The 483,598-nt window shown below is 43.2% G+C and overlaps 4 protein-coding genes across 5 annotated transcripts; 3 read left to right on the top strand and 1 right to left on the bottom strand.

The window, feature by feature from the left end:
- Nucleotides 1-75,683: 75,683 nt before the first annotated feature.
- On the bottom strand, nucleotides 75,684-101,786 carry SMN2 (survival of motor neuron 2, centromeric). 2 transcript variants are annotated; one of them, XM_075838022.1, is made up of 9 exons: nucleotides 101,667-101,786; nucleotides 97,853-97,924; nucleotides 97,375-97,503; nucleotides 95,418-95,618; nucleotides 86,808-86,963; nucleotides 86,465-86,536; nucleotides 83,590-83,700; nucleotides 82,498-82,573; nucleotides 75,684-75,841 (listed from the first exon to the last, which is right to left on the bottom strand). In XM_075838022.1, the coding sequence occupies exons 1-8, from the start codon at nucleotides 101,718-101,720 to the stop codon at nucleotides 82,517-82,519; spliced, it is 852 nt and encodes a 283-aa protein (XP_075694137.1). In that variant the 5' UTR covers nucleotides 101,721-101,786; the 3' UTR covers nucleotides 75,684-75,841; nucleotides 82,498-82,516. The 2 variants fall into 2 exon arrangements, with proteins under 2 accessions (XP_075694137.1, XP_075694128.1); XM_075838013.1 differs by having other exon boundaries at nucleotides 75,684-76,478.
- An 18,569-nt stretch (nucleotides 101,787-120,355) lies between these two features.
- Nucleotides 120,356-241,416, top strand: BDP1 (BDP1 general transcription factor IIIB subunit). Its single transcript, XM_075847521.1, has 47 exons — nucleotides 120,356-120,704; nucleotides 136,456-137,110; nucleotides 137,734-137,843; nucleotides 138,026-138,088; nucleotides 139,148-139,282; nucleotides 140,925-141,055; nucleotides 141,134-141,228; nucleotides 145,715-145,769; nucleotides 158,707-158,838; nucleotides 160,261-160,503; nucleotides 164,405-164,560; nucleotides 165,920-166,076; nucleotides 168,620-168,752; nucleotides 183,248-183,321; nucleotides 183,394-183,529; nucleotides 183,674-183,747; nucleotides 185,562-185,793; nucleotides 186,888-187,045; nucleotides 187,285-187,399; nucleotides 192,565-192,635; nucleotides 193,860-194,082; nucleotides 194,504-194,619; nucleotides 194,750-194,966; nucleotides 201,480-201,550; nucleotides 202,393-202,615; nucleotides 203,315-203,430; nucleotides 203,563-203,779; nucleotides 205,058-205,164; nucleotides 208,164-208,347; nucleotides 209,388-209,530; nucleotides 210,534-210,720; nucleotides 212,167-212,279; nucleotides 213,254-213,407; nucleotides 213,534-213,637; nucleotides 214,273-214,426; nucleotides 220,562-220,761; nucleotides 221,023-221,368; nucleotides 222,764-222,838; nucleotides 223,885-223,918; nucleotides 225,195-225,382; nucleotides 225,587-225,656; nucleotides 226,687-226,867; nucleotides 226,957-227,089; nucleotides 229,688-229,718; nucleotides 235,386-235,641; nucleotides 236,139-236,406; nucleotides 240,783-241,416. The coding sequence occupies exons 1-47, from the start codon at nucleotides 120,493-120,495 to the stop codon at nucleotides 240,909-240,911; spliced, it is 7,377 nt and encodes a 2,458-aa protein (XP_075703636.1). The 5' UTR covers nucleotides 120,356-120,492; the 3' UTR covers nucleotides 240,912-241,416.
- Nucleotides 241,417-248,995: 7,579 nt separating this feature from the next.
- MCCC2 (methylcrotonyl-CoA carboxylase subunit 2) lies at nucleotides 248,996-366,310 on the top strand. Its single transcript, XM_075838036.1, has 17 exons — nucleotides 248,996-249,244; nucleotides 256,000-256,066; nucleotides 258,552-258,636; nucleotides 261,864-261,965; nucleotides 277,611-277,738; nucleotides 285,361-285,473; nucleotides 287,838-287,951; nucleotides 297,902-297,966; nucleotides 303,956-304,055; nucleotides 307,604-307,699; nucleotides 313,359-313,431; nucleotides 319,732-319,808; nucleotides 339,143-339,209; nucleotides 348,086-348,242; nucleotides 349,872-349,986; nucleotides 362,753-362,838; nucleotides 366,099-366,310. The coding sequence occupies exons 1-17, from the start codon at nucleotides 249,113-249,115 to the stop codon at nucleotides 366,214-366,216; spliced, it is 1,695 nt and encodes a 564-aa protein (XP_075694151.1). The 5' UTR covers nucleotides 248,996-249,112; the 3' UTR covers nucleotides 366,217-366,310.
- Nucleotides 366,311-372,084: 5,774 nt separating this feature from the next.
- CARTPT (CART prepropeptide) lies at nucleotides 372,085-376,164 on the top strand. Its single transcript, XM_075854867.1, has 3 exons — nucleotides 372,085-372,243; nucleotides 372,502-372,585; nucleotides 375,754-376,164. The coding sequence occupies exons 1-3, from the start codon at nucleotides 372,091-372,093 to the stop codon at nucleotides 375,859-375,861; spliced, it is 345 nt and encodes a 114-aa protein (XP_075710982.1). The 5' UTR covers nucleotides 372,085-372,090; the 3' UTR covers nucleotides 375,862-376,164.
- Nucleotides 376,165-483,598: the final 107,434 nt, after the last annotated feature.

Here is a 483,598-nt window from a genome sequence, read left to right on the forward strand (position 1 = left end):
TTTAGGTCACAAGTCATTGCCTAGACTGGACACAATTCACAATTATACCCACCCCTCAGCTGAGAGCAGCGCTAGGTATGTATGGGTTTGGAGCCTGTGAATGTAAATAAGGCACTGTTCACATCTGCGTCGGGCCATTCTGTTGTTGTGCTCCATCAGAGGAGCAGAAAAAGGGACTACCGGAAGCAACTGTTCCGTTGCACCAGGGACACCACTGGTGGCCGACGGAACCCATTGACTTTTTAATAGGTTCCGTTGGCTTTCCATCGGGGTGTGCGTGGCTTTACCAGAAAAAAAAAACAGTAGCAATCTCTGCCAGATCTGCGATGGAAGCCCCTAATAGAGCCTCCAATGCAGATATAAACGGGCCCTTAGCGTGTTCTCATTCAAACTAATATCTTAAAAATTATGAGAAATTGAAATACAAAGAATATTAGAAAGATTTATAATTTTTAATTGATTACAATAGTACTAGAGTGATTAAGCTTTATTTACATAAAACCAGAAAACCCTTTGATGATGGTCGGCACCAGGACCTGTCTGATTTTGAAATAGTTGTCCCCATTGATCAAACGTTTACAAAAATTCTGATTGATACATCATAAGACTTTCTTGGGCCAACTCCTATAAATATGTTTAGCATATTTAGAAATTATTGTAAAATATTTTACATTTTGCACTGATTCCTGTGGATTCTGCTTATTCTATTAAACCTCCCCATTTATCCTGACTTGTCTAACAACTGTTGCAAACAAGGAATAAACCATTTCTAGCTGCTGGCATTTAAGTTAGGCTATCTCCACAAATGCATTAGGCTGAGTTCACATCTGCATCATCAATTTTTGTTTTTTTTGTTCTGTCATAGGAGCAGAACAACGAAATGACTGAGTGCAGGATTGACCTATAATGGTGCCTGTCGGATTCTGTTGTGGTATGCGTGGTTTTAATGGGAAGAATAGTACTGCATGCTGTGCTAGTCTTCCTGTCAAATATAATGCTATCTGCGACTGAGGCTCCTATGGTATTTTTTTTCCCTATGCGTGATGGATGCCACTGTGTTGCATCCTACATGGCATCCATTAAACATGTCGGGAGATTTTATCGGCATTTACGTTAAACAGAGGCCGTTAAAGTGATGTTAGCAGAGCTTTAGTTCTTTTCCGTCAAGTTACAGTTGTGTTTTGAAGGTTGGAATAGCGTAGCATGCTGCGCTATTCTATCTACTAAAAAAAGAGATAGTTGACAGAAATCTGACAAGCCCATTATGTCAAAGGGAATATAAAGAAACAGATCATAACGGATCAGTCAAATGGATCATAACTGATCATGAAAGATCATAACGGATCTGTCATGTATCCTATAAATACGGAAAACATGACGTCAATGTGAACAGAGCCTAGCAGATATGGTCCAAAATGGCAAAAAAAGACAGACACCATGATGGAATCTCGACGGAACCCATTAAAGTCAATGGGTTTTGTCAAGTGCAGTTTGTGTCTGTCATGTGACAGATCTGATCCTTCTGTTTTTGATGGAGTAGAGCAACAGGAACCCTGAACACAGGTGTGAACCCAGTCTTAAGCGTAATGACCTACAGTGTAAGCTAGTCTTAAAGCGCAACAGATTTAATGACTTATATGGGCAATTTATGTTTTATTGATAAATAGGTTTCCACACTTGCGGGTAACTTGCGGGTAACTTGCGGGTAACTTTCCTATTGAGAACTTTTTTTTATATATTGAATATCTTGTGTCTACTTATTTTTTGAATATAGGAAATATAATACACAATGAACTAATGTTTTGTTACCTGTAATTCAGTGCGGTGAAAAAAATATGCATCACCTATCCAAATATGCCATATTATTACATTTTTACGCTTTTACCTATGACAGCACCCCTGGAGAGACATCCCATTTGCTGGACAGGAAGCCTGACAATATAAAAAAGGACACACCTCTCCACACACCCAGTCAGGTTTCCTGTCCTCTGGATGGGATTGTCCTGTGGATCAAGACACTCTCTCCAGGATTGCAGACCCTCCAGCAGGTACTGTTTTCCTGGAGGTTTTATGAAGGTGTAAGTCTCTTAGGGAGCAACCTGTAGTCTGGGACTGGTATCTCCCTCCTCTCCCGGTCACCGATTCCCTCTACGGAGGTGGTAGATTCCCGCCGCGGGTGCGGTCTCCTCTGGGGGGGAGCTCTCCTGGGGTCAGACCTGGCTCCGGGTTACAGGCAGAGAGCCAGGACTCCTGACACAGCGTTCGGCCGCTTCCGGCGCACTACAGTGACCACTTCCGGTCGCGGCGCATGTCCCTTCCGGTGGGAATGGCCTGGGAGCCTACCCAGCCAATCCTAGGCCTATTTCTAGGCCTGAACCAGAACGGCTCCTTCTCCAGCAAAGCAACCAGCATGGAAGCTCCAGGAGAAGCAGCAGGACGCGTGGAACGACCTGAGTGATCAGACCCAGGAAGATCCTCCAGTCCGGTACTTTAAACAGCATGGGATCTTCTAGGAAGCATGGTAGGACAAACCTTTTTTTTCACATTATTAATTTTGTCCTTCCTTGTATATTGCATGTTTCCTAGGTCAGAGAGGGTCCCAGGAAAAGATTGGACAAGGCTCGCAACAAAGAATGTGCTGTGTGCAATAGGAAGCTAGCAGCCTCTTATCAAAAACTGTTATGCCAGCTTTGTTTAGATAAGATCCTGGCAGAAGAATCCCCTAGCCTTGCCTCTAGCATAAGAGATATAATGCGAACAGAGGTTAAGAGCTCCCTTAGATCCCTCAGAAAGAATCATGATCGTTCTAGCACCTTGTCTGGCAAGACACGGCAGGACCTAGGCATTTCTAATTCCTCAAGATAAGAGGTTTGAGGAGGAAGGGGAGCTAGGCTCCTCTGAGTTTCCCTCTGATGAGGATTGGGGAGGGAAGAACTTTATTCCCAGCGGATGACGTGGACCAACTTCTTAAAACACTCCGGGCCACTATGAATATCGATGACCCCAAGGAACCCCGGTCTGTTCAGGACATTATGTTTTGAGGGCCTGGGTCCTAGGAAACAGGACTTTTCCTGTTCGGGGGAATATAACCAGCCTCATTAGGAGAGAATGGAAGAACTCTGACAGGAAATTAGTGCATTCCCAAGATTTTGAAGAGAAAATATCCCTTTGAGGAGGGTTTAAGTAAAGTCTGGGATAGTTTCCCCAGACTGGATGCTCCGGTAGCGAAGATATCCAGGAAAAATGCCTTACCGTTTGAGGATCTTGGGGCAGACTATTACCTAAAAAGAACCTGGGAAGCCTCTGCGGGGGTCTTTAAGCTGGGTATTGCCGCTGCATGTGTAGCCAGGTCTCAAGATCTGGATAGCTCAGTTAGAGCTTCATCTCAGGGATAAGACTCCTAGGGATCAGAGACTGGCTTCCCTCGTGGTTTTGTCTAAGGCCACCGATTTTTTTTGGCTGATGCTTCAGTGGACTCGGTCCGTCTGGCAGCCTTATCCAACTCAGCCAGAAGAGCAATATGGCTGAAAACATGGAAGGGAGATGCAGGCTCCAAAGAAAAACTTAGTTCTATCCCTTGTTCCCGAGATTTTTTTGTTTGGCCCCTCCACTGGATAATCTCCTGGAGAAAGCATCCGATAGGAGGAAGGAGTTTCCTACCCTGGGCAAACCAGACTCCTTTCATTCCAGGAAATTTAATAGAAACCCCATTTCCCAGGGACAGGATTTTAGATCCTCTAAATTCAATAAAAAGAACGGGTTTCTTGTTTAGGCCTCAGAGCGATCCCAAGAATAAAGATCACCAGCAATGATGCCAGAGGGAGCGGGGTAGGAGGTTGCTTATCCCTTTTATATCAAGAATGGGAAAGGATCTCCTCGATCAAATGGGTTCTAGATATCATAAAGACCGTTTTGACCTCCTGTATCCCGGCGATAATGTGGGCTCAGTTCAGGTCCAGACCTCTGCAGAGGGATATATTAGGAAAGTGGGACAAGACCAGGTGCTCACTAGATCACTCCCTGCTCCTTTCCTCGGCAGCCAAACTCTCGTTCAGGTGGTGAAGGTAGAAAACCTCAGGAAGGGTGTTTCATGGGCCCCAGCCCTGAACATTACAACAGATGCCAGTCCTTGGAGGTGGGGAACCCATGGCGAATCCTTCTGCCTTCATGGTCAGTGGGATCCTCAAACCTCCATAAGATCTTCCAACTACAGGGAGCTGGGAGCAGTACTTCAGGCAATAAAGAACACAATTCCTATACTTTCGGGAAGAATGGTAAAGGTTCTTTCAGACAACACGACTACAGTAGCATACATAAACCATCATGGAGGTACAAGATCAGGGCTTGTGATGAAGTTAGCTACAGAGATCTTTTGCCTAGCCGAGCTACATCTATCGTCCCTTTCAGCTGTCCATCTAAGGGGAAGGGACAATCTGGTAGCAGACTTCTTGAGCAGAAGACAGTTGCTGCAGCCGGAGTGGTCCCTGAATCAGGACGTTTTCCAGATGATTGTGGCTGGGTGGGGGAATCCTTCCATAGACCTGTTCGCTACCAGGGAGAACAAGAAGGTGCCCAGATTATTTTCCCTAGATCCCAGGGAATATCCAGTAGCAGAAGATGCTCTCTCTCAGAGTTGGAGCCTGGTAAAGGGTTATGCCGCCCCGCCCCCCCTGTCTACTTCCGAGAGATTTAAAAAAGATCAGAGAAGATAGAGCCTCGGTAATCCTGATTGCTCCATTTTAGCCAAGAGGGCTGTGGTCCACCTGGGTGGGGAAGTTGTCCGTAACCCAACCATGGATCCTTCCAGACAGACTAGATCTCCAGTCCCAGGGCCCAGTAGTTCATCCAGACATATCCAGGCTGCATCTTACAGCATGGAGACTGAGCGGGTAAACGTCAGGAAAAGAGGTATCTCTGAAACTGTCATATCTACTTTACTGTCAAGTAGGAAACCGGTTACCTCTAAAATATATTTAAGGGTCTGGAAAGCTTTTCTTACCTTTACAGGAATTGATATAGACCCATTAGCAGATCCAGATATTCCCCTGCTTTTAGACTTTCTCCAAGCAGGGCGAGACAAAACCCTCAAGCCTGGTACATTAAAGGTACAGATTTCTCCCCTAAACTCCTTCTATGATTCCAGATTAGCAGAACACCCCTAGATTAGAAGGTTCCTGATTGCGGCCTCCAGGATAAGACCCCAAATAAGGTCTTCATTCCCACCCTGGGACTTAAACTTAGTCCTTACTGCTTTGATCCTTTGAACTCCCTGTCCATTAAGTTTCTCACTCTAAGGCCTTATTCACACGAACGTGTTATATGTCCGTGAGACGCGTGTGATTGTCACGCGCGTCGCACGGACCTATGTTAGTGACTGGGGCCGATCAGAATATCAGTGAATTTCACGCAGCGTATGTGCGCTGCGTGAAACTCACGACACGTCCTATACTTGCCCATGTTTCATGCAGCACGCACCCATTGAAGTCAATGGGTGCGTGCAAATCGCGCACGGCACACGGAAGCACTTCCGGGTGCCGCGCGTGATGCGTACTACAGTAGTAAAATAAATGAATGAAAACAGAAAAGCACCTCGTGCTTTTCTGTTTATAAACATAAAAACAGAGTGTCATAATGATGCCAGCTGCGTGAAAATCACGCAGCCACGCACCATATGCTGATGCCACACGGACCTTTTGCGCTCGCAAAACGCCGCGTTTTTTGCGCGCCCAAAACTGACACGTCCATGCGAATAAGGCCGTAAGATGACGTTTTTACTAGCGGTTACCACTGCCCGAAGAGTAAGTAAAATTCAGGGCCTTTTCGGTCTTTCACCCTTAGGGTATGTTCACACGGCTTATTTTCGCACGTAATTCGGGCGTTTTCCGCCTCGATTTACGTCCGAAAATGCGGCTCGATAGCGTCGGCAAACATCTTCCCATTGAAAGCAATAGGTTTTATGTTGGTCTGTTCCCACGAGGCGTAAATTTACGCGTCGCTGTCAAAAGACGGCGCATAAATAGACGCCCGCGTCAAAGACGTGCCTGTCACTTCTTCAGACGTAAATGGAGCCGTTTTCCATTGACTCCATGGAAAAACAGCTCCATTTAATCATAATTGACGCAGCGAAAAAGCGCCTCAACATGTCATTACGCCTGAAATTACGGAGCTGTTTTCTCCTGAAAACAGCACCGTAATTTCAGCCGTAACGGACGCTGCTGTGTGAACATACCCTTACACTTTAGTATTGGACGATAGAGTAATTATGAAGACCTTACCAGGTTTTTTGCCAAAGGTAATTTCCCCTTTTCATCAAGACCAAGAGATTATTCTTCCCTCCTTTTGTGACTCCCCGAAAAATCCAAGAGAACAGGAATTTAATTGTTTAGACATAAGGAGATGCTTAGTCCACTACCTGGAGGTCACGAAGGACTGGAGGTCTTCAGAAAATCTCCTTATTCAGTTCCAGGGTCCAAATAGAGGGTCGGCAGCTAGCAGACCGACAATAGCATCGTGGATTAAATAGGCCATACACTTAGCCTATGTGGGCCAGAACACTAATCCCCCAGAGTTCTTTGGAGCTCATTCCACCAGAGCTGTATCTACTTCTTGGGCTGAAAGAGCCAACGCATCTCTAGACCAGATTTGCAGGGCGGCTACATGGAGCTCACCCCACACCTTTATTAAAGATTATAGATTACAGTTGCATTCAGTCACTGATTTAGCCTTTTGGTAGGAAAGTTCTACAAGCTGTAGTCCCACCCTAAAACTGGGGTTCTATTTTACATCTCCAGGGGTGCGGTCATAGGTGAAAGGGTAAAAGGTTGATTACTTACCGGTAATCGGTTTTTCATGAACCTTTGACAGCACTCCCCTAGTTCCCTCCCTTTAGTAAACTTTCTTGATATCTCTTGTATATTGTGTGTGTGTGTGTGTGTGTGTGTGTGTGTGTGTGTGTGTGTGTGTGTGTGTGTGTGTGTGTATATATATTTATTTATGGTGTGGGGTGACTTTTCACTAAGGTGGCGCAAAGAAAAAAAAAACTATAATAAATATGGGTGGGTGTTTATACACACACAGTGTATATATGAATAAAAGATAACGAATTCTCATCCTGAGTTATTTCTAAAGACTGGGTGTGTGGAGAGGTGTGTCCTTTTTTTAATTTTTTTTTATATCGTCAGGCTTCCTGTCCAGTGAATGTGGTGTCTCTCCAGGGGTGCTGTCATAGGTTAATGAAAAAACGATTACCGGTAAGTAATCAATCTTTTTATTTTTTATTTTATTTTTATTTTTTTTACACTAAATGGTTTCAGATCTTCCAACTAAATTTAATATCAAACAAAAGAACTGGTGTAAAATATATTTTTAAATGTTACTGCATTTATTTAAGTGTCCTATTTTTTTGCTTTTTACGGACCGTGCTCCCGTACTGTATATGCGGGTGGCTGTCCGCAGCCCATCAACAGTTGGCCGTGCCCTTAGTCACGGACAGTGATTACGGAAACAGTTGTGTTTATGGGGCCTCACAAAACTTGTGAAATATCAGTAGTTTTGATCAGTGGGGGTCCTAGGACTGAGACCCCCCACTGATCACTAAATCGAGGCAGTAGAAGCGCTCGGGTGAGCGATGTGCCGCTTTGTTTCTTAACAGCTTTCCTCAGAGCGGTGTGCAGGCTCAATAGAAAATAGAGTACGTAGCTCGCTCGTCTTTCCGAGGAAAACTGATCAGAAATGGAGCAGCACAGTGCTCACCTGAAGCTTCGTTTTAAAAGTTTTTAGTTCCCCTTTAAAACTTTTGTACCACCTTTGTGACCAAATACTTCCTATAATCTTATAACCGTTATCACTGTCGCCCACTTATTTACAGAACTTTCTTAAAGGGTTGTCCATTTTCATATACCCTTTTAGGGAATTCTGAGTTAATATAGGAGTCCTGTGTTCAGGATCCTCGGCGTCTCTTGCTCTGGAGGACCTGTCCTGTCCACCAATACAAAGTTGACCTATTGATTTGAATAGGAACTGTGTAATGCTTTTTTTCCCCTGTGGTGGAGCGGCAAGGAAAATGAACACTTAGGCCAGGTTCCCGCGTAGCGTAAACGCTGTGGAATTTCCGCAACAGAATTGTGTGTGGAAATTCCATGGCATTTACAGTAGCAGCAAAGTGGATGAGATTTAGAAAATCTCATGCCAATGCTGCAAAAAAATAAATAAATGCAGCGTAAACGTTAATAAATTGACCTGCGGTGCTGAATTTAAAAAAAAAAAACAACGGACACCCTGTTGGAATCCTAATGGAATCCTTTTAAGTTAAGGGGCGCCATTGGTGTCTGTTGTGTGACAGATCTGGCACTGTATCATAACTTCCGATGCGAAGAAGGATAGAATTTTTTCACCCTTATGCCCCGCTTGTTTGTATAGGACAGACATGGGCAAACTACGGCCCGCGGGCCACATACGGCCCGTTAGGCTTTTTAATCCGGCCCGCCGAACTTGTCCAAATTATAGTAAAAACCTCCTTTTTTTTCCCCTTTCCCTGCAATGCCCACGTTTTCCCAATAGATGGCGCACTCAAAACACATTGACCGTTGTTAATGTGGCGCGTATTTCTCTTTATTTCACTTTAATTTTCACTTCGTTTCACGTCACCATTAAGCCCTTCGGTTTTCAAAGAGTACAATATCAGCCGTCACTTTGCCACGAAGCATGCAAACTATGCTAGCAAGCAGTCAACACAAGAACGGGCGGCTACTGCTCAGAGGTTGGCAGCTAATTTACAGAGTCAACAGAACTTTTTTCTTGATAAATCACAGTGCGTATGTTATTTTAATCTATTTACATTTCCTCCTCCCAGTATCTGCGAAATAGTATGTAAATGCCATATCTTGCATATTCCTTGAGACAAATTTATTAACTGATAAGGGCTATTTTTCACATTTGAAAGACAGTTAATAAATTGGGTTGTAGTGTTCTTACTGTGCTATGAGGTTTGCACACACTACATTTAATGCTTTAGTATATCCGGCCCAAACACTCCCTCCAAATGCTCCTGGCCCGGCCCCTCTGTCAAATTTTAGAACCCATTGTGGCCCGCGAGTCAAAAAGTTTGCCCACCCCTGGTATAGGACATGCCCCTAAACTACATTTTAATCACAAATCGTGCAAATGACCTATTTGGGCGCCTGTTGATGTCTGTTGTGTGAGGGATCAGGCACTGTGTGGTAACTTCCATTGCGAAGAAGGGTAGACGTTTTTTGTTTTTTTTTTCTTATTCCCCAAGCAACAGAATTTTATTCACAAATAGTACAAATTACTCCTTCAGCAGACAGTTAGAAAATGGATATAGACCACACACACCAGAGCTTCTAAATAAAGATATACATCCCTAGCCGGATCCCCCCTTTATACAGACCCCAGGCCAGATCCCCCTTTATACAGATTCCAGGCCGGGTCAGTGGTCTATATCTTTATGTATCTGAGGGGTTCACACTACAGACCTAGCGTTGTGCTGATATTAATGGATATATGTTCACTTGTGTTACAAATTAGATATCACTGCCTTAATGAACGATTAAAATGTAATTTTATTATAGACATCAATGACTAAAAATCGGCTAAATAGCCAAAGAAACTATTTAAGGTGTAAGCAAGGAGACCAGTAGGGGGGTGCAAATGGATACTGTATATATCCGCTTACACCTCCAATTGCAAAAAGATTTCTGCCCCTTCAACTTATAGTATAGAACCTGGTCATCCCTGCCACTAGAACTGTGTCCCAATGCGTTTCAGCACCCCCAATTAGCAGGGTGCATCATCAGGGGTCACAGTGTTTATTGATTTAAAACATCAAGAGGCCGATTAGCACAGGTTGCGTGCTTTAACATTCACCAGGCTCGTGCACGACACTAGTCAGCTGGTCGAACACGAGCAGAGTGAACGCCGACCAGATATAGTCATAACCCCTCCCACCATATGAAGACACGGCGGCTGGCTGGCCAATCACACGCAAGCATACGCCAATGACATCACCTGCACGAAACGAGCCCCCGGAAGCACAGTGAAGCCGCAGATGGGAGGAAAGAAAGCGTCCCTAGTAACCAGGGATCATAAGGCGGCCATGTGAAAACCTGGCAGATAGTTGTTGGCAATGAATAGCTGAGATAGAAAGAACTACTGACTGATTTTATTAACTTGGTTGTTACATATAGGAAGCAAGGGCTGCAGGGCTACTTCAATGGGTGGTCGGGGTATGGATGATAGATATAACATAGCATATGGATATGGATGATAGATATAAGCATGTGACTAGTGGTATAGAGATGGTAAGGGAGGTTAAAGTACATATGTGTGTGTGTGTATATAATTATATATATATATATATATGAGTATGGATGTTTCAAGTTGACCATGCCAGGAGAAATATTATAGTGGGGGTCGGGTTATACGAAACAATTATAGGACAGCTGCTCATTGAGGCCCGCAGGTTTCACAGTATGCATGCGAAAAATCCATTGGGCCTTTTTTTTGTAAAATCCTCTTATCTAAATCCCCCCCCAGGCTGACGGTCGTATATGCTCAATACCCTGGAATAGGATGACATTAGTGTTGCCAGCATGGCACTCCCAAGCATGCCTTGCCACCGGAGTATCCTCATTTCGGCGGATATCCCCTATGTGGTCCCTAATCCTTCTCCTGAACTCCCTAGAAGTCTTGCCAATGTATTGCAGTCCACAAACACACGAAATGAGATAGACAACTCCTCTAGTTTTACAATTAATGAATGACCTTGTTAGGGATCTGCCAGGTACTTCATCTAGGTATACTCCTGGGATTAATCAATCCACACCTGAGGCCAGACCTGTTCGACTGACACCATCTCCCACCAACCAGGGTGGCAGGCTCAGGAGTGGGAGAGCCTATCGCGGCCTGGTCTGTCGGAGTTAGCTCCGCCCCCTGTCCTTTATTACCTGCCCTGTTCTCTCCCTCAGTGCTTGTAATTCTTTTGGATTCCTGGCCCCACTGCTGCTTGCTCCAGCCTGCTTCTGCCGTGCTTCTGCCTTGCTGCAGTTCTGCTTGACCTGCCTTGCTTTGCCCCTGGCTTGCTTCTGTCTCCTTGCCCGCTTGGGTGTACTCACTTCGTCCTGGTCCTGACTGTCCGTTCGCCGCTCTGTTTCCTCGTGGCGTTCCGTGGCTACTGCCCCTTCCCTTGCATGTTCCCTGTTTGTTTTCCTGTGCACTTAGACAGCGTAGGGACCGCCGCCCAGTTGTACCTCGTCGCCTAGGGCGAGTCGTTGCAAGTAGGCAGGGACAGGGCGGTGGGTAGATTAGGGCTCACTTTCCCTTCACCTCCTTCCGGCCATTACAGACCTATTAGCAAAGGTCCTCCCTGTAGTGTGACTCTGAAAACTCTTGCGGCATAATATGGAGTCACAGGCCTTGCATGATCAACATCTAAAGGTACCCTTAATGTCATGTGTGAGCCATGATGTGGGAGAGGTAGGTTGCAGGTGGCTATGTACCAGGCGGCCCCTGATGTTTCTACCCCTCCTGTAGGTCACCAATGGTTTTTTCACCCACCATGCTTCCAATAACAAGGTCTGCTTTAAGAATACCCCAATACGCTTGGAGGACCCTAATCACCTCCTTGTTCGATGAATCATACGTCCCTTTAATGCGTATCTGCTCATCAATCGACAGCTTCCTAGGAATAAGGAGATCACTCCGATTACAGTTTAAAGCGTTTTGATACGATGATCTCAAGACTTTGCGAGGATAGCCTCTCCGAAGGAATCTGTTTTGTAGGTCTGCTGCAGCTATTCTAAAGTCTGTGATTGTAGAGCAATTCCTATGTACCCTGAGGTACTGTCCCTTGGGTATCCCCCTTTTTAATGGTCCGGGGTGCCAGCTCTCCCACCTGAGAAGACTATTGGTCGCTGAATTCTTCCTATAGACACTAGTCTGAATACATCCTTGTTCAGTCTTGAAGATATTGATGTCAAGGAACGTCATTTTGCTATCATGGATTTCAGAGGTGAAAAAGAGCCCCATCTCATTGACATTAAGGATGGCCACAAATTCACTAAACTGTTCCCTGGTTCCCGTCCAGAGAATTAAGACATCGTCAATGAATCTTAGCCACAGAAGAATCAGAGATGTCCATTCATCCATGTCCTCATTGAACACAACCTTGCTCTCCCACCAGCCCAAATATAAGTTGGCATAGGAGGGGGTGCAGGGACAGCCCATCGCGAACCCCCTGAGCTGCTGATAGTATTTACCATCAAACAGGAAGAAGTTGTGTTCAAGGACAAATCTGAGTAGGCTGACCACAAACTCATTGTGAGCCTGATAGTGTAGTCCCCTTTCATTCAGGAAGTCCCCTACAGCCCTACATCCAGAATTATGGGGTATAGAGCCGTAGAGGGCCTCCACATCTAGTGAGGCCAAGTTGACACCGGCATCACATCTGATACCCTCAAGTCTTCTAAGTACATCCATCGTGTCCCTAACGTACGATGTGAGAGTCAATACAAGAGGTTTAAGAATTTGATCAATATAGAGACCAGCATTTTGGGTCAGATTATCAACCCCTGATACAATGCAATTAAATTTAACACCTGTTAACTCCTGTGCTGTGAATAAAGCTGGGCATGAATGAAGAGAAGTGTATGACGCTGATTGGTCAGCGTCATACACTTTTCTTTCCAACGCCCATTTGGTGAAAAGTAAAAAAACGCCCAGTTAGGCATTTAGAACAAATTAGCATAAAACTAAAAATGATCATAACTTAAATAATATAGAGGTGTAGCTAGGTTCTCCAGCACCCGGGGTAAAGATTCAGTTTGGCGCCCCCCCCCCCCCCCCAACCTCTTTCCCGACATTTCCTTCCCCCTCGCCATGTTTGTTTTCTCTACCAATCAATGACGTGTCATTTCTTTTCCACATTTCTTTTTATGTAACTCGAGCATAAAAACATTTGTGCATTTTACAAGCAATATAGTTCTATATACAACACCAGAATAATGCTCAGTACATAAATACAGCACTAGCACAAATACAGCTCAATTTAGTGCAACCCCTGCCGTATAGGTTCACACTAAATTGTTTCCAGCTCCCAGCATGGACCAAACAATGGTGAGGATATGCTGGAAGATGCTGTTTCACAAAAAAAAAATCATATAATCATACCACCCATCATCTCGCTGCAGATCATACAGTGACTACAGTACTGATTAGAGGCAGAATAAACATTTACATTAAGTGACTCACCGGTGACGTTTCAGATTCTAGTTCTTTTTCTCCATCCAGTCCAGACCTCTATAATGACTTCTCCCGGTCACAGCCCATTTCTGCAGTTTGCCGTTCAGATGTCTTCAGCTTCTCACTTTTCCTACATTTCTACACTTATAAATAAAGATAAAGTTATACCACATACTACGCCCCTAAATATAATAGCGTCATACACTGCACCTCTAATTATAATAGCACTATACACTGTGTCCCACACACACAACGTGCCCCAGTAGATAGTGCCACCCATAGAGCCCCCTGTAGATAGTGCCCCCATATAGCCAACTCCTGTATAGTGTCCCACATATAGCTCCCCATATAGTGCTTTACAGATAGCCCACCCCTGTATATAGTCCCCATGTAGATATAGCCCACCCATGTATATAGTGCTCCACGTATAGCCCAACCCTGTATATAGCCCCCCTGTAGATATAGCCCACCCCTGTATATAGTGCTCCACAGATGCCCACCCCTGTATATAGCCCCCTGTAGGTATAGCCCACCCCTGTATATAGTGCTCCACAGATAGCCCACCCCTGTATATAGCCCCCCTGTAGATATAGCCCACCCCTGTATATAGTGCTCCACAGCCCACCCCTGTATATAGTGCTCCACAGATAGCCCACCCCTGTATATAGTGCTCCACAGATAGCCCACCCCTGTATATAGCTCCCCTGTAGATAAAGCCCACCACTGTATATAGTGCTCCACATATAGCCCACCCCAGTATATAGCCCCCCCTGTAGATGGAGCCCCACCATAGAAAAAGCCCCCCCTGGTAGATAAAGCCGCCCCCCTGTAGATAAAGCCACCCTCGTAGATAATGCCACACACTTTTTTATTACGATAAAATAACAAACTATTCTAACTCACCTTAATCCCGTTCCCACGCCGTCCGGCAGCAATGGAGACCTGCTCTCTTCTGCGCATGTCTCCTGGGGTTGAACGCTTCCCTGTCATTCAGCGCCTTTCAACGACGCAAGCATCGCACCGATTCACTCGTAGAAAGGCGCTGAATGGTAAGCAGTGGCGGATTAAGTAGACCATAGGCCTTGGGCTGTTCCACAAACTTGGGCCCCCCTTCCCCACCACCGCTCTGCCATGTCTATAGTGAACACCACCTTTTTGTGTGAGCATTGACAAATGGTTGTTACGATTCCCCTTGTCAAAGGGCTGTGTCCCCAAATACTGACCGTCTCCAACCATTGCTGACAGTATCACACTGTGTAGGGACACATCCTCCTGACAATGTGAATGGTAACACGCATTTGTCTATTAGCTCTGGGTACACACAGATATGTAGAATACAAGGATTACCTGCAACAGACGTGTCAGGAGAGGAGATCCCCTATAGATCCAGTGACGTCTTCTCTGATGGGAGCCGTTTTCTTTTCTTCTCCATCTGACGCAGACCGTTATGGCGACTTCTCCTGATGAGACATCTTTGCCCATCACTTCTGCAGTCATTTCCAGTCCCTATAGAAACACACAAATTTAGACACCAAGGCCCAGGACCATACATTAAAGGAGTGGTGCGGGAACAGACCGTGTTTTTAAACTGATGACCCATCGATGTGCCCGGACAACCCCTTTTACTTAGACTAATAAATTTGGACCACAGACTAGATCATAGAATACATACAGACCCAGACCTTCTAAACTATTGCAGTCCCCAGACCAGACCCCACCCCCCCCCCAAACAAATACAGACCCCATCACAAGCACCCTGAATAAATACAGACCTCAGACCGGACCCCTAAATACAGACACCAGACCTGACTCCCTAAACTAATAATGACCCCAGACCTGACTCCCTTAATACAGACCTCAGACCAGACCCCCTAAACTAATACAGACCCCTAAATAAAGACCCCAAAACTAATACAGACCCCTAAATACAGACCCCATAAACTAATACAGACCCCAGACCACACCCCCAAATACAGACCCCCTAAATACAGACACCAGACCTCAAACTAGTACAGACCCCAGACCAGACCCCCTATTCTAATAGGGACCCCAGACCAGACCCCTAACCTAATACAGAACCTAGAACAGGCCCCCTAAATAGACCCTGTAAACAAATACAGACCCCAGATTAGACCCCCTAAATACAGACCCCTAAATAAAGACCCCTAAACTAATAGACCCTAGAACAGGCCCCCTAAATAGACCCTATAAACTATTACAGACCCCAGACCTCAAACTAAAACAGACCCCCTAAATACCGACCCCAGACCTCAAACTAAAACAAACCCCCTAAATATACAGACCTTAAACCCCTTAAACTGATACAGACCCCAGACCAGACCCCCTAAATACAGACCCAGAAAACTAATAGACACCAAACCTCCTAAATACAGTCCCCAAACCAGACCCCCTAAATACAGTCTCCCTAAATAGAGACCCATTAAACAAATCAATCCCCTTATACTTAGTCAGTCTTCTCTGTGGAGTCGCTGCTGCTGCTGCTCGAGCTCCTGCGGTCATGTGACCAGTAGGTCTAAGCAATAGTAAGAACTTCAGAGATAAGATCATGTGACCTTATGTCTAAAGGTCCTTTTGCAGGACATACACATTGCAGTTTCGTCACGGTTTATGCCGCGATTCGCGGCAAAATATAGACAAAACTACAATGTACCATGATAATATGCCATTGATGGCCGGGCACGGAACGTACCCGGCCATTCATTGGTTCTAATTGTACCTGTCCTATAGACGCAGGTACAATTATAGTGCAGGAGGGGGTGGCGCTGGCGCCCCCCTCTAAGTTGCACCTGGGGCACACGCCCCGTCTGCCCCCCCCCCTAGCTACGCCCCTGAAAAATAAACGTTTTTTAAAAAAAACGTATCTACATTAAAACGCCTAATAGATTAGGTAAAAGATAGGGCAGTTATAAACTGGTGACAGAGCCTCTTTAATATCCCTTATGGAGATGCTACGCCATCTTAAAATTTATATCCTGGAACATGAGAGCTTAATGCCAAATTTAAGAGGTCCTTAGTTTTTCATTTTCTCTCTATGTACATTCCTCAAATTATACTTGTACAAGCGACTCATTTACTCGGTTCCAAACTGCGAGCTCTTGCAGGGCCATGGGTCAGGTATGGTTATCATGCCTCTTATTCCAGTTACTCCTGTGAGGTCTCGTTACTGGTCCACAAATCTTTGCAATGTGAGGTTACATCTGAAAAGACAGATCATAGGGGTAAATTCCTTATAATGTCAGATCCATTTTACATCCTGTATCATTGTTAATGTCTATGATCCCCCTTTGGCCACTGTCAAATTGCTCACTGACATAATGTTGCTGGTGGCAAAGTTTTGCCCTGCTCCGCTTCTGCTGCTTGGAGATTTCAACCTTTTTTTTGTGCTCTGAATTAGATAAACTGGGGGGGGGGGAGTCCCAGGGTGTAGTTCCCCTTTGGCCAATTGGGCCGCAACTTATCATTTATGGGAAATTTGGCGGGCTCGTTACCCTCATTTGTTGGCTTATTTATTCCACTCACCCACCTATAGGTCCTTCTCCAGAATTGACCTGGCATTTGGAAATGATGATTCTCTAGTATATGTGTTAGATGCACAGTACCTCCCTCGGGGTATCTCAGGCCACTCTCCCCTCCTGAACACTAGGGTTCCCCGAAGTTGCAAAACGGAAAATATGGAGATTAAGTCCCCTATAGCTCTGCTGCAGTGAGGTTGCGACTTCCTTAGAAAAATAAATTACAGATTTTTGGAATACTAGGTTCGACTGATAGCAATCTGATGTGGGATGCCTTCAAAGCCTATATCAGAGGGGTGGTTATTCGAGCAATATCCTCACATAGAAAGGGTCTAGCTAAACAACGCATAGGATGGGAGACTGAACTGGTTGTAGCGGAGGAAGAATATCTCAGGACTAGGGACTCCTCAGCCTTTATTACAGTCACAGCAAAGAAACGTGAATATACCCTTTTATTAACTGAACTCACCAGGAAGAAAACCTTATATTCCCAACAGAGAGTTTTTGAGCAGGGAGATAAGATAGGTGTATTGTCCGCAGATTCCTCTCAACCAGCACATGTGGCTGTCCTGGCCTGCAGTGACCACTAGGGTGTGCGAGCGAGCTCAGTCCCGGCCTTAAAGGGTCAGCGCACACACATGTTTAGAATTGTCTACTCACCCTGGACTATAAGAAGGGCCCTGCCTCTTCACTCATTGCCTGAGCGGTGTTGTGTTTTCCTGTGTCAGTTTAGTAAATGGTCTCTTAGTGTTTTTCTGTTCCCAGTGTTCCCGTTCCTGCTACCTTTAACCTGTATCACCTTGTTCCTGTGCCTTAAAAGAGTTTGAGTCGTGTTGTGTTATACCACGACTGGTGTCTGCTGCCAAGGTCCCATTTGAGCCTAGCCTTTGCTACCATCAGTACTACCACAGGTACCCTTGCTTGGACTATAGACTTTTCATGGTACACTGTTTGGGCAGCTGCTATCCCGCTATGGTGGTACGGCCCAGAGGGTCCACATACCTACAGATCGTGACAATAGGTCTTTTGCTGGCCAAATCCTATTTTAGGAATAACCTTGTGTTCTGGGATGCCTGTCAGTGACCCCTTGGCCATCAATGATTTATTTTTCTAAGTTCTACTCTGATTTGTACTCCTATAAAGTTTCAAACGATAGAAGCATATTTAGATAGCATTATGTCCCCCACTCTGATAGTGAGGATGTCTATTTTTTTTATAAGCTCATCTGACCATAGAGGAAATTACAGGACTATTCGCTCCTTTCCAAAGAGGAAAAGAGGAAAACCCCGGGTATGGACAGTTTTCCCATAGAATGGTATAAATTGCATATTGACCTGATTGCCCTCATTTGCTTGCCCTTTTTCAATCCTTCAGTGGTGGTACTACCCTCCTCCCTTCTATGAGAGAGCTCTTATAATGCTGATCCCTAAGCCCCATAAAGATCCTAGGGACTGTGGCTCATACCGACTTATCTGACTCCTTAATTGTGATATAAAAATGATGCGTATGCAAAAGATTATATCTCACATTATTCATCTGGATGAATCTGGTTTCATGCTAGGGAAGGCCACTGATGTTAATCTTCGGAGGCTCTACTATAGAGTAAGGTGGCACCAGAGTTGTTGCCTCTTTGGACCTTGAGAAAGCATTCTCTAGTGTGGTCCTTTTTAGGCAAATTTGGATTTGCTCCAGATTTGTCCACTGGGTACAGTTTATTTATTTATTTCAGTTACTTATATATCGCCAACATATTACGCAGTGCTGTACAGAGGTCCTCTCTTTTACTGTCCCTATTGGGGCTCACAATCTAAATTCCCTATTGGTATGTTTTTGGGGTGTGGGAGGAAAACAGAGTACCTGGAGGAAACCCGCGCAAACTCCATGCAGATGTTGTCCTTGGTTGGATTTGAACCCAGGACCCCAGTGCTGCAAGGCAATAGTTAACCACTGAGCCACTATGCTGCCCTGCTATACTCCCAACCTACAGCAAGTATTAAAACCAATTGTCACATTTCCTCTTCATTTACGCTAGCCCGAAGGACTAGGCAAGGTTGCTCACTGTCTCCCTCCCTTTTTTGCACTGATCATTGAGCTGATAGCAAGAGCCTCTCCTGATATAATGGGCTTCAGGATGGGGAAGAGGGAGGAGCGTGTCTCTCTGTATGCGGATGATGCACTTCTATTTCTCAATGATCCCGGTCCATCTCTTCAGGCACTTTTTATTTGCATCCTTTTCTGGGCTCCTTGTGGACTGGTCAAAATCTTTGGTATTGGCGATAGACGATGCGGCTAGGAGTGTCATACTTCCTTCCCCAATACAATGGGCAGACAAAATTACTTATCTAGGTATAGTGATTAGTTACGATATTTGTGGTTTTATACCTGATAATGTCACTCCTCTGGTACAACATCTCAGGATAGAAGTTGATAGATGGAAACCCCTCCCCCTCACACTTACAGGCAGAATTATCCATTAAAATTAAGTCCCTCCCTAAATTTTTGTACCTCTTTCACAATTTTCCTGAATGGCTACCATTAGCACCTTACTCTAATATTGACAAAGATCTTAGATCTTTTGTTTTGGCAGGCGGTACTCCTAGAATTGCTCTGGGAACACCTCAACTATCCACTGACCAGGGTGGGCTGGCCCTTCCGAACCTATATCTCTACTTCCTTGCTAGTAGAGATGAGCAAACTTATGAAAAGTTCAATTCGGCAGGTTCGCCGAATTTCGTGAAAAAGTTCGATTCGGACCGAACTAGTTCTGACCGAACCTGTAATACAAGAAAGCCCCTAAAAATCGTGTATAACACTGTTTAAAAGCCCTAGAAGCCCTGTATAACACTCTTAGGTCACCCATGAGTGTATCCAAGTACTTTTGAGCTGTCTTTAAGGCAAAGTCAGTGTCAAAGTTACGCCAACATGTATGGCTGTAAAAAAAGGTACAAAAATTAACCATTTTAGGCGGCTGATGCCTGCCAGGGTTCATACATATAAGGTGGTAAAAGAAGAAGCAATGGCTTTTGACAAGCCCTCAAAAAATGTACCCTTTATGGTGGCAGATGCCTGCCGGGGTTCATCCATACATGGATGTAAAAGCAACAAGCAATGGCTTTTGACAAGCCCTCCAAAAATTGACCCTTTTTATTGGCAGATGCCTGCCGGGGTTCTTCCATACATGGATGTAAAAGCAACAAGCAATGGCTTTTGACAAGCCCTCCAAAAATGTACCCTTTTTATTGGCAAGGGTGGTAGTAGTTGTAGCAGTACATTAAAAGACACTGGACAGTCACAGGACAAAGCCCTGTGGTGGGGCAAGCCTCAGGCCTGCTTGTAGCAGACGGGCGGCAGTGGAGGTGTATTGGTGGTAGTAGAGGTAGCCAACACAGACAGCAAGGGTGGTAGTAGTAGTAGCAGCACATTAAAAAAAGAGACTGGACGACAGTCACAGGACAAAGCCCTGTGGTGGGGCAGGCCTCAGGCCTGCTTGTAGCAGACGGGCGGCAGTGGAGGTTTATTGGTGGTAGTAGAGGTAGCCAACACAGACCGCAAGGGTGGTAGTAGTAGTAGTAGCAGCAGCACATTAAAAAAAGAGACTGGACGACAGTCACAGGACAAAGCCCTGTGGTGGGGCAGGCCTCAGGCATGCTTGTAGCAGACGGGCGGCAGTGGAGGTGTATTGGTGGTAGTAGAGGTAGCCAACACAGACAGCAAGGGTGGTGGTAGTAGTAGCAGCAGCACATTAAAAAAAGAGACTGGACGACAGTCACAGGACAAAGCCCTGTGGTGGGGCAGGCCTCAGGCCTGCTTGTAGCAGACGGGCGGCAGTGGAGGTGTATTGGTGGTAGTAGAGGTAGCCAACACAGACAGCAAGGGTGGTAGTAGTAGTAGCAACAGCACATTAAAAAAAGAGTGGACAGGACAGAATCCCGTAGTAGCAGGCGTCAGTAGCAGGCGGCAGCAGCAGCAGCAATGCCAGATCTAATCAGTGGCATCAGGCACAGGGGTTTTAAAATCCTCACCGATCCACGCTTGATTCATTTTCAGAAACGTGAGATTTTCCAAGCTGTTGGCGGACAATCTTGTTCGCTTAGGGGTGATGAAGCCCCCTGCCGCGATGAATACCCTCTCTGACGCTACACTGGAGGGTGGACAAGACAGTACACCCATGGCAAACTGGGCCAGTTCTTGCCAATGATCCAATCTGCTGACCCAGAAGTCCATGGGGTCTGGGATCAGCATTTCTGACGGAGAAAGGGCACAGTCCAGGTACGAGCGAACCTGGTTGTTTAGGTGCTGCACCTGGTGATGGTGAACATCCCTTTGGTGACTACGATGTGTGTCAGGTCGGGGTATTGGATGTAAAAATGTTGTCATCATATTTTCCAAACTGAATTGGCTGCTGCTGCCGCCTATTCCAGAGGTAGCTCTGTCAGAGGCGGTGGAACGATGAGACAGTGGGGAGTGGAGAGTGGCCCCCCGGTCACACATTCTTGCAGCAGGTGTTTGCCGTTTGAAAGCCGTGACAAGCTGGCTGCATAGCTTCTCTCGATAATAAGCCAATTTTGCCTCCCTCTCTGAAGGCGCAAAAAACTCCCCCATTCTGGCTTTATACCGAGGGTCTAAAAGTGTGGCTATCCAGTACTCATCTCTTTGCTTCATGCTAACAATACGACAGTCAGCGCGCAAGTAACGAAGCATACAGCTCGCCATCCTGGCCAGCATTTCAGAGGGCCTGGTTGGTTCCATCTCCGCCCCATACTGCCATGGTTGTCCATCATCAAGGTCGTCGTCAGACTCGTCATCACCACCATCACTGTCATGTTGTGCGGCTGCCTCGTCCCTTATCCCTTCCTGTGATTCCATCTCCAAATCCAGCTCCTCTTCAGGTCCTGTTTCCTCATCCTCATCCTCCTCCTCCTCCTCAACATCCATAGCCAGATGTGATCCTTCCTCCATCCTTTGCTGAATCATCGCTGTGAGCGTTTGCTCCATAATGAATATCAGCGGCATAACATCGTTCATTCCGCTAGCATCACGGCTCACAAATCGTGTGGCCTCTTCAAAGGGTCTCAAAACGCGACATGCGTCTCTAACCAGCTGCCAGTGCCTGAGCTCGAAATTACACTGGCTCCAAACGCTGCCCGTCTGCTGCATCAGGAAATCATTCACGGCTTTCCGCTGTTCGTACAGACGGTCCAACATGTGCAGGGTGGAATTCCAGCGTGTTGGAACGTCGCAAATCAGGCTGTGTTCTGGGAGATTGTTTTGACGCTGCAAGTCCAGGAGGGCGTGCTTAAATGCATATGAACGTCTAAAGCGAACGCATACCCTCCTGGACATGGCCAGCACACCCTTCAAACCAACATATGACTTTAAGAAGCGTGTTATGACCAGATTGATCACATGTGCCATGCAAGGAGCGTGTGTCAGGCGACCTAGATGCAGTGCAGCCACAACGTTCTTGCCGTTATCAGTGACAACATTGCCCAGTGTGAGTTTCAGAGGAGACAGCCAGCGTGCGATTTCCTTCTTGATGCACAGCAGCAGCTCCTGCCCTGTGTGGCTTTTCTCGCCCAGGCTCAGCAGGTGTAAGACAGCGTTGTGGCGCTTCACCTTGCACCTATGAAAAGAGGAGGGAGGAGGAGTGGAAAATACGCTGTGTCCTGTCGGGGACGGGAAGATCTTCAAGGAGGAAGGCAAGGAGGAGGAGGATGGTAGGCGCCTGGTGTCCGGAGTTGAACCAGAAAGATACAAGCGTGGAGGTGGTAATGCCTGGCATTGCTGCGGTGGTGCATCGGACTGCAAAATATTGACCCAGTGGGCCGTGAAAGACATGAACTGTCCCTGCCCATAGTTGCTGCTCCACGTGTCGACGGTGGCATGTACCCTGCTGCACACGGATAATTGCAAGGACTGGCACACCTTTTCCTCCACATGCTTGTGCAAGGCAGGGACAGCTGTTTTGGAGAAGTAATGTCGGCTATCTATTCGCCACCTAGGCTGAGCGCACGCCATCAATTGCTTGAAGCCGGCGGAGTCGACCAGGTGGTACGGCAGCGACTGCACCACCAACAACTTAGCCAGGTGTGAATTAAGCCGCACGACAAGTGGATGACTGGGTATATATTGTTGCTTATTGGACAACGATTCCGTAATGGATAACTGACGGGACGTAGGAGGAGCACTAGATGACAGTGATGATGATGATGACAACGACATGGTGGATAAGGCCTGGCTACTACTTAGATGACAGGGACTCGGAGCAGCAGCAGCAGCGGCAGAGGGGTCTTCATTAGATGTACATGATGATGGTGGGGCATGTCGATTGTCCCACATGGCCTTGTGATGCCGCTCCATGTGTTACCGTAGAGCGGTAGTTCCTACATTGCTGCCCTGCCCACGCCTTACTTTCTGCTTACAAATACGGCACTGTGCCATGTTTTCGTCCTCCGGGAAGGTACACGTCCACCACCACCACCCGAGCTTGCCCCTTGTCTGGCAGGCTTTTTTCGGGAGCCTACACCAGCATCAGTGTCGCCGTCACCGGCTCCTGAGCTGACCCTACCGCTGCAACGTTTTGCAGATTGACTTCTGCCCCTACCTCGGCTTGGCTGTTTATCACGGCCAGTGCCGCCACTACTACCCTCCTCTGACGCCGTCATCAACTCGTCACCTGGTTCCCACGTCCTGTCTAAAACAACATCATCATCATAGCCTTCCTCATCATCCCCGCCACTTCTGTCACTGTGTTGTGAATGTGATGTGACATCATGGCGGGCTCCATGCCCCCCCTCATTACTGCGTCTGCCACCACGGCTACCACCACCAACACCCCCACTACCGCAGCTATGCATCTCGGACACCGCTTCCACCACTGCCGCAACACACTCCGTCACTATGTTGTTGAGTATCTTCCTTCGCACCCGAGGAGATGTCTCTTAGGACTCTCAGGAAAGATGGCTTCCCGCTAGGAAGGGGGAGCGAAGACATAGATGATGGAATGGAAACACTAGAAATACCTATATTACTACTGTCACTGTGCCAAGGAACTGTAGAGGATCTGGAATCCAATGAAACCTGGCTTGAAGCCAGATCGTCAGAGTCTTCCTGCTGACCGCGAGCCAGCCAACCAGTCCACAATGGCCGTATTGTCTAAAGTAACCCGCCCACCGGAGGAGATGGACAAGTCTGGCTTGCTGATACTGCTACTACTACCAGCAGGCACATGGCTGCTGCTACTAGTGGAACTGGGCACATGTCTTGTGCCACAAATGCTGGTACTGGGTCTGGCACCAACAGATCCAACATTTGGACTGGAAGAGGAGACGGCATGGGTGTTTTTTCCTCTACCCCGTCCTTTCACAACCTTTTTTTTACCAGACATTTCACTGCTGGAGTGCAGGAAGTTGAATCAAAACCTGGGGGATCAGCCCCTTCTAAAAGCGTATTCACACACTGACACTGGCTTGGCAAATGGCAATGAATGAGAATTTCTATCAGCCACGCTGCAGTGCACTCAGGGAATGCTGGGCCTTGTAGTACTACGTCTACTACAAAGGCTGCCTGTATTGCAAGTTGGATTGTTATTTGTTTGTTATGTTAACGGCCGGGGATGAGCCCCTTCTAAAAGCGTATTCACACACTGACACTGGCTTGGCAAATGGCAATGAATGAGAATTTCTATCAGCCACGCTGCAGTGCACTCAGGGAATGCTGGGCCTTGTAGTACTACTACTACTACTACTACTACAAAGGCTGCATGTATTGCAAGTTGGATTGTTATTTCGTTATGTTAACGGCCGGGGATGAGCCCCTTCTAAAAGCGTATTCACACTGACACTGGCTTGGCAAATGGCAATGAATGAGAATTTCTATCAGCCACGCTGCAGTGCACTCAGGGAATGCTGGGCCTTGTAGTACTACGTCTACTACAAAGGCTGCCTGTATTGCAAGTTGGATTGTTATTTGTTTGTTATGTTAACGGCCGGGGATGAGCCCCTTCTAAAAGCGTATTCACAGTGACATTGGCTTGCCAAATGGCAATGAATGAGAATTTCTATTGTCAGGTCCGTATTTCACACCAAATAACCACCTCTGTAAATTGAAAGCTGAAGGCATGCCTGGAGAGAAGTACACCACACAAATGTCTGAGGTACAGCTTCAATGTCAGCCAGGAGGAACTGAACTTTATTCAGAACAAAGAAACACACACAGAGAAGACACATGCCCCTCCCTATAAGTTTTCCTATACATTCTTCTGCACACTCCTCTTTGCATTCCAGGGGGCGGTGAATTCCATAGGTGTGTCCAACATGAACAAAGAACTTGTTATATATATCAGTATATTACACAAAGAACTGAAATGTATATACATATGTGTGAGGATAATATTTTTCAGACAATATACATAGTAATGATCCCTGACAGTCCCCCCTAAAAATATTATTCTATCCCCGAGTCTTGCCTAGCAACCTACCACCGACCACTCGAACCCGGCGGGTAGGGGTTTTGGATTTCTTCACCAGCTTGAGACGAGCTACTCCTGATGAGTGACCCCCCTTTGTACCTGGACTTCCAAGGTGTCGGAGTGGTCCTAACTTTCCCTATTCTCCTCTGGATACAGGATGGTTGTCTTGATATAATCTACAAACCGCTGCTGGTTGTAATATATATATATATTAATCCGGTCTACATTTTATTAATGGTAACAACTGTCGCACTGTCACTTACTGTCCTGATGGGACTCTTACCCCTGCAGATATGACAGGTCATGGGCAGCACAGTGACCTTCACCTCACACCTTCACATAAAACTCCTCAGATTGTAATTTGCAATACCGTGGCATATTTACACACATTATAATTATAAACCTCAGACATTATAAACAATAGGGCCTCAGCTAATAACATAATGCTATCACCAATCTCATGCTATCACCCTCAGGTCTCGGGTCCCATCAGTTCATTGCCAGTCCTGTACACCATCGTCTTCTTCTTCTCCTGTCTTCTGCTCTTCACTGACTGTCACCCTCAGGGTAACCCACACAATTGTGGAGTCAGACTACGTTGGTGTCCAGTGGGGGAGTTATTATTACCCCCTCCTGGTCACTTAATTATCAAAACACTTGATCCTGCTGACGGATTCACTCAGGTCTTTGGTCTTTACTTTGTTGATGTCATCAGGACTTGGTTTGGTCCTTCTCATCTGTCCGACACCGTCTCCTTTAGTTTACGTCATCAGGCTGTACATAGCACCTCATGTTGTGAGCCTGGGGTGAGATCCCACGTAGGCGGATTAGTGGAGTTTTATTGTGACTATCACAAACCCTCCGCATCTGTCCTCTTCCTCTGGCAAGTTACTTGTCTGGGCGGCCGCTTAGAATTGTGACACTGCCGTCAGTTCATGATAAACGCGTTGTACTGGCTCAGGCTGCGCCTGCCGCATCTCAGTGATGGAGTTCATCGTGTTAAAAGTCTTTTAGTTCATATTTACTGGCACTTGCTGGGGACCCCCAACTCTTGTCAATTGTTAAAATAAATACTAATCTGGTGATAACATCATCCGCATACATTATAAACGTTGTTCTAAGTACATACAATAATGTCAGGCCCTTAAACAACATCAAACACCTTTATATATATATATATATATATATATATATATATATGTGGAAAAACTTCTCTGTTACAATGGACAGGGCACCTAGAAGATGTGTGATTACTGGGTACATTTCATTCGCACTTGGTGATACTCTTTCAACAGGATTTGTACTTTGATCTCAGCTGATCGCCTAGAACATCTCCACCTCACAGAAACATACACAGATTCCACATGTTTATCTGACAAGTGTCTCAAACAAATTTTTCTTACTCTAATCTGGTTCGTTCTACCTGGGAAGGCCTCTCAAGGTCTGTTCTCTTCGTGGGAGGCGGGTATGATAAGGTTGGCACCGGTCTGCCAGGACTGTTCTGTAGGCAAATCAAACAGCTCTAACAGAATTTAGCAGCAACAGCTGTAAAACCTGGGACATACCAATTAGATCTTACCAAATCGATCCTTGCAGTCTTGGGGCATATGTGAGGTCATGCACCATCAATGCAAGTGCCATCAAGAGTGCCTTGGGTGTTACCGGTTCATCTTCCCTTATCCGTCCACATTCTGTTAGAATCTGGTTCTCACGCCTTCCGCTCCCAGTTGGACTCTTCCTGTGAAGAACAAGCTTTTCATAGCCTAATCAGTAATTGATCTTAATCAGATAATTAACTTGAAGGAGAACATTAACAATGACAGATTTATTTTAAACGTTCACACTGGTCAGTAACTAAAACTTACAAACTGATTCTTCTTCTTTATATACATATCTATACTTACACATATACACTGCACAGAATTCTCTGCTCTAAAATTTCCCTTTCACAACAAAAATAAACAAATAAAAATGTTTTCTAATGGGAATATTCCGCTTCTGTACCTTTTATCTGACGCATGACTCTAATAGTCCAATGCTAAGGCTGGTCCAGAACTTTACATAAAACTTAACCTCAATATTTAATATTCCCACAACCCTTGTTAAATACAGTTATTAAACAAACTAACCTTGGGACAATGTCTAGAGAACTGCTGACATCTTATCATTGTACAAACACCAGTTCAATACTTGGGATAACATTGTTCCCCCCCCCCCTCCCCCCCGTCACTTACACACAAGGTCTGCAGTGGGAAAAATACAGGCCGGGCTTCAGGCCCCCCCTGAGAACAGGTCTACACACATGAGCACTTTGTCATACACTTCTACCTCGGGTAGTTGTATGTTCTGCAGTCGCTGGGACGGGTAATCTGGCCGGGCTGCACTTTTCACAGGTACCTTTGCAGTTTCACCTATGTCATGCCATGCGCACATCACGCCGGCTGCTACAAACCTAGTGGTGGCATTATTGTATCCAGGGACAAGCCAATTTACTGACACTTGGCTGCATATACCTTTGTTGTCAGTTCTGTCTTCTCTCGCTCTCTCAATTGGCTTACCCGATGATCCAATAAAGTTCCTACTACCAATGGGCCCATAATTGTGGGCGATGCCAAAAGCGTACCTAGAGTCAGTGTAAATGTCGGCCGTCTTACCTTCTGCCAGGTTACAAGCCTCAGCGAGCACCTCCAGCTCCGCTCCTTGTGATGAACAAGAAGGTGAGAGTGGTTTCTGGATGATTTACCTGGTACCTCGTATCCTGTCTTGTACATATTGTATAATAAAATATCTTTATTACAAATTTACATTAGAAACCCATGTCACATATAGATAGAACATCTCAAAGGGGTGGCGTCTTCATCCTCTAAAATAAAACCAAATGTTATACACTTCTCCACACTCATCTGATAATCCAGAATACTTTGAGAATCTCACTTTTATCAGGTTCTGCAAATACTTGATTAATACAAAAACAAATAAAAATAAAACATTCCTAAAAACTTTACATCAAATTAATAATGTCCAGACAATTTTTGTTTTGCCTTCTCCCTCATCTAAATCCATAAAGACTCGTGTGAGTGACGTCACCTCTGCCTCCTGTGTAACTTTGCTGGAGGGGGATGGTCTCTTACACATTTTAGATCTCCTGAAACCAAATTAATTAACTCAAAACAAACCAAAATTGTACCTGATCAGTTCCTTCACCCTTCCCCCCTTTGTGGACTCTGCGAAAGTAATGTAGCAGAGTTCAAAACTACATCTCAACATAACACTAGTTTAACCCCCTGTAATGTACAACAGCCTGAAACAAAAATGACTTTTTCCTGACAAATACATTTGATCTTTACAATGATATAACTCATGTGTGAAATAAAAAAACAAAACAATTGTAGTTAGTTATTCAATAAAAACAGAAAATATTATATCTGATAACATTAATTACTGCAAACCAATAAACTGTATATAAAAATAGGGAACGGTGGGGGCACATACATTTTCAAAACCCCGTGTCTCACAGTATCTGTAGTTTAATACATCTGAATTAACATCAAAACACATGAAATCTGATCACATCAGAACACATAAATATCGTAACTTTTATAAACAACAGCGCATGTGCAAAAGAGAAGAAATTTATTTAGATTTGTACACATTACTGATATATATATCTCTCAGCAGTGCATATTGAAATCCTTTGTCTCATCAGCCCTGCAGACTGCACCCAGTCAGCCCCCCCTCCTCCTCCTCCCAAACACAGCATAGTACACTACAGGGGAGAGGGAGGGGGGTCACACACTCATTTCTCACAACTTCTAGTCTCACAATCTTAACACTTTCAATGCCGGCAAAACAACATACGTATCTGCAATCATTCATCACACCATTGTATAGGAATTATCTACGTTCAAAAAATCAAACATATAATTTGTAACCGTACAATCTGTTGGCCACCATCTCTATATTATGATGACGTGTTGTTTCATCAGTGAACTAGACTGGAACTTCTGTAAATAGGAAAAAAACACTACAAATGACAAAATTAACAAGGTGATTATTTCATACTGATTTGGTTGGGCCGGGCGTGGCCACATCAGGGGCAGGGGGCGGGGGCAGCCTCTCCCATTGGAAACACAGTGCGCAGCTGTGAAGGCGGGTGGTTTCCCACCCACAATGAGGACACACTCAACATGAGGTACGGACACCATTACCGGGCGTCGGCTGGTCCTGTGTTTTCTAATACATACAATACCTTTCTTATTCCTAACTTCCATTCACTTCACCAAATCATGAATAGGATCGGGTGATCCTGATGATTTGAATATGGACCGTAAACCATCCATTCTAACAGTCCATATTATACACGTAATTTATATAACAATTTTCGATCTGCAACTCTTGGTCTGGCAGGAAATAATATAATTTCACAGTCTCCAACGCTAAGTCTCGCCGAAATAGTATCATCTCTAGTCTGCAATGTAATTTATTACGTCTCGCTAGGATATAAAAATATTTAATTAGACTCTCCGGCCTCGCTGGAAATATTAAAATTCCACAGTCTGCAGCTCTCTGGTCGGTTATATAATCTTTTATTTAGACTCTAATTACCCAGAGGATGGTTAGTCGGGCGCGACTAAGGTCTCACAGGTTTTCAACCTCACAGCGGAAAATATCACCTCTGTCGCCTGAGATAATCCAGGAAATCAACAAAAGGGTTCTACAGATCGCCACAAGACTGCCCACTAACACAGATAAGACGAAGATTTATAAAATCAATTCGCTTACCGTGTTATTGCGGAGGTGATCAAATTCCTTTTAGTGGGCAACTTTGAGTCCTCTGTTTCACCCTGTGATTGTCGATTGTCCGGATTTTGATTTTTCCTCTAGTGAGATCCGGGTTTCGGCACCAAATGTCAGGTCCGTATTTCACACCGAATAACCACCTCTGTAAATTGAAAGCTGAAGGCATGCCTGGAGAGAAGTACACCACACAAATGTCTGAGGTACAGCTTCAATGTCAGCCAGGAGGAGCTGAACTTTATTCAGAACAAAGAAACACACACAGAGAAGACACATGCCCCTCCCTATAAGTTTTCCTATACATTCTTCTGCACACTCCTCTTTGCATTCCAGGGGGCGGTGTCTTCCATAGGTGTGTCCAACATGAACAAAGAACTTGTTATATATATCAGTATATTACACAAAGAACTGAAATGTATATACATATGTGTGAGGATAATATTTTTCAGACAATATACATAGTAATGATCCCTGACACTATCAGCCACTGTGCACTGACTCAGGGAATGCTGGGCGTTGTAGTACCACAAAGCCTGCCTGTATTGCAAGTTGGATGCAACGGGGATGAGCCGCTTATAAAAGCGTATTCACACACTGGCTGAGGAGTGAGTAGTGGATGAGCCCCTTCGATTGCTGGATTCCTGCCTTTTAGATTCCTAAAGCTTTCCCGTACTGCACAGAGATGCTATCCCTACAGCTCCTGTCTGTAAAATGGCCGCTGAGCTCCGTGCATAGACTTTTATTGCAGGCTTGAGCCCGCCCCTATGCTGCCTCCCGATTGGCTGGGAGAGCCGTTTGCAAGGCATTATGGGGTAGCCTGATGTCAGGTGATCTTGTGAAATCCTCCATTTTAGATGTAACATGTGGCAGGCGCCAAAATGTAGCCGGGTTCGGTCAAAACGGGTTCGGCCGAACCCGGTGAAGTTCGGATTCGCTGCGAACCGAACTTTTCCGGAAGTTCGGACCGAAAGCAAGTTCGGTTGCCCCGGTTCGCTCATCTCTACTTGCTAGCCAACTGGTGTATGTTTAGTGGTGGTTTACTCATAGGCATTTTAATCCCTGTACTGAGCTAGAAGCTTCACTTCTGGTTTCCTATAAATCCCTAGTAAATTCTATTTATAGACAGCCCCCCTGTGAGACACACACTTACAGTCCCAATGCAGACTACTCTGAAAGTTTGGCAGAGATCAGTGCTGCTCTTTAACCGCTTCCCGACTGCCCACAGTAAATTCACGTCGGCGCTTGCTGGTCTCTGTGCAGCGCCAACGTGAATTCACGGTGGGTGTTAAAAGCGCTATCTTGGGGGTCTCAGAGTAGCGCTGACACCTGGATCGCGCTGTTATCCCCTTCCTCTGGTCCCGGATGCGTGATCGGGACCTGATTGGTTCAGGTCCCCGATCATGTGATCGCAGGAAAAGTTTGTTGCCCCTACACAGCTTTTTTGACTGAAAAATAAAAAAGTTACGGCCCTCAGAATATAGTGACACAAAAAATAAATTTTATTTAAATTATTATTATTTATTGAATTATTATGTTTTTGTCACCTAGCTTGCCCAAAAAATCGAATAAAAAGTGATCAAAAAAACACATGTACCCTAAAATGGTACCAATGAAAACTACAGATTGTAATGCAACAAATAACGCAACGTTGCATGAGGGCGATTAAAAAACCCATTTTTTTCACTTGAATTGGAGTGCTGCCTATTCTTGGATATATATTGGAAGACCTGGGAATCGTGATCGGGTTCCTGAGGCGTGCACCCACCCATATGTTATACTGGTGCTGCTGGACGGTTGACTTTCTAAAGTTATTATTAGTGAAAAAAAATATATAATATACAAGTCCAAAAAAAAAAAACTCTTTCCCATTTTTCCTCTAAAGTAATGTAAAAAATAAACAAAATAGGTATTGCTGCATCCGTAAAAGTACGAACTATTACAATATATCATTATTTAACTCGCACGGTGAACGCCGTAAAAATAAAGAATTTAAAATAAATAAAAACTACAGCTCGTCCCACAAAAAATAAACCCTCCTACCACTCAATTGAACAAAAAAATAAAAAAAGTTATGGTTCTCAGAATATGGTGAAACAAAATGTGTTGTTTTTTTTTAACAAATAGTTTTTACCTTGTAAAAGTAGTAAAATATAAAAAAAAAAAAACCTGTATAAATTTGGTATCACCTTAATCGTATTAGGTCTCAGAAAAAATTTAGGTTGTCGTTTTACCACACGGTGGAAGCCGTAAAAAGGAAACCCAAAAAACGATGGAGGAATCGCAGCTTTTTCCAATTTCAGCCTGCAAAGAATTTTTTTTCAGTTTCCCAGTGCATTAAATGGTACTTTAAATGGTGTCACTAGAAACTACAACTCCTCCCGCAAGAAATAAACCCTCACACCACTCTACTAAGGGAAAAATAAAAAAAGTTATGACTCTTGGAAAGCGGGAAGGGAAATATAAAATGAAACAACAAATAATGGATCAGTCCTGAAAGGGTTAATTAATTTCTAATGAAAAAAACATTTATGACCACGTGGGGTTTTGCCGTACTTAGGAGAAATTGCTTTACAAATGTTGGGGTGCTTTTTCTCCTTTATCCTTTGTGAAAATGAAAAAATGCAACATTTATGTGGAAAAAAATGTTGATATTCATTTTCACGGCCTAATTCTAATAAATTCTGCAAAAGACCTGTGGGGTCTAAATGCTCACTATACACCTAGATAAATTCCTTAAGGGGTGTAGTTTCCCAAATGGAGTCAGTTTTGGGGTGTTTCCACTATTTTGGTACTTCAGGGGCTTTGCAAATGCGACATGACACCCAAAAACTATTCCAGCTAAGTTTGAGCTCCAATAGTAAAATATAAAGTTCTAAGCCTTGTAACGTCCTAGAGAAATAAAATAATGTTCAAAAATTGATGCAAATATAAAGTAGACATATGGAATATGTGAAATAGTAACTATTTTGTGTGGTATTACTATCTGTTTTTCAAGCAGATACATTTAAAATTAGAAATATCATAATTTTTGCAAGTTTCTTTAAATTTTGGTGTTTTTCACAAATAAGCAATGAATTTATTGACCAAATTTACCACTAACATAAAGTACAATATGTCACGAGAAAACAGACGCAGAATCGATTGGATAGGCAAAAGCATTTCAGAGTTATTACCACATAAAATGACACATGTCAGATTTGAAAAAATGTGGCTGTTCCTGAAGGCCAAAATTAGCTCGGACCTGAAAGGGTTAACTCCGAGGGAGCGGTCCTGGTCGCCTAGGACACCGCTCTGGTATAACCCACTTCTGTCAAAGCTACGAAGACTTCCTAACCTTAGAGAGTGGGCAACCCTGGGTATATTGACCTTGGAGGATGTGGTAGTGGAAGATAAAGTAGCTACTTTTGCACAACTTCGGTCCAAACAACAGATCCCGGCCCATCTCTGGGTCCGTTATTTCCAGCTTAGACACACAATTACTTGACATATAGGCTACGAAACATAGTAATCTTTGGCCGTGCGACCTCGCCAAAGTCGCCGTGTAGCCCCAGCCTAAAACTAGTAGCCTAAAACTATACTATATATCAATATAAATGAGATAGATATGTGTCCAAAGATAGGCAGCACTCCAAATCAAGATGAAAAAAGTAGCTTTTAATAACCCTCGTTCAACGTTTCGGCTCAATACAAGGAGCCATTCTCAAACATGCTTGATAAAGTATCCTTGTATTGAGCCGAAACGTTGCACGATGGCTATTAAAAGCTACATTTTTCATCTTGATTTGGAGTGCTGCCTACCTTTTGGACACATATTCGATGATTTGGAACTGATTGGGTTCCCAGGGCGTGCATCCATCCATACTTTCAGGCTGGTGCTACTGGACAATGGACTTTTTAGATAGATACAGTGAAGGAAATAAGTATTTGATCCCTTGCTGATTTTGTAAGTTTGCCCACTGTCAAAGACATGAACAGTCTAGAATTTTTAGGCTAGGTTAATTTTACCAGTGAGAAATAGATTATATAAAAAAAATCACATTGTCAAAATGATATATATTTATTTGCATTGTGCACAGAGAAATAAGTATTTGATCCCCTACCAACCATTAAGAGTTCAGCCTCCTCCAGACCAGTTACACGCTCCAAATCAACTTGGTGCCTGCATTTCTGTCTTACATGGTCACCTGTATAAAAGACTCCTGTCCACAGACTCCATTAATCAGTCTGACTCTAACCTCTACAACATGGGCAAGACCAAAGAGCTTTCTAAGGATGTCAGGGACAAGATCATAGACCTGCACAAAGCTGGAATGGGCTACAAAACCATAAGTAGATGCTGGGTGAGAAGGAGACAACTGTTGGTGCAATAGTAAGAAAATGGAAGACATACAAAATGACTGTCAATCAACATCGATCTGGGGCTCCATGCAAAATCTCACCTTGTGGGGTATCCTTGATCCGGAGGAAGGTGAGAGCTCAGCCGAAAACTACACGGGGGGAACTTGTTAATGATCTCAAGGCAGCTGGGACCACAGTCACCAAGAAAACCATTGGTAACACATTACGCCGTAATGGATTAAAATCCTGCAGTGCCCGCAAGGTCCCCCTGCTCAAGAAGGCACATGTACAGGCCCGTCTGAAGTTTGCAAATTAACATCTGGATGATTCTGAGAGTGATTGGGAGAAGGTGCTGTGGTCAGATGAGACTAAAATTGAGCTATTTGGCATTAACTCTACTCACCGTGTTTGGAGGAAGAGAAATGCTGCCTATGACCCAAAGAACACTGTCCCCACTGTCAAGCATGGAGGTGGAAACATTATGTTTTGGGGGTGTTTCTCTGCTAAAGGCACAGGACTACTTCACCGCATCAATGGGAGAATGGATGGAGCCATGTACCGTCAAATCCTGAGTGACAACCTCCTTCCCTCCACCAGGACATTAAAAATGGCTCGTGGCTGGGTCTTCCAGCACGACAATGACCCGAAACATACAGCCAAGGCAACAAAGGAGTGGCTCAAAAAGAAGCACATTAAGGTCATGGAGTGGCCTAGCTAGTCTCCAGACCTTAATCCCATCGAAAACTTATGGAGGGAGCTGAAGATCCGAGTTGCCAAACGACAGCCTCGAAATCTTAATGATTTACAGATGATCTGCAAAGAGGAGTGGGACAAAATTCCATCTAACATGTGTGCAAACCTCATCATCAACTACAAAAAACGTCTGACTGCTGTGCTTGCCAACAAGGGTTTTGCCACCAAGTATTAAGTCTTGTTTGCCAAAGGGATCAAATACTTATTTCTCTGTGCACGATGCAAATAAATATATATAATTTTGACAATGTGATTTTCAGTTTTTTTTTTTTTAATATAATCTATCTCTCAAAATTCTAGACTGTTCATGTCTTTGACAGTGCACAAACTTACAAAATCAGCAAGGGATCAAATACGTATTTCCTTCACTGTAGATAGATAGATAGATAGATGGAAAACAAGACCCAGAAAAAAAAAAACCCAAGACCAAATACATGTAGGTTGGAAGAGCATGCACATAACCATATAAAATCTCTGTAATTGCGGACCATAATATGGTCCGCAATTACAGACCCGTCCAGTTCTATTGGCCGCGGACCGCTACGGATAGGAGTCCGTGCCACAGAATATAATTATAGAGCATGTCCTACTTTTCGTTTTTTACGGGCCGTGCTCCCATACACGGGCACGGCCATGTGCATGAGGCCTAATAGAAGAAAATGTGCTTTTGAATTGGAACATGGCTAAAACTCTCCTATTTTCGGTGCGGATTATGCACTGTAAATTCACTACAAATTACAATATAACTCATGTGAATGGTGTTGTGGAAGTCAATGGCTCAAAATATATATTGGACTGAAATTTAGACGAGTGTTCTAACAGACACTCACACCAGGAACTTTATCCAGCATCCTAATCAGGGGATTATATACCGATATATATCGAGAGAGGAGAAATAACACACAGACGCTGCTGGTATGCTCAAAATACTCCTCTGGGGGTTTATTGCCAAACTCAATTACAATAATATTCAAAAGGGATGTAGGCTTGAGGTTAACCAATGTGACAATAATTAATAGCAGACCATAAGAATATTTCAAGTACATAATTATAATCCTTCATTAAAATGCTGACATCAGGTAACACCTGGAGACAAGCTTACAATGGGGTGGTGTTAACTGTTCTTTCCCATGAGGGAGTTTGTTGTATTTTATGTCTGGCCGTTCAGCCAACCCGATAGCCATGGATGCATGAAGACCACACAATGATCACATAAAGATAAAACATTTCTTTGAGACTCGAGTAGAATTAAACCTATTTAGCCTTGAAAAAAGACGACTAAGGGGGGACATGATTAACTTTATATAAATATATTAATGGCACATGCAAAAAATATGGTGAAATCCTGTTCCATGTAAAACCCCCTAAAAAACAAGGCAGCACTCCCTCCATCTGGAGAAAAAAAGGTTCAACCTGCAGAGGCGACAAGCCTTCTTTACTATAAGGTTATGTTCACATGGCCTATTTTCAGACGTAATTCGGGCGCTTTACGCCTCGAATTACGCCTGAAAAAACGCCCCTAATACGCCTACAAACAACTGCCCATTGCTTACAACGGGTTTTTATGGTGTTCTGTTCCCACGAGCCTTAATTTTACGCGTCGCTGTAAAATGACGGCTCGTCAAAAGAAGTGCAGGACACTTCTTGGACTGTTTTTGGAGCCGTTTTTCAAAGACTCTATTGAAAACAGCCCCAAAAACGGCTGTAAGAAACGCTGCGAAAACGCAGCGAAAAACACGAGTTGCTCAAAAAACGTCTGAAAATCAGGAGCTGTTTTCCCTTGAAAACAGCTCTGTATTTTCAGACGTTTTTTGTTAAGCGTGTGAACATACCCTTAGAACTGTGAATCTATGGAATAGCCTACCGCAGGAGCTGGTCACATCAGGGACTATAGATGGCTTTAAAAAAAGGCTTAGATAATTTCCTAGAACTAAAAAATATCAGCTCCTATGCGTAGAAATGTTTCCCTTCCCTTTTCCCATCCCTTGGTTGGACATTTGTCTTTTTTCAACCATACTTACTATGTGAGGAGAGGTCATTAAAATAATGGAGAATACATATCTTAGTAATTCGGCATCCTGCTTGATAATTCATAATGTAATTTAATAAAAGCAAATAGACTATCCTTCACAAACCCCCCTTTTTCTCATATTTAATTACAGAAATTATATATTATGATTATAAACCTCAAACGATATATCAATAGGGCCACAACTAATAATATAATGCCATTACCAATCTCAGGTTTGGGTATAGGGACCCACAAGTGCATTGACGAGTCCTGTACATTTTCATCCTCTTCTATCTTCTGTTCTTCACTGACTGTCGCCCTTAGGGTAACTCACACAATTGTGGAGTCAGACTGTACGGTGGTGTCCAGTGGGGGATTTATTATTCCTCCTGGTCACTTACTTATTAAAACACTTGGATGCTACTGATGGGTTCACTCCGGTTTTTGGTCTTTGCTTTACTTTGACCTTTGCTTTACTTTGACCTTTGCTGATGTCATCAGGACTTGGATTGGTCCTTCTCATCTGTCAGACACCGTCTCTTTTAGTATACATCACCGGGCTGTACACAGCACCTCATGCTGTGAGCCTTGAGGGAGATCCCACGTAGATGGAGTAGTGGAGTTTTATTATGACTACCACAAACCCTCCGCATCTGTCCTCTTCCTCCGGTAAGTTACTTGTCTGCACGGCTGCTTAGAATTGTGACACTGCCTTCAGTTCATGACAAACACGTTGTATTCAGGCTCAGGCTCTGCCTGCCGCATCTCAGTGATGGAGTTAATCATGTTAAAGTCTTTTAGTTCATGTTTACTGGCATTTGCTGGGGACCCAACCCTTGTCAATTGTTAAAATAAATGCTAATCTGGTGATAACATTTACATAATATAAAAATTGTTTTAAGTACATACAATAAGAATGTCAGGCCCTTAAACTAAATCAAACAAACACCTTTATATAAGAAAAACTTCTGTCCCAATGGACAGGGCACCTAGAAAATGTCTAGTTACTGGGTACATTTTATTTTGCTCTTGGTGTTACACTTTTCAGCAGGATTTGTACCTTGTTTTGAGCTGATTACCTGTAACAGCTCCTACCTACAAAATATACACAGATATCATATGTTTATCTGACAAGTGTCCCAAACCAATTTTTTCTTAGAAGGAAGGATTGGATCCAGCGTGATTGTAGGTAAAATGGAACTAGTTCCAAGTTTAATTAGATCAAGTTAAAACAGGATCAAAATGGAAAAATAATAATGTCCTAGAGTGTAGGGAGAGATATCGTAGGTATGGAGAGCCTACGCGTTTCAGACGCTTCTTGCGTCCTTAACCCGTTAGTGACCGACCCATCGTGTTTCTACGTCGGTCACTAACGGGCCTTATTCCGATGCCATAGACTTTTTACGTCGCAGCATCGGAATAAGTTTACAGAGCAGGGAACTGTCAGATCTCCCTGCTCTCAGCTGCTAGAGGCAGCTGAGGGCTGGGAGCGTCCCTGCTCTGCCGTGTGAGATCGATATTAGTATCGATCTCACACGTTTAACCCCTCAGATGCGGTGCTCAATAGCGAGCACCGCATCTGAGTGGTTTTGGAGAGAGGGAGGGAGCTCCCTCTCTCTCCCACCGACACCCGGCGATATGATCGCCGAGTGTCTGTGTCTGTAATGGCAGCCGGGGGTCTAATAAAGGCCCACAGGCTGCCTGGAGTGAATGCCTGCTAGATCATGCCGCAGGCATGACCTAGCAGATGCCTGTCCGTGTTAAACGGACAGGCAGTAATACACTGCAATACAAAAGTATTGCAGTGTATTATAAATGCGATCGCAGAATCGCATATTATAGTCCCCTAATGGGACTAGTAAAAAAGTGAAAAAAAAGTTTAAAAAAGTTAATTTTAAAAAAAATGTGAAAAAAATGAAAAACCCAGCTTTTCCCCTTACATCGGCGAAAAAATAAAAACGTTACGGCTCTTCAAATATGGAGACACAAAAACAAATAATTTTGAAAAAAAGCGTTTTTACTGTGTAAAAGTAGTAAAACATACAAAAACGATACAAATTTGGTATCGTTGCAATCGTAACAACCCGCTGAATAAAGTTATTGTGTTATTTATACCACACGGTAAACGGCGTAGATTTAGGACGCAAAAAAGAGTGGCGAAATTTCAGATTTATTTCTATTCCCCCCCAAAAAAAAGTTAATAAAAGTTAATCAATAAATAATATGTACCTAAAAATTGTGCTATTAAAAAGTGCAACTTGTCCCGCAAAAAACAAGACCTTATACAGCTATGTCGACGCAAAAATAAGAAGGTTATAGCTCTTGGAATGCGACGATTGAAAAACGTAAAAAATAGCTTGGTCATTAAGGTCCAAAATAGGCCGGTCATTAAGGGGTTAATCATGGCTAATGTTGATCAACATTAGCCATGATTAAGGACGCAAGAAGCGTCTGAAACGCGTAGGCTATCCATACCTACGATATCTCTCCCTACACTCCAGGACATTATTATTTTTCCATTTTGATCCTGTTTTAACTTGATCTAATTAAATTTGGAACTAGTTCCATTTTACCTACAATCACGCTGGATCCAATCCTTCCTTCTTCTGCTGTTTACTTATCGTGTGCCGACACGAGGATCCGTGCGGGTTCATCTGAGCAAGTCCTCAGTTAAGGTGAGCTGGAGGTTTCCTTCCAACTATTTTTCAATTTTTTCTTACTCTGATTTGTATTGCATGGGAAGTCCTCTCAAGGTCTCTTCGTGGGAGGCGGGTATGATAAAGTTGGCATCGGTCTGCCAGTACTGTTCTGTAGGCAAATCAAACGGCTGTAACAGAATTTATCAGCAACAGCTATAAAAACCTGGGACATAACAATTAGATCTTACCAAATCGATCCTTGCAGTCTTGGGGGCATATGTGAGGCCACATACCATCAATGCAAGTGCCGTCAAGAGTGCCTTGGGTGCTACCGGTTTACCTTTATTTATCCGTCCACATTCTGTTAGAATCTGGTTTTCACGCCTTCCGCTCAAAGTTGGACACTTTTTGTCGAGAACAATCTTTTTCATCGCATAATCATTAATTGATCTTAATCAGATAATTCAGTTGAAGAAAAACATTAACAAATAACATCTTTACATTAAACTTTCACATTGAGCAGTAAGTAGAAGTGATATATGCCAACTGATTTTTCTTTTTATATACTGCACAGAATTTTCTGCTCTAAAATTTTCCTTTCACAACAAAAAATGTTTTAAAATGGGAATATTCTGCTTCTGTACCTTTTATCTGACGATTGCCTCCGATAGTCCTGAAAACATGATTACAGTACGGGACAGTTGTCTCGCAGCGAGGCAGGGACTCCAAGCGTCGTACAAAACTATGATGCTAGGAGCCAGGCTCCCTGCAAAGTGTTCGGTCCGGGATTTGCGGCCGAAATACGTTGTGTCGAACCTGCTCGTGTGAATCCAGCCTAATTGTCACGGTTTGTGGGTATGTGGACCCACTAGGTCGCACCGCCGTAGCAGGGAGGGAGCTGGCCAAACAACAGGGCACCCCATAAATACAAAGTCCCGAACAAGGGTACCTTGGCAACTCCGGCACAGATGGAGGTGGGTGCAGCAGGTAACGCCAGACGTGGCGGATGACAGCAGGTGCCGCAGGTTACGCCTGACGTGGCGAATCCCTCAAGTCATGGCAGAAGACACTGGATGTGGCAGAAGACACTGGACATGGCAAACAACAGGTGCAGTAGACACGACTCCAACACTATTAGGCACAGGAACAAGAACACAGCGCGGGATACAGGAACAGGTAACAGGGTACAGGTAACAACTGGAACGGGAAACACTAAGGGACCATTTGCAAGACAGACTTGGGATAAACTAACAATGCTCAAGCAAGGATCAGATGGGCTGGGGCCTTCTTATAGTCCAGAAAATTGTGTGTTGATGATGATTTCCTACATGTGCGCGCGCTGGCCCTTTAAGAGCGGGCACGAGCTTGCGCGCGCACCATACAGGACACAGCAGACCGGAGCGGAAGTGAGCGCTGGCATCTCCTAGGAAGGAGATGTGGACCAGCACTCACAGATCCATGGCTGCGGGCGTCAGGAGGTGAGTGAACCCGGCGACCCGCGGCCATGGATGCTACAGTATCCCCCCTCTTATGCCCTCTCTTCTTGGGACTAGAGCGAGAGAGGAACTTCTTAACGAGAGCAGGGGCATCGAGGTTCTGCTCCGGCTCCCAGGACCACTCTTCAGGACCAAATCCTTTCCAGTCCACCAAATAGAAAGTCCTTGCTCCAACCCTCTTGCAGTCCAGTATCTCTCTCACCTCAAACACATCAGATGAACCGCTGGGAGCAGTTGTGGAACAGGAAGTCTTGCTGTAGTGGTTCAGGACCACTGGTTTCAGGAGGGATATATGAAAGGAGTTGGGGATTCTGAGGGTAGGAGGAAGCCGCAGTTTATATGAGACAGGGTTAATCTGTTGCAGAATCTCAAAAGGACCGAGGAACCTTGGTGCAAACTTGTATCAAGGCATCTTTAAACTAATGTTCCGTGAGGACAGCCAGACTTTGGTACCTGGAAGATACTGCGGCTGCTCTCTTCTTCTTGTATCCGCTTTTCGCTTCATGCGATTGACAGCCAGCAAAATAGGGGACCGGGTCTGTTGCCAGATTTGCAGGAAGTCCCCAAATGCAGAGTCAGCAGCGGGTACCTGAGAAGTAGTAGACACTGGAAGAGTGACACTAGGATGTTGACCGTATACAATGTAAAACAGAGTGGAAGTGGTGGACTCGCTTGTGTGGTTGTTGTACGAGAACTCGGCCCATGGAAGAAACTGTACCCAGTAATCATGCTGTAAGGAGATGAAGTGACGGAGACAATTCTCCATGATCCGGTTGATCCTCTCGACTTGCCCATTGGGCTGGGGGTGATAGGCTGATGAAAAGTCCAATCTCACATCCAGGAGTTTACAGAGAGCCCTCCAGAACTTCGAGGTAAACTGAACCCCCCCCCCCTCCAATTCGACACAACGTGAAGGGGCAAGTCATGCAAGCGGAAGATGTGCTGAATGAAGAGACTCGTCAGTCGGGAAGCAGAAGGTAGGCCGGTCAGCGGGATAAAATGTGCCATCTTCGAGAACCGGTCCACCACCACCCAGACAGTGTTGCATCCCGCTGAGGGAGGAAGGTCAGTGACAAAGTCCATCGCAATGTGCTGCCAGGGGGCATTGGGTACAGGCAGAGGTTGAAGGAGGCCGGCAGGCTAGGAGTGAGTAAACTTGTTAGAAGCACACACTGTGCAAGAAGAGACAAAGCCCACAACATCCTTGGGCAGCATGGGCCACCAGAAGTGATGAGCAATCAGGTCTCAGGTTTTACGAACACCAGGGTGACCAGCCAGTTTAGAACGGTGTCCCCATCGGAGAATTCTTCTCCTGTCTGCTAATCGAACAAAAGTCCTCCCCCGCAGGTCTACCTTAGAAAATATGTTGGCTCCTCCTATGCGATCAAACAGCTCGGATATAAGTTGCAACGGGTATTTGTTCTTGACCGTGATCTGGTTGAAACCACGGTAGTCAATGCAGGGTCGAAGGGATCCATCTTTCTTTTTAACTAAGAACCCAGCCCCGGCCGGGGAGGAAGACTTTCATATGAAACCCCTGTCCAAATTCTCCTTGATATAGGCCCACATGGATAGAGACTCTGGCAAGGAGAGAGGATATACTCGGCCTCGGGGGAGAGAGGCATTAAGAACCAGTTCAATGGGGCATTCATATGTCCGATGTGGAAGCAGCGTCTCAGCCTCCTTTTTGCTGAAAACATCTGCAAACTGAGCAAACTGGGGGGGCAGTCCCGCCAATGACTGAGGTAGAGGAGGCTGGACAGGATAGATCTGCAACAGACAATGACCAAGGCATTTGGAGCCCCATTGGAGAACCTCTCCGGAATTCCAGTCCTGGACTGGGGCATGTAGTCGAAGCCAAGGCAGGCCCAGCAGAACAGGATTGATGGCCTTGGGCAAAACAAGGAAAGAAATTATTTCAGAATGAAGGACTCTAACCTGGAGCTTCAACGGCTTGGTTTTAGAAACAATGGGATCAGGCAGAGGCAGTCCATTCACTCCAGGGGAACTGTGGGCAACTGTAGATGATCCATTAGCTCCTTTTGGATGAAGTTTGCAGCAGACCCAGAGTCAAGATAGGCAGAAACTAGGGTCACAGGAATAGTCAGCTTGGAATAGAATGCTTTATTAGGTACCGTTCCACCTAGGGTTGTCTCTCCAACCAATCCTAGGCAATGGGGTCTCTCTGGCCTCTGGGGACACAAACGCACAATATGGCCTCCGAGGCCACAATACAGACAAAGTCTAGAAGTGCGTCTGCGTTGTTTCTCCTGGATAGACAATTTGACATGGTTCATCTGCATAGGATCTTCTGGTGGGACGACTGAGGAGAATTGCTGGAAAATAGAATCCAGCTTAGAAAGTTCTCTCTACCGTAGAACCTCTTGGGAACGCTCCCGGATCCTCATGTCAACCCGGGTGGCAAGTAGGATAAGATCGTCCAGGGTAGATGGCAGATCGCGAGCGGCCAGCTCGTCCTTAATCCTCGAAGAAAGTCCCTGCCGGAATGTGGCCACCAAAGCCTAGTGTTCAGGATCTGCCAGGCACAGCTTCTGTGTATACGCCCATAGGTAATCAGTCTGCACCTGCTTCTATGTCTGTGAGACTGACTCCATCTTCCACCACTCAGGATGGCAGGCTTAGGAGTGGGAGAGCCTATCACAGCCTGGCCAGACGGAGATAGCTCCCGCCCTCTTTCTATTTATACCTGCCTTTCCTGTTCCTCCTTGCTTGTGATTTTTCTGTTTTGGTTTCCTAGCCCTGCTGCAGCTTCTGTACTATTTGACCCTGCTTCATATGACCCTGGCTTACTGACTACTCTCCTGCTCTGCGTTTGGTACCTCGTACACTCCTGGTTTGACTCGACTTGTTCACTACTTTCCTGCTCTGCGTTTTGTACCTCGTACACTCTTGGTTTGACTCGGCTCGTTCACCACTCTTGTTGTTCACGGTGTTGCCGTGGGCAACTGCCCCATTTCCCTTTGCTTCTGTGTACCCTTGTCTGTTTGTCTGTCATGCACTTATTGAGCGTAGGGACCGTCGCCCAGTTGTACCCCGTCGCCTAGGGCGGGTCGTTGCAAGTAGGCAGGGACTGAGTGGCGGGTAGATTAGGGCTCACTTGTCTGTTTCCCTACCCCCATCATTACACCTAGTTGTTCCAGGTTAACTCCGCAGCCAGGATATGGAACTGAATGGCATACTCGCCCATAGGTCTCCCTGGTGTAGGATCAGCAGGTATGCAGCAGCCGAAGAAACTCTCCCAGGTTCCTCAAAGATCGAGCGGAAGGTCCGTAAGAAGTACTGCAAGTCACGGGTCTCTGGTCCCTGATGTTCCCACAGAGGATTAGCCCATGCCAGGCCTTTGCCAGTAAGGAAAGAGAAGATGAAGGCGATCCTGACGTCATCCGAAGAGAAGGACCTGGCAGTGATTCAAAAATCCCATGCAGGCCCTCGGGTTTCCGTCATAGCGTGGAGATAGCGGCAAGAAGCACAGGGGGTTGGTACTGGTACAGACAGGAAGTGTAGCAGGAGGAACAGCAGGAATGGGTGCGGTGACGACTGTGGTTGGAGCAAGCAGCCAATGGGCTATGGCGTTCACCAACAGGAGGAGTTGGTCTTGCCGTGACTGGAGGTCTTGCATCTTGGCCAGCACAGCTTGTGTCGTCAAGGTCTCAGGTTGACCAGCGGGGTCCATGGCCTGAGCGTACTGTCACGGTTTGTGGGTATGTGGACCCACTAGGCCGCACCGCCGTAGCTGGCCAAACAGGGAACCCCAGAAATACAAAGTCCCGCACAAGGGTACCTGGATAGTGCAGACAGTGGCCGCAGCTCTGACGCAGATGGAGGTGGGTGCAACAGGTAACGCCAGACGTGGCAGATGACAGCAGGTGCCGCAGGTTACGCCAGACGTGGCAAATCCCTCAGGTTGTGGCAGAAGGCACTGGACGTGGCAGAAGACACTGGACATGACAGAAGACACTGGACATGACAGAAGACACTGGACGTGGCAAACGACAGCAGATGCACTAGACACGACTCCAACACTAGTAGGCACAGGAACAACAACACAGCGCGGGATACAGGAACAGGTAACAGGGCACGAGTAACAACTGGAACTGGAAACACTAAGGGACCATGTGCAAGACAGACTTGGGATAAACTAACAATGCTCAGGCAAGTATCAGACGGGCTGGGGCCTTCTTATAGTCAAGGAAATCAAGTGTGTTGATGATGATGATTTCCTACATGTGCGCATGCTGGCCCTTTAAGAGCGGACACGAGCGTGTGCGCGCACCCTATGGGACACAGTGGACCAGAGCGTAAGCGAGTGCTGGCGTCTCCTGGGAAGGAGATGGGGACCAGCGCTCACAGATGCATGGCTGTGGGCGTCAGGAGGTGAGTGGACCCGACGGCCCGCGGCCATGGATGCTACAGTAATCTGGCCAGGGTGCACTTTTCATGGGTACCTTTGCTGTTTTACCTATATCATGCTGTGCGCATATCATGCAGGGTGCTACAAACCTACTTGTGGCGTTATTGAATCCAAGGACAAGCCAATTAACTGATACCTGGCTGCAAATACTCTTGTTGTCAGGTCTGTCATCTCTTGCTCTCTCAATTGGCTTACCCGATGATCCAACAAAGGACCTACTACCAATGGGCCCATAATTGTGGGCGATGCCAAAAGCGTACCTAGTGTCAGTGTAAATGTCGGCCGTCTTACCTTCTGCCAGGTTACAAGCCTCAGCGAGCACCTCCAGCTCTGCTTCTTGAGATGAACAAGAAGGTGAGAGTGGTTTCACGATGATTTACCTGGTGCATCGTATCCTGTCTTGTACATACTGTATATGATAAAGTAGCTCTACATTACAAATTTACATTGGAAACCCATATTGAATATACAGGGTGGGGCATTTATATGGATACACCTAAATAAAATGGGAATGGTTGGTGATATTAACTTCCTGTTTGTGGCACATTAGTATATGGGAGGGGGGAAAGTTTTCAAGCTGGGTGTTGACCATGGTGGCCATTTTGAAGTCTGCCATTTTGTATCCAACTTTAGTTTTTTCAATGGGAAGAGGGTCATGTGACACATCAAACTTATCGAGAATTTCACAAGAAAAAAAATGGTGTGCTTGGTTTTAACGTTACTTTATTCTTTCATGAGTTATTTACAAGTTTCTGACCACTTATAAAATGTGTTCAAAGTGCTGCCCATTGTGTTGGATTGTCAATGCAACCCTCTTCTCCCACTCTTCACACACTGATAGCAACACCACAGAAGAAATGCTAGCACAGGCTGCCAGTATCCGTAGTTTCAGTTGCTGCACATCTCGTATCTTCACAGCATAGACAATTGCCTTCAGATGACCCCAAAGATAAAAGTCTAAGGGGGTCAGATCGGGAGACCTAGGGGGCCATTCAACTGGCCCACGACGACCAATCCACTTTCCAGGAAACTGTTCATCTAGGAATGCTCGGACCTGACACCCATAATGACATAAATAACTCATGAAAGAATATAATAACGTTAAAATCAAGCACACCATTGTTTTTTTTGTGAAATTCTCGATAAGTTTGATGTGTCACATGACCCTCTTCCCATTGAAAAAACTAAAGTTGGATACAAAATGGCCGACTTCAAAATGGCCGCCATGGTCAACACCCAGCTTGAAAAGTTTCCCCCCTCCCATATACTAATGTGCCACAAACAGGAAGTTAATATCACCAACCATTCCCATTTTATTTAGGTGTATCCATATAAATGGCCCACCCTGTACAATAATCCCTACATAAAACCCATTCTAATGCTCTGTGTTCTAGAGGTGGGAAACGCATGTCTTTGACATTGTGTATATAAACCTGTGTATGGCAAAGTTTACATGTTGCATAAATACTGTGGATTTTCTGCAACAGAATCTTTCCTTGAAAATCCACAGCAAATAAAGAACAGGCAAAGGAGATTAGAAAAAAAAAATTGCCACACGCTGTGTAATAATAAATAGTAGTTGTTGTGACTTTAGTGACGGGTTTGCAGCGATCCCGTCAGAAAAAAAGAAACTTTTTTTTAAATGCTTTAAAAAGTATGCTTACCTAGGAGTCTGTGTTTCTTCCTCCAGCACGGACTTCCTGGGATGACGTTCCATCCCATGTGAACACTGCAGCCAATCACAGACTGTAGTGGCGGTCGCATGGGATGAAATGTCATGACCGGAGGCCGGCATGCTAGCAGGCCGGCTAAGTGCAGCTATTCTTCATTGCAGAAAAACGTCACCATATTTTGGTACAGTTTTTATTCCGGAATTCCTGGCAGCTCAAAGGTTGGATTCGCTTTGCGCTATTACGCATTATATCCGCTCTGTGTGAACTCAGGCTATATGCTGTAAATATCCATGATGGGAAAACAAACCCCTTTAATAAAATGTAAAATATATTATTTTTATTTTCATTTTAAATAAATTTTAGCACCCAAGACAACCTGGGGGAAAATATTGATGAAGGGGAGACAAGTCAAATGAAGGACAATAGAGAGGACACCAGTCTTCTAATGACAAAACAGGAGCAGCCTGAACCGGGAACTGCATCTGGACCCATTGTATGCAGCCCTACCCCTCCGCCAATTCCCGCTTCCTCTCGTTCCATTACAAAGAGAAGAGTGGAGCGTTCTACGGCCAGCCATGTTGACACACGGGTGCTGGAATACCTCAATCGACACCCACCTGAGGATGACGTAGACACTTTTGCCCGTAGCATGTGTCCGTTTCTGCGGAAAATACCCGTTAAGCGTTGCCTCTGTACACAAGGCGCAATGCTTATATTATTAGAAGCTGCCACACCAGCAAATGACCACAGGGAGTGCTTTTCTGCGCTAAAGCACTGGCGTCTCTTTGGGCACACAGGCTCCAAGCACAGCGAACTTCAGCTCTCCACCTCCTCCTATGCCGCATCATCGGTAATATTTGCACCGCCAAATTCCTCCAGAACACCAGAGTGTATACAGGGGTGCTTACTACACCCCACCGGAGACTTATTATGGCAAGCTTCCTCCTCCTAGCCAGCCACAGAGTGATTGGAGTCGACCCCTTCTAGTGCCTCAACTTCCTCACCAGATTTTTTCAGTTTGTAATTTTGTTTACGAAATGTTTTTTTGGGAAGCTTTGAATTTCAAAAGTTTTGGTTGTTTATTTTATCAATTTGGTGCTAGGTGTGCATGAATATGTAATTTTTATTAATGGCTTACAAAATAACACTACAGAACACATAATGTTATAATTTATTTATTAAAATAAATAAATAAATAAATATATATATATACCAAGAACACTCAAATGAGGTGTTAGTTGATATTCAGGTCAAAATATAACTTTTTAATTTTTTGCAAATTTATTTATATAAACTATATGTTTTAACAAAAAATAAATAGATATTATTTAGACCTAAATATGAAAGCTCGCAGCCCGCCTCAAGGGTCCTCATTGTATTGCGAGTCCCTACACTAAACTAACAAAACTAACAGAACTATGTATTAACATACACTACTGTTCAAAAGTTTAGGGTCACTTAGAAATGTCCTTATTTTTGAAGAAAAGCACAGTTTTTTTCAATGAACATAACATTAAATTAATCAGAAATACACTCTATACATTGTTAATGTGCTAAATGACTATTCTAGCTGCAAACGTCTGGTTTTTAATGCAATATCTACATAGGTGTATAGAGGGCCATTTCCAGCAACCATCAATCCAGTGTTCTAATGGTACATTGTGTTTGCTAACTGTGTTAGAAGGCTAATGGATGATTAGAAAACACTTGAAAACCCTTGTGCAATTATGTTAGCACCGCTATAAACAGTTTTGCTGTTTAGAGGAGCTATAAAACTGACCTTCCTTTGAGCTAGTTGAGAATCTGGAGCATTACATTTGTGGGTTCGATTAAACTCTTAAAATGGCTACAAAAAGAGAACTTTCATATGAAACTCGACAGTCTATTCTTGTTCTTAGAAATGAAGGCTATTCCATGCGAGAAATTGCCAAGAAACTGAAGATTTCCTACAACGGTGTGTACTACTCCCTTCAGAGGACAGCACACACAGGCTCCAACCAGAGTAGAAAGAGAAGTGGGAGGCCCTGCTGCACAACTGAGCAACAAGACAAGTATATTAGAGTCTCTAGTTTGAGGAATAGACGCCTCACAGTTCCTCAACTGGCAGCTTCATTAAATAGTACCCGCAAAACGCCAGTGTCAACGTCTACAGTGAAGAGGCGACTCCGGGATGCTGGCCTTCAGGGCAGAGTGGCAAAGAAAAAGCCATATCTGAGACTGGCTAATATAAGGAAAAGAATAATATGGGCAAAAGCACACAGACATTGGACAGAGGAAGATTGGAAAAAAGTGTTATGGACAGACGAATCGAAGTTTGAGGTGTTTGGATCACACAGAAGAACATTTGTGAGATGCAGAACAACTGAAAAGATGCTGGAAGAGTGCCTGACGCCATCTGTCAAGCATGGTGGAGGTAATGTGATGGTCTGGGTTTGCTTTGGTGCTGGTAAAGTGGGAGATTTGTACAAGGTAATAGGGATTTTGAATAAGGAAGGCTATCACTCCATTTTGCAACGCCATGCCATACCCTGTGGACAGCGCTTGATTGGAGCCAATTTCATCCTACAACAGGACAATGACCCAAAGCACACCTCCAAATTATGCAAGAACTATTTAGGGAAGAAGCAGGCAGCTGGTATTCTATCTGTAATGGAGTGGCCAGCGCAGTCACCAGATCTCAACCCCATAGAGCTGTTGTGGGAGCAGCTTGACCGTATAGTACGCAAGAAGTGCCCATCAAGCCAATCCAACTTGTGGGAGGGGCTTCTGGAAGCATGGGGTGAAATTTCTCCCGATTACCTCAGCAAATTAACAGCTAGAATGCCAAAGGTCTGCAATGCTGTAATTGCTGCAAATGGTGCATTCTTTGACGAAAGCAAAGTTTGAAGGAGAAAATTATTATTTCAAATAAAAATCATTATTTCTAACCTTGTCAATGTCTTGACTATATTTTCTAGTCATTTTGCAACTCATTTGATAAATATAAGTGTGAGTTTTCATGGAAAACACAAAATTGTCTGGGTGACCCCAAACTTTTGAACGGTAGTGTATCTTACTAAATTTAACTAAACACAGGATTACACAGCATCTCTAGCGGATAGAGTACTGCTGCCAGGGCACTGCTCCCTCATAGCTCACAAAATAATCTGCAAATAATTCACGGATTCGTAGGCCAGATGTTCCTGATCTTCATTGCGGTGTCTCGCCCAAAGTCAATGATCCAGTGGCCGTGTGATGTTCCACGTTACCATCACCTGTTGAATCGTACATCCGTGTGAAATTGTGTAGGATGACACAGGCCTTGATGACGTGATTCACATTCTCTGTATCCATCTAGATTGTCGACATGAAGACCCTCCATTTATTTGCCAAAATACAGAAGGCGCACTCCACATAACGATGAGCCCCGGTAAGCCTATAATTGAAAATGCGCCTCCGCTTGTCCAAACCACACCTAGGAAAGGGGCGCATAAGATGAGTGGAGAGTCCAAAGGCCTCATCTGCCACTACCACAAATGGTGCGGGTGGTCCAGAAGATCCGGGCAGTAGGCGGGGTTCTGGGAGGCATAGCTGGTTGCTTAGAAGTCGCTGACCCATTCTGTAAGCCCCAAAGATGCCAGCATCCGCAGTGCTACCATAGAAACCGATGTCTACAATTACAAACCGGTATTGACTGTCAGCCATGGTCAACAGCACTACCGAGAAATATTGTTTGTAATTGAAGAATCGGGACCCAGAGTGTGGCAGATTCTTCACCTTGTTATGTTTTCCATCCAGCGCCCCAGTGCAGATTGGGAATTGTGCATTGTCCTTGAACCCATCAGCTATACTCATACACTGTTCTGTCATGGGTTCAGGCATCACGGTATCTTTCAGTTTCAGCCAGATGAGCTCAGAGGTGGACATGATATTTTCTGAAATGGTCCACGTCCCCAATAGGAATTCAAAATGAAGGGAAGCAGACGAATTTCCAGTGGCAAAGAATCTGATGACAAAAGATAGAAAATTAGATTAGTTACACAAACTATGCTCTGTGAGATTATCAACAGTGCAAATTAACCTAAAAATGAAATTTCTATTAATTGGATATGGTCTTTGTAGCGTGCACAATATTTTTGCAAGGTAACATGTTGTAAAAGGTATTAAGGGCTCGTCCACATGCTGTGGAATTGCAGCATTTTTTTCCCAGATGGAATTTCAGATGGAAAAAACGCAGAATACAGTAGCAGCATAGTGGATGAGATTGCTGCAGAAAGTGTCCAGCATTGCAGCGTTTTTCAGAGATGTCTCGATCTCCTAACATTGTGAAAAACGCAACAAAATACGCACCATTTTCTGCCGTAGAAAACGCAGGAAATTGTGCGTTTTTGCCACAGCGGAATGTCTGCGTTTTTCAACGGAATTGCTGCAGAAATTTTCTGCAGCAATTCTGTTGTGTATGGACAAGCACTTATACTGATAATTGGATAGGGCATTTTACCATAGTTCTAGCCTAGGCTCACAGTGCACATTTTTTTAAAAGTGCAGACAGTATGTATTCTTACCCAGGGGCGTAGCTAGGGGGGGGGCAGGCGGGGCATGTGCCCCGGGCGCAACTAGTTGGTAGGGAAGGGGGGGCGCCGAAGAGCAGCTGATCGCTGCTGATAGGCGCCCCGTATTTCGGACACCTGCAGCAGCTTTAGGAAGAGCTAGGAAATTACACAGCGGCGTTCTGACTGGGGTCTGTGACGGTCAGGGAGTGGACCAGTCCAGTCACCTTACCTGTCACCTGACCTCACGTCAGTGACATGAGGTCAGATGACTCAGGTCAGGGGACAGGTCCACTCCCGTGATGCAGCCTTCCAGCTCTGCCTCTACTCTGTGCTCTGCTGTTACACACAGCCGACAAGCAGAAGAGGAAGCTCCGCCCACAGCCCATCCTGACCTGTCAGCAAGGAGACATGGTGAGTGTCTGTGTGTATATGTGTGTGTAGTGTGTATACAGTGTGTGTCTCTGTCTGTCTTAGTATGTGTATATGTTACAGTGTGTGTGTGTGTGTGTGTGTGTGTGTGTCTCTGCGTCTCTGCATGTGTTTGTCTCTTACATCTACTACATTATCTGTACTCAGAGAGTTATCACTGTGTATTACCTGTGGTGTTACATAGGACTGCAGGTAACACTACTACATTATCTGTACTCAGAGTGTTATCACTGTGTGTTATCTGTGGTGTTACATAGGACTGCAGGTAACACTATCATCTGTATTTAGAGAGTTATCACTGTGTTATCTGTGGTCTTACATAGGACTGCAGGCAACATCTACCACATTATCTGTAATCAGAGAGCTATCACTGTGTTATCTGTGGTGTTACATAGGACTGTAGGTAACATCTACTACATTATCTGTGCTGTGTACATATGTGCCTGTGTGCGTATATATGGGTCTGTTTGTGAATGTCTCTTTGTGCTTGTATATTTGTGCCTTTTATGTATTTGTATATGTTCCTGACAGTGTATTTATCTGCCGGTGTGTGAGTATATGTGTCTGTACATCTATATATTTACCTGTTTGTATATATTCCAGAATGTGCGTATGTATATTTGCCTGTATGTCTAAATATCTGTCTTTATGTATGTACAGTATATATGTTCCAGCGTGTCCATATAAGTGGTTAATTTTTGGTTTGTGTAGGGGGCGGCAATAGAGAGTCCCGCACAGGGCGCCATCCAAGGTAAGACCGGCCCTGGCTGTCACCAACCCTAGTCAGAAGGAACTCCGTCGCTGCCTGCGCCGCACGACCTCCTCGGCTCCTCCGGTAAGTCACACCAGGCAGAGCGGAGAGTGGTAGCGGTAGGCTGCCGCTCACCGGTCTGTTCAAAGTGTGGAGCTAAGTACAAGGGGGGAGTGTGGCGCTATTTAAAAGGGGGGGAATGTGGCACTATTTACAAAAGGGGGGGAGAAATGTGGCGCTATTTACAAAGGGGCAGCGGGCTGTGTGTGGCACTATTTACAAGGGGGGCTGTGTGGCGCTATTTACTAGAGGGGCTGCGGCACTATTTACAAGGGGGGCTGTTTGTGCGCTATCTACAAGGGGGGATGTGTGTGGCACTATTTACAAGAGAGTGGCTGTGTGTGGCGCTATCTACAAGGGGGGATGTGTGTGGCAAAATCTACAGGGGACTGTGTGTGGCCTCTTTAATTTATTTTATTTTAATTTATTTTTATGTTAATTACATTATAGAACTATATCGCTTGTAAAATGTAGAAATGCTTTTATACTCGAGTTACATTAAAAAAAATTGTGAAAACCAATTACACCTCATTGATTGGTAGAGAAAGCAAACATGGCGAGGGGGAAGGACGTGTCGGGAAATAAGTTGGGGGGGGCGCCAATCTGAATCTTTGCCCCGGGTGCAGGAGAACCTAGCTACGCCTCTGTCTTACCTCAGGGTGACGACAAGACGTTCCTCTGATGAAATGCTGCGGCGCATGTTAGTGTTCCGTAATGTCCGGAACACAGCTCCTCCAGCAGCCGATCAAATGTTGCGACTGACATCCGACAGAGGGAATGATATTTCGCTGGATGCAGCCGCAGGTCCTCATATAGGGTGTGGAAGTGCCCTTTCGAAGCACGATGGAATGAACCCAAAGCCTCCTTCTCCTCCTAGGTTCTTCCTCCACCATCTGGCGTCGCTCTCCATATGTGCGAGAGATCAGCCACATCACAAGAACAAGGTCCATAGCTTTGGATGTCACGTTTTTAAAAAAGTAATTTAAATCCAAACAGACCAAGCACAGCAATCCGACAAAGCTCTCTACACTGTAACAGCAATAGAAAATGGCTATTTACGACCATGTGACCATGTGACCTTCCTGTGGGTGTTCCCAGAGGGTTGGAACCATAATTGTGACCAAAAAGTCATCCTTCAGTTTTTCACGCGCGTATTAAACGCGTGTCACACGCACGTAAACAATGGACACACGGAAGCAGAACAGAGACACTCACGCGCGTATAACGCAGCAGATTTCTCATGCGTAAATCTGATACGCTCGTGTGAATGTAGCCTAAGTAGAAGCTGCACTTTCATGTCTGCCGGGGCTTTGAGATGCCAAGAATACAACCCCCTGTAAATAGCGCAAACCTGCCTGTAGATAGCGCCACCTAAGCTCCCTCTAGGATAGGAATCCCCGGTCAGAGTGCTTTGGCCGCGGACACCTGTCCAAGAGGGAGCCCGCTGACGTCTCTGTTCATATCTGGACAGTGACATCAGGATCTCCCTCTAGGAGCCGAGTCCCCGGCCATAGTGTTGCCGACTCTCTTGCTGGGAACTCCACTCCTAGAGGAGCTCCGGCCATCACTGTTCATATATGGAAAGTGACGTCAGGAGCTCACTCTAGGAGCGGAATACACTCGGCAACACTCTGGCCGGGGACACCGCTCCTAGAGGGAGCCCCTGACCAGTGTTCCCTATAAGGTGCGCGGCTGCGCGGCCGTGCACCTTCCGCAGTCCGCCCACTCAGTAAAGTTAAAGCCCACGCACTGTCACAGCCACATTCACATGTATGTGCGTCCTCCCGCGGCCCCCCGCACCACATCAATGAAAAGTTACTATAGTAACCGAGGCCTATATAATAAACTACATGGGCTCCTGTTACTATAGTAACTTACAGTACTTACCCTCCCACTTTCCGGAGTGCAGCGGAGGTCCTGACATCACAGCGCTGTGCGCAGTGCATGATGTCATGACACTACACCGCATTCCAAATTATTATGCAAATTTTATTTTTCGCTGATTTTCCTAAATAGTCGATGCAAATGACAGTCAGTATAATCTTCAAGCCATCAACCGTTGGAGTATAATGCGAATTTTATTGAACAAATCTCCTAGTGATAACAGATTTTTTTTTAGAAGTAAAAAACTCAAAATGCACGGTTTCAAATTATTATGCACAACAGAGATCAAAACATTTTAAAGGTTGTAAAGAGAACTAAAATGGTAATTTTTTTTAATTTGTAGCATCAGGAGGTCATATTTACAGAAATCAAAAGGTCTTTCAATCAAAAAAAAATTAACAGGCCAAGTTACATGTTAACATAGGACCCCTTCTTTGATATCACCTTCACAATTCTTGCATCCATTGAATTTGTGAGTATTTGGACATTTTCTGCTTGAATATCTTTGCAGGATGTCAGAATAGCCTCCCAGAGCTTCTGTTTTGATGTGAACTGCCTCCCACCCTCATAGATATTTTGCTTGTGGATGCTCCAAAGGTGCTCAATAGGGTTGAGATCAGGGGAACATGGGGGCCACACCATGAGTTTCTCTCCTTTTATGCCCATAGCAGCCAATGACACAGAGGTATGCTTTGCAGCATGAGATGGTGCATTGGCATGCATGAAGATAATTTTGCTACGGAAGGCACGGTTCTTCTTTTTGTACCACGGAAGAAAGTGGTCAGTCATAAACTCTACGTACTTTGCAGAGGTCATTTTCACACCGTCAGGGACCCTAAAGGGGCCTACCAGCACTCTCCCCATGATTCCAGCCTAAAACATGACTCCGCCACCTCCTTGCTGACGTCGCAGCCTTGTTGGGACATGGTGGCCATTCACCAACCATCCACTACTCCATCCATCTGGACCATCCAGGGTTGCACAGCACTCATCAGTAAACAACACGGTTTGAAAATTAGTCTTCATGTATTTCTGAGCCCACTGCAACCATTTCTGCTTGTGAGCATTGTTTAGGGGTGGCCGAATAATAGCTTTATGCACACTTGCAAACCTATGTAGGATTCTACACCTTGAGGTTCGCGGGACTCCAGAGGCACCAGCGGCTTCAAATACCTGTTTGCTGCTTTGCAATGGCATTTTAGCAGCTTTTCTCCTAATCCTATTAATTTGTCTGGCAGAAACCTTCCTCATCTGAACGAACCCATCTGTGCTCTGAATCAGACACAAATCTTTTCACAGTACGATGATCACGCTTAAGTTTTCTTGAAATATCTAATGTTTTCATACCTTGTCCAAGGTATTGATTGCACTATTTCCCGCTTTTCGGCAGCAGAGAGATCCTTTCTCTTTCCCATATTGCTTGAAACCTGTGGCCTGCTTAATAAAGTTTTCCTTTGATTGGGCACACCTGGCAAACTAATTATCACAGGTGTCTGAGATTGATTACAATGATCCAAAGAGCCCTAAGACACAATACCTTCCATGAGTTTAATTGAAAAACGAATAATTAAATGTTTATGACACTTAAATCCAATGTGCATAATAATTTGGAACACGGTGTATGTGCTGCACACAACATCCCGACACCCGATGGAGCGAGGACCTCCGCTGAGGCCGACGAGTAGGGTAAGTTTAATACAACTGTCTTGCTGAAGCTGATGGGTCGAGGGTCCGACTCTCGGGACCCCCGCCAATCAGCTGTTTTAAAGGGGGTGCAGTGCTCGTACGAGCGCTACTTCCCCTTCATTCCGGTCACTTTCTCACACTGAATCGCCGACACGGACGTGTCAGCGATTGACAGTGTGAGCAAGTGAGGGAAATGAAGGGGAAACAGCGCTCGTACGAGCTCTGCACCCCCTTGAAAACAGCTGATTGGCGGGGGTCCCCGAAGTCGGACCCCGATCCATCAGCTATTGATGTCCTATCCTGAGGATAGGCCATCAATGTTTAGGGACTGGACAACTCTTTAACGTGTGTTAGGCTTAAATACAGGGCCCCAGCAGACAGTAATCTTATACTGTATAAGAATACTGTTTGCTGGACCCTGTATCTAAGCCTACCTTAGTCCAACAAACAGTATCACACATGGACATGTTCACATCACCGCTGCTCTTCTGTTCAGGGTTTCTGTCGGGTTAATCCCTCAACGGAAAGGCAAATGGAAATCTTAGCTTCCGTTTGCATCACCATTGATCTCGATGGTGATGGAAACTTACTAATGGTTTCCGTTTGTCAACGTTGTGAATGGGTTCCGTTGTTTTGGCGGAATCAATAGCACAGTCGATAATGCAAAACCCTGTCACAAGGGTGACAAAATGAAACCTTAAGCAACGTTTCCGTCACCATTGAGATCAAAGGTGATGGAAACGAAAGCGGAGGTTTCAGGTTGCCTTTCTGTTGAGGGGTTAACCCAACGGAATCCCTCGACGGAAGGGAAGTGGTGATGTGAACAGTCCCTTACTAATGTTTTTTTTGTGTTTTTTTAAAGGTTCGGTCGTTGGACTACGTTGGATTCGAGGACTACTTCAATAACGGCTTTTTTTATTCTCAAAAAAATGGTTAATGAGAGTTGTGTGTTTTTTTTTATTTTAATACATCTATTTTTTCTATGTCTTTGTATTTTTTTTAAACTTTATCGCTACCACCTTATTAATGGCCGTTGAGTGATTGACAGCATCCATTACTAAGGCGGGTATTAGTGTTAGCCAGTGAAAAGGCTAACTCATCTTTAGTGATGGTCGGGCACTGGGGTGACCGCAGGCTGGTTTTATTAGGCTGAGAATGGCCAAAAACAGTGGCCCTTCCCACCGTGGTAATGGTAGGCTGCTGCTGCTGCTGAGTTCTATCTGGCTGGTTATGAAAAATGGGGGGAACCCCATGTAATTGTTTTTATAAATAATCGGACAGCACGATGTGGGGTTCCCCCATTTTTATAACCAGCCAGATACAACACAGCAGCAACAGGCTAGTATTACCAGGGTAGGAAGGGCCACTGATTTTGGGCTTTCCCAGCCTAATAATACCAGCCTGCGGCCACCCCAGTCCTCTCCGTCACTACAGATGGTCGGGTACTGTATCGTACCCGGCTCTTCCCGGTACCCATGGTGGCGGTGGGTACCAGGGTAATAATGGGGGTTAGTGTTAGCCTCTTCATGTCTAAGATTAAGACCAGCCCTAGTAATGGGCGTCGTCAATCAACCAGCAGTCATTACTAAGGTGGTAGTAATAAGTTTAAAAAAAATACAAAGACATAGATAAAATATTTTATTGAAATAAAAATCCCACACACAGCCCTCGTTTTCCATTTTATTGAGAATAAAAAAAACGCAGTTATCGAAGTAGTCCTCGAATCTGAAGTAGTCCAACAACCGAACTTGTAAAAAAAAACAAACACACAAAAATAATTAGTAACACATAAAAAAGGAAAATAATTCTTATACTTACCTTTCCTGGCTCCAGCGCTGTAGCTGCGATGTCAGGGAGCTGGGCCCTATATCTAATCCTATCATGTGTGATGTTGTCTGCTGAGCCACTGTATCTAATCCTATATTGTGTGATACGGCCTACTGGGCACTATATCTAATCCTATCATGTGTGATACTGTCTGCTGAGCCACTGTATTTAATCCTATAATGTGTGATACTATCTGCTGGGCCTATATCTAACCCTATCATGTGTGATACTGTCCGCTGAGCGACTGTATCTAATCCTATCATGCGAGATAGTCTGCTGGGCCACTGTATCTAATCCTATAATGTGTGATGCTGTCTGCTGAGCCGCTGTATTTAATCCTATCCATAGCTATAGGGTCGTATTGCTATAGATATGCTGTCTCATATATATATATATATATATATATATATATATATATATATATATATATATATACAGTGAAGGAAATAAGTATTTGATCCCTTGCTGATTTTGTAAGTTTGCCCACTGTCAAAGTCATGAACAGTCTAGAATTTTTAGGCTAGGTTAATTTTACCAGTGAGAGATAGATTATATTTAAAAAAAAAAAGAAAATCACATAGACAAAATGATATATATTTATTTGCATTGTGCACAGAGAAATAAGTATTTGATCCCCTACCAACCATTAAGAGTTCAGCCTCCTCCAGACCAGTTACACGCTCCAAATCAACTTGGTGCCTGCTTTAAAGACAGCTCTCTTAAATGGTCACCTGTATAAAAGACTCCTGTCCACAGACTCAACTAATCAGTCTGACTCTAACCTCTACAACATGGGCAAGACCAAAGAGCTTTCTAAGGATGTCAGGGACAAGATCATAGACCTGCACAAGGCTGGAATGGGCTACAAAACCATAAGTAAGACGCTGGGTGAGAAGGAGACAACTGTTGGTGCAATAGTAAGAAAATGGAAGACATACAAAATGACTGTCAATCGACATCGATCTGGGGCTCCATGCAAAATCTCACCTCGTGGGGTATCCTTGATCCGGAGGAAGGTGAGAGCTCAGCCGAAAACTACACGGGGGGAACTTGTTAATGATCTCAAGGCAGCTGGGACCACAGTCACCAAGAAAACCATTGGTAACACATTACGCCGTAATGGATTAAAATCCTGCAGTGCCCGCAAGGTCCCCCTGCTCAAGAAGGCACATGTACAGGCCCGTCTGAAGTTTGCAAATGAACATCTGGATGATTCTGAGAGTGATTGGGAGAAGGTGCTGTGGTCAGATGAGATTAAAATTGAGCTCTTTGGCATTAACTCAACTCGCCGTGTTTGGAGGAAGAGAAATGCTGCCTATGACCCAAAGAACACCGTCCCCACTGTCAAGCATGGAGGTGGAAACATTATGTTTTGGGGGTGTTTCTCTGCTAAGGGCACAGGACTACTATACCGCATCAATGGGAGAATGGATGGAGCCATGTACCGTCAAATCCTGAGTGACAACCTCCTTCCCTCCACCAGGACATTAAAAATGGCTCATGGCTGGGTCTTCCAGCACGACAATGACCCAAAACATATAGCCAAGGCAATAAAGGAGTGGCTCAAAAAGAAGCACATTAAGGTCATGGAGTGGCCTAGCCAGTCTCCAGACCTTAATCCCATCGAAAACTTATGGAGGGAGCTGAAGATCCGAGTTGCCAAGCGACAGCCTCGAAATCGTAATGATTTACAGATGATCTGCAAAGAGGAGTGGGCCAAAATTCCATCTAACATGTGTGCAAACCTCATCATCAACTACAAAAAACGTCTGACTGCTGTGCTTGCCAACAAGGGTTTTGTCACCAAGTATTAAGTCTTGTTTGTCAAAGGGATCAAATACTTATTTCTCTGTGCACAATGCAAATAAATATATATAATTTTGACTATTTGATTTTCAGTTTTTTTTTAAAATATAATCTATCTCTCACTGGTAAAATTAACCTAGCCTAAAAATTCTAGACTGTTCATGTATTTGACAGTGGGGAAACTTACAAAATCAGCAAGGGATCAAATACTTATTTCCTTCACTGTATATATATATAAAATCACACACACACACATATACATACACGCACACATTTTGTTATGTTAGGGGGTATATGTATTGGGGCTATTCCCCCTGATGTTTTAGGTCGTTAGTGACGCCCCTGGCTGCTAGTACTGCATTGCTGGATCACTTAGGAGACCCAGCAATGCAGCTGAAAGCTGCGGGCCATCGTCCATGAGAAGTTTGGGGGGGGCCCAAAAAGAACTTTTGCATCGGGGCCTATGAGCCTTTAGTTTGCCCCTGTATAGGCTGCAGACCACGTTAAGCCTGCAGCCTATAAGGCGCTGGGAGTCGTGCAGGCCGGCATGATGACGTCACATCACGCCGATCTGCGCATGCGTCCTGCCGGCAAGGTAAGTACAATCTTTTTTTTTTATTAAGGAGCTGTGGAAGGGGAGCTGTGTAGCGCTATATACAGGGGGGGAATTGCTGTGTAGCACTATATACAGGGGGGCTTGCTGTGTGACACTATATACAAGGGAGCTGTGTGGCACTATACATACAAGGGCGCTGTGTGTGGCACTATCTACAGGGCGGTCTGTGTGGCAGTATCTACAGGGCGGTCTGTGTGGTACTATCTACAGGGGGTCTGTGTGGCAGTATCTACAGGGCGGTCTGTGTGGTACTATCTACAGGGGGTCTGTGTGGCACTATCTATGGGGGGGTCTATGTGGCACTATCTACAGGGGGGTCTGTGTGGCAGTATCTACAGGGTGGTCTGTGTGGCACGATCTACAGGGGGGTCTGTGTGGCACGATCTACCGGGGGGTCTGTGTGGCGCTATCTACAGGGGGGATGTGTGTGGCGCTATCTATAGAAGGTCTGTGTGGCACTATCTACAGGGGGTCTGTGTGGCGCTATCTACAGGGAGATGTGTGTGGCGCTATATACAGGGGTCTGTGTGTGACGCTATCTACAGGGGGCTGTGTGGCGCTATTTACAGGGGTCTGTGTGTGGCGCTATCTACAGGGACAGTGGTGTAAGAGAGGGATTCTTTCATTGATGCCTAAAATTGGTGTTTATAAATGTCTATTTTAAATAATAGTAGTAATTAAAACTAATTTTAAATAAGTTTTCTTATTCTTTTATTTAGTCGCTATTAGCGTTTACTGGGGGTATTACTTTTGGTCATCAGATCGCCCACCATTGATGGAGACTTGCCCTTCTCCCCAACTGCCCTGCTCAGGAGCTGCCAAGACTTAGAGGGAACATTGCCCCTGACGTCACTGTCCATATATGGATAGAGACGTCAGGGGCTCCCTCTAGGAGCAGAATCCCCGGCCAGAGTGCTCTGACCTATGATTCCGCTCCTAGAGGGAGTATAGGTGGCGCTATCTACAGGGAAGTGTGACGATATCTACAGGGCGGGGTGTGGCACTATCTACATTGGCACTGTGGCACTACCTACAGGGGACACTGTCGCGCTAATTATATGGGCATTGTGGTGTTTTCATGGGGTAGGGACAAAAAGACCCTAATGAATAAAATTCTTTTTTTTAACGGTCATGAAAAACGGATGCCAAGTTAAAAACTGTCAGATGGCTGGGAAATGTATTCAAATTTTGAGACACACTGATGCAAAACAGCCATGAAAAACTGACACATCACATGAATATAGCCTTATAGCCCTCTTCATTCTACCCTCACAGCAATCCAGGCTGATTGGGAGAGGATAAACACCAAAAAATTATCCCTAAATGCTACAATAAGACCAAATCAATCGTATCATAGAAAAATACAAAAATACTTTAATGAGGACAAACAACACAGTTAGTCAAGACGCTCTAAAAAAAATTTCACCCATAAAAACAATGTACAATCAGTACAAAAAATAGACTGGGATTGGGAGAGGAGACTGAGGGTATGTCCACACTCAAAACGGCTGTAAAATACGTAGCTGTTTTCAAGGGAAAATCAGCCTCTGATTTTCAGCTGTTTTTGAAACTACAAAAGCTTTTTGAGGCGTTTTTGGAGCTGTTTTTCTATTGACATAATGAAAAACGGCTCTAAAAACATGCACTTCTTCTCATAGGCAGATGTTTGGAGGCATTCAGCTTCAGTATTTTCAGGCGTTTACGCCCCGAAAAACTGCAGAAAATATGTGTGAACATACCCTAAGTGTATGTTCACAAAACCTATTTTCAGCCGTTTTTCAGGCCCTAAACGTCCCAAAAAACAGCTGAAAAATGGGAACAACAATGCCTAGAAACATCTGCTCATTGATTTCAATGGGAAATACGGCGTTCTGTTCCGACAGGGCATTATTTTATGCCTCATTTTAAAATAACAGCGCGTAAAAAGACGCCCCGTAAAAAGAAGTGCATGTCACTTCTTGAGTTGTTTTTGGAGCCGTTTTTCACTGACTTAAAGAGGCTCTGTCACCACGTTATAAGTCCTCTATCTTGTACATAATGTGATCGGCGCTTTAATGTAGATTACAGCAGTGTTATTTATTTAGTTATGACCTATTTTAGCTTTATGCTAATGAGTTTCTTAATGACCAACTGGGCGTGTTTTACTTTTCGACCAACTGGGCGTTGTGGAGAGAGGTGTATGACGCTCTCCAATCAGCGTCATACACTTCTCTCCGTTCATTTCATTTACACGGCATACAGTGATCCTATTAGATCACTATGCAGCCACATACACACACTAACGTTACTCAAGTGTTCTGAGAGTTAATAGACATCACCTCCAGCCAGGACGTGATGTCTATTCAGAATCCTGACACTTCGCTAACGTTTGTGTGTCATTTACAGCACAGCAAGCGTGATCTGGATGTGTGCTGTAAATGACACACAAACGTTAGCGAAGTGTCAGGATTCTGAATAGACATCACGTCCTGGTTGGCAGTGATGTCTATTAAGTCTCAGTACTCTTGAGTAACGTTAATGTGTGTGTATGTGGCTGCACATAGTGATCTAATAAGATCACTATTTGCCATGTAAATTAATGGAGAGAAGTATATGACGCTGATTGGTCAGGGTCATACACTTCTGTCCACAATGCCCACTTCGTCAAACAGTAAAACACGCCCAGTTGGGCATTAAGAAACTCATTAACATAAATATAAAATAGGTCATAACTCCGTTTTTTAAATAAAAAACACTGATGTAATCTACATTACAGCGCCAATCACATTATGTACAAGATAGGCCACTTATAATGTGGTGGCAGAGCCTCTTTAATAGAAAAAGAGCTCCAAAAACGGTCGCAAAAAACGCTAGTGTAATTAAAAAAACGGCTGAAAGTCAGGAGCTGTTTTCCCTTGAAAACCGCTCCGTATTTGCAGCCGTATTTAAGCATGTGAACATACCCAAATTGTTAGAGCTGCAACAGTGTATATATACACTCCTCAACATTGAAATTGCAACACCAGGAAGGGCAAGCCGTAAAGTTATGCAAATTGAGGAAGTAGCAGATGTCGCTAAGATCCGCAAATGATCACATTTTCAAGCATCTAGCTCCAATCTGTGGCTTGTGGCATAAAAGTCAGATCGAAGCAAAGTTTTTTTTAGCCACATGAAACCTCGAAAATCAGATCAAGTGGTGTGGGACGATTGTGAGGCCTGATGTTCGTCGACGTGCCAGTTATCACCACATGTTGCAAACTGAGAGGGACAGAATCCTTTAACTGAGAAACCTTCGTTTATTACTCCGGCAGATCGCTTCGTGCCTAGGCCAAGATGTCAGCACTGTTCGATGTTACTTGTCCCAGTGGTTGGGAGAACAACGACGAACTGTAATGAAGGCAAAAGGTGCACAGAAGTGAACCTCTGCACGGACAGATCGTCTGATTAGAAGACTGGCACATAGGGATCCATTCCATACTGCAAGTGAAATTGGACATCACATCCCAAGCTTAGAGCGGCAACCAGTGTTGACACAAACAATCAGAAGGTGTTTGCACGACATTGGGCTTCGAGCCAGACGTCCAGCTACAGGTGTTCCATTGACCACACGCTACCGCTCTCAAAGGCTATCATGGTGCACAACAAGATGGCAATAAATCCTGGAATGGAGGTCTCTTCTATTCAGCGATGAGTCCCACTTTTGTTTAGGATGCAACGATAGCCAGAGGTTGGTCTGGAGACCAAGTGGGCAACACCATGAAGAGGCCTTTGCAAGGGAACGTCACACCGGTCCTAAGCCCGGGATTATGAAGTGGCCTAACATACAGTAGCCAGACCCCTCTAGTCTTTATTTCAGGTACACTAAGGGTATGTTCACACGCAGTGTTTTCAGATGTAATGCGGGAGTTTTACGCCTGAAAAAACGGCTCCATTACGCCTACAAACATCTGCCCATTGCTTTCAATGGGTTTTACGATGTTCTGTTCCCACGAGGTGTAATTTTCTGCATCGCTGTCAAAAGACGGAGCGTAAAAAGACGCCTGCGTCAAAGAAGTGCATGTCACTTCTTGGGACGTTTTTGGAGCCGTTTTTCATTGACTCCATTGAAAAACAGCTCTAATAACGTCCGTAAAATACGCTGCAAAAAACGCGAGTTGTTAAAAAACCTTCTGAAAATCAGGAGCTGTTTTCAGGCGAAAACAGCTCCGTTTTTTCAGACTTATTTTTGCTACTGCGTGCGAACATACCCTAACAGCTCGGCCTTAGGGGGGATTCACACGAGCGTGTATTGGGTCCGTGCGGGCCAATACAAGTCTATGGGGCAGTACAGTCCGTGCTTTTTGCGCAGCGTTTGTCAGCTGCGCAAAAAGCGCGACATGCTCAATATCTCCGCGTACTTTGCGCATCACGCACCCATTGAAGTCAATGGGTGCGTGAAAACCACGCAGGTCGCACGGAAGCACTTCCGTACGAACCGACTGAAACAGCGCACCAACTGTCAAAAGGATGAATGTAAACAGAAAAGCACCACGTGCTTTTCTGTTTCCAAACATCCAAACGGAGTGTCTTTGAGATGAGCGAACCCGGACAACCGAACCGAACTTCACCGGGTTCGGTCAAACTCGTTTTGTCCGAACCCGGCAAAAATATTTCCGGTACGCGACGTCAGGAGATAGTCACTGTCCAGGGTGCTGAAAGAGTTAAACTGTTTCAGCACCATGGACAGTGACTTCCGATCCCAATATACATGAACCTGTAAAAAAAAAACGAAGTTCTGACTTACCGATAACTCCCGGCTTCTTCCTCCAGTCTGACCTCCCGGGATGACAATTCAGTCCAAGTGACAGCTCCAGCCAATCACAGGCCAAGCACAGGCTGCAGCGGTCACATGGACTGCCGCGTCATCCAGGGAGGTGGGGCCCGATGTCAAGAGAGGTACGTCACCAAGGACGCGTCACCAAGGCAACGGCCGGGAGGGAAGTTCTCGGTAAGTACGAACTTTTTCTTTTTTTTTAACAGGTTTCTCGATATTGTGTTCGGCATTCACTGTCGAGGGTGCTGAAAGAGTTACTGCCGATCAGTTAGCTCTTTCAGCACCTTGGACCGTGACGGGCGTCGACTAGCCTCATCTCTATGATGGCGGCTGCGCAAAAATCACGCAGCCGCGCATCATACACGGATGACACACGCAGCTGTCAAGTGGTTTTTGCGCGCGCAAAACGCCGCGTTTTTTGCGCGCGCAAAAACGCAACGTTCGTCTGAATCTGCCCTTACATTGATTGGTTTGTGGAACCAGTGGTACCACCATTTCTCCAAAGTGTCCCAGAAGCTGTTTTTCAACAGGACAACGCTAGGACACATGTTGTTCATGCTACTGTGAGCAGCCTTCATGGCCTAAACATGCTACAGTAGCCTGCACCATCTCCAGACTTGTCTCACATCGAGCACATCTGGGACATCAATGGTCAGCAATTGCAAAGGGAGCTGCCAGCAGCCAATCTGAATGATTTGCATGCCCAACAGCATTCAGCGTAGCAGAACATTCCTCAGACAACCATTAATAATCTCATTGATAGCATGCCAAGACGTGTATGTGCGTGTGGCGCTCATGCTAGACACTGAATAAATCAAGATGCTTGGAATATTTTGTTCCCGTTTTTTAAATAACTTGCATATCATTAACAGGTCTATCGATCCTTTTGATTGCCACAATTCCAAAACTTTTCCTTCTTGGAGTTGCATTTTCAATGTTGAGAGATTATATATACTAGTCCTTCTCAATGAATTAGAATATCAAAAAGTTAATTTATTTCAGTAATTCAATTAAAAAAGTGAAACTCATATTATAGATTCATTACCCACAGAGTGATCTATTTCCAGCATTTCTTTCTTTAAATGTTGATGATTATGGCTAACAGTTAATGAAAGCCCAAAATTTCCTCAGAAAATTTGAATATTATATAAGCCCAATTTCAAAAATGATTTTTAATACCAAAACGTTTGCCTACTGAAATGTACAGTATGTGAACTCAATACTTGGTCGGAGCTCCTTCTGCATGAATTACTTCATCAATGCGGCGTGGCATAGAGGCGGCCAGCCTGTGGCACTGCTGAGGTGTTATGGAGGCCCAGGTTGCTTTGATATCGGCCTTCAGCTCGTCTGCATTGTTGGTTCTGTTGTCTCATCGTCCTCTTGACAATTCCCTATAGATTCTCTATGGGGTTTAGGTCAGGCGGGTTTGCTGGCCAATCAGGCACAGTGATACTGTGGTTATTAAACCAGGTATTGGTACTTTTGGCAGCGTGGGCAGGTGCCAAGTCCTGCTGGAAAATTAAATCAGCATCTCCATAAAACTTGTCAGCAGAGGGAAGCATGAAGTGCTCGAAAATTTCCTGCTAGACGCTGCGCTGACTCTGGACTTGATATAACACAGTGGACCAACACCAGCAGATGACATGGCCCCCAAACCATCACTGACTGTGGAAACTTCACACTGGACCGCAAGCAACATGGATTGATGCCTCTGCACTCTTCCTCCAGACTCTGGGACCGTGATTTCCAAATGAATTGCAAAATTTATTTTCATCTTAAAACAGGACTTTGGACACTGAGCAATAGTGTTGGTCCACTGTGTTTTATCAAGTCCAGCGTCAACGCAGTTGTCCACCAGATTTTAGAGCACTTCATGCTTCCCTCTGCTCAGCTTTATGGGGATGCGGATTTCATTTTCGAGCTGGACTTGGCACCTGCCCACACTGCCAAAAGTGCCAATACCTGGTGTAATAACCACAGTATCACTATGCTTGATTGGCCAGCAAACTCACCTGACCTAAACCCCATAGAGAATCTATGGGGTATTGTCAAGAAGATGAGAGACACCAGACCCAACAATGCAGGCGAGCTGAAGGCCACTATCAAAGCAACCTGGACCTCCATAACACCTCAGCAGTGCCACAGGCTGGTTGCCTGCATGCCACGCCGCATTGATGCAGTAATTCATGCAAAAGTATTGAGTGCAGTATAGAGCAAGTAACAGCACCAGGACTGCAATATTGAGGTCCATGTGCTGTTACTTGCTCTATACGTGTATGTGTATGCATGTACTTATATATATATATATATATATATATATAATATTTTTACCAAAAAATAAATTCACACATTTTTCGTGATTTGGCTGTCCATAATAAAAATTGAAAACATGGAATTAATGAAACTAATCTAAAAAATAAAAGCCTCATAAATCTTGTAAAAAAAAAAAAGACAAAGTAAAAATACTTGTTATATTCAAAGCGGTTGCAAAGATATTATCGTTTAAAGCAGTGCATATCAGAAATGGAAAATTTGACCTGGACACAGAGGAATCAATGACCCTCGGTCATGAAGGGGTTAATGTTGCAGCTTTTGTGGCCTATTTTTATGTGTGAATTCATCCTCTGTTTGCAATAAGATATCTTGAAGGGCTTAGAGCTGTTTTCACAGGAGCGTATTTGTCATCAGTATTAGGCCTCATGCACACGACCGTGCTCGTAATTACGACTCGTAATTACGAGCACGGCCGGGAACGGCCGGCCACGGGCAGCCGGCCACTTTTGTGAGCCGTGCTGCCATTATAAAGTATAGGAGAACGGCCCGTAAAATAGAAAAATAGAACATGTTCTATTTTTTTAACGGCACGGGAACCTTCCCGTGAGAAAACGGGAAGGTACCCGTGGCTAACAGAAGTATATGAGCCCGTTATTGCGGGTCGTAATTACGACCCGCAATAACGGGTGTTTTTACGGTCGTGTGCATGAGGCCTTACATTGGTTTTTTTTCTGTCCATAATTCAGAGGTAATGTTAATCCAGAAGGCTAGCCACAGACGTTTAAAATACCTGCATATTTTAAAAATGCAGCAAGCACTACGGTCATTCGTTTTGCAGATGGAAAACGCCCATTGAAGTCTATGGAGAGTATTTAAAATACAGATGCATCTATATGTGATCCGTACATAAACCGCATTGCATCAGTTTTTCAAAAGGGACTGTCTTCTGTAACTCAGTATCTTCCCTAGCAGACTGCTCATCAGTATTACAGATCTGTAATACTGTAGCAATACTGATGACAGTGATGCACAGTCATCCAGAATACATTCATATGATGGATTCGTAGTATGATCATTTACAAATATGCTTGTGTGCAACTGGCCTATCAATTTATAAGGCATAGCAGAGATTATGGGGTCCCACAAATGAGACTTGCCTCCATTGCAATAGGGCCTGGTACATGAAACGATACAGTATGCTTTTTATCTACTACGCTTTTAGATCTCCTTATAAAACCTACTTGTTTTATGTGGTCTGTGCAATTTTTTATTTATTTTTTATAACATATTTTTAATAAATTTTTCCAAAAAAAACACAAATCATACAGTAATGCATTGCCATAATAATAAACATTACAAAAAAATGTATAAATGAACATGAGATAGTAAATGCTTCCTAGCAAAATAGGTTTAATCTTGGATGGTATTCCCCAGAGGCTATCAACCCTCCTTCATCTCCTCTGTCCTTCCCATCCTTTAACCCCACATGTCGGGTAGTCCTGTAAACATAGTTACATAAACTCGCGTAACTGCCTAACTAACACATCAAAACAATACATAAAACAAATAAGAAATGAGAGCATACATAACATTTGGAGCTTCGTGAAGCAGTTCACCCACTCAGGCAGCTAGTCCGCAAGAAGAAAGAAATCCAAGAGGAGACATACGCTTTACTCCCGTGGTATTTTCAGTGCCCCTAAAGTGCCCTTGAGATCCTCAATCAAGTACCATGGCGTTCCCGTGAATGGGTCTATAATGTCCCTTCGTTCTGTACTGGTGAAATATTTTGTGAGGAAAAGCTTCCATTTCTCAAATAATTTTTTACTCTGCGTGTCTTTATTCTGTAATATACCAATGCGGTCTAGATAAAACAGTTTCCTCAACCCCTGGACCACCATATTCTGAGTCCGTACTTCAGCTACCAGCCAGTTTTGGAGTATGCATCTCTTTGCCACTATCAGTGTGGCATGGGCCATGGGGGATAAATGTGTCGTTTCTGTCTCTTCTAATTCTCCATCATGTTGTATATGGAATAAGACCTCCATTGGCCCTACATTCCCGTGGAACCTGCCCACCTGCTGCAGTAAGGATGTTATCTCCCCCCAGAATGGCTGAATATGTGCACACGCCCAAAGGCCATGATACATGTCCGTCTTTGAGATATTACATCTAGGGCATGACGTTTTCCTATCTGGTTGTGAGGCGGAGGGGGCCAGGGTAAATGCATATATTGTTTGGTGTATAATCTTCAATTGAGTTTCCTTCCAGTTTTCGTTGTGTACGTGCGCTCTGAAATCCACCAGCCCTTTTTCAATATGCCTTTCAATGCCTGGTAAATTAAACAGTTTTTCCCATCTCCCAAAGGCCTGCCCCGGGGACATCTTCAGTAGTAATGGTCTGAGTGTACTATATAATTGGGAAATGGAGTGTCTGTGATTGTCCGTGAACCATGAGTCAAACAGGTTGGGGGGGACCTCATCCGCAACTTTAGTTTTACAGTGATTAACTATTTGCATGTACTGTAAGTGCTGATGCCGTGCAAAAACGTATTTATTCTGGAGCTCTTGCAAGGTTAACCACCTCTTATCCTGTGCGTGAAACATATCCCCCAGTGTCGCTACCCCTTTCTCCCTCCATTCTGACATTAGTTTGTTAGATCTTCCTGCTGCAAACTCTGGGTGCTGCCATAAGGGCATATGTTTTGAAATGCGATGAGAGGTTATAATGTTTGCACAGTACCTTCCAGGCAATGATGGTATCTTGTAACAGAGATGATTTCTTGACGATCTTTGGGAGACAAGTGAACGTTGTGTGTACCAGAGCCATGAGATCCCAAGGTTTTGCTAGCTGTCTCTCCACTCTAGTGTTGGAGTGGAACTCTGTGTTGTGTTTCCAGTCTAGCAGATGTCTACTCAGACAGGCCAGGTTATAACCCCGGATGTTAGGGAAATTGACCCCTCCTTCCGCATCATGAGTTTCGTGAGCGCTATTCTTGGTTTCTTTCCCCCCCCCATATGAATTTGGTAAATGATGAGTTGAGTATATTGATATCTGAGTGCTTGACCAGAAGTGGAATAGTCTGGAGCGGGTAGAGTAATTTCGCAAATCCTGACATTTTGACCAAACAGCTCCTTCCCATTAATGATAGAGGTAGACTGTGCCATCTCAGAAGATCTGCTTGGATATCCTGTATAAGGGGAGGATAATTTAGATCATATAGGGAGTTGGGTGCTCGACCCACCTTAATACCCAGATAAGTAATGTTTGGCTTTGCCATCTCAACATCCAGGGTGGCTAGGGACCGCCTCTATGCTGGGTCCTGTGTTCCCAAATCTAATAACTGGCATTTTAACGTGTTAACTTTGTACCCTGAATAGCTCCCAAAGTCGTTCAATGCCTGGAAGATACGCGGAACATCTTTAAGGGGGTTTGCGAGAAATAACAAGATGTCATCTGCAAACAACGTTTCCTTGACCTCCATCTCCCCCACCCTTATGCCCGTATATAGATTGGATGACGCCAGATAACGTGCCAGCGGCTCCAAAGCCAGATTGAACAATAGTGGCGATAGCGGACACCCCTGCCTTGTACCTTTACACAGATGGAATGGTTAAGATAGAAAGCCCGGTGTGGAGATTCTAGCCTTAGGGTCTTTGTAAATGTGGTGTAATAAGATCCTGAATGCCCCCGTTATTTCCATCCTATCCAGGACTGCATCCAACCATTTCCATCGGACATTGTCAAAAGCTTTCTCCGCGTCTAGTAAAAGTAAAGCCGAATGTTCCTCCGGAAATGGGTTATGCTGTACTCTATCTAGCACTGCCAGAACCGTCCTAATGTTAGTGACCGCCGACCTACCTTTAATAAAACCTACTTGTTCTGGGGCTATGAGGAACGGCATTATATTCGCTAACCTATCAGCTATGATTTTGGAAAGGAGTTTAGCGTCCACGTTTATGAGCGATATGGGCCTGTATGACCCTGGTAGTAGGGGATCCTTTCCAGGTTTTAGCAATAATTTCACATAAGATGTGTCTGCTGATGGTGGTAGTCCCTCCTCACCCAGAGCATTGTTAAACAAGGAGACCAAAGTCTCCATAATCTGTTCCCGCATTACTTTAAAAAATTCGCCGGTCAGCCCATCTGGGCCAGGTGCCTTACTATTTTTAAGGTTTGTTATTGCCTCATCTACCTCCTCCCTTGTGACCCTGGCATTTAGAAGTTGCAACTGTTCCGCGGAAATGACCGGTAAAGTGACCTGGTCTAACAGTGTGTCGGTCAGCGGAAGGGAAGATGTATCAGAGTACAGCTCCTCATAGAATTTGGCCAGGATGGTGTTAATACTAGTTGGATCGCATGTTTCTCGCCCATTATGATCCCTCAATTTCGCTATGTGTTGCACTGAGCGTTTTCCTCGAGCCATATTGGCCAAAAGTTTACCCGCCTTATTTCCAAACTTATGTAAAGTAGCTTCAAAGTCTCGAGTATGCATTGTTTCTTTCTGAGCTGCCCACTCGTCAAGAGTGTTTTGCCTGAATCCAGGCCTGTCTAGCATCCAATGTGGGTGTGCCAAATATGCTGTATAGGTTGCCCTCAGTGTAGCACTAGAGGCATTAAATTTTTGCGTTATTTCCCGTTTTTTGCTGACGGTATATGCCATTATCCTCCCCCTCAGCACTGCCTTGGCCGTATCCCAGAACAGTGAGGGGTCATCTCTGTGTCCTGAATTCGTCGACGTGTATTCTAACCACCACCCTCTTAGTTGTCTCACAAAGGTGTCATCAGTTGCTAAATGAGCCGGGAATCTCCATATGAAGTCTGATCCTCTGGGATATATTTCCTGGAAATCTACCCGTACCGGGGCGTGATCTGAGATCACTAGGTCCCCTATCTCAGCGACCCCCAGCCTCGGTTGTAATATTGGGCATATTAAAAGGTAGTCTATCCTGGACCAGGACTGTTGAGCGTGGGAGTAATGCGTAAATTCCCAGGCATCCGGGTTACCCCTTCTCCAGGGATCTATTAAGTGTGTTCTTTCCATCAGGGGTCCTAACACTCGGTCCTGTTTTCTGGGGGCCCTTGTAGGAATGGATTCCATGCTTTGTGAATTGTGTGTGCGTCTATCCTCCTTGTGATCAGAAACTGAATTAAAATCACCTCCCACTATTTTGTGCTGGACATTATCTGACAGAAGGGCCCTCTCCAAACCATTGAAAAACAAAATATTATCACTGTTAGGTCCATACACGTTATAAATGCTTAATACCCCGCATGGTGTGCTTAGAGTAATATGGAGCAGTCGCCCTTCCTTATCTGCATCAGTGTGAATTACCTCATGTACCAGGTTTCTATTTATTAAAATAAGTACCCCCGCTTTACGACCACAAGCTGAAGAGCCGTATACTTGGCCCACCCACAATTTTTTCATGCGGTGGAAGTCGCTCTCCTCCAAATGTGTCTCCTGAAGAAGAGCAATGTCTGTATGGAGTTTTTTTTTAAGTGACGGAGTACCATCATTCTCTTGTTAGGGGACCTGAGCCCCTTTACATTCCACGAGGTCAGCTGCATAAATTGGGCGTTCCGAAAAGGTTCACTATTGACTGGTCAAATATATCTATTTCTAGGCAAGAGTGCTTTGCTGCCTTGGTAGCCGCCCGGCGGCGTCTGCTCCAGATTGCTCCCAACATTACAATAACAACATTTACATTTGGTGCCAGAGAATTGGCACAACCTTTAACAACAAAATGCCCATCCAGGAATGTCACCAGCATTTCCTGTGAGACAAACTTTAAATTGGCATACATAACTTCACTTTTTTCTGGTCTGTGACCCCTCCCCCCCTCACCATCTTTTCGTGACATACTGGATCTTCATATTTTAAAATATTAAAATAAGTTGGACTTCCTATACATCACGGGTACAAGTGCTTATGCCTATTATAGCAGGAATTTTGTCGGAATAACATCCCACCAGAACCAATTGCCACATGAATATATAAGGCACAATCTAAATGCGCTCATGGAGCCCCTATGAGATACTTATCAGTCCGGGATGGTTGCAAGCCGGTTTTCTGAGCGTTGTCGGTGTGGCGTCTTTGATGATTCTGCCCGTTGTTGCTTGGGTGAGGAAGTGGAATTGCGGGCGATATCTGACCATGTACAGTCCCTCGGTGGAGAAACTGGTGCACGGGGTCCTTCCCCTCCTGTACCTTGACTCGCCGTCTCCTCTCCCGATTTTCTAGGGCCCCGAAGTCCAGGGATCTTGTCTACCTAGAATGCCGCCTCCTCAGGATTGTGGAATACCTTGGTGGCGCCATCCGTCTACATGATCCTCAAGGTGGCCGGATACTGTAGCTGGAATTTGATTTTGCGTTTGTAAAGGGAGGTGCAGACCCCTCCAAATGCTCTCCGACGCCTTGTGACTTCTGCCGAATAATCTGCAAACAGGATGATTTTTGCACCCCTTATATGCAAAGGGCTATTACGGTTCCGGAAAGTGCGCAGAAGTTCCTCTTTATCATTGTAATCCAAGTAACGCATGATCACCTGGCGCGGTCTGCTTTGCGGCTCTCCTTTGGCGTTGGCGCTCGGACCAGGGGGGCCCACTTGGTGCGCCCTTTCCACTCTGCAAGATCTGGTCAGGCCTAGTGCTTCTGGTAGCTCCGTCTCGCAGATGCCCTGGAGAAGCTGCGGTCTAATATGCTCAGGCAGTCCTACTATCCTTAGATTATTCCTTCTGGAACGATTCTCAAGATCTTCTAAGCGGTCCCTGAGTTTTGTGTTATCTCGCATTAGGTCTCTAATGCAGGTATGTGCCCCTGCGGATTCATCTTCCATGAGACCAACCCGCTGTTCCAATTCATCTAGTCTATTGCCATGAGATGTCACCTCATTTTGGAATTTTTGGAGCGTTGTTGTGACTGTGGCTATTAGGGAGTCTCTGATGTCGGGGGCCAGTTGGGTAGCCACCTCAATTGCCAGCTTCCAATAATCAATCTGCGAGTCAGTCATTACCGGCGGCGATAACATTTCCCTCTGTATTTCTGGGCTCTGAGACCGGCTCTGTGAAAGTGATGGCTGCAGCGGCGCCGCCATCTTGAATGGCGCCTCACCTCGTGTGCTGTGTTCGGCCGGGCAGGAGACCTCTCTGCTGCCGCTCCGGAGGAGATATCTCTCCATAAACCGCCCGGTTCTTGTCACCCAACTCTCCTCCAAACGCCGGGGTGGTTATATCCTGCGGGTGTGTGGCGTCGATGGGTTAGGGGATCAGGGCTTCAGGAGCTCATGCAGCTCCGTCCCCACATCCCAGCGGCGGAACCGGAAGTTGATGGGGGAATCGCAATTTTGTTTTATTGTCAAATGTATAATTATTGAAGTGGTTAAGACAAAATTAGCACCATCTTAATAAGATGTGATTCAGAAGTTACCACCGCTTAATATGGTGGGCACTTTTAAATGGCGCTGAACTGGAGTTATTCACTTTTATTAAACATTAGCACCAGCTAAATCACTTCATAAAAAAAAAAAAGTATCAATAAAATGCTGTTTATTAGAAGGGTCTGTTTGGTGACCATTTCCCTTTGATTGTTCTTGAAAAAAAACCATGATAGAAATGAGACAAAAATTACTAACTGGCAAATGTTTTAATTTTATTAGAAAAACTGTTTTTCGGAAACTAAACATTTTAAAGAAATAATACAGAGATGAATCAAAAATGTTTTAACATGGCAAGAGGTCCCACAGAACAAGATCTATGTACTCCAAATACTGCACACAAGACAGAATCCTGAAAAAGGTGCGAAAAATAGGATGAGTACAAGGATTTGTTCCAAATGAGAATTGAATACATAATATGAACCATACAAGGCAGGAGTTATTACATTTATCACATGCTTATGACTGCACTCATCTGACATCCATAGTAGCTTCCCATTATACCCTATGAGGCCAAGCTATAGGACTATGCACTCCTCTGACTGTCATATGAAGTATCAAAAGGTGTCCCCATCTGACAGTCCGTAACAAACTGAAATTGTCATGAGTTTTTCTATTGCTCTTGAAAATTACCCCAGTGGCTAAACTGTGAACTACTTATTTTTCTTTCCACATCCCTTCTCATTACCTCCGCGGTTTTCTTTCCTTTTTGTCTGCTGGATTCTCAGGATTTGTAATTACTTTTACACAAATGTGTTGAGATTATTAAATGCATTATACATTATAATCATTTGCAGCATCTTAAAAGTGTACAGAGTTATTATAGGTTCAATTATATAAGATGCCAAAATAAACATACATTCTAACATCCGTTGACAAATATTTCAGATAAAAATGAGACCGCAAAAAAGAATAAAAATAAAACGGTTGTCTTCTTGTCGCTGTCCTGTAACCTTATAGTCATGTCCTCTCCCTGGGAGAGATGCCAGCTTTATGTATATAAAAGAAAAAAAATGATAAAAATAACTCAATTAAACAGCATAGAACACAATGAAGAAGCAAAGTAGAAAAAAAAAAAAAAAGGATAACTTTAGGGCAATTACTATGACCTTTATTTAAGGTTCTCTGCTTTGGGTAACCTTTTTTGTTGGTAGGGTAGAGCTGACTACAGGGTATCGCAATGTTGGGGACCCAGAAATTTTAATGAAATCTGTGTGGAACCACAGGGGAAATGCGGCATTACACAGTGGCCGTTGGAATCAAAGTGCCGACCCGGTTCTGCAAGGCATGTGTTTAGTTGAAAATGTTTTTTCTAAACCAGACAACCCACTTAACCAAACATTGTTAGTGTCATCATCAACTATGCAAATTTGCATTCATACTTTTTGTTTCATAGGTAGCCACAAGTCTATTTAGAAAGAATGAGAGAAATGTGAATCATCATCCAGGAAATAGTGAAGGAATTGTAAAACTTTCAGATAACTAATGCAATGTTTTTACCTGCTGAGGGAACTGCAGGGAAGGATTGTACAAAGAGAATCTATCACTTCTGAGGATAAAAATCTAAGCCTTTTATTCAAATGTGCAGACAGTATGTGCCTTAGGCCCCATGCACACGAACATGCTTTTGCGGCCGCAATTCCCCCGAAAATCCACGGGAGAATTGCGGCCCCATTCATTTCTATGGGGCCATGCACACGACCGTAGTTTTTACGGTCCATGCATGGCCCAGGAGCTCGCACCGCAGAAAGAACGGACATGTCTTATTACGGCCGTCTTTTGCGGTCCGGCCTCATTGAAAATAATGGCCGTGGCCATGTGCATGGCCCGCGATTTGCGGGCGGCTCGCGGCTGACAGTACGCTGCCGGCCGACCCGAAAATCACGGCCGTGCACATGGCTACGGTCGTGTGCATGAGGCCTTACAGGGGTTGTCTCACCAACACAATCCCTGTCCATATGCCCTGTAAGAGCGGCTCCCATTTTGGCAGACATGGCCCATCCATGCATTACATGGACAACCATTCATTAGAATGACTGCCATGTAATATTACGTTTCTACTGCAGCAGTCACTGCAAGGGATTTATATGGCCAAAAGTACCTTTCCCTGGTGATTGTCGGGGGTTAGATCGTGGCTTTCATTTAAAAAAAAAGGGTTGTTTTGGACAACCCCTTTGACCCCTTCCCGACATTGGTCGTATGGATACGTCATGGAAAGCTAGTGCTTCCCGCATTTTGCCGTATCCATACGACAAATGGTGGACACCGGCTCATCCCCGGGTGTCGGTTGCATGTTATAGCTGACACCCTGGGGTAGTGGCGATGACTGAAGTTTGCTTTGATCCCCGCCATTAACCCCTTAAATGCAGCAGTCAAAAGCGATCGATGCATTTAAGGTGTTTGAAGCTCATCGGCACCCCAGCAATGAAATTGCCGGGATGCCGGTGGCTACAAAGGCAACCGGAGGCCTAACACAGGCCTCCCGGTATGCCTAGTACGGAAGACTTTCAGGCCCCAACCGGAGGCGGGGTCTAATAAGCTTCCGTAGCCACCGGCATCATCAGCGGTAGATTACAGCTGACATCCACCTGTAATGGCAGGAACCGGAGAGAGCTCCAATTCCTGCCATTAACCCCTTAGATGCAGCGATCTAAAGCAATTGCTGCATCTTAGTAGTTGGCAGCAGAACGACAGCTCTGTCCTGCAATCGCAGGACTGCCGATTGCTACTATAGCAACAGGAGGCCTAACAATGGCCTCCTGCTTTGCCATTACGAAAGCAGATTAGGCCCCGCCCGGAGTCGAAGCCTAATTGGCTTGCTGTCAGTGAATGACTGACAGGTCTAATACATTGCACTACATAGATTATTTTTCTTATGCATTGCACTATCTAACAGTTGGACATTCAAATCGCCTAGTGGGACTAAAAAAAAGTGTCAAAATAAAAGTTGGTAAAAGTAAAATAAAAGTTTCAAGTAATAAAATAAAAAACACAAATCGCCCTGTTCCCTTATCAAGTCCTTTATTATTGAAAAAAATAAATATACCATACATATTTGGTATCGCCGCGTCCGTAACGACCTGAACTATAAAAATATGATGTTATTTATTTCACGCGGTGAATGGCGTAAAAAAAAAAACGTAAAAAACAATTCCAGAATTTCGGGGTTTTTTCTCACTTTGCCCTACAAAAATTGGAATTAATAGTGATCAAAAAGTTGCATGTATCCAAAAATGGTACCAATACTAACTACAGCTTATTCCGCAAAAAAACATACAGCGCCGTCGATGAAAAAATTAAAAAGTTATGTTTCTCAGGACATAGCGACAGAAAAAAAGTCATTCTTTTTACAAAAGTAATTTTATTGTGCAAAAAGATGTAAAACATAAAAGTGCTATAAATTTGGTATCGCCGGATTCGTACTGACCCGCAGAATAAAGTTAACATGTAATTTATGAAATGTGAACGCTGCATAAGAACAAATTAAAAAAACTGTGCCAGAATTGCTGTTTTTTGCTCACCTTGCCTCCCAAAAAAATAGGATAAAAAGTGATCAAAAAGTTGCATGTACCAATGGTACCAATAATAACTACAGCTCATCCCGCAAAAAAACAGCCCTCGTACCACTACGTCTATGAAAAAATAAAATTAGTTAAGGCTCCAATATGTAAGGAAACATGTGCCGGCCGTGGGGAACATTTCTTCTATTTCAAAAGGCGATTTATCAAGGCCCCAAAATTAGGGAACAAGGAAAAAGGTACAGCCCAAACATATCTGCTAGAAGAGAGGAAGCCCGTATACCACAAAAACACTTTCCCAGCAAAATTCCCCATACTGCAAATGTGCGGAGTGTGGACCAAAAGGGGGATAAGAAAGGACACCATTTATTAGTGCGACACTGGCCTGCGCATAAAGGATTCTTCACAGCCCAGCACACATTTATAGATTTTATTGTTTTTTTTACCCCATTACTATGCCCCTGATGTACTCTGCCCAGCTTACATGTACCCCTACATTATAAACGAAAATACCAGTAAAACTCAAAACAAAACTACTACCAATCAAAATCCACGCTACAAAAGCCAAAAGGCTCTCCCTAACTTCTGAACCCTACAGCGTGACCAAACAGCGGTTTACTTCAACATATATGGCATCGCTTTATCCGGGATAATCCTTTTAACAATTTTTGCTGTGTGTGTCTCCAGTGGCACAAGCTGGGCACAACATATTTGCCACTGAAATGGCATATCTAGGGAAAAATTAAAATTTTTACTTTGCACCAGCCACAGCACAATAATTTATGGAAAAGATCTGTGGGTGAAAATGCTCACTACATCCCTTAATAAATGCCTTGAGGGGTGTAATTGCCAAAAAGGGGTAACTTTTCATGGGTTTCTTTTATTATTTCAAATCAAGCCCTGCAATTGTGAACCAATACTTTGTAAATCGCCAAATTAGGCCTCAATTTCGCATGGTACTCTTTCACTCCTGAGCCTGGTCGAATGTCCAGGCAAAAGATTAGGGCCACATGTAGGATGTTTCTAAAACCGGGAAACACAGCATAATAATTAGAGAGCTGTCTTGTTACGGTACCACAAGCTGGGCACCACATATTGGCATATGCCAAAAATCCCATTTTCACTCTGCAACATCGAGTGCACACTAATTTCTGCAAAACAGCTTCAGGGTAAACATGCTCACTACACCTCTAGGTGAATACCTTGATGGGTGTAGTTTCCAAAATGGGATCACTTCTGGTGGGTTTCCACTGTTTTGGTCCCACAGGATCTTTGCAAACGCAACATAGCGCCCAGAAACCAAGCCAGCAAAATCTGCACTCCAAAAGCCAAACGGCGCTACTTCCCTTCTGAGCCATGCCGTGTGCCCAAAAAGCTGTTTATGACCACATATGGGGTATTGCCGTACACTAGAGAAGTTGCTTTACAAATGTTGGGTTCTTTTTTTCCTTTGTTGAGAAAATTACAAATTTTTATCTAAATCTACGTCTTATTGAAGAAAAGGGATTGTTTTATTTTTACTGCCTAACTGTAATAAAATCTATGAAACGCCTGTGGGGTCAAAATGATCACTACACCCCTAGATGAATTCCACAATGGGTGTAGTTTCAAAAAATGGGGTCACTTGTGGGAGGTTTCCACTGTTGTGTCCCCTCAGGGGCTTTGTAAATGTGACATGGCCTCCGCAAACCATTCCTGCTAAATTTGAGCTCCAACAGCCAAATGGCGCTCCATCCGTTCTAAGCCCTGCCGTGTGTCCAAACAGCCGTATTACCACCACATGTGGGGTATTGTTTTACTCGGGAGAAATTCCTCTACAAATGTTGCGGTACTATTTCTCCTTTAGTCCTTGTGGAAATGAGAAAAAATTAGCTAAACCTACATTTTCTTTGAAACAAATGTAGATTTTCATAGCCTAATCATTTCTGCTAAAAAACTGTGGGGTCAAAATGCTCACTATACCCCTAGATAATTTCCTTGGATGTGTGTAGTTTCCCAAATGTGGTCACTTTTGGGGGATTTCCACTGTTTTGACCCCAAGAGGACCTTCAAACCCGACATGGTGCCTAAAATATATCCTAATAAAAAGGAGGCCCCAAAATCCTCTAGGTGCTCCTTTGCTTCTGAGGCCTGTGCTTCAGTACATTACCACACTAGGGCCACATGTGGGATATTTCTAAAAACTGCAGAATCTAGATAAATAAATATTGAGTGGTGTTTCTCTGGTAAAATCTTCTGTGTTACAAAAAATTGATTAAAAATGAATTTCTGCAGCAAAAAAAAATCATGAAATTTGCTTTAATTCCTGTAAAACATCTAAAGGGTTGAGAAACTTTTTAAATGCGGTTTTAAATACTTCGAGGGGTGAAGTTTTTAAAATGGGGTGATTTATGGGGACTTTCTAATATACAAGGCCCTCAAAGCCACTTCACAACTGAACTGGTCCATGTAAAAATAGCCTTCAAAATTTCTTTGAAAATGTGAGAAATTGCTGCTAAAGTTCTAAGCCTTGTAACGTCCTAAAAAAATAAAAGGACGTTCAAAAAACTATGCAAACATAAAGTACACATATGGGGGATGCTAATTAGCAACAATTGTGTGTGGTATAACTGCCTGTCTTACAGCAGATACATTTAGATTTCGAAAAATGCAAATTTTTGCAATTTTTCTCTAAATTTTGGTCTTTTTTCACAAATACATACTGAACGTATCAACCAAATTTTTCCATTAACAAAGTCCAAAATGTCACGGGAAAACAATCTCAGAATCGCTTGGATAGGTTAAAGTATTCTGAAGTTATTACCACATAAAGTGAAACATCTCAGATTTGAAAACTGAGGCTCTGTCAGGAAGGCCAAAAGTGGCCAAAGTAGGAAGGGGTTAATGTGTATAGAGTCTAAACTGGATGCCAGAATTTAGTAGGCGTGCAGTACAAAGTCTCAGCTATTCAACTCTAGTGTACGTCTATGAGAAGGGAGCTGGGAGAGAACACTACTGCTGGTTTATTACATATCGAGAACAAAAAAAAAGTATCATAAATTAAGAAAATTAGTTTGTCAGTAACGGACTTCCTGCATCTCACCGAAGGGAGTCGCACTACAACTACTAATGCTGCGGTGACATATGGTGGGCAATACTCTTGTAATTGATTTTAGACTGCCGGGGGGCCTGTTCTGGGTTTCACTGACCAGGGATCCCCAAATACAACCTGCAACGTAAAAGAATGAACAGGGTTCCAGAAATGTGATCTGTTTATTATGGATTTAATGTATGTTCACGTTTCTACAGTGATGTTTTGGGCTGGACTGTTGGGCGATATTTAGATAATCTGGCATTGGGGCTCATTTAATTCAGGTTAGTCTTTACCAGACAAGGCTAAGATCAATTTTGCTTGAAGTTTATCAAGGTCACAGAGATTGGTAAACAATGGAAGGTGCACAAGAGGACAAGTCACTTCATTTAAATATATTCGGAGTACTGCAATACTCACATGTTGCGGTTTGCTATTTTTACTTGGGATGTGAATACTTTCCATATGAAGCTTCCATTCGACTCTGCTTTAAACCCTAAAAGACAATGCCATTTGATATAACCAGAGCTGTGTCACAAATATTATATATCGTATGGGTGCTGTATGAAGATAAATGCATTACATATTAGGTGGTAGAAACACAGATTTTTATTTTCATAATAGATCTTCATAATGGACGGAGCTTCTTTTTTCTGTTAGGCTCTGTTCACACCGCATTTAGGGTGTACATTCAGTGTATGGGCAGGGAAGTATATTAATATTTTTTAACACAGGAGCCGATGAACAACGTACACAACTGTATGGTATACAAAGTTTCATGCAACAGGGCTTTACATTTGGTCCATACATCAGCTTATCTGTCGACGTAAAGCATAAACGTGATGTGAACAGTCTTACAGAGCTACAAATCCGCTGATGACCCATAGAGCGAAATAATACAATTCTGGCTCCATGCAGCTGCTAATAGTGGGAGGCTACTGCATAAGTACTTATAACGCTGCCAGAGCTCACAATAATTAATATGTATGCAGTTCGCTCCCCCTAGTGGCAGCTGCAAACAGCCTGAATTTTTTCATTTAACTTTATGGCTGTGGAAAGGGTCGCAGGGATTTTGGAGTGGTACAGTCATGGTAAAATCACAGGATTAACATGACAGCAATCTCAATGTTTCTCTATAACAAATAGGTTGTGGGGAAATAAATAGAACATTAGGTACACTTTTAAACCCTAGCTACAAGTTGGCATATAAATTACGCTAAAGTACAAGTTACCAAGTTGAAGGGAAAATGCACACCAGCTTATGGCTGTTTCGGATATAGATTTTTTTATTTTGCGGTCACAGATTCAAAACGGGAATGTCCTAAACGACAGCAATTTTATGGGATTGTTTCAATAAGCATTTACATATGTTTTTTGATGTGATTCAAAGAAAAAGTTATAAAAAAAAAAAAAAAAAAAAGTATAATAAAACAAAGCCTAAAAGTATTTTATGTCTATGTATTAAGATAAATGCTGCCTAGAAAGCAACAACAGTAAAACGATTCCACTTACCAGGTAGTAACCAGTATGATAGCCACTCATATACCAGGCAATTAACATGCTTCCCAATGCTTCATCATCTTCAGCAATATCAGGACCCATAGGAGGTGGAGGGGGAATCAACTAGACATACACAGCATAGACTTTGTTATCACGTATATATCAACTTCTTAGCATTTTAACCAGAGAACTGCTGTTCTCTGTATATTTAAAGTAACGAATTGTAATAAATTATAATAAGAGACAGAACACTACTAATGACTTTTAAGGCTGGCTACACATACAGGATAGATATTAGATTAACTGGATCTGCCAACACATATTTCCTTTCTTTCGTCAGCTTAAAAAGAGGTTGTCCCAACCAACCCCTTCTTGCTTTATGACCTGTCAATCAGACAATTCACAGAAGTAATTGAAGGTCCGACCTCTCTGATACCCACGCTTCACCACCCACTCTCAGCCGGAGAGAAAAAAGGAGCATTTGCTGTCGCTCTGGAGGAAATGATGGAGGCCACCCAGAAAGAAAGGAGTGTGCTTGACTAGATTGGCAAGAAGCGCTGCAGACTGCTATTCTTGCTGTCAAAAAATACTGAAAACTGTGATAGAAAGCACATAACGCAAGTGGACAGAGCCTAAGGCGATCAGGCAAAGGTAGCAGGGGTCCAAGAAGCAGCACATAGTGTCTGATGAAATATGCCATGACCCATCAAGCGTGCACCCATATCCTCCAGAGAGAGGGGTGTTCTCTTGTCCCCCATAATGGAGCACCTCTTTAAAAGCCTTGGTGCCGAAGCGATTATTTTTTTTTATTATTTTTTTTACACGTTTCCTCCCTGGATTCTAAAAGCCTTACATTTTGATTTTCCATCAACATAGCTGTATGAGGGCTTGTTTTTTTGCGGGGACAACATCATTTTGAATGGCATTTAATGTATCATATACTGGGAAAGCGAAAAAAATATATTTGTGGGGTTGAATAGGAAAGAAACAGCAATATCTCCATTGTTTTTTGGATTTGTGTTTTCGGCGTTTAACATGTCGTTTTTCACGCATTGTCAAGTGTAACTAAACCTTCAACAAACATCTGACGTGTCATGTCAGAAGTTTTGAACGGTGGGGATCCGAGCACTGAGACACCCACCTATCGCTAAAACGGAGCGGCAGAAGCACACAGTGAGCACTGAGCAGCTTAGTTTCTGATCGCCTTTTTTCGGAAAGCCGATGTAGCAGTGTACGGGCCCATAGATTTTCTATTGAGTCCGATATTGTTACATCGGCTATCTGAGAAAAGCCGATCAGAAACTAAGTGGCTCAGCGCTCACCCGAGCTCTTCTGCCGCTTCGTTCTAGCAATCGAGGGGATCTCAGTGATCAGACCCCCACAGATCAAATCTCTGACATGTCAAAAGTTTGTTGAAAGTTTAGTTACCCTTTAACTTTATTCTGTGGGTCAATACAGTTACCGGGATGCCAAATTTATATTGTTTTTATTATGTTTTACTATTTTTCCAAACAAAAAAAACTATTTAAGGGTATGTTCACAGAGTTTTTTTGCCTCATTCTGTTAGGCTATTGAGCACCGCGGGCAAAAACGCAGCGAAATATGCTTTCTCTGCCTCCCATTGATGTCAATGAGAGGTAAGAGACGTAAACGCCCGAAGATAGGGCATGTCGCTTTTTCCCGCGAGACGGTTTTTCCGCTCGCAGGAAAAAAATGCCTCTGTCTCCTCTTGAAAACAATGGGAGGCATTTTCGGCCGTTTTTCGCGTCACAAAAACGTGTAAAAAAACTCAGTGTGAACTGACCCTAACAAAAGATTTGTTTTTTGTCACCATATTCCAAGAGCCCTCACTTTTTTTTTCAAATCTGAGGCTGGATTTACACGAGCATATTACGTCCGTAATGGACGGAACGTATTTCGGCCGCTAATCCCGGACCGAACACACTGCAGGGAGCCGGGCTCCTAGCATCATAGTTATGTACGACGCTAGGAGTCCCTGCCGGAAAACTGTCCCGTACTGTAATCATGTTTTCAGTACAGGACAGTAGTTCCACGGAGAGGCAGGGACTCCTAGCATCGTACAGAACTATGATGCTAGGAGCCCGGCTCCCTGCAGTGTGTTCGGTCCGGGATTAGCGGCCGAAACACGTTCCGTCCATTACGGACGTAATGTGCTCGTGTGAATCCAGCCTTACTGTTGAGCGTGTGGGCTTGTTTTTTATCAGACGAGCTGTAGTTATTGGTGCATTTTGTGGTACATGCTACTTTTTGATCACTTTTAAATTCCCTTTTTTGGGGGAGCAAAGGTGACCAAAAAATCTGGCGTTTTCATTTATTTATTTTTTTACACCGTGCAGGTTAAATAACGTTGTGTTAGAATAGATCAAACTTTTACAGACGCGGTGGTACCAATTATGTTAAAACTTTACTGTTCAAATGCACTGTAATGCTCATGTATTGCAGTGCATGGTACCTAAAACTGGCTCCTATTAAGCCCTGCCTCTGGGAGGGCTTAATAGGAGCAGAAAATGTAAGACCTGGGGGTGTTTGTAAGGTCCCCTAGGTTGCCATGACAACCATCCGCACCTTTCTATGGCATCGTGGGGGGAGTGCACCCCCACTTTCTATGGGATTAAATGCTGCCGTCGCTATTGACCACGGCACCTGCTTATTATGGAGCATTATCAGCCTGTGAGCCTGCTCCATACTCCCTCCTGGCGGCTGTGATGTACAGTTACATCACACATTGCCAGGGAATTAAAGTGAAAGCGTTGCATCCTTTAACTTCTGTGCTGTATGATACAGGCTATATATATATATATATATTTTATAGGTATTTATACTGCACTACACATTTCATGAGTAATGCGACGAGATAATGACTTACAGGAGGACCTGAAGGAAATGACGGAGGCCATCCAGGAAGAAAGGTATGTGCTTGACTAGATTTCTCCCCATGCTGAAATACAGAAATTATTATTTATAGCAGGAGATTAATGATTCAGTATGGACCACAAAATATCATGTCTTCATTACTGTACATAACAGAGAATTTGCTAACGCACACTGTGGAAAGCCGTTTATGATAATGGATAGTAAAAATCAAGCAACGATAGGTCATTATCTACATGAAAGATAAAGCATGGGTTAAAAATGAAACAAAGTTGAATAACTCTTCCTCTTATGTAATCCAAGGAAAATAGCCTAATCACAGTTAATTTACTCTTTACCTGTCCAAAGCCAGGAATAAATGGGGGTGGAGCTGGCGGGAAGGGGGGATTCCAGTGTGGGAGCTTTGGTGCGGCAGCTCTGTGCTGATCTCGGTTATCAGAAGCTCGAGAGGACCTGTCACTTTCATCTGTTGAATGTTCATCCCCGTTCACATCCTTAAATAAAAACACTTAAATAGGCACTTTCAACAAACTCAGTATAAATCAATAGTATAAGTGAATATAAGAAACTTTGTAATATACACTACCGTTCAGAAGTTTAGGGTCACTTAGAAATTTCCTTATTTTTGAAAGAAAAGCAGTTTTTTCAATGAAGATAACATTAAATTAATCAGAAATACACTCTATACATTGTTAATGTGCTAAATGACTATTCTAGCTGCAAACGTCTGGTTTTTAATGCAATATCTACATAGGTGTATAGAGGCCCATTTCCAGCAACCATCACTCCAGTGTTCTAATGGTACATTGTGTTTGCTAACTGTGTTAGAAGGCTAATGGATGATTAGAAAACACTTGAAAACCCTTGTGCAATTATGTTAGAACAGCTGTAAATAGTTTTGCTGTTTAGAGGAGCTATAAAACTGACCTTCCTTTGAGCTAGTTGAGAATCTGGAGCATTACATTTGTGGGTTCGATTAAACTCTTAAAATGGTTACAAAAAGAGAGCTTTCATATGAAACTCGACAGTCTATTCTTGTTCTTAGAAATGAAGGCTATTCCATGCGAGAAATTGCCAAGAAACTGAAGATTTCCTACAACGGTGTGTACTACTCCCTTCAGAGGACAGCACAGACAGGCTCTAACCAGAGTAGAAAGAGAAGTGGGAGGCCCCGCTGCACAACTGAGCAACAAGACAAGTACATTAGAGTCTCTAGTTTGAGAAATAGACGCCTCACAGGTCCTCAACTGGCAGCTTCATTAAATAGTACCCGCAAAACGCCAGTGTCAACAGTGAAGAGGCGACTCCGGGATGCTAGCCTTCAGGGCAGAGGGGCAAAGAAAAAGCCATATTTGAGACTGGCTAATAAAAGGAAAATATTAATATGGGCAAAAGCACACAGACATTGGACAGAGGAAGATTGGAAAAAAGTGTTATGGACAGAAGAATCGAAGTTTGAGGTGTTTGGATCACACAAAAGAACATTTGTGAGACGCAGAACAACTGAAAAGATGCTGGAAGAGTGCCTGACGCCATCTGTCAAGCATGGTGGAGGTAATGTGATGGTCCGGGGTTACTTTGATGCTGGTAAAGTGGGATATTTGTACAAGGTAAAAGGGATTTTGAATAAGGAAGGCTATCACTCCATTTTGCAACGCCATGCCATACCCTGTGGACAGCGCTTGACTGGAGCCAATTTCATCCTACAACAGGACAATGACCCAAATCACACCTCCAAATTATGCAAGAACTATTTAGGGAAGAAGCAGGCAGCTGGTATTCTATCTGTAATGGAGTGGCCAGCGCAGTCACCAGATCTCAACCCCATAGAGCTGTTGTGGGAGCAGCTTTACCGTATGGTACGCAAGAAGTGCCCATCAAGCCAATCCAACTTGTGGGAGGGGCTTCTAGAAGCATGGGGTGAAATTTCTCCCGATTACCTCAGCAAATTAACAGCTAGAATGCCAAAGGCCTGCAATGCTGTAATTGCTGCAAATGGAGCATTCTTTGACGAAAGCAAAAAGTTTGAAAGAGAAATTATTTCAAATTAAAAAATCATTATTTCTAACCTTGTCAATGTCTTGACTATATTTTCTAGTCATTTTGCAACTCATTTGATAAATAAGTGTGAGTTTTCATGGAAAACACAAAATTGACTGGGTGACCCCAAACTTTTGAACGGTAGTGTATCTTATTAGAGAAAAATGCCTCTCTCAGCTTATCTGGTTCTGTCCCCTTCCCCTCCTGTTTACCGACTCTGAATTTACTGGTAAAGCTGACAAGACAGACCATCAGCTCACTGAGGAAGCAGGTTACAGCTGTCCATAGAAGTGTATGAAGAGGAGAGGGAGAGCAGAGTGCGAGACACAGGAACACAGACGTGCTGCAACTTCTAGTAAGTGTTAAATCTCACTCCAGTGCTGGATTCTTAGCTACACTACTCATTACGGCTGTATAATCTCCTCCATGCTGCTGCAACTTAAATATATGTGATAGAGATAGGAGGGAAGGGTGTTCTCTTCCCTATGTGTGCAGTGTATAGAAGACATGATAGCAGTAAGGCTCAAGCCACTAGCTCAGGGAAAACGGAGAATAAGAGAACCTGCAGATGGGAAAACTGCTAAGAAAAAAAAAATACCATGTCATGACCAGAAATTGTGTTATTCCTCATGTACATGTAAACACACACACACACACACACACACACACACACCTTATCCTAAAAAAACAGGTATTTACAGAATTCATTGCAATTATTTTCTTATTTAAATACTTAGTGCTTATCCACATCTGCATCCGTTTTTTTGCTGTTCTGCTCTGCCAGAGGAGCAAAACAAAAATACTGGAAGCGCCGGTTCCGATGGACACTAGCGGCACCTGATGAAACCAATTGACCTTAATGGGTTCCGTCTGTTTTCCGACATGGTGTCCATGGTTTTACCGGAAACAATAGCGCAGCATGTTGCGTGCTATTTTGGGACAGATGTGTGACTGAAATCACTAACGAAAGATGCGAAACACACGTCGAGGTGCTCAGTGTGGTTCTGGTACCATTTATAAATTGGTTGATACTTGTATATAGTCACTGACTATTTTTCTATTGTAGTTTGATGGGTGGACATCAACCAAGGGCAATTTCACTTTTTCTCTTGTCTGTTTCTGCGGGTAACTTAGTATTGTCGCACAGTTTGGTTTTTTCAATAAATAGTAACTTTATTAAGTTAAATACATTTGCACTTTGTCTAATTTTGGAAACTTGGATAGTGTTGGTTTACGATATTAACATTTCTATGCTGACACTTAACTCCTTAATGACCGGGCATGTTTGTACCTTAATGACCAAGCCAGATTTGTCAAATCTGGTATGTCTGACTTTATCAGAGAATAACTCTGTGAAAGTTTTGAATATCCAAGTAATTCTGACATTGTTTTTTCGTCACATGTTGTACTTTATTTTAGTGGTAAAAGTAGACTGATACGATTTGCGGAAATTAATAAAAAAATAGAGAAATTGAAGAAATTTTGTAAAAATTATCATTTTTCCCTATTTTTAACTGCAATATGTCACATATGTACACACATACTGCACAATTTTTTTAATTAAATATATATTTCCATCTCTTTACTCTATTTTGGCAGCACTTTTGAAAAAAAAAAATTTTTTTTGAGCAATTTGGAAGACTTACAAATTTAGTAATAATTTTATACATTTTGAAGTACATTTTGTTTTCCTGCACCAAGCCAGGTTTTCAGAGGCTCATAGCTGTCAGAATGGTGGAAACCCCCACAAGTGACCCCATTTTGAAAACTACACCCCTTAAGGTATTTATTAAAGGGTGTTGTAAGTATTTTGACCCCACAGTTTTTTTGTAAGAATTCATGCAAAGCAGGCGTAATAAAATTTAATTTCACTTTTTTCATAAAAGTATCACTTTGAAGACCGATTTCTGTGTAAAGTGACCATGAGACTGAAGAAACACACCCCAAAATCTATCACCCTGTTTCTCCTGTTTTCAAAAATGCCCCCATTGTGACCCTAATGCATTGCTTGGACACACGACAGGGCCCGAAAGGGAGGGAGCACCCGGAGGCTTTCAGGACTCCTATTTTGCTTGAAAATGTTTTAGGCCCCACTGTACATTTGGAGAGGTTTTGAGCTACCAGAGCGATAGAAACTCCCCATAAACGACCCCATTTAGAAAACTAGACCCCTTAAGGTATTTATCTAGGGGTGTAGTGCGTACTTTGACCCCACAGTTTTTTGCTAAATTTAATGCATAGCAGGTGAAAAAAAAACAAAAAACACTTTTTTCATAAAAGTATCACTTTGAAGACCGATTTCTGTGTAAAGCGACCATGAGAATGAAGAAACACACCCAAAAATATATCACCCTGTTTCTCCTGTTTTCAAAAATGCCCCCATTGTGACCCTAATGCATTGCTTGGACACACGACAGGGCCCGAAAGGGAGGGAGCACCCGGAGGCTTTCAGGACTCCTATTTTGCTTGAAAATGTTTTAGGCCCCACTGTATATTTGGAGAGGCTTTGAGCTGCCAGAACGATAGAAACTCCCCATAAACGACCCCATTTAGAAAACTAGACCCCATAACGTAATTATTTAGGTGTATAGTAATTATTTTGACCCCACAGTTCTTTGCTAAATTTAATGCATATCAGGTGAAAAAGAAAATAATTTCACTTTTTTCATAAAAGTATTTGTTTGAAGACCGATTTCTTTGTAAAGCGAACATGAAAATGAAGAAACACACCCCAAAATCTATCACCCTCTTTCTCCTGTTTTCAAAAATACCCACATTGTGGCCCTAATGCGTTGTTTGGACACACGGCAGGGCCCCAAAAGAAGGGAGCACCCGGAGGCTTTCAGGACTCCTATTTTGCTTGAAAATGTTTTAGGCCCCACTGTACATTTGGAGAGGCTTTGAGCTGCCAGAACAATAGAAACTCCCCATAAACGACCCCATTTCGAAAACTAGACCCCTTAAGGTATTTATCTAGGGGTATAGTTAGCATTTTGACCACACAGGTTTTTCGCTAAATATATTGGAATTAGTCTGTAAAAATTAAAATGTACTTTTTTTCTGAAACAACATAGAAATTTTTATTATTTACAAGGAATAACGAAGAAAATGCACCCCAACATTTGTAAAGCAATGTCTCCCGATTACGACAATACCCCATATGTGGTAATAAACTGCTGTTTGGACCCACAGCAGGGCTCAGAAGGGAAGGAGCGCCATTTGGATTTATGATTTTGCTGGAATGGTTTTCGGTGCCATGTCGCATTTGCAATGCACTGGAGGGACCAAAACAGGGGAAACCCACCAAAAGTGACCCCATTTTGGAAAAACCTTCAAGGAATTTTTCTAGGGGTATAGTGAGCATTTACACCCCACGGGTCTTTTGCAGAGTTTATTAGAATTAGGGCGCGAAAATTAATATCAAAATTTTTTCCACTAAAATGTTGAATTTTCTCATTTTCACAAGGGATAAAGGAGGAAAAAAACAACCAAATAAAGCAATTTCTCCCGAGTACGGAAATACCCCACATGGGGTCATACGTTTTTTCATTAGAAATGAATTAACCCTTTCAGGACTGATCCAGTTTTTGCTTTCTTATTTTAGATTTTCCCTCCCCGCTTTCCAAGAGCCATAACTTTTTTATTTTTCCATCAATAGAGCGGTGTGCGGGCTTATTTCTTGCGGGAGGAGCTGCAGGTTTTATTGGTACCATTTTTTGGTACATAAAAAGTGATTCAAAAGTTGTATTACATTTTTCTTTTAGAGCGAAGGTGACAAAAAAAAACTGAGATTTTGGCGGTTTCAATTAATAAATTTTTTTAAGGTGTGCACTGTGCAAATTAAATAATGGTATATTGTAATAGTTTGGACTTTTACGGACGTAGCGATACCAATTTTGTTCATTTTTTTACATTACTTTAGAAGAAAAATGCGAAAAGGTGTTTTGTTTTTTTAACTTTCAAAAAAAAAATCTCACTACTAATAACTATAATTCTTCTACACATTTTATTAATCAATCCCCTTAGGGGACTTGATCCAGCGATCATTGGATCGCTGGTACAATACACTGCAATACTAATGTATTGCAGTATATTGTTATTCTTACAGGCTTCTGTAACAGCGCGATCGCTGTTCCTGCCCGTTAGTACCGAGGGGGCCTGCTGTAATACACAGCCGACACCCGCAGCGTATGGAGCGGGCTCAGCACGTGAGCCGGCTCCATACATCAACCACCGCACCATGACAGGCAATTAAGTCATAGTGCGCAAAGGGGTTAATGCGCAGCGGATGGTTCAAAGTGAAAATTGCAATTTTCCACTGATATGCCATTTTAGTGCATAATATGTTGTGCCCAGTGTGTGCCACAGAAGACAAATACCTCATAAAACATTAAGCGGGTTCTCTCGGGTATGGCGACGCCGTATGTGTAGGCGCAAACTGCTGCTTGGGGACGCTGCAGGGCTCAGAAGGGAGGGACGCCATTTTGCTTTTGGAGCGCAGATTTTGCTTGGTAGTTTTTCTGTTTTGGGTTTCGCTGGTATTTCAGGTTATAATGTGGGGGCATATGTAATCTGTGCGGGGTATATCAGGGCATAAGAGGGTACAATAATGGGGTAAATAAATAATATTTCATAGATATGTGACTGGTGTCGCACTGATAAATGGCGCCCGATCTTATCCACTTTTGGAACATTTTGCATCGCCATATTCTGAAAGCCAGAACTTTTTTATTTTTTCACCACCGGAGTCGTGTGAGGGCTTATTTGTTGCAGGACAATCTGTAGTTTTCATTGGTACCATTTTGGGGTACGTGTGATTTTTTTTTTTATCACTTTTTGTTAAATTTTTTTGCAATCCTGAGCAAAAAACAGGAATTCTGACACCGTTTTTTAGGTTTTCTTTTTGCGGCGCTCACCGTACGCTATAAATGACATTTTTACTTTATTCTGGGGGTTGGTACGATTACGGCGATACCATATGTATATAGGTTTGGTCCTTTTTTTTAGCGTTTGCACAATAAAATGACTTATTTATAAACCCAAAAAATTTCTGTGTCGCCATATTCTGAGAGCCATAATTTTTCTATTTTTTAGTCAAAAAAGCTGTGTAAGGGCTTGTTTTTTGCGGGACGGATAGAAGTTTTTATTGGTACTATTTTTGGGAACATGCGACTTTTTGATCACTTTTTATTCTTCATTTTGGGAGGGGTGGTGACCAAAAAAATTGCGATTCTGTCGTCGTTTTTTATTGATTTTTTTGGGGGTGTTCATCGTGCGGGAAAAATAACATTATAGTTTTATAGTTGGGGTCGTTACGAACGCGGGGATACCAAATATGTGTACTTTTTTAACGTGTTCATTTTTTTTCTATAATAAAAGTCTTATTATAGGAAAAAAAAGCATTTTCTGTTTATAGAACTTATAACTTTTATTTTTACACTTTTTTTTAAACATTTTTATTACTTATTACTTTTTTTAAACTTTTTTAACTTGTCCCACTAGGGGACACTTAGACTTGCAGCTTTGATCGCTGCTAGAGTACATTACACTACACACGTAGTGTAATGTACTCCAACTGTCATTGTGACGTGACTGTCACACTGACAGGAAGCAGAGGAGGAACGGCCGGAGGCTGTTCCTCCGAGGCTTCCGTGCATGGCAACCCGGAGGTCATTATCGGACCTCCGATTGCCGTGACAAGCATCGGTAGCCCCCACGATCACTTCGTGGGGGCTGCCGATGTGCTTCAAACCACTTAAATGCGGCGACGGCAATCCGTCGCCGCACTTAAGGGGTTAACTGCCGAAAGCAGCGGCGATGGTCCGCTGTCCGGCAAGACTGATGTCTCAGCTGTCGGGGACAGCTGTCAGCGCGGGTCTGTCACTCTGTGTTTACACAGAGTGACAGTTTGAAATGCGGACGAAAATGCACGTCCTGGAGCGGGAACTAGCAGCCGACCAGGACGTGCATTTTCGTCCTTGGTCGTGAAAGGGTTAATATACCAACGTTGTCCAGAAAATATACACTGTAAGCCAATTTAAAAAAAAAAATAATAAACCATTTCAACAGCTGTGTGTGCTGCCGCACGTGCTGCTCTGTGCACGTGCCTCATTGGTACATTTGCATTGCTGAGTTAGTGTAAGATCTGTATTTCTTGTCACAAGGTAGTGCGAATCAGAGAAAGCCACAAGGAAAAGTTTTCCTGTCTCTTCTGTAAGGTGATGCCTTCCCTTTGTTTTTGGCTTTTTTTAAAGAGAAGTTTATGTTTTGTTATCAGGTTTTATAGCAACTGGTGTCCTCTTAAACCCATTAGCAATCAAATACTGTATTCAATAATAAAAATTACAAATTGGGCGATTTTCCAAAACCGGAAAAGTGGAGCAGTTTCCCATAGCAAGAAATCGAGCGCAGGCTCTAATTTCTCAGAAGCCCTTCATTAAATACAAACTGCAACGATTTCTATGGACAGCAAAAGATAATCACGGCACTCTTCAGAAATGCGATGCATAAAGTGATATTTATTGAGACACAGACCTATTTGGCGCTGAATCCACCTGCCTCAAGCCCTTCCATCCCCAGCATACCTGCGACTTGGAGAGTAAGGTCTGGGAGGACCGAAACGTCTTATATTTGTCGCTTTACACATCATTTTTCCTTTTGACCTTCATGGAAACCACATGTTAAATTACAAATTCAATAAAGATCACTTTATGCATGAAATTTCTGAAGAGTGTGCCATGATTATCTTTTGCTATTCGAAGTGGGAAACCCATTTGTCGGGCATCTCCACTTCTCAAGTGCATCCCATAGCCTATATATTTCTATGGACAACTGCTCTACTTTTTCTTTGAGGTAGTTTTGATAAAACTCCCCCAATGTAACTGAACCCCCATTATGTTGATTCTTACCTGTACTGGATCTCTTGGGTCACTTTCTCCTTCTGAACTGTCTGGGAAACGCAGATCAGTCAAACTTTGCTCCTCACTGTTGCCATAGCCGGTATATGTGACTGTACAAGTTGCTCGCTTTGCATCAATAGAAGAGATGGTGGCCGGATACAGGTTCCCATCCTCTGACCAGACAGCATTACAAAAGTCCCCAACTCGCCACTAGAATAAAGGTGGTAAATAAGTGGCCAGAATAGTGGATTCAAAGACCATAAAGAAACGTACCCCATATATATTAATTCTCTTATATAGCAATATACATAGGGAAATGTCCCTGTAAAGGCAGGACTGTTATGAACTTACACATGCAATGCTACAGGAAATTCCCAGACACAATTTGCATTACCTTAGGCCTCATGCACACGACCGTAAAAACTCCCGTTATTACGAGTCGTAATTACGACCCGTAATAACGGGCTCATAGACTTCTATTGGCGACGGGTGCCTTCCCGTTTTCTCACGGGAAGGTGCCCGTGCCGTTGAAAAAGATAGAACATGTCCTATTTCAGGCCGTAATAACGGCACGGACAGTCCATAGAAGTCTATGGAGCTCTCGTAATGACGGGTGGCTACATGTGTGCACCCGTCATTACGGCAGCGTTGCTAAGCGACGTCAGTAAATAGTCACTGTCCAGGGAGCTGAAAGAGTTAACTGATCGGCAGTAACTCTTTCAGCACCCTGGACAGCGACTACCGATCAGTATAAACCTGTAAAAAATAAAAAACGTTCATACTTACCGAGAACTTCCTGCTTCCTCCAGTCCGGTCTCCCGCCCGTTGCCTTGGTGACGCGTCCCTCTCAACATCCGGCCCGACGTCCTGGATGACGTTTCAGGCCATGTGACCGCTGCAGCCAATCACAGGTCAATCACAGGCTGCAGCGGTCACATGGACTGCCGCGTCATCCAGGGATGTCGGGCTGGATGTGAAGAGAGGGACGCGTCACCAAGACAACGGCCGGGTAAGTATGAATTTCTTTAACTTTTATTACAGAAAAGGCTGTCCCTTCTCTCTATCCTGCACTGATAGAGAGAAGGGGCTGCCGATTAGTGCAGTGCTATTTTGCCGCCAAAAACGTGCCCGTAAATACGGGTGGAATACGGGTGACACCGGACCCATATTTACGGGCACGGGTTCGTAAATACTGGTGCAAAACGGGTGGAATACGTGACACCGGACCCGTATTTACGCCAGTATTTACGGGTGGGAAAAAATACGGTCGTGTGCATGAGGCCTTAGGTAAAGAAAAATATAAAATCGCTTATTGCCCATGCGGGTACGATTGTTTGAATGTTAAACGGTCATCTCAGAAATAAAGAAGTCTGGCACTTAGCAGGTACACAGCGGCTTCCTAGTGACGCAGGCACCAGCACTTTAGTGCAAATGTGTATTTTCCCAAATTGGCAAGAATGACCCCCCCCACAAGAATCTGCTCACGTTTGCGTGATGCTAACGGCAGGTGTGTGCGATTACACACGTGTGTATGAAAAAGTGTCAGATGATTTATAATATATTATGAAATTCACAAGCATATTATCATATATTATTCATCCAAATACGTGCATGTTTAAGGCCTAATTCACACACCGTTTTTTGACAGGCAGAAAAGATTTGCCTCAAAATTTCTTCATGAATTTTTAATGCAGATTTTTAGGCCCTGTTCACACGGCGGAATTTTTGTGGCAGAACCCGTCTGAAAATTCGGCCTCCCATTTATTTCAATGGGAGTCGGGCGCTCTTTTTTCAGCTAGCGGGAAAAAGAAGCGTCCTGCCCGATCTTTGGGCAGTTTCCTCGCATTGCAGGAATAATTCTGCGGCAGGACCCACCAGGCAAAATCCGCCGTGTGAATAGGGCCTTAATGGCCAGGATTTTTACCTGCGTTTTATGGCCCGTGTGAACTGACCATAAGACAACTACCTTTTTTAAAGGAGCAGAATTGGTTTTCTTCCGACTCCTGTTCTTCTTGTTATTTTTTCTTTTGGTTTTGGTATTCTTCTCTGGTGACTCAGGCTCCATAGGGCAGTCTTCTCCATTCTTCAGGGCTTTCTGGAAGTACAGTATACATTATATACAATTCATTCTCATCATCACAGAACCTGTTTTTTTCTTTTATCAATGTTTGGTTAGTGGGTTGTGTGCTACATATATAGAAGAGGACTGCCTATAAAAATGATTGATTACTAGGCTATATTTAAACCACTTCTCTATTAACAAGGAAAAAAAATCTGCCGACATGGTGTCCAAAAAAAATTATAATTTTTTTTAAATACGTGAGTGATGTTTTATACAGGCCATGTAGTCAACTAATGTCCACATATTATCTGTCTAAAGCAATAAACATAAAAATACACTTCAAAGTGAGAAAGTTATATAAAATACCATGCACAAAACAAACCTTGAATGAGGACACTGCTTTATCATAAGCCTTGATCAATGCTGTATCATCCCAGATATCTGAATCATCACTCTATTATGAAGAAAAACGAAAGAAAGCTTAAAATTCTGTTAGATTAAATTAGGAAGTTTGGACAAAAAGATTTAAATACTACAAAGGAATTGCCACTGAAAGATAACCCATATTTTCATTAAAGGCGTCATGGCGACCAGCTGTCATCGGAGCGGCAGCCACACATTTCCATACTAAATGTAGTATTCGGTGCCAACCACGTAATACATGGACGGTACGTGTCCACCTTTTTGGTAAGCGGCTCTGGCTCATGCATAATTAAATCAAGCTTTGAGCCTGTTAGACAGTGAGTTCAGGTGCCTGACTAGCAACAGGTCTTTTCCCCAGATCCTATGGATCTACAGACTCATATAAAGACCGGCGTGGTCACCTACTATGTTACAGAAGCACTGGCAATGTTTTGCCGATGTGCCACAAAACTTACTGCAGCTTAAAGAGGCTCTGTCACCAGATTTTGCAACCCTTATCTCCTATTGCAGCAGATAGGCGCTGCAATGTAGATTACAGTAACGTTTTGTTTTTTTAAACCCCTTAGGCCTCATGCATACGGCCGTAGCAGTGTGCACGGTCCATGGACAGCCACGGAGTGTCATCCGCGGGCCGTACGCAAAACACAGACACAGTCTGTGCACACATTGATTTCAATGAGCCCAGACCGCAAATGCGGCCCGTATAATATGTCCTATTTTTTTCCGGTCCGGGCTCTGGGCAATACACAGTCCCTGTAAACCACGATCGTGTGTAGGCCCATAGAAATTAATGGGTCTGCAAGTCATCCGCATTTTTGAGGATGAATTGCGGGTGCAAAAACACGTTTGTGTAAATGAGGACTTAGGGCCAGTTTACACCGTTTTTTGGCTCCGATTTTGATGCGCAAACCGCGTTGGAATGGGAGCCAAAAAAACGGCCGAAATCGCTCCCCCCCTTTAATAAATGCTCACTTCTGAGTGTTTTTTGCAGCATTTTTTGCCTGCGGTCCTTGCATTAACTTCAATGGCCACGAGTGAAAAGCCTCGCGAAAAAATATGCGCAAGCAGTTCAAAATTTGCCTCAAAACTCCTAAAGTTTTGAGGCAATTTTTTTTCTGTTGCAAAAAAAAGTGTTAACGGGGCCTAAAATGCCGTTACGCGCCGATGGTTTGCTATCAAAGTCCCCTAGGTCCGCCATAACCGTATGCCTATTAGATTGTATGTCAGTTTGTTACTGACAGGCAATGTTGCTTTGGTATACCATGAATACCAAAAGCATATTAGAAACAAAAAAATCCTGCAGTTCTGGAGGCCAAAATATGTTCGGTCCTGAAAGTGCTACAACCTATGCAGGCAAAGTTATGTGTAACCTGCGATCTCCGACCAAAAATCCAGCAGATTTAGATTTTTTTTTTACGACCAAATTCACAATCAATACTTGCGATGTCGCATTGCAACCAAAGTTGCCTTGTAGACCTAGCCTAAGGGTTCTTTAACACCGGACAATTTTGGCTGTAAAACCGAGCGCCGATCAAGACAGCTCGTTGATCGGTGCTCATTTGCTCCTGTCACAAGGAGCTATGTATAGGGGCGATCGCTCATTACTCAGATCCCTCGTCCCCATACATTTCTATCACGTCGGCAGCACATCTCCCCGTTTACACAGAGATGTGCTGCAGACAATGAGATTTTCTGCTCTATACAATATGATAAGCAGATGAACGAGCATTTGCTAGTTTATTGGCCCATCGTTGCCATGTTTACACAGGGTGAGGATCGTGAACGAGCGTTGATATGGACGCTCATTGCCCGATCACTGGCACGTCTAAAAGGGCCTTAATGCTTAAAATGGAAGGGTGTTAACCTGGACTAAGAAATACGCCATACTGGAGTTCTGTCATGAACACACAGCAGATTCGCGGCGGTTTAATTTGTAAATTGCACAAAGAAATGTTCCCACTTGGATATGAAGGAATAGAAATGTATTTTGAAAAAGAAAATCATAGTTCCACGTGTGACTACATTTTCATTCGTTTGGATGAGCGGTTCCAAACAACTGTGGCATCGAGCTCTCTGCCCCTTCTACATGCTCATTGAAATATATATATTTATTTATAATAGGGCTGGGCAATTATGACCTAAATAGGGATGCACGATGCATCGAAACTTCGATACTGTTTCGATACGCTGCATCCCTAAACAGTTCGATACCGTTATTTCATGTATTTCGATACTTCGCTGCGCAGTCGCACAGCTCAGTATAGTAACACATGAATGTATGAGAGCGGGGCTGCCGCTGTGTAATACAGCCATTGCTCCTCTCCGGAGTCCTGATAACAAGTGCCGCGGGGTCAGGATGATGCGATGCGGCCACCGCTGCACTAATGAGCGGCGGCACTGAAGACAGAGGACATGGCGGGCGCACTACAGAACACCCCCATGTTCTGTCTTCAGTGCCTGAACCGCCGCTCATTAGTGCAGCGCCGGCCGCATCACCTCATGCTGACCGCGAATGACGTCACTGCCTCGTGTCCAGCCATACATAGTGAACGGTAGAGCAGGGACCTTACATCCCCCTGATAATTTATAAAACCGAAATTCGCCAGATGACTGTCGATTAATTGGGCTGAATTTCGATTAGTTGCCCAGCCCTAACACATACATATATATATATATATATATATATATATACACACACACACACACTGGTATATCCTTACTCCGGAGGCGGGGAGAAACAAGTATTGTGGTGTGTATCAATGCCCTAGCATGTATAGTGAATACACTATATAGTTAAATTCCTTCAATCAGGTAATCAATGTGACCATATAGGTGCCAGATTATTCAGTATGTCATAGAAAAGTTACGGTAGCAAATATTAAGGCAGTGAGCGCGCAAAATGAAACATTAAGGGTAAGTTCACATGCGTGTGGTATGCTGCGGAAAAAAAAAAGTCTTCAGCGTATACGACACAGAAACCGCGTGGAATCCACTGGAATATCCCCAAGCGCTTATATATTCGGGGGTGGATTTTCTGCAGCAGAAATCAGACAAATGTATCAAAAAAATAAAAAAACACAACAAAAACAAAAAAAACAACACTTATGGCTGCGTTCACATCTGCGTCAGGGTTCCGTTCCGACTAAATTTTCCATCAGAATGGAGCCCTGACACAAACGGAAACCAGAGGTTTCCGTTTCCATGACCATTGATTTCAATGGTGACTGTTCCGATGCAAATGGTTTCCGTTTGTCTCCGTTGTGCAAGGGTTCTGTCGTTTTGACGGAATCAATAGCGAAGTCAACGGAACCCCTGCACAACGGAGACAAACGGAAACCATTTGCACCGGATCAGTCACCATTGAAATCAATGGTGATGGTAACAGAGCCCTGACGCAGATGTGAACGCAGCCTTACTCACCTCTCCTCTTTTGCAGTTCTGTACTGGAAAGAAGTGCCGGATTATCAAACGTTCTAGATTATCAGATACCAGAATAGAGAAACATTAACGGTACTTGGCTGAGTTATTATAGAGGGAAACCATAGTTAGAAGTGGAAGAAGGCCATAGTGTAGCTCCCTACTTATAGAACTACAAATCCCAGCACGTCCTGAAGCGCATCAGCTGAACAACAGCTCGTGTAATATTTCATGGAAGGGAGCATTCCCCTCTTGTAAAGTGACATGTGGCCCCCCCGTGCAGTGACACTACTGCCTGCTAGCAACTATCTGCTCGACAACCACACACTACACCAAAGTCGTACGACAATCGTTACCTGACCGACTCCACGCCGGAACAAAATCTCCCTACTTTCCTCCGACCCTGCCATAGGCACGCCGCAAGCACGCAATCCAGTCACCGATTGACCCACTATGGCATCCGTCCTACGTCATCACCACTGAGCTATGGATGTAACATCTAAAGGGAATCATGCTCAGCGCCCTCTGCTGGAAACTCTGCGTTCATCATCCTTCAGTCAATATATACATATATGTGTGTTGGGTGTATATGCTTACATTCTGTATGGACAAGATCTAACATCCTCATCATTGTTAGTAAAAATAATTAGTATTAATATGTCCATTGTTCTGCATTAAGTTCTTCGCCACTATGTATTGATATGCAGCAATCACATGACATTTTAAAGGGTTTTCCCAGAACCATAAATGATCACTTATCCACGCAATATGTGATCATTTTCTGATCGCTGGGGGCCCCACTGATCGTGAAAACGGGGGTCCCGAACCCTGTGTTAATCCTCACAGCTCGAGCCCAGTGAGGAGGACATTGAACGGAGCTGCGTTTGAGCATGCATGCTGTCGCTCCATTCAAATTCTATGAGAATGATGGAAACATCCAAGTACAGCGCTCGGCTGTTTCCTTCATTCCCATAGATATTGAATGGAGTGGCAGACGCAGAGACCACCGTTCTTCCAATTGGTGGTGGTCCCATCGGAGGTGCCCCCAACGACCATAAAATGATCACCAGACTTTTAGTATTGTGATATCAAACATTGTAACAGCAGTCCATAGGAATACTCTGAGTTGCATTGTATAACTGTAGTGCCGGCCTTAGGGGTTTGCGATGTGTGCGGTTGCACAGGGCACATCGCCTGTCATTGCTGAAAGTGATGCCTATGTTCCTAATGTCCTGGGCACCTGCAGCTTGCACCCCTGATCCCCTTGGTGCCTTAAGCTTAAGAGATATATATATATATATATATATATATATATATATATATATATATATATATATATATATATATATATATATATCAATAAGAAAAACATGGGGTAAAAACCTAACAAGTTGTCTGCAAATTGTGTTAAGTAAACCTCTCAATAGTTGAAATTGGAGATATTTTGGTGCCATTAACCCCTTAATGACCAAGCTTGTTTGGACCTTCATGACCAAGCCAGATTTGTAAAATCTGGTAGGTATGACTTTATCAGAGAATAAGGCTGGATTCACACGAGCACATTACGTCCGTAATGGACGGAACGTATTTCGTCCGCAAGTCACGGACCGAACACACTGCAGGGAGCCGGGCTCCTAGCGTCATAGTCATGTACGACGCTAGGAGTCCCTGAACTACTGTCCCGTACTGTAATCATGTTTTCAGTACGGGACAGTAGTTCCACGGAGAGGCAGGAACTCCTAGCATCGTACATAACTATGATGCTAGGAGCCCGGCTCCCTGCAGTATGTTCGGTCTGGGACTTGCGGACGAAATACGTTCCGTCCATTGCGGACGTAATGTGCTCATGTGAATTCATCCTTACTCTGCAATAGTTTTGCATATCCAAGTAATTCTGACATTGTTTTTTCGTCACATGTTGTACTTTATTTTAGTGGTAAAAGTAGACTGATACGATTTGCGTAAATTAATTAAAAAATACAAAAATGTATGAAATTTTGTAAAAATTACAATTTTTCCCTATTTGGAACTGCAATATGTCACATATGTACATACATACTGTATATTTTTTTAAATTAAATATATATTTCCATTTCTTCACTTTTGGCAGCACTTTTGCTTGAAAATGTTTTAGGTTTTATCACCCTGTTTTTCCTGTTTTCAAAAATACCCCCACTAATACGTTGCCTGGACACACGACAGGGCCCAAAAGGAATGGAGCACCTGGAAGCTTTCAGGACACATATTTTGCTTGAAAATGTTTTAGGCCCCACTGCACATTTGGAGAGGCTTTGAGCTGCCAGAATGCTAGAAACTCCCCATAAATTACCCAATTTTGAAAACTACACCTCTTAAGGTATTTATCTAGGGGTGTAGTGAGTACTTTGACCCCACAGGTTTTTTTTAAGAATTCATGCAAAGCAGGTGAAAAAAAATAAAAATGTCACTTTTTTCACAAATGTGTCATTGTAAAGACAGATTTCTTTGTAAAGCGAACCTGAGAATGAAGAAACACACCCCAAAATCTATCACCCTGTTTTTCCTGTTTTCAAAAATACCCCCACTGTGGCCCTAATACGCTGCCTGGACACACGGCAGGGCCCAAAATGAGGGAGCACCTGGAGGCTTTCAGGACACATATTTTGCTTGAAAATGTTTTAGTCCCCACTGTACATTTGGAGAGGCTTTGAGCCGCCAGAACGATAGAAACTCCCCATAAATGACCCCATTTTGAAAACTAGACCCCTTAAGGTATTTATCTAGGGGTTTAGTGAGTATTTTGACCGCACAGTTTTTTGCTAAATTTAATGCAAAGCAGGTGGAAAAAATAAAATTCCACTTTTTTCACAAATGTGTCATTGTAAAGACAGAGTTCTTTGTAAAGCGAACATGAGAATGAAGAAACACCCCCAAAATCTATCACCCTGTTTCGCCTGTGTTAAAAAATACCACCATTGTGGCCTTGATCTTATACTAGACGCAGAGGCGTAGCTAGGTTCTCCAGCACCCGGGGCAAAGATTCTGTTTGGCGCCCCCCCAACCTCTTTCCCGACATCTCCTTCCCCCTCGCCGTGTTTGTTTTCTCTACCAATCAATGACGTGTCATTTCCTTTCCACATTGCTTTTTAAGTAACTCAGGCATAAAAACATTTGTACATTTTACAAGCAATATAGTTCTATACACAACACCAGAACCAAGCTCAGTACATATATACAGCACCAGAACCAAGCTTAGTACATAAATACAACACCAGCACAGATACAGCTCAATTTAGTGCAACCCCTGCCGTATAGGTATGTACTGCGTAAAATTACAGCTCCCAGCATGGCCCGAACAATGGTAAAGATATGCTGGGAGATGCTGTTTCCCAAAAAATAAATCATATCATAATCATACCACCCATCATCTCGCTGCAGATCATACAGTGACTACAGTGCTGATGAGAGGCAGAATAAACATTTACATTAAGTGACTCACCGGTGATGTCTCAGATTCTAGTTCTTTTTCTCCATCCGGTTCAGACCTCTATGATGACTTCTCCCGGTCACAGACCATTTCTGCAGTTTGCCGCACAGATGTCTTCAGCTTCTCACTTTTCCAACATTTCTACACCTATAAATAAAGATAAAGTTCTCATTATACCACACACTACGCCCCTAAATATAATAGCGCCATACACTGCACCTCTAATTATAATAGCACCATACACTGTGTCTCACACACAGCGTGCCCCCTATAGATAGTGCCTGCGATAGAGCCCCCTGTAGATAGTGCCGCCATATAGCCCACCCCTGTATATAGTTTCCTACAAATAGCTCCCCCTATAGTGCTCCACAGATAGCCCACCCCTGTATATAGCCCCCTGTAGATATAGCCCACCCCTGTATATAGTGCTCCATAGATAGCCCACCCCTGTATATAGCCCCCCTGTAGATATAGCCCACCCCTGTATATGGTGCTCCATAGATAGCCCACCCCAGTATATAGACCCCCCTGTAGATAAAGCCCCCCTGTAGATAAAGCCCCCCCCCCCAGTAGATAAAGCCCCCCTGTAGATAAAGCCCTCCTTGTAGATAAAGCCACCCACGTAGATAAAGCCCCCCCCCCCATAGATAAAGCCCCCCTGTAGATAAAGCCATCCCTGTAGATAAAGCCACCCCTGTAGATAAAGCCACCCCCGTAGATAAAGGCACACACTTTTGTATTACAATAAAATAACAAACGACTCAAACTCACCATAATCCCGTTCCCACGCCGGCCGGCAGCAATGGAGACCTGCGCTCTTCTGTGCAGGTCTCCTGGGGTTGAACGAAGCGTCTATCAAATGTGCTGATTGGCTGGGCAAAATGACTTTCCCTGTCAGTCAGCGCCTTTCAATGACGGAAGCGCAATACCGCTTCACTCGTGGAAAAGCGCTCAATGGCCGGGCACGGAACGTACCCGGCCATTCATTGCTTCTAATTGTACCTGTGTCCTATAGATGCCGGTACAATTATAGTGCAGGAGGGGGTGGCGCTGGCGCCCCCCTCTAAGTTGCGCCCCCCCCCTAGCTACGCCCCTGACTAGACGTGTGACTGGGCCAAAAAGCGATGGATCACCCTTTGACTTTCAGACCACAATTGAATAAATTCTAGGCTCCATATCATGCATTTAGAGGCATTGAGCTGCCTGAACAAAAAAAAAAACACCCATAAATGACCCCATTTTAAAAACCAGATCCCTAAAGGTATTCATCTAGTGGTGTAATGAGCATGCGGACCAAAAAATTTTTAAAGGAGGAAATAATAGGTATCATTTCAGACACTATGGGTATATAATGTTTTCTTCAAACTCTTATTACATTTCCAGATAAAATAGAGGAGACGTGGTAGAAGGTTATTTTGTTAGAAATATGCCACATTAATAAATTTGTGCGGCACAGAAGAGAAGTGAAGCCGTGTATTCATAACGGATACATGTTGCTATAGACGTATTTGCCTGTACTTATGACTATGTCTTGCTGAAGAAGCAGTTGTCCCGCATCTGTGCCATTATGATGTCATTGTGGACAGAATTCTGTCCTAATATAAAATCAGTCAGAAAGGAAAAAATAAACTGTACTGGAGTGACGGGCAATATCTTCAAACAAATGGAGGAAAATGTATCCAACTATGTTGCAAACTCGAGTCTGTTCACTAGATAGAAGAACACCTGCAGGGCTGCCATGAGAAGCTTTTTTTTTTCAGTGACTGGTTGTACAACTTCTCTTTAGCTCCATCAATCCCTATATAAGGGGCAAATGTGCCAAGTGACGCGGTACACCATAACAGGCCCCTGCCCGCCAAGGCAGGAACCGCTATGTGCACAAAACAACCAATCACCTACAGAATATATAAAGGGGCAGTGTCCGAAACCATCTATAGGAACAGTAAAGGATCACTCAGTGGCGTAACTACCGCCGTAGCAGCAGTAGCCGGAGGCTCTGCTAGCAGCCGCTATGGCTGCTACAGCGGGTCGCCACTGAACACTACGGCAGAGCAGGGAGGTATCTCCCCGCTCTGCCATTAACTGGTTCCCGACCGCTGGCTGTGTTTTTACGGCCAGCGGTCAGGGTCCTTAAAACCTGAGCCATAGACTTTCTACGGCTCGGGTTTTAACTTGCTGCCCGCGCGATCAGGCAGCTGAATGTCGGGTCTCCGGCTGTCAGTGACTGCCGGGGACCCTGAGGAGAGGATAGAAGCAGCTTTCGCTGCTTCTGTCTTCTCTGATCACTTGTACACAGCGCTGAATGCGCGCTGTGTACAGGAATAGAGACAGCAGCAGCGGCGCTGTCTCTATTCCTCCCGGTGATCATGTGACTGGTCACATGATCGCCGGGTGCCGTTAGTGGCAGACTGCTGCTGGGTCTAACAAGACCCAGCACAGCCCTATTAGTGACAATCGTCACTATGAGAGGGCTGATTTCCCCTGTAACTGGGGCTGCTGTGCAGCTCCAGTTACAGTGGAAAAACATGGTGTAAAAGAAAGAAAAAAAAAGTATAAAGTTCCCCAAAGGTCTTCTTTGACCTTTGGGGGACAGACCATAGTAATAAAAAAAGAATAAAGTAAAGTGCAAAAAAAATGTAAATAATAAATACACATAAAATACCCACCCCAAAAAAAAACGTTCCCCCGCCAATCATTGTTGTAACGCTACCGCTGACCCAATTACCCTAATATAGACATGTAATATATAAAAATTTACGGTAGACAATGACGATCACAAATAAAAGGTCTATTTTAGGGTAAAACTATGTTATTACCAAAAAAAAAATAGCTGAATTGTAAAAAAGCTTATTTTTTTACTATTATTTTCAAACTTTATGAATAAAAATTCTAAAATAGCAAAAAAAGGTGTGTATAAAAATGATAAAAAAATGAAACCTGCATTGTCTACGGAAAAAACGTCGCAAAAATCACGTCGTTAGCTCAACAAATAAAAAAGTTATAGCCATTTAACTAACACGTGCTAAAAATGGCTAAACGGTGTCTGGTCCTGAAGGCGAAAAATAGAGCAAAAGACATGTATCCCCCCCCCCCCTCTCCACAGGACATGTATCCCCTCTCTACAGGACATGTATCCCCTCTCCACAGGATCTCCACAGGATAGGGGATACATGTGTGATCGCTGGCAGGGATAGGGAGAACGGGGGACTGAAAGTCCCCTGAAGTTCTCCATCACAAACCTCGGACTTCCGGGGTCTGTGTCGGCAGCTCCGTAGAAATGAATGGAGTGCCAGTCGTGCTTGTGCGCATGCGTGACCAGCGCTCCTTTCATTTTTATTGAGCTGCGCAGACGCCGGAAGTCAGAGGTTTGTCATGGAGAAGTTATGGGGACTTTCAGTCCCCCGTTCTCCCTATCGCTGCCAGCGATCACACGTATCCTGTGGAGAGGGGATACATGTATTTTGTAGGACACACTGTAGGTCGCATGTATGGCGTTCCCTACAGGGGGGGGGCTGTATGGCGTTCCCTACAGGGGGGGCTGTATGAGTTCCCTACAGGGGGGGCTGTATGGCGTTCCCTACAGGGGGGGCTGTATGGCGTTCCCTACAGGGGGGCTGTATGGCGTTCCCTACAGGGGGGGCTGTATAGCGTTCCCTACAGGGGGGCTGTATGGCGTTCTCTACAGGGGGGGCTGTATGGCGTTCTCTACAGGGGGGGCTGTATGGCGTTCTCTACAGGGGGGCTGTATGGCGTTCTCTGCAGGGGGGCTGTATGGCGTTATCTACAGGGGGGCTGTATGGCGTTATCTACAGGGGGCTGTATGGCGTTCTCTACAGGGGGATGTATGGCGCTATCTACAGAGGGGGGGGGGGCTGTATGGCGTTATCTACAGGGGGGGCTGTAAAAAAGGCACTATCTACAAGGGGGGGGTTGTGTGACACCCAGGGGAGGGGGGCCCGAGGCAAAAGTTTGCTATGGGGCCCAGTCTTTCCTAGTTACGCCCCTGGTATCACTAATCCCCAAAATCAGGGGCGTAGCTAAAGGCTCATGGGCCCGATGCAAAAGTTCTTACTGGGACCCCCCCCCCCCCCCCGCAAATTTCTCATGACCGACAGCCCGCAGCTTTTAGTTGCATCGCTGGGCCTCCTAAATGACCCAACAATACAGCACTAGCAGCCAGGGGTGTCACTAAGGTTTTAAAACGCCAGGGGAAATAGTCCCAATACATGTGTCCCCCCCAAGGAAATGTGTGTGTGTATATGTGTGTGTGCGTATATGTGTGTATAGGAGACAGCATATCTATAGAACTACGACCCTATAAACTATGGATAGGATTAGATACAGTGGTTCAGCAGACAGTATCACACATGATCGGATTAGATATAGGGTCCAGCTCGCTGACATTGCAGCTCCAGCGCTGGACCCTGGAAAGTTAAGAATAATAATTGTTTTGCTTCTTTATATGTTACTAATTATTTTTGTGTGTTTGTGTTCTTTTACAGGTTTGGTCGTTGGACTATGTCGGATTCGAGGACTACTTCAATGACTGCGGTTTTTTTATTCATAATAAAATGGTTAATGAGGGTTGTGTGGGTTTTATTATTTAAATAAAATATTTTTCTATGTCCTTGTATTTTTTTAAGCTTTATTATTACCACCTTAGCAATGGCCGCTGGCTGATTGACAGCATCCATTACTAAGGCGGGGCTTAATGTTATGCCGATGCAGAGGCCAACACTAACCCCCATTATTACCCCGATACCCACCGCCACCAGGGGAACTGGGAAGAGCCAGGTACAAACCAGTACCCAACTATCTGTAGTGATGGTTGGGCACTGGGGCGGCCGCAGGCTGGTAGTATTAGGCTGGGAAAGGCCAAAAACAGTGACCCCTCCCACCCTGGTAATGCTAGGCTGCTGCTGCTATGTTGTATCTGGCTGGTGAGGGGGACCCCACTTCATTCTTTCCAATTATTATATTTTTTTTTTATGACGTGGGCTTTTCATAACCAGCCAGATACAAAAAAAGAAGCAGGCAAGCATTACCGGGGGGGGGGGGGGGAGCCATGTTTCTTTCCTTTCCCAGCCTAATAATACCAGCCCACGGCCGCCCGAGTATCCGACCATCACTACAGATGGTCAAATACTGAATCGTACCCGGTTCTTCCCGGAAACCCTGGTGGCTGTGGATATCAGGGTAATAATGGGGGTTAGTGTAAGGGTATGTGCTTTTTTTAGATACAGGGCCCCAGCAGACAGTAATCTTATACAGTATTGGCACTCGTACGAGAGCTGCTTCCCCTTCATTTCCCTCACTTGCTCACACTGTGAGTCGCCGACACAGATTCACAGTGTGAGCAAGTGACCGGAATGAAGGGGAAGCAGCTCTTGTACGAGCGCTGCGGCCCATTCAAAACAGCTGATTGGCGGGGTCCCAGGAGTCGAACCCCGACCTATCAGCTTCAGCAGACAGGGATATTAATCTTACCGTCCTCTTCAGCCGCAGCAGATGTCCTGACTCTATCCAGGGTCGGGATGTTGTGCGCGGTGCATAGTGTTGTGACGTCAGGTATTGGTACTTTTGGCAGTGTGGGCAGGTGCCAAGTTCTGCTGGAAAATGAAATCAGCATCTCCATAAAGGTTGTCAGCAGAGGGAAGCATGAAGTGCTCTAAACTTTCCTGGTGGACAGCTGCGTTGACTCTGAACTTGATATAACACAGTGGACCAAAACCAGCAGATGACGTTGGCAGCAGTGCTGGAGTCCCTGGGCACAGCATCAGCTGATGCTCTGCTCGGGAGCTCCAGCGATAGGAAACCACTGAAGTCACGGACAAAATGTTGGGAGCAGTGCTGGAGTCCCGAGCAAAGCGCTAGCTGATGCTCTGCTCGGGGACTCCAGCGACACGAACAGCACAGGAAGCAAGTCCTCAGTCACGTTGGGCCTTGTTGTCACGTCATCAATATTAGAAAAGCTACAAGACTTCCGGGAACAATTCACCGGGTTTGAACTGCACCATTTAGTACCAAATTTTAAATTAAAGTACATTAGTGACTTCTTTTTACATACGAATACAGGTAGCAGGGCACGGGTAACAACAGGAACAGGATAACACTAAGGGACCATTTGCAAGACTGACATGGGATAAACTAACAACATTTAGGCAATGAGCAAAGGGGCAGGGCCCTTCTTATAGTCCCTGAAGTCATGGACATTTGATGATGATTTCCCATGTGCGCGCTTGCCCTTTAAGGCCATGCACGAGTGTGCGCGCGCACCCTACGGGACATGGTGGACCGGAGCGGAAGTGAGCGCTGGCGTCTCCTGGGAAGCGCTCACAGATCCATGGCTGCCAGGGGGTGAGTAAATCCGGCGGTCCGCGGCGATGGAAGCTAGAGTTGCTGATTCACAGTTGCAGAGTTTTGGACATTAGAGGCTTCATCAGACTTTCCGCTTTGGAGACAGGATTAGTCAATCCACGTCTTCTCCGTCTAGTCATTTGTTTTGGTGGATAACTCATAAATGAGGAATCATTCAACTGCATTTGTAGATGGACCCTCTCTTGTAATCTTCTAAACCCCGATGCCATTTTTGGCGTTGAACTGCTTTTGTATCTGCTCTATGTGTGCCCAAATGCAGTAACACTTTGTTACTCAGTTCCTGTGTAATGAAAGGGGGTAGGGAAACGGACAAGTGAGCCCTAATCTACCCGCCACTCTGTCCCTGCCTACTTGCAACGACCCGCCCTAGGCGACGGGGTACAACTGGGCGGCGGTCCCTATGATCAGTAAGTGCACGAGACAAACAGACAAGGGTACACAAAGCTAAGGGAAATGGGGCAGTTGCCCACGGCAACACCGTGAGTAACAAGAGGTGAACGAGCCGAGTCAAACCAGGAGTGAACGCGGTACCAAACGCAGAGCAGGAGAGTAGTCAGTAAGCCAGGGTCAGTATGGAGCAGGATCAAATAGTAGAAGCTGTAGCTGGGCCAGGAAACCACACGAGAAGAATCACAAGCAAAGGAGGAACAGGAAAGGCAGGTATAAATAGACAGAGGGCGGGAGCTAGCTCCGTCTAGCCAGGCTGCAATAGGCTCTCCCACTCCTAAGCCTGCCATCCTGAGTGGTGGAAGATGGAGTCAGTCTCAGAGACATAGACTCAGGTGCAGACTGATTACCTATGGGCGTGGATACAGAAGCTGTGCCTGGCAGATCCTTTACATCCTGATAATCAGATGTAGACATTAGCTCTCGTAATTGTATAATCAATTCCTCTATTCTTTTGCCACAATTTTCAATTTCAAGTTGAAGAAACTCGATATTTAATAATATGATATCAAGCGAAAACTTGTTACTGATGTGTTCGAAGTTCGCACAAAAGTCCACATTATTAGGAAAGAGGTTTGGTCAGAGGTGAGTGTGTAATCCCCTCGGTATCCTCTGGGCCTGAAAATACTCCTCCAGGGTAGACAGGTGTAATTCAATTGAAATCATTGTTTTTTTCTTGTTTTCCCACTTTTTCTTAATCATCTCTACAGTGGGTTTATTCAGCCCCTGTGGATAGGGGATGCATGTCTTTTGTAGGAAAAACTATAGGCCGTTTTTTTGGGGGGGAGTTGGGGGCTGCATGGCGTTACCTACAGGGGGGTTTAGGGCTGTATGGCGTTATCTACAGGGGGAGGGCTGTATGGCGTTATCTACAGGGGGAGGGCTGTATGGCGTTATCTACAGGGGGAGGGCTGTATGGCGTTATCTACAGGGGGAGGGCTGTATGGCGTTATCTACAGGGGAGGGCTGTATGGCGTTATCTACAGGGGAGGGCTGTATGGCGTTATCCAAAGGGGAGGGCTGTATGATGTTATCTACAGGGGGGCTGTCTGGCGTTATCTACAGAGGGAGGGCTGTATCGCGTTATCTACAGGGGGGCTGTATGACGTTATCTACAGGGGGAGGGCAGTATGCCGTTATCTACAGGGGGAGGGCTGTATGGTGTTATCTACAGGGGGAGGGCTGTATGGCGTTATCTACAGGGGAGGGCTGTATGGCGTTATCTACAGGGGAGGGCTGTATGGCGTTATCTACAGGGGAGGGCTGTATGGCGTTATCTACAAGGGAGGGCTGTATGGCGTTATCTACAGGGGAGGGCTGTATGGCGTTATCTACAGGGGGGGCTGTATGGCGTTATCTACAGGGGGAGGGCTGCATGATGTTATCTACAGAGGGGGCTGTATGGCGTTATCTACAAGGGGGCTGTATGACGTTATCTACAGGGGGGCTGTATGATGTTATCTACAGGGGGCTGTATTGTGCTATCTATAGGGGGCGCTGTGTGGCGGAATCTATAGGGAGGCGCTATCTACAAGGGGGGGTTGTGTGATACCCAGGGGAGGGGGGCCCCAGTCCAAAGTTTGCTATGGGGCCCAGTCTTTCCTAGTTACGCCCCTGACTGTGATGTAATTTGAATAAAGATTTAAAGACCATAGGAACTATTGATTGATAGACTGTAACAGAGTCAACTCTGCTATTCTGATAGATGGACGTCATGTACTACTGCGCATGCACACCTATGTATACCTTTAATCAATCTCTCCCACATGGCTTGGGCTGCTGATTTGACATGCATAGCACCATTGACGTTCTAAATTCCACGTAAGCCCGGCCCGATCTATGTAGCCGCGACTAGGCGTTCTCAGGTTGCAACCTGACATGCACATTAGGAGGGGATTATTTAAGAGAAAGGAGAGGGCCTGGGATCTGCACTGCACTTATACGCGATATGACTAATGGGTAACTATGGACACTTTATCCAGTTACTAACAAGCTGAGAGCATGCGCATTAGGTAAATCATGACGCTGATATAAAATGTAGTATTTCTCTATGAATGTCCTTTCTGATGCACTGTTAGGGTATGTTCACACGCAGAGTCAAAAACGTCTCAAAATACGGAGCTGTTTTCAAGGGAAAACAGACCCTGATTTTCAGACGTATTTTGAGCAACTCACGTTTTTCGCGGCTTTTTTCGCTGCGTTTTTGCTGAGTTTTTTACGTCCGTTTTTTAAGCTGTTTTCAATAGTCTATGAGAAAACGGCTCCAAAAACGTCACAAGAAGTGTCCTGAACTTCTATTGACGAGCCGTCAGTTTACGTGCCGTATTTTGACAGCGACGCATAAAATGACAGCTCGTCTGCACAGAACATCGTAAGACCTATTGCAAGCAATGGGCAGAGGTTTGCCGATGTATTGGAGCCGTATGGAGCGCAAAAAACGCTGCGTGTTGCATCAGTATATGGTGCGCGGCTGCGTGATTTTCTGTTTTCATTCATTTATTTTACTACTGTAACGCGCATCACGCACGGCACCCGGAAGTGCTTCCGTGTGCCGTGCGCGATTTGCACGCACCCATTGACTTCAATGGGTGCGTGCTGCGCGAAACACGGCCAAATATAGGACATGTCGTGAATTTTACACCGCGCACATACGCTGCGTGAAATTCACTGACAGTCTGAACGGCCCCATTCATTAACATAGGTCCGTGAAAATCACGCGCGTAGCACGGACGTATAACACGTTCATGTGAATAAGGCCTAAGTCTACTGTGTTTATCTCCACCCTTACAGGCCATCCCAGGCAGAAGCCATACTTTGCAGATCTTAGACCACCACCCTATCCCAGCTGTACACCTGGCGAAATATTCTAGCTACTAGAACTGTGGGCGGAGACACCGTATTATAAAGTGTGCATCTATGTGACAATGGCAGCCTACCCTCAGACCGGTCTAACATAATATGTGGAATTTGTGACGCAGCCTCCTTAGCAGTGCAGCATCGTTCCGTGCAGAGAAAAACGCAGCATGCATTACTTTGGTCCGATTCTCACATTAGACTTGCCAATTCAATTCAATGGGTCCGTGAAAAAATCGGAACACTGGCGTTATCCAAATGTGGTACGTTTTTCACTGATGGATTGCTAGGAGATGCTGAAAAAATAAGCAAGGTTTTATAACGTACATGAAAAACTGATGATTATTGATGCTGCATGGACGTTAAAAACAGAAAAAGAAGGCACTCTGACACAATACTGATTCAACTCTGATGCTAAGCCTCATTGACACGAACGTATCCGATTTGTGTGTGTAAAAAACTGAGCATTTTACTTTCGTGTATATGTCCGTGTACGTTTCATGTGCCTGTGTTTTACGTGCATATGGCATCCATATGTCATAAGTGTTTCTCGTCCATTGGCTTCAATAGGCGAAATGGTCTGTAAGAAAAGTACCAGAATAGGACATGCTGTAAAAAAAAAATTTAACGGACACACGCTCCATGAAGGAGCATGTATGTTCGAATAGCCCCATTGCATTTCATTGGTAAGTGTGATATCCGTTGATAAAACAGACGGCACACGGACGAGAAACACGCTTGTGTGAATAAGGCCTTATGCTCTCTATGGAAATAAATTTATGGTTCACCATCACTCCTGAGCTACAATAACATATATACTCTCCAGTAAGTTTCATGATATAACATTCTGTCCTTCCCAGCTCCATACCCTAATGCCCTGTCCTAATGTCTTTCCTTGGAGATGAGTACATCTTGATGGGGAGATTTTTTAAACGTCTTTAGGTAATGGCGTTCATTCACCATCTTTTTGTGAGGACATTGGCACATTACATCCGGAATCTGAGTGATTCACCTCATACTGTATGTCGACAGATGCTCAACTTCCCTCTAGGCCTTTGACAACAAAAATATGCGGATCTTAAAAAACACCATAGAAGTTTTCCTTTAAACATGGTTGAGAGACCTTCAGTGGAAATTTATTATACAGCCCTTCAACCTGAAAACCCGTAGGCCGCTTTCACACGAGTGTAATACGAGTGCTTTTATGCGCCTGTATTACAGACAGATCACCTCTACCTCCTGTGGTTCATCAGAGCTGGAGTTAAAGGCACCATAGAAGCCTATGGTTTTCTAATGAACGGCAGGAGGTCTGAGTATTGCATCCGTAATACCGGAAGCCAGTTTCTCTATGTAAGTCTATGAGACTCACATTCTGAGGGAGCTGAACAGGGCCTGTGTTTTCAAAACTAGACTGGCAAAGCAATAACAATTTTAATGGGAGTGCTTCTGTAAATATACCAGCAATTGGAAACAAAGTCACTGGGAGCCATCATAATTTATTGGGTTTCATGATGCTGGTGTGAACAGAGCTTTTCAAAGTAAAGTTGTTACTACAGTAAAGGCCTTTTTACATGGGCCAATGTTCGATAAAACTAACTTTCATATGAACGCTCGTTCCCAATTATTTCCTCGTGTAAACAGGACAACAATCAGCCGATGAACGTGGAAACGGATGAGCATGCGCCCTGCCACTCCATTCAAGGTCTTTGAGACTGACAGAGACAGACAGCTGAGTACAGTGCTCTGCTGTTTCCCTCAGCCCTATAGAATGGGGAATTGGTACCCCTCTACTAGTGATAGGTGGGGTAGCCAGTGATCATACATTTATCACCTATACTGTGAATAGGTGATAAATATTATTCTTGGGACAACCCCTTTAACCCCTACCCGCACCAGGACGTAACTGTCGGTCGTTGCGGGAGGTTACTTCCCGCACGAGGACGTATAGTTACTGAGTTTTTCCCGGTGCACACTGTCGGCGACAGTGTGCACCGGGAATCGGGAGGTCAGCTGTCGCCGACAGCTGACACTCCCCTCTTACCGGCCAGCGGTCCTTTGCCGCTGATTTCGGCGAATTAACCCCTTAAATTTGGCGATCGGGTGCAATCGCCGAATTTTAGGGGTTTCTAGCATATCGGCAGACCCCCGTCCGAAATCGCGGGGTCTGCCGATAGTATGACAAACGGAAGCCAAACAATGGCTTCCGGGTCTGCCATGGACGGAAGCCCATCAGGACCAACCTTCGGCTGGTCCTGATAGGCTTCCTGTCAGAGTGACAGAAAGTCACTGTGCCGTTCCCGATGCACACTGTCGGCGACAGTGTGCATCGGGAACTTGGAGATCAGCTGTCCCCGACAGCTGACACTCTCCAGTGTTGCCGATCAGCGGCTCATCGCCGCTGATTTCGGCAATTAACCCGTTACATGCAGGGCTCGATTGCGATCTCCGCATGTAGCGGGTTTGTAGCGCATCAGCAGCCCCCATGCAATCGTGGGGGCTTCTGATGCTTGTGATGGCACCCGGGGGCCATGTATGTCAGCCTATGAGGATCAGCCTCTGCTGATCCTCGTAGACCAACTGTCAGAGTGACTGTGACGTCACACTGACAGTTGGAATACATTACACTACCTAGGTAGTGTAATGTATTCTAGCAGCGATTAAAGCTGCAGGTCAAAAAAAGAAAGTGTAAAAAGTAACAAAAAAGTTAATAACAAAAATATAAAGTGTAAAAAGTCAAAAAAAGTTAATAAAAATGTTTTATAAAAGTGTAAAAATAAAAGGTTTTGTTTTCCTATAATAAGTCATTTATTATAGGGAAAAAATGAAAACGTTATAAAAAGTACACATATTTGGTATCGCCGCGTTCGTAACGGTCCAACCTATGAAACTATAATGTTATTTTTTCCGTACGGTGAACGCAGCAAACAAAATAAACGGAAAACTGTCAGCATCGCTATTTTTTGGTCACCACCCCTCCCAAGATATAGAATAAAAAGTGATCAAAAAGTGGCATTTACTTCAAAATGGTACCAATAAAAACTACAACCCGTCCCGCAAAAAAACAAGACCTCCCACAGCTTTTTTGACGAAAAAATAAAAAAGTTACGGCTCTCAGAATAGGGTGTCTCAGAAAATAAATTATTTTATAGAAACTTAATTTTATTGTGCAAACGCTGCAAAACGTAAAAAAAACTATACACATATGGTATCGGCGTAATCGTACCGACCGGCAGAATAAATTAAAATGTAATTTATTGTGCACGGTGAACGCTGTAATGAATAAAGAATTTAAAGCGCCAAAATTGCTGTTTTTTGGTCACCTTAGCTCTAAAAAAGATCCTGAGGGGCCAAAATGCTCACTATACCCCTAGAAAAATTCCTTGAGGGGTGTAGATTCCAAAATAGGGTGACTTTTGGGGGGTTTCCACTGTTTTGGTCCCTCCGGGACGTTGCAAACCCGACATGGCACTGAAAACCAATCCAGCAAAATCTGCGCTCCAAAATCCAAAAGGCGCTCCCTCCCTTCTGAGCCTTGCTGTGGGTCCAAACATCAGTTTAAGACCACATATGGGGTATTGCCGTAATTGGGAGAAATTGCTTTACAAATGTTGGGCGGCTTTTTCTCCTTTATTCCTTGTAAAAATGAAAAAAATTCTATGTTTCCACAGAAAAATAGGTGATTTTCTTCTTCACAGACTAATTCCACTAAATTCTGCAAAAAAACTGTGGGGTCAAAATGCTAACTATACCCCTAAAAAAATGCCTTGAGGGGTGTAGTTTCCAAAATGGGGTCACTTTTTGGGGGTTTCGACTGTTTAGGTACCACAAGACCTCCTCAAACCAGACATGGTGCCTAAAATATATTCCTAAAAAAAGGAGGCCCCAAAATCCACTAGGTGCTCCTTTGCTTCTGAGGCCTGTGCTTCAGTCCATTAGGACACTAGGGCCACATGTTGGATATTTCTAAAATCTGCAAAATCTGGGCAATAAATATTGAGTTGCGTTTCCCTGGTAAAACCTTCTGTGTTACAGATTTTTTTTTATTACAAATGAATTTCGGCAAAAAAAATGAAATTTGTAAATTTCACCTCTACTTTGCCTTAATTCCTGTGAAACGCATAAGGGTTAAAATACTTTCTGAATGTGGTTTTGAATACCTTGAGGGGTGCAGTTTTCAAAATGGGGTGATTTATGGGGACTTTCTAATATATAAGGCCCTCAAAGCCACTTCAGAACTGAACTGGTCCGTGAAAAAATAGCCTTTTGAAATTTTATTGATAATATGAGAAATTGCTGCTAAAGTTCTAAGCCTCGTAACGTCCTAGAAAAATAAAAGTACGTGAAAAAAAATGATGCAAACATAAAGTAGACATATGGGGGATGTTAACTAGTACCTATTTTGTGTGGTATTACTATCTGTTTCACAAGCAAATACACTTAAATTTAGAAAAATGCTAATTTTTGCACATTTTTGCTAAAATGTAAAGTTTTTCACAAATAAATATTGAATTTATTGACCAAATTTTTTCACTAACATAAAGTACAATATGTCACGAGAAAACAATCTCAGAATCGCTTGGATAGGTAAAAGCGTTCCGGAGTTATTACCACATAAAGTGACACGTCAGATTTGAAAAAATCGGCTGTGTCCTGAAGGCCAAAACAGGCTGTGTCCTAAAGGGGTTAAACTGCCATGATGATCACTCTAGTGTGATCACGTTACATCTCAGTGCAATATAGTGGCCAATGTATCCCTATGAGGTTGCATGTACATGCGACTTCATGTGACTGTGCGATTTTTATGGGTTTTTGAGATAATTGCAAAACACATGATTTTTTTCCAGATAGGGTTGTTAACCCCTTAACAACATGTCACGTACTAGTATGTGACCGCAGTTAAGGGGAAGTACGGCAACGGGCTCGCGGGCTGAGCTCGCTCCATACTCTGCGGTTGACGGATGTGTTATACAGCCGACACCTCGCTGCAGCGAGCTGAATCAAAGATCACTTTGATTCCACCCATTTAACACCTTAAGGCCTCATGCACACTGCAGTTTTTTCCTTCAGGGTGCTATCTGTTTTTGTCACTGATAGTACCCTGAACCCATTCATTTCAATGGGGCCATGCACACTTCAGTTTTTTTGACGGTCCGTTGCTCCTTTCCGATCCAAAGTAGAGAATGTCCTACTTTGGTCCGGGATTCCGTGACCGTGAGGACCATGCAAGTCAATGGGGCCATCCAAAAAATTGAAGGCACACGGAAGGCATCCGTGTGCCGTCCGTGTGTGACAGAGCCGTTGCCTAGCAACCGCCGGGCGGGCAGAAAAACATTAGAAAAATATTACACTAATCGGCAGCCACTTGTCTCTATCAATAACTGATAGAGAAAAGAGGCTGCTGATTAAAAATAAAATAAAAAGCATTTCATACGTACCCGGTTGGTACAATAAATGGTGCCATGAAAAACTACAACTTGTCCAGCAAAAAACAAGCCCTCATATGGCTATATCGACAAAGAAATAAAAAAGTTATGGCTTTTGCAATGCGGGGAGGAAAAATCGAAAATGAAAAAACGCTAATTGGCCGTGTCCTTAAGGGGTTAAAACTAAATGCAATGTTATGCAATTATGTTTTTACACTGCAATATAAGTTATACCTTCAAAATGAAGGTTAATTCTATAAATTGCATGTGACTTTATTCATGCGACCTTTTCCGATGCCATAATTCGTTATGTAACAGTTTACAGTAGTAAATAAAATCGTCGGAATTTGCGCTTGGATCCTAAGCAGTTGCTCGCAATGTTTGACCATTACGGGATTCCCGTCCTCTCAGTATCATGTAAGCGAGCATGCTACCTTGCGTGACGTTTGACAAGTCGCTTGGAAATGATGTCATCGTGAAACCACTCTATTCCCTCTGCACGCCCATCTCGACCCCACGTGATAGGCCTGTGAGAGTGTGCTACGCTCAGCCTGGCTGTTTGTGTCTGAGCGGCTCCGGGATGAGGAAGAAGAGAGGCGGAGAGCCGGCCACACCATGATCCGCAGAGCAAGGCTCAGCTTCAAACCAAACGTCAGGCCGGGTGGTCGTGCTGCGGGGCAGGGGACTGTAAGCAGTGGACGGGATGGAGGAGCCGCCCCCTCAGCGGAGCCTGATCCAGGGAAGGATAATAAAACAGCGGGCCCCGGAGAGAGTGCCTCGCCTGTCACGGGTGACCCAGTAGATCCGCAGGAGAACAAGGCGGAACCGTGAGTGTCGACCGTGCAGGAGTCATAGTCACGTGTGGAGTCCAGTGATGGGCTGACGGGTCACAGTAATGTGGGGGCCTGTGTGTACTTCTGCTATCTGACCACCAGGCTGTCAGAGGCTCCTCACCATCCTGGCAGCCATTACCCATCTATAACAATAATGAATAAATGGCACCATGGTTGTCCTATATCGCTGCACCTCGGCTTATAAAAAGCCATGTAAACATAGGAAAATAAAGTGGATAAGAGGGCGACTGTAGTTATGTGTCTTATTGAAATGTATTGTCGGATATGGTACATCTGGGTGGTGGCACATGGTTGGTGATGTAGTGGCCAGGACAGGCGGGTTATCGCTCAGTACAGTTAGGCCCTGTTCACATCTGCGTTGGTGTGTTCCGTTGTTCTGCTCCGTCAGAGGAGCAGAACATGGAAATGTCGGACGCAACGGTTCCGTTGTAACACGGACACCACTGGCAGCCGATGGAACCCTTTGACTTTAATGGGTTCTGTCAGCTTTCTGTTGGGATGTCCTTGGTTTTACTGGAAACAATAGCGCGGCATGCTACGCTATGGTTTCCAGTAATTTTATGCCGGATCTGCGACGGGCTCCTAACAAAACCTCCAACGTAGATGTAAACAAGTCCGATTTCTAAATGCCTACGTCCCCATCACACGTTTGATGCGTGCGTCGGGAAAGCTCAAACGGCTCCCAACATACCAACGGAGACTATAGAGTGTTCTTTTGGCCTCCGTCAAGCACTATATGTCGGGTGTACCGTTTTTTTTTGCTGGCTAAAATAGAACTGCAGTCTACGCTATCTATCCAGAGGCACTCCGTATTTAAACATGTACATTGTTTTAACATAAGAGCGTATGGTTGACTTATTCCACTATATGGTTTCCGTCACAGGCATCCGTTTAGCGTCCACCGCTTTTTAATAGCTCTTCATGACGTATGGGTTAAATGAATACCATTATAGCCTATGGGTGACAGATCTGTTAAAGGGTTCTCTGACAGTGGCACTTGTCCCACATAGACTATAATGGTGTCCGTTTAACGAATACATCATAACAAGGGTCATGAGAGTTCATGGCGTATGCACTAAGCGGAAACCATTATAGTCCACGGATGATGAACGCCACTGGTATTCATCTGTCACCGCCTGCCTTTTTAATGTTTACCTCTCTTTAATCGGGTGCTTTTCCCACAGTGTATATGTTAAAAGGAGACGGTGTGAAAGAAACCCTAGAAGGGGCAATATTGTCAGGGAGATGACGACAACAACATACGTTTTCTTTTCTATTTTGTTGTCAGAAAAGTGCTGTAGTTCGTGGCATGTCAAGTAGGTTGTCATGCGCTATTGATTCCATTACAAAAAACGGAAACCTGCCGGAATGGTGACAAACGATAACCATTAGCAATGTTTCCTTCACCATTGATATCAATGGAGATGCAAACAGAAACTAAGGTTTCCATTGAGGGGTTCACCGTTTGAGGGGAACCACTGAACGGAACGCCAACGCTGATTTGAACAGGCCCTTGGGCTGCGTTCACATCTGCGTTGTGGCTTCCGTTCTAGCGTATCAGTCAGAGGACCACAAGAACGGAAGTTAACGTTTACGTAAAAAGACTCATTGATTTCAATGGATTTTATTTTTGCATCAGTTGTGCTCAGTTAGGCTTCGTTCACATCTGCGTTGGGGTCCCGTTCTGACGTTCCGTCGGAGGTTTCCGTTAGAACGGGACCCTGAACAGACACGAACGGAACCAGAGGTTTTCGTTTCCATCACCACTGATTTAAACGGAAATTGAATTTCGATGGAAACGAAAACCTCTGGTTTCTGTTCGTGTCAGTTTGTGTCTGTTCAGGGTCCCGTTATGATGGAAACCTCCGACGAAACGTCGAAACAAAACCCCAATGCAGATGTGAACAAAGCCTTAGGCTCCGTTATGTCAGGTTTCCGTTTTTTTGACACAAGAAATACCGTAGTCTGCGGCGCTATTGTTTCCATCAAAACTGACGGAAAGGGGCTTTCCGTTTTTTTTTTTTAACATTGAAGTCAATGGATGACGGATATAAACTGACATTCCATCCGTTTGTATCCGTTATGCATTGTTTAAGGCCCCATGCACACGAACGTGCCGCAATCCCCCCGAAAATCCACGGGAGAATTACGGCCCCATTAATTTTTATGGGCCCATGCACACGACCGTGGTTTCCACGTTCTGTGCATGGTCCAGGCTTATAGAAAATAATGGACGCGGCCATGTGCACAGCCCGCAATTTGTCGGCGGCTCGCGGGTGACACTCCGCGGCCGGTCGACACGAAAATCATGGCCGTGCACATGGCTATGGTCGTGTGTATGAGGCCTAACGAATCCATTATTTTTTTTTGTGCCCATGCGCAGATTAAAAATGAAAGCAAGAAAGATGCAAAGATAAAAACTGATCCGTTAAAAACTGAGTATAAGGCTATGTTCACACGCTCAGCTAAAAACAGTTCCGTATTTTCAGACGTTTTTAAAGCAACTCGCGTTTTTTGCGCCGTTTTTGGAGCTGTTTTTCCATAGCTCTATGAAAAACGGCTCCAAAAACGGCTCAAGAAGTGACATGCACTTCTTTCTCGCAGGCGTTTTTTTACGTGGCTGTTTTGAAAAATGGCCGCATAAAAAAACGGCCCATTGGAACAGAACGCTGTTTTCCCATTAAAATCAATGGGCAGGTATTTGTAGGCGTTCTGCTTCCGATTATTCAGGCGTTTACAGCTTGAAAAACGGACGATAATAGGCCGTGGGAACATACCCTGACTGATGACACACTGACACAAATGGGAAGAAAAGTCTTTTTTTTGGACGGATCCGGTAAACTGATGTGTCAAAAACGAATCTATTTTACCTTCCGTTGCGTTCAGTCAGTCTATCCGTTTTAAATTTCAACGGATCCGCTAGAACAGATGCCACAACGCAGATGTGAAGGAAGCCTTAGGGAAAATACAAATGTTGTAATTATTCTTTAGAAAACCCTTTTTTGGGGAGTGGTTTGCCGGACAGCCCCTCTATCGGTTTAGGCCGTTGTATAGCAGCAAGAGGGTGACCACGCTAGGGCGCTGTGTTCATGGAGTTCTGCTGACATAAGTCCTTTTGTCTTTAGACTGGAGTTCGGCTTGGTCGTCCGCTGAGATCTGATAAGTCAGGAGACCTCATATTCGGGCACTCTACTCAGATCATAAGACGTAAAAAAAATGAGTCCTACTAGACCTATAGTCCTATTCCCAGGATCATCTGTTTATGGACACCATATTAGTTTATAATATAAGAAGTTTAGACGAGGCTCTTCCGGTTACATCACTTCTTGTTACATATTTACAAGGTTTTCATTCTTCTTTGTCACCTGTGTCCTAAACCTAAGAGCAGGCGATTCTGTACATAGTAACTAGTAAACAAGTAGCGCTGTGAATGGTATACATGGATTACTCTTCATTATGGTCATTTTCACATGGCAGTATTTGGCACCAGTATTTATAATCCCGGCAGGTCCAAAAAACTGAAGAAGTACAAACTTTCCATTATACTTTTTTCTATTTATGCTTCTTTATACTGATGCAAAATACAGACTTTCCTACTGTCGTGTGAACGTGGGCTATTAATTGTGCTATACACGCTGACCGTTCTGGGTAGAAGCCCCCTTTACCCTCAGAAGATCCTAATTTCTTTGAGATATGGATTCAAGGAGATGGATTCCACAACGGGAAGAAAAGCCTTCCCTTTAGGCCCCATGCACGCGGTCCGCAATTGCGGATCAAAATATTGATCCATTTATTTCTATTGTCCACGGACACCTTCCCTTATATTTACGGGAAGGTGTCCGGGCCGTAGAAATGACACACAAAAAATAGGACATGTCCTATTTTTTTGATTTTTACGGACCATGCTCCCATACTTCATAATGAGAGCACGGCCCGCAAAGGCTGTGTGTACGGGGCCTTATGAAAGGTTTCCATACTTCTCACTACTAGAATATTTCTATTTTCTCTTTGGAGGTAACACAGGCCATAAATACTGCCACATATATTGCCAAATTTATCTCCTGGAGTTAAACCTAAATCACCGCTCAGAAAGGATCACTTCACTACTAATGTTAATGCTACTGCAGTGCACCGGCTCGTAGTGACCGCGAATAAAACATAAGAAATAACAACCGGTTCAGATAAAGGATCCCAACAAAAATCAGTCCAATATGCATATAACCTTAAACATTCAGGGCCAGGGCACACAATGCGTATTACGCGCGGTTTGCCGTTTAGTATTTGCGTGTGCGGGAAATCCACAGCGTAATACAGTACCAGCAAAGTCAATGAGATTTCAGGAAGTCTCATGTACACGCTGCGTTTTTTTTTCCCGGCACAAATATTGACCTGCGGTGCGTATTTAAAAATCTGCAACATGTCAATTTATCTTGCGTTTCCTCTTGCGAATTGTATCTGCCTAGTTCTAAGGAAAAACGCACCAAAACCCGCAGAATTAAAACGCAACGATTTACGCAGCAAAACAGAAAACAAGGCACAGAAAAATTTGCGATTAGGTGCGTTTTTAACTGCGACTTTCCTGTGTTTCTCTGCAGTTTTGGTGTTTATTTTCCATTGCAAAATATGCAACGTGTGCATGTAGCCTTAACCTCTTATCGCTGTGGCCACTTTTGACCTTCCTGACAGTCTCATTTTACAAATCTGACATGTTTCACTTCATGTAATAACTTTGGAATACTTATACCTATCCAAGCGATTCTGAGATTTTGTCGTGACACATTGGACTTTTTTACTGGCAAAATTTGCTCGATACATTCAGTATTTAAATGTGAAAAAACACCAAAATTTAGCCAAAAATGGCAAAAATTTAATTGTATCTGCTTGTAAGACAGGCAGTTATAACACACAAAATTCTTGCTAATTAACATCCCCCATATGTCTACTTTAGATTGACATCGTTTTTTGAACATCCTTTTATTTTTCTAGGCCGTTACAAGGTTTAAGAGGCTCTGTCACCAGATTTTGCAGCCCCTATCTGCTATTGCTGCAGATAGGCGCTGCAATGTAGATTACAGTAACATTTTTATTTTTAACCCCTTCCCGCACCTTGGCGTAACTGTACGTCCAGGTGAGCAGTAACTTCGCGCACCCGGGCGTACAGTTACGTCCGTGCTTTAAAAGTTAACCGCCGCGCGGTGCTACACCGCAGCGGCGGTTAACTTCTCAGGCAGTCTGCCCTGATGTCCGGGCACACAACAAGGGACCAATTGAAGCTGTCCCTTGTTGTAGATCGCTCTGATTGGTAAGTCTGTGCAGACTTACCAAACGGAGCTCACTTCTGAGAAGGAAATACGTCACAGGCTCTGATTTCCTCTGTTGGAGTTAGGAAGTCGAGGAGATCAGAGCCTGTAGCGTCGTCGTCGTGTGAAGAGCAAAGAAAACACTATAATATCCCGATTAACCCCTTGATCACAGTGTGTAACTGTGATCCCCCCCCCTCCTCTCCCAGTCTATAAGGGAGCTTTTTTTTTGTTTGCTTTTTTTCAAAAAAATAAAATAAAACTCTAAAAAAAAAGTCAATTTAGACAGCGTCCGTGTTAGTCAGTGTTAGTCAGCGTTAGTCAGTGTTAGTCAGCGTTAGTCAGTGTTAGTCAGCGTTAGTCAGTGTTAGTCAGCGTTAGTCAGTGTTAGTCAGCGTTAGTCAGTGTTAGTGAGCGTCAGTGTTAGTGAGCGTCAGTGTTAGTGAGCGTCAGTGTTAGTGAGCGTCAGTGTTAGTGAGCGTCAGTGTTAGTGAGCGTGTTAGTGAGCGTCCGTGTTAGTGAGCGTCAGTGTTAGTGAGCGTCCGTGTTAGTGAGCGTCAGTGTTAGTCAGCGTCAGTCAGTGTTAGCGTCCGTGTCCATTTAGTCAGCGTTAACGTCAATTTATTCAGTGTCAATCAGTGTCAGCGTCACTTAGTTTCAGACCATCTGTTAGCGTCAGATCGTTCCATTTGTCAATCAGTCAGCGTCCGTCATCGTCTTTTTGTCAGTGTAGTTTAGTCAGTGTTGGTTTTAGTGTCATAAAATAAAAAAAAGTAATAAAAAAAATAGTGTACGTTAGTGTTAGGTCAGTCCGTCTGTTAGTCAGTGTCAGTTAGTCATCGTCTTTTTGTCAGTGTAGTTTAGTCAGCGTCAGTTAGTCATCGTCTTTTTGTCAGTGTAGTTTAGTCAGCGTCAACTTAGTCTGTGTCAATTTGTTTAGTGTCAGTCAGCGTCAGACCGTCAGTTAGCGTCAATCAGTGTGTGATTGTCAGTTAGTTATTGTTTTTTTTGTCAGTATAGTTTAGTCAGTGTTAGTGTCATAAAATAAAAAATAAAAAAACATTAGTGTACGTTAGTATTTAGTGTTTTACGTAAAAAAAAAAAAAAAGACCCAAAAAAATATTTTTTGTATACATATACATTCAATAAAAATGGCCCGCAAAATCTTCACTGCAGAGGAGGCATATGAGATGCTCGCATCGGACACCGATACTGCGAGTGATGCTGGGTCCGCATTTGCTCTGTCCTCCTCAAGCGACACAGAGGAACCCCCTCGCAGTCGCAGGAGGGTTAGTGTTCAAGTAACACCTGCACCTGAACCCAATTGGTTGCCCCCAACCTCCTACACCCCCCAAGTACCGGACTTTACTGCTGCTGCAGGGGTCCAAGTCCAGACAGCAGGGCTGTCCGAGATTGAGTTTTTCCAGCTCTTTTTTTCGGACAGCCTTGTGGAAAATATTGTTGAGCAAACTAATCTATGTGCTCAACAATTTATTGCTGTCAACCCCGAAAGTTTTTATGCCAGGCCGTACAGGTGGCATCCCACTGACAAAGCAGAAATGCTGCAGTACTGGGGATTGGTACTAAATATGGGCCTAACGAAAAAGCCATCAGTGAGGTCTTATTGGTCCACCGATATTTTGTACCACTGCCCCTTGTACCGCACCACAATGCCCAGGGCTCGTTTTGAGTCAATACATAAATTTTTACATTTCAATGACAATTCCCAGTGCCCCCCCCAGGATGACCCCAATTTTGATACTCTACAAAATTAGACCCCTTATTTCCCATTTGGCCCAAAAATTTTCAGCATCTTATACCCCTGGCAGAGAAATTGCCATTGACGAGTCCCTGGTGCATTTCAAGGGAAGGGTGAAGTTCAGGCAGTATTTGCCCAACAAACGTGCCAGGTATGGCATAAAAATTTACAAGTTGTGTGAGTCGGAGTCGGGCTACACTCACACGTTTAAAATTTACGAGGGGAGGGACAGTCAAATTGAGCCCCCAAACTGTCCACCCGTCCTGACCACAACTGGGAAGATTGTCTGGGACCTCCTGCACCCACTGTTTAATAAGGGGTACCACTTGTATATAGACATCTGGTATACAAGTGTACCCCTGTTCAAATGCCTGGCGGAGCAAAAAACAGTGGCGCGTGGGACGGTCCGCAAAAACCAGAGACAGCTCCCAAAAACCCTTCTCGGCCAACCCCTGCAGCGTGGGGAGAGCAGGGCACTCCTTAGCGAAGGGGTCCTTTTTTTGAAGTTCAGGGACAAGAAGGATGTCCTAATGCTGACATCAATCCATGATGCCACCTGCTCTCTTGTCCCTGTGCGTGGTGCAACACCCACCACCACGTCACGGCCTGTCTGCATCCAGGCCTATAATAAGTTCATGGGGGGAGTGGACCTTTCTGACCAGATGCTCAAGCCGTACAATGCCATGCGGAAATCAAAAATTTGGTATAAAAAACTTGCGGTGCACTTTATCTAAATGGCATTGTACAACTCCTTTGTCATCTACAGGAGCACTGGTCAGGAGGGGACATACCTGGAGTACCAGGAGAAGGTGATTAAATCCCTTCTCTTTGGGAATGTGGCAGAGGTAGGGGAAAGTTCTGCCTCAGCAAGCACGGATGTCCCCAGAATAGTTCCAGGCCAGCACTTTCCTGGTGAAGTGCCGCCCACAGAAAAAGTGTCGTGTCTGTGCCAGAAGAGGCATAAGAAAAGACACGATATATCAGTGTAACACCTGTCCCACCCACCCTGGACTGTGTATCAAGGAGTGCTTCCAAATATATCACACCTCTCTGGAGTTCTAAATTTTATTTTCACCCGTCCCTTTCATTTTATAATTATAGTCCCTTCCATTTACAATTACCGTCCCTTTGATTTACCATAACCATTTCACCATTTAAAAATTGAAGATCCCCCATAACAAAACTAAAAATTCCCATTATACCCCTAGATGAATACCTAGGATTTGTAATACTGTGTAGTATCTGCACAATTTTTTAGGCCTTTGCAAACATGACATGTGCCCAAAAATAATCCAAGTAAAATAAGGCCTCAAAATCCTTGTGGTGTTCCAATACTTTCTGGCCCTGCCATACGTCCAGCAACAGCAGATTAGAGCCAATTTGAGGGTATTTCTAAACTCAGAAGAAATGGGCCAATAAGTGTTGAGGTGCTTTTTTTCACTTGCATAATCAGTGTCTGAAAAATCTGTCCTATAAATGAAGCATTTGTGAAAAAATTTGAAAATGTCCTTTTTCACTCCACATTTCCAAAAGATTCTGCAAAGAAACTGTGCCGTCAAAAAAGTGATGACACCCCTAGATAAATTCCTTGAGTGGTGTAGTATTCAAAATGGGGTCATTTCTGGGTGTTTTCCATTGTTATGGGGGCTCAGAGTCTCTTCAAAGATCAAATGGGGCTGTTGAACCAATCATGCAAAACTTGGGCCCTGAAAATCTAAGGCTGCTCCTTCACTTCCAGGCACTGCCATGTGTCCACACAACATATTTGGATCGATTTGGGGGTATCTTTGAACTCGGTACAAATGGGCCAATAAGTATTGAGGTGCTTTTTTTCACTTGCATGCTCGGAACAATCTGTCTTATAAATGAAACTTTGGTGAAAAAATTGAAAATAGCTTTTTTCACACCAGATTTCGACAAGATTCTGCAAAAAAAATGTGTGGTCAAAAATGTGATCGCACACTGAGAAAAATTCTTAGAGGGGTGTAGTTATCAAAATGGGGCCATTTCTGAGGGTTTCCCATCATTATGGGGGCTCAGAGTCTCATGCAAAACTTGAGTCCTGAAAACCTAAGGCTTCTCCTTCACTTCCATGCACTGCCATGTGTCCACACAACAAATTTGGACCACTTTGGGGGTATCTCTGAACTCGGTACAAATGGGCCAATAATGCTTTTCTTCACTTGCATGCTCTGTGTCTGAAAAATCTGTCCTATGAATGAAGCACTTGTGAAAAAATTTTACATGTTCTTTTTCACGCCAGATATCCACAAGATTCTGTAAAAAAAATATGGGGTTAAAAAAATTGATCACACCCCTAGAAAAAAATTCCTTGAGTGGTCCAGTTTCCAAAATGGGGTCACTTTTGGGGGTTTTCCCACTGTTTTGGTCCCTCCAGGGCATTGCAAACGTGACATGGCAATGAAAACTATTCCAGCAAAATCCGTTCTCCAAAATCTAAATGACGCTCCTTCTCTTCTGAGCCCTGCTATGGGTCCAAACAGCAGTGTATTACCACATATGTGGTATTGCCGTAACCGGGAGAAATTGCTTTACAAATATAGTGGTGCTTTTTCTCCTTAATTTCTTGTAAAAATGTAAAATTTCTATGTTTTTTCAGAAAAAAAGTAGATTTTCATCTTCACACACAAATTCAAATAGATTTTGCAAAACAACTGTGGGGTCAAAATGCTAAACATACCCCTAGAAAGATTCCTTGAGGCGTGTAGATTCTAAAATGGGGTCAATTTTTCTCTGTTTTTACTGTATCGGCAGCACAAGAACTCTTCAAACCTGACATGGTGCCTAAAATATATTCTAAAAAAAGGAGGCCCCAAAATCCCCTAGGTGTTCCTTTGCTTCTGAGGCCTGTGCTTCAGTCCGTTAGCACACTACGGCCACATGTGGGATATTTCTAAAAAGTGCAGAATCTGGGCAATAAATATTCAGTTGCATTTCTTGAAAAAAACTTTCTGTGTTACTGAAAAAAATGGATTACATATGAATTTTGGCAAAAAAAATGAAATTTGTAAATTTCACCTGTAGTTTGCTTTAATTCCTCTGAAATGCCTAAAGGGTTAAAACACTTTCTGAATGCTGTTTTGAATACTCTGAGGGGTGCAGTTTTCAAAATGGCTTGATTTATTGGGACTTTCTAATATATAAGGCCCACAAACTAACTTCAGAACTGACCCGGTCCCTGAAAAAATGGCCTTTTGAAATTTTCTTGAAAATATGAGAAATTGCTGCTAAAGTTCTAAGCCTTGTAACGTCCTAGAAAAATAAAAGAATGTTCAAAAAATGATGCAAGTATAAAGTACACATATGGGAAATATAAACTAGTAAGTATTTTGTGTGGTAATACTATCTGTCTTCCAAGCAGATAGATTTAAATTTCGAAAAATGGTAATTTTTGCAAATTTTCTCTAAATTTTGATGTTTTTCACAAATAAATATTGAATTTATCGACCAAATTTTTTCACTAACATAAAGTACAACATGTCACGAGAAAACAATCTCAGAATCGCTTGGATAGATAAAAGCATTCCGGAGTTATTACCACATAAAGTGACACATCTCAGATTTGAAAAATCGGCTTCGTCCTGAAGGCCAAAACAGGCTCAGTCCTGAAGGGGTTAAAAAACGAGCATTTTTGGCCAAGTTATGACCATTTTTGTATTTATGCAAATGAGGCTTTCAAAAGTACAACTGGGCGTGTTTAAAAGTAAAAGTCCAAGTGGGCGTGTATTATGTGCGTACATCGGGGCGTGTTTACTACTTTTACTAGCTGGGCGCTCTGACGAGAAGTATCATCCACTTCTCTTCAGAACGCCCAGCTTCTGGCAGTGCAGACACAGCCGTGTTCTCGAGAGATCACGCTGTGACGTCACTCACAGGTCCTGCATCGTGTCGGACGAGCGAGGACACATCGGCACCAGAGGCTACAGTTGATTCTGCAGCAGCATCAGCGTTTGCAGGTAAGTCGCTGCAAACGCTGATGCTGCTGCAGAATCAACTGTAGCCTCTGGTGCCGATGTGTCCTCGCTCGTCCGACACGATGCAGGACCTGTGAGTGACGTCACAGCGTGATCTCTCGAGAACACGGCTGTGTCTGCACTGCCAGAAGCTGGGCGTTCTGAAGAGAAGTGGATGATACTTCTCGTCAGAGCGCCCAGCTAGTAAAAGTAGTAAAAACGCCCCGATGTACGCACATAATACACGCCCACTTGTACTTTTACTTTTAAACACGCCCAGTTGTACTTTTGCAAGCCTCATTTACATAAATACAAAAATGGTCATAACTTGGCCAAAAATGCTCGTTTTTTAAAAATAAAAACGTTACTGTAATCTACATTGCAGCGCCGATCTGCTGCAATAGGAGATAGGGCTTGCAAAATCTGGTGACAGAGCCTCTTTAGAACTTTAGCAGTAATTTCTCACATTTTCAAGAAAATTTCAAAAGGCCGTTTTTACAGGGACCAGTTCAGTTGTGAAGTGCCTTTGAGGGCCTTATATATTAGAATCCCCCAATAAATCACCCCATTTTAAAAACTGCACCCCTCAAAGTCTTCAAATCAGCATTTAGAAAATTTCTTAACCCTTTATATGTTTCACAGGAATTAAAGCAAAGTAGAGGTGAAATTTACAAACTTCATTTCTTTTTGTAGAAATTCATTTTGAATCTATTTTTTTTGTAACACAGAAGGTTTTACCAGAGAAATGCAACTCAATATTTATTGCCCAGGTTTTTCAGTTTTAGGAAATATCCCACATGTGGCTCTAGTGCGGTAATGGACTGAAGCACCGGCCTCCGAAGCGAAGGAGCACCTAGTGTTTTTTGGGGCCTCCTTTTTATTAGAATATATTTTAGGCACCATGTCAGGTTTGAAGAGGTCTTGTAGTGCCAAAACAGTGGAAACACACCCAAAAGTGAACCCATTTAGGAAACTGCACCCCTCAAGAAAATGATCTAGGGGTATAAAGGGAATTTTGATCCCACAGTTTTTTTTGCAGAAATTATTGGAATTAGGCCGTGAAAATTAAAATCTAAAATTTGTAGGAAGAAAATATTGGTTTAGCTATTTTTTTTTCATTTCCACAAGGACTAAAGGAGAAGAAGCTCCACAGCATTTGTAAAGCAATTTCTCTCGAGTAAAACAATACCCCACATGTGGTCATAAACGGCTGATTGGACATATGGGAGGGTTCAGAAGGGAAAGAGCGCCATTTGGGTTTTGGAATGGTTTCTGGGCGCAATGTCACATTTGCTGAGCCCCTGTAGTACTAGTTTAGTGGAAACACCCCAAAAGTGAATCCATTTGGGAAACTGCACCCCCTGAGAAATCATCTAGGGGTATATTGAGAATTTTGATCCCAAAGGTTTTTTGCTGAATTAATTAGAATTAAGCAGTCGAAATTAAAAATGTAATTTTTTTTCCAATAAGATGTAGTTTTAGGTCAACATTTCTCATTTTCACAAGGAATAAAGAAGAAAAAGCACCCCAACATTTGTAAAGCAATGTCTCCCGAGTATGGTAGCACCCCATATGTGGTTAGAAATTGCTGTTTGGACATATGGGAGGGTTCAGAAGAAAAGGAGCGGTATTTGACTCTTGGAGCATAAATTTGACTGGAATGGTTGGCGGACGCCATGTTGCATTCGCAAAACAGTTGATGAACCAAAAAAAAAAGTGACCCCATTTTAGAAACTACACCCTAAAGGTATTTATAAGGGGTGTAGTGAGAATTTAGACCCCACAGGTGTTTTTCAGAAATGAATGCGCAGTGGATGATGCAAAGTGAAAATTGCAGCTTTTTAAACGGATATGCCTATTCACCGCACAATATGCTGTGCCCAGCTTGTGCCACTGGAGAATCTTATCCCATAAATTGTTAAACGGGTTCTCCCGGCCATAGATATGGACGTAAACAGCTGTTTGGACCCACTGTAGGGCGTAGAAGAGAAGGAACGCCATTTGGAGCGTGGATTTTGCTTGGTGGTAGTTTTGTTTGGAGAATTACTGGTATTTCAGTTTATAATGTGGGGGCATATGTGAGCTGTGCGCAGTACATCAGGGTATAAAAATGGGGTAACTAATACAATTATCCATAGATGTGTGTTACGCTGTGAAGCAATCCGTTATGCGCAGGCCGGTGTCACACTGATAAACGGTTTTCTTTCTTATTCCCCTTTTGTAATGCTCTGCACCTTTTGGGGACTTTTTCTCCTTTGTAGTTTAGGAAATTTTGCTCGGCAAGTTTTGCGCTGGTATAACACGGGCGCCCTCTCTTCCAGCAGATGTGCTATGTCCCTTCCCTAGTTCCTAAATAACCAGGGCCCTGAAACTGGAATGTTCCCCTCTGGCCTGCAAATCAGGATGTTTTTTCATTACCGCATTACTAGTGCCATAACTTTTTCGTTTTTGGTTGATGGAGCGGTGTGCGGGCTAGTTTTTCGCGAGACAAGCTGTAGATTATTTTTGGGACACATACGACTTTTTAATAATTTTTTGGAATAGGAAATTATCAAAAGCAAGCAATTTATTGGTTTTTTTCGGCATTCACCGTGTGCCATAAATTTCATGTTCACTTTATTCTGCGGGTCGATACGTCTACGGCGATACCAAATTGATATAGTTTTTTTTATGTATTGCAGCTTTTGCACAATAAAATCACTTTTTAAAAAAAAATAAAAAAAAAATTTGTTTTCTGTCAAATTCGAAGACCCATAACTTTTTTTTTTTTGCGTGGGCAAAGCGGTGTCAGGGGTTATTTGCGGGACGTGTTGTCATTTTTATTGGTACTATTTTGGAGTAAATGTGACCTTTTTGTTCACTTTTTATAGCATTTTTTGGGAGGAGATGTGACCTAAAAACAAAGATACTGCCGCTGTTTTAAATTTTTTTTTTTTTGCAGCGTTCACCGTGCGGGATAAATTACATAAGTTTTATAGTTTGGGTTGTTATGGACGCAGCGATGCAATTATGTATACTTTTTTTTTTTACTTTTTTAACGTTTTTTCCAATAATATAAGACTTACAATGGGATAAAAGGCAGTTTGGCTTTGTTTTATTGAAACTTGTGTGTTTTTAATTTTTTTTTTACGACATCTTTATTAACTTCTTTTTACTTTTTTTTACTTGTCCCACTAGGGGACATGGGGGCCTGATGCCCCAATCGCTACTCTAATACACTACACTACATTCGTAGTGCAGTGTATTAGAGCTGTCAGTTATTCACTGACGGCAAGCCTATGAAAAGACAGGAGAATATCACAGCACTGGAGACCCAAAGCAATATAGTGAGTGCAAGCCTCAAAGGGATCTGATCCGCTCTGACCAGAGGCTCAGCTTCCGTACATGGTAGAAACGGAGGCCATTATTTGGCCTCCGATTGCCATAGCAACCCAGCGATTGCGTCACTGGGTTGCCGTTCGGGTTAAAACCCCTCAGATGCTGTGGTCTCTATTGAGTGCAGCATCTGAAAGGTTAATCGGCCGGATCAGAGAATAGCTCCAATCCTAGCCGTTACAGGAGAGTGCCAGCTGTATAATACAGCTGTCACCCCGCAGTGATAGTGCGGGTTCCGCTTCTGAGCCCGCACCATCACTGCGATGTAACGGTACTTCGGTTTGTATATATACGGCGGATGTCGGGAAGGGGTTAAGGATGAATCAGCCCTAGGCTGGCTGTACATATTAGACATCTGTCGTCCATATAATTATTCAACTGACAGCTATTCCTCCCGCGCCCCCCCCCCATACACATGCTCACTCAGTCGAGCGTTCATGTAATCTGAATGGGTAGAGGGGAGTGAAAACCTCTGCCAGACACCTCTAGCAGCTTATTATGTCCCCTGAGAACAAAATGATTGGGCATCAAACTGCCCCATCCTTCTCCTTATCTGCCATCAGGGGAGAGTTGGGAGGACCTCGTACACATTAGGTGGAGGGCCGATCCTGCTGAAATCGGCAGGTTTGACCGACATTTATGTAATGTATATGGCCACCTTAATACACTGTAATGTTCTATGTACTTGGTGGTTCAGTGCTAAAGAAACTGAGAGAAGGATCGGTATATTTCGTACCTAGGTAAGGGTAGCATATTACAGTAACAGGTCCTTTCTCCCAATAACCAAAATGGCGCAAAAAAACGATGGCGAATGGTTTAATAAGAGCAATCGAATAATACACTTTGCTCCGCTATGTGCCTGGTGTTTTTATGATGAGCCCCCCCCTCCAACTCTCCGTGCCCCCATTCTCACAGTGATCGATGGCTGGCTGTTCTCAATCTGCATACACAGCAGCCCGTCCGTCACTACTGAGAGAGGCAGGCGGAGCGCAGTCCTCGTGAATATACTGTACTCCTAGTAGCATATGCAGGTCAAACGAGGTGTAAAAGTATTCATTAGTATAGTCACTTAAAAACTCCAGCTTTTATCAGCGTTTCTCTGTTAGTCTGCACACCACCACATCGGGAAGGACGTTACTGTACGTTAAATTTAATGATAAATTGTTGGCTAGGTTTTGGTGTATTTAGATAAGCTTGTCTGGTGGTCTGTACCTTCACGTTGGCAGTCAAGATGCCTCTTGGTACTGTAGAAAGTAAAAAAATTTTGGAATCCTATGGTTGTCCGTATAACTTACGCCCTTTTTATTTTTATTTAGTATTGAAACAGCGGCTACTGTCGGCAATGAAACTCCAAGTAAGACCGTTTCAGCTCCACTCCAAAGGAGGAAGAGAATTTCTACTTTGCCAAACCTGGCAAAACCAAGGCTTTCAAATTCTGCCCCTCCTGTTATTCCACCTCCTACACCTCCACAAGTGGATGTTCCTTTAACGCTGCCCATCAACATTGCTTCATGTAATAAGAATGAAGAGTCTTCAACTGAGAAGGGTAAAGTGCTGAGCCCTCAGAAATCACAGGTGCCCCTCAACATTTCTTCATGTAATAAGAATGAAGGGTCTTCAACTGAGAAGGGTAAAGTGCTGAGCCCTCAGAAGTCACAGGTGCCACTATCTCTTCCTCAAGAGCAACATGTAACTTTACCTGAAAAAAGAACTCCCGTACCTCAAGTTCCTCAGTTTTCTCCATACAAGAAATCTGTCCTTAAACACCAAGAAGTTAGTCCTGCAAAACCTGTGGAGGAGCTCAGTCCACTGAAAGAAAGGCCGTCGCAGAAATCCTGTAGTAATGAACTGTTCGAAGCCATTAAAAAAATAACGCCCAATAAAGTCATCACCAGTAATCTGGAGAAGGAAAGACTTAGACGAGCACAAAAACTTCGGGAATTGTTAAAAAATGAATTGCGGAAAGAGCGGGTAAGAATGATTGCAACTGTTAGTCCTTGATAAACATAAAGTGTACCTACCGTCACATATCTTTCTAAAAATATGGAGCGGTTTCCTATAATACATTCTAATGTTCTGCTGCTCGGTTTCTTCATTTGGAAAAATCTTGGCTGCCGGTACCCACAACTAGGGGATCACCCTATATCTAGCACCTTTTCAGGTCAATATGCATTGTATATACATCAGGACCACTACTAGTGACAACAGGCAGCCAAGATGTGTGTGGAACATGGGAACAGTGCTCTGTACCAAAGGGACCGAAGTAGCCTTAAAGGGGTTGTCCCACAAAACACTTGTATCCCCTATCCACAAGATAAGGGGATATATGTGTGATTGCTGGGGGTCTGACCGCTGGGACCCCTAGCGATAAGGAGAACGGGTAACCGAAAGTCCCCCGACGTGCTCCCTGAGAAGCTTGCGACTTCCGGGGTCTGTGTCCGGCAGATCCATAGAAATGAATAAAGTGCTGGTCACGCATGCTCACAAACGCGACCGGCGCTTCGTTCATGTCCGAAAGTTGGTATGACATACGACTGAAAGCTTAATTTGAATTTCATTTTTAATACTGTTGATTTATTGGTATTGCGGTATAGAACGCTTGGAAGGCGAAACATCCTGTCATAAACACCATGGTGGAGCCAGAAAAATCCACGATGATAATCAGAGACTTCGTACACTTTATTCCGATGAGTAATCCAATGAGGTAAATATGTTACGGCTTATATTTTCCATATTTCAAGTCTGTAAATGGCTACAAGCAACTTTATGTATTTGTTTCTTTTATATCTAGACAGATCTTGATACATGTTTTGAAATGTTAATGAGTTCTACCCTTCTTGGTACCTTGCTAGTGACCCCCCCCCCCCCCCCCTTTGTTTTGTAAAGCTCTTCGCTTGAAGAAAGTCAAAGCATTGAAAAGCCTTCTCCTGTAGAAACTCCGGCTACTGGGTAAGTGTATCATGAATATTTATTTTTCACTCTAGCATGACTTTCCTTATAATATTTGTTTTCTGATGCTGACATGGTGTTGGTTGGGTGCGGAGATAGGTGCGGATCCCAGAGCTGGGGCCTGCATCATCAGACATTTATGGCGTATCTTGTGTGTATGCAATAAATGTCTTAGATGGGAATACCCTTTAATCCTTTCAGGATCATTGATGCCTAAATTTAACGTTTTGGCATACGTTCTTTTAAACTGTCATAACTTCTGAACTACTTCGGATAACTTAACCATCTTTTAGGGGTTTTTTTTCGCAAAAAATCACACTTTCAAAAAATATATATTTTTACTACATATGCAACACATATATTTTATATTACAGCGAAACAATTGATCAAAAAAGTGCCAGATTTAGTGTAATTGATCAAATTACACTAAATAGTTAATGTATGACTTAATTAACTAAGAATTTGTGATCACGCTAACTAACCTACTATTCCTGCCTGCCTATTCTAACACTAAGGGGCACAGGGAATACAAAGTATATACTTTCTATATATTTTCTAAATGTGTGTGTGTATATGTGTACACCACCTGTGTCAGATCGATCTCCCCAGCTCTATGCCGGGAGATGCAGAGGTCTGTAGATTGACGCCCTGACTGCATGGGGTATATGCGGATAGGACGTGAATCTACAGATTGTCGGCATGAAAGGGTTAAAGAGGATCTTCATCCAAAACGTAAAAATGGCTGTATACTCGTTTTCTAGTAGTAAGAGCATCAGCCAAAGTTTGGTTCTAGTTTATTTATGTTTTTGAGATATTGGAAAGTGAATGGGGCTATGTTGCAGTTCCCTGTCTAGCCGGTGGCTGGGAGCAGCGCTGTGCAGGGGAAAACTGAAGCAACCATGCTGGCGAATTAGCGCTGTGCCCTGTCAGGATTGGGTTCAGAAAGTAAAGGCATATCCTAGGGAAATGCCATTACTTCATGTGGTGGAAATATTTATTTTGTTCTTCTGCTTTTTTTTTTTTTTTTTTTTTTTAATGTGTTTTTTCTTAATATCTTAGATTGGGAGGGAAAAACAGTGCTGAAGAAGATAATCATGAGGATGATGATGACGACGATGAAGAGGATGATAGCCAGTTGTTGGCTCCTCGTGTGAAAGTGGCAGAGGATGGCTCCATTATTCTTGATGAGGAGAGGTAAGCTATTGTGGTATAAATTGTAAATGGAACCATTGAGAAAATGGAACAGACTCCTTCTTTATACTGCAGTCAGTGCCCGAGTCTAGCTGATCCAATACAAATTCCTACATCGGGTTTATTACGCTGCCGCTAGACTTAAAACTTTAGGAAACTCTTGATTATTTGTTTCAGGTGTCAGTCTGATCAAGGAAACTTTTTACATGCAATATGGTCCTGTCACAGGTTAGCCCAGTTTGGTCTGCAGTACTCCTTTTTATGAAGATGTTCTTGGTTTCCCTAGAGTGCTGTCTCCACAGGTGTACCTATTGGGCATTTTAGATACCTTCGTTTAGGAAACTCTTGAGAAACGTTTCTTCAGGTTTTTACTGGTTTGTACCCGTAAGGTAATCATTATGGCTTGGAAATCTACCAACTGTCCAACCCTGGCTCCATGGCTGAGTACATGCTGGATTGCAACGTACTCTTTATGACTGGGAAACGCCTAGTGAAGTCTGACAAGATGTAGTCTACATGGTTGAGCACGCCAGACACCACATCTGTAGACCTGGTATAAGGATTTGGGAACATGCCTTCTTGACCTTTTGGGGGCTCTTATTCTGGAGTTGATCACTTTTGCCTACATTAGAAGAGAAGTGCATAGGAGGTGTTTTTGCAGTATAGTAGTAGAGGTGTACAAGGGTTGACACTTGTAACTGGCTCATTTGATACCATTTTACTAATGTTTACCTGTATTGACCATTCTGACTGAGCAAGTGGAAGGATAGCGGGTACAAAACTGGTGACTAAGGTCAATAAGCTTGCTTGATTGTTTCCGTAACTCTCATAGAAGCGAATGGAGAGAGCCGTGCACTTTCATTCTCTGCCTGGATGCAGCGGCTGCCTCACCAGGCGGAATGGGTTCTGAGGACCCCAGTTCTCGACAAAGGTTTGGTTCCCCTAGGTGCATGGCCACCTTTCCATTCATACTGCCTCATCAGGCAGGGTGGGGATTGGGAGACTCCTGTTTTCAACATACTAGTCCTTCTCAGTGAATTAGAATATCATCAGAAAGTAAATTTATTTGAATAATTAAATTCAAAAAGTGAAACTCATATATTATATAGATTCATTACACAGATTGATCTATTTCCAGTGTTTTTTTCTTTCAATGTTGATGATTATGGCTAACAGTTAATGAAAACCCAAAATTTACTCTCAGAAAATTAGATTATATAAGCCCAATTTCAGAGAGTAAATTTTGGGTTTTCATTAACTATTAGCCATAATCATCAACATTGAAAGAAAAAAATGCTGGAAATAGATCACTCTGTGTAATGAATCTATATAATATGAGTTTCACTTTTTGAATTACTGAAATTAACTTTTTGATATTCTAATTCATTGAGAAGGACAAGTATATGTGGATCTCAAAGCCTAGACTTGCATCTATCGCATATTTATGGCGTGGCTTGTGGATATGCCATAAATGCCTAGGGTAATAACCGTTTGATATTTATTTTTTCAATACTTCAGAGTAAAAAAAATAATAAAAGAAAACAGGGAAGTATTAAAGTGAATATTTTCTGCTACGATGTAGTTCTGTACATTTTAATTAAAATGTAATTTGTAAATTATCACTTTTTTTTCCATTTAATTTTAGCTTAACCGTGGAAGTGTCCAGAATTAAAGCACCAATTGTTGAAGGGAACGATCCCATTTTTGAACGAGGTTCCACAACAACATATTCTAGTTTTCGAAAGAACACTTACTCAAAGCCATGGTCTGATCAAGGTCCGTGTACTCCTCATCAGACATTAATGGTACATGTGTACGTAACATCACACGTCTGACTGTTTTGTTGTCTTTCAGAAACTGATATGTTCTTTTTGGCCATCAGTATGGTGGGAACAGACTTTTCAATGATTGGCCAACTTTTCCCTCACAGGGAGAGAATAGAGATTAAGGTAAGTCGTCATTTTATCAGTTTCTAAGGGAAATCCATTAATTTAAGATGGGGGTTATTCTCTTTCAGCTCCCTTTTATTACAGGTCTTTGCTGGAGATCAAATAGCAGCAGTGGTCATTGGCAGAAAACGGTGGCGACTTCTTACAGGCAGCTAAGTCTTTGGTAGATACCCCTGGTTTTGATAAAAAAGACAAAATCCTTCAACAAACTCTAGAAAGGTTTACTAATCATTTAAAGGAACGTAAACACTTCCAATTCCAGAGAGACCTACAGGAATTTAGGGAGAAAAAAAGCTTACGATTTTGTTAACACACAGCAACAGCAATATCAACAGACCAATAGGGGGCCGAGGGAATCTGACCCTTCTACATCAGAGAGTGAAACAACAGACTCTGAAAGAGTGGGCCCTTTCTTTGGTGGTAGTGGTGGGAAACAAAAATTTAGGGGAGGAGCTAGAGGAAGAAATAGAGGCCGTGCGAGAGCCTCTTCTAACAGTGGCAATAATTTTTTAGCCAACAATCCCCCCATTTCCCGCTATATGCTGAGGGGACAAAAGGATTAGTGAAGGGAAATAATATGGATAGGCTACAAATCATAAACCTATCTGAATATATTCTGAGTGCATCAGAGAGTACACTATTAGAAAAGGGACTTTCCTTTGTCCCCACAGTTAAATTTGACTCATTTTCTTGGATAAAGGATCTTAATTTATTTGCTCGCAAACTTAAATGGATCAAATTCTTTAAACACCATAATAGGAAAAAATGCATGGAATTAGGGTTGGAAGAATCTGATATGGAAGGCCTTTTGGCCTTAGAGGGGTTATTAGAGGAATCTGGTAGAGCCCCAGGTTTAGGTCCTTTTACCAATCTTAAAATGAAGAGTAGGAAGCTGCCACCTATAGGAGACTTTACCAATGTGGATTTATTTGTGGAGATGGTGGGAGATGAGATCAAAAATCTTAGTCAGGACAATAGGGGCATAGATAACAACTTGTCTTGGTCCGAACGATTAGCTCTGACCACTTTAGAGAAAAAACAAAATATTGTTCTAAAGGCATCTGATAAAGGTGGGAACATCGTGGTCATGAGTAGGGATGATTATAATAAAAATGTGCGAGGACATTTTACTTAATCCTGACTGTTACACCATTTTAAAGGACAACCCAACAGCACTATTCAAGAAAGAGTTGCTGGGCGTTCTGAGTGATGCAAAGAGCAGATCTTTGATTAGTGCGAGTGAGTTTGGGTTTATGTACCCACAATTTCCCATCATGGCGTGTTTTTATAGCCTGCCCAAAATCCACAAAGGGTATCCCCCCTTACGTGGCAGACCCATTGTTTCAGGCATTAATAATTTAACCCAAAATGTGAGTACGTATGTTGATCAGGTGTTGCGTCCCTTTGTCTTGAGTCTCACATCATATGTACGTGACACTATGGATGTCTTGAAACAGATTGACGGTATTTCTTTGGAGAAAGACACACTCTTGGCTAGCCTGGATGTTGAGGCGTTGTATTCTTCCATACCTCACAAATTGGGTTATAAAGCGATCGAGTACTATCTGGGATCAAGAGGCACTCAGTTTGCAGCCCATAACCAGTTTGTTTTGCAGTTACTACAGTTTGTTCTTGAAAAAAATATATTTATCTTTGAGGACAAGATTTTTCATCAGCAATGTGGTACTGCAATGGGGAGTCCTGCTGCTCCCACCTATGCAAATTTATTTCTTGGCTGGTGGGAGGAGACAATTGTCTTTGGGGACAAACTTGCCAAATGGACTTCATCCGTTGGATTATGGATTAGATATATTGATGACGTGCTGATTCTCTGGAACTCTACCGAGGATGAGTTCCATAGTTTTGTAGCATCCCTCAACAAAAATGATGTAGGGCTAAAGTTCACATGCGAGATCAGTGAAAAAGAATTGTCTTTTCTGGATTTGAAAATTTTAAAAACAGAAGAAGGTACAATTCGTACCAAGGTACATCGGAAAGAAACAGCAACCAATAGTTTCTTGCAATGGAATAGTTGTCATCCTTATCCCCTCAAACGTGGCATTCCAAAAGGCCAATTTATGAGAGTACGCAGGAATTGTAGCTCTATGGGTGATTTTGAGTGCCAGGCCCAGGAACTCAAAACAAGATTGAAGGATAGAGGTTTCCCCAAGAGTGTTATCAGGAAGGCCTATGAGGGAGCAAGGGATGCAGACAGGCAATGTCTCCTGGTTCCTAAAAAACGAAAAGAAGAACAAGTTACGAGACTCATAGGCACCTATGATTCCAAACAAAATGATATTATGCAGATCCTGAAAAGGTATTGGCGTATTCTCAGTTCTGACACAGATTTGGCAGACCAGATCACACAGTGGCCTTCTGTCACGTATCGGAGAGGGAAAAACATTAGGGACAGAGTCATGCACAGTTGTTTTGACCCCATTACACCTAGGGGTACGTGGCTGGATAGACAAATACCAGGCACTTTTAGATGTGGTAGCTGCAAAGCTTGTGATTTCATTTTCAAAGGGAATAGTTTCATCAGTGTTGCAACACAGAAAAAATACAACATTCGGGACTTTGTCAATTGCAAGACAGCGGGAGTGGTTTACCTAATTACATGCCCATGCCCCCTGAATTATGTGGGCAAAACAGCACGACAATTTCGACGCCGGATTAGGGAGCATGTTGGAGATATTATCCATGTTAGGGACACCCCAATATCTAAGCATGTGCATGCTAAACATCAAGGCCAGGCAGCATGTCTAAAGTTTCAAGCAATCGAACTCATTAGACCCCCAAAAAGAGGAGGTGACTGGGACAACCTTATTTTACGTAAAGAAGCTCAATGGATTCATAGACTGGCATTCATACAACCAGCGGGTTTAAACGAGCAGACTAATTATACATGTTTTATTTAATATGCAATACCTTTCCCCTTTAGGTGGCCAACCTTCACCTTGGGTTGCCTCGAGGGTGGGTGGTTTAAATTTGCATAGATTACCTTTTGAGATGGCTATATTGGCCAGCCGACATATAAAAAAAGATCATTTGTCAGTTTTTCTAAATGTGAGGGACTCAGTAATCTTGTCCACCTTATATGTGTTCATTTACTTTAGGGTTGCTTTATGAGGTAGTCCACTTGCGGTGGGTAACTGTCCCGCAAGACATACTTATAACTTATATTATCGTTTTGCGCTTACCTTCCTCTTGCTTGGCAGTCCGGGCGACACGTCCCTGGCTTCTACTGCGCGTTCGGCATGATGCGGTCGATGATGACCCCTGGCTGTCAGCTGACGGCGGGGGGTCACATGGGCAGGTGTCACGAATCGAGAGGGTGTTGTGATTGGTCAGTTCATGTATCGCCGCCAAATACGAGGGGTGGAGTTTAGGTGTTTATAGTAACCCAGCGCCTGTAATGAAGTATGCCGTTGACATCGATACGTGCATCTTCCCGTGACGCACAGCAGAATATCTGCTGTTGAATACTATTATCGCTGGTGATGAGGCCAGAGTTACCAAGATACGGACCCCTGAGGATGAGTATCTGAAACGCGTAGGGTCGTTTATTGTATATGGAATGTCTGCATAGGGGACAGTAACATTGTGTTACACCCGGCGCTAGGAGATCCGATTTTGTTTTCGGACACCGGTGCTTTACTTGGGGATTGTACTATTGTTGTGCCCAGGATATATGCTGGTTCCAGACAAATATTGTTATAAACACTGAGATATATTTATCATAATGACTCAGTGTTTGTTGTTTAATACATTTTTTAATTCACGGTGAGGCTATTTCACAGTGGTGTGTTACCCCTGTTTTTAACAAGTTACTATTAAAAGGTATATTTTACTCAGTTGTCACTTCAGTGAACCTAATAATAATTTTTTCATATTGTGGGAGCACAATTAGATTTATATCAAATTATACAGTGAATTTCGACTTCTTACACATATTACACAAACGCCATAAAGCTGACCACAGGAAATAGTGTGCGATTTATACCAATTTAAGATGAATTTCCAGTTATAGCTCTGGTCGCTTAACACTTTGGAATAGCATTTTGTAATATATACCACGCTATTCCTCTTGTCAAAACGACATACACCATACCGGAATCCGACTTGCCAATTTAAAAAATCAATGGGGTCTGTCAGGTACTGGTTGTATTTTTTTCTTTTAATATTTTTTTTTTTTTTTTGGTACCTCGAGCTGCATTGTTATAATTGGAAACCACGACGCATATGTGTAAAGAGTCTAAAAAAAATTAAAACTGATCTGGGAAACGGGTACCGATTTGTATACTTGGTATATAGTTGTATCCCTTGTTTTGTATTATACTGTTTTTAAAAAAACAAATAAAAAATATATATGTTTATATTAGAAGAAACGCTCACCTCACAGGAAGCAATGCAAGTCTGTGATGTGTGGGAATAAAAATGGTAACAAAATATAATCCTGACCCTTTTTATTTTTTTTCCCGTGTAGAATAAATTTAAGAAGGAAGAACGAGTGAATGGATGGAGGATAGACAAGGCTTTTAGTAAGTGATTTTCTATAAACTGTAATCTATTGTGAAAATGACATGAAATTAATTTTTATGTAGTAATATTAAGTTAGGTTGCATGTATAAATGTTTTGTGGGGGATCATTTATCTAAATAGTGGCCGTGACAGGGTATTGTATATGATTAGTCTCTTACACAATTTCACTATTTTTCATATTTTATTTTAATAACCTATTCTCACACTGGCCCGCAATGCTATTCTGTGGAACACAGACATGGTTATCCATGTCAGATGGTGCAAACAATTCTGGTTCTATAAAAACAGCCACCTCTTTCTGATTCAGAGAACAGAGTGCCATCATTTGATGGCAGTTCTGTTCTTTGCTCCCTACTTCATGACCTGGAAGAAGCATATGACCCACCAGATGGCATTTCAATGCATCTACTATGTTTTGCACATCCAGTCAGATGAGTAGTGTGGGAGCAGGGAAAGGTAAGTATTAACAGGGACACTGTCTGGCATTTATTGTGGCACACTGCCTGTCACTGCTGTGAGGTCCATTATGGCTTACACTTTTATGGGGGGCACTGACCAGGTGGTCATGAGGAGATCCTAGGCTGATGTAATGATAAGTTCAAATGTGGCGATCCTAACCCACTCTGCTTCGTGTCTGCAATCCAGGACCCCCAAGATGTTACCCCCTTCAAGATGTAGCACCTCCTGAATGGGCAAATTTTTTTGCCCAGGCTTAAGAGGACATTTCCAGATTCTCCAACACCAGGATTGAGTCTTTGGAGCGTTTGCTGTCTCAAATAGCGGTGCAGATAAACACACTGCTCCAGCCTCTCCCTTGGTTAACACGGAGTTGTAGGTCGCATAAGAGGCCCCAGAAGTGCCAGGGACAAGTCTCTTATTTTCATGTTATTTAAAAGGGTCTTCTATTAGGACTAATAATGGAGAGGCTGCTTCCAGAAAGGATCAGTTTTCTTCCTCTGGAGAATCCTCTGATTCAGAATCTAAACAGGACTCACAGTTGTTAGCTGGCATGCAGGCATTTGTACGTGCTGTCAGTGACACCTTTAATGTAAAAAGTGACCCCAAGACCCCTTCTCAGAAAGAGGCAACCTTACACCTCCGAAGGGCATCAAAGGCTGTTTCCCGAACCATAGCAAATTAGAGGAAATTCAATCCAAAGAATGGAAACTTCCTGACAGGTGACTGGCTATTTCCAAACGTATAAATACACGGTTTCTTTTCCAGGAGGCCTTAGTCTCGAAATGGTCTCTTTCTACTGCTGTGTACCCCCTATCTCGCAGCTGTCAAAGCACCACCACCATTCTACTGTCAGATTCAGCATCAATTAGTGTCTCTTGACAAAAAGTTGGATTACCAGGCCAAGTCTGCTTTTGTGGTATCAGCTAGTACCGCAGGGTGGTCTCGCTGATCTCGCTTCTCAAGTTATTCATTCTTCAAAATTCTAGTTTGATGCCTCCCTTTAGTCAGTTTGTTTCAATGCCCATGCATTGGCTAACTTAATAGCGATCCGACGCTCATTATTCAAATAAAACCTTGGGCGGCCGATCGGGCTTCCAACTCGATCGTTCAAAACTGCAGGTATCCCTACAGAACATCAGGGATTACCTATCGGAAGTAAATATACCTAAGCTGACAGAGTCACAAAGAGAGTTTATGGATGCTCCTATTACTCAAACCGAATTGACAGATGCATTGTCCTCAATGGCAAAGGGCAAGTCATCTGGCCCTGATGGAATATCGCTTGAAGTGTACACCAAATACCAAGACCATCTCTTGCCTCAGTTACTTGCCGTTTTGAATACGTCTTTTGAAAAAGGGACACTGCCTGCTTCATTCTACGATGCTACTATAATTGTGCTTCTGAAGCCTGATAAGTCACCACTGGATTGTGGTTCCTATAGACCTATTTCCCTGCTCGTTACCGACTAAATTATTGACTATAGTGTTTGCGATCCCATTAAACTCTGTCGTAGCTGATCTTATCCATCCTGATCAGTCGGGATTCATACCTGGGAGAAGTACGTCTGATTTGCTGAGGGTCCAGGCAGTGGCGCAGATAGGGGAGCGGGGCAATAACAACTGGGCCTTGGCCTCCTTGGATGCCTCTAAGGCATTCGACTCCATTGAATGGCCCTATCTCTCTAGCGTTCTTACCAGCTTTGGATTTGGACCTGCCTTTGTGTCATGGATTCAGCTCATTTATAAGCATCCGAAGGCCAATGTAGCTTTGAATGGATTAACATCTGTATCATTTGAGCTTGGTCGAGGAAAGAGACAGGGATGCCTGCTGTCGCCTCTGCTATTTGGTATGGCAATGGAACCGCTGGCGATAATCATCAGATCGGACACAGAGTTGCAGGGTGTCTCACATACAGCAAGTGAAGATCGTATTGCTCTTTATGCTGATGACATCATTCTTTCTGTCTCACGTGTACAGTTTTCCCTACCTAGGGCAATGCGTCTTATTAATAACTTTGGAGACTACTCAGGACTTCGTATCAATGCGACAAAGTCTGCCTTATTGTTTCTTCACCCAGATGACTTACAGCCTGTGGGTTCCACGTTGGAGGGTCTTGCAGTTGTTGAACACTTTAAATATTTGGGAATTCATATTGCTAGGAGAGCGCCACTCTTCCTTCCACTCAACGTGCACACTCTTATGGCCATTTTCAGAGAGTAATTCAAGGTATGGACGGCCCTTCCCTTGTCGGTCATCGGTCGGATTAATTTGATGAAGATGGTGGTTCTTCCGAAAAGTTTGCATATCCTGCAGTTGGACTCATTAATAATTTCCTTTATATTGGGACGTTCTAGATCTAAACTGGCTTTACAAAAATGGCAAAGACCGAAAGAAATGGCTGGTATTGCTCTTCCAGATATTTACCTCTACTATTTAGCTGGCCAACTTAAATATTTGGGCTCCTGGACTCAAGCAAGTTGTCCTCTTGGTGTTGAGGGCATATTACTGGAATACATTGCACATGAATCATTATGGCCTGTTTTGTTTAAACACGGAGTTCCTGGGACCTCATTGTTGCCGATTTGTCGCTCGGCCAGGGTAGTGTGGAAAGCGGCTATGGGTATCATGTTCATCTGACATTCCTGCGGAAACACCACTATGGCACAATGACATCTTGGTGTCCTTACGCACCTATCAGGATGCTGTGTACTGGATTACTGCGGGTATACTGGTGCTTGACGATAACATTGTCTTCTTATCCTTCGAAATAATGCAGGAAAGATTTCACATTCCAAGACCGCATTTCTTCAAATACCTACAATTGCGCCATCTACTTGCTACACAGTTCCCGGAACCACGCCAGCCCATCTACTCCTATCCTGTCATCTGGCTGGTCAGATCTCAGGGACCTAGGGGTCTGATCTCCACTATATATGCTCACCTGCTTGAAAAAAAAGGCTTCTAAATGGTCCCAACTGATCCCATCACTTACAGAGGAGAATGTTGTGGAACTGATGCAATCTCGCTTGCATGTGTCGCCGGCGGCCAACAACAAGCTAATCCAGCTATACTATATTCATCAGGCGTACATGACGCCTTTACGATTATTTTAAATGAATTGTATCTCTGAGCCTTCCTGCCCTAAATGTTCTTGCGCTCCTGCAGATTTTTGGCATATGGTGTGGATGTGCCCTCGCATCAAGTCCTATTGGGAAGAGGTTGTTTGATTCCTTAATTTGATCTTACCTTCTCCTATTGTGGGTTCTCCAGAACTTTGTTTGTAATAATGGAGGAAGAACTGTGGCCGTATTATACCAGAATCTTTATGCAAGAGACTTTATTTTTGGCTCGTAAAGGTATGTTAATGCGATGGATGGACAGGCGGCCTCCTAAAGTTGCAATTTGGAAAAACATGGTTAATTCTACTGTCTCTTATGAACGTGTACTATTCAAGCACAGAAATCGCCCTGACAAATTTCATAACATTTTGGACTTGTGGTGCAGATCTTAAGATACTACTTATTCTTCCAGGGAACTGGGACTGGCGGGGGATGCATTGGAAGGGGGTGTGGGACAATAGATGCTTTTGTGCCTTGCTTACATAGTACTGTTTGTACGTTGTGATAATATTGTAATTTTATCTTCAGCACCTGCGAGTGCTTTGTCAAAATTTTCTGGGACACTGCTGTCCACTAACTTTTTTTTATATTTTCATACTGCGATAAAAACATGTTTTAAAAAAAACCAAAAACCATTCCCTTCTGCTTCAGAACCGTCTGCAGCCTTCTCTCCGTTCCCAGAGGTTTTGTTCCCTTCCTAACTCTACCTCCCGGAGGTCATTATCTTCAGAGGTCAGACAAGAGGATTAGCAGCCCCAGCGACTCCAGATGCCTCAAGCCTAAACTTGCTTGGCAGCTGTAACCCTGGGCCCAAAAGCACGCCTCTTCCTAGACCTTTTTATCCTAAAGGTGTATTCACACTTGTGTCGGCTGTCCAAGTGGGAGGGGACGATGACTTTCTTTTCAGGAGACGTGGCTTGCTCATGTGGATGACGCCTGGATTTGAGATAAGGTATCGAAAGAGTATAAGAGAGAATTCTCAGGGGGCGTGGCTTAGCTATGGAGCTGTGAGCACGCGCCTTGGGGGAGCTCCGTACCATCGAGTACATACTTGCAGATTATACCGAGAGGATCTCGCTGGCGATGCCCGGATAACGTAAGGGATCTTCTAATACACCCTCTCGTGCCTTACCTAGATCCTCTGCTCGCAGCCTGAGCATGGACCGCTTCCTTTCCACGTCGCAATCCCCAGCAGCATCATCTAATATGGCGGACCTGGTGCCGACACTCCGCTCAACTGCAGTGTCAGAGGTTTCCTCCCGACAGTCATCTCGAGCTTCAACACCCGGACCAGCGATGGAATCCTCTGTGGCTCCTACCATTACCGATGTAACCCCTTTACCTCCCTCCTCTATACCTTCTCCTCCGTCTATGGCGTCCTCCATTTTACCTTTACCACACGTGTCGGAAGGACAGCCAGGGCAATTGGGTCTTCACGCTGATCTTCAACTGCTACGGGAACTCATTCAAGCCCTTCCGACCAGGCAGAATCTAGACTCCCTGGTCACTAGAATTGAACAATCTCACCAACAAGCCATCTCAGACTTGCAACTCGACGTCGATCGAGTGGAGAACAGAACTCTTGCCACTGAGCGGGCTGTATCTGCGATTGATTCCAGAGTTGCTTCCCTTGAACGAACGCCTATTTTGACTAGGACACACCTGCAGTCTCTTGCGCTCCAACTAGATGATCAGGAAAACAGGGGTCGCAGGAACAACGTCCACCTTAAAGGCCTCACTGATCTTGGCTCGTGGGATGACCTCTCTGCGAGGGTATCCGTCATCTTTAATAAACTTACTAACAGACCCTTAGATGCCAATTTCCTAATGGACCAGATTCACAGAGTCGCACGTTTCGGTCAGAACAATCCTTCCAACCCACGGGATGTTCTGTGCCGTCTCCATTATTACACGAACATTTATTTGTTCGGGGAGCATGGTCACATGGTCCGTTGTCCGTCGAGTGCAGCACGGTTACAAAATATCCCGATGTTTCTTCTAGAACGCTATGCATGAGACTCCTTCTACATCCTCTCCTGGACAAAATAAAAGCTGCGGGAGCGACTTACAGATGGGGGTTACCCATTTCATGTTGTGGTCAAGAAGGACTCGGAATTCTTTCTGCTGCGTCATTCCTCGGATCTAGATGGCTTGTTTCGCTTTTTGCACGTTGACCCCTTCCCGGTCCCTGATTGGCTAACATTTGAAAGACATGACCAACTTCTGCGACGATGGCCACGGCGTTCCAGTCACCCCTTCATCAACAGGTCCTTTCCTTCAACTTTGCCTTCACCCTTTTGGGATCTTTCATTAAGGGTCCCCCCTGAGGCTTAAATATGTGGCTTTTTACAAGGTCTTTTTCCTGCTAGTCTGGATTCGCAATTCACAATCGCATTGGATCTCCAAGTTACTTCTTGCCTCCACATCTTTGGAGTTTTTCAGGTTTCTATGGTGTCATTTGCATTGAGTCGTCTGGGGAACTGCTACTACGACATTTTTGTTTTTTGTCTAGAAGTCTTTACAAAAACGTCATACTAATGTTGTACAGTTCTTTCTTGTGCTTTGTTTATTGTGATCCTCTGGTCTACACTATGTTTTAACTCTGTATTACTTGACATTGCCGAATGGGAAATCTAAATTTGTTGTACTTTGAAGTTTTGGAGAGTACTAGATGGTTCCAGTTGTATATGTATGAGTGTGTATATGTATGAGTGTGTATATGTATGAGTGTGTATATGTATGAGTGTGTATATGTATGAGTGTGTATATGTATGAGTGTGTATATGTATGAGTGTGTATATGTGTATGTATATGTGTGTGTATATGTATGTGTGTATGTGTGTGTGTGTGTGTGTATATATATATATATATATATATATATATATATATATATATTATACACACACACACACACACACACACCTGGAACCATCTAGTACTCTCCAAAACTTCAAAGTACAACAAATTTAGATTTCCCATTCGAAAAGCAGTATCGCAGGACTAGTTAAAGTAGGGCTAGAAAACACATAATATATATATGTGTATATATATATATATGTGTGTGTGTGTGTGTGTGTTTTCTAGTCCTACAATACTGCTTTTCATTGGATACTTGTCGCAATTCGCTGCTACCTTGTTACTGATCCTTTCCCCTGGCTCCCTCTTTTCCCCTTCCCTCCCACCATTAATACTCATGGGCGCAACTTCTAGCCATGTGTTGACTTTTGACATACTTGTAGGTGCTGGACTCTCAGGGATTCCCTTCACGTTGCCCATCTGTCCTTTCCTTCCCTTCCCTTCCTTCTTATCCCTTACTTCCCCAAGGTAGCGGTGATTGGCCTTCTGTTTCGTATTATAGATGTTTCTGTCCGTATGGTATTGCTTTCTTGAAACGACTGGAGTTTGAATCTTTGGATCTATATAGCTCCTCTCTGTTCCTAGTATTGAGTTTACTTTTGTATGTGGTTAATGGCTCCCATATTTTAATTGCAATATGCTCTGTTTCCTATCTCACGGCAGTGGAGCCCTTTCTTGTGCAGTTCAAGGGACACGCTATAAGCTGCTTGGTTTGTTTGTTTGGTACTCTTATTCCTTTTACTATTGGATTACAGTTCTTATTCCCTACTTCCCTTAGTTTCTGGCTGCAGAGCCTTGGTTTACAAATGTTTGTACCTCCGTCGCATGCCATGCTGTAGGGGTCGGAAGATTTTGACTATTACTTTCATGTTGTGCTCGCTGTATGGGCCCCCCCCCCCCCCCATGGTTTTCCTAGTCCCCATAACTTTAGGTCCTTTTCTCCACAGTTTTTCCACCTCTGAGGAGCCGGCCTTTGGGCCTCTTGTGGGTTTTTCTTTTTTTTTCTTTTTCCTAACAGGTATGCCGCGTCGTGTAGAGACAGATCTGCTGATAGGTTCGCTGAATGTCAAGGGATTACATAGCCCTGGAAAGCGTTCCATCCTTCTGAACCTGTTAAAAAGTAGACATTCGCATGTTGCGTTTCTCCAGGAAACTCGACTATGTGAACAAAAACCATTCAAATTGTCCAATTAATGGTTTTCTCATGCTTATCATAATTTCTCTCCTGACCCGAAATCCAGGGGGACGAGTATCCTCATCTCCCGTTCCCTTCCTTGTGAATTTCTAGACTCTCGCAGTGATGGCATGGGGTGAATGCTCCTACTTAAGGCTTCTGTTGCCTCCCAGGTATACACTTTCGCCTCTTTATACATACCCAATGTGGGTCAGGGCACGGCTCTTATTACCTTTTTGGAAGCCCTTGAGGAGTTTGGGGAGGGTACCATTGTCCTGGGCGGAGACTTTAATGTTGCGTTGGAACCTACTGTGGATGTCTCTACCGGGTTGTCGTCGTTTTCGCTTTCCCAACTTCGACGTATCAAACGGTCTTTTCACGACCACCATTTCATTGATACTTGCCGTCTTTTACACCGCTCGGATAGAGATTTTTCCTTTCATTCTTCAGCTCATGATACTTGTTCCAGACTTGACCTATTTTTCATCAAACATCATTCTCTCCATTCCCTCCAATCTTCCATTGATGCTATCACTTTCTCTGACCATGCACTCGTCACACTAGTCCTTTCTTTGCATTCCCCGCTCCCTTTTCAGTCCCAATGGAAATTGAATCCCTCCCTTCTCAGTGACTCGCTTGTCTCATCTGATATCCTTCGTTCCATTGAGGAGTATTTTACACTCCACGCCACTGAGGATGTTAACCAACGCATTATTTGGGAAGCCCATAAATGTGTCATCCGTGGTTCGTTTATCAAACACGGGGCTTGGTTGAAGAAGGAACGTTCTTCAGCAATCACTGATCTACTTTTGGAGATTGCGACCCTGGAGACCTCTTATAAGCGTTCCCACGATCCCGGATGTAAGGTAGTCCTCCTCCAGAAGCGGGAAGACCTTTGAACCCTTCTGATGTCCAAGGCCAAAGCTACCTTATCCATTGTAAACGTCATTTTTATGAGTACGGAAACAAATGTAGTAAATCGCTTGCCAGAGTATTCAACAAACACATACTTATATACCTTCTATAACGCCCCCTTATCGCCCTCCCGTCCATTTACAATTAGACATTGCTTCTACATTTCGCGACTTTTACGCTTCTTTGTATAACACTGGCTCCACCAATGCGGCCACGCTCGCTAGAAGCTTCCGTTCAAACATTAAAGCCTACATTGCAGACTCTGGCTTTCCTTCCTTATCGTAAGACAATCTCACTGCTTTGGAAACTACGATTGCCTTGCAGGAGATGTCTTATGCTCTTAAACATTCTCAGTTGGGCAAAGCTGCCTGTCCTGATGGATTTACGCCATTATACTACAAAAGATTTTTTGATGCTTTGAGTCCACATTTTTTAACTTCCTTTAATTATTTTTCCACCTCGGCACCCCTCCCCTCTGATGCACATAGCAGTGATTCCTAAGCCCGGGAAGGATCCCTCACAACGCGCAAGTTACAGACCGATTTCTCTTCTTAACGCAGATATAAAGCTCTTTGCAAAGATTCTTTCTGTGCGTTTGGCACCGTTGCTTGGGGATATCGTTCACACGGATCAGGCTGGATTTATGTTGGGTAGTGAGGCACTTGACAACACGACGAAGGCCATTAACCTTATCCACAAGGCTAAGGTATCTAATATACCACTCATGCTCTTGTCCACTGATGCTGAAAAAGCATTTGACAGAGTCAATTGGACGTACATGGAAGAAACCCTTCTACAGCTTGACCTTAAATCCCACATTATGAGCTGGATAATGTCCTTGTACTCTTGCCCCTCTGCTAGAGTCCGTGTGAACGGTATCCTCTCAGATGGGTTTACTATTCACAATGGGACCAGACACGGATGTCCTTTTGTCCCCTTTAATTTTCATTCTTACCCTGGAGCCTTTTCTTCGTCATGTTCGCGCAAACCCTGACATTAAGGGGTTGCAGACAGGTGCTACGGTGGATAAGGTTGCAGCGTATGTGGATGATTTTTTTTTTTTGACCAACCCATCCATTTCCCTCCCAAACCTCATGCGGGAATTCCAAATATTTTCTAATTTGTCTCATTTCAAAATAAACTTCGCTAAATCGGAAGCAATGAACATCTCCCTCCCCTCCTCTCTCTTACTCACCTTGGAGCACTCCTTTAGCTTTAAATGGAACTCGGTAGCCGTCAAATATCTTAGGGTTCACATCACAGCTGACTTGAAAGAACTATTCAGCATAAATATCCCTCCCCTCCTTGCCGACATAAAGTTGGATTGCGCGAGATGGACGAAGGGTACCTTCAATTGGATGGGATGATGCACTATATTCAAAATGAATATCCTTCCTAGAATCTTGTATCTGTTACAGGCTCTTCCTATAGCTATCCCACTATCGTTTTTCAAGGTGGTCAATTCCCTACAAATATCATTAGTTTGGAATGGTAGATGATCTAGTCTCACACGCACACTTTTGTGTAGATCTAAAGAGTCTAGAGGGGGTCTAGCTCTCATTATATTGCGTCGTACCTTGCGCGGATAGTTGACTGGTGTAGACACGCTCTCTTCAAACCGTGGGTGAGTTTGGAGCAAAATTTCTCTATAGTTCCCCTTGCTCTTATCCCATGGCTTGACCGTGCCCAACTAAAACCCCTTCGCCAACACCCGACTATTGGCCCTACTCTGTTATGCTGCTCCCTTTCATCGGTGAGGTCATCTTTCCTCCGAGTTCACTCCTCAATGTACCCCATTTTGAGGAACCCCTCTTTCTCTTCAGGTTTGACAGACCCAGTCTTTCGATCTTTGTTCACCTCAGGCAAGTTCAGAGCAGCTCACTTCCTGATTGGTGCAGATTGGCTCTCTATTTCTGATCTGTCTCAGCTACCCGACCTACAGCCCTTGGGTCATTGGAGATCTCTTCAACTTCGCCACTTTTTGTTCCTCCATTTCGTCTCCCTCTTTATATCAAATTGATAGGACTCCTTTGGAAGATATATGTGTTGGGTCTGGTCTGCTTCGACACACGGTGTCAACAATCTACACCCTACTTTAAAATCCCCCTGATCTCCCTCCCCCTGACTACCTCACATTGGGAGATTGATTTGAATATCTCCCTCTCGCATACACAACGAACACGCATCCTCATCATAAGACCTCGATCAGCTCTTGATATCCGGAAGCCAGTTTCAAACTATTGTCTCGTTGGTACAGGGTTCCGGTTTGTCTGCACCGCCTCTCTCCTATGACCTCTCCCCTTTGTTGGAGATGTGGGTTGGAGAATGGTACCCTCCACACCTTTTGGTCCTGCTCTCTTCTAGTTTCGTTTTGGGACTGAGTTAAGAGGGTGATCTGCGAGGTCACAGATACAGGCATTCCTATGGATGCAGCTTTCTTTCTCCTCCATCACTGCAACATTCCTGTTGATATATACAAACGCTCATTGCTTCACTTTTTAGTGATGGCAGCACGTCATTGCATTCCATTAAATTGGAAAAATTCCTCTCCTCCTGCTTTGTCCCTCCTGGGTTTCTAAGGTTAACGACATCATGCACATCATTGTCTTCTCCTCCACTCTTATTTTTGTCTTGTTTCTATTGATTTTTGCTCCATTTGGTATTTGTCTACGGAAATTCTTATCACTTGCCTACGTGAGTTTGATCCTCTGAATAGTATACTTTCGACTGTATATTGTTTTTATATTCTTTGTTTTTGTTTTTTGTATACGGTGCATCCATTTTTCTTTGAAAACTGGACCTTTTAGGTCTTGAAAATAAAGAATTACAAAAAAAAAGATAGAATTCTCAACCCTTTCCTCAGTTTTTTTTTTTTCTGTCTAGTTCGTTCTGCAGACCTGCTTAAGTCTGCTACCTGGGCTATGGTGCACACCTTCACAAAATTTTACCAGAATACATTCTTTGGCTTCCTCTGATGCCAGTCTAGGTTGGTTGCAAGGTGCTGCAGGCAGCTGTGTGTTATGAGGGCTAATTTTTTATTTTCCAGACTGCTTTGGGATGTCCCGTGGTGCTGTGTCACCAATGATCTTAACAATAAAATTGGATATTTGTACTCCTCGCAAAATCCCCCTTTTCGTTTAATTCATTAGTAGACACAAAACCCGCCGTCATTTGTTTTGTTTTTTTTCAGGCCCCCAGGGCCTATTGTTCTTGCTGGTTGTCTAGATTTTCTCCCCGGAACGTGGACCTGTTTGTTTTTTGTCTTCTGCTGTTTCTGTACAGACTGATTCAGCTAGTGTCTGTGGGGAGTGTATGGCCTGCCCGGGCAGTGCCAAGACTTTTCCTACATAGTGTCAGCCTCTTAGTGGCAATGGCCTACACCTATAATCGTCCCCCAATAACGTCAACAAGAAAGGGATTTTACGGTGAGCACAAAAATCTAATTTTTCTGGGCATGTGTTTTGACAAAGCCCAGGTCAGGTTTCTCCTTTCACAAGACCAGCTACATTCTCTGCATCAGTTTTTGATTTTGCACCCATAGGGACAGCTTTTGAACGTCTCAAGTTCATCAGGGTTTTTGCACAGTTGTTTAAGGTTCAACTCCATGTCAGATTTTTGTGTTAAGCGTACAGAAATTTATTTTTATGTTCTTAAATAGCGCATTTTATAAACATAGTGCTTGGTAATTTGTTTGGCGTCTCTTCAGAAGTTGTGCATACTTTAGCACAATGGCTTTATCAGTTCTTAAGCAGTGTGTAGAGTGACCTGTTGCTCAAAGTAGTTACTATGGTGCCGGTTGTTGGACAACAACAAGAACTTATTTAGGTGTTGCTTAAAACAATGGCTGGTAACTTAACGGCTAAGGACACTGGGGCAATATATTTTTATTTTACTACATGCATTTTTGGCAAAAAGTAATCAATGTAATCGTTTTTTTAATTTAAAGTTCTGAACTGTTTGCGTTCTTCAGCCTGCATGTATTCCAATTACATTACAGGCTGCAGAATGCCGTTCACTGTGAAATCTGATGGGCTAAATGACTGGCTTGGTCGCAAAGTGCTCCTTTGATCTCTTGAATGCTGATCTAAGCTGAAGTATGATCAAATCAAAGCATCCAGGAGATCAGAAGCCACTGGAGCTCGAATCGGATTGCACAATGAATGACATTCTGCAGCTTGATGTTCATAGGAATACATGCAGGCTGCAGAACGAATACGGTTTAGAATTTTTTTTATTTTTTTAATCAGATTACAAAAACCTATTAGCCAAATATACATGCAATAAAATATTGTCCCCAAAGGTGTCCATGGCCTTTATGGAAGTTCTAATTTATAATTGTATTGGTAAATTTATATTGCTCTGTGATATTTTGAGTGTGCCTCCCCGACTAAAACACTTTAACTGTTTATCAGGGGAGAAGAAAGATTTTGATTTTGAATTTTTTGCTCAGCTTCTTGAGAACGCTCTTGAAGCAGGAAAGAAAAAGAAAACAAGAAATAAACGGCCACGTAAGACAACTACGAAATCTCGTAAGAAAAAAAAAGGTAATGGCTTTAATCTTTGCATTTACAAAATGTTTGCAGTTGCCAAACACATTGGGGGGAATTTATTAAGCACTCTGTGGCAGTTATGTGACGTAGAAATGTCGCAAGCCATTCTTGCCACTTTTCAGCCCGGTATTTACCATAGTTCACGGCAGAAACTGGTGTAAATTATAGCGGAAATCTACTTCATTAAGCAGCGCGCGGACAGCCGAAGTTGCAATAAATTTAATAAGAGGCGTTCACTTTTTAATATGTTTGGCGCATCATCCTTCAGCTTGTTTCTTCTTAAGACTGGCGTATAAAAAAATGCCAGTCTTAATAAATTCTCTCTCCGCCCCCCCCTAGTAGTTTTGGTGGATCTGTAAAAATTCTTACGTCTGTGAGGTCTTTCATACACTTTCCAATGCCTAGTCTTTGGGAGAAAAAAAATAACACATTTGGATATGTCCTTGCAGATTATATTGTTTTCCTCCTATGAGAAGCATTACCCATCCCTTACATAAAAAATTAACATACAAGCTTGGCTGTACATGATAATTGAAAGGATACCTGAATTTAAATAAAATAGATTTTGAATTTTCAATTTTCCCAGCGTGCCCTTAAATTAAATGTGTGAATAAAGTTTTTGAAAACTCCATCATTTACTTGCATTGTAGTGTAGAATTTGCAACAATTCAACCATTTGTAAATTTACCATTAGTCTGCCGCTGTTGGGTAGGCTTGAAGGCGTTGTCTGGTTTCAGCAAATTTGAATGTTATTTTTTGTATAATTTAAAAGTCTAAGAATTTTCCAATATGTTCTGCTTAATTCCTCACAATTCTCAAGATCTCTGCTTGTTTTTATTCTGTAAGAAAGTTCATTGTTTACATCCAGTGGATAAAATTCTGTCCATGATCATGTGATGGACACACCGGTACTAGGATCGATACAAGACACAGCTCTGATACACATACTGTAACGAGTCATGCAGCTGTGTCCATCACACATCACAAAGCTCCTAAATACAGTGCCAAGCCTATACCCATGAAATACCATACAATCTATTGCCCCATATATACAGCTCAGCCTAATATAACAATATAATCATCATTGCCAAAGGTGAATTAGAAATCACATTGACAAACCAACAACAAGGAAAACAAATGCAGATCACAAAGGCCAGTTAGAAACCTTAACAATGGCAAGTTACATGCGGGATGATTAAACCACTACTTCTAGTGAGGCTGGAAGTTTAGTTCTTCAAACCAGAAGGAACCCTTAGTACAAAGCATCCTTTACTGCTCAAAGAGGTATTCGAAGTAGAATTGGCACGTTTTATGAGCGGTTATTGTCATTGTCTATATAGATGTTTCTAGATGTTTGGTATTGAACGGTTTCGCTTAAAGTTGACTTAACACAAGTATGTCATTCATGTTACTCAGAGAAATCTGCAGAACAAAGTCTTTGTGATGATGAATCGGTCATATCAGAAGAGGAAGGAGCTAGAACAGCTGAGAAGGAGAACAAGAGGTCTCTAGATGTTGACGAATGCTCAGGAGTGGCCGATCCTGCCAAAAAGAAGAGGGCCCGGAGGAAAAAAGAGAACGCGAGGGAGGCAGAAGGGGAAAATCACGAGTCGCAGGATGATGATTTATCACAGATGCCAAAAAAGAAGTCTAGAAAAAGTGAGACCTGTAAATGTATTGCTGTGGAATATGAGAGAATTGGTTAGTTGTACATGCAATATGCATGCCTGTGTTTGAACATTATCCCCTTCAGGACTGAGCCTGTTTTGGGCTTCAGGACGAAGCCGATTTTTCAAATCTGACATGTGTCACTTTATGTGGTAATAACTCCGGAATGCTTTTACCTATCCAAGTGATTCTGAGATTGTTTTCTCGTGACACATTGTACTTTATGTTAGTGAAAAAATTTGGTTGATAAATTCAATATTTATTTGTAAAAAACACCAAGATTTGGAGAAAATTTGCAAAAATTAGCATTTTTCTAAATTTAAATATATCTGCTTGTAAAACAGATAGTAATAGCACGCAAAATAATTACTAGTTAACATTTCCCATATGTCTGCTTTAGTTTGGCATCGTTTTTTGAACATTCTTTTATTTTTCTAGGACGTTACAAGACTTAGAACTTTAGCAGCGATTTCTCAGATTTTTACAAGGACCAGTTCAGTTCTGAAGTGGCTTTGAGTGCCTTGTATATCAAAGTCCCCATAAATCTCCCCATTTTGAAAACTGCACCCCTCAAAGTATTCAAAACAGCATTCAGAAAGTGTATTAACCCTCTAGGCGTTTCACAGGAATTAAAGCAAAGTAGAGGTGAAAGTTACAAATGTCTTTTTTTTTTTTACAAAATTCATTTGTAATACATTTTTTTCTATACCGCAGAAGGTTTTACCCGAGAAATGTAACTTATTATTTATTGCCCAGATTCTGCAGTTTTTAGAAATACCCCACATGTGGCCCTAGTGCGGTCATTGACTGAAACACAGGCCTCAGAAGCAAAGGAGCACCTAGTGGATTTTGGGATTTTTTTTAAGCATATATTTTAGGTACCATGTCAGGTTTGAAGAGGTCTTGTGGGGCCAAAACAATAAAGACCCCCAAAAGTGACCTCATTTTGGAAGCTACACCCCTCAGGGAATTTATCTAGGGGTATAGTTAGAATTTTGAACCCACAGTTTTTTTTGCTAAATTTATTTGAATTAGTTTGTGAAGATGAAAATCTACTTTTTTTCTGAAAAAACGTAGAAATGTTTAATTTTTTCAAGGAATAAAAGAGAAAAAACACCCCAACATATGTAAAGCAATTTCTCCTGATTATAACAATACCCCATATGTGGTAATAAACTGCTGTTTGGACCCACAGCAGGACTCAGAAGGGAAGGAGCATTTTTTTCAATTTCACAAAGGATAAAGGGGGAAAAAGCTGGCCAACATTTGTAAAGCAATTTCTCCCAAGTACGGCAATATCCCACGTGTGGGCATAAATGGTTTTTCATTAGAAAGTAATTAACCCTTTCTGGACTGATCCATTTTTTTTCTTTTTTAGTTTTTTCCTCCTCGTGTTCCAAGAGTCACAACTTTTTTATTTTTCAGTCAATAGAGCGGTGTGAGGGCTTATTTATTGAGGGACGAGCGTTCGTTTTTATTGGTACCATTTTTTGGTACATACAACTTTTTGAACACTTTTTATTACATTTTTAGGTAGAGCCAAGGTGACCAAAAAAACTGCGATTTTGCCATTTTAAATGCTTTATATTTCACGTGAGACGCACCATACATCACCCCCCACACTAAGACATGCTATGTTGTGGTGCGCGAAGGGGTTAATGCGCAGCGCATGGTGCGGAGTGAAAATTAAAATTTTCCACTCATATGCCATTTTAGTGCACTATATGTTATGCCCTGTTTGTGCCACTGAAGACAAATACCTCATAAAATATTAACCGGGTTCTCCCTGGTATGGCGATACCATATCTATGGACGTAAACTGGTGTTTAGGCACGCTGCAGGGCTCAGAAGGGAGGGACGCCGTTTGGCTTTTGGGGCGCAGATGTAGCTTGGTAGTTGTTCTGTTTTGGGGTTTTACTGGTGTTTCAGTTTATAATGTGGGGGCATATGTTATCTGTGCGGGGTACATCAGGGTACATGTTATCTGTGCGGAATACATCAGGGTACATGTTATCTGTGCGGGGTACATCAGGGTATAATAAGAGGGTATAATAATGTAGTAAATAAATAATAATCCGCAGATGTGTGGCCGGTGTCGCACTGACAAATGGCGCCCGATCTTATCTGCTTTTGGACACTCTGCACATTTTGCATCGCCATATTCTGGGAGCCAGAACGGTTTTATTTTTTCTCCACCGGAGCGGTGTGAGGGTTTATTCTTTGCGGGACAATCTGTAGTTTTCATTGGTACCATTTTGGGGTACGAGAAATTTTTTTGATCACGTTTTATTCCATTTTTTGGCAAGCAAGGTGACCAAAAACCATCAATTCTGACAATGTTTTTTTTATTCGTTTTTTTATGGCCGTCACCCTGGGCTATAAATGACCATTATACTTTATTCTGCGGGTCGATACGATTACAGCGATACAAGATGTATATATTTTTTTTATGTTTTGCAGCGTTTGCGCAATAAAATCACTTATTTATAAAATAAATTATTTTTTGTGTCACCATATTCTGAGAGCCATAACGTTTTTATTTTTCAGTCAAAAAAGCGGTGTAAGGGCTTGTTTTTTGCGGGACGGAATGTAGTTTGTATTGGTACCATTTTGGCGTACATGAGACTTATTCATCACTTTTTATTGTATATTTTGGGAGGGGTGGTAACCAAAAAATTGTGATTCGGGCACTGTTTTTCGTTTATTTTTTTCGCGGTGTTCACCGTGCGGGAAAATTAATATTATAGTTTTATAGTTGGGGTCGTTACGAACGCGGTGATACCAAATATGTGTACTTTTTTTAACGTGTTCATTTTTTTTCCTATAATAAAAGACTTATTATAGGAATAAAAGCATTCTTTGCTTGTGTCACTTCTAACTTTTATTTTTACACTTTTTAAAAACATTTTTATTTATTTGTTAACTTTTTTTTTACTTGTCCCACTAGGGGACACTTAGACTTGCAGCTCTGATCGCTGCTAGAACACATTACACTACACACGTAGTGTAATGTACTCCAACTGTCATTGTGACGTGACTGTCACACTGACAGGAAGCAGAGGAGGAATGGCCGGAGGCTGATCCTCCGAGGCTTCCGTACATGGCAACCTGGAGGTCATTGTCTGGCCCCTGGTTGCCATGATAAGGATCGCCAGCCCCCACAAATACATGTGGGGGGCTGCCGATCCGCTGTAAACCTCTTCGATGTGGTGATCGCAATCGACCACCGCATTGAAGGCGTTAATTGCCGATTTCAGCGGCGACAGGCCGCTGATCGGCAACGGGGAGAGCAGGGCTGACACCCTGCACAGTTAACCGCCGCTGCGGTGTAGCGCCACGCGACGTTTAACTGTTAAAGCGCGGACGTAACTGCACGCCCAGGTGCGCGAAGTTACTGCTCACCTGGACGTGCATTTACGCCAAGGTGCGGGAAGGGGTTAAAGAGATCTATAAAGAGTTTATTTTTTTCCATATTACTATGGCTTCTTAGTAATGTCTTGTGCAGGGCCTATTTATCAGACCTGTGCTCAAACCCATAGTGCCCCCTTATCTATATCTATACATTGCTTGTCCTTTTTGTAGTAATTCCCACAATTTATAAGAAAGAAGTAAGAGTAAATAATATGTTCCGGTAACTCCGAACAAAGCGGCAAAATAAAGGAAGGAAGAAAAAACCTAGTCTTCTACTGCCCTTTTGAGGAACATTTCAGTATCCAGAGACTGCGACGGACATCCTTGTCCACATTTATTAAATGCATTTTTCTTCTAGTAGACTAGACATGCCGGAGAGTAGCTGAACGGGATATAGAACTCTATAACGTGCCTTGTTTCTGTGCATCCATCAATACTGTTATGTGCAGTCTGAATGGACTTGCTCATTATGTCTATGCAGGTAAGACTGCTGAACGGGATGCAGACAACAGGCTTGAGCCTCAGTCTGTAGAGAGTGATGGAAGTCTTAAAGACACCCCACCTGAGAAGAAGACGAGGGTGCAGAAAAATCAACCGATTTACAAAGAATCTGAAATGGAAGATGATGAAAATGATGGTAAACATGCATTGCAGTTACCAATACACGTTAGTTTGTTTTAATGATGGATGGTTGGGTTGGGTTGGGTTTGGTTGGTAGGTTGGGTTTCTTGTAGGCTTCACCTATTTTCATTTGAAATAAGATGCACTCAGATATGTTAATGGGGTATTGTGTTAAACGGACTAAAGTCCTTCATCTTTATTGCAGAAGCTTTTCCTTATGTGAGCACAGCTGTTAGACTAGATTAAATAGAAGAATAAAAATAAGCAGAGTATTTTGGCATTTAAATATCCAACTAATTGCAATTTGATAAATGTATGTGTTGTCGATGCTGGTCCTCTGCTAGGACCCCCACTTGAATAGGGCCCTACTGTAGTACCAGATGTGGCCCATGGATGAGAGCTGTGCTATGTCTGGTTAAGGTATGTAGATACAGTGCGTATACACAAACGTTTAAGACCTAGAACACGCAGGGAAATTTGGCCAAATATTTTCACTAAATGGTACTTTAATTTGGTGTGAATATTCGGCCAAATTGTCCGCTGTGGAAAACGGCAGCCAGAAAAAAATGCCCTATACGCACCTCTTTTTATAGCAATGCGTCCCTGCTCTTCCAGGTGCTCTGTGTCCAGGCAGTCTCCTGTGATGACGTTTCATCAAGTGGATCACCGGCTGCAGTGGTCATGTGATGAAACGCCATCATGGGAGACCGCCTGGGCACAGAGCAGCTGGAAGAGCAGGGACGTGTTGCTATGGTAACGGCAGGAGAGGTCAGTATAGGCTTTATTCTTTCAAAAACAAACTTCGTTGCGAATATGCAGCGTATTCTCAGCAAATTCCACAACGGCGTATGTTGAACTCCATGGGGAAATTCTGCCGCAAATCCGCAGCATAAATTAACATGTCCCGCAGGTCAATTTATGCATGTATTCTGTAAATAATTTTGACGCGTAGACAGCTGGATGCTAGAAACCGCATTCAGCACCCCAAACTTTGATGGTTGGTGCTCTTAGCCCCCACCAGTTTAACCCTTTTATGACCTGCATTAAGTCAGTTTAGAGACACCTAGTTTAAAGGGGTTGTACAGGATTAGAAAAACATGCCTGCTTTCTTAATAGAACAGTGTCACACCTGTCCACAGGTTGTGTGTGGTATTACAGCTCAACCTCATTAATTTAAATGGAGCTGAACTGCAATAACAAACGCAACCAATGTTTTTCTCATTTTCAACAATACCATTAACGAATTTTCATAACCAAGAATTTGGGTACTGTGCTGGTGACCTTAAAATGTAAAAATAATTCTTATTTACAAGATAGATGTACGCCACAGCCTTTGTGAGTGGAGATAAACTAATGTACAATATTTTTGTTTCAGACGGTGATATAACAGAAAATGCTGCACGTGTGTCTTGTAACGCTGGGGAGGCTGATCTCTCATGTCAGTCAGTTGCTCTACCATGTGAAGAGGAAACCTCATTAGTGCTCTTTACTGAAGAGAGTGACTACCAATCGGGCATTGATGATCTTTCTAGGTATATAAAATATTTACAGCTATTTGCATTCAAAATGTATAAAAAAAAATTCTGCCCAAAATTGGTTGTGTGACATCTTTAAAGGGAATGTGTTGCCAGAAAAACATGTTTTTTTTTAAAAAATTAAACATTTAGTGTGTGGGTGATTAAACATTGTTCAAATTTTTTTTTTTTTTTTGCACGAGTCCAGGTTATATTATAAATTATTTCTAATTTATAATACTACCCATTTTTGGTCACTAGATGGAGCTGTTCCCAATGTTGCAGCATTGCAACATTGGGTTAAAAGCCCTCGCTCTAGTGAGCTCTCAGCATCCCCCCCTCCTTTATCCTGGCTAGTGCCGGGATAAACGAGGGGTTTGAACGGTGTAACCTCCTACACTGTGTGTCGCCATTTTTTGAGCTAACCCACAGTGTAGTAGGTTTACATACAGTAGTAAACACACACAAACACGAACATACATTGAAATCTCTTACCTGCTCCTGCCGCCGCGGCTCCCTCCGGCCCGTCCGCTCCGTTTGCTGCCGCTGGTGCAAGTGCAGAAATCCGGAAGCCGCGACCGGAAGTAGTAATATTACTGTCCGGCCGCGACTTCCGGTCCACAGGAAAATGGCGCCGGACGGCGCCAATTTCGAATAGGACTGTGTGGGAGCGGCGCATGCGCAGTTCCCACACAGACGCCGTACACTGCAGTCAATGGGACGGGAGCCGTTCGCAGTCCCTATGGGACTGTGGCTGCCGTATTCCATGTCTGTATGTGTCGTTAATCGACACACACAGAAATGGAACAAAAAATGGCAGCCCCCATAGGGAAGAAAAAGTGTAAAAATAAGAAAAAGTAAAACACAAACACACAAATGAATATAAACGTTTTTAATAAAGCACTAACATCTTTAACATATAAAAAAATAATTTGTGATGACGCTGTTCCTTTAAGGGTGCAGTCACGAGCGGCAGATTTTATTGCAGAAAATTCTATGACTGAAAATCGGTTCAATCCATCTGAATGGAACTTGCAGAAACAACCACATTCAGTTAAAAAACTTTTAGTCCCAGAAATTTCTGTAACGAAATCTGTCGCGTGTAAATCCACGATTTAGGCTCTGTTCTGGTTGTATTAATACAGCCGGCACCGATTAGAAAGCTATAAAGGGGTTATCCGGGGACCAAAAATTGCATTCCGTTAATATTTGTATGTAAAAAGAAGTCCCTTACTAATGCACTTTTAATTTAAAATTCGGTAAGCAATCATGCAGTTCAAACCTGGAGAATTGTTCCCGGAAGTCCTGGAGCTTTTCTAATATTGGTGACACGAAGACATGGCCCCACGTGCCTCAGGGCTTGCATCCTCTGCTATTCGTGTCAACGTGTTATCACGCGCATGACCGCAAAGGGCTGTCACTTTGCCTATTGCTGGGGTCACCAAGCAGAGCATCAGCTAGCGTTTTGCTTGGGACTCCAGCAGAGCTCCCGACATCACTATCCATATTTGGTCAGTGACTTCAGGGGTTTCCGATCGCTGGAGTTCCAGAGCAGAGCATCAGCTGATGCTCTGCCCGGGGACTCTAGCACTGCTTGCAGAAATACCCAGCTCTCTAATAGTTACTTAAAGGCTATGTAAACCTTTTGAGAGGTTTTTTTAAAATAAATCAGTCAGTGTGATTAGTGTTACTTCTTAATTAGTTTTTAGTAAGAAAATAATTTTACTTTTGGAGATACGTCTGTTCTGTATTCTCTATATAGAACAGCTGTATCATTCGCTATGACCTGAATCCATCAGTCCCATGACACGCAGGATCCACCTGTAATCTATCACATTTAAGTTCATGACTAAGTGAAAAGCAAATGATACAGCTGTTCTGTATAGAGAATACAGTACAGCTGTATCTCCAAAAGTAAAATTAATTTAGTCTAAAAGCTAATTAAGAAATTACACTAATCACACTGACCTATTTATAAAAAAACAAAACAAAAGCCTCTCAAGGGTGTACATAGCCTTTAAGTGAATAAATGGATACTTTATTCACCAATCTGTGCAATGTTTCAGCCCTACTCTGAGGCATTTCTCAAGCAGTACATAGGTGTACAGGGTAAGTGTACACACAGTATCTAGTGCTCGTTATCTCTATTACATACAATTAGGAAAAATGTCCAAAAATAAGCTATAAAATTCAGAATCGGGACAGAATATACAATTATTTTAGATTTTTACAAAATTGTAATAAATTGCAATAAAAAATGTAGCTATTAATAATTTGCTGATTGGTATCAAAACACTCCTGCCACCTTTTCGAAGAGTACAAGCGCTATACATGGAGCATTTATTCTGCTGACAGCGCCTGAAGGGAGGGGGAGGGATTATGATTTTCCAGCGGCCTCCCTTGCTCTATTGGCCAGTTGCTAGAGCACCTTCATTAGAATAATTGAGAATTGCTTCAAGTTGGAGCTTTACTTTAACATAGGGGATATTGGTGAGTTTGACTAGAAAAGCATGAACTATGTTTCATAGCCTTTTACGAAGAATTGCTCTATTACTTTTTAGCATGCATGTCAGTCTAAGTGAGGGGAACGAAGCGGTTTCAGATGTGTCTCTGGTTGCCCCGAACTTCATGCTTGGTGAAACTGAACCCATGGACGTCGCCCAAGAAGAAACAAGCTCTTCTGCTTGTGATAAGGTATTCATTCATTCAATATTTCTTACTAAGTAATTACTGTTCAAGAACCAAATCTACTACGAGTGGATTAGAAAGAACTTGTCTCGATTTTTATTTTTTCTGGACCGGCGTGCGTAATGTGCCTGACCATAGAAGTCTAGTGAAAGTCAGTGTCTCATTATAATTATTGGGTAGTCTTCAGACTCCCTAATAAACAGTGACTGCATACACTAATCTTGCTAACCTGCACCCAAGTGAATTTAGAAGGCTTCCTGTCAACAAGCACCACCAGCTGTGGTGGCTAAGCTGGTCCTACACCTACTTGTTTGTGTGCAGACTAGCCTGGTCAACTTCTATGTCATAGCCATCAAATAGAGAGCAGGAATAACCACAAAAACACTATGTATACAAAATTATCTTTTAGTACATAATATATGAATCAAATATAATATAAACTATGGGAGAAAAAGGGTATGTTCACACGGCGGGGGTCCGTAACGGCTGAAATTACGGGGATGTTTCAGCCTGAAAACATCCCCGTAATTTCAGCCGCACCGGCATGTGCAGGCGCTTGAACGCCGCGTCAATTACGGCCGTAATTAGCGCTGCTATTCATTGGAGTCAATGAATAGCGGCTCCAATTACGGCCAAAGAAGTGACAGGTCACTTCTTCTACGCGGGCGTCCATTTACGCGCCGTCATTTGACAGCGGCGCGTAAATATACGCCTCGTGTGAACAGACAAACGTCTGCCCATTGCTTTCAATGGGCAGATGTTTGTCAGCGCTATTGAGGCGCTATTTTCGGGCGTAATTCGGGGCAAAAACGCCCGATTTACGTCCGTAAATAGGCCGTGTGAACATACCCAAAGACTACTGATGGGGCCACAGGGATGGACAAAGGGCCCAACCAACAGACAGGGAACCAATCAGAATAATGTATAAATGTGAATCAGATAAGAACCCAGAAAATACCAGTTATAACACGTCGGTGGCTCATACCTAATAAAATATATTAAATACGTAACCGAATTTGAATATAAATAGTAATGATGTACAAAAAAGTCCACTTGAATCAAGATCAGCCACGGTATCTGGCAATCCGAATTAAACCGTAACAAATAGTTGATATGTATAACACACTATAGCAGTGAATCCATAAGGTGGGTAGGTATGTAAACAAAAAGCAGCAAGGTTAAAGGACTTTACACTAGGAACAGTTAGGTGCAGAATTATTTGGACAGTGACACAATCTTCATGATTTGGGCTCTGCTGCCACCACATTGAATTTTAAATGAAACAACTGAGATGCAATTGAAGTGTAGACTTTCAGGTTTAATTCAAGGGGTTGAACAAAAATATCCTGTGAAACGTTTAGGAATTGCAGCCATTTTTCTACACAGCCTCCTCATATCAGGGGCTCAAAAGTAATTGGACAAATTAACATTACCAGAAATAAAATGGTTTTTTAAAAATACTTTGTAGAGAATTCTTGGCAGGCGATGACTGCCTGAAGTCTGGATCCCATGGACATCACCAAACGCTGCGTTTCCCCCTTTGTGATGCTTTGCCCGGCCTTTACTGCCACCGTCTTCAGTTGTTGCTTGTTTGTGGGTCTTTCTGCCTTAAGTTTTGTCTTAAGCAAGTGAAATGCAGCTCAATCGGGTTGAGAACCGGTGATTGACTTGGCCATTGTAGAATATTCCACTTCTTTACCTTCAAAAACTCCTGGGTTGCTTTCGCAGTATGTTTTGGTTCATTGCCCATCTGACTGTGAAGCGACGTCCAATCATCCTTGCTGCATTTGAATCTGAGAAATTATATCCCTGAACACTTCAGAAATCATCCGGCTGCTTCTGTCTTCAGTCACATCATCAATAAACACCAGTGACCCAGTGCCTATGGCAGCCATGCATGCCCATGCCATCACACTGCCTCCACCATGTTTTACAGAGGATGTGATGTGCCTTGGATCATGAGCCGTTCCAAGCCTTCTCCATACTTTCTTCCTCCCATCATTCTGATACAGGTTGATCTTAGTTTCATCTGTCCAAAGAATGCAGTTCCAGAACTTGGCTGGCTTCTTTAGATGTTGTTTGGCAAAGTCTAATCTGGCCTTTCTATTTTTGAGGCTGATTAATGGTTTACACCTTGTGGTGAACCCTCTGTATTTGCTCTCATGAAGTCTTCTCCTTATGGTAGACTTAGATACTGAAACACCTACTTCCGGGAGAGCGTTCTTTACTTGGATAGATGTTGTGGAGGGGTTTATCTTCACCATGGAAAGGATTCTGATATCATCCACCACTGTTGTCTTCCGTGGACGTCCAGGCCTTTTGCAGTCAACGAGATCGCCAGTGCGCTCTTCTCTCTGATGGATGATTTCATTTTCTTCAGCCTAACGATAGTCTGTGTAATGTCCGTGGCTGCGGGCTGTCAGCTCCAGCCTCCCGCTGACAGCCGCAGCCACGAGTCGTCAAGCGCTGGCCCCAGCCTGCTCCTCAGGAGACACCAGCGCTTGCATCCACTCACCTCCGCCGGAGCCTGCAGGGTGCGCGCGCACGCTCGCTCCCGCTCTTAAAGGGGCAGCGCGCGCACCGGACATCGTGAACAACCTTTGACCCGTGAGTCCAGCCCCCTAGTTCGATGCCTGAGCGTTGTTAGTTTTCCCAGTCTGTCTTGCAAATGGTCCCTTAGTGTTTCCCGTTCCTGTTGTTACTCGTACCTTGTTCCTGTTTCCCGTGCTTTGCCCTAGTATCTAGTCGTGCCACGTCCTGTGTCATCTGCCACGTCCAGAGGAATCTGCCACGTCCTGTCATCTGCCACGTCCGGAGGAATCCGCTACTTTCTGTGTCATCTGCCACGTCCTGTGTCATCTGCCACGTCCTGTGTCATCCGCCACGTCCGGAGGAATCCGCCACGTCCGGAGGAATCCGCCACGTCTGGCGCAACTTGCGGCTCCTGTGTCATCCGCCACGTTTGCCGCCATCTTCTGCACCCATCTCATCTGTGCCAGAGCTGCGGCCACCATCTGGACTATTAAGGTACCCTTGTGCGGGACATTGTATTTCTGGGGTCTCCTGTTGTTTGGCCAGCTGCCTCCCCGCTGCGGCGGTACGGCCTAGTGGGTCCACTAACCCGCTCCGTGACAGTACGCTCAGGCCATGGACCCCGCTGGTCAACCTGAGACGTTGACTACACAAGCCATGCTGGCTGAGATGGAGGATCTCCAGTCACGACAAGACCAGCTCCTCCTGTCGGTGAACGCCATAGCCCATCGGCTGCTTGCTCCGTCCACAGTCATCACCGCACCCGTTCCTGCGGTTCCGCCTGCTACACCTCCTGTCTGTACCGGTACCAACCCCCTGTGTTTCTTGCCGCTACCTCCACGCTATGACGGAGATCCGAGGTCCTGCAGGGGATTTTTGAATCAGTGCCTGATCCATTTCAGACTACATGCCAGGTCCTTCTGCTCGGATGACGTCCGGATCGCCTTTATCGCTGTCCTTACCGGCAAAGCCCTGGCATGGGCCAATCCTCTGTGGGAACATCAGGGACCTGAGACCCGGGACTTGCAGTGCTTCTTACGGACCTTCCGCTCGATCTTTGAGGAACCTGGGAGAGTTTCTTCGGCTGCTGCATCCTTGCTGACCCTACACCAGGGAGACCTCTCCGTGGGCGAGTATGCCATTCAGTTCCGTATCCTGGCTGCTGAATTGACCTGGAACAACGAGGCTTTGGTGGCTACATTCTTGCAGGGACCAAGGACGAGCTGGCTGCTCGCGATCTGCCTTCTACCCTGGACGATCTTATCCTACTCGCCTCCCGCGTCGACATGAGGATCCGGGAACGTTCCCAAGAGGTTCTCCGGGAGAGAGAACTTCCTAGGCTGGATTCTGCTGTCCCGCAATCCTCCTCAGTCATCCCACCAGAGTACCCGATGCAGCAGAGTAATTATGTTAAATTGTCTACCCAGGAGAAACAACACAGACGCACTTCTGGACTTTGTTTGTATTGCGGCCATGGAGGCCATATTGTGCGTCTGTTCCCCCAGAGGCCAGAGAGACCCCATTGCCTAGGATTGGTTGGAGAGAACACTAGGTGGAACAGAATCTAACAGAGGATTCGCTTCCAAACTGACTATTCCTGTGACCCTGGTATCCGGCGACAGGACGCATCAAGTCTCTGCCTATCTTGACTCTGGCTCTGCTGCAAATTTCATCCAGAAAGAGCTTGTGGATCATCTTCAGCTGCCCACAGTTCCCCTGGAGACATCTTTGGCTGTTGCCTCAGTTAATGGACTGCCTCTGCCTGATCCCATTATCTCTAAAACCAAGCCGTTGAAGCTCCAGGTTGGAGTACTTCACTCTGAATTTATTTCATTCCTTGTTTTGCCCAAGGCCATCAATCCTGTTCTGCTGGGCCTGCCTTGGCTTTGACTTCATGCCCCAGTCCTGGACTGGAATTCTGGAGAGGTTCTCCAATGGGGCTCCAAGTGCCATGGTCGTTGTCTGTTGCAGATCCATCCTGTCAAGCCTTCTCTGCCTCAGTCGCTGTCGGGACTGCCTCCCCATTTTGCTCAGTATTCAGATGTTTTCAGCAAAAAGGAGGCTGAGACGCTGCCTCCACATCGCACCTATGACTGCCCCATTGAACTGGTTCCTAATGCCTCTCTTCCCCGTGGACGGGTATATCCTCTCTCCTTGCCTGAGTCTCTATCCATGTCGGCCTATATAAAGGAGAATCTGGAGAGGGGTTTTATACGAAAATCTTCCTCCCCGGCCGGGGCTGGATTCTTCTTCGTTAAAATGAAGGATTGACTACAGGGGCCTCAACCTGATCACAGTCAAGAACAAATACCCGTTGCCACTCATCTCTGAGCTATTTGATCGCATACGAGGGGCCAAAAATTTTTATAAGCTAGACCTGCGTGGGGCTTACAATCTAGTCCGGATTTGCCGGGGTGACGAATGGAAGACGGCACTTAACACCCGGGACGGGCACTACGAATACCTGGTGATGCCCTTCGGACTGTGTAACGCTCCAGCAGTGTTTCAGGAGTTCGTTAACGATATCTTCCGAGATCTACTCTATGTCTGCGTTGTTTACCTCGATGATATTTTGATTTTCTCCCCAGATCAGACGACTCATCGGAGGCATTTTCATCAGGTTCTACTACGATTGAGGGAGAATCATTTATACACCAAGCTGGAGAAGTGCGTCTTTGAGAAGAGTTCTCTGCCCTTCCTGGGCTACATCATCTCGGGTCAAGGCCTCAAGATGGATCCTGAGAAAGTGAAGGCTGTCCTGGAGTGGCCACGTCCCCAAGGCTTAAGGGCCATACAGCGGTTCCTGGGATTCGCCAATTTCTACCGGCAGTTTATTCCTAACTTCTCTTCTCTGACGTCTCCCATCTCGACCTTTACCAAGAAGGGTGTGAACGCCAAAGTGTGGACTCCAGAGGTAGAGTCTGCATTTAATAGCCTGAAGAGTGCCTTCACTTCAGCCTCGATCCTCCATCATCCTGACGTATCTCGGCAGTTCTCACTGGAAGTGGACGCTTCCTCTGTCGGTGCAGGTGCACTTCTGTTCCAGAGGAGCTCCAAAGGAAAGGCTGTAGTATGTGGCTACTACTCTAGACCGGCCTACCTTCTGCTCCTCGTCTGGCAAGTCTCTTCATCCAGCACATCTTCCGCTTGCATGGCTTGCCTCTTCACATTGTGTCCGACCGGGGGGTTCAGTTTACCTCTAAGTTCTGGAGAGCCTTCTGTAAACTCCTGGATGTGAGATTGGACTTTTCCTCTGCCTATCACCCCCAGTCCAATGGGCAAGTTGAGAGGATCAACCAGATCATGGAAAATTATCTCCGCCATTTCATCTCTTCACAGCACGATAACTGGGTACAGCTTCTACCATGGGCCGAATTTTCTTACAACAACCACACAAGTGAGTCCACCACTTCCTCTCCGTTTCGCATCGTCTACAGTCAACATCCCAGAGTCCCTCTTCCTGTGTCGACTTCATCCCAGGTTCCCGCTGCTGACTCTGCATATGGGGACTTCCTGCAAATCTGGCAACAGACCCGGTCCTCTATTTTGCTGGCAGTAGATCGCATGAAGCGAAAGGCAGATACTAAGAGAAGAGAGCCGCCTCAGTATCTTCCGGGGACTAAAGTCTGGCTGTCCTCTCGGAACATTCTCTTGAAGATGCCCTCATACAAGTTTGCTCCCAGGTTCCTTGGACCATTCGAGGTCCTGCAGCAGATCAACCCTGTCGCCTACAAGCTTCGGCTGCCTCCTACCCTCAGGATTCCCAACTCCTTCCACTTCTCCCTCCTGAAGCCTGTGATCCTAAACCGCTATTCCAAGACTCCCAGCCCTGCGGTTGCTCCCAGCGGCTCCTCTGACATCTTTGAGGTAAAGTAGATCTTGGACACCAAGAGAGTGAAAGGAAAGACCTTGTATTTGGTGGATTGGAGGGGGTTTGGTCCCGAAGAGAGGTCCTGGGAGCCAGAGGAGAACCTCAATGCCCCTACTCTTCTAAAGAAGTTTCCCTCTCGTTCCGGTCCCAAGAAGAGGGGGCGTAAGAGGGGGGATACTGTAATGTCCGTGGCTGCGGGCTGTCAGCTCCAGCCTCCCGCTGACAGCCGCAGCCACTAGTCGGCAAGCGCTGGCCCCAGCCTCCTCCTCAGGAGACGCCAGCGCTTGCATCCCGCAGGGAGCGCGCGCACCGGACATCGTGAACAACCTTTGACCCGTGAGTACCCTGGGCTATAAGAGGGGTCCAGCCCCCTAGTTCGATGCCTGAGCGTTGTTAGTTTTCCCAGTCTGTCTTGCAAATGGTCCCTTAGTGTTTCCCGTTCCTGTTGTTACCCGTACCTTGTTCCTGTTTCCCGTGCTTTGCCCTAGTATCTAGTCGTGCCACGTCCTGTGTCATCTGCCACGTCCGGAGGAATCTGCCACGTCCTGTGTCATCTGCCACGTCCGGAGGAATCCGCTACTTTCTGTGTCATCTGCCACGTCCGGAGGAACGTCTGGCGCAACTTGCGGCTCCTGTTTCATCCGCCACGTTTGGCGCCATCTGCTGCACCCATCTCATCTGTGCCAGAGCTGCGGCCACCATCTGGACTATTCAGGTACCCTTGTGCGGGACATTGTATTTCTGGGGTCTCCTGTTGTTTGGCCAGCTGCCTCCCCGCTGCGGCGGTACGGTCTAGTGGGATCACTAACCCGCTCCGTTACAGTCTGTTTCACTTGCATTGAGCTCCTTTGACCTCATGTTGTGGGTTCACAGCAACAGCTTCCAAATGCAAATGCCACACCTGGAATCAACTCCAGGCCTTTTACCTGCTTAATTGATAGATTAACAAGGGAATAGCCCATGCATACCCTTAAATAGCTTTTGAGATAATTGTCCAATTACCTTTGGTCCCTTGAAAAAGAGGCAGCTACATATTAACCCCTTCCCGCTCCTTGACGTACTATTACGTCATGGCAGCTGTATCGTTCGCGCTCCATGCCGTAATAGTACGTCTCGGGAGTAACGGCCGTTTCGGCCGTCCTCCCGACACATACAGGAGCTGTGACGCTGCTGTCTTGTTCAGCAGCTGTCACAGCTCCTACAGCGGGGACCGATCGCTGTGTCCCCGCTGATTAACCCCTTAAAAGCCGCGTTCTATAGAGATCGCGGCTTTTTAGGGGTTAAGCTGCCATCGCCGGCCTGCTACGCGATAGCGGCCGGCGATGGTGACTATGGCAACCGGACACCAAACAATGGCGTCCGGCTATGCCATAGACGGAAGCCTAGTGGGTCCTGACAACGTCAGGACCCACTATGCTTGCTGTCAGTGAGTAGCTGACAGTTCTAATACACTGCACTACGCATGTAGTGCAGTGTATTAGAATAGCGATCAGGGCCTCCTGCCCTCATGTCCCCTAGTGGGACAAAGTAATAAAGTAAAAAAAAAGTTAAAAAAAGATGTGTAAAAATAAGAAAATAAAAGTTTTAAAAGTAATAAAAGTAAAAGTCCCACTTTTTCCCTTATCAGGCCTTTATTATTAATAAAAATATATAAACAAACAAATAAACTATACATAATTGGTATCGCCGCGTCCGTAACGGCCTGAACTACAAAATTATTTTGTTATTTATCCCGCACGTTGAACGCCGTAAAAAAAAATATTAATAAACCGTACCACAATCACAATTGTTTGGTCACTTCACCTCCCAAAAAATGGAATAAAAAGAGATCAAAAAGTCGCATGTACCTAAAAATGGTACTGATGGAAACTACAGTTCGTTACGCAAAAAATAAGTCCTCGCACGGCTTTATTGATTGAAAAATAAAAACGTTATGGCTCTTAGAATAAGGTAACACAAAAAGTGAATGATTGTTTACAAAACGTATTTTATTGTGCAAACGCCATAAGACATAAAAAAAAACTATAAACATCTGGTATCGCCGTGATCGTATCGCCCCGCAGAATAAAGTTAATATATCATTTATAGCGCACGGTGAACGCTGTAAAAAAAAAAGTATACAAAAACAATAGTAGAATTGCTGTTTATTAGTCACCACGCCACCTAAAAATGGAATAAAAACTGATCAAAAAGCCGCATGCACCCCATGAAAACTACAATGGATTCCTCAAGGGGTCTAGTTTCCAAATTGGGGTCACTTTTGGGGGGTTTCCAATGTTTTGGCACCACAAGACTTCTTCAAACCGGACATGGTGCCTAATAAAAAAGAGGGCTCAAAATCCGCTAGGTGCTCCTTTGCTTCGGAGGCCGGTGCTTCAGTCCGTTACCGCCCGAGGGCCACATGTGGGATATTTCTCTAAACTGCAGAATCTGGGCAATAAGTATTGAGTTGCGTTTCTCTGATAAATCCTTTTGTGTTATAAAAAAAATGGTATAAAAAGAGTAAATGTCACCTCTACTTTGCTCTAAATTCCTGTGAAACACCTAAAGGGTTCATAAACTTTCTAAATGCTGTTGTGAATACTTTGAGGGGTCTAGTTTCTAAAATGGGGTGTTTGATAGGGGTTTCTAATATATGGGCCCCTCAAAGCAACTTCAGAAATGAACTGGAACCTAAAAAAATAAATAAATGAGGCAATACTTCGCTTCTTACATTATACTGATAATGAGCCGTGCCCACTCCGAGATGACCCCAGTTTTGACCGTTTGTATAAACGGAGACCCCTATTAGACCGTTCCAGTGCCCGGTTTTCCCAAGCATACACCCCCGAGAAGTGTATTTCTATTGATGAGTCCCTGGTACATTTTAAAGGGAGGGTTCAATTCCGCCAGTACCTGCCAGGTAAGAGGGCAAGGTATGGCGTGAAGATGTATAAGCTGCGAGAGTGCATCAGGGTATACCTACAGGTTTAGGATATATGAAGGAAAGGCCACCCCCAAACCAGACTGCATCCTGGACTACAATAGGTACATGGGAGGGATGGACTTGTCAAATCAAGTCCTGAAGCCCTACAGCGCCATGCGGTGTGGTATAAGAAGCTGGCCGGGCACATCATACAGATGGCTTTGTACAATGCGTATGTGCTACGTCGATGTGCAGGCCAGAGGGGAACTTTCCTGGAATTTCAAGATCTAATCTTTAGGGACCAGGAAGGGGGGGCGCATCGTACCAGGGCAACACTTTCCAGGAGAAGGTCCCCAAACCGGTGGAAAGGGAAAGAGTCAAAAGAGGTGCAGAGTCTGCTATAAGAGGGGGATAAGGAAGAACACAATATACCAATGTGACACGTGTCCCGAAAAACCAGGGCTCTGTATAAAAGATTGTTTTAAAATGTATCATACATCCCTTGATTTTCAATTTACCCTGATGCACTCCGCACAGCTTACCCCCCTCATCTTTCCCTTCTGAGCCCTGCCGTATGCCCAGGCAGCTGATAACAGCCACATGTAGGGTATTGTCGTACCCAGGAGAACCCACATTACAATTTAAGGGGTGTATATCTCCGGTGGCGCATGCTGGGCACACTATATTGGACACTGAAATGGCATATACATATATAAAATTGCAAATCTCACACTGCACCATCTGCTGCGCATTATCTTTTACACAGTACCTGTGGGGTCAAAATGCTCACTACACCTCTAGATGAATGTCTTAAGGGGTGTAGTTTTTAAAATGGGGTCACTTCTCGGGGGTTTCAACTGTACTGGTACCTCAGGGGCTTCTGCACACATGACTTAGCACCAGAAAAGCTCCAGTAGGCCAAATGGTGGTCCTTTCCTTCTGAGCCCTCCCATGGGCCCAAAGGGCAGTTTATCACCACAAATGGGGTATTGCCGCACTAAGGACAAATTGGGCAACAAAATGGGGTATGTTGTTCCTTGTGAAAATAAGAAATTTTGATCACAAATGACATCTTATTGGAAAAAATATCATTTTTTTCATTTCACAGCCCAATTCAAATAGGTGCTGTGAAAAAAATGTGCGGTCAAAATGATAACAAAAACCATAAATAAATTCCTTGAGGGGTGTAGTTTCCAAAATGGGGTCACTTCTGGTGGGTTTCCATTGCTTTGATACCTCTGGGGCTCTGCAAATGCAACATGGCACCCGAAAACCAATCCAGCAAAATCTGGACTCCAACAAACACATAGCGCTCCTTTCCGTCTGAGCCCTCCCATGGGCCCAAACGGCAGTTTATCACCACAAATGGGGTATTGCCGCACTAAGGACAAATTGGGCAACAAAATGGGGTATGTTGTTCCCTGTGAAAATAAGAAATTTTGATCAAAAATGACATCTTATTGGAAAAAATATAATTTTTTTCATTTCACAGCCCAATTCAAATAGGTGCTGTGAAAAACCTGTGCGGTCAAAATGATAACAAAAACCATAAATGAATTCCTTGAGGGGTGTAGTTTCCAAAATGGGGTCACTTCTGGTGGGTTTCCATTGCTTTGATACCTCTGGGGCTCTGCAAATGCGACATGGCACCCGAAAACCAATCCAGCAAAATCTGGACTCCAACAAACACATAGCGCTCCTTTCCTTCTGAGCCCTCCCATGGGCCCAAACGGCAGTTTATCACCACAAATGGGGTATTGCCGCACTAAGGACAAATTGGGCAACAAAATGGGGTATGTTGTTCCCTGTGAAAATAAGAAAATTTGATCAAAAATGACATCTTATTGGAAAAAATATCATTTTTTTCATTTCACAGCCCAATTCAAATAGGTGCTGTGAAAAAACTGTGCGGTCAAAATGATAACAAAAACCATAAATGAATTCCTTGAGGGGTGTAATTTCCAAAATGGGGTCACTTCTGGTGGGTTTCCATTGTTTTGATACCTCAACGCCTCTTCAAACCTGGCATGCTGCCTAAAATATATTCTAATAAAAAAGAGGCCTCAAAATGCACTAGGTGCTTCTTTGCTTCTAGGGCTTGTGTTTTAGTCCACGAGCGCAGTAGGGCCACATGTGGGACATTTCTAAAAACTGCAGAATCTGGACAATACATATTTAGTAGTGTTTCTCTGGTAAAACCTTCTCTGTTACTAAAAAAAAATTTAATAAAATTGAAATTCAGCAGAAAAAATGAAATTTGCAAATTTAATTTCCACTTTGCTTTAATTCCTGTGAAATGCCTGAAGGGTTAAAAAACTTTCTATATGCTGTTTTGAATACTTTGAGGGGTCTAGTTTTTAAAATGGGGTGTTTTATGGGGGTTTCTAACACATAGTCCCCTCAAATCCACTTCAGAACTGAACTGGCACCTTCAAAAAAAGGCTTTTGAAATTTTCTTAAGAATATGAGAAATTGCTGTTTATGTTCTAAACCTTGTAACGTCCAAGAAAAATAAAAGAATGTTCAAAAAACGATGCCAATCAAAAGTAGACATATGGGAAATGTGAACTAGTAACTATTTTGGGTGGTCTAACCGTCTGTTTTTCAAGCAGATGCATTTAAATTCTGAAAAATGCTATTTTTTGTAAATTTTCTCAAAATTTTGCAATTTTTCACAAATAAAGACTGAATATATCGACCAAATTTTACCACGAACATGAAGCCCAAAGTGTCACGAGAAAACAATCTCAGAATCGCTTGGATAGGTTTAAGCATTCCGACGTTATTACCACATAAAGTGAAATATGTCAGATTTGAAAAATGGGCTCTGAGCCTTAAGGCCCAAACTAGGCTGCGTCCTTAAGGGGTTAAAGAGCTGTAATTCCTAAACCCTTCCTCAAATTAGGATGTGAATACCCTCAAATTAAAGCGGAGAGCCTGCACTTTGAGCCCATATTGATTATATAAAAAGAAACAATTGTGCCTGAGGCACACTGAAAGCCAATTTCCCAAATGCTGGTTTGTGTAGTTAAAAAATAACTTTTATTTATTTTTGCCGCTAAGAATGTCCATGTGGACATAAACAATGAACACGAACAGTTAAAAGTTGTAGCCAGAGTTGCTTTAAAACACGCTATGATTGAACTCTATCTGCATATGGTGCCAGACAGAGCACGGAGTACCAGAATTTATCAAGTGACAAGTCAGCAGCTGCAGACTACCGGGGTAACCTTGACAAAAAACTTTTGCAAGAAGAAGCCAAATGGATCCATAGGCTTGGATCCCTAAGCCCCAATGGACTAAATGAGGGCTTCACTTTTGTAGCCTTTCTATAGTCCTTTCGCCTTATGTCGACTGACAACGTCAGATATACGACTATCACTATACAATATCAATTGCTATATAGCTTCTATGACTATTTACATCTCTATCCAAAACGATAAGATATCTCTGTACATCTAATTTATGTGTTGAATATGTCCTTTTGGACTACGCGTCTTCCCCCTTCTCTTTTCCCCAAGTGAACCAACATTCCGGACTTATGTAGGCACTGGATCTAATACAAGCACTGGACATAAAACTCGATACAATAATTCATAGTGTGGACAATATACATTCACATGGGAATACGTACCTTATTCCTATTTGATCTCTTGTTGTTGCATCTTCCAGGTGCCCATTCAGAGATCTATAGGCCCTAGCCGAGTCTAACTGTGAGAATTATGGACTGATCATTGTACATTCAGTCCCTCACTACAATTTTGTTTAAGTCCTTTTACGATCGTAATGCGCATGTCCGCTCTTAGTATTTTCATTGAAGTTTCCACGAGCCAAGACAACCCCATAAATGTCAAAACTGACTAAGTCTAACGTAGCGAGATATACGCATGCGCCGACAAGTGAATTAAATGAGTAATAAAACTGACTATGTCCAGCCGCGATGTTTATGCCCATGCGTATCGGGCGCATCACAATTGGTCGTACATTTTCTCTCACTTTGGCTATCTTACATGTCAATCATGCTGTATGGAAGCTTGTCTTTTGCATACCCTAGGCTGGTCCAGTCATGCGCACTGGTCACAACTATTTTAAACGTGAAAATCGGCTAAGACCAGCCAGATGCAACATGCGCATGCGCTGCTGATCGAAACAAAATCTCCTGACAAATCCGAAAAATGACTAAGTCCAACTTTGACTCCAGTGCCCATGCGCAACTAGCGAACTCCAATTGGCCATCACATACGGCCCCCACATTGGTTAACACTTATGCCAATCTGGGGATATGGAGGCTCGACCTCAAAATAGAGTTCCTATTGGTTCCGACACAGGTGAACCCTGTGCTTTGAAAATTGAAGTCTTTAAAGGAAGCAACAATATGTACGCGCGCTCACTAGCCCCGTTTTGATCCCCTGAAGACGCTGTGTTGACAGCGAAACATGTCGGGGGGGCTAAATCAATCATTTTAAACAGCCTGGCTTGACTGGCAATCCCAGCACGCATATTATTTTGAATCTAACTTCAAACTTGACATAGCTCGGTAGTCTGCAGCTGCTGACTTGTCACTTGATAAATTCTGGTACTCCGTGCTCTGTCTGGCACCATATGCAGATAGAGTTCAATCATAGCGTGTGCTAAAGCAACTCTGGCTACAACTTTTAACTGTTTGTGTTCATTGTTTATGTCCACATGGACATTCTTAGCGGCAAAAATAAATAAAAGTTATTTTTTAACTACACAAACCAGCATTTGGGAAATTGGCTTTCAGTGTGCCTCAGGCACAATTGTTTCTTTTTGTATTCACTATATGCCTACCACCTGCTGGGGTCTCTTTCAGTATCTATGCATATTGATTATATAACTGTATATTCAATATGTTTTGGTAAAGCGCTAAAATGCCAAAACTTGTCACTGTCCAAATAATTCTGGACCGAACTGTATATCTAGTCATAGTCATAGAAAAATGTAAAAAGCATAATGGCTATAGATACAGCAGCCTATACAAAATATGGGGAACAATAGAGGTCTGAGAAACAATAGCCAGAAGCTGAAGTTACAACAAGGGATTACCTTTTGATATACTGCGAGGTCCTGTCCAAAAGATACCTCGACGAGCGTTTTGTTGACCTGCAACTTTGTCACCTTCTACGTCATTGCTGACTAGCAGAAAGAATGATAATGCTTACTTTTTTGCAGAGTGATCTTTTTGATAAAGCGTTAGACGTGGGAAGTGGACAACCCGATGAAAAAGGTTCTGATTCCATGGATAAGTAAGTGAGAGCTCAAAATCAAATTTTAAGAAAACTCAAAAAAATTGGTGTTCTTAAATCTTTTATTTTCAGACAAAAGGCGTCTCAAGGCCACAGAGCACCACCTGCTCCAAACTTATCCAGGACTTCTGAAAAGATGTCCACTGAAGATCAAAGTGATATAGGACACCAGGCTGATCTTAGAAATGATACAGATGATGTTAGGAAGGTACATTACACTATTATTCGGCTGCTGCAGTATATTGTTTTACAGAATTTAGTTGTTGTTTTTTTTTTAGATACTGTAAGACTTTGTAAAAAGTCTTGCAATACTAATCTTCTGATACAATCTATTTTCATTTGCTTTTTTTAGAGTGTTGATAAGAAAATACTTCTGGAAGAATGCTTGACTGTGGACCAACCGAGGCAAACAGGCGAAATAGCAAAGTAAAGGCAAAAAAAATACACAAATTTATGTGTTTTTATGAAAAATTCAGAAAAGTACGTGTATGTGTCTGAATGCTTACCGGATGTTGCCAGCATAGCTCTGCTGAGAAGCTATTTTTCATGGTTACCCAGCTCTGTGCTGCACTTCCATTTCGATGCTGGCAAGACTTGCTGTGGGTGGAATTATCATGTAAAGGGCTACAGTTTCCATGATTCCTCTCACAGACATTGCCTCTATTTTCTGTTACCTACGATGGCCCTCTATTACAAGGTGTAAAGTAGTGCTGTAAGTACTCAGTCTTTACACAAGCAACACAGGCTCTGCTACTGACACTGCACGATCTGCTGCCCAGCCTGTGAAATACAACAGAGGAAGGGGGGGGGGGGGAAGCCGAGGAGATGAGTGATGTGTTCTGTGGCTTTTCATTCTGGGGAGAGAGAGAGAACCACTCGTTCAGAATACGAAACCTCGCACAAGCAGGAGATAAACACCAGGAGCGTTGTCATGGGACTGAATGTGAGACTGATTTGGAGACCTCTCCCCTACAGGCAGCACATTAATAAGTGATAGATCTTCCTACATGTAAACAATCTGCACATAATATTTAAAAACTGGATAACCCTTAAAACATTAAAAAGCCCTTTAAAGGGGATATCCGGGGACCAAAAATGTCAAAAAGTGCTTTGTATTCATATTTTTATGTAAAAAGAAGTCACTTACTAATTTACTTTCATTAAAAATTTGGTACTAAATGGTGCCGTGAATTGTTCCCGGAAGTCCTGTAGCTCGCGTCCCACGTGACTGAGGGTTTGCTTCCTGAGCTGTTTGTGTCGGCGTGTTATCAATGGCATGACCGCAATGGGCTGTCACGGTGCCTATTGCTGGAGTCCCCGAGCAAAGCATCAGATAGCGCTTTACTTGGTACTCCATCACTGCTCCCGACATTTGGTCAGTGACTTCAGGGGTTTCCTATAGCTGGAGTTCCCGTGCAGAGTATCAGCTGATGCTCTGCCTGGGGACTCCAGCATTGCTGCCAACGTCACTGTCCATATATGGACAGTGACATCGGCAGCAGTATGACGTCGGCTCGGGGACTTTAGCAATAGGACAGCCCCTTGCAGTCATGCCATTGATCACACGAGCAGCACAGGAAGCAAGTCCTCAGTTATGTGGGGCCGTGTCGGCAGGTCATCGATATTCGAAAAGCTAGAGGACTTCAGGGAATAATTCACCGGCTTTGAACGGCACCATTTGGTACAGATTTTTTTTTTTTTTTTTTAATGAAAGTATATTAGTAAGTGACTACCTTTTACATAAAAATATGAATGCAAAGCAATTTTAGAAATTTTTGGTCCCCGGATAACCCCTTTAAGTCTTAGGCTAAGAAATTCTACTTCCCTGAGCTATTCTATGTGGCTGACAACAGTTATTCAATAGTTTGTGTTACAATCTGAAAGAAAAAAATCGTACTATCGGTGTGCACTCACATGTGGCGTATTTATATTGTATTTGCACATTGTAAAAAATACACTGCAGAAAATTACTATGTATGCCTATGGGTAAAATATTCTGCAACGCAGGCAGATTTCTCTAGTTCTTGTGTTGCAGAATATTTTCCTCATACAATGCAAGTATGCCACATGTGAGCACAGTCCTTACTCAAGTGAGCGGAATAATTGTTTTTTAGTAACTGGAAACACTGTTTTTTATTTTTTATTTTTTACTTTTTATTTTTAATTATCCATACTGGCATTATATATCTGGTACTAAAACACGACTTTGTCTAATTTACTATTGATTTATTTGATAACAGTGCTGAGGATTTATCTACTCCACATAATGGACAAATGGAGTCCTCTGTAAAGCCTGTGTTGTTGCGGAAAGGAAGGTTGCAGAGGCCTAAGCCTAACTTGCCAGTAAGGACATCAACCAGAACGGAAAAACTTGATGAAACGAAAGCTACAGACGTCCACATGGAAGGAACTGTGAAATGCACTGATGTCTCTGATGTACTCACACAGAACCAGAAAGAAGACACTGGAAATGTAAGAAATCCTAATGAAAATAAGTTTATGGAACAAGGTGTTTATACTGAATTATCTTGCTGTAATAGCGGCATAATAGGCGTCATGCAGGGAAAATGTGAGATTACATGACACCCATTCGAATGAGGGGAAGTCCTTCTTTGCAGAGGTTCTTTTTTCTGGCTAATAGAAGTCCGGAGTGCGGGTCCCCCTCAATTATGTTCATATGCCCAGTTGGGTCATATGGACAGTGTTTGTTCTGATGGGACAACCCTTTTAACCCGTTTGTGACCGCCAATACGCCTTTTCACGGTGGCCACTAACGGGCTTTATTCTGATGCATACGCCTTTTCACGGCGCTGCATCAGAATAAATTATCGGCGCGGTGCGGAGGAAAAACTCCCTGCTCTCAGCTACCTCCGGTAGCTGAGGGCTTGGAGCAGCACTGCTCGAGCGGGTGAATCGTAATTCGCCCGTTTAACCCCTTAACTGGGGCGCTCAATAGAGAATGCCACTTTGAAGTGGCTTTGGAGGGAGGTAGCTACCTCTCCCAGCCCACCAGCACCCTGCATGCGATCGCAGGGTGTCGGTGCTCTCTATGGCAGCCGGTGGCCTAACATAGGCCCCCACGTCTGCCTGTAGTGGATGCCTGCTAGGCTATGCCAGAGGCAGGACCTAGCAGATGCCTGTCTGTTTTACACTGACAGGCAATAATGCAGAAGTATTGCAGTGTATTATGAAAGTGATCAAACGATCACAGAGTGAAGTCCCCTGGTGGGACTAATAAAGAGGTTTAATAAAGTTAGATAAATAAATAAAAACCCCAAAGATAGAAAAAAATGCCTAAGGTGGGAATAACCCTTTAAAGGTATTGTCTCACTATGACCAGCCCTGCTGAAGAGAAAGATTGCCTCCAGATATGGCCAGCAACACAAATGAAGTATTACATGCTGCCATTCAAATCAAAGGTTGGGTCCGCCAGTGTGCGATGTCATGTAAAACTGTACAATGAAGAAAACGGCACGTTTGGGTGAAATCATCATAATTTTATAAAGTGTTTTTTTTTTGTTTTTGTTTTTGTTTGTTTTTTTATATATTTTTTCCGTTCGCTTAAGAAAGAAGAAATTGAAGTTTCGTCAATCGATAAGGACATTCTTGACAATTCTTTCAATGTACAAGTTTTTTCTTCTGTTAAACTGGATTCCGAGTCTGGCCTGTCACAGAAAGAGGACACCAACACTGTACAGGAAGAGTGTCATAAGGGAGATATCAGGTAAGATTTGTAGAGTTATTGTTTTAATCGAACTTTAAAGCAAGTCTGACGTGTACAATGGCACTGGATATTGGCGTTGGGCCAGTGGATATTGACGTTAGGCCATTAGGCGGCTACATCTTCCTGCTATATGTAATGTGTAGTTTCTGCGGTGTATGAGGAGTGTAGTTTATTATAGAGACAGTTTGTGTGTAATGTAAATGACGAGGGTTGTTTATATTCAATATTCTTCCCCACAGTAAAGCGAAATCTTCTCTACCTGTTCGAGGACGTTCGAGACCAAAGCCAAACCTAACTAGGGCTCAAGCCAAGAATAAGTCTTCAGATACAGAGCAAGAAAGTCAACATTCAAAGGTATGTGTATTCATTTAATTCTTATGTTAAATTCATTTTTTTTATCATTCCCAGTGAAAACGCGCCAAAAAACGTCTGAATATGCCTCCCATTGGTATCAATGGGAGGCGGAGGCGTTTTTTTCTCAGGAGCGGAAAAAGTCTCATGGGGAAAAAGAAGTGACATGCCCTATCTTTGGCCGTTTATGTCTCTGACCTCCCATTGACATCAATGGGAGGCAGAGAAAGCGTATTTCGCGGCGTTTTTTTGCCAGTGGCGCTTGATGGCTGCGGGTAAAAAACACGGCAAACGGCGTGCAGGCAGATCAAAATCAAGAATTTTCTGCCTGCAAAAAACTCTGTGAACATACTCAAATTGCAGTTGTATGCACTGTGAATGGTAGTTCTTCTGTGGTAATGAAAGCCATTTCTCGTCCGTGTCATAACTAAATTTCAATGTAGTCAATCTGAACTGCTGTGGAACTACTGTGCCAACTGCTTGAGGCCTAGACCGCTTATCAGTGAACCAATTCCAACAGTGCCCCATGCCCAGTTCTCGAAACTGAGTGGGCATGCTCTCTGTCTACGGTGGTATTAGATCTCTCCAAGTCTCATTATCGTTATGGTAGGGAAAATGTCACCACAAACCCAGGCTGTACCCTCACATTCTGAGCATTCTTCCTCCGTGGACCTGTTTTGCGGCAGACCACTAAAATGAGCAAGAACTGCCCAGTCTCGTCAACCTTCTGTATCACCAACCAAGAGGGCTGGGCTCTTATTTTTATTCTCAAAAGACTAGGATCGATCGGAGGGTAAGGTCTCTAACTCTGATTAACCGATTGACAAGGGGCAAACATCAAAACTCTCCTCCACAGTAGATCACCTTATTGCGACTGTCAAGGAGATGATCAATGTTCGAGATAAGTATTCTCACACCTCTTGGCAAGGTATTTTCTTTTGGAGACTGGGTTAAGCTCCAAAATTTCCCTCTCGCCCAGAATTTGAAGAGACCCTTTCAAAAGAATGAGCCTTTCCGGATGTGCTATTTAATAAACCAAAGCATTTGGATTTGTACCCTTTTCCTGATGACTCTAAAAGTGGATGTCTTCTGCAGTTGATCCTTCAGTCTCATCTGGCAAAACACACCAAAGCCCATGGCAGATACATCTTCCTTCCAGGATCACAGATACAGATGGAGTCCTTCGCAAAATCTTCTTTCAAGGCCGCTGGCTCAGCTCTGTGGGCAATGTTTGCCTCCTCTTAGGTGACCGGGGCTGCAACAGAATGGACAAAATTACTCCACCAGGTATCCTTTCTGGTGAATCTAACAAGCCTAGAAAGCCTTACAAATACTAAATGCAGGAAAGTACATCTGCGAGGCAAACTTATATGCGCATAGAATAATGGCCTGTTCTTCGACACTTTCTGTGGTCGTTCGCTGGACTCTGGCTGAAACGCTGTTCAGTGGACGCGGTCTCCAAAAGAAAATCCCTAACTTCTCACCCCTTGACAGGATCTCGTCTTTTTGGTGCCCGCCTAGATGAGATGATCTCTGAGGCCACAAGTGGTAAGAGCGCTTACCTGTCACAAAATAATTCTACCGGCCCAAACTAAAAAAATGGGACGCACTCCATTCCGCTCCTTTTGTTGATTCTTGAGCCCACAACATGCTTACCAGCAGCAGAACTCTCAAGACCAGAGAAATAAAATGTGATTCAGACCACGCCACCCCCAAAGTCCAGGACTGCATGAAGGACATTCACCACCCAGGTGTTAGGCGGCTGAATTTGTTTTGAGATGTCTGATTTTCTCCGGTCCAAGAGGCATGGGTGTGCAAGGTCATATCACAGGATACTAAATAGAGTTCGCCGCTTTAACACCGACTTGTTTTTTCCCCACAGTTCCACCAACTTCTCCTTCCAAGGGCTTTTTTCTGGCAGTACATTCCCTTCTCTCCCAGGGAGTGATTGTACCAGTTCCTCAACAGGAATGCTTCAGGGGTTTCTATTCAAACCTCTTTATGAACCTATAGAAAGCAAGGTACTGTTCGGCCAATGTTGGACCTTAAGCGCCTTCACAAGTATGTCAAACCTCATGGCTTCCAGAAGGAATCTGAGTTCAGTAATGGAATGATGGGAATTCCTATCTTCGGTGGACATCAAGGATGCGTACCTTATCCCAATTTGCGAGTTCCACCAGCATTATTTTCACTTTGCTATTTTAGAGCACCATTGCCAATTTGTGGAGCTCTTTTTGGATTGGCACAGACACCACAGGTGTTCACAAAGGTTCTCTTAGCGGTAATGTCCCTTCACTTCCAGGGATTTGTGGTCATACTCTGTCAAGATGTGGTCCAGGTAAAGGCTCAGTTCCTGTCGACCAACCTGGAGGGTCTTCAGATCGCTCTCAATCGTTGTCCTGCTTTGGCTGGATAATCAATCGCTCCAGATCATCTCTCTCCCCATCTCGTGCCTTGCTTTTCTTTGGCATGTGTTTAGACACAGCCCTGGCCAGCATTCTTCTTCCATGAGAGAAGCTCCTCTCCCTCCAACAAAAGATCTGTTCTATCCATAGCCCCCATCTGGTTTTCATTTGGTATTGCATGAGGTTTGTGGGTCTGTTGTCTCCTCCTTGAAGGTGAGTCCTTACGCTTAATTTCACACTCCCGCCCCCTTTAACAGGTGGTATTGGCATGATCATACTACTTCCCCCATCAGTCCGACAATTGCTCTGGTGGTGGCCGCTCTCCCTAACTTGACTCTGGGGTGCTCCTTCCGTCCTCTCCAATGGAAGGTTCTGACGACGAACGTAAGCCTCTAGAGCTCGGTAGGAGTCATTCAATCTCAAGCAGTTCAGGGTGTATAGTCAGCTCAGTAATCGTCTCTCCCATTCAACGTCTTGAACTTCGAGCCATTCTCCTGTCCCTCCAAAATCGGACTCCTCTTCCGGAGGGCTTTCCAGTGCGGACTTGGTTTTTATTTTGAAAAACGATCATTTTTGAGCAATTTTAGATTTATGCTAATTAGTTTCTTAATGACCAACTGGGTGTGGTTTTTATTTTGAAAAACGATCATTTTTGAGCAAGTTACGAGCAATTTTAGATTTATGCTAATTCGTTTCTTAATGACCAACGTGGCGTGTTTTTACTTTTTACCAACTGGGCGTTGTGAAGAGGAGTGTTGACCAATCAGTGGCATACACTTCTCATTGTTCCAGCCCATTGTTACAGTGTGATTGTGCAGTGAAAGAAGCTGGGCTGGAACAATGAGAAGTGTATGCCACTGATTGGTCAGCGTCATACACTCCATTGTTCATGTCATTGTTCCAGCCCAGCTTCTTTCACTGCACAATCACACTGTAACAATGGACTGGAACAATGAGAAGTGTATGATGCTGATTGGTCACTGATTGGTCAGCGTCATACATTCCTCTGTACAACGCCCAGTGGGTCAAAAGTAAAAACACGCCCAGTTGGTCATTAAGAAACTAATTAGCATAAATCTAAAATTGCTCAAAAATGATCCTTTTTCAAAATAAAAACCACTGCTGTTATCTATATTACAGCGCCAATCAGATTATGTAGGAGATAGGGCACTTATAATCTGGTGACAGAGACTCTTTAAGGTGGAAGTTGGACCGGAAATTCTTTTCACCCTGATTTAGTCCTGTAGTTCCTGGTACGCAGACCTGGTCATTCTCCTGGCCGATGCACTCTGCCATTTTTGACACGGCTTTCTCTCTCAATGTCCACTCTTCCACCCGAGTTTAGTTATGCTTTGTTTAACAGCCTGGCTGTTTCAGCTGCCGTACTGAGATATTGGGGTTTGTTGGGAGCAGGTTATCCAAATCATACTGAAAGCTTGGAGGCTTTTGTCATCACGAATTCACCACTGGAAAGCTTCTGGTGTGCAGAAACACATTTTCCACCAATGCAGTTCTGCCTCTCTCGCCTTCCTCCAAGAGGGTCTGGATATGAGCCTGGCTCTGAGCTCCCTCAAGGTCAAGTTTCCATCCTTTTAGTTCCTTTAGAACCCCCTAGTTCTTCACACTTTTTTTTGCACGAAGTGGCACATGTGGTTCCAACTACGGCCAGCTTTCGTTTTCTTGGGATTTTAACCTGGTTCTTGAAGCGATGCAGGCTTCCTTATTTGGGTCTCTCTATCATTTCACTTAATTTTCTGTTTTTTGTAAAGTGGCAGAGAACAGGATTTAATTCTAAGTAACAAAAATGTATTTTTCTATGAACCAAGAGGAAAACCATGCGTGCAATGCTGTATGATCATAAATCAGAGAAGATTCGTATATGCCCCCTTTCTTCAGATTGACTTCTTAGTTGAGTTTCTAAGCATTCAAGCTTTTTCACAAGGCAGTATTTCGGTCAGTATTTTTGCATCCGCATTTAAAAGCCCAAATCAGAAGTGGATGCAAAACATGGAAGAGGTGCAAACCTTTCCATTATACTTTTGGTTTTTGTTTTTTTTCTGTGTAGGATCCACCAGTTCTGGCTTATAAATACGGATTCAAAATACTGAAAAAAATACTGTTGTGTCAAAGTGCCTTTAGACTGTGTGACCAGATGACCTATAAGGGGGTGGGAGGAAGGAGCGTTGACTAGTTCTAGGTTGGACAGTGAATCAATAGCGCTTGAACATACAGATTGTTTTTCCTTTTGTACTTTTTAAGGTCTCATTCTCACAATAGGGGTGAAGTGGGTGGCACCATGTAACAAACATGCTTCCAGTTTTTTTACAAACTAGCCATACAGTGAAGAGTAGGGTGAAATTGTTTCATTGACACTCTTGTAACTAAACTTTTTCAAATCTTTTTGGGTGAGTGCTTTTCGTTTCTGATCGGCTTTCCTCAGAGCGGTATATGGCCTCAAAAGAAAGTCTGAGTCCACACACCTCCCGCTTGGCTTTCCCAGGACTGCCGTTCAGAAACTAAGCAGTATAAGCGCTTCTGCTGCCTGTTTTTTCGATCGATGGGGTTCTCAGGGCTTGGACCCCCACCGATCAAAACTACTTACATGTTGCTATGTCATGTCAAAAGTTTAGTTACCCTCTAATCACTTTTAAATAAAACTTTGAAGGAATAAGGTACTGGTTCTTATAGTACAGCTCTACATGGATTTTTTTTTTTTAAAATGGATGTGTATATATGTTTACTACTACCTATATTATAAATCAGGTTGCACATGTTGGTACCAAGCCACCATCACAGAAACCTGGCAGAGACCAAGAAAATGAAGTTAAGCAAAGGTAAATATTAACGGTTTATAATCGACTAAGATTTATATTTATTTGTAAACTGTAGATAAGCCCACAAATGACTGACTCCAGTTCTATAAAAAGAAATGTAAAAAATGTTATCCAGATGTATATCTAACTAGAGTCCTCTCCATTCTCAGGGTTCATTAGCAGGACCCTCACTGTTCAGATGTTTATGGCATGTGAAATTGAACCCCGATAGGTAGTTCCAGCCTGAGAGCTTTGACCGCTAACACAGCTGCAAGAAGTCTGGCCTCGCTCTGCGTCCCTACTCTCCACTGCTCCTCTGTAGCTGCTCGCCACATCAAATTGTTAATAGAATGAATATTAAAGAGGCTCTGTCACCAGATTTTGCAACCCCTATCTCTTATTGCAGCAGATAGGCGCTGCAATGTAGATTACAGTAACGTTTTTATTTTTAAAAAACGAGCATTTTTGGCCAATTTATGACCATTTTTGTATTTATGCAAATGAGGCTTGCAAAAGTACAACTGGGCGTGTTTAAAAGTAAAAGTACAACTGGGCGTGTTTTATGTGCGTACATCGGAGCGTGTTTACTTCTTTTACTAGCTGAGCGTTCTGACGAGAAGTATCATCCATCCACTTCTCTTCAGAACGCCCAGCTGGCGGCAGATCACGCTGTGACGTCACTTCCCCAGGTCCTGCATCGTGTCAGACGAGCGAGGACACATCGGCACAAGAGGCTACAGATGATTCTGAAGCAGCATCGGCGTTAGCAGGTAAGTCGATGTAGCTACTTACCTGCAAACGCTGATGCTGCTGCAGAATCAACTGTAGCCTCTGGTGCCGATGTGGCCGACACGATGCAGGACCTGGGGCAGGAAGTGAGTGACGTCACAGATCTGCACTGCCAGAAGCTGGGCGTTCTGAAGAGAAGTGGATTATACTTCTCGTCAGAACGCCCAGCTAGTAAAAGTAGTAAAAACGCCCCGATGTACGCACATAATACACACCCACTTGTACTTTTGCAAGCCTCATTTGCATAAATACAAAAATGGTCATAACTTGGCCAAAAATGCTCGTTTTTTAAAAATAAAAACGTTACTGTAATCTACATTGCAGCGCCTATCTGCTGCAATAGCAGATAGGGGTTGCAAAATCTGGTGACAGAGCCTCTTTAAGTATTCAGGTTCCTCTTTCTATGCACCATCTCTCTGCTATGTCAAATGTATATGTAAGTATTTCTCTGTTTAGGGCCGAATCATCGTCTGGCTCTCAAGATGAATGTAGAAAATCCCCCATAAAACCTGCACCTTTAGCACGAGGCCGTTTCCAGACACCAAAACCCAGTCTAATAAAGGCATCGTCTAAGAAAGAAGCATTTAATGACCAGGAAGACTCCTCTGTCTCCCTCAGTGCTGGACATGCTGAGGAAGACACTGACAGAGACATTCAGAGTGATAATATTTCTGGAAAGGTATGTTACAGCTAGATTGTACCAGGACAGTTTACATATCAGAACATCTTTTCGTTTTTGGTATTCCCTTCAAGAACGGTGTAATACTTCTAATCTGCAGGAAATCATCATTGTGCCGATCTGCACAGGCGGTATTTGTATGTTGCAGTCACAATAATATATGCAGGGTTTTTATTTTGACTTTCTGTAATCCAAAACATATGTGATCGGTGTGACATAAGTAAAAGCAGTGTATAGATTACAACAACGTTACACTGTGCAATCCATCTGCTGAACTTGCAATGTACCAATAATGTAGCCGAGCCAAGATTGTCTTTACTTTTCATGGCAGGTAATTTAATGCCGCGGTCTTATGAACTTTTATACAAGGTCCTTCTTCATAATCCGGTTTTATTTCATAAATCGTGTCTCCCTTTTATAGCAAGAAAAGGAATCCTCAGTGAATACTGGGTCTGAATCTTCTCAAGATTGTTGTAAGTCGGAAAGCTTACATCGTCCATCCTTGACCCAAGACAGCACTGCGAATCACGATCGCTTGTAAGTGCTTCAATATTATGCCCTATATGCTGCTGGTTGGGATTTTTGTGATAATTTTGCTTTTTAATTAATATTATTTTACAATTAAATACAATTGTGCATCGTCTTCTTTTATTTTCTTATTACTTAGAACTGAACCACCCAGTATATCTGAAACTCAGAGCAGCAAATCTCCCATTAAACCTGCTCCTCTGGCTCGTGGACGGTTGCAGAAACCAAAGCCAAATCTGGTGAGAGTGACTGGACGGAAAGAAAAATTGAAAGAAAGCGAAAGCGTTGAGGCTGTATCTGAAGCTGATGAGAAGAGATCAGCGAGTGATCATTTGAATTTGCCTTGTGTAGAACATGTAAGTAGCAATATTGTGAATTAAACCACATGTCTGACAACCACACTTTATTGCATCATCAGGAGAAACGTTCAGACACCTAAAAATGATCTGGGAACTTGAGTTACCACAAAAAAATTACATGTAAATAAATGTGCTTTCAGCTTCCTTTTGTTTTCTCGTTATTCACTGGGGGGACACAGCACCATGGGTATAGGCCGCTGTCACCTGGGGGGTGGCTCTCCTGCGGGCACCGGGTGGAAGGAATTCCCACTGTTTCAGTGGACGCTCGCCATTTTGAAGGATGCTCTTTCCACCTCAGTAGATGCCTACCTCTCTGGTGGATGTTCCCCGCCTTGGTCAATTTGTCCCCTACTATTACCTCACTGGCGGTTGAGGATTCTGGACAGCTACGATACGCGTGTTCGCTTTCTGAAGGGGTGACAGGCTGCGCCTGGTGACGACTAACTGATAAGTGTGTCGTCTCGTCGCCCTGTCGTCCCCCCCCCCCCCCCTCCGGAGCTGCTGTGGAAGGGAAAGGAGCAATTCAAACTTGCCAGTGGGCTTTACGCCATTATACGAAGGGGATTTTTTATTCTGAGGTGTTGTGTCCATTCTAAGGGGTTTCTAACACTTATTTGCTGGCAAACATACTTTCAGCATTATCTTCAGTTTTCTACTCAAGCCGCGGCGTTTCGCTGGCGGCGCCATAAAATTAGACCCTGCTTCTGTACTTTGCTAACCCTCAAGATGGCCACGCCCCCTCACGCTCCTCGCCGCCCCGCTGTCTTCCCACGCCGTTTCTCGCATTCTGATTGGTCACCGGCAGTGAACGCCAGAGTACACTGAGCCGGTGTACTGAAGTCATCCAGTGCTGGAAATGTTCCTGCTTCATGGGGGACACAGCACCTAGGGGCTCTGGTAGGATAGCCATTGGCTATAGTGTTTTTTGTTTTGTTTTTTGTAAAATTCTCATAATATGTCTTCAAAGAACTAAGTTCCTAAGACACAACCCGCCCCCCCCTTCCCCCCGCCATTGTAATGCACTTTTCATGTACGCGGCGCAGTACAATGCGGGCAGCCTGACCCAGTCTGTATTTAGTGCCCTCTGTCTAAACCGCTACAGGATTCCCCAGCTCCCACAGTTGGTGACTATATTACCCCTCCAATGGGCGGCTTCCCGCACCCGGGCGATTTGATCTCGCCCGCCTGTCTCCGGTCACAGCGGATGCCTTACAATGCCTTACTTAGCACTTAGCGTCACAGTTGTCTGACCCGATCAGGTACCACAGTCCATTCAGGCCCCCAGACATTCTTCCCTGGATTACTCGTTCTAGTTCTCCCTGTGCATCCCGCATGCGGGCCAGGAATTGAAGGAGATATTCTTCCTCTGATTTCTCTTTAGATAAAAAAAACTGCAGGCATCTTTCATTCTTTTCATTCATGAGTTACATCTGAACCAGCGTCTACAAGGGAAGTCTCTCCGATTCTGAGTTTGAGTGTAATAGGCGACCCCCCCCCCCACCCCCCCTCTGTCAAAACCCGTAGGATCTGGAAAGACCAAATTGTTTTCCGATGCATGGAAACATCCTGACCGGTCTATGCATGTGTCTAAGAGTGCGGACTACACGTTTCCTTTCTCTGATAAGTGTATTATCAAATGGTCCGCTCATCCCAAGGTAGATGCTCCCATGGCCTGGCTTTGTGAAAATACTACCTTAACAGTTGATGCGAAGGTGGAGTCTTTTGAAAAAAACACTTTCGGCGTGGCCGCGGCTTCAGTTGGGCCCCCTTTTGCAGCATATTGGGTTAACTTGGCTAGTATTGAACTAGCTACTCAACTACAGGACTCTTGATTCAGGAGGCTTTTGTGGATATTTCCCTGCTAGCTGCACAGCTTTTGCAGATGTCTGTATCTATGACATCTCTGTATAAGCTGCCCGATGGTCGGCTAAGGCCATGGCAAATGCGGTAGCTGTCCGCAGGGCCATTTGGACTAGGAACTGGGATACTGACCGTGCCTCTAGGTAGGTTTTCGCACTTCCATTTGCCCAGGATCTGCTTTATGGCGCTGACCTGGTCCAAGTAATTTCTGAGGCGACAGGAGGAAGGAGCACTTTACTTCCACAACATCATCAAAGGCGACGCCCAGTTCCCTCAGTCAGAAGACATAGGTGGTTTTGTTCATTTCGGTACTCTGCTCCACGTCAGAGGCAGAACTTGTGTGACTCCCTGTCCCTCCGAGCATAGAGACCTTCCTTCCGGCCTAGAAACTCCTGGCAGCCCTGGAACAGACCCGTTAGACCTGCTCCGGCACAGCGGACCTCCACAGCCTGAAAATGTGCCCTCACCCGAGCTGCTTCCTCGGGTGGGGGGATAGCTGCTCTCCTTCCAGGAGACATGGCTCAAAAATGTCGAAGATGCCTGGTTGCGGGATGATGCCGACCCAGGCTACAAAATAGTTTTCTTCTCGCATTCTCGGGTGGTTTTTCCTGTCCGTGCCACTTCAGGGCCCAGGTTTTTTTTTTTTTCAAGCCACTCAAAGCCTCCTCCAATAAGGAGTAACTGTCTCATTACCAACTCCAGAACAAGTCACTGTTCAAGGGGTTCTATTCAACTCTTTTCACAGTACAAAAGGACAGATCTCTATGACCTATATTGGATCTAAAACGTCTTAATCGACTTGTGAAGATTTTAAGGTTCTGTGAAGGATCCCACTATGTATATTTGTGTGCTTGCAAAAATTATTATTATTCTTACATAAAGCTTCTCAGTATATCATATTCTGCTATAATGCTATGTAGTATGATAAGATGGCACAAGATGGCGCCGGAGCATGAGACAATGCCCTGGAATGTGAAAAAAGCAACATGGAGTTTTAACCCACAAACTTATTGAACAAATAAGAAAAGGGCATGTTTGAACAAGAACCAATTAGCACCTTGGAGGTGTCACAAGATCATATACTGATAATTGACGCCATTTTTGCTATATAAGTTTTGCATTGTTTTAAATAAAGTTGTTGTGCTCCTATCTCATCGAGAGAGGATATTCTACCTGAGCTCTGCTTCTGGTGTAATTCTTCCCGCGCTACTCGGTGAAAACCAGGCTGACTAACTGGGAACGAGGATCTAAAACTTCACAGTTTCACATGGAGTCTCTGCGACGAGCTTTTGTCTTCAATAGACATAAATCATGCTTCTCTTTATGTTCCCATTGCTCAAGTACATCAGCATTTTCTGCGCTTTTCAGTAGGTTCAGATTTTACAGTTTGTGACCCTCTCCTTCGTGCCGGCCACGGCTCCAAGGTTCTTCACCAAGGTCATGGTTGCCCACATGGCTCTCCTCCGATCCAGGGGAATAGCGGTTATCCCATACTTGGATGATCTTTTGGTGAAGTATTTCCATACAGGGCAACTTGCACAGTCTCCACATTACACAGGATTGTCTCAGCAGATTTGGGTGACTGATCAACAGCACAAGACATCTCTCACTCCTTCTCAGAGAATGGAGTTTCTAGGGATGGTACTGGATACAGAGGCAGCCAGGGTATACTTACCCAAGGCCAAGATCACTACTCAGGGAGTGACCGTACTCTGCAGGAGGACTCCTTGCTCCAACTGTTTCTGCATGAGCGTTTTGGGGATGATCGTCTCAACCTCCAAGGCAGTCCCATTTGCTCAACTTCAATCCGATCTCTATAGCTGGCGATTCTATCTTGTTGTGACAAGTCTCCGGACTCCTTGGATCTGATGATCCATCTGACCCTTTCAGTCAAGAAGGAGCTGCTGTGGTGGATGTGTTTCTCCAACATCTCTCAGGGAAAACCCTTCAAAACTCTCCACTGGCCGGTCATCACAACGGACACAAGTTGGTCCGGCTGTGGCGGGGGGGGGGGGGGGGGGGTCTTCGGCTGCCTTACAGTCCAGGGCACCTGGTCTGACTCGGAAGCTTAGCTCCAGATCAACATCTTGGAGCTGAGGGCCTTCTTCCTGGCCCTGTATCACTGAACTAATAGTCTCCAGGGTCTTCCAGTGAGGATACAGACAGACCATACTACAGCAGTGGTGTACCTCAGTCATCCGAGATGTACAAAAAGCGGGATTGTATGGATAGAATCCGCCAGGATCCTTCAATGGGCAGAACAAAATGCCCCAGCAATCTCAGCAGTGCACAAGCCAGGAGTAAACAACTGGGAGGTGGATTACCTGAGCTGGGAATGCCGGGATCCCCGAGAATGGTCTCTTCATTTAGAGATTTTTTTTATATTTTTTACCGCATTTGCGTTCGGTGGGGCTTCCAGGATGTGGATCTCTGCCTCTCACGTCAATCACAAGTGCCCGAACTACGTCACCAGAACTAGGGACCTCAAGGCAATAGGAGTCGACGCTCTTGTTCTCCCCTGGTTGTCCTTCAACCTCCATCTTTTTCTGCCCCTTCCACACCTGCCTCGAGTGCTGAAGAAAGACAAGGATGCAGGAATTCCAACTATTCTGTTGACACCAGACCGGCCTCTCAAAGCTTGGTACGCGGATCTCATGCTTCTGTTATCAGATGCCCTGTGGCCGCTTTTTTTTCTGCGGCTCGACCTTTCCCAAGGACTGATGTTCTACCCTGTGTTACCTCGGCTGCATTTGACTGCTTGGCTGTTGAAACCGTGGGTTTGAAGTTCAAAGGTATTTTTGATCTGGTCATTCAGACCATGATTAAGGCCCAGAAGTCTCAATCCCAAAGGATTTACCATCGTACTTGGTTGGCTTATTTTAGGTTGTATGAATCCCATCAGTTTCACCCCCTTTGTTTTTCCATCCCGTGAATTCTGGCTTTCCTTCCAGGTGATTTTTGGATCAGGGACTCAGATTGGCTACTCTAAAAGGGCAGGTTTCAGCCCCATCTCTATTTTCCCACGTGTTTTGGCTTTCCGCGCTCCTCCTTATTGGTCTCCTCTGGCACCTTGGGATCTAAATCTGGTCCTTGACGCTCTCCAGGCTGCAGCCTTTGAACCTCTGCGGGAAGTCTTCCTCAGGATATTATCATGGAAGGTAGTTTTCCTTGTGACGATCACCTCTATCTGTAGAGTTTCTGAACTAGCAGCCTTGTCCTGGGAACCTCCCTTTACCGGTTTTCATAGGGACAAAGTGTTATAGGGACAAAGTGTTAAGTGTTTCTTCCCAAGGTGGTTTTCTCCTTCCATCTTAATGGAGGATATTTGTCATAAACCTTCTCGTCCACGAGAGCATGCCTTACACTGCTTGGATGTCGTTAGAGCCCTTCGAGTCTACATTGCAGCTACAAAGTCCTTCCTGAATTGTTGTTCCTGAGGGCCCTCGTAAGTCCAATTGCTAGCTGGATACGGTTGGCCACTAAAAGGGTCCTACTCTGCTAAGGGTAGGGAGCCTCCCTGCCGGGTCACTGCTCATTCTACTAGGACAGTTGGGGCCTACTGGGTGGTGGGACATGAGGCTCCTGCCCTTCAGGTCTGTAAAACTGTCACCTGGTCCTCGTTACATACATAATTGTTAGAGGTTTTACCAGATCCATTCTTGGCATTAGCCGATGCTAGTTTGGGTCAGATGGAGTTGCATGCAGCCGTGGTTTGGGCTGCTCGCATGGCTGAGTTACATTGTCAGTACGGTTGAAAAAAAGACATGGGGATGGGGAAAAAATTCTACACATTCATATAGGTGCTGATATCTTTTCGTTCTAGGAAATTATCTAAGCCTTTTTTAAAGCCATCTACTGTCCCTGCTGTGAGCAGCTCCTGCGGTAGGCTATTCCACAGATTCACAGTTCTCACAGTAAAGAAGGCTTGTCACCTCTGCAGGTAGAAACTTTTTTTTTTTTTTCCTCCAGACCAAGGGAGTGCCCCCTTCTCTTTTGAGGGGGTTTTACATGGAACAGGTATTCACTATATTTCTTGTATGGGCCATTCATATATTTATATAAGTTAACCATGTCACCCCTTAGTCATCTCTTTTCAAGGCTTTATAGATTTAATTCTTGTAATCTTTCCTCATAACTTAGATTCTCATGCCTCTAATTAGTTTAGTTGCTCTTCTTTTTTATTTTTTCCAACTCCAGGGCATCCTTTCTATGAACTGGAGCCCAGAACTGAACTGCATATTCTAGATGAGGCCTTACTAATGCTTTGTAAAGTGGTAATATTACATCCCTGTCCCGCGAGTCCATGCCTCTTTTAATACACGACAATATCCTGCTGGCCTTTGAAGCAGCTGATTGACATTGCATGCTGTTATTTAATCTATGATCTACACGTACACCCAGATCCTTCCCAACGAGTGACTCCCCCAGTGTAGCTCCCCCTAGGACATATGATGCATGCAGATTGTTGGTACCCAGATGCATAGCTTTACATTTATCTACATTAAACCTCATTTGCCAAGTGGATGCCCAAACACTTAGTGTGTCCAAATCGGCTTGCAATTTACTGATGCTTATAGTACAGCTCTAGGTGGATTTGTTTTTTTAAATTGATGTGTAGAGATGTTAACTACTACTTATGTTCTACATCAGGTTTCACATGTTAATACCAAGCCACCATCACATAAACCTGGCAGAGACCAAGAAAATGAAGTTAAGGAAAGGTAAATATTAACTGTTTATAATCGAGATTTATATTTATTTGTAAACTGTAGATAAGCCAACAAATGACTGACTCCAGTTCTATAAAAAGAAATGTAAAAAAAAAGATCCAGATATATATGTGGTCGCAATGGTACCACTACGCCTTGATTTCTGTGGGTTCAAAATTTGAAGAAGGTATATATGAGCTCGGTGAGTCAAGCACACAGACTAAATTCTCAAAAGGAAAGACTCCAATTTATTATCATATACAGTGTATATATAAGAGACCTAGAACAAAGAGCATAACTCATAGGGGGTAATCTGCAAAGAGAGAATCCCTCCATCTGACCTTGATAAATACAGAAAAGAGTGAATTCCCTTGTACGAAGCACGTGATCACTAAATGTTACTTGCATGAACTGTTTTACTGCCAAGAAGAAATAACTAAGTAATCTGCAGATTATTATTACAAGGCAAACTGAAAGACAAAAATGAATATCATACTGTGCAGTGTATACTGACACAAAACATGGAATTTTGAATTTATTCCTTCACATATACAATTTATACAGTATCTATCTAGAGTCCTCTCCATTCTCAGGGTGCATTAGCAGGACCCTCACTGTTCAGATGTTTATGGCATGTGAAATTGAACCCCGATAGGTAGTTCCAGCCTGAGAGCTTTGACCGCTAACACAGCTGCAAGAAGTCTGTCCTCGCTCTGCGTCCCTACTCTACGCTGCTCCTCTGTAGCTGCTCGCCACATCAAATTGTTAATAGAATTAATATTAAGTGTTCAGGTTCCTCTTTCTATGCACCATCACTCTATGTCAAATGTATATGTAAGTATTTCTCTGTTTAGGGCTGAATCATCGTCTGGCTCTCAAGAGGATTGTAGAAAATCCCCCATAAAACCTGCACTTTTAGCACGAGGCCGTTTCCAGACACCAAAACCCAGTCTAATAAAGGCATCGTCTAAGAAAGAAGCATTTAATGGCCAGGAAGACTCCTCTGTCTCCCTCAGTGCTGGACATGCTGAGGAAGACACTGACAGAGACGTTCAGAGTGATAATGTTTCTGGAAAGGTATGTTACAGATAGATTGTACCAGGACAGTTTACATATCAGAACATCTTTTCAATTTTGGTATTCCCTTCCAGAACAGTATAATACTACGTTTTTATTGTGATTTTGTAGTACAGTACAAACGGTACCAAACAAACCCCAATCCCATAAACATAGTCCTGTTACAAAAGCATACAAAAAAGTACAATATGCAAGGAGTCAAGAATATTCCACATATCTTATTCAATATAATGTACTCTGTTTCCCACATATGCACATAAAAGGATATTTATGCAGTAATGTTAGAATCCTCATAACAGATCATCCCTCCTTCCTTAATATAGTCGCTATAGACATACATACATACATGTTGATCCACATCACAGCTGTTCCTCATATTGGATCAAACTATCTCCCTCCCCCTTAGAACTCAATGACACTGTGTAATACTTCTAATCTGCAGGAAATCATGATTGTGCCTATCTGCACAGGCGGTATTTGTATGTTGCAGTCACAATAATACATGCAGGGTTTTGATCTTGACTTTCTCTAAGCTAAAAACGTATCTGCTGAACTTGCAATGTACCAATAATGTAGCCAAGCCAAGATTGTTTTTACTTTTCATGGCAGGTAATTTAATGCCACTTTTTTATGAACTTTTATACAAGGTCCTTCTTCATAAACCGGTTTTATTTCATAAATCGTGTCTCCCTATTATAGCAAGAAAAGGAATCTTCCGTGAATACTCGGTCTGAATCTTCTCAAGATTGTTGTAAGTCGGAAAGCTTAAATCGTCCATCCTTGACCCAAGACAGCACTGCGAATCACGATCACTTGTAAGTGCTTCAATATTATGCCCTATATGCTGCTGGTTGGGATTTTTCTGATAGATTTTGCTTTTTTAATTAATATTATCTTACAATTAAATACAATTGTGCATCGTCTTCTTTTATTTTCATATTACTTAGAACTGAACCACCCAGTATATCTGAAACTCAGAGCAGCAAATCTCCCATTAAACCTGCTCCTCTGGCTCGTGGACGGTTGCAGAAACCAAAGCCAAACTTGGTAAAAGCTACTGGACAGAAAGAAGAATTAAAGGAAAGCGAAAGCGTTGAGGCTGTATCTGAAGCTATTGAGAAGAGATCAGTGAGTGATCATTTAAGGTCCTCTTTTGTGGAACATGTAAGTAGCAATATTGTGAATTAAACCACATGTCCGACAACCACACTTTAATGCATCATCAGGAGCAGCATTCAGCCATGTAAAAATGATATGGAAACTTCAATTATGACCACAAAAAAATGACATGTAAATAAACGCGCTTGAATTGGCCTTTTGTCTGAGGAAACTGGGTAACAAGTATGACCACCAATTCAGCGTCTTTTGTTTTTTATTCAACGCTAGATATTCAGGAGTCCTGCTAGTTGTGCATTGATTTGTCTGGGAAAGATGGTTATCAAACCCCTATGGGAAGCTGTCTGATATTTGTTGTTGCCCAGCTTTTCCATAAATGGCTGAGGGCAATATTAAAGGATAACTTAACTTACAGAAGTTTTGATTGGTCGGGATCTAAGCACTGCGACCCTCACCGATCACTAAAATGAAGGGGCAGAAGCACTTAGGTGAGTGTTGTGCTGCTTCGTTTCTAATCCGCTGTCCTCAGAGTGGTGTACGGACTTGTAGACTTTCTATTGAGTCCGTACACCACCACCTTGGCTTTCCGAGGAAAGTCGATCAGAAACGAAGTGGCAAAGCGCTCACCCGAGCGCTTCTGCCACTTCGTTTTAGAGATCGATGGGGGTCTCCGTGCTCAGACACCCACCGATTAAAACTTCTGACATGTCACTATTACATGTAAAAAGTTTTTTTTTTTTGTTTTTTTTTTAAAGTTTTGTAACCCTTTAACCGATTTTGCACAAGAGAACATCTTTTTAGCTTACATTTAAAGCATTACACCACTAGTACAATGCTCTTGCATCTGGTACATTTATGTTGCGTGGTTCCTTCTAAAGTAAATTTTAGGGTGCTTAAAGTCACTTAACTCTGTGTTAAAGGGTGTGTCCACATTTTTAACAACACTTTTCAGTTGATATATGGAATTAGTCTATATAAAAAGTTGAGTGACTTTGTAAGTAAACAACGTTATTTACCCTGTACTGATCTTGAGTTGCATCCTGTATTATACCCAGAGCAGCATTCACAATTCTTCTGGTTGTCATTGTGTATGTTTGCTTTAACATTGCTCTGTATGTATGGACTACTTGAACTACATGCTTAAATTTTGTTTATGATTAGGATGAATTCTAATACTCTGAAATTCTAAGAAGCTTGACATTTTTGAGTTTTCCCATTGTCCATCATTAACAGATGCACATAGTGCAGCGTGATTTGTCTAACTAGGCAATTTTTTCTGCTTTGTCATATTAGGATCTATCATTAACAGTATAATTATGATTGTAGCCTACAGAACTTGCGATAAAGGTTCCATCAGTAGAAAAACATGTGCAAGACGAGTGTAACTCAGAGAAACCAGACTCCATGCTGCCTCTGAAAGTAGACCGCGAGAAGTAAGTTTTATACAAACCGGAAGGAAAGTCCTTCTGTCGATCCTTCTTTTTATCTTTTTAGATTTTCCAGTGATGATATCTTAGACTATGCCTAAAAGGGATTAGGCAAAAGCACCTGCAATTTGGAGATTAGCTACTGTAGGTTAAATAGGCACCTTCCGTTAAATTTTCTGACGTTGAGCAGGGGCCTGAGATCATCGTCAGCTGTTGCGGCTGATCTACATACAGTCTGCAACGTGATAGACGGGTAGATAATGTATGATCTTTAGAGTAATCGGATCGGCCTTGGGGGCAGTGGCGTAACTACCGCTGTAGCAGCCGTAGCGGCTGCTACGGGGCCTGCAGCATGAGGGGGCCCGTGCCGCCCGCCGTCACGGGCCCCCCCTCCCATGGCTAGAGGCTCCGCTAGCAGCCGCTATGGCTGCTACAGTGCGACGCCACTGAGGGGGGGGGGGATACATGTGGGATCGCAGGGACGCCCAGCGATAAGGAGAACAGGGGACCGAAAGTCCCCCGAAGTTCTTCCATGACAGACCTCGGACTTCCGGAGTCTATGGAGGCAGCTCCATAGAAATGATTTGTGCACCGGTCGCGCTTGTTCGCATGCGTGACCAGCGCTCCTTTCATTTTTATTGAACTGCGCAGACGCCGGAAGTCCGAGGTTTGTCATGGAAGAACTTCGGGGGACTTTCGGTCCCCCGTTCTCCTTATCGCTGCCAGCGATCACACATGTATCCCCTATCCTGTGGATAGGGGATGCATGCCTTTTGTAGGACATGCATGTCTTTTTTTTTTTTTTGGGGGGGGGGGGGGTTGGGGGCTGCATGGTGTTACCTGCAGGGGGGGTTTAGGGCTGTATGGCGTTATCTACAGGGGGAGGGCTGTATGCCGTTATCTACAGGGGGAGGGCTGTATGCCGTTATCTACAGGGGGAGGGCTGTATGCCGTTATCTACAGGGGGAGGGCTGTATGCCGTTATCTACAGGGGAGGGGCTGTATGGCGTTATCTACAAGGGGGCTGTATGACGTTATCTACAGGGGGCTGTATGGTGCTGTATGGTGCTGTCTATAGGAGGTGCTGTGTGGCGGAATCTATAGGGAGGAACGATCTACAAGGGGGGGTTGTGTGATACCCAGGGGAGGGGGGGGGGGCCCAGTCAAAAGTTTGCTATGGGGCCCAGTCTTTCCTAGTTACGCCCCTGCTTAGGGGGTTTTTGTTAACTCTTTTTCGAACATGCAATAGATTTATAGATGGTATATTATGTATCTGATCTTGATATATGTGATGTTACTTTGTATTCGTGAGCATGCATACTTTGAAAGGGGGGAGCTTTATATGTATTGCGGTGCTGTATCGCAAATGTTTTGTTTTTGATGAAAGTAAAAAATTGATTTAAATTATTTTATTTTTTTCTGATGTAATATTCTAGAAGATGACTTGACATGTCTTTCCATTTTCATTATGGGGTTAACCTCTAGTTACACCCTTTGTTTGTTTTGTTGCTTAAACTGGTTGTATTCTGAAAACAACCCCTGTCTAGATGCCCTACTAGGGTATATAGATTTCATAAAGGTTGGTCTCCTGCTCGGGACCCTTCTCTAAGCCAGAACGGTGAACTGGTCCCTGCGCACCGTAGACCTCAATTATTCTTGCTTCATAGAGTTTATCGTACTCCGGTGTTGTTGCAAAAAATGGGCCTTCGACCGGATGCAGGATGCCCACGATGGTCGGAGGACTGGGCGGATCTTATCCATATGATGTGGGGGTGTTCCGTCCTGCAAGGGTATTGGGAAGAAGTATTTGCGTTGGTTGATAGGGTTTTTGGTCTCCAGGTGCCGCTTGTTCTGCGAGTGGGTATTCTGGGGTATGTAGATCTTGATGTTCCTGTTTTACAAAAACTGGAAATTCAAAAGATATTGTATCAGGCTCGTAAGCTGATAGCTATGGGTTGAGTGGATTCCTTTGTCCCGACACACAGGGAGTTGCTTAATCGTGTGAATAGTATTATTCTGATGGAGAGGGGGATAGATATCAAACTTAGTGCTCCCAGAAAGTTTGAAGGTCAATGGACCAATTGGGTGAGGTCGCCGGGGTTGCCGTCTACCTCTCTTGTAAACGCTCTACGTCATGGACTTCTACAATAATTTCATTATTATTTGTTGTGGATTTAGAAGGGGGTTTGTGTGCAGGTGGAATAGGGTTGGGAGATCTGTTGTGCTCAGGTGGATTATTGCTGGGCATAGTACTCTTTGCATGTGGGTGGGATATGTTGGGGGGGGGGGGGATGTTGTCTTATGTACTGAATGTTTGTATACTTTGAAAACGGTGTCAATAAAAACTATTTGATTTAAAAAAACAAAAGCAAAAAAAAAAACTGGTCCCTATCTGCCGAACACATGCATTACAGGGATGACCTTTCATTTCTAGGGCTGCTCTTGTAAGCCTGTTCAGATGCAGCTTCCCCAGCGATGACTGCTGATCCTATAGAAAAGCTGCATTTTAATATCTCCACCAGTAACCACTGGAATATCCTGCGTTTAGTTGGCTCCTCTCCTTGCACCCACTAATCCAGCTCTTTTTAGATTGTTACAGGAGCCTGAATTTAAAAAGCTCAGTTATAGCTACCGTAGTCTTTCATTTCATTGAGCGTGGTCATATTCGGCAATTTGTTATACTTTCATAAAAATATTTATGATGCTTTAGAATGAACTTCTTTCAGTTTCTGGACAAAGTGAGGATGTTGTGAGGAGTAAACTGTAGTCCGAACATCGTTCTATTACCTACTCCATAACTTTGTACAAATATAATTCCCTAAACAAATATTCATCATTCCTGCTTTGTACCTCTCCTGCAATTTTATTGTGAAACAAAAATCCACATCAAGCGTAAATGAGAGATACTCTCCATGTCCAATTTTCAATCCGGTCTCTTCTCGAGCGTTTATGAAATTCAATCCTTTGCTGTACACGTTGTATGAATATATTGCATTTCTTGTTAGTTTGGCAGAAGAACCAAATACACCGCTGAAACCCGCAGTGTTACCGAAAGGCCGATTTCGGAAGCCAAAACCAAATCTCGGTCGGGCAGCAGTCCAGGTCGGGCTGATTTCACAGGATGAGCCAATGTCTAAAGCAGAGACCTGTGCAGAGAGCACTCTGGAATCTAAAGACGCCACCTCAAATGTAAGAGACCCTTTGCTCACATTTATCATTTAGACCAGGTAGGAACATTTAAAGGGGTTTTCCAGGAATACAAAATTTTTGTACTACTCTGTCAAAATTAAATAGACTTCCTAATATGCATTCTGTCAAAAATCGAAACACATTTGTTCCTATTCACCCTACCTCTGGCCAGCCGGAAGTTCTGCTTTTCATTCTAGTCAGTTTTTTTTTTTTTTTTTTGCTTCGACACCTGCTCATGCACGAGCGTTCTTATGCAGACAGACCTGTGTCGATACCTCACTCAGTAACGTAACAACACGTTCTTGAGTAATTATCCCCCCCCCCTGTATTTCTCTCTTCTCCCTCCCTGCTAGTTCTCCCTTCCCCTTTAGTGTGTAATCCCGCCCATCCACTTTTTTTATGCGTGCAGTCACTCAATCACTTGACCGCAGCTAGCTAGATTAATCCCCATTATCCCTTTATATATGTAATCCCCATAGTCACTGTAGATAACATATATGTAAACCCCAGCATCACTGTATTTTATAACCCCCATCATCCCTGAATTAATGTATTCCCCATCATCACTGTAGATACCATGGGGACGGGCAGCTCGCGGGCACCGAGGAATAACATGAACGTGAAGAAAATGGTGCTGGCATTTAAAGCATAAGCAAAGAATGAATGGCGTGGGCATTGAGGAGGCTGTGGACAAATAGGATGCCTCAAACCCAGGTATAAGTCAGAAGTCCCGGGTTTGAGGCATCCTATTGGTCCACAGCCTCCTCAATGCCTGACCCATTCAATTCTTTGCTTACGCCTCAATGCCCGCCCCACTTTCTTCGCGTTTATGACATTTCTCAGTGCTCGTGCGCTGCCCACCAAGAAAATTTAGTGTCCCTGGAAAACCTCTTTAAGAAATATCTGTTGATAACCAATCACTCTCCTAAAGTATAGCCACAGAAAGTAAAGATATTTACTGCACATCCTAGTCCGTTTCACTTCTAAAAAAAAAAGATGCCAGTTACATTATGAAAAAACTAACCATTTTTCTTTGCCAGATGCCAGTATGTGAGGCAGAAACGACCCACTTGCTTGCAAAAAGTAATGAAGGAAGTTCTGTTCCTGAAGAGGATTCTGTAACTATGGAAAGACCTGACAATGGAGGATCTTGCGAGGCTTCTGTAGATTCTACACCTGCTATGTATGTTTGTGTAAAGTTAACGCATTCACATATTTCCTTGCAGCTTGTCGGATTCCCTGAAGCTCTTTATTCCTTTATACGGCTGAAAATCGGCATGCAGGCAGAGGAAAATATGCCTCCAACTTCCAAACTGAATTTTGAGTCAGATTTTCCGCCTGCAAAAAACTCTGTGTGAACCCGGCCTAATTGTCCCCATCATTTATAGAAAATAACCAAAAACAAAATATACACACACATAACAATAATAGAGAATTCCTCTGCCCGAGCTCTTTGTTTAACTTAAAAAACTCCTGTAATAAAAAAACGAAACAAAATAAACTGTAATGGGTAAATTTAGTAATTCTATCTGAACTTTTTATGTTCTTATGTAAATTTCGGTCACATGGTCATCCACCGTTCACTATATCCTTGCTGTTTGCTCAGTACACCACAAGACGGCAGAACAAGACAGCACTTTTTTTTTCTTCTTACCAACAGGATTTGTTGCAAACATTTTCATTTTTACATCCACAACATAAAAAAAAAACAATGCAGGAGAGGAGTAGGGAGGGGTGAAATGGAAAAAAAATATGATCAGAGGCTGTTTTCTATTGTGACAACAACCGCAGTGAAGAAGACCTCATAATCCACCAGTGGAAAGCCGCCATCGGCGAGGCCGTAAAAGATGCAACACCTGTAGTAATTCCAAAATGAATTATTAGTGTGAAGTGTGAAGTACTGCGAGCCCCTATTTGGGTTAGTTCGCTGTGAAATAAATATTTATTAGGGGATGGTCCTTTCTGAAGGAAGGAGTTCATGCTTGCCTGTAGGACAGATGATTCAACTGGTATTTGAAGGGAAAGGGGGGACGGGACGTACAGACCGGAAGGGTCTTCGGTAGCAAAGTCAAAGAGTATGCGCCAAAACAAGTAGAAGCATACATTCAGCCACTGTACATTGATACACAAACGAATTGAATGAAATTGTCGAGCTCCGATTGTAAGCTAGCGTGCTTCTTTTTCAGGACTAATAAGGAGCGAAGTGCGTCTGATGATGAAACAAAGACACTGAAATCGGTTATAACAAGGGGCAGATTTCAAAGACCGAAGCCAAATTTAAACAAAGCGGCTCCCAGATCAGTTGCGTGTGCTCCACTTATGTCTGATGTCCAGAAAGAAGAGGAGAGAACCGGCTCAACATCCACTGATGATGTAAGAAATCTGAAGTAGTTCAAATTAATCAACTTAAGACTAAAAAAAGTCTTCTCCCTCATGTGATGCATGAGAATGCGACCCTAGAATAGTATCCTTGTTTAAATGATATAACTTTTGCACAATCTGAGTTTCAGAACTCTTTACTCCCCATTGAAGTCCGTGGGAAAAGCCATTCTACGGTTGCACAACAGTGTTCTCTTTCATTGACTTGAATGGGATGTGACTGCTGTGCAAAAGTTTTGTATCACGCAGCGGGATCAGACAACAGCAGGTTTTGTTGACTGTTGCAAATGCATTGGGCAACACAATATAGACCTAAGGAGCGTAATCTTAAATGTGACAACTGCTAAGGCAGAAGCCGGGTGATCGAAGTTACTGGCCCACATTTATTATGCCGTTTACGCCAGGTTTTGGTGGAAACTATGACAAATTGCGACTTTTCTTTCCATCGGAATTTGGAAAGTGACAAAAGTTGGTGTGCTCTCCAAAAAGACTTAGTCTTACTCAAATTTATTAAGTAAAAATCTTAAGTGTTGCAAATTAGGTAGTTTTATTGTTCTGCCTCACACGTAACACTTTGGAAATATGCAAGATCCAGGGAGGTGTGCTGCCAATGATAAAAGTTTATGCATTTAAAATGATGCAATCAGCCGATGGACCAGCATAGATAATCCTCAATAGTTCAGACACCCCTCAAAAAGCTAAGCTGAACTCCGAAAATGCAGAGGGACAATTTTTTTCCTACATGTGATCTCTGAACGCTGCTTGGAGTAAAGGCTACACTTCCCAGAATACAAATCTCAAGAGCAAGCCCTGTGCAAACATTTAATAGATTTCAGCTCTGAAGTCTGCAGAAATCATGGTCATCTTTTGAACACCATTTTGCAGTTAATGTATGAACATAATGTACATAAAAAGTTGCGTAACCTTGGAAATACCGTGCATCACTTATCTTACACTAGTATTGAGTTATATGCTGTATTATATCACAGAGCTGCATTAAAAAATTCTATTAATTTCCAACAATCCACAAGCTGATCCACATAGCCGAGCTCCCATAATGCAGTGGGGATAGTTAGTGTTTCCTATATAAGATTACTGTACAGTTCCTGGTGTAAATATGACACTACCCAAAAACAAAAATGACCCAACCAAGCTCTATGTAGACGTTATGCCAGCAAGGCATCCTGGGAGATTTCTGTTCTAAAGCCTGCCGAATTGTGAATGCAGCTTTCAACTATAAAACAGACTTTAACTCTGGATCAGTACACGTTATGTAATGCGTTTTATTATCAAAGTTACTCAACTTTTATATGTAGATTTATTTTATATGTAAAATGGTGTTCAAGGGTGAATATAGGCTTGAATGATCAAATGTGTGTGTAGCCTACATCTTTCATTCAAGATTAAGATAACTTTTTTTTTTTTCTCCCATCATTTTAGAATGATCCCAAAATGTCACTGGATGTTGACACGCTATCAATTGGAGATGCAGGGAATGAGTCCTCTACAGTAGAGGATACATGTGACCGAGCTGTGGTTACAGTGCTTGCCCAGTAAGTTACACTGATTTAGCCTTTGTAAGGTGTAAAATACAACAAAAAGATGCACATTTGTCTTTCAGTAGCTGCTAAACCGCGCTAATGTGAGAGGTTGTCTCACAATACGCGAATAGTGTTTAGGAGGCCACACATTCTACTGCAAGTGAAACGTATAACCCGGCACCTATTTGAATGATTGGACGACCATGGTAACACATGGTAGACTGAGAGCCCCAAATGGATAAGGGTTATCAGGATGGGCCCCTTCTTCTTCTTCTTTTTTTTTTTTTATATATAAAGACCGACAGTAGATTTTAACTTTAGTCCTTACGTCTTAAGTCATGTTTTTATGTATTTGGTGTGATTCTGGTTTAGAAAACACATTGTCAGATACCCTACTAGGGAATTCTGAGTTAAGAGGAAGATCTTCTGTTCAGGAGCCTCCTCAACTAGCCAGAGTGGAGAGTAGCTGCAAAGAGCATCTTTAATTCTGAACTCCTCCATGCATTGACTTCAGGGGCATTGTGTAGTATAGTTTACCCTGTGGTGGTGCTTCAGGGAGGATACCAGGTTTCCCCACAGATTACAGTTGATCATTGTCGATACATGCAGCGGGACATCCTGTGATCAGGTTATTGTCAGTAGACCCTCTAACAAAAGTATATTGTCCAAAACCTAAGGCTGGATTTACACTGCCAGATTTCTTAGCCGGTAATGAGCGCACTGATCAAAGATGAACGAGTGTTAGATGGTTTGTTGACTGATCACTGCCCCAATTTAAAAAAGGGCAATGATCTTGAACGCGCATTCGTACGAGCGCTAGTTTTCCCGATGATTGTCCCCAATCAACTGTTATGTGGAGGTCTGTTTGGCGGGGTCGTTATGCTATTGAGCTACTTCAGTGCGGTGTGACATAGAGGGAATGAATGTATGTGTATATATAAAGTAAGATTTGAAACTTTTAATTCATGTAAAAACATTTTTTTTAGAGTGGAAGAAGCCACAAATGATGCAGGACATGGTGAAACGCCTTCTTTAAAACCGCTCCGCACCAGATTTCAAAAACCTAGTCCAAACCTTGGGAGATCAGCTGTGAGGAAGATGACATCAACTAAAGAGCCCAAAACTTTGGTTCCAGAGAAGGTCAGAGCCCATTGGAATGAAATAATTTGAGTTGTACCTAAGAAAGGAGCCGGTAAAAATAAAACCAGGCACAACACATTGAAGTCCTATATCGGGAATAACTTTGAGGGGGAATTGTTTTCACAGGGTCAAGAAACATTGAAAGTCATTGGGAAGAATCCAGAGCTGTTGAAAAACGAGGACATGTCTGATACGCCTATTGCTGGTCTTGGCTGTGAAAAAGCTGGACAGTAAGTAGGAAACCGTATGGTTTCCACCTCAAAGTATCTTTTAATATTTGAAAACGGCACAATTCGTTTCCCCTGGACCCCTTTCAGGTTCAGTGGGTGACTATGTTTTGTAATAGAGCAGCCCCATTGATATCTTGTTTAGGTTTAACCTCGAGTTCTGGCCCTCCAAAATATCTCCCTTCTCCGTTTGGCTTACCATAGAGGTTCCATTCAAGGGGGTCCCCTGCCGTTCTCTTCTAGGCTCAGACCTGCGTTGGGCCACTGCTCCTGAGCTGGTTTTGTTTTCACACGCGAGTCCTCTATCTACTGGTTAGCATGCAGAATGAATATTTCTTATATGAACATTTCACGGCTTTTCACAATGCTCAGAAGAGATGGACCCGCAGAGGCTTCAGAAAAGAATGGCGGGGATTTCTTTAACTGCACCTCAAGTGAGTGCAACTTTGGGATATGGTCTGGGCCATAACTCAGATGATTTTTCTAATTTTAACCCTAGTTACACTTTAAACATCCTTTTATCTAAGATGTTCCAGAGTTTGTAGTCTAAACCTAACTTTATAGATCGTTTTTAATCATACAGTTATAAAGATGCAGATTATTTGACGTTTCTGATGTCTGTTCCTCATTTCATTTAGCGCTATTGAAGAAAAATCTACAGCTATCAAGCCAGCTCAGCTGAAACGTGGCAGGCTTCTTAGACCAGTGCCAAACCTTGTAAAACCGTGTATCAAGACCTTGAGCCCAATACAGAGCAAGACAAATGATCTACAGGATGCTCCTATGCTGAAAGTAAATATTTTTTTTTATGACACTTGACAAATAAGTTGAAGCTTGAAGGCCTTATTCACACTATGGTATTTTACGTCCATGTGCTGTCTGTTTAAATAACTGACAACACATTGTCAAATGCAATGCAATGGAGCTATTCACACATCTGTTTTTTTTTACAAGCGTGTCTCCGTTGTGTGAAACTCACCGCAAGTCCTATTCATGTCTGTTTTTAAGTCTTATGGGTTCATGAAAAGCATGGATGTTCGTGTGCTGCCTGTTTTTCTTGCATCAGTTGCTAAAGAAGTGCAAAAAATATATAAAATAAAAGTAGTGCTCGCAGAGGAGAAACATGGATAAGAAAAGCGAATGGCACACAAAACCAAACTGACTTAACACGGACAATCATATGGATGCAAATTGGACGCTCGTGTGAATAAGGCCTATAACCTATTACAAATGAGCATTCATTGGCATTGTTGATTCCTTTATGCAATAAAGTAGGTAGCACAGCACGTGATGGCATTGGGTGTTAAAACGCCAGCTCTTACGTTGATGTGCTTATTTTCTGTGTTTGCACTTCGTGTGTAAGTGTTATGCACTAGACCAGGAGATGATTTGCAGTAAAGCTGTTAACCCCTTCCCGACGTGTCATATGGATACGTCATGGAGAGCCAGTGATTCCCGCATTTTGCCGTATCCATACGACAAATGGATAGCATCGGCTCAGAAGCTGAGTCGGTGCCATCATCGTCTGGTGTATTACAGCGGACATCCGGCTGTAATGGCAGGGACTGAAATCTGCTTCGATCCCCGCCATTAACCCTTTAAATGCAACGGTCAAAAGCGATCGCTGCATTTAAGGAGTTTCCAGCTCATCGGCACCCCAGCAATGAAATTGCCCGGGTGCCGGTGGCTGCAATGGCAACCGGAGGCCTAATACTGGCCCCCCAGTCTGCCTAGCATGGAAGTCGTTCAGGCTCCGCCTGGAGGCGGGACCTGAAAGGCTTCCGTAGCCGACTGCAAGATGGCGCCGGCTCAGGAGCTGAGCCGGCTTTATCAGTGGTGGATGTTGCTGTATGTCAGCGAAAGCGATCGCTGCATCTTAGAAGTTGCTACCAGACCGGCATCTCTGCCCTGCAGGGCTGCCGATTGCTGGTATGGCAACAGGAGGCCTAACAATGGCTTCCTACTCTGCCATTACGGAAGCAGATTAGGCCTCGCCGTCACTGAATGACTGACAGATCTAATACATTGCACTACATAGGTAGCGCAATGTATTCTAAAAAAAATAACCAGACAGTTGGACCTTCAAGTCCCCTAGTGGGACTGAAAAACAAGTGTGAAAAAAGTATAGAAAAAAAATGTTTTAAAACATATAATAAAAGTTTCAAGTAATAAAATAAAACACAATCGCTCTTTTCACTTATCGTGTCCTTTTATTATTGAAAAAAAGAAACGATATTTGGTATCACCGCGACTGTAACGGCCTGAACTATAAAAATATTATGATGTTTATTCCATGCGGTGAACAGCGTAAAAAAAAACCCGAAAAAACTATAAAAGAATTTCAGTTTTTTGGTCCCTTTGCCCTACAAATTTTCAAATAAAAAGTGATCAATAAGTTATATGTATCCACAAATGTTGCCTATAAAAACTATAGCTCCTCTCGCAAAAAAGAAAACCCTCATACAGCTCCGTCGACAAAAAAATTAAAGTTATGGTTCTCGCAACATGGCGACAGAAATGTACATTCTTTAGTAATTTTATTGTGCATAACTGATTTAACCCCTTAAATGCGGCAGCCAATAGCGACCGCCGCATTTAAGTTGTTACAGCAATATCGGCACCCCGCTACGCGATTGCGGGGGCCGATTGTTACTATGGCAGAGGCAGGACCTAATATGCCCCCTGTCAGTGTGAAACTGACCGGTGTAATACCCTGCAATACATAAGTATTGCAGGGTATTATAACAACGATCCAACAATTGGATCTTCAAGTCCCTAGTGGGACAAAAAGTAAAAAAAAGTTACAAATAAAATGTACAAAAGTAAAAAAGTCGAATTTCAAAATAATAAAATGAAAAAAAATCGCCCTCTTTCCCTTATAAAGTCCCTTTATTATTAGAAAAAAATAAACTATGCATAATTGGTATCGCCACGTCCGTAACGGCCTGAACTATAACAATATAATGTAATTTATCCCGCACGGTGACCGCCATAAAACGACGATACCAGATTCTCTATTTTTAGTCACTTCAGCTCCTAAAAATGGAATAAATAAGGATCAAAAAGTCGCATGTACTCAAAAATGATACCAATAAAAACTACAGTTTGTTCCGCAAAAAACAAGCCCTCACACAGCTTTCTTGATGGAAAAATAAAAAAAGTTGTGGCTCTTAGAATATGGCTATGCAAAAACAAAATAATTTTTTTAAACTGTGATTTTATCGTGCAAACACCGTAAAATATAAAAAACGTATATACGTATGTTATCGCCGTAATCGCATCGACCCGCAGAACAAAATGAAATATGTCATGTATAGCGCACAAGGGAACGCTGTAAAAAAAAAAAAAAAAACAATAAAAAAAACAATAGAAGTTTTGACCGTCTAATTACACTAAATTCAGCAAAAAACCTATGGGATCAAAATGCTCACTATAACCCTAGGTAAATTCTCTTTAGGGCTGTAGTTTCCCAAATGGGGTCACTTCTGGGGGATGTCCACTGTTTTGGTCCCTCAGGGGTTTTGCAAATTCGACTTGACACCCGAAGAGCCAAATAGCGCTCCTTCCATTCTGAACCCCGCCGTGTGTCCAAACAGCCGTTTATTACCACATATGAGGTATTGCCGTAATCAGGAGAAATTGCTTTAGAAATCTTGGGGTGCTTTTTCTTCTTTATTACTTGTAAAAATGGATAATTTATAAGTTTTAGTGGGAAAAATTTAGATTTTCATTTTTACAGATGAATTCCACTAAATTCAGCAAAAAACCTCTGGGGTGAAAATGCTCACTATACCCCTTGATAAATTTCTTGAGGGGTGTAGTTTGGCAAATGGTGTCTCTTTGGGGGTGTCTCTAGTTTGGCCCCACAAGACCTCTTCAAACCTGACATGGTGCCTAAAATATATTCTAATAAAAAGGAGGCCCCAAAATCCACTAGGTGCTCCTTTGCTTCTGAGGCCTGTGCTTCAGTCCATTAGCACACTAGAGCCACATGTGGGATATTTCTAAAACTGCAGAATCTGGGCTATAAATATTGAGTTGCGTTTCTCTGGTACGACCTTTTGTGTTACTGAAAAAAATGGATTAAAATGGATTTTCTGACCCAAAAAAAAAGAAATTTGTAAATTTCCCCTCTACTTTGCTTTAATTCCTGTGAAACACCTAAAGGGTTAAGAAACTTTCTAAATGCTGTTTTGAAAACTTTGAGGGGTGCAGTTTTTAAAATTGGGTGATTTATGGGGGTTTCTAATATATAAGGCCCTCAAAGCTACTTTAGAACTGAACTGGTCCCTGCAAAAATAGGTTTTGGAAATTTTCTTGAAAATGTGAGAAAATTGCTGCTAAAGTTCTAAGTCTTGTAACGTCCTACTAAAAACAAAGGATGTTTAAAAAACGATGCCAACATAAAGTAGACATATGGGAAATGTTAGTTAATTATTTTGTGTGGTATTGCTATCTGTTTTACAAGCAGATACATTTAAATTTAGAAAAAATTCTCTAAAATTTGGTGTTTTTCACAAACAAATACTGAACTTAATGGAGTCCCTTTTTGGTCATTTTCACTGATTTGGTCCCTCAGGGGCTTTGCAAATGTGACATGGCCTCCGCAAAGCATTCCTGCCAAATGTCGCTCTCTTTTCTGAGCCCTGTCGTGCGTCCAGACAGCCGTTTATAACCACATGTGGGGTATTGCTTTATTGGGGAGAAATTGATTTAAACATTTTCAGTGCTTTTTCCCCTTTAGTCCTTGTGGAAATTAGAAAAAAATAACTAAACCTACATTTTCTTTGAAAAAAATGTAGGTTTTCATTTTCACCGCCTACTTCTAATAATTTCTGCAAAAAACCTGTGCGGTCAAAATGCTCACTATACCTCTAGATAATTTCCTCAATGGGTGTAGTTTCCAAATTAGGGGCAGTTGTGTGGGTTTCCACTGTTTTGTCCCCTCAGGGGCTTTGCAAATTTGACATGGCCTCCATTCCTGCAACACCATTCCTGCTAATTGTGATCTCCAAAAGCCAAATGGCGCTCCTTCCCTTCTAAGCCCTGCCGTGTGTCCAAACAGCCGTTTATTACCACATGTTTTACTGGGGAGAAATTGATTTCCAAATATTTTATTTCTGCAATAAACCTGTGGGGTCAAAATGCTCACTATGTCCCTAGATAATTTCCTTGAGGGGTGTAGTTTCCCAAATGGTGTCACTTTTGGGGGATTTCCACTGTTTTGGCACCGTAAGAGCCCTTTAAACCGGACATGGTGCTTAAAATATATTCTAATAAAAAGAAAGCCCCAAAATCCACTAGGTGCTCCTTTACTTCTGAGGCCGGTGCTTCAGTCTATAAGCATGCTAGGGCCACATGTGGGATATTTACTAAAACTGCAGAACCTGGGCAATAAGTATTGATTTTCATTTCTCTGGTAAATCCTTCTGTTACAAAAAAAAATGGATTAAAAATGAATTTCTGCAAAAAAGAATGAAATTTGTAAATTTCACCTCTTTGCTTTAATTCCTGTGAAATGTCTAAAGGGTTAAGAAACTTTCTAAATGCTGGTTTGAATACTTTGAGAGGTGATGTTTTTTAAATGAGGTGCGTTATGGGGACTTTCTAATATATAAGGCCCTCAAAGCCACTTCACAACTGAACTGGCCCCTGCAGAAAAAAAATAGCCTTTTGAAATTTTCTTGAAAATGTGAGAAATTGCTGCAAAAGTTCTAAGCCTTGTAACGTCCTAGAAAAATAAAAGGATGTTCAAAAAAATTGTCAATTTAAAGTAGACATATGGGGATGTTAATTAGCAACTATTTTGTATGATATAACTGCCTGTCTTATAAGCAAATACATTTAGATTTAGAAAATCTAAATTTTGTGAAAAATTTAAAAAATTAGCAGTGTTTTTCACAATTAAATACTGAATGTATCGAGCAAGTTTTGCCAGTAACATAAAGTCCAATGTGTCACGAGAAAACAATCTCCGAATCGCTTGGATAGTTGAAAGCATTCTGAAGTTTTTACCACATAAAGTGAAACATGTCAGATTTGAAAAATGAGGCTCTGTCAGGAAGGTCAAGTGGCCAAAGAGGGAAGGGGGTTAACGGGGTCACGTGTTTTTAGAGACGTAGAGTTTTGCGTACAATTGATTATTAGAAAAGAGTCTTGAATAAAAAAAGTAAAAAACAATCGGAATAAAGTATGTCTTACACTGAAGGGTTACTGGTTCCTTGAGTTGAAAGGCATATTAAAAAAAAAAAGACAAACTGTAATTTAAACATTGCCCACAAGACCTAACTGACCTTTTCCTAATTTCTGTCAGGAGACCCATTTTGTCATTGGTAATCCAGATTATTAATAGTAACCTATAAAGCACTGTGCATCATCATGGTGTTCTTGCTTCCTGCTCTCACTTGCAGCTACCCCCACTTTTTTGGTAATGTGGTACGTAATGATTTTTATGGTGTTTTTGGTGAGTTTTTTGCGAAGTGTATTTTACTACCTGCATTATTTTTAGGTGGCATTTTTCACATTGCTAATCGTGATTCAAAGATGCCACCAAAAAAGCCATAACTAAAGCAACACACATTGACACTTGCCGTTTTTGAAGAGACAAAAAAAAAAACCTATGAATGTTTGTGTGAGAAAAATGCCCCTAAATGCTGAAAAAAAAACATCAAAGCCCGTCCTGCTGCACATAAGAATGTCACTAAGCCGAAAAAAGGCAGCTTAAAAAACGCAAGTTTGTATTCATTCTATGTTTCCTTATTAACTTCCAGCTAACGTTTTGCCACAGCGGTTTTCCTAAGCGTTGTGTAAAGCCACATAAAACGACTATATTTTTTTTATTTTTGGTATTTTTTTGGAATTATCAGTACTATCTCTGTATTATACAGGACATCATGAAAAAGTGATTTTCTTTTCTTTCCTAAATAGATGGATAAAGATCACGTGGTAGCCACATCCTCACCAGCTATCAAAAGAAAAGCCTCCGATTGCCATGTTGACTTATGCCCCAAGAGAATTTGCCACCCTGACGTGCCCCAGAAGCCGATATGTCTGTCAGATGTTGAGGGGGGCCAGAGCAGCAGCCAGTCTAGCAGTGTGCAGGGCGATAGTACTCCCCAGCGTCCTAGGTAAGTGAAAGGTCTGCAGATGTAGACTGCCCAGGTCTGGTAGTGGTTTCTTTTTTTGGGGTTTTACTTTAACGTTTACTGCAGCAGAAAGTATTTTCTCATGTTTTCTCCTGGTGTTCATTGGATTGTAATGTTGCCATATATGTGAATTCCCCATGATCTACAACATCGTTTCAAGGAATGATGTCCGTGAGTAAAATGTTTGTACGTCCAAATATTTGATTGCTGTGTTAAAACTGGAAAATACATGTTATTTTTCAGAAGATTTGGAAAGCCTCTGAGGAAACTGTCCACAGCAGCATCTGTTTCACCCAAATCTGAAAATTCATTGGATCGTCTGGAGAAAAAAAAATCTGTGCATAATGTTAAACCAAACACAGTTAAAGTGTCAAATTCGGTGTCCAGCAAAAGCAAAGGGAAGACCACCCTGGTGAAGATCAGGGCTACACAGCAAGAAGAGGATGAGGAAGAAGATGCGGACTTGGGGATTGAAGAAGAGAGTTATGATCTTGCACCTGATATGCAGAACCAGGCTCCAGTGTTTGTTCCCTTCAGTTTAAGGTCACCTAAGCCAGTACCTGCGGAGATCGAAGAGACCATGGAAGAGGTATTGATTTCTGTGTACCTGGTATGGGAATTGTGTTTGTAATTGACCTTATGCTTTTTAGTTGCATCTTATGTGAAGTGGTTAAAGGGACAATAAACCTAAAGTATTTCCTGTCTATTTTTGTAGACCGTTCAGTACAGTCCGTTAACTGTTAACCGTCTCCGGATTGGGAGAAACTGATTGTGGTGTTCTTTAAGGGGGTTACGGAGAGGAAGCGAAGGGCTTGTTTTTTTGAAGGATGAGCTGTTACTTTAAATGGTGACCATAAAAACACCATATAATCTACCGGCAAAAGGAAACAAAAAATTGTGGGGTGGATTTGGGATAGAACTGCGACTCTTCCATTGTTTTTTAGGTGCGGTAAAAGCGGCATGTTAACATGTGTTGCCCTATTCTGAGACCTTTTTTTTTTTTTTTTTATTAAGTCTCGTTCGTCTCATTAAGGGACACAGACAATGTGTATGTGCTGTTGTCACTAGGAGGCGTAACAATAAGGATAAAAAAAAGTGCTGACTCCTACAGTATATACCCCTTCTACAGGCACTAATCTATTCAGTTTTAAGTGTCCATTTTTATGCTTTAGTGTCACACCTCCTAGTGGTAACAGTATATACCTATGGTCTGCGTCCCCCAATGGACTGAACGATAAAAGGATTTTACGGTGAGTACTCAAAAAATCCCTTCTTTTTCTGTCGATGGAGGGATGTGAGATGTTGGGCCGAGCTGTAGTCCTTATTGGTACCATTTTGATGACTTTTTTTTATTCCATTATTGGGGAAGTGAGGAGACCAAAAAAAAAAACAGCATTTCTATGATTTGTGTTTTTTTTTTTTTTTTCCCCTACATTGCTCATTTGGTGGGTTAAATCATGTGAACATTTTAATAGTTTGGACTTTTACAAATGCAGCAATACCAATTATGTTTTGTGGTTTGGTTTACTTAAGGGGGATATTGGATAAAGGTTTTTTTTTTTTTTTTGTACAATATAATTTTTTTTATTGAACTGTCTTTTGCTTCAGTCTCCCCCCTGATCGCTGGTACAATCCACTACAATACTTATGTACTGAAGTATGTTCTATTTACCAGCTCCTATTAAGTCCAGTCTCCGGCTTGGCTTGATATGAGTAGAAAAATTTCAGAACTTTGGGGGCCCTTGCTGGGCCCCCAGACTGCTATGGCAACCATCAGCACCCTTTAATCGCATTGGAGGGGGAGGGGTGATGGACTGACGGAAGGGGCTGAGCCCGTGAGCCTGCTCCATACTCCCCCCTTGGCGACTGTGACATACAGTTACGTCACATGTCGCCAAGGCGTTAATGTGCTCCTGGTATTATGTTTTGTAATGGATAGGTTTTGTATGTGCTTTTAAATATGTCATTTTTGTGTTCTATCCAGCTTGAAATACCAGTAGATGCTGTTTATTTGCCGAATAGTACAAACCAGGATTTGGGAAGAACGCCATTTCAGCATGTAAGTATTCATGGACTGGCCTAACACAAGAAGGTTGACCAATAATGACACCAATTAGTGGTTTATTTACATATTACTGCTTACTATAGAACTATTAAGCAGTTTAGAGTTGCTCTGTTTTTTCACTGCTTTTAAAATCTATAAAAGTTTTTTTGTAAAATGCAGAGAGAATTTTTAGGCCAGCAATTTATACACACACCAAACACACAAGTTATAAACCGCATTCACGGCTCATGTCTTGACCAAACCCGACATTTGGCGTTGTTGAAAACTCAGTGGGTATTTAAGTCTTTATGTGGAGTTCCAATCTTCTTTATGGGGAATTGATATAGTGGTCTTACTACTAGTCAGCAGGGCTGCCTGAGCTAGGTGCCACATCACCTGCCAATCTCCTTGATGTGGGGATGGGTATTGGTGACAATACAGTGGGCCCCAGTGTTAAGCCAGCCACACTACTAATATAGCCATCTAGATCACCAGATCTCCCCGTCAATATTGATCCTCAGCTTGGTCAAATGTTCATGTTTCGAGCCATGGGGAAAGAGACCAGCTCCGCCAGAAGTGTTTATCTAATTATTTCCAGAGAGACCAAAGATTGGGCATGTTGAAATCCAACATGCCCGATCCTAGTTTCTCCCAGGACACCACTACACACTAGTATTACTCAGCACTGCGGAATATGTGGGCAGCGTTGTGCAAATGAATACAATGAACTTCTAGTTTGGTACTGAACTAATGCTATTTTTTATTGTAATTTGCCACAGACTCCGAGTATCTGTACTTATAATATGCTGCTCCAGTTAAGTTACAGATCTGCTTTACATTGAGAAATTACTTGGACGCCTTTTGGCTCCTTAGTCTAAAAATGTTTATTTTTTGGTTCCATTTGTGATCATTTTTTATGCCATCCGGAACCAAGTTTAAGAGTAAAAGAAATATGATTAGCTTTCTTTTATGTGTGTGTTGGGGGGGGTATGGAGTTTTTTGTCAATGTCAAAATCTAATAACCACCTGACCACCTCAAATATTGTTGCATTACAATCTAGGTCGTGGTTCTTCAATCTCAACCAGATAAGAAAGGTAAATGTTAATAACTTTTAAGGCAATGATGAATTACTTGTTCTTTTCATGGTGATACATATATATATATATATATATATATATATATTATATATGTATGTATGTATTTATTTTAAATTTTTTGTCATGCATTATTAATAGAAAATAAAAATGAAAGATTGAGGATTTTTTTCTGACCAGAAGTATGGACAATTCTTGAGTCTAAAACGTAAACTTATTTGACTTGAGACTCCCATTTACAACATTTAAAGAGACTCTGTCACCACATTATAAGTGCCCTATCTTCTACATAAGGAGATGGGCGCTGTAATGTAGGTGACAGTAATGCTTTTTATTTACAGAAACTATCTATTTTCACCACATTAGGAGCGGTTTTATCTTTATGCTAATTAGTTTCTTAATGCCCAAGTGGGCGTGTTTTTACTTTAGACCAAGTGGGCATTGTACAGCGGAATGTATGACGCTGACCAATCAGAATCATGCACTCCTCTCCATTAATTTACACAGCGCATATTGACACTGCGTTATTCACTACGTGCTGTCTTATACTGACACATCTGAAGTGTTTAGAAAGTGACTAGACATTCCTTCCAGCCAGGATGGGATGTCTGTTCACAATCCCTGCACTTCGTTAACGTTTGTTTGGTACTTACAGCAGAGCAAGAGTAATCTCGCTGTAACCTGTCATTTGCAGCGAGATTACGCATTGCTCTGCTGTAAGTACCAAACAATCGTTAACGAAGTGTGAGTTGATTTCCATAATGAACATTTGGGAGGGGGAGCCTGCAGTAAGCCACTCCTCCTTTCCAGACCCCTTTGAATGGAACCTGAATCATTGTTTTGCCGACACTGTAGTTGCGTTCGGTCTGAATTAGCTTGATAACCATAAAGTACGTTAAAAACCCTTTTTATATAGTGCGTTTAAAGGGGTTGTCCTACGAGAAATATTTCATCACAGATTCATAGAATGTTATCGATTGTTTGATTTGTGGCTTTTCCCCTTTGTCACACAGCGAACAGTGAATGGCCTGATAGGGAATGGAGAGGGGGAAGTTTATTGTGGGGAAAACCCCTTTTGAGCTGAACTCTTGTTTGTAATGGATAACAAGGCTACTTGTTCTTGAGACCGTTTTGATACATAAGACCCTATACATTAGGTCTGTAGATGAACACAAATGCTGTGATAATTGTTAGAGATCAGAACTTTTCTATAAACTCCATGACCGCACTATCTATATATAATCTATGTGACCCACTGCAAACCTTTTCTTGCCAGGGGAATTTCCGAGTCCTGATCAATGTACAGAAAATCAACTGTCCAGTTCTGCAAGACAGGATAACCGAGAAATAAGTACTTCTAATCTGGAGAACAAAACACAGACACGTGGCATCACTTCAGACTTCAGACCAGCTGAGGATTTATCAAATACAATAAATGACAACTTGGCATTTCCAGCAGAGCAGGTAAGAAGACAGCTGATATTTGTAGTGCTATTCCAAATGTATCATAGATTATTTTATTTCTATATTAAAATATTGATTTTAAATTGTATCTTTTGTAATGTGTGGGGGTTCTTCAAGTATTTGTATCGTGAAGATACTAAATGTAAAGTAAGAATATACTGTAGTATGACGTTTTTAATACCCATTTTTCTCTGTACGTATTAGATTGGTTACCCTGTCATGCAAGGGGAGGCTCAACAGCAAGATTTTAGTTCTCAAGATGTCACTGTATCAGGTATGGTGATTATATATATATATATATATATATATATATATATATATATAATTTATTTCTTTTAAACGTTTAATTGAAGAAATTCGGTACGATATAGAGTATTGCAACAAACATTACAAACTTTTCTGCACATGTGACAATCCGAGCATACAGTGTAAGTGCTCACAGTAAGGAAAAGAGACCATTCAAGCCTGAAGCAGAAGACTATGTCAAGCGATTCAGGAGTAATTGGCCAGTGCAAACTACTTTACAATATATGTATATTCCAACCATCGCTTCAGCCTAGGCACCTAACTAGAAGAGAGTCCAGCTCTCAAATAGTCAGGGGATATTTATATATTTATTTTTTGCTAGAAGTCAAGTTGGTAATTTAAAGAAAATGGGTGATTCCTAGATCTATAACTTTTTATTCTAGTATGGCTCCACTTCTCCTATCAGAAGTGTCGCAGCGAGACGCAGATGGAAGCATGAGAGGTCCTGTAGCCTAGGCAACCATAAGACGCCAGAAGCCTCTCCGGTAAATCTCTTATTTATTATAGTAAGAGCTCTGCAGGTGAGGTTGCTACAATCCTATGGTTGCCTAGGCTACAAACCAGTCCTGTCTGCAGACTGCCACGCTATTCCGTGCCATTTTAATTAATTTTTTTATTCGGGCTTTCAAAACATTATAATAAAATTGAACATGAAACCAGGAGAAGCACACGTCCTACCACAGAAGGCAAGAGCATTTTAGGATGATCTGAAGGTTAAAGAATGAGGTGGCTGCATCGCACCAAATGGGTAATGTAGACTTTGACTAAAACTGAATAGTCCGGGCCTCACTGGGTGCGAAGGCCAAGGTGACGTTACCTGATTTTTATCCAAAAAGTAGAGTTCTAGAATACCCTTGCATTCTGAACGTGGCTTTTTGTTCTCCTTCTTTTTTTTTTTAACCACGCCTGATGATGATCATCTTAATTTTGGGAGTTGGAGAATATCCTGTTTACACCAGTACCTAGTAGTCTCCTGTTTTGTTTGCTTTCCTTTACAGATTGCCTCCTAGGTGAACATGACCATGGAGAAGAAGATACATTCATTTTGACGCTGGTGGAAATTCCCATAAATGATGACTACGCCTATTCATGTAATTCAAACACGGCAGAAAGTCTTCCAGCCCCGGTGTTGATCAGTTCAGGCTCCTCACAAGTCCGAACACAGAATCTGAATCCCAGGTGAGATAATGGTGATATGTGGCTAGGCTAATAGAATAAGACATTCTTCTCAGATTGATGGCGTTTTCTTCTTTATCTCCTTCACACAGTGTGGAGACTGTATCCAATGAGCCTTGTACAGTTGGTCAGGAAGACAAAGAGCTGATTTTGAGTGCGAGAAGTTCTCGGTGCATTGATGAAGACGACCACACTCCTCTGCAAAATAAATCCCTTGTTTCTGAGGTAACAAAATATTTAGTTTTTGGTATGGAAGGAACAACAACGTGTGTCAGTTTTAAATAAGGCGTTGAACTGGTTTATCGATAATCGTGGCGGTGAAGGACTTTTTTCTTTTCTTTTTTTTTTTTTTCTTCATCTTCTTTTGTGGCGTTGCAAAGTACATCACGTGAGAATGTGTATGACAACCAGCCTGATTTCTAAACCTTTATATATATAGCTGATACTTTGGTAATATTCCGTGCTTATTAATTTCCTAAAGGAAATGTAATACCTATATATATATATATATATATATATATATATATATATATATATATATATATATATTTTTTTTTTTTTTCTTAATTTGAACCAGATACTAAATCCGTTTTTATTTTGTGATCGTAGGTTTTTTTTATTTTCTATATTCTGTGCATGATTATGGTGGCACCCATCTCACCTGAGCTGCTGTTAACAGCATTTTGAGATATGCTTTACTGCAGCCACGTGGACCATAGGAACCTGTGAACAGGAGGGGACCCTTTGTCTTTTATATGGGAGAGTTTTCTAGGCTATGCTCTGTGACCTGTGCAGAGGTCATTGTACAGGAAGGGGGGGGGGAGGGGGGGAGCGGTGTATCACCTATTATTAATCATGGATTTTGTGTTCTCTATATATACGTGGTACCTGTCATTGTATTTCTGCCTGTGATTAGGATAATAAAGAGAACTATTGAGAAGTGATCTCTACAGAACAGGAAGTGTCTGTCTATTGGCTCAGTGACCAGAGTGAAAACTGCAAAATTTTAGGATTAACTTTTAATATAGAAAATGACATAGAACATTAAAGAAAAAATCACCAAAAGTTCTTACAAAATGTTAAACATAAAAACATCATTTAAACCAGAAGTCATTTACTGATGAGACATTCCCTTCAATATATCTGTAAAGCTATCAGAGTGCCATTTCAGATACAGAGCTCCGAATCCCATGCAGATTGCTTGCGAGCTTACTACATACTGTTTTATACGTTGAACTCGCTAATTGATGTAAGCTCAGGCAGACAGAATTGATCATTGAACCCTATATGCAGGGGATATAGAGGTCTGTTTTAGCAAAACGAACCTACGGCCACTATAAAGTTTTATATTCGGAAATTAATCAGCACAGAATATTAGACCTAAAAACGACACTGTGTTAAAAGGTGGACATTAAATTTAAAAAGGACCGGTCTCCATCTAATGTACATATATAACCTTTGGCCCACTCCCTGCCTGTTTCCAGCGCTGTTTTTTCATGGTTATTCGCTGTAGTCAGCCAACGGGGTAGAACTACAGTGAATCTCCCCTGGGTGGAGCATCTTCACTGCCTCTGACACTATCCAATCAGCGAGAGGCAGATTATGACAAGTGTGTTTGATAGAAGTTTCTTCCCAGCGTGGTCTACCTAGGCAAGGCTAGTCATAAGCTGTCTCGTGCTGATTGGACAGTGTCAGAGGCCCTGAAGAAGGCTCCACCCAGGGAGATTCACTGTAGTTCTTGCCCCGTTGGCTAACTACCTGTGAATTACCATATTGGGTGCTTAAATTAAGAAGCATAATTACTCAGGAATAAAGGGGGGGGGGGCGGGAGCAGAACTAAAAAATAAAAAAAATAGTTGGAAAAAGGGAGGGAGTGGGCCAAAGGTGGTAATATATGGACATTAGATGTTGGGTCCCCTTTAAGGTTATGGGAAAATACTTTTCTGTTCAGGATGATAAATTGGTTCTGCTGACAAATTCTGTATAGTACATTAGAAGATTTTTATAAATACTTTGAAACCGATTTATTCAAAATAATTAATGTATGAATCTTGGGAAGGCGTTAGGCTGCATTGTGTGACAATATTATGTCGTCACTGATGCAATTTTAAGGGCATTCCTGCAGAGAATTGTCTGCTGGATTCTCTACAAAAAAACCTTAAATGGCTTTTTCGAGTTAACTTTTATGGCTTTTAACCTCGGAATGTGATTACATTTGTAATGCACTTACTGTATCAAAATTGGCCCCGTTTCCCGATGCTGCCATGTGGCATATGACTTGTGACATCACTCTTTGCCCGCTCTATTTACCAGCCGTATACCTATCACATGCTCAAACTGCCTGGTGGACGGCACGTCACTAGTGTATGGGCTGTTATACAGCCAGGAACGCGCATGTAGACAAGCGAGAGAACAGCAGGGACCATGCATTCTCGATCCTGGCTGTATAACAGAACAGCCCATACACCGCCTAGTGACGTGCCATCTACCAGGCAGAAACTTTTAACAGTTTGACCATATGATCGGTATACGGCTGCTAAACCGAGCGGGCAAAGAGTGACATCACCAGTCATGTGCCCCATGGCAGCATCGGGAAACAGGGCCAATTTTGATACAGTAAGTCCATTACAAATGTAATCACATTCAGAGGTTAAAAGCACTGACACAAAAGTGTTAACTCGGAAAACCCCTTAAAGGCCTATGACCAGTGTAAATCTTGCAGTGTTGATTGACATTTACTGTTCATTAAGATCAGCTTGTTCAAGCTGTAAAGCTTTTATTTGTGCTTTGAAATCTAACGCTTTTTTTTTTTTGTTTTTGTAGCAAGTAGATGATCCGGAAAACATAGCTACGGGTAAATATTTGTTAAATCTAACAATTTTTAAATGTTATGCTTGAGCATTTATTAGGGCTCTGCACTTGTGCATTGGATCATTCTGGTAAAAATAGCGCTGCGTGCAGAGCTTTTTTTTTTACTTGTCATCACAATGGAACCCAACGTTCCCGGCTGTAAGTCAATGGGGTCTGTCAGGCCCCGCTGATATGCATTGTGCAAAGAATCCGTCACTGCGTCGTAGCCTCCCTTACAAACAGAAGCCAGTACACCGATGTCAACAGAGCCTAAGTTTTATCACGGTTTCAAGGGTTTGATCCACATACAAGAAACAGGGCAGCACATCCAGGAAAAAAGAGGAACTTATTCACCCAGCAATGCAATGTTTCAGTCCAACTGGACCTGCATCAAGCATGTGAACAGAACACACAAACACCGTTTATAAGGACTCAGTCATAAATGATAATTACTTAATCCATTCAAAAGTGTAAAATATCATGCAATACATGCAATAAAAATAAGCAAGGCAGATCTCATAATAAATATAAAGTGCTAAACAGATTAATAATATAATAAGTGCATATAAACAATGTAAGGCTACTGAATAATACTAACAAGTAGCTAAAGTGCCTAATTAGCCAGGAGAAAGTGGATTATAAACACAGGTTACATTACAAACAGTATAACCAGTGGATTTCCTGTTAGGCCGGATTCACATGAGCGTGTTTGGTCCGTGATATTCGGTCCGTATGTCGAATGCATTTCCCATACCGAACACACTGCAGGGGGCCGGGCTCCTAGCATCATAGTTATGCATCATAGTTATGCCTCCCCGTGGAACTAGTGTCCCGTACTGAAAACCTGATTACAGTACGGGACTGTTGTCCCGCAGCGAGGCAGTAACACCTAGCGTCATAGACAACTATGATGCTAGGAGCCTGGCTCCCTGCAGTGCGTTCAGTCCGGGAAATGCGGCCGACATACGGACCGTATATCACGGACCAAGCACGCTCGTGTGTGGGAGGCCGGTCTCTGTCTCGGGGTCTCCTGATCACCACTGCGCATGTCAGTCAAGTCTTTCTACAGCTAGACATTAGAGGATCCACTACTGACAGAAACAGAAAATGCTGTGAACTACGGCATGAGTCAAAAATGACATCACTTGCGCACGCGCACTTCTGTCAACGATCGTCTGGATGCCATCTTATGGGGGAAGACCGCGCTGCTGACTATATATGTATGATTATTATGTATTATATATCCGCCTATAGTATCATGTAGAAGCAGAAAAAGCATAGAATACTAAATTAGTATGTTGTATTTAAACTGTATCTAGGTCAAAATGCAAATTTAAAAAAAGGAAGAAACTCTGGAAATATGTCAGAGCTATGTAAGTGAAGTTCAATAAATCGTACAAACCAAAGGACACCATGTATTCAAGACCCTAAGGATAAATAGAGACCCCCAAGGGTTTGTCTGGATTTAAAGGAAATAAAAAAAAATACATAAAATAAATATAAATATATATATATATATATATATATATATATATATATATATATATATATATATATATATATATATATACATACATATATACAATTTTTGTCTAACAAGCAGGCAAAGTCAGAGTGTCATTGACTGCGTATATTTAGCGAGAGCTCTTATAGCAGATGCTGCTTTTACTTTTATGCCTTCTGAGGCTTATTTTAAATATCTGCATTTATTTTATTGAACAGTACTATGCAAAAGTTTTGGAATGTTGTGGAATAAGTGCTGCAAAGCAAGAATGCTTTCAAAAATGGAAGTGTTACGTTTTTGTTTTTTTATCAGTTAACAATACAAAGTGAATGAACAGAAGAGAAATCTAAATCAAATCAATATTTGGTGTGACCACCCTTTGCCTTCAAAACAGCATAAATTCAGTCATTGATTTTTTTAGGATTAGAGTCAGGTGTATGATTAACCAATTACACCAACCAGGCGATAACGATTATGACTTTCATATGTAGGTTGAAATGCAGTTGTTAGCTATAACAGAAACAGCTGTGTAGGAAGCTTAAAACTTAAAACTGGGTGAGGAACAGCCAGGCTCTGCTTCAAAGGTGAGGTTGTGGAAGACCGTTTCATGTCACAGGTCCACCATGGCAAGACTGAGCACAGCAACAAGACACAAGATAATTATACTTAATCAAGGTCTTTCCCATCAAAAATTTCAAAGCAGACTGGGGTTTCAAGATGTGCTGATCAAGCATTTTTGAAGGAACACAAAAAAATGGGCAATGTTGAGGACCGTAGACACAGTGGTCAGCCAAGGAAACTTTGTGCAGCAGATCATGCTTACTTCCCTTTGAAATTGGAAGATGTCCAGCAGTGCCATCAGCACAGAATTTGCAAAAACCAGTAGGATCCAGGTATGGCCATCTACTGTTTGGAGAAGTCTGGCCAAAAGTGGTCTTCATGGAAGAATTGCGGCCAAAAAGCCATACCTTTGACATGGAAACAAGGCAAAGCGTCTCAACTATGCATGAAAACAGGAACTGGGATGCAGAAAAATGTCAGCAGGTCCTCTGGACTGATGAGTCAAAATGTGAAATATTTGGCTGTAACAGAAGGCAGTTTGTTCGCTGACGGTCTGGAGAGCGGTACATTAAAGAGTGTTTGCGGGCAACGGTGAAGAGTGGTGGAGGTTCTTTGCAAGTTTTGGGCTGCATTTCAGCAAATGGTATTGGGGATTTGGTCAGGATTAATGGAGTCCTCAGTGCTGAGAAATACAGGCAGATACTTATCCATCAGGGAGGCGTCTGATTGGCTACAAATTTATTCTGCAGAAGTACAATGACCCCAAACATACAGACAATGTCATTAAGAACTATGTTCAGCTTTTTGGCTAAGTTGTTATAAGATTTATGCCCTGTCATTGTGTTGTTATGATGTTCATCAGCACGTACACCCTCCTTTTATGGCACAAGATTTGTAGATTATATGGAAGTCTGTGTTCTCTCTTAACATTGAATGAGGTTGGTTTCCTCGTTTCACCCCCCTTGCAACTCTGTAGTCGGGCCACGACATCTTAAGACAAGGGACATCCTCTGTGGGATAGGAGGCTCCCCCTTAATACCTTTTTGCCTATGGAATGTCGTTGCCTCACTACATCTTTTTCTATTTTTTCTTTTGTATATAGTTCTATGTGTGTTTTGCATCTCTCCGGTGTTCACGCCTACATTGTATTATGAAGCTAATTGTTTTCTGAATGGGTCATGGCCCCGATTACTTTCTTGACACTGAATGTAAATGGGTTTGGGACACCGCAAAAGAGGTCTCAGGTGTTCAAAATGTTTAAACAGGATAAGCCGGACGTCTTGATGTTGCAGGAGACTCATTTCCGCCATGAGAGGTTACCCCGCTTGCCGTTGTCCTCGTACAGCCAGTGGTTCCATAGTACCCATACATCGGCCTCTAGAGGTGTGACTGTAGGTATTCATAAAGATTTTCCATTTAAAGTAGAAGTTTCAAAGGCTGACCCGGCGGGCCGATATATTTTTCTTAAGGGTTCTCTCTGCAACACCAAGATGACTATAGCATGTTTGTATGCCCCCAATGATAAACAGATTCCGTGGTTGCTTAAGACATTACGTATACTTAAGAGTTTTGGGGAGGGGATGTCAGTTGTGGGAGGGGATCTAAATGTGGCGCTGGAACCTGATCTCGACTCTACTTCGACCGCCCGTGTGTTCACTCATCGAGCTATGCACAAACTTAAATTGATGTTATATAACTGCCAGCTAACGGATGTATGGCGTCTCTCCCATCCACAGGAAAGAGACTATACATTTTATTCACATCGACATAAAGTATATCGCAGACTAGACTACATCTTTATGTCTACGCCGTGCCTTTCAAATTTGCAGTCAACTTCCATAGGGCATATTACAGTTTCAGATCATGCCCCGGTGCTGGCTACAATACATGTTCGAGATCTGCCGGTCAGATCTTGGTCCTGGCGGCTTAATGACACGATACTCTCAGATGAGGTGCACACGGGGGTCTTGGGTGCGAAATTGGAGGAATATTTTTGTCTAAATAGTACACCTGATGTAACAGTGCCAGTAATATGGGAAGCCCATAAAGCATTTATCCGAGGTGAATTCATTGCATTATGCTCTCGTTTGAAGAAGGATAGGAATAAGAAAATGCAGTCTTTGCTGGCGCAGATCTCGGCTCTTGAACGACTACACCAGCAAACTCTGACAGCTCCATTACGCAAGGAATTGGACTCCCTCCGTCATAATCTTAAAGATATGCTAAATATACAGGCAGCAAAGGCCTTTCAGAGACTCAAATGTCGTATATATTTACATGGGGACAGGGGCTCAAAATTGATGTCCAAAATGCTCAAGACTCAAACGGAGAAATCCTTTGTTTCCTCTGTTAAGACTGCCTCGGGTCAGCGGGTTTCTACCACTCCTCAAGTGGCCGAAGCCTTTAGACAGTTCTACGCTAATTTATACAATCTAGACGCTCAAGGTCCAGCGAGTTCATTAGCCTCAGCACACGAAGACAGAGAGGTGGCGGTTCGGTCTTTCCTCAGCAAACTGACTTTTCCCCAATTATCAGATAGTGAAAATACATCCCTATTGGCCCCCTTCACGATAGAAGAACTATGTTCAGCATAAAGAAGAACAATGAGCCCTGGAAGTAATGATATGGCCCCCACAGAGCCCTGATATCAACATCATCGAGTCTGTCTGGGATTGCATATAGAAGGATTTGAGGAAGCCTACATCCACAGAAGATCTGTGCTTAGTTCTCAAAGATATTTAGAACAACCTCCCTGCTGAGTTCCTTCAAAAACTGTACAAGTGTACCTAGAAGAATTGATGCTGTTGTGACGGCAAATGGTGGTCACGCCAAATATTGATTTTAGATTTCTATTCTGTTTATTCACTTTATAATTTATTTATTTTTTTATCAATTTACAAAATACAGACCGTTCTATTTTTGAAAGAATTCTTACTTTGCAGTATTTTTCCACAACTGCCTAAAACTTTTGCACTGTAATATGTCTGACCATCTTTAAACTAGCTAATGTATTAGATCCACCTGTGCACTTTTATAATGACTGTGCGATAACCTTACGACTTATTAGTAAAAAATCTGCTGCTTGTGTGGATAATCATCCATCGCATTACTAGGGGATTATTTTGTACGTCCTGTGACTTCATAGGGCAGATTTATTGTCAACATTTTGTAAACTTTAATTTATAGCACACAGTAAATTTATTGACACTGCATAAAGAATAATCATGCTGTTGATGAATAAGTTATTGGTAATAATATAGAGCTGACATATTTTATGTTTACTATTTCTTGTAAAGCGCTGTCGAATATCACAATAAAATGAGAGCGAATTTCATATAATGACATTTCTATAAAGGGGTTGTATGAGATTAGAAAAACATTAGTACTGGATCTCAGCCCCTTTCACTGGAATGAAGCGGAGTTGCAATTCTAGATACACCCTGGACAGCAGTGGCACTCTTTCTGGAAAAAAGAAGCCATGGTTTTCTAATGTTGTACAGCCCCGTTAAAGAATAATATATTCTGAGGGTGTCCATTTCATTGCACCACTGCGATAAGCCACAAAAAAATTTAAATATAGAATTATCATACATGTATATTTTCCAGATGTTGAAGCGGATGGTGACCGTAAAGTTGCATCTGAGGTTTCAGTTACGGAACCCAAGACTGAAGAACCAGCTGGGATTTCTCAAATTAGTGCTACTGCTGTAAGAGAGAGACCCACAAGCTGGCCGGCAGCGGCGGCCAGTGGTCCTGTGCCTATGGACATGCCCGGAATATCTACGACTGACTCTTTAAACAGAAACCGACTGCCTCTAGTATATGCAAATCCAGTAACAACTTCTAAAACAACATTAAAAAGGTGAGTCCACTGTCCCTTCCATGTAATGGACACTGAAGCAATCAAAAATGCAGAATATATCTCCTACGGTTACTTGTTAGGATATCTCCATATGTTGGCGCATATTGCCTTATCTTTGCACTTACAATGATCACACTGTCTACTCCCTAATATTTAGTAGATACATATTTTTCAGCATTCTCGAAAATGTACGGCACAGGTACGAAGTAGGTTATACACCGTAACGTACAGGTATGACACAGGCTGCACTATTACTGGCATGAGTTGGCTATAGCTTCTACGGTAGCAGTTGGGATCGAAACCATTTTACCCCTTAGATATAGCTCTCAATAACGACTGCAGCAGCTAAGGATGTACATGGAGGGAGGGAGTGCTCTGTTACCCCATCGGTGCCCCCCTGCTATTGCATCGATGAATGGTTGCTATGGCAACCGGGGGCCTGACATCAGAAAGTCCATATTAGGCCCTGCCGTACAAACGTTTTCTTGTTTTCTTAGGCCTGGGAAAAAACCTTTGGGATTTTTACCTTTGATTTGCAAAGAAAAGCAGCCGAAGGAAACAAGTGAAGAAAACCAGAAGAAGAAAAATCTGCCAAAGCCAAAATGTAGAAATATTTCCCCTAGAGTCCATGATCAAACGAAAGAAAGTCTAGATTTGAGCCTAGAAAATGCCAATGACTTTGAAGTGCCTTCGTCATCACTTGTTTTTTCACCAACTGAAAAGCAGAATGCTGAAATTGCAGAGGCCTTCCCCTCCACATCTCAAGTAAGTTTGAATAGTCAGTAACTTTTTTTTACCAACTTTGTATAAATCAATAGTATAAGCGAATATAAGAAAGGTTTTCATTATCTTAACTTATCTTATTAGATAAAAAAAAAAATGCCTCTTTCTCCACCACTTAGACTTTTTTTTTTGTTTCACTCTCTTCCTCCTAACATTTTACTCACTGCTGTAGCTTATAGCAAGTGTTTTATTGCACCCCAGTGCTGGATTCGCAGCTACACTGCTCATTACTGCTGTATGATATCCTCCATGTTGCTGCAGATTCTGATGGTGTGCTACAAAGAGATTGGGGAGCAGGGTGCTCTATTCTCTGTGTGCTTTGCATGGGAGACAGTAGCCACTAGGCTTCACCCACTAGCTCAGGGAAAAATGACAATTCAAAAGAGCCTGCAGAGGGGAAACAGCTAGAAAAAGACCATAAAAGTCATATAATGGACAGAAATGGTGTTATTCCCCATGTACACACATACGACAGCTGATTCAATGTCTTTGTATACTAGACTTCATCTAGGAGAAGTTCCACCTGCCACTATCTAAGGCAGAGTTTGCGCATTACAGTTGCGCCACTTCCTGCAATTTGTTTTATTCAATAGCAAATAGTCATGTTCAGGTTGCACTGTTGTCCGCTGATCTCACTATTGCTGCTTTTATTTTCAAAAACGGTTGCCTCTGACGTGGGCGTTCCCAGTGAAGCATGCACTCTTTCTCCCCCTGCTTTCTCTGGTTAACCTTCTTTCTCTCCCAAATTTCCAAATGTGAAATAACATAATTTACTATGACCATAGATGCTTCTGCAGAGTTTGTTAACCCCTTAACGACCGGCGTATAGTGTTTTTAAGTTGGCCGTTCAGGGTAGTTCTTCTGAAGCGCCGCCTTTTCACGTCGGCACTTCGGAAGAACTTTCCCCGCGTCGTGCGGGGTGCTGCTGAAGCCCGGGCTGTTACTAACATTCTCGGGCTTCAGAGCAACGATCGGAGACCACTAACAGTGGTCTCCGATCATATTTAACCCCTCAAATGCGGCGCTCATTAGCGAGCGCCGAAGCTGAGTGATTTTAGAGGGAGGGGGCTCCCTCGATCATCCCATTGGCATCCCTGCGTGCATCGCGTAGTGCCGATGGGTTCTATGGCAGCCTGGGGGCCTAACAAAGGCCCCCAGGTCTGCCTTTAGTAATTGCCTGTTAGGCCATGCCAGAGGCATGACCTAACAGGTGCCTGTCAGTTTTACACTGACCAGCAATAATACACTGCAATACAGAAGTATTGCAGTGTATTATAATAGCGATCAAAACTTTGCACAGTAAAGTCCCCTAGTGGGACTAAAAGAAAATATAATAAAGTTTGAAATAAATAAATGTCCCAACTAAACCCCCCCCCTTTTTACCTTTTACAAAATACTTTATTATGAAAATAAGTAAAAAGTTACTCATATATTTGGTATTGCTGCGTCTGTAACTAATCCAACTACAAAACGATTACATTATTTAACCCGCACGGTGAATGCCGTAAAAAAACAACGCCAGAATTGCTGTTTTCTGTTTATCCTTCCTTCAAAAGAATTTGATAAAAAGTGATCAAACAGTCGCATCTACTCCAAAATGGTACCAATAAAAACTACAAGTCGTCCTGCAAAATAACAGCGCTCCTACAGTTGCATCGGTCAAAAAATAAAAAAGTTCTGGCTCTTCAAATATGGAGAGACAAAAGCAAATTAAGACGCAAAAAAATGGCAACATTTCTGTGTTTTTTTTTCCAGTACCCCACTAAAAAAGTTATTAAAAAGTTAATCAATAAATGAGATGTACCCCAAAATGGTGCTATTATAAAATGCAACTTGTCCCGCAAAAAATAAGTAGTCGCAAAAATAAAAAAGTTATAGATCTTTGAATGCGACGATGGAAAAACTAAAAAAATTGCTCGGTCATTAAGGTTTAAAATGCCTTTGGTATTATGGGGTTAAAGAAGCAAAAGAATAATATGACTGCAGGATCACACGACACATCGGGTTTGTTTTTAGCAATAGAGCAACAGCTGCACATGGGTCTACATAGGAACTGCATACACAAAACTGCACAATGTTTTTAATCAAAATCACCATTTACAAGGTGATATCCCACTAGCTAGAACTCTGCAAGGACAATGCGTACCACATGAGAAGGCAGTGCGCACAGCATGTAAATAGCTTGGAAAATTAAAAAAAACAATGTCATGGCTTTAGAAGCTTCTGATTGGCTAATTGACATAATTTGCCTTAATTGGAGGTATACCTGTGGCGGTATTTTAAGGCTTACCTTAAAACCCTACTTTCCTCTTTTGCTTGACCTTATGGGAAAATTTAAAGAAATCAGCCAAGACATCTGTAAAAGAACTGCAGACCTCTGTCTGGTTCATCCTTGGGAGCAATTTCCAAACGCATGAAGATACCACATTTATCTGTTCAAAAGATAATATGCAAGTTTAAACCCCATGGGACCACAAGGTCATCATACCATTCCTCTCTAGGAGACAGAAGGAGTCTCCTTCCTGAATGTACTTTGCTGCTGTTCAATTAATTTATATTTTTTGAACCAAACGACCTTGCTGGAGGAAATGCAAAAGTATCTATATCCACAGTAAAACGTCTGCTATAGCAACATAACCTGAAGGGCCGCTCAGCAAGGAACCAAAACCGTCATAATAAAAGTTAGCTTACAGTTTGCAACTGCACATGGGGATCAAGAGCTTATTTTTTGGAGAAATGCCCTCTGGTCAAAAAAATGGAACGGTTTGGCCATAATGACCATCCTTATGTATGGGGGGAAGCTTGCAAGCCCCAGAGAACGCCATCCCAACCGCGAAGCTCTGGGAAGGCAGCCTCATGTTGTGGGGGTGCTTTGCTGCTGGGACGGGGGACGGGGGACTGGTGCACTTCATAAAATAGATGTCAATGTAAGGAAGGAAAGTTCTATGGAGGTATTGAAGCAACCTCTCGAGACATCAGCCAAAAAGTTAAAGGCCATGTACACCTTTTGAGCCACAATTTATTTTTATTTTTTAAATAAATCAATGTTTTAAGTTATTTCAAACAACTTTTAAATGAACTTTAAGAAGCAAAAAAAATAAACATTTTAATTTTTTAAAGAGGATCTGTCACTAGTTTAGCTAGAAGATAGAGCCTTACTAATCTAATAGGCGCTGTCACACTGATAATGCTAGTGAAAATTGTGTCCCAAAACGTTTAGCTACACTTCACTTTACAATTGAGGGAACTTATACAGACAATATCAGACATTAGATGGTGGCAAAACGAATTAACAATTCACACGAGGAGTGAGGAGAAAGAGGGGTGACACAAAATGTAAAAAGTGCTTGTTAACTACGATGGTCCAGCCATCTTTTTATACATATGGGGTAGTGCACCTAAAGCTGCATGAGACAGTCACCAGCCAGTAACTGTGTATGACAGACATGAAGTGTATTAGGGTGCATGGAGTGTGGGGGATGCGGCTGAATGAGGGGGTCATGTTCTGATGATTAATGTAAATGGGGTCCAAAAAAAGGAGTCCGATATAGGCCTGTCTTTGTTTCAGGGCACATTTAAAACTGGATGTTAGGAGTTAATCTGGTTGTCTGCGGTAGCGCATTCTAGGGGACTGGTGCAGCACAAGAGAAATCTTGGAGACGGGAGTGGGAGGTCTGGATTGTGGTGGATGTTAATCTAAGGTCGTTGGCAGAACTTAGAGTGCGAGTAGGGTGGTAGACAGATGAGGAAGGAGATGTAAGGAGGTACAGCACTGTGGAGAGCTTTGTGGGTAAGAGTAATAAGTTTGAATTTAATTTTGAAAGGTATGGCCAACCAGTGCAGTGACTGGCAGAGGGTAGAGGCGTTAGTGTAGCGGTTGGTCAGAAAGATGAGCCTGGCTGCTGCATTGAGGATAGATTGGAGAGGGCAGAGTTTAGTGAGTGGAAGACGGAATAGTAATGAGTTACAGTAGTCAAGACGAGAGTGAATCAGAGTGACAATGAGAGTTTTGGCTGTTTCCACAGTAAGAAAAGGGTGGATTCTGGAGATGTTCTTGGGGTGAAAGTGACAGGAGCGTGAAAGTGATTGAATGTGAGGAGTAAAGGAAAGATCTGAGTCAATAATAACCGCGAGACAGCGGGTGTCTTTCTGTACTCTACTATATTAATTATGCAAACAAAGTATTCGCCCTGTCTGTACTATGTTTGTCTTGCCTTGATTAGTTCTCAAAATCTTTATTGAATTTAAAAAGTAAATGGCACATTGTAGGTGGAGGATTTTGTATTGGGGCCCAGGGGCTTCAAGTTACTCCCCTGGTGGAAGAATAAGACTGACTCTTATCTTTGTTTACATTTCAGATTTTGGATAGTCCAGATACAGAGCTAAACACGCCGTCCAAATCACATGACCTAGCTACTGAAGAAGAAGAAGCCGCTCCCGTGTCTGAATATTTTTTTAGTGATATCTTCATGGAGGTCGATGACTGATGGAATCGGACAGTTAGCGCTTAGCTACACACATTGGCACACCTGACTATCATGTACAGTATCTGAACTGGATGTGCCTTGTACAGCATTGGATATATTTTACAGGGAACACGCATGCTCTGCGCCTTTTTTTAATATATGTATAACCGTTGTGTACAGTCAGACATTCTGAAAGATCTCTATTTATTTAATTTATTTATTGGCGGTATTGCTGTGCAATGCATTACAGAATGCTATTTTCAGGGTAAAATATTTGGACTAGCTTAACGAATAGCATTAACGTGATCAAACAGTTTTTTGTTTTTTTAAGCACCATAAATATATTGTATATATGTGTTCTTCTTGATGTTCGACTCCAGGCTGGCAGTCTTATCAGAATTACATTTGGCAATTCTCCTGTTTGTTGATGGTGAGGTTTCAAACAAAAAAGCTTAAAGTGGTATTCCGATTTCAGCAAATGAAAGTTATTCTTTAGTAGGAATTGTATTAATTCCTTCGTTTTTTTTTTTTTATTTAGTTTTTTTTTTAAATATCTCTGCTTTCTCTCATTTAATAGAAACCTTCATTGTTTGCCTTCAGTGGAAGATGTCGTGGTCAAGTGATGATTCTCTGCTCATTACATTACAGAGCTTCTGATACATATATCGGGGGAAATTTTATCAACCGTGTTACATTTTCTGGTGTAGAAAAGTCACAAAAAGGCCCAAAAGTCACAATTTGGCTTTTTTACGGTGTCCTCACCCTTTTTGTGGAAAGCGGGTGTGGCCACAGTGGGCCGACAAATTTATTATTTATGCCAGAAAACTGGCATAAATTACAGGCAAAATCTACACCAGCTCCTAGCTGGTGTAGCTTTCTGTCTGGGGCGTAGCAAGGTAGAGGTCCATGCCCAGCCTTGTACCTTGCCTACGTTCCTCCCATTCCTCATTGGACAAAAAAAAAAAGAAAATGTCAAAATGTACTTCTACTTCTCACCACTTCTCCCCACTGGGTCCCATCCAGCTCCCTCTTCATGCCGCAGCTTATTCAAGGTACTGACCGGGCAGCGTCCATACCTATGCGACGCAGCACTGAACGTCATCACGGATGAGGGGGCGATGGATGGAGTGCAGTCGTGATGCCACAATTGTTGCACATGGCCAGTGGAAAGATGCAACACATTTATTCTCTCTTGTTAATAAATGTGTTGCATCTCACTCCAGCAAATTGGATATGAAGACTGGTGTATAAAACGTCCAGTCTTAATTGTGTGTTCATCACATGACTAAGATTCCCTATTGAATGACTGCAAGCAGAGATCTTGAAATCCATGAATTGATGCAAAAAGCATATTGAAAAATAGTATGATTTTTCATTCTAAAATGAATAAGCTTTGATTATTGAAACTGTAATCCCCCTTTAAGAAAAGGGAAGGGGCTTGGATTGCTTTGTCTCCGCATACAGCAGAAACCGAGCCAAGTAGGGAGGAGCGTGATTGTATCTGTTCACAATTTGCTGCTCTTTAGGATGCATTAAGCCAATTGTTTTTCCACAGGTCTCAGAGCAAATTTGTCAAATACAGTTCAGAATGATTTCATTATTGGTGAATTGTATTCCAGGTCTGGTGAATTGGCAAAACGATTCGCTCATCTCTAGATGAAAGCGAAGGACAAAGTTTCTTGCGCTTTCACAGACCTATTTTTCTTTCGCATTCATTTTTACGTTTGGGGTAACTTTAGCAACCTGGATAAATTGTTAATACAATTGGATTAAGATCCTGTCATGTTGTCTTTTATTTATAGTCTTAAATATCTTGCGTATATACTTAAGACTCCAGGAAAAAGTTATTGGGATCGGCAAGCTCTATAAGGGCAATGCACTTCAAATATCTGCACTTGTTTTGAAAAGCAATCCATAATAAAGGGTGTGCAAAAAAACAATTTCTATATAGGTCCACAATCCTGTGCTGATCGGTTTCATAATATAGCTCTTTAGTGGTTGGAACTTTCTTTTTCTGATACAGAGCTCGAAATCCCCTGCATAAACAAGATTTAGAAGATCACATTCTGGCCTCCTACAGCTGCCACTAGCGGGATTTTAGGAGCTTACTGAATATTGTTATACATAGAACTCAATGATAACACAGTATGCAATAAACTCCCATCTTCCCTCTAGTGGCAGATGCAGGTAGTCAGGAAATCTAGATCTATGCAGGGGATATGGAAGGCTGTATCAGAAAAATGTGGCTCCTGCTCCTACTACAAAGATATATTAGGAAATTAATAGGCAACAAATTTTGGACGTTAAAAGGTGGACATTGACTTTAAGCTGATTATGATAAGTGTTGGCCAAACCGCTATCCAGCCTGACGCCTCAATAAACTTGCATGCTCAGTTTGGTGAAGCATACAAGTTGGTTTCAGTAGGGAAACCTCCAACAACTGGCAACGAGGGACCATAGACGTGAGATCTGCCAACACAAATCTCATGACCAGATCAGGTAGAGCCACTTTTTTTTTGTTCGATACAACAATACTATTCTGCTAACTTAATATGTACTGCAGAAAGGGACACTAAATCTAAACTATTTCGTTTATAAAAATATCTTCTAATATTAGTGACTAATATATGCGGCGTACCAGAAAAGGGCCAACACCCCATCTGTAGGGTGCAGAACTCCTCTATACACCAGGGGGAGGGGGTGCAGGTGGTCACTCCTCAGTGTTCTATGAGATTAAAGGGGACAGCTCTTTAACATTGCACCCCTTTGATGGTCTTGTTCAAAATGTTTGGTTTTTTTTGGCGAGTGAAATATAGTTTTGGTGTACTTGTGTGTTGTATCTACATTTTGAACAGCGCTCTCCAGTCCATGTATGCCAAGGACTCATTTTGGTGTTTTGTTTTTTAAATGGTTTGTTTTGTTTGACGTGTGTGCTTGGCCAATAAAATCGATACTTTTCTTCTTTCTTTTTTTTTTTAAATGTATGTGTGTATATATATATAATAATTTTTTTTTTTTTACTTTGTCCCCTTTTTTATGTTCAAATTTCAAATTTGTTATTTTGAGCCCTATATTTTATTTGGAATCTAACGATGTATAAAATGTACAATCTGTAAAAATAAATTCTAGTGATGGTTTTTTCTGCTACTTGTAATGACATTACGAATGCTCTTACGAAAGTTCAGTTCTTCAGTAGGAGATGGGGATCATTGGTTCACATATCTTCCATCCACAGAACAGTTTGTAGGCCTGCGCGGCAGCAGATCGTCCCTATGGCTCTGTATTTCAGAAACTCGCAGGCCCCATGCGCCTTCCTATAGTATTTTATTACAGAGATTTCTTCCCTAGAAGCAATGCCTTTGTGGCGGAGAATATCTCCTTAAAGGAGTTGTCCTACGATTTAAATATAAAATTTCTAAATTATGGGATAAATTTATATTTCTCCAATCACATGTGAAACAAATTCTCACAAATTGCTTTGGTTCAACTACTCGGTATTTGGAGTGTCAATTGATAGGTGACGTGCCATTCGCTACATCGGCCTTATTCACACGAACGTGTTAAACGGCCGTTGAAACAAGGGCTGTCACATGGACCTATATAATTCAATGTGGCTGTTTCAAGGGAGCGTGTGAAGGGTCCGTGAGAAAATAAAACATGTCATATTTTTTCACGCTTCACGCATCGCTCCATAGATTCTAGTCTATAGGGGATACGTGATATCACATCCTGCAGAGTACGGATGCACCTTGGACGTGAGAAATGCCCGTTTTTCACATCTGAGATGCGCACCGCCTGTGTGAATTAGGCCCTAGTGTGGAATGCTTTACCTTCTCCTTTTTGCCTAGTTTTTCCCTATTCCCTACTTTTCTTTTTTCACTGCGGATTGTCTGCTCTTTGAAATAAAAATACTGCTTATTGTTTGTTTAGGCAAAATTCCTCATAGAGAGTAGCTCAATGTCTTCAGCTGAAACCGCTGGACCTCTGTCCTACTTCTCCATATAACTTCTTGGTTAGTTAAGAGATAGAGGGTCATCTCTATTCTTGCCCAATGATCTCAAATTGTCACGGGGTGCTGATATGTTTATAATGTTTTCTGTATTTGGAAAATGATTAATAAAAACATGACTTATATTATTTTTTTATGTTTATATAATTTTTTTAACATACCAATTTTTCTATTAATATCATTAGAAGAAAGTGTTTGTGTCTGGATATTGCAGTTATATATGTTTTATTTTTTTTTAATTATTACAATAGAAAAATGTTTGCATTATTTATGGCTTTTTTTTTTTTTTTTTTTAAACAAAATCAAGTTTATTGGGATGTACATATAGAATAAAGTGATCTAGACTGAACACAAAAAAAACAAAACAAGCAAAAGCCATGTCCGCAGGCCGGCAGAAGTAGAAGAGTCACTGGAAATTATTTATCCAAGTTCAGGTCCTTGGACAAATCCATTTAGTTACAAAGAATGGACAAATACAAAGACCTTCAGCACATCAATAATAAGGCAAAAACATTGACGCACAGCAAGAAATGCCAATGTGTCCGCATCAATTACAGACGCAAGGAAAAGCAAAGATTTGATGAAATAAGTGTACCTGTGTGTATGCAATGTTAACAAATAAGTAAATCAAGTTATCCAAGAGCTAGTGTGTGATCCGCCGTGGAATATATGGGAGGTGAGATGTCAGGTGCGCGTCATAGAGCGAGAGGAAAGAGGGTGATGCACAGCCTTTTGAGGTTTGAAAAGAACAGCACTATAGGGGGACCAGGCGTTAAAGGGATATAAAGGCAGGTTTTTTGGGGTACGGTGATGACACCGTGTGGGAAGAACGATGCCATAGCTTGGGGAACTTGCCAAAATATTTTTTATGGTGACAAACTTTTTTTTTTTTTAAAGGGCAAGCTGTTGAAGATAATCGAGTCGTGGAGAGGTGTGGTTAGCCATCCAATACCTTACCAAACATTTATGGGCTATAAATAAAAGTTTGTTAGAAAAGGCTGTTTAGACGTAGAGGGATAGTATTCAGGTTCCAGCCATAGGAGGCAGAATGGGATGTCATGTGCCTATGACCCCAAATCCCATCATTAAGGAATCTTATAACCTGTTGCTAGTATCCTTGGATTTCAGGACACTACCAATAAGATGAAAGAAGGTCCCAAGAAAGGTATAGCACACTTGTGGATATGCCATGAATGTCCAAGATGGGTCTTTATCTGCAAACGGAGGCCCAACGTAGATGTTAACCAGCCCTTCCCTGCCTAATCCTAGAAATAGCTGAAACCGTTGTGATGTCCCTGCATGTTAACGGTCTAAAGACTACCTACTTGTGTTGTCACAATTTACCTGTCAAACGGTTGTGATCGCAGAGCAGTTACCTGTCGGGAACACCATTGTGATTTCACAACATCATACATCCCTAATCCTAGCTATAGCTGAAATAGTTGTGATGTCACTGCATGGAACCTCTCTGAAAGCCACTTGTGATGTCACTGCATGGAACCTCTCTGAAAGCCACTTGTGATGTCACAATAGTTTAGTTGACAAACAGTTGTGATGTAACATCAGTTACTTGGTGGAAACACTCTTGCGATAACACAGTAGCTTACACAGGTTGTTACCTCACACTCTGGAGCTATGGTTATTTAACCCGTTAGTGACCGGCCCATAGTGTTTCTACGTCAGTTATTAACGGGCCTTATTCCGATGCCATAGACTTTTTACGTCGCGGCATCGGAATAAGTAAACAGAGCAGGGAGCTGTCAAATCTCCCTGCTCTCAGCTACCAGAGGTAGCTGGGGGCGTCCCTGCTCTGCCGGGTGAGATCGATATTAGTATCGATCTCACCCGTTTAACCCCTCAGATGCGGTGCACAATAGCGTGCACTGCATCTGAGTGGTTTTGGAGAGCGAGAGGGAGCAAACTCTCATCCCACCGGCACCCGGCGATAAGATCGCCAAGTGTCTGTTTATCCGATGGCAGCCGGGGGCCTAATAAAGGCCCCCAGGTCTGCCTGTGGTGAATGCCTGTCCGTTTTACAAAAAAAGTTTAAAAAAAAAATATGAAAAACCCACTTTTTCCCCTTACAAACTTCTTTATTATTAACAAACAAAATAAAGTAAAAAAGTTACACATATTTGGTATCGCCGCGTCCGTAACGACCTCGACTATAAAGCTATTACATTATTTAACCTGCACGGTGAACGTCGTAAAAAATAAAATTAAAAAAAAATGCAAAAATTGCTGTTTTCTTTGAGTCCAGCCTTAAAAAAAAAATGTGATAAAAAGTGATCAAAAAGTCGCATCTACTCCAAAATGGTACCGATAAAAACTACAAGTCGTCCCGCAAAAAAAAAGCCCCCCTACAATTGCATCGGCAAAAAAATAAAAAAAGTTATGGCTCTTCAAATATGGAGACAAAAACAAATAATTTTGAAAAAAAGAGCGTTTTTACTGTGTAAAAGTAGTAAAACATACAAAAACGATACAAATTTGGTATCGTTGCAATCGCAACAACCCGCTGAATAAAGTTATTGTATTATTTATACCACACGGTAAACGGCGTAGATTTAGGACGCAAAAAAGTGGCCAAATTGCAGGGTCTTTTTCTATTCCCCCCCCCCAAAAAAGTTAATAAAAGTTAATCAATAAATTCTATGTACCCCAAAATGGTGCTATTAAAAAGTACAACTTGTCCGGCAAAAAACAAGACCTTATACAGCGATGTCGATGCAAAAATAAAAAGGTTATAGCTCTTTGAATGAGACGATGGAAAAACTTAAAAAATGGCATGGTCATTAACGTCTAAAATAGGCTGGTCATTAAGGGGTTAAACAACGTCTAATGTCATAGAGAAGATGTCACACTGGCGTCCAGGCTGTGAGAACCCTGTAGGCTACATTTGATCCTCTTTGTGATCGCGATCATTGGGCCCACAACGGGATTTGACTCTGAGGGCCCACCTTCCACCTATGATAAAATTTTGACATATACATATTGACAGATACAGGACATATAAATATTGATGCCGTATACTCTATACAGAAATAGTACCAACATATACTGCCCATATAAATAATACGCTGAAGCAGCCCCTTCCCTCTTGGCATCAGTGGGGGTTCACGGCAGTATCACTTTCTGTGATGGGAATAACCCTTTTAATTTACCACATAATTTAGAGATTTCGGAGATTGATCTTGAGAACAATCAAAGGCGGAATTTATTTTTATTTTGCATTCATCTCTAAAAGCAAAAATACATCTCACATATGAAGGTTATCGTCAAAAAATTAAAAAGCTAAGGCTCTCAGTAGGGTAAAAACGGATACATACGCCTAATGTTGAAAGTTAAATCTATTTTAGCTGTGTACTTTTTAATCAAGGAAACGACTCAATGACGGATACCAATAATTTAGGATTTGATCATCTGCCGGGATAGAAGTGCTACTTCCCAGAATATGTAATTTTGCTTGATGGAAGTGGAGCCAGGGAATTGCGGCTGGGGGTACATACATTCAAAGTTGCCAAAAGTCCTGAATTTACAGGGACAATCCTGGCAAATTACTGTCTTAGACGTGTCCCGGCTACTGCCATATTCAATTGTATCTGCGTCCTCAGGATGCAGATACAATTGAATATTATAGCAGAGCAGGAAGCTATCCGCTCCCTGCTCTGCCATTCCCTCATCCTGGAGCGCCAGAATCCCTGACCAGAACTTGTTGGCACTCCAGAATCCCTGCTCCTAGAGGTGTGCCACTATCTACGAGTGGGGGTGTGTGGTACTATCTAGAGGGAGGTGTATGTGGCACTACCTAGAGGTGGTGTGTGCCACAGTGCAGTGAAGCTGCCATAACAACCAATCAGATTCCCGGTCTCAGTTTTCTGTACAGCTTCAAAAATGAATGACGTGGTCTGACTGGTTGTTTCCGGCCCCCTGGGATTGTACGTGAGGTGTTCTGTATTACTAGTAACATTACGTCCTATTCATTGTTTACTGAACGACCCTGAGAGGAAAGGAGGCGGGCAGTAGGAAGTGATGCTACGCCGAGTTTGGTTGGTGCATGCTGTGGGTGTGCCGCAGCGGCACCATCCAATCACGTTGTGTACATGTCATGTGGGAGGTGTGACTACGAGCGTCCTCTCCTGAGCACTTGCCCGGTCAGGGAGAGCAGGACTGAGCGGTATCGTTGTGCCGGTCCCCGTGTAGCCCAGCAGACATGCTGCATACGATGTGGCCCCGGTGGGCTCTCCTGAGAGGCTGCTCCATCGGCTCTCTCCGGCGACTCTACCACGGAGATAAAGTGGCCACAGTCGGCTCCAGACCAGACTCTAGCTCCCCGGCTTACCAGGTAGGCCTGTCACCGCGTCAGGGTCATACAGCCTAATGGGAAATCTACTTCCCGTAACACTCACATAAGAGGGCATTTGGTGCAATGATTTATATTATGTACATTCTGCAAGATGTGATACTACAACTCCGAGCATGCCCTCCCATATGAATGTATGCTGGGGGCTGTAGTTACTTAACAGCTGCAGTGTCACAGATTGCAGAGCACTGAAATGCACAGATGTTTCCATACTCTCAATTATGTGTTTTCAAATAAATCTCTATTATTCTGTACGTTGTAGTTGCCGTTCTGTTGATTTTAAGGTTCTGTTCACACCAGTCTCTTAGATCCATTTTAAACAGATCGGAACGGGAAGCATAATGGCCAACGGACATCTTCTGTTTTGATTTATTTCTTCATTAAATACAGTGGCAAAGATAACAAGGTTAGGGCTGAAGTACACAGTATTCAGGGTCCATGCTACGGAAATCCTGAAGAGGTTACCCTATGGGCCCATACTGTTGTTATGGATTTTCTAATGCGCTGTTCACACTATGTTTAGCATGTCTGATGTATACACCAAACGTATATCCCTGACATAGGCAACGCTGTGCCAATGTATGTCGACTATTGCGGGAAAAAACAGTATACCGCACAGTTCTCTTTTTTACCACATCTCCCTGTATTGAAAAGTGTGGTCAACTACGCTTTTCAATAAAATGGAGGAAAAAATTAAATCTGATACATCTCATAGCTTTGGCCCTGTTCACATCTGCGTCGGGGCATTCCCTTGTCCTCCTCTGTTAGAGGGGTAGAGCAAGGGAATGCCAGACACAATGGTTCCATTGCAACACGCACACCACCGGCAGCCAACGGAACCCATTGACTTTAATGGGTTCCTTCGGCTTTCTGTCGGGTGGGTTCTGCATTTCTTGCCGGATCTGCGACCGCCCCTAACGGAGCCTCCAATGCGTATGTGAACAGGCCCTTATGGACACGTTTGGCACACAGTGTTTGCCAAACATGCACCACAAACTTGGTGTGAACAGAACCTCATACCATATCACTGTGATCTGTTGGAAGAATCCCCCCCCCCCCTTTTCCACGCAGGCATTATCCAAATACACACTGTCTATAAAATGTGTTGGTAAGGCTGGATTCACACATCGCGTACTTGTTGTCGAATTTCACTTGCAGATTCCGCACCGAAATTCCACAAAAAAAGTACTATAGGATGTAAGTGAATGGGGTTTTATCACTCACAGCATAAATAATCCGCAGTGAATTCTAGGCATGCAGCAGGTTTTCAAATCCAGATCTTGCCTTGTTGCAGAATTGCCACAGATTATCACAGTGGATTTCATTCATCGCAATTCAAAGAGAGCGCTATCCGCGGCTATTTCTGCAGCAAAGTCGACATGTAACGTGGATTTTATTGCGGATCTTTAGGCCGATTCCACGGAGGGATTTTTGTGGTGTGTGTAAACCCCGCCTCAGACCTCGTGACCTTAGGCCTCGTGACCTTAGGCCTCAGACCTCGTGACCTTAGGCCTCAGGCCTCGTGACCTTAGGCCTCAGACCTCGTGAACACTGCTGTATTACAGATCCATGAGCTATGCTGAACCTCCGATTTTATAATACGGCACGTAGGTTTTCTTCTCACGGAAACATAAGCCATCTATGAGAAAAAAATATGTTGCATGTTACAAAGGTGTTCTCACCGAGCATTTCCACTATTGGAGAGTACGGGACCCCACGGAGGCGCAGCACGTGCCTACTGGTCGGCAATACAGAACGGTAGGGACCCTACGTGCTGCTGTATAGGGTCAGTGCACGAGATTTATAATGCTATAAATACAGGTTTATATGTCAATTGCTTGTGTCGTATCAGAATGTGGTGTTCACGGTCTTGTTCTTAGTAAGGTTGGCACACCCTTGGCCAATCGGGCATCGAGGTTCCGGGCAATGCACACTTAGACCTCATGCACACGAGCGTAGAATTTGTGCGTAATTATAAATATAAAGTATATAAAATATGCTATTTGTAGCAGGTTTTACCTCCCATTGAGTTAAATGGGGAAAACACGCAACAAAAGCGCAATGTTTCCGCAGCATAAATTGACATGCTGAGGATTTAAGAACCGCAACGCCAGTCAATTATTGAACGTTTTCATTACGGATTTTTTTTTAATTTCCACACACAATTCCGTTGTGGAAATTCCTCAGTACCAGAAATCTGCAGCAAATGCGTGTTTGCTTCACATATTGCTGGGGAAACGCTGCGGTTTTAGTGTCGAGCACTGATTACAGCACGCTTTATGTGCACCTGCGGATTTCCGGTGGTTTTACTGCGATTCAAAACAACTTGCCTATTCTAGTGAGGAATTTCTGCTCCTACGACCCAAACACGCAGCATCTCCGCTCAGAATCCGCAGCATAAATTGACAAGCCGCAGATTTGAAAGTCGCGCAGCAGAACACTCCGAGTCTTCTGCGCTTATTTTTCCGCGGTGTGTGGCTGAGATTTGCAAATTTCTGCACAGAATTCCGTTGCGGTAAATCCGCAGTGTTTACGCTACGAAACCCAGCCTTTTTTGTTGCAGGTTTTCCTCATTGAATTCAATGGGATGTTAAACGCGCAATAAATAGCCAAGTGTTGTGACTTTTGCGACGCAAACGCTGCGATTCCGCTGCAAAAATCGCAACTCGGAAAAGAAAGCTTTTTTGGTTTAAAATGAATTGAAAAAGCTTATACTTACCACCCGGGCGTTGTCATAGCAGCATTATCTTCTGTTCTTCCTCCAGGCCGGCCTCCTGGGAGGACGTATCACACCATGTGACTGATGCAGCTAATCACAGGCTGCAGCGGTCACATGGGATCAGTGTCCTCCCAGGAGACCGGACTGCACGGACAACGGAGGGAGTACGGCCTGCGGTAAGTATGAACTTTATTTTTTTTCCAAGTGCTTCTTTTTGCAGCGCAAATTCCACCTGAAAAACCGCACCACAACGTGGTGCGTTTTTTTTGACAGATTGTGCTGCGGGTTCTAGGTTGGAAACACTGTTTAATTTTATGCAGCGTATCTGACCCATGGGAACCCGGCCTTAGGGTATGTTCTGACGATATATACTCTAAGGGCTTATTCACACGAACGTATAATACGTTCGTGCTACGCGTGTGGAAATCACGCGCGTCGCACGGACCTATGTTACTGAATGGGGCCGTTCAGACTGTCAGTGAATTTCACGCAGCGTATGTGCGCTCCGTGAAACGCACGACATGTCCAATATTTGGCAGTGTTTCGCGCTGCACGCACCCATTGAAGTCAATGGGTGCGTGCAAATCGCGCTGGGCACACGGAAGCACTTCGGGGTGCCGCGTGTGATTCGTGCAACAGCGGTAAAAACAATGAATGAAAACAGAAAAGCACGACGTGCTTTTGTAAATATAAAACCAGAGTGTCACGCAGCCATCCACCATATGCTGATGACACACGGACCTTTTGCGCGCGCAAAACGGACACGTCCGTGTGAATAAGGCCTAAGGCTGCGTTCCCACAGTGCAGATTTGCTGCAGATTTTGCATTTATTTTTTAAGCCAAAACCATGAACGGAGCCTAAACAGAAGAAATATATAAAGAAAGGCCTTATACGTCTGCTCTCCTGATTCCAATTTTGGTTTTGGCTTACGAAATTCAGGCCAAATCTGAACTATGGGAACCCGGCCTTACAGCGAGCACTTAAAAACGGCTTGTAACGTATAGATTGAGTAACCTGGGAGAGTTGCAACTTCTTTGGAATTTTGATCATTGCTGGCACCAGTCGCTTAGAAGTGGAGAAGGATGAGCTTCTATGTAGAAGATGCCAAGCCGGAGTAAGGGTATTGGGTGTAGGGTATGTTCCCACACACAGGATACGCTGCAGATTTTTTGCAACAGAAAATCTGCAGCAGAATTTCAAGAAAAATGCTGTTAAATCTGTGACAGAAATCCGCACCAGATAGTGGGTTTTTCTGCTCATATTGCTGCGGAAACCTTTTTTCCACAGTGGTTTACCTTCGGATTTAGTGTTAAACATTGGTTATAGCAAAGTATATGTGCACCTGCGGATTTCCAGTGTTTTTTCTTTACCGCGTTTTCGCTGCGTAAACGCTGTAAAAACCGCAACAACATAAATCTGTTGCGGAATTCCTGCTCCCCATTGAAGACTATGGGCAAAACACGCAGAATATCCGCACGAAACACGCAGCATAAATTTAAAAACGCACCGCAGAACACTTTCCGCACAACTTTTGTGAGTTTTTGAGTAGGCATTAGATTTTCTAAATATCATTCACTTCACTTTGCTGCTACTGTAAATGCCGAGGAAATTCCGCAGCATTTACCGGTCAGATACGCTGTGTAAAAACTGTGCAGCATATCCGACCTGGAACCCGCAGTACATTTAGTCTGAAAAATCGCACAACATTGTGGTGCGGCTTTTCGGACGGATATTTCCGCTGCACAATGCAGCGCTGTGAAAAAAAAAATGCTGTTCATACTTACCCCCTCGGTCTTCTCTGCAGGTATTTCGGCCTCCTACGATGACGGCCATGCGACGCTGCAGCCTGTGATTGGCTGTAGCGGTCACATGGGATGAAACATCATCCCAGAAGGCCGAACTGCAGGAAGAAGTAGAGCTTTCTGGGTAAAAAAAAAAAAATCCCCGGAGTTTAGATTTTTTTTGCGCCCTAATCGCCACAATTACACTGCAAAAGTCGCAACACTTGGCTTTCTGTTGAGGGTTTTGCACCCCCATTGAATTTAGTGGGGAAAACCTGCAACAGAAAATCAACAAAAATGCAGCATAAATTGACAAGCTGCGGATTTAAATTCTGCACCAACAAATTCTGCAGGTCAATTTATTAACGTTTACACTGCATTTTTTCCCGCAGCGTGGGCGTGAGATTTTCAAAATTTATGCTACGTGGGAACCCGGCCTAAGGGTACAGACCCACGCAACGGTGTCTGCTTGCGGCCAAAACACTGCTCCCTTTTTTTTTCCCCCCCCCCGTTTCAACCACAACGCCTGAATACAGTCTAAGGCCTTATTCAGACAAGCGTATTTCACGTCAGTGTTACGTGCGTGAAAATAATGCACGTCACACGGACCTATGCAAGTCAATGGGGCCATTCAGACATTCAGTGTTTTTCACGCATCGTGTGTCCGCTGCGTGAAACTCACTGCATGTACTATACTTGTGCCTTTTTTGCGCATCACACACCCATTGAAGTCAATGGGTGCGTGAAAATCACGGACAGCACACGGACGCACATCCGTGTGCTGTGCGTGATTCACGCAACAGTTGCTAAAGAAATGATGAGAAAAAGGAAAACCCCTCCTTCAATTTATTTTGCTGACTTAAAAAAACGCGTGACATACTGATGACATACGCGCGTAAAAAATGCAGACGTGCACCATACACGGAACTGCAGCGCAGGAAAAACGCTGCGTTTTTTACGCGTGCAAAACCGACACGTTCGTGTGAATAAGGCCTAAGGATTCACACAGAGTTTTTTGCAGGCACAAAATTCTGCCTGGAAAAATCAGCTCCGGTTTTTTTGAAGTGGCTTTGGCCCTGCTCACACTGAGTTTTTTGAAAACGCTTTCTCTGCCTCCCATTGATGTCAATGGGAGGTCAGAGACGTAAACGCCTCAAGATAGGGCATGTCGTTTCTTTTTTTCCCATGAGCCAGTTTTACCGCTCGCGGGGAAAAAACGCCTCCGCCTTCCATTGAAATGAATGGGAGGCTTTTTTTGGCACGTTTTCCGACGTGGTTTCCGCGTAAGAAAACTGGTGTGCACAGGGCTTTTGCACCGCACGCGTTTTTTTAGGCGGTTTTTGCCATGTTTTTTTTAGGCGTTTTTCTTAGCTATGTCTTCAACACGTTTATTTCCGTCCCCCATTGATTTCAATGGGGTTTTTGAGGTGGGAAACGCCTCTAGGGCATGTCGCTTCTTTTTCCCGCGAGCGTTTTTCTTGCATCTACCTCCCATTGAAATCAATAGGAGGCAGTTTTTTGACGCAGGTTCCGCGGCAAAAAACTGCGTGAACAGGGCCTAAGGGCATGTTCACACAGGGCGGATACGCTGCATAATAGAACACAGCGTATCTGCCCTGGTCGCCACAGGGAATTCTGGCTGAAAAACCGCAATAAACTGCATTTAAGACAAAAAAAACAGTAGCCATGACAACGCTTTCCTCTTCTGTCCTGCAGTCTGGCCTCCTGAGATGACGTTTCATTCCGTGTGACCGCTGCAGCTTGTGATTTTTTTTTCTGAGTTGCAACATCTGCTATTTGTTAGGGGTTTTAACTCCCCATTAAATTCAATGAGAAAGACCCGCCAAAAAAAGAAGCGACTACGCAAATTCAATTGACATGCGGATTAAAAAAACGTACCGCAGGTCAATTTCTGAGTGTTTTTTCTGCTTATCATTTACGCAGCGTGTGGATGAGATTTGTTAAAATCTCACACACTCCGCTACTACTGTATTACGCTGCGGGTTTTCCACAAAATCCGTTGCGGTAAATCTGCAGTATTTACGCTACGTGTGAACCCAGCCTAAGTTGGCAGCATGCTGATGGGCGGCAGGTGTACATCTAATTCCACCATCAGTATGACTTTATTCAGCAAGTAATGAGAAATTATACTGCAAGAACATATTCCAGTTTATGTAAAATAGATTTGTATCTTACTGAATCGTCTTAATGTTACTTTTTCTTTTGTTTTCCTCAGGAGAGCTATGATAGAATGAAAGCGTTAGTAACAGAGCTGCAGGAAAAGGCAGAAAAGATACGGCTTGGTAAGTGACCGGGTCCATTGGACGTTTTTATGGTCGGCCTTACACTAGATAGGATTGGGACCCATAATGTTAGAAAGGATCCTCTCTCTCTACCAGAAACCTACGGCTAGAGTAAGGGCCAATGGTGTACTCTCTTCTCCCTTATCGGTACTAGACAGGGATGCCCCCTGTCCCCATTACGCTACGTTATCACAATGGGGCACTTGGCGTTGGCTATCCGCAACTCTCATGATATCTCTGGGATTAGCATAGGTCGGGATCATCATAAGATGACTTTGTTTGCAGATGACCTTTTACTCTTTATTACGAATCCCATGATTTCCTTTCCGGTGCTCATACGCGAATTTGAGAAATTTGGTCAGGTCGGCAATTTCAAAGTAAACTATACTAAAACAGAAGCTTTAAATATCTCCCTATCTATTGAGCTGCTAGATCGCCTACAATCATCCTTCTCTTTTAAATGGCAACCGAGGTCTATTAAATACTTGGGGGTTTAGATTCCTAGGGATCTGGCAGATCTATATTCCCTTAACTTTCCTCCTCTACTCCAACTTACCCTCAAGAATCTACAATTCTATGATAGAGCCCAACTGTCCTGGTCCCTAGGGCGTTTTTTAAGAGTCTAGAAAATGCATTTAGAAAATTTGTCTGGGGCACCCTGAGGCCATGCCTCAATCAGAGGACACTGTCTCGTCCAAAACTGAAGGTGGAGCTGGACTCCCTGACCTTTCTGGATATATCATCAAGCCGTTATCCTTGCACGAGCTGTGGATTGGTTCCACAATAGCCTCAATAAACAGTGGGTTTGGATTGAGAGGTCCATTATCGCTCCCTCTCTTAGATCATTGCCGTGGATTCTGCCCGATCATAGACCAGCTCTCTCAAGCTTCCCTATACTTACCCAAACACTTCCTCACTCTCTGGGATAGACTTTTGGTCAGAAAGGGACTTTCGCATAGACCTGGGCTTCTTAGCCCACTATTTGATATCCCAGAATTGACACCAGCTGTGAACAAAACCGTCTTTCTGATCTGGCCCTCTGCTGACACACGGTTATGCCAGGTAATGTCAGACAATGGTCGACTTCCTACCTTTTCGGAGGTGCGTGGGACCTGCCCTGGGAGGCCTCTTTTGAGGTTCGAGTATGCTCAATTGTCTACCTTCTTGCGTTCGGCCCTGCCGGGAGGGCTACGAGTAACCACAACTACTGCTTTTGAATCCATATTACTTCAATCAGATATGCCGGCTTGAGTGATATCTACATTATATGCTCTCCTGGAGGCCGTCGTTGATCAGCCTCCTGCATACTTTAGTGCCTGGGAGCGAGAACTTGAATCTAGTCTGTCAACATCAGACTGGGATCGCATTTTCTCCTTGTCTCATAAATTGCCTATAGCCTGTCATGCACAGGAGAAAAATGTTAAGATGCTGACTAGGTGGTACTGTTGCCCTCAGATTTGACATAGGATGTACCCCAATGTGTCTGTTACATGTTGGCGTTGTGGTAATGAGACCGGGACGATATTGGATATTTGGTGGTCATGGCCAGTGGTGCAGACTTTTTGGAAAGCTATTTCGACATTTATGCCTTAGTCAAGAGATCTCCTATTGTACCCACTCCTTGAGTCGCTTTTTTGTCTCTGATTCCTGGCCCTCTGCCAAGCTTAAAGAGAGATCTCCTTAGACACTTCTTGACCGCCCCGAACTGTCATCCCTAGACACTGGGAGTCTACTGAACCGCCTACGATTGGTGAATCGGTGGTCGAGATGGACCTTCTGCGTCAAATGTAATCTCTCATGGCAGAGGACCGGGATCACTCTGATAGAGTTGTGTCCCTCTGGCTTTCATGTTCCTCCTTTAAATCCGGTTCACACTTTATTGAATAGATGAGATGAACCCTAACTTCACTTTAGTCTAGCTCAAGCGATCCGACTAAAGCCGTGCCTTTCATCTGGGAACGGGGATGGCCTTTTTCTCCCTTAGTCCATTCTTCCTTTGCCGTCTCCCATATCTAATACTGCAAACCGTTCTCTTGCCTTTGCTCTTACCCCTTAATTCTTTGTCTCCTCCCTCAAGTCTCCTTACCCTCCCTCCCGTTCTTCCTTTTCTCTGCTTATTGATTTACATATACTTCAAGTACATTATATTTACCGCGACTTTATAGTTTACTGATACCTGTTTCACATCTTATGAACCACACGATGTATGCCTGATTTTGTTTAGATGCTGGATGTAGGGAACACGTATCTGTTTGTATACTCCCGGTATAAGTAATGCCACTGTTATTGTTCTGTATATATCTTGATATGCACATTTTTCTTGTATCTTTTGTATTTAACAAAAAACATTTTTCAATAAAAATCAGATTATAAACCCCCCCCCCCCCCAAAAAAAAACAAGCTACATTGATGGGAAAATTAAAATGTTATGGCTCTTTTTCTTTTAATAGAGCAGATCACACTTATCAGATGTGTTGTTTTACAGGAGGAGGAGAAAAGGCCCGAACACTCCATACCTCTAGAGGGAAACTTCTACCAAGAGAGAGAATCGACAGACTTCTAGATCCTGGGTAAGAAGCTCTACTTATTGTACTGTCAAAGAATGATGTAGATAAGACTAACTGTCCCTCTAATCCACATAACGCACTGTATGACACATTATTGCGCTTTAACCCCTTCTGACAAACTACTACATCCTAGTGATCATGTGGGCACAGAAACTGTGAACTCGTGATCGCCGCGGGAGCCCGGCTGTGATTGGCAGCTGAGCTCCAGCTGTAACACATCGGATCAGAAAATAATCCTGTAATGCAGCATCTAAGGAGTAGTCAGGTGCCTAACTGAAAGGCATTAATGCTTTGGATTATTCCAAAGCATTATTTATGCAATCAAATAATGAGCTCCAAGTCCCACAGTGGGACAAAAAAGAAAAAGTAAGATAAAGTTTTTAATGAAAAATTCCCCAAAAATGAACCAATTTTTTTTCTTAAAAATTGTTATTGTTTAAACGTAGTAAACCATAAAAAAAAATAGTTATAAACTATTCCTGCAATCGTAACGACACATAGAATAGGATAACATATTATTTGTACTGCAGAGCGCATTGTGTAAAAAAAAATAAAAAAATAATGGTGGATTTGTTTCTTTTTATTACACCTCCCCCCAAAAAAAAAGTTCAATAAATTATATGTACCCCAAAATGGTGGCAATAAAAAATACAATTTATTCCATAAAAAGCCTCATACGGCTGCGTCGATAGAAAAATAAAACCGTTTTGGCTCTTGGAATGCAGCGACACAAATATTATTTAAAAAAAATATGCTTTTATTGTACGAGAGTACAGAAAAACCTATACATATTTGTTAGCGCTAAAATGGCGCCCCATTAAGACTATAACCTGTCCCACAAAAAAAAACATCATACTGCTATGCTGATGGGAAAAAGAAAGTTACTTAAAGAGGCTCTGTCACCAGATTTTGCAACCCCTATCTGCTATTGCAGCAGATAGGCGCTGCAATGTAGATTACAGTAACGTTTTTATTTTTAAAAAACGAGCATTTTTGGCCAAGTTATGACCATTTTCGTATTTATGCAAATGAGGCTTGCAAAAGTACAACTGGGCGTGTTGAAAAGTAAAAGTACAACTGGGCGTGTATTATGTGCGTACATCGGGGCGTGTTTACTACTATTACTAGCTGGGCGTTGTGTATAGAAGTGTCATCCACTTCTCTTCACAACGCCCAGCTTCTGGCAGTGCAGCACTGTGACGTCACTCACAGGTCCTGCATCGTGTCGGCACCAGAGGCTACAGTTGATTCTGCAGCAGCATCAGCATTTGCAGGTAAGTAGCTACATGGACTTACCTGCAAACGCCGATGCTGCTGCAGAATCATCTGTAGCCTCTGGTGCCGACACGATGCAGGACCTGTGAGTGACGTCACAGTGCTGCACTGCCAGAAGCTGGGCGTTGTGAAGAGAAGTGGATGACACTTCTATACACAACGCCCAGCTAGTAAAAGTAGTAAACACGCCCCGATGTACGCACATAATACACGCCCAGTTGTACTTTTACTTTTCAACACGCCCAGTTGTACTTTTGCAAGCCTCATTTGCATAAATACGAAAATGGTCATAACTTGGCCAAAAATGCTCGTTTTTTAAAAATAAAAACGTTACTGTAATCTACATTGCAGCGCCTATCTGCTGCAATAGCAGATAGGGGCTGCAAAATCTGGTGACAGAGCCTCTTTAAGGGGTTAAAGTTGTTACTGAACAATATAGTTATTAACGAGCAATCACATTGGCACGTAGCGTAAATACTTCAGACTTTCTGCAATGGATGTCATTGCGGGAAATCCGCAGCATAATACAGCTGCGGCAACAAATATCCTCAGATTCAGCCGAGAAAACGTTCAGAAATTGACCTGCGGTGCATTTTTTTAATCCGCAGCATGTCCATTTATGCTGCGGAATCGCTGCTCTTCTTTTGCGGGTTTTCCCCAATGGGGAGTTAAAACCTGCAACGAATAAGCAAATGTTTTTGCATCGGAAAAACTGCGATTCCGCAGTTCAGAAAGAAAAGCAGGTTTTGCTTGAAAAATAATAAAAAGGCTCATACTTACCCCCGGCCGTTGTCATGGCAACAGGTTTTCTTCTCCGAGTACAGCCCAGCCTCCTGGGATGACGTTTCAAAGGCTGTAGCGGTCACATAAACTACATCGTCTTCCCAGGAGGCCAGGCTGTACTCAGAACAGTGGGACGCGTCGTCATGACAACGACCACAGGGGATATTCCTCCCGAAAATCTGAACCACAATTTGGTGCGGTTTTTCGTCCGTAATTCCCTGTGTCTTCCCGGATGGACACGATGTGTACTTTTACACATCTTATCCGCCCCTTGTGCAGTTTCCCCGAAAACAGCAATATTGTGATTTTTTTTGATTTTTTTTCACTTCGCTCAGAATATTTGGAGTCTGTTATTTTTTTTCCTCCTAATTAGGCAATTGCCGACTACTTCATAGGGATTTTTTTTATTGCCTTCCCCTGGATCGACACTGTAGGATTATAGGTTAAGCTTTGAACCTCACTAACTATGTTACTATGGTTAGAGTTGGTAAAGATTTATCAGAATTTGTACATAGGAAAACACGACCATGCCCGAGCACGGTCCGTAATTACGGGCGATCCGTGTTCCCATTATAAAGTATAGGCGCGCGGTCCGAACAATAAAAAAAAAAATAGGATATGTCCTATTTTTTACCTAAGGTTTCTATGGCACAGACACCTTCCCGAAAATATATGGGACGGTGTCCATTGGCCATAGAAATGAATGGGCTCGTAATTACGGACGAATTCTACAGTCGTGTCCGTGGAGCCTTAGGCGAGGGCTACACTGAGACTTTTTGTTGTGCTACTGATTGATTGTCATCTGCTGTCCACGAGATTGCATGCAACTCTATGTATTCCTTTGAACTGTAGTTGTAGCTTGATAGTTAAAATCAGTGGCGCTACAAATATTTCCATGTAGCCCGAAATCCATTTTTTAACACTATGCTTGTCCTGCTGATATAGTAAGAATCTAAGAAGACTGATGTATGTAAGAGAAGGAACATTTTTGTTTTACGCTTTAAAAAATATCTTCGCTTATTAAATTGTTAATAAACAAATGAGCTGATTGCTACATCTTGTGATCTTGGTTATAAGCAATAGGTTACTTATACTACATGGTGAATACTGAAAAGAACGCCTGTCCTACATTCACTTCATTACAAGCTCTTAAAATGTTATTATTGTATCAGGTCCCCTTTCCTGGAATTCTCTCAGTTTGCCGGATACCAGTTGTATGGTAATGAAGAGGTTCCAGCTGGAGGTCTCATCACAGGCATTGGTCGCATATCTGGGTAAGTGGATCCCATAAAGCTAAACAGAAGCACATTGGTCATTCTCAAAATAGTCATGGTTAGTTTAATGCACCCAAGTGATGGGATAATTAAATGCATTTTACAAGGGGCGGACATACTATATGTTCTATCTATGCAGTTACACAAGGGCCCAGTATGTAATGGGGCAGACTTGTCACCTAAAACATTGACACATTGATTTTTATAGCTCACAAGTACTGTTGTATTGTTACAGAGACATAAGGGGGTGTTCTATTGAAAGCAAGGGGCCCATACACTGTTCTTGCACAAGGGCCCTCTGCTCTCTATGTCCGCCTCTGCGTACAATTGGGACGTTGGTATTATGCTAGCTACTGTTCATATGTGTATTTGCTTTCTTAGAAACTATCCCCCTTTCTGGCCATTTTATGACATGTATATGCCACTATTTAGCAGTTTTCCCCTCTGCAGGCTCTATCTCTACAGATTTCTTTGAACTAGTGGGCAGAGCCTAACGGCTATCATGTCTTCTGTACACAGCACACATAGAAGTGGAGAATCTTGCTCTCCCATCTCTATCACATATATAGAAGTTATTCATCAGTAATGAGCAGTGTAGCTGAGAATCCAGCACTGGGGTGAGATCTAAATCTTACCAGCAGCCTTTGTCTCCTTCCTGCTCCTTCTCCCCCACCTCCTCCTTCTCCCCCACCTCCTCCTTCTCCCCCACCTCCTCCTTCTCCCCCACTTCTCCTTCTCCCCCACTTCTCCTCCTTCTCCCCCACTTCTCCTCCTTCTCCCCCACTTCTCCTCCTTCTCCCCCACTTCTCCTCCTTCTCCCCCACTTCTCCTCCTTCTCCCCCACTTCTCCTCCTTCTCCCCCACTTCTCCTCCTCCTCCCCCACTTCTTCTCCCCCACTTCTCCTCCTCCCCCACTTCTTCTCCCCCACTTCTCCTCCTCCCCCACTTCTCCTCCTCCCCCACTTCTCCTCCTCCCCCACTTCTCCTCCTCCCCCCCCACTTCTCCTTCTCCCCCACTTCTCCTCCTCCCCCACTTCTCCTTCTCCCCCACTTCTCCTTCTCCCCCACTTCTCCTTCTCCCCCACTTCTTCTCCTTCTCCCCCACTTCTTCTCCTTCTCCCCCCTTCTTCTCCTTCTCCCCTCCTCCTTCTCCTCCTCCTCCCCCCTCCTCCTTCTCCTCCTCCTCCCCCCTCCTCCTTCTCCTCCTCCTCCCCCCTCCTCCTTCTCCTCCTCCTCCCCCCTCCTCCTTCTCCTCCTCCTCCCCCCTCCTCCTTCTCCTCCTCCTCCCCCCTCCTCCTTCTCCTCCTCCTCCCCCCTCCTCCTCCTCCCCCCTCCTCCTTCTCCTCCTCCCCCTCCTCCTTCTCCTCCTCCCCCTCCTCCTTCTCCTCCTCCCCCCTCCTCCTTCTCCCCCCTCCTCCTTCTCCTCCTCCCCCCTCCTCCTTCTCCTCCCTCTCCTCCTCCCCCCTCCTCCTTCTCCTCCCTCTCCTCCTCCCCCCTCCTCCTTCTCCCTCTCCTCCTCCCTCCTCCTCCTTCTCCTCCCTCTCCTCCTCCCCCCTCCTCCTTCTCCTCCCTCTCCTCCTCCCCCCTCCTCCTTCTCCTCCCTCTCCTCCTCCCCCCTCCTCCTTCTCCTCCCTCTCCTCCTTCTCCTCCCTCTCCTCCTCCCCCCTCCTCCTTCTCCTCCTCCCCCCTCCTCCTCCTCCCTCTCCTCCTCCCCCCTCCTCCTTCTCCTCCTCCCCCCTCCTCCTTCTCCTCCTCCCCCCTCCTCCTTCTCCTCCTCCCCCCTCCTCCTTCTCCTCCTCCCCCCTCCTCCTTCTCCTCCTCCCCCCTCCTCCTTCTCCTCCTCCCCCCTCCTCCTTCTCCTCCTCCCCCCTCCTCCTTCTCCTCTCTCCTCCTTCTTGCTCCTCCCTCCTCCTTCTCCTCCCTCCTCCTTCTCCTCCCTCCTCCTTCTCCTCCCTCCTCCTTCTCCTCTCTCCGTAGACTTGTATAGTCAGCATGTTTGTGTCTCTCTCTCTCACTCTACTAACACCTCCTGCACCTGCCGCTCCTCTACATAGACTTGTATTGGCAGGCAGTAAAGAAACACACCCCCACACGTCCTGCAGTCAGTCTCCTCAGCTTTGTAACTAGAGACGGATTGTGCTTGACAACAGGAGGTGGACAACAAATTACAGGAAGGGAGACACCTAGTGGCAGTAACATCACACAGAACTAGTGTAAGCAAAAATTTCTAAATAAATCCAAAATTCAGATTAATTTCTCAATATTTTTCAATATATATTTATAGCGGTTGAAATTCCGTATGTATTTTTCATATACAGATTTTCACATTTCCAGCATAGATGTATTGTTAAAGGGGTTGTACCAGAATAAAAAATGATGACCTATCCACGGGATAGGTGATAATTGTCTAATCGCTGGGGGCCCCACCGCTGGAACCCTCGCCAATTGCGAGAACATCATGTTTGATTGCAGTGAGAAGTCGCGCGCACCTCTCAATAAATCGGCTGTATCTTACTCCAGAGCAGCAGAACCTGGCGTATGAAATGCCAGTCTTTGTAAATGTGCCCCCATGTCTTTACCGGGCATTTTAAGCTCTGTTTTAGAAAAACTGAGTTCTGACTGCTATAAAGATATATTATTAACTTGATCAGCACAGAATGTTGGATGTAAAAATAACATGGTGTTAAAAGGTGGACAGTCCCTTCAAAGGGGCCATAGACGTGAGATGACCGTAGTGTGGCCACGGCTATCCTGCCCGAGTCCTCAATATGCTTTCATGCACTGATATTTCTCAGTGTATGCTATCTGGCCATATAATATGTACTTGTAATAATTAGTAAATAGTAAATATAATTATTTTTTTCATTTAATAAAAATGAATGCTGCTAAAGGAGGTGTAGTTACTTTTTCATATGTGGTATAAATATTGGATGTTGTTCCTTAAATTGTTTGCCTGGCTTGGAGCACCCCTAATTATATAAGTTGCTCCTGCCAAGACCCCCAGCAATCTGCTGCTATTGCCATTAAAACAACAAAAAGGTATCCGCTCACTAATGCTTGAGAGTGGAGTTCGGTTCAGGCATATATAAGGCAGCTTTTATTAAACCAAAAATAGATCTTGATACATTATTAATTCAGCAAAATAATTTTATTAATCATGATATTATAATACACATAAATACAAAAATAGAAATACAAAAATAACCCCCCTCCCAAGTATATACTATAGACAGTTAAAAATACATAAAATAAACCAGGTGCAACGTAATGAAAACATAGAGTAATATGTAATCAGAGTAGAAGGTCCTCATAAACAACAGCATGTACCTTTAACAAAAGGGGATGGAAAACCAAATGGTATATCAACATGCAATAACCGCATCAGAACCCAGGGGGCCTGATAAGATAACGCTGCACAGACAGGTCGCTCAAAAACCAGGTCGCAACCTGACGAAGGTTGCGAAACGCGCGTCGAGGTGCTGCTGTCCAGGTGCATTATCTCTCCACCATGTCCTCTGCAGGTATATTTGACCATATAACTATTGTAGTTTAAATCCTTATACTGGTTTAGTGCTCCATGCTTCATTCACATTTGTGTATTCTGGTTTTTGAGCGACGACCTGTGTGTACAGCGTTATCTTATCAGGCCCCCTGGGGTCTGATGCTGTTATTGCATGTTGATATACCATTTGGTTTTCCATCCCCTTTTGTTAAAGGTACATGCTGTTGTTTATGAGGACCTTCTACTCTGATTACATATTACTCTATGTTTTCATTACGTTGCACCTGGTTTATTTTATGTATTTTTAACTGTCTATAGTATATACTTGGGAGGGGGGTTATTTTTGTATTTCTATTTTTGTATTTATGTGTATTATAATATCATGATTAATAAAATTATTTTGATGAATTAATAATGTATCAAGATCTATTTTTGGTTTAATGGATATAGGCATTTGATTTCTTGAGTATGATATATTGGCTGAGTAAATATATATAGGTTATAATATATAAGGCAGCTGCACGGAACTCAGGCACTGGGTCGGGCCAGGTCAGATGCAGTCCAGACAAAAAAATAGGTGGTTCCAGCAGCCAAGGGAATTTTAATATATTTTTTTTTTTTCATTTAGAACAACATGTTAAACATGGACGTGTACACTTCATAGAAAAGGGGGTCAGAATCGCTGACCCCCCTTCCTATGGAGTGTACACGTCCCTGTTTTTGACATGTTATTCTAAATAAGGTTTTTCATTTTAAAATTGCTGGAACCACCTATTTTTTTGTCTGGATTGCTGTTAAAGCAGCTATTAAGCGTTCATTTTCCCTGCAGCAACGTTAAAATCAGTGGGGTCCTCCAGAGCAAGAGATGTTCTTTGCAGTGGCTCTCCGCTTTTGGTCGCTTTGACACTTGTGAATTTTGGTCAATATTTTGCCATCAATATTTGTAAGGGCCTGTTCACATCTGCATTGGAGGCTCCGTTAGGGGCCTCTGTCGCACATTCTGCTGAAAATCCAGAAACAATAGCGCGCTATTGTCTCCAGTAAAACCACGGACACCTCAGCACAACCCATTAAAGTCAACGGTTTCCGTCGGACACTGGCTGTCACTGTTGTTTAACCCCTTCCCGCCCAATCACGTACAGTAACGTGATGGAAACTGGTGTCTTAACGCCTTTCCATGTTACTGTACGTGAAGGAGATGGAGCTAGCTCAGGAGCTGAGCCCGCAACGTCACCGCCGGGTGACAGCTGTATTTTACAGCTGGCACCTTGTGGTATCGGCCAGGACCGGAGCTAGCATCCAATCCGGCCGATTAACCCCTCAGGTGCTGCGTTCAATAGAGATCGCAGCATGTGAGGATTTTTTAGCCACCGGCACCCCAGCAACGTGATCACTGCGTTGCCAGTGGCTGCAAAGGCGATCGATACCTCCCGGTCTGCCAGCAATGGAAGCCTCCTATGCCCCGCTCGGTGGCGGGGCCTAAAAGGCTTCCGATACCATCGGCAAGATGGCGCCGGCTCAGCTTCTGGCTCAGAAGCTGAGCCGGCCTCATCAGCAGTGGGTGTCTGCTGTATGTTACAGCGGACACCCTGATCTATCGGCAGGAACCGGAGCTAGCTCCGATTCCTGCCATTAACCTCTTTGATGCAGCGATCGATGCATCTTAGCGGTTTGTAGCAAATCTGCAGCCTGCCATTCGATGGCAAGGCTAGCGACTGCTACTACGGCAACAGGAGCCCTAACAATGGCCTTCTGTCTGCCATTACAGAAGCCGTTTAGGCCCCGCCTATTTGCGGAGCCTGATCGGCTTGCTGTCAGTGAACAACTGACAGTTCCAATACATTGCACTACATAGGTAGTACAATGTATTAGAACCTCAAACAAACAGTTGGATCTTCAAGTCCCCTAGTGGGACTAAAGAAAAGTGTAAAAAAAAATAAAAGTTGTAAAAAATACAATAAAAGTTTCAAGTAATAAAATAAAACACAATCTCCCCCTTTTTCCCTTATCAAGTAATTTATTATTGAAAAAAATGATAAGACTTCCGGTTCCAGCGCTGGCGATGCAGGACGCGAGTGACTGCGCTCCCGCTCCCAACCAGCCTGCTTGACTACAACAGTCGCTTCGGCGGCACAAACCGGCCGACAAACCCTGACCCCGCACACAGGAACGTCTCCAGGGACGCCTGCATGGACCGCTACCTCCTCCGCAGCGCACACAAGCCAGCCATGGAGGATTCAGCCGCGGCCGTTGAAAAGGGAGGTAAGATGGCGGCGTTTCCCGCCACTTCTCCCCCGCTGTACTCACAGGAAGACGAGTTGCTGCAGCCTCAGTCCCCGTCCTCATATCATGCAGAGCCCATAGCTTCTCCTGCACCTGTTGATTACATAGCACTGGCCCATGAAGTGGCTAAGAGGATAGCTCCTGACCTGCAAAAAGCACTGGAAAAAACGGTGCAAGCTTCCCTTTACCGCATGCATGCGGATCTGGCACAACTAACTTCCAGTACTGGTGAATTAGAACAGCGTATAACGCTGTTGGAGGATGAAAATGAGCGGCTGCAAACAAAGCTTAAAGTGGTGTTTTCTACTACGCAGTTAGGGGACAAGATGGAGGACCTAGAAAACCGCTCCAGGAGGAGCAACCTGCGACTTGTGGGTCTGAAAGAGACGGTGGTTCATAATGATTTGCAACGTCTGTGTGAGAGGGCACTGCCAGCAGCACTGGGCCTCCAGCGTCCCTGCCGGGTGGAAAGGGCGCACAGGGTGGGACCAGGCCCAAGAAATCTTCCGTCAGCAGACGGCAGCAGTCTGATTCGCCCCAGACAAGTCACCTTTAAGCTGTTGGATTACAATGACAAGGTGGCAATTATGAAGGCATATTGCAGCAGATATCGACCCTTGGAGATAATGGGCATGAGGGTGCTACTTTTCGAGGACTATTCTATGAAGGTCGCGAAACGCAGACGCTCTTTCAGCAAGATCTGCACTGTTCCAAGCGAAAATGCGCTTCAACCTACAATACCCAGCCATCTTACGGGTGTTTCAAGCGAATGGTCGAATCAAGTCATTTATTACGGCGAAGGAAGCTGAGGACGCACTTGCAGAGTTATGTAAAAGCCGCTTGAGGAGCAACGCAGTCCAGCGCATAGTCCACATCGCAAGTCAAGAGATATCGGACGGAGTCGCTCGGATATGGAGCGGACTTGGGCAGAAGCTCTCCTACCCACATCCGGAAGAGATCGTGGAGGAAGATCCAGGAACAGAGGGGACTCTCCGAAGCCGCAGAGACGGCCGCGGGACCGCACCCGGTCTCCGTCTCCTGATTGACGATCAACGTTTTTTCAGGACCCTTCTATCTTTTGGGGTGGTTCTGTGGACGCTGTAGACCAATCGCAGGGCTCAATCTTAAGCAGATGATTCTGTATGGATGCACATGAATGCCTTATGGCGCAGCACTTTTTCTTTTTCTGTTTTCAAATGCTCTAATGTTACAATGTCTGCTTTCTGATATAATGCCGTATATCTGTTGCAAGGGGTATGTGCTAGGGCCTGCTCTATATTAATTTGCACCTCCGATTGAGAATTCTACAGGGCCTCTCCATGCAACGGGTTCTGTTTGGGGCCATGGCAGGTCAAATACTCGGTGAATAATCTGCAGGGGCCTCTGGGTCGGCGTCCGTGCCGGCCTGGTAGCGGAGCATTGTCTGTATTGTTATTTGATCGGCTTCTGGGCTGTTGGCTCTTCGATATAATACTGTATACTTACTACAAGGGGTTTCTGGTTAGTTATGGTCTGATGTACCTCTGTTTTTACACGTAGTATATATTTTGCTATGCAGGTCTGGGAGGGAGGGGGAGGGATGTGTTTTGCACACCAGAAAAAAAGCGAAGTCTCTTATGCCAATGGGTACTAGGGGGTTGACTGCCCTTATCGCAGGCGTTCTTTTTCTTTCTTTTTGTCAAAGTCTGTTGACCTTGAGTTGGCGTTTATTTTTGTTCTCTAAACCAGGTTTTGGTTATGTTCTTAATGTTCATACATGGCTTATATGTAAAGATGGATCCGACTCCCCGACCTGATCACGACTTTTTGACGCCTTGGCTCATTTAATGCACAGCCCAATAACATGAAAATAGTTACATGGAACGTCAAGGGGCTTAGATCCCCACAAAAAAGGACCAAACTATTGAGGCACATGAAAAGATTACATCCAGATGTAGCCCTGTTACAGGAAAACCACCTTACCGAACCAGAATTCAAATATTTACAAAAATTCTGGGTGAGTCAAGTTTTTGGCTCGGCTGCTAAAGACAGTAAGGCGGGAGTTATTATACTGATGCACAAAAATTTTGCTTTTACATTGGTGTCCCAGGAACGTGATGATGAGGGCCGTTGGATCCATCTAGTGGTGGAACATGCAGGGGAAACTTTTAGTATATATAATGTTTATGGTCCGAATGCGACCAATACCCGTTTTTTTCTGTCAGTTGGAAACCCAACTTCAACAAGATCGCACCAAATTATTGGTGCTAGGGGGAGACCTTAATACTGTAAGGTCGACAAGTGAGGATAGGAGCGCAGTGTCTATTTCGCATAGGCATAGGGACTTAGTCTTGACAGACTTTTTGAGACACACTGCTCTTACAGATGCTTGGAGGTGTTTACATCCTGATGCTCGGGAATTCACACATTATTCCCATGTCCATCAATCGTGATCGCGTATTGATTATTTACTGGTGAGTGATGTCTTTTTCCGCCGGTTACGTGACAATAGAGGATCTAGTCATCTCTGATCATTCCCCGGTTACCATTAAAATGGCCGACACAGTAGCTAAGGGGCTAGATTTTGTATGGAGATTCCCCTCCTTTCTGGCGACGGATGAGGGCTTTTTACAGAAGCTAAAGGGATGGTGGACGGAATTTGATGAGGATAATGTGTCGCATCATTCGGACCCATCGTTGTATTGGCGTACAGCTAAAGCGGTGATTCGCGGGAAAATTATGCAATACATGTCTATCCTTAAGCGCAAGACTACCGAAGGGTTTAGGGCGGCGAGCGAACCATTGCGTTGCACATACACGGCATTCCTACAGTCTCCGTCAACGACTCTGGGGATGGCTGGAGGGAAGCGAAGCGGCAATTCGATCACTGGTTAGATAAAAGAGAAAATATCTATAGGTCACAATTTGATGCTGATCTTATGCGGTTCGGCAATAAAGCGGGCAAATTATTGGCACGCCTAGCAAGGGGGAGATACACCCCGTCACACATTTTAACCCTTAAAGATACCAATGGCATTCCTACATCAGACCCCAAAAGCATTAACTCTATTTTGCGTACATACTACCAAGCCCTTTACACAGCCCATTGACTCCCAAAAAGGTAGAGATTTCTTGGGGAAGGTCAGTCTGCCTGGACTCACTCAGGAGCAGAATGAGTCCTTGAACGCAGAGGTCACATTGGAGGAAATCACGAGTACCATTCGGACCCTATCTAACGGAAAGGCCCTGGGGCCAGATGGGTTTACGGGAGAATTTTTTAAGTCCCTAAGAGAGGAAGTTAGCCCCATCTTGGTGGAATATTATAACATTTTACTAAAGACAGGTTGTTTTCCAGCTGAGGCCAAAACAGCACATATAAAGGTGCTGCCCAAGAAAGGGAAGTATCCTCTTGACCCGGGGTCCTATCGCCCTATAACATTGATAGACCAAGACCAGAAGTTACTCTCTAAAATTTTGGCAAATCGTTTCCCTCTGTATTTACCTACATTGGTGGGAAAATCCCAAGTGGGCTTTGTTAAGGGTCGGGCAGCAGTGACTAATCTGCGTAAGGTGTTGACGGTGCTAGAAACAGTCCGGCATGATCCCCAACCCGACCGGCACTCTTGGCGCTGGACGCAGAGAAAGCTTTTGATAGCATCCAGTGGGAATGGCTGGGGATGGTGCTGGATAAGATGAATGTCCAGGGAGCCTTTCGGATCTTCTTGAACGGTGTCTACGCTAATCCCCAAGCTCGCATTTATTCCTCAGGATTTCTGTCGGCTCCCTTTCAATTGTATAAAGGGACCCGTCAGGGCTGTCCCCTGTCACCACTATTGTTTAATTTAGCTCTGGAGCCTATGGCTAGATTTCTGGAGGAGTCCGCAGTGTTCAGAGGTATTCAGGTGGGGTCTTTGACAGTTAAGTTAGCCTTGTTTGCTGACGATGTTATACTTTTTATGTCAAACCCACAAGAGCACTTACTGGCAGTTTTTTTATTTTTTGCATGACTTTGGGCAATGCTCGGGATACAGAGTAAATGTAGCTAAAAGCGAACTGATGGAGTTAGGTAAGCCGTTACCTAGGACCTTTTGGCACTCCTTGGGATGTGGGATTTCTCCGGTTAAACAATGTATTACTTATCTAGGCATTAAGATAGGGAAGGTGCCTGAAACCTTGTATGGCCTGAACTATCCACCGCTATTTAAAAAAAATACAGGCGGAACTCACAAGATGGCGTCAGTTGCCGTTATCCCTTCTGGGGAGGTGCCATTTGATTAAGATGGTTAGTTTCCCTAGACTTTTGTATCCCTTTCAAACGCTCCCGCTCCTGCTGAAGCATGCGGATGTCTCCAAATTAAATGCTTCATTTACAAAATTCATATGGGCAGGGAAGAGGCCTCGCATAGCGCTCGCTAAGCTTATGCTAGGTAAACATGAGGGGGGGGGCTGAAGTTCCCAAATGTACGGGGTTATAACATAATATGTCTCTTCCGCCATTTAGTGGATTGGCTCCATGAGACGAGTCATCACTCAAACTTAGAACTGGAAGGGGCGTATGCCTCGCCCTGGAACTTGAAAGCCTTGTTACACTGTAGAGTTGCTTCTCTTCCGTTCCGTCTCAAAACCTCCATTGTTCTGAGGGATACAGTTCTGGCTTGGAAAGCGGTTCGTAAAATCTTTGACCTGCCTCACTTACGCTCTAAATATATGCCGTTGTGTGGACATCCGGAATTCTTACCGGGAGTAGACAGTGGGGATAGATTTACCTCTTGGGGGGAGGCAGGCCTTAATTGCGCAGGTGACCTTATGCATACAGAGGAAAGGAGATGGTTAACCGGATCGGAAATCAAAGCTAAGCTTCGGCCCTCAGACGGTAACTCCAACTTTAATTTTAATTTTCTACAGGTTCTCCAGGTACGCTCATTTTGTACATCTCGACTAAGGGATTTGACCAAGGAAGCCTCCACACACACACTAGATGAGGTCATAGGTCCATCATCTCTGCGGGCGACTATTTCGAGGTTGTATAGCGCACTTGGAGAGTGCTTTGTTCGCCCGCGGCCACGATCTATTTTTAAAGTGTGGGAAAGATGGACTCAAAATCCGGCTATAGGGGAGACGGTACGGAAGGTTATCGTGAACGAGAGCTGGAGGGAAACCTACTTTAAGTTAATGCATTCGGCTATATATGGCTTCAATATTTTACCGTTACAGTCCTTCCCCGATCGTATCACTGGTTGCCCCAAATGCAGCACCCCCCTGACGAATTTGTGGCATGGAGTATGGGGTTGTGCTCATGCTAAACAATACTGGGGGATGGTCCAAAACTATATTTCGGATCATTGGAAGGTGAATCTTCCAATAACGCCTCAGGCACTGCTGTTCCATCAGGCCCGGCCGCCGGAGGAAGATGGTTCTCGGTGGACGAGACCTCCTCCCCCCTTGATACACACAATTTTACTGGTGACCTTGAGGTGTCTTCTATGTAAATGGCTGGAAACCGACACACCAGGTCTTGACATGTTAGTGTTACGTTTAAAACCGTTATTAACTCTCGAGCGGGTGGAGGTGGAAAGACGGGAAGAAGCAGGAGCTAAGAAGTTATTTGCTAAATGGCGGATATTTATTGAAACGCAATGCACAGCTGCCGAGGTGGCAGAAATTGTTACGCCCTTTAGGCACACAGCTTGGTATCATACGCAGCTTCTGGCAGGCACTTTAGGAGGTCTGGAACTTTAGCCCTGAGAGGGGATATTAGGGGGGGGGAGGTCTCGGGACCTCGTTGGCACCGGTTTCTTACTACTATAAGCTAGATGTGGTTACTTTTGCTGACCTAAGTCGTGCTCGGGGGTGGGGGAGATCTTGTTCTTTCATTTGTTATGTAGATCGAACCATATGCCATGTTTATATGTTTTGAATTGTTTGCAGTTGCGCGTTGTTCACTTAGGACGCAACCTTTGTGTGATATGTTTATAAGAAAATGTGAAAACTGTCTAAAAATATTATGTTATTTATCCCACGCAGTGAACGGCGTAAAAAAAACCCTAAAAAATACTGCCATAATTGCTGTTTTTTTGGTCACTTTGTCTTCCAAAAATTGAAATAAAAAGTTATCAAAAAGTCGTATGTATTCAAATCTGATACCTATAAAAACTATATCATATTTCGCATAAAACAAGCCCTCATACAGCTCCTTCGACGAAAAAATTAAAAAGTTATGGCTCTCACAACATGGCGACAGAAAAAATACATTCTCTTTACAAAAGTAATTTTATTGTGCAAAAAGTTGTAAAACATAAAAAAGTGCTATAAATTAGGTATCGCCGGAATCAGACTGTCCCGCAGAATAAAGTTAACATGTAATTTATAACGCATGGTGAACGTTGTATAAAAAAAACTAAAAAACTATGGCAGTATTGCTGTTTTTTGTCACCTTGCCTCCCCAAAAAAGGATAAAAAGTGTTCAAAAAGTCAAATGTACCACAAAATTGTACCAATAATAACTACAGCTCGTCCCGCAAAAAAACAGCCCTCATACCACTACGTCTATGAAAAAAATAAAATAACTTAAGGCTCCAATCAGTCAGGAAAGAAATATATCCAGTTGTGCAGCCCATGGGGAACATTTCTTCTTTTTCAAGAGGCGATTTATAGGGGCCCTATAATTAGGGAACCAGGAAGGAGAGGGCCCAAACATATCTGCTGGAAGCGAGGGTACCCGTATTATACCAGGACAACACTTCCCAGCAAAATTCCCCAAGCTGCAAAGGTGCGGAGTGTGGACCAAAAGGGGGATAAGGAAGGACATTTATCAGTGCGAAACCTGCCTGCGCAGCAAGGATTGTGTCACAGCATAACACACATCTATGGATTATTTTATTATTTTTGTAACCTTATTATTATACCGCTTGACTATGCCCCTGATGTACTCTGCCCAACTCACATATGCCCCACATTATAAACGGAAACACCAGTAAGACTCCAAACAAAACTATTACCAAGCAAAATCCACGCTCCAAAAGCCAAATGGCGCTCCCCCCCCCTTCTGAGCCCTACAGCGTGCCCAAACAGCAGTTTACTTCCACATATATGGCATCACCATACCCAGGAGAACCCTTTCAACAATTTTTGGTGTGTGTGTTCCCAGTGGCACAAGCTGGTCACAACATATTTTCCACTGAATTGGCATATCTGGGGAAAAATTGTAATTTTCCCCTTCCGCAGCGCAATCATTTATGGAAAAGACCTGTGCGGTGAAAATGCTCACTACACCCCATAATAAATGTCTTGAGGGGTGCAGTTTCCAAAATGGGGTCACTTGTCAGGGGTTTCTTTTATTATTTCACATCAGAGCCACTGCAATTGTGAACCAATACTGTGCAAGTCGCCAAATTAGGCCTCAATTTTACATGGTGCTCTTTCACTACTGAGCCCTGTTGAATGTCCAGGCAAAAGATCAGATGTAGGGTGTGTCTAAAACCGGGAAACACAGCATAATAATTAGAGAGCTGTCTTGTTATGGTGGCACAAGCTGGTCACCACATATTGGCATAGCTATGGAAAAGAATCCCATTTTCACTCTGGCAGAAATAAGTGTGCAATCCATGTTGCAAACACCTGAGGGGTTAACATGCTCACTACACCCCTAGGTGAATACCTTGAGGGGTGTTGTTTCCAAAATGGGGTCACTTCTGGGGGGGATCCACTGTTTTGGTCCCACAGGGACTTTGCAAATGCGACATAGCGCCCAGAAACCAAATGCAGCAAATTCTGTACTCCAAAAGCAAATAGCGCTCCTTCCCTTCTGAGCCCTAATGTGTGCCCAAACAGCAGTTTATGACCACGTGTGGGGTATTGCCGTACTCAGGGATTTTTTTTTTACAGGTGTTGGGGGGGGGGGGGGGGGTTCTTTTTTTCCTTTATTTGTTGAGAAAATGATAAATTTTTAGCTACAACTACGTCTTATTGAAGAAAAAGGATTTTTTTTTATTTTCACTGCCCAATTCTAATAAAATCTATGAAACCCCTGTGGGGTCAAAATGCTCACTACAGCCCTAGATGGATTCCTCGAGGGGTGTAGTTTTCTCAATGGATTCACTTTTTTGGCGTTTTCACTTATTCACCTTTAGGGGCTCTGCAAATGTGACATGGCCTCCGTAAACCATTCCTGCTAAATTTGAGCTCCAAAAGCCAAATGACACTCTTTCCATTCTAAGCTCCGCCGTGTGTCCAAACAGCCGTTTATCACCACATGTGGGGTATTCTTTTACTCGGGAGAAATTGCTTTACAAATGTTGCGGTGCTTTTTCTCCTTTAGGCGGGATTCACACGACCGGGTCCCGCCCGAGTGTCGGCCGGTAAAATCGGCCATTTTGCCCGGCCGGTTTGCATAAAGTTTTGCATCCGGGCCGGGCAGATCTGGACAGTGACATCAGCGGCAACTCCTGAAGGGGAATCCCCATGTGTTCGGGGATTCCGCTTCAGGAGTTTCCCCTGATGTCACTGCCCAGATATGGACAGAGACATCAAGCACTCTGTCCAGGAGCGGAATCCCCGAACACACGGGGATTCCGCTCCTTCAGGGAGCTAAAATGGAGCTAGCACATAGCAGAGCGGGGAGATACCTCCCTGCTCTGCTATAGTGGCGTCGCTACAGTAGTAGCAGCCGCCGCAGCAGCAGCTGCTAGCGGCGCCATGGAAGGTGTCGCCGGGCCAGGGCGCTTTTAACAAGCAGGGGAAGGGAGCCAGCGCAGCGCTCCCTTCCACCTGCTGTACACCCCGGCCCTGCCACACAGTGTACAGCGTAGCCATTCGTCCGAATGGCATCAACTCCTCCTCCTCACATGCACTCTGCGCTGTGAGGAGGAGGAGATAGAGCGCAAGCCACGGAAAACCCGGCCATCACTCGGGACACATGTATTACTGTGTATTACCCGGCCCCATAGACTTCTATGGGAGCCGGGCGGCCGGGTACCCGGCCGCCCGACTTCTATGGGAGCCGGGCGGCCGGGTACCCGGCCGAAAATAGAGCATGTCCTATTTTTTGACGGCCGGTTTTCCCGGGAGTCAAAAAATCGGTCGTGTGAAAGCCAAAACTAGGTGTGGAGCATAAACAGAGAAAAAGTATAATGGAAATATTTGCACCTGAAAGTGGCCCTTAGCTAATAGATTAGTTCCTAATCGGGAATGATATGCAAATATTTTGTAATAGGGCCTGTTCACATCTGCGTTGGAGGCTTTGTTAGGGGCTTCTGTCACAGATTCGGTCCAAATAACGGAAAACAATAGCGCAGCATTCTATTTTTTTGTGTTACAACAACGGTCATCATGCCGGAAACCCAAGGGAGCCCATTAAAGTCAATGAATTCCATCAGGTGCGGATGGTGTCCGTCATGCAACAGAACTGGCACTTTGGGTATTTTCGTGGTTCTGCTCCTCTGACGCAGTAGAGCAGAGCAACGGAGACACTGAATGCAGATATGAACAGGCCCTAAATCAGACGACCCTCCTAATGAAAGCAGTTTGCATTCCAAAAATATGTTATATGTATTAGGTACTAGTGCAAACACACACTTTATATGGGAATACATTACAGCAGTCTCTCATTGTTGAACGTTAGTACAAAGCAACAATTTGGTCAATTAAATGTAGATGACCTTAGACATACTGTAGTGTCTAATCCACTTTCATCTAAACTATGTTCTGTCTTTGTTGTGGCGAGAATCACCAACAGCCATGAATATTTATTCATCTGTGATTTGTCATCTTGCATCTTCCTGATATTGTTGATTTGATCTTATCGGTTGATGATATTGTGATATGAATATGTTAGAAGTGCTCAATGATTGCCACAATGATTGTATTGCTTTTCTTTTCAACAGGATCGAGTGTCTTATTGTAGCCAATGATGCAACTGTGAAAGGAGGCTCTTATTACCCTATCACGGTTAAGAAGCACCTGCGAGCACAAGAAATTGCTATGCAGAACCACTTACCTTGTGTATACTTAGGTAAGATGAATTTATAACCACCTACAAAGAACCATACAATAACCTTGCTACCAAATATAACAATTCTTTATTAGAAATAGATACATGTAAAAAACATACAATAAAAGATTCACATTACCCACAAAAATGGATCCCCTCAATGACCAGACCCTAAAACCCCATATTATAATATAGTGCAAGTAGTGCAATAAGAGAATGGTAAGCCATGTAAATACACGTAAATAGTGGATGAAACAATCCACAATAGTGAGTAAAGAATAATGGTTAAGAACCAAGTCAAATAGAATGAGGCATACCAGAACAATGGGAGGATACAAACCCAACGTGGAGACACGCATGTAATAAGCAGAATTACCTGAATAGCCTATATTCATCACATAGGCAAGATGGCGACCACATTATTTCCCATCCAGTCCTGCAATAAGACCCCCCCCCCCAAAACGGCATACTCCTCCATTACGATTGCAGAGGTGTGGCAAAACTACTGACGTAATCATCTTGTTCAGTAACCGATGCGACCGCTATGCCAGCTGCCCGTCCTGCCACATGAGTCGAGGGAGGGACCAGTGCTGAATTAATTCCTTGGATGGCGGCATGAGGGGAGTTGAAGACGCTGGTGTCATGACGTATTACGTCTCGACGTCAGAGGACGTAAGTTCTGGGAGCGTGACGTGATCGCTGTGGGGGGAGCCTATTAAGATGGACATCCAAATCGGCCAACAGTAGAAGGCAGGGGCGGACAATTAAATGTCACCTGGAATTAAATAACATAGGGAACAATTTGTAGACGCAGGCGTAATGCCAAATAGTTTGCCCTATGTGTAGAAGCCTATACATCTGAATATCATACATCTGACTGTACGTATATAGTAAGTACACATACTGTACATAGTTAAAACTAAAAATAATAAATCAATCGTAAATGAGAAGAGAATTGTGAACAATTGATATAGCAAGTACACGTACATAGTGAAAACTAAAAAGAATCACAGTGAATACAGTGATTTACTATCTCTAAATATAAATATATATATATATATATATATATATATATATATATATATATATATATATATATATATATATAAAACACTATACAAGAATCTGTTTATGTACAATACCCAATAGATGGCTGTGCATATTAATTAATGTAAAAGAAACTGATAAATTCATCAAATTCCTTACCATGAATTCACACATTTCTTTGCTCATATTCAACTAATAATGACCCAATATAAACACACACAGATGACAGTGGACACACAGTGACTGAAGTGAACCACACAGTGACAAGACAGCTACGTAATAAAGAGTGACTGGAGTCATAAAAAAGTTTACACATTTAACCCCTTCCCTCTTTAGCCACTTTTGACCTTCCTGACAGAGCCTCATTTTTCAAATCTGACATGTTTCACTTTATGTGGAAATAACTTCGGAATGCTTTAACCTATCCAAGCGATTCTGAGATTTTCTCGTGACACATTGGACTTTGTTACTGGCAAAATTTGCTCGATACGTTCAGTATTTAAATGTGAAAAACACCAAAATGTAGCAATTTTTTTTAAAAATTAGCATTTTTCGAAATTTAAATGTATCTGCTTGTAAGGCAGGCAGCTATACCACACAAAATAGTCGCTAATTAACATCCCCCACATGTCTACATTAGATTGCCATCGTTTTTTGAACATCCTTTTATTTTTCTAGGCCGTTACAAAGTTTAGAACTTTAGAAGCAATTTCTCACATTTTCAAAAGAATTTCAAAAGGGGCCAGTTCAGTTGTGAAGTGGCTTTGAGGGCCTTATATATTAGAGGAAAAATTTACAAAAATTAATTTTTAATCCATTTTTTTTGTAGCACAAAGATTTACCAGAGAAACGCAACTCACTATTTATTTTCCAGGCTCTGCAGTTTTAGGAAATATCCCACATGTGGCTCTAGTGTGGTACTGGACTGAAGCACCGGCCTCAGAAGCAAAGGAGCACCTAGTGGATTTTGGGCCTCCTTTTTATTAGAATATATTAAAGGCACCATGTCGGGTTTGAAGGGCTCTTGCTGTGCCAAAACAGTGGAAATCCCCCAAAAGTGACCCCATTTGGGAAACTACACCCCTTAAGGAAATTATCTAGGGGTATAGTGAGCATTTTGACCCTACAGGTTTATTGCAGAAATTATTGGAATTAGGCCGTGAAAATGGAAATCTACATTCTTTCAAAGTAAATTTAGGTTTAGCAAATTTTTTCTCATTTCCACAAGGACTAAAGAAGAAAAACCACCACAAAATTTGTAAAGCAATTTCTCCAGAATAAAACAGTACCCCATATGTGGTAATAAACGGCTGTTTGGACACACGGCAGGGCTTAGAAGAGAAAGAGCGCTATTTTGCTTTTGGAGCTCAAATTTTGCAGGAATGGTTTGCGGCGACCAAAACAGTGAAAAAGCCAAAAAAATGACTTCATTTAGGAAACGACACCCCTTGAGGAATTCATCTATGGGTGTAGTGATCATTTTGACCCCACAGATGTTTCATAGAATGTATTAGAATTTTTCATTTTCTCAACAAATAAAGGAAAAAAAGAAACCCAACATTCTTAAAGCAACTTCTCTGGAGTACGGCAATACCCCATATGTGGTCATAAACTGCTGTTTGGGCACATGGCAAGGATTAGAAGAGAAGGAGCGGCATTTGGCTTTTGGAGCACAGATTGTGCTGGATTGGTTTCTTGACACCATGCCACTTTTGCAAAGCCCCTAAGGTACCACCAGTACAGTGGAAACTACCCAAAAGGGACTCCATTTGTGATACTATACCCCTTGAGGAATTAATCTAGGGGTGTAGTGAGCATTTTGACCCCACAGGTGTTTCATAGATTTTATTTGAATTGGGCAGTGAAAATAAAAATAACATTTTTTTCCCAATAAGACGTAGCTTTAGCGCAACATTTTTCATTTTCTCAAAAAATAAAGCAGAAAAAGACCCCCAACATTTGTTAAGCAATTTCTCCCGAGTATGGCAATACCCCATATGTGGTTGTAAACTCATTTTTGGGTACACTGCAGGGCTCAGAAGGGAAGGAGAGCCATTTGGCTTTCGGAGTACAGATTTTGCTGGATTGGTTTCTGGTCGCTTTGTAGCACTTGCAAAACCCTGTGGGACCAAAACAGTAGAAACCCCCCAAAAGTGACCCCATTTTGGAAACTACACCCCGCAAGGTATTCACCTAGGGGTGTAGTGAGCATGTTAACCCCGCAGGTGTTTTGCATAAATTAGTGTGCACTCGATATTGCAGAGTGAAAATTTGATTTTTCCATAGATATGCCCAGCTTTTGCCACCATAACAAGACAGCTCTCTAATAATTATTCTGTTTTTCCCGGTTTTAGAATCACCCTACATGGGGCACTAATCTTTTGCCTGGATATTTGACAGGGCTCAGGAGTGAGAAAGTACCATGCGAAATTGAGGCCTAATTTGGCGATTTACAAAGTATTGGTTCACAATTGCAGAGGCTCAGAAGGGAAATAATAAAAGAAACCCCCCAGAAGTGACCCAATTTTAGAAACTACACCCCTCAAGGCATTTATTAAGGGGTGTAGTGAGCATTTTCACCCACAGGTCTTTTCCATAAATGAATGCGCTGCGGATGGTGCAAAGTAAAAATTACAATTTTTCCCCAGATATGCCAATTCGGTGGCAAGTATGTCGTGCCCAGCTTATGCCACTTAGACACACACCCCAAAAATTGTTAAAAGGGTTCTCCCGGGTATGGCGGTACCATATATGTGGAAGTAAACTGCTGTTTGGGCGCATTGTAGGGCTCAGATGGGTGGGAGCGCCATTTGGCTTTTGAAGCGTAGATTTTGCTTGGAAGTAGTTTTGTTTGAGTATTGCTGCTATTTCCGTTTATAATGTGGGGGCATATGTAAGCTGTGCAGAGTACATCAGTGGCATAGTCAGGGGGTATAATAATGGGGTAAACGATAAAATAATACATAGATGTGTGTTACGCTGTGAAGCATTCCTTTCTGCACAGGCCGGTGTCTCACTGATAAATGGTGTCTTTACTTATCCCCCTTTTGGTACAAAATCCGCACCTTTGCAGTTTGGGGAATTTTGCTAGGAAGTGTTGTCCTGGTATAATACGGGCGCCCTCACTTCTAGCAGATATGTTTGGGCCCTCCCCTTCCTGGTCCCCTAATTTTAGGGCCCCGATAAATCGCCTCTTGAAACAGACGAAATGTTCCCCTCTGATCTGCACAACTGCATATTTTTTATTTCCTGAATTATTGGAGCCTTAACTAATTTTATTTTTTCATAGACATAGTGGTATAAGGGCTGTTTTTTTGCGGGACGAGCTGTAGTTATTATTGGTGCCATTTTGGGGTAAATGTGACTTTTTGATCACTTTTTATCCTATTTTTTGAGAGGCAAGCTGACCAAAAACTACAATTCTGCCATAGTTTTTTTTAGGGTTTTTTTTATACAGCGTTCACCATGCGTTATAAATTACATGTTAATTTTATTCTGCGGGTCAGTACGATTCCGGCGATACCTAATTTATAGCACTTTTTTATATTTTACAACTTTTTGCACAATAAAATTACTTTTGTAAAAAAAAAGTATTTTTTCTGTCGCCATGTGAGAACCATGACTTTTTAATTTTTTAGTTGACAGAGCTGTATGAGGGCTTGTTTTTTGCGAGACGAGCTATAGTTTTTATAGGCACCATTTTTGGATGCATGCGGCTGTTTGATCCCTTTTTATTTCAATTTTTGTAGGGCAAAGTGACGAAAAAACAGAAATTCTGGCATTATTTTTTACGGGTTTTTTTACGCCATTCACGGCGTGGAATAAATAACATAATATTTTTATAGTTTAGGCCGTTACGGTAGCGGCGATACCAAATATGTATGGTTTATTTATTTTTTTCAATAATAAAGGGAAAAAGGGCGATTGTGTTTTATTTTATTACTTGAAACTTTTATTATATTTTTTACAACTTTTTTTTTCACTTTTTTTTTACACTTTACTTTAGTCCCACTAGGGCACTTGAAGGTCCAACTGTCAGATTTTTTTTCTAATACATTGCAGTACCTATATAGTGCAATGTATTAGATCTGTCAGTCATTCACTGACAGCAAGCCGATTAGGCTTCGCCTCCGGGCTGGGCCTAATTGGCTTCCATAATGGCAAACAGGAGGCCATTGTTAGGTTTCCTGTTGTCATAATAGCAGTCAGCAGTCGTGCGATTGCAGGGCACAGCTGGCGATATACTAGCAACCACAAAGATGCAGTGATCGCATCCGATCGCTGCATCTGAGGGGTTAATGGCAGGGATCGGAGCTAGCTCCGGTTCCTGCCGTTACAGGTGGATGTCAGCTGTAACATACAGCTGATATCCACCGCTGATGACGCCGGCTCATCTCCTGAGGCGGCGCCATCTTCCCGGCGGCTACGGAAACCTTTTAGGCCCTGCCTCTGGGCGGGAGCTGGAAGTTTTCTGTGCTAGGCACACCGGGAGGCCAGTATTAGGCCTCCGGTTGCCATTGCAGCCTCCGACACCCCGGCGATTTCATTTCTGGGGTGTCGATGAGCTGCAAACACCTTAAATGCAGTGATCGCATTTGATGGCTGCATTTAAGGGGGTAATGGCGGGGATCAAAACTAACTTCGGTCCCCGCCGTTACAGTAGTATGTCAGCTGTCAGATACAGCTGACATCCGGGGATGATGGCACCGATTCAGCTTCTGAGCCGGTGCCATGCATTTGTCGTAAGTATACAACATTTTGCGGGAAGCATTGGCTTTCCATGACGTATACTTACGACAAATGTCGGGAAGGGGTTAAAGGCAAAAAATAATATTATTACCCTAACTACGGTATGTACTATGTAGAACATAGCAGAAAGTTGGAGCCATAGTTTATAAGTACATATACGGCCCGGCTATCACAGATTACAAAAAATAACCATAGCGATAATTGATTAATAGTTCGGTGCAGTTCATTGCTGTGTACCGCTATTTTTTAAAAAGGGTTTTCCCATTTTGTACATATCCACAAGATATGCCATAAATGTCTGATAGATGCGGGTCCCATCTCTGGGAACCCCACCTATCATTATAACGGGCTCATTGCTCTCTGGCCCTGACTGACAAGCTGGTTGGGAGTACGGAAACAGTCAAGCGCATTGAGGTACGCTGTTTCCATAACTCCCATAGAAGTGAATAGGAAGTACAGAAATAGCATAGCACAGCGTGCGACGCTGTTTCCGTGGCTCCCGAGTTTTGGAAACGGCGTAGCTCGCCTTTATACGCTGTTTCCGTATCTTCCATTATTTTCTTGGTGAGTTACGGAAACCACGTATGTCAGCACACTTGACTGTTTCCGTACACCTGACCACCTCATCAGTCAGTGGCCGGAGCAGCGAGAGGAAGCGAAAGGTAGGTTGGGGGTCCCATTCTAGAGATAGGTGCGTGTTCCAGAGGTGGGGCCCACATTTATCGGACCTTTGTGGCATATCCCGTGGATATGCCATGAATGTCCAAGGGAGGGAGGACCCCTTTAACACCAATTTGAACATTATTTTTAAATTTAAAATTCTGTGTTGAATCATTTAATCATTTTTTTCCTGATCCTAAGCTTCAAATCCCCTGCATAACCAGAGAGTTGAATGACTAAATTCTGTCTGCAGCCTCCACTACAGCTTATTGCTTTCTTTTTAATTTTATGATTGAGTTCAATGTATAAGGCAATTTTTTATCTGCGTTATTCATTTTCGTTGTTCTCCATTTTAGGAGCAGTTCATTGAAAATGAGAGCAGTGACCAATCTGTTGCTTGCGGACACTATCAGCGCTGTCATGGTGTCTGTCATTTCACCGGACCAAATATCACTTCATGCTGCAATATTTTGTCCAGCATTTTTGGCCAGATCTGCGAAAGAGATGTGAACACTAATTTATGTGCAGTAAGCTCCTAATCTCCCCCTAGTGGTGGCTGCAGTCAGTCAGAATATTATCATTTGAATTGGCTGTTTCAAGGTAGACATTTTTTGGCATGTCGCTAGGATATGATTGCTAGTGCCACTTTGTCTCCTGACATCGCTGTTTATTATAGCCACTATCCCTCAATGGGGCCACATTGGAAAAAGTTGAAAAAAAGAGTGGAGCTGACAGAGACTAAGTGGCATTGGTCTTTCCAAGTGACACTGCCACTTCTGTACTAGCGATTAAGAGGGACACAGCTGTCGGACTCCCGCCAATCGGACATTGATGCCATATCCCAGCGATAAGCGATTAATGTCTATCCTGAGACAACCCCTTAAATTATATGACTGCAGAGGATCTACAGCTCTCCATTGTCCAACAAATGCATCCTTATTATATAACAAAAGTAAAGGGGATGTGATTCATCTCCAGTGCAATACAGACATTACATTTTACAATTATAAGACTTACTGATTTGTCCCTTTACAGATTAACCGGTGGTTTTGGTGATCTGAACAGTCATTTCATCCTGAAACGAAGCTGAACAGCAGAGTCATATGTCTGCCCCATTACCATAGGCTGAACTTAATTTTTTTTTCCCTGTTCAGCTTCTCAAATATTTACATAAATTTCATTTGTAGTGGATTCAGGTGGAGCAAATCTACCACGTCAGGCGGATGTATTCCCAGACCGTGATCATTTTGGCCGAATTTTCTACAATCAAGCGAGGATGTCATCACAGGGAATTTCTCAGGTGACTTAAAATTTCTAATGTCAAATAACTTATCTACAGTGAACTTCTAACTGGCCTCTGATAATCCAGAACGCCTGACCATAAGGATCTTGCTGCCAGCATTGAACTGCGTAAAGCCTAATTCAGATCAGAAGCAGAACACTGAGTAGAAATAATCAATCAGGATATTCTTCAAATTTAAAGCACACTGATATTAGCAGATTTTGTGTTTACATTTCATTTGGACTGCTTTCCTGAAGGGTCTCTACTTTTACAAGTGAGTTTTTACATACTTTTCTATGAATGTTCGAAAATCCAGAATATCTGATAGTCTGGCACCTATCCGGTCCCATTGATGTCATATTAAAGAAACGTTACTGAAGTTTGCTATGCAGAGCTGTGTAGGGAAGATGGAGATAACAGCAATGGTGGCTAGTTGGCGGTTTTTATTCTACCTTATAGACCTTAATGGGGTTACTCGGGTTGTTTACATGCATATAGCATGTGACTGGCTCAGCGGGCCCCCCTGATTGCAGCGGTTACATGCATGTAAACAACCATGGGGTGTACCGCCGGTGCATCAGCGCTGGATCGCTGGGGGCAAGGGATAGGTAAGTACTGCTTTTTTTGGCTTATTTCATTTCCAGCCATTACAAAAAAATGTTCACAACCCGGATAACCTCTTTAACGCCGAAGGACGGATATATCCGTCCTCAGCAGCTGCTAGTTCGCGCAGGAGGACGGATATATCCGTCCTGTGATCGCACGGGTACTGACACTGTACCCACGCGATCAGCGGCAGGAGCACGGCTGTTATACACAGCCTGGCTCCTGCTGCAACTGCCGGAATCGAAGCGCGCTCCGATTCCAGCAGTTTAACCCATTAAATGCCGCTGTCAGTAGTGACAGCGGCACTTAATGTGTTTGACAGAGGGAGGGAGCTCCCTCTGTCACCCGATCGGCGCCCCCGCAAACAAATCGCGGGTCGCCGTCGGGTTTCCATGACAGCCGGGGGTCTAACAAAGACCCCCAGGTCTGTCTTCAGCATCTGCCTGTTAGGCGATGCCGGAGGCATGACCTAATAGGTTGCCTGTCAGTTTTACACTGACAGGCAATAATGCTTCGGTATACTAAGTATACCAAAGCATTATATATGCGATCGGCACATCGCATAGTGAAGTGTCCTGATGGGACTTAAAAAAAAAATGACAATCAGTTAAATAAAGTTTGTGAAAAAAAAATAAAAAATGACAAAGTCAAATAAAACTACTTTTTGGGCCCAAAAAGTGGTTTTATTTAGTAAAACTGTCAAAACAAATCACACATACACATATATGGTATCCCCGCGATTGTAACAACTTGAACAATAAAATTAACACATTAATTAAACCGCCGAATGAACGGCATCCAAAGAAAACGCAAAAAACAACTGCAAAATTTTCTCTTTTCTCCCATTCCCCCCATAAAAAATAAAATAAAAGTTAATCTATAAGTCCTATGTACCCCTAAATAGTACTAATGAAAACTACACATTGTCCCGCAAAAATCAAGCCCACATACGACCACATCGACGGAAAAATAAAAACGTTACGGCTCTTGGAACGCGGCGATGGAAAAACAAGTAATTTTTTTCTAAAAGGTTTTTATTGTGCAAACGTAGAAAAAACATATAAAACCTTTACATATTTGGTATCCCCGTAATCGTGCCGACCCATAGAATAAAGTTAACATGTTATTTACGCTGCATAGTAAACGGCGTAAATTTATAACGTGAAAATTAATGCTGGAATAGCTGCTTATTTTCAATTCTCTCCTAAAATAAAGTTAATAAAAGTTAATCAATAGGTTATAAGCATCTAAAAATGGTACAATTACAAAATACAACTCGTCCCGCAAAAAACAAGCCCTTATACGGCTATGTCGACGGAATAAAAAAAAAGTTACGACTCTTGGAATGCGACCATGAAGAAACAAAAAATAATCCTTGGTCATTAACGTGCAAAATGGCCCGGTCATTAAGGGGTTAAGGGCCTGGTCATGTTTTCCGCAACGGATTTAGTTGTAGAAAATCCGCAGCAAATACAGTAGCAGCAAAGTGGATGAGATAAAACAAATCTCATCCACACGCTGCGGAAAATTGACCTGCGGTGCAGAGTTTTATTCCGCAGCGTGTCAATTGTATTTACGTAAACGCTGCTTATATGTTGCAGGACTTCCCCATTGAATTAAATGGGGATGTATATCCCATAATCAAATAGCAGTAGCTCCGTTTTGTGCGGCGGGTTCCATTTTTTTTCTTTACCTTGGTCTGTTTTTTTTGTATTTAATTTGTTGTTCACTTCAGCTCATAATATTCAATAATATGTATTCTGACTTGACTTGCAGGTTGCAGTAGTGATGGGATCCTGTACAGCCGGGGGAGCATATGTACCTGCTATGGCTGATGAAAGCATTATTGTTCGAAAACAGGGAACCATTTTCTTAGGCGGACCTCCATTAGTAAGTGAATTAAAAAACCAAACGTGCATATTGCAGGGATAACAAAAAAAGGACTTGGACACCTTTTGAAGTATAACAATTTTAGAACTAAACATTCTTACATTATAAATAAAGTGTTTACACTAGACTGTGGACTCTACGGCTGCAGCATCTACACTAGATTGTGGACTGACTAACCAACCTCCGTGTTTACACTTGACTGTGGACTCTACGGCTGCAGCATCTACACTAGATTGTGGACTGACTAACCAACCTCCGTGTTTACACTGGACTGTGGACTCTACGGCTGCAGCATCTACACTAGATTGTGGACTGACTGACCAACCTCCGTGTTTACACTGGACTGTGGACTCTACGGCTGCAGCATCTACACTAGATTGTGGACTGACTGACCAACCTCCGTGTTTACACTGGAATGTGGACTGACCAGACGCTGTGTTTACTCTAAACTATCGACTAAAGAGGCTCTGTCACCAGATTTTGCAACCCCTATCTCCTATTGCAGCAAATCGGCGCTGCAATGTAGATAAGAGTAACGTTTTATTTTTTTAAAAACGAGCATTTTTGGCCAAGTTCTGACCATTTTTATATTTATGCAAATGAGGCTTTCTAAAGTACAACTGGGCGTGTTTAAAGTAAAAGTACAACTGGGCGTGTATTATGTGCGTACATCGGGCGTTTTTACTTCTTTTACTAGCTGGGCGTTGTGAATGGGAGTGTATGATGCTGACGAATCATCCACTTCTCTTCGTTAACACCCAGCTTCTGGCAGTGCACAGACACAGCGTGTTCTCGAGAGATCACGCTGTGACGTCACTCACTTCCTGCCCCAGGTCCTGCATCGTGTCGGACGAGCGAGGACACATCGGCACCAGAGGCTACAGTTGATTCTGCAGCAGCATCGGCGTTTGCAGGTAAGTAGCTACATCGACTTACCTGCAAACGCTGATGCTGCTGCAGAATCAAATATAGCCTCTGGTGCCGATGTGTCCTCGCTCGTCCGACACGATGCAGGACCTGGGGAAGTGACGTCACAGCGTGATCTCTCGAGAACACGCTGTGTCTGTGCACTGCCAGAAGCTGGGTGTTAACGAAGAGAAGTGGATGATGCTGATTCGTCAGCATCATACACATCTATTCACAACGCCCAGCTAGTAAAAGAAGTAAAAACGCCCAGATGTACGCACATAATACACGCCCAGTTGTACTTTTACTTTAAACACGCCCAGTTGTACTTTAGAAAGCCTCATTTGCATAAATATAAAAATGGTCATAACTTGGCCAAAAATGCTCGTTTAAAAAAAAACAAAAAAAAACGTTACTCTTATCTACATTGCAGCGCCAATCTGCTGCAATAGGAGATAGGGGTTGCAAAATCTGGTGACAGAGCCTCTTAACTAACCTCCGTGCTTGCACTAGACTGTGGACTATTTGACCTCCTTCTTTACAATAGACTGGACTAAAGTCCCTTTTACATTGGCCAATTATCGGCCAACGAGCGTTCATGGGACGCTCGTTCCCGATAATTGCCTTGTGTAAACAAGACAACGATCACCCGATGAACAAACGCTGACTGACCTCCGTGTTTACATTAGACTGTGGACTGTGTACTATTTTGTATGTCTAGCAGGACTGCCTGTAGAGTAGCAGTATAGTACAGCCCACTTCATGTCCTATACTGCAGTGTATAGCAGCACCGTGCACCCGCTGTGTGTTTTCTTGGCTCCCCACACACACACACACACACACACACACACACACACACACACACACACACACACATCAGTCAACAATCCGTGCAGTTGTACCCTGCACTTTCTCTGCGCATCCACACGTAAGCTGCTTGGTCGGTGTTCGAAGTTGGCCTGCATAGGGGGTGGTGCAGTGCACGTTTCTTTTTATACACTAGTTTAAAACTGAGCCGTTGTTGTGGTATCGCTAAGTCAAGAGAAGCCAATCCGTGATGCTGTGCTGATGGCTCAGAGCTAGTGTAATAAGTATATAGCAAGCAGTAACTGAGGTTGCAATTGACCAGGACGTGATGTGTATTCAGAATTTTGACCACTTCTCTGTGATTTACAGCACAGCAGGCGTAGTCTCGCGAGATTACGCTGTAAACTGTCTTTTACAGCGGGATCTCGCTGTGCTGTGCTGTAGTCTCACACAGACGCTACAGAATTGTCAGGATTCTGAATACACATCACGTCCTGGCTGGAGGTATTGTATATTCATTGTCAGGATACTACAGTAACATTATAGTGTGTTTATGTGGTAGCACATAACGATATAGCTATATTGCTAGTGAAGTGTAAATGAATGGAGAGAAGTGTATGACGCCGATTGGTCACTGATTGGCCAGCGTCATACACTCCTCTGTACAACGCACACTTGGCCATATAGTAAAACACGCCCAGTTGTTCATTAAGAAACTCATTAGCATAAAGCTAATATAGGTCATAACTCGGTCAAAAATTATCGTTTTTCCTAAATAAAAAACACTGCTGTAATCTACATTACAGCGCCGATCACATCATGTACAATATAGGTCACTTATAATGTGGTGACAGAGCCCCTTTAAAGGATGTCTCTTGAATTGAATGTGGGTTACATGAGAATTACCAGATGATATTGTGTAATAACATCATTATTGTGAATAGGTATTTTTGAATGATTCTTAGGAATACATTTTTAACTTGATGGCATAAAGTAAAGGTTGAATCTGGAGTGTTGCATTGATTCAATTGCCTAAATTATTTCTAAGTCAAAATTAAATCTATCCAGGGCTTCCACGAAGACTGTGGACAATTGTATGTAAACCCGTCTCATGGAACAGACTTCTCACAGCATATAAACTATAGCACCTTTAGTAGCTAGTTGTATTAAAACCAGAGAACTCTTTAAATCCCATCCACACGGTGTCATGTGTTTTTGTAGAACATTCTGCATTTTGCTTTCTCACTACAGTATGTCCACTCCTTGGTATTTGTATGGTGGTGTAACCCCATTGACTTTTCAGGAGTGCACCTCTGTGTGGGAAACAAAGGATTAAACATGGTAAGCTAAGTACAAACTAGCGTTATTATATGTTTACCTCTCTTTTGTCAGAGGAAGAGAGGATCGAAAGATTAAATAAAAAGCAATGGTTCCATTAGAATTACTATTGATTTCAATGGTAATTCTTTTGATTCAGTTGTTTTCCATTTGTCTCCGTTCGCTAGGTTTCCATTTTTTTTCACCAAAACAAAGTGCTGTGTTTACTGCACTTTTGCTTCCGTTAAAAAAAACAAGCTGCAACCTAGGGAGCGTTGACAAACGGAAAGCAATTGAAACAAAAGAATTACCATTGAAAACAATGGTAATTCTAACGGAACCGTTGCTTTTCATTTAATCTTAGCCTAAAATGTTTAATCCTTTGTTTCCCATCCAGAAGTGCACTCCTGAAAATTGCTTTTCGTTTAATCTTTCGATCCTCTCTTCCTCTGACGGAAGAGAGGTAAACGTATATTAACGGTAGTGTGAAAGAAGCATTAAAAGCTTACTTTTTTTTAAATTAAATTATTATTTCCATAACATACATATAGAAAGTTATATCTGAAGGAGAAAAAGAAACATAGGGCGCCACATCATGCGGTATATTAAGTAGGATGAGACGTGGGTGAGCGTTAGAGGTTTAATCGCTCACCTTGTTTGGTTATACAGTCCAATGACAGCTCTCGTGTGTGCGTGTCGACAGATGTCAGCTGCTGCCGTCCCCTACCGGTGGGTGAATTCCACCTCTGCTTTACTATGCATACGATATCCAGGTAAGGGAAAAGAAAGAATCTGGATTCCATGGAGGTACTGCTAACATCCAGAAGTTGTGATAAAGGAAGGTCATTTATTAATAGTTATTATGGCTACGCGTTTCAACGTTGGACCGGCGTCTTCTTCAGGCCAGTTACGACAGTAAAACCAGTGCAGTTACCATATTTTTCGGAATATAAGATGCCGTTTTAGAAAGAATAAATCTTGCTAAAATGTCCCTGCGTCTTATAGTCCGCAGTCAAGGGACCCGGCTGCGCTGGTCCCCCTGACCGCTTCATTTCTTAAAGCACATCATGGGGGGGGTGATAGATTCACGTGCGGTGTCCACTCAATGCACTGCAGGTGTCAGCTGTGTTTTACAGCTGACACGCTGTTCTAACGGCCAGGAACAGCAATTTTGCTGTTCCTGGCCATTTAAAGGGGTTGTGCCATAAAACATGTATCCCCTATCCACAGGATCGGGGATACATGTGTGATCGCTGGGGGTCCGACCACCAGCGATAAGGAGAACGGGGAGCGAAAGTCACCAAGAGCGCTAACTGAGAAGATTTGACTTCCGCGTTCTGTGTCCGGCAGCTTCATAGAAATCAATGGGATTCTTCTGCGCATGCGCGAGCGGCTCTTTATTGATTTCTATGGAGCTGCCGAACACATAAACCGAACACAGAACCCGGAAGTCCAAGCTTCTCATGTAGCGCTCTGAGTGACTTTCAGTCCCCTGTTCTCCTTATCGCTGGGGTTCCCAGCGGTCGGACCTCCAGCGATCCCAAAAGTAGCCCCTATCCTGTGGATAGGAGATACATGTGTTTTATGGTAAACCCCTTTAACTAGTTAAATGCCGCGGTCAATAGCGGCCGCGGCATTTATAGGGGTTTTTCCATTAAGGATATGTCATAAATGTGAGATAGATGCGGGTCCCTCCTCTGGGACCCACACCTATTCCTAGAAAGGGGCCCCCTAAACCCCCGTCCTAGCTTTCTGTGCTCTCCCGGCCACTTGATTAAATGTGGAGTTACTGAAACAGTGCAACTCACTGAGCTACGCTGTTTCCGTAACTCCCATAGAACTGAAGAGTAGTTCTGGAAACACGCTGCTTCCGTAACTGCCATTCACTTCCATGGGAGTTACGGAAACCGCATAGCTCAGCGAGTTACGCTGTTTCAGTAACTCCACATGTAACCAAGTGGCCGCTGATTCAAGTTCCCAAGGGGAAATAACAAAGTGTGTAACAAAAAAAAACGTTCGATAAATTTGTAGGAGTGTAAAAAAAATATTGAAAGTAAAAAAAAAACAACCTTTTCCCATTTTTCCCCAAGCACAATGTAAAAAATAAATTAATTTGGTATCGCTGCATCCGTAAAAGTCAGATCTATTACACTATACCATTATTTAACTTGCACGCTGACGGCGTAAAAAAAATATAAAAAAAATCTGAATAATTTCATGGTCACCTTAACAAAAAAATGGTGCCAATGAAACTACAGCTTGTCGCGCAACAAATAAGCCCTCACACCGCTCAATCGATGAAAAAAATGATGGCTCTCAAAATGTGGTCAAACAGAACAAATTATTTTTTCCCTATTTTCTGTTGTCTAAAACCTGGGTGCGTCTTATGGTCAGATGACCATATGATAATTTTTTTTTACCCATGCATTGTTTATTTATTCATATTTTTAACCCCTTCCCGACATTTGACGTATCCATACGCCAAAGTCGGGTAGGGGGAAGTATGGAACGGGCTCACGGAGTGAACCCGCTCCATACGATGCGGGTGTCGGCTGTTTGTTACAGCCGACACTTCAGAGTAACGAGCTCGATCCCGCTTGTTTAACTAGTTAAATTCCGCGGTCAATAGCGACCGCAGCATTTAAATCGTTAGATGGGGGCGATCCCCTCTAACAGCTCATCGCGGGGGTGGCGGGCCGGGGATGGTTGCAACGGCTGCCTGGGGGCCTAATGAAGGCCCCCAGGTCTGCCATCTTTGTGCACCTATTAAGCCTAACGATCGCTGGTTGAAGTCCCCCTTAATTAGTAAAATAAAGGTTTATTTTTTATGTAAAAAAAAATGTAAAAGTAAAAAAAACAAAAAACTTTTTGCATTTCCCCCTAGAGCATAGTAAAAAAATAAACATAATTGGTATCGCCACGTCCGTACAAGTCTGAACTATTACAATATATCATTATTTAACCAGCACGGTGTACGCCGTAAAAAAAATAAAATTGTAATCGCCAGAATCTCTATGTTTTGGTCATCTCATCTCCCATAAAAAATGTAATAAAAAGTTATCAAAACGTCGCATGTACACCAAAATGGTATTATTAAAAACTACAGCTTATCCCTGCAAAAAATAAGCCCTCATACCACTTAATCGACGGAACAATAAAAAAGTTATGGCTCTCGGAATTTGGTGACACAAAACATTTTATTTTTTACACTTCGATTTTTACTTGTAAAGTAGTAAAATATAGAAAAAACGATATATATTTGGTATCGCCGTAATCGTATTGACCCACAGAATAAAGTTAACACGTTGTTTTAATTGCACAGTAAATTACGTAAAAACGACGCGCAAAAAACAATGGTGGAAAGGCTGTTTTTTTTTCATTTTCTACCCCACAAATAATTTTTTTCCTGTTTCTTAGTACATTATATGGCACAATAAATGGTGCTATGAAAAACTACAACTCGTCCCGCAAAAATCAAGCCCTCATAGGACAATATAGACTAAAGAATTGAAAAGTTATGGCTTTTGGCGTGTGGGGAGGAAAAAACGAAAATGAAAATCTGAAAAAGGGCTGCGGCGGGAAGCGGTTAAAAATAGCCGTTCTAGCTGCTGTTTCCATTGGCTATCTCAACTGTCAGTCAGAGGTGTTTTTTTATTTTTTTCTCTTCCCCTGTTCCTGAACTAGCAGTCGCTCGTATTATGACATGTTATATGCAATAGCTGTTTGCGCTTTTATTATAGTATGATACCTTTGTATGTATCTACCATTTCCCACTTTACATTGTAACTGTTCTGCCGATTGTTCTTACTTTCTATTCAATGACAATCTTGTGTTTCATTAGCATTATCCATCTAATGATCGTTCCCGCTACACTGTATCTGTTCTGCCGATGTTTTCATTTTAAGATATATGTTTCATTCTAATCGCCACTACTGCTTTTCTTTACCAATGCATTGTTTGTTTATTTATATGTTAAGACCTAAATGTTCTAGCTGCTCTTTCTATTGGTTATCTCAACTGTCAGTCAAATATTTCTTTATTTATTTCTTCTGACACACATGATGCCAATTTAAGTGTTTTTGGCGTTTTTTTTCTTCAATGTTTTACTCTTTATTTAACTGCACTCTGTTACTGCTGAAATTGGCCTGAGGAAGACGCTGGACTGGCGTTGACATGCATAGCCACGATAACTATTAGTAAATGACCTTCTTTTATCACAATTTCTGGATGTTAGCAGCTCCTCTTTGGAATCCCCATTTTTTTCTTTTTCCTTGGCTGGAAATCATATGCATACATATAGAAGTATAAAGATCTTAAAGTTTCTTTACAAATGTAAACATTGTTTTTCATCTCCTAAGAAGTGTATGTGACTTTTCCTCCTCAATTGTATCCCTAAATAGATAAGTTTTCACTTCTTTAAGTACAGGATCTATAATTTTAGGGTCTGGGTAGCCAGTTGTAAGTATGCACCTTCTAGATACAAGTGATGATAAAATTTGGACTTTTTGGGACAAACCCAAAACACAACTTTCCTTTCAAACTTTATAACTATTTTTCTTCAGGTGACCATCCACCAGACCCCAGAGACATTAGAGTTTTGTTAAATCCTGTCAAAATAAGCGGGATCAACTGACAAGAACCCAATATCTGTGGCCAGCTTTAGGCAGGCCACCAGCCCTCTGTCATGTACTTTCTGTGTTATAATAAAAGATGTTGTAATGGTGGAAACATTTGTGCGCAGTAAATGCTAAACTGATCAATAACTGTCCAAACAATGATAAATATGCAAGAATCCCATTGATTAATTTGTCTGTCTTGTTGAGTTTGTTTTCGAGTGTTAATTAGTCCTCGTCCCATGCTACCGACTCCCGTATGTATTTGGCATTGCTCTGTGCTCTAGGGAAATTGCTGGGTCAGTACAGCCACCTGCAAATTGATTTTTATTTTCCGTTAAATCAAACTTGTGGAGAGACGATTATCGATATAGAGCAGTAATAAAACCTGAAGGAATCGCTCTTTTATCCAATCTCTGGCAGGCTCACCCTAAGGACATATGCAAATAGAACTTGTTGCTTGGCCCAGGCTGCCAGTTATTAGAACGGATGTTTTTTTGCGTGTGACGGTTTATATTGATTTAAAAGTCATGCACCCATTGTTCGAGCTATTGAAATGCATTAAAACAAACGCCATTTAAATATCAGTTGATAGAGCAGGCTGTTTAAACATTCTAGCAGCATCCTTCCTCGTGCCATTCAATGAGCTGCTAAACTAGATAATGCCTGTGCATATATTCAATGGCCAAAAAGTTCTGATCAAGGGTCCAACAGCAAGCCTTCTCTCCGTTATTCTCCCTGTAAATCTGCAGTGATTCATACCTTTCGTGGCTACCCTTCTCTCTTTGCTGCTGATTGGCCAAGACGGGTCAGTGACGGAAGGGATGCCTATTTTGTATATGCATGATCTTGCTTTGCACTTCTATATGGGGACTTTTTAGTGGGTGAAGTTGTACCCACTATCATAACTGCATTAGGGCATTTTACATATGCTATCATTTAAAAAGATCTGTCATTGTAAGGTCCAATTCATATCACTTTTTGCCCTGTTTAGCGCGTAATACCACTGGTATTCGTCGGTGCCAGGAGTTTCTCAAAGTTTTGCACCTGTGGTAGCAGAGACAATTTTCACTTTCTTGACATGTACAAATAAACCCAGAATTATAAAATAAAAAATTCATACTAAACCCTTACGTTTTCGTATAAAATGCATAAAAATTCATGTTTGTGGCTAAAAATTTAAACCCAAGCAGAAGATTAGACTCACAACAACTCCTAAAAATAATAAAAGTTTTTATATTTGTGTGTGGCGCAAACGCTTTGTGTGTCTTACTTGAGACCGTGATTCAGACACTGGTAAACGTCTGGGTCGTGAAGTCAATAAACAATTAGGCAACCGCCCATCCTCTCGCCTATTTTCTTGAAAAAATTCCCCCTATATGTAAAAAGGGGGGCGATAACATGTAGAGAAGTTCGTTATCCTCACCCCAAGAGTCATCTAATGCCAAACAAGGACAGGAGGAGGATTACTGATCCTCCTCCTCTACCTGCACGGTGTCTGTAGGACCCCCATTCCTTCACACAGGCTGAAGTGGGAGCGGCATGGCTACCCAGTTTCAGTCTAGCATGAGCTTGGTCCATTTGTAGGTCATTGAAGTGCTTCTCTGCTAGGATGTATGAAACACGTATTTGTCAGTGAAAGGGTTAACCTGTTGGCGCATACTGCTGTGAATGTACAGCGTTTGCAGAAGTAGGTTCCCACACAGCGCCATAATACTACATAATAACTATTATGAAATTGTGCCCACGCAATCAGAAGCGATAGTGTGGCTGCCAATAATGAAGACCAGAGATACCTGCTGACCCGAGGTATAGAGGTGGCAAAACTGTCTTTGGAAACCGCTTTAGAATCGCCCACTGTAGAAATACGGCGTGGGTTTAAGCTTACTGCTCGAGCGATTAAGCAGATGAAGGTTGGGTGCCCGGCAGTCAGGCACTGCCAGGGACCCTGGAGAGAAGACAGAAACCGGTTTCACTGCTTCTGTATTTTCTGTACTCACGTACACAGCGATCAATAAGTGCAATGAGCGCTACAGATGATACAGACTTCCGTTTATGGCTCAATATCTTGTATTCGACGTTCAGGGAGATGAACAATAAAACAGTACAATGTAGAAAGAATATATAATGGAGATTGCTCTACCTGGGAAAAAATGGGAATATTAAACATTCAAGTAACAGATTCACATTTAATCAAAGAAACAAATACTAAATACATGAGACACTCCCTTTAATGTATAAATGCTTTAAAACTATTTTCTGGGGATGAAATCGGTAACAGTTGTTCTGTCTTTTCCTTGTTATCAGGTGAAGGCCGCTACTGGAGAGCAGGTATCTGCTGAAGAATTAGGAGGGGCAGATTTGCACTGTAGGTACGGTATTACATAGACTCACCTTCATTTGGTTGCTGCATGCCATCTCGATGTAACTTCAGAAGAGACATGTGGGCTATGTGTTTCACTGTTCATATTATTCTTATTGTTACCTTTGGATTAAGTTTCTTATTGTCAGCCATATTAGCCTTCGTATGCTATAATTCTACTCTGTGTGAATGTATATTTAGTGTCACAAACCGGATCGAATACTGTCATGTGTAACAAGGAAAACCCTAGTTTTCTCCTTCATCAGCTCACACTGGAAACCAATCACTGACTGTCAAACGTCACCCTCCAATCCCTGTCGCTGAGATGTCGGAATCTTTGCCTCTAGATGCAAAGTCCATGTCTGTGAGCGGTCTAATCATTATATACTGTAGTTATATGTAAGCACGATCTTGTGACATTTACCCATATTACAAGCCCAAACTACATGTCTGTACCCCAAATAGGTATTCTTCATTCTTATACATTTACATCACAGGTCTGCAACGTGTTATCTCTGTAAATGTTATTGTGAACCCTCTGACACCTACACAGATCACTGGAAATATAGCGTACCACCAGTGAAAAATAGATCCTCACGTACAGTATCTTTGTACATTTGTAAAGCCATCCTTCATTATTTTTGCCAGTCTTCACTACTCTCCCCTGTTAGTATACTCCTTTAGCCCCAACCATCAATGCAGAGGCTGCTGTAATCATAGGACTTTATTAGTTAGCAAGTTATCTAGACAGACACAATTCTATCTATCTATCTATCTATCTATCTATCTATCTATCTATCTATCTATCTATCTATCTATCTATCTATCTATCTATCTATCTATCTATCTATCTATCAGAAAAAGAATGGCGACAGCACACTGCGAACACTAATGCCACCTAAACCACTAAATATAAATAAATTTGCACTAAAGCTAAATCTACTTATAATAGGGAGGTTCTTAGTGCATATTTTGATCAAAAAGTGTTAGCCCACCTGCCACGACAAGGCGACCTCTGAAAGGTGGGAAGCTACGCTGCACATACACCCAGAACTGGGACTAAGCCTACATATATACCTGGGGATGGTAGGATCCAGCATTGAACTGATTAAAATCACCCAGGGCAGAATGGGAGGAGTGCAAGAACAAAAATGGAGGCAGTCACTAACCCCACATATATGGATCACATAAACACAACAAAAATTTCAAAATCTATCCATCTCTCATCCATCCATCTCTCATCCATCCATCTCTCATCCATCTCTCATCCATCCATCTCTCATCCATCCATCTCTCATCCATCCATCTCTCATCCATCCATCTCTCATCCATCCATCTATCCATCTCTCATCCATCCATCTATCCATCTCTCATCCATCCATCTCTCATCCATCCATCCATCTCTCATCCATCCATCTCTCATCCATCCATCTATCCATCTCTCATCCATCCATCCATCTCTCATCCATCCATCCATCTCTCATCCATCCATCTCTCATCCATCCATCTCTCATCCATCCATCCATCCATCCATCTCTCATCCATCCATCCATCTCTCATCCATCCATCCATCTCTCATCCATCCATCTCTCATCCATCCATCTCTCATTCATCTATCTATCTATCTATCTATCTATCTATCTATCTATCTATCTATCTATCTATCTATCTATCTATCTATCTATCTATCTATCTATCTATCTATCTATCTCTATCTCTCTATCCCTCATCCATCCATCTCTCATCTATCTATCTATCTATCCTATCTATCTAATCTATCTATCTATCTATCTATCTATCTATCTATCTATCTATCTATCTATCTATCTATCTATCTATCTATCTATCTATCTATCTATCTATCCATCCCTCATCCATCCATCTATCTGTCTGTCTGTCTGTCTGTCTGTCTCTGTCTGTCTGTCCCTCATCCATCCATCCATCCATCCATCCCAGGAAAGGCATAAAGGGCTGCAGTAATTCAGGTCACGTGTATGAAGGTACCAAACAGCAAACAGCACTTCTTTATTCATTGTAGATTATAGACTTGAATTTTAACTGAGGTGCAGTAGTTTTTAGGACCACTTGAGGTACGCTTTAAGCACAAGTCCCACTGGAACCCCAGTTTAGGTCTATTAACATTGTGAGGTCACTGTTTTTATTTTCCCTTAAGCTTGAGTGTTCAATTTTAATTTAAACTATAGCCAATGTGCATTTAATAATATAATTAAAATATTGTATAATTTATAGCTGCGAGCTCACGCAGTGAATGTAAATCTAGAAGATCATTATTCACAGCCAACAGATAAATCTGCTGCAACAAATCTACACTATATTACGTTTGAGTACTTATAAAGCAGATTGAAACGTTTTTAGTAATCGGATTTAGTTTTGCTTATTTACATAGTTCATATCTGCGTCAGGGCTCCGTTACATCTACATTTTCCGTCAGAACGGAGCCCTGTCTGACACAAAAGGAAACCAGAGGTTTCCGTGTCCATCACCATTGATTTCAATAGTGACGGATCCGGTGCTAATGGTTTCCCTTTGTCTCCGTTGAGCAAGGGGTTCCGTCGTTTTGATGGAATCAATAGTGTAGTCGACTATGGTATTAGTTCCGTCAAACCAATGGAATCCCTGTACGACGGAGACAAATGGAAACCATTGGCACCGGATCCATCACCATTGAAATCAATGGTGATGGAAACGGAAACCTCTGGTTTCCGTTTGTGTCAGTTAGGGCTCCTTTCTGATGGAAATTTTCGTCGGAACGGATCCCTGACGCAGATGTGAACGCAGCCTTGGATGTTTAATCGTATAGCAACTATTTTGTGGGTATCAAATGTATGTGAAACTGAAAATAATTAACATACGGTCGTTCGGAGTGCAAAACCTAGAATCATAGGTAGATCATGGGACAGAGCCATTTCCTTAATAATAAATGTATCCTTGAGAATTTGGCTATGTTCACACAGAGTTTTTTGCAGGCAGAAAACTCTGCCTCAAAATTCCGGTTGGAATTTTGAGGCAGATTTTTGATCTGCCTGCACGCCATTTTTCGCTTGCGCCCATTATACGCCACGGGCAAAAACGCTGCAAAATCCGCTTTCTCTGCCTCCCATTGATGTCAATGGGATGTCAGACACGTAAACGGCAGAAGATAGGGCATGTTGCTTCGTTTTCCCATAAGCGTTATTTAGCGCATGCGGGGAAAAAACGCCTCTGCCTCCCATTGAAATTAATGGGAGGCATTGTCGGACGTTTTCCGACGCGGTTTCCGCATTAGAAGACGTGTCCAAAAACTCAGTGTGAACTGACCCGCACTTTACCCCTGTGAACCATTCCCAGCTGTGACTTGTTTTATGAAGTCTGTTCTCAATACATAGTTTGAGAACATTACGTGCATGTGATAACATAATATTAGGTAGTAATTCTTTTATACAGCTACATTCTTTTCATTCCTGGATGAACGTCTCGCTGTTTTTCTACACTGAAATTCGTAACTCGACTGTCGTCACCAGTAAATTCAATTACTAATTTCCCCTGAGCAATCTGTTGTGTTGGCCAGCATGCTTGAAGAAATGTTCTGAAAATGTTATGTATTATTAATGGTGATCTCGGTTATGGCCAAAACCTTTGATTTAAGGTACAGGGGAAAAAATATACTTACACACTTATGATATCACAAATTGCAGAAACGAAATAAAGTACATTGTGTACAATATTTTTAACTACAAATAGAAAATATATTAGGGAATTATTTCTTAGCAGTCCCCAAATATTTCTATTATAGGAATATATTGGGTGAGTTGGTGATCATAAACTGCAGGTCTGCTAAGAATTTCAAATTCCCCGTGGTTGCCCTACAAGATTCTTTTGCAGACACAGGTTGTTATTTTGCTTTTCTATTCTAGCTTCACATGAATGTCCACCCTTGAACACCATTTTTAAATAGGTCCAACATGTGCTGATTAATTTTCTGATATATATATCAACTTTGCAATTTACTTAAAGGGGTATTCCCATCTTGATAAATCTACCTATAAAGCTTAACAACATAAAATTAGGCATTTTTGTAAATAATTTTTTTTTTTAATTGCTGTACTTTTCGACATATCCTGGCTCCATCTTACTGACAGCCCCTCTGTTTGTTGTTCATTGCATAGGGATCCTGCCACCACTGCTTTTCTCTAGCGGTGGCTGCTCTTGCACTGTTCTACCTCTTTATTTTGCAGTGAGGATGGCCGGGATCTCGGGAACGCGCATGCTAGAGCATGCACAGTAACTCCTTGCCCGACCACCTCTCGAGTTCTATTCAAGTCTATAGGACGGCCCCCAGGCATGCGTTGTAGCCCTGGAGCCGTCCTGTACTCGGCACATGAGTAAAGGCCAGCCGAGTTAGCCAAGCCCTTATCAGAACTGGTATGTAACATTGTCTGTTACATACTTATGCTACACAGCAGCATGGAGTGGCCGCTGTCCGTGGTGTAAGCTGCACATAAATCAGCTGTATGAGAGCATCCTGCTCGGTCTCCTATGCTACCATCTGCTGTAAGGAAGCCAGCCCTGTATCAGTGCGGGCTTCTGTACTGCCTGACGGGAGCACAGGAGATTGAGCAGGACGCCGTTTCATACAGTTGATTTATGTTCAGCTTACACCATGGACCCTACAGTCAGGGGCTCCTCCAGGACAAGAATTCCTAGCTAGCGTGTCGGAAACTACACCCCTAGAAGGAGTCCCAAAGAAGTTAGCTACAGGGAGGGGTGTAGAAAAAACGACATTATCTAACTATGTCGGGAGTGCGCACTAACGTCAAGCGGCTCACGCCCCCTTTTAGAAAATATAACCAGCACTAGTTGCATTATCTAATTGAGAAAAAAGGGAGTTAGGAAATGAATATTAAAAATTTCTTTTTATTGGATGTATTAAAAAAAAAAAATGACTCTCTACTTGGGAATAACCCTTTAATGTTAAAATGTAGTTGTTTTATCCATGCAAATTCTGTGTAAATGTACTGCCACTAGGTGTCTACCTTCCTATAACCTGCTGTCCACTTCCTGTTATCAAGCAAAGTCCGTCCCCAGTGAGAGCAGAGGACACGGACTACAGGAAGTAAGGGTGTGTCTTTTTGCAGTCTGCTCACAGAAGTCTATGTGGAGGGAAGGGGTAGGAAGGAGGGAGCAGAGTGAGAAAGAGATACAGACAGGCTGCCCATAGAAGTTTTGGTGAGGGTAGGGGGAGCAGGAGGAGAGAGAAGAGAGAGACACAGGCTGCTGGTAAGAGTTATGTTATCCCAGTGCTCTATTCTCAGCTACACTGCTCATTAATGCTGTATTATTTCCTCCATGGTGCTGCTTCTATATATGTGATAGAGATAGAGAAGAATCCTGCTCTCCTATGTGTGCAGTGTATAGAATACATGGTAGCAGTTAGTCTCCGCCCACTTCCTCAGAGAATCCTTAGAAGAGATAGAGCCTGCTGAGGGGAAAACTTCTAAATAATGCAGGATACAAGTCATATAATGGCCCTAAAGTGTTACTCCTCATGTCAACACATATGACCTATGACCGCTTATTCTGAAAAAATTATGTATTTAAGCTCCTGCATGATGTGCCAGAGGGCAAACAGAATGTAATCTATTACTCTGTGAAGAGAAGCAGATAAAGAACAGAAAAGCAGGGCTCTGACATCCCTCTTTAAAGATGGGGATCCTCCTCTATGAACTACTAACAAAGAGTGGTTCTCACACTGGCGGACCAAGCCCATCCACGTATTACCTTAAGCTGGACCCAACCACTTCAAGTAGATTGATATTAAATACAGTGTGCATACGTTGTCTGTTTTGGGTCGGTCTCCTACACAGTATATTCTATTTCTAAGTTTTTTCGTTTCCTGTTTTGGTTTTCTTTTGCTTATACTTTTTTTTTTTATTGCCAGTCAAAATTTTAAAGGTTACAAACTTATTGCACTAAACAGTTTTTTTTAAAATTTAAATCAGAAAGTCTGGTGTGACTGACCACTACGCACTGGATGACAACCATGCCCTTCATTTGGCTCGGAAGACAGTGAGAAACTTAAACTATAATAAGAATCTTGATGTAAGTTGCTTACTTTCTGGAATTCCTTTTATGTATTAAAATGAATATTCCTGCACTGTTGTGTAATTTGGAGTAATGTCCCTGATTTATAAAAAGTAAAAAATCTAAACATGTATTACATGAAAATTTACATTAGATCACATGCCTTTGAATGCTGTAGATGTCTTTCATCCAGAGGCGTAGCTAGGTTCTCCAGCACCCGGGGCAAAGATTCAGATTGGTGCCCCCCCAACTTCTTTCCCGACATCTCCTTCCCCATCGACATGTTTGCTTTCTCTACCAATCAATGAGGTGTCATTTTTTTTTTTTCAATTTTTAGAAATAATTTTTGACGGAGTAGATGAATAGAGAGGAAATTACCCCCCAACTCCAAATATAACACTTAGAATAAATCCCTGGTTCAATGTTCCATCTCCAGAATCAAGTACCTATAACTTGTAATATTATATTTTTTAAGAAAGGCATCCAGGCCCTCCTTAAACTTTCTCAATGAACCAACCATCTTAAAATCCTATGACAGAGAGTTCCAAAGTATCACTTACAGCAAAGCATCCCTGCCTATGATTATGGTAAAAACCTCCTTTCCTGTAGACGTAGAGGATGCCCCTTTGTCCTTGTTACAGGCCTAGGTGTAAAGAGATAATTAGAAAGATCTCTGTACCGTCCAATTATATATTTCTGCATTGTAATTAGATCACCCCTAAGATATCTTTTTTCTAAACTGAATAACCTCAAGTTTAATAATCAATCTTGGTACTGCACTCCACCGATTCCCTTAATTACCTTGGTCGCCCTCCTTTGCACCCATTCTAGTTCATCTATGTCCTCCTTATAGACAGGGGTCCAAAATTGTACGCAATATTTCATGTGTGGTCTGGCTGTAATTTGTAAAGAGGCAAAACTATATTATATTTATTTGCCTTGGCAGCAGCTGCCTGGCACTAGTTCCTATGGTTGAGGGCTTATTTAGACGAACGTATAATACGTCCGTGCAACGCGCGTGATTTTCACGCGCCTCGCATGGACCTATGTTAGTCTATGGGGCCGTGCATACAGTCAGTGATGTTTGCGCAGCGTGTGTCCACTGCGTAAAACTCACGACATGTCCTATATTTGTGCATTGTTTGCGCATCACGCACCCGTTGAAGTCAATGGGTGCGTGAAAATCATGCGCAGCACATGGAAGCATTTCCGTGTGACGCGCGTGATTCGCGCAACAGCAGTAAAAAGTATGAATGAAAACAGAAAAGCACCAGGTGCTTTTCTGTTTACAAACAGAGTGTCATAATGATGGCGGCTGCGCGAAAATCACGCAGCCATGTATCATACGGGGGATGACACACGGAGCTGTTAAGTACCTTTAGCGCGCGCAAAACGCCACGTTTTTTACGCGTGCAAAACGCACACGCTCGTGTAAATCCGGCCTAAGTCTTTTTCAGTAGCGGTTTTACCCAGTGTTTTATCATTTATTTGCTTCCTGAGCCCAATTTTTTTTTTAATGTAACTCGAGCCTAAAACCATTTCTACATTTTACAAGGGATATAGTTCTATAAGGGAGTTACCATAACAATAAATTAAAGAAAATAAATTAAAGAGGCCACACACAGCCCCCCTGTAGATAGCGCCACACACAGCCCCCTGTAGATAGTGCCACACAGAGCACCCTGTAGATAGCTCCACACACAGCCCCCCTGTAGATAGTGCCACACACCACCTTGTAGATAGCTCCACACACAGCCCCCCTTAGATAGTGCCACACACACAGCCCCCTCTTGTAGATTATGGGCACAGCCCTACCTTGTACTTAGTGCCACACCCCTTCGTACTTAATGCCACACTGCCCCCCTTTGTACTTAATGCCACACAACCCCCCTCCCCCTTGTACATATTGCTACACAATCCCCTCCCCCTTGTATATATTTCCACACAACCCCCCTCCCCCTTGTACATATTGCCACACAACCCCCCTCCCCTTATACTGAGTGCCACACAACCGTCTTTCCCCTTGTACTTAGTGCCACTCAACCCCCCTCCCCCATTGTACTTAGCACCACACAACCACCTCCCCCTTGCACTTAGTACCACACAACCCCCTGTGTACTTAGTGCCACACAACCCCTCCCCCCTTGTACTTAGTGCCCTAAAACCCCCCTTTCCCCTTGTACTTAGTGCCACTGAACTGCCACCAGAGCCTACTGCTACCACTCTCCGCTCTACCTGACGTCACTCACTGTTAGGAGGAGGCAGAAGGTCAGGTAACTGGAGTGGTCCACTCCTGGGCCGGCACCGACCCCAGTCAGAACGCCGCCGCAAAACCTCCTGCCTCCTCCTAACGCTGATTGCTGCTGCAGTCGCCCGGCATACACGGCGCCTGTCAGCAGCGATCAGCTGTTTGGTACGGCTGCTCTGCGGCGCCCTCCCTTCCCTACCTCAGAGTTGCGCCCGGGCACATGCCCCGCCTGCCCCCCCCCCCACTTAGCTACGCCCCTGCTTTCATCTCTTTAACCCCTTCCCCCTGCTTGCATTCTGGGCCCTAATGTCCAAGCCATTTTTTAGATTTTTCCATTGTCACATTCGAAGAGCTGTAACTTTTTTATTTTTGCGTCGGCATAGCTGTATAAGGTCTTGTTTTTTGCGGGACGACTTGCAGTTTTTATTGGTACCATTTGAGAGTAGATGCGACTTTTTGATCACTTTCTATCACATTTTTTTTAAGTCAGGATTAACAGAAAACAGCAATTTTTCCATTGGTTTTTATTTTATTTTTTACGGCGTTCACAGTGCGGGTTAAATAATGTAACAGCTTTATAGTCGGGGTCGTTACGGACGCGGCGATACCAAATATGTGTAACTTTTTTGCTTTATTGTAGTTTTTTTTAATAGTAAAGCATTTTGTAAGGGGAAAAGCTGGGTTTTTCATTTTTTTTTTTTTCACTTTTTTTTTTTATTAAACTTTTTTTACTTTTTTACTAGTCCCACTAGGGGACTTCACTATCCTCCGATCGCTATTATAATACACTGCAATACTTTTGTATTGCAGTGTATTACTGCCTGTCCGTTTAAAACGGACAGGCATCTGCTAGGTCATGCCTGCGGCATGATCTAGCAGGCATTCGCTGCAGGCAGACCTGGGGGTCTTTATTAGACCCCCGGCTGCCATAGAAGACACAGACACTCAGCGATTTTATCGCCGGGTGTCAGTGAGATGAGAGGGAGCTCCCTCCCTCTCTCCAAAACCATTCAGATGCGGTGCTCGCTATTGTGCACCGCATCTGAAGGGTTAAACAGGTGAGATCGATACTAATATCGATCTCACCCGGCAGAGCAGGGACGCCCCCAGCCCTCAGCTGCTTCTGGCAGCTGAGAGCAGGGAGATTTCACGGCTCCCTGCTCTGTTTACTTTATTCTACAGCAGCGACGTAGTTTGGCGGCGCTCTAGAATAAAGCCCACTAATGACCGCCGTAAAAAGACGTATCGGCGGTCATTAAGGGGTTAAAGTTATGTTGTTGTTGTTTTTTAACTGTTATTTTTAATGTCATTAATTTAGGTGACAATAGAAAAGCCTGAAGATCCGCTGTTTCCAGCAGATGAACTGTACGGGATTGTTGGTGGCAATTTAAAAAAGAATTTTGATGTCAGAGAGGTAATCACGTTTAAGAATACCTTGTTTAAATATGTAAAAATGCACTTTCAAAACATTACAGTGCACAACAAATAATGCTTGATTCCCGCCTAAAGATTATTTTTTTTGCTTGGCCTCAGAAGTTAATTGGTTTAAATTTGTATGTTTTTGTATTTGTATAGATTTCCTCTCTTACCCCAAAAACCTAATACCTTAATAGTCCTCTAATGGGAACAAAGACATGAAAGGAAATACCATATGTGCAAAATTAAAATAAAAAAATTGGTCCCTACTGTTTAAAAGACTACACTCATTCCTATCCATGTCTAACATACACTGGTGACTTGGCACACTGGTGAAGGATCTATTAGAGAGCCATAAATGAGGTGATGTGATGCACCCCACTGTCTTTAAATCAGCACTTGGAACACAAGGGCCTATATACTATTCTTGCACAGGGGCCCTATTGTCATTTTTCAACCCTGGAAAATGTATGTACAATACTGTGCAATATCTTGGAGTAACAATTCCCAGTAACATGAAAAGTAAAAGATCAGCACATTGAAATTACTATATCTCTTATTACTATCCTTCCTTATCTGAATATGAATAAGTGTTTTTGTTCACGTTGAAACATTGATATTGTCATATTTCCTACTTGCCACTGCCCTTTTTTTTCATAGTTATCTTTTCATAGTAAGGTTGAAAAATGACAGAAATTTAACCAAGAGGATCTGTCACTGGTTTAGTAAGGCTCTATCTCCTAGCTAATCTAATAGGCACTGTCACACTGATAATGCTAGTGAAAATTGTGTCCCAAAACGTTTATTATTTTAAAAGTTACAAGCTTTTTTCTAAATATGAAAATGAGCCTATACTAGACAAGTGGGTGTCAACATCAGCGTTTCTCCTGAGGTGGAGCCACCACACAGCCTCTGACACTGTCCTATCAGCATGAAGCTGCTTCACACAGTGTGAGAGACTGAGGCTGGAGAGAAGGGGGGGAGGTCACTTCAAATAGCCATTTCTCCGCCTCTGGACCACCTAGAACAGTGGTTCTGGTGCCATATGAAAGATTAAATTCTAATCTTTCATATGGCAGTTCTAGCTGTGACACAACCAGAGGTATCACCAGTTGAAAACACAGTCGGGAATGGAAGCTGTATACTATAAGATCACGCTGTGTTGCTGGGCAGGGAAGGGGGAGAAGCTGTATGATGATTTGACAGCATCATACAGAAAACATTACACCGCCCAGAGTAAAAAGAAAGAGTAACCTCCTATTTGGCAAGTCTAGCCAAATTAGCATATTTAGAAAAATGCTCATAACTTTCCAAATACAAAACAAAACACATCATAGCGCCTATTAGATTAGTTAGGAGAGAGGGCATTAATAAACTAGTGTCAGATCCTTTTTAAGAAATGACAGCCAGACCCCTTTTAAAATCCTTCAACTAATTAACCATAACAACTTCCTCTGGAAGAGAATTTCACAGTATCGCTGCTCTTAAAGGGAACCTGTTACCAGCATTTCACCTAATAAACTAGCAATACCTGGTGGAAGTGGGTGAAAAATCATTTTTATGTAACCTATAATTATCTTCTAAGTAGAATTTTTACCTTTAGTATTCAGTTTTTAGTGTTCCCGTGCTGTATACTAATGAGCATAAAAGAGTCATATCTTGATTCCCCAAGCTTTTCCGAGAAATCCGAGTAAGCCTTTAAGTCTGGCTTAAGAGAACCACTTTAAAATACCCTATTGGCGAAATCTCAATTAATAGAAGAAAGTGCCTCACTGGGGATTCTCATCTGTTCGCCTGAGTAACAAGTAGCTACAAAGAGAGTGTCTAGCTCTGGAGGACCCGTCACGGCAGTACATTATAAGGACAGCCCATTGATTTAAAAGGGAACAATGTAGTGCCTCATTTTCCCTGTGGTGGCACTGCAGGAGAACTGAACACTTTCCGTCGGACTTCACCACATATTACAGCTAATTGTTGAGATTACCAGCAGTGGAACACCCAGTGATTAGCTTATCATTCTGGGATCCTTCTAACAAAAAAAGACTGTCAAAAGATGAACCCTTTACGTTCACTTACCTTGCTAAAGTACCATTAGATCAATATTATGACATTTTTCTCCTTTAACCCCTTAATGACCGGGCCATTTTGCACGTTAATGACCAAGGATTATTTTTTGTTTTTTCACTGTCGCATTCCAAGAGTCGTAACTCTTTTTTTATTCCGTCGACATAGCCGTATAAGGGCTTGTTTTTTGCGGGACGAGTTGTATTTTGTAATTGTACCATTTTTAGATGCTTATAACATATTGATTAACTTTTATTAACTTTATTTTAGGAGAGAATTGAAAATAAGCAGCTATTCCAGCATTAATTTTCACGTTATAAATTTACGCCGTTTACTGTGCAGCGTAAATAACATGTTAACTTTATTCTATGGGTCGGCACGATTACGGGGATACCAAATATGTAAAGGTTTTATATGTTTTTTCTACGTTTGCACAATAAAAAGCCTTTTAGAAAAAAATTACTTGTTTTTGCATCGCCGCATTTCAAGAGCCGTCATTTTTTTATTTTTCCGTCTATGTGGCCGTATGTGGGCTTGATTTTTGCGGGACAATGTGTAGTTTTCATTAGTACAATTTTGGGGTACATGGGTCTTATAGATTAACTTTTATTTTATTTTTTATGGGGGGAATGGGAGAAAAGAGAGAATTTTGCCGTTGTTTTTTGCGGTTTTATTGGACGCCGTTCATCCGGCGGTTTAATTAATATGTTAATTTTATTGGTCAAGTTGTTATGATCGCGGGGATACCATATATGTGTATGTGTGATTTGTTTTGACTGTTTTACTAAATAAAACCACTTTTTGGGCCAAAAAAGTAGTTTTATTTGACTTTGTAATTTTATTTTTTTTTTTTTTCACAAACTTTATTTAACTGTTTTACATTTTTTTTTTTTGTCCCACCAGGGGACTTCACTATGCGATGTGCCGATCGCATATATAATGCTTTGGTATACTTCGTATACCAAAGCATTATTGCCTGTCAGTGTAAAACTGACAGGCAACCTATTAGGTCATGCCTCTGGCATCGCCTAACAGGCAGATGCTGAAGACAGACCTGGGGGTCTTTGTTAGACCCCCGGCTGTCATGGAAACCCGACGGCGACCCGCGATTTGTTTGCGGGGGCGCCGATCGGGTGACAGAGGGAGCTCCCCCCTCTGTCAAACACATTATATTTCGCTGTCACTATTGACAGCGGCATTTAATGGGTTAAACTGCCGGAATCGGCGCGTGCTTCGATTCCGGCAGTTGCAGCAGGAGCCAGGCTGTGTATAACAGCCGTGCTCCTGCCGCTGATCGCGTGGGTACAGTCTCAGTACCCGCGCGATCACAGGACGGATATAACCGTCCTCCTGCGCGAACTAGCAGCTGCTGAGGATGGATATATCCGTCCTTCGGCGTTAAGGAGTTAAAAACATGTCCTACCATTCTGAGCTCTGTGTGACTGAATCTGCATTTGTATACCTTACACTGTCCGAACTATTTCTACGCTCTTAAATCTCCAGCTGCTTTTCAAATGCATCCTAACAGGGCACGGCTAATATGGAAGTCATTGAAATTAAGGCCCAAACAAAAAAAAATATATAACTTGACGTCTCTTGGCGTCATTTACAATTTATCTTCAGACAGAAATGTATCATTTCCTCCACGCTGGCTGCCTCACTAACAGGGGGAACAGCTATTGCCAGGATTTCAAAGGGTTTCAAAGCTTTTTTTCACAGTTCCCCTATTAGTATTTCTGTTCAGAGTAAGCATAACCTGCAGGTGAATATTTATTTTAGTGTCTCAAGTCAAGTCTTCATTTTCTTGACATTATTAATTACAGTCTTGTAGACGAGGAGAGAATTTGCTCACAACTTCAAGCTCCCCCCCCCCCCCCTGCTTTATTTCTCTGTAAATTGCCTAACTTTAACTATAGTCAGTAATGAAATACAAGTAAAGCAACAGGGTCATTATTGCGCATTGTGTTTGAACTACAATTTTTTCCTGAAATCTGCAGTCAATTTCCTAAAAAATAATCACCTTCTTTCTGGACCCTGGTTGTCTGGGAATAGATGAAGAGTTTTCTTTTCCAGAAACAGTGCCACACTTGTCCATGGACTGTATCTGGTATTGCAGCTCGGTCTTATTCAACTGGGGCTGTTTTAATTGCGGACAACCCCTTTATGGTATTTCTGGCCAAAAACTGAAAATTGCACAGAGGAATGTAAACTGGCAATACATTTAAAAAAAATAAAATGCTGTATTTGTATTCAGGTAGATCTGTTCCTTTTTCCATTCCCAATCTCATAATTGTTCCCCTCCCCATTCCCTCAGCAAGCACTTAAAGAGGCTCTGTCACCAGATTTTGCAACCCCTATCTGCTATTGCAGCAGATAGGCGCTGCAATGGAGATAAGAGTAACGTGTTTTTTTAAAAAAAACAAGCATTTTTGGCCAAGTTATGACCATTTTTATATTTATGTAAATGAGGCTTTCTAAAGTACAACTGAGCGTGTTTAAAGTAAAAGTACAACTGGGCGTGTATTATGTGCGTACATTGGGGCGTTTTTACTACTTTTACTAGCTGGGCGCTCTGACGAGAAGTATCATCCACTTCTCTACACAACGCCCAGCTTCTGGCAATGCAGACACACAGCGTGTTCTCGAGAGATCACGCTGTGACGTCACTCACTTCCTGCCCCAGGTCCTGCATCGTGTCGGACCAGCGAGGACACATCGGCACCAGAGGCTACATTTGATTCTGCAGCCGCATCGGCGTTTGCAGGTAAGTCGATGTAGCTACTTACCTGCAAACGCTGATGCTGCTGCAGAATCAACTGTAGCCTCTGGTGCCGATGTGTCCGACACGATGCAGGACCTGGGGCAGGAAGTGAGTGACGTCACAGCGTGATCTCTCTCGAACACGCTGTGTCTGCACTGCCAGAAGCTGGGCGTTCTGAAGAGAAGTGGCTGATACTTCTATACACAACGCCCAGCTAGTAAAAGAAGTAAAAACGCCCCGATGTACGCACATAATACACGCCCAGTTGTACTTTTACTTTAAACACGCCCACTTGGACTTTTACTTTAAACACGCCCAGTTGTACTTTTGCAAGCCTCATTTACATAAATATAAAAATGGTCATAACTTGGCCAAAAATGCTCGTTTTTAAAAAATAAAAACATTACTCTTATCTACATTGCAGCGCCGATCTGCTGCAATAGCAGATAGGGGTTGCAAAATCTGGTGACAGAGCCTCTTTAAGTCTACTACATGATAGTACTTGTTGTCCCTGTCCTACGTGCTGGGGAGATATCATGTCTGGGGGGAGGGGGGTTAGTTCATATGAATGGGTCTTTTGCGGACATAGCCTTAAATGATGTTGGGTGGACAGGAATTTTTTTTTCTTGAAGAATGCTGACTGGAGTCTCGAACCTTTTTTGCCATATACAAAATATTGGATCTTCTTGGAGAATTCCCTGATGGAACAAAAGTGACATTGTAGGCGGATGTTCTGTAGAGATGGAAGAATGGACTGTGATGGAAATAAATATATTTATGTATTTTACTATTCCTGACCATTTAGAAATATAACATTTCCTCTACTTTATAGGTTATTGCTCGGATTGTGGATGGAAGCAAATTTGATGAGTTTAAAGCACTTTATGGGGACACTTTAGTTACAGGTACAGTACACACTAGGAATGGCTGACTAGAGTTTTTTTGTCTTTCTGTAGATTGCTAGTCCTTCTCAATGAATTAAATTAACTTTTTGATGATATTCTATTTCAGTAATTCTATTCAAAAAGTGACTCATATATTCTATAGATTCATTACCAACAGAGTGATCTATTTCCAGCATTTTTGTCTTTTAATGTTGATGATTATGGATAACCGTTAATGAAAACCCAAAATTTAGTTTTTTTCAGAAAATTAGAATATTATATAAGCCCAATTTCAAAAATGATTTTTAATACAGAAATGTAGACCTACTGAAAAGTATGTACAGTATATGCCCTCAATACTTGGTCGGGGCTCCTTTTGCATGAATTACTGCATCAATGCGGCGTGGCATGGAGGCGATCAGCCTGTGGCACTGCTGAGGTGTTATGGAAGCCCAGGTTGCTTTGATATCGGTCTTCAGCTTGTCTGCATTGTTGGGTCTGGTGTCTCATCTTCCTTTTGACAAAACCCCATAGATTCTCTATGGGGTTTAGGTCAGGCGAGTTTGCTTGGAATAAAGCACAGGGATACTGTGGTTATTAAACCAGGTATTGGTGCTTTTGGCAGTGTGGGCAGGTGCCAAGTCCTGCTGGAAAATGAAATCAGCATCTCCATAAAACTTGTCAGCAGAGGGAAGCATGAAGCTGCTAGACGGCTGCGTTGACTCTGAACTTGATATAACACAGTGGACCAACACCAGCAGATGATATGGCCCCCAAACCATCACTGACTGTGGAAACTTCACACTGGACCGCAAGCAACTTGGATTGATGCCTCTCCACTCTTCCTCCAGACCTTGATTTCTAAATGAAATGCAAAATTTACTTATCTGAAAACAGGACTTTGGGCCACTGAGCAACAGACCTGTCCTTTTTTCTCCTTAGCCCAGGTAAGACGCTTCTGACATGGTCTCTGGGTCATGAGTGGCTTGACACAAGGAATGCGACAGTTGTAGCCCATGTCCTGGATATGTCTATGTGTGGTGGCTCCTGAAGCACCGACTCCAGCCACAGTCCACTCCTTGTGAATCTCCCCCAGATTCTTGAATGGCCTTTACTTGACAATCCTTTCAAGGCTGTGGTTATCCCTGTTGCTTGTGCACCTTTTTCTACCACATTCTCTCCTTCCTCTCAACTTTCCATTTATATGCTTGGATACAGCCAGCTTCTATAGCAATGTCATTTTGTCTCTTACCCTCCTTGTGGAGGGTTTCAAGGATTGTCTTCTGGACAACTGTCATGTCAGCAGTCTTCCCCATGATTGTGTAGCCTACTGAACCAGACTGTTGAGCCATTTAAAGGCTTAGGAAACCTTTGCAGGTGTTTTGTGTTGATTCGCTGATTAGAGTGTGACACCATGAGTCTATAATTTTCAACTTTTACCCAATATTCTAATTTTCTGAGACACTACATTTTGGGTTTTCAATAACTCTTATCCATAATCATCAACATTAAAAGAAAAAAATGCTGGAAATAGATCACTGTGTGTGTAATGATTCTATATAATATGAGTTTCACTTTTTGAATTGAATTACTGAAATAAATTAACTTTTTGATGATATTCTAATTCATTGAAAAGGACTAGTTTATACTTCACGAATATGTTTTATTTAAACGATTTTTTTTCTTCAAATAGAAGCTTTCCCATTTAAAGAGGCTCTGTCACCACATTATAAGTGCCCTATATTGTACATGATGTGATTGGCGCTGTAATGTTGATAACAGCAGTGTTTTTTATTTAGAAAAACAATAATTTTTGACGGAGTAGATGAATAGAGAGGAAATTACCCCCCAACTCCAAATATAACACTTAGAATAAATCCCTGGTTCAATGTCCCATCTCCAGAATCAAGTACCTATAACTTGTAATATTATATTTTTTAAGAAAGGCATCCAGGCCCTCCTTAAACTTGCTCAATGAACCAACCATCTTAAAATCCTATGACAGAGAGTTCCAAAGTATCACTTACAGCAAAGCATCCCTGCCTATGATTATGGTAAAAACCTCCTTTCCTGTAGACGTAGAGGATGCCCCTTTGTCCTTGTTACAGGCCTAGGTGTAAAGAGATAATTAGAAAGATCTCTGTACCGTCCAATTATATATTTCTGCATTGTAATTAGATCGCCCCTAAGATATCTTTTTTCTAAACTGAATAACCTCAAGTTTAATAATCAATCTTGGTACTGCACTCCACCGATTCCCTTAATTACCTTGGTCGCCCTCCTTTGCACCCATTCTAGTTCATCTATGTCCTCCTTATAGACAGGGGTCCAAAATTGTACGCAATATTTCATGTGTGGTCTGGCTGTAATTTGTAAAGAGGCAAAACTATATTATATTTATTTGCCTTGGCAGCAGCTGCCTGGCACTAGTTCCTAGGGTTGAGGGCTTATTTAGACGAACGTATAATACGTCCGTGCAACGCGCGTGATTTTCACACGCCTCGCATGGACCTATGTTAGTCTATGGGGCCGTGCAGACAGTCAGTGATTTTTGCGCAGCGTGTGTCCACTGCGTAAAACTCACGACATGTCCTATATTTGTGCATTGTTTGCGCATCACGCACCCGTTGAAGTCAATGGGTGCGTGAAAATCATGCGCAGCACATGGAAGCATTTCCGTGTGACGCGCGTGATTCGCGCAACAGCAGTAAAAAGTATGAATGAAAACAGAAAAGCACCACGTGCTTTTCTGTTTACAAACATACAAACAGAGTGTCATAATGATGGCGGCTGCGCGAAAATCACGCAGCCATGTATCATACGGGGGATGACACACGGAGCTGTTAAGTACCTTTAGCGCGCGCAAAACGCTACGTTTTTTACGCGTGCAAAACGCACACGCTCGTGTAAATCCGGCCTAAGTCTTTTTCAGTAGCGGTTTTACCCAGTGTTTTATCATTTATTTGCTTCCTGAGCCCAAGTGTAACCTAACACTTATCCACATTAAACTTTATTAACCATTTCTGCCCACACCTCCAGCTTCCCCAAATTCCTCTGTAAAATTGTATTCTCCTTCTCTGTGTTGATTACTTTACAGAGCTTTGTATAATCTGCAAATATTGAAATTTTAAGGCTGGGTTCACACAGAGTTTTTTGCAGGCGGAAAATCTGCCTCAAAATTCTGTTTGCCTGCACGCCGATTTTCGCTGCGTTTTTCTCAGTGTTTTTTGCCCGCGGCCATTGAGCGCTGTCGGCAAAAAACGCTGCGAATTTAGCTTTCTCTGCCTCCCATTGATGTTAATGGGAGGTCAGAGGCGTAAACAAAGATAGGGCATGTCCCTTCTTTTTCCCGCAAGACGGTTTTTCCGCTCGCTGGAAAAAACCGCCTCCGCCTCCCATTAAAATCAATGGGAGGCATTTTCGGCAGTTTTTGGGCACGTTTTCCGAAGCGGTTTCCGCGTAAAAAAAACTCAGTGTGAACTCTCCCTTAGCCCTCTACAATGTTATTTATAAACATATTAAAAAGAAGGCCCAGTACTACCCCCTGTGGAACCCCACTGGTAACTGTGACCCACTCTGAGGTTGTACCATTCATAACCACCCTCTGTTTTCTATCATTGAGCCAGTTGTTGACTTTTAGGCTATGTTCACACTGGGTATTTTGCCGAGTTTTTTGACGCGGAAACCGCGTCGCAAAACTCGGCAAAAACGGCCCGAGAACGCCTCCCATTGATTTCAATGGGAGGCGTCGGCGTCTTTTTCCCGCGAGCAGTAAAACTGCCTCGCGGGAAAAAGAAGCGACATGCCCTATCTTCGGGCGCTTCCGCCTCTGACCTCCCATTGACTTCAATGGGAGGCAGGAGAAAGCGTATCTCTCGCTGTTTTATGGCCGCGGGCGAAAAACGGCGCGAAAATCGGCGTGCAGGGAGAGGAATATCTGCCTCAAAGTTCCAAACGGAATTTTGAGGCAGATATTCCTCCCCCAAAATACTCTGTGTGAACATAGCCTTATGTGGCACAGTATCAAAGCCTTTGAAAAGTCTAGAGACACCACATTCACAGCCTTACCCAGGTCCAGTCCAGAACTCACCTCCTCATAGAAGCGGATCAGATTAGTTTGACAGGACCGATCCCTCATAAACCCGTGCTGATGCTGCGTTAACCGTTTATTTACATTGAGATACTCGAGAATAGCATCTCTTAGAAAACCCTCAAATATTTTATCCACAATCGAGGTTAAATTTACAGGCCTATCATTTCCAGGTTCACGTTTTTGAATATTGGTACCACATTTGCTATGCGCCAGTCCTGTGGAACAGACCCTGTCACTATAGAATACTTTATTATTAGAACTAAGGGTCTGTCTCCCATGGTACTTAACTCCTGCAGAACTCGGGGGATTATGCACGGTGAGTTGTCACTTTACGTTTTTTAACCAGTTCAGGACCGGGCTATTTTGAGCCTTCAGGACCAGACACCGTTTAGCCATTTTTATCACGCGTTACTTAAATGGCTATAACTTTTTTATTTGTTGGGCTAGCGACGTGATTTTTGCAATGTTTTTTCCGTAGACAATGCAGGTTTCTTTTTTTTTAATCATTTTTATACACATCCTTTTTACTATTTTAGAATTTTTAGGCTTAAAGTTTGAAAATAATAGTAAAAAAAAATAAGCTTTTTTACTTTTCAGCAATTTTTTTTTGGGTAATAACATAGTTTTACTCTATAACCCATAGACCTTTTATTTGTCATTGTCATTGTCTACCGTAAATTTTAATATTTTAATATATTACATGTCTATATTAGGGTAATTGGGTCAGATCTAGCGTTACGACAATGATGTTTTTTTTGGGTAATGGGTATTTTATGTGTATTTATTATTAATTTTTTTGCACTTTACTTTTTACTTTCTATTTTTTTATTACTATGGTCTGTCCCTCAAAGGTAAAAAAAAGACTTTTGGGGGACTATATATATATATATATATATATATATAATATTTTTATTTTCTTTCTTTTACACCATCTTTTTCCATTGTAACTGGGGCTGCACATGATCACCGGGAGGAATAGAGACAGCGGCGCGGCCGCTGCCTCTATTCCTATACACAGTGCTCATTGAGCGCTGTGTAAAAGAGATCGGAGAAGACAGAAGCAGCGAAAACTGCTTCTATCCTCTCCTCGGGGTCCACGGCAGACACTGACAGCCGGAGACCCGACATTCAGTTGCACGATCGCTCGGGCAGCAAGTTAAAACCCGAGCCGTAAAAAGTCTATGGTGCGGGTTTTAAGGACCCTGACCGCTGGCCGTAAATACACAGCCAGCGGTTGGGAACCAGTTAAGGCGGTGCTGCACTTCCTGCTGGGTAACATTTAATGGCAAATTTACTTTATCCCTAATCACGTCATCTGATTTTCCTGTGTACATACAGTAAAGAAGGTGTTTACATTGGCCGTTTGCTCCTCCTCCATCATTACACCCAAATCCTTTCTGAGGGGGCCTACACTTTCAGTTTCTAGTTTCTTACTATTTATGTAGATGAAAACATGTTTTGGGTTACTTTTACTTTATTTTATCAGATCAGACATATTATTCATTGAAAAAATAACTTAGGCCATGTTCACGGTGGCGGCTTATAGAAGCTCGCGGGGGAAAAATGCAGCATGTTCTTTCTTGCCGCGGTTCCACCTCTGACCTCCCATTGAAATAGATGGGAAGCAGAGAAAGCGTTTTTCGCTGCGTTTTTTTGTCTGTGGCCCTCAATGGCCACGGGCGAAAAACACTACGATAACCATGTCAAAATCTGCCTCAAAATTCCTTTTTTCTGCCTGCAAATTCCTCTGTGTGAACTAGTTTTGAATCCTGACAGAATCCACTCACATTCTGCCAGCAATACATTTGAATTGGGTATTTCATACTCCAATCAAACGCTTAGGAAAATATCCATGCGGAATAATATACGGCTTGCGGGTTTTAGAATCCACATCATGTTCATTATTGCCAAGGATTTTGCAATGAAAAGCTGCAGATACTCCATTAGATGACAATTGGGCTAATCTGCGGACAGATCTGTTGACCAATGCGCAGCGTAAATCAGAGTTTCAGCTGTGGATTTCTGGCACGGATTTGCAAATCCATGCCTTGTTAGCATGGCCTTATTATCATAGGGGGTATGACTAAAATCTTTCAGGAATAGATTTATTAGAACAAAAGATTAGATATAACATGTTTTGAAATAATGTATATCCTTTATATAATATTCTATTTTAAAATATGTAAGATATATTTTTTATTAAATGTATTATATTTATTATTTCAAAGGTTTTGCGAGAATATTTGGTTACCCAGTTGGTATTATTGGAAATAATGGTGTCCTTTTCTCCGAATCTGCAAAAAAGGCAAGTATTAAGTAAAGTACATTCTTGACAGAACACAACATAAAGTTAGGCAGGCACACTAAGAGAAGTCAGGGTGTCCTGCTGCTGTGACCCCAAGCTGTAATCTGCAGGGTAATCGAGTAGCAAGGGTTCAATGCAGCACCACCAAAGATAAAATAATAACACCGATTAATAACCCCGTAAAGTTCAGTAGTGCAAATAAGTATAAAAATAAGAATACACGCAGACTGAAAGGAAAACAGAAAATAGTGAACAACTCTGATGTCACAAGATTGTATGTAATTCCATATAAGTAATCATATGTACAGCGCAAAGTATCAAGAAGGACGCTGTGAATAAGAAAAAGAGAAAAACCCTAATATAAGAGGTAATGGCTGGAAATTCTCCATCTGCCCGGATTACTCAGCGGAAGTTCAGCGTAAAAGAGCGTGTTTTCAAGATGTCAAGAAGCGACTGAGAAATTTGCAGGTGGCGTATTCTATGCTGTACCCAGCGAAGTTGCGTGTTGCAGCTCTAGGAGGAACTCCTTTTTTTGAAAATCCGCACATGGCCATGCAGTGGCTTGATGGACATGAGAGGCAACAGCGTGTCCAGACACCCTGAAATATGGTTCATATGTTTTATCTTGCAGGTCATGTATTCTGGGACTTGTATTCTGATAAATGATACGTAAAGTAGTGAGTATGTGACCTGACTTGTTGCTATATACTGATAACTCAGGCAGCACTTATGGGCTTTATGACTAGCAAGTATATTGTTATGTTAAAATGCAGGATATATGTTTTGACAGAATGTTGGTATGCTCTGCACAACTTTTCTGTGGTTCTGTACATTACACTAGTAGGAATTTCAACGCCCACTCTCTCGGTGAGAGAGGTTTACGATGTTTATCTGTGTTGTTTTTTTGGGGGCGTTCTGGGGTTAAAGTTGGCACACTCTTTGATTATATGTGGGTGTAAAGAGACACATCCTTGCTTAAAAATGAGATATGACAGGCTAAATACTGTGTCCTCTTTTGAATATGGCTAGTTCAGTTAGCTTTATTAGTTGGAATATTCGGGGAATGGCTGATGCCACGAAGCGTCAGGCCATTTTTCAATATATTAGCAAGCACCAGCCGGCGATTGTGTGTCTACAAGCGTCACATTTGATAGATGACAGATTACAGCAGCTACAGAGGAGATGGGTAGGCTTTAGTTGTCACTCCACGTTCTCAGTATATTCCAGGGGAGTTAGTTTATTAGTTCACAAACAGATTCCTTTCAACTGCTTAGACATGGAGATGGATGCCGAAGGTCAATATATCTGTGTGTTATGTACCATATACTCAAAATTGTTCAGAATAATATCTATTTACATACCTCCTCCTTTTTCTAATAGAGTATTGCTGAAAGCCATGTCTTTTGTGGCGGACAAACCTGGGAAACCTTTGCTTTTTCTTGGAGATTTGAACAATATTCTTGACTCCAACTGGGATAAATGTAGAGATGAGGACAGGAGTGACGGGGAGGCTCAGACTCCGTTTAGTACAATGGTACAAGAATTGGGATTATTGGATATGTGGAGATTAAAACACCCTCGAGAGAGAGGAGCTTCTCATGTTGTTCATCTTCTTACTCTTCTTTATCCAGAATAGATTTGGTCTTGGGGAATGAGTGTATGTTGCCTTTGGTTAGTCAGGTGGAGTATCTTCCTAGAACGTTATCTGATCACTCTCCCCTTAGGGTCACTGTTGATGTTAATACTCAGGATTCCCATGGCCCACGAATATGGAAGTTGTATCCCTTCTGGCTGTCTCTTGTTGATGGGCAAGAATTCATTGCCCGTAGGATAGAGGATTACTTTAAAATTAAATGTGGCTCTTCTTTTGTTCCTTATGTTTGGGATGCAATGAAGGCGTATTTGAGAGGCTTGTTTATGCAAGCAATTAGTAGGCACAAAACGGCAACTAGGGCGGAGGATAAAAGGTTACATGAAGAAATGCCTAGGTCCGAGACGGCATTTATCTCAAGCTCTACAGTGGTACATCAGACAAGTTTACGCAATGCGCAAGAAGCATTAAACTTACATCTTTTGGCAGTAGCGGGTGGAAAACGGCAGTTGTATGCGCAGAATGCTTTTGAAGAGGAAGAGAAGGCTGGCAATGGTGGCAAAGGCACAGCAAGGTGTGTCGCATATAGCTGCTTTAAAAACGGCGAGGGGCACTATATTTACGGAGACCTCAGAGGTCTTGGAAGTTTTGGGGGACTTTTATTCTGATTTATATGCCTCCAAGGTGCATCCATCCACAAATGATATTTGCTCATTCTTAGCTAAAGCACAACTCTCTAAATCATCAGGGTAGGCTAAGGCACTTTTGGACTCTCCACTTACGCTGGAGGAATTGGAAGAAGGGGTCAAACAGATGGCTAACGATAAGGCGCCTGGGGCGGATGGGTTGCCAGTTGAAATTTATAAAAAATACTCTTGAGGTGCTACTGCCCAAATTATTGGAAGTGTTTCACCATTCCCTGGCCCATGGCTCTTTGCCGGCTTCTATGCAAGAGGCCATTATTGTGGTCTTGCCGAAACCCGGGAAGGATCCTCAACTAGCTGATTCTTACCGACCGATTTTCGTTACGAACGTCTGTAGTTAAGATTTTGGCGAAGGCCTTAGCTCTGAGGTTGAATAAAGTTATTGGTACCATTATACACCCGGATCAGACCGGCTTTATGCCTGCTAGGTCCACAGCTATGAATTTGAGACATTTATTTTTAAATCTTCAGCTGAAGGCGGATAATGTAGGGGAAAGAGCTATTCTTTCATTGGACGCTGCTAAAGCGTTTGATAGCGTGGAGTGGCAATATCTTTGGTGCACCTTGGAGGCTATGGGTTTTGGATCGTCCTTTATAGCATGGATCAAAGTCTTGTATTCTTTATTTTCATATGGCTCCGTGCAGGAAAAAGTGGCGCTTTATGCAGATGACATGCTTCTCTATTTAGGGGATGTAGGTAGATCACTGGCAGAAGCAATATCCCTAATTGAGAATTTTGGTGCATTGTCTGGTTTTAAAATAAATTGGTATAAGTCACATCTACTCCCTGTGGATCCAATGTGCTCTACACCGAGGGTTCACGATGTTTCTATAGGGTGTGTCGAGCACTTTAAATTTCTGGGGATAATGGTTTCGGAAGCGGGTCATTCTCTGATGTCGGGTCGGAACATATGCGCTAATGCACAAAGTTTGGGATAAGGTCCTGTCCATTAGAGATATTGGGGTATGCACAGATTTTACGCCTATATGAGGTAATAGGGCACTGCAAGAGTTCTTTTCTCTTGAAGGCTTTGAGGGTTGGCAATCGAGGGGCATCTCCCGTGTATCACAGCTGCTCCAGGATGATATATTTAAAACGTAACAGCTTCAGGAGAAATTTGGGTTGCCTCGGAGTTCTTTTTACCAATATCTACAGATAAGACATGCATATGATGCCGAAAAGAAGGTTGTGGATTTGACTATGCATACAGATGGGTTGTTGGCTGTCTTACATACTGGGAGTGGTACTTTGGGGGTTATCTCAACTATTTATCAGCTATTGCTCAGTAAATTTTTGGATAAGCATCCCTTGATTGCTTCTCGAAAGTGGGAACGGGATATGGGTCCCATATCTGAAGAACAATGGTCAGATATCGTGGAAGCAGTCCCGAATATTTCTCTTAGTGAGGCTAGACGCCTCTCCCAATTATACATTATTCATAGAGTATATAAGACCCCTAAATTTATTATCAACATTGGTGTACGGGGTGATTCTACTTGTCCCAGATGTTCAGAAGATGGGGCTGATCATTTGCATATGTTGTGGTCATGTCCACATTTAACATCATATTGGTCGGATGTCCTGAAGCTGATTCAGGATGCTTCTGGGATTACGCTTCAGGGGACTCCTATGGAGTGCGTCTTGGGGTTTGTTACGCATATTCAGACTTCTGTCCTGAGTCGGCTTGCTATACATAGCTAGAAAACGTATTGCATTACACTTGATACAAGGCGCCCCGCCGACTAGGAGCGAATTCATTGCTAAAGTAAATAAAATGATTGTGTTGGAATAAGCTGTATATGTAAAGCGTAAAGCTCTTAAAAAATTTGACTCCATATGGGGATGTGTATCGGATTTTGTATCATAAACTATGCTCATGGATTTTTTCTGGTTGAAGCTCTCAGTAATGTATGTTGATTACATTTCTATACTAGAAGAGATGAGAGTGGGGGGATTAAGAAAGATCTATGTCTGTCTTACACCTGTATTGTAATTGCTCTTAGGTGAATTGTTTATTCAATGTTTGGAATATGTCTCACCACATATGTCTTTTATTTCTGTAATATTTGACGGTGCCTGGGGGGAGGGTTAGGGAAAGGTTTTGTTTACTATGTTTTGCATTGTCTAATTTTGAAACTCCAATAAAAAATATCTGATTTAAAAAAATGTACTGATGAGACCGTGGTAAACATAGGGGCGTGGGGATGATGTCATGCGCATGCCCAGTGTGGCCGCCTGCTGGTGCACAAGTCGGGATGCATATTCCGTGCCATCGGCGGCAAATGTGGTGTGGTCTCCGTGGTCGGCAGTTGCGGTGTGCTAGGAGGTGTTCTATATGCTCATCTCTTTATTGGCCGTTTTATGTTTACATACCTCTGGTTTACTAGGCCTAACCATTCCCGAAGGAAGCATTTCATGCGAAACGCTTATCGGGTTTGGTGGGCTCCTTTGGTGTCTCGTCTAGGCTTTCATCATTAGCCTTATTAGTATACTCCAATTTTTACATGGGATGTCTGGTTACTATTGTTTCCTCAGAGGGCCTTCCTGTGTGTAGCATTAGTTTATTTACTGATGATTACCTCTTATATAAAAGATTTCTCTATTTCCATACATTCTTATTCACATCGTCCTTGTTGATACTTTGCACTGTACATATGATTACTTGTATGGAATTATATACTGTTCCTTCTTGTGACATAAGAGTTGCCCACCATTTTCTGTTTTCCTTCCAGTCTGTGTTTTTACTCATTTTTATACTCATACGTACTTGCATGGTTTTTATTGCTGAATTAATAAGATTATATTTTTATTGCCAATCCTTGGCCTCGCATATATTTTCTTCTATAGTGTTTTTAAAGGTGAAATACACAGTTCTCTTTGGAATTACTGTCTGTCTAGACACATTGGCCCACATTTATTATACAGTTTATTCCAATTTTTGGCGTAAACTGAGGCCAAAAAATATTGCAAATGGTGACGTGCAAATAGTTGGCGGTAAAACTTGTGACTTTTCTCGTAACTTGCCAAATGTGAAAAGTAACAAAAAAATGTGGGCATGGTCTACGAGTAGACATAGTTTAGGCTACTTTATTAAAAGATAGGTGAAAATAGTACAAATTTTGACACAAATCTGACTGTGACAGTTCAAAATGCTTAAAATGTATTACATTTTGCGCGAATCTTTCCAACTATCTATTTTATTTAGGCTGGTGTTACATAGTCAATGTGGGCCATTGCGTCCTCCAGAGAAAGAGATGCGCTATGTAGCCACTCTCTGCTCTGGAAAATTTATTAGGTTCTGATAGGGTATTTGAAAATGGGATTTCTTCATCAGTTAACCCCTTTAAAAACAATTCGAACAATTGGAACAAGTGTAAATTTAAGAAATAAAATCTTATAATAAAATATAACATAGACACTTTAATTTTGCTCTACCTCTCACCCACCCCTAGACAGTTCGGGATATATGCTAGTTGTTGGTCTGATACCAATGCTCTCGGTGCTGACTTTCTCCTCTCCCATTATCCCTCCTCCCTTTTTGTCCAGGTACATCCTGTATGCCCACTACCCTCTAGATCCTTGGTTCACAATATGTACGTGTTACCTCTTTGCAGGATTTTACTTTTCTTTTATATTATATTCTTTATGGTTTATTTAGTTATGCTGGTTTACTCTGTAAATTTCTGTTGTTTCCCCTGCTGCACCAGGTCCTGTCCTCAGGGCTGTATTTACAGCTCACGCTGCTCTAGGCACTCTATTTACTTTAGCCAATTATCATCATGATTTGCTATTTTCTGACCAATTATAATGATATTTGGTCAGTATTAACAAAGGAGGAGATCAATGATAAAACCTTGTGATGTAAAAATAAGGGCTCATGCATACAACCGTTGTGGTGTGCACGGCCGTGATTTGCGGCTCGGACGGCCGCGGAGTGTAATCCTCAGGCCGCTCGCAAGGCACGGGCCGTGCACATGGCTGTGTGCATTAGTTTCAATGAGCCTGGACTGCAAAATACGGCCGTAATAAGACATGTCCTATAAGCTTTTTTTTATTATTATTATTTCTGCAGTCTTTCCGCAGCGGTTATGCCGCCCGAAAATACAGATACTCTGTGTAGTTTTTTTACGCAGTGTATCTGCCCTGTGTTTTCCTACCCATAAAATCAAGTTTCTCTCCCCCACAAAAAATCATCTGTAAAGAATCCTTTCTCCCGCATACATAACATTTGCAGCCAAGTTCCCTCCCCAGCATATCATTTATAATAAGCTCTTACACTACAAAATAAACTATATAGAAGTCCCCCTCCCCCACAAAATAGATTTATAAAGAATTTCCCACACTCCTATAACATTTAGAGCAATGTCCCCTCACCCACAAAATGGATCTATACAGAATCCCCACACATAAAACACTTATAACCAAGTCTCCCCTCCCCCACAAAATCGATCTATACAGAAGCCCCATCCTCTCATAGATATAATTTATAGCTCCCTCTTCCCTCACACAGAACATAAATTAACATGGATTATACTACAGCTGCTGGTCTTAGGACCTTTTCACATCACCGTTGCCCTTCCTTTCAGGGGTTCCGTCTGAGGTTTCCGTCGGGTTAACCACTCAATGGAAAGGCAAATGGAAACCTAAGCTTCCGTTTCCCTCACCATTGATATCAATGGTGATGGAAACCTAGCTAATGGTTTCCGTCTGTCACCATTGTGACAGGGTACCGTTGTTCTTGAGGGAACCAATAGCGCAGTGGACTGTGCTTTTGATTCCGTCAAAACGACGGAACCCTGTCAAAACGCTGACAGACGAAAACCATTAGCTAGGTTTCTGTCACCATTGAGTTCAATGGTGAGGGAATCGGTAGCTGAGGTTTCCGTTTGCTTTCCACTGAGGGCTTAACCCGATGGAAACCCTCAACGGAACACAGACGGTGATGTGAACACAGCCTTACCAGACTCCGGTGGTCCGTGGAGGAGTTATCACTGTGGCAGCAGCAGAGGAGGGAGGAGCTGAGTCTGTGTGCAGGACAGACTGTACTGATTGGTGGAGCAGACAGAAGCCCCTGCTGCTCCACCAATCAGCACTCACTTCGCACTTCAGAGAAAGGAACATTTCTCCTCTCTGTTGTGCGGACTGTACGTGAACTCCCTCCCCCGCCCCCTTTTTACTTGTTAGTCCAGCGGGGAGCAAGGAGAAGGGGTTGTAAAAAAAAAAATTTTAAATACAAATTCTATTACTCATTTGGCGCCGCCCTAGGCACTGCACCCCCAGTACCTAGTGGCAAATACGCCCCTTCCTGTCCTGAATGTTCATGTCCTGTTCTTTGCTATGTGCATTCTATATCGTTCCCTTTTTTCTTTTCATTTATATTGTTTTTTGTTATTTGAAACATGAGTAAAGACATAAATGACTGGATACTAAAAGAAAAAAAATAAACACTCAAAGTTCCCCACTAGTCACCCCACTTTGGCTCGTCAAAATATAAAAAAATTGGAAAGGACTTGCCTGGCCATCCCAAATAGATTACTAGATCCTGGCCTTCATATTCTTCTCTTAGGTTGCTTGGATCAGAAGTGCAGGTGAGGTGTATAATTATGCACTTCCAACACTATTTCTCTATGTTGGTGACAATGGCAGGATGCATAACCAGTATAATAACCCTTAGGCCCCACGCACGTGACCATATTTTTCATCCATCTGTAAATACTGTCAGTAAATACGGATTTATAGTCATCCGTAAATCATCCGCATATACGGGTGTCCGTAAATACGGTCCGCAGTGCATTTGTAATGCATCCATATTTACGGACCCACAAAAAAAACAGGGAGGAATCTTAGGTAATCCCCTGGCGTCACATAGCAACACTTACGTAAGATGCACATTTAGATCCATCCCTATTTACGGAAGTGCCCATAGACTTCACAGACTCTGTGCTGTAATTACGGCCAAAAAAAGGATATGTTCTATAATTTCTACGGCACCGACACCCATCCGTAAAAATACGGAAAGGTGTCCGTAGCCTATAGAAATTAATGGGTCCGTAATTACGAATGACAAATACGGTCGTGTACATGGGGCCTTAGGCCCCGAACATATTGCTGTTCGTGAATTATTCATCATGGAATCTGGAAGACTCCCAAATTAATAAATAGAATGGGGAACTCCATTTTTTTTCCATGCAAAAAAAATAAAGTAACATCCTATTGACATTGTGTATTAGGCGAAGTCTGTCTTTTGGGAATTTAGGCTCTCCCCTATAAGGCCTCGTTCACATCTGCTTTGGAGCGGAACCCATTAAAGTCAATGGATTCTGTCGGCTGCCGGCGGTGACTGTTGTGCAACGTAACCGTTGCTTCCATTATTCCCTTGTTCTGCTCCTCTGACGGAGGAACACACGATGCAGGTGTGAACGAGCGTGATTTTCGTCCGTGTGCTGTGCGTTGAAACAACGCACAGCACATGGACCCATTGATTTCAGTGGGACTATTCACACATGGGTGATTTTTCATACAGCGAGTGTCCGTTGCGTGAAACTCACTGCATGTCCTATATTGGTGCGTTTTCATGCACCTAGTCGCCCATTGAAGTCAATGGGTGCGTGAAAACCACGGACCGCACACGGACGCACATCTATGTGCTGTCCGTGTTTCACGCATCAATTACATTGATTACATTGCAAGTGCGGGAAAACACATGCAAAGCACACTGATGCAAAACCCAGCGCACACGACCAGATTTACGAGCATTTTTTACGCGCGGAAATCTGTCACGCTAGTGTGAATGTAGCCTAACGTTGTTTTCGTGCAGGACAGATAAGCATCTGACAATGGTGGTGATAGATCAGGCAGGTTGGATTTTTGTCAAGGGTTGACAGCCACATAGACATAGCTACTTGGATCGTCATTGATATACAAGGTCTATAAACAGCCTAAGTCACTGAGATCTCTACGCATTCTTATAAAAGGCATTTTCCTTCAAGAAATGAAAAGAAGCTACGGTCTATTTTTTTTTTATACTTGTGTTATTGAAACTATGTAAAATTGTATTATTTTAAGTGAAATTACTTTTGAAATTAATTTATTTCCAGGTATTGCTCTTCAAAAGAACAATAAAAAAAGTATCTAGAAAAAAAAGTTCTTCGTATCAGTTGCCATGACATAAACCTCAAGGGTACTGGACAGTTCAGCAGACAATTTACTGAGACCAGCCCTTAAATGAAAAAGAGCGTGTGCTATTGACTAGAGCACAATGTCAACCTACTTATTGTGCTGTTTTATTCACTGACCAGCTGTGCCATGCGCCCACTGAAACTTTTACAACCTGTATGTAGTTGCCCTTTTACTGAAAATTCGATTTGCCACTAGCAAATTCTGTCAGGTCTATCGATTCACTTTATTTTATGATAAGTGAAACGGAATAGAGCTGGGACCAGCAGCTTTTCCTATTTTAACCCATTATGCAAAACTTCCAGTAATTCACAGCACAAGGTTAGGTACATACAAGACATATATTGCTCATGTGTTTCATATATTGCACAGATACTTTCAGGTACCAATTATGGTCTTCTTTTTTTTTTTTTTTAAATATAATCATGAAAATGTTAGTCTGATTATCCAAAGAATGTACTAATAACATTCAAGTTTTACATACAGCGACATAAAGAAATTTATAGAAAAGTGGCCATAGACTTCTGGGTATACTATACTTCCGTAACCACCATTGCCTCCTCCAAACTGTCAGAGGAGACCTTCGTAAATGTTTCGTAAATGGTCCATACCTGGTTTGGCCGTCGCCATCTACAAAATTAACTCACTGTCTTGATGTATGTTCTGTAATCTCCCCTTGTAAGATTGATTTCACTATGCATTTGCAGTGTCCGCTTGATATATGCGTCTACATCAAACGTATTTATAGGCCCCCATTTACCTGACGGAGGCCAGGAGTGTCCTTTTCTTCTCCATCTGGCGGTCTTTTCAACTGTATAGAATAGCAAAGGCTGCTTTCCTATTCTATACAGAGGCATACACATCCTGCAAAAAAAATGTATACAATGCATTATACATTTGTTTGACATGGGCGACGGATGCCACTATATGCCTATACAGTGTAACCTGTCAGAGGCATCCATCGGAGGTATACATTAGAAAATACTTCAAAGCACATTTGCAAAATATGGTATAAAAAGAGCTTTATTAAGTCATCTTAAAAAAAAATCCATAGAGGACACCGGTAAGGCATGTCTCCACTGTGACTAAAGCTCTTTTTTTTTTTATACCATATTTTGCAGATGCGCTGAGGAAAAATTTCTCCTCTTTGAAATATCGAATTTCTTGCCTGCCTACAAGCCCCCCTTCCAATTGCACTCCATTAAGGAACTACAGATCTCAGAACGAATATTGGGTGAGCACACCTGTGGCTTTTTTGCGGCTTCTTGTATTCAAATATACTCTCAATGTATAACTCTGATGTACACTACAAACACAGTGTAAATAGACTCTAAGGGTATGTGCACACGACCAATTTTCAGGCGTAATGGAGGCGTTTTACGCCTGAAACGACTGCTCCAATACGTCGGCAAACGTCTGCTCATTGCTTGCAATGGGTCTTACGATGTTCTGTGCAGACGAGCTGTCATTTTACGCGTCGCTGTCAGAATACGGCACGTAAAATGACGGCTCGTCAAAAGAAGTGCAGGACGCTTCTTGGGACGTTTTTGGAGCCGTTTTCTCATAGACTCTATTAAAAACAGCTCCAAAAATGGCCGTAAAAAATACGGCGAAATACGCAATTTGCTCAAAAACGTCTGAAAATCAGGGGCTGTTTTCCCTTGAAAACAGCTCCGTATTTGAGACGTTTTTGACTCTGCGTGTGAACATACCCTTAGAGTTCCAGCCAAATTACTCTCCAGAAACCTGACAAAATTTATCTGGGAAGATAAACCGACACTAATAATTTGTTTCCACCTTTCACTGCACAAGAACGAGGCCTTCTTTTATCTCCAAAAAGTTTAAGCTTGATGCAGACACGGTGCTCTGAAGTTCTGGGTTGTTTTGGAACAATCTTTCTCACCCATCCCTCTGCAGTTGCTCCTGTGTTCAGCTGTTAAGGTTACACCCCACCATATAGCCCCTGTCTCACTATCTGTAAACGGCTGTGGATCTATCTTCCCATGCCTTTATTCTAGGAAAACCATAGTTTTCCTCAGGCCTAGAGCCTGGACCATTTAAACATTGGTGGAGTGCAGGTAAAGCAGAGCCCTCCACTTCCCCCCTGGTAACCACTAATTTTCCTATGCGGAGATGTTGGCCATATCTGACCCCACTACCTTGGAGAGCACTACAAATGTCACACTTTTTTATTCCCCCTACCCTATGGTCAGATTTAATAGATCTTTGACTCTGTTTGAAAGGGAATGCACTGGTTCTGACCCTAAACGTAATTTCCTACTGGAATTTTACTTCTTGCTGACCCCTACACCGTTTAATTTTCAGCCTCTCTTCCTTGCCAAGTGGGAATGGGACCTCGTCCTTACATTCTCTGTTTCTCAACTAGACAGGGTCTATGAATTTACCCATAAGTCGTCTAAAGGCAGCAAATATTGTCAGGGTAACTTCCTTCTCCCTGTTATCTCACACCGAATAATCACCTCTATAAATTGAAAACTGAACGCATGCATGCATGCATGGAAAAAGTACACCACACAGACACATGTTGGTAGACATCTTTCCCTCAGTTCAGTAGGAAGTGAATTAACTTTATTTGAACAAAGAACACAAAGAAACCTTCTCTGTAGGAAGGTGGGACGTGCTTAAGCCCCATTGGCTCCATTCAGCTGTAAGTCCATCTGTACACTCCTCTTGCATTCCAGGGGTGGTGTCTTCCATAGGCGTGTTTCTCATACATTCTATATCTTGTTTCATTTACAAATCTTTGTGTAATATACTGATTTTTAGTTTATATAAAGTAATAATGTTTTTGCAAACAATATACATGGTAATGATCCCTGACAGTCCCCCCTAAAAATATTATTACTCTATCCCTGAGTCTTGCCTAGCAACCTACCACTGACCACTCGAACCAGGCGGGTAGGGGTTTTGATTTCTTCACCAACTTGAGACGAGCAACTCCTGATGAGTAACCCCCCTTTGTACCTGGACTTCCAAGGTTTCGGAGTGGTCCTAACTGTCCCTATTCTCCTCCGTATACAGGATGGTTGTCTTGGTATAATCTACAAACGGCTGCTGGTTGTAATATATATAATTAATCCAGTCCACATTTTTATTAATGGTAATAATTGTCGCACTGTCACTTACTGTCTTAATGGGACTTTTACCCCTGCAGATATAACAGGTCATGGGCAGCATCTTCCCCAAACCTAAAGACCCCCGGGTAACATAACCTCCGGGCTGTCATTGCTGCCATGTGCTTCTTACATATGAGTGACAACAACCAGTGACCTTCACCTCACACCTCCACATAAAACTCCTCAGATTGTAATTTGCAGTGCCGCGGCATATTTACACACATTATAATTATAAACCTCAGACAATATAAACAATAGGGCCTCAACTAATAATATAATTCCATCACCAATCTCATGCTATCACCCTCAGGTTTTGGGTCCCATCAGTTCATTGCCAGTCCTGTACAACATCGTCCTCTTCTTCTCCTGTCTTCTGTGGAGTCAGACTGCACAGTGGTGTCCAGTGGGGGATTTATTACTATCCTCCACCTGGTCACTTACTTATTAAAACACTGGATACTGCTGACGGATTCACTCAGGTCTTTGGTCTTTACTTTGATCTTTGCTGATGTCATCAGGACTTGGTTTGGTCCCTCTCATCTGTCAGACACCGTCTCTTTTAGTTTACGTCACCAGGCTGTACATAGCACCTCAAACTGTGAGCCTGGGGTGAGTTCCCACGTAGACGGATTGGTGGAGTTTTATTGTGACTACCACAAACCCTCCGTATCTATCCTCTTCATCCGGTAAGTTACTTGTCTGGGCGGCTGCTTAGAATTGTGACACTGCCGTCAGTTCAGGACAGACGCGTTGTATTGGCTCAGGCTGCGCCTGCCGCATCTCAGTGATGGAGTTCATCATATAAAAGTCTTCTAGTTCATATTTATTGGCACTTGCTGGGGACCCCCATCCCTTATCAATTGTTAAAATAAATACTAATCTGGTGATATCGTCTACGTAATATAAAAGTTGTTCTAAGTACATGCAATAACAAGGTCAGGCCCTTAAACTAAATCAAACAAACACCTTTATATAAGAAAAACTTCTCTGTTCCAATGGACATGGCACCTAGAAGATGTGTGATTACTGGGTACATTTCATTTGCACTTGGTGTTACTATTTCCAGCAGGATTTGTACCTTGATCTGAGCTGATTGCCTGGAACATCTCCAACTCACAAAAATATACACAGATTCCACATGTTTATCTGACAAATGTCGCAAACCAATTTTTCTTACTCTAATTTGTATTGCATGGGGAGGCCTCTCAAGGTCTGTTCTCTTCGTGGGAGGCGTGTATGATAAGGTTGGCACCGGTCTGCCAGGACTTTTCTGTACGCAAATCAAACCGCTCTAACAGAATTTAGCAGCATCAGCTGTAAAGCCTGGGACATACCAATTAGATCTTACCAAATCGATCCTTGCAGTCTTGGGGCATATGTGAGGTCATACACCATCAATACAAGTGCTATCAAAAGTGCCTTGGGTGTTACCGGTTCACCTTCCCTTATCCGTCCACATTCTGTCAGAATCTGGTTCTCACGCCTTCCGCTCCCAGTTGGACTCTTCCTGTGGAGAACAAACTTTTCAACGCATAATCAGTAATTGATCGTAATCAGATAATTAATTTGAAGAAAAACATTAACAAGTAACATGTTTACATTAAACGTTCACATTGAGCAGTAACTAGAAGTGATACATGCAAACTCATTTTTCTTCTTTATATATATTTATACATACACATATACACTGCACAGAATTCTCTGCTCTAAAATTTTCCTTCCACGACAAAAATATTTTCAAATGGGAATCTACTTGCACTGTGAAGTTCTCATTTACACAAACATAATACTGACGCCTCCAATAGTCCAATGCTAAGGCTGGTCCAGAACTTTACATAAAACTTAACCTCAGTATTTAATATTCCCACTAAACTTTTTGAATATCGTTATTAAACAAACTTTGGGACAACATCTGGAGAACTGCTGACATTTTATCATTGTACAAATACCAGGTCAATACTTGGGATAAAAACTATTCCCCTGCAGATACCGGCCGGGCTTCAGGCCCCCCTGAGAACAGGTCTACACACACGAGCACATTGTCATACATTTCTACCTCGGTAGTTGTATGTTCTGCTGTCGCTGGGACGGGTAATCTGGCCGGGCTGCACTTTTCACAGGTACCTTTGCTGTTTTACCTATGTCATGTCGTGCGCACATCATGCCGGCTGCTACAAACCTAGCAGTGGCATTATTGTATCCAGGGACAAGCCAATTTACTGACACCTGGCCGCACATACTCTTGTTGTCAGGTCTGTCTTCTCTTGCTCTCTCAATTGGCTTACCCGATGATCCAATAAAGTTCCTACTACCAATGCCAAAAGCATACCTAGAGTTAGTGTAAATGTCGGCCGTCTTACCTTCTGCCAGGTTACAGCCTCAGCGAGCACCTCCAGCTCCGCTCCTTGAGATGAACAAGAAGGTGAGAGTGGTTTCTGGATGATTTACCTTGTGCCTCGTATCCTGTCTTGTACATACTGTATATGATCAAGTATCTCTACATTACAAATTTACATTAAAAACCCATCTCACATATAGATAGAACATTTCAAAGGGGTGGCGTCTTCATTCTCTAAAATAAAAACAAATGTTATACACCTCTACACACTCATCTGATAATCCAGAACACTTTGAGAATCTCACTTTTATCAGGTTCTGTAAATACTTGATTAATACAAAAACAAATAAAAATATGTTACTGAAATCTGGCATAAAATAAACAACGTTCAGACAATTTTTTATTTTTATTTTGCCCTCTCCCCCATCTAAATCTATAAAGACTCATCTCTGAGTGACGTCACCTCGCCTCCTGTGTAAATTTGCTGGAGGGGGATGGTCTTTTACACAATACCTCATATTGGGTGGAGACTACAGCACAGCTTACCCAGTGCCATATTCACCGTTCTGGAAAGATCTGGAACCATCTACACAGAAATACCTCAAAATGTAGGTTACTGTCATACACATTTAATCTGGATTACTCATTGGGGTTTCATACACATTTTGTAGATCTCCTGAAACCAAATTCATGAATTCAAAACAAACAAAAATTGTACCTGATCAGTCCCTTCACCATTCCCCCCTTTGTGGACTCTGCGAAAGTAATGTAGCAGAGTTCAAAACTACATCTCAACATAATAAGGTCTGGCACTCTATCTGGGGGGCACTAGTTTAACCCCCTGTAATACACAACAGCCTGGAACAAAAATGACTTTCTCCTGACAAAAATACATCTTATCTTTAAAATGACTTGCAACCATTTACCTGTAAAACATTTCACATTTTCCAAAATAACATTTAGGCCGCACTATAGCACGTGCTTTGTGTAAAAACAAAACAATTGTAATTAGTTATTCAATAAAATGGAAAATATTATATTTGGTAATATTAATTACTGCAAACCAATAAACTATATATAAAAATAGGGAACAGTGGGGGCACATACATTTTCAAGACCCCGTGTTTCACAATATCTGTAGTTTAATCCATTTGAATTAACATCAAAACACATTAAATCTTATCACATCATAACACATAAATATGAAGCGTAACTTTAATCAACAACAGCGCATGCGCAAATATAAGAAACATTCCTGTACACAGGAAAAAAAAAGAAACTGATTTTAACCTCATAACACAAAACACTAAGAATTTTTGTTTTCAGACATTACTTCTGTTAACAATAAGAGCATAGAATATAGATCCAAAATCAGTGCAATATTGTAACGCCCATTTTATCTCAGTCACGCCCTGTATACCACTGCAGACAGCACACAGCCCCCCTCCCCACCGAATTCTACAGGAGGGGGTCACACACTTATTCCTCACAGCTTCTATTCTCACAACAACGTACGTATCTATTCTCAAAACAACGTACGTATCTGCAATCATTCATCACACTATTGCATAGGAATTATCTACGTTCAAAACATTAAACACATAATCTGTAACAGTGTCCAATCTGTCAGCCACCATCTCTATATTATGATGACGTGTCTCCTCACCAGTGCACAGCGTCCTGTACAGCTGGGACAGAAGCTAGAATAGAAAAAAAGAACACTGCAGCATGTGTTACTGAGGGAAATGACAGTTAACAAGGCTATCATTTCATACTGATTTGGTTGGGCCGGGCGTACCTCATCAGGGGTGGGGGGGGGGAGACACAATGAGGACACACTCAACATGAGGTACGGCGGCCATTACCGGGCGGCGGCTGGTCCTGTGTTTTCTAATACATATAACATACAACACCTTTCTTATTCCTAACTTCCATTCGCTTCACCAAATCATATGAATAGGATCGTCCGGGTACGGGTGATCCTGATGATTTGAATATGGACCGTAAACCATCCATCCTAACAGTCTATATTATACACGTAATGTATATAACAATTTTCGGTCTACAACTCTCTAAGTCTAGCCGGAAATATTACAATTCCGCAGTCTGCAACTCTCTCTCTAAGTCTAGCCGGAAATATTACAATGTCGCAGTCTGCAACTCTCTCTCTCTAAGTCTAGCCGGAAATGTTAAAATTTCGCAGTCTGCAACTCTTTCTCTCTAAGTCTAGTCGGAAATATAACAATCTTCCAGTCTGCAATGTATTACATCTCGCTGGAATATAACAATCTTTATCTAGTAACAATTTTCGGACTGCAACTCTTCTTGGTCTGGCCGATATAGTACCCACAACTTTTCACACGTCTTATCGTGTCCCTGTATAAGACAGGTTATATTTTCTATCTAGGCCCTAATTAGCCAGAGGATGGTTAGTCGGGCGCGACTAATTTTTTCCGGGTTCGTAACCACACAGCGGGGATGTCGCCTCTGTCGCTTGAGATAATCCAGGTAACCGACAAAGGGTTCTACAGATTCCCACAAGACCGTCCACTAACACAGATAAGACGAAGATTTATAAAATCAACTGACTTACCGTGTTATTGTGGAGGTGATCAGGCTCCTTCCGTGGCCAGTCCTGGGTCGTTTGTTTCACCCTGTGATTGTCGGTTGTACAGATTCTGATTTCCCCTCAAGTGTGTCCCCACGTTCGGGCGCCAATTGTCAGGGTAACTTCCTTCTCCCTGTTATCTCAAAGTGAATAACCACCTCTGTAAATTGAAAACTGAACGCATGCATGCATGCATGGAAAAAGTACACCACACAGACAAATGTTGGTAGACATCTTTCCCTCAGTTCAGTAGGAAGTGAACTAACTTTATTTGAACAAAGAACACAAAGAAACCTTCTCCGTAGGAAGGTGGGACGTGCTTAAGCCCCATTGGCTCCATTCAGCTGTAAGTCCATCTGTAAACTCCTCTTGCATTCCAGGGGCGGTGTCTTCCATAGGCGTGTTTCTCATACATTCTATATCTTGTTTCCTTTACAAATCTTTGTGTAATATACTGATTTTTAGTTTATATAAAGTAATGTTTTTGCAAACAATATACATGGTAATGATCCCTGACAATACCAAGAGACAGGCTATAAATTATTATTCCGCTGGTACCATATTCCTTCTAAACTCCATAAAATGTACCCCTCGCTTCACATTTTTTGCCCGTTTGTCTAGTCTGAGGGACGAGGTTCATAAAAGGATTTGCAGGGTCCTCTGTGTCCGAGTCTACTATGTTCCAGAGACAAATTGATAGCTTTTTTACCGCTCAGATGGTTGTGGATGTAAAGTCTGAAGTGTCCATCAAGGGTTTGACCTTCCCCCAGCTAGCATGCAGAAAGAACGATCAGAATTTCTACCGGTGTGTGTATCTCGCTGGTACTTGTGGTTCCACATCGAAATGCAACTGTTTGCTGTGTATATCCTCGGAAGGGCGAAACCCAAGGTCGGGTTGCATTATTTGGCGTGTTACAAGAGCTTATCTTTGCTTTTATCTAGATTTGTTTTTGGAAGTATGGAATAAACTTGTGGAATTTTGTAGTTTCCCAAAGGTAGTGCACTATCTCCTTTTTCTCCCTTGCTGGAGATTTAGAACATCAAGTACGAGGATATACACAGCAAGCAGTTGCATTTCTGTGTGGAACCACAAGTACCAGCGAGAGACACACCGGTGGAAATTCTGATCATTCTTTCTGCATGCTAGCTTGGAGAAGGTCAAACCCTTGATGGACACTTCAGACTTTACATCAACAACCGTGTGAGCGGTAAAAAACTATCCGTTTGTCTCTGTTTTTTGTGGTGTTGAGGATTTCACCTCTTTTTTTACTTGCTCCGGTTGTTCATCTCCTTGTTGAGATATTTCAGTAGAGAGTAGAGAGCGGAGTTGTATATTTGGTCTACTATGTTCCTCCTACATCTTTCTGACCTCTCCATGTGAGTGTATTGGATATACATACCAAAGTATCTGATCAAGGCAGGCTGGATCTGCATCTCAGCTAACTCTAAGTCCACCTGCCTGCCATCCTTGACCCATTGGGCTCACACGGTGGACAATATAATGAGGCTCTGACGTCTGCGTCATAGCTCCCGTTTACAATGTTATCCACGACGCAGTGCTTCATCCGTCATACAACAGATACCTCAAGAGCCTGACTGACCCTGTTACCAATGCAGTTAGTCGGGGTGTCCGTCATTTTGACTAGAAGAGTTGCGGCGCTAGTATTTGAGATTATTGATTTTAATATCCCCAGCTATTTAAAAATTAAGGCTCTACCTGTATCTTTATAATGGACTATAATATACTAGATCTTAATAATGTCTCGCATCATTTTACAGGGAACCCACTTTATTCAGCTGTGCTGTCAAAGAAACATTCCCCTCCTTTTCTTGCAGAACATTACAGGTGAGTATTTTGTTTTGTCTTGCAATTTACCAAGCAGAAATTTATTTGCTTTCCTTGCTGTAACTAGAAATAAGTGTAATCCTAAACTTTTGTAGATCGAATTAGACATCCTAAGGCTCTGTTCACACTTGCATTAATGGGGTCCGCCTGGGTTTTTGGTCAAACTTTTTGATGTTTTTGATGGCAAAATGAACACAGTCCGCTATACTATGCTTGCCTTCAAACATAATGGAGCCCCTACAGACCCCATTAAATTCAAAGTATTCCATCAGGGTTCGCTGGTATAGCAGTCATAATTCATTATAAACAAAAGCTTTGATACTACTATGAACCTAGTGTGAAGTTTCTCCTTTACTTCCCAGATTCCCGTTTGCTTCCATTTTTTTTTATTTTGTCTAAGGCATCTAGAAAGAAAATAGTTAAAAGGGAATGTGTCGCGAATTAAACCTTTTTTTTTTTTTAAGTAAGTTACTTATTTTTATTATATTTTTTACGTTTTTTGCTGTATTTTTTTTCTTCTTCCACATGGTGGAAAGTATTACAAATTTAATAATTATTTGACATGTTTTCCTATGTTGGCCACCAGAGGGAGCACTTCCCAGAATTACAGCAAGGTGAAATAAGGCAAAGCAACCTGACTCACAGCTGCCGTAAATGTGGGAGGGAATCTCACCCCCCCCCCTCCTACAAGCCAGGAAAAGGTGTCTTCAAATTGCGAAGCAATGTCCGGCTGCCATTTTGGGTGTGATTGTACAAATGGCAGCTGGCAGAAGCTATAGGACACACCAAAAGGCTAAGGGTATGTTCACACGCTTACTAAACAAAGGGAAAACAGCTCCTGATTTTCAGCCATTTTTTAATCAAACTTGCGTTTTTGGCAGCGTTTTTTTACGCCTGTTTTTGGAGCTGTTTTTCGATAGAGTCAATGAAAAACTGCTTCAAAACGTCCCAAGAAGTGATATGCACATCTTTTTGGCGGGCGTCTTTTTACGTGCTGTTTTTGGAGAGCGGCCACGTAAAAAACGCCCAGTCGGAACAGAACGCTGTATTTCCCATTGAAACCAATTGGCAGATGTTTGTAGGCATTCTGCTTCCGATTTTTCAGCCGTTTTTCGGGATGTTTACGGCCTGAAAACCGGCTGAAAACACTGCGTGTGAACATACCCTTAGAATAATGAAAGTGAAGTTAAAGACTTTTCAGTTGACAGGTGCACACACACTCAGCACTGCTACATACATACAGACACACACACACTCAGCACTGCTATACATACACATACTCAGCACTGCTACATACAGACACACACTCAGCACTGCTACATACAGACACACACAAACAAACTCAGCACTGCTACACACACAAACTCAGCACTGCTACACACACACAAACTCAGCACTGCTACACACACACAAACTCAGCACTGCTACACACACACAAACTCAGCACTGCTACACACACAAACTCTGCACTGCTACATACACACACACACACACACACACACACACACACACACTCAGCACTGCTACACAAACACACTCAGCACTGCTACACAAACACACTCAGCACTGCTACACAAACACACTCAGCACTGCTGCACACACGCACTCAGCACTGCTGCACACACGCACTCAGCACTGCTGCACACACGCACTCAGCACTACAGAGCCAGATGGCGCAGGCAATGGACGGGAGCCGTTCATTATGACCTATGCATTGTGCTGCCGTATTCCATATGTGTATGTGTCGTTAAGAGACGCATACACAGATTCAATAAAACATGGCAGCCCCCAGTAAAGTAAAAAAGTGTTAATAAAAAAAAACTTTGTGTGTGAAAAATGAAATAAAGTCAATATAATATTTTATTAAATAAAAACACAAATTAATTTAAATAAAATAATCATGACACTGTCCCTTTAAATATAAATAGTTAAAATAAAAAAAATATGTGATTGTTCTGTGTCTAAAGGCCCTATTACATCGGTGCAGCGAGCGCTCGTTTTCTCCTGTCACAAGGAGCTATTCACGGGGACGAGTGGTTACTCCGATCGCTCGTCCCCTTCCATTGTCATCATGTCTGCAGCGCCTTTCCCTGTTTAATCTATACGATCAGCAGATGATTGAGCGTTTGCTCGTTCATCTGCTGATCGCTGCAGAGCAATTATCAACATCCACCGTTCTATGAATTCTCATCTGCACAATAATCGCCCAGTGTAAAACCCCCTTTAAGCTCTTATCAGACCTATGTGTCTGAATGGTATCCGACTACAAACAAATCCTGTATAGTCTGACCCTGCAGTCACACTCCCCTTTTTTCTGTCTCCTACTTCTTACTAACATACATTTGGTAGTTTAGCAAGAAGTAGGGGATTGGTGAATGGCAATATGACTAGAGGATCAGACTACACTAAGTTTGTTTGTAGCCTGATACCATGAAGATATATAGTTGGAGACACAAAATTATATTATTAGTTACACTACTGTTCAAAAGTTTAGGGTCACTTAGAAATGTCCTTATTTTTGAAAGAAAAGCATAGTTTTTTTCAATGAAGATACCATTAAATTAATCAGAAATACACTCTATACATTGTTAATGTGCTAAATGACTATTCTAGCTGCAAACATCTGGTTTTTAATGCAATATCTACATAGGTGTATAGAGGCCCATTTCCAGCAACCATCACTCCAGTGTTCTAATGGTAAATTGTGTTTGCTAACTGTGTTAGAAGGCTAATGGATGATTAGAAAACACTTGAAAACCCTTGTGCAATTATGTTAGCACCACTGTAAACAGTTTTGCTGTTTAGAGGAGCTATAAAGCTGACTTTCCTTTGATCTAGTTGAGAATCTGGAGCATTACATTTGTGGGTTCGATTAAACTCTCAAAATGGCTAGAAAAAGAGAGCTTTCATGTGAAACTCCCCAGTCTATTCTTGTTCTTAGAAATGAAGGCTATTCCATGCAAGAAATTGCCAAGAAACTGAAGATTTCCTACAGCGGTGTGTACTACTCCCTTCAGAGGACAGCACACACAGGCTCTAACCAGAGTAGAAAGAGAAGTGGGAGGCCCCGCTGCACAACTGAGCAACAAGACAAGTACATTAGAGTCTCTAGTTTGAGAAATAGAAGCCTCACTGGTCCTCAACTGGCAGCTTCATTAAATAGTAACCGCAAAACGCCAGTGTCAACGTCTACAGTGAAGAGGCGACTCCGGGATGCTGGCCTTCAGGGCAGAGTGGCAAAGAAAAAGCCATATCTGAGACTGGCTAATAAAAGAAAAAGATTAATATGGGCAAAAACACACAGACATTGGACAGAGGAAGATTGGAAAAAAGTGTCATGGACAGACGAATCGAAGTTTGAGGTGTTTGGATCACACAGAAGAACATTTGTGAGACGCAGAACAACTGAAAAGATGCTGTAAGAGTGCCTGAGGCCATCTGTCAAGCATGGTGGAGGTAATGTGATGGTCTGGGGTTGCTTTGGTGCTGGTAAAGTGGGAGATTTGTACAAGGTAAAAGGGATTTTGAATAAGGAAGGCTATCACTGTATCTGTAATGGAGTGGCCAGCGCGGTCACCAGATCTCAACCCCATAAAGCTGTTGTGGGAGCAGCTTGACCGTATGGTACGCAAGAAGTGCCCATCAAGCCAATCCAACTTGTGGGAGGGGCTTCTGGAAGCATGGGGTGAAATTTCTCCTGATTACCTCAGCAAATTAACAGCTAGAATGCCAAAGGTCTGCAATGCGGTAATTTCTGCAAAATGGAGCATTCTTTGACGAAAGCAAAGTTTGAAGGAGAAAATAATTATTTTAAATAAAATCATTATTTCTAACCTTGTCAATGTCTTGACTATATTTTCTAGTCATTTTGCAACTCATTTGATAAATATTAGTGTGAGTTTTCATGGAAAACACAAAATTGTCTGGGTGACCCCAAACTTTTGAATGGTAGTGTAAACACATGCAGAGACACACACACTGTAACGTATACACATACAAACACAGACACATATTGTATACACACAGACACATACTGTATACACACACAGAGACACGTACTGTATACACACACACAGAGACACGTACTGTATACACACACAGACACGTACTGTATACACACAGACACGTACTGTATACACACAGACACGTACTGTATACACACACAGACACGTACTGTATACACACACAGACTCTTACTGCATACACACACAGACTCTTACTGCATACACACACAGAGATTCGTACTGCATACACACACAGAGACACGTACTGCATACGCACAGAGACACGTACTGCATACGCACAGAGACACGTACTGCATACGCACAGAGACACGTACTGCATACGCACAGAGACACGTACTGCATACGCACAGAGACACGTACTGCATACGCACAGAGACACGTACTGCATACGCACACAGACACGTACTGCATACGCACACAGACACGTACTGCATACGCACACAGACACGTACTGCATACGCACACAGACACGTACTGTATACGCACACAGACACGTACTGTATACGCACACAGAGACACGTACTGTATACGCACACAGACAAGTACTGTATACGCACACAGAGACACGTACTGTATACGCACACAGAGACACGTACTGTATACGCACACAGAGACACGTACTGTATACGCACACAGAGACACGTACTGTATACGCACACAGAGACACGCCCTGGTAACAGCTCTCTACTCCGGCCAAGAGATGAGGATCCCGAACAGGGGATCCCCTGTATTAACTCTGGAATCTTTAGTAGGGTGTCTGAAACTACGTTTTTTAAACTAGTCAACCTTTTTAAAGGCACAGGGGCCTATTTCTGTCAGTGTTTGCCTTTGATACAGTCCAGATTTACAGTGCATTTGGAAAGTCTTCAGACCCTTTCACTTTTTTCACATTTTGTTATGTTGAGGCCTTGTGCTAAAATAAAAAAAATCACGCTTTTCCCCATCGTTCTGTACTCAATACCCCATAAGGACAAAGTGAAAACAGAATTTTAGAAATATTCAGACCCTTTGCTGTGAGACTTGAAATTTAGCTCTGGGGGCATCCCATTTCTCTAGATCATCCTTGAAATGTTTTTACACCTTGATTGGGGTCCACCTGTGGTAGATGTATTTGATTGGACATGATTTTGAAAAACACACCTCTGTCTATATAAGGTCTCATAGCTGACCATGCATATCAGAGCAAAAACCAAGCCATGAGGAGGAAAGAACTGCCTGTAGAGCTCAGAGACAGGATTGTGTAGAGGCAGATCTATAGAAGGGTACAAAAAAAATTCTGCTGCACTGAAAGTTCTTAAGAGCACAGTGGCCTCCATAATTCTTAAATGGAAGAAGTTTGGAACAACCAGAACTCTTCCTAGAGCTGGCCACCCCACCAATCTAAGTAATCAGGTGAGAAGGGCCTTGGTAAGAGAGGTGACCAAGAACCCAATGGTCCCTCTGGCTGAGCTCCAAAGATCCTGTGTGCTGATGGGAGAAACTTCTAGAGGGTCAACCATCACTGCTTTTTCTATTAAGGTCAGAACGGGACCCCAACGCAGATGTGAACGAAGCCTAAGACAGATATTTCTAGTGATATGTCCTCTTTAAACTTAGCCTGTTAACGCCGAAGGACAGATATATCCGTCCTCTGCAGCTGCTAGTTCGCGCAGGAGGACGGATATATCCGTCCTGTGATCGCGCGGGTACTGACAGTGTACACACGCGATCAGCACGGCTATTATACACAGCCTGGCTCCTGCTGCAACTGCCGGAATCTAAGCACTCTCCGATTCTGGCAGTTTAACTCATTAAATGCCGCTGTCAATAGCGACAGCGACATCTAATGTGTTTGACAGAGGGAGGGAGAACGCTCTGTCACCCCATCGGCGCCCCCGCAAAGAAATCGCGGGTTGCCGTTTGGTGTCCATGGCAGCCGGGGGCCCTAACAAAGATCCCCAGGTCTGTCTTCAGCAAATGCCTGTTAGGCCATGCCTGAGGCATGACCTAATAGATTGCCTGTCAGTTTTACACTGACAGGCAATAATGCTTTGGTATACTAAGTATACCACAGCATTATATATGCGATCAGCAGATCGCATAGTGAAGTCCCCTGGTGGGACAAAAAAATTTTTTTAAAAGCAGTTAAATTAATTATTTACAGTCAAAATCAAATAAAACGTGGTTTTATTTAGTAAAAGTGCAAAAACAAGTACACATATATGGTACCCCGCGATCGAAACAACTTGAACATTAATATGAACACAGTAATTAAACCGCCGGATGAACGACGTCCAAAAAAAATGCAAAAAAACAATGGCAAAATTCTCTCTCTTCTCCCATTCCCCCCATAAAAAATTAAATAAAAGTTAATCTATAAGTCCTATGTACCCCAAAATAGTACTAATGAAAACTACACATTGGCCTGTAAAAATCAAGCCCACATACGGCCACATCGACGGAGAATTAAAAAAAAATTAGGGCTCTTGGATTGCAGCGATGCATAAACAAGTAATTTGTTTCTAAAAGGGTTTTTGTTGTACAAAAGTAGGAAAACCTATAAAACTTTTACATATTTGATATCCCTGTAATCGTGCCGACCCATAGAATAAAGTTAACATGTTATTTACGCTGAATAGTAAACGGCGTAAATTTTTAACATGAAAATCAATGCTGGAACAGCTGCTTAATTTCAATTATCTCCTAAAATAAAGTTAATAAAAGTTAATCGATATATTATAAGAATCTAAAAATGGTACAATTACAAAATACAACTCGTCCCGCAAAAAACAAGCCCGGAATAAAAAAAAAGTTACGACTCTTGGAATGCGACCGTGAAAAAACAAAAAATAATCCTTGGTCATTAACGCGCAAAATGGCCTGGTCATTAAGGGGTTAAGCCGGAAGGAGCGATGTGCGAAACACTGACTGTCTGTATACCTTTTTCTATTTTTGTTTTGGTGCTTCCATTGCTACACTCTTGTGGATTTTGTACCTACTACAAATGTATATATGTGGGCTTACCACTTGCACTATTTGCAGTTTTACCCTATTGGAGGAGTTATGAGTCTCCAAGGCTAAATCAGTGGGGAATCCATTTATCTTGGGTAATGTGTGTACATGATTCTTTATCTTTGTGTGGTAACTTTTTACTGACGTATTTATGACTAATAAAATTTGTTATATCTTTACTGGCTGGCCCTCTGTGTATCTTCTTCTAGGTGTTTTTGTACTTTATTCTTTACAGGCATAAGCGGTATGTTGTTGTATACAGATTTATACTAGCCCAATATCATTTGTTGGTGGTGTCCTCTTTAAGCTTTGTCAAAACAAAATACTAAACATTTCCTAACGTAATAGACTGGTAATTTTTAAGAGCTTGTGTTTCAAATTAGTCTATTAAAATGAAGCTTCTCATTGAAGATTTTTCCGGTACAGCTGAGACGTATCTTGTGCAGAAAAAGGACATTGCATTTAGTGTTTATTGTATTGTATAGCATTTATTGTTACCAGATACAAGGTAGAAATTATACGTATTCTCATTGTATGTTAAGTTAAAGGTGTAAGCTCAAGAAGTGAATAAAGTTGAATCATATGTAAGATTATCATTGTAAAGTGAGTTTGTGGGTTGAATTGTCTAAGTAGAAAACATGAAAATAGTGGAAATACACCACCTTGGCATTGATGTTTTTTTTTACATGTTAAAAAAACGTACAACTCATACACACCAGTATATGAAAATACAGTACCATTATGGTACTCTATGAGGGTGAAAAGTTCATAAATTGAGCCTGTTCTATTCGCTCCGTATTGATATAGATTTTTCAATTGTGATTACATTCCTTATTAAAGGGTTTGCCTCATTACAGACAAACCCTTTTATATGAGACGCCCTGGCAAACAGCTGATTTTGCCAGGGAAGTTGCTGTTAACTAATGGTTTCCCTTGCAGTTACTTCTATAGAAAATTAAAGGGAATGTGTCATCAAAAAATGACCCATTGTTTAAATCAACTTTTTATGTTAAACCTATTTTTAAGATTTATTTTTCTTACATTTTCACGATCATTATATATATATATATATATATATATATATATATATATATATATATATACATACGTATAAGATCCGAAAATCTTGCAGTTATCGCACTGGCCACTGAGCCTCACAACAGACTAACACTTCCTGTTCTGTAGAGATCACCTCTGAGCAGTCATCTCAATATCATCACAGGCAGGATGACACTTACTGATCTGTAGAGATCACCCCTCAGTAGTTATCTCATTATCATCACAGGCAGGAATACAATGAAAAGTAACACCTATATACAGGTAACACATGATCCACCATTGACAATAGTTGATGGTCACATCTCCCCTCCTATTCCTTGCTGTGCAATGACCTGTGCACAGTTCACAGAGCATGCCCAAAATACCCTCCTATAGAAGTTAATTGGTCCCCTCCTGTTCACAGGCTCCTGTGGTCAATGTGGCTGCTGTAAAGCATATCTCTAAACAGCAGCTCCGGCAAGATGGTTGCCCCCATAATTACGTAAAGAAAATAAAAATATACAATCAAAAAATAAAAACAAATCCGAAAAAAAGAATGTTTCACTATCTGGTTTTAATTATGAAAAAAATTATAGCTGATACTTTCCCTTTAAGTATTATATGGCAGCCAATCTGTTGAATCGCCATCCATGTAATTCATGGACGACTCAGGTCATCCAAAGCCGCTGCAGTAGCTGCTTATTCATGACCTTTGCTGCACAAAACTCAAATGTAATTTACAGATCTATTGCCACATTGTTCATAAGAATGTGGACTATTTGGCTTTTTTGTTGCATTCACTGGTTAATATAATTATTTCAGGTTTCATGGTTGGTCGAGAATATGAAGCAGGCGGAATAGCCAAGGATGGAGCTAAAATGGTGACTGCAGTTGCATGTGCCAGTGTACCAAAAATTACTGTGCTTATTGGAGGCTCCTATGGTGCCGGGAATTATGGAATGTGCGGTAGAGCTTACAGGTTAGTTTCTAAATGATATAAAGACAGAGAACCACTGTGCATTGTAAAACAATTACTAAAATTATCATTTTAAATGACAGGCGTACTACTTATGGTACATTACTGTGAAACAGAGGGTTCCCAATTCAGGTTGCCCCCTATTATTGCAAATTTGGCACACTGAATGATTTCTGATCTTTAAATATAATAATAATACACAAAGTTGGCTTGAGTAATCTCAAAACATAGTTCTTGAATTAAGACCATTTGTTTTTTAGGATGAAAGTTATCCAATACTTATGTGAAAAAGTTACTGCCCCATTATGTGTAATGATTGGTTGCACCACCCTGAGGTTTCCCGACCGTTCCTTTACCACCTGTTGGAGTCTCCTAATACATTTCTATGAACACCTTTGCATGATGGCATGTTGTCCAAAGGAATTAATGTCCATAGGGAAAACAAGTCACATGCGCAGGACAGTCAGCCGCGGTTTGCTGTGGTGGGATATGCAAAGAGACTTACAGGACTGCACATCATCAATGTCTTCCCTAACTTGGGTTCACACTGAGTTTTTTGCAGGAGGAAAAATCTGCCTCAAAATTCAGTTTGGAAGTTTGAGGCAGATTTTCCTCTGCCTGCACGCAGATTTTCGCTGCGTTTTTCGCCCACGGCTATTGAGCGCCGCGGGCATAAAACGCAGCGAAATACGCTTTCTCTGCCTCCCATTGATGTCAATGGGAGGTCAGAGGCATAAACGTCCGAAGATAGGCCATGTCCGGTTTTTCCGCTCGCGGGAAAAAAAACGACCTCCGCCTCCCATTGAAATCAATGGGAGGCTTTTTTGGCGCGTTTTGCGGCGCGGTTTCCATGTCAGAAAAACTTTGTGTGAACCCAGCCCCCTCACATTATAACTATATAACTTTTACTGTAGAACCTGTCTGAAACACTCCATTTAGCATTTCTCTTCAGATTCCTTATCTTCATTTTTGTTCGGTGCCGTGTAGAAAAAAAATATCTCCTGGTGCTAATTGGAAACGGTCAGCAGGCTTCTGTTCTTGAATCAGTTTGTCTTAATATTGTATGTCTCTCTAGTTAGCACTATGTGTTCACAATGATACCCTGCTGTGAATGTTCTTTGGGTGCCATTAACCTAAAACATCCTTAATGGGGTAAACCAGTCATAAGAACTTGGTCCCTTATCCTTACTTAAATGGAAGAGGGCTGTAATACTGTGAACCGCCGCTACAAGTGTGTCAGTGATTCACAGTACGAGCAGATAAGGAATGAAGGGGAAGCAGCGTTCACACGAGCGCCACCGGTCCTTCAAAAGAGCTGCTCAGTGTGGGTGACGAGAGTTTGACCCTCACTGATCAGATTTTGATGGCCTATCCTGAGGATAGGCCATCAATTTTTTATGACTTGACAACCCCTTTAAAGAGAATATTAGATGGTTAAGGAAAACACTCTGCCACTGGTTGAAAATAGCACCCTCTGAACTCCAGATTTGGGCACCAAAGGAGGTGTACACTGTATTCAAAGCAGTGCATTACATTTGTTGATTGGTTGAGAGGGATCTCCTGACCAACTCATTGGCATCTTTGACTTTATACTTTATAAAGGTGTTTTTTTTTTCTGTTTTCTTATTTCAGTCCCAGGTTCCTTTATATGTGGCCAAATGCTCGCATATCGGTGATGGGTGGGGAACAAGCTGCTACGGTATTAGCCACAATTGCTAAAGACCAGAAAGCAAGAGAGGGGAAATCGGTAAGAAGTTCAATGTATTTATGTTAAGCTTTCATTAACTTATTCTTATCTTATTTGTAATTCATTTGAATCTATACATTACTCTTCTACATAAGTCTGGGAACAGTTGCCAACTTTTTACCCATACTTATCTAGTGTTGTCTTTCTGACTATTAAACATAGGTGTGGTGTCTTCTCCTATAAAGGGTGAAAAGTCTATTCACCTATTTCTTGGTTTTATCGGTTACTGGAAAAGTTGTGATCGCTTTTATAGCCAGCGATAGAGCTGAATAACGAATCTGACTCGTTTTGCAGTCATAAACCCTCCGCATTTTGCTGCTTGATTTAATAGGAGATCTCCAGGACTATGTTTATATATATTTAAAGTGAATGTTTATCTTTTAACACCATGTGTTTTAAGGTACAACATTTTGTTCTGATTAATTATTTTTAATATTGTTTTAATATATCTGTATAGCAAATACAAATCTCTAAATCCCCTCCATAGACATAGCGTTAAATTATTAAATTCTGGTTGTCTGCAGCTACCACTATGGGGATCTTACTACATACTGTTTTATTATTGAGTTCAACGTACAGTGGTCCTGCAAGTTACAATGGCTTTAGGTAACAATATTTTCAACATATCTTTCCTGGACCACTGTAACTTGAAATCACATTAAACATACAATGCCCCAAATACTGCCGATCTGCGATGATCTTGTCAATCAGCATGGGCTTTTCACTAGTAAAACCCCTGTATTACTAAAGTGCATGCACCGATTGGCTGTCTAGTGTCGCCTCTCTACAGTACGGTACAGTACTATGTCATATATATATATTTTTTTATTTTTTTATTGACATTTTGTGGGCTTCAGAACCAATTACTAGTTTTCCATAGTGCTATGTTCTGAAGTTACAATATATTCAGCTTACAATGGTCGTTCCTGAACCAATTATTATTGTAACTTAACCCCTTCCCGCCGGATCACGTATATATACGTCATTAAAATCGGTGGCTTACCGCATTTTCACGTAAATATACGTCATGGAGATGAAGCTGGCTCAGGAGCTGAGCCAGCGACATCACCACCGGGTGACAGCTGTATGTTACAGCTGGCACCCTAAGGTATCGGCCAGGACCGGAGCTAGCCTCCGATCCGACCGATTAACCCCTCACATGCTGCGTTCAATAGAGATCGCAGCATGTGAGGAGTTTATAGCCACCGGCACCCCAGCAACGTGATCGCTGGGTTGCCGGTGGCTGCAAAGGCGATCGGAGGGCTAATGCTTACCTCCCGATCAGCCTGTAACGGAATCCTCTTATGCCCCGTCGTCGGCGGGGCCCAGGAGGCTTCCGGTAACATCGGCAAGATGGCGCCGGCTCAGCTTCCGGCTCAGAAGCTGAGCCGGCGTCATCAGCAGTGGGTGTCCGCTGTATGTTACAGCGGACACCCCGATCTATCGCCAGGAACCGGAGCTAGCTCCGATTCCTGGCATTAACCCCTTCGATGCAGCGATCCATTGTGATCGCTGCATCCTAGAGGTTTGTAGAAAATCGGCAGCCTTGCCATGCGATGGCAAGGCTGGCGACTGCTACCATGGCAACAGGAGCCCTAACAATGGACTCCTGTCTGCCATTACGTAAGCTGATTAGGCCCCGCCCAGAGGCGGAGCCTGATCGGCTTGCTGTCAGTGAACAACTGACAGTTCCAATACATTGCACTACATAGGTAGTGCAATGTATTAGAACATCAAACAAATAGTTGGACATTCAAGTCCCCTAGTGGGACTAAAGAAAAGTGTAAAAAAAAGTGTAAAAAAAGTAAAAATAAAAGTTGGAAAACATACAATAAAAGTTTCAAATAATAACACAAAACACAATCGCCCTTTTTCCCTTATAAGTCATTTATTATTGAAAAAAATAATAAAGCCATACATATTTGGTATCGCTGCGACCGTAACGACCTGAACTATAAAATTATTATGTTATTTATCCAGCGCAGTGAACGCCGTAAAAAAAAACCTCAAAAACACTGCCATAATTACTGTTTTTTTGGTCACTGTCTTCCAAAAATTGAAATAAAAAGTGATCAAAAAGTCGCATGTATCCAAAAATGGTACCGATAAAATCTATACTTCACCTCGCAAAAAAAAACAAGCCCTCACACAGCTCCATCGATGAGAAAATGTAAAAGTTATGGCTCTCACAACTTGGCGACAGAAAAAATACATTCTCTTTCCAAAAGTAATTTTATTGTGCAAAAAGTTATAAAAAAGTTCTATAAATTTGGTATCGCCGGAATCGTACTGACCCGCAGAATAAAGGTAACATGTAGTTTATAACGTACGGTGAACGGTGTATATAAAAAAAAAAGTGGCACAAGCTAGGCATGACATTTGACACTGAATTGGCATATCTAGGGAAACTATTTAATTTGTACCTTCCGCAGCGCAATCATTTATGGAAAAGATACGTGGGGTGAAAATGCTCACTACACCTCTTAATAAATGCCTTGAGGGGTGCAGTTTCCAAAATGGGGTCACTTCTCAGGGGTTTCTTTTATTATTTCACATCAAAGCCTCTGCAATTGTGAACCAATACTTTATAAGTCGCCAAATTAGGCCTCAATTTTACATGGTACTCTTTCACTCCTGAGCCCTGTCGAATGTCCAGGCAAAAGATTAGGGCCACATGTAGGGTGATTCTAAAACAGGGAAACACCGCATAATAATTGAGAGCTGTCTTGTTATGGTGGCACAAGCTGGGCACCACATATTGGCGTATCTAAGGAAAAATTCCCATTTTCATTCTCCCACATCGTGTGCACACGAATTTCTGCAAAACACCTGTGGGGTTAACATGCTCACTACACCCCTAGGTGAATACCTTGAGGGTGTTGTTTCCAAAATGGGGTCACTTCTGGGGGGGATCCACTGTTTTGGTCCCACATGGACTTTGCAAATGCAACATAGCGACCAGAAACCAAATGCAGCAAAATCTGTACACCAAAAGAAAATGGCGCTCCTTCCCTTCTGAGCCCTGCCGTGTGCCCAAACAGCATTTTACGACCACGTGTGGGGTATTGCCGTACTCCAGAGAAGTTGCTTTACAAGCGTTGGGGTTCTTTTTTTCCTTTATTTGTTGAGAAAATTAAAAATTTGGAGCTAAAGCTACGTCTTATTGAAGAAAAAGGATTTTTTTTATTTTCACTGCCCAATTCTAATAAAATCTATGAAACACCTGTGGGGGCAAAATGCTCACTACACCCCTAGATGGATTCCTCAAGGGGTGTCGTTTTCTCAATGGAGTCACTTTTTTGGTGTTTTCACTGTTTTGGTCCCTCAGGGGCTTTGCAAATGCGACATGGCCGCCGCAAACCATTCCTGCTAAATTTGAGCTCCAAAAGCCAAATGGCGCTCTTTCCCTTCTAAGCTCCGCCGTGTGTCCAAACATCCGTTTATTACCACATGTGAGGTATTGTTTTACTCGGGAGAAATTGCTTTACAAATGTTGTGGTGCTTTTTCTCCTTTAGTCCTCGTGGAAATTAGAAAAAATTAGCTAAACCTACATAATCTTTGAAAGAATGACGATTTTTATTTTCACGGCCTACTTCCAATAATTTCTGCAAAAAACCTGCGGGGTCAAAATGCTCACTATACCCCTAGATAATTTCCTCAAGGGGTGTAGTTTCCAAAATGGGGTCACTTTTGGTGGATTTCCACTGTTTTGGCACCGAAAGAGCCCTTGAAACCTGACATGGAGCCTAAAATATTTTCTAATAAAAAGGAGGCCCAAAATCCACTGGGTGCTCCTTTGCTTCTGAGGCCGGTGCTTCAGTCCATTACCACACTAGGGCCACATGTGGGATATTTCTAAAAACTGCAGAATCTGGGCAATAAATATTGAGTTGCGTTTCTCTGGTAAAAACTTCTGTGTTACAAAAAAAATAGAATAAAAATGAATTTCTGCAAAAAAAAATGAAATTTGAAAATTTCACCTCTACGTTGCTTTAATTCCTGTGAAACGTTTAAAGGGTTAAGAAACTTTCTAAATGCTGTTTTGAATACTTTGAGGGGTGAAGATTTTAAAATGGGGTGACTTTTTGGCGGTTTCTAATATATAAGGCCCTAAAAGCCGCTTCACAACTGAACTGGCCCCTGTAAAAATAGCCTTTTGAAATTTTCTTGAAAATGTGAGAAATTGCTGCTAAAGTTCTAAGCCTTGTGATGTCATAGAACAATAAAAGGATGTTCAAAAAACGATGCCAATCTAAAGTAGACATATGGGGGATGTTAATTAGCAACAATTTTGTGTGGTATAACTGCCTGTCTTACAAGCAGATACATTTACATTTAGAAAAATGCAAATTTTTGCAATTTTTCACCAAATTTTGGTGTTTTTCACTGGTAAATATTGAATTTATCGACCACATTTTTCCACTATCATAAAGTCCAATGTGTCACGAGAAAACAATCTCAGAATCACTTTGATAGGTAAAAGCGTTCCGGAGTTATTACCACATAAAGTGAAATATGTCAGATTTGAAAAAATGGGTCTGGTCCTGAAGGCCAAAATGAGCTTGGTCCTGAAGGGGTTAAGGGATGTATAAGGTCTCATTCACTTCCCTTTTTTTGCCCTACCTTTAGTGTGTACGTCAGGAAAGCTCCCGACGCACACGCTGAACGTGTCCATAGGGCTCTATTAGCCCGACGGAGGGCAAAACAGTGTCCTTTTGGCTTCTGTGAGGCTGATGAGTGTTTTGAATACCTTTTTTTTGTTTGTTTTTTTAAAGCATGGAATAGCGTAGTAGACTACACTATTCCTTACAACGGAACACCGTAAAAAAAACAAACTACATACTACACAGTATACATTTTTTTTAATATGGGAGCCTATAGGGATACATACCACTGTATGGCATACGTCACAGGCATCCGTTTAACATATAAGTCATGGTCTTATCAATAGTTTTTTATGTCGTAAACGTTGGACGGATATCATAGTAGTCTAGGGGAGATGGATGCCTGTGATGGATACAATAGGTTGTAATGGTATCCATTTAACATATACGTCATGAAAAGGGTCATCAGAGGTCATGACGTGTCTGTTAAGCAGATACCACATTAGTCTTTGGGTGACGGATGCCACTGTTAGGCAATCGTTACAGTCTACTTTTAACGTATACGTCAAGAGCTTTTCCAAGCATATACATCAAAAGTAGGCCAAAAAACTGGATAGGAATGGAGCCTAAGTAGTTTGCAGTAAGCTCCTAAGTTCAAAATAGCGGTGGCTACAGGCAACCTGAATTTTTGGTGCTCTGTATCAGGAAAAAAGGAGCTCCGACTGCTATAATGCTATATTAAGAAATTAATCAGCACAACATTTTGGAGTTATTTAGAATAAGAAAAAAAAGTTTAGATTCAAGGGTGGGCGTTCACTTAGTATGCCACAGTATAAAGGATGCGCGTGTAATCTTTTATTTTCCTTTGCTTCTCCTTTATACTTGTCATAAAAAGGAAAATGTATTAGGAAGGAGTAGAACTAAAATATCTAATGGTGTCTAGAGCACAGCAAAATATCTAATGGTGTCTAGAGCACTGCAAGTTTGTGATGTTGTAGGGAGATCTTTTACAAAATGTGATTTAGCTCTAGTATATAGTATCTTTATAATCTGTCTTTCTTATGGAAATGTTTTATATGTAATATAGCTAGAATTATGTGAATAGTAGATTGTATATAGTTAGTGATATATTATTGTTGTGTACACCCCAATGAATTAAATGTGCAACACTGAGAGTATTATATAAAAGAGAACTAAGAATATACCAAGTGATGTAGGAAATCTGTATAATAAACTCTGAAACATTATGTAAATTGTATACAGTATCGGGAGTCTAGTTTAGAGACGAACAAGGTAAATATCTATATGATGATCATAAAAAACTTTTTGGGATATTGACTTCCTAAAAGATTAGTTCATGTGTTAGGGCAATGTGCATACCTCCCAACCGTCCCGGATTCCGCGGGACAGTCCCGGGCGACCGGGGTTATGTCCCGCTGTCAACTGTATCTGCGTCCTCAGGATGCAGAAACAGTTGAAACCAATGCTGAAGCAGAGAACCATCAGCTTCTGCTTCAGAATTAGCAGAGAGAGCTCCTCTGCTTGCTGAGGACTCCCTGGGCACAGCGCTACTTTAAGCGCTTTGCTCGGGGAAGCCCTTGACTTCACTGTCCATATATGGACAGTGACGTCAGTGGCTACTGATTTCGCGGATTCCCCGTTGCCGATGATCTGGCCGAGGATTCCACTCCAGGAGGAGCCCCTGACGTCAATGTCTATATTTAGACATTGACGTCAGGGGCCCTCCTGGAGCAGAATCCCGGCCAGAGTCGGCAATGGGGATTCCGCTCAAGGAGTAGCCACTGATGTCACTGTCCATATATGGACAGTGACATCAGGGCTTCCCTCTACGGGTTTAGCGCTAGCTACAGGGAGGGTGGTGCTATTAACATGGACACTGTGGCACTATATAGGGGCACTATCTACATGAGCAGTATGGCACTATGTACAAGGGCACTGGCACTTAATATGTGGACACTGGCACTAGGGGCAGATTTGGGGGCATTATACTGTATAAGGGCAGCTAGGGGGGCATTATGCTGTATGGGGGCAGCTATGGGGCATTAAGCTGTATGGGGCAGCTATGGGGCATTAAGCTGTATGGGACAGCTACGGGGCATTAAGCTGTATGGGGGCATCTGTATGGGCATTATACTTTATTGGGCAGCTATTGGGGCATTATGCTGTATGGGGGGGATTTGTTTGGGCATTAGGCTGCATGGGGCAGCTATGGAGCATTATGCTGTATGAGGGAATTTGGGCATTATACTGTATGGGGCATCTGTGGGCATTATACTGCATGGTAGAATCTGTGTTGGCTTTCTACTGTATGGGTACAACTATGGGGGCATTATACTGAATGGTGGCAGCTATTTGACATTATACTGTGTGGGAGGCACTATGGGAGCATGATACTGTATGGGCTGAACTGGGTGTGTATAGACGGAGATTGGGTGGGATTAGAGGAGTGGCTTAAAATTTAAAAAAATTATCCCTCTTTGTGATACTTGAAAGTTGGAAGGTATGAATATGGCTAGGACTGCTGTTTTTTTCATTAGTCTAAGTGGAGGAGATAGTGATATTTGCCAAATTTATTAAAGGGCACACGACAATTTTATATGTAAGGCATTTTGACTGGCCATGAGCAGTTGTAGATTTGTGCTGGAAATTTGCGCCTTTTTTACTGATTTTATTTTAAAAATTTGACTTAGACTATGCCTCCTTGGACACCCACCCACCTTTCAAATTTGACAAAAAAAGTTGTTAAAGGACTTGTTTGCATCTTTTTTTGCCACAGTTTACACTAAACTAGCCTAAATGTGGGCCAATATGTTGAATTCCAATATGACCAGTGTGAGTGTGTACAGCGCGGTAGAATGTCTTTATTAAAAAATCTAATATTCTGAGTATACTATGAAAGATGACCACTGTCTTATCCTGCGTCTGCTACATGGCTGAATTTTAAGGAGCGACTCCCGTCTTATTCGAGTGCAATATTATGATAGGTTCTTAGAAATGGTAGTAGAATCACAGACTTTTAATCGTAAGTACCTACTTCTATTCCATATTCAAGATAGCAGAATAACATAGCAATGTAGAAATGACTTGAGTATTGAGTTTCTTGGTTTTTACAGATCCGCAGACATTGAATAGTTCCTTTGTTGCAAGTATCCCCATGTACTGTGCACTGATAATTGCCGTATATAGGCCCAGAATTATATGTTCAGAGTGTGCAGACAATGGAAATGAGTTTTCTTTATTTTGACCTTTTCCATCTCACAGCACATTGTATTATTGTTAAATTAGACATATGTGTCCAATCTCTTGAAGTGTGCCCTGTCTTTCAGTATGTGTCACTTGTACTGTGAGTCATCAGTAGTGTTTGGTAATATAAGAAGATTCTTGGCACAAACATTTTTTTGTTTTGTTTTTTTGGGGGTGGATCTGAGATGACACTTTTAATTTAATGCTGCGGCATAAATGTTTGTTAGCTGCTAAAAACTAATATTCGTTTTTACTTTTAGCATCTGCCTGCCACTACTTTGAATGTTGTGAATCTTTGTGCTTATTCTGAGTAATTGGTCAATAACGCTTATACCATCTAATAATAGAATTGTAGATTTGGTGGAATAGATTTTGAAGTTCTTTAACTATTCTTTTTTGGTAATACATCAGTTCAAGCTTAATGAAAACTGCTTGTAGTTTCTTTATTGCACTTCAATAATTTTTTTTTCTTCTACGTCTTTGTTTCTCAAATTATCTTAAATAGACTAACTGCGCATATACAGTTCTCCCTCAAGTTACATTATTATTATTAATAAATATTCTGGGACCACCCTTGTAACTTTAAAATATTGTACCGTAACTTGAGACTATAGCTAGTAATTGTTTCAGAAGCCTCCAAAATGTTAACCAAAAATAAGGAAAAATTAACACTAAGGAAGGAAAAGTTCAAAAAAAGCTTTAAAGTGTAGCTAAACGTTTGACAAACTTCTGACATATCATAGAGACATGTCAGAAGTTTGGATTGGTGGGGGTCCGAGCACTGAGACCCCCACCAATCGCTAGAACGAAGCAGCTGAAGTGCTCGTGTGGGCACTTCGTGTCTGTTCGGCTTTTTCCGGAAAGCCAATGTATCGGTGTACGGGCTCATAAACTTTCTATTGCGTCCGTACACCGATACATTTATTTCCGGAAATAGCTGAACAGGCACGAAGCGGCTAAGCGCTCATACGAGCACTTCAGTTGCTTCGTTCTAGCGATTGGTGGGGGTCTCAGTGCTCGGACCCCCACCAATCCAAACTTCTCACATGTCACTATGATATGTCAGAAGTTTGTCAAACGTTTAGCTACACTTTAAGCTAGTGCATTGCTTTCTATATAAAGAACAAGAGCTTCTGCAGGGTTGTATAGTACAAACAGTATACAGTAATAGTAAAATGATGTTTAAAGGAGAAGCTTCAACTGGAACAGGTAGGGAAAAGTAATTTACATTTAGCAGAAATAGAGAACAGCAATGTACATGTAGCACAAGTAAAGACCAGTATAATATAGCACAGTTAGAGGGCAGTACAGTACATGTAGTACAGGGAGATAACTGTACAGGACATGTAGTACAGGTAGAGATCAGTAAAGTACATGTAGTACCGGGAGATAACCATACAGGACATGTAGTACAGGTAGAGAGCAGTACAGTACATGTAGTACAGGGAGATAACCATACAGGACATGTAGTACAGGTAGAGAGCAGTACAGTACATGTAGTACAGGGAGATAACTGTACAGTACATGTAGTACGGGTAGAGAGCAGTACAGTGCATGTAGTACAGGTAGAGCGCAGTACAGGGCATGTTGTACAGGTAGGGAGCAGTACAGTACATGTACCACAGGTAGAGAGCAGTACAGTACATGCAGTACAGGTAGGGAACAGTACATGTAGAACAGGTAGAGAGCAGTACAGTACATGTAGTATGGGTAGATGCATAGCAGTACAGTACACTTAACAGGTAGAGAGCTGTATAGTACATGAAGTACAGGTAGAGAGCAGTACAGTACATGTAGTACAGGTAGAGAACAGAACAGTGCATGTAGTAGAGGTAGAGCGCAGTACAGGGCATGTTGTACAGGTAGAGAGCAGTATAGTACATGTAATACAGGTAGAGAGCAGTACAGTACATGCAGTACAGGTAGAGAACAGTACATGTAGTACAGGTAGGGAACAGTACAGTACATGTTGTACAGGTAGAGAGCAGTACAGTACATGTAGTACAGGTAGAGAGCAGTACAGTAGATATAGTACAGGTAGAGAGCAGTACAGTAGATGTAGTACAGGTAGAGAGCAGAACAGTAGATGTAGTACAGGTAGAGAGCAGTATAGCACATGTAGTACAGGTATAGAGCAGTACAGTACATGAAGTCGGGTAGATACATAGCAGTGCAGTACACATAATGGGTAGAGAGCAGTATAGTACATGTAATACAGGTAGAGAGCAGTACAGTACATGCAGTACAGCTAGAGAACAGTACATGTAGTACAGGTAGGGAACAGTATAGTACATGTTGTACAGGTAGAGAGCAGTACAGTGCATGTAGTACAGGTAGAGCGCAGTACAGGGCATGTTGTACAGGTAGAGAACAGTACATGTAGTACAGGTAGGGAACAATATAGTACATGTTGTACAGGTAGAGAGCAGTACAGTACATGTAGTACCGGTAGAGAGAAGTATAGCACATGTAGTACAGGTAGAGAGCAGTATAGCATATGCAGTACAGGTAGAGAGCAGTATAGCACATGTAGTACAGGTATAGAGCAGTACAGTACATGAAGTCGGGTAGATACATAGCAGTGCAGTACACATAATGGGTAGAGAGCAGTATAGTACATGTAGCACAGGTAGAGAGCAGTATAGTACAAGTAGCACAGGTAGAGAGCAGTATAGTACATGTAATACAGGTAGAGAGCAGTACAGTACATGCAGTACAGGTAGAGAGCAGTACAGTACATGTAGCACCGGTAGAGAGAAGTATAGCACATGTAGTACAGGTAGAGAGCAGTGCAGTACATGTAGTACTGGTAGAGAGCAGTACAGTGCATGGAGTACAGTCAGAGAGCAGTGCAGTACATGTAGTACAGGCAGAGAGCAGTACAGTACATGTAGTACAGGCAGAGAGCAGTACAGTACATGTAGTACAGGCAGAGAGCAGTACAGTACATGTAGTACAGGCAGAGAGCAGTATAGCACATGTAGTACAGGCAGAGAGCAGTACAGTTCATGTAGTACAGGTAGAGAGCAGTTTAGTACATGTAGTACAGGCAGAGAGCAGTACAGCATATGTAGTACAGGCAGAGAGCAGTATAGCACATGTAGTACAGGCAGAGAGCAGTATAGCGCATGAAGTACAGGTAGAGAGCAGTACAGTACATGTAGTACAGGTAGAGAGCAGTATAGCGCATGTAGTACAGGTAGAGAGCAGTACAGTACATGTAGTACGGGTAGAGAGCAGTACAGTGCATGTAGTACAGGTAGAGAGCAGTACAGTAGAACAACTGTGCAGAATGGTGAACATTTTAAATTCTCTCTGTACCCATTCAGGTTAACATCTGAATGCTCTCAAAACCAAGGAAAGAGTTTTCAATTATAGCTTTATATTAGGAGGTTGCTCTTTATACAATTTCCTAATATAATCTGGGGGGACTGTGTTCTGTGCCTGCATCCAGCTGAAAAGTTATCTGCTTGCAGCCACTCCGCATTGAGGAGTGTTCTAAGCTGATTGGCTGAGACCAGGGCTTTTGCCACACTGTTCTTGCATCACTGAAAGCTCTGGTTCTGGGCGCTGTATAGTAGCTGCTCTTAGCCCACTCTTCATTGGCATGTTTTAGATGCCCTTATTTAAAGTGCCTTTGTCTCATAAGACCAGTTTTATAATATAATGGTGATGTGCTAATGTGGATACATTGGAAGTAATAATTACATCATGTGTACGTTCATGTCTCTGTGATATAAATATTTTGCAGCTTGAGAACATTACCATTATACATTTCTGTTTATCTATATCTGAAATTCTCAGTTGTCGCCTTGTTATTAAAACATGCAATAAAAAACGCACCTTGGTTTGTCAAACTCTGACAGTAATGTGATTTTAGACTGTGCGCTAATTTCATTATTTAAGATTATAAATAATGGGGAATTGTCTGCATGTTTGATTCATATCATAATTGTAATTGTTTGCCCTGAAGTCATGTTCTGTATGGCATCGAATTGTTGTTTTTTTTCTTGGTTATGAAATCTGTTCACTTAAGGACATTTATTTCCAGGTTTGTCCGTTATGGAAACGTTCAATATTTTCTATATGAGCGCTATGCTAACTAGAATTAGGCTAAATTCACACTTGCATTGTATAATCTCTTACTCTGATCTGTTTTTAGATCAGAATAAGGCTATGTTCACACCTGCGTCGGGCTATTTTGTTTTTCTGCTTCGTCAGAGGAGCAGAACAAGGTAATAACGGAAGGTAAATATCTTGACTTTAATAGGTTCCGTCGCCTTTCCGTTGGGGTGTCCGTCGTTTTACCAGAGACAATAGCACAGCATGCTGCGCTATTGTTTCCGGTAAACTCGGCCTGATCTGCCACGGAGGCCCCTAACGGAGCCTCTAACGCAGATGTGAACGAAGCCTAAGGATAAAAACGGATCCGTTAAAAATCCCATTGAAATCAATGGGATTTTTAATTGCACCCATTTGCGTCCATTATGTTAGTCATCCAATTTTTTGACGGAGATAAAAGTGCAGAGTACAGGACTTTTACTCCGTTCAAAAAAAAAAACGGATGACTAACGAATAGCTTATTTTTATCTATGGTGTCAATGTAAAACGGATATAAGCGGGTTGTAATCGGTTTGCATCTGTTATTTTGATTTCAATGGGTCTTTTAACTGATCCGTTTTTAACCTTATTCTGATCTAAAAACAGATCAGGGTAGTGGATTATACAAGTGTGAACTTAGCCTTAGCGTGCCTTTATTTTCTAACATAGTCTACATCAACACATTATACAACCATAATTTAATTTTTTTTACACCAGTTACCCAAGTTAATTATCTTGGGCTGTATTTGATATACAATTAAATTTTATCATTTGCTTTGTGTTCTTTTGATTTCAGTTTTCAGACAAGGAAGAAGCTGCTCTTAAGGATCCGATAATCAAACGATTTGAGGAGGAAGGCAATCCATACTACTCCAGTGCCAGGTGAGATGATATGTAGACTCACAAAAGGGCCCGTATCCAGGGTTTACAATGTAATGTTTCCTGTAACAGTATGAAAGGTCAGCAGATCGCTGTCTTGTTGCTTGTCAAATGGGCCCATGGTGACACATCTTGGCAAATATTTATCATCCACGGGTAATTTCCGCACAGCCGTGGCAACAGCTTATCTAAGTGGAACACTGTGATGATTGGCAATAAAAGTCCAATGGGTGATTGCTGTTGTACATAAACATGTCGATTGCTGCAGTTGCCTGAATCTAATGACATGTCTGTTGTAGTAAATACTTGTATTCCCCATAAAATAAAAATTCTGGACCATCTTGTCTTATAACTCTGTGTTATGCCATTCCTCTGTTATTCCTCTTTGAAATGTATGAATAAATTGACAACTATGTTACCATTTTCTTTGTTAATAGTTACATAGTTAGGACAGTTAAAAAAAGACATGTCCATCAAGTTAAACCAAGGGATGGGAAAAAGGGAAGGGATATGGGTACACAAGGTTGTGTCCGTACACTCTCACTCTGTCAGCACTGATTGGACAGTGTCACACCCTGCAGAAACAAGGGGAATGGTAACACCCAATTGATAATTTATTCATACATTTCCTAGAGGAATAACAGAGGAACAGCACAACGCAGAGTTCTAAGAAAAGATTCTCCAGAATTTTTATTTTATGGGGAATGCACTCAATGTGGTGAGTTCCAGTAATTCCAAAAAGTGTTTTATATTTAGACTCTAATGGTAAAGTTGTAAAATATTGGGGATTAGTTCCTGGTTCCTAATACATGATTCAGTTTATTGATACATAAATATATGAACAAAATATTCCTGTTTAAAGAAACCCCTTATTAGATATTATTAAAATTGCATGTTGTGTACTGTATAGGGTGATACGGTATGAAATGTTGGTAATATTCCTAGCTAGGATATGCCATCTCTTTATAATTGGTGGGGGGGGGTCTAACCTCTGGGTCCCCCACTAATCCTGAGAATGAAGGGGCCATAGTGCGGATTTAGTGCTGCGTCCCCTTCACTGCTTTTCCATCCACATCAGTTTAATAGACGCAACGCTAAATCATTCCCAAGATCGGTGGGGATACTAGAGGTCGGCCACCAATCATAAAATGATCCGAACTAGGAATATTACCAACATTTCATACCGTATCACCATATACAGTACACAAGATGGATAGAAAACAATATCTAATGAGGGGTTTCCTTAAACAGGAACCAGCACCCATGATAAAGTCATGGCATACCCTAGGGCTCTGCCATTACTTGATAAGATAGGAATAACCCTTTACGAGAAGTTTCTTCTGAACTGATAGATTGCATTCTCATGAATAATAGATCTGTCAGTGGAATTGCCACCTCTGCTGTATACAGCTTGTTTAGAAATTGGTATTTTTTCCAATAAGGGAGATTCATTCTAGTGAGATTTATATGCTCAGGGAATAGAAGTATGACGCTACTTTTTGGGAGTGACCAGGTCAAGCATTGTGTTCGTACACCAAGACCAATAGGAGCATAATACTGTATGAGGGAATGCTGCACACTTGTAACTTTGGCACTTTCCCTTTTGTCTCCTATTCGATGTGTTTTCTCAGTGTTTAAATTATAAATCAAATTAGAGCCAGATCCTCATTGAACAGTGTGTATTTATGAGTCATTAGGAGCCTCCAGTCCCGGTAACGTTTATCACTCTGCCTACGTTTCTTTAGATCGGCTGATCAATTTCACTAAATTACATAGACTTCTGTTTTACACGGTTTCTGGGAAGATCCATGCAGTGAATATTCCGCAATGTTTGTGGCGTAAGATGTCAAATGCAGCAAAGAAAATCCTAATCAAACAGCTGAACTTTATGTGGGGTTACTCAGAATCACTATAAATAATGGCAGCTGTGTACGGACTACTATTTAACATGAGTTTAAATGTGATTGGCTAATTCTGAATACAACCACATCCCCAATTCTAACAGGGTGTTCACACTTATGCAACCACGTTATTCTATATTGTAGTTTTTATTTTTTTATTTTTCCACCCTAAAAGATTTCAATTCTTTTTTTCAATGGGATTGTACAGATTATGGGTCACATTAAAGGTGGAAAAAGTTCTGAAATGATTCATCTTGGACTGATATTGTAACATGACAAAAAAAACTGGCATTTTAACAGGGGTGTGTAGACTTTTTATAACCAGTGTATACATCATTAAATAATAGATTAGATATAAGTAGCAAATCTCATCAGAAATTATAGGGACTCATAGCAAAACGTAGAAAGGGCTTCACCCCTCCCCCCCCCCCCGACCACAGAGAGCTCCGACAAATGTATTACTTTGAGGTTAATTTCCATAATTTCTTAACAGAGGTGTGTAGGGGTTGGCGCGCTGGTTTTCAGACATATGGGATCTTTATTAGTACTGACTGCACGCTCTGTTCATGGCTAAAAGTGTTTTCCGACACTTCTCCAAATAGAAAAGTGGCAGTAATTTTTTATAAATGAGTTGCACTCAGCAAGACTCTGAAGCTGTGCCCACTTTTACCAACAAATTGATATGTCATAAAAAGCGGTGTTGGTGTTTGGCCTGAACTCCATATTTTCCAATGTATTTATGCCATATAACCAACTGGTTCTAAATACATTGATAAATCTCCCCATAGAGCTCCAAATCCCCAGCTTCCCTTTACACAGTACATGATAAAACTCTGGGTGACTGCAGTCACCACTAGGTGGAGCTCAATGCATATGGATTTATATAGCTACGATTGAATTCAATGAGCTGTAAAAAAATTTATGTAATGAGCTCCCCCTAGTGGCAGATACCGAAAAATCTTTGGCTCTGTCAGGAAGCAGGAGTAGCAGTTCATTCCCAGCCCCCCTTCCGCTCTCTCTATAGGCCTATCACCCGGTCTTCCTCTATGGTAGGTACGCCGCTGCTTCTCATGTAATTAGCTGCATATATATTAGCTAAAAATATTTTCAAGTCTCAGTAGTGTTCTGTGATAAATCGCGTGAGGGATTTGAAAAGTCGCAGGTACAGTCATTTACTCAATGAGGATATTTACCTTCATTTCCTTGCATTTTATTAGCATGTTAAATACAATACATTAAAATATTTTCCATTCTTCTTTAACTCCTTTTCCTCAGCAGTATTTTCAGTGTTATCTTTATAACATTCTGAACGGTCTATTTCCCCAGTAATCTTGATGATGATATGACTGTGTGTATCTGCAGGTTGTGGGATGACGGGATTATCGATCCCGCTGACACCAGACTGGTTCTAGGACTGAGTCTCAGTGCAGCTCTGAATGCACCAACACAGAAGACCCAATTTGGCGTTTTTAGAATGTGATTGACTCCAGAATTATTGTATACTCTACAAAAACTTTACCAATGTGACCATTCTAATATATTCTCCTCCTGTAAAATAAAACTTTTATACAATACTGTCTGTTTTGTTTTATGGCAACTTTTCTTCTTAGGCCTTATACACATGACCGTAGCTGTGAGCACGGTACGTGATATCGGCACGAACTGGCCACATAGTGTAATCTGCGGGCTGTCCGCAATCACGGACTGTGCACACACAAGATGTGCATTGACTTCAATAAGCTTGGACCGCAATTGCGGACCCTATAATGGCATATCCTCTTTTTTTTTTTTTTTTTTTTTTTTTACAGTCAGGGCTCTGGATAATGGAAACCTGGTCCTGTGCATTGGCCCATACAATAGAATGTGTTCTATACTATTTGCAATTGCGGATAGTATGCGGCCGCAAATGCACGGTCGTGTGCATGAGGCCTTACTATTAAGTATTAACCATGGCAGCTAGAAGTAAAGGACTAACACAATTCCATTTACTTTCTAACCCTTAGATAGCTATGAGTAGACTTCTAGTAATTATCTGAAAGACGATGTATGTCACACAGGTAGAATTTGTACGGTGTAGTTTCAGGAATATGACCATGAGTTTTACATCAGTGGACGGAACATTTTAACCTTGAGTTTTTTAGGATAAGATTGAACAGGCTGTGCAGAGTTTATCTCGAATAAAATATCATTTGCAGCGGCTGCGGGGTGCATTTTGGATAACTTTAAGAATTCATGTCCCTATGCATTGAAGCCAATAGTTGTCCAATCCACTATTAGATTAACTTGATTTATTGGTAACTCAGGTTCCACTTAGGGCTTATTCAGACGAACGTTGCGTTTTTGCGCGCGCAAAAACCACTTGACAGCTCCGTGTGTCATCCGTGTATGATGCGCGGCTGCGTGATTTTCGCGCAGCCGCCATCATAGAGATGAGTCTAGTCGACGTCAGTCACTGTCCAGGGTGCTGAAAGAGTTAACTGATCGGCAGTTAACTCTTTCAGCACCCTCGACAGTGAATGCCGATCACAATATCGAGAAACCTGTTAAAAAAAAGAAAAAGTTCGTACTTACCGAGAACTTCCCTCCCGGCCGTTGCCTTGGTGACGCGTCCTTGGTGACGCGCCTCTCTTGACATCGGGCCCCACCTCCCTGGATGACGCCGCAGTCCATGTGACCGCTGCAGCCTGTGCTTGGCCTGTGATTGGCTGGAGCTGTCACTTGGACTGAATTGTCATCCCGGGAGGTCAGACTGGAGGAAGAAGTCGGGAGTTATCGGTAAGTCAGAACTTCTTTTTTTTTTTTTTTACACGTTCATGTATATTGGGATCGGAAGTCACTGTCCAGTTTAACTCTTTCAGCACCCTGGACAGTGACTGTCTCCTGACGTCGCGTACCGGAAATTTTTTTGCCGGTGAAGTTCGGTTCGGTTGTCCGGGTTCGCTCATCTCAAAGACACTCCGTTTGGATGTTTGTAAACAGAAAAGCACGTGGTGCTTTTCTGTTTACATTCATCCTTTTGACAGCTGGTGCGCGAAACAGGCAGTTCGCATGGAAGTGCTTCCGTGCGACCTGCATGGTTTTCACGCACCCATTGACTTCAATGGGTGCGTGATGCGCGAAATACGCGGAGATATTGACCATGTCGCGCTTTTTGCGCAGCGGACAAACGCGCAAAAAGAACGGACTGTCTGTACTGGCCCATAGACTTGTATTGGTCTGTGCGTGGCGCGTGAAAACCACGCGGCCCGCACGGACCCAATACACGTTCGTGTGAATCCACCCTTACAGGCAGGTTTTGAATACTGTACCTGAACTTAGCCTTGGCCATGTTGAGAAATGCAGAAAACATGCTGTGCCATTAAAACCTCTCTTTCTTATGGTGTATTCCTGAGTCATAAGAAAACATCTACAATATATCCAACTTACGCACGGGATATCATTACTTAAGAGTATGTGACATTTAGGTAATGATATGTAAGAGTACAAATTTCTCCTAGTAATATCGACATGTGCCTACATCCGAGATCCTCACCAACACCACAATGACAAAAAACGTAATCCCCAAGAGAGCCGCAGCATCTGGGGCATAAGAAGTCGAGTCACTGTATTCATCATCCTGCAGTTGTGTGCAATGTAATGGCTTATAAAACACTACATTGTTTAGATATTACAGTACATTAATTTTAAATTAAAAGAAAATGTAATTTGTTAGAGAATATTATATCCTGTTAGGGTCCCAATTACCTGTTGTTCTATGCTATGATTTTATTCTATTCATTATATCAAAATCTAGCCTCTACTTCTTATTTTCTTTGATTGTTGCTTTCAGTTTTGTATTGTACAAGTAGAAACCAGCAGAAAGAAACACTAAATAAGACATGGAAAATAGACTAAATAAAAAAAGTTACACTAAATCATTCCTAGATATTTCTTTCCTTAATCGTCCCTTCTCATTTGCTCCTATTTTGTCTCATTGCAATCAAAACTGAGAAATATGTAAAGATATTTTCTATACGTGTCCCGGGAGATCAGCCATTTCCCCTCCTCACAATTCTGTGTCGGGCTGCAGAGCAACTTGTTTTTCCAAAGTAACGGGCAGCTTCCTGCCCACTATTGACTGATTTATGTGAAACGCCATCATCTTTTTCAAAAAGTATGTCAGAAGCATCTGAGTTGTGTATTATGATGTTCTTCAGCATCTGGAAATCATAACTATAATATACACACTGCAACTGCTGAGGAACTTCTTTTTACTGTATAGACTGGGACTATACTACATGTCAGCCAATCAGTAGTTGGCACAGGAGAAGGAACGTTCTACAAAATTAATGTGTGACATGCTGCATCTGAAGGAAGAGATTAGTTTTACGGCTACGGGGGTATGTGGACCCACTAGGCTGTAGCGGAGTAGCAGCTGGCCAAACAAGTCAATGGAAGCCTTTAGGACAAGAGTACCTGTGTAAGAGATAGACAGGCACTCTGCGTGACAGGCACTCTGCGTGACAGGCACTCTGCGTGACAGGCACTCGGCACAGATAACAAACTTGACTCAGAAACTATACTTCGTACTGGAACAAACACAATTACTGGATATGGGATACAGTGAACAGGATACAGGAACAATGGGTACAGGATACAACTAAGGGACCATTTGCTAAACGAACATGGATAGACACAACAACGCTCAGGCACAGGAAGGAAGGATAGCTTTAGGTAGGGCATGGTGCACAGGGATAGGCTAGGAAAGGTTATAGTGGTGCATGCGCTGGCCCTTTAAGAGGGCACACGGGTGCGCGTGCGCACCCTACGGAAGCGAGCAGTGGGCGGGAGCAGTACATGCCTGTGTGCTCGAGGAGGAGAAAGCCGGCACAGAGGTAAAAGATGCTGGTGGCCGCCATGGATGTCCAGATAGCGGCGATTGGCGGCCGCCAGTGTTAGAATTAGTGTCTATGTAGCATTGCTCATCTCTGTAATCTGGTTCTGGCAGCAGAATGTGATGTTAGCACAAATATTATTTATAGAAGCGTCAATGGAAAATGTCTATTGATGTGTAATAGATAAGGGAACTAATCTTTCAAAGTGGCACCAAACAGAATTTTAAAAGGAGTAGTAGATTGTCTAACAAGAACCTGTTTTATTAAAGTGCCTCTTCAAGCACGCATTAAAAAAGGTATTAGCATTCAGAGGAGGATCCCCTGAAGGATTATACTTAAAACATTTCTGTGCAGATAACTAATGTAATTTAAAACTGCTGTCAAATAGAAGTACTAATGATATGACACAGCACGTACGGATTCCACCGAAAACTTGTAGTAAAATATTCTAGAAACCATTTTCACTTTGAACTTCTACATTACACATCTTATAAATGAAATGAAGTCCTATTGTACGTCTTACCAATATATAACTGCGGAAAAACAGACATCATTCATATATCTACAGAATGAAAAGACTGTGTGTCCACTACACAATACAAGCAGCAGTGTGAAAATATAAAACTACTGCACCCATCAATGCCTGGTGGTTGGTCATGGCAAACTGCATATTTTCCATTTACAGATGTAGCAGAGTGGAATTTGTCATTTAACTGTTTCCTACAAAACCATCTGGATGGAAAAGTGTAATTCACTTTAGTCTTTAGTGTATAAGTAACCTAAAATCTGCATATAGACAGCTGTCTTCTTCATTACATAAAGCTGTACTGAAGAGCAAACTTGTTTTTTTTTGTCTAAGATATAAGGGTAAGTTCACACGCAGCAGATTTGTTGCAGAAACTTTTACGACTGAAAATCCGTTCCATTCATCTGAATAGAGCTTGTAGAAATCAATGCACCTGCTGCAGAAACAACCCCTTTTAGATAGGTAAGTACAAAACAGTTAAATTGTTATCAGTGAGGATATGACATCCGGGACCTGTATATGGCTGTCCACTTCTCCAATGAAAATGGGACTAAGTCTAGGGCTACTCGGCCACTTTGGCCGCATCACAGGTAGATCGCTGTGTTGCCCAATTGTATCGCAGGCATTGAAAGTCAATGAGGCCGCGTTGCAACCTGCAGGTTCGGATTTCTTGCGACCTTGTGTTGCGGTCATGGCAACTTGCCGGCCGCATTGTGGCCACTTGACTTTCATTACCTGCAAGGCAGATCAGGAGACAGTGATCTATGGCTGCCGTGTAGCCTTAGTCTTATGCTCATGAGTGAGGCCTGAGCTGCAGGACTAGGTCTGATTGACTTATAAGGCTAGAGCTCACCAGTGATATTTGGTTACCCAAAAATTATGAATAACCCGACTTGCTTGTGACCTCAATGTTTCCCTATAAGAGCAAAAGTCACAGGCGACTTGTAACAATTGTAAGAATTTACAGTTTATTGTAGGAAAACTCCTTTTAAAATATGAAGCCTTAAAGATAACCTTACTGTAAATATGTGATTTGAACGGTTAATTTTTTAAATATGTTCTGCTCTGTATTTCATTATATTGTGAATATTCTAAAATGAATATATTAGAAGTTAACAATGAGTTGCATAACCATTCAGTCTAATCTCATGTTCTCTATAATTTAGAGTGGGGTAAATTACTTCTTATTGTAGATACCTCAATTGCTGCAGAACCTTTTTTTTTGCTTTGAGAAAATTGTCGCTTCTTGTATATATTATGTGATTGTTATGAAACGCGCTTATCTTTCTTTTCAAACAGAAGCTCTGCAGCATCTAAAGGTGAGAATTATGTTGTTTTGCAGCAGCAGGAAAACGACATATGTCACATCTATCTATCTATCTATCTATCTATCTATCTATCTATCTATCTATCTATCTATCTATCTATCTATCCATCTATCCATCTATCCATCTATCCATCTATCCATCTATCCATCTATCCATCTATCCATCTATCCATCTATCCATCTATCCATCTATCCATCTATCCATCTATCCATCTATCCATCTATCCATCTATCCATCTATCCATCTATCCATCTATCCATCTCATATCTATCTATCCATCTCATATCTATCTATCCATCTCATATCTATCTATCCATCTCATATCTATCTCTAATTTCTATATAGTTCTACCTCAGATCTATCTATCTATCTATCTATCTATCTATCTATCTATCTATCTATCTATCTATCTATCTATCTATCTATCTATCTATCTATCTATCTATCTATCAACAGGTTTTGTTTTGTTTTTCCTCAAACCACAAGTGGTAATCTCATACACCGTTCACTTGACACTTGTGTAGTCTGGGTGCTGTCTTTTGCCTGGTGATGTCAGTATAGGTTGGTCTCCTGCCCCTATATATAGCGCTCTCTCCACTCCTTAGAGCAGCCTGGACTTCAGCACCATGGAGAGCTCCCGTAGATCCCTGCTCACACTGCTCAGCTCCACTCTGCTCCTCCTTGTGGTCAGAGGCAGCTGCGAGGAGACCGACTACCTGGAGAGCAGGTCCCTGGACTTCTACTCCCCCATAGACAACAACATCCACGAGAAGGAGCTGGTATGTGATATGCATTCAATCCCATGGTGTCATATGTTGCTGGTGAATGCTGTCACTTACTGACACCAGCATCTTATACACATTCCACTATTCCAGAAGTATTGTCAGAGGACAGTGAGAGGTTTCCTTATTAGAAACTTCTTTATCTATTATACCTATAAGCATTCTTATATGATTATTATATTGGTCTGGATGTAATAACTCCTATTGTGTCTTTACTTGTTGCTTATTGCATTGATGTTCTGTTCTATGTTTCAGATTGATGCTTTGCAGGAAGTGTTAGAAAAGCTTAAAAGTAAAAGGCTTCCATCATTTGAGAAGAAGTATGGTCAGGTGCCCATGGTGAGTGATTCCTCTTCATGTACTGATAAACTTATCCTGTTCTAGTGTATAGAGCTTGGTCATATAGTTGGTTACTTTTTTATGATAATCTTTTGCTATTATCCTTTGCTACGTATTTCCCTATACTGAGATCTCTGTAATAAATATCCTACAGACTGAGTGACCTCCGCTCTTTCTTATGTGTGAGGTTCCATTTTTTATTATTGTTTTTTAAGTTTTTGGTAACATAATAAAGCTGTTTGTTTTTTTACGCCAGATAATTTTGTTATATTAGCCTCTTTCTTTATAGGTGGTGTCTCTTTATGTATTGGTGGACATATCTGCGTCACTCAGGTTTACATGCTGGTTAATGTGATCTTAGCTCAAAAGATTATTCTGTTATTATTACACAATCTTGTTACAGTCTATGTAAAAGGTCTTACGATAACTGGTATGTTTCTTGTAGTATACACAAACTAGCTATATAGAATGGGTTACATAAAACAGCATGAGTTACATTACATAGCTATCTATTTACCTAAACACAGAACACAAGTTGTTTTGCTTTGGACACCTCTATACACATTCTTCTATATATTGACCTGATCTAATATTTTCTTTATAGTTAAACACATGTATTGCTTCCATATTCAATCATTATCAGGGACTGTCACAGTATAAATATCCTACACGTTTATCTGACTGGTCTTACATATATATAGTTTTATGTCTGTTTTTATATAAGGTAACACAGTTTACCTTTGAGAGCGTGGACATTGCTTTTGTACATAGTGTAGTAGTCCCTCTGTCTCCGTTATATATTACTGTTAACTATGGTAAGACAGCTCCTCTGTGGCTGCAGACCAGCACTAGACAGTTGTAAATCAATATGTAGTTTGTGCCCAACTAATTTAGAAAATGGAAGCTATCACAAAGCTTCTGTACAAGATTGTTGTAGATTTACGATGGATCGGCACACAGCAGCAATTACAAATCCATAAACAAGTGATCAAACCTTTACATTGGGTTGTAATTATTTTTACTGTTTACATTAGATCCTATATTACAGATTTCTTTTTATTGATCTATTTCCCATTGCTTATATAGCGGCAACATATTCACTGCACTGTCTGTATCCCCATTGGGGCTCACAATCTTATTTCCTCTATATCAGACACACACCAGGGTAAATTTCTTAGGAAGTCAATGAGTAACACACACACACACACACACACACACACACACACACACACACACACACACACACACGACAACAGTGTCCCATTGTCTCCATGTGAGCTTGATGTGTTAATGTGTATAGGTTCATTTCAGAGTTATTAGAAGGCAAATCTTATTATGATGATTATCTCCTATAAAAACAATCTGCATGCAAATTCTGAGCTTAGATTAATTTTTCAGCAACTAATTGTTCGGAGCTGCGTTTGGTGGGTGTCGGACATATGCAATATAGATCTTTTTTTTTTTTTACAATTTGTTCCATTATTGTTTTAATATAGTATTCCTCCCCCCCCCCCCGTAATATGTCATATCTGTGTGTTTATCTGTATTTAGTCTGTTTTTAATTAAAAGGTTAAATGTTTTTTGACTATTCTTGTAATATTGTGTTATGTTGAAAAATACGGAACAAATACGCATGTGTAAACATGGTTTTAAATTCATTCCATTGACTTCTATGGGCTAAAAACACTACCCATACAGATCCGTAGAAAGATGGTGCGTTTTGACTGGGGTAGCCTATTATAATATTGTGCTACATCGTCCGAAATTACAATCTCAGCCCTGCCACATCTGCAACTTTTTTTTCAAGAAAGCCTGATAATGTTTCTGATAATAATCTGTAGATCCAAGAAGACCCAATAGAAAGCTTTCCAGTCAAATATCCATCAGTATTCAAATATTGGTTGGAGGATTTATTGGTTAGCATTAATCGTGTTCTATGCCAATGATTGTAATAATTATATGCGATCATTTTCTATGAAGACTGTACTTATCACTCTGATCGATTTCTCTTGGTCAAAGTGTTCCAATCATGGGCAAAAAAGAAATAAATGCCTAGGTCTAATGTTTTATAACAATCATTCTAATGATGAAAAATATTATTAATATTACAAAACATAAAATATCAGCAAAGAAAACAAACGTGCAACAAATAAATTTTTTTACAATAAATATGTGACTAATTGATAACTATGTAAAAAGATAACAGCGCTACATTTCAGTTGGATTTCCATGTAGAATTGATACGTAGATGTAACATGAATGTTTATAGTGTTCCAATGTGGTAAGACACCGGGGCAGCTCTGCTATATTCCATCTAGTGGACTGTTCTCGTCTCATTAAAAGCAACTGCTGATAAAGTATATAAGAACTTTGTCTGGCTGTCCATAGGAGCTCCTGTTTTTAATGGCAGGGGATTTAATGGCCAATGTTCATTTTCGCTGCAGCAATACACCTATTGAAATCAATGGGTCATCTGTGTAATGGATAACATTTGCCTGGTTGTTGAGAGCTGCTCTTGGTAGAAGATGGTCTGAATAATAGAATTGGGTCCTTAACAGGAGACTCCTCTTTTTCTTATTTTTTTCTTCTTCTTTTTTATTTTTTACTCAGAATGCCCTACTAGAGCCTTGGAAAATGGTTTTCTTAACTAGATGACCACTTCAATGGAAAAGGGGCTGAACATTGACTTCTTCTACCTACTTTAATGGAGAGTGACAATGCACTGGCCCTTTCATAGTCCCAGTCATCAGACCCCGACAGATTGGACTTTTATGACATGTTATAAAAGTCATTTTTCAGACAACCCCTTGAATAAAATAGATTTCAGACCTATATGCAAATATGATATGTTAAACAGAATTTAAGAAAAAATTCAAGAGACTGCTCTATCTGCAAAGCAATGTATTATAAATATTTATAATTATGTTATAATTATCATCATACATCAATGTATTTAGTTTAGGAGTGTTTTATTATATAGATGTAGCAGAACTGAATCTGCAATTCACTATGTGCATCATTACCACAATAGTTAAACCCACAGATAACATGTTGTGATATCACGATAAATCGTGGAAAACAACAAACTCAGCTCTGCTGCATCTGTATGTAATGTTACTGCAGTATTATATTGTTGTTTAGATGCTGATTTGTGTGTTTTAATTGCAGTGTGATGCAGGAGAGCAGTGCGCTGTCAGGAAAGGGCCTCGGATCGGGAAGCTTTGCGACTGCCCTCGAAGGACTTCCTGCAATACATTTCTCTTAAAGTGTTTATGAGTGAAATCTTAAGATCAAGGGGCCTTACCACCTTATATTATGGAGAGATAGAAAGCAGAGTTGATTTTTACATGAAGTATTTTTTTTATTCCTGTTCTAACTCTTGCTTTGACTATGCTGACTTATACAGTACATTTATATAGTTCTGTTTAATGTGCCTGTATTTCTTTATTATATGCATAATGACTAAATATATCTATGGCATGTAATTGTTTTGTGTAATAAAGGGTTTTTGTTAAAGGTGTGTGGCCTACCATAGCACATGTGCCGGCAGTGTCCATGTCTGCTGGGAAAAAGAACCACAAAAAGTGATGTGGATGCAAGCAGTGTTATCTCTCTAACATATATTCTGTCTGGCATTTCTGTCACAGTATATTGAATTATAAAAAGGCACATACTACAGAGAAGCTAAACACGGCACATAAAAAAAATGGATGTGCTCATTTTTTTTAAAGTAACACAACATATCTAACAAACTGACCATAGGTTTATTATTATTATTATTATTATTATTATTATTAATAATAATAATCTTGAATTTTTTTTCTCAGTTGGATTTACACATTACAGTTTTCACGGTGTTGTCAGTGATGGTGGGCAAGTAGACGTTTACGGAAGATTTATCCTTTTCCACTTTCAAGTAAAAATCATAGGACATTAAGCTTAAAGACCCTATTACAAGGCCAATGATGGGGAAAACGTGCTTTCATTCATCGGCTGATCTGCAATTGCTCATTCATCGCCTGATCTGCTCTTTTATGCAGAATTAAAAATCATTGTTGTTGGCAGCACATCTCCGTGTAATCAGAGAGATGCGCTGCCGACATGATGGAAATGTATGAGGACGAACGATCCGAGTAACGAGCGCTCGTCCCTATACTTGTCCAATCACTGCTCCATGTGATAAAAGCAAACGAGCATCGATCAACAAGTGGCCTCATTGATCCGCGCTCGTTTTCACAGCCGTATAATAAGACCTTACTATGGTGGGAAAACACCTATATGCAAAAACCTTTACTATCTATAACTTACACTGTTTATCTACCATCCACAGCAACTTTGTGTTTCTTAGGCCGTATTCACACCAGCGTGTGCGTTTTGCACGCGCAAAAAAGCACTTAACAGCTCCGTGTGTCATCACCATATGGTGCGCGGCTGCGTGATTTTCGCGCAGCCGCCATCATTATGACACTCTGTATGTTTGTACGTGGTGCTTTTCTGTTTTCAATCATACTTTTTACTGCTGTTGCCTGAATCACGCGCGTCCCAGACAAGTGCTTCCGTGTGCTGCGCGTGATTTTCCCGCACCCATTGACTTCAATTGGTGCGTGATACGTGAAAAACGCACAAATATAGGACATGTCGTGAGTTTTACGCAGCGGACACACACTGCGCAAAAATCACGGACTGTCTGCACGGCCCCATAGACTAACATAGGTCCGTGCGACGCGTGTGAAAATCACGCGCGTTGCACGGACGTATATCATGTTCGTCTGAATAAGCCCTAAATCTAATCAAATGCAATCCGGTCCCTTTAAGACCCTTTTACACAAGCCAATTATCGTTCTGGGAACGAGCGCTCACAATCATTGCCCTGTGTAAACAGGGCAACGATCAGCCGATAAACGAGCAAATGCTCATTCAACAGCGGATCGTATAGTTTATGCAGCAGAAACTATTATCGTTGTCGGTAGCACATCCCTCTGTGTAAACAGGGAGACGTGCTGCCGACATGATAGTAATGTATGGGGAAGAGCGATCGTAGTAACTAGCGCTCGTCCCCATATATATCTCTGTGTAAAAGGCGCAAACAAGTGCCGGTCAACTAGCTGTCTCGTGCTCGGTGCTCGTTTACACAACTAATCGGGCCGTCTAAGAGGACCGTAATTCTTTAAAGTGGGATTCTACAGCACAACACTAGTTAAAGCCAGAGCGGCCCCTTCTCTGCACAGGTTCACTTTTGTTCAGCTTTATCAGGAACTACAGCTGAGTTTCAGTTTTCTGCACGGCTCCAGGTTGGCTGCACCACTGTGCAAAGAAAAAGCTGAAGGGGTCCCGACCTCTTCTTTCTAGGGATCAGTGGGGGTCTGAGAAGTCGGACCTCACCAATCAGTAAGTGTCCTATTGATATGCTATTACTTAGTTTTAACTGGGTCCTTTAATCAAGTACAGGTTTTATTGCAGCCGGGAAGAACAAGGAAGTATACATGAGTGCAAGTAGCAGAGTTGTTCAAAGGACTAGGGCAATCCCATCATTCCTTTAGGGTAAGGCCACATGGAGCTGCACTGAGCTGGCCGCGACACGGCCAACAGCCGTGCCGGCACAATGTTCAGCGCAGCTGTCAAATTGGCTGTTGAGGCCGCCTGTTGTGTGTAAAACGGTCTATTACCTGCAAAATCTTGCGGTTATGAGTGGATACACCCATTAGGGGTGCACGATTTTGCAAGTAAGGGGCTGTTTTACCCACAAGAAAGCGCAGCCATTAACAGGCAATTTGACAGCTGCAACGAACAGGATGCCGGCGCGGCTGTTGGCCGAGTCAGTGCCGCTCTGTGTGGCCTTACCCTTACACTATATACAACATACAAACCATGGTACAATGATGGGCTGAATTTGAGTCTAGTTTCTATTCTGTCATATACAGTCACTTATTTTATTTTTTTAAATCCCATTGATTATGTTTATCTAATGAGCTAAACTTCATTCATATCTGCCAGCTATATTATCAATCATCCTCCCTCGGAAAGGCTGACCACATGGTACGTTATCTCAAGACTGAGTGTGGCCTGGACTTCTTCCTCAGATATATGCGAGTTAGACAGGATATTGGAGTAAATGTGTGTAACAAAGTGTTCTGATGCGAGGAAAGCAATAGCTCAGCGTTACACAATATAATTCTAATGAATTTTTATCCTACCATGACACCACAATATGCTAACTCCATTTTGTTTCTACACTTCTTGTTCATTTCCCTTCAGTTCTGACCCCCTATCTTCTAAGGCCATGTTCACACGTTCAGGATTTGAGGAGGATTAATGTGCAGGTTTCTTGCCTAAATCCTCATCTAATCCACATCCAATGCAAGTGAATAGGTTAATTTATACCCCATTCACATGCAGCGGAAACAATCAGTGCAGAATAATGACTGCTCAATATTTCGCATGGAAGAGCCACAAATAAGCCAATTGAATTACAATGGGGCTAATCCACATGCGGATCTGCTGGCAGCCTCGGATTTCTGGCGCGGATTCTTTTAAAAATCAACGTTCTGGAACATGTGAAGTACTTTCACCTCAATACGCAACGGCCAGTCCGCATCAATTTACTGCACATTTTGGGCAGATCCGCAACAGAATCTGCAACGCAGATTCTGTGCGGCATTGATGCGGACAGTTGCGGAAGAAATACGCCACGTGGGGCCATGCCCTTAGTAGTTAGAATCTATACACATCTCCCACGATGGTGTCTAATTATTGCACATGGTTAAAGTTTGTTTTTTTCCTTCCATAGTAAAATGACATATCCTTATTCACACGAACCTATAATACGTCCGTGCTACGCGCCTGATTTTCACGCGTGTGGCAAGGACCTATGTTAATGAATGGGGCCGTTCAGACTTTCAGTGAATTTCACGCAGCGTATGTGCGCTGCGTGAAACTCATGACGTCCTATATTTACCCGTGTTTCGCGCTGTACGCACCCATTGAAGTCAAAGGGTGCGTGCAAATCGCGCTCGGCACACGGAAGCACTTCCGTGTGATGCGCGCTACAGTAGTAAAAACTATGAATGAACATAAAAAAGCAACACGTGCTTTTCTGTTTGTAAACAGAAAACCAGAGTGTCATCATGATGCCGGCTGCACGAAAATCACGCAGCCGCCCACCATATGCTGATGCCACACGGACTTTTTGCGCACACAATACGCATCATTTTTTGCGCACGCAAAACGGACATGTCCGTGTGAATAAGGCCTAACAGTTCTGCAATGCATTGTAATGAACTATATACAGGAAGCGCCTAACAAACTTCAACACGGGTGAAAACTATGTCCATAAACTATTTCCTTTAACCTCTTAACGCCGAAGGACAGATATGTCCGTCCTCTGCAGCTGCTAGTTCGCGCAGGAGAACGGATATATCCGTCCTGTGATCGCGCGGGTACTGCCACTGTACCCACGCGATCAGTGGCAGGAGCACGGCTGTTATACACAGCCTGGCTCCTGCTGCAACTGCCGGAATCGAAGCGTGCTCCGATTCCGGCAGTTTAACCCGTTAAATGCCGCTGTCAATAGCTCCCTCTGTCACCCCATCGGCGCCCCCGCAAAGAAATCGCGGGTCGCCGTCGGGTTTCCATGGCAGCCGGGGGCCTAACAAAGGCCCCCAGGTCTGTCTTCAGCAAATGCCTGTTAGGCCATGCCGGAGGCATGACCCAATAGATTGCCTGTCAGTTTTACACTGACAGGCAATAATGCTTTGGTATACTAATGTCGTGGAAATCCATCGCTCAAAATATATTAGACTGAAATTTATACGAGTACAAACAGACTCTCAAGGCCAGACTCCATTAGTCAGTATACTAATTAGGATATTTCACTGATATATATCGAGAGAGGAGAAGAAAACACACAGACACGCTGAAATGTTCAAAATGCTCCTCTGAAGGATTTATTACCAAACTCAAACTGTTAAACTGAAATTCAGAAGGGGTGTAGGCTTGAGGTAAACCAATCAGAGACAATGTAACAATATTTGTTATTCAGTAAAAAGCATACAATAAAATACATCCCAGATACATCATTATAATTCTTCACACATTACGTTTTTGCAGGTGTCTTATCTCTTTTGGACACAATATTCTCGTGGAGATGGGGGAGACCTTCCCTCACGCATACTTGCCACCCTCCCATCTCCCTCCCTGTCCATATTCGCATGGGAACCAAGGTCAAAGATAAAACATACGAAATCAACATTACTTGTATTAAAGGAACAATGACTTTCCTATTCACTACAATAAAACCAAAATGGGAACTCCAGACAAGATGGCTGCTGCACGAAACTAAATCATTTAAACATTATCATCACTTTCACATATTACATATCTTAGTAATTCGGCCTCCTGCTTGATAATTCACAATGTAATTTCATACAGAGAATATAAGCAAATAAATCATCCTTCACAAACCTCCCTTTTTCTCATATTAAATTACAGAAATTATATATTATGATTATGAAACTCAAACAATATATCAATAGGGTCACAACTAATATGATGCCATCACCAATGTCCGGTTAGGGTATGGGGTCCCACCAGTGTATTGACAAGTCATGTACATCATCGTCCTCTTCTTCTCCTGTCTTCTGATTAGAACACTTGATACTGCTGACGGATTCACTCAGGTCTTTGGTCCTTACTTTGAACTTTGCTGATGTCATCGGGACTTTGTTTTGGTCCTTCTCATCTTTCAGACCACGTCTCTTTTAGTTTACGTCACCGGGCTGTACACAACACCTCATGCTGTGAGCCTGGTGTGAGATCCCACGTAGGCGGATTAGTGGAGTGTTATTGTGACACCATAAACCCTCCGCTCATCTGTCTTCTTCCTCCGGTAAGTTACTTGTCTGGGCGGCTGCTTGGAATTGTGACACTGCCGTCAGTTCATGACAAACGCGTTGTACTGGCTCCGGCTGCGCCTGCCGCACCTCAGTGATGGAGTTCATCGTATTAAAAATCTTTTAGTTCATGTTTACTGGCACTTGCTGGGGAACCCCAACCCTTGTCAATTGTTACTAATCTGGTGATAACATCTACGTACTATAAAAGTTGTTCTAAGTACATACAATAACAATGTCAGGCCCTTAAACTAAATCAAACAAACACCTTTTATATAAGAAAAACTTCTCTGTTCCAATGGACAGGGCACCTAGAAGATGTGTAATTATTGGGTACATTTCATTTGCACTTGGTGTCACGCTTCCCAGCAGGATTTGTACCTTGATCTGAGCTGATTGCCTGGAACATCTCCAGCTCACCAAAATATACACAGATTCCACATGTTTATCGGACAAATGTCGCAAACCAATTTTTCTTACTCTAATTTGTATTGCATGGGAAGGCCTCTCAAGGTCTGTTCTCTTCGTGGGAGGCGGGTATGATAAGGTTGGCACCGGTCTGCCAGGACTGTTCTGTAGGCAAATCAAACAGCTCTAACAGAATTTAGCAGCAACAGCTGTAAATCCTGGGACATACCAATTAGATCTTACCAAATCGATTCTTGCAGTCTTGGGGCATATGTGAGGTCATACACCATCAATGCAAGTGCCATCAAGAGTGCCTTGGGTGTTACCGGTTCACGTTCCCTTATCCGTCCACATTCTGTTAGAATCTGGTTCTCACACCTTCCGCTCCCAGTTGGACTCTTCCTGTGGAGAACAAGCTTTTTCATTGTATAAACATTAATTGATCTTAATCAAATAATTAATTTGAAGAAAAACATTAACAAATAACATCTTTACATCAAACGTTCACATTGAGCAATAACTAGAAGTGATACATGCAAACTCATTTTTATTCTTTATATATATATATATATATATATATATATATATATATATATATATATATACACACACACACACTGCACAGAATTTTCCTTTCACAATAACAACGACAAAAAACAAATATCTAAAATTGTTTTCAAATGGGAATATTCCACTTCTGTACCTTTTATCTGACGCATGACTCTAATAGTCCAATGCTAAGGCTGATCCAGAACTTTACATAAAACTTAACTTCAGTATTTAATATTCCCACAACACTTCTGAAATACAATTATTAAACAAACTAACTTTGGGATAACATCTGGAGAACTGCTGATATCTTATTGTACAAACATCAGGTCAATACTTGGGATAACATTGTTCCCCTGTCACTTACACACAACGTCTGCAGTGGGGAAAATACAGGCCGGGCTTCAGGCCCCCCTGAGAACAGGTCTACACACACGAGCACATTGTCATACACTTCTACCTCGGGTAGTTGTATGTTCTGCAGTCGCTGGGACTGTTAATCTGGCCGGGCTGCACTTTTCACAGGTACCTTTGCTGTTTTACCTATGTCATGCCGTGCGCACATCATGCCGGCTGCTACAAACCTAGTAATGCATTATTGTATCCAGGGACAAGCCAATTTACTGATACCTGGCTGCATATACCCTTGTTGTCAGTTCTGTTTTCTCTTGCTCTCTCAATTGGCTTACCCAATGATCCAATAAAGTTCCTACTACCAATGGGCCCATAATTGTGGGCAATGCCAAAAGTGTACCTAGAGTCAGTGTAAATGTCGTCCGTCTTACCTTCTGCCAGGTTACAAGCCTCAGCGAGCACCTCCAGCTCCGCTCCTTGAGATGAACAAGAAGGTGAGAGTGGTTTCTGGGTAATTTACCCAATAACTAGAAGTGATACATGCAAACTCATTTTTATTCTTTATATATATATATATATATATATATATATATATATATATATACACACACACACACACTGCACAGAATTTTCCTTTCACAATAACAACGACAAAAAACAAACAAATATCTGGAGTTTTACTGTTCCACATTCATCTGATGATCCAGAACACTTGTAAATCCCACCCACCAGGTCCTGTAAATACCTGATTAATACAAAAACAAACAAAATATGTTACTGAAATCTGGCATAAAATAAACAATATTCAAACAATTTTTTTGTTTTGCCTTCTCCCCATCTAAATCTGTAAAGACTCATCTGTGAGTGACGTCACCTCGCCTCCTGTGTAAATTTGCTGGACGGGGATGGTCTCTTACACAATACCTCATATTGGGTGGAGACTACAGCACAGCTTACCCAGTGCCATATTCACCGTTCTGGAAGGATCTGGAACCATCTACACAGAAAAACCTCAAAATGTAGGTTACTGTCATACACATTTAATCTGGGTTACTCCTTGAAGCTCATACACATTTTGTAGATCTCCTAGAACCAAATTTATTAATTCAAAACAAAATAAAACACAAAACAAAACTACCTGATCAGTCCCTTCACCATTCTCTCCTATTTGGACTCTGCGAAAGTAATGTAGCAGGGTTCAAAACTACATATCAACATAATAAAATTAGGCACTCTATCGGGGGGGGGGGGGGGGGGCACTAGTTTAACCCCCTGTAATACACAACAGCCTGGAACAAAAAAAAAAGATTACTTTCTCCTGACAAAAATACATTTTATCTTTAAAATGACCTGCAACCATTTACCTGTAAAATAAACATCTCACATTTTCAAAAATAACATTTAGGCAGCACCATAGCACGCGCCTCATGTGTGAAAAGAAAAGAAAAAAAAACAAGACAAATGTAATTAGTTATTCAATAACACAGAAAATAATATATCTGGTAGTATTAATTACTGCAAACCAATAAGCTGTACATAAGAATAGGGAACAGAGGGGGCACATACATTTTCAAAACCCCGTGTCTCACAATATCTGTAGTTTAATACATTTGAATTAACATCAAAACATTCCAACATTAAATCTTATCACATTATAACACATTAATATGCAGTATAGCTTTTATCTTTTTACAAACAGATCCAGCCGGCTGTAATATTTTTCTCGCTTGGTGTAGTTACAGACGACTGGGCGTGCGCAAAAATAAGACACGTTACATAAAAAATGAAAAAAAAGTGGAACTGATTTTAACCCCATACACAAAACACTAACATTTTTAGACATTACTGCTGTTAAAAATAGGAAACATACAATATAGTTCTGCTTTTATTGTGGCCATTAGTTTCAAACTTCAGACATGTTACATTACACACATCACACAGATGTCTCATCACATCACACATGTTACATTGCACACATCAGACATCACACATCACACATCACACAGATGTCTCATTACATCACGCATGTTACATTGCACACATCACACAGATGTCTCATTACATTACACTCCCCCCGTTCTGACCCACATTAGTCACTGCAATGTACCCGGCTGCTCCGTTTTCTTCACTCTTCCAATGAAAATTTACACCTGTATTTAAATTGTTCTTTCTCACATCATCTTACTTGTAACCACCTGTAATCACCTGCTTTGTCCTTTTTAACTTATGCCTTGTCCTGGCCACTCCACTCCCTTTCTCAACTTTCCACAAACCATTGTCTTTATCACATGCAAACATCCATCTTACAGCTGCCAGCCTCTTCAACAATTTTTTTACAGTGTGTTATTTTGCCTTCACATGCTTTACAATTAAAGCCCCAGCTCCTTTTGCTCATTCTAATGTTGGCCGGGACCAGTGCCCCAAAGCATCTTTGTCCAACTTCCTCCTGACCCCATGGTCAGAGAGCAGTAGGGTGATTTCCGGTAAATCCCCCACCTCCAGGCAAACAGGCCATGCCACGTTTGCCGACAGATATCTCAGACCAGTCTATCTCCTAGACTGTCTTACCAATACGATATCAAAAGTCGTTCCTCCAGACATTCTAGCAGTAGGATCCTCTGATCCCTCACTGGATTCAACATCAAGAACAGACAAAATGCTGCCAATCAACAATTACAAGAGCAAATTCTTCAACACAATCGACATTCATGAACCTCCATTGATTCAAGCAGGAGTTGGTCACTTCACTTATGCAGAACACTTGCTGCCGGGGTGTGTCTTTCAGTTCATACAGCCCGTGATGTAGCATATATCCCAAACTCTTTCCTCTAGCACTTTGCAATGGTTTCACATGCAAATTATATTTGGTAACATATATATATTATCCTCCCCGCTCAGTCGTTCACTTTGTGGGTTGTAGTTTAGGGGGCTGTTATCTATGTTGGTGATAATTTCTTTACGGGCTATGGGTCTGATCCAATACCAATGTTCTTCACTGTAATTACTACTACGACACAGGTGGCACCTGGGGTAAGTGTCAGGGTCATTCATTGAATACAGGATGTTATATTACAACGGTATTCAATCCAGCGGTCTGATGTTATACTACTACAGACTTAATTACTTGGATGTTATTTTACATCAAAGTGTATATGCCGTATTATCATCTGCTAGAAATCAGTCTGTACTGATTCCCACCTTATGCCAGTCTGGCAATGCATACAACTGGTTTATGGACCCTTACACACAATATCACTGTCTGGCAATGCGTTAGGAAAATATAAATGATTTTCTAATACAGTATACAAAGTTTTCCCTGTTGCACTGGGTAATGGTATTGAGTGCAAATTCAATATAGACACAATTGCTTCTCCTTGCACTGGATTGTACATTATCAGGACTTAACCATTGAAGCCCCTGTGGTACTACAGGATATTACTCACAACTATCCAACTGTCCTCTCACCTACAAACAGTCAGTACCTCCCAACTATAATCCCAGACAAACGGGTAACAGAACAACTATTAATCCTCAACAATTTTACACAACTAAATAACAAATGACGCTACAACAAAGCAGCAAGTAGAAGTTTTGTTTTTTCCACACAGTCCAGACTACAATCTTTTCATTTCAAATACTTCACATGTGAGTTACGACTTCTCTCTGCCATGCGCTACATCACTGCATTCCAAAGGCGGAGGTTTTACACTTCTCACAATTGTTAACAATGTAATTGCTGGCAAAAATTCTCTCATGTCTTTCATATCAACAGTTTAAGATCCCGTACACACCTGCAATCCTTCATCACACAAAAAGCTTCAACATACCTTTTTGGATCCATCTTTCAACCCGTTCTGACTAAGGACCCTCGTCCAAAGAAGTGACGTCTGACAGCTAGATTCCAAGGCTTACGCAATACATGTGTGAATGGTGTAAGAATAAGCTCCTTACCTACCGCAGTTTTTTGTAATTCACAGATGCAAAGCCAGACCTCTCCAGTGACAGCTTATCAGACGTGCAATCTTCCTGGGTTTTATCGGCACCATTACTGTCATGGAAATCCATCGCTCAAAATATATTAGACTGAAATGTATACGAGTACAAACAGACTCCATTAGTCAGTATCCTAATTAGGATATTTCACCGATATATATCGAGAGGAGAAGAAAACACACAGACACGCTAAAATGTTCAAAATGCTCCTCTGAAGGATTTATTACCAAACTCAAACTGTTAAACTGAAATTCAGAAGGGGTGTAGGCTTGAGGTAAACCAATCAGAGACAATGTAACAATATTTGTTATTCAGTAAAAAGCATACAATAAAATACATCCCAGATACATCATTATAATTCTTCACACATTACGTTTTTGCAGGTGTCTTATCTCTTTTGGACACAATATTCTCGTGGAGATGGGGGAGACCTTCCCTCACGCATACTTGCCACCCTCCCATCTCCCTCCCTGTCCATCTTCGCATGGGAACCAAGGTCAAAGATAAAACATACGAAATCAACATTACTTGTATTAAAGGAACAATGACTTTCCTATTCACTACAATAAAACCAAAATGGGAACTCCAGACAAGATGGCTGCTGCACGAAACTAAATCATTTAAACATTATCATCACTTTCACATATTACATATCTTAGTAATTCGGCCTCCTGCTTGATAATTCACAATGTAATTTCATACAGAGAATATAAGCAAATAAATCATCCTTCACACTAAGTATACCAAACCATTATATATGCGATCAGCAGATCGCATAGTGAAGTCCCCTGGTGGGAGAAAAAAAAATGTAAATCAGTTAAATAAAGTTTGTGAAAAAAAAGAAAATAAATTACAGTCAAAATCAAATAAAACTACTTTTTTTGCCCAAAAAGTGGTTTTATTTAGTAAAAGTGTCAAAACAAATAACACATACACATATATGGTATCCCCGCGATCATAATGACTTGAACAATAAAATGAACACATTAATTAAACCGCCGGATGAACGGCGTCCAAAAAAACCGCAAAAAACTACGGCAAAATTCTCTCTTTTCTCCCATTCCCCTCATAAAAAATTTAATAAAAGTTAATCTATAAGTCCTATGTACCCCAAAATAGTACTAATGAAAACTACACATTGGCCCGCAAAAATCAAGGCCACATACGGCCACATTGACAGAAAAATAAAAAAATGACGTCTCTTGGAATGCGGCGATGCAAAAACAAGTAATTTTTTTCTAAAAGGGTTTTTATTGTGCAAACGTAGGAAAACATATAAAACCTTTACATATTTGGTATCCCCGTAATCGTGCCGACCCATAGAATAAAGTTAACATGTTATTTACGCTGCATAGTAAACGGCGTAAATTTATAACATGAAAATTAATGCTGGTATAGCTGCTTATTTTCAATTCTCTCCTAAAATAAAGTTAATAAAAGTTAATCAATATATTATAAGCATGTAAAAATGGTGTAATTACAAAATACAACTCGTCCCGCAAAAAACAAGCCCTTATACGGCTATGTCGACGGAATAAAAAAAAAAGTTACGACTCTTGGAATGCGACCGTGAAAAAGCAAGAAATAATCCTTGGTCATTAACGCGCAAAATGGCCTGGTCATTAAGGAGTTAAAGGGAATGTGTTGCTAGAAATTTTTTTTTTTTTTTTTTTTAGTTAAACTATTATTATTTGAGTGATTACACATTGTTTTAATTTTTTTAATTTTTTCACAAGTCAGGAAATATTATAAATTAGCATTAACATTTCCATGTGCTGGGCACTAGAGGGAGCAGTTCCCAAAATTGCAGCATGGTCAATGTGGTAAAGCAACCTCATTGCTTTATGCTGCAAATTTGGGGTAGACACACTGTCTAGTGTCCTCACACAATCCCCCTCCCTTATTCTGGCTAGTGCCAGGAGAAGGAGGAGGTTGAATCTTCAAACCTCCTACACTGTGTGCCGCCATTTTCTGAGTGACTGCACAGTGTAGGAGGATTAGATACAGTGCTAAGCAGACAGTATAACACGAACATAATACACACATCACATACACAAACATAAATGACCTGCTCCTGCCGCCGCTGCTGCCTCCGCTCCTATTCCTTGCGCCTTCGCTTCCTTAAACATATGGCCGGAAGCCGCGGCCGCATGCGCCGTTCCCTCACAGACAGTGTACGCTGCAGAGAATGGAACGGCTCCCGTTCGCATTCTCTATGGGGATGTATGTGCCGTATTCCATCTCCGTATGTGTCGTTAATCGACACATACAGAGATGAGAAAAAAAATGGCAGCCCCCATAGAGAAATAAAAGTAAGAAAAAAGTTAAAAGCAGAACACAAGAACACAAATAAATTAATTTTATTTTATTATCATACTAAAAGCAATATGATAAAAATAAATAAAAATTCATGGCATCTTCCCTTTAAAAACGCAACAGAACTGCAGCATTACAAATGCAAAAAACGCATGCAGTTCACCGCATGCGGTTTTAAAATGCAACAAAACCGCGTCAACGACGCACCGTGTGGCCTTACCCGTAATGACCTAAACACTTTACTAATTGCTGACATAACAATCCAATAATATACTTGAATTACCTAAAATAATCCACTGGAGCTATACTATATACTTTTCAATCATGATATCCCTAGTAAAATCAGACTATTAAAATCAAGCTGATAGTTACCAGGATATTTAAGGGGGCCACCTGGCTTCTGTCTGTGTAAAGACAATGAGCAGATCTCATCCAGTTGTGTATGGCCAAAGTACTGCAATTGACATTGTTGTTCTACACAAAAGACAGGACCCATAGAAATATTCATGATAAACCAGGCGTGAACTGTGTCGTGTTCTTTTCTTTTAGGGCTTATTTAGACGAACGTGTAATACGTCCGTGATACGTGATTTTCACGCGCGTCGCACGGACCTATGTTAGTCTATGGGGCCGTGCAGACTGTCCGTGAGTTTCACGCAGCGTGTGTCCGCTGCGTAAAACTCACGACATGTCCTATATTTGTGCGTTGTTCGCGCATCACGCACCCATTGAAGTCAATGGGTGCATGAAAATCACGCGCAGCACACGGAAGCACTTCCGTGTGACGCGCGTGATTCGCGCAACAGCAGTAAAAAGTATGAATGAAAACAGAAAAGCACCACGCATCATACACGTTTGACACACGGAGCTGTTAAGTACCTTTTGCGCGCGCAAAACACCGCTTTTTTTGCACGCGAAAATCCCACACGCTCGTGTAAATCCGGCCTTAAAGTATTGAGTATGGTCTGCCCAGGACCATTTTCTATCACACTGTGATCACACCGCTGATAGATGATAGATGATAGATCAAAGACAGTGGGCTTCTCTTCTAAGGAGAGACGGGGGAAGATAAGGAATGGGGGGGGGGGGTAACCTAAATTGGATCTGTGGGGGAGATTTTAAATATTGTCACGAGATGCATTTTCTTATGAGAAGGTGAAAATGGCACAAGTTGCGCATGCACTGTGCTCCACTTTTTTGTCGGTTTCTTACAGAATTTTGCCATATTTTGCTCATCATAGAGTCCCCCTGTAAGTTCATCTTCTGCCATTACATTTGAAAACAGTTTAGTAGTGCCTCACAGTTCAGTACTGCACTACCCTCTTGTCAGGGACAGATTACTCCTAGTCACTCCTAGCCGCCTCCAAATTCCACACCGCTGACACACCAATCAACCATGGAAGGGCATGTTTTGGAAGCATAATGAATGACTATTCAGGAAGCCAGCAGTGGCCAGATGACCCTTTTACACTTATTTGCATCTGGCCACCACTGTTTTTAAGGTTTGGTTTTCAAAGTTATTTTATAATTTTTTGCATGAACGGACAGAGCAAAGATGGAAATTATTATGAAGATATTAATGAACTACATAAGATGTTTGTGCGGTTGATTGTCCCAAAACCAGCTGACAGGTTGGTGTTACCCCATCTTACCTATGGCACCCAGACCTCACCTAACTTCTTATTATAATCACATATAGGAGAGGCGGCCTTGCATGTGAATGACCTTTTCCGCTGAAGTATATAGGAGTTATGGAGGCAGCCAAGCCAGCGACTCCCTTACACTTTAATAGTGAGACCACCTTGCATGTGTTGTTACCTCTTCACCTCTTCTCTTCTAGTGGATAAGATCACTGAATTGCCAGCAGGGCACCCTTATTTTTCAAAGAGGTGGGAGTACCAGAGCTGACAAGTGTATACCCTAAATATATACATAGTGACTGCCTGGGGGACGACGACAATATAATGCTGGATAAGGTGAATCGGAAGAACTGGCCTCAGAAGAAATTGCAGTTGGTGGAAGCCTCCTAGGTCCAGAGGGTGGAGGAGACCCTGGGGCACATGCGCCATGTACCCTCCCAATCCAGTCCTGCTCCTTGTTATGTAATGTATCCCTTGATTTAAGTCACATATTTGCACTGCTATCCAGAACATCAGGATTTAACGGAAGTTTTGGTGATATTATCCTATTAGACTTCACTAAAGGTTTCCATATAAACCAATATGATACGTATTAAGCATTGATATTTGAGAGAGGCATCTTAGAACTAATGTCTTTAATGAATGTTAGCATCCCATTTGGGATCCATTAGCTAGGCTGTAATGTCTTGTTAAATTAATATATTCCCATAGAATCATAATTATCTTACGGAGAGGAGCTGAAAATCGGTGCTAAAGTGATTTGGAAACTCTGGTCCATTTGTGTAAATAAGTTATGTTTGTTACTTGTTGTACACCCATCTGCTTTAGAGCTACCATAATGTCAGATTGAAGCCTAAGAAGCCAAAATGTTATGATGTTTTCTCGCACTGGCTGTACTAACAATCTCGTTAGGGCTACACAGTAATGTCTGTCGTGTATGTGCTGTGCGCCAAGTTTCTGCAGTTGCATCGCCCTTCTCCCCTCCTCCCCTCCTCCCTGTCTTCTAGTTACTATATTTCTCTAGACACAAATTTTGAGGACTGAGTCATTATTACTGTCTGGGGCATTATGGATGGCGAGTTTGTGTAGAGGATGTGGTATAGGTAGGGAGGGTGCTGGAAAATTGAGGAGCCAAAGAAGTCTGTGTGTCAAATTTTGCAGAGATGAATTGTGGCTGGAAGAAGTCTTTATGTCGATCTGGGCCAGGTGTAAAATAAATGGAAAGTGAACAACTCCAAGCATAGAAGACGTCATCTGTGAGTCATTGGATTTAACTGTAGCATAATCACTTATATGGTCTGCATAGCATCTGTGTAGGACTGGTATCTACAAATACGCGGTCACTGTATACTGGTAATATTGGTCAATTTTAGACACTATAGACATTAATGGTAATATGTGGTCAATGTGTGGCAGTATCACTTGTATAGAGCATTGGCGTATGGAGGATTTAGGATTTAGTAGAAAATGCAAGGCGTGGGCAGGAGAGAAATTAAACTCCAAACCAGACAAAATCAGTTCAGACCATACCTCAAAATTAATTCAGACCCCTAAATAAATTTTGAGATAGAACGTTATGTGCACTGGTGTACACCATGTCCTGACACTAATTGCAGTCAGAACAGGTGAATGGGACCTGGGAGCAAGGAGCAATAAGTGATGCGGGAGCAAGGAGGACTAAGTGATGCGGCAGCAAGGAGCAATAAGTGATGCGGGAGCAAGATGGAATAAGTGATGCTGGGCGCTATTTAAAAAACAACAACAACATATGAATATGTGTTTGGACCTGCATAGGACAAGATCCTTAACAAAGTTGCAGATACTTTAAAAAAAAGAATTCCCTACATGAACCTGGACAACATAGGAAGATAAGTTTCTTTCGTATTTCTTATTTTCAACTACAAGAACCCAGAGGTACGTAAGGGCAAAACAGTAAGATGGCGTTATCCTAAAGGGGTCAAGGGGAAAAGCATCTTTCTCATGGCCAATCATCAAAATCAAGACAAACAATGACGCCAATGTGGGAGAAAGAATCTTGAGGTTTTACAAGGAATTTTAAAAATTTACATGAAACTCTTGGATCATGAAATTGCGAGAAGGAGACACAATATAATTCAATTCTCCTGCTTTAAGGAGGCTCTGTCACCACATTATAAGTGCCCTATCTCCTTCATAAGGAGATGGGCGCTATAATGTAGGTGACAGCAGTGCTTTTTGTTTAAAAAAACGATCTGTTTTCACCACTTTATTAGCGATTTTAGATTTATGCTAATGAGTTACTTAATGCCCAAGTGGGCGTGTTTTTACTTTAGACTAAGTGGGCATTGTACTTACAGCAGAGGAAGCGTACTCTTCTTGTAACCTGTCATCTACAGCGTAATCTCGCGAGATTACGCTTCCTCTGCTGTAACTACCACAGAAACAGTAACGAAGTGCAGAGATTGTGAATAGACATCCCGTGGAATGTCTATTCACTGTCTAAACACTTCAGTATTGTTAATGTGTTAGTATAAGACAGCACATAAGGATCTAACAGGATCCCTATGCGCTGTATAAATGAATGGAGAGGAGTGCATGACGCTGATTGGTCAGCGTCATACACTCCTCTGTACAACGCCCACTTGGTCTAAAGTAAAAACACGCCCACTTGGGCATTACGCAACTCATTAGCATAAATCTAAAATCGCTAATAAAGTGGTGAAAATAGATAGTTTTTTTTAAATAAAAAGCACTGCTGTCAATCACCTACATTATAGCGCCCAACTCCTTATGTAGGAGATAGGGCACTTATAATGTGGTGACAGAGCCTCTTTAAGGAAGTAGCTGGAAAATGGGTTACTAAAACTCCTATAAATGCAAGTGTTCACTTCAGTTCCCTTTACAGACCAGTGCTTAAGGAGTTTTTCCACAAACACATGTATCCCCTCTCCACTGGATAGGGGATACATGTGTATTCGCTGGGGATCCAACAGCTAGGAACCTCAGAGATGAGGAGAATGGGGGACTGAAAGTTCCTCAAAGTGCTCCATGACACCGTGCATATAAACCATGCTGTTGTAGTCTAGAATAAATACAACCTATAACCCCTTAAATAAATATGCACGACACACTGGTTTATTTATCAAGTGAGTTGACTCAGGGGTCGGCCACAGCTTTTATTATTCATATAACTTATTAAGTAATCAAAAATAGTAATATTTATTTTTTGTTATAAATTGACCTTAACTGTATAACATACACATAACATAGGTCAATTGAAACCGAACCCGCATACCAGCCTAAAACTGAGGGCATGTGGGTGAGAACCAATAACATTCCCCACCAAAGTCTCTCCGACCCCCAGCCAACAGAAACAGAGCCTGCTCTAAGCCATCCTGAAGCCCGGAAAGAAAAATGTCAGTAAGGTTGTCAGGGAGCAGTAAGAAACGGTTGTCCACTTCAAGCTGTCTGTGTCGTATAACCAACATACACTGAGAACAAATGAACCGAGAAACCCTGGTATTCAATAATCACCTGCCCCTCTCAATAGCAGTGGTATCCCTGGCCCCGTGCCAAACCACCAGTTGGATGATCTCAGACCAGACCAAAACCCTTTCAGGGAAGAAAGAAAAGAAGCGTTCCAGATCTGACTGTATCGGATCAGTTCACCCAGGCGAACCGAACAATATCCACACTGACGGTCGGGTGCCATTAGCAGACCAGGTGGATGGGGCCAGGTACGATCTCACAAATGGCACTAATTGGGATCCAGCAGCCTCCACAGTGCCTCCGGGCAGGGGTTCCCCATGGGGTCTGCCTGCGGACAGAGGGAACGAAAAACCTGCCAATTGAAATGAGAAAGAGAATCAGCAATGCAATTCGACACCCCAGGAATGTTGCGAGCCCGGAACTGGATATTACATTGCAAGCAATGCAAGACCAGATGACGAAACCGCACCACCACCGGCTATGAGGAAGAACTGAGTTTAATAATAGCAAAAACCACACTCAAACTATCAGACCAAAAAACAGCAGAGCTATTAGACATAGGGCCCCCCAAAGATCTACCGCACCACTATAGGGAAAAGTAGGGTCAGGTTAGCACACCAACCCCTAAATCACCATTCATCAGGTCAGGGGGCAGTGTACCAAGCCGAGGCAAACATGACGACAAAGCCCACAGCACCCAACGCATCGGTAAGCGATCCCAAATCACGATTAGAAACTAAGGGAGTACATCAACAGGTGCGACCATTATATTCCTCCAAAAAGGTACACCAAATACGTAAATCAGCCTTAATGGAAGAAGAAATGCGGATAAAGTGAGAGGGTTGCAAAACACCTGCAGTAGCCAAGGATAGATGCCTGGAAAAAATCCTACCCATGGGCAGGATCCAGCAAAAACCAACAAACCCAACAAGGACTGAATCTGCCGAAGCTGCAGCTTGCGCGAGGTCAACGCCAAATCCAAAGAATACCTAATCTTAACAATTTTAGCCTCTGGCAAGCGAAACACCATTTCCAATTAATTGATCTCAAAACCTAAAAAACAAAGCGATGTGCATGGGCCCTCTGTCTTATCCTCAGATGGGGCGACATTTATCGGGCTCCTTTTTGGAAACCACGCCCAAGGGAGAAACCTGCAGGTTAAAAAATGGGGAATCAGGGAACGGGCCAGCCATACGACCCATCACAACCTCCTTCCCCACCTTCTCACTGAGTATTATGGGGAACTCCGAAGCGGATTTAAAATTTTTAGAAAAAACAGGATCCGCACTGTAAGTAAACGGAATGAAATAACCGTGAGAAAAACCAACTCTTATCAGGGTGGCCTCCCCCATCTTGAGGTACCGCTCTAACCAGGGCGAATCCCTAAGACGCGGACTGGCACCCTCTGCCCTACCAGGATGCGTAGGACGGGAGGAGGGCAAGGTGCGGTGGGTGCATCTACTGGCGGAGTGGGTACCTCCGCAAGTGGAGCATTCATGTCTAAACTTACTTGACCCTTAAAACCTGCAATGGCCCTCGTTGAAGAGCCAGCAGGTACCAGACTTGCGCAAGCCAATGCCCCCAAATCCGGCCCCAGCTCCAGGAGGAATGACAGAGGATGGGTTGATAGACGGAAAGGGCCTCTGAGACATCATAAGGTGCGACCATTATATTCCTCCAAAAAGGTACACCAAATACGTAAATCAGCCTTAATGGAAGAAGAAATGCGGATAAAGTGAGAGGGTTGCAAAACACCTGCAGTAGCCAAGGATAGACGCCTGGAAAAAATCCTACCCATGGGCAGGATCCAGCAAAAACCAACAAACCCAACAAGGACTGAATCTGCCGAAGCTGCAGCTTGCGCGAGGTCAACGCCAAATCCAAAGAATACCTAATCTTAACAATTTTAGCCTCTGGCAAGCGAAACACCATTTCCAATTAATTGATCTCAAAACCTAAAAAACAAAGCGATGTGCATGGGCCCTCCTTATCCTCAGATGGGGCGACATTTATCGGGCTCCTTTTTGGAAACCACGCCCAAGGGAGAAACCTGCAGGTTAAAAAATGGGGAATCAGGGAACGGGCCAGCCATACGACCCATCACAACCTCCTTCCCCACCTTCTCACTGAGTACTATGGGGAACTCCGAAGCGGATTTCAAATTTTTAGAAAAAACAGGATCCGCACTGTAAGTAAACGGAATGAAATAACCGTGAGAAAAACCAACTCTTATCAGGGTGGCCTCCCCCATCTTGAGGTACCGCTCTAACCAGGGCGAATCCCTAAGACGTGGACTGGCACCCTCTGCCCTAGCAGGATGCGTAGGACGGGAGGAGGGCAAGGTGCGGTGGGTGCATCTACTGGCGGAGTGGGTACCTCCGCAAGTGGAGCATTCATGTCTAAACTTACTTGACCCTTAAAACCTGCAATGGCCCTCGTTGAAGAGCCAGCAGGTACCAGACTTGCGCAAGCCAATGCCCCCAAATCCGGCCCCAGCTCCAGGAGGAATGACAGAGGATGGGTTGATAGACGGAAAGGGCCTCTGAGACATCATAAGGTGCAACCATACATTGGTTGCCTTAGTATCCCATCCAACTTCAGGCTTCAGCGCCAAGTGCCTACGAAAATCCTCATCGCCACCACGCAGAAACCACCATGAGACCTGCTAGCGCTAAAAATCGTATCCATGTATACAAACAACTGATAACCGCATTCAGGGCATTTCTGGCCCAAGACGCAACCTAAAACAGCAAAGGCCTGTATCCAATTGTTAAAGGTTCTAGCCACCCTGGGTTTAAGCGAAACCCCCGCGTTCGAAACACCTCTCCTTATCCACAGTAGTGGAATCAATAAAAATCAAGGACCATATGTCAACATAGTCGTTTCTAAATATCTTATCCCTTGTATCATCAGAAAAGTGAGCCCCCAGGGCAGAAATACCACAAAAATATGTGTCCCTGAAAACGGCCAATGAAGGCGTCAACGTAGAAGTAGAAGCCTCAGCCGAGGACTTTGCAACCATGGACCGTGCCTAGGGCTCCCCGACTGGAGGAGCATTACCCGCCAACAGGGACCGGACAGTTGATAACAGAACATCAGAAATATTATTAACTTTCCATGCCCGTAGGCAGTCATACTCACCAGGGACAGATGTACAGACTGGGACCACCGTCAACGAAGTTGGAGGAGGAGGAGCAGACATCGCAGGAACCAGCGGTAAAGCAACCGGCTCGACCGTCGACACCGTTCGACTCCTTCTGGATAACCTGGGACTATGACGACGAGCAGAACGAGAGCCCGAAGGAAGCTCGCTATGATCAGCAGAGGTAGAACTCTCAAAAAGACGATCCAGATAATGGAGACCAACGCGACTGTCAATGAAGACGATGTCATGACCGACCTGGAGCGACCGTGGCGAGAGCGAGAACTACAATGACTACCACCAGCCTGCGACACAGCCGAAACAGAGGGCCGCAATGGTAGCTGACCCTGAGTGCATGGAAAAAACTCCCCTGAGCTATTTACAGAGAAGTTGTCGCTGAACAACTGAGGGGGCAGATCTCCCTATGTCCCACTAGGACATGCTTGCTATGCCTGGGAAAGAGGGGGAGCACCTGCAGAACATTGTAAGGCATTCATTCTAAAGGCAGGGGGAACGCGCAAGGTAAAGTAACTACAATGTCGCTACTAGCAGGCGCCGACCCGATGCTGTAGTTAAGGTCAGCGTGCTCCGCACGGTCGCCGAGCAGGAGCGCTTCCTGCCAGCGGCGGAGAAAGCGACAGGCACCTGGGTGGAGAGGGACTTAGCCACAGATACAGCCTTAGGCCCAGCTCGAGCCGGCACTGGAGCAGGTACGAGAGCGGGCGCAGCAGGTGGCGGGGCGGAGCTGCGAGCGGGCCTAGGTCGCACAGCCTGAGACCACGTGCTGGTCCCGGCTGAAGGAGTAAGGCGGATGGGAGGACGAGATCACCGCAAGGAGCGGCGATTAGCCATCCTCACGAGGGGTTGGGTTGGAACAGTCTCCTGAATAAGGGACTGCAGCGACCCACTGCCTTCATCTAGGAGACGCAGATGAATAATCTCTGTCAGCTCTTGCCGATCCATTGTAAAAAATCACACGGCCAAAAGAGGAAGGAGGAAGTAGCCCTGTCCCTATAAGTCCTGCGGATTAGCATAAACATCCCCCCCTTATCCAAGTGATTGGTCAAACATTAAAATTGCTCCCTTAGCCTACCAAGGAAATATTTTAACCCTTTAAAGCCACAATCAAAGGCCCAGCGGCTATACACCTGTGTGCCTACTAGACTAGAGCGCTGGTGCACATTTTCGACCAGAGCTCTATTCATTTATATGGAGCTGCTGGAGACAGCGGTCCCGGAAGTCCCATAGAAATGAGTAGAGCGCTGGCCAAGCATGTGCACAAGTGCTCCATTCTCATGGAGCACTTCAGGGGACTTTCGGTCCCCCATTCTCCTCCTCGCCCCTGTGGATGGGTAATACATGTGTTTTGTGGGAAAACCCCTTTAAATCAATATTTTATAGTAAAAAAACAAACAAACAGGTCCATCTCAAGATTTAAGAGATAGTATCTCAGTCGGCATCTCGTCTATCTTCCCACCTAAAAAGTACTTGCCAAACCCTTCAGAACTTGGGCTGGATAGTTAATCTTGGGAAATCCTATTTCTATCTCTCTATGCACAAGATTTTTCTGGGAGGCCTGCAAGACTCCCAGAAACAATCTGCAATGGCTGCTGCCGACCACTCAAGCCGCTGTGCACTTACCAGTCCCTGGTGTCTTCTGGTTCCTGGCCGGCACTGCTCCTCTCCTCCACTCCACGCTGCTGGCAGCCTTTCCTTCTGCCGCTCTTCTTCTGCTCCCCGTCGGTCGCTTGCACGCGCGCGCTGACTTTTCCCTTCTTAAAGGGCCAGCACATGCCAAATTCAGAACTTGGGCTGGATAATAAATCCTGAGAAATCTTATTTCTAACCATCTATGCCCAAGATTCTTCTAGGAGGACTGCAAGACTCAAAGAAACAATCTGTAATAGCTGTTGCCACCCACACCCGCTGCTGTGCACTTACCAGTCCCTGACGTTTTTGGTTCCTGGCCGGCACTGCTCCTCTCCACCACTCCACGCTGCTGGCAGCCTTTCCTTCTGCCTCTCATCTCCTGCTCCTCGTCGTCGGTCGATTGCACGCACACTGACTTTTCACTTCTTAACCCCTTCCCACCGCAGCCATTTTTCAGATTTTCATTTTCGTTTTTTCCTCACCACCTTCCAAAAGCCATATTTTTATTTTTCCGTCGATATAGTCCTATAAGGGCTTGATTTTTGCGGGACGAGTTTTAGTTTTTCGTAGCACCATTTATTGTGCCATATAATGTACTAGTCAGAAAAGGAATGCCTGCAGGCAAACAAAACCCTATTTCCTGACCACCCAATAGATAATAAGGATAAAGTTAGAATTTACAACCTTTATTAAGCTACGTGTAGCAAGAACAAACTATACATATAAATTTTAAAAATTTCACTGCCACAGACCGAAGTCAGTTTAACAGCTGGAGAAACCCAGCAGAGTATCTGAAATTTGCAGTGTGTGCCAAGTGTCGGCAGACAGTTAGTGCAAGGGCATCAGTGCCTCTGTTAATATGTAGACAAAGATCCGGCTGAGACAGGGATTAAAAATTAACACAGCCCCCCCGACATGTTTCGCTAACTAGTAGCGTCCTCAGGGGTACATGGGGCTAATGGCGGCGCCGCGAGAAAACTGCTCCTCTTATGGGAGTGTAGAATGACGAGAGGTGGGTGTGTGGATGACAGCCAATCCGACGATGCAAGCCATCGGAAGCAACAAGGGGAGAGTGAGCATCCAATAGGAGGCCAGATAACAGGCAGCCCATAGTAGCCCGTGAACTGCCAGTAATGTAGACAAGGTGCCGAGAAAGTTTAAAAACGGCACGCCTGCGCAGTAAAGCGGCTGAGGGACTTAGAGCGGGGCCGAACAAGGCGGCCCGGCTCAAAGTGTAACAGAGCACAGGGGATCGGTGCATGCGCCGTGAAGTCAAAAACGGACTTAGTGCAATGGACAGCTAACAGCCACCATAAATCCCTCATGCAGAGCGCAGGGCTGAGAACGTCTCACTTTACTGTGATTTGTATATGCACAGGTCTATACGAAGATCTAGTGCAATACTACATAAAAGGCAGAGTGCCCAAGTGTTCCTCACAGTCCATGTACATAATACAGCATACACTCCCCCTGAGAAGGCCAAACGGTAGCAGCCGCTCATCCACATCGCCACCTCAAGAGTGATCCTGAAATTCAGTGGTGAATAATATAAGATGACAAGAAGTATGATAGCACTAATATGCATCCTCACTCATAAGTCACAATAAAACAAAAAAAGAGAGAGAAGGGGCCGCCAAGCGCATAAAATGCATAGTAAGGTCACTCGCTGACTACCCAGGGTCAAATTTGTGTTTTTTGTCATAGTACTGCTGGGTTAATTACCCTTTCTTTTCTGACCCTGTTCACACTGCTGAACCTCTTACACTTATTTTTCAATTTATTGAATATGGCCGGTTTTTTATCCAAGAAACCTAATATAGAGACTTTGTCCGCTGAAGTGGCATATGTCTTTTCTACTGATAATATTCCTTTACATCAGTTTGACATCCATACAGCGTTTAGGGATTTGCAGAGGACCTACCAAAAATTTGTACGCTCCTGCTGGGAAATAGCCAGTCTTGAAATTTACATACAGCAGAAAATTGTTTATAGGGGTTTGAGAATTAACATCACGCCAAATTCCCATCGTGATAATACTGCATTCATAAAGGGTTGGGAGGACCTTCTTACTGAGAGCTCTCTGCGGATGCTCCAGTACTTGTTGGAATTTGAAAAACAGAGCCACAGTGGGGTTGGTGCCCAACTTGAAAAAGAAATAGGAGATATACAAATATTTAAATCACATCCTGAATTTGGCGCTTTGGAGGCGAAATTGCAAAAAAACATTGAGAAGTTACAGGGGGAAATTAAAGAACGTAAACATCGGAAATATATCCGCGACCGAAGGGACTTTGACATAGGGCAAACCTATACCTATAAGACACGATTTGTTCCTGCCCCCAAACGCACCACTGTCTATACCGACTTTTCTGAGTCGGATACCTCAGGCACAGAACACTCTAGACCCACTGGGGATAGCCCTAGATTGGGCACTAAACGCAAGGTCAGGAACAATAAACCTGGTTACTCAAAGAGAACACCTACGTCATACAAACAGCCCCCTACGGATTTCCTGAGCAGAAATAGACCATGTCCACCTGCTGTCTTCAACTCGTCATCTATTTTGTCTGTGCCTGTCTCATCATATGCTCAAAATGCTACAATGTTGGTGGGCAATCCCCCACAAAATACTCAGGGGATTACACTGGGAGATGGGTATGGTGCATCCAACACTGCTGTGGGCTCCTCTGTCACATCTCCTTTTTTAGGACCTCCCAACCTGCACTGGGGTCGCAAACAATAATCCCTAGCGCACTAGCCACTAACAATGACAACATGCAGATATTTAACCTATCTTCACATGTATTGAACTCTCATCAGTTGACTTTATTACAGAGGGGACTCTCCTATACCCCTGCACCTCCCTTTGATGAGTTCACATGGGCAAAGGATATTAATTTATTTGCCAGAAAACTGGCCCTACACAAACATTTCAGGGGCTCTACACAGGATAATATCCGCCATGACCGTCAGGAACAAAACACCATGAGGGACTTGGAGAGTCTCCTTCGTGAGAATCAATTCGGAGCCGCTGATGCGGTGGGCCCTTTTTCTACATTACGCCCTAAGTCCAGGCTCACTCCCCCTTTTTCCCAATATGGGCATATCGATGTCTTTGTTAAAATGGTCTGTAATGACCTTAAGAAACTTAGAAATGACAGATCTATGCCCTTTGGAAATCTTAACAGCGATGAAAAACTGGCACTGGATGAGCTATGTGGCAATGCGGATCTAGTACTTAAACCTTCCGATAAAGGGGGTAATATCGTGATTATGGACTGTGCTGATTACACAGGTATGGTCCATAGACTATTAGATGACAAAACAACCTATGTCACCTTAAAAAGCAACCCCACTACTGGTTATTTGTCGGAACTGTACGATTTGCTTACTAATGCAAAAAGTGATAATCTTATTACTTTGGACGAATTTAAGCGTCTATACAACCCTACACCCACTCTGGCAACTTTCTATGCCTTACCAAAGGTTCATAAGAACAAACGCCCTATCCCTGGTAGGCCCATAGTTTCGGGTAATGATAACTTGACGCAGGGTATTAGTCTCTATGTGGATGAGATTTTGTCCCCTTTTGTTTCCGCTCTGTCGTCCCATCTTAGGGACACTAAGGACACCGTTACCAGGATCCAGGAGATCACTGTCACCTCTACTACCATGTTGGCGAGCATAGACGTGGAGTCGCTTTATACCAATATTCAACACGATCTGGGTCTCACTGCAGTTAAATACTTTCTGAGCACAAAGGGCACCCAATTTCAGCGACACAATGATTTTGTTTTATCACTATTACGTTTTCTTCTCACACATAATTTTTTCACCTTTGATGCCAAATATTATCATCAGATAAAAGGCACAGCAATGGGCACCGTTTGTGCACCCACCTACGCCAACCTTTTCCTGGGTTGGTGGGAGGACACTATCGTTTTTTCAGATGATCTTCTTTTCTTCACGTCACATATCTCCTTTTGGGGTAGATATATTGATGACATTCTCATCCTATGGGATGGGGATGTCAACACTTTTGTCGACTTCATGTCTATGCTCAACAGCAATTCCATTGGCATGAGATTTACTTATGAAATTAATGATCATACGATCAATTTCCTTGATCTGAAGATCTCTCTGGACCCTGGTGGCGGTGTCCAAACTGACATATTTCGTAAAGCTACAGCTACCAATAGCTTTCTACATTGGGACAGTCATCACCCTCCTGCCCTCAAAAGAGGGATACCTATTGGCCAGTACCTGCGGGCCAGACGCAACTGCTCTGATGAGCTATCTTTTCAGAGGGAGTGTGCTGGTCTCTACCATAAATTTTTGGCAAGAGGTTACCCGAAAAAGTGGTTACATAGGGCTTATGCCAGGGCTAGGGCGTCTCTTAGATCTGACCTACTTTCTGATGGTGGTGTTAGGTCCGCACTGTCAGCGACTTCTGGTGCCATCCGTTGCATTGGCACGTTCGATGTCTGCTCCTCCCAAGTCGTCGGAGTACTGAAGAAGCATTGGTCTATTCTCACTGCTGACCCTGACCTAAAAGAGGCAATCCCTGCCAACCCCGCTATTACCTACCGTAGAGGAAAGAATCTACGTGATCTTCTGGTGCATAGCCATTTTTCATCAACCCCCTCACGGGCACCATCCACCTGGCTTAAGTCACCTGTCACGGGTTTTCATCCCTGTGGCAGGTGTTCCTTCTGCCCACTGATGCCTAGAGTCAAGAGTTTTACCAATCCTCTTGACGGTAGGTCTTATGACATTAAACAATTTCTCAACTGTCAAAGTGGTGGAGTTGTTTATCTGGCTAGATGTCCCTGCCCTAAACTTTATGTGGGCAAAACTCTGCAGGAATTGAGGAGAAGGGTGTCCAGACATCTCAGTACCATCAACCTTAAGGAAGACACCACTCTTGCCAGACATATGCATAGGTATCACCCTGATAATCCGAAGTTGCTCCAATTTTGGGGCATTGCTCAGTTTAAGTTGGGACCCAGGGCAGGTAACTTGGACCGTAGGCTTCTACAGGAGGAGGCACGGTGGATTCACCGTCTCGGCTCCATGACCCCTCAGGGACTTAATGAGGGCTTTACATTTAGTGCATTTTTGTGAGTTTCTCTGCATCTCCCTTCACGATTCTGTATGGATTTATCTGTATTGTACTTTATTCGTTTTTATTGTCTTGGTTTTTTGGCTACTTTGCCGACAACATCTTTTCAGTGTGGCCTCCTGACAAGGGGGCTATATGATTAATATTTATATATATGCTTTATTTTGATCCACTGTTCTTATGTGACCTTACTATGCATTTTATGCGCTTGGCGGCCCCTTCTCTCTCTTTTTTTGTTTTATTGTGACTTATGAGTGAGGATGCATATTAGTGCTATCATACTTCTTGTCATCTTATATTATTCACCACTGAATTTCAGGATCACTCTTGAGGTGGCGATGTGGATGAGCGGCTGCTACCGTTTGGCCTTCTCAGGGGGAGTGTATGCTGTATTATGTACATGGACTGTGAGGAACACTTGGGCACTCTGCCTTTTATGTAGTATTGCACTAGATCTTCGTATAGACCTGTGCATATACAAATCACAGTAAAGTGAGACATGTTCTCAGCCCTGCGCTCTGCATGAGGGATTTATGGTGGCTGTTAGCTGTCCATTGCACTAAGTCCGTTTTTGACTTCACGGCGCATGCACCGATCCCCTGTGCTCTGTTACACTTTGAGCCGGGCCGCCTTGTTCGGCCCCGCTCTAAGTCCCTCAGCCGCTTTACTGCGCAGGCGTGCCGTTTTTAAACTTTCTCGGCACCTTGTCTACATTACTGGCAGTTCACGGGCTACTATGGGCTGCCTGTTATCTGGCCTCCTATTGGATGCTCACTCTCCCCTTGTTGCTTCCGATGGCTTGCATCGTCGGATTGGCTGTCATCCACACACCCACCTCTCGTCATTCTACACTCCCATAAGAGGAGCAGTTTTCTCGCGGCGCCGCCATTAGCCCCATGTACCCCTGAGGACGCTACTAGTTAGCGAAACATGTCGGGGGGGCTGTGTTAATTTTTAATCCCTGTCTCAGCCGGATCTTTGTCTACATATTAACAGAGGCACTGATGCCCTTGCACTAACTGTCTGCCGACACTCGGCACACACTGCAAATTTCAGATACTCTGCTGGGTTTCTCCAGCTGTTAAACTGACTTCGGTCTGTGGCAGTGAAATTTTTAAAATTTATATGTATAGTTTGTTCTTGCTACACGTAGCTTAATAAAGGTTGTAAATTCTAACTTTATCCTTATTATCTATTGGGTGGTCAGGAAATAGGGTTTTGTTTGCCTGCAGGCATTCCTTTTCTGACTATATATTGCACCCGCTGACTACCCAGGGTCAAATTTGTGTTTTTTGTCATAGTACTGCTGGGTTAATTACCCTTTCTTTTCTGACCCTGTTCACACTGCTGAACCTCTTACACTTATTTTTCAATTTATTGAATATGGCCGGTTTTTTATCCAAGAAACCTAATATAGAGACTTTGTCCGCTGAAGTGGCATATGTCTTTTCTACTGATAATATTCCTTTACATCAGTTTGACATCCATACAGCGTTTAGGGATTTGCAGAGGACCTACCAAAAATTTGTACGCTCCTGCTGGGAAATAGCCAGTCTTGAAATTTACATACAGCAGAAAATTGTTTATAGGGGTTTGAGAATTAACATCACGCCAAATTCCCATCGTGATAATACTGCATTCATAAAGGGTTGGGAGGACCTTCTTACTGAGAGCTCTCTGCGGATGCTCCAGTACTTGTTGGAATTTGAAAAACAGAGCCACAGTGGGGTTGGTGCCCAACTTGAAAAAGAAATAGGAGATATACAAATATTTAAATCACATCCTGAATTTGGCGCTTTGGAGGCGAAATTGCAAAAAAACATTGAGAAGTTACAGGGGGAAATTAAAGAACGTAAACATCGGAAATATATCCGCGACCGAAGGGACTTTGACATAGGGCAAACCTATACCTATAAGACACGATTTGTTCCTGCCCCCAAACGCACCACTGTCTATACCGACTTTTCTGAGTCGGATACCTCAAGCACAGAACACTCTAGACCCACTGGGGATAGCCCTAGATTGGGCACTAAACGCAAGGTCAGGAACAATAAACCTGGTTACTCAAAGAGAACACCTACGTCATACAAACAGCCCCCTACGGATTTCCTGAGCAGAAATAGACCATGTCCACCTGCTGTCTTCAACTCGTCATCTATTTTGTCTGTGCCTGTCTCATCATATGCTCAAAATGCTACAATGTTGGTGGGCAATCCCCCACAAAATACTCAGGGGATTACACTGGGAGATGGGTATGGTGCATCCAACACTGCTGTGGGCTCCTCTGTCACATCTCCTTTTTTAGGACCTCCCAACCTGCACTGGGGTCGCAAACAATAATCCCTAGCGCACTAGCCACTAACAATGACAACATGCAGATATTTAACCTATCTTCACATGTATTGAACTCTCATCAGTTGACTTTATTACAGAGGGGACTCTCCTATACCCCTGCACCTCCCTTTGATGAGTTCACATGGGCAAAGGATATTAATTTATTTGCCAGAAAACTGGCCCTACACAAACATTTCAGGGGCTCTACACAGGATAATATCCGCCATGACCGTCAGGAACAAAACACCATGAGGGACTTGGAGAGTCTCCTTCGTGAGAATCAATTCGGAGCCGCTGATGCGGTGGGCCCTTTTTCTACATTACGCCCTAAGTCCAGGCTCACTCCCCCTTTTTCCCAATATGGGCATATCGATGTCTTTGTTAAAATGGTCTGTAATGACCTTAAGAAACTTAGAAATGACAGATCTATGCCCTTTGGAAATCTTAACAGCGATGAAAAACTGGCACTGGATGAGCTATGTGGCAATGCGGATCTAGTACTTAAACCTTCCGATAAAGGGGGTAATATCGTGATTATGGACTGTGCTGATTACACAGGTATGGTCCATAGACTATTAGATGACAAAACAACCTATGTCACCTTAAAAAGCAACCCCACTACTGGTTATTTGTCGGAACTGTACGATTTGCTTACTAATGCAAAAAGTGATAATCTTATTACTTTGGACGAATTTAAGCGTCTATACAACCCTACACCCACTCTGGCAACTTTCTATGCCTTACCAAAGGTTCATAAGAACAAACGCCCTATCCCTGGTAGGCCCATAGTTTCGGGTAATGATAACTTGACGCAGGGTATTAGTCTCTATGTGGATGAGATTTTGTCCCCTTTTGTTTCCGCTCTGTCGTCCCATCTTAGGGACACTAAGGACACCGTTACCAGGATCCAGGAGATCACTGTCACCTCTACTACCATGTTGGCGAGCATAGACGTGGAGTCGCTTTATACCAATATTCAACACGATCTGGGTCTCACTGCAGTTAAATACTTTCTGAGCACAAAGGGCACCCAATTTCAGCGACACAATGATTTTGTTTTATCACTATTACGTTTTCTTCTCACACATAATTTTTTCACCTTTGATGCCAAATATTATCATCAGATGAAAGGCACAGCAATGGGCACCGTTTGTGCACCCACCTACGCCAACCTTTTCCTGGGTTGGTGGGAGGACACTATCGTTTTTTCAGATGATCTTCTTTTCTTCACGTCACATATCTCCTTTTGGGGTAGATATATTGATGACATTCTCATCCTATGGGATGGGGATGTCAACACTTTTGTCGACTTCATGTCTATGCTCAACAGCAATTCCATTGGCATGAGATTTACTTATGAAATTAATGATCATACGATCAATTTCCTTGATCTGAAGATCTCTCTGGACCCTGGTGGCGGTGTCCAAACTGACATATTTCGTAAAGCTACAGCTACCAATAGCTTTCTACATTGGGACAGTCATCACCCTCCTGCCCTCAAAAGAGGGATACCTATTGGCCAGTACCTGCGGGCCAGACGCAACTGCTCTGATGAGCTATCTTTTCAGAGGGAGTGTGCTGGTCTCTACCATAAATTTTTGGCAAGAGGTTACCCGAAAAAGTGGTTACATAGGGCTTATGCCAGGGCTAGGGCGTCTCTTAGATCTGACCTACTTTCTGATGGTGGTGTTAGGTCCGCACTGTCAGCGACTTCTGGTGCCATCCGTTGCATTGGCACGTTCGATGTCTGCTCCTCCCAAGTCGTCGGAGTACTGAAGAAGCATTGGTCTATTCTCACTGCTGACCCTGACCTAAAAGAGGCAATCCCTGCCAACCCCGCTATTACCTACCGTAGAGGAAAGAATCTACGTGATCTTCTGGTGCATAGCCATTTTTCATCAACCCCCTCACGGGCACCATCCACCTGGCTTAAGTCACCTGTCACGGGTTTTCATCCCTGTGGCAGGTGTTCCTTCTGCCCACTGATGCCTAGAGTCAAGAGTTTTACCAATCCTCTTGACGGTAGGTCTTATGACATTAAACAATTTCTCAACTGTCAAAGTGGTGGAGTTGTTTATCTGGCTAGATGTCCCTGCCCTAAACTTTATGTGGGCAAAACTCTGCAGGAATTGAGGAGAAGGGTGTCCAGACATCTCAGTACCATCAACCTTAAGGAAGACACCACTCTTGCCAGACATATGCATAGGTATCACCCTGATAATCCGAAGTTGCTCCAATTTTGGGGCATTGCTCAGTTTAAGTTGGGACCCAGGGCAGGTAACTTGGACCGTAGGCTTCTACAGGAGGAGGCACGGTGGTGGATTCACCGTCTCGGCTCCATGACCCCTCAGGGACTTAATGAGGGCTTTACATTTAGTGCATTTTTGTGAGTTTCTCTGCATCTCCCTTCACGATTCTGTATGGATTTATCTGTATTGTACTTTATTCGTTTTTATTGTCTTGGTTTTTTGGCTACTTTGCCGACAACATCTTTTCAGTGTGGCCTCCTGACAAGGGGGCTATATGATTAATATTTATATATATGCTTTATTTTGATCCACTGTTCTTATGTGACCTTACTATGCATTTTATGCGCTTGGCGGCCCCTTCTCTCTCTTTTTTTGTTTTATTGTGACTTATGAGTGAGGATGCATATTAGTGCTATCATACTTCTTGTCATCTTATATTATTCACCACTGAATTTCAGGATCACTTTTGAGGTGGCGATGTGGATGAGCGGCTGCTACCGTTTGGCCTTCTCAGGGGGAGTGTATGCTGTATTATGTACATGGACTGTGAGGAACACTTGGGCACTCTGCCTTTTATGTAGTATTGCACTAGATCTTCGTATAGACCTGTGCATATACAAATCACAGTAAAGTGAGACATGTTCTCAGCCCTGCGCTCTGCATGAGGGATTTATGGTGGCTGTTAGCTGTCCATTGCACTAAGTCCGTTTTTGACTTCACGGCGCATGCACCGATCCCCTGTGCTCTGTTACACTTTGAGCCGGGCCGCCTTGTTCGGCCCCGCTCTAAGTCCCTCAGCCGCTTTACTGCGCAGGCGTGCCGTTTTTAAACTTTCTCGGCACCTTGTCTACATTACTGGCAGTTCACGGGCTACTATGGGCTGCCTGTTATCTGGCCTCCTATTGGATGCTCACTCTCCCCTTGTTGCTTCCGATGGCTTGCATCGTCGGATTGGCTGTCATCCACACACCCACCTCTCGTCATTCTACACTCCCATAAGAGGAGCAGTTTCCTCGCGGCGCCGCCATTAGCCCCATGTACCCCTGAGGACGCTACTAGTTAGCGAAACATGTCGGGGGGGCTGTGTTAATTTTTAATCCCTGTCTCAGCCGGATCTTTGTCTACATATTAACAGAGGCACTGATGCCCTTGCAGTAACTGTCTGCCGACACTCGGCACACACTGCAAATTTCAGATACTCTGCTGGGTTTCTCCAGCTGTTAAACTGACTTCGGTCTGTGGCAGTGAAATTTTTAAAATGTATATGTATAGTTTGTTCTTGCTACACGTAGCTTAATAAAGGTTGTAAATTCTAACTTTATCCTTATTATCTATTGGGTGGTCAGGAAATAGGGTTTTGTTTGCCTGCAGGCATTCCTTTTCTGACTATATATTGCACCCGCTGACTACCCAGGGTCAAATTTGTGTTTTTTTGTCATATAATGTACTAGGGAACAGGAAAAAAAATATTTGTGTGGTAGAAAATGAAAAAAACAGCGATTCCTCCATTGTTTTTTGCGCTTTGTTTTTATAGAATTCACTGTGCAATTAAAACAACATGTTAACTTTATTCTGTGGGACAATACGATTACGGCGATACCAAATATATATCGTTTTTTCTATATTTTACTACTTTTACAAGTAAAAACCTAAGTATAAAAAATAAAATTTATTTTGTGTCGCCAAATTCTGAGAGCCATAACTTTTTTATTTTTTCCGTCGATTGAGTGGTATGAGGGCTTATTTTTTGTAGGATAAGCTTTAGTTTTTAAATTATACCATTTTGGGGTACATGCGACATTTTCATCACTTTTTAGTTCATTCTTTGTGGGAGATGAGGTGACTAAAAAAGAGCGATTCTGTCATTTTCTTTTTTGTTACCGCATACCCCACGTGGGTTAAATAATGATATATTGTAATAGTTCAGAGTTTTACGGATGTGGCGATACCAATTAAACTTTATTTTACTAATTTTTACTTTTTTTTATTAGTCCCCCTAGGGGACTTCAACCAGCGATCGTTAGATCGCTTGCACTATATACTGCAATACTAATGTATTGCAGTTCATCGTGATTCTGACAGGCTTACACTAAGCCCTGCCGGAGGCAGCGCTTATAGGAGCACAAAGATGGCGGACCTGGGGGCCTTCATTAGGCCCCCAGGCAGCCATAGCAACCATCGCCACCCCACGATTGCATTGCGGGGGGCGCGATGAGCTGTTAGAGGGGGTCGCCCCCTCTTTCTAACGACTGCGGCATTTAATGAGTTAAACGACCTCGTTACTCTGAAGTGTCGGCTGTAACATAAAGCCGACACCCGCATCGTATGGAGCAGGTTTACTCCGTGAGCCCGTTCCATACTTCCCACACCCCACTTTGGCGTATGGATACGTCAAATGTCGGGAAGGGGTTAAAGGGCTAGCGCATGCCAAATTCACCCAGCTCTCCTGGGGACTTACGGTACCCTCCCCCGTTGCTCTTTGCCTGTGCATGTAGGTTTTTATAATCTAGCTTGCTAGTTGAACTCTGCTGTGACTTCTATTTGGATTATGTGTTACCAACCCTGTCTGATCTTGACCTTGATCTTGACCTCACCTGCCGCCTGCCCTGACCTTTTGCTTGTTTACTATAATAGCCACCTACCTGCTGCCCTGACCTCTTTCTCTGCCTTAACATTAGTGACCATCTCGGACCTGCTGTTTTTGTATCTCGACTGTCCATGCCAGCCGCTGCCAATGGAGACTACTCTGGAGGTAGCAACCTGGGGATTCTAGTGGTCAAGTCCACATCTCTATATGGAGGTTAAAGGGTGAATACCTAGCTGTCCCTTAGACTGAGCTCCCAAGTTTAGCCCAAAGCCAAGTCCTTTGGCAGCACAGTGAGTCCACACTACCCCCTGGTGGCCCCATGACAGTTACCAATATCTACGGGCCTTGTGACACAATCTTCTTTTCTTCCCCGGAAATAAAGGATTAAGCTCATCAGAAAAATATCTTCCTTTCAAAGAAACAGCAAGTATCCTTAAGAATTGTTATCTCAGTCCTAGGGTCCATGACAGTATGCATACAGGCAGTAGCCTGGAGTCAGGCCCTCATAAGACCGCTTCAGTCCCTAATTCTATCTAGTTAGGACAAAAATTCTCTGTCACTGAAGAAGAAGATGCAGATCTCCAGTCAGTTAAAATTATCCCTCCTCTGGTGGCTAAGCGTCAAGAATCTGCAAAAGGGAGTTCTTTGACATAAGTTTCTGGTAATCTCGATTCCCAGTGAAGCCAATAGAAGAGGAGGGTAAGCCTGTGTTCTATAACAGTACTTTCAGGGCATCCGGCCTCCAAAAATGTCCCACCATTCCTCAATTTATCGGAAACTAAGCGCCATCTGGAAAGCCATGAAATCATCAAACCATCTCATTGCGGGGGTCTCTTGTTCGAGTATACTCAGACAACATGACAGTTGTAGCCCATCTTCGACATCATGAGGGCACAAGGCAGAAAATCTTTTCCTGGGCCAAAACCCTCCTGTTGTCACCCATCTAAATGGGTCTTACAACCTGCACGTTGACTACTGTCAGGGCGGTGGTCGCGGACCTCCGCCGTTCCTTACTTCGTGACGGCCGCGACCACAGACCGATCGCACCCTGCCAGCATCTCCCTCCTAGGAGACGCCAGCAATCGCGCCTGTCCGGCCCTGCACTGGATGTTAGGGTGCGCGCGCTCGGTCCTGGCCTTAAAGGGCCAGCGCACACACACATGTTAAAATTCCCCAACCTATCCCCAGCTCACCCTGGGCTATAAAAAGAGCTCCACCATTCTACTCCTTGCCTGAGCATTGTTGTTCTCTACCCATGTTCATATTGCAAATGGTCCCTTAGTTGTATCCTGCTCCCAGTGTTCCATGCTACCTGTATCCTGTATCCTGTACTGTGTTTTGTTCCTGAGCCTTTTCTAGTGTTGGAGTCGTGTTGTGTCATCTGCTACACTTGCTGTTATACACCACGTCTGGTGCCACTTGCCACGCCTGCTGTCATACACCACGTCTGGTGTCATCTGCCACTCCTGGTATCATCCGCCACGTCTGGCGCTACCTGCCACGTCAATATCCATCTATGCCAAAGCCTTAGCTACTGTCTGGACTCTCTCAGGTACTCCTGTGATAAGAACTTTGCATAGACTTTGTATAGACTGTGACTTGGCCAGCTGCCACTCTGCTGCGGCAGAGCATCCTAGTGGGTCTACATACCCCTAGATCGTCACAGTATGCTCAGGCCATGGAACATTAATGAATGGTATTAACCAATGTACCCTTCATTTTAGCCTGCGTGCTCATCTCTTCCCCTCTGATGAGACCAAGATAGCGCTCATCATTTCCCTTTTTGCTGTCAAGGCCCGGGCATGGGCGAACCCCATCTTGGAACAAGAGGGACCGGTGTTTTCGGACCTAACATTATTCTTAGAGCCTTTTCGTACTGTGTTCGAGGAGCTGGGTCGAACATGTTCTGCAGCGGCTACTCTGCTAACTCTCAAGCAAGGAAGGTCCACAGTAGGAGAGTATGCTATCTCCTTTCGTACAGTGGCAGCAGAGTTGGCATGGAACAATGAGGCATTAGTGGCGACCATTTGGCAGTTCTCGCACATCAAAGACAAGCTAGCAGCCAGTGATCTTCCTTCTACCCAGGATACTCTTATCCTGTTGGCTACACGGGTCGACATGAGGATCCAGGAACGTACTCAGGAGGTTTCGTGTGAGAGACTTTTCCATATGCTGTCACCCTCGTTCCAGAGACCCCTATTGCCTCCTCCTGTTGCTCTGCCTGAAGAACCTACGCAGGTAGACAGAATCACGTTGTCTGAGCAGGAGAAACAGCGCAGATGCTCTTCAGGTCTGTGTCTGTATTGCGGCCTTAAAGGCCATTTCGTGCGCCAATGTCCATAAAAGCCGGGAAACTCCAGCGCCTAGGGTTGGTTTGAGAGACAACCATAGGTGGGCCAAATGTCAAAGCCTCTCCCAAGGTATCTATTCTTGTGACCATCATCTCTGGAGAGACATCACACTCCTCCTCTGCCTATCTGGATTCCGGAGCAGCTGCAAACTTTATCCAGCAGGAGCTAGTGGATCGCCTACATCTACCCACAGTTCTTCTGAAGAGACCCCTTGCTGTTGCCTCTGTGAGTGGACTACTATTGCCCGATCCTATTGTGTCCGTCACTAAACCACTGACACTACAAATCGGAGTTCTTCACTCGGAACAGATCACCTTCCTCGTCCTACCTAAAGCTATCAATCCTGTTTTGCTGGGCCTGCCTCGGCTTCGACTACACACTCTGGATCTCGACTGGTGTTCTGGAGAAGTCCCCCAATAGGGGCCCAAATGCCTTAACCGCTGCCTGCCACTGGTTAGTCCTGTTTTGCCTCCACTGCCTCAGTCACTCTCCGAATTACCTTCACATTATGCTAGTTTTGTGGACGCCTTCAGTAAGAAGGAAACAGAGACTATTCCCCCTCATGGCATCTACGACTGCCCTGTTGAGTTACTTCCTGATGCCTCACCACCTCGAGGGCAAGTTTATTCTCTCTCCCTGCCAGAGACCCTAGCCATGTCCACCTACGTTAAGGAGAACCCCGAGACAGGGTTCATCCGGTCGTCTTCCTCCCCGGCCGGAGCCGGATTTTTCTTAGTGACGAAGGATAGATCTCTTTGTCCATGCATCGACTACCGGGGTCTGAACCAAATTACGGTCAAGAATAAGTATCCCCTGCCGCTCATCTCATAACTTTGCGATAGAATTTATGTTGCCACGGTGTTCACAAAGCTAGATCTACGCGGAGCTTATAACTTCATCTGTATCCGCAATGGTGACGAGTGGAAAACAGCATTTAACATCTGAGACGACCATTACGAATACCTTGTGATGCCCTTTGGACTATGTAATGCCCCAGCTGTGTTCCAGGAGTTTGTAAATTAAATTTTCCGGGATCTGCTGTATGTCTGTGTGGTGGTCTATCTGGGCGACATCCTGATTTACTCACCTGATTTGATCACACATCGTAAGCATGTTTGCCAAGTTCTGTCGCGGTTTAGGGGGAATTTCCTATATGCTAAACTTGAGAAATGTGTGTTCGAGAGGAACTATCTGCCCTTCCTGCGCTACATCGTATCTGACCGTTGTTAAATCCGTCTTAGAGTGGCCATGTCCACAGGGCCTTCGGTCCATACAATGATTTCTGGGATTCGCAAACTTCTATTCCCAAACTTCTCGTCTTTGACTGCTCCAATCTCGGCCCTCACCAAGAAGGGGGTGAATGCCAAGGTTTGGCCTCCGGAGGCAAAATCAGCTTTTACTAAGCTTAAGAGAGCTTTCACCTCAGCAACTTTTCTCCATCCCCCTGATGCTTCTCGGGAATTCTTTCTGGAGGTGGACGCATCTTCCATTGGTGCTGGAGCAGTACTATGCTAAAAGAACTCTAAAGGCAAGATGCGGGTGTGTGGCTTCTTTTCAAAATGATTCTCTCCAGCAAAATGTAACTATTCCATTAGGGATCGAGAGTTGCTGTCCGTCAAGTTGGCCTTAGAGGAGTGGAGACACTTGCTGGAGGGTGCTATCCATCCTATTATCATCTATGCAGATCACAAGAACCTCACGTACCTACAGTCAGCCCAATGACTAAATCCTCGCCAAGCCAGATGGTCGCTGTTCTTCACCCGATTTCAATTCCTGCTTCATTTCCGACCTGCAGACAAGAATGTGAAGGCTGATGCACTGTCTCGCTCGTTTGAAACCAATGACTCTGAGGAAATACCTCAATATATCATAGGATTCTAGGATTATTGCCGCCAACCCTCTGCTAATTAGAGACATTCCACCTGTAAAAACTTTTGTTCGTCTTGCAGACACGAATAGAATTCTCCGCTGGGGACACAATTCTAAACTGGCTGGGCACTCTGGTGTCCGTAAAACACAGTGCTTGATTGCTTGTCACTATCGTTGGCCTACTCTGTCTACAGATGTTGCGGACTATGACTCCTCATGTATGAACAGGGCCGCCATCAGGAATTTCAGGGCCCCCTACAGCTAAATTTTCTGGGCCCCCCTACAGTGGCACTGCCTGTTAACGGTACTCCGTCCAGCACTATATCATGGTACCCAGGGCCGCCATCAGGGGGGGTATTAGGGGTACTGATGTGAGAGGCCCGGCCAAACCTAATTGAAAGGGGGGCCCGGCAAACTGCCGCGACTTGCCTTTGGTAGAAAAAAAACAGGCCCCTGCAATGGGGCACGTTTTTTTCACCAAAAGAATGTCATGAGCTGCAGGCCCCCCTTTCAATTAGGTTTGGCCGGGCCTCTCACATCAGTACCCCTAATACCCCCCCTGATAGCGGCCCTGGGTAGCATGGGGGCCGTCAAACACCGCCGCCCGTGCGACCGATCGCGCGCACCCGCAAACTCCCGCGCATGCGCACCGGCGACCGCCTGGAACCGCGCACCGAATTTTGAGGCAGATTTTGACCTGCCCACACTATCTTGCCGCGTTTGTTGCCCGCGGCGATTGAGGACAGCAGACAGAAAACGCAGCGAAAAATGCATTTTTCAGAGGCAGAACCGCGGCAAGAAAGGACGTGCTGCTTTTTCTTTTTTCCGCGACTGGCTCCCATTGATTTCAGATTAAATCAATGGGAGGCGGTTTTGGAAGTTTTTTGGTGCTGATTCTGACGCAGAGTCCGAGTCAATATCAAGGCCCAAAAACTCTGTGAACTGGGCCTTATTGTTAGGGCTTATTCAGACGAACGTGTAATACATCCGTGCAACGTGCGTGATTTTCACGCGCCTCGCACGGACCTATGTTACTCTATGGGGCCGTGCAGACTGTCCGTGATTTTCACGCAGCGTGAGTCCGCTGCGTAAAACTCACGACATGTCCGATATTTGTGCATTGTTCGCGCATCACGCACCCATTGAGGTCAATGGGTGCGTGAAAATCACGCCCAGCACTTCCGCAGCAGTATAAACTATGAATGAAAACAGAAAAGCACCACGTGCTACAAACAGAGTGTCATAATGATGGCGGCTGCGCGAAAATCACGCAGCCGCGCATCATACGCTGCTGACACACGGAGCTGTTATGGACCTTTTGCATGCGCAAAACGCCACGTTTTTGCGCGCGCAAAAAGCACACGCTCGTGTAAATCCGGCCTTAGGGTAGGAACACACTAGGCATGAACACTGCAGATTTTATGCAACACATTTTATTGTGGAAAATCCGCAGCGTATTACAGTCGCAGCAGAGTGGATGAGATATGAACAAATCTCATCCACACGCTGCAGAAAAAAATGGACCTGCAGTGTGACTTTTTGCTTTTTAGGCCGCAGCGTGTCAATTTATTCTGTGGAATCGCTGCTCCTCTCTTGCGGAAATGCTGCGGTTCTGCCGCAAAAATCACAAATGAGAAAAAAAAAAAAGGAAATTTTTAAATTTATAAAAAAGTCTAGACTTGCCCCGGCCGTAGTCCTGGTGACGCGATCCTCTATTCTTAGCGCAGCCCCGCCTCCTGTCATGACGTTTCATCCCATGTGACCGCTGCAGCAGTCACATGGTCTACAGTGTCATCCCAGGAGGCGGGGCTACGTTCAGAAGAGAGAGACGCGTCATCTAAACTACGGCCGGGGCAAGTCTAAACTTTTTTTTCCCTGCAGGATTCTCGCAGTGGACATGCCTCACGAAACCTGCGCCACTATTTGGTGCGGTTTTGCTGGCAGAATTCCCTGCGGCTACCAGGGCGGATAAGCTGTGTAGTTTTACTCAGCATATCCGCCTAGTGTGTCGCTTATGATGTCGCTCCTGGAGCTGCTGCCGGTCTCTAAATAGGCAGTTGGTTCAGTAGAATTTGGAATTATTTTTTTTTGTGAACCAGCTTAAAAAAATACAAAACTTTTGTGTTAGGGCCTGTTCACATCAGCGTTCGCTTCCGCTCCGGGGTTCCGTCTGAGGTTTCTGTCGGGTGAACCCCGCAACGGAAAGTGAAAGTGACAGCACAGCTTCCGTTTCCGTCACCATTAGCGCAGTCGACTGCGCTATTGATTCCGTCCGAAAACCAGCCGGAATGGTGACGAACGGAAACCATTAGCGATGTTTCCGTCACCATTGAGATCAGACAGATTTTTTTTTGCCTGCAAAATACTGTGTGAACAGGGCCATACTTAAAGAGGCTCTGTCACCAGATTTTGCAACCCCTATCTGCTATTGCAGCAGATAGGCGCTGCAATGTAGATTACAGTAACGTTTTTATTTTTAAAAAAACGAGCATTTTTGGCCAAGTTATGACCATTTTTGTATTTATGCAAATGAGGCTTGCAAAAGTCCAAGTGGGCGAGTTTAAAGTAAAAGTCCAAGTGGGCGTGTATTATGTGCGTACATCGGGGCGTTTTTACTACTTTTACTAGCTGGGCGTTCTGACGAGAAGTATCATCCACTTCTCTTCAGAACGCCCAGCTTCTGGCAGTGCAGGCACAGCCGTGTTCTCGAGAGATCACGCTGTGTCGTCACTCACAGGTCCTGCATCGTGTCGGACGAGCGAGGACACATCGGCACCAGAGGCTACAGTTGATTCTGCAGCAGCATCAGCGTTTGCAGGTTAACTTATCTCTAAACGCGACAGACTGTATCCCAAAATATGTGGCATAAGATGTTAAACCACATAAAAAAGCATATCTCCGACGTAGGCTCCAATGTTAAAAAAACTTATACAATTAACGTATACTTTTTTTTTAGTGGATGGTTGTGACGGATTCCTCTAACGGATGCCATTCATCAGTCATCCGTCTTACATAGATTCTCATTTTAAATACTGGATAGTGCAAAATTGTATTGAATTTGTATCATGACAAATTGTGTAACTTTACGCAATTCAAGAAAAATTAAGGATGGACATATCTGTATGGGGTATTTTATTACATTGGCTATGCCTGCTAATATTATTAGTGTGTTGACTTTGGCTGTTATGAGGGTACGCTTTGCTATAAGGGTGTTTAAACCTATGTACACCCTTGAAGGACATTTTTTTTTTCATTTTTTTAAATAAACAGGCCAGTCAGTGTGTTTGGTGTAACTTTATAATTAATTTTTATTAATAATTTGTTTTACTTTACTTTTTGAGATACTCTATACCAGGGGTCTCAAGCACGCGGCCCGCGGGCCGCATGCGGCCCTTGGGGCTGTCATCTGCGGCCCGCGATACACGGAGCCGCTAGTATAGGCTCTGCTCCGGGACTCTGTGGAATTCCCAGACATCGCTGTCCATATATGGACTTAGTGTCAGGGTCTTCCCCAGAGCGGAGACTCGGGCGGAGCGCTAGTACAGGCTCTGCTCCGGGACACTGTGGAATTCCCTGACATCGGTGTCCATGTTTGGACACACGATGTCTGGGACTTTCCCAGAGCCGGAGTCCCATGCAGAGCGCTAGTATAGGCTCTGCTCCGGGATTCTGTGGAATTTCCTGACATCACTGTCCATATATGGACAGTGTGTCAGGGTCTTCCCCAGAGCGGAGTCCCGGGCAGAGTGCTAGTATAGTCTCTGCTCCGGGACTCTGTGGAATTCCCTGACATCGCTGTCCATATATGGACAGTGTGTCAGGGTCTTCCCCAGAGTGGAAACCCGGGCAGAGCGCTAGTACAGGCTCTACTCCGGGACACTGTGGAATTCCATGACATTGGTGTCCATATATGGACAGTGTGTCAGGGTCTTCCCTAGAGCGGAGTCCCGGGCAGAGCGCAAGTATAGGCTCTGCTCCGGGACTCTATGGAATTCCCTGATATCGGTGTCCATGTTTGGACACACAATGTCTGGAACTTCCCCAGAGCTGGAGTCCCGGGCAGAGCGCTAGTATAGGCTCTGCTCTGGGACTGGGGAAGCCTCTGACATCGCTGTCCATACATCAACAATGATGTCAGGGGCTTCCCCAGAGCGGAGTCCCAGTGATATCAGGAGCACAGCTGGAGTCCCAGGAAGAGCCTACTAGCGCTCTGCCCGGGACTCCAGCTCTGTTGTTGCCCTTGACATATCTGTCCATATATGGACAGTGATGTCAGGAGCAGAGCTGGAATCCCAGGCAGAGTGCTAGAAGCGGCTCTGCTCCGGGGCTCCAGCTCTGGGCAAGCCCCTGTCATCACTGTGGCAGCATCTGCAGAGGGCACTGTGGCAGCATCTGTGAAGGGCACTGTGGCAGCATCTGTGGAGGGCACTGTGGCAGCATCTACGGAGGGCACTGTGGCAGCATCTACGGAGGGCACTGTGGCAGCATCTACTGAGGGCACTGTGGTAGCATCTATGGAGGGCACTGTGGCAGCATCTACAGAGGGCACTGTGGCAGCATCTATGGAGGGCACTGTGGCAGCATCTATGGAGGGCACTGTGGTACCATCTACAGAGGGCACTGTGGCAGCATCTTCAGAAGACACTGTGGCAGCATCTACAGAGGGCACTGTGGCAGCAGCTACAGAGGGCACTGTGGCAGTATGTACAGAGGACACTGTGGCATTATCTAGGGGTGTGTTACATTATCTACAGAGGACACTGTGGCATTATCTACAGAGGAGCAGAGCTGGAATCCCAGGCAGAGTGCTAGAAGCGGCTCTGCTCCGGGACTCCAGCTCTGGGCAAGCCCCTGTCATCACTGTGGCAGCATCTGCAGAGGGCACTGTGGCAGCATCTGTGAAGGGCACTGTGGCAGCATCTGCAGAGGGCACTGTGGCAGCATCTACGGAGGGCACTGTGGCAGCATCTATGGAGGGCACTGTGGCAGCATCTACTGAGGGCACTGTGGTAGCATCTATGGAGGGCACTGTGGTAGCATCTATGGAGGGCACTGTGGCAGCATCTACGGAGGGCACTGTGGCATCATCTATGGAGGGCACTGTGGTAGCATCTACAGAGGGCAACTGTGGCAGCATCTTCAGAGGACACTGTGGCAGCATCTACAGAGGGCACTGTGGCAGTATCTACAGAGGGCACTGTGGCAGTATGTACAGAGGCCACTGTGGCATTATCTAGGGGTGTGTTGCATTATCTACAGAGGACACTGTGGCATTATCTACAGAGGGCACTGTGGCATTATCTACAGAGGGCACTGTGGCATTATCTACAGAGGGCACTGTGGCATTATCTACAGAGGGCACTGTGGCATTATCTAGGGGTGTGCTGCATTATCTACAGAGGGCACTGTGTCATTATCTACAGAGGGCACTGTGGCAGCATCTACAGAGGACTCTGTGGCAGCATCTACAGAGGGCACTGCGGCAGCATCTACAGAGGGCAATGTGGAAGCATCCACAGAGGACACTGTGGCAGCATCTACAGAGGGCACTGTGGCAGCATCTACAGAGGGCACTGTGGCAGCATCTACAGAGGTTACTGTGGCAGCATCTACAGAGGGCACTGTGGCAGCATCTACAGAGGACTCTGTGGCAGCATCTACAGAGGGCACTGCGGCAGCATCTACAGAGGGCACTGCGGCAGCATCCACCAAGGGCACTGTGGCACTATCTAAAAAGGGGCTGCCCAATCTTGACATGTGTGTCTGTCAAAAACTGCCAACTGAGCCAGCGACATTTAAACTGGAAAACTGGATTGTTGAAATAAGCACGCGGAGAAATATCTCAAATGTTAAACCTAGCGGTATTATTATAGTAATGTGTATTAGTATTATAGTAATATAGTGTTATAGTAGATCAAATAACTAATTGATTAACAATAATTTTGTAATGTATCAAATTTGAAAGTAATGCGGCCCGTCAACTTCCCATTTTTTTCTATATGTGGCCCACTTACTCAGCCGAGTTTGAGACCCCTGCTCTATACAGAGCAGCTGTATCGTTCGTTAAGCCCTGAATCCGTCAGTCCCAAGGACCTGACGGGTTCAGTGTCAGTGGGTCTTGCATACCTCTGACACACAGGATCGACCTGTAATTTATCACATCTAAGTTATGAACTTAGATGTGATAGATTACAGATGGATCCTGCAACCCACTTTTTACTGAACCCGTCAGTCCCGTGGACCTGATGGGAACAGGATTTAGCGCTACATACAGCTGCTTTGTATAGAGAATACAGAACAGCTGTATCTCAAAAAGTAAAAATAATTTTTAATAAAAACAAATTATAAAGTTACATCAAACACACTGACTGACTTGTTTACTTAAAGAAAAAAAAAATGCCCTTCAAAAGTTTACATAGCCTTTAATTAGGCCTGGGAAGTTTGTTTATGTCTGCGTGTATATTTGTGCTTGCTGATGAACCCTCACCCAAACATTCTTAGGGTCTCAATGTGTCCCCTAGAAGACAGTGGAGCAGTCAGCGCCAACATCTTTCAACTATCACTCGATATCACTGTGTACTTCATCCCTGTACTATGACTTTACTGTTTTAACCTTGCACTGTGATATCACTATGTGCATTATTACTGTACTGTGATATCACTTTGAGATCACTTTTCATTATCCTTGTATTGTGACATCACTGACTGAATTATTTCTGTGCTTCTAAAGTGGGGATTATCTTTTAGCTGTGACATCAATGAATGCAAAAGCCCTGTGTTGTGACATCACTGTATGCATTATTATCCTACTGTGATATTACAATATGCATTTTAAATGGCTATGACATAGGTGAATTATCTTCGGATAATGATAAAATGAAATTCAACTACTCAATTACTCAACTGTGCACAAGTGAAAGAAGCGCCTATGGGCACCAAGGACTCACCCTCACTAGCGAATATCTACATAGTATATAGTGGGAGTCCAATTTTATTTTTTGGAAAAATAATCCCTTCCTATCTAAATTGGTCTGGTCTTTATATTTAAAAAAAGACAATGACCTTATCTGCTTAAGATAACATGCTTGACCTTACCTTGAATGGCCCTTATGAAGAGAATGCAAAATTATCTATAATAAATTCTGGACCGATACAATACCATGAGCATAGGCCCACTTTTGATAACAAGGGACAAACCACCATGTTTTTCTCTACCCCAAATAACGCTAAATTTCCAGCTATAACATTTTTATTAAATGTCTTCTGATTTTATACCAAGAGGACAAATTAACTAAAGTTCTGCGACTGCATGTACTAATGTTATCCCCATATTAAGTGTCGCTGATGCATCATTACCCCATTTAATAAACCAATAAAGCAACAAAACCTGTTTCTTGGAGAATGTGGGAATGGCCACAGCTTTATTTAACACAACCAAACATTTTTGTATCACATGGCCCTGAAGTAACCACTTAATTTATTCACATCTCCTGTGATGCCGCCCACTGTGAAGCAGCGCGCATGTAGGTTCTTCTCCGGATTTTACTCTTCAGAGCCTATCTCCGCCCGCTGTGACATCTGAAAAACAAAGAAAAACCACAGAAACACGCCTACGCAAAGAAAAAGGAAGCAACTGACGAGCCATAATAGACATGGCATAGAAAAGCAAAGAAATTAAAAGACAGAGAAAACACCATAACTACACACCCAAATTTTTCCTAAAGAGAGAGGGCGGGAGGGACGTTTGCAGCTCCAGCAGGTAAGATAGTGAACTGCCCTTGACCTCAACTATTTATCTGCTCCTAACCCCTCCTCTATCCCCTTGTCCCACCAATCCCTGCTCCTGATTTTTTCCCGCACTTTTTTCCCCCCCTTCCATCCCCCTATCACATACAGTCCCAGGCACTTTCTCTATTTGATTTAGTGCCTCAAGACTGCATGTACTAATGTTATCCCCATATTAAGTGTCGCTGATGCATCATTACCCCATTTAATAAACCAATAAAGCAACAAAACCTGTTTCTTGGAGAATGTGGGAATGGCCACAGCTTTATTTAACACAACCAAACATTTTTGTATCACATGGCCCTGAAGTAACCACTTAATTTATTCACATCTCCTGTGATGCCGCCCACTGTGAAGCGGCGCGCATGTAGGTTCTTCTCCGGATTTTACTCTTCAGAGCCTATCTCCGCCAAGGAGGATACAGCGAACACCTACGCGGTACTCCGACCACCCCCACCACACAATGCCAAACCAGCCTCCACTCCATCTTGCAGACCCGACAGCATGATGTCGATCCCAATGTCATTTAAATGAACGCCGTCAGATAACAATAAGTCCCCATTGTCACCTTCCAACATCAAATGACGAATTGCTACCCCCCCAATGGAACGAACAAACCTGGAAATACGAACATTCAACAGGCGTCTTGACCGCTCGATGGCCACAGCACTTCTAGCTCCTCGCCAATGAGTTCGTGCAACCACCTCAGACCAGACAATCACACAATCAGAAAAAAGCTGTTTGAAATGACCTAAATCAGCCTTGATAAGGGACAACAACTCCGACAATTTCACATTTCCCAAATCATTTCCCCCAACATGTATAACGAGCACAATTGGACCACGGCATTCCCGACTAACTTCAACTATTAACGGCAACAGCTGAACCCACCTCAGCCCTCTGATACCTTTCCAGTGCACCTCGGCCGATGACACCCCAAGACTGAGGCCTAAAGGCCGATATTCAGCCCGACGAGCTGCCCAGAAAATAAAAGAATGGCCAACTATCCATACTTCCGGCCGATGTTCTGAAATGACAAGGAAAATCAAAACAACACCAGATCCGGACGCACATAGGACCTATAACAAGTTGAACTCCACCTACCCAGACGTTTAATATCTTCCTCCCCCATACCTAAAGCATTAGCCTACGTGGCTGCCCCTATTCTAAACGAATGAGTCCCAAACTCAGAAGGATCAACGCCCAAATGCTCCAAACAAGACTTAAGAACGGCTCCAAATTGAAATCGAGTAAGCGGCAAAGAATTAGAATGTACCAAGAAAGGAACCCCATCAGCTCGAAAAGACAAAAACTCACGCACCAAACGAACTGGACAGAATTCACCACCCAATGAATTCACACACAACCAAACACCAACGCCCATCTGATCAGTCTTGGACCGTCTCACACATACCCGGACCACTTTTTCCTCCAATAAAACATCCGCAAACAGAAGACCCCCAAACCGCTTTGCGCTCGGTGACACCAATTCGCTCACCCGCAATGCTGCGAAAAAGGCCAAAGAAAAAGCAGTACGCAGCAAAACAGACTCATAAGGATCAAAGCAAACAGCCGGAACAACCATCAGCATCCTTAGTAATAAAGCATATGTAATAGGCCTCCTAGCATCCTTCACAATATGCTCCTTCTTCCACCCCTTCAATGCCTGTCTAATAACAAACATTTTCGTCACATCAGTACAACCCCACAACTTCAACATAAACGCAATACCAGTCAAACCTTTTGAAACCGTGTACACCGAAGAACCATTAGTACGCATCCGAGACAAATACTCCAACGTCACCTCATAATGCCGCTCATCATTTGTAGGAAAAACCCCGCCAGATAATTCCAACCACTCCGCCCAAAACTTATTATGGCTCCGCCATGTACCTGGTACCACAGAACCTTGAACTAGCCGGGCAAGTTCCCCTCGACCAGGGCCCATAAGTGATTTGGGCAACGCTCCCCTTCCAGCCGTGCTCCCGGGTGAAGCTCCCGAAAGACCCCCATCTGCAAACGAGATAAGGCATCTGCGATTTTATTCTCAACACCCGGCACATGTGTAGCCCGAAACCAAATGTTACATTGCATGCAACGTAGAACTAGATGCCTAAGTAACGCCAAAACCGGCAATGATCCAGAAGACAAATTGTTAACAGCCTGCACCACTGCCATATTGTCCGTCCAAAAACGTATGCGACTATTCAACATCTTTGAACCCCACAACTCCACTGCAACCACAATGGGAAAGAGTTCTAAAAGTGTCAAATTCAATGTCAGACCCATACTATTCCAGCCCACAGGCCAACGTGCAAAACACCACTCCGCTCCAAAAACCGCACCGCAACCGACACTGCCAGCAGCATCTGTAAACAGCTGAAACTCAAAACTGGAAACCTCCTCCGACTGACAAATCGCCCTACCATTAAAAGATCGCAAAAAAGTCTGCCACACGCGCAAATCATCTTTCATTTGCCTAGTGACACGAATGAAATGATTTGAGCGCGAAATACCCCTAGTCGCCAATGATAGGCGTCTAGAGAAAACGCGACCCATGGGAACGATCCTGCAAGCAAAAACCAGCAACCCTAACAGTGACTGAAGATGCTTCAGGGTAACCTTCTTTGATAAAACAAATTCGTCAATGGTACAAAGCAGACGCGCAAGCTTGTCGTCAGGTAATTTGAAAACCATCTCTTGCGTATCAATTTCAATACCCAGAAACGACAAAATCGTAGCCGGACCAACCGTCTTCTCTTCTGCTATCGGGACACCAAATTCGGACATTAAAACTCGAAAGGTTTTCAGCAAATAACCACATATTCCTGAATCACTTGGACCTACAAATAAAAAGTCGTCTAGATAATGAATGGCTGAAGAAATACCTGTCTTGAAACGAACCGTCCATTCCAGAAAGGAACCAAAAACTTCAAAATAGTAACATGAGATGGCACAACCCATAGGCAAACACATGTCTACAAAAAACTGCTCATCTAACCGACATCCCAAGAAATGGAAACAGGCAGGATCCACAGGCAACAAACGAAAAGCTGACTCTATGTCCGATTTAGCAAGCAAGGCACCTACGCCTGCCTCCCGTACCAACCGCACAGCCACATCAAAAGACGTGTAAGACACTGCAGCCTCATCTCTGGAAATCCCATCGTTGACCGAATCCCCACGAGGGAAGGAAAGGTGATGAATCAACCTAAACTTCCCCGGTTCCTTTTTGGGGACCAAGCCAAGAGGAGAAACCCGTAAATTCGTATAAGGTGGCTCCCCAAAGGGGCCCGCCATCCTGCCTAAAGACACCTCATTCAGCACTTTTTCCCGTGCCAAACACATGTTTTCTTTCACCGATTTTAAATTATCTGACAACATCAAAACCGAAGAAAAAACATGCGGAATGAAAAAACCTTCACTGAAGCCCCGACCTAACAAGTCTGCTTCCTGTCTCTTGGGATACCTGGCGAGCCACGGTTCCATCGCGAGAGCGCTCACCGGAGTTCTCCGCTGCACCGGCAGGACCCACCTTGGAAGGTTGTTTTGCCCGTCGGAAACAGCGAAGCGCGGAATGGGCACCCCCGCAGATGGAGCACTCATGACGAAACTTGCAGGAAGAATAGAACCTGCAATGTCCCTCATTGTAGAGCCAACATGCTCCTGTTGGGCGCTGCGCCGCAATCCCGGGTGCTGAACCCGAAACTGCGACTCCTGCCTGAAAGGGCCGAGCCTGCTTTTGAGCCAAAATTAGCTGTAACCACACATCCGTCGCCTTCGACGCCCAACCAATGTCAGGCGTCATCGCCAACCGACGGCGAAATTCCTCGTCATATCTCCACCAAGCTGCACCTCCGTGCAATTTGTGGGCACTGAATATAGTGTCTACATACACAAACAGCTCGGCCCCTTTTTCCGGAAAACGTTGACAGATGACATGAGCCAAGGTAGAAAAACCCTGGAGCCAATTGCCAAAAGTTTTCGCGACCTTTTTCTCCGAACCTCTTTCGAAAACACGCTCCTTATCTATCGTCACATGATCGACCGACACCAAGGACCAAACATCCACAAAGTCATGTGCCCATATCTTGTCCTTGATCTCAGCAGACAGGTGAGTACCTAAAGGAGCAACACCACAAAACAGCGAATCACGGAATGCCAAGCCAGACATACTGGCCGCCCGCTCAGGCGGAGGCTGAGCCCCCCCTGGCAAAACCAACGGAACCGAAGCTCCGCCTTTTGTACCCAAACCATCCAACAAGCTTTTTAATGCCGAAACTAAATCAATAGCAGATAAATCACCCTTAGGTAGCCATGCGTTCCCACATGGAGACTCACCGGAGAAGGGCGTCCTCGTCACTTCCGAGGGTGCATCAACTCTCCCAGATACCGGAACCACAGACAGATCCCCACCAGGTGGACAGGCTGAGGCGACTTCTGGAACTGGAACCAGCGAAGACGACTGACGATCCCTGTGCTCCCGCCGATGACTCCTCGTGTATCTCCTTCCCGTGCGGCTGGGTGTACTAGCTCCCGACGACGACTGGGACGGCGAAGAAGATGCTGTACTGGAAGACACACTCCTACTCCGGGAACGGCGACGTCTCTCAACCTGATGGCGTGGACGCCCGTGACCACCACGACGATGTCCTCTTCCATGCCGTCTCCTTCGCCGTCTGCGTCTCGCCGACACCGCACCTGGAAGAGAAAACTCCGAAAGAGAAACTGGCAAATCACGTTGCTCCGCAGACTGCCTGCACGGCAACAGATCACTGCTACCGCACGACAATCCACCCAGCGCACTCCTCTCATTCACAGTGCCTGTGCCTGGTAAAAACAGGCCACTCACCAGCTCTCTCCCCAGCTCTGTGTCATTTTCAGAACCACCAGCAGGTGGCAGCAACTGCACACCTAACCTGCTGGTGCCTGAGGCCTGCGTCTCTGCTCTCCTGAGACCGCCCCCTCCAGCTCCCCTCTCAACCACGGCCTGCTGTGAGAGGGAAAAAGCTGTCGGGCCGGGAAGAAGAACCAGCGGTGCACTAATCACGGCCCCGGCTTCTGCGGCTGCTTGCGGCCTTGCACTGCCTGCAGCCCGGATGGGGAGAACTGCAGAAGCTCCCCCAGCCAGGGGAGTGGGTGGCACGACGTCGGGACCGGGTGAAGGGGAGAGCAGGCGACGGCGCCTCCGTCCCGCTCCTGAAGAGCGAACGGTGCCGGCCCGCCTCTGGGTGGCTGAAGGTGGACTGGGGCTCAAACGGGGAGGAGGCCGAGAAACCCGGCGCGGCCTACCTCTAACTGCCGACGCCGACGGGACTCCACCGCTGCTGACACCGACGACCGCCGCAGGTAACACCTCTTGCCTGCGATCCCCTGCCAGGAACACCTCCAGCCAGCTTGTACCCTCCGTGGCAACCCGCTGTGCCACCTGCCTCATCAGCTCATCCGCCATCTGTACTCCGGAAAACGCCCTGGACCGCAGAGGAAGATCTCTCACAGGACCAGACGTCTGACGTTTGCAGCTCCAGCAGGTAAGATAGTGAACTGCCCTTGACCTCAACTATTTATCTGCTCCTAACCCCTCCTCTATCCCCTTGTCCCACCAATCCCTGCTCCTGATTTTTTCCCGCACTTTTTTCCCCCCCTTCCATCCCCCTATCACATACAGTCCCAGGCACTTTCTCTATTTGATTTAGTGCCTCAAAACCTGTGGTAGCTAAAAATGCAATAACCACATAAGCAAGTTCAGCAGAATTATATTTTCAATTTTCCATTGTTTTATAGAATAGTCAACTACCAGACAAAACTACCTTTCCTCGATACACAATAGTATGTTCAGTAATAACATGTCTTATATACTGGTGTAGTAGCTGTGACTATAGCGAGTGTCACTACCATCTGGCCCAAAATGTCAGATTTACTATGTGTAAATGGTCAAAATAATACATATATAAAGATGATAAATTGAGATTATTTCTACAGGTAAGCATTTTAGATCTGTATTATTTGGGTAATTTGTGCCCAATGATGCCACTTGTACATTGTTATTTGATTACTGTAGGACTATTTTAATATTATGTGTGTTTTGAGTGGCAATACTATTTAAATACCATATTGTGTATTGGCCTGGTACTGTATAGTGTTTTTTTCAGCACTGTATAACACTATTATGTGGAATTTGTGGACCCTGTTAATTTGGTATTGTGTGGTATTGTATTATTTGTGCATTGTATGCTTTTTTCTGGCTCATAGAGAAGGGGTCCTTAAAGGGGTCCCCCTCTATGACGTCTATATACCCTAACAGGTCAAATGGACAGGGGTTAACATGGGAGAGTTGTACCTTGCATAGTTAACTGCCACTTTTCTGAGCAGAAGAGTTTTGGAAAATCTTTCATTTGGAGTGTGACTTAAAAGCCACATCACCTTTTCTCTAACCTCTTACGATAGGTGTCAGAAAAAGTCATGGGAGAGCTTGATAAAGATGGAATTTATGTACCATTAATAATTCTATGAATTTAGTATGTTTCAAGCCTTTTGTATTTCTGGCCATAATCTATGATATCACATAATGATAAACAATTGTCACAGTGCAAATTTATAAACCGCCACTAAGGGGCAGTATTTACTTAAATAATTTCCGTAGCATGTTTCATATTTCATACACTGAAATAGAGTTGAGCCAATTCTAACCATCCTAATATGACAATTTTATTCTCTGTGATCTTCCTAAAATGAACCTAGAACAGAAATGAAGCAAAAGAACAAACATAATTAATAATAAGGAAATACAAAATATCTGAAGTTAAAATGCATGATATAATATTGCTCTTTGTTAATTTAATTAATAGATAACAAACAGTCAAACAAGGAACGAACAAGATATTAGCGTAGTTGGAAGTGGGAAGAGCAAAATGTCCATAGAAATAGAGATGACATCCATATAACTATAGGGGATATGGAAACGGGGTTGTATTTTTCATGACCAGTACTAGACTTCAGAGCAGACGAGGGCTAGTTACCGCCAAGACCCTACATAGCTGCTGCATAGGGAGTGGGTTGAAAAAAGGCATCCATCCAGCAAGTACAATCTTTTCTTTTAGCCATAAGAAATTAAGCGGATTATAGACCCCTAGGGATAATACCAGGAATCAACTATTACCTAAAAATTGACAAGAGTACAATAATACAGTCTACTATGCGTTTACCAACAATTTTGGCAGCCCTCCATTAAAAATTCTGCATTTGCCCTTTAATGTCCTTCCTTTTTGTATAGATCTGATATGACACGCTCCATCATTTGGCTAATGCGTGAGTAAAAGTAGTTATTGTGGTTTTTGCATTACTGCATTACAGTGCAGTAGGAGGGAGACTCCTCTCTATTACATTTATATGGAAAGGGGCGGCTTAAAGCGGACAATCCCATTAAAGCTGTCATTAAAGCTATATTCACATCATGCTATTGGTTTAGGTTTAGCATATATGACGGAAATGTTGAACATAGTCATAGTCATCCATGACCCGACATATGTTAAAAGATTATTTCTTGGCATACAGTTGGGAGTTTGCATTAGAACACCGTTTTCTTTTCTAATACATGTAGTCGACTCGGGAGCCTATGAGTGATGTGTGCTACTGTATGGTGTACAGTCGCATACATCAGGGGATTGCATTTAGCGGAAATATCTGCAGAAACGTGATTTAACAGAGCTGGGATTTTTTTCCAACATACCAATGTAAAGCAAGTCAGAAAAGATCCCAATTGTTTTTTTTTGCTCAGTCTTATGCTTCTGTTATTGTGAAACTCCACAGTATATTGCCAGTATAGTGCTGGAAACAAGTTCTAGATTGCCGGATTACAAACTTTTCATTCTAATATGGTTTTAAAAATCTAACTGTACATTTTTCATGTTTCCTTTAGTGTTGGAAACAAATGGGCGTTCCATACAATATTGTTTTATACGGTATGTTAGTTTTTTTGCTTGCTGTCATTGAGCTAAATAAAACTGACGGGAATAACATTTTTCTAACACTGCAAAAATTGTTCTTATGCTATTTGCCTCTTAGTGTCTAACATTTTAATGTCTCTAGGAATTGGTTTGTTAAAGGTGCATTCATTGAATAAATATAGTCTAGCAGGTCATTGAAGGTCACAATCTCTGTATTGGGTGACAATGTTAAGAGGATCAAACAATTCCCAGACAAGACACTACATCATTATGATGACGGATGTCAGCTCAGATAAAGCTAATGACATCAGCAGGTAACAGCTTGAAAATGTAAAGGCTCATCATGTAGTTCACAGTAGCCTATGATCAAAGAGATTCTCCTGAACCACCGGTGGTTTGCCATGAGAGTTCCCCAAGTACTTCTTTGCTTGGATAAGTGTACAAACAGTACTCCATAGAGTGTCTTTATTTATTATGGGCACTATATTATCCTTTATTTTATTTATCCTTATCTATGTTTATATATATATATATATATATATATATATATATATATATATATATGTATATATATATATATATATATATATATATATATATACACATACACACACAACCGTTCAAAAGTTTGGGGTCACCCAGACAATTTTGTGTTTTCCATGAAAACTCACACTTATATTTATCAAATGAATTGCAAAATGACTAGAAAATATAGTCAAGACATTGACAAGGTTAGAAATAATGATTTTTATTTGAAATAATAATTTTCTCCTTCAAACTTTGCTTTCGTCAAAGAATGCACCATTTGCAGCAATTACAGCATTACAGATCTTTGGCATTCTAGCTGTTAATTTGCTAGGGTAATCGGGAGAAATGTCACCCCATGCTTCCAGAAGCCCCTCCTACAAGTTGGATTGGCTTGATGGGCACTTCTTGCGTACCATACGGTCAAGCTGCTCCCACAACAGCTCTATGGGGTTGAGATCTGGTGACTGCGCTGGCCACTCCATTACAGATAGAATACCAGCTGCCTGCTTCTTCCCTAATTAGTTCTTGCATAATTTGGAGGTGTGCTTTGGGTCATTGTCCTGTTGTAGGAGGAAATTGGCTCCAATGAAGCGCTGTCCACAGGGTATGGCATGGCGTTGCAAAATGGAGTGATAGCCTTCCTTATTCAAAATCCCTTTTACCTTGTACAAATCTCCCACTTTACCAGCACCAAAGCAACCCCAGACCATCACATTACCTCCACCATGCTTGACAGATGGCGTCAGGCACTCTTCCAGCATCTTTTCAGTTGTTCTGCGGTTCACAAATGTTCTTCTGTGTGATTCAAACACCTCAAACTTCGATTCGTCTGTCCATAACACTTTTTTCCAATCTTCCTCTGTCCAATGTCTTTGTGCTTTTGCCCATATTAATCTTTTCCTTTTATTAGCCAGTCCAAGATATGGCTTTTTCTTTGCCACTCTGCCCTGAAGGCCAGCATCTCGGAGTCGCCTCTTCACTGTAGACGTTGACACTGGCGTTTTGCGGGTACTATTTAATGAAGCTGCCAGTTGAGGACCTGTGAGGCGTCTATTTCTCAAACTAGAGACTCTAATGTACTTGTCTTGTTGCTCAGTTGTGCAGCGGGGCCTCCCACTTCTCTTTCTACTCTGGTTAGAGCCTGTTTGTGCTGTCCTCTGAAGGGAGTAGTACACACCGTTGTAGGAAATCTTCAGTTTCTTGGCAATTTCTCGCATGGAATAGCCTTAATTTCTAAGAACAAGAATAGACTGTCGCGTTTCACATGAAAGCTCTCTTTTTCTAGCCATTTGGAGAGTTTAATCGAACCCACAAATGTAATGCTCAAGATTCTCAACTAGCTCAAAGGAAGGTCAATTTTATAGCTCCTCTAAAGAGCAAAACTGTTTACAGCGGTAGAAAAGAAAAGGAGGAAACCTCCAGCTTACCAGTAGTTGCATCTCCAGACACCTCGCACGGATCCCCGCAACGGCCAGTGGTAGAAGTAACAGGAAAAGGAGAGAAAAATCCAGCGCTGTGTTGAATTTAAAAAGGAAAGATTTTTCCCAATTTTATTGTAGAAACAATTAAAAATACACGGAGACGCAGTCTCAAAGTGTATGTGGTAGCGGGCTGTGTGGCCTTAGCCTACGCGTTTCGAGCAAACACGTTGCTCTTAATCATGGCAAAAGAATGCCATGGGAAAAATCTTTCCTTTTTAAATTCAACACAGCGCTGGATTTTTCTCTCCTTTTCCTGTTTACAGCGGTGCTAACATAATTGCACAAGGGTTTTCAAGTGTTTTCTAATCATCCATTAGCCTTCTAACACAGTTAGCAAACACAATGTACCATTAGAACACTGGAGTGATGGTTGCTGGAAATGGGCCTCTATACACCTATGTAGATATTGCATTAAAAACCAAAAGTTTGCAGCTAGAATAGTCATTTAGCACATTAACAATGTATAGAGTTTATTTTTGATTAATTGAATGTTATCTTCATTGAAAAAAACTGTGCTTTTCTTTCAAAAACAAGGAAATTTCTAAGTGACCCTAAACTTTTGAACAGTAGTATATATATATATATATATATATATATATATATATGTGTGTGTGTATATATATATGTATATATATATATATATATATATATATATACAAAAAAGAGAACGTGAAGCAGCACTCAAATAAAGTGAATTTATTCATCCAACATGGAACCCCAACGTTTCACCTCCTCTATGAAGGCATTTTCAAGTAGTGAAAATGGCTTCATAGAGGAGGTGAAACGTTGTGGTTCCATGTTGGATGAATAAATTCACTTTATTTGAGTGCTGCTTCACGTTCTCTTTTTTGGATATCTAACTCATAAGGAGAGGTCACTCCTTTATTTTTGAAGCTTTGCACCAGCCAAGTCGGGCATTTGTTCACAGTGCTGCTCCAATCCTCTGCATATATATATATATATATATATATATATATATATATATATATGCAGTACTGTGCAAAGTAGTAGTGTTAATATTTTTTTTTATCAATTAACAAAATGCAAAGTGAATGAAAAGAAGAGATATCTAAATCAAATAAATATTTAAAACAGCATCAATTCTTCTAGGTACACTTGTACACAGTTTTCAAGGAACTCAGCAAAGAGGTGATTCCAAATATCTTGCAGAACTAAACACATATCTTCTGTGGATGTCGGCTTCCTCAAATCCTTCTGTCTCTTCACGTAATACCAGATAGACTCTGTAATGTTGAGATCAGGCTCTGTGGGGGCCATATCATCCTTGTTCTTCTTAACGCTGAGTATAGTTCTTAATGACATTGGCTGTATGTTTGGGGTATTTGTGCTTCTACAGAATAAATTTGTAGCCAATCGAACGCCTCCCTGATGGTATTGCATGATGGATAAGTATCTGCCTGTATTTCTCAGCATTGAGGACACAATTAATTCTGACCAAATCCACAACTCCATTTGCAGAAATGCAGCCCCAAACTTGCAAAAATCCTCCATCACGATTCACTGTTGGCTGCAGACACTCCTTATTGTACCGCTCTCCAGACCTTCGGCGAACAAACTACCTTCTGTTACAGCCAAATATTTCACATTTTGACTCATCAGTCCAGAGAACCTGCTGCCATTTTTTTGCAACCCAGTTCCTATGTTTTCATGCATAGTTGAGTGGCTTAACCTTGTTTCCAAGTCAAATGTGTGGATTTTGGCCTGCAATTCTTCCATGAAGAATGACTAGACTTCTCCGAACAATAGATGGGTGTACCTCGGTCCCACTGGTTTCTGCCAATTCTGAGCCGATGGCACTGTTGGACATCTGCTGATTTCGAGGAGAAGTAGGCATGATGTGTCTTTGATTTGCTGCACTATGTTTCCTTGACTGACTACTGCATCTACGGTCCTCAAAGTTGCCCGATTCATTGTGATCTTCAAAATAGCTTGAACAGCACATCTTAAAACCCCTGTCTGCTTTGAAATGTTTGCCTGGGAGAGACCCTGCTGATGCAGTATAACTACCTTGCGTCTTGCTCAGTCTTGCCATGATGGACCTGTGACATGAAACTGGCTTCCACAACCTCTCCTTTGTTGCAGAGTTTGGCTTTTCCTCACTGTTTTAAGCCTCCTTCACAGCTGTTTCTATTACAGTTAATAAATGTGTTTAAACCTACATATAAAATATGATGATCATTATCACCTGTTTGGTATAATTGGTTAATCATACACCTGACTATAATCCTACAAAATTCCTCACACCTTTGTGTAAGTGTACCTAGAAGAATTGATGCTGGTTTGAAGGAAAAGGGTGGTTACACCAAATATTGAATTGATTTAGATTTCTCTTCTGTTCATTCACTTTGTATTTTGTTGATTGATAAAAAAATATATTAACGCTACTATTTTTGAAAGCATTCTTCCACAAGTGCCTAAAACGTTTGCACAGTATTATGTGTATATATATATATATATATATATATATATGTATATATATATATATATATATATATATATATATGCATTACTGCTAAATCTACAGAGTGCTGTCGCCATTTTCTTGTGTGCTGTATAAATTTGCAGTCACAGGCGTTCAGGGCCGGCCCTAGGATAGATGGCCCCCTGTTTGAAATGATCTTTCAGCACCCCACCCCATCATTAAAAAAAAATGCCCCATAAAAAAATTGTAATGCCCCTTTAGTGCCCCCATACAGTATGATAATATTTAATAATATATTACAACCCCTTTAAGGGCACAGTATTTTGTCCTCTAATTGTGCCCACAGTATTATGCCACCTGTAGTATGCCACCTGTAGTACCCCTACACAGTATAATGTCCGCTTAGTGGCCCCCACACAGTATAGTGCCCCTCCCTGTAGACAGTGCCATAATCCCCCACCTCCTTTTTGTAGATCGTGCCATACAGCCCCCACCTCCCCCTTGTAGACAGTGCCATACAGTCCCCCACCTCCCCCTTGTAGACAGTGCCATACAGTCCCCCACCTCCCCCTTGTAGACAGTGTCATACAGTGCCACACTGCCCACAGCCCCCTGGTTGGTAGTGCCACACAGCCCACAGCCCTCTGGTTGGTAGTGCCCCACAGCCCCCTGGTTGATAGTGCCACACAGCCTACAGCCCCCTGGTTGGTAGTGCCACACAGCCCACAGCCCCCTGGTTGGTAGTGCCACACAGCCCACAGCCCCTTGGTTGGTAGTGCCACACAGCCCACAGCCCCCTGGTTGGTAGTGCTACACAGCCCACAGCCCCCTGGTTAGTAGTGCCACACAGCCCACAGCCCCCTGGTTGGTAGTGCCACACAGCCCCCTGGTTGGTAGTGCCATACAGCCCACAGCCCCCTGGTTGGTAGTGCCACACAGCCCACAGCCCTCTGGTAGGTAGTGCCACACTACCCACAGCCCCCTGGTTGGTAGTGCCCCACAGCCCCCTGGTGGGTAGTGCCACAAAGCCCACAGCCCCCTGGTTGTTCGTGCCACAGAGCCCACAGCCCCCTGGTTGTTCGTGCCACACAGCCCACAGCCCCCTGGTTGTTCGTGCCATACAGCCCACAGCCCCCTGGTTGGTAGTGCCACACAGCCCACAGCCCCCTGGTTGGAGGTGCCACACAGCCCCTTGGTTGGTAGTGCCACACAGCCCACAGCCCCCTGGTTGTTCGTGCCACACAGCCCACAGCCCCCTGGTTGGTAGTGCCACACAGCCCACAGCCCCCTGGTTGGTAGTGCCACACAGCCTCCTGGTTGGTAGTGCCACACAGCCTACAGCCCCCTGGTTGGTAGTGCCACACAGCCCACAGCCCCCTGGTTGGTAGTGCCACACAGCCCACAGCCCCCTGGTTGGTAGTGCCACACAGCCTCCTTGTAATGACAGGGATAGGGAAACAGACAAGTGAGCCCTAATCTACCCGCCACTCAGTCCCTGCCTACTTGCAACGACCCGCCCTAGGCGACGGGGTACAACTGGGCGACGGTCCCTACAGTAAGTGCACGACAGACAACCAGACAAGGAAACACACAACAAAGGGAAACGGGGCAGTTGCCCACGGCAACACCGTGAGCAACAAGAGTAGTAAACGAGCCGAGTCAAACCAGGAGAGTACGAGGTGCCAAACGCAGAGCAGGAGAGTAGTGAACAAGCCGAGTCAAACCAGGAGTGTACGAGGTACCAAACGCAGAGCAGAAGAGTAGTCAGTAAGCCAGGGTCAATACGAAGCAGGGACAAGTAGTTCAAGAAGCTGCAGTAGGGCCAGGAAACCAACAGAGAAGAATCACAAGCAAGGAGGAACAGGAAAGGCAAGTATAAATAGACAGAGGGCGGGAGCTAGCTCCGTCTGGCCAGGCTGTGATAGGCTCTCCCACTCCTAAGCCTGCCATCCTGAGTGGTGGAAGATGGAGTCAGTCTCACAGACATAGAAGCAGGTGCAGACTGATTACCTATGGGCGTGGATACAGAAGCTGTGCCTGGCAGATCCTTAACAGTACCCCCCCCTTTTATGAGGGGCCACCGGACCCTTTCTAGATGGACCTGGTTTATTGGGGAAACGAAGGTGGAACCTACTGACCAATACCCCAGCGTGAACATCCCGGGCGGGTACCCAAGTCCTCTCCTCAGGCCCGTATCCTCTCCAATGGACCAGGTACTGGAGGGAGCCTTGGACCATCTTGCTGTCCACAATCTTGGCCACCTCGAATCCTACCCCCTCAGGGGTGAGAACGGGGACAGGAGGTTTCCTCGAGGGAGCCAAGGACAGGGAGCAGCGTTTAAGGAGGGAGGCATGAAACACGTCGTGTACTCGAAAAGATGGGGGCAACTCCAGTCGGAAGGAGACAGGATTGAGGACTTCAATGACCTTGTATGGCCCTATAAACCGGGGAGCAAACTTCTTGGATGGGATTTTAAGGCGCAAGTTCTTTGACGATAGCCACACCACATCCCCGACCATAAACAAGGGGTTAGCAGAACGTCTTCTATCTGCCTGAGTTTTTTGTATGCTCTGGGATGCCTCTAGGTTCTTCTGAACCTGGGCCCAGACTGTGCACAGTTCCCGATGAACGACCTCTACGTCGGGATTGTTGGAACTACCAGGTGAAACGGAGGAGAACCGTGGATTAAACCCAAAATTACAGAAAAAGGGGGAGACCCCTGACGAGTTACTGACCCGGTTATTAAGGGAAAATTCGGCGAGGGGAATGAATGAGACCCAATCATATTGACAGTCAGAGATAAAACACCTTAAATATTGTTCTAGAGACTGATTAGTCCTCTCGGTTTGGCCATTAGTTTCAGGATGGAAGGCAGAGGAGAAGGACAGATCAATCTCCAACTTTTTACAGAAGGCTCTCCAAAACAAAGAAACAAATTGTACCCCTCTGTCAGAAACAATATTGACAGGGACCCCATGGAGACGCAGGATGTGTTTGACAAACAAGGTAGCTAACGTAAAAGTAGGGAGGATTTCTCCAGCTCACCTTGTAGGAGTTGCGTATATTATGGATAGTAGTCCTGGCGCTCGGATCTTCGTGGTGGCACACGGAAAAACTTGTTGTTTTGTAGGAAAGGATGGTTGGATCCAGCGCTGACAGAGGTTAAAAGGAAGCCATGAATATGGACGGAGACACCATCCGAAACGCGTAGGCTACCTACCTCTAAACCTATCATTGCAAGATATATTACATACGCTAATGAAAATCTTCTTTTAACTAAGAACTATTAAAACTTGGAAAAAGTTTCCTTTTAACCTCTGTCAGCGCTGGATCCAACCATCCTTTCCTACAAAACAACAAGGTAGCTAACGTCTTAGCATTGGGTAGTTTTTTGAGGGGCACAAAGTGGCACATCTTACTGAAGCGGTCTACTACAACCCACACCACCGACTTGCCTTGAGATGGAGGCAAATCGGTGATAAAATCCATGGAGATATGGGTCCAAGGTCTCTGTGGAATGGGCAAAGAACGTAGTAAGCCCGCTGGTCGGGACCTGGGAGTCTTGGACCTAGCACAAACCTCACAAGCGGCGACGTAGGCCTTAACGTCTTTAGGCAACCCAGGCCACCAATAGTTTCTGGCAATGAGGTGCTTGGTACCCAGGATGCCTGGATGACCAGATAGTGCGGAGTCATGATTTTCCCTAAGTACCCTTAGCCGCAATTGCAGGGGAACAAACAGCTTGTTCTCAGGAACGTTCCCGGGAGCTGAACCTTGATCAGCAGCAATTTCAGAGACTAAATCAGAATCAATAGAGGAAATGATTATACCTGGAGGCAAAATACAAGCAGGATCTTCCTTCGAAGGAGGGCTGGCCATGAAGCTACGCGACAGTGCACCAGCCTTAATATTTTTAGACCCAGCCCTATAGGTAACCAAAAAATTTAATCTGGTAAAAAATAACGCCCATCGAGCTTGTCTCGGGTTTAGCCTCCGGGCCGATTCTAGGAAAACCAGATTCTTGTGGTCGGTAAGGACCGTTACCTGGTGCCTAGCCCCCTCCAGGAAGTGGCGCCACTCTTCAAATGCCCATTTAATGGCTAAGAGTTCGCGGTTGCCAATATCATAGTTACTCTCAGTGGGCGAAAACTTCCTGGAGAAGTAGGCACAGGGACGGAGATGGGTGAGGGACCTGGTACCCTGGGACAAGACAGTCCCCACTCCCACCTCGGACGCTTCAACCTCCATGATAAATGGCTCCATTTGGTTGGGCTGAACCAACACAGGGGCAGAGATAAAGCACTTCTTAAGGGCCTCAAAAGCCTGGACAGCCTCAGGAGGCCAGTGGAGGAGAACAGCACCCTTGCGAGTGAGGTCCGTAAGAGGCTTAGCGATGACCGAGAAGTTAGCAATAAATCTCCTGTAATAATTAGCGAACCCCAAGAAGCACTGTAACGCCTTCAGGGAGGCAGGTTGGACCCATTCCGCCACAGCCTGGACCTTGGCGGGGTCCATGCGGAATTCATGAGGAGTGAGGATTCGACCCAAAAATGGTATCTCCTGGACCCCAAACACACATTTTTCGGTCTTCGCAAACAGTTTGTTTTCCCGAAAGACCTGGAGCACCTTCCTGACATGCTCAATGTGGGAGGACCAGTCCTTGGAAAACACAAGTATGTCATCAAGGTACACTACAAGAAATACCCCCAGGTAATCTCTTAAAATCTCATTTATGAAATTCTGGAAGACCGCGGGAGCATTACACAACCCAAAGGGCATGACGAGGTATTCGAAATGACCTTCGGGCGTGTTAAACGCAGTCTTCCTCTCATCCCCCTCTTTGATGCGGATAAGGTTATACGCCCCCCCGTAGATCAAACTTAGAGAACCATTGAGCCCCCTGAACCTGATTAAAGAGATCAGGAATCAAAGGAAGGGGGTACTGGTTCCTTACAGTGACCTTATTCAAGTTACGGTAGTCAATGCATGGCCTAAGACCACCATCCTTCTTCCCTACGAAGAAGAAGCCAGCACCTACCGGAGAAGTAGAGGGGCGAATGTAACCCTTGGCCAGGCATTCCTGGATATACTCTCTCATGGCTTCACGTTCGGGACAAGAGAGATTAAATATCCTACCCTTAGGGAGCTTAGCTCCTGGTACCAAATCGATAGGGAAATCGTATTCTCTATGAAGAGGTAACACTTCGGAGGCCTCCTTAGAGAAAACATCAGCGAAGTCCTGAACAAACTCAGGTAGCGTGTTCACCTCCTCAGGGGGAGAAATAGAATTAACAGAAAAACATGACGTCAAGCATTCATTACCCCATTTGGTAAGATCCCCAGTATTCCAGTCAAACGTGGGATTATGCAACTGCAACCAGGGAAGGCCTAAAACCAAATCGAACGAAAATCCCAGCATCAACAGTACAGAGCACTGCTCCAAATGCATGGAGCCAACAAGGAGTTCAAAAACAGGGGTATGCTGTGTAAAATAACCATTAGCAAGAGGAGTGGAGTCGATACCCACTACCGGGACAGGTTTAGGCAAATCAATCAAAGGCATAGCTAGAGACATAGAAAATTCCACAGACATGATATTAGCAGACGACCCTGAATCCACGAAGGCACTGCCGGTAGCAGACCTACCACCAAAAGAGACCTGAAAGGGAAGCAAGATTTTATTAGGTTTCATCTTTACGGGAAATACCTGTGCGCCCAAGTGACCTCACCGATGATCACTTAGGCGCGGAAGTTTTCCGGCTGCTTATTCTTACGCCCAGGACAGTTGTTCACTTGATGCTTGTCATCCCCACAGTAGAAGCAGAGACCATTCTTCCTGCGGAACTCTCTACGTTGTTGGGGGGACACAGAGGCCCCGAGTTGCATAGGTTCATCCGAGTTTTCCGTGGAAGAATGAAGCAACAGAACCTCGGAAGCCATCATGGGGGAGTCAGAGGAGAATGCACAAAAACGTTCAAGTCGTCGTTCCCTGAGACGTCGGTCAAGTCGTACCGCTAAAGCCATAACCTGATCTAGGGAGTCAGCAGAGGGATAGCTAACTAGCAGGTCTCTCAGGGCGTTCGACAGACACAATCTAAACTGGCACCTCAAGGCAGGGTCATTCCACCGAGAAGCTACACACCACTTCCTAAAGTCAGAACAATACTCCTCTACAGGTCTCTTACCCTGACGTAAGGTCACCAGCTGACTCTCGGCAAAGGCAGTCTTGTCAGTCTCGTCATAAATGAGCCCGAGAGCAGAAAAGATCAACAGAGGAAAGTTCAGGGGCGTCAGGAGCCAAGGAGAAGGCCCATTTTTGGGGCCCGTCCTGGAGCCGGGACATAATTATACCCACCCGCTGGCTCTCAGAACCTGAGGAGTGGGGCTTTAAGCGAAAATAGAGCCTACAACCCCCCTGAAAGGAGAAAAAAGTCTTCCGGTCCCCTGAGAACCGGTCAGGCAACTTGAGGTGGGGTTCAAGAGGTGAGGTGGGGGGCACTACCAGGGAAGCATCACACAGATTGTCCCTCTGAGCCAGGGCCTGGAACTGTAGGGAGAGGGCCTGCATCTGCTGAGCCAGGGTCTCAAGGGGGTCCATAGAAGTGTCAGGGACCAGGGTAGACTAGGTATATTGGCCTGTGATTATGTAATGACAGGGTAGGGAGACAGATAGGTGAGCCCTAATCTACCCACCACTCAGTCCCTGCCTACTTGCAACGACCCGTCCTAAGTGACGGGGTACAACTGGGTGACGGTCCCTACGCTCAGTAAGTGCAAGACAGACAAAACAGACAAGGGTACACAGAAGCTAGGGAAACGGGGCAGCTGCCCACGGAGACACCGTGAGCAACAACAGTAGTGAACGAGCCGAGTCAAACCAGGAGAGAGCGAGGTACAAAACGCTGAGCAGGAGAGTGGTCAGAAAGCCAAGGTCAATAACAAGCAGAGGATGAGTAGTACAAGCAGCAGCAGCAAGCCAGGAAACAAGCATAGAAGAATCACAGGCAAAGGAGGAACAGGAAAGGCAGGTATAAATAGACAGTGGGCGGGAACTAGCTCCGTCTGGCCAGGCTGTGATAGGCTCTCCCACTCCTAAGCCTGCCATCCTGAGTGATGGAAGATGGAGTCAGTCTCACAGACATAGGAGCAGGTGCAGACTGATTGCCCACGGGCGTTGACACAGAAGCTGTGTCTGGCAAATCCTTTACAATACCCCTAGATAAATTCCTTGAGAGGTGTAGTTTTCAAAATGGGCTCACTTTTGGGGGGTTTCCCCTGCTTTGGTCCCTCCAGGGCGTTGCAAACGCGACATGGCACCGAAAAACAATCCAGCAAAATCCGTGCTCCAAAATCAAAATGGCGCTCCTTCCCTTCTGAGCCCTGCTGTGGGTCCAATCAGCAGTTTATTACCACATATGAGGTATTGCCGTAATTGGAAGACATTGCTTTACAAGTCTTGGGGTACATTTTCTTTGTTATTTCTTGTAAATATTACAAATTTCTATGTTTTTTCAGAAAAACAGTAGATTTTCATTTTTTACAGAATAATTCCAATATATTTAGCGAAAAAAACCTGTGTGGTCAAAATGCTAACTATAACCCTAGATAAATTCCTTGAGAGGTTTAATTTCCAAAATGGGGTCACTTTTGGGGTGTTTACACTGTTCTGGCACCACAAGACCTCTTCAAACCTGACAAGGTGCCTAAAATATATTCTAAATAAAAGGAGGCCCAAAATCCACTGGGTGCTCCTTTGCTTCTGAGGCCTGTGTTTCAGTCCATTATCGCACTAGGGCCACATGTGAGATATTTCTAAAAACTGAAGAATCTGGGCAATAAAATATTGAGTTGCATTTCTCGGGTAAAACCTTCTGTGTTACAAAAAAAGAAGTATTAATAATGAATTTTGGAAAAAAAATTAGTTTTTTGTACATTTCACCTCTACTTTGCTTTAATTCCTGTGAAACGCCTAAAGGGTTAAAACGCAATTAGAATGCTGTTTTGGATTCCTTGAGGGGTGCAGTTTTCAAAATAGGGTAACTTCTGGGGATTTTATAATATATAATACCCTCAAAGCCACTTCAGAACTGAACTGGTCCCTGAAAAAATGGCCTTTTGAAATTTTCTTTAAAATATGAGAAATTGCTGCTAAAGTTCTAAGCCTTGTAACGTCCTAGAAAAATAAAAGAACGTTCAAAAAACAATGCAAACATAAAGTAGACATATGGGAAATGTTAACTAGTAACTATTTTGTGTGGTATTACCATCTGTTTTGCAAGCAGATACGTTTAAATTTAGAAAAATGCTAATTTTTGCAACGTTTTTCTAAATTATGGTGTTTTTCATAAATAAATACTGAAATTATCGACCAAATTTTTTCACTAGCATAAAGTACAACATGTCACGAGAAAACAATCTCAGAATCGCTTGGATAGGTAAAAGCATTCCTATGTTATTACCACATAATGTAACACATGTCTGATTTGAAAAAATTGGCTGTGTCCTGGAGGCCAAAACAGGCTGGGTCCTGAAGGGGTTAAGTCCCAGTCCGGCCCTTGTATGTCCGCTTCTGAGCTACTGTTATAAGTATCTGGCACCTCTCCCTACTGAAATAACCATGCAAACTGAAACATCAAAAAAAATAAAAAATTCAAATACAATAGTCAGAACCCTGTATTTTAAATAAAAGTCAATTTAAATGATAATAATATCAATTACTGAATTTTTTTTATCTTACAGATATTCTTAATATATTATATATACATAAATAAAATTGAAAAGGAATGAATATTTACAAATGAACAGCAATTTAGCACTTTGGGTTTTAATATTTTTTTTTCTCAAAGATATCCTATTTAAATATGTGGTTGTTTTTTTTTTTAAATACAATTGTGTCCGTTAACTAAAAGTATAGGTGCAACTGGTTAATGTGACAAGTAAATTGCATCTTTCTAAACACTTTGTCAGTAGATGCTGCAGCATTATTCATTGACAGACAAGAAATTATTATGGAAATGTTTATTCATGAGAAGAACATATTACATGTACTTACCAAGATGTTACCATAAATGATAATCTAATGCTCACATGAATAACAACTTGGAAAGTGCACAATATACAGGAATAAACGCATTCTCTCCATAACTTGTCAATTTGTATTTGGTTTTGTTATAGAGAATTGCATGAATAGTTCTAAAAATATTGGAAATTGACCTATGGTTCAATGACAAGACCATTAATCAATTTGTGAGGAGGGTGAACTAAGTCCATTCACAGCCTATGTACTGTATACAGTATGTATATTCTCGTAGATAGTTGCCTGACACTTTTAAATGGACTGTTAAGCTTCTGAGAGACTGCTCAGGTGTTTGTTTGTGATTTGTTGTATTGCACTGTATATATATTGTGTTGTATTGCACTGTATACAGTTAGGTCCAGAATTATTTGGACAATGACACAGTCTTCATGATTTGGGCTCTGCATGCCACCCCATTGGATTTGAAATGAAACAACTGAGATGCAATTGAAGTGTAGACTTTCAGGTTTAATTCAAGGGGTTGAACAAAAATATCCTGTGAAACGTTTAGGAATTGCAACCATTTTCTACACAGCCTCCACATTTCAGGGGCTCAAAAGTAATTGGACAAATTAACATTACCATACATCACCAAACACTGGGTTTCCTCCTTTGTGATGCTTTGATAGGGCCTTTACTGCAGCCGTCTTCAGTTGTTGCTTGTTTGTGGGTCTTTCTACCTTAAAGGGAATGTGTTGCCAGAAAAACATGTTTTTTTTTAAAAAATTAAACATTTAGTGTGTGGGTGATTAAACATTGTTCACATTTTTTTTTTTTTTTTTTGCACGAGTCCAGGAAATATTATAAATTATTTCTAATTTATAATACTACCCATTTTTGGTCACTAGATGGAGCTGTTCCCAATGTTGCAGCATTGCAACATTGGGTTAAAAGCCCTCGCTCTAGTGAGCTCTCAGCATCCCCCCCTCCTTTATCCTGGCTAGTGCCGGGATAAACGAGGGGTTTGAACGGTGTAACCTCCTACACTGTGTGGCGCCATTTTTTGAGCTAACCCACAGTGTAGTAGGTTTACATACAGTAGTAAACACACACAAACACGAACATACATTGAAATCTCTTACCTGCTCCTGCCGCCGCGGCTCCCTCCGGCCCGTCCGCTCCGTTTGCTGCCGCTGGTGCAAGTGCACAAATCCGGAAGCCGCGACCGGAAGTAGTAATATTACTGTCCGGCCGCGACTTCCGGTCCACAGGAAAATGGCGCCGGACGGCGCCAATTTCGAATAGGACTGTGTGGGAGCGGCGCATGCGCAGTTCCCACACAGACGCCGTACACTGCAGTCGATGGGACGGGAGCCGTTCGCAGTCCCTATGGGACTGTGGCTGCCGTATTCCATGTCTGTATGTGTCGTTAATCGACACACACAGAAATGGAACAAAAAATGGCAGCCCCCATAGGGAAGAAAAAGTGTAAAAATAAGAAAAAGTAAAACACAAACACACAAATGAATATAAACGTTTTTAATAAAGCACTAACATCTTTAACATATAAAAAAATAATTTGTGATGACACTGTTCCTTTAAGTTTTGTCTTAAGCAAGTGAAATGCATGCTAGATCGGGTTGAGATCTGGTGATTGGCTTGGCCATTGCAGAATATTCCACCTCTTTGCCTTAAAAAACTCCAGTATGTTTTGGGTCATTGTCCATCCGTACTGTGAAGCGACGTCCAATCAACCTTGCTGCATTTGGTTGAATCCGAGCAGAAATTATTTCCTTGAACACTTCAGAATTCATCCGGCTGCTTCTCAAACCGGTCACATCATCAATAAACACTAGTGACCCAGTGCCTTTGGCAGCCATGCATGCCCATGCCTTTACACTACCTCCATGTTTTACAGAGGATGTGATGTGCCTTGGATCATGAGCCGTTCCAAGCCTTCTCCATACTTTCTTCCTCCCATCATTCTGGTACAGGTTGATCTGAGTTTCATCTGTCCAAAGAATGCTGTTCCAGATCTGGGCTGGCTTCTTTAGATGTTGTTTGGCAAAGTCTAATCTGGCCTTTCTATTTTTGAGGCTCATTAATGGTTTGCACCTTGTGGTAAACCCTCTGTATTTGCTCTTTTATGAAGTCTTCTCCTTATGGTAGACTTAGATACTGATACACCTACTTCCAGGAGAGTGTTCTTCACTTGTGTAGATGTTGTGAAGGGGTTTATCTTCACCATGGAAAGGATTCTGCGATCATCCACTACTGTTGTCTTCCGTGGATGTCCAGGCCTTCTGGAGTTCACAAGATCACCAATGCGCACTTTTTTTTTAAGAATGTACCCAAACTTTGGCCAAACTGTTGATTTGGCCACTCCTAACATTTATGCTATCTCTCTGATGGATTTCTTCATTTTTTTCAGCCTAACGATGGTCTGTTTCACTTGCATTGAGAGCTCCTTTGACCTCATGTTGTGGGTTCACAGCAACAGCTTCCAAATGCGAATGCCACACCTGGAATCAACTCCAGGCCTTTTACCTGCTTAATTGATGATGGATTAACGAGGGAATAGCCCATGCATCCCATTAAATAGCTTTTGAGATAATTGTCTAATTACCTTTGGTACCTTAAAAAAGAGGCAGCTACATATTAAAGAGCTGTAATTCCTAAACCCTTCCTCAAATTAGGATGTGAATATCTTCAAATTAAAGCTGAGAGTCTGCACTTTAAGCCCATATTGATTATAAAACTGTATATTCAACATGTTTTGGTAAACAGTTAAAATGCCAAAGCTTGTGTCACTGTCCAAATAATTCTGGACCTAACTGTATATGTTGTGTTTATCTTAGCTGTTCACTGGAGAGGGCACTGTGTAACGTCCTTGGTTGCTGACCACGCACTCCTCCCATCCTGTCGACGCCCTTCTCTCCAGAGATGTGTGCACAGATGCAGATGGCCGTTGTGTTCCGGACTGACCACTAGCGTGCGCTCACGAGCTCAGTCCAGCCTCAAGGAGCCAGAGCGCACACATGTGTGAGATTGAGCTGATTGCTCCAAGATCACCCTGGACTATAAGAAGGTCTCTGCCCCTCCCTACAATGCCTGAGCGTGTTTTTGGATCTACTCGTGTCTGTCCTGCAAATCGTTCCTTGAGTGTTTTCCAGTTCCAGTGTTCCCGTTCCTGCTACCTGTATCCTGTTTCCCATGCTACCGTGTTCCTGTGCTATACTGAGTTGGAGTCGTTTTGTGTCACCTACTACACCCGCTGTGTTTCTCCGCACCTGTTGTCTGCCTGCTGCCCGAGTTCCATCAGGGCCTTAACCATCGCTGCTGTCTGTATTGTCACAGGTACCTTTATCCGAACTATAGACATTGACATTGTACCCTGTTTGGCCAGCTGCTATACCGCTACGGTGGTATGGCCCAGTGGGTCTACATACTCACAGATCGTGACAGTATACTCAGGCCATGGACCCCACTTGTCAACTCAAGACCGTGACGACATCACAAGCCATGCAGTCGGATATGCTAGTCTCCCAATTATGACAGGACCAACTCCTCCAGGCGGTGAACTTCATTACAGAGCGACTGGATGCGCAAGCTGCAGTTCTCCCTGCACCTGCTCCTATTGCCTTTTCTGTTCCTCCTACTAAACCTTGTGGCAGTACGGATCCTCCAACTACACCTCCTGGCAGTGCTAACCCCTGATTTTCTCTGACACTTCCACATCACTATGATGGAGATGCGAGAACCTGCAGGGGAGGACTTTTGTGTGTCTGGCAGACAAAAAAATCAATCCTCCGCTGGGGACATAGCTCTAAACTGGCTTGTCATGCGGGTGTCCGTAAAACCCGAGACCTGATTGCCCGTCAGTTCTGGTGGCCCACGCTGCCCAAAGACATTATGGACTTTGTCTCTTCCTGCACGGTGTGCGCAGCAAGCAAAGTTGCTCACTCCAAACCAGGCTGGCCTGCTCCAGCCGCTGCCTGTGCCCAATGCTCCCTGGTAGCATATTGCAATGGACTTCATCATGGATCTGCCCCCTCTGCTGGATGCAGTACGGTCTGGGTGGTGGTGGACCTATTCTCAAAGAGGGCTCATTTTGTTCCGCTGACCGGCCTACCTTCTGCTTCTCGACTGGCCAACCTCTTCATCCAACACATCCTTCGCCTGCACGGCCTACCTCTGCATATCGTGTCTGATCGGGAGGTTCAGTTCACCTCAAAGTTCTGGAGGGCACTCTGTAAACTCCTCGATATAAAATTTGACTTTTCCTCAGCCTACCACCCCCAGTCCAATGGCCAAGTTGAGAAGATCAATCAGATCATGGAGAACTACTTACGACACTTCATCTCCAGGCAGCATGATGACTGGGTGCAGTTTCTTCCTTGGGCCGTGTTCTCCTATAAGAACCACGCAAGTGAGTCCACCGCCTCCACACCATTGTTCATAGTTTGCGGCCAACATCCATGTATTCCTCTCCCTGTGTCTGCTGCGTCCCAGGTGCCTGCAGCTGACTTTGCATTCCGGGACTTTTTACGGATCTGGCAGCAAACCCGATCCTCAATCTGCAGGCAGTCGACCGCATGAAGCGAAAGGCAGATACGAGGAGAAGAGAGCTGCCTCTGTTTCTTCCGGGTACCAAGGTCTGGCTGTCCTCAAGACATATCCGACTGAGTGTGCCGTCATGCAAATTCACTCCCACATTCCTCGGACCCTTTGAGATCCTGCAGCGGATCAACACGGTCTCTTATAAGCTTCGGCTGCCCGCGACCCTCCAGATCCCCAACTCCTTTCACGTTTCTCTCCTGAAACCTGGGGTCCTGAACCGTTACTCTAAGGCTGGGTTCACACGACCTATTTTCAGGTGTAAATGAGGCGTTTTACGCCTGGAATTAGGCCTGAAAAGACGGCTTCAATACGTCGGCAAACATCTGCCCATTGCTTTCAATGGGTTTGCCGACGTACTGTGCCGCCGACCTTTAATTTTACGCGTCGCTGTCAAAAGACGACGTGTAAAATGACTGCCTCGGCAAAGAAGTGCAGGACACTTCTTGGGGCGTAATTCGAGCCGTTTTTCATTGAATCCAATGAAGAACAGCTCCAAATTACGCCCGTAATTGACGCCTCGCAAAACGCGAGTACGAGCAATTACGTCTGAAATTCAGGAGCTCTTTTCTCCTGAAAACAGCTCCGTAATTTCAGACGTAATGGTCGTTATCGTGTGCACATACCCTAAGACTCTTAGCCCTGCAGTTGCCCCCAGCAGTTCGGCCGAGATATTTGAGGTTAAGGAGATCCTGGATACCAAAAAAGTAGGAGGAAGAACCTTTTATTTAGTAGATTGGAGGGGGTTTGGTCCAGAACAAAGGTCCTGGGAGCCAGAAGGGAATCTCAGTGCTCCTACCCTCATTAAGAAGTTTCTCCCTCGTTCCAGTCCCAAGAGGAGGGGGCGTAAGAGGGGGGATACTGTAACGTCCGTGGTCGCTGACCACGAACCCCTCCCATTCTGTCGACGCCCTTCTCTCCAGAGATGTCTGCACATGCGGCCGTCCTGTTCCATAATGGCCACTAGGGTGCGCTCGCGAGCTCTGTTCATCCTTAAGGAGCCAAAGCGCACACATGTGTGAGATTGAGCTGATTGCTCCCAGATCACCCTGGACTATAAGAAGGTACCTTTGTCACAGGTACCTTTATCCGAACTATAGACATTGACTTTGTACCCTGTTTGGCCAGCTGCTATACCGCTACGGAGGGACGGCCCAATGGGTCTACATACCCACAGATCGTGACACACTGTACAAATGAATGAAAGGTCTCTTGGGAGTGTGACAGGGGAGGTATGAGGACTGGCTAGGTCGATTAAGAGCCTGGGCTGGCAGGAGACAGAACGTGGTGATGCTGATGCGCAATGCCACCATCCTGATAGGGGGAGGATAAGGCAGAGGAATATAAAGAAGAGGTTTGGCACAGCTTTGTCTTTAGACAAAGAGCTGGTGAACCATATGAGGTGCTAGACATAGCTGCTGTTGATCTGCAATGATGTAGGGAAGGACTGGAGGCTGCAGCTGCATGGGTAGTGAGCCAGCGATACGACGCAGGCCTATGCGGAGCAAGAGGTCGCCAGCTGAGAAATGGGTGAGTCCATGGAGGGAAGCAGCATGGCCCATCTTTTATGAGTGGCAAAGTCCAAAGCTATAATTGAGGGGCCCATGTTGATTTCTGTTATGTTGCCCCCTCTCTTCTTAGTATGCCACATATGACAAAGATATATATGTAATTGTCACGGCGCGTGGTGTGGACCCACTGGGCCGTACTGCGTAGCGGGATAGCAGCTGGCCAAACAGGTACAATGCAAAGTCTATAGTTCAGAAAGGGTACCTAAGGCAATGTAGACAGTAGCGGTAGATTCAGACTAAGATTAGACTCCGACAGTAGACAGACACCTGGCGGGGTGCACCACAATAGATGCAGTGGAGGGCACAACATGACTCCAACTCTTGATGACACAGAGGCACGGTAGCACGGGACACATGGTACAGGCAGCAGGAAAGGGTAACACTGGGAACTGGAAAACACTAGGAGACCATTTGCAATGACAAACTTTAGGTAACACAACAACGCTCAGGCAAGGATCGAGAGGGCAGATCCCCTTTTATAGTCCTGAAGCATTCTTGGCTGATTGCAGTATTCCGCAACTGTGCGTGTACTGGCCCTTTAAGGCCGTGCACGAGACACTGTGCCGGACCAGGAAGTGAGTGTCGGCATCTTTCAGGAGGGAGATGCCGCCAGGAACTCACTTGTCCATGGCAGCGGCCGTCAGAGGGGAAGTCAGGACGATGGTCTGCGGTCATAGACGTTACAATATCCCCCCTCTTACGCCCCCTCTTCTTGGGGCCAGAGCGGGAGAGAAACTTCTTCATGAGGGCAGGAGCATCAATGTTTTCCTCTGACTCCCAAGACCTCTCCTCTGGACCAAATCCGGAACCAATTCAATATGAGAATAATACGCTCGATGTGGTGGCAACGTCTCTGCCTCCTTCTTGTCGAAGACATCTGAGAACTGAGAGTAGCAAGAGGGAAACCCTGCCAATGATTGATCTGGAGGAAGCTGAACCAGATGGATATGCCCCAGACAGCAGTTGAGGCACTTGGGGCCCCACAGGAGAACCTCTCCGGAGTTCCAATCCAGAATTGGGGCGTGTAGACGGAGTCAAGGCAAACCCAGCAGCACGGGATTGACTGCCTTGGGCAGGACAAATGGGGAGATGAGCTCACTTGAAGTCGCAGCGGCTTGGTCACAGACAACATTGGGTCGGGCAGTGGCAGTCCATCTACCGAGTCAACGGTCAACGGCTTCTCCAGAGGGGTAGTAGGCAAGTGAAGAAGATCCACAAGGTCTTTGCGTATAAAATTGGCTGCAGAGCCAGAATCCAGATAGGCAGAGACCAGATGGGGCCTCTCGCCAGTGACAATAGTCACAGGGATGAACAGCTTGGAGGAGAGTTCTCTGTCAAACGCTGTGTCGCCCAGGGTTGTCTCTCCAACCAATCCTAGGCGTTGGAGATTTTTGGCTCTGGGGACACAGACGCATGACATGGCCAGCGAGGCTGCAATATACGCTACCACGTAGCGGGATAGCAGCTGTCCAAACAGGTACAATGGAAAGTCTATAGTTCAGAAAGGGTACCTGAGGCAATGTAGACAGTAGCGGTAGATACAGGCTACTATGAGTCTCCAACAGTAGACAGACATTCGGCGGGGTGCAACACAATAGATGCAGCGGAGGGCACAACACGACTCCAACTCTTGATGGCACAGAGGCACGGTAGCACGGGACACAGGGTACAGGCAGCAGGAAAGGTTAACACTGGGAACTGGAAAACACTAGGAGACCATTTGCAATGACAAACGTTAGGTAACACAACAACGCTCAGGCAAGGATCGAGAGAGAAGAGCCCCTTTTATAGTCCTGAAGCATTCTGGGCTGATTGCAGTATTTTGCAACTGTGCGCGTACTGACCTTTTAAGGCCGTGCATGCACGGGCGCGCGTGCTCTGTGGGAGACAGTGTCCGGACCAGGAAGTGAATGCCGGCCTCTCTCAGGAGGGAGATGCCGCGGGGAACTCACTCGTCCATGGCCATGGCCGTCAGAGGGTAAGTCAGGACGACGGTCCATTCCCCGTTGCCGATCAGCGGCCCATCGCCGCTGATTTTGGCAGTTAACCCCTTCGATGCGGTGTTCGATTGCGATTGCCGAATTTAAGGTGTTTAGCACAGATCGGCAGCCCCCACGTGAAATCACGGGGGCTGGCGATGGTACCCATGGTTACCAGACGCCAGACAATGGCTTCCGGGCTGTCATGTACAGAAGCCTATGAGGACCAGCTGGAGGCTGGTCGTCGTAGGCTTCCTGTCAGAGTGACTGTCACGTCACAATGACAGTTAGAATACATTACATTAGGTAGGTGGTGTAATGTGTTCCAGAAGCGATCAGAGCTGCAAGTCTAAGTATCCCCTAGTGGGACAAGTAAAGAAAGTTAAAAAAAAGAATAAAAATGTTTTAAAAAAAGTGTAAAAATAAAAGTTATAAGTGACAAACTAGAACTGCTTTTTTTCCTATAATAAGTCTTTTACATAAAAAAAAAGTACACATATTTGGTATCACCACGTTCGTAACGACCCCAACTATAAAACTATAATATAATTTTTTCCGCACGGTAAACACCGCAAATGAAAAACAATGCCAGAATTACTATTTTTTGGTCACCCCCCTCCCAAAATATACAATAAAAAGTGATCAAAAAGTCACATGCACGCCAAAATAGTACCAATACAAACTACAACCCGCCCTGCAAAAAACAAGCCCTTACACAGCTTTTTTGACTGAAAAATAAAAAAGTTATGGCTCTTAGAATATGGTGACACAAAAAATAATTTATTTTATAAATAAGTTATTTTCTTGCGCAAACACTGCAAACGATATACATATGGTATCGCCATAATCGTATCGACCCGCAGAATAAAATATAATGGTCATTTATAGCCCAGGGTGAACGCCGTCAAAAATAAATAAAAAACATTGTCAGAATTTATGGTTTTTGGTCACCTTGCTCAATGAAAAATGGAATAAAAAGTGATTAAAAAAATCCCATGTACACCAAAATGGTACCAATGAAAACTACAGATTGTCCCACAACAAATAAGCCCTCACACGGCTCCGGTGGTGAAAAAATAAAAAAACTTCCGGCTCCCAGAATATGTGCTGTGTTCCAAAAGCGGATAGGATCGGGCGCCATTTATAAATGCGACACTGGCCACATATCTGCAGATTATTATTTATTTACCCCATTATTATACCCTCTTATTATGCCCCTGATGTACTTTGCCCAGCCTACATATGCCCCCACATTATATACTGAAATACCAGCAAAATACCAAGCAAAGTCTGTGCTCCCTAAAGCCAAATGCCGCTCCCTCCCTTCTGAGCCCTACAGCGTGCCCAAACAGCAGTTTACGTCCACCGATATGACATCGCCATAACCGGGAGAACACGGTTAATTTTTTTTTTAGCTATTTGCGCCACAAACTGGGCACAACATATAGTGCACTAAAATGGCACATCAGTGGAAAATGTAAATGCACCATCCGCTGCGCATTAAACCCTTCCCGCACCATGACTTAATAGCATGTCATGGTGTGGGAGGTGATATATGGAGCGTCTCACGCGCTGAGCCCGCGCCATACACTGCGGCTGTCAGCTGTGTATTACAACTGGTACTCGGGACTAACGGACAGAAACAGCGATCGCGCTGTTAAAGGAGCCTGTAAAAATCACAATATACTGCAATTCATTAGTATTGCAGTGTATTCTACCAGCGATCTAATGATTGCTGGTTCAAGTCCCCTAGGGGGACTATTAAAATGTGTAAAAACAAAAGTAAATAGTTATTATTAGTGGAAAAAATTTAATAAATATTTAAAGTCCAAAAAGAAACCCTTTTTACATTTTTTCTCTAAAGTAATGTACATTTTTTTAAAAATACACAAAATTGGTATCGCTGCGTCCGTAAAAGTCCAAACTATTACAATATACCATTATTTAACTCACACAGTGATTCCGTGAAAAATAAAGAATTTTAAATGGCAAAATCGCTGTTTTTTGGTCATCTTGGCTCTACCAAAAAATGTAATAAAAAGCGCTCAAAAAGTTGTATGTACAAAATAGTACTAATAAAAACTACAGCTCGTCCCACAAAAAATAAGTCCTCACACCACTCTATTGACGGAAAAATTAAAAAAGTTATGGCTCTCGGAAAGCGGGTAGGAAAAACTAAAAAGAAAAAGCAAAACATGGATCAGTTCGGAAAGGGTTAATTACTTTCTAATGGAAAAACATTTATGACCACATGTGGGGGTATAGCCGTACTCGGGAGAAATTGCTTTACAAATGTTGGGCGGCTTTCTCCTCCTTTATCCTTTGTGAAATTGAAACAATTCAACATTTTAGTGGAAATAATGTTGATATTAATTTTCACGGCCTAATTCTAATAAATTCTGCAAAAGACGTGTGGGGTCTAAATGCTCACTATATAGCTAGATAGATTCCTTAAGTGGTGTCGTTTCCCAAATGGGGTTACTTTTGGGGGGCTTCCACTGTTTTGGTCCCTTGGGGGGCTTTGCAAATTCGACATGACACCCAAAAACTATTCCAGCTAAATTTGAGCACCAAAAGCCAAATAGCACTCCTTCCCTTCTAAGCCACGGTGTGGGTCCAAACAGCACTTTATTACCACATATGGCATCTTTCTTTAATCGGGAGAAATTGTTTTACAAATTCTGGGGTGCTTTTTCTCTTTTATTCCTTGTAAAAATTAAAAATGCTAGATTCCAATAAAATCAGAAATCCAGAATCCAAATGGTGCTCCTTCTCTAATGAGCCCTGCTGTGGGTCCAAACAGCAGTTTATTACCACATATAAGGTATTGCTATAATCGGAAGAAATTGCTTTACAATGTTGGGGTGTTTTTTCTACTTTTTTCCTTGTAAAAATTAAAACATTTTCACAAAAAAAATAGATTTTCATCTTCACATACTAATTTAAATAAATGTAGCAAAAAAACTGTGGGTTCAAAATGCTAACTATACCCCTAGATAAATTCCTTGAGGGGTGTAGTTTCCAAAATGTGGTCACTTTTGGGGGGTCTTTACTGTTTTGGTACCACAAGACCTATTCAAACCTGACATGGTGCCTAAATATATTGTAAAAAAAGGAGGCCCCAAAATCCACTAGGTGCTCCTTTGCTTCAGAGGCCTGTGCTTCAGTCCATAAGCACACTAGGACCACATGTGGGATATTTCTAAAAACTGCAGAATCTGAGCAATAAATATGGAGTTGCATTTCTCGGGTAAAACCTTCTGGGGTACTGAAAAAAATGTATTACAAATGAAGTTTGGCAAAAAAAAATGAAGTTTGTAAATTTCACCTCTACTTTGCTTTAATTCCTGTGAAACGCCTAAAGGGTTACATAGTTACATAGTTACATAGTTAGTACGGCTGAAAAAAGACACATGTCCATCAAGTTCAACCAAGGGACGGGAAAAGGGAAGGAAAAATTTCTACACATAGGAGTTAATACTTTTTTGTTCTAGGAAAATATCTAACCCTTTTTTAAAGCCATCTACCGTCCCTGCTGTGAACAGCTCCTGCGGTAGGCTATTCCATAGATTCACAGTTCTCACGGTAAAGAAGGCTTGTCTCCTCTGCAGGTTGAACCTTTTTTTCTCCAGACGGAGGGAGTGCCCCCTTGTTTTTTGAGGGGGTTTTACAAGGAACAGGATTTCACCATATTTTTTGTATGTGCCATTAATATATGTATATAAGTTAATCATGTCCCCCCTTAGTCGTCTTTTTTCAAGGCTAAATAGGTTTAATTCTTTTAATCTTTCCTCATAACTTAAATTCTCCATGCCCCTAATTAGCTTCGTTGCTCTTCTTTGTATTTTTTCCAACTCCAGGGCATACTTTCTATGAACTGGAGCCCAGAACTGAACTGCATATTCTAGATGAGGCCTCACTAATGCTTTGTAAAGTGGCAATATTACATCCCTGTCCCGCGAGTACATGCCTCTTTTAATACACGACAATATCCTGCTGGCCTTTGAAGCAGCTGATTGACACTGCATGCTGTTATTGAGTTTATGATTTACAAGTACACCCAGATCCTTCTCAACAAGTGAATCCGCCAGTGTAGCTCCCCCTAGGACATATGATGCATGCAGGTTGTTGGTACCCAGATGCATAACTTTACATTTATCTACATTAAACTTCATCTGCCAAGTGGACGCCCAAACACTTAGTTTGTTTAAATCTGCCTGCAATTCATGAACATCTTTCATAGACTGAACTATATTACAGAGCTTGGTGTCATCTGCAAAAATAGAAATAGTGCTATTAATCCCATCCTCTATATCATTAATAAATAAGTTGAATAATAGTGGTCCCAGCACTGAACCCTGGGGTACACCACTTATAACCGGGCACCATTCAGAGTAGGAATCATTGACCACAACTCTCTGGATACGGTCCTTGAGCCAATTCTTAATCCAATTACAAACTATATTTTCTAAACCTATAGCCCTTAATTTTCCCATTAGGCGTCTATGGGGGACAGTGTCAAATGCCTTTGCAAAGTCCAAAAACACTAAATCCACAGCGGCCCCTCTGTCTAGGCTTCTGCTTACCTCTTCATGAAAACAAATTAGGTTAGTTTGACAACTTCTGTCCTTAGTAAAACCGTGCTGGCTGTCACTTATAATACTATTTTTTGTCACATAATCCTGTATATAGTCCCTCAATAGCCCCTCAAACATTTTCCCCACGATGGATGTTAAGCTTACTGGTCTATAATTACCCGGGGAAGACCTAGAGCCCTTTTTGAAAATCGGCACCACATTTGCGCTGCGCCAGTCCCTTGGCACTATATCAGTCACTAGAGATTCTCTGAATATTATAAAAAGGGGGACAGAAATAACTGAACTAAGCTCTTTAAGAATTCTAGGGTGTAACCCATCTGGTCCCGGGGCCTTGTGCACATTTATTTTATTTAATTTAGCTTGCACCATATCTACATTCATCCAATTCAGTATATCAACTGATATATTAACAGCACTGGCACCGGCTACATCAGCTGCTCTTTCTTCAGTTGTATATACAGAGCTAAAGAACCCATTTAGTAACTCTGCCTTCTCTTGATCCCCTGTGACCAACTCCCCATTACCACTATCTAGGGGTCCTACATGTTCAGACCTTGGCTTTTTAGCATTTATATACGTGAAGAATTTTTTGGGATTTGTTTTACTATCCTTGGCCACCTGCCTTTCATTTTGTATTTTTGCTGATTTTATTATCTTTTTACAGATTTTATTAAGCTCTTTATATTTTACAAAGGCTGCAGATGTACCCTCAGATTTGTATTTTTTAAATGCCCTTTTTTTGTCATGTATTGCCCCTTTCACAGAAGGTGTAAGCCATGTGGGGTTTAATTTGAGTCGTTTATACTTGTTACCTATAGGAATAAATTTTTCACTATAATAATTCAAAGTAGATTTGAAAATCTCCCATTTATCATTTGTACCATTATTTGACATTAGTTCTTCCCAGTCTATATCCTGAATTGCAGCCCTCATCCTGGGGAATTTGGCTTTCTTAAAACACTTTCTGAATGCTGTTTTGAATACTTTGACGGGTGACGTTTTCAAAATGGGGTAATTTATTGGGACTTTCTAATATATAATATACATTTTTTCACTAACATAAAGTACAATATGTCATGAGAAAACATTCTCAGAATCACTTGGATAGGTAAAAGCATTCCAGAGTTATTACCACATAAAGTGACACTTGTCAGATTTGAAAAATCGGCTTCGTCCTGAAGGCCAAAACAGTCCTGTGTGGTATAATGAGAACTTAATCTTTATTTATAGGTGTAGAAATGTTGTAAAAGTGAGAAGCTGAAGACATCTGAGCCGCAAACTGCAGAAATGGGCTGTGACCGGGAGAAGTCATCATAGAGGTCTGGATCGGATGGAGAAAAAGAACTAGAATCTGCGACGTCACCGGTGGGTCACCTAATGTAAATGTTCATTCTGCCTCTAATCAGCACTGTAGTCACTGAAAGATCTGCAGCAAGATGATGGCTGCTATGATTATGATATGATTTTTGTTTTGTGAAATAGCATCTCCCAGCATATCCTTCTAATTGTTCGGGCCATGCTGGGAGCTGTAGTTTTACGCCGTACATACCTATACGGCAGGGGTTGCACTAAATTGAGCTGTATTTTTTCTGGTGTTTTATTTATGTACTGAGCTTGGTTCTGGTGCTGTATATATATGTACTGAGCTTGGTTCTGGTGTTGTGTATAGAACTATATTGGTTGTAAAATGTACAAATGTTTTTATGTTCGAGTTACATAAAAAGAAATGTGGAAAAGAAATGACACGTCATTGATTGGTAGAGAAAACAAACACGACGAGGGGGAAAGAGATGTCGAGAAAGAGGTTAAGGGGAGGGGGGGGGGGGGTGGGCGCCAAACTGAATCTTTGCCCCGGGTGCTAGAGAACCTAGCTACGCCTCTGGTTATGGTGTCTAAGAATACCTACAGATCAGACATACTGTATGTCACCTTAGAGGAGTACAAGTCTGTCTACAATTGAGAAAAATATCTGGTTAATAGTAAGAGTGTCAGTGACAATCTCCCCAGTGCTGGAAGTCACCCACATAATGGGTGTAGGCTTGCGTAATTTCTGGCAAAGTAAGCCAGCAGAAGCCCATTTTTGTCCCCTTGGTCAAATATTCACTGGTGATATAAAAACATCATTCCCCTCTCTTTAACCCCCTCCACCATACAGTCCTATATGTAAAACATCACTCCCCTCACTTCAGCTACCTACAACATAGACTCCCATTTGCAAATCATCTCTCCCCTCCCTTAAGCCCTCTCCAACATACAGTCCGTTGAAAAAAAATAATTATTTCCATACCTTCTGCCCCTTCAACATACAGTCTCATCCTGCGATCTCTCACTCCTCTCTCTCTTCACCTATACATGTGAAGACAAGCACACTGCTGTTCCTTCCTGTTAAAACAGTTCTGTAATCTGAGGGGCCCCCCCTTTACTCCCAAGAGGCCCCAACATTTTCTGTGATATCATACCTAGCAGGAGCACAACCTGCAGACTGCAGGGGTTGGGTGACTGACTGAACCATGCAGAGACAGGTCAGAGAGGAGGTGGGGGAACTACAGAAGCCGGCCAGGAATGAGGAGGAGAGCGGCCCACTGCAGACAATGGCCCATCTGGCATTTGTCAGAAAAGCCAGATGAGCAGTCCGGCCCTGACTCCAACCTTGAATGAAATGGGTTGAAATTTTTTCTAACATCTCAATTTCCAGGTCTTTGTACATTAGAAAAGATCCTATTAAAGAATTAAACATTTTAAATAAGCAAAAAACATAAAACAAAATGGAAATGGTAAAGGCCATTCCAAAAAGACAAAAACACAAAGAAAAGACAAATACATAAATACCCAATAGAGACCAGACTGTGACCCCCACACATTGAAAAGTCTTACCCCAACCATGAAAATGTTACATAGAACTTACCGAATCTTTCTCCGGTTCTCGAAACGAGGTTTCATCTATAGAGGAGATTTTAAGATGTTATCCAAAACCTTTTATAGATGTTATTATAGATGGTGTTATAAATGATGTTATTATAGATGGTATTAAAGATAATGTTATTATAGATGGTATTAACCCCTTCATGACGCAGCCCTTTTTCAAATTTTCACTTTTGTTTTTTTCTCCCCACCTTTCAAAAGCTATAATTTTTTTATTTTTCTGTCTATATCGCCATATGGGGGCTTGTTTTTTCCAGGACAAGTTGTAGTTTTTCATGGCACCATTTATTGTACTGCATAATGCACAGGGAAGCTGAAAAAAAAATTACTTGTGGGGTGAAATGGGCAAAAATCAGCGATTACGTCATATTTTGGGGGGGTTTTGTTTTTACAGCGTCCATATTCACCTTATTCTACAGGTTGATACGATTACGGTGATACCAAATTTATATGTTTTGCTTTATGTTTTACCACTTTTGAAAAAATAAAACCATTTGCTAAATTAAAAAAACTTTTGTGTCGCCTTATTCTGAGAGCCATAACTTTTTTAGTTTTCCATCAATTTAGCGATCTGAGGGCTTAAGTTTTGCGGGGTGAGCTGTAGTTTTCACTGATACCATTTGGAGGTATATGCGACTTTTTGTTCATTTTCTATTTCATTTTTTTGGAGCGCTAAGGTGACCAAAAAACAGCAATTTTCGTGTCTTATATATATATTTTTTACAGCATTCACCGAGCGGTTTAAACAACGCTATATTGTGATAGTTGGGACTATTTCAGACGTGGCGATACCAGTTATGTTAACTTTTATTTTTTTTAACATCGATTTAGGGGAAAAATGTGAAAAGGTTTTTTTTGGGGGGAAATTTTAATACTTTATTGTTTTTGGAACATAAAAAAAAATCTTTATTTAACTGTTTTTTACTTTTTTTTTATTAGTCCTCCTAGGAGACTTGAAGCAGCGATCGTTGGATCGCTTGTATGACATACTGCAATACTAATGTATTGCAGTATATTGTGATTCTGACAGCCTCCTTTGAAGCCCTGCCGGAGGCAGAGCTTCAAAGGAGTACAAACATAGCAGACCTGGGGGCTTTTGTTCGGCCCCCAGGCTGCCATAGCAAACATTGTAACCGGCCGATCATGCCGCGGGGGGGGGGCGTGTTGAGGGGGCACCCCCTGATTCTAACACTTTAAATGCCGTGGTCGCAATTGATCTCGGCATTTAAGGTGTTAAACGGGTCGGTATCAAAGTGAACTTTGATTCCGCTCATTGCAGGGAGGTGTCGGCTGCGTGTAACAGCCGTCACCCGCTGTGTATGGAGTGAGCTCAGCCCGTGAGCTCGCTCCATACTTCCCCTTAACCCTCATCATGTACAGTTACGTGATTTTGCGTGAAGGGGTTAATAGTGTTAATCCTGATATTATTATAGATGTTCTAGATGTTACCATTGTTTTTCTTGGAAAGACTGCCCCTAAATAACTAATAAAATTAAGTTTAGTATTCACATAATTCTAGAATAGTTCTGTAATAAAAATATGATTACTGTAAAGCACTTAACTCTATCGATGGTAACGAGGATCTAGGAATAGAAAACAATTGTACAATGAAGAGATAATACTGACACATTTGTCAAGGTGTGAGACATACTTAAAGGCCTAATGATGTCATAACATGTTAGAATTATATCATGATGTCATAGGAATAATGTGTAAATTGACCACACCCAGATTCTAGATGATATAAACACAGGAAGTGTATACAGATTCTCCATGTGTAAAGGATCTGCTAGACACAGCTTCTGTGTCGACGCCCGTGGTTACTCAGTCTGCACCTGCTTCTAAGTCTGATAGAGTGACTCCTTCTTCCACTACTCAGGCTGGGAGGCTGAGGAGTGGGAGAGCCTATCACAGCCTGGCCAGACGGAGCTAGCTCCCGCCCTCTGTCTATTTATACCTTCATTTCCTGCTTCTTCTTTGCCTGTGATTCTGCTTGTTTCCTGGCTCTGCTGCTGCTGCTTGTACTATTTGTCCTCTGCTTCATATTGACCCTGGCTTTACTGACTACTCTCTTTCTCTGCGTTTGGTACCTCATACACTCCTGGTTTGACTTGGCCCGTTCACTACTCTTGTAGCTCACGGTATTGCCGTGGGCATCTGCCCCTTTTCCCTTAGCTTCTTTGTACCCTTGTCTGTCTGTCTGTTGTGCACAAAGTGAGAGTAGGGACCATCGCCCAGTTGTACGCCGTCGCCTAGGACGGGCCGTTGCAAGTAGGCAGGGACATGAGTGGCGGATAGATTAGGGCTCACCTGTCTGTCTCCCTACCCCGTCATTACACCATGCCTAGATTGTAGATTATGGTCACGAATTACCCCAGCAAATTGGATTTACAAAGAATTTTGCCTTAAGCCAAATAGAGCCCATTTTTCTCAACTAACAAATAGCACTAATATATATAAATTAAAGAAAATAAGTCATCTTTATTAAATTGACCAAAAAGACAAACCACATGTATCATTAAGATTACAATGCAGTCAGACAGCCTAATTAGCCCCAACACCGCTGAAGACACTGCATGTCAGGGGCGGGGGCTTCCTTGAATTTTAGACCGATGCGGTCTTGGGCAGTCAGGGCACATCGATAGGCAGGGCATATAGCCTATTATATACACTAGTTATATTACTTAGCAAACTATACACATTATTGTCACTGAACTGTGGCTAATTTCTTTACCCTGCTCCTCCTTAGCTGTTATCATACCGACATTCAGCTATAGTGAAGAGGTCTCACGCTGTCTGACTGCATTATTATTTTATGCTGAGTTTTTAAATACTGTACCTAAGTATCGTGGGGTATGATTGAAAATGTACTGGCCAAAAAATATGTGGCACAAATTTTGTGCGCATTTACACATGCAAAATACTCAGCAAGCATTTTTTGGCAGCTTTTTAAAGCCTCCCATTGGCTTCAATGGGAAGTTTGTCACATTTTCAAAGCGGAAAACACACCAAGAATTGACATGACAAGTTTTTTAATGCAATGTTTAATTTAATTGCATTCGCATACAAAAGTTGTATTCACTAAAAGCGCTTATTCCCATTGAAGTAAATTGTCAGCCATAAAGAGTAAATTAACTTTAAGAAAACTGTTCATATGTCATAGAGACATGTCAGAAGTTTTGATCGGTGGGGGGGTCTGAGTATTGAGATACCACCGACCGCTTAATCGATGAGGCAGAAACACTCAGCCCCAGAAGCCTAACCTAAAACTCCTGTGCCCCAATGCAAAATCTATAACAGGGCCATGTGCCATTTCTAATACTTATGTGGCAGATGGGACTTTGGGGCCCCACAGACATTAGGACCCAGGTGCAACTGCTACCTCTGCACTCCCTGTAGCTACGCCACTGGAGACAAGTAGAGACCTGTTGGTTAAGAGTTGCATCTGTTAGGCATTTCTTAATGTTTAAGAAATTGTGCCACTTCATGTGTTGTAACCATTAGGCTTTACTGTGCCTATAAAATAGAAACTAACCATATGCTTTGTGTGCCACTGAAATAGCAGTCGTGTTCAGTAAAAAAAAGTACCTGTTCCACATTCATTTGGTCTGCAATTGTGTTTTTTTTAAAAAGTGGAACCACTATACTAACCCCACATTACAAATTTTCTTTCATATTGAACTGCACAAGATCCAGATCTTTACACCGGTTACCAAGACCTATTACTACTTCTACGTGCTTTGTGTGTGTGTGTGTGTGTGTTTTTTTTTTTTTTAAGTAATTCTGAAGGCATTCTGAATGCACTTCCTATTGTTACCATGTCTCTTCTTGGTTTGTAGATACAATTGAATCATAGTAATTCACTTTTCTCACACCACGATGTGAGTGCTGCAACAAAGTGTACGTTTAAAAAAAAATACATCACAGGCAGACATAACACTGAAATCAGCGTCTCTGTCACTACATTATGCTGCCCTCAGAGAGGTCAGCATAAAGGTGGTGTCAGACTCCATATAATACAAAAAACAAGGAGAGGACCCAGATATCTGGGACTTAGAATTATCAGAACACATTTATTTTAAAATTGAAAAAGCCCCCCTGACATGTTTCACCACCGAAGTGGCATCCTCAGGGGAAAATGGTAGTAAATGATAGCAATGATATAAATAGAAAATGAAATGCAGATTTTCAATCTTTCTACTTATCAACTTGATACCCATCAAGAGCATCTTTTACGGAGGGGTTTGTCTTATGGGTATCAAGTTGATAAGTAAAAAGATTGAAAATCTGCATTTCATTTTCTATTTGTATCATCCCTCGTCACATCTTCTCCCAATCCTAATTGTGGTTGGGTCCCCATCGTAATGTTGTTGGTCCTAAAAAAGGTAAGGCATTGGGGGGAACTATAGAAGTCCCTACTGAACATGAGATATTCGTGCCGGCCTGATTTGCCGTTACACCGATAGGGTTGGATGACATGACCGATGTTGAGGAGATAAGTGAATTGGAAGATGAGGATGGTACTGTAGATATTATAGAGGGCCCCCGATAAATTGGATTTGGTCTGCATGATGCAGTGTTAGTGATATTAGGGTGAGTATGAACTTGTGATTTAAATGTCTCAGAGGGTCCTGCAGTTTTTTGGGGAGGAATATAATTCCAATTTCTGATTTTACGTTTAGTCCCTAGTCTTGCTTGTTCATTTAATTGTCTAAAGTCGTCTGTGCCTGAAAAATCAGACTCTGACTGGTCGGTATATCTCGTTTCATGATTAGATCTCGTATCCTGATTATAGGTGGGACGTGATCTACAAATATAGACTTGTCCAGTGTCAAAATATCTACGATGTTGCACTTATTTACAATGTTTCCTATCCTTAATTTCCCCTTGTAGATTTTCTATATTTTTTTGTAATCGGATTCACATAAAGTGAAGGGGTTTGTCTTATACCCCTACACCGGCATATGACAAATTTTTATGGATTAAAGATATAAATTTGTTTGCTAGAAAACTTGCATTACATAAGTATCATAAAGCAAATCTACATGATATTAGTGATATTGAGCGTAGTGAGAGGAGTACACTTAGGGCTTTGGAGGAATTGTATGATGAAAATGAATATCCAGCCAGTGAGGCAGTTGGTCCCTTTTCTTCATTACTTCCTAAATCTAAAAACACACCTCCCTTTTCACAGTATTCATATATAGATACTTTTGTAAAAATGGTTAGCATGGACTTACGACAACTTAGAATGAATAAAGCTAGAGTCTTTGAAAATCTTAGTAAAAGTGAACAATTAGCCCTGGAAGAGTTATCCAGGAATGAAGATCTTATTTTTAAGCCATCAGATAAAGGTGGGAACATGGTGACCATGGACCGCACTGACTATGTAAGTATGGTCCAGAGGTTACGTGGTGATACCACCACATATATGATAGTGTCGGGCAATGATAACCTAACACAGGGGATCAGCACTTATGTTGATGAAATTTTATCGTCCTTCGTCACTTCCCTTCCATACTTTTTGCGGGATACTAAAGACACTGTCACCATGATCCATGAAATTCATGTAACACAGACTACTCTTATTGCAAGTATTGATGTAGAATCATTGTACACCAATATACAACACAATTTTGGTCTTGCAGCAGTCAAACATTTTCTCAGCACCAGGGGTATTCAGTTTCAGTCACATAACAAATTTGTCCTTACACTCCTTGAATTTATTTTAACACTTAACTATTTCACTTTTGATGGTAAAATTTACCATCAATTAAAAGGTACTGCGATGGGCACAGTCTGTGGACCCCCTTACGCTAATTTATTTTTGGGGTGGTGGGAATATTTTCAAGATTTTTCTGAAGATCTTTTGTTTTACACTTCTCACATTTTATTTTGGGGTCGTTATATTGATGATATTTTAATTCTATGGGTTGGTTAAAAGACAATATTTTCTGATTTTCTTACGATTCTTAACAATAACACCATTGGAATGAAGTTCACTTACGAAATTCATAAAACTGAGACTAACTTCCTTGATCTGAGAATCTCTTTGGATCCTGGTGGCAGTGTATATGCTGATATCTTTCATAAACCTACTGCTAATAGTTTTTTTTTACACTGAAATAGCTATCATCCACCAAGTCTGAAAAAGGGAATTCACACAGGCCAGTACCTACGAGCTAAAATAAACTGCTCCAATGATCTTGCTTTCCAACAAGAATGCGATACTTTATATCGTAAATTTAGTGCACTAGTTTACCCCAAACAAAGTTTACATAGAGCTTTTGCCAGGGCTAGGGCGACAGACCGAATGGATCTCCTTATTAATCGAACTAAAAATTTGGGAGAAATGAGTACTAACATTAGATGTATTGGAACTTATGATGTCTGTTTCCAGAGAGTGAAAGCCATCTTATAAAAACATTGGCCTATTATTTTGGGGTGCTAAATAGTATGCCGAGTCTTACTTATCGTAGGGGTAAAAATCTGAGAGAATTTTTGGTCCATAGCCATTATTTAAAACCATCTATAACACGTGATACATGGCTCCCTTCAGCCTATTTTCGGTTCCTATCCATGTGGGCATTGTTCTTTCTACCCTTTTATGCCAAAAATGAAGAAATTTGTCAATCCCCTTGATGGGAAGTCTTATGAGATTAGACAGTTCATTAATTGCCAGAGTATGGGAGTTGTATATATTGCGCAATGCCCATGTCCTAAAATTGAAAAGTAGGCAAAACCATCCAACAGTTTAGAAGAAGAATTTCTAAACATTTAAGTTCTATCATGCGACAGGAGGATACCCTATTATCCAGACACATGAGATGTGTGCATGAGAATGATACTAGATCTATCCAATTTTGGGGTGTTACCCTGTTGAAACTTGGCCCCAGAGGAGGTAATTTAAACCGTAGGTTTTACAGGAAAAAGCACGGTGGATTTACCGCCTAAACAGCCTTAGTCCTGGTGGACTTAATGTCGGGGGGGGCTTTTTCAATTTTAAAATCAATGTGTTCTGATAATTCGAAGTCCCTACTCAAGCGGACTGCAGCTGCGAATCTTAGTTGTTTTATATAGGTAGTGCAGCCACCAGAGAGGGTGGTTTGACTTTGCACTTAGACGGTACTGACTACGCAATATCGGTAGTATCATTGTATGGAGACTTTTCAGTTCACATTGCGTTTTTAATCTTCATTTGTATGCTTATAGTTATCCAAATAAAGCTATATGCCACAATACTAGTAAGCATTCAATAGGTGTTTGGGAAACAAGGGCTAATCTTTTTGCCTTTGGCGATATTGATATGTTTTTGTAAGACTCCATATAAGAGGCCTAGTGTAAAGGATCTGCCAGGCACAGCTTCGGGGTTAACTTCCTCAGGTAATCAGTCTTCACCTGAGTCGATCTCTCTGAGACTGACTCCAGCTTCCACCACTCAGGCTGGCAGGCTTAGGAGTGGGAGAGCCTATCGCAGCCTGGCCAGACTCAGCTAGCTCCCGCCCTCTGTCTATTTATACCTGCCTTTCCTTTTCCTCCTTGCTTGTGATTCTTTCCGTGTGGTTTCCTGGCCCAGCTACAGCTCCTAACAATTTGATCCTGCTCCATTCTGACCCTGGCTTTCTGACTACTCTTCTGCTCTGCGTTTGGTACCTCGTGCTCTCCTGGTTTGACTTGGCTCGTTCACAACTGCCCCTTTCCCTTTGCTTTATATTCCCTTGTATGTTTTGTCTCGTGCACTTACTGAGCGTAGGGACCGCCGCCCAGTTGTACCCCGTCGCCTAGGGCGGGTCGTTGCAAGTAGGCAGGGACAGAGTGGCGGGTAGATTAGGGCTCACTTGTCCGATTCCCTACCCCTATCATTACATAATCACAAGCCCATATACCTAGTCTACCCTGGTCCCTGACACTACTATGGACCCCCTTGAGACCCTGGCTCAGCAAATGCAGGGTCTCTCCCTACAGGTCCAGGCCCTGGCTCAGAAGGTCAACTAGCCTGAGGCTACCTTGGTGGTTCCCCTCACCTCAACTCCTGAACCCCACCTCAAGTTGCCCGACCGGTTCTCAGGGGACCGGAGAGCTTTTCTCTCCTTTCGGGAGAGTTGCAGGCTTTACTTTCGCTTAAAGCCCCACTCCTCAGGTTCTGAGAGCCAGCGAGTGGGTATAATTATGTCCCGGCTCCAGGACGGGCCCCAAGAATGGGCCTTCTCCTAGGCTCCTGACGCCCCTGAACTTTCCTCCGTTGATCTTTTCTTTTCTGCTCTCGGACTCATTTATGACGAGACTGACAAGACTGCCTTTGCCGAGAGTCAGCTGGTGACCTTACGTCAGGGTAAGAGACCTGTTGAGGAGTATTGTTATGACTTTAGGAAGTGGTGCGTAGCTTCTCGGTGGAATGACCCTGCCTTAAGGTGCCAGTTTAGGTTGGGTCTGTCGAATGCCCTGAAAGACCTGCTAGTTAGCTATCCCTCTTCTGACTCCCTAGACAAGGTTATGGCTTTAGCGGTACGACTTGACCGACGTCTCAGGGAACGACAACGCGAACGTTTATGTGTTTTCTCCTCCGACTCCCCCATGATGCCTCCCGAGGTTCCGTTGCTTCGTTCTTCCCCGGAAGACTCAGAGGTACCTATGCAACTCGGGGCCTTCGTGTCCCCCCAACAACGTAGAGATTTCCGCAGGAAGAATGGTCTCTGCTTCTACTGTGGGGATGACAAGCATCAAGTGAACAACTGTCCTAAGCGTAAGAATGCAGCCGGAGAACTTCCGCGCCTAAGTGATCATCGGGGAGGTCACTTGGGCGCACAGGTATTTCCCGTAAATATGAAACGTAATAAGATCTTGCTTCCCTTTCAGGTCTCTTTTGGTGGTAGGTCTGCTACCGGCAGCGCCTTCATGGATTCAGGGTCCTCTGCTAATATCATGTCTGTGGAATTTGCTATGTCTCTTGCTATGCCTTTGATTGATTTGCCTAAACCTGTCCCGGTAGTGGGTATCGACTCCACTCCTCTTGCTAATGGTTATTTTACACAGCATACCCCTGTTTTTGAACTCCTTGTTGGCTCCATGCATTTGGAGCAGTGCTCTGTACTGTTGATGCAGGGATTATCGTCCGATTTGGTTTTAGGCCTTCCCTGGTGGCAGTTGCATAATCCCACGTTTGACTGGAATACTGGGGAGCTTACCAAATGGGGTAATGAATGTTTGACGTCATGTTTTTCTGTTAATTCTATTTCTCCCCCTGAGGAGGTGAACACGCTACCTGAGTTTGTTCGGGACTTCGCTGATGTTTTCTCTAAGGAGGCCTCCGAAGTGTTACCTCCTCATAGAGAATATGATTGCGCTATCGAATTGGTACCAGGAGCTAAGCTTCCTAAGGGTAGGATATTTAATCTTTCTTGTCCCGAACGTGAAGCCATGAGAGAGTATATCCAGGAATGCCTGGCCAAGGGTTACATTCGCCCCTCTACTTCTCCGGTAGGTGCTGGCTTCTTCTTCGTAGGGAAGAAGGATGGTGGTCTTAGGCCATGCATTGACTACCGTAACCTGAATAAGGTCACTGTAAGGAACCAGTATCCCCTTCCTTTGATTCCTGATCTCTTTAATCAGGTTCAGGGGGCCCAATGGTTCTCTAAGTTTGATCTACGGGGGAGTATAACCTTATCCGCATCAAAGAGGGGGATGAGTGGAAGACTGCGTTTAACACGCCCGAAGGTCATTTCGAATACCTCGTCATGCCCTTTGGGTTGTGTAATGCGCCGGCAGTTTTCCAGAATTTCATAAATGAGATTTTGAGAGATTACCTGGGAATATTTCTTGTAGTGTACCTTGATGACATACTGGTGTTTTCCAAGGACTGGCCCTCCCACATTGAGCATGTCAGGAAGGTGCTCCAGGTCCTTCGGGAAAACAAACTGTTTGCAAAAACCGAAAAATGTGTGTTTGGTGTACAGGAGATACCATTTTTGGGTCAAATCCTCACTCCTCATGAATTCCGCATGGACCCCGCCAAGGTTCAGGCTGTGGCAGAATGGGTCCAACTTGCCTCCCTGAAGGCGTTACAGTGTTTTTTGGGGTTCGCTAATTATTACAGGAGATTCATTGCTAACTTCTCGGTCATCGCTAAGCCTCTTACGGACCTCACTCGCAAAGGTGCTGATCTCCTCCACTGGTCTCCAGAGGCTGTCCAGGCATTTGAGGTCCTTAAAAAGTGCTTTATCTCGGCCCCGGTGCTGGTTCAGCCCAACCAAATGGAGCCATTTATCGTGGAAGTTGACGCATCCGAGGTGGGAGTGGGGGCTGTCTTGTCCCAGGGTACCAGGTCCCTCACCCATCGCCGCCCCTGTGCCTACTTCTCCAGGAAGTTTTCGCCCACTGAGAGTAACTATGATATTGGCAACCACGAACTCTTAGCCATTAAATGGGCATTTGAAGAGTGGCGCCACTTCCTGGAGGGGGCTAGGCACCAGGTAACGGTCCTTACCGACCACAAGAATCTGGTTTTCCTAGAATCTGCCCGGAGGCTAAACCCGAGACAAGCTCGATGGGCGCTATTTTTTACCAGATTCAACTTTTTGGTTACCTATAGGGCTGGGTCTAAAAATATTAAGACCGATGCACTGTCGCGTAGCTTCATGGCCAGCCCTCCTTCGGAGGAAGATCCTGCTTGTATTTTGCCTCCCGGTATAATCATTTCTTCTATTGATTCTGATTTAGTCTCTGAAATTGTAGCTGATCAAGGTTCAGCCCCCGGGAACCTTCCTGAGGACAAGCTGTTTGTTCCCCTGCAATACCGGCTAAGGGTACTTAGGGAAAATCATGACTCCGCACTATCTGGTCATCCAGGCATCCTGGGTACCAAACACCTCATTGCCAGAAACTATTAGTGGCCTGGCTTGCCTAAAGACGTTAAGGCCTACGTCGCCGCTTGTGAGGTTTGTGCTAGGTCCAAGACTCCCAGGTCCCGACCAGCGGGCTTACTACGTTCGTTGCCCATTCCCCAGAGACCTTGGACACATATCTCCATGGATTTTATCACCGATTTGCCTCCATCCCAAGGCAAGTCGGTGGTGTGGGTGGTAGTAGACTGCTTCAGTAAGATGTGCCACTTTGTGCCCCTCAAGAAACTACCCAACGCCAAGACGTTAGCTACCTTGTTTGTCAAACACATCCTGCGTCTCCATGGGGTCCCTGTCAATATTGTTTCGGACAGAGGGGTACAATTTGTTTCTTTGTTTTGGAGAGCCTTCTGTAAGAAGTTGGAGATTGATCTGTCCTTCTCCTCTGCTTTCCATCCTGAAACCAATGGCCAAACTGAGAGGACTAATCAATCTCTAGAACAATATTTAAGGTGTTTTATCTCTGACTGTCAATATGATTGGGTCTCATTCATTCCTCTCGCTGAATTTTCCCTTAATAACCGGGTCAGTAACTCGTCAGGGGTCTCCCCCTTTTTCTGTAATTTTGGGTTTAATTCACAGTTCTCCTCCGTTTCACCTGGTAGTTCCAACAATCCCGAGGTAGAGGTCGTTCATCGGGAACTGTGCACAGCCTGGGCCCAGGTTCAGAAGAACCTAGAGGCGTCCCAGAGCGTACAAAAAACTCAGGCTGATAGAAAATGTTCTGCTAACCCCTTGTTTATGGTCGGGGATCTGGTGTGGTTATCATCTAGGAACTTGCGTCTTAAGGTCCCATCCAAGAAGTTTGCTCCCCGGTTTATTGGGCCGTATAAGGTCATTGAAGTCCTCAATCCTGTCTCCTTCCGGCTGGAGTTACCCCCATCTTTTCGTATACACGACGTGTTTCATGCCTCCCTCCTTAAACGCTGCTCCCCGTCCTTGGCTCCCTCGAGGAAACCTCCTGTTCCCGTTCTCACCCCTGAGGGGGTGGAATTCGAGGTGGCCAAGATTGTGGACAGCAAGATGGTCCAAGGCTCCCTCCAGTACCTGGTCCATTGGAGAGGATACGGGTCTGAGGAGAGGACTTGGGTACCCGCCCGGGATGTTCACGCTGGGGTATTGGTGAGGAAGTTCCACCTTAGTTTCCCCAGTAAACCAGGTCCGCTTAGAAAGGGTCCGGTGGCCCGTCATAAAAGGGGGGGGGGTACTGTAAAGGATCTGCCAGGCACAGCTTCGGGGTTAACTTCCTCAGGTAATCAGTCTTCACCTGAGTCGATCTCTCTGAGACTGACTCCAGCTTCTACCACTCAGGCTGGCAGGCTTAGGAGTGGGAGAGCCTATCGCAGCCTGGCCAGACTCAGCTAGCTCCCGCCCTCTGTCTATTTATACCTGCCTTTCCTTTTCCTCCTTGTTTGTGATTCTTTCCGTGTGGTTTCCTGGCCCAGCTACAGCTCCTAACAATTTGATCCTGCTCCATTCTGACCCTGGCTTTCTGACTACTCTTCTGCTCTGCGTTTGGTACCTCGTGCTCTCCTGGTTTGACTTGGCTCGTTCACCACTCTGTTGCTCACGGTGTTGCCGTGGGCAACTGCCCCTTTCCCTTTGCTTTATATTCCCTTGTATGTTTTGTCTCGTGCACTTACTGAGCATAGGGACCGCCGCCCAGTTGTACCCCGTCGCCTAGGGCGGGTCGTTGCAAGTAGGCAGGGACAGAATGGCGGGTAGATTAGGGCTCACTTGTCCGATTCCCTACCCCTATCATTACACCTAGCGTATTTATTTGTGTTGCTATAGAGTCTGGCAGTAGTAGCGAGAAGCCAGAGATGTCTCAGCAGAAAACTGCAGTGGTCAGGAGTCGTGGAGGTCAGGGCCGGTTTGAGAACCAGGGAAGACATCATCTGTGAGTCACTGCATTTATAAAGGATCTGTCATCTCTCCTGACATGTCTCTTATATTAAATCCTTGTATTCCCCATGAGATAACAATTCTGAACCCCTGATTGGTTCCTCCGATAGAATGGTCTGACGAAACCCATCAACGGAAACTGAACGCTGATGTGAACACAGCCTTATGCCCCATGCACACGATCATATTTTTTCCTCCCGTAAATACAGGGGTGGGATCTGGCCGGTTCGCCCCGGTTCTCCCGAACCGGTTGTTAAAATGACAGCCGGTTTGCAGAACCGGGTGAAGCGGGAAGCCAGAACCGCTCCTGTCCCCTGCACTCAATTGTATCCACGTCCTTAGGACGCGGATACAATTGAGTTGACTAGCGCTGCCCTGGCGAGGCACATGGTGCCTCGTTATTCAGTGCTTCAGTGATGATGCAGTCGGCGCTGGAGTATGGCGCGGCAACGGGACAGGTAAGAAAATGTGTTTTTTTTCTTCTACTGTGGGCACTATAGGGCACTACATAGGGGACTATACAGGGAACGAGAACTACAGAAGACAATATAGGGAACTAACTACAGGAGACTATATAGGGGCCCTTATCTACAGGGAATGCCACATGGGGCCCTATCTACAGGGTAAGGCCACATAGGGTCCCATGTGGCATTCCCTGTAGATAGGGCCCCCCGTGGCGTTTCCTGTAGATAGAGCCCCTTGTGGCGTTCCCTGTAGATAGAGACCCCTGTGGCGTTCCCTGTAGATAGAGCCCCCTGTGCCCCTGTGGCAGTCCCTGTAGATAGGACCCCCTGTGGCGTTCCCTGTAGATAGGGCCCCATGTGGCATTCCCTGTAGATAGGGCCCCATCTACTGGGAACAACACAGGGGGCCCTATCTACAGGGACCGCCACAGGGGCACAGGGGGCTCTATCTACAGGGAAAGCACAGGGGGCTCTATCTACAGGAATCACCCCAGGGGGCTCTATATACAGGGAACGACACAGGGGGCTCTATCTACAGGGAACGCCACAACGGGCTCTATCTACAGGGAAAGCACAGGGGGCTCTATCTACAGGAAACACCACAGGGGGCTCTATATGCAGGGAACGCCATAGGGGGCTCTATCTACAGGGAACGCTACAAGGGGCTCTATCTACAGGAAACGCCACAGGGAGCCCTATCTACATGGACCGCCACAGGGGCACAGGGGGCTCTATCTACAGGGAATGCCACAGGGGGCTCTATCTACAGGGAATGCCACAAGGGGCTCTATCTACAGGGAACGCCACATGGGGCCCTATCGACAGGAAACTCCACAGGGGGCCCTATCTACAGGGAACACCACAGGGGGCCCTATCTACAGGGACCACCACAGGGCCACAGGGAGCTCTATCTACAGGGAACGTCACAGGGGGCTCTATCTACAGGGAATGCCACAAGGGGCTCTATCTGCAGGGAACACCACAAGGGGCTCTATCCACAGGGGGCCCTATCTACAGGGACCGCCACAGGGGCACAGGGGGCTCTATCTACAGGGAAAGCACAGGGGGCTCTATCTACAGGAAACACCACAGGGGGCTCTATATACAGGGAACGACACAGGGGGCTCTATCTACAGGGAACGCCACAAGGGGCTCTATCTACAGGAAACGCGACAGGGAGCCCTATCTACATGGACCGCCACAGGGGCACAGGGGGCTCTATCTACAGGGAATGCCACAGGGGGCTCTATCTACAGAGAACGCCACAAGAGGCTCTATCTACAGGGAACGCCACATGGGGCCCTATCTACAGGGTCCGCCACAGGGGGCTTTATCTACAGGGAAAGCACAGGGGGCTCTATCCACAGGAAACACCACAGGGGGCTGTAGATACAGGGAACACCACAGGGGGGCTCTATCTACAGGGAACGACAAAGGTGGGCTCTATCTACAGGGAACGCCACACTTGGGCCTATCTACAGGGGGCATTATACAGGGAACGCTACAGTGAATGCCACAGGGGGCACTATCTACAGGGAATGCTACAGGAGGCCCTGTCTGCAGGGAACGCTACTACCTACAGAGGGCTCTATGGGGAGAACTATCTATAGAGGGCTCTACTGGGATCACTATCTACAGAGGGCTCTACCGGGAGCACTATCTACAGAGGGCTCTATGAGGGGCACTATCTACAGGGGGCACTGTGTGTGGTGCATTACTATACAGTGTTTGACACAATTTTATTCAGGGGCACAGTCTATGTTACTATTATATTTAGGGGCACAGTGTGTAGCGCTATTCTATTCGGGGACACAGTGTATGATACTATTATATTTGGAGGCATAGAGTGTGGTACCATAAGAATTTACTCTTCGTTAATAGGTGCAGAAATGTTGAAAAAGTGAGCTTCCGCAGAAATGGGTCATGGCCAGGAGGCATCATAGATGTAAAGGATCTGCCAGACAAAGCTTCTGTGTCGACGCCCGTGGGTAATCAGTCTGCACCTGCTCCTATGTCTGTGAGACTGACTCCATCTTCCACCACTCAGGATGGCAGGCTTAGGAGTGGGAGAGCCTATCACAGCCTGGCCAGACGGAGCTAGCTCCCGCCCACTGTCTATTTATACCTGCCTTTCCTGTTCCTCCTTTGCCTGTGATTCTGCTCTGCTTGTTTCCTGGCTCTGCTGCTGCTGCTTGAACTACTGATCCTCTGCTTGTTATTGATCTTGGCTTTCTGACCACTCTCCTGCTCAGCGTTTTGTACCTCGTGCACTCCTGGTTTGACTCGGCTCGTTCACTACTCTCGTTACTCACGGTGTCTCCGTGGGCAGCTGCCCCGTTTCCCTAGCTTCTGTTACCCTTGTCTGTTTGTCTGTCGCGCACTTACTGAGCGTGGGAACCGTCGCCCAGTTGTGCCCCGTCGCCTGGGACGGGTCGTTGCAGGTAGGCAGGGACTGAGTGGCGGGTAGACTGGGGCTCACCTGTCTGTCTCCCTACCCCGTCATTACATAATCACAGGCCCATATACCTAGTCTACCCTGGTCCCTGACATAACTATGGACCCCCTTGAGATCCTGGCTCAGCAAATGCAGGGCCTCTCCCTACAGGTCCAAACCCTGGCTCAGAGGGACAACCTGCATGATGCTACCCTGGTAGTGCCCCCTACCTCACCTCTTGAACCCCACCTCAAGTTGCTTGACCGGTTCTCAGGGGACCGGAAGACTTTTTTCTCCTTTCGGGAAAGTTGTAGGCTCTATTTTCGCTTAAAGCCCCACTCCTCAGGTTCTGAGAGCCAGCGGGTGGGTATAATTATGTCCCGGCTCCAGGACGGGCCCCAAGAATGGGCCTTCTCCTTGGCTCATGACGCCCCTGAACTTTCCTCCGTTGATCTTTTCTTTTCTGCTCTCGGGCTCATTTATGACGAGACTGACAAGACTGTCTTTGCCGAGAGTCAGCTGGTGACCTTACGTCAGGGTAAGAGACCTGTTGAGGAGTATTGTTATGACTTTAGGAAGTGGTGTGTAGCTTCTCGGTGGAATGACCCTGCCTTGAGGTGCCAGTTTAGATTGGGTCTGTCGAACGCCTTGAAAGACCTGCTAGTTAGCTATCCCTCTTCTGACTCCCTAGATCAGGTTATGGCTTTAGCGGTACGACTTGAACAACGTCTCAGGGAACGACGACTTGAACGTTTTTGTGCCTTCTCCTCTGACTCCCCCATGATGCCTCCCGAGGTTCCGTTGCTTCGTTCTTCCACGGAAGACTCGGATGTACCTATGCAACTCGGGGCCTCCGTGTCCCCCCAACAACGTACAGAGTTCCGCAGGAAGAATGGTCTCTGCTTCTACTGTGGGGATGACAAGCATCAAGTGAACAACTGTCCTAGGCGTAAGAATAAGCAGCCGGAAAACTTCCGCGCCTAAGTGATCATCGGGGAGGTCACTTGGGCGCACAGATATTTCCCGTAAATATGAAACGTAATAAAATCTTGCTTCCCTTTCAGGTCTCTTTTGGTGGTAGGTCTGCTACCGGCAGTGCCTTCGTGGATTCAGGGTCTTCTGCTAATATTATGTCTGTGGAATTTGCTATGTCTCTAGCTATGCCATTGATTGATTTGCCTAAACCTGTCCCGGTAGTGGGTATCGACTCCACTCCTCTTGCTAATGTTTATTTTACACAGCATACCCCTGTTTTTGAACTCCTTGTTGGCTCCATGCATTTGGAGCAGTGCTCTGTACTGATGATGCAGGGATTATCGTCCGATTTGGTTTTAGGCCTTCCCTGGTTGCAGTTGCATAATCCCACGTTTAACTGGAATACTGGGGATCTTACCAAATGGGGTAATGAATGCATGACATCATGTTTTTCTGTTAATTCTATTTCTCTCCCTGAGGAGGTGAACACTCTACCTGAGTTTGTTCAGGACTTCGCTGATGTTTTTTCTAAAAAAGGCCTCCGAAGTGTTACCTCCTCATAGAGAATACGATTGCGCAATCGATTTGGTACCAGGAGCTAAGCTCCCTAAGGGTAGGATATTTAATCTCTCTTGTCCCGAATGTGAGGCCATGAGAGAATATATCCAGGAAAGCCTGGCCAAGGGTTACATTCGCCCCTGTACTTCTCCGGTAGGTGCTGGCTTCTTCTTCGTAGGGAAGAAGGATGGTGGTCTTAGGCCGTGCATCGATTACCGAAACTTGAATAAGGTCACTATAAGGAACCAGTATCCCCTTCCTTTGATTCCTGATCTCTTCAATCAGGTTCAGGGGGCCCAATGGTTCTCTAAGTTTGATCTTCGGGGGGCTTTTAACCTTATCTGAGTCAATGAAGAGGATGAGTGGAAGACTGCGTTTAACACGCCCGAAGGTCATTTCGAATACCTCGTCATGCCCTTTGGGTTGTGTAATGCTCCCTCGGTCTTCCAGAATTTCATAAATGAGATTTTAAGAGACTACCTGGGGGTATTTCTTGTAGTGTGCCTTGATGACATACTTGTGTTTTCCAAGGACTGGTCCTCCCACATTGAGCATGTCAGGAAGGTGCTCCAGGCCCTTCGGGAAAACAAACTCTTTGCTAAATCCGAAAAATGTGTGTTTGGGGTGCAGGAGATACCATTTTTGGGTCAAATCCTCACTCCTAATGAATTCCGCATGGACCCTGCCAAGGTTCAGGCAGTGGCTGAATGAGTCCAACCTGCCTCCCTGAAGGCGTTACAGTGCTTCCTGGGGTTTGCTAATTATTACAGGAGATTTATTGCTAACTTCTCGGTCATCGCTAAGCCTCTTACGGATCCTACTCGCAAAGGTGCTGATCTCCACTGGCCTCCGGAGGCGGTGCAGGCTTTTGAGGTCCTTAAGAAGTGCTTTATCTCTGCCCCAGTGCTGATTCAGCCTAACCAAATGGAGCCATTCATCGTGGAGGTTGACGCTTGCGAGGTGGGAGTGGGTGCTGTCTTGTCTTAGGGTACCAAGTCCCTCACCCATCTCCGTCCCTGTGCCTACTTCTCCAGGAAGTTCTAGCCCACTGAGAGTAACTATGACGTGAGCAACCGCGAACTCTTAGCCATTAAATGGGTATTTGAAGAGTTGCGCCACTTTTTGGAGGGGGCTAGGCACCAGGTAATGGTCCTTTCCGACCACAAGAATCTGGTCTTCCTAGAATCTGCGCGGAGGCTAAATCCGAGACAAGCTCGATGGGCGTTGTTTTTTACTAGATTCAACTCTGTGGTCACCTATAGGGCTGGGTCTAAAAATATTAAAGCTGATGCATTGTCGCGTAGCTTCATGGCCAGCCCTCCTTCGGAGGAAGATCCTGCTTGTGTTTTGCCCCCAGGTATAATAATATCCTCTGTTGATTCTGACTTAGTCTCCGAAATTGCGGCCGATCAAGGTTCATCTCCCGGGAACCTTCCTGAGAACAAGCTGTTTGTTCCCCTGCAATTCAGGCTAAGGGTACTCAGGGAAAATCATGACTCTGCACTATCTGGCCATCCAGGCATCCTGGGTACCAAGCACCTCATTGCTAGAAACTATTGGTGACCTGGGTTGCCTAAAGACGTTAAGGCCTACGTCGCCGCTTGTGAAATTTGTGCTAGGTCCAAGACTCCCAGGTACCGACCAGCAGGCTTACCATGTTCTTTGCCCATTCCCCAGAGACCTTGGACCCATATCTCCGTGGATTTTATCACCGATCTGCCTCCATCTCAAGGCAAGTCGGTGGTGTGGGTTGTAGTAGACTGCTTTAGTAAGATGTGCCACTTTGTGCTCCTCAAGAAACTACCCAATGCCAAGACGTTAGCTACCTTGTTTGTCAAACACATCCTGCGTCTCCATGGGGTTCCTGTCAATATTGTTTCTGACAGAGGGGTACAATTTGTTTCATTGTTTTGCAGAGCTTTCTGTAAAAAGATGGAGATTGATCTGTCCTTCTCCTCGGCCTTCCATCCTAAAACTAATGGCCAAACTGAGAGGACTAATCAGTCTCTAGAACAATATTTAAGGTGTTTTATCTCTGACTGTCAATATGATTGGGTCTCCATCATTCCCCTCGCCGAATTTTCCCTTAATAACCGGGTCAGTAACTCATCGGGAGTCTCCCCCTTTTTCTGTAATTTTGTGTTTAATCCACGGTTCTCCTCCGTTTCACCTGGTGGTTCCAACAATCCCGAGGGTGATGTCGTTCATCGGGAACTGTGCACAGTCTGGGCCCGGTTCAGAAGAACCTAGAGGCGTCCCAGAGCATACAAAAGACTCAGGCAGATAGAAGACGTTCTGCTAACCCCTTGTTTGTGGTCGGGGGTCTGGTGTGGTCTTCAAAAAATTTGCGCCTTAAGGTTCCGTCGAAAAAATTTGCTTCCCGGTTTATAGGGCCGTACAAGGTCATTGAGGTCCTTAACCCTGTCTCCTTCCAGCTGGAGTTACCCCCGTCTTTTCAAATACACTACGTATTTCATGCCTCCCTCCTGAAACGCTGCTCCCAGTCCTTGGTTACCTCGAGGAAACCTCCAGTCCCTGTTCTCACCCCTGAAAGGGTAGAATTCAAGATGGCCAAGATTGTGGACAGCAGGATGGTCTAAGGCTCCCTCCAGTACCTGGTCCATTGGAGAGGATATGGACCTGAGGAGAGGACTTAGGTACCCGCCCGGGATGTTCACGCTGGTGTATTGCTTAGGAGGTTCCATATTCGGTTCCCCAATAAGCCAGGTCCACCTAGGAAGGGTCCAGTGGCCCCTCATAAAAGGGGGGTACTGTAAAGGATCTGCCAGACACAGCTTCTGTGTCAATGCCCGTGGTTAATCAGTCTGCATCTGCTCCTAGGTCTGATAGAGTGACTCGATCTGCTACCACTCAGGCTGGTAGGCTGAGGAGTGGGAGAACCTATCACAGCCTGGCCAGATGGTTCTAGCTCCCGCATTCGGTCTCTGTATACCTTCATTTGCTTCTTGTCTTTGCCTGTGATTCTCTCTTGTTTCCTGGCTATGCTGTTCCAGCTATTACTATTGACCTCTGCTTCATTTTGACCCTGGCTTTACTGACTACGCTCCTGCTCTGCGTTTGGTACCTCGTACTCTCTTGGTTTGAGTCGGCTCGTTTACTACTCTTGTTGCTCACGGTGTTGCCGTGGGCAACTGCCCCATTTCCCTTAGCTTCTGTGTACCCTTGTCTGTTTGTCGTGCACATACTGAGCGCACGGACCGTCGCCCAGTTGTACGCCGTCGCCTAGGACGGGTCGTGCAAGTAGGCAGGGACTGAGTGGTGGGTAGATTAGTGCTCACCTGTCTGTCTCCCTACCCTGTCATTACAACTACATATGTCATCTTAGAATAGAATCCTACAGATCCTTTCTTGGCAGAGTTACGCCTCCTCTTAACGGAGGCTAAAACACAAAATTTAATCACACTGGATGAATTTAAACGGATGTTTAACCCCAGGCCCACCTTAACGACATTCTTTGCCTTACCAAAGATCCATAAGTCCTCTCGCCCTGTCCCTGGCAGACCCATTATGTCTGGAAATTACAATCTCACACAAGGGATAAGCTTATATGTAGATGAGATGCTCTCATCCTTTGTTACCTCATTACCTTCGTTTCTGCGAGATACAAAGGACACTGTACTAGGATCCAGGAGATTAACGTCACCCCTACCATAATGATAGTAAGTATAGATGTTGAATCACTATACGCTAACATTCAGCACAATCTTGGCCTTTCTGCTGTCAAACACTTTCTGAGCACAAAAGGCACTCAATTCCAAGCACATAATAATTTTGTGTTATCATTTTTACAATTTTTGTTAACGCATAATTACTTCATTTTTGACAAAAAATATTATCACCAATTAAAAGATACTGCTATGGGCACTGTCTGTGCACCCACTTGGGAAGACACTATTGTATTCACTGATAATTTACTTTTTTCCACTTGTCACATTTTATTTTGTTGGAGATATATCGATGATACTCTTATTCTTTGGGATGGGGGATCTCACATTATTCTCTGATTTAATGTCTATATTGAGTAATTATTCCATTGGAACTAAATTTACCTATGAGATACACGACAAAGAAACTAGCTTTCTTGACCTCAAAATCTCTCTGGACCCTGGTGGCTGTGTTCATACTGATATATTTCGCAAAGCCACGGCCACAAATTGTTTTTTACATTGGCAAAGTTATCATCCACCTGCCTTAAAGAAGGGCATTCCGATAGGTCAATATACCTTACAGCCAAGAGATATTGCTCCAATAAACAATCCTTTCAATCTGAATGTAATAGTTTATATCTTAAATTCGTGGCGCGGGGCTACCCTAAAAAATGGCTACATAGAGCATATGCCAGGGCAAGGGCGACTGACAGAAAGAATCTTCTGCTTGATAAGGGTCATAAATCCATCAAGCCTTCTTCAATCATTCGATGTATCTGCACTTTTGATGCATGTTCCTCCCAGGTCGCTGAGATTTTACTAAAATATTGGCCCATTCTTCACGCGGATCCAGATCTTAGTGATGTAATTTTATCTACCCCTAGTGTCGCTAAAGAATTTTAGTAATCCCTTTGATGGAAAATCATATGAAATGAGAAAATTAATTAATTGTCAAAGTAGTGGAGTTATATATATAGCAAAATGTCCATGTCCTAAACTCTATGTGGGCAATACTTTCCAACAATTGAGGAAAAGAATCTCCAAACATCTTAGTACGATAAAAAAAAAGGAAGATACACCTCTGTCGAGACATATTCATACCATGCATGATGGTAATATCCGGCTACTCCAATTCTGGGGTATCACCCAAATGAAATTGGGCCCCAGGGCAAGAGATTTAGATAGAAAACTCCTACAAGAAGAAGCACGGTGGATTAATCGTTTGAGTACTTTAAATCGGTCTGAATGAAGGAATAACCTTTGTGGCCTTTCTTTAACACCAAAAATTCCATTTTAATAGTGTAATCTATGGAGGGGATTTATACTCAGTGTAATATCCCCCTTTGTTGCTTTTGGCCAGAGTAACTGTCATCACCTTTAAGACAATGAGGTTCACATCATTGTTATTTTATTGTATCTACTTCATACTACATTATAATTATAAATATTAGTAGTCACACTTTTCTTCTTTTTTCCTTCGGATAATTTAAACATAGTCTATTTCTACCAGGGCCAGCGTCTGCACCCGGCGAACCCGGGCAAGTGCCGGGGCCCACTGCCCTAGGGGGGGCCCACTTGGCCGCCGGGGGCTGTCACTGCCGTCGTCACGGCATCACTGTCCATATATGGACAGCAATGTCGGGAGGAGAGAAGGAGTCCCAGGCAGAGCGCTATGAGGCTGTAATGACAAGGTAGGGAGACAGACAGGTGAGCCCTAATCTACCCGCCACTCAGTCCCTGCCTACTTGCAATGACCCGTCCTAAGCGACGGGGTACAACTGGGCGATGGTCCCTACACTCAGTAAGTGCAAGACAGACAAAACAGACAGGGGTACACAGAAGCTAGGGAAATGGGGCAGCTGCCCACGGAGACACCGTGAGCAACAAGAGTGGTGAACGAGCCGAGTCAAACCAGGAGTGAGCGAGGTACAAAACGCTGAGCAGGAGAGTAGTCAGAAAGCCAAGGTCAATAACAAGCAGAGGATAGTAGTACAAGCAGCAGCAGCAAGCCAGGAAACAAGCATAGAAGAATCACAGGCAAAGGAGGAACAGGAAAGGCAGGTATAAATAGACAGTGGGCGGGAACTAGCTCCGTCTGGCCAGGCTGTGATAGGCTCTCCCACTCCTAAGCCTGCCATCCTGAGTGGTGGAAGATGGAGTCAGTCTCACAGACATAGGAGCAGGTGCAGACTGATTGCCCACGGGCGTTGACACTGAACCTGTGTCTGGCAAATCCTTTACAGAGGCGAGGTGAGCTTCTGGTGGCAGGGTACAGCATTTGTAAGGGGGCGGCACAGCAGCTAAG

The sequence above is a fragment of the Rhinoderma darwinii genome, chromosome 1, assembly GCF_050947455.1.
Source record: "Rhinoderma darwinii isolate aRhiDar2 chromosome 1, aRhiDar2.hap1, whole genome shotgun sequence".
NCBI lineage: Eukaryota > Metazoa > Chordata > Amphibia > Anura > Rhinodermatidae > Rhinoderma > Rhinoderma darwinii.

Excerpts from the sequence above, each read along its gene's own strand:
- SMN2 (XM_075838022.1), bottom strand. The coding sequence starts at position 101,720 with ATGGCAGGGTCGGAGGAAAGTAGGGAGATTTTGTTCCGGCGTGGAGTC. Across the intron at positions 95,619-97,374 it reads ATTCTGCTCCTTTAAAAAAG|TGGCGAGTTGGGGACTTTTG; the intron begins GTAGTTGTCTTA and ends CCTTTATTCTAG. Across the intron at positions 82,574-83,589 it reads ATCATACTGGTTACTACCTG|GGTTTAAAGCAGAGTCGAAT; the intron begins GTAAGTGGAATC and ends ATTGTCTTTTAG.
- BDP1 (XM_075847521.1), top strand. The coding sequence starts at position 120,493 with ATGATCCGCAGAGCAAGGCTCAGCTTCAAACCAAACGTCAGGCCGGGT. Across the intron at positions 164,561-165,919 it reads GGAAGATGATGAAAATGATG|ACGGTGATATAACAGAAAAT; the intron begins GTAAACATGCAT and ends TTTTTGTTTCAG. Across the intron at positions 214,427-220,561 it reads AGGATGCTCCTATGCTGAAA|ATGGATAAAGATCACGTGGT; the intron begins GTAAATATTTTT and ends TTTCCTAAATAG.
- MCCC2 (XM_075838036.1), top strand. The coding sequence starts at position 249,113 with ATGCTGCATACGATGTGGCCCCGGTGGGCTCTCCTGAGAGGCTGCTCC. Across the intron at positions 287,952-297,901 it reads TCTTAGGCGGACCTCCATTA|GTGAAGGCCGCTACTGGAGA; the intron begins GTAAGTGAATTA and ends CCTTGTTATCAG. Across the intron at positions 339,210-348,085 it reads TTTCTTGCAGAACATTACAG|GTTTCATGGTTGGTCGAGAA; the intron begins GTGAGTATTTTG and ends TAATTATTTCAG.
- CARTPT (XM_075854867.1), top strand. The coding sequence starts at position 372,091 with ATGGAGAGCTCCCGTAGATCCCTGCTCACACTGCTCAGCTCCACTCTG. Across the intron at positions 372,244-372,501 it reads ACATCCACGAGAAGGAGCTG|ATTGATGCTTTGCAGGAAGT; the intron begins GTATGTGATATG and ends TCTATGTTTCAG. Across the intron at positions 372,586-375,753 it reads AGTATGGTCAGGTGCCCATG|TGTGATGCAGGAGAGCAGTG; the intron begins GTGAGTGATTCC and ends TTTTAATTGCAG.